We start from the raw sequence: 576,716 nt of genomic DNA on the forward strand, positions 1-576,716 counted from the left end.
GCATTAAAGGATATCTAGAGAACTGTAAAACATTACTCTGAATCTGTCTGTGAGGGTGTTTCCAGAGGAGATTGGCATGTGAGGTCGTGGACTGAGTGGGGAAGATCTGCCCTCAATGTGACAGGCACCATCCAATCAGCTGGGGGACCAGGTAGAACAAAAAAGGCAGGGAAAAGTCTTTCCCCCTCTTTCTCCTGAAGTTAGGACACTCTTCTTCTCTTCCCCTTGGACAGCAGAACTTCAGGCTCTTTGGCCTTTGGACTCCAGGATTTATACCAGCACCCTCGGTTCCTGCTATGGGTTCTCAGGCCTTGGGCCTGAGACGAGTTACACCATCGGCTTCCCTGGTCTGAAGCCTATAGACTTGGGCTGAACTATGCTACCAGCATTCCGGGATCTCCAGCTTGCAGACGGCCTGCTGTGGAACTCTACAGCCTCTATATTCATATGAGCCAATTCCCCTAATAAATACCCTCTCGTATGTCTGTATTTCTATTATATATCCTATTGGTTCTATCTCTCTGGAGAATCCTGACTAATGCGCCCAGTACAAAATAACTATCAGACAAAACCACAACCAAGGAAAAAGAGAATCATGCTTTAAAAAATGCAAATTTTGTCAAATTATTCGCATCCCCTGAGAAACAAGGACAGGGATAGCAAATCTAGAGGAATTCCAAGTTCTAACATAACCTTGCTGTGTGACCTTGAACAAGTCACAGTCCCTCTCTTTGCTTCAATTCCTCCATCTGCAAATTGAGAAAATAGTATGGACTAGAGAATCTCTCAAATAGCTTCTCAGCCTAACACTCTGAGCTCAGTGATTCAATAGCCAGATTGAAAATATGTAAGTAGCATTATCTTCCCAAACAAAGGTTATCACATGAATTTGTTTGTTCATCATAACAAAGACAGGTCAATCATTATAATTATAATTATAATAGGTCAACTGTCCCACATGAACTCTGCTCAATTTCCAGCTACATAATTATATTGAGGAACAGGAACACTTGCTACTTTGAGCTGACAGCAAAATTCCTCTCTGGGAGAGAACTGTTTCTATTTAGGACAAAGACCATGCTTAGTTATGAAGATGAGTCCCCTGGGCAGAACCTGCATGGTCTGGGCTGAGACCAACTTAACAGCTAAACTGCTCTAAACAAGAAATGAAAATAATTTGGGTGGTTGGAAGGAAATGAGCTGGAGAGGGAAAGAGAAGAGGTAGAAGGCAGGAACAAGAGGCCCTGCAGCACAATGGACAGCTAAATCACAAGTTTAAGGGAAATCTGGTACTAGTGTTGCTGGATCAAATTTTACTGGGCATCTTGTATTTTCACTTCAGGTGAACAAAGAATTTTTAGTATAACTTTTCCACATATTGTTTGAGACATACTAAAAAATTCATTTATCAGAAGTTCAGATTTTACTGGGTGTCCTGTACATTTATTTGCTAAATCTGGCAAGTCTACCAGTGGCAGAAATGACAAACATTTTAGGAACTTCAATCTGAGATTGTTTAGCTATACTAGGGTATAACCTCCCTTAGGGCTACCACTAATCCATAAAGCATGATTACATTAATTAGAAAAAGGTGATTCTTCCTCCCAGTACCTACCTAAGGCACAGGCTTAATAAGTGGTTCATGGGTTAGATTTCAGCCTCGATTCTCCTCTAAATCCTGCCTCTCTTCCATGTCTTCAAATCTTTAGCAAAGTCTTCTGTACATGGCCCTAGGTTAAGGGTATGGAAGACAGTGAATGAAGGTCTCCTGGCCCCAGAGTACAAGATTTGCATAGAGAAATGCAGGAAAAGAGAAGCAAGCTTATTTCAGGATATATGCCTCAGAGGAAAGATCAAGGATTCAGTGGCCACAAGGAATAGCATCCAGAGTGACTGAGTAAGAGTCCTCAGACCTTGCCAAAAATCCTGAGATATTAGAGAGGTTGTAGTCTGCCCATTGTATATTGGGTGAGAATTAGAGTCAATAATCAGGGAAAGGGTAAAACCTGAAGATGGAACAATTTGGAACATAAATGTGGTTATATAACTAAAGAGGGAAGTAGGCAGTTCATGAAGATTTAGAGATCATGGAGAAAGAGGAACTCCTACTTATACTCAAGACCCAGGTCAACTGTTACCTGCTCTGTAAAGCTGATGGTTCTAGGCAGAATTTATTCATTTTTCTTTGTGCTTCAGTTCTCCTAGCACCTGTATCTGTTAGAAGCCACGTGGAAAAAAACAATCCGAATATAAGGTACAAGTCTCTCTGTCCCTCTCCTCTCTCTCTCCCTCTCTCCATTCTCCCTTTCTCTAGAAGCAGATTATGAGTTATTTGAAAACAAGGACTGGGCCGGGTGCGGTAGCTCACACCTGTAATCCCAGCACTTTGGGAGGCTGAGGTGGGTGGATCATGAGGTCAGGAGATCGAGACCATCCTAGCTAACATGGTGAAACCCCATCTCTACTAAGAACACAAAAAATTAGCCGGGCGTGGTGGTGGGCCCCTGTAGTCCCAGCTACTTGGGAGGCTGAGGCAGGCAGGAGAATGGCGTGAACCCAGGAGGCGGAGCTTACAGTGAGCCGAGATCATGCCACTGCACTCCAGCCTGGGCAACAGAGCAAGACTCTGTCTCAAAAAAAAAAAATAAAGAAAAGAAAACAAGGACTGATATATCAATTTTATAATTGATATAATTATTATATAAAACTTATTAATTTTATAAATTAATTATATAGAATTTAATTTTATAAACTAATAATTATGTAGAATTATTAATTTTATAAACTAATAATTATGTAGAATTATTAATTTTATAAACTAATAATTATGTAGAATTATTAATTTTGTAAACTAATAATTATGTAGAATTATTAATTTTGTAAACTAATAATTATGTAGAATTATTAATTTTATAAACTAATAATTATGTAGAATTATTTTATAAACTAATAATTATGTAGAATTATTTTATAAACTAATAATTATGTAGAATTATTAATTTTATAAACTAATAATTATGTAGAATTATTAATTTTATAAACTAATAATTATGTAGAATTTATTAATTTTATAAACTAATAATTATGTAGAATTTAATTTTATAAACTAATAATATGTAGAATTTATTAATTTTATAAACTAATAATATGTAGAATTTATTAATTTTATGAACTAATAATTATGTAGAATTTAATTTTATAAACTAATAATTATGTAGAATTTATTAATTTTGTAAACTAATAATTATGTAAAATTTATTTTTATAAACTAATAATTATGTAGAATTTATTAATTTTATAAATTAATAATTATGTAGAATTTATTAATTTTATAAATTAATAATTATGTAGAATTTATTAATTTTATAAATTAATAATTATGTAGAATTTATTAATTTTATAAATTAATAATTATGTAGAATTTATTAATTTTATAAATTAATAATTATGTAGAATTTATTAATTTTATAAATTAATAATTATGTAGAATTTATTAATTTTATAAATTAATAATTAGGTAGAAAATATTAATTTTATAAATTAATAATTAGGTAGAAAATATTAATTTTATAAATTAATAATTAGGTAGAAAATATTAATTTTATAAATTAATAATTAGGTAGAAAATATTAATTTTATAAATTAATAATTAGGTAGAAAATATTAATTTTATAAATTAATAATTAGGTAGAAAATATTAATTTTATAAATTAATAATTAGGTAGAAAATATTAATTTTATAAATAATTAGGTAGAAAATATTAATTTTATAAATAATTAGGTAGAAAATATTTTTATAAATAATTAGGTAGAAAATATTAATTTTATAAATATTAGGTAGAAAATATTAATTTTATAAATAATTAGGTAGAATTTATTAATTTTATAAATAATTAGGTAGAATTTATTAATTTTATAAATAATTAGGTAGAATTTATTAATTTTATAAATAATTAGGTAGAATTTATTAATTTTATAAATTAATAATTATGTAGAATTTATTAATTTTATAAATTAATAATTATATAGAATTTATTTTATAGCCCCAGTGATTGGCATATACTAGTCAACAGATACATTTGTGAAAAAATAAAATATATTTTGAGTTTAAAATTAAGACTGTAGAAAAACATAATAATAGTTTTAAGTATATGGCAGTGTTTATAGTTGTTTTCTATGTTTTTAGAGGGCAACATAAGAGGATAGACATCTCAAATGCAACATGAAGGAAGTAGAACAGGCATAAGAAAGAAAAGAAGAATAATTTCAGCCACTGGGTGATCAGCCTCTAATGTAGGCTTTTTTAAAAATTCATTTTTAATTCACTTTAGTCAGTTCAATATGGTCCTACCTCAGGGACCCTTGCAGATCTAAAATCCTGTTTCTCATGGCTCTAAACTCCAAGTACAGCAAGAACAGTAACTACCATTTCCCTAACCCGGTAAGGTAGTTCACTATTCAAATTGCAATGCTATGCAAATGACCAGGAGAGCTGACACTTTGGGAAGATTTGCCCGAAAAGGAAAACAAACTGCTAGTCCATAGAAAACTCACAGTTACCTACTTTTATTCCACTCTGAACTTTTCCTTTAAGGAGGAAGAGATGCAATTGACTCCTGAAAGCCCTGCTAATTCAGTCCTGTTGACTAATCGGTTTGGGTTAATTTTGGAAATGCTAGAACTGTCTGAACTCTTGTATAAAAGAATTGTAAATAGAAATCTGGAAAGGAGAAAGGAAGGACAGGTCAAGTCTTAGAATAATATTGCTAATAGTGATGAGAATTTTTCTGCCCTACAAAATCTCGTGGCTTCATTCTCCCTCTTTTGTTCACATTTGACTTAAAAGAAAAAAAAAATGCATCCCTCCTTTCCAATGTTAAGTCCACTTGACTTGGTGCTTTTGTGCCCATCCCTCTTACATTAATTCTCATTGTTTCCACCCTCCTCCTTTCTGTTTGTTTTTCCCCAATTCCTCTTACTCTGATACCTTTCTCTTGGCTTACACATATGCTTGGTTCTCGCCAAAGCCTCACTTTTCTTCATCTCTGCTGCCTTCCAAGCAAATATGACTCGTTCTCACCAGTATCCAGTTGTCCTCTCCTCCCGGGCCTAAAAAGTAAGCACTGTCCACTCTCCTGCAGTTACATAGGCTTATGTGACTCGTTCTCACCAATGAACTGAGTGAGGTAACATGTCACTTAGGGCAGAAGCTTGGAAGAGCAGGTGTAAAGTGTCCGTGCACTCTTTTTCATTGAAGCGGCAACTGAGGAGACTTCGTGTTCCAGAAGGCACAGCAACAGATGATTCAAGTCTCTGTTAGCCTGGGTCAAACAGAGACCTCTCCTCTGGATTATGATGATTATACAGTATGAGTGAGAAATCAAGTATTTTTTTGTGTTAAAGCATTGAGATTTGAAGGTTATTTGTTAATGTTATATTGCTTAGACAGTCCTGATTAATACAGTCCTCTTTCTCTTCCACTTTACTAGCAGATTTCTTGAAATAATAGTCTAAACAGTGGTTGTCAAATCTACCTGTGCATAAGTGACACCTGGAGTGCTTTCTTTTACTTTTTCTTTCTTTTGTTTTTATACTTTATGTTCTGGGATACATGTGCAGAATGTGTAGGTTTGCTACATAGGTATACATGTGTCATGGTGGTTTGCTACACCTATCAACACATCATCTGGGTTTTAAGCCCTGCACGCATTAGATATTTGTCCTAATGCTCTCCCTCCCCTTTCCCCCCACCTCGTGACAGGCCCTGGTGTGTGATGTTCCCCTCCCTGTGTCCATGTGTTCTCATTGTTCAACTGCCATTTATGAGTGAGAACATGCGGTGCTTGGTTTTCTGTCTGGAGCGCTTTTTTAAAAGTCAGATTTTTAGGCCCCGCCCCAGACTTGATGAATCTGAATACAGTTCTGGGGCTTGGCAATCTGTATTTTTACGGGCTCCACAAGTGACTCTGAATCAGCCACACTGCACCAATCCTCAGACAAGGACACACAGAGTTTTACTTTCTCACCTCCCATTTACACATAAACATTCTGTAACCTGGCTTCTCCATCCCTTACCCTTGCCACTAACCCTCAGCAGTCATGTAAGACTTCCAGGACCTCCTAATTGCAAAATCATTCAGTCCCTGTTGTATTCAAATTCCCTGTAGCAAGTGGCAAAGTTATCTGCTACTACCTTTCGTGAAATTCTCTTTTCCTTTAGTTTTCATGACATGATGCTACTATTACTGACTTTCAGTTCTGTGACCAATGTGTTTTTCTTTTTCTTCTTTCTTGTTTCATCCTTAGTAAAAGTGACCCTATACTTTTTAACAACATTTTTATTTATTTTGACAAATTTCAGTTCTGATTGTGCTCTTGTGCTTTTTTAATGGTTGATTTTTAAGCCATTTTATTTTTTAATTTTAAATTTTTTAAAAAATGTTGTGGGTACATAGTAACTGTATATATTTATGGGGCACATGAGATGCTTTGATACAGGCATGCAATGTGAAATAAGCATATCATGGAAAATGGGATATCCATCCCCTCAAGCATTTATCCTTTGTGTTACAAACAATCCAATTATACTCTTTAAGTAATTTTAAAATGTACAATTAAGTTATTATTGACTATAGTCACCCTATTGTGCTATCAAATAGTAGGTCTTATTCATTATTTATATTTTTGTGCCCATTAACCATCCTCACCTCCTCCCCAGACCCCCAATACCATTCCCAGCCTCTGGTAACCATCCTTCTACTCTCTTATCTCCATGAGTTCAGTTGTTTTGATTTTTAGATCCCACAAATAAGTGAGAACATGCAATGTTAGTCTTCCTGTACCTGGCTTATTTCCCTTAACATAATGATCACCACTTCCATCCAAGTTGTTGCAAATAACTGGATCTCATTTTTTTAATGGCTGAATAGTATTCCATTGTGTATAGATACCACGTTTTCTTTATCCATTCATCTGTTGATGGACACTTAGGTTGCTTCCAAGTCTTACCAATTGTAAACAGTACTGCAATATACAGAGGAGTGCAGATATCTCTTAGATATACTGATTTCCTTTCTTTTGGGTATACACCCAGCAGTGTGATTGCTGGGACCTATTGTAGCTCAATTTTTAGTTTTTCGAGGAACCTCCAAACTGTTCTCCATAGTGGTTGTACTAATTTACATTTCTACCAACAGTGCACAAGTGTTCCCTTTTCTCCACATTCTTGCCAGCATTTGAGGTAAGGAGAGTGTAGGCATTTGTGGAAACCTATTGCAGTAGGATCTACCCTAGTTTTGTTTTACATTTCCAACTGCCTTTTGGCAGTATCTCCATTCAAATGTTTAACCACCATTGTAAACCCAACATGTTCAAAACCAAGCAAATCTTCTTATCTTTCAAATCAATGACTTAAGCGGATTCTTCTAGTTCTATGAGTGATCCTATTTATCTAGTCACCCAGGCTTACAAATTTGCTGTCACGTTTGTTTCCTCTCTACCTTATTTCCAACATTCGGTGAGTTACCTAGTATGATGGTTAACTTTAGGTGTCATCTGGATTAAGGAATACCCAGCTAACTGGTAAAGTTATGTCTTTACCAGATAACTGGTAATGTGTGTCTGTGAGGGTGTTTCCAAAGGAGACTGACACATGAGTCAGTGGACTGAGTGGGGAAGATCCACCTTCAACGTGGGCAAGCACTATCCAATCAGAGAGGAACCCCAATAGAACAAAAAAAGGTGGAGGAATGGTATTTTCTTCTCTCTGTTTCCAGGAGCTGGGACATTCTTCTCGTGCACTTGGACATTAGAACTCCAGACTCTCTGGCCTTTGGACTGCAGGACCTGAGGCTTTCAGACTTGAACTGAGCCATGCCTGTTAGGGGACTTCTCAGTCTCCATAATCATGTGAGCCAATTCCCTTTAAAAATCCCCTGCTCATCTACATCTACATCTGATCTATATCATCTATATCTACATCCTGTCTGTTCTATCTTCGTGAAAAACCCTGACACCAAGTCAGAACCAATTTAGCTCTTCAGTATGTCAGTCAGTCCTGTCTCCTCTGTTCTCTTTCCACTGCCACCAGAGTAAGTCAGGCTCACATCATCTCTACCTAGACCACTGCAGTGGCCGAACTACCTTTCATACTTTCAAGATATTCTACAGAGTGCTATGCAATTCATGTTCAAAGTAAGAGCTGCTCTAGCTGACATTGGAGTTTACCCCAATATTTCTTTCCAGCCATGTTTCTTACCACTCCACTACTTTACCTGGTACTGTACCTTGACCATGACCCATGTTTTCCAATCCCTCTCCATGCCTTAATTAGCTGAGATAAAACACTCTATATTTACTGAGAGCATAGAATTTAATAATCACCTCTCTACCGTCCTTAATGTAATTAGAGTGCCTTGCACTCAGGAAATACAGCTCAGTACATATTTGTGGAAGTATGTGGTGTTCTATGGTTCACAGAGGATATATTATTCATCTTCAAATTTGCTTGTTAACATAGGTTCTGCATTTGGCAGGACTCTACTAATCCCACTCCCACCCCAAAATATATGATTCTTCGTGGTTGATGTTTGTCAGCTTTGGGCTAACCTAACTGGGCCACAAAATGAGGAAAGACAGCCATCTGGAACTTTAAGAGCATGCCCCTTGCCCAGGGAAACATGCCAGGTCATGCAGAGGAAGGCTGTATTCATGAAATTACTTTTGGCAACAAGTTCAACCCTTTGCATCTTGCTTTCCTCTCTGCTTGCTCCCTTATGCTTATCTGGCTTCCAGCAAACACTGCCCTTCAAGCATGATGACCTGTTTGATCAATCTCCTGGCTCTTGACCTTCCTGCTTTCCTTCCTAGGTATAAATTACATTCTTCCTCCAGACTCAGAATTTTCTCAGACTCAGTTCCAAGACAGCATTTGGCTTGGCCTCAGGACCTCATGACTAGGAAGAGCGTAGTTCTATCCCATTCCAGGAGAAACCATACAACTATGGGGCTGCTTTCAAATTTTGTGCTCAAGTCTGATGGCAGTAACTAAAAACCATCTGTTGTTTTGTTTTAGTATGAGTGGTATAGCTTGCAAATGCCTCGGTGCACTACCTTCCATCAATTATTCTTGAAATTCTAGGTTCTGTTGTGGAGGGATGTCAGAATCAAAGTTGATTGGCCTCTTAGCAAAATCTCTGGTGCCAGAGAGGGACTGCGCTTTGATTTTCCCCATTGTGTGTGGCATCCTTATCACCTCCCAGCATACAGCTCCTTGTTGGTACTTTTTCTAGACTAAAAAGAAAAAGCACTATCTGTTTTCTCCCATTCTTACCTGCTGAAAATCCTGTCACACTTTTATGCTTCTGAGATGGGCGATAGGAAGGTCTTGACTAAAGGGCTTCAGGACACTAATCCACACAAATGGCAGATCTGATATCAGCATGCTTGCTCTGCTTCTCTCTTCACAGTTCTGGAACAAAAAGTATAGGGCTGTAAGGAAAATATTTACTCATTCTGTAAACATCTGGGGAGGACCAACTCTATGCCAAATGGAAGGAATCCAAAATTTTGCTTCTCTCAAGTAGTTCACAATAAAGTAGGAAAGACCCAGACACATCATTTCCTTTTCTTATTATAATCACTTAAAAGAAGCATTTTCTCACATTCAAGAGGCCTCTGTTCAACTTTTGCTTACCCACTTCTGTCTTTTTTCTTCTTGCAAAAGAAAATGAGTTTTGCTTAGGGAATTGAGTATATAGATCCAGTGGACAGAAGATAAAAGATTTCCATGGTAGTGACTTACTTATAGCATTTTCCTTGCAGAGATTATTCCGCCATAGAAAATATTCCATTAGCACAAGAAGTTGCTTCATTTCATCTTCCTTTTGTCTTATGGAACCCCTATTGTAAGAAACACGGAACTTAAAAATGTCCAACCTTAACAAAGAGATCACTTTCCAGTATTGTGAATACATGGAGGGTAGAGGTGAGGCCATGCTACTAGAAAAACACAAAAGGTTGGGCCTAGTGCCTGGCCCAGGCTGGGAAGTAGGAGTCAGCAAATGGTTCTTGAAGGTAATACTTGAGCCAAGACTGAAGGATCAGGGGAGAGGGAGGAGAACAAGTCAGGCTAAGAGGGTCTCATTCCTGGTAGAGCAGAGAGTGGGAGCAATGGCCTCAGGATGAGGAGTGGCAATGACACACAGCACCTAAAGATCACTGGCCTGTCAACAAAAGGAAGGAAATGAGGCTGGCATGGTAGGCAGTGTCAGGTTACCAACAAGCCTCTTCCACTAAGCAAATAGAAACAACAAAATATCTGCAAATTCTCTACCTGTGATGTTTGGGAAATATCTTCAGTGACCTGGGAATGAATTTTCCCCATGTTGCTTTAAAGAAGTTCCCTTTCTCCCTTAACTGGATGATAATATATCCCAGGTATCCTGGGTGCCGATGTCATTTGGGAGCTTCTTTAAGTCACAGCAGCTATTTTAAAGGGTGGTGAAGGTCACTAGGTCTCTTTTGAAAATACAGAGGCCGTAGGCAGCCATTAAGGTCCTTTTGTGAATGTCACAAGTAACAAATGTTCAATGGCCAGAGAAAACTGGAAGACCAAATGATAGGTGCAACCTGTAGTGATCAAAAGGAACATCTCAAAAATGAGAACAAAGAGAAGATGGGCAGGAAGAAGGAAAGAGGAAGCACACAATTTGAAATGGACATTGAACTGGCAACAGAGCTCAGCATGGTACTTTGAAGATGGCAAACATAGTGACTTGGGACTAAGAAGAGGGAGAGGCAAAAGCCCAGTCAGATGCTCACATAGAAAAAATAACCAATTGGCAGCATGGGCCATTGCAGCACATGTTAGTTTTCTGTGACCACTGAAACAAACTGCCACAAATTTTAAACAGCAATTTATTTTCTTGCAGTTCTGGTGGCCAAAAAGCAAGGTATCAACAAAGCTACACTCCTTCTGGAGGCACTAGAAGTGAATCGTTCTTTCTCTCTTCTGGCTTCTGGTGGCTGCCAATACTCCTTAGCCTGTGTCCATATCACTCCAATCTCTGCCTCCATCTTCCCAGGGCTTTCTCATCTGTGTCTGTGCCTTCTCCTCTTCTGTCTCTTATAAAGAAACTTATCATTGGATTTAGGACCACATGGATAATCCAGAATGACTCATGAGATCCTTAACTTAGGTATAGCTGCAAACACTCTTTTTCCAAATAAGGTCACATTCATAGGTTCTGGGGGTTAGGATGTAAACATATATTTTGGGGTTCACCATTCAACCCATTACATAGTGTTTATGTGGGGGAGAGATATCCTCTCTTTTTCTCTTCCTGATTGTAATGTTAATATATGTTCATTATAAAAACATAGTGAATATAGAAAATCATAAAGAAACTTAAAACTCATCTTTAATTTCACAACCCAGAGTCAGCCACTGGTAAAAATTTGAGAAATTATATTCCAGACTTCTATGATTATATGTACTGATTTGTTAGGCTCCTATGGTACTTACTATTGTGAAATCTGATTCTTTCCCAATTATAGACATATTGTGAATATCATCCCATGCCATTAAATCTCTTTCCACAATAAAATTTTTATCAGCTGCCTAATATGCCATCACATGTCTGTATCATAGTTTAATGAATTGGTTTTGAACTGTTTGACATTTAGGCCGTCCCCAATTTTTCAGTGTTATCAGTAACACTGAGATGAGGACATGCATGCCAGGGTATTTAAAAGAAGACTTGGGTTGCATAATACAATGGGACATTGACTGTGGATACCCTAAATTCTCCGAGTTTTATAGTAAAGTGTGCACTGGACTATACTGAATCAGGCCCAAGTTAGGAAAAAGATTTGGCCTGGAACAGAGAATCACTTTATAACTTCTCTTTCTCAGAAAAAAAAATACATTTATTCAGCTTCCTCTCTTGCCACTCTCTGTATTATGCTTTCTATTTTCTTAAAAGGGTGGGAGTGACACACCTATTTCCTCTTTTTAAAATGCTATTAATATTTTCTTAATGCCTACCATCTTGTCTAGCCAAGCAAACCATCTTACTCAGTGAAGTATTAATATAGCTTTTCATTTTAAGTCCCATGATAAAGCCAGAAATGACTAGCACTAGAAAAAAAACTACTTTTATTTTTTATTATTTCTATACCTGCACTGAGAAATATTTGTATCTAGACTAGAATAAATGGACAGGAGGATAAGGGTCATGGGTAAACTGAGTAAATACAGCATTTTAGAAAAAGCTATTTAGACCCCTAAATAACTAGAAAAGATATTCCTCAGATTGGGGTGAAAGGGAAGCTTATGTTTGAATTATAAAAAGTCAGTACAAACCCATCTGGAAGGATCATATAATGAGGAATACAAACAGCCTCCAGACTGTTCATCAAAGAAAATTAATGTTTGCTGAGTGTATAAGGCCAACATTGCATTGCCATAAGGAAATACCCAAGAATGGGTAATTTGTAAAGAAAAGAGGTTTAATCAGTTCACAGTTCTGCAGGCTGTACAGGAAGCATAACACTAGCATATGCCTCTAGGGAGGCCTCTGGAAGTTTACAATCACGGCAGAAGGTGAAGTAGGAACTTGCACCTCACATGGCAAAAGTAGGAAGAAGAGACAGAGCAGGAAGGGCCATACACATTTAAATGACCAGATCTCACAAGAACTCACTGGCTATCACAAGGACAGCACCAAGGGGACAGTGCGAAGCCATTCATGAGAAATTCAAGCCCATGATCCAATCACCTCCCACCAGACCCCATCTTCAACATTGAGATTTACATTTCAATATGAGATTTGGGTGGGGACACACATCCAAACTATATCACTGAAGAAGCCCATTCTTGTCAACATCCAGCTTACGTTTTGAAACTACAAGAGAAGTAGACCGTTCCAATGTACTTATATTTGTGATTTCCAGGTTTACTGTCACATAATTTTGGCCCATAAAGTGAATACTCATTCTGATTTGGGATTGTGCATTCATAAAGTTAGCAACTACTAAAAAAAAAGTCAATATTATAGTTATTTCTGTGCCTGAGTAGCACAAGTGGACAAATCTGATGAAATCACAGAAGTGGTGACAGAAGGACACAACACTAGTATATAGAGTTTCAAGAAACATATTGGAAGTGCATATTCATTGCTCACTCAGCTTGATTGACTCCAGTAAATCCACTCCAGTAGTGATTTACCAAAAAAAAAAAAAAAATTGATCCAATCCTGGCAGAGGAGGATTGTTGAGAACTTTGAAAGAACACATTTTAGTCCAAGCAATAAATTTGTTAATAGCTGCTTCTTCTTCTTTTTTTTTTTTTTTTTTTTTTTTTTGAGATGGAGTCTCACTTTGTCACCCAGGCTGGAGTACAGTGGTGTGATCTTGACTCACTGCAACATCCACCTCCTGGTTTCAAGCAGTTCTCCTGCCTCAGCCTCCTGAGTAGCCTTGATACACAGCATGATCCCTTACCCCTCAGACTGGCCAAGAATGAGCTTCTAGATTTGTCCCATTTACTCATTTCTTCATTCATCAGTTATTCTCTATGTCCACTATCAATGATCTTGAAATCAAATAGGAGAGGAAACACACAAATAAAACTAAGTAAATAAATAACACTGCTAAGTATGCTAAGAAAGGTAAGTGCATGGAGGAGGAGCAAACACTTTCCCTACACCATCATCATATTTTTACTTCCAAGGTACTACTATTTGACTTAGCATCTCAGCTGACCACTCAATGTCTAGGTTCTTCTCAAGCTGACTACAGTGCTTAATATTTTTTTATTTTGTGCTTACTATATGCCATATATTTTACATACATTATCTCATGTAATGCTCACAATCACCATATAAGGTAGATACAAATTCTATTTCATGGGCTTAGAAAAGATGAGTAAAATTACCCAAGAATTTGAACATAGTTTGTCCTAATTCCAAAGCTCTGGTTTATTCTGCCTCACTATGCTGACTCTCAAATTTTCAAAGAGATTTATAGAATTAAAGTGTACAGAGTGATTGACCAGAGTGAGTGTGCTAGTCCATTCTCACCTTGCTATAAAGAAATATTTGACACTGGGTAATTTATAAAGAAAGGAGGTTTATTTCTGAGGGCTCTTTTCTGTTCCATTGGTCTATATCTCTGTTTTGGTACCAGTACCATGCTGTTTTCGTTACTGTAGCCTTGTAGTATAGTTTGAAGTCAGGTAGCGTGATGCCTCCAGCTTTGTTCTTTTGCACATCTACAACTATCTGATCTTTGACAAACCTGACAAAAACAAGAAATGGGGAAAGGATTCCCTATTTAACAAATGATGCTGGGAAAACTGGCTAGCCATATGTAGAAAGCTGAAACTGGATCCCTTCCTTACACCTTACACAAAAATTAATTCGAGATGGATTAAAGACTTAAATGTTAGATCTAAAACCATAAAAACCCTAGAAGAAAACCTAGGCAATACCATTCAGGACATAGGCATGGGCAAGGACTTCATGTCTAAAACACCAAAAGCAATGGCAACAAAAGCCAAAATTGACAAATGGGATCTAATTAAACTAAAGAGCTTCTGCACAGCAAAAGAAACTACCATCAGAGTGAACAGGAAACCTACAGAATGGGAGAAAATTTTCGCAATCTACTCATCTGACAAAGAGCTAATATCCAGAATCTACAAAGAACTCAAACAAATTTATAAGAAAAAAACAAACAACCCCATCAACAAGTGGGCAAAGGATATGAACAGACACTTCTCAAAAGAAGACATTTATGCAGCCAAAAGACACATGAAAAAATGCTCATCATCACTGGCCATCAGAGAAATGCAAATCAAACCCACAATGAGATATCATCTCACACCAGTTAGAATGGCAATCATTAAAAAGTCAGGAAACAACAGGTGCTGGAGAGGATGTGGAGAAATAGGAACACTTTTACACTGTTGGTGGGACTGTAAACTAGTTCAACCATTGTGGAAGACAGTGTGGCGATTCTTCAGGAATCTAGAACTAGAAATACCATTTGACCTAGCCATCCCATTACTGGGTATATACCCAAAGGGATATAAATCATGCTGCTATAAAGACACGTGCATACGTATGTTTATTGCAGCACTACTCACAATAGCAAAGACTTGGAACCAACCCAAATGTCCAACAATGATAGACTGGATTAAGAAAATGTGGCACATATACACCATGGAATACTATGCAGTCATAAAAAAGGATGAGTTCATGTCCTTTGTAGGGACATGGATGAAGCTGGAAACCATCATTCTCAGCAAACTACCACAAAGACAAAAAACCACGTGTTCTCACTCATAGGTGGGAATTGAACAATGAGAACACATGGACACAGGAAGGGGAACATCACACAGCAGGGCCTGTTGTGGGGTGGGGGAAGAGAGGAGGGATAGCATTAAGAGATATACCTAATGTAAATGATGAGTTAATGGTGCAGCACACCAACATGGCACATGTATACATATGTAACAAAACTGCACGTTGTGCACATGTACCCTAGAACTTAAAGTATAATTAATATATATACGAACTTAAAGTATAATTAATATATATATGAATTATATATATATGAATTATATAAATTATATATATATGAATTATATATAAATTATATATATGAATTATATATATAAATTATATATATGAATTATATATATAAATTATATATATATTAATTATATATATATATATAAAGAAAGAAGAAAGAAAAGAGGTTTAATTGGCTTATGGTTCTTCAGGCTGTACAGAAAGTATGGTGCTGACATCTGCTTAGCTTCTGGGGAGTCCTCAGGAAGACTACAATCACGGTGGAAGGTGAAGGAGGAAGAAGAATGTCACATGGCCAGAGCGGAAGCAAGAGGGAGGGAGGGAGGTGCTATACACTTTTAAACAATCAGATCTTGTGAGAACTTACTATCACAAGGACAGCACTAAGGCGATGGTGTTAAACCATTCATAAGACATCCACCCCATGATCCAGTCACCTCCCACCAGGCCCCACCTTCAACATTAGGGATTACATTTCAACATGAGATTTGGGTGGGGACACACATGCAAAGTATATCATTCTGCCGCAGTCCCTCCCAAATCTCATGTCCTTCTCACATTTTAAAATACAATCAGGCCTTCCCGATAATCCCCCAAAGTCTTAACTAATTCCAGCATTAACTCAAATGTCCAAAGTCCAAAGTTCCATCTGAGACAAGGCAAGTCCCATGAGTCAATTAAACCTCTTTTCTTTATAAATTACCCAGTAACAGGTATTTCTTTATGGTAATGGGAAAACGGACTAACACAGTGGGTAAGAAGGAGCCCTTGGATTCAATCATTAGGAAATCATATTTGTGTCCACTGTATTAGTTTGCTAGGCTTGCATAACAAAGTACCAAAAACTGGGTGGCTTAAACAGCAGAAATTTACTGTGTCACGGTTTTGAAGGCTAGTAACGAGTGATCAAAGTGTCAGCAGGGTTGGTTCCTCCTAAGGGCTGTGAGGAAGGCTCTGTTCCAGGCCTTTCTCCTAGCTTCCAATAGCCTCAGGCATTCTTTGGCTTGTAGATCATATTCTCCCTGTGTCTTCATATCATCTATTCTGTACACATCTGTCTCTATGTCCAAATTTCCCCTTTTTATAAAGAAGCCAGTCATATTGTACTAGGGCCTACCTTAATGATATCATTTTAACTTGATCGCCTCTGTAAAGACCCTATTTCTAAATAAGGTCACATTCTGTAGTACCAGAGGCTAGGACTTCAACACATCTATTTTGAGAGGACACAATTCATCTCAAAATACCCACTGAATGAGCACTTTCAGCTCAGTAGTATACACAGAAGGCAGACCAAAAAGGGATAAAGGTTGAGATATGATAAGGTCATGGAAATTGGCTGGGAGTAGGGTGCTAGAAGAGGCTGGAGAATGTTTTACAGGTGAAAGGCACCAGGAAAAAAGGAGAACTTCAAGATCTACAGAGAGAGGATAATTGACAGAGCACAGTCCTGAGGGGAATGAGAGCAGTGAATTATCAGAAAGAAGGTAGGATGCCACTTCTTTGGAAACAAAAGAGAAGGGAAAAGAAGCTTTAACCAACTTCTACTTGTGGGAATTTCTGGAGCTATCTTCATCACCTCAGCCCAAATCTCATTCCAGATTCTCGTGAGGCCTGCCTCACATTTCTTCAGTAACTTGCAGCGTTAGCTTTATAACTTTATAACAGCTTCATTTGCAGCTTTAAAATTCTCAGGTACTGTTTACCACTTGATACAAAGTATTACAGGATCTTTCTCATAGTTATTTCGAGAAAAATGTCAGTGGGCTCAAGAATATAGCACAACACAGAAGACAAGCAATTGAACAAATGAACACACACATATAAAGAAAAGGAGACAATGTCACACAGAACGATCAGGTCTTGTCACTACTTAAACCAGACCATAGCTCATTGCTCTGTGCGGCTGAGGTTGAGCATGCCTGAGGCAAAGGCCTGCAGGCACAGACAGAGAGAAAGCACTGAACAAGGGTGTCAACAAAGCATATGCCTGGGCCAAGACATGTGACAGAGAGGAGCCGTCCATTTGCAGCTGTTCACACTCCAATAATGGGACACTCAGAAAACAACTACAAAATCCCTCATCCTCATTTCCTGCTAGGGTAAGCAACATTTAAGTGTGGACCTAAAAACCTTATCATAGAATGAACAGTTTGAATAAAAAGCTGCCTTATTGCCTAGAGTTTCAATATTTCAACCCAGTTGTCAAAATCTGGAGCTTCTAGGCAAGAGGCAAGTCCTACAGACAGATGTGAAATAGACACTTTTGGAAATGGACATTTTGGATATGATGACCCTATTAGCCACCAGAGCTCCAGTGATTCTGGCAGTGCTTTTTGGAGTTGGCCCTGGTGCTGCTGATCTGGGGAGCTCATATAGCATACCTCCTGCTATCACATCATGTTCATTTTGGCAAATTAAAAGAGCCCATTAGAGAAAGTTGAAATGCTTTCCTCAGGAGCTTTTATCAAATTAGCGCAAGGATACAGAATATGACCCTAAACTCCATTGAGTGCCCAGCTTGACTTCTAACCATGAACAACAGTAGGCTCAAGAATATAGCACAACACAAAATACAAGCATGATAGCATCATCAGTATTTCTCTCTCCCATCACAATTTCTCTTGGACTCATACGCATAGTATACACTTACGGAAATAGCTTATATATAGCTTACCTAAAAGCATGCCTCATTCTATATAAAATGTGATATCTTATAAGTGAGCACTCACTCTACACACTTTATTCTTTCACAAATTTGACAGTTCTCTTTTGAAATGAAAAGCTCTCATAAACCAGCACCCTTTGTGTGTGTATCTTGTGTGTGTGTGTGTGTGTGTGTGAATGTGTATAACATAACCAAGAGAATATTTTAGTATATAAAGCAATAAAGGCCTAGATTTCATAAACCGCATCCCAAAAATAAAATGAAAACTTCAAAAACCCTGACAGGTTCAACCATTAAGCCCTTTCTCTTTAAGGCATTATTCATAGAAAATGGTTTTTGAAATTTTATATCAAATTATAAATGTTATTATGTAGTCCAACTGTTATACTACCTGTTCATAACTCAAATATTTTGTTTTCAAAGCAGAGTTTACATGAAGAAACAAAGTCCAGAAACAATTCCCATGGACTACTAATTCAATCAGACCATTCATGGCTTTGCTTTCTTTCTTTCTTCCCTCCCTTCATCTCCATTTGGGAGCTATGAGGCAATTAATGTTGTCTCTATGTGCTCTGGTTAACCACAGAATAACTCAATTCAGAAAGTCCAACTGTTGCTCACTCATGCCAATTAAAGGATTCTATGCTTAAATCTGCTCCAGGCCATCTTTTAGAAATGAACCTTTGTGGCCAAAATTATCAGATGGGGAAAGGCACTGAAAATTAATTAGTGCTGTTCCTAGGTATCAGCAAGGATGTTGCAGTGCCATTGTGCTTTAGGAAACTCATCTGGGACTTGAAGCTACACTCAGAATTTGCACTATCTCACCTATTTTCTAAATTGATTCTTACAAATGACAGATACTGGCAGGTCACTTCATAGACGGTAAAAGTCAAAGAGCAAAGAACCAAAAATTGGGCTAAATCTTCAATTCACAATACACATGGCCTTAAACTTCTGCTTCAGAAGAGATTTGTACATCAAGGGTGGCTCTTCAAACTAGCAGAGATACGGAATCAGCCTCCAAATTCTCACTGCTGACATGACATTTAATGGTGGGGAAAAACCCAAGTGTCCTCTTTTGTGTGACTTGTTGAATGTCAGAATAAACGATGTTATATGTTCCAATGTTTCTTCTTTCTTGCTTCATGCTAACCTTTCCATCTTTATCCTACCACACCCTGCTCCTCCCCCCTCAAAATCAGCAAAGAACTCAATTGGCGGGTCATGATGATGGAATGTACCAATGTCTTAATTATAACACATTGTCTTGGCTAGAACAAAAAGTGTTTCCATTACAATATTTGCTTTGACATACTGTCACTGCCCAATATCTCTTTTCCATGTTGTAGTCAACAAAATTGTGAGGGGATTATCTCTCACCAAATTTTAAAAATAAGTGAGGAATCTCCTGACATACAGTCTACTCTGAGATCCCGCCAACCCAGGGATGGGGCAAAGCCTCATAGAGTGAATAGACTCTTAAGAAACAAAAGTTGTTCTCATTTACTCTCACCGCCAGGCACACACTTAAGGGTTCTTCAATTACCTCACTGGTCTCTCTTTTAAGTGACCTCTGCTAGCTCTTCCTTATCTCCTTGAACTTTAAGTGTTAGAGGGCACCAGGGCCTTGTTTTTGGACATTTTCTCTTCTCTATGCTCACTCCTTTGGTGATCTCATCTGTGTCATTGCTTTAATTTCCATCTATATAGACACAACTTCTAAATGTTTGTGTGTGTGTGGGAAGGGGGATGTGATCTTTTGAGGCCCAGATATATGCATCAAACTGCCTCCTCAATATCTCCTTTTGGATATCAATAGGTGCCTCAAATTTAACATATCCAAAACCAAAACCCTGACTTTACCCCCAAAACCTGCTCCTCCTCAATCTTCCTCATCTAAGTTAATGATAATCTCATCCTTTCAGTTGTTCAGGTCAAATCCTTAAGATGATCCTAACTCCTCTCTTTCTCTCACACTCCACACCCCATCTGTAAGAAAATTCTCTTGACAATACTTTCAGAATATATCTAGAACCCGGTCATTTTTCACTCCCTCCATTGTTGCCACCCTGGTTTAACCACCATCATCTCTCCCCTAGATTGTTGCAAACAGCCTCCTCACTGATCAGCCTCGGCCCTTGCCTCCTTCAGTCTGTTTTCAAAACAGCAGCCAGAGTGATCCCCTTAACACATCTCAGATCATATGACATCTCTATACAAATCCTTCTACTGGCTCCCCATCTCTCCCAGAATATAAACTCTACTCCTTGTACTGGCCTACAAGGACCCCCATGATCTGGATTTCCATGTGCTCTCTGAGGTTGTCTCCTACCACACTCTGCCTGTCTCACTCAGCTCCAGGTACCTGGCATTTCACCAACCTGGCTACATGTAGGCCCATATCAGGGTCTTTGCAATTGCTATTCTGCCTCTCCCGAATGATCTCCCCCCAGATAGCTGCATGCATCATTCATTCAACTCCTTCAGGTCTTCGCTCAAATGGTACCTTCCCAGTGAGTCCTTCCATTGCCACCCAATTCAAAATGCTACACCACATGCTATACCACATGTGTATTACTTGTCCTACTACCATCCTTTATTTTACTCAATAGCACTTATCACCAACACACTACGTGTTGCATTTATTGTTTAATTCTGTCTCCCCTGATACTTGAATGTACAGTCTACAAGGTCAGGGATTTATGCCTGTATTGTTCTCTGCTCTATCCCTAGCCCCTACAATATACCTAGCACATAGTGAGTGCTCAATAAACATCATTACAATAAATGAATTAAAATCCCAAGGCAGCTAGTCAATTCAGAATAAAACTAAGGAAAATCTATTAAAGTAGTTATGTATTCAATTAAATATTCATTCCAGCCAATTATTCAATTATTTGAGATATATATTCAATTATATACATTATATATATATATATATAAAATATATATATATGACACAGAGTGAGAGAAAGAACTTAAACCAGTTAGCAATTAAGCAATAGAAGCAGAAATGAGGGTGGAGGGGCTGAGCAGAGGTAATCCCAGCCCCTGGGGCACCACCAAGGCAGCCAAGGTCAATTCTGTAGGCCTGAATGCTTTAAACAGTAACTTGCAAAGTTTATGACAAAGTATTATTGACAACTCAATTAGCCATCCAAAAAAGGCAGATTCATCTAGCCTCTAACTAAAAACTTTTTATTTTGTTGCATAAAATGGCTATAATCAATTATAGATATAAACAAAATTACTAAGTATAATTATTTTTTATCTGATACTTCATCATCAATAGAAAAACAGACGAGTTTCTTCAGGAAAAAGATAGGTCCTATAAGAGGGAAATGTGGTTTACTAATGAATTAATGATCATATTTGTCCTTTCTACTATAAAGCCTGGACTTTCTCACCACTCATTTCCTTCACTTGAGTGAGAAAGCTATCTTTGCTATAATCTTTTTTAAGTCGGGAACTTCAACTTAACTTGCATTTTTAATTTTTACCTATTGATATTTTTTTCCAAGACATATTTTACCATGATAGGATTTCTCAGATGAAAGCAGAGTTCAAGGTAGGTTACTACACACAAGTCTAATTAAATATTTGAGAAAATAGGTCTTTTGAACCAGCAAGAGTTGAAAATTTTATTTATTCATTTTCTTTCTAATATACTAAAATTGAAATGTGGGGGTTTGAGATGACTGAATAAATGCTAGCCCAAACATCAACTCAGCTTCTAAGATGGCAAAGCTGGATAATAACAAAAGCACTGGCTAGAATTCAGAGTCTTGGTTTCTATACCTGTAAGACTGATAGTAGCTCTCTTCCCTGCCTCTCTCAATGGATTGCTGTGAAACTCAAATACAAAAACAATGGGAATGGGCTCTGTCAATGATAAAATGCTGTCCATGTATAAGCCAAACTACTGGGGAAGTAGGGGGAACTTGCTTCTACTTATTTCCCAAGCTGGGTGAACAAACAGAATTGTTAAAATGTCAAAACATTTGGCCCCCATAGAAAATAAAATGTTTTAAAAAGCAAAAGAACATTATTGTGTTGAATCAATAAAAAATTCCTTTTATGTTTCATCTGCTATGATGTGTTATCTTTGGAGACAATATATGATGTTTCTCTTTTAAAAATGTCACAGTATTGAGGATAATAATTTCTCTTAGAAGATCTTTTTTGAAAAATGGCCAAACATAAATCTTTTACCCTCAATTTATGTCATAGCAATCGATAACCAGAGTGGCTGGCTGACTTGTAATTGGCTATATTCTACCCAATATGTCTCTTGATTCTAGAATGCAGGGTTACAGCAACTACTTTTACAAGACCCTGAGATACATATTGAAAACCAGCTACCTATATAACACTACTTTCTAATATGTCAAAAACTTTATCATCTAACTTGGGTAGAACAGTGTCCTCTCTCTTCCCTTTTATCCACATAGTCACATTATGCTGTATAATTGTACATCATTTTTTCCTGGTCTCCTTTGCTAATTTGAAGATTCTTGCATGTGGAGGCTACTGAGTGATTATTATCATACTCTCCAGTTTTAATTCATAAATGGATTAAGTACAACTTAACACATTTCTACAGCTGAAATGAGTGTGGTTACTTCACAAGTCATCCACTGATGCCAGCTCAAACCACAAAACCATAAAATGAAGAGCCTAAGCTTTGTGCTGTTAGTTACAAGACAGAGCTTCAGTAAACCTATGTAAATAGTTCAGTCAGTTGTGCCTCAACCTCCCAACTCTGTAGCCTTCCCTGATACTTTCTCTTGATCCCTGTATTCAGAGGCAGGCAAAAATGATTGGTAATACATGCAAATTTTAGTCCCCACCCTAATGTGACATGTAATTAACAGAGATCAAATATTTAAAAGGTTAGGTAATATTTATTTTATTGAGTACCTACCAAATGAAAAGGACTTATAGATACTGTGTCACTTATTCATTCATTCATTTATTCATAAATAACTTATTAAATGTTAGACAACCCAAAATAAGCAAAGCAGAAAATGTTCCCACATTCATGTAGCTTAAAATTGAGTGGGAGAGGCAGCTATTTAAAAATTATCATACTACTTCTGCTTCCAAGTAGAATGTAATAAGTCACAGTAAATAGACACTTCTGCTGTAGTAATTACTTAAATATGAATAAATTATAAAGATGGTATTTAGATGCCTGAGAGAGCTTTGATAACAATTAGGACTAGATGAATTAAATTTCCATAGAGTAGACAACCATTCCAAGCCCTGCACCACAAAAAATATAAAAGGAATCCCTGAGACAGAAAAAAAAGATACCAGACAGGAAAATGGAAAGGCAGGAAGGAATGAAGAATAGAGGAATGAACTAATATGTGGGTTAATATCAATAAATATTAACTTCACAAAGTAATAAAAATACTATCATGTAGAATTCATATTCAATGACAACAATAACAAAAAAGCAAGATGAAGGTAAATGGAGTTTTGAGGTTCTAAGGTTTTATATTAGTTATGGAGATATGGCTAAATAATAATTTTCAGTACAGTGAAATAATTCACAAACGCGTGCTATAATCTCTAGAGTAGCCTCTAAATGTATAGCACAAATATGTATAACGAACAAATTATTAGAAGAAAACACAGAACAGAACAATATATTTTGTAATTTATCCAAAGGACAGTAAGAAAAGATGACAGAAGAAATATAAAACAGATGAGCCAAGAAGGAAATGAAAGACAATGTGGTACATATAAACTCAGCTATATCAGTAATTACAATATATGTAAAAGAACTAATTACTCCAAATAAAAGACCAAGATTACAAAACCAGACAAAAAACAACCAAAACCAAAACACAACTATGTACAATGATACCAAAACAAGACACAGGTATCACAAAAAATAAGATGACAGACCAACATATTTTATGAATATAGATGCCAAAATTCTCAATGAAATATCACTAAAACAAATTCAGCAACACATAAAAAGAACTATGTACCATAGCCATAGGGAATCTATCTTAGGAATTCTAGCTGATTTGGCATATGAAAATCAATCAATGTAATACACCATATAAATATAATAAAGGACAAAAATCACATGATCATCTCAATAGATGCAGAAAAAGCATTTGACACAATCCAACACTCATTCATGATGAAAACACTCAACACAGTAGGAATACAAGGAAATTTTCTCAACCTGAAAAATAGCAATCTATGAAAAACCTACAGCCAACATCTTACTCATTAGTGAAAAAAAAAATAATGTTTTCTCCCTAACATCAGAAGGTAGATAAGGATGTCCACTCTCATCACTTTTACTCAACATTGTCCTGGAGATTCTAGCAGGGCAATTACACAAGAAAATGAAATAAAATTCATCAAGTTGTAGAGGAAGAAATAAAACTGTCTCCCTTCAGAGATGACACAATCTTATACATATAGAGGAAATCACAAGAAATCTCCTCAAAAATCTGTTAGAACTAATAAGAGAGTCCAGCAAAGTTCTAGAGTATAAGATCAATATACAACAATCCCTAGTATTTCTATACATTACTAATGCACATTATAAAAATGAAATTAAGAAAATTCCATTTACAATAGCATGAAAAAGAATAAAGCACTTAGAAATTTTTTAAAGGAATGTAATATTTATATATTGAAAACTACAAAATATTGTTGAAAGAAATTATTAAAGAAGACCTAAATAAATGGAAAGACATCTTATATTTATGGGTTTGAAAAATTACTATTGTTGAGATGGTGATACTCCCCATATTGATCTACAAATTCAATGCAATACCTTTCAAATTCCCACCTGGATTTTGTGCAGAAATTGACAAACTAATCATAAAATTTATACAGAAATGCAAGAGACTCAGAACAACCAAAACAATCTCAAAAAAAGAAGACTCATTCTTTCAAATTTCAAAATTTATTACAAAGCTACAGTAATTAAGACATTGTGAGTGACATAAGGATAGACATACACCTCAATGGAATAGAAATAAGAGCCAAATAGCTTGGCAGTTCCTCAAGGTATTAAATATAAATTTAACATATAACCCCAGCAGTCCTACTCCTAGATATATACTCAAAGACATTGAAAACATATGTTGACATGAAATCTTTACATAAGTGTTCATGATAGTATTATTCATAATGACCAAAAAGTGGAAATAACCCAAATGTCCATCAGTTAATGAATGGATAAGCCACATATGTTACAGCCATACATGGGATGGTTTTCAACATAAAAAAATGAAGGACTGATATATACTACAAGATGGATGAACCTTACAAACATTATGCTAATTAAACAAGCTAAACACAAAAGACCACATTTGTATAATTCTATTTATGTGAAATATCCAGAATAGGCAAATCTCTAGTGACAGAAAGTAAATTAATATTTTCTGGGGTCTTGGGATGAGGGGGAAATTGGATGAGAATAATGGGTATCTTTGGGGGATAATGAAAATCTTCTAAAATTAGATAGTGGTTACAACTTTGAGAATAGGCCAAAAACTATTGAATTGTACACTTAAAAGTATGGAAATTATATCTTGGCTGAGCATGGTGGCTCACACCTCTAATCCTAGCACTTTGGGAGACAGGTGGGCAAATCACCTGAGGTTGGGAGTTCGAGACCACCTGGCCAACATGGTGAAACCTGTCTCTACTAAAAATACAAAAATTAGCCAGATGTGGTGGTGCACGCCTGTAATCCCAGCTACTTGGGAGGCCAACGCATGAGAATCACTTGAACCCAGAAGGCGGAGGTTGCAATTGGCTGAGATCAAGCCACTGAACTCCAGCCTTGGTGACAGTGCAAGACTCTATCTCAAACAACAAAAAATAAAAATAAAATAAAAATATAGTTAACTTTATTATTCTTATAAGAGTTAATTTTTTAAAAAATATATAAGGGCACGGAAAAGTCTAAAGTAAAAGGATAAAAAAATTAAGTAATTCAAACATTAACCAAAAGAAGCCTGTCATAACTATACTGATATCAGGCAAAGTAAATTTTAAGGCAATAAGCATTATTATAGATAATAGAACAACATTTTATAATAAGTGGTAAAAACCTTTCAGTATCCTCAAAATGATAAAGAAGTCATTATCTTCAACAAGAAGATATTATTATCCTAAAACTATATACACAGAATAATATGGCCTCAAAGTATATAAAGCAAAAAACCAACAAAACTAAAAACAGAAATTGACAACTCTCCAATCATAAAGGAATATTAACACACTTATCTTAATAGCTGATAGAACAGGCAGACAAAAAAATCAGTATACATATAAAATTTCTGAAGAGCGCAATTAACAAATTTGATGTAATATCCATTTATGGAGCACTGCATACAAACAAGCCAGAATCCACATTTTTCATGTCACATAGAGTATTTATCAAAATCAATTATATGAAGAAAACCTCAACACATTTTAAAATATTGAAATCATTCAGAATGTTTGTTTAACCAAAATAGAATTAAAATAGGAATTAACAACAGAAAGATAACTAGGAAAAAAAACTCAACTGAATGAAAATTGTACAGTACACACAAAACAACTATCACCAATGGGTCATGTTAGTTTAAGTATAAGTTCAAGTCGTTAAGTCTTTGCTATTCTCCTTTGAGTCTGTTTTGTAACAATGTGGTTCAGGGGTCAGCCTGAGACTTTCACGATGTTTACACACAGGATTAGGAGATCTCCTTCTACAGCTCTCTACCCTCTGGGAATTATCCTTCACTCTCCAGACATGCTTACCTGGGTTTCTTTCCCTAATTCTCCTAGCCAGGAAGGCAGCACCATTTCTACTTGAGTTTTAGCTGCCTTTACTGTCCTGCCTCGCTGAACAACTGATGCCTGCTCTTGGATCAAAGCCACAAAAAACAAAAATAGCACAAAATGCCCATGTCCATTATTTCAAGTTTCAGTTCTCCTTCACAGTTTGCCCATCTGTACTTTCTCCTCAGTATCCTCAAATAGTTATCTTTGTATTTTGCCCAGAGTGAAGAGTTACCAGTGGGAGAGTTGATCTATTGGGGAGTTACACCACTATAACAGGAGCTAGAGGGCCTGCTTTGTGATTTTAATTTACATTTATCTGATGACAATGAAGCAAGATGACTATGGCTTTCTCATTAGAAAATATAAAAATATAAGATAATGGAATCGCATACCTAAAGTGATGAAAGAAAAAAAGTTCATCCAGAATTCTATGTCTAATAAAAATATCCTTCAGGAATGACAGTGAAATGCATTTTCAGAAAAAGAAAAACTAAGAAAACACATTATGGTATTCTTTAGACTAAAGGGAAATAATAACAGAGAGAGGCTTTGAATTTTCAATGAAAATAATTTAAAATGATTTAGTTCTTAAATTCTTTAAAACAAACATTATTGTTTGAAGAAAAAGCATAGCATTTTCTTGTGTGGTTTTCAATGTAGGTAGATGTAATACATATGCTAATTATAACATAAAAGGTGACAGTGGGGGTTAAAGGGACCTATAGGATTTAAAAGTTCTTACATTTTCCATGAAATGATACAATATTCATTCTAAACAAACTGGTAAAGTTTAGGGAGAGATATATATACATATATATCCAACTAGCAACTAGAAAATGCAACTATATATATATATATAAAATTTGCTAGTACAACCACTAAAAATAGTGTGAGGGTAGTGTTAATAGGATAAAACAAAGATTCAAAGAGACTGATCAATTTGCCCGAGGTCACGTCACCGCTAAGTGGCTGAGCTAAGATTTGAACCCAGATTGTCTAATTCTAAAGCCCATGCTCTGTTCATGACTACATGCTGCCTCTTCAAACTTTGAGTGTAATCAAATCCGTAATCTTTGAGTTTCTATGCACTAAGTCGCAGAACCATACCTTAATCCAAAAACTGAAACTCCACTATGTCTCATAAATATCAACCAGCTGCTGGGCAGACTATTGGTCAGCAGATGTCTTCCTGATGCCCTGATGCATGACTTTACATGTGAGAAACAGCTCCTAACATTCTAGTCATAAAATATCATATATATATATGTATATACGTATATACGTGTATATACGTATATATACATATATGTGTATATATGTGTATATACGTATATATACATATATGTGTATATATGTGTATATACGTATATATGTATATATGTGTATATGTGTATATACGTATATATGTGTATATATGTGTATATACGTATATATGTATATATGTGTATATATGTGTATATACGTATATATGTATATATGTGTATATATGTGTATATACGTATATATGTATATATGTGTATATACGTATATATGTATATATGTGTATATATGTGTATATACGTATATATGTATATATGTGTATATATGTATATATGTGTATATATGTATATATACATATATGTATATATGTGTATATATGTATATATACATATATGTATATATGTGTATATATGTATGTGTATATATATGTGTGTATATATATATGCTCTCATTAGCATTTCAGAATTGAAAACTATGAGCAGATGAGATTATGAGAGCTGGCTCCAGGCTTTAAGGAAAGTATGGGTAAAGGAGGCTGTAGACTGGTAGAAGAGGGTTTAGAGGAAAATTGATGGGCAGGTGGAAGAAAATAAGGCAAAATTCTAATCATATGGCCTAATTGGGGCAGTTCACCTCAGCCATAATGAATATAGGCCCTGGGAATAAAAGGAGATCCAAGCCTTCCCTGATGGTAGGAATGAGACGTCGTAATATCCTCTCTGCCTCAGAGCTGGTTGGGGTAAGTACACAGGTTGGATCCTGGAGAAGGCAGAGACTGACAGAGCTTTCCCTGAACAGAGAGAATGTTCAGTAGTTTATTGCACAGAGGAAAATAATATGGTCTCCCTGCAGAGTTTGATGTATGGGAATGGAACAATTCTACGACCTACTGTTTTGCTCCTATAATATAAACTCATCTCTAAAAATCAGGTCAATCATTTCTAAGACACCCCTCCATCACTTCTTGTGCCTGCTTCTCTTGGAGAAATGCAGAATGTTTTAGAGAATATCAACGGAGAGAATGCTGAAGTCTTTCTGTCCCCAAGCTAGCCAAGTCCCAGAGAAAAGTAGAAGGGATGAGATTAAATTCTGCCAGCAAATCCCCTAGACATCATTCTTGGCATGAGCTTCTCTTGCCCAGCCCTGCACAGGCTGGTTCTTTGGGCTTTCATCTTCTGAGTATACTGGCTTGTCTTGCTAACCAGGAGGCCATTTGACAGCCATAATTATTTCCCAGGTATATTGCAGCATGAGGGTTTATTTATTTTGTGGATGGCTGAGCCAAATCTGGGAGGATAAGTCTAACACCATTTCTTCCTAATAGCTCAGTTGTTCCAATACCATTTTCTTCTCAACCTCCAAAATACAAGATACTTTATTTATTTCAGTATTCTTTGTGCATTTAACCACCATTCTCATTCCACAGGCTTTGGTGAATTAAAGTAACTACAGTTACCAACCCTTTTTATTCAAAAACTCTTTATGAGTTGATTGTAACTGCTTCTCCAATTATAACTGCTTCCTCTTCACAGGCCTCGCTATTCAAGACTCTGAATTACCTTGATCATGAAACTTCAATGTGGAAATTTCCAAGACCATATTTTGAAGTAGCCTTTTTAACCCTGAGAGTGCTTTTGAGAGCTGTGTCCACATTAAATTCTGAACCGTCCTTTTATCCCATATTGCAGCCACAGAGATCAGACTGGTAGTTGACAAAGATTTAATCAGAGCATTTAATACTCCCAAATTCCTGCCAGTTGATTGTGTTACTTTATTTAAAAATGAACAAAGCAGTTAGAAAAAAAGTTATTATAATCCTTGGAAATTTTCAGTCACAAATCAAAACTCTCTGTAGCGGGAACTATGGATGGATTCACATAAATGATAGTTTAGTGTATGGGGGATATTATATCTATGGTGCAACATATGGGTGAGGCACAAAAGAACCTCAGTAATCTGGTCATACAATTACAGAAAGGAAGGAGGCTGGAGTTTTAAAAGCATGGGTTTCGGACTCAGACAAACCTGGATCACAGTTCTGCCATTTCCTAGTTGTTACTTTGAGCAAGTTACCTCATGTCTTTGAGGCTTAATCAGTTCATCTACAATGTGGGAAGAGTAAAAATACCAACTTTACAATCTTATAAGGATGAAGACAGTAAGGACGCAAATAACTTGAGAATAGGCTCTGGCAGATGACCAAAGAAGCTCTGCTGACCAGAAATATTTTGATTATTCCCAGACTCTGCTGTCAGTTAATCACACATCCTCTATTCCAGTCAACCTCTGCTACTTGAAAGGCAGGATATTGGTGGTGGTGGTGGTGACAGTGATAGCAGTTAACCTTTATTGATCTCTTTCTATATACTGCTCTGTTAAGTACCTTACATGCACTGTTTTACTTAATTTCGCTTAATCCTGACAACCCCTCTATGTGGTAAGTGCCAACATAGTAGCTAACCACAAGGGTTTTGCAATCAGAAAGATCTGGGTTTGAAGTGTGGCTCCCCTACTTAGTAGCTGGGTGACTTTGGACAAGCCATAGAACCTATTTCAGTAAACAGAGTATCAATTTCCCCATCTGTAGCAAAAATACACTTCTTATTTCATAGACTGTTGTGAGAATTTAAGGGGATAGTATAAAGTTCCTGGCACATAACAAGTGTTCAATGTTAGACTACTTCCTTCTCTCCCTATAATTTAGTACAAAAAGGGCAAATGAATGAGTTTATATGTTACCTTATCATGCTTTAAATCTAAACATTACACCAAAATTCATAGGAAGAAATATAGTAAAGAAATAAACTGAAAAATCAAGCCATCTTGGAAGAAAGCTGAAAGGATATTTTTATCTTAGCTTTTTCCAATATTACTCCTAAAAACAGTGCTATTTTTATTTGAATGTAGTGTTATTTCTCAGTTTTATTTACTTGACAGCTGCTTCGATAGTTCTTCACTGGGGTCATGTTTACTGAAAGAAAGCATATTGTGACATTTGAATAAGCCATTTTAGAGGCTCCATTTTGACCAAATATAAACAATATGGATGTCAGGCAAGCAGAGTCAGAAATCAATCTAGCAGCAAACCCCATCTTAATGGTAACACACATCAATTGTCAATTCCCAGAAACACTCTAACTGCCCTCTTACCAGCAAGAGATAGGGCTCCACTCTGTGCAGAACTTTCACAAGCTGCCCCTACTACAAAATGCCACGTGCTCAGTGCTCACAACTTCCCACCCTCACTCACTCTGTACCTTTTTCCTCACTCTGATTTCTTTCATCCACTGACCCTCAACCATTTCAACTCTAAATCACTCCCTTAGCTGGACAGATATTCTAGTCCATCCAGACATATTACTTTGGCTTCCTCCTGCTCAAATGGTTCTATCATCTCCCCACCTAGCCCATGCTGGTAACACAGAATAAACTCTTCTTAAATTGACCTGGCTCCACAGAAGACTTCGGCCCACACACTGTCACTGCCAGCAGCTTCCTAAACCTGTTCTACCACAGCCTTGTATACAGCCCTGCATTGACAGGTGTGAGTAAGAGGGATCAGCAACCCAACAATCATCCCTGCCAAAAGCCTGAACTTGAAGGCAAATGGGATTTTCATGGAACAAACCTTTCTTCTAGGGTCCCTCTGGTACGGGAAGGTGGCAGGGAAATGCTGGGAAAAGAAAGGTGGGGTCCTTGCTAGGGCTCCACCCCTGGGCCTGTGCCCATGGGCCTAGGTGAGGACAGGCATTTCTGTCTTTGTGCCCAAATGTTGCATTTCCCAAGGCCACCCTGGCCCGCCACGCCCCTATCCTGTGCCTATAAAAATCCTGAGACCCTAGCGGGCAGAGACACAAGCAGATGGACATTGAGAGGAACACACCGGCAGAAGAACACACCAGCAGACAACAGCAGGCCACCAACCGGCTGGGGCGGTAGGAGGAGAGCGTCCACCATTCAATAAAACCTTGCACTCATTCTCCAAGCCCACGTGTGATCCAATTTTTCCAGTACACCAAGGCAAGAACCCGGTATACAGAAAGTCCTCTGTCATTGTGATAAGGCAGAGGGTCCAGTTGAGCTGATAAACACAAGCTACCTACAAACGGCAAAACTGAAAGAGCATACTGTAACACACGCCCACTGGGGCTTCAGGAGCTGTGAACATTCACCCCTAGACATTGCCGTGGGGTCAGAGTCCCACAACCTGCCTGTCTGCATGCTTCCCCTAAAGGCTTGAGTAGCGGAGCACTAAAGAAGCAAGCCACTCCCCCTGTCAACCACCCTGCGAGAGGGTCAAGGGAACTTTTTCCGTTTCACCTCTCTCTTTTTTTCACCCCACTTCTTGCATTATCCCAGTGCTAGTTTCTTTTAAGATCAATCTCCACTATTGCCCTAAATTAATGTTCCCTCCGTAAGTCTTCTTTATCAGTACCTAGCTATTTGGATTGGCATTCCCATTAGCCAAGGCAAGTGACTGCAACAAAGGAAACATCTTTCTGAGTTGCTACCGAGCACACCAGTATTTTCATCAGATTCAGCTGAATGGCACAACACCCACCTTTCCATTTAGGAAACATGTGTTGGAGGCTATGGGCACAATTACAGTGTACACTTTGAGACTTTTGTAGCAATCAAACAAGTTATTTATACTCCTCCTTGTTACCAAAAAAAAATGTAAGGTAGCTTACTGTAAATAATGTGTACACATGAACATACAGTGTGGAATGAGAGACAATGGAGACTCCATCTAATGGGTTCAGAGCAGGAAGGGAAGTGATGATGAGAAATTACCTAATGGGTACAATGTGCATTATTTGGGTGATGGATACGATAAAAGCCCTGACTACACCACTATGCAATGTATCTATGTAACAAAATTACTCTTGTACCCCATAAATTTATACAAATTTTTTAAAATTGTAAAAGAAAAAACAATAAGTCAGGAAATCAGGGGAAGGTGAAAATAATGGTAGAAAGGTTAAAACAGGGACAGGAGAAAGGTTAGTACTCAAAATGTCTACTGGAAGTCCAAAACATTGGCTAATTGGTGAGCTACAAGTTTGGCCAGTGTGAAGAAGGAAAAGCAGTTACATGATTTACAACGCCTATAGGAAATAAGCCAAACAAGAGAAGCGTGGGTATTCATGGGTACCAAGACAAGACATCACATTACATTATCTACAACAACATAGTTCATAGGGCTATTTCCTCTATGATCCCTCCTATAGGCCATTGGCTTCGAGCCAAAGCACAGTCCAGCTTCTACAGCGAGCCAGAGTTACAGGATTTAGGTAAGCAGCTCTCCAAAGGTCTGGCTTAATTTAGAGAGAGGTTTTAGAATTTTTGTAGGAATGGATGGATGACAACATTTGGGTGATCCTCCCTAAATATGGTGCCCACAACTGAGTTTTGGATTTTAGCATCAGGAGGTCCTTGAAAATGTTCCTTGACAACTCACTAAAATGGAGCTCCTTTAGACTACCAGTGAAGAACAGAATCATGTCATTTAGCAGTGAGTCTAGCTGTAGTGAATCAAATACTCATGTCAGTCATTTAAAAAATATAAAATAATCATAAAATGTCTAATATAAAACAACATAATTTCCTGGTACACATTTTAAAATAAATCACAAGTGTAATTTATAAAATAAATCCTAAGATCGCCTCCATGATGCCCTCTTTCTGGTATCCACACTCTTATATAATGCCTTCCCTCTGAATGTGGGTAGGACCTGTGACTTGCTTCTGACTCACACATATGGCAAAAGTGATCTTACTCTGGTGATCAGGTTACATTGTATACCACTTCATTTGGTTAGCAGTCTGTTTTTACAGACTCCTTGCTGGTTCGATAAAGTTAAGTGACCATATTGGGGAAGTCCACATGGTAAGGAACTATAGATGATTTCTAAAAACTGTGGGCAGCCTCTTGGAACTGAAGACAGCCTCCAGCCAACAGTCAACACAAACCTAGGGCCTGCTGTAGTCTTAACCCCAAGAGAATGAATTCTGTCAACCACCTAATTGAGCTTGGAAGGAGATTCTTCTTCATTTGAGTATTCAAATTATTATACACCCTGACTGGTACCATGAGTGTAGCCTTATAAGACCCTAAGCAGAGGACCCAGTTAAGCCATGCCTATATTACTGATCACAAAAACTGTGAAGTAATAAATGTGTGTTGTTTTAAGCCACTATGTTTGTGATAATTTGTTGTACAGAAATAAGTACCCAATATGGCCAGGCACTGTGGCTCATGCCTGTAATCCCAGCATTTTGGGAGGCCAAAGCAGGTGGATCACTTCAGGTCAAGAGTTTGAGACCAGCCTGGCCAACATAGCAAAACCCTGTCTCTACTAAAACTACAAAAATTAGGTGGATGTGGTGGCATGCACCTATAATCCCAGCTACTCAGGAGGCTGAGGTGGGAGAAGCACTTTAACCTGGGAGGCAGATGTTGCAGTGAGCTGAGATCATACCACTGCACTCCAGCCTAGGAGACAGAGTTAAGACTCCATCTCAAAAAAAAAAAAAAAAAAAAAAGAAAGAAAAAGAAAAGAAAGAAGTACCCAATACAAGACAGATTTGTTCTAAAATGTGTGCCAAAACAGAGATATAGACCAATGGAACAGAACAGAGCCCTCAGAAATAATGCCACACATCTACAACTATCTGATCTTTGACAAACCTGACAAAAACAAGCAATGGGGAAAGGATTCCCTATTTAATAAGTGGTGCTGAGAAAACTGGCTAGCCATATGTAGAAAGCTGAAACTGGATCCCTTCCTTACACCTTATACAAAAATTAATTCAAGATGGATTAAAAACTTAAATGTTAGACCTAAAACCATAAAAAGCCTAGAAGAAAACCTAGGCAATACCATTCAGGACATAGGCATGGGCAAGGACTTCATGTCAAAAACACCAAAAGCAATGGCAACAAAAGCCAAAATTGACAAATGGGATCTAATTAAACTAAAGAGCTTCTGCACAGCAAAAGAAACTACCATCAGAGTGAATAGGCAACCTACAGAATGGGAGAAAATTTTTGCAATCTACTCATCTTACAAAGGGCTAATATCTAGAATCTACAAAGAACTCAAACAAATTTACAAGAAAAAAACAAACAATCCCATCAACAAGTGGGCAAAGGATATGAACAGACACTTCTCAAAAGACGACATTTATGCATCCAACAGACACATGAAAAAATGCTCATCATCACTGGCCATCAGAGAAATGCAAATCAAAACCACAATGAGATAGCATCTCACACCAGTTAGAATGGCAATCATTAAAAAGTCAGGAAACAACAGGTGTTGGAGAGGATGTGGAGAAATAGGAACACTTTTACACGGTTGGTGGGACTGTAAACTACTTCAACCATTGTGGAAGACAGTGTGGCAATTCTTGAGGGATCTAGAACTAGAAATACCATTTGACCCAGCCATCCCATTACTGGGTATATACCCAAAGGATTATAAATCATGCTGCTATAAAGACACATGCACACGTATGTTTATTGAGGCACTATTCACAATAGCAAAGACTTGGAACCAAGCCAAATGTCCAACAATGATAGACTGGATTAAGAAAATGTGGCACATATACACCATGGAATACTATGCAGCCATAAAAAAGGATGAGTTCATGTCCTTTGTAGGGACATGGATGAAGCTGGAAACCATCATTCTCAGCAAACTATCGCAAGGACAAAAAACCAAACACCGCATGTTCTCACTCATAAGTGGGAATTGAGCAATGAGAACACATGGACACAGGAAGGGGAATATCACACATCAGGGCCTGTTGTGGGGTGGGGGGAGAGGGGAGGGATAGCATTAGGAGATATACCTAATGTAAATGACGAGTTAATGGGTACAGCACACCAACATGGCACATGTATACATATGTAACAAACCTGCACGTTGTGCACATGTACCCTAAAACTTAAAATATAATAAAAAATAAAATAAAATAAATTTACAACTGTAGACATATTTGTCTACAGTAAATATAACAAAGACTAAACAATCAGATACTAAATCATTAAGTGATTATCAGTTAGTATGTTTAATTTTCTTATACTTCTATATTTTCTATAGATCATCTTTGTAACAAAAAGAAAATAAACCAAATGAAAATGAAATGAATTCTCTCAAAAAGAATTAAGACAGGAAGAAGTCTCACAAAGTAATATAAAATACATCTTATGGTTTATGTAAAATTCTTAATAAAAGTACCTTCTTTTCTCCAAAAAAAAAATAGTCCATTTGTTAACTATAAGCCAATTAAATGGTATGGACCACCTACCAAAAAATAAATCTTTGGTTTGAGAGTAGAATACAGAAAATCTCTCCAGATACAAATAGATAGCAGGACTAGTTGATTATTAAAATCTCTTCTGGTTTCTGCCAATACAACCATTTCATCTACTTTGGCTGTGTCCTTGCTGTGTGCAAAGCATCATTACTGGGCTTCAAGAGAGCAAGAACTGGAATTAAAGCCTAGATCACATGACCTCAAAAAACTTATAAGCTGCTCAGGGACACCAAACATATATAAGTGAAACAACTTACAACAAATACCAAATAACCTATCAATTTTATTCACACAAACTAACAAAGATGCAGGGAATCCAATTAGACGTACGACAGGCATTTTTAAATGCATTTACATTCAGCTTTAGGTGTATAGGTGTTTTGGGTACTTATATTTGATCGTGGATACGCCTACTGTTCTGAGATTTTACCTCAAAATAAACAGAAGCGTTGTGCGCATTATCCCCCATTCTTCCATTGAAAAGGAGCAGGCTGGTTCTTTCATATCAATTGATGCAAGGTTTGTCTTCCCTCTCCCCTGCCCTGAACCAAAGGAGATACGTTGAGGGGGAAACAGAGGTTTAGTGAACTTTTCTACTTCCTCAGTGCCACTACTATATCTGAGTACATTAGCTCTAGCTGTTTTATTCTTAATTTTTAAAAGTTAAATACTCACTACAAAAAAAAATAAATTATAAACAAGAAAAAAAGAAATGCTAAAAACCTGTAACCCAGCCTCAGAGGAAAAAAACACTGAAAATTTTGGGGTAACTTACTATAAGTGTACATGTATGTATTAAAATTAACACATACACACACACACACACACACACGGTGAATATAATTACACTAACATGCTGATTTTTTTCCCTCACTTAGCAATTTTGAGCATCTTTTCATATCAAATATTCTTTCCTATTATTGCAATTTAAATCCAATTTAAATTGCATATTTTAAGCTTCCTTGAAAATAAAGCAGATGTTCCAGTTTAGAATCGTTGTAAACCATATTATTTTTCAGGTCTAGTTCACTTATTTGTATACATTGATTGAAACCACAATTCACATGCCATGCTATTCACCAATTTAAAGTGTACAATTTAATGATTTTTAGCACATTCACAAAACTGTGGAAACATTACTACAATATTTTAAATATTTTGATCACCACCAAAAGAAACTCTATACCCATTAGCAGTAACTCCTCATTTCCCCCAACCTTCCCACAAAGCCCTCAATAACCACTAGTCCACTATTTTGTCTCTATAGATTTGCCTCTTCTGACACTTCACATGAATGGGATCATACAATATGAGCCTCTTGTGACTGGCTTCTGTGAGTTAGCATAATGTTGTCAAGGTTCATTCATGTTGTAGCACGTATAAATCCTTCATTCCTGTTTATGGCTGAATAATATTCCATTGTATGGATATATCAAATTCTGCTTATCTATGCATTTGTTGACAGGCACTCGAATTGTTAACACTTTTTGGCTATTAGCAATAATGCTGTTATGAACATTCATGTACAAGTTTTTGTGTAGACATGTTTTCTTTTTTTTCTTTTTTTTTTTTTTTTTTGCGACGGAGTCTTGCTTTGTCGCCCAGGCTGGAGTGCAGCGGCGCAATCTTGGCTCACTGCAAGCTCTGCCTCCCGGGTTCACGCCATTCTCCTGCCTCAGCCTCCCAAGTAGCTGGGACTACAGGCGTCTGCCACAGCGCCCAGCTAATTTTTTGTATTTTTAGTAGAGACGGGGTTTCACCATGGTCTCAATCTCCTGACCTGATGATCTGCCTGCCTCGGCCTCCCAATGTGCTGGGATTACAGGTGTGAGCCACCACGTCCAGCCCTGTGTAGATATGTTTTCATTTCTTCTGAGTATATACCTAAGAGTGTAATTCCTGGGTCACAAGGTAACTCTGTGTTTAACATTTTAATGAATCATCAAAATGTTTTCCATAGTAACTATACCATTTTACTTTGCCAAGAGCAGTGTAGAAGGGTTCCACTTTCTCCACATCCTTGCCTAATATTTTTCATCTTGTTGATTATAGTCATCCTAGTAAACCATTTTGCATATAGTATGAGTTAGGGATTCAACTTCATTCTTTTGCATGTAGATATCTGATTGTCCCAGTACTGAAGGCTATTATTTTCCCCCTTTGAATTATCTTGATACCATTGTCAAAATCAATGACCATAAATGTGAGTTTATTTATAGACTCCATTTTGTTACATTGATCCATATGATAGGCTGAATATTGGCCCCTCAATTATGTCTACTTCCAAGTTCCCAGAAATTATGAATATGTTACCTTGTATGGCAAAAGAGACTTTGCAAATGTGGGTAAGAATCTTAAGATGGGGAGATATTCCATAATTATCCAATAGGCCCAATGAAATTATAAGAATTCCTATAACAGAGAGGCAATAAGATCATACTCAGTAGGAGATTTAATGATAGAAGTAAGAGTTTGGAGTAATGCAAGGAAGGGGCCATGAGTTGGAAATAGTGGCAGTCTCTAGAAACCAAAAAATGTGAGGAAATGGAATGTCTACTCTGTTCTTTCAGAAGAAACTAGCCCTGGCAACACCTTGACTTTAGTCCACTGAAATTGATTTTGAACTTCTGACCTCCAGAAGAAGAAAATAATAAATTTGTTATTTTAAGCCACCAAATTTGTGGTGCTTTGTTACCACAGCAACAGGAAACTAATATAATCTACATGTCTAGCCTTATGCCAGTACTATACTCTCTTGATTACACTAGCATTGCTATAAGTTTTGATGTCAGAAAACATAAGTCCTCCAACTTCCTTCTTCTTAAGTATTGTTTTGGCTATTCTGGCAAACCATAGTATGTTAATGGATTTATATTCTATTGTTTGTTACCATAATTTATTTGAATGATTCTTATTGTTGGATATTTGGGTTGTTTGGAAATATTTTGCTATTATAATGACTGCAATAAATATCCTCCAAGATATTTTTTGTACTTTTATAATTATTGCCTTGATTTTTATGTCAAAAGGAGTACATTTTTGAAGTTTTTGGTATGGCCTCAATGATCTCCAGAACTTTATACTCCAACCAACAGTATATGAGAGTGCTCATTTTCCTACACTCTCATCAACCCTGTTATCAAATTATAGACAAATTTCACATTAAATTATACATTTAGATGTGAAAGATAAAACTATAAAGTTAGTATAAAAATTTAAGAGAATATCTTTATGACCTAGAAGCAGTGAAGTACTTCTTAAATAAAACTTTAAAGACACAGACTATAAAAGCAAAAACTAATGAATTTAATAAATTCCAATTGAGAGCTTCTATTCAACAAAGTATAAGAAAAACACAGACAAAGTTAATTGACATGTGACAGATTAGGAAACATTATTTGTAATGTCTAAAACTGACAATGAATTAACATCTGGAAAACTCAAGAAAAGCCTTCAAATTAACAGCCCTGGTAGAAAATTAGGCAAAGCCTGTGAGCTGACAATTTACAAAAAGAGAAACCCAAAATTCTGAAAGGCCTATCAAGATGTATTCTAAAATGCAATAAGGGGATATCATTTAAAACAGATTGCATTTTACTTATGTTAAACTAGCAAAACTTATAAAGGAGGATAATGCAAATAATTGACAAGAATTACAGTACAGAAATCTATATGCACTACTGGTGGGAGTGTAGATTTGTGCAGCCAATCTGGAGACAAATTGGCGGTGTCTAGACAAATCAGAGATATGAATACCCCAACATCATGGTATTATGTTCCTGTACATAAATCCCAAGTAAGTTATCACACCACTCCATAAGGGTACTGATAAGAAGGCATTATTTGTGGAAACAAGGTGATTTAGGCAACCTGGATGTCATTTACTAGGAAAGTAGTTAGGAAAAAAATGTGGTAAATGCACACCAGGCAGCAGTTAGGAGCACTAGACTGGATATGTCTAAGGCAATAAAAATGTATCTTAAAATTATGGCACTGATTTTAAAACTTAAGAAAAACAATGAGATATATAATACCATCCCATTCTTATAAATTAAAATATATGCCAGCTAAACAGAGTGGAGAGTTCAGAAAGAAATCCACATGTACAGAGCCAATTGATTTTTGAGAAAAGTGGCAAGGTAATACTAGGATCAAAAGAAAGACTTATCAATTAATAATTCTGGGAAAATTCCAAATCCATATAAAATTAAAAACTTCAACTATTACCTCATTTCATATACAAAAATTATTAAAGATATATGATAGTCTAAAACATAAATGCTAAAACTATAAAGCTTTTATAAACTTGATTAATGTTCTAAAAGTGGTATGTGTTGGCCCTCTCAGAGGCATGGACAATTCAAAAACATTTCAGAGAGAAAGCTAAGCTTAGCACAACTTAAACACTAATGATGGAGTAATAGTTTTCTATTGCTGTGTTCTGTAAGTTAGAAGTATAAGCTGGCTCAAGTGAGAGCTTAGCTTAAGATCTCACAAGGTTGAAGTCAAGATGTAAGCCTACTGGGCTCCTGCCTGGAGGCCCTAGAAAATAATCCACTTTTAGGCTCATTAAGATTGTTGGCAGAATTAAATTTCCGGCTAGCTGTTAGCCAGGGGTAGCTCTGAGCTCCCAAAGACCAATCTTCAGTCCTTTCACATGGCCCCCTCCATCTTCAAAGTCACATATGCTTTACCAAATCCTTCAGGTACTTTGCGTGTCTCCGACTTCTCCTTCTGCTATCAGCTGTAGAGAGCTCTCTGCATCTAAAGAACACACCTGATTGTGTCGGCCCACATAGATATTCTCTATATCATAACATCAACTAACGTGGAATTATGGCCCAGAAAATTAGGCCAGGACCTGTGTGTTAACCCTAAAAAGGGTTACTGCCTGCTAAATAGGATCCAGAGTCTGCTAACATACTTTACAAAATGTCCAGAATACACATAAAAACCGCCTTTCATATCAAGATGCAGGAAAATCACAATTGTAATAAACAGAGATAGTAAAGGAGAGTCAACTTTGAAATATCAGATGTCCAAATGATCTGCAAGGATATTAAAGCAACCATCATAAAAATGTTTCAATAATCAATTACAAATTACCTCAAAAATTAAAAAACTGGAAACCTCAGCAAAATGTAGAAGTTGTTTTTTTAAAAGAAGAAAATGGAAATTATAAAACTGTAAAAACAATAGCCAAATTTGGAAAAATCTCTGCATGGGCTCAATATTATAGTGTAGCTAAGCAAGGATACAATCAATGAACTTAAAGAGAGTTCAGGACAAATCTACTTAAGTGTTGGGGGAAAGGCTTTTGGGGTGCCTGTATAAACTGGCCATAAAAATATGGGACAATAAGTTGTGGAAAGCCACAAGAGGCCTCTGAGGAGGAAAGCCTCCTAATTGCCATCATGTTTCCATGGTCAGAGTGAGACCTGCTCTCTTATCTGTAAACACTGTGTTCAAGGAGAAAGACACTCCTTTAAAGCATTGGAATGTGGACAAATATGCAGGCTCCTAGGCAAGCCCGCTCCCACCAGCTACTCTCTGATAAGTTAAAGATATACTGTTTGAACACAAAGAAGATTCACTTAAACCACCACTGCTATAAATTACGCATATGACACACTGCCTCCCTTTCACTGTCTTGCCCTGAACATCTGCTTCTTAAATCTAAGTAATTGTACTGAATAAATAATGTGGAGACCAGAGCTCTGAGCCTTTTGCAGCCTCCATTTTACAATTGGCCCCCTGGCCCCCACTCTTTATGTACTCTTAACCTGTCTCTTCTCATTCCTTCATCGCCACCGGACTTTGGGTACCCTACGGGTGGTGTTGAGGCTGGTCCCAACACTTAAGAACAGAGAAAAAGATAATAAAGACTAATAAAAATGAAAGAGACTAAAGAACCTGTAAGACAATAAAATAGATGCAACATTTATATCATCAGTGTCCCAGAGGGAGAAGAAAAAGAAACTAGGGGCAAAGAAATTATGCTGAAATTTTTCAGTTTTGGCAAAAGACACAAACTTAAAGACTCAAAAAGTTTAATAAACCCCAAGTAGTATAAACACAAATAAATGCATACCAAAACACATGATAAGTATGCTTCTGAAAAGTCAAAAAAAAATCTTGAAAGCACTCAGTGGAAAATGACACATTACCTATTTGAATTTGAATGAGTATCAATTTCTGATCTGAAATCATGGAGGTCTGAGGGATGTGGCACATTTTTCAAGTGCTGAAGAAGAAAGAAGAAACTATCAACCACAAATTATATGTTCAGTGAAACCAATCTTTAGGAGTGAAAGGGAAATGAAACATTTTCAGACAAAGAATAATGAAAATAATTTGTTGCCAACAGACTTATCTTTAATGAGTGGCTTTAAAAATTCTTCAAAAAGAGGCAAATAATAAAAGAAAAAATCTTGGAGCATTGGATAGGAAGATGGAATGAGCAGAGGTATAAATATAAATTGTCTAAATGCACCAATCAAAAGACAGAAATTGACAGAGACATTAAAAAAATATGACTCAGCCATATGGGTGGCACATGTCTACAGTTCCAGCTACTCAGGAGGCTGAAGCAGAGTGGTCACTTGAGCCCAGGATTTTGAGACCAGCCTGGGCAAAAAAGCAATTCTCTACCTCCAAAATAAATAAATAAATAAATAATTTTAAATGAACATAAGTGGGATGAAAGCAAAAGGATAGAAATAGAAAAATATACATTATGCAATCATTAATAGTAAAACAAGCAAAACACAGAAGTAGCTATATTAATATCAAATAAAGTCAACATAAGAGCAAAGAAAATTACTAAAAGCAAAGAGGGACATAACAAACATAAAAGGATCAATCTACCAGGGAATTATAATGACCCTAAATGGGTACACACTAAATAACAGCATTTCAAAATACATGAAGCTAAATCTGACAGCACTGAAAGAATAAATAGGCAAATCCAAAATTATAGGTGGGAATTTCAACACTGCCCTGTCAGCAACTGATAGAAATACTAGATATAATATTAGCAATACAGAAGATATGAATAACACAATCAACCTACAGGAGAGAATCGGTATATATACAATGCTCCCCCACCCGCCCCCCAACAGCAGAATACACTTTTTTTTCAAGAGCCACATAAGATTCACAAATACAGACCATATCCTAGGCCATAAAAGAAACTTCAACATAATGAAAAGAACTGAAATTATAGTGTGTTCTCTGACAATAATGGAATCAAACTAGAAATCAATATCGGAAAGATGAAATGAAAATATCTAAACACATGAAACTTAAACAACTAACTTTTAAATAAGCCATGGGTTCAAAAGGAAGCCTCAAAGGAAATTAAAGAAAACATTGAACTGAATAAAAATGAGAATAGGACATGTCAATTTTGTGAAATGAAGCTAAAGCAATACTGAGAAAGAAATTTAGAGCAGTTAATGCTCACATTAGAATGACAGAAGGGAGGGAGAAAAGTGTTGAAAAACTATTGAGTACTATGTTCACTAATTGGGTGATGAGCTCAATAGAAGCCCAAACCCCAGCATTACATAATATACCAGTGTAACAAACCTGCACATGTACCCCCGAACCTAAAATTTTTTTTAATGCTCATTGTATTTTTAAATACCTCATTAATTACTTGTGAAGGACATTGGCAAAACATACCATGAAAATGGAGAGTTATAGGACAATCGGTAAATCAGAACCAAATGAACACTGATTGGATATTTGATGGTATTTTGGAATCATTTTCAATTTTTTTACAATTTCAACTTTTATTTCAGATTCAGGGGGTACATATGCAGGTTTGTTACATGGGTATATTATGTGATACTGAGGTTTGGAATGCAAATGATCCCACCACCCAGGTAGTGAGCATAGTACCCAACAGGTGGTTTTTCAACCCTTACCCCCTTACTCACCCTCTAGTAGTTCTCATTACCTATTATTGCCATCTTTGTCCATGAGTACCCAATGTTTAGCTCCCCCTTATAAGTGAGAACATGCGGTATTTGGTTTTCTTTTTCTGCATTAGTTCACTTAGAATAATGGCCTTCAGCTATATCCATGTTGTTGCAAAGAACATGATTTCATTCTTTTTATGGCTGTGTAGTATTCCATGGTGTATATGTACTACATTTTCTTTATTCGATCCATTGTTGATAGACACTTAGGTTGATTTCATATCTTTGCTACTGTAAATAATGCTGCAATGAACATGCAAGTGCATGTGTCTTTTTGGTAGAAAGATTTATTTCTTTTGGATATATATCCAGTATCAGGATTGCTGGGTCAAATGGTAGTTCTGAGTTCCTTGAGAAATCTCCACACTGCTTTCCACAGTGGCTGAACCAACTTACATTCCCACCAACAGTATATAAGTGTCTCCTTTTCTCTGTAGCCTCGCCAGTATGTGTTGGTTTTTGACTTTTTAATAATGGTCACTCTGACTGGTGTGAGATGGTATCTCACTGTGGGTTTGATTTGTATTTCTTTGATGATTAATGATGTTGAGCATTTTTTCATATGTTTGTCAGCTGCTAATATGTCTTCTTTTGAGAAGTGTCTGTCCATGCCTTTTGCCCACTTTTTAATAGGGTTATTTGGTTTTTGCTTGTTGAGTTGTTTAAGTTTCTTATAGATTCTGGATAACCTTACTTGAATGCATAGTCTGTGAATATTTTCTCCCATTCTGTAGATTGTCTGTTTACTCTGTTGATAGTTTCCTTTTGCTGTGAAGAAGTGGATTGCTCCTGCAGGACCTTGGGAGACAGCATTAAACAGCCAAAACTAAGGACCCTCATAGTGACCATTTCACTGTCCTGCCTCCTCCACCAGAGCAGGTGCTGGTATCCACGGCTGAGAGACCTGAAGACAATTCACATCAAAGGACTCTGTGCAGACAATCCCCAGACCCAGCCCAAAGCCTGGTAGCCCTGCTGGGTAGCTAGATCTAAAAGAGAAATAACAATCGCTACAGTTCAGCTATCAGGAAGCCACATCCCAGGCAAAAGGGGGAGTGTACTACATCAAGGGAACACTCCATGGGACAAAAGAATCTGAACAGCAGCCTTGAGCCCCAGATCTTCCCACTGACATAGCCTACCCAAATGAGAAGAAACCAGAAAAACAATTCTGGAAATATGACAAAATGAGGTTCCTTAACAACCCCAAATAATCACACTAGCTCACCAACAATGGATCCAAACCAAGAAGAAATCCCTGATTTACCTGAAAAAGAATTCAGAATGTTGATTATTAAGCTAATGAAGAAGGCATCAGAGAAATGAGAAAAAGGCACAAACAATTTAAGGAAATTAAAAAATGATACAAGGTATGAGGGGAGAAATCTTCAGTGAAATAGATAGCATAAATAAAAAACAATCACAACTTCAGGAAATAAAGAACACACTTAGAAAAATGCAAAATGTACTATAAAATCTCAGCAACAGAATTGAACAAGCAGAAGAAAGAACTTCAGAGTTCAAAGACAAGATTTTCAAATTAACTTAATCCAACAAAGACAAAGAAAAAAGACCAAAAAAAACTGAACAAAGCCTCCAAGAAGTTTGGGATTATGTTAAACAACCAAACCTAAGAATAATTGGTATTCCTAAAGAAAATAAGTCTAAAGTTTAGAAAACATATTTGGGAGAATAATCAAAGAGAAACTTCCCTGGCCTTGCTAGAGACCTAGACATCCAAATACAAGAAGCTCAAAAAACACCTGGGAAATTCATTGCCAAAAGGTCATTGCCTAGGCACATTGTCATCATGTTATCTAACGTCAAGATGAAGGAAAGAATATTAAGACCTGTGAGGCAAAAGAACCAGGTAACCTATAAAGGAAAATCTATCAGGTTAACAGAAGATTTCTCAGCAGAAACCCTACGAGCTAGAAGGGATTATGGCCCTATCTTTAGCCTCCTTAAACAAAACAATTATCAGTGAAGAGTTTTGTATCCAGCAAAACTAAGCTTCATTAATGAAGGAAAGATTTAGTCTATTTCAGACAAACAAATGCTGAGAGAATTTGCCACTACGAAGTCAGCACTACAAGACTGCTAAAAGGAGCTCTCGATCTTGAAACAAATCCTGAAAACACACAAAAAACAGAACCTCTTTAAAGCATAAATCTTACAGGACCTACAAAGCAAAAATACAGAAAAAAAACAAGGTACACAGGCAACAAATAGCACAATGAATAGAATAGTACCTCATATCTCAATACAAGCATTGAATGTAAATGGCCTAAATGCTCCACTTAAAAGATACAGAATTGCAGAATGGATGAGAATTCACCAACCACATATATTCTGCCTTCAAGAGACTCACCTAACACATAAGGACTCACATAAACTTAAGGTAAAGGGGTGACAAAAGACATTCCAGGCAAATGGACACCAGAAACGAGAAGGAGTAGCATTCTTATATTAGACAAAACAAACTTTAAAGGAACAGCAATTAAAAAAGAAAAACAGAGGCATTATATAATGATAAAAGACTTTATCCAACATGAAAATATCGCAATTCTAGGCCAGGCGCAGTGGCTCACGCTTGCAATCCCAACACTTTGGGAGGCTGAGGCAGGCAGATCATGAGGTCAGCAGATGGAGACCAACCTGGCTAACATGGTGAAACCCCATCTCTACTAAAAATACGAAAAATTAGCTGGGCATGGTGGTGGGCACCTGTAGTCCCAGCTACTTGGGAGGCTGAGGCAGAAGAATGGCGTGAACCTGGGAGGCGGAGCTGGCAGTGAGCCAAGATCATGCCACTGCACTCCAGCCTGGGTGACAGTGTGAGACTCCATCTCAAAAAAATAATAATAATAATAATATATATATATATCACAATTCTAAATATATATGCACCTAACACTGGAGCTCTCAAATTTATAAAACAATTACTACTAGACCTAAGAAATGAGATAAATAGCAACACAATAACAGTGAGATACTTCAATACTCCACTGAGAGCACTAGACAGGTCATCAAGACAGAAAGTCAACAAAGAAACAATGGATTTAAAGTACACCCTGGAGGGGGTGGAGCCGAGATGGCTGAATAGGAACAGCTACAGTCTACAGCTCCCAGTGTGAGTGACGCAGAAGATGGGTGATTTCTGCATTTCCAACTGAGGTACTGGGTACATCTCACTGGTGAGTGTCAGATAGTGGGTGCAGGACAGTGGGTGCAGCACACCGAGTGTGAGCCGAAGCAGGGAGAGGCATCACCTCACCCGGGAAGTGCAAGGAGTAAGGGAATTCCCTTTCCTAGTGAAAGAAAGGGGTGACAGACGGCACCTGGAAAATCAGGTCACTCCCACCCTAATACTGCACTTTTCCAATGGTCTTAGCAAATGGCACACCAGGAAATTATATCCTGCGCCTGGCTCAGAGGGTCCTATGCCCATGGAGCCTCGCTCATTGCTAGCACAGCAGTCTGAGATCAAACTGCAAGACAGCAGTGAGGCTGGGGGAGGGGCGCCCACCATTGCTGAGGCTTGAGTAGGTAAACAAAGCAGGCGGGAAGCTCGATCTGGGTGGAACCCAGATCAAGGAGGCCTGCCTGCCTCTGTAGACTCCACCTCTGAGGGCAGGGCATAGCCAAACAAAAGGCAGCAGAAACCTCTGCAGACTTAAATGTCCCTGTCTGACAGCTTTGAAGAGAGTAGTGGTTCTCCCAGCATGCAGCTTGAGATCTGAGAACAGACAGACTGCCTCCTCAAGTGGGTCCCTGACCTCCAAGTAGCCTAACTGGGAGGCACCCCCCAGTAGGAGCAGACTGACACCTCACACGGCTGGTACTCTTCTGAGACAAAACTTCCAGAGGAATGATCAGGCAGCAACATTTGCTGTTCACCAATATCCACTGTTCTGCAGTCTCCACTGCTGATACCCAGGCAAACAGGGTCTGGAGTGGACCTCCAGCAAACTCCAACAGACATGCAGCTGAGGGTCCTGACTGTTAGAAGGAAAACTAACAAACAGAAAGGACATCCACACCAAAACCCCATCTGTACATCACCATCATCAAAGACCAAAGGTACATAAAACCACAAAGATGGGGAAAAAACAGAGCAGAAAAACTGGAAACTCTAAAAAGCAGAGCGCCTCTCCTCCTCCAAAGGAATGCAGCTCCTCACCAGCAATGGAACAAAGCTGGATGGAGAATGACTTTGACGAGTTGAGAGAAGGCTTCAGATGATCAAACTACTCTGAGCTAAAGGAGGAAGTTCGAACCCATGGCAAAGAAGTTAAAAACCTTGAAAAAAAATTAGGCAAATGGCTAACTAGAATAACCAATGCAGAGAAGTCCTTAAAAGACCTAATGGAGCTGAAAACCATGGCATGAGAACTACGTGACGAATGCACAAGCCTCACTAGTCGATTTGATCAACTGGAAGAAAGGGTACCAGTGATGGAAGACCAAGTGAATGAAATGAAGCAAGAAGAGAAGTTTAGAGAAAGAAGAATAAAAAGAAACAAACAAAGCCTCCAAGAAATATGGGACTATGTGAAAAGACCAAATCTACATCTGATTGGTGTACCTGAAAGTGACAGGGAGAATGGAAACAAGATGGAAAACACTCTGCAGGATATTATACAGGAGAACTTCCCCAATCTAGCAAGGCAGGCCAACATTCAAATTTAGGAAATACAGAGAACGCCACAAAGACACTCCTCGAGAAGAGCAACTCCAAGACACATAATTGTCAGATTCACCAAAGTTGAAATGAAAGAAAAAATGTTAAGGGCAGCCAGAGAGAAAGGTCAGGTTACCCACAAAGGGATGCCCATCAGACTAACAGCGGATCTCTCGGCAGAAACTCTACAAGCCAGAAGAGAGTGGGGGCCAATATTCAACATTCTTAAAGAAAAGAATTTTCAACCCAGAATTTCATATCCAGCCAAACTAAGCTTCATAAGTGAAGAAGAAATAAAATACTTTACAGACAAGCAAATGCTGAGAGATTTTGTCACAACCAGGCCTATCCTAAAAGAGCTCCTGAAGGAAGCACTAAACATAGAAAGGAACAACCAGTACCAGCCACTGCAAAAACATGCCAAATTGTAAAGACCATCGAGGCTGGGAAGAAACTGCATCAACTAACGAGCAAAATAACCAGCTAACATTGTAATGACAGGATCAAATTCACACATAACAATATTAACCTTAAATGTAAATGGGCTGAATGTGCCAATTAAAAGACACAGACCAGCAAATTGGATAAAGAGTCAAGACCCATCAGTGTGCTGTATTCAGGAAACTCATCTCATGTGCAGAGACACACATAGGCTCAAAATAAAGGGATGGAGGAAGATCTACCAAGCAAATGGAAAACACAAAAAGGCAGGGGTTGCAATCCTAGTCTCTGATAAAACAGACTTTAAACCAACAAAGATCAAAAGAGACAAAGAAGGTCATTACATAGTGGTAAAGGGATCAATTCAACAAGAAGAACTAACTATCCTAAATATATATGCACCCAATACAGGAGCACCCAGATTCACAAAGCAAGTCCTTAGAGATCTACGAAGAGACTTAGACTCCCACACAATAATGATGGGAGACTTTAACACCATACTGTCAACATTAGACAGATCAACGAGACAGAAAGTTAACAAGGATATCCAGGAATTGAACTCAGCTCTGCACCAAGCAGACCTAATAGACATCTACAGAACTCTCCACCCCAAATCAACAGAATATACATTCTTCTCAGCACCACACCACACCTATTCCAAAACTGACCACATAGTTGGAAGTAAAGCACTCCTCAGCAAATGTAAAAGAACAGAAATTATAATAAACTGTCTCTCAGACCACAGTGCAATCAAACTAGAACTCAGGATTAAGAAACTCACTCAAAACTGCTCAACTACATGGAAACTGAACAACCTGCTCCTGAATGACTACTGGGTACATAACTAAATGAAGGCAGAAATAAAGATGTTCTTTGAAACCAATGAGAACAAAGACACAACATACCAGAATCTCTGGGACACATTCAAAGCAGTGTGTAGAGGAAAATTTATAGCACTAAATGCCCACAAGAGAAAGCAGGAAAGATCTAAAATTGACACCCTAACATCACAATTAAAAGAACTAGAGAAGCAAGGGCAAACATATTCAAAAGCTAGCAGAAGGCAAGAAATAACTAAGATCACAGCAGAACTGAAGGAAATAGAAACACAAAAAACCCTTCAAAAAATCAATGAATCCAGGAGCTGGTTTTTTGAAAAGATCAATAAAATTGATAGACCGCTAGCAAGACTAATAAAGAAGAAAAGAGAGCAGAATCAAATAGATGCAATAAAAAATGACAAAGGGGATATCACCACCGATCCCATGGAAATACAAACTACCATCAGAGAATACTATAAACACCTCTATGCAAATAAACTAGAAAATCTGGAAGAAATGGATAAATTCCTTGATACATACACCCTCCCAAGACTAAACCAGGAAGAAGTTGAATCTCTGAATAGACCAATAACAGGATCTGAAATTGAGGCAATAATTAATAGCTTACCAACCAAAAAAAGTCCAGGACCAGATGGATTCACAGCCGAATTCTACCAGATGTACAAGGAGGAGATGGTATCATTCCTTCTGAAAGTATTCCAATCAATAGAAAAAGAAGGAATCCTCCCTAACTCATTTTATGAGGCCAGCATCATCCTGATACCAAAGCCTGGCAGAGACACAACAAAAAAAGAGAATTTTAGACCAATATCCCTGATGAACATCAATGCAAAAATCTTCAATAAAATACTGGCAAACCAAATCCAGCAGCACATCAAAAAGCTTATCCACCATGATCAAGTGGGCTTGATCCCTGGGATGCAAGGCTGGTTCAACATACCCAAATCAATAAACATAATCCAGCATATAAACAGAACCAAAGACAAAAACCACATGATTATCTCAATAGATGCAGAAAAGGCCTTTGACAAAATTCAACAACCCTTCATGCTAAAAACTCTCAATAAATTAGGTATTGATGGGACATATCTCAAAATCATAAGAGCTATCTATGACAAACCCACAGCCAATATCATACTGAATGGGCAAAAACTGGAAGCATTTCCTTTGAAAACTGGCACAAGACAGGGATGCCCTCTCTCACCACTCCTATTCAACATAGTGTTGGAAGTTCTGGCCAGGGCAATCAGGCAGGAGAAGGAAATAAAGGGTATTCAATTAGGAAAGAGGAAGTCAAATTGTCCCTGTTTGCAGATGACATGACTGTATATTTAGAAAACCCCATCGTCTCAGCCCAAAATCTCCTTAAGCTGATAAGCAACTTCAGCAAAGTCTCAGGATACAAAATCAATGTGCAAAAATCACAAGCAGTCTTATACACCAATAGCAGACAAACAGAGAGCCAAATCATGAGTGAACTCCCATTCACAATTGCTTCAAAGAGAATAAAATACCTAGGAATCCAACTTACAAGGGATGTGAAGGACCTCTTCAAGGAGAACTACAAACCACTGCTCAATGAAATAAAAGATAATACAAACAAATGGAAGAACATTCTATGCTCATGGGTAGGAAGAATCAATATTGTGAAAATGGCCATACTGCCCAAGGTAATTTGTAGATTCAATGCCGTCCCCATCAAGCTACCAATGACTTTCTTCACAAAATTGGAAAAAGCTACTTTAAAGTTCATATGGAACCAAAAAAGAGCCTGAGTTGCCAAGACAATCCTAAGCCAAAAGAACAAAGCTGGAGGCATCATGCTACCTGACTTCAAGCTATACTACAAGGCTACAGTAACCAAAACAGCATGGTACTGGTACAAAAACAGAGATATAGACCAATGGAACAGAACAGAGCCCTCAGAAATAATGCCACATATCTACAAGTATCTGATCTTTGACAAACCTGACAAAAACAAGAAATGGGGAAAGGATTCCCTATTTAATAAACGGTGCTGGGAAAACTGGCTAGCCATGTGTAGAAAGCTGAAACTGGATCCCTTCCTTACACCTTATACACCTTATACAAAAATTAATTCAAGATGGATTAAACACTTAAATGTTAGACCTAAAACCATAAAAAGCCTAGAAGAAAACCTAGGCAATACCATTCAGGACATAGGCATGAGCAAGGACTTCATGTCAAAAACACCAAAAGCAATGGCAACAAAAGCCAAAATTGACAAATGGGATCTAATTAAACTAAAGAGCTTCTGCACAGCAAAAGAAACTACCATCAGAGTGAACAGGCAACCTACAGAATGGGAGAAAATTTTTGCAATCTACTCATCTGACAAAGGGCTAATATCCAGAATCTACAATGAACTCAAACAAATTTACAGAAGAAAACAAACAACCCCATCAAAAAGTGGGCGAAGGACATGAACAGACACTTCTCAAAAGAAGACATTCATGCATCCAACAGACACATGAAAAAATGCTCATCATCACTGGCCATCAGAGAAATGCAAATCAAAACTACAATGAGATACCATCGCACACCAGTTAGAGTGGCGATCATCAAAAAGTCAGGAAACAACAGGTGCTGGAGAGGATGTGGAGAAATAGGAGCACTTTTACACTGTTGGTGGGACTGTAAACTAGTTCAACCATTGTGGAAGTCAGTGTGGCGGTTCCTCAGGGATCTAGAACTAGAAATACCATCTGACCCAGCCATCTCATTATTGGGTATATACCCAAAGGATTATAAATCATGCTGCTATAAAGACACATGCACACTTATGTTTATTGAGGCACTATTCACAATAGCAAAGACTTGGAACCAAGCCAAATGTCCAACAATGATAGACTGGATTAAGAAAATGTGGCACGTATACACCATGGAATACTATGCAGCCATAAAAAAGATGAGTCCATGTCCTTTCTAGGGACATGGATGAAGCTGGAAACCATCATTCTTAGCAAACTATCGCAAGGACAAAAAACCAAACACTGCATGTTCTCACTCTTAGGTGGGAATTGAACAATGAGAACACATGGACACAGGAAGGGGAACATCATACACCGGGGTCTGTTGTGGGGTGGGGGGAGAGGGGAGGGATAGCATTAGGAGATATACCTAATTCTAAATGACGAGTTAATGGGTATAGCACACCAACATGGCACATGTATACATGTGTAACAAACCTGCACGTTGTGCACATGTACCCTAAAACTCAAAGTATAATAATAAAAAAAGATCATTCTAAAATTTATACAAGCCCTTAGAACAGTTAAAAATATCTCACCAAAAGAAGAATGAAGTTGGAGGAATCACTCTACCTAATATAAAGTCTTACTACATAGCTACAGTAATTATGACAATGTTATATTGGCAGACGGATGAATACATCAATGGCGCAAAAAATAGATAGAGAAACCGGAAGTAGACCCAAAACAATATGGTTAACTGACTTACGAAAAAATTTCAGAAGCCATTCAATGGAGGAAGGATAGGGTGGTATTTTTGTTTTTTGTTTTAACAAATTGTGCTGGATAAATTGGACATACCTATGAAAAAAAAAAAAAGAAATGAAGTTTGACCTAAACATCATACTTTACACAAATATTAACTCAAAATGGAGCACGGGCATAAATCTAAAACTTCAAACTGTAAAACATTTAGAAAAAAAATAGGAAAAAAATCATCAGGATCTAGTGTTAGTGGAAGAGTTCTAAATGTGATCCATAAAACAAAAACAAATAAACTGGACTACATCAAAACCAAAAAATTCTACTCTGTGAAGGACCTAATTAAGAGGACAAAAGACAAGCTACAGGCTGGAGATAATATATTTAATCCACGTATCTATGAAAAGACTCATATCTAGAATACATAAACAACCTTAAGAATCTGACAGTAAAAAAAAAAAAAATCAAATCAACTAACTGGACCACTCATACATTGCTGATGGAAATGTAAAGTGGTACAGCCATTTTGGCAAACATCGGTGCTCTCTGACAAAGACACGATGGGTCCCACTGATGAATTGTGCTGCCACAGTAAATGTAGCCACTGTGCCTATCTCCATTCTGAAGATGTGTCACTTCCTGTTTCAGACTCAAATCAGCCACAGTGGCAGAAGCCCGTGAAATCAGAGGTGAAATTTAATAATGACACTGCCCATTCTCTTCACTTGTCCAAAGAGGCCATTGGAAATAGTCCAAAGACCCATTGAGGGAGATGGACATTATTTCCCAGAAGTAAATACAGCTCAGCTTGTACTTTGGTACAACTAATCGACCTTACCACTTTCACAATCTGCTAGCAAAGGTTATGCAGCGCGTGAACATGATCATGGCAGAATCACCAGGCCTCATCACCATCTGCCTTTTAGGATATCTACTCAGTGCTGAATGTACAGGTTTGTTTCCTTTTTTAAAATACATTGAGTATGCTTGCCTTTTAGATATAGAAATATCTGATTCTGTCTTCTTCGCTAAATTTTGATTACATGATTTGACAGCAATATTGAAGAGTCTAACAGCCAGCATGCAGTTGGTAAGTACTGGTTCTTTGTTAGCTAGGTTTTCTTCTTCTTCATTTTTAAAACTAAATAGATCGACAATGCTTATGATGCATTTATGTTTAATAAACACTGTTCAATTTATGATTTGGCCATGTAATTCCTGTTAGAAAACATTCATCTCCTTAGTTTAAAAAAATTAAAAGTGGGAAAACAAAGAAATAGCAGAATATAGTGAAAAAAAATTAACCACATTATTTTTGTTTGGACTTACCACTTTGAAATCAAAATGGGAAACAAAAGCACAAACAATGGTCTTATTTACACAAAAAGTCTGATTTTAAGATATATGACATTTCAAGGTTTTAGAAGTATGTAATGAGGTATGTCTCTAATTTTTTAAATTATAAATCTTCAATTTAAAGTTTTAGTTAAAACATAAAGATTAACTTTTCATTAGCAAGCTGTTAGTTATCACCAAAGCTTTTCATGGATTAGGAAAAAATCACTTTGTCTCTATGCCAGACATCTTGGAGTTAATATTTGGAGAAACACAATACTCAGTTGAGTTCCCTAGGGGACAAAAGCAAGCTTAAGAATTGACATAAAGAGTAGGAAGTTAGCTAATGCAACATATATCACTTTGTTTTTTCACAACTACACTGACTTTATATATTCCCCAGAGGAAGACATACAGGGAAGAAATTATCCCATTTGGACAAACAGCATGTTCTCACAGGAAGCGTTTATCACACTTACTTGTCAACCTTCTAGAATCAAATCTAGTAGCTGACAGTACCAGGATCAGGGGTGCCAACCCTAAGCACCCCCAGAAAGCTGACTGGCCCTGTGGTTCCCACTCCAGACATGATGTCAGCTGTGAAATCAGACTGAAATGCTGAAATAATGATAAAAAAAAATACAGAGGTTAAACTAGCAAAGTGAGTAAAGTCAAGGGATAAAGAAAATTTGTTGGAAAACTCACAAAGCAGGACATAAAGCAAGGCCATTAGACATATCTCATTAGTGTGACATCTGGGAGGACAAAGGATCCAAACCTTTTCTTCTATATAAGTGGTGAGATGATGAAGGTTGTAAGAGGGCTTCTGCCCCCTTGAAGACTTCAGATGCTGGGAAAAGGATAGATAAGAATAAAGATGAACCAGGCTTTTGGAGCCTGGGAAATAATGACTAGCGATAAACCTGAAGGGAAGTTAAATATATGATCCCCAGATAATACTAAGGAGAAAGGCAATGTGATTCTGCAGCCATTGTAGCCAGAGATAATAAGCCCTTGAGGAAGGGGCCAGGGGAATTTTTCTAAGGATGGACAGTATTAATGCGGCACTCTTTTCTGCTATTAAACTCTCATTGGCTTCTAAAAGGAGTTTCTGTGAGTGATTTGCTGAGATGTTGCATTTTCATGGCTGCTGCCTTTAGGTATTATTGCAACAGTTTGGAATTTTGAAATTAAAACAGTTCTGTAAAACCAGTTTAGTTTTGTAAAGTGTATGCATCAAAGATGTCCTTCATTCATTCAAACATTACTGAGTTACAACTACGGTGCCAGGTACTGTGTCAGGGTACTAGGGGTATGGGGATAAACCAGACTCCCTCTTTGATCTAAAGCACCATGAGGCCAGGTGACAGGTTTCAATATAATGTGATAAAATGTGCACCAGGTACTAAGGGATCATAGAGAAAGGAACACATTAAATGGGGAAACAATTGATAGAGAGATAATATTTTCATCTGGGTCTTAAAAGAATGAGTAGGCGTTCTCTCTCTTTAAATGTCTGATATAAGGGCGTTTTATGCAAAGAGGATCACTCATGTGCAAAGACTCAGATTTGCAAGAACGTGAGGTATTTCAGGAGTTTTGTGTGGTTCCATATGGACTATGACAAGTGAGGCAGGTAAACTAGGCAGAGCTGGTCATCAGATAATGAAGTCATTAACCTAAGGAGATTGGACAATAAAATGCAATATGGAGGTATCAAAGTATAAACATAAGGAGTACCACTGATGGCTGATTTAGGATGCCCAGTCTGGCAACACTCTAATGAGATGATAGTGGGGGAGGGGGCCATACCAAGACTAGGAGAGAGCAATCTTGAGACTATTGCAATTATCTACGGGAGACATAAAGGCTAGAACCTGAACAGTAGCAGTACAAAAAAAAGAGAGGAGTTCAAATGATGTTAAGGAAGTAGAAGTGGTATGACTTAACCATCTGGGTATGGAAGGGGAAATGGCTAGAGTCTTGGGGACTTTGTGTTTGATGTCATTATGGGCCACAGCATAAAGTCTAAGAGAACTGGCTCTTTAGTCTGACTGCCAGAGTCTGAATCCTGGGCCTGATGTTTTAGTATGTTACCTTGGGCAAAGCCCTTAGCCTCTATGAATCTGTTTTCCTCATTTACAAAAATAAGATGACAGTGCCTATCTCGTGAGACTTTTGTGAGGATGAAGTGAGACAATGGATGCAAAGTTACTGAGCACAGTGTCCAACGCAGCAGAAGCATTACATATACATCAGCTATTACTGGCTACATTATGATATACAGTTAGGGAGTTGGAAAGATAATCTGAAATTCAGGAGACATATCTGACTATAGATGAGTATTTGGAACTCATTGTTCTGTAAACAGTAGCTACAGCCACGTGTGTGGGCATCTAGAGAGTGAGCATGGATATTGTGATGCCTAGTACAGTGCCTGGCAGTAGTGGTTGTATGCTCAGTAAATTTTGTTGATAGGGTCAGGGCCGGACTAGACTGTGGTAAGCAAGGCCTGTAGGGCATAAATATACTTATACGCCCCGAGAAGTGAGGACCTCTTAAATATTGTGCCCTACATGCCTTGTTTGGTTCACTCTTGTCCCAGCCCTGGTAAGTATATATAAAGTGAAAAAGGAAAAAGCTGAGGCTGGAGCCTGGGAGAACCCTGGACATTTAAGGGCCATGGAGAGGAACAGGAGTTAATCAATTCAAGTGCTGGATGGACAACAGGAGTTAGAGCAAAGAGGGGAATCAGAATAGAGTGATTATTATAAAAAGAGTTTCCTAAAAAAGGAGAGATCAACAATGAGAAATTATTTAGAGCAGCCAGTAAATACATAAACTCAAAATTATTCTTTAGGTCATTCCTGATCATGACAATAGTCATTTCATTATATAAATGTGATTAAGGAAGGAAAAGAGCTACGCAAAAGTTATTAAAGAGCTAAAGAGAATTGAAACATTTAAAACAGAAGAAGGTAGGGCCAACATGAAAGGAGTAGGGAGAAAAAGAGATAACCAGCTTATTGTTTCACTGATCCTGTCAACACCTGTGAGGTAGATATTCTTATTATACTACTGTTAAACCTATTTTACATTTGACAAAGTTAAGGTTCAGAGCTTATGTGACTTGTCCAAGGTCACAGGTCTAGAGGAGGCAGATACTTGATTCAAACCTATTTCTGTCTGATCTGATTCTAAAGTCTGTTTTTTCACTCAACCACACTGTACAGTCAGCTCTCCCTGTGAGTTCCATAGCCACAGATTCAACTAACTGCAGATCAAAAATATTCAAGAAAAAAATGGATGGTTGCATCTCTACTGAACATGTACAGACTTTTTTATCTTTCATTATTCCCTAAACAATACAGCATAACAACTATTTACATAGCATTTACATTGTATTAGCTATTAAGAGAAACCTAGAGATGATTTAAAGTATAAAGGAGGATGTGTTTAGGTTATATGCAAATAGTAAGCCATTTTTGTATCGGAGACTTGAGCATCCACAGATCTTGATATTTGCAGGGGGTCTTGCCACCAATTTTCCATGGATACTGAGGAACGACTGTAAATGCATGCAGGTATGGATGCTATTTAGGAGTGTCCAGGGCCAAGTAAATGAGTTGCTGAGCAGACAGGTGGGTGGAGGCTGTGAGGCATCAATATGTGGTGGCATCCATCTGCATTTTGGTGATTTTTTCCTTCACAGTCCTTGGCTGTCTGGGAAGAGAAGGATGAAGGCAGATGGCTGCTCTGATTTAGGGGCTAGGATTGCAGGGTAGGCACAGCATTGCAAAGGAGTGAAGGAAATTGGGAAATTTGGCAAATGAAGAGTTGAAGAGAGGCCTGGCATGGTGGCTCACACCTATAATCCCAGCACTTTGAGAGGCCCAGGCAGGCAGATCACTTGAGGTCAGGAGTTCGACACCAGCCTGGCCAACAAGGTGAAATGGTGAAACCCCGGCTTTACTAAAAATACAAAAATTAGTTGGGCATGGTGGTGGGCGTCTGTAATCCCAGCTACTTGGGAGGCTGAGGCAGGAGAATAGCTTGAACCTATGAAATGGAGGTTGCAGTGAGCTGAGATCACACCACTGCACTCCAGCCTGGGCGACAGAGCAAGACTCTGTCAAAAAAAAAAAAAAAAAAAAGAGTTGAAGAGAAAAAGTCTAGGCTAAATTCAAAGAAAAAAAGTGAGCCCAAAAAGAACTTGCAGAGCAAGGGAAAAGCAGGGATGTCAAGGGACTAGAACACTCCATAAAGTGAACAGCTGCAATGAAAATAAGGGAAGAAAGTTTAGTTCATCTCCGTTCCTTTCCTTTCCTTTTTACTTTCCTTCCTCTTCCTTTTTGGAGTTAATCAGGAAGTAGTCCCAAATACCCCAGAAAGTTCATCTTATAAGCCCTTGGTCCTCTTGAGATGGTATCAGATATATTGGTAGACCCTTGAAGAAAGGAAGAACTCCAGGCAACTTCTTGAGTCCCTGTTATTAATTTTATACATACATACACATATATGTATATACATGAAAACACACAAACACATGTGTGTGTATACAGCCATGCATTCCTTAACAATGGGGATATATTCTGAGAAATGTGTCATTAAGCAATTTCATCGTTGTGCGAACATAATAGAGTGTACTTACCTAAACCTAAATGGTATAGCTTACTACATACTCAGATTGTATTGATGTGGCTTATTGCTCCTAGGCTCCTGGGCTGCAAACCTGTACAGCACGTGACTGTACTGAACACTGTAGGCAATGGTAACAGTAGTATTTGTGTATCTAAACATATAAAAGGTACAGTGAAAATACAGTATTATAACCTTATGGGACCACTGTCGTATAATGTGGTCCATCATTGACCACAATGTCATTGTGCAACAAATTATTATCTCATATATATACATGATATGATATATATGTGTGTGTATATATATATGTATATACAGATATGTGTATATATATGTGTGTGTGTATATATGTATATACATATATGTGTATATATATGTGTGTGTATATATATATATATATACACACAGAGAGAGAGAGAGAGAGAGAGGAGAGGAGATGAAGGAGGGAAGGAAGGAAAAAGATAATTCAGATAGAGACATCAATCCTCCAGAGTTCAGGAGTGTCTCTACAGACTAGGTAGATGTAGCTTAAAAAAACCATATCCTGAACTCTAGAGAGATGCTTAAATCACTGCAATTCCTATAACACTTGCCAACCAAAGGTGCTGTTGATCTGAAATTGCTTTTTTAAATTAATGCAGTGATTTTTCTTTAACATCTAGTGACAGACACTGGGGTCACATTTGCAGCTGGACCATAAATAGGCTTCTGTTCTTCAGGAGACATTTGTTCAAAGTCATTTGGGCAACCATATTCTGAAAACAGCCCAGCCAGGGTGATGGATCACCTTGCAAGGATCCACAATGAGCTATTTTCAAGTGATGACAAAGTGTGAAGTTAACTGCTCATTTGAGAACTTTCTTTTTCATCCAAAGTAAATTCAAATATGATTAGAAATCTGACCTTTTATTACTAGAACTCTCCTGACTAAAAGTAAAATTGAATTTTAATTCCTAAATCTCCATGTATATACAATACTGTGGGAACATCACAGATTTTGTCTCCATGCCCTAAAGAGAAATTGGCTTTCGGATTATTTGGATTAAAAACAAAGACTTTCTTAAGAGATGTAAAATTTTCATGATGTTTTCTTTTTTGCTAAAACTAAAGAATTATTCTTTTACATTTCAGTGTTTCTTGATCATGAAAATGCCAACAAAATTCTGAATCGGCCAAAGAGGTATAATTCAGGTAAATTGGAAGAGTTTGTTCAAGGGAACCTTGAGAGAGAATGTATGGAAGAAAAGTGTAGTTTTGAAGAAGCACGAGAAGTTTTTGAAAACACTGAAAGAACAGTGAGTATTTCCATATAATACCCTTCAGATGCAGAGCATAGAATAGAAAATCTTTAAAAAGACACTTCTCTTTAAAATTTTAAAGCATCCATATATATTTATGTATTTTAAATGTTATAAAAGATAACATTTAAAATGTTATAAAAAGATAACATTATAAAATCAATACCAAAACACTTTAAATATTACCATTAATTTGTCTTCTTTTATTCTTTATAGACTGAATTTTGGAAGCAGTATGTTGGTAAGCAATTCATTTCATCCTCTAGCTAATATATGAAACATTTGAGAATTATGTGGGTTTTTTCTCTGCATAAATAGATAATATATTAAACTTTGTCAAAAGGACTCAGAAAGATCAGTCCAACCCTCTAACCCATATTGAATGGTGATATACTACAGGGTTATGCCAGTGTGGGAACTATTGCTGGTAAATAAGTTTAATCCTCCCTAGGGCTTCACAAAGAACATTGATCCACCCCAGGAAGGTGGAAGGAAGAAACTGAAATGATTGTGTCTTAGGACCTAATGAAAGTTTGCATTCCTCAGTAAAATCAGAGAATGCTGACTGACTTAAATGTTTATAGCTTCAAAGTCCTCCTCATTATCATGGCCCACAAGCCCTTCCATGATTATTCTTCCCCACCCTCCCCATTACCCTTCTTGCCTCCTCTGCTACTTCTCTCCTCGCACACTGGGCTCCAGCCACCCTGGCCTTCCTGTCACTTCTTGCACACTCTAGGAATGCTCCCACTTTAGAGGATTTATCTGGCTGTTTCTCTTATTTGGCTGTTCCCAACTTCCTGTGGGCTGGCTCCCTCACCTCCTTCAGGTCTTTGCCCAAATGTTACCATCTTAATGAGGCCTACCTTCACCATCTATTAATATTTCAACCTGCCCCAGTAGCCTTACCACTCTAGACACCTGTACAGAACCCCACTCTACTTTTTAACAGAGCTTTTCACCATCTAATGTATCATATAATTTCTTACTCATACTATTTATCATTTATTTTTTCCTACTCCACTAAAATGCAAGTTTCATGTTGGCAGGGATATTCAATTGTTTTGTTTACTGATATATTCCTAGCACCTAGAACAGTATCTGGAAAAGAGGTATTCAGTAAATATTTATCAAATGAATTGACCAAAAGAAGGAAAACTCAAAACTTTAATGACAACTAACTTTAAAGCTACAATAACTTAAAATTCAGCAGTAGGATTTTGAGGGAGGGTAAGTTTCAAAGATTGACTTACCTAAGACTATCTGCATAAATAAAAAGAAATTAATCCAGACAACAAATTCACCAACTTCCATCAGTTGGAAATCCAATTCTATTTTCTACAGTTTATGTTCTGGAGACACTACTGGGCACTCTTTTACTGTCATAACTCATAACTCCTCCACTTTTGTTTTTAAATCATGAGAGAAAAAGAGTTGACTCTGTTATATTGTTTTATCTACCTTTCCTTGATCTTAGAAATGAATACTACCATACCAACTTCTACTGAGGTGCCCCCTAAAGTTAGTCCAAATAGGTCTTTGTAATCTCCATTCCTGCAGAATTGAGAACTTTGAATCACATGATTTATTTCTAAAAGTAAATCCATGCCTATTTTCCCCACCAAAAAATTCCCGATTATTAAACTCCTACAATCCCTTCATTGCTCACTCCCCACCCCCAGGATCATATTTTAAAGTTGGGCCCTTGCCTTTTGGGTCACATAGGTACACTGTTTGCTATACCACAGGTATAGCTATCTGGAAAATATGGAGGGCATTACTCTGTTACTACTGCTTCGTCAACCAAAAAATAAAACAACAAAAACAAGAACAAAAAAGAAACAAACTCCCTGCCTCTTTTCACTTGCAGATGAGATTCCTAACCACTACAAAATTAGCCTATGTTTCTTCTTGCACATAGTAAAAACCCAAGCTTCTCACTGCTGTGCTATTCTGTACCATCAACTCATCACATAAAGAGCCTGGTTGAAGAAGAATGATTGTCCAACCACATTACTAGCATCGGTCAAGACTTTCCAGTTTACAAAAGGCCTATCACATTTAACCCTCACATCATCCTTGTGACCAAAGCAATATTAACTCCATTTTACAGGAGAGTAAACTGAAGCTTAGGGAAGTTAAAAGAACTGCCAAAGGTCTCCCAGTTAGGGAGTCATGAAGCCCAGAAGAGAAGCCAAATTCTCTGCTGCTCAACCCCTTGCTTTCACTATTACACCTCATGGCCTTCAAATCTAAATGCAGTTATTCATTAAACAGGAACCTGGTAGTCTTAAACAGGAATCTCTCACTTGGTAAGGTCTTGTCTCTTGTTGTATTTGACCCCAACTGTCTATGGCTTTGCCTGAACCCAAAGTACACACAGCCAAGAAACCAAAGAAGAACCAAATGTGGGATAAAATGACACTCGTTTTAACGACATGTCTCAGCAAATGAGTTCCTGTGTAGCTGGCTGAAAGCCCAGACCCTTTCAGTAAAACGTCCTGAATAATTCACATTTGTTGGTCTATAATATAAAGGGCAAATGCAGCTCATTTCTAGACCAGTTCTGAACATCAATAATAATAAACCAGAGATAACAGATTTTGTTTTCATAGAATTGGAACAAATTAGAGTATCTGTGCAAAAGCATATCAGATCTAGGAGCAGAGGGGACAAGGTCTAATTTTTAAATAAGCAAATTTTCCAGGGAGGGACTATTTATGATAAAGGGATATTAGTCTCTTAGTCAACGGAACCTGGATACACGCTTCTGACAGAGAAGAGGGAGAACAGGCAGGAATCTACATACCAGATGTCAAGGAGATTTGCTTTAAAATATGACTGATAATTAGAAATTTCTCAGTTTCCCCCTTTTCCCTCATTCTTTGATTCTTATTGTTATCTTTATCTCTTACTCCTTTGTTTCTCATATATTGAGTCTTACAGATCAAGCTCCCATTTTTTTCTTCAGGGGTATTTTTCTAGTTCAAAGTGCCTACCATCTCCCTTCTGGTTCTATTCATCCTTCTCTCCCAAAGCTCCTTTAGAAGTATGGATTAAGGCAGAGCACTAAGAAACCAGACTTAAAGATTCCCTTCTCATTCTGACTTTTCTCCTTTCACCTATTCCTTCCTCCTGTTTTCTTACCATCAGTGTCTTCAAAGGCTTTCAAGTACACGGTAAATGCAGAAACTTCAAGAAAGGCAGAATGGAAACATAACCAATGCATACATAAATAAAGCACACTGTAGAATCTTTTTAAATTCTGTATGATATATCGAATGCTGTCTCTCACATTACCTAGACCATTTGAAACCGAATTTTTAAAACATAGTAACAGATGCTTCTGACATGTTTTCTATTGTCTTGAACCATTACTGCATATGATACATCAAAGTTAAGTGACAATACAAGAAAGCAGATTCATTTGCTCCCTGCCTAGGCCGTCAGTTCCTAAAGTGGAAACGCCATATATTATCTAGCTCAGTTTGCTCTACAAGACCTGCAATAGAGCCTTGTGTGACATAGAGATAATATTTGTTGAAGCAATTAAATTTGACTTGGAATTAACTCTGCCATCATTCTATAAGGAAGGATTGAAAATCCTTCTCACCCTGTGCTGATAGAGTACATTTCTACACAAAAACGTCCTTCTCCCTCTTCCCTTGGATTGCATAAACTATGTACATGCCTTCCTCAGGGCACTTTTCTAGGACGGTGTCAGCCTAAGGATCTTTGTTTGGGTGGCTTTTAGAAACTCAGGAAGACAGGAGCATCATATGCCTATAGGCAGCTGGCTTCCAGGTCAGCAGTTTTGCTCCAACCCTAAAATCAGACTCCCATCCCAATGAGTATCTACAGGGGAGGACTGGGCATTCTAAGCAGTTTATGTGCCAATTCAATTTCTTAACCTATCTCAAAGATGGAGATCAGTGTGAGTCCAACCCATGTTTAAATGGCGGCAGTTGCAAGGATGACATTAATTCCTATGAATGTTGGTGTCCATTTGGATTTGAAGGAAAGAACTGTGAATTAGGTAAGTAACTATTTTTTGAATACTCATGGTTCAAAGTTTCCCTCTGAAACAAGTTGAAACTGGAAAATGCAATATTGGTGTATTGTAATTTTTCTTAAAAACTTACTTTTGACGCTTATAAACATTTCATTTGTAGTTATAGTTTTCAGGATATGAGTTCAAGAAGCTACATTAAAATCAATAACAATATTTGGTAACTAATATTAAGTAATAATGATGTTCCACTCACTTATTAATCTTTAATACAACCATATGTGGTTAGTACTATCATTATGTCCATTCTATGCAGATGAGAAAACTGCAACTCCAACAGCCAAAAATTACAGAGGCATAAATGGTTTAGACAGGACTTAAATTTCAGTGTGACCAAAACCCATGCTTCTAACTACTATATTCAAAACTCGGAGAAAACTGAACCCAGAAAATTGAAATCATGACTAAATTGCTATCAACATAGGTAGTGAAAGTCAATTAAGTACAGAACTGGAGTATGACTGGCCAATTATCCCATATAATGGGAATTCTCCACATGTACAAACCACTTCATATGCTAAATTTGTTGACAAAATTCAAAGCTCATTCCTGAATTTGACTATATTGATTACATCAAAAATGTTACATAGCAAACTTAGGATCCTTGTGTACCTTTTCTTCTCAAAGCCTAGATTATTTCTTTTTCCAAGGTTTCAGTAATTGGAGCAGTAAACCCCAGTGTCCTTTACCTACTTGTTTATTACCTCCAGATGCAATATTACTGGTACTGTGATTGAGAAATGCACACAGTGCTAATGAGGAATTCACTTTCTACTCTGACACTCCAGAAAAATAGAGATGCAATCCTAAGGAAGAATTTAACACCACAGGCTACATGACTAAGGATAAAGAGTAGAAAATTAGCAGGACTCTATTAAGGCATTATAGCAATCCACCTGACAAATGAAAAAGGCATGAAATGAAATGAAATGTAGCAGCTGCACTTGTCCTGTTGAGAAAGGAAAAAAGTCACCTGTAATGTTGTTCAGAAATCCTTTCACTGCTAAAAAGAAATTCATTGACCGTCTTCCTTTAGGCTCGAAAATTTCTTAGAAGGTAAAAAAAGGAAAAGGTGACAGGGCAAAGACATTTGAAAAGAAAGAAAAGAGTGAATGAACTTGCACACCTGACTTGGACGCCCATTCCCTTAGGTTTCCATTGTGGGGACAAACTAATGCCTGGGTTACCTTTCTTGAGAGTGTGTTAATTGATTCAATATCTCTGAAGTGCTACTTTCATCTGAAAGGTTATAATTTGAAATTCAGAATTACCTGGATAAAATTGATCTTGCTATTATGGAAACCTCTAGAAATCCTTGGAGTAGTTACTCATTATCAGCTTAAATAATATAGCCGTTGGAGCTGAGGGAATGAGTAACTCAATTAGTCTCAGTTACAACCGAAGGGCACATTGTTGTAAACTATAATTGAAAACATAAATATCTTTACCTAGTTTAAAAATAAGATGCTTTAAAAGGAGGAAGGGAATAGCCCTGAGGAATGTAAATATAAGCACAAAACTTCTACAACAGAGTTTACTACATGTGTGGCTATGTTCCACACAGCAAAAATGCTAAGTCTACAACTGACACAACTTGGATACTCTCATGTTCCCACATTTTGGTTTGGTCAGGGCTGTGCAGTTGTACTGCAGCCACCACCACTCCTGGCCTCTACGGTATATTGATCTGACCCACCAATCTGATCAAGGTTTAGAAAAATATTTTCAGCCCAGTTAGCTCACAAACAAAATGAGAATTCCCACAAATTGCTCTTTATCTCAGACAATAGAGGAAAGCTACAGCAAAAGCATAAACAAATTACCATTTAAGTTTGTTGCTTCAAATTAAAGACTAATTTCAACAGCCACTAGATAGCACAGTTTATGGGGCATCTCGGCCCCAAGTCTTTTGTCTTATAAGGTCTTGAAAAAAAGAAAGGAGATTTTCATCAATAAGAGTTTTTTGTTATCTTTTTCCCTTGTTCATCAGGCCCTTCACTGTGAGAGAGAGGTGTAAACATTCAGGGCATGCATTCTAGTTAAAGAATATTAATTGGCTATTGGGTCCCTTTGGTTAGAATAAAGACCTCTGTATGATGTCCCTAGCTGTACATCAAATCCAAATATCTCTCAGATAAATGAAGGTCTGTTAGAATTTGGTCATTCCTGTCTCTTCTAAAGAGTAACAGAGGCATTTTCCCACAGTAAAGTAGAATGGAAAGAAATAAAATCACAAGCATATAAACACCTTTTTCAATTTTTCCAGCATGTCACAGACACTACTGTCTTATTTACTACATATTTCTGAGGAGTAAAAAAAGGAAATAAGTTGAGTTTAGCTGAAGCACAGCATATTTTGTGGTAAACTTGTTAAATAAAACATCTTTTGTCCAAGCTTTGGTTGTCACACAAGTGGATATATCAGGAAATATAAAGGCAGAATAAAATAAAGCAGAACATGCTAACATTTGTAGTAGGCATGAAGGGAATTAGAAAGTGTTTGTGTTAACATGGAGGGAGAGAAACAGATGCTTTGAGATGTTCTTCAACAGATATTCTAGGCACTGAGACCCCCTTCAGGACAAGAGAGAGCCGATATCCACCACAGTACCTAACATATAAATGCTCAGTAGTTGATAAATGAGTCCCATTCTAACTGTTCCTTAGCTCTGCTCTATGGAACTCTCCCCTGGAATTCCTTGTGCCATCATTTTATTTCTGGAATCTTCAGCCTTTTAGCTGAGGGCAAAAGATTGCTGATTAGGAAGCAATATTTCCCACCTCCTGCGCACCACAAGCCAAAGATCAACAGCAGCAGCAACAACATACTGGGCCCTAAAGGGCAATGACAAATGTGGAGAATGATACAGAGGTTTGGTTACTTCTTAGCCAATGACACAGAATCACAATTGAGAAAACACAGAGTTTATTCATTCCCATTGTGCATGCCCTGGACAAACCAAGCTGCACCTTTCGTAACTTATCACAATCTCATATTGACGGAACACTTTCTACAGGTAATGTTTGATTTGGCTGAACACTTTAGCATTGCTTCGTAGCAACAAAATGATAGCTAGTAACAAAAAAAGATCCAGGGATATTACCACTGTTAGTGAGGAGAAAGGCCTTTAAATTAATTAATTAATTAATAGGACCAAGTGCCATCTTTTTGGATCATGGCCTTAGTGCATTATTGGTAGCAAAGGTTAAAGCTCAAGCTGGTTCCTTTGTCCGCCTGGCAACAGTTGATTTGCCTCCCTTTATTTCCTGAAGTATCAGTAAGGACTAAGAGCTAATTATTACATTTGGCTATGCTAGCATATGTAAAATAGAGTTTAAAAGTTTAGATTCGTCACTCAAAAATTCATATTCTCCAAAACCATACAGTCACTCTGTTAGCCTGTGTTCCCCCAGAAAAAAGTCACAAGCTTATTTATTAACATGTGTAATCCCAGGGGGCAAGAAAAAGGCACTGAAGAGTGAGGCAGAAAGGAAAAGAAAGCCAATAAGAGGATGAGTTATCAAACTACTCGTTTCTAACAGCAACTGATTGCTTAACTTCTTGGGACTGTCTCCAATAAGTCAAATTGGCCTCAGGTTAGTCCACCTGAGTGGGAAGAAGAGGTGAAAGAATTTGTCAGTATCTGTCTCTCACTGGTTAGAAGTTCGACTTATGGGGAATTAACTCCCTCACATTTCCTAGTTGGATATGCTTGGGTACCCAGAGGGTCATATGGCATCCATGCCTCAGCATTAACAGGGAAGCTTCAAGGCAAAAGACACATAGTGCAGCTATGAGCCAAGGCAATTCAAGGATACACCCATAGGAGGCTGGTTGACATCCGCCCAGAGCTAATCACCACCATGCTGGAAAAAGACACAGGTGAAGCTGAGAAGAATGAAGGTGGTGCATAGGAGGTATCTAATACAGTCACTCATTTTCAAACTTTCCATGTTATGATTGCACTGACCACTGAGGATTTCTATTGAAAGTTTTACTGTTGTCAAACATGTACATAAGGGGAAAGGTGTCTTACATTGTTTATGTTCCTGTGCTGCTCTAGAAACAGAAATAGGCTCAAGAGCAGAGCCTGTTTTTCTTAATTCAGCAGGTCTAAGCTAACAAGTCCTGAAACATGCTACTTCTTGTTATTGGTATTGCATAGGAGAAACAAAGGGAAAGCACAGTAATTAGAAAACACAAAACAAGATGGCAGGAATAAACCAAATATATCAGGAAACACAATTATTGTGAATTGGGGTTAAACTAATCTATTAATAATGACAACTTTCAGCTTGGAGTTAAAAATTTAATTGTATACTGTTAACAAAAGTGATACGTAAAATAAAATTACACTGGGAGGCTAAAATGAAGGGATGTGAAAAGAACTATCAGGTAAAAACTAACAAAAAGAAACTAGCAAAGCAATCTTAATGTCAGACAAAATAGAATCCAAGAGGAAAATCATTTCAAAAGACAAGAGTTTTTTTATTAATAAGGGGAATTGCATAGGAGAGTAAAGAAAATGTGGGCCACTGGAATGCTTAGCACTAATGACATATTGGTCTTTGGTCTTCAGTTACCTTACAGGACCCTATTTCATTCTCTTATGTTTGATATGTAACCACCTCAGCCAGCTTCAAGTTGCTTTTTGGCTCTAATGGACTTCCTAGCACTATGATTTCTTTTTTTTTTAAATGTTTTATTTTAGGTTTAGGGGTACATGTGAAGGTTTGTTACATAGATAAACATGTGTCACAGGGGTTTGTTGTACATATTATTACATGATGCAGACATCAAGCTCAGTACCAAATAGTGATCTTTTCTGCTCCTCTGCCTCATCCCACCCTCCCCCCTCCCCCCTCAAGTAGACCCCAGTATCTGTTGTTTCCGTCTTTGTGTTTATAAGTTCTTATCACTTAGCTCCCACTTACCAGTGAGAACATGCAGTATTTGATTTTTGTTCTTACGCTAGTTTGCTAAGGATGATAGCCTCCAGCTCCATTCATATTCCCACAAAAGACATAATCTCGTTCTTTTCTATGGCTGCATAATATTCCATGGTATATACGAACCACATTTTCTTTATCCAGTCTGTCATTGATGGGCATTTAGATTGATTCCATGTCTGCTATTCTAACACTGTAATTTCTTTTTTTTTTTATTGATAACTTTGATTTTATTTTTGCACTTAACAATCTATATTTGACAATTTACAATATTGGCTTATTTAGGTTGGCCTAATTCTTATTAATGACAGCATAGTATTCCATTAAATGGATATATAGTAATTTACTTAGCCAGATCCCTACTGATAGTTCTTACTTTTTTTCTCTAGATTTTTGTGATTACAAATAAACTGCAATAAACCCTATAAAATACTTTGGTATATTTGTGCACAAAATTTCTAGAGACAGAGTTGCTGGATCAGTGATGGAAGACTGATGTGTCTTTAAAATTTTGACAGATCGATGTTGTTTGGCACTATTCTGTCTCATCAACTTGGTATGAGACTGAGTTTCTCCATGCTTTGACAACACTTTCCTTACCTGTTTGAGGAAAAAATGGCATTTCCCTGTTGTATTAGTTTACTTTTCTTTACTACTTAGTAAATTGAAAACTTTTTTCTATATATTTAATAAGCCATTTGAACTTTCTCTCTTGTAAATTGCCTGTTAATATCCCTCTGCATTTTTTTCTGGGGTTTTTTCACCTTTATTGATTAGCAAATATTCCAATCAATATCTTATGAAATGTAGTCTTTTCTAGGACATATTTTGTACAAACAGCATTTTCCTTTTGTCTCCTAATTTTAATTTTTATAGTGTTTTGTCATATAGAATTAATTTTTTTATATTCTGATTGGCCAATCTTTTATTTTATAGGCTCTGGGTATTAATTATTGTAAGGAGATTATCCAATATGATACTTAAACAAAAGGTCACAAAGTATTTTCAATGAATGTTCTCATTAGGTAGGTGGCATTATGGGTCCTGAAAATGACCAATAAGGCAGATGACTTAGGTAGACTGTATAGTGAAGTCTAGTCTCAAGGAATGGCATAAAATGTTGAATTTTACAATTTTTTTTTCTTTTTATTATTATTATTATTATTATTATTATACTTTAGGCTCTATGGTACATGTGCGCAACGTGTAGGTAAGTTACATATGTATACATGTGCCATGCTGGTGCGCTGCACCCACCAACTCATCATCTAGCATTAGGTACATCTCCCAATGCTATCCCTCCCTGCTCCCCCCACCCCACAACAGTCCCTGAAGTGTGATGTTCCCCTTCCTGTGTCCATGTGTTCTCATTGTTCAATTCCCACCTATGAGTGAGAATATGCGGTGTTTGGTTTTTTGTTCTTGCGATAGTTTACTGAGAATGATGATTTCCAATTTCATCCATGTCCCTACAAAGGACATGAACTCAACATTTTTTATGGCTGCATAGTATTCCATGGTGTATATGTGCCACATTTTCTTAATCCAGTCTATCATTGTTGGACATTTGGCTTGGTTCCAAGTCTTTGCTATTGTGAATAATGCTGCAATAAACATACGTGTGCATGTGTCTTTATAGCAGCATGATTTATAGTCCTTTGGGTATATACCCAGTAATGGGATGGCTGGGTCAAATGGTATTTCTAGTTCTAGATCCCTGAGGAATCGCCACACTGACTTCCACAAGGGTTGAACTAGTTTACAGTCCCACCAACAGTGTAAAAGTGTTCCTATTTCTCCACATCCTCTCTAGCACCTGTTGTTTCCTGACTTTTTAATGATTGCCATTCTAACTGGTGTGAGATGGTATCTCATTGTGGTTTTGATTTGCATTTCTCTGATGGCCAGTGATGGTGAGCATTTTTTCGTGTGTTTTTTGGCTGCATAAATGTCTTCTTTTGAGAAGTGTCTGTTCATGTCCTTCGCCCACTTTTTGATGGGGTTGTTTGTTTTTTTCTTGTAAATTTGTTGGAGTTCATTGTAGATTCTGGATATCAGCCCTTTGTCAGATGAGTAGGTTGTGAAAATTTTCTCCCATTTTGTAGGTTGCCTGTTCACTCTGATGGTAGTTTCCTTTGCTGTGCAGAAGCTCTTTAGTTTAATTAGATCCCATTTGTCAATTTTGGCTTTTGTTGCCATTGCTTTTGGTGTTTTAGACATGAAGTCCTTCCCCATGCCTATGTCCTGAATGGTAATGCCTAGGTTTTCTTCTAGGGTTTTTATGGTTTTAGGTCTAACATTTAAGTCTTTAATCCATCTTGAATTGATTTTTGTATAAGGTGTAAGGAAGGGATCCAGTTTCAGCTTTCTGCATATGGCTAGCCAGTTTTCCCAGCACCATTTATTAAATAGGGAATCCTTTCCCCATTGCTTATTTTTCTCAGGTTTGTCAAAGATCAGATAGTTGTAGATATGTGGCATTATTTCTGAGGGCTCTGTTCTGTTCCATTGATCTATATCTCTGTTTTGGTACCAGTACCATGCTGTTTTGGTTACTGTAGCCTTGTAGTATAGTTTGAAGTCAGGTAGTGTGATGCCTCCAGCTTTGTTCTTTTGGCTTAGGATTGACTTGGCGATGTGGGCTCTTTTTTGGTTCCATATGAACTTTAAAGTAGTTTTTTCCAATTCTCTGAAGAAAGTCATTGGTAACTTGACGGGGATGGCATTGAATCTGTAAATTACCTTGGGAAGGATGGCCATTTTCATGATATTGATTCTTCCTACCCATGAGCATGGAATGTTCTTCCATTTGTTTGTATCCTCTTTTATTTCCTTGAGCAGTGGTTTGTAGTTCTCCTTGAAGAGGTCCTTCACATCCCTTGTAAGTTGGATTCCTAGGTATTTTATTCTCTTTGAAGCAATTGTGAATGGGAGTTCACTCATGATTTGGCTCTCTGTTTGTCTGTTATTGATGTATAAGAATGCTTGTGATTTTTGTACATTGATTTTGTATCCTGAGACTTTGCTGAAGTTGCTTATCAGCTTAAGGAGATTTTGGGCTGAGACAATGGGGTTTTCTAGATATACTATCATGTCATCTGCAAACAGGGACAATTTGACTTCCTCTTTTCCTAATTGAATACCCTTGATTTCCTTCTCTTGCCTAATTGCCCTGGCCAGAACTTCCAACACCATCTTGAATAGAAGTGGTGAGAGAGGGCATCCCTGTCTTGTGCCAGTTTTCAAAGGGAATGCTTCCAGTTTTTGCCCATTCAGTATGATATTGGCTGTGGGTTTGTCATAAATAGCTCTTATTATTTTGAGATACATCCCATCAATACCTAATTTATTGAGAGTTTTTAGCATGAAGGGTTGTTGAATTTTGTCAAAGGCCTTTTCTGCATCTATTGAGATAATCATGTGGTTTTTGTCTTTGGTTCTGTTTATATGCTGGATTACATTTATTGATTTGCGTATATTGAACCAGCCTTGCATCCCAGGAATGAAGCCCACTTGATCATGGTGGATAAGCTTTTTGACGTGCTGCTGGATTCTGTTTGCCAGTATTTTATTGAGGATTTTTGCATCAATGTTCATCAAGGATATTGGTCTAAAATTCTCTTTTTTGGTTGTGTCTCTGCCCGGCTTTGGTATCAGGATGATGCTGGCCTCATAAAATGAGTTAGGGAGGATTCCCTCTTTTTCTATTGATTGGAATAGTTTCAGAAGGAATGGTACCAGCTCCTCCTTGTACCTCTGGTAGAATTCGGCTGTGAACCCATCTGGTCCTGGACTTTTATTGGTTGGTAAGCTATTGATTATTGCCACAATTTCAGCTCCTGTTATTGGTCTATTCAGAGATTCAACTTCTTCCTGGTTTAGTCTTGGGAGGGTGTATGTGTTGAGGAATTTATCCATTTCTTCTAGATTTTCTAGTTTATTTGCATAGAGGTGTTTGTAATATTCTCTGATGGTAGTTTGTATTTCTGTGGGATTGGTGGTGATATCCCCTTTAACATTTTTTATTGCATCTATTTGATTCTTCTCTCTTTTTCTCTTTATTAATCTTGCTAGCGGTCTATCAATTTTGTTGATCCTTTCAAAAAACCAGCTCCTGGATTCATTTATTTTTTGAAGGGTTTTTTGTGTCTCTATTTCCTTCAGTTCTGCTCTGATTTTAGTTATTTCTTGCCTTCTGCTAGCTTTTGAATGTGTTTGCTCTTGCTTTTCTAGTTCTTTTAATTGTGATATTAGGGTGTCAATTTTGGATCTTTCCTGCTTTCTCTTGTGGGCATTTAGTGCTATAAATTTCCCTCTACACACTGCTTTGAATGCATCCCAGAGATTCTGGTATGTTGTGTCTTGGTTCTCGTTGGTTTCAAAGAACATCTTTATTTCTGCCTTCATTTCGTTATGTACCCAGTAGTCATTCAGGAGCAGGTTGTTCAGTTTCCATGTAGTTGAGCGGTTTTGAGTGAGATTCTTAATCCTGAGTTCTAGCTTGATTGCACTGTGATCTGAGAGATAGTTTGTTATAATTTCTGTTCTTTTACATTTATTGAGGAGAGCTTTATTTCCAAGTATATGGTCAATTTTGGAATAGGTGTGGTGTGGTGCTGAAAAAAACGTATATTCTGTTGATTTGGGGTGGAGAGTTCTGTAGATGTCTATTAGGTCTGCTTGGTGCAGAGCTGAGTTCAATTCCTTGGTATCCTTGTTGACTTTCTGTCTCGTTGATCTGTCTAATGTTGACAGTGGGGTGTTAAAGTCTCCCATTATTAATGTGTGGGAGTCTAAGTCTCTTTGTAGGTCACTCAGGACTTGCTTTATGAATCTGGGTGCTCCTGTATTGGGTGCATATATATTTAGGATAGTTAGCTCTTCTTGTTGAATTAATCCCTTTACCATTATGTAATGGCCTTCTTTGTCTCTTTTGATCTTTGTTGGTTTAAAGTCTGTTTTATCAGAGACTGGGATTGCAACCCCTGCCTCTTTTTGTTTTCCATTTGCTTGGTAGATCTTCCTCCATCCTTTTATTTTGAGCCTATGTGTGTCTCTGCACGTGAGATGGGTTTTCTGAATACAGCACACTGATGGGTCTTGAGTCTTTATCCAATTTGCCAGTCTGTGTCTTTTAATTGGAGCATTTAGTCCATTTACATTTAAAGTTAATATTGTTATGTGTGAATCTGATCCTGTCATTATGATGTTAGCTGGTTATTTTGCTCGTTAGTTGATGCAGTCTCTTCCTAGTCTCGATGGTCTTTACATTTCGGTATGATTTTGCAGTGGCTGGTACCGGTTGTGCCTTTCCATGTTTAGCGCTTTCTTCAGGAGCTCTTTTAGGGCAGGCCTGGTGGTGACAAAATCTCTCAGCATTTGCTTGTCTGTAAAGTATTTTATTTCTCCTTCACTTATGAAGCTTAGTTTGGCAGGATATGAAATTCTGGGTTGAAAATTCTTTTCTTTAAGAATGTTGAATATTGGCCCCCACTCTCTTCTGGCTTGTAGGGTTTCTGCCGAGAGATCCGCTGTTAGTCTGATGGGCTTCCCTTTGATGGTAACCCGACCTTTCCCTCTTGCTGCCCTTAACATTTTTTCCTTCATTTCAACTTTGGTGAATCTGACAATTATGTGTCTTGGAGTTGCTCTTCTCGAGGAGTATCTTTGTGGTGTTCTCTGTATTTCCTGAATCTGAATGTTGGCCTGCCTTGCTAGATTGGGGAAGTTCTCCTGGATAATATCCTGCAGAGTGTTTTCCAACTTGGTTCCATTCTACGTACACCAATCAGACGTAAATTTGGTCTTTTCACATAGTCCCACATTTCTTGGAGGCTTTGCTCGTTTCTTTTTATTCTTTTTTCTCTAAACTTCCCTTCTCGCTTCATTTCATTCATTTCATCTTCCAGGGCTGATACCCTTTCTTCCATTTGATCGCATCGGCTCCTGAGGCTTCTGCATTCTTCACGTAGTTCTCGAGCCTTGGTTTTCAGCTCCATCAGCTCCTTTAAGCACTTCTCTGTATTGGTTATTCTAGTTATACATTCTTCTCAATTTTTTTCAAAGTTTTCAACTTCTTTGCCTTTGGTTTGAATATCCTCCTGTAGCTCGGAGTAATTTGATCGTCTGAAGCCTTCTTCTCTCAGCTCGTCAAAGTCATTCTCCGTCCAGCTTTGTTCCGTTGCTGGTGAGGAACTGCGTTCCTTTGGAGGAGGAGAGGTACTCTGCTTTTTAGCGTTTCCAGTTTTTCTGCTCTGTTTTTTCCCCATCTTTGTGGTTTTATCTACTTTTGGTCTTTGATGATGGTGATGTACAGATGGGTTTTTGGTGTGGGTGTCCTTTCTGTTAGTTTTCCTTCTAACAGACAGGACCCTCAGCTGCAGGTCTGTTGGAGTACCTGGCCGGCCGTGTGAGGTGTCAGTCTGCCCCTGCTGGGGGGTGCCTCCCAGTTAGGCTGCTCGGGGGTCAGGGGTCAGGGACCCACTTGAGGAGGCAGTTAGCCCGTTCTCAGATCTCCAGTTGCGTGCTGGGAGAACCACTGCTCTCCTCAAAGCTGTCAGACAGGGACATTTAAGTCTGCAGAGGTTACTGCTGTCTTTTTGTTTGTCTGTGCCCTGCCCCCAGAGGTGGAGCCTACAGAGGCAGGCAGGCCTCCTTGAGCTGTGGTGGGCTCCACCCAGTTCAAGCTTCCAGGCTGCTTTGTTTACCTAAGCTAGCCTGGGCAATGGCGGGCGCCCCTCCCCCAGCCTGGCTGCCGACTTGCTGTTTGATCTCAGACTGCTGTGCTAGCAATCAGCGAGACTCCGTGGGCGTAGGACCCTCTGAGCCAGGTGCGGGCTATACTCTCCTTGGGCACCGTTTCCTAAGCCCGTCGGAAAAGCACAGTATTCGAGTGGGAGTGGCACCCCTGGAAAGGGAACTCCCTGACCCCTTGCGCTTCCCGAGTGAGGCAATGCCTCGCCCCTGCTTCGGCTGGCGCACGGTGCACTCACCCACTGACCTGCGCCCACTGTCTGGCACTCCCTAGTGAGATGAACACGGTACCTCAGATGGAAATGCAGAAATCACCCGTCTTCTGCGTCGCTCGCGCTGGGAGCTGTAGACTGGAGCTGTGGAGCTGTTCCTATTCGGCCATCTTGGCTCCTCCCCCTGAATTTTACCCTAACACTGTAATTTCTAAAGACTTCCAGACTGTACTTTTATAGGTAACCTGTTAAACAGCCTAGCTCTGGAAGCCAAGCAATTTCCAGAATAACTAACCAATAGAAATTACACTTCAATGCAGAAAGGCAGTATCTACATGAGATTATGGAATTGCTGTTGCTTTTTGTGTTCACTAAAAAAAATAAGTAAAACTGTAACTTTCAGAAAAAATGATGGTACATATAGAAAACCCAAAGCATCTAAACAATTAAAATAAATAAATAAGTATAGAAAGATTACTGGATACAGAGTCAACATACAAATATCAATTGCATGTCTATATGCCAGCAATAATTCAAAAATGATTTTTATAACAGCATTAAAAATTAGACGCTTAGTAATAAATGTGAGAAAGATGTGCAAGAACTCTACATAAAAAATTATGAGACGTTATTGAGAAAAATTAAGGAAAACATAAATAAATGAATGAATAGGCAATGTTTATCAATTAAAGGATACAATATAGTAAATATATGAAATATTTACTAATGGATTCAATGCAATACCAAAGTGCCCAGCAGGCTTTTTTTCGTGGGGGGAGGTCGAGCAGGATTCATAAGCTAATTATAAAATGCATATGGAAATGCAAAGAGCCAAGAATAGCCAAGACAGTTTTGAGGAAGAATAAACTTGTACTACTTACACTACCAGATGTCAAGACTTATTATCGAGTTACATTTATTAAGACAGTGTGGTACTGACACAAGGATAGACAAATAGATCAGTGAAACACAATAGAGTGCTCAGAAGCACACCTGTACATATATAGAGGCTTGATTTATGATAGAGGTGTCAGTGCAGTAGAGAAGGAAATTGTTGGTGTTTTCAATAAAAAGTGATAGGTCAATTAGATATTCATATGGCATGAAGTATGAAACAATAACATTTTATATTCATAACTTGCAGAAAGCAAAAATTTCTTAAAATACAAAAAGTGATCACCATAAAGGAAAAGATTGATAAACTGGACTATATTAAAACTAAGAACTCCTGTTCAGCAAAAGACACTACTTCGACTGAAAAGACAAGTCACAGAGTGAGACAAGATATCTGCAATACAGATACCTAATAACTGAACCCCATACAGTGATGGTGGGAATTTAAGTTCGTACAATCATTTTAGAAAATTGCTTGGCAGTATCTACTAGATCTGAACATGTGATCCAGTAATTACACTCATAATTATAAGCCAGTAAAAAGGCATGTTTATGTCACGAAAAGATATATACAAGAATGTTCATTACGCTATTATACATAAGAGCCAAAAACTGGAAACAAACCAAATATCCATTAACAGTAGAATGAATAAATAAAAGCTGTAATAGTAATACAATGGAATACTACACAGCAATGTAAATGAACTACTGCTGTACAAAACAACATGGATTAATCTCACAGGCAAAATGTTAAATGAAAGACACAGATGAGTACATATTGTCAACTTCTGTTTATAATTCAAGAACTGGCAAGAACTATTTACTGTGTTAGAAGTCCAGGTAATGGTAACCTATAAAAAGGAAAAAGGGTGGAATGATTGGGAGGGGGCATCTTCTGGGGTATTGATAATGTGCTATGTATTGGTCAGTTTAGTGTTTAAACAGGCTCATTTACTTTGTGAAAATTTACACTAAAATTTTGTGTATTTTTTGAATATATGTTATACATTAATAAATAGGGTTTTTTAAACCTGTAGTTCATAATTTAGTGAAAGTAGAATATCCAAACATTTAGTTTTAAACCAATCAGTTATAGTGCTACCATCATTTTTATGCCTTATTGAGAAGTTTATTTTACCTTTCTTTCCACTTTTATTTCAAGGCTCCAAAATTTCTCTCCCCAACGTATATTGGGGGCAACATGAATGACCCCAATGTATATCTGACCCATACATAAGTCAGTAGTTCCATGTACTTTTTAGAAATGCATGTTAAATGATGCTGTTACTGTCTATTTTGCTTCTTTTAGATGTAACATGTAACATTAAGAATGGCAGATGCAAGCAGTTTTGTAAAAATAGTGCTGATAACAAGGTGGTTTGCTCCTGTACTGAGGGATATCGACTTGCAGAAAACCAGAAGTCCTGTGAACCAGCAGGTCATAATCCGAATAAGATTTTTTAAAGAAAATCTGTATCTGAAACTTCAGCATTTTAACAAACCTACATAATTTTAATTCCTACTTGAATCTACTTCCTTTCGAAATCATAGAAAATATCAGTAGCTTGAATTAGACCAATTAATTTTCTAGATTGCATCATCTTTTAAATATAAACTATGTAATCATCTACAACCTGAATTCTTTTCTGTGTCCAATTTGTCCAATTTTTTTCTCTAACATTTATATCACAAAGCAATTAATTTGTGTGATTTCTGCATATGTATTTGTAATTCATCAAGTCAAGTCAATGTAGTAATACTATATCATAAAATACACACAAATAATTGAGTGATAGGCTTCTAGTACATGGACGGTAAGTTTGAAGCATGATTCTATCTGGGCTGGCTAGTTTACTCTGAGAAAGTTATTTTTTATTGTTGAGTCTTAAGCTGAGTTTACACACTTGGTGTCAGAATGATTCCGACAATGAACTGTTTTAAGTTCTGCTAGGTTGATCAGCACAATCTATATGGCTGTGAACAAAACAATGGTTCCCAGTCATACCAACCATGCCACCATTTTAACAGCTGATTAATGTATTCAGAACATCTCCACTCCATGTTCGTATGGCTCTTATCTAAAGATGAAAGCAGTAGACACTTTTATTTTTTGAAAAATTTAGGCTCTGCAGGGTCAATTATATTTGATAAATGAAGGGCTTTTTTGAAGTAAACTAGATATAATTTCTTTTGCATTTCTAAAGCCTGATATCTTATTAATTGGTACATTAAATTGTGTACCATTTCTCTGTAACTGGTTTCAGTACCTATCTCAGCACTATACCAGGCAGAAGAAATTAAAGAAAGAACCAGTGCCGAGACCAGCTTGGTCAGGGAGACCCTAATCCTGCGGCACTAGAGGAATTAAAGACACACACACAGAAATATAGAGTATGGAGTGGGATATCAGGGGTCTCACAGCCTTCAGAGCTGAGAGCCCCGAACAGAGATTTACCCACATATTTATTGACAGCAAGCCAGTCATAAGATTTACTAAAAATATTCCTTATGGGAAATAAAGGGATGGGCCTGGCTAGTTATCTGCAGCAGGAACATGTCCTTAAGGCACAAATTGCTTATGCTATTGTTTGTGGTTTAAGAACACCTTTAAGCGGTTTTCCGCCCTGGGTGGGCCAGGTGTTCCTTGCCCTCATTCTGGTAAACCCACAACCTTCCAGTGTGGGTATCAAGGCCATCACGAGCATGTCACAGTGCTGCAGAGATTTATTTATGGCCAGTTTTGGGGCCAGTTTATGGCCAGATTTGGAGGCCTGTTCCCAACAAACCAGAAGCCAGGAATATATATCCTGCAACTAAAATGAAGAATCTCTAAGGCTTCAGGGCCTGCCCACTTGTCCTTCTGCCTGGTTCTTCACATACCCTGTCTCAAAGCTAGTCTACCTTGAGAGGAGCATGAATATGTGTGTGGGTATGTGTCTGTGTATTTTAACCTTAAAAACCTAACTTCCAGTATAGACAGATGGCATAGTAGCTAAACCCTTACAAGTTCTTCTATGCTATAAAAGAGAAACAGAATTGAGAACCACCTCCAACTATTAAGTGTTATATTTGAATATAGCCTTAGCTTTAGCAGAATAAGTAGGCCAAACTTAAAATAAGCTTTTCTGCCTTTTCAATGATAAAGGTCCTTTTCTGTAGCCATTGTTGATTATGTACATTTATACATAAGTATTTTGAACTAATTTCCTGTTTTCTCAACCACTTGCTGTCTTCATGATACTTTGTCACAGCTGGTTGCTATAGAAATATCTGTTACAAGGAATGTGGCTTGAAGGAAAGTGATAAATGAAAATGAAATGTGAAGTGACTTTGTTTGACTACAGATTCCCATTCTGGTAGTCCCCAGTGTATCAATACATTATTTTTCTTCAGAAAATAAACCAATACAAGGAAAAATGGTGGGCAGGTCCTGGTGAATATGGCTGTGATAATTATATTAGCAATCTCTTTGGCTAATATTTGAAACCCAAATAATTGAATCACAATCATCTCTCCCCAGAAAATATGTAAAATGCACCTTGGAATCTAGAAGGCCTTTTAGTCTGCAAAAGAAACCTTCTTAATCATAAGCAGCAGAAGTCCCATTTACCAAATTGGAAAGTTAAAGTTACAAAGCATCAATCATCAGACTTCCACTCAGGGATGGCAAATGGGAATAAGACTTTTTAGTAAAGAAACTAAACACAAAGTCATTAGACTCTATAAAAGTCTTACCAAATTTGATTCTGGAACACCTATTCTATTTCCGTAAAGATGATGAATTCCGGAGCCAAATGTTCTTTTCATGAAGGATTTGAAAACTGTCCATGAAAATAATGCAATCAACATTTTAGCTTGAGACTCTACTCACTGATTAGATTTTTTTAAATACTGATGGGCCTGCTTCTCAGAAGTGACAAGGATGGGCCTCAATCTCAATTTTTGTAATACATGTTCCATTTGCCAATGAGAAATATCAGGTTACTAATTTTTCTTCTATTTTTCTAGTGCCATTTCCATGTGGAAGAGTTTCTGTTTCACAAACTTCTAAGCTCACCCGTGCTGAGACTGTTTTTCCTGATGTGGACTATGTAAATTCTACTGAAGCTGAAACCATTTTGGATAACATCACTCAAAGCACCCAATCATTTAATGACTTCACTCGGGTTGTTGGTGGAGAAGATGCCAAACCAGGTCAATTCCCTTGGCAGGTACTTTATACTGATGGTGTGTCAAAACTGGAGCTCAGCTGGCAAGACACAGGCCAAGTGGGAGACTGAGGCTATTTTACTAGACAGACCTATTGGGATGTGAGAAGTATTTAGGCAAGTTTCAGCACTAACCAATGTGAGAAAGCCTCCAGAGATGAGCAGCTGGTGAAAGAGAGGCCCAAAACCAGCTACTATACAGGTCAAGAATTTGGCATTAAGGAAATAGCATAGCAAGATTCCAGACAGGCAACTGGTCAACAACATGAAGGTCTGGAAGAAAGGTCACAGGTACTCAGGTTCAGGTCACTACTTCAGCTTCAGCCCTTGCAAAAACTGCTGAGAGTTGGAAAGTCTTTAGGCCAAGAAAAATCGGATTATTTAAAAGGGGATAAAGAAAGGGACTCAAAGAGGAAGGATTAAGGCAAGAACTAGGTTCCAAGAAACAGGGCATGAGAGAGAGTTTTGATCTACAGCTATAGTTCTCGTGGTAGCATCAGAATCACCTGGAAACGTAGAAATGCAAATTCTCCTGCTCTACACTAGACCTACCAAATCAGAATATCTAGGGGGTGGGGCCCAGCAATCTGTGTGCAAACAAGCACTGCAGGTGATTTTGATGCACATTGTAGTTTGAAAACTAGGCCAGGTGCAGTGGCTCATGCTAGTAATCCCAGCACTTTGGGAGACTGAGATGGGAGGATCGCTTAAGCCCAGGAGTTTGAGACCAGCCTGGGCAACATGGCGAAACCCCACCTCTATTAAAAAAATACAAAAATTAGCTAGGTGTGATGGCTCCCACCTGTGCTCCCAGCTATTCAGGAGGCTGAGGTGGGAGAATCACCTGAGCCTGGAAAATCAAGGCTGCAGTGAATTGTGATCACACCACTGCACTTCAGCCTGAGTGACAGAATAAGACCCTATCTCAAAAAACAGAAAAAGAAAAACACTGGCCCAAAGGAAATGAACTTGTTACAGAAGCCGGGGTTCAAAACACCAAATAATGGACTTGTTGTACCTAGTCCTTCCCGGGTGCTCTGCAGACATTTCTCCAAGCGTAGTCTGCAAACAACCTACATATGTAGAATTACCTATGCACATTTTTCATTTAACAACCAAGAGCTACATTTGTAGCAAAATCTGGGTTGTAACTTAGCCTACAGCTGAAGCCTAAGAGATTCCATCTGTGAGAAGGAATAACCCACCTCTTTGGCCCCCCTCCCCAGGCAGGAAGCCAGGATGGTCCTTATATAAAGTTGTGCTGTCCAATAGGTAACCACTAGCCACATGTGGCTATTTAAATTTAAATTAACTACAATTAAGTGAAATTAAAAATTCAATTCCTCAATTGCACCTGCCAAATTTTAAGTGCATAACAACCACATGTGGCTACTAACTACTGTATTGGAGAATGCAAGTGGAGATAGAACACTCTACTACTGCAGAAATTTCTATTGGATAGCACTTATAATAGTTTAGTCTAACTTAAAACTCCCTAGTTACCACAGTCGTGATTTGGTAGTAATTTCATGGATTTCTCTACTGAGGTTCGAATCTCTGCCATTAGAGACAGATAACTTTAAAGACTTTGCAATTATCAAACTGGTGACAATTTAAGCCAGAATCAGGTAGATGTCCTCAGTTTTAACAGCACTGGAATTTTCTGGGACTAGCTGTGTATCTATCCAGGATTCTTGAGAATGCCTGCCATTTTTCAACATAATGGATATAAAGTATTACACATATACCTGGGGATGGGGTGGTAGGTATAATTGCACAAGCATTGTGGAGAATGGTATCAAAGAGTGGCAGAATATCACAATCAAGGTTTTCCCTTTCTTTTACCTTTGCTTTTTAAAAAGACAATATTTGCTGGACCTGATCTTATAACCCATAAATGGGACACTGTATGTTCCTTTTTACCTCCTCTGTTTCTACTTAATTGCACCCTATGAGGGCTGCTTCCCTTACCCACCATAACCCCTTCCTTCACTCATCCATATCTTTACTATTCTTCACAACCCTGTAATATTGACCTTCTTTATGAACCTTTCCTGGAACAATCCCTCTTGAGTGCAAGCACTGTTATTATGCCTTCAATGTATTTAATATCCATATATCTATTCTCTCTAATTTTGTCATTTTGTGTTCTCATGTATTTTCATTCATTATGTATTTTCATTCATTATTCACTTTCCATGGATAACATGGTTACAACAAAAGATCCTACTTTATGACAATTATCTTCCTTGGGTTTGTGGGACATAGAACAGTGCTTAGAGTAGGGGATCCAAGAACCCAGGAGAATATATTAGCTAAGAAGATAACTTCTGTTTTTAAAAGTCCAAGATTCAGGAGATCGAAACCATCCTGGCTAACACAGTGAAACCCCGTCTCTTCTAAAAATACAAAAAATTAGCCAGGCATGGTGGCGGGCGCCTGTAGTCCCAGCCACCCGGAAGGCTGAGGCAGGAGAATGGCGTGAACCCAGGAGGTGGAGCTGGCAGTGAGCCGAGACCACGCCACTGCACTCCAGCCTGGGCGACAGAGCGAGACTCCGTCTCAAAAAAAAAAAAAAAAAAAAAAAAACAGAAAGTCCAAGATTTAAAAAAAAAAAAAAAAAGGATGTCTGCTTTGTGAGTTTAGCATTGTCTCCCTGTCATTCCAGAAATGAAATGGCAAATACATTTAAATCAGAACTAAAAAGGGGAACAGGGTATAAAGGCTCAATTTAGTCACATAATTTCTGTTTCTCACCCACCCACTTTAAACCAGATGTTTGCCAATGCGTTAACAATGCAGATGTTTCCTGAAAGAAAGTTTAGTAACTCAAGCAGACACCTTATTTTCTTTTCAAGCAGAAAAGACTATGAGATGGTGGTTGTGGTTGTTCTGGGAGGGAGAAGATATGAATGATACACATCATTTCAAATCACTTCATGACCTTCTCACTGCACACTTACAGTTATTGTACCTGTTGTCTTTTTGCTGTCAAGCCTAGCTAAGATCATTTGGAATGTTCAAGATCACTCATACATGCATGTGCACACATACACGTGCACATATGTTCACTCCCTATTTCATCCACATGAACTAAGATTACTGACGTGTACAGATTCAAAGCACTAACTTTTATTCTTTTCCAAAGGCAAGAAGCTGAGCTACTTTCCAGAATAGTTGTGAAAGACCCTGTCATACTTCTGCATTGTTTCCTCCACACCACCTCCATCCAGTTCCTTATGAATGGTTACTGGTTTTCAAACATATGAGATAAATTGAGTGTATAAAAGTCATTTTTAGACAAAATGAAACAGGAAATGAAAGTAACCAGAATCTCTCCTCATTTGTGGATGGGCCAGCTCCACCATGTCATGGTTAATCTGCAGGGAGGAAATACTAGATTTGATTGCAGATCAGACTGCAGCAAACCTGCTGTGACTAAGGCATCAAGAGAAAGCAAGCAACAGCTGGGGCTTCAGTGGTGAAAACATTATATATCTAGCTTTGAAATATGAAGTACTATTTAGCAATGTCACCTAGAAAAGAGTGTTTCAAAATGCTGATGCTTCATAAGAACCTCTCTCTTCAGAGTTGTTTCTTTTATCTTTCAAATTAGCCAGGGTGGGAAATAAAGTGATCACTTGGTGAAGAAATCTCACAAAGAAGAACATAGAGAGTTCACTTTCATCCGGAGTAATGAACAGATTGAACAAACTAGAAATGTTTAGCCTGTTAAAGAAAAGGTGTAGGTGAGCTGTTTGCAAGAGCCACAAGGGAAAGGGGAAGACAACTTCTTTGTGGACTTAAGGGTGAAAGTTGTAAGCAGGCAAGACGATTCTGACCTCCATTAAGAAAGCCCTTTCCAACCAACAACCACAGGGTTGGTTACGCAGGTTGGGCAGCATTGGGAGCAAATGTTGATTGAACAAATGTTTGTCGGAATTGTTGACTTAAAGAGCTGTTCTGTCACTGGGGACAGCAGCGGCTGGATAGCCCCATTCAGGGAGAGGGCATTTGTTCACCTGGCGAGAGATCAGAGCAGGCTAAGGGACAACTGGGTTCCTGTCCAGCTTTGAGACCCTACAGAGCCATGTTCACCTAGCACGTGTTCCGTCTGCGGTCGCGCTCATTTCTTACCTTATTCCAGGGCTTTCATCTCAGTTTGCCAGGCTGGAGCCAAGGGCCAACGCAGCCGCGCCTTGTTCGCGATGGTAGCTTCCCAGGAGCCCCCTATGGTTCCGGAACGGCGCTGCCGGCCCCATCCTCTTTGCTACCTCCTAAAGCCAAAGGCACTGGCGGGCCAGGCCAGCTTCTAAAGTCGCGCAAGGTTAGAAGGTTCCCGACAGGAACGGCGTGAGGCCAATGGAAGGGGGTACTTCAGTTTCCCTCCAGATGCCCAGCGACGGGCTCAGAGCTCCTTGAGAACTCGGGAAAGGAAGCAGGGTCTCTGAAGAAATACTTCAGGAGTAGAAAGAGGAAGCTAGAGGGTTAAATGCACTACACAGGAACAGAAATGAGTTTTTCTCAGACTAAGTGTATGTCTAGAGGTGTAGTAAACTAAAACAAGTCTTGAATTGCATACCGCTACGTAGGGAAGAAATGAAAACCTTTGAATATTAGTTAAAAAAGGGAAACTGCAACGCCTGTATTACTAGATAGCTTTCATCAACAGCTCAAAAGCGAGAGATTTAAAGAGGCAACACCGTATTTTGGCTTTCTAAAGCTTTAATTTGGTTTGGATCCCATGCCCATGACCCTGCCAGCTGACAATTCTAGGCATGCGCAAACTGGCCCCAAAAATTCCTCCCACATTTCCAAAGAACTATTTGGCCCTTTATGTGAAGCACCTGGTTTTTCCATTTTCTGTTTTACCATAGGCTTCAGTTCGGTGTGGGGCATATTTATTCTACATTTAACAATTTGAAGATCATTCTATTAGATTAAAAAAAAGAATACAATGGAAGCCAAGTGATTAAGCTTTCCTTATGCTTATATTAAGTTGTAGCATATGCATTTACCGATAGTTAACCGTATTAACCTACAGAAAATGTCCAGGGAAACGGTCTATTTCTTATTCTATTTTTGACCTAAAAAAAAATCTTTAAAATGTCTTAGCATTTTCCCCAGTCTCCACTTCCCTCAGCTTTGGCCTGAAGCTATCCTTAAAGGTACCCTGTACAGCTCTTGCCCTGTACAGCTAGCTACAGAGATTCAATCCTTTCTGTTCAATTAGGACACATCTCAGTGGCAGATAACATGCAAAGTTATTATATGTATGAACCAGAACTTGTTTTTCCTTAGGGGCCAGGATGTTACACTAAGGTCTTAAGACTATAGTAATATCTTCACTTGAAAAAGCCCTCTATTATTCCTATCTTAGATGATAAAAATTCAATTAAGAGAAATAAGAACGTGGCATGTGTAATCTCACCTGGCTCAACGAAGCTAGTCTGGACAGACATTTAAACAATTATCCTCTAAGATTATTTGATGAAATGCATTTCAATGACAAGTTAACCATTAAAAACCAAAGTGAGCATCCCGTCTGTTCCCAGCCAAATGACCTAGAGCAAAGGACTAGGCAAACCACATCTGTGGGCATAGCAAGCTGTACATCACAAAAAAATGAATTTGCTTTGTATATGAGTGAGAGCAAACACTCTTTATTGTAAAGCTTGGGTGGGTAAGTAGGGAGAAAAATGGTTTTACTGAAATCACAGGGAACGGTTATGTTGGAGTTAAAGGTCAGGAAGAAAACAAAAGGGTAAGAGCTGTTGTTCTGGGCTGGCATCATCAATGAAGAGCACAAATTCAGATGTGAATGTATATTTTGTAGAAGCATGTGTGTGATTGGTGTGTGTGTACGTGTGAGTCTGAAAGAGGGAAAACAGGCTCCCTTTAGACTATGACTAACAAAAATGTTTGACAGATTATAACTCAGATGCCTTACTCAGAGCATATGCCTTCCCATTTTCCCATGATTCCCCAAAATGATGTCTTTTAAGAACTTGTCCTTGACCGAGCAGACATCTCATACCCCAAATAGCTAATATTTTGATAGCTATGATCCTGAATGGCCAAACATTCCAAAACCAAGTAGTTTGTAATATCTTTAAATGCAAATATATTTTAGGCCTTTTCCTTGGCAAGGTTGTTTGGTCAGGGGTTGGCAAAAATAATGCTCTTCAGGCTTAAAAGAACACAACCATATTTCTTAGCCATCCACCAGAAAGTAGTAGAAGCTCCAGGAAGCAAGTCTTTGTCAGGAGTCAGACTAGCTACATCATAATCTCTCTGCCCAGGGGCTGTGGATGTCATTCACCCTGGCCTAACTAGCCTACTGGGCTGAGAGATGTCCAGTTTCACCCCTAATACACTAACCAGAGGAGAAGCACCGTGCTATCATTGCATGTGAATTCTTAATTCCAATTGCTTAAACAAATATGTTCAGTTGTAACTATCAATACCACTATATAACAGTGTTGGCCAAGTTTTATTGATGCTGAAAATCAATTGGAGTTACAGCCAGACACATGGTCTTATGACCGGCGTACTTACACAGGGCTTTGCACTGAGACAGATCGTGCATCTGGGGTTTACTGCTTTGCATTTTTGTTTTGTAACTGAAGTCTGATGAGACAGCCAGAGCATGTGCTACCTAGGGACTTGAATCCCTGCAGCCCCACTTCACTTCTCACCACCTTCCGGGGTGGTTTCTAGACCTCCCACTCCCCTACCACCTGGTGCCTTAGCCAGCCCTGGCTCTCCCTCCAAACACCTGCCCAATGACCACTGCCACCCCATGGTGCCCGGACATACTCTCCCTCCTCATCCCTACCTAGCTACCATTGCCACTCCCCTCTCCCAGTGGGGACATGGGCATAGGAGCAGGGAGAGTTAAGGTTGGTCAGGTGCACGTGCCCTATGCTGTCTTGGAAGGGGGCTTGGCCATGTGGCATCTCTGGACCAAGAATGTGCCACAGCACATTTGGAGGGTGAATGATGGGGGCACACCCCTTGTCCACCTCCATTTCAGGCATGGAACACATCCTGGCATGAAAGTTGCAGTCCCTTGGGAATCACCTCTCCACCTTGATTGCCACAGTAGGCCAGTGACAAGGGAAGATTGACACATCATCCCCTGCTGGGGCCCAGCGTCTTGTGGCTGGCAGGCAGGGGATCCTAAGGACATGTGGGTGTTAAATTGTAGGGTGCACTTCCTGGGCACCTTTGAGGGCCTGCACTGCCCCAGCAAATATCCCCATGCTAGAGGGAGCAAACTATTAAATGGCAAATTTTAAAAATGTAACATGATGGGTTGCAAAAGAGACTACAGAGGAAAGCAAAAAGTTTTGTATTTTAGTATCTTCCATGGCACTTTTCTTCCTAGCTTTTGAACAAGGGGCCCCACATTTTTATTTCTCACTGAGCCCCACAAAGTATGTAGCCATTCCTGCCCGGAGTGAGGACTTTTAAAACATAAAGATTATCAAGTCTTGGAAATTCTGATTCAGTAGATATATAACAGGTCTCAAACTTAATTATGTAAAGAATATTCTGGAGAGCTTCATTTTACCCAGTCCCACCCACCAAATATTCTGATAAATTAAGCTTGGATTAGCCCCCAGATCTGCATTTTATAAGGATCCCCAGATGATTCTACTGCAATTGGTCCACAGACCATGCCTGGACCAAATTTGGGTGCTTACGAGCACAAATTCTGGAGCCGGGCAGACTTGAGTTTGCTTCCTAGCTTTACCAACTGATCTCAGGGGAGTTAATGTTTACCTCTGAACTTTAGTTCATGCATCTATAAATAAATATATTAATATCATGTCATAAGGATATTATGTTGTATTAAATGTCTATAAAACACCACAATGATTAGCCCAAAGTAAACACTCAATAAATGTTCAAAAATTTGGGAAAATTTTTAAGTCTGGATTGTATGCACACTGGTGTTTATTATATTATGTAGTTTTTTCTATATTTTTACAACATTTCAGAATAAAAAGCAACAGCTAGAAAAAGAGGGAAATGGCCGGGCGCAGTGGCTCATGCCTGTAATCCCAGCACTTTGGGAGGCCAAGGCGGGCAGATCACGAGGTCGAGAGATCGAGACCATCCTGGACAACATGGTGAAACCCCATCTCTACTAAAAATACAAAAATTAACTGGGTGTGGTGGCATGCGCCTGTAGTCCCAGGAGAATTGCTTGAACCTGGGAGGCAGAGGTTGCAGTGAGCCAAGATCTCACCATTGCTCTCCAGCCAGAGCAAGACTCTGTCAAAAAAAAAAAAAAAAAAGATAAGAGAGGGAGAGCCAGAGTATGAAAAAGGAAGTCAGAGCCCTTTAATGAGTCAGCTCTGTAGGTCTCCAGGTAGGAGGCTAGTGCTTCAGTGTCTAGGACATAGTAGGTGTTCAGTAAATTAAATTCAGGACAAAAAGAACATGCCCCAAGGACCATCTGATATCCACTTAAAATGATGGACCACGTCCTTTCCCTTGTTTATGAATGGGTTTATGCCTAAGACTGTGTGCACTTTAATACAAGGGCAGTCGTTCAGAACTAGGCAGCGCCTGAAAAGAATTTACCAAATGTTGAGTGTGCCCTCTAGTGTTCACACTTCCCAGCGTTCTTCCTGTAAAGGTGGATCCAGGCACTTGCTTACAACTGGAACTGAAATCCTCCAAGTCGATCTAGGCATTGAGATGGAGAAAATATTCATTGTCGACTGTAATTATGCAATGAATATCCAGTTGAAATAATGGACTTGCCTCTTATCTAATAATACCCAGGCTCGATGCGTCACTCCTTTGTCCACTTTGCCCAAAATTCAAGCACAGCTAAGTTGATATTTTAGGACAAAGGCAGCTTACTATCCAGCCAGAGGGGAGTAGAATATGGTTAAGAGAGAGTGGAAAGAATGAATGAGCCCTGCTATTCCTCACTGCCTGGATGGCTATAAGCACAGCCCTTATGGAGGCCTTAGGTCTTGTTTCATAATATTCCAGTTTGGAAAGGGTTTGAAAAGACCTCCTAGAAAAATCAGTAGTTTTTCTCTGAGTAACATGTAGCAAAAAAATTTCATCATGGAGGTACAGGGAACACCCTAATAACTATTAATCTCAAGAAGTCAAGTCAGTGTGTTTCCTAATGTATCTGCTGTATCCCCATGAATCAAATTTTGCCATCAGAGAAACTGACTCATGGGGAAAAAATCCAAGGACCTCAAATCACCAAAAGAAGCCATTCCTCAGATTTGCCTTAGCTTAAGCTTCCCTGTCTCTCATTGTGTGTTGCTTTCAATGCAGTTACATAAATGGCTTTTTTGTTTATGCACCAAAAACACTAATTCATCTGCAAAGCTCGCATTTCCAGAAACATTCCATTTCTGCCACCACCTGGAAGCCAATATTTTGCCTATTCCTGTAACCAGCACACATATTTATTTTTTTCTAGATCAAATATATTATGCAGTAAGAGCCTTAATTTTGTTTTCACAGGTCGTTTTGAATGGTAGACGTGATGCATTCTGTGGAGGCTCTATCGTTAATGAAAAATGGATTGTAACTGCTGCCCACTGTATTGAAACTGGTGATAAAATTACAGTTGTCGCAGGTAAATAAACAGAAAGAATAATAATCTGCCGCACCACTAGCTCTTTAATGTGGTCGGTACACCATATTTTACTAAGGTCTAATAAAATTGTTGTTGAATAAACTGGGCTAAAGGTAGAAGGGTCATAATTTCAGAACCCACGTTTCACCATCCTCCAAGCATCCGTAGTTCTTTTGATGTACCCATATTATCACTCATTTCAGTGAGGTACAATTAGTTCTTGATGTAGCCATTTCCATACCAGAAAGCCTTCCCAAAAATCAGTGTCATGTCACCGATCCTTTTATCTCTGGTGCTTGGCACAACCTGTAGCAGGTCTTTAGAAAACAAACATTTGAATTAATGGCCAAATGAATTTGTGCTCAAAAAAGGGGTGAGGATACTTGAAATTTGGAAAATCTAGGATAATTCATGACTAGTGGATTCATTATCACCAATGAAAGGCTTATAATAGCATGAGTGAACAGAACCATCTCTATGATAGTCCTGAATGGCTTTTGGGTCTGAAAAATATGCATTGGCTCTCATTACATTTAACCAAAATTATCACAATATAAGAATGAGATCTTTAACATTGCCAATTAGGTCAGTGATCCCAAGTAGACACTTAGAAAATCTGTGTATGTGAAATACTGTTTGTGACTTAAAATGAAATTTATTTTTAATAGGTGAACATAATATTGAGGAGACAGAACATACAGAGCAAAAGCGAAATGTGATTCGAATTATTCCTCACCACAACTACAATGCAGCTATTAATAAGTACAACCATGACATTGCCCTTCTGGAACTGGACGAACCCTTAGTGCTAAACAGCTACGTTACACCTATTTGCATTGCTGACAAGGAATACACGAACATCTTCCTCAAATTTGGATCTGGCTTTGTGAGTGGCTGGGGAAGAGTCTTCAACAAAGGGAGATCAGCTTCAATTCTTCAGTACCTTAGAGTTCCACTTGTTGACCGAGCCACATGTCTTCGATCTACAAAATTCACCATCTATAACAACATGTTCTGTGCTGGCTTCCATGAAGGAGGTAGAGATTCATGTCAAGGAGATAGTGGGGGACCCCACGTTACTGAAGTGGAAGGGACCAGTTTCTTAACTGGAATTATTAGCTGGGGTGAAGAGTGTGCAATGAAAGGCAAATATGGAATATATACCAAGGTATCCCGGTACGTCAACTGGATTAAGGAAAAAACAAAGCTCACTTAATGAAAGATGGATTTCCAAGGTTAATTCATTGGAATTGAAAATTAACAGAGCCTCTCACTAACTAATCACTTTCCCATCTTTTGCTAGATTTGAATATATACATTCTATGATCATTGCTTTTTCTCTTTACAGGGGAGAATTTCATATTTTACCTAAGAAAATTGATTAGAAAATGGAACCACTAGAGGAATATAATGTGGTAGGAAATCACAGCCATTTCTAAGGGCCCAGCCCTTGACAAAATTGTGAAGTTAAATTCTCCACTCTGTCCATCAGATACTATGGTTCTCCACTATGGCAACTAACTCACCCAATTTTCCCTCCTTAGCAGCATTCCATCTTCCCGATCTTCTTTGCTTCTCCAACCAAAACATCAATGTTTATTAGTTCTGTATACAGTACAGGATCTTTGGTCTACTCTACCACAAGGCCAGTACCACACTCATGAAGAAAGAACACAGGAGTAGCTGAGAGGCTAAAACTCATCAAAAACACTACTCCTTTTCCTCTACCCTATTCTCGAATCTTTTACCTTTTCCAAATCCCAATCCCCAAATCAGTTTTTCTCTTTCTTACTCCCTCTCTCCCTTTTACCCTCCACGGTCATTAAAGGAGAGATGGGGAGCATCATTCTGTTATACTTCTGTACACAGTTATACATGTCTATCAAACCCGGACTTGCTTTCATAGTGGAGACTTGCTTTTCAGAACATAGGGATGAAGTAAGGTGCCTGAAAAGTTTGGGGGAAAAGTTTGTTTCAGAGAGTTAAGTTATTTTATATATATAATAGATATATAAAATATATAATATATAATATAATATATAGTGTGTGTGTATATGTGTGTCTGTGTACACACACACATACACACATATAATGGAAGCAATAAGCCATTCTAAGAGCTTGTATGGTTATGGAGGTCTGACTAGGCATGATTCCACGAAGGCAAGATTGGCATGTCATTGTAACTAAAAAAGCTGACATTGACCCAGACATATTGTACTCTTTCTAAAAATAATAATAATAATGCTAACAGAAAGAAGAGAACAGTTCGTTTGCAATCTACAGCTAGTAGAGACTTTGAGGAAGAATTCAACAGTGTGTCTTCAGCAGTGTTCAGAGCCAAGCAAGAAGTTGAAGTTGCCTAGACCAGAGGACATAAGTATCATGTCTCCTTTAACTAGTATACCCCTGAAGTGGAGAAGGGTGCAGCAGGCTCAAAGACATAAGTCATTCCAATCAGCCAACTAAGTTGTCCTTTTCTGGTTTCGTGTTCACCATGGAACATTTTGATTATAGTTAATCCTTCTATCTTGAATCTTCTAGAGAGTTGCTGACCAACCGACATATGTTTCCTTTTGTGAATTAATAAACTGGTGTTGTGGTTCATACGTTGGCTTTTTGTGGATTCCATTGATGTGAATCAGTCACCCTGTATTTGATGATGCATGGGACTACTCACAAAATCACTCTGACCCCGCCAAGCTGCTGCCTTCCCCTGCCCCCACCTCACCCCCAGCCAGGCCTCACTCTTGCTAATTCCTTTAGTTCTTTTAGTCAATATATTTTTGTCTTCGCATATAAGTATAAATAAACATATTTTTAAATTTCTTGGCTGGGCCCAGTGGCTCACGCCTATAATCCCAGCACTTCGGGAGGCCAAGGTGGGCGGATCACCTGAGGTCAGGAGTTTCAGGCCAACCTGGCCAACATGGTGAAACCCTGTCTCTACTAAAAATAGAACAATTAGCTGGGCGTGGTAACATGCACCTATAATCCCAGCTACTGGGGAGGCTGAGGCAGGAGAATCACTTGAGCCTGGGGAGCAGGGGACGCGGGAGGTTGCAGTGAGCCAAGATCGCACCAGTGCACTCCCCATCCTGGGTGACAGAGTGAGACTCTGTCTCAGAAAGAAAATAAATAAATAAATACATTTCTTGAGGAGTTTCTTGTTAAATCATTCATGGAGAGGTATCCCAAACACTACATTCAACAAAACACTCTGAAAAATGTTTTCAAATGCAATATAACACAGCAGAGATTTGGTGCTCTGTTATCCAGTTTTCATATAAGGCAGTGTGAGCTGTGTCCCAGAGAGGACAGTGGTCTGAATCCACCTGAGGCAGAATTGGGTCTAACTAGCTGTGAGAATGGCCTTCAATAAGTCACTCTCCATTTGGGAATTTGATTTCTCCACTTGTATAATGAGAGTGTTTGACAGGATGCTCTCCAAAATCCCTTGCAATTTTGTTAGTCTGTGATTTCATGTTTTTATTTTTATTCCTTCATTCGACAAATATTCAAGGAGTAATTGCTGTGTGCCAAATACCAACAGTGTTCATTAAATTGTAATTGAGATTTTATATATATATAATGTATAATGTATATAAATTGCTTTGTGAGTGCCTACTACACTGCTAGACAGTAGTTGCTCAATAATTGTTAGCTGAATCAGAATCCATGTTTATCCCAGAGTAGCAATTAGTCTTGCATTGAGTATCATGAAAGAAGGCCATACTTAAATAAGAATAATGCCTGGGGTTTAGGTTTTATGAACAAATGAAAGGAAATTGGTTCTGCTTTTGTTGACTAAAGGAAGGGAAAAGAGAAGAGACACTATAATTGTCTGCCTCAGATTTAAGGAGGATGCTAATTCATGCATTAAACATGTTACTTCAAATTTGAATGACCAAAGGTCTGTAGCCTCAGCACTTCAAAATTGGTAAAAGTAAGACACTCTGGCCTTGTTTCCATAGAGCCCACCCCTTACAAAGGCACCAATGGGAAACTGGCCTCAGGACTCCTGTGATTAGTCTTCTCTGTGGCAGAGAAAGGAGCTCTTGGACCCATAAATCTCTGAGCCACAGTTCTTTTTGCCATGGGCTCAAAAATGATTGAACTCATCATGAGCCACCTGTGGCATGTTGCCACCACTAAACATGTGGGACCTTTAAGCTCACTAAGAGCCAATGTCTTCAGAGCCAGCCCTGGCTGGATTCTACCTAGGGCATTTGCAGTTGCCATATAAGAATCATTAGTGCTTTCAAAATCACTGTAGCTACTTTGCCTAAATAGACTAAAACATGCTGCCATCATATTGGACGTGACAGATTAAAATAGAACTCTTGCCAAGTGAAGGAAAGTGTGCTAATATAATGCAGTCATTTTAACTTGCTGTTTAAGTATGATTGTTTTTAGTTCTTTTGAATATTATTTGTTTTATACTGACAGGAATGAAGTACTGTCCAATTTTCTCTGCCAAGGGAAAAAGAAAAGGTGTTCTTCCTTACTTACCTGAACCAAAACAGACCAGTTTACAAAATTGCCTAATTATAATTGCTAAACAAGTTCTGAATGCTTACAGTCTAATCCAAGAATGTCAGAGCTGCAAGGGCCCTTAAACACCATCCAATCCACTCCACTTATTTAGCAGATGAGGAGATTGAGGGCAACATAAGGCCAGGCCCAAGATAACACAATGACAGCCAGGACTAGAGCTCAAGTCTCCCACCCTGCACTTTGAAAGAATAATGCTTTCAACTGGAGTACATTAACTCTACTGTCTATATTTTTAGGGCAGCTGGGGCATTCTGCATTGGTGGCAATCCTCTCAACAACCCTGGGACTGAAAACTGCCTGGAATTCTTACTAACAATTCTCTAATTGACCAAAAGGTGACAAAATCAAGGAGACCAATAAGGTAGCTTGGAAAGCAGAGTGGCAGTCAGATAACAAACTGGAGATTCAACCCCTGTCTTATAGCAGGTTCTCAGTAAATACACGTAGGATAAACATGTGGTGCTGGTGTCTGGCGTTTAGCCCAGCTGTGGGCACTGGGCCTTCCAGATGTGACATTTGACTACTATAGCACATTCAACAGTGTCATCTGGCACACAGTTATTCCAGCAACAATTCAACTTTATTCACTGCAACTGTGCCAGGGAAGACGTGCGACACACGGAGACAGCAGGTTACTCCAGAAGCTGTTGTTTGAGGGTTGAAGGCAGGCTTCAAAGGCCCACCGAAGCTGAGATTCTAACAATGCATTGCACCTGCGGATGATTGGGAAACAGACTACAGATGCTGAAAGGCCCGTCTGAGTAAAGCAATCAGGAATCAGAGCTCTTTTTGAATCTGAGGCTTACGCCATCTAAAAAATCTCAGGGTTAAAGCCATAAAAACCAACATGTTCTGTAAACTGTGGAAACTACTGAAAGAATCACAGCAGGCAAAGGACTGTGGGACCCCTGCTCTTTTCAATCAATCCAGGCCCACAAATCACTCTACTCATTTTTTCCTATAGTAGTTTCGAGGCAAATCTTTTTCATCCTGTCTTTGGGGCTATGGACTGCCTTGAGATTTCTGAGTTAATCTCAACTTCTAATACAGGTATCAAAAGGGAAGAAGAGCAGGCAGATCTTTTCTTGCATATGTAGACAAAGAGGCAAAGACTTCTGTCTGGAAGAAGGCAGAGACATTTTCTCCATGCCTTCACAGAACTATTTCAAACTCCTGGCCAGGTCATTCCACTCTAATAGGAGAGCTATCCTTCTATTCTCTTGGTTAAGAGAAAGCTGGAAATAGAAACGGATATTCCAGGCCAGGCACGATGGCTCACGCCTGTAATCCCAACACTTTGGGAGGCCGAGGCGGGCAGATCACTTGAGGTCAGGAGTTCAAGATTAGTCTGGCCAACATGGTGAAACCCATCTTTACTAAAAATACAAAAATTAGCCGAGTGTGGTGGCACACGCTTATAATCCCAGCTACTTGGGAGGCTGAGGCACGCGAATCGCTTGAACCCAGGAGGCAGAAGTTGCAGTGAGCCAAGATCGTGCCATTGCACTCACATCTGGGTGACAGAGCAAGAAAGGAAGAAAGAAAGGAAGAGAGAGAGAGAGAAGGAAGGAAGGAAGGAAGGAAGGAAGGACACTAATGATTCCAAAGACTTTCATTCAAACAATTGTTTCATTGTAATGTTAAATATGAGATACTAATTTATAAAAATTTACCACCATAGTAAATCTCCCTGATACCATCACTCTTAAACCTTTAGAAATGCTACAGTATCTAGCTTCTCTAGATCAACAATCACAAAGAGGCTTCAGTGCTGACCTCATAAAGATAAAGAGTTCCCATGATTTACACATTACGTGCTTTCATGAATATCTACATATAAAAGCCTATTTTCCTCGGACTATATTACAAAAATAAATATGCATTTTCATAAGATTCAAACCCAGCTCTAAATGTAAGAAGACAAATTAAGAATGTAGCAATGTATGAATGAAAAGGAACGAAAAAAGCCATTACTAACCACAACTCTGTGCAAAACTCCCTGTCATCTAAGGCAGGAATAAGATATTTATCTTGAACACATAAGGGAATATATCATAGAAAGGGAGACAGGGAGGTTGAGGCAGGTGAATTGCTTGAGCTCAGAAGTTCAAGAGCAGCCTGGGCAACGTGGCAAAACCCTGTCTCTACAAAAAATACAAAAATTAGCCAGGCATGGTGGCTCATGCCTGTAGTCCCAGCTACTCAGGAGGCTGAGGTGGGAGGATCGCTTGAATCTGGGAGGTTGAGGCAGCAGAGAGCCATGGTTGCACCACTGCACTCTAGCCTGGGTGGCAAAGTGAGACCTTGTCTCAGAAAAAGAAAAAGAAAAAGAAAGGAAGGGAGGGAGGGAGGAAGGAAGGGAAGGAGGGAGATAAGGAGGGAGGGAGGAAGGGAGGAAGGGAAAGGAAGGGAGACAGAAAAATACAAAAAAAAAAAAAAGGCCTCCTGCATTCGCTTTCTTCCTAGGCTATAAGGAAGTGTTATCATTAATTTCTAGGAAATGCAGAAAAGATCAGCCTAGGAAACTGTGGTTATAACCCTGGCCTTTTTATCTCCTGTTTTGTGTTTGTCTTCTCCATAAGCTGTATCTACCCCTCTTGTCTGTGCTTTCTGTCCTCATTTAGGTAGCTATTTTGTTTTTGTACCTTATTTTTATAGATTCAGCTCTTAGCTTTCATTTCAATCTCTTTCTCCCTATAGCTATTACCCAATCAAATAACCTTGTGATAAAGTTTAATATCTGAACAAAACTGCTGTTCTTGGCCACAGGGATTTCGTTTCTCTCAATATGCCTCCCATATTTTAGTTGTCCATGTTCTCTTCCATACACTCTGTTTCTAGTTCTAGATGAACATGCTTAAGATTAGAATCTCCACTTCCTTAGTTCAGAAAATCTAGATTTAAGTAACAGATATGCTAAAAGGACAGGTGCACATTACCTAATAGTGGGATTGTTATAATTCAGAAGCCTTAGTACACTCTAATAAAGAATTTTACTGTACACTTTCTATGTACCTAGCGCTGTATCTATTTCCTAAGGTGCAATGAATGGTATGCTGGAACTGGCATATACAAACTAATTCTCAAAAAACAGTGTTAAAAGAAAAACTTTAGACAAAATAAATTCAACTGGAGGTCATTATATTAAGTGAAATAAATGAAGCACAGAAAGATAAACATCACATGTTCTAACTTATGTGTGAGATCTAAAGATCAAAATAACTGAATTCATGGACATAGAGCCTAGAAGGATAGTTACCAGAGGCTGGAAAGCGTAGTGGGGGGTTGGAGGGTAAGTGAGGATGGCTAATGAATACAAAAAAATAGAAAGAAAGAATAAGACCTAGTGTCTGATAGCACAACAGGGTGACTATAGTCAATAATAATTTAATTGTACATTTGTAATAACTAAAAGAGTATCATTGGATTGTTTGTAATGCAAAGCATAAATGCTTAAGGTGATGGAGACCCCATCTTCCATGATGTGATTATTACGCATTGCATGCTTGTACCAAAATATCTCATATATTCCATAAATATATACACCTACTATTTACCCACAAAAATTAAAAATAAAAAAGAAAACAAAGAAAAAGATTCAACAGAGTTTATTTGAGCAAAGAATGATTCATGAATTGTGTAGCAGTCAGAATCGGGAGGTTCAGAGAGCTCTGCTGCAGCAGCCTGAGCAGTGAGTTTTTAATGGACTGACAGAGAAGGAAGACAAAATATATTTGATTGGTTAGAGTGGAAATATCCTAGTTAGAAGTGAGTTGCTGATTTCTGATTGATAAAGTCTCTAGTCTCCTTTTACTGTTTACATTGGGCTTCAGTTTGCTTATGTAGGAACTTAAAGGGCTTGAGCGGTCCAAGTCGGGTGTCCAGTGGCTTCCCCCTCCCCCCCGCTTTTTTTTTTGAAATGGAGTCTCACTCTGTTGCCCGGGCTTGAGTCCAGTGGCCCAATCTTGGCTCACTGCAACCTCCACCACCCAGGTTCAAGCGATTCTCCTGCCTCAGCCTCCTGAGTAGCTGGTATTACAGGCGCCTGCTACCACATCCAGCTAATTTTTGTGTTTTTAGTAGACACAGGGTTTTACCATGTTGGCCAGGCTGGTCTCAAACTCCTGACCTCAGGTGATCTGCCTGCCTCAGCCTTTCAAAGTGCTGAGATTACAGGCATGAGCCACTGCGCCAGCCATTTTTTTAACACCAATTTTGCACACCACTTCCTAACTTCCAGTTCTGTGTTCTCATGTTGGTAGCTTGAAATCTGCCATGGTAGGAATCTTTACACCATAGAAATCAACAAGTGGTACAAATAGGGTTTTGGTGTGTCTTTTAAAGAGACTCAGTTGCTTACCATTTGCCAACATACAACTGGACACAATAAAATTGTTTGACTAACAACTCGTCATTTTTGCAGTACAGCTGCTCAATTATTGCTATGACTGAGCACTAAATTCACATTGTAAATTAAAATATAAAGGTTGTTTAAGGAAGCAAAATGTTCGTGAAGTAGAAATATTGAGAAAACCAGGCCTTTAAAGATGTTCACAGATGGTAACAGATACTTTATGTTGTAAAATAAAATGTAACATTTCTTAAGTGCAAATATTTCTCCTACAACACATTCACACATTGTAATCCACCAAGGTTTATTTTATGGTATTTTTCTGCTGTGCCAGTATGTCAGTTCGTAGTAATTTGTAATATGCTTATAAAAACTGTGGAAAAGAGTTCTTGACTGCTATTTTTGGTAAGCATGTAAGAACACTAAAACTAAAAAAAAAAAAAATTTCCACAGGGATGTATGGAAGGTAAGTGTGATGCAGTTTCACTACATTTCAATCAGGGGGCGCGACATTTTATTCCACTTTTCCAGTACTGAACTAAAGTGAGCAGAATGTTATACAGTGTAAAATGATTTTGACATTTAAAAATGTATTCAGAATAATGTCTTGAACTCCCAAGTACCAACACCCATCCATTTCTCATCTTTTATTTCTCTCTCTCTCTCTCTCTTCAGAGGTAGCTATCTTTCTTAATTTGGTGTTCATCATTATCTAGCATGTTCATATACTTTAACCCTAAACTATCCATTAAAATATATATTTTGTTTTACATATTTTAAAACGTTATACAAATGCTATCATATTGTTTCTATCCTGCTTTTTTTTTTCCTGTGAGATTCATTTATGGTGATATGGGTAGCTCTAGGTCATTTATTTTAGTTTCTATATCAGTTTTATTGTATGATATTCAATAAACTAGTTATATAACCTTCTGTTCATGGTAATTCATGTTGTCTCCAAATGTTTTACTCTTCTAAACATTGCTGCTATAAACATTCTGGCACATGTGTGAGCCTTCATGTGGGGTACATCCTTAGGAGTAAAAATGCTAAGCCATGGAGCATTCACTTCAACTGTACTTGGTATTAGCAGATAGCTCACCAAAGTGTTATCAGTGTATGCTCCCAGTAGTAGCATGTACAAGTTCTTGCTTCATGTCCTTCCCGACACTTGGTATTTTTAGAAATATGGGCAGATTTTTGAGCTAATAATATTCATACATAGAATGCCTACTTTTGCATTGAATCCAGGTAATTTGAAACTATTTGTAAATGTATGACTACAGCCCTATGTGCTTCTTGGAATCAGTAAAGAAATTATTTTAGCCTCTAATATGAGATTACAAAATGTCCATTACGATATTTCTCTTTTAAGTCATTTTTATTATGGTTGTAAAGTTATGGCTCACTTAATTACTCAACATGTTATCATTTGGTTTCTTATAACTTCCCATGTAAAAGAGTGCATTCACTATCAAACTGTGCTATAAACTATCAACTAAGATAACTCAGCCCAAGTCCTTCTCATGCTTTAAATTTTTCTGACTTTCTCTTCTCCACTTCTGCTTCATTATAATTTTTTAAATGTACTTTTTTTTTTTTGAGACAGTGTCTCACTCTGTCACCCAGGCTGGAGTTCAGTGGCATGATCATAGTTCATGGCAGCCTCGATCTCCTGGGTTCAAGCAATCCTCTGCTTCAGCCTCCCAAGTAGCTGAGACTACAGGCATGTGCTACCATGCCTGGTTAATTTTTTTTTTTTTTTTTTTTTTTTTGAAGAGCTGGGGTCTCACTATGTTGCCAGGGCTGGTCTTGAACTCCTTGAACTCTCAAGCTTAAGCAATCCTCCTGCCTTGACCTCTCAAAGTGCTGGGATTACAGGTGTAAGCCATCATACCCGGCCATAATTTTTTCATTTGTTCTCCAGAAAGGTTGTGTTTGTCGCTTATTTTGGAAATAATCCAGTTAGTGAGTCTGACAAATTTTTAGATGAAATTTATCTTTGAAATGGTTTACATTTTGTTTCAGGTGGGTTTAAGGAAAGTTTCATTTCTCTTAAGGAACTTAATCTTCACAAAGTTCAACTTCATTGGCTGTTCTCAGTACACATTATGAGTCCTATTTGATGGACACATGCTTAAAATACCTCCTCAGAATTTAATGTGCTTATTCATCCATGCAAAAAATAAGGTGATCAATGTATAGTGGCAACTAAGCCCTCACCAAATGCAAAGGACAATTTAATACTTAACTATGTCATGAAATTTTTAAAAATGCATTTGGAAGTAAAAAGTAATTTTTTAAAAATCTGGTTGTCACTTTTACTAATGGCCCTTTGAACAGTATAAAGAGTTTAGTTTTTGTCCATAACACTGGTTTCTTCCCATTTTTTCCCATAAAACCCCTTGCAAACTGACCAGTCGAAATCAATGTGAGGAAGTGTACTGAAATGTAATAAAAATGACTTGTTTTGATATTTTATTGCCTGAGACTTGACTCGTTAAACACCATAGAGTCTGCTGCCCTGCAGGAAGAAGGCTCCTGTGTTCTAATACTTACTAAATAATAAGCATTTTCCTCAGTGAAAGTCTGTTGAGTGAAACCAGGTTGATTTCTGACCAAACCCAAAACAAAATCACTGACCTAATTTCTCTTCAAGTTAAGTATTTCTTCTGCTCTCCTACACTTTCCACAATGTATTACGAAATTTTTCTCTTAAGAGAATGTAATCGTTTTGATGTCAGGGTGGCTTTTATAACAACCATGTATTTTTTTAGATTTTTTTTTTTATTATTATACTTTAAGTTCTGGGATACATGGGCAGAACGTGCAGGTTTGTTACATAGGTATACACGTGCCATGGTGGTTTGCTGCACCCATCAACCCGTCATCTACATTAGGTATTTCTCCTGATGCTATCCCTCCCTTAATCCCCCACCCCCCGACAGGCCCTGGTGTGTGATGTTCCCCTCCCTGTGTTCATGTGTTCTCATTGTTCAACTCCCACTTATGAGTGAGAACATGTTGTGTTTGGTTTTCTGTTCCTGTGTTAGTTTCATGAGAATGATGGTTTCCAGCTTCATTCATGTACCTGCAAAGGACATAAACTCATCCTTTTATATGGCTACATAGTATTACATGGTGTATATGTGCCACATTTTCTTTATCCAGTCTATCATTGATGGGCATTTGGGTTGGTTCCAAGTCTTTGCTATTGTGAATAGTGCTGCAATAAACGTACGTGTGCATGTGTCTTTATGGTAGAATGATTAAATTCCTTTAGGTATATACCCAGTAATGCGATTGCTGGGTCAAATGTATTTCTGGTTCTAGATCCTTGAGGAATCACCACAGTGTCTTCCACAATGGAACAACCATGTATTTTATATTGTGAGACTCATGTGTAATTTTGGAAATATCACCAATAGCATTTTACTCCTCAAACAACACAGGAATAAAACTTGAATACACATTTTATTTTTCAGGGAGTTCTTTGGAGATGAATTTAATTTGATTAGCTAATTCACTGATAGTGCTGATATAATTTGGATGTTGTTCCTGCCCAAATCTCATGTTGAAATGTAATTCCCAATGTTGGAGGTGGGGCCTGGTGGGAGGTGATTGGATCATGGGGACGAATTTCTTGTGAATGGTTTAGCACCATCCTTTTGGTAGTGTCCCCACGATAGTGGGTGAGTTCTCACAAGATCTGGCCATTTAAAAGTGTGAGGCCCATCCCCCATCGCTCTCCTGCTCCTGCTTTTGCTGTGTGATGTGCAAGCTCCCGCTTGGCCCTCTGCCATGATTGCAAGCTTCCAGAGACCTCTGCAGAAGCATATGCCACTATGCTTCCTCTACAGCCTGCAGAACCGTGAGCCAACTAAACCTCATTTCTTATAAATTACCCAGTCTCACGTATTTCTCTATAGCAATGCAAGAACGGCCTAATACAAGTGTTTTCTCAAAAGACCTCAAAACAAATTTAAAGGCAAAAGAGGTAGTTATCCTGTGATGGGATGCTTATTAAGACATCTAAAACAATCTCAGTGTTCTTTTCTTTTAATGAAAGATTCAGTCAAACCAAGGTTATAGGCTTCTCTCCCCACTCTATATTAAGGCACATGTACTAGCTCCCAAATGGGCTGTGAAAGAGATCATTAGGTCTGGCAATTCCAACTAAAGAGTCCTTTGCAGAAGCAAGTTATAGATCAGAAAACAACTGCAGGTATCTAGGTGCTTTCCAGGATTCCTTGAGCTTCAGTATATGGAAGCAGACTTTTTCAGGGTATGGAAGCATGCACTCATAAACATGGCTATCTAACCTTTGAAACTGCTTTTATTGCTATCTTATAGATTTGAGTAAAGCAACTTTTTGAGCAAAACATTGTACTCTAGCTCTGGTCAGATCTCCCTCTTTCTCTCCTCTCTCTCTCAAAGAGAGAATCATGAAGCAAGGCTGAAGGTAAACATTAATCTAAAAATATTTATGGTGCCTTTAGGAGAGTATCACTGATAAATGAGAGGAAAGTTATTTTCAATGTATAATTGACGTTATACCAAACTGAAGAAAGTATATGAGTGAATTTAAGGTTGAATATTTTCAATGTGGAATATACACAAATGCATTTACATTGTAAGTACATTTACAATGTAATTAAACTTTTGAAGACCTTAAAGGGAAATTGCTGCTATATTTTAGAGTAATACACATTTATAGTCTAATAAAATTAAGACAGTACAGTTACATTTGTAAACATATACAAATACAGCATTCATGTACAGTTATTAAAATATTAAATGACTATAACAGAACTCAGCATTGTTTTAAATGATTAAAATCTCTAGTTTACTACCATGAAATTAAAACACTTTGTGCAGAGGGACATCATTACTCAAGAATTTCATTTCCCTAATTCTGTCTTCTAATCACAGTATTAGCACACAAAATAAATGTATTTTGATTTCACTCTGTTGTTTTTGCAGAAGAATTAAGTGAAATATCAAGCATATGGACACTTTAATGAGTAACTTATAAATCCACCATTAGGAATTCCAGCAACTGGACATTAGAAGATTTATAATTTGCAAGTACCTTTAGATAAAATACAATTGGTTTGCCATACAGATTGTTCCATCAGATGATACCACTGGCATAATCTATGATCTTGATACAATACATAAAACTATTTGAAAGACAAATTACACGTTATATAGCTATTGTGTTTATTGTTTTTTATTAACCAATCACAGAAAAACATGCACCTAATATGCAACTTGAAAGTCCAACTCACAATTCATGATTCAAAAAGCAGAAGTTTCAAACCATTGTTTTCAGAAGTCCATAATATAAAATACTCCAAACATAAATTCAACATTGCATGCAACAACAGGCCATTTGCTTCAAAAGAAGTGATCACAGTGTTTATATATTTAAAAAAGAGAAATCTATATATGTATTATTTTTAAAAAACTAAGAAGAAATACATCTTCAGAAAATCTTTTCTAGAATAAATTTGTCTAGAAAATTGAAAAGTAATGAAAGACATTGAAAAGCAGAGCTTTATTAAGAAACATCTGTGGTGCAGATATGAATATTTAACTTAAAGCTGTGATGTGTACCTAAACTTCAATGCATAAAATTTAAAGTTTAACATATCAAAACAACAGGATTTTTAGCTTTGGATCATCTTAAAACTATAAGATAGCTCTGACAACCCTAAAGGTCAGTCAGCATGCAAAAGAGATCCTTCAGAACATATCTCTTTGGGGTATTATAATCACATAGATAGCACATAATTAAATAATAGACTATCAATTAACACAGGAGTTTAAAATCTCTGATTCTCTCTCTTCTCTCTTTGAAGTTTTGTTACCGAAAAGTTACCCAAAAAATACAAGTAAAACTTTTTATCTGTAAAAGTTCAAAAGAATTGATTTCAGATTTTCAGGTGAAATCTAAACAGATGTTGTAAAAAACTTTAATTGGCAACAAAATAGCACCGCACTTGTGTGTGGGGGTAATGGAAGATGCAAAGATGCTTCTTGCAAGACTGAGAAGCTGCGAATGACGAAGTTCAACTCCATACTGAGGAAATTTCTGTAGATGTCATGGGCAGTGTAGGATAACCTGACTATGGTACTGTTTACCTGTAACACTTTTAGGAAATATAATATAGTTCGCACTCTCAAAGAAAATATTATTTTTAGAAAGTCTGTTCAATCTCCTTGAATTCAAGGGGAACTTGGTTTCCTTGTGTTACTCAGAACTGCATCTCCAAAATAATTAAGAATGATGTTAACACTCAAATGACTTTTAAAGCCAAAATATTATCTGTGCTGTAACTTCTAAGGCTAAGTGTGAGGATTCACAAGGTCCATCACAAACTCAAGGTGATGTCTTCTGGTTATTAATTTTAATATGAAAGTTCTTCAGTTTCATAATTATTAAAGGAATCTATTTTATAAAAGAGATAGCTTCACTGAAAGCAAAACAAAATATATAAGATTCTCTTCTTCTACAATCAATTTTTATAAATATTGTACTAATTATGCCATATGCATGAAGATAATAGGAAACATGTTAAATGCATAATATCAGAGAGCTCTTTACATTCTATTTGCCAGATTGTATATGAAACTCTCTAACATATTTTTTAAACCTAATGCTGTTGATAGTTGCATAGTCAGTTATAATTTCCTAATCCACTGATGGACACACATCACAATGTATTTTTATAAGCCACAATATACTATTTCACTCTGTGCAATGTAATGAGAGGATAGATCTCAATCAAGACTCACTTGATATTGTAGCATTCAACCAAAATCTACCGTGAAGTATTAATTTGTCATTTCAACCTAAGTCATAAATGCATGTCATTTGAAAGTAATATATTTTAATAATAATCTTAAGTCAGGGGCTTCTAGAGAACACAGGTCAATGGGACCTTGTCCTCTTATCTAGTATCATGCCACACAATAATAAATGCTTAAAATGCTGATGATATAGCAATACATTACATTTCAACCTCCCAATAGCACTGCAAAAAAAGAATATTGAAAAAGTGCACCCACAGTAGAAATAAAGTGGCTAGAAAGGAATAATGTGAGTTTCCCCCCAAATAAAATGTGTTACATTGATAAAGGTATAGGTAAGCCCTTCACTGCCTGAAAAATAAGCACAGACCCAAAGTAGACTGAAATTGTTGTTTTTCCATATACTTTTCAAAGGGTGCTAATAAGCCGTAAATTTACTGGGATTAGTTAACAGTAATAGAATAATTTCAAATTAAAACTAATCAAATATATAATTTTATGTGTCCTGCATTACAATTAGCTAAAAATTAATGTAATTAACTTTGTCCTGAATTAAATGTGAGGAGATCTGGCTCTACTTAAAATGATGATGATAAGTGATGGACAATATACTCTGGGTCTTCTTAATGTTGAGTACAAATGTTTATGTGGAAGTTAGATGAGTACACTTTGTGTTTTCACTTTTGAATCTTGGAGATCTGAGCACAAGAAGGAACTTTTTTCTAGTATATACATTACAGTATTATTTTATGGCTTTATTGGGTTTTTTAAATTGCTTCATAAAAAACAATGTATTTAAAACACTGATTTATATGTCTTGATTCAAACAGTTCTTTGAGCACATATTTTAAGTGACCCATGTTTCTTATTTCTGTTCTCTCTTTCTGTGTCTCTGCCTCTCTCTCTCTCTTCATTGACCATTTAAATAAGCATGAAATAGTTGGCAGAAAGCTGGCTGTATTTATTTTCAAACTTAACAACTCTTCAATGCAATCAGTTAATTTTGATTAATTACAACTATTTGGCTTTTGAAAGTGTTCAAAATGTTACTGTCTTAGATTTTATCCTTTTCTAACATGTATATTTTTTTTTAAGTTGTAAACTGCTCAATTCAGCATGTGTAATGTTTCTTTGTATTTATCTGATACTCTTCTTTTATGGCTACCGCTTTTTGTCTTTTTTTCATAGGTTATTGGGGTAAAGGTGGTATTTGGTTACATGAGTAAATCCTTTAGTGGTGATTTGTGAGATTTTGGTGCATCTATCACCCGAGCAGTATACACTGCACCTTATTTGTAGTATTTTATCCCTTGCCCCCCTCCCACACTTCCCCCGAAGTCCCTAAAGTCCATTGTATCATTCTTATGCCTTTGCGTCCTCATAGATTTTGTCTTGTATAAGAAATTGTTAACTATTCAAAGTCATGACAACATCGTCCTGTTTGTTTTTAGGAGATTTATTATTTTAGCTTTTAGGTTTAGATCTGTGATCCAACTCAAAATAATTTTTGTGTATGAAGTAAGATATAGAGATGGAGGTTCACTTCTTTTTCTATATGGATACCCAGTTGCCAAGCATCATTTGTTAAAACAACCTTCCTTTCCCAGATCAACAAAATTGATAGACCGCTAGCAAGACTAATAAAGAAAAAAAGAGAGAAGAATCAAATAGATGCAATAAAAAATGATAAAGGGGATATCACCACCGATCCCACAGAAATACAAACTACCATCAGAGAATACTACAAACACCTCTACGCAAATAAACTAGAAAATCTAGAAGAAATGGATAAATTCCTCGACACATACATTCTCCCAAGACTAAACCAGGAAGAAGTTGAATCTCTGAATAGACCAACAACAGGAGCTGAAATTGTGGCAATAATCAATAGCTTACCAACCAAGAAGAGTCCAGGACCAGATGGATTCACAGCCGAATTCTACCAGAGGTACAAGGAGGAACTGGTACCATTCCTTCTGAAACTATTCCAATCAATAGAAAAAGAGGGAATCCTCCCTAACTCTTTTTATGAGGCCAGCATCATCCTGATACGAAAGTTGGGCAGAGACACAACCAAAAAAGAGAATTTTAGACCAATATCTTTAATGAACATTGATGCAAAAATCCTCAATAAAATCCTGGCAAACTGAATCCAGCAGCACATCAAAAAACTTATCCACCATGATCAAGTGGGCTTCATCCCTGGGATGCAAGGCTGGTTCAATATGCGCAAATCAATAAATGTAATCCAGCATATAAACAGAACCAAAGACAAAAACCACATGATTATCTCAATAGATGCAGAAAAGGCCTTTGACAAAATTCAACAACGCTTCATGCTAAAAACTCTCAATAAATTAGGTATTGATGGGACGTATCTCAAAATAATAAGAGCTATCTATGACAAACCCACAGCCAATATCATACTAAATGGGCAAAACTGGAAGCATTCCCTTTGAAAACTGGCACAAGACAGGGATGCCCTCTCTCACCACTCCTATTCAACATAGTGTTGGAAGTTCTGGCCACGGCAATTAGGCAGGAGAAGGAAATAATGGGTATTCAATTAGGAAAAGAGGAAGTCAAATTGTTCCTGTTTGCAGATGACATGATTGTATATCTAGAAAACCCCATTGTCTCAGCCCAAAATCTCCTTAAGCTGATAAGCAACTTCAGCAAAGTCTCAGGATACAAAATCAATGTACAAAAATCACAAGCATTCTTATACACCAATAACAGAGAGCCAAATCATGAGTGAACTCCCATTCACAATTGCTTCAAAGAGAATAAAATACCTAGGAATCCAACTTACAAGGGATGTGAAGGACCTCTTCAAGGAGAACTACAAACCACTGCTCAAGGAAATAAAAGAGGATACAAACAAATGGAAGAACATTCCATGCTCATGGGTAGGAAGAATCAGTATTGTGAAAATGGCCATACTGCCCAAGGTAATTTACAGATTCAATGCCATCCCCATGAAGCTACCAATGACTTTCTTCACAGAATTGGAAAAAACTACTTTAAAGTTCATATGGAACCAAAAAAGAGCCTGCATCGCCAAGTCAATCCTAAGCCAAAAGAACAAAGCTGGAGGCATCACACTACCTGACTTCAAACTATACTACAAGGCTACAGTAACCAAAACAGCATGGCACTGGTACCAAAACAGAGATACAGATCAATGGAACAGAACAGAGCCCTCAGAAATAACGCCGCATATCTACAACTATCTGATCTTTGACAAACCTAAGAAAAACAAGCAATGGGGAAAAGATTCCCTATTTAATAAATGGTGCTGAGAAAACTGGCTAGCCATATGTAGAAAGCTGAAACTGGATCCCTTCCTTACACCTTATACAAAAATTAATTCAAGATGGATTAAAGACTTAAACGTTAGACCTAAAACCATAAAAAGCCTAGAAGAAAACCTAGGCATTACCATTCAGGACATAGGCATGGGCAAGGACTTCATGTCGAAAACACCAAAAGCAATGGCAACAAAAGCCAAAATTGACAAATGGGATCTAATTAAACTCAAGAGCTTCTGCACAGCAAAAGAAACTACCATCAGAGTGAACAGGCAACCTATAAAATGGGAGAAAATTTTCGCAACCTACTCATCTGACAAAGGGCTAATATCCAGAATCTACAATGAACTCCAACAAATTTACAAGAAAAAAACAAACAACCCCATCAAAAAGTGGGCGAAGGACATGAACAGACACTTCTCAAAAGAAGACATTTATGCAGCCAAAAAACACATGAAAAAATGCTCACCATCACTGGCCATTAGAGAAATGCAAATCAAAACCACAATGAGATACCATCTCACACCAGTTAGAATGGCAATCATTAAAAAGTCAGGAAACAACAGGTGCTGGAGAGGATGTGGAGAAATAGGAACACTTTTACACTGTTGGTGGGACTGTAAACTAGTTCAACCATTGTGGAAGTCAGTGTGGCGATTCCTCAGGGATCTAGAACTAGAAATACCATTTGACCCAGCCATCCCATTACTGGGTATATACCCAAAGGACTATAAATCATGCTGCTATAAGGACACATGCACACGTATGTTTATTGTGGCATTATTCACAATAGCAAAGACTTGGAACCAACCCAAATGTTCCACAATGATAGACTGGATTAAGAAAATGCGGCACATATACACCATGGAGTACTACGCAGCCATAAAAAATGATGAGTTCATGTCCTTTGTAGGGACATGGATGAAATTGGAAATCATCATTCTCAGTAAACTAATGCAAGAACAAAAAACCAAACACTGCATGTTCTCACTCATAGGTGGGAATTGAACAATGAGAACACATGGACACAGGAAGGGGAACATCACACTCTGGGGACTGTTGTGGGGTGGGGGGAGTGGAGAGGGATAGCATTGGGAGATATACCTAATGCTAGATGACGAGTTAGTGGGTGCAGTGCACCAGCATGGCACATGTATACATATGTAACTAACCTGCACATTGCGCACATGTACCCTGAAACCTAAAGTATAATAATAATAATAATAATAATAATAAAAACAAACAAAACAACCTTCCTTTCCCCATTCAAATGACTTGACCCCTTGATTAAAAATGATTATTTATATGTGGGACTATTTATGAAATCATTATTTTTCTATACTTACACTAACGCCATATTGTATTGATTACTGTAGTTTATAAGGGGTATTGAAATCAGGTGCTTAAGTCCTCCCAATTTTTACGATTCTTCTGTACTAGATCCTTTGCCTTTTTACATATTTTTCAGAATAAACTTGTCTTATAAATTTTCAAAAGGAGTTGCTGAGATTTTGATTTTGATTTCATTGAATCTATAGGACAATTTGGGGATAATGGGTTTCTTAACAAAATTGAGATTCCCAAATCATGCACATGGTATAGCTCTCCGTTTATTAGGTCATCTTAAATATATCTCAGCAATGATCTGTAGTTTTCAGTATACAAGCCTTGTGATCTGTTATTAGATTTATTTCTATTTATTCTATGTCTTATGTTGCTTATATAAATGTTCTTTTGAAATTTTATTTTTAAATTCTTTGTTGCTAGGATATAGAATTATAATTTATTTTTGTAAAGACTGCACATTGTGGCCTTGTAAAATTCACTTATTAGTTCTAGTAGGGACTTGTATGTAAATTCCTTATGGTTTTGTACATATACACGATCTGCTAATCATGACGGTGCGTCTTCTTTTTTAATCTTTTAGTTCTTTAATGTTTTCCTTGTGTTACGGAGCTGACTAGGACTTCCAGTATAATGTTAAATAAAAATGGTCAGTGAATATCCTTGGCTTGTTTCCAATCTTAGGGAGAAAGCTTCCAATATTTCACCATTAAGTATGATGCTAACTGTGGGTTTTCATAATGTGCTTTATTATATTGAAGAAACTCCCTTTATTCCTTGTTTGCTGATAGTTTTTGTCAGAAATGAGTATGAAGTTCTATCGATGGCTTTCTTGTATCTATTGAAATGATTATATAATTTTCTTCCTCATTATGTTAATATGATGAATTACATTGATTTTCAAGTATCTAATACAGGTATTTAAAGCCATACATTTGCCTCCCTCTTTAGCTGCATCCACAAATTTTTTGAAATTTTGAGTTTTCATTTTCATCCAATTTGAAATAGTTCTAATTTCCCTTGTACTTTCTTTGTCTCATGTACTGTATAGATGTGTATTCTTTAATATCAAAATACTTTGGATTTACTGATTTCTAAGATTACATCCTGAGACTATATGATTCCAATCTTTTGAAATTTATGAAGACTTGTTTTATGACACAGAAGGTAGCCTATCTTGGTGAATGTTCCATGTATACTTGAAAATAATGATGCATTCTGCAGTTGCTGGGTGTAGATTTTTAATAACTGTCAAATAGTTCAGGTTGTCTGTATACTAGATTTCAGATTACTAATTAAGTAATTCAATAATTATCTAAATAATTTAACAATTAGTGCAAAAAGCCTTTGAAAGATGACCCATATTAGAGTTCTCAAACAAACAAATGAGAAGTGACTCCATTTGAGCAGTTCCCATGTGACCCAGCATTTCTATTAAGCCTCATTATCCCTAGATTTCATTTTATGTTATAAATAAAATTTGGAACCAAATAAGTTACACCTAGTGTGTTTAAACAGTGTACCATTACCTGGAATTCAAACAAACAAAAGAACAAAACTAGGATTTCAGAGGAAGTGTGTGCATGCAAGAATCATCTTATTTAACAATTAATTGATTTTCCTTTTCTATGCTACCTTTTAACAGACAGCTAAGTGTCACTTAGAGGAAAAAACTACAAGAAAACGGGTTTATATACAGAAATGTTACATACTATGGGTTAAGTTAATAGAAATGAACATCAGATTAGCTCCCAATGCTTCATACTACCTTCACACATAAGTCTTGGGTATAGACACAAGTGTGTTTGTGGATGTGTGTCTGTGTGTGTGTAGCAGAGACCTACCATAAAGAAATAACATGCTCCTAGGACAGTATAGAACTACACACTAGTAAAGTATTCTTGGACAGTAAGGCAGGTAACTTAAAAGCATATCCTCAGTATTTAATTCTGAAGGGTATCTTACAAAACACCATAGTATCTTAAATCTCTTTCAAGACTATCAACTTTATAGGGAAAAGTCTAATGTGCCTTTAAAATTTTCATTCATAAATTTAAAACTATTAAAGAAAAAAAATAAATCCTAGCTAACATAATGTGTTTGCTGCTTTATTTCTAACTGCAGAGAGGTCATTACTCTATGCCAATGTCCTCTTTGGTGAAGCTTTAACATTTTTAGTCTTCAAATTGTGTGCAGTTTATTCATATTATTCCTGTAACTTTGGCATTCCGAAACCTACGGTCACCAATTAAAATATGTAAACTGTTTCCTAGAATCAGGCCTTCTTTTCTCCTGTTTAGGTTTTTCACCAACCTAAATAATAAATGAATGAGTAGCCAACAATGGTAATACTAAGTGAATTAAAACAAATACATTATGTTGCAGCTCAAACTTTCACAAAGCTATTGCATGTGTTGAAAAACCTTCATGACACTGTGCTTGAGTCCTTTGAGTAATCTACAAAGGACTTTGGTTATTAGAAAAAATTATTACTTTAATGATCCATCATTAACTTTTAACTCTCTGTGTACACTCTTCCACCTAAAGGGTTAGAGTACACAGCCAATGTAGCATTTCAGTTCAAGTTAATGACCCAATGAAGACAGAACTCTTACATTTAAAATTTCCAAAAGAATTATGGAAGTTTCATTCAATCCAAACAATATTTTCTTCATGCTTTGGGTTCTCTCCTACCTAAACAGTATATTTGGCAGAGCCATCTTCACAATCAGTACTATATAAAGTTAAAGGCATAAGGGTAGAATGAGAAAGTCAATATTTGAACTGATAAACAGAAGTGTAGCTATGTTGTAAAGCAGTAAAGTGTGGTCTCGGGCACACAGTAGGCATTCATTAAATATGTGACTAATGAATGACTTAAATGACCAGATGGAATGTGACCTGTAGCCATTACAAAGCCAGACGTATCAGCTAAAACATCTGAGCCAAAGGTAAACTACAAAAGAACATGCAGACTCATAGCATGTCATTCTTTCAAAGCATTTTTCACTCACCAAAGGTTAATGTTCCTTTCAGTGAGCTTTATAGGCAGTGCTGAAGCAATGAAAATGAAAGCCATTGCTGTGATATTTCTGCTTTTGGAGACTGTATAACAAAGATACAGATAATGCAGAACATTTGATTAGCTATCTATGTGCCCCAGCTGGAGATCATCACAGGCTTTGCAAACACACCTACCATTGACCCTCAGCCTTCCCATGGAGAAGCTGAATGACATCTCCATTTCTAATCAGGAGGTCTTCTGAGCCTCTCTTCCTGCAGTCTGCTAAGGCTCTATATTTGCCTGGAGACTGTAAAGTTGTTTTAAAAAATTATATTACAAACTTGATTGCAAAACCACTTGCATAACTGCCTGCTCTGCAACATGAAGAATTAACTCTTTTCTTCACCGGTAAATGTGGTAGCTGCAGCAGCTTTGCAGGAACAGACAGACATGAAGCAGTATGTGATGGGGAATAAAATAAGGCAAAACAAGTTTATTTAACCTGAAGAATTAATTTTTATTTGAAAAAAAGAATTACAACATGAAATATACAGAAAATAGCAGAGCACAACTAATTTAAGTTACATTAATTATAAGCAGAAATCCAGAAAAAAAGTGTGAAAATATTAATTTTTAAATACGGCTTTTGTAAACTACTCTCCTGAAAATTTTATCTGGGCACACACAGACAGTAGCCCTGAACAAAATTTACTCATGCCCCAAAAAGAATTTCTGGGCTTTGTATTGTTTCACACAGGTTAAAATAATGGGCACAAAAGCTGTGGTTTCAACAAAAGCATATTAAATCATAATGTTGTGCTTTACTTGACCTTAGCCATTTTGCAGCCGTAATTTTAACTTAATTCATTAATAAACTAAATAATCCAAGGCACACCGATTGCATTTGGTTACAAAGTAGAGAAGAAATAATTTTCAAGTCCAAAAGTATTCTGAGATGAGAATCTTTCAAGCACAATATCTGACACATTAAATACATGATTTTAAAAAGACAGCGTACCATAATTAAAAGCTTTATTAAATGAAAGAAAAGAAGTATGTGCTGTGGTTTATTTGCGTGTCCATTAACCTGAAAACAACATCTGCATCATTTGAGCTGAATGTCTTTTGCGCAGTATTTTTCCAAATGGGCTGAGAAGCAGGCGGGAAAGAGCTACTTGCCATTTGACATAGTAGCTTCATCAATATAGGAGAGCCATCTCCGACACGGGTCTCTACAAGGGAAGCAGCACCCATTATTGCTCAGTTTACAACTTGACCAAGTGAAGCCAAAAGAGCAGGTCATTCCAGCTCCTTTTTTCGGCAGGGAAGAAGGGTGTATGGAATACATTGTTGCTCTTTTATATGTTTTCCTTAGTAGCACATCTCAGAGAATTATTGGACAAAGAGAGAGAAACTAACAGGTTTTTCTATATTCCCATCCTCTGTGATTAAAGCATTCTTCAATTTTGCATATTTACTTTATCTTCTGATACCATAGCTAGAAAAAAGAATGCCTACTTAAAACTGAGTTCTTTACAATGCCTTCATAGATCATCTACAGCAAACGGTTAAACACAAACTGGCTTCCTCTGACTTTTTGCTCACATTTAACAACTACTCCTATCCATTCCATCCCCAGCTAACATTAATTAAAGAAATTAAACTTCTTTTTATTATTAGTCTAAGCCTGAGATTCCCAAAGTGTGGGAGACAGACTGTTGTGAGTTCCTGAGACCCTTTCAAGGGGTCTGCAAGGTCAACCTACATTAAGACACTATTTGACTTTTTCACTCTCATCCTCTCACAAGTACACAGTGGAGTTATCTAGAGGATACTTGGTGTATGGTAGCACAACAAATTGAATGCAAAAGCGGATATGAGAATTCACCTTTTACTGAGCCAGAAGTTAAAGTGATTTACAAAAGTGTTTCTTTTGTAAGTATTTAAGTATTTATTTAAATCAGTCTTCTCACTGATTTTTATTTTGAAAAATGTAACTTTTTAATAAAAATCTTATTTATATAAACTTACAATGGGTTTATTAATATTTTTAAACAATTATTACATTCAAAATTTTGTATTTCTTTGTTTTATCACATGGTAAATATCAATAGATGTAACCTATATACCATGGAATACTCTGCAGCCATAAAAACAAATACAATCATGTCCTTTGCAGCAAGGTGGATGCAGCTGGAAACCATTATCCTAAGCAAATTAACACAGGAACAGAAAACCAAATACCACATGTTCTTACTTATAAGTGGGAGCTAAGCATTGGGTACATGTGGACACAAAGATGGGCACAATGAACACGGGGGACTACTAGAGGGAGGAAAGAGGGTTGGCAGAAGGGCTGAAAAACTACATGTTGGGTACTATGCTCACTACCTGGGTGACAGGACCATTCATACTCCAAATCTCAGCGTCATGCGGTATTCCCATGTAACAAAACCTTACACATGTACCTCCTGAATCTAAAATAAAAGTTGAAAGTTTTTTTTTAAAGATATAACCTACATAAACAAGAGTTCTTTGGGGTTTTCAATTTTTAAGGATGTAAAAGCTTCTTTCATTAAAAAGTTTGGGAACTGCAGCTATAGACAATTAACTCTGGACAAATATCTTACCAGATCTAAGTCTCAGTTTCCTCCTCTGTAAATTGAAGGTAATAAAGCCCGCTCTTTTTCATACTAATACTGTGAATATTAATTGAGAAATCATTTGGGAAATGGTAAACTATCACACAAATATGTATTATGGTCATCATAGTATTAGGAGAAACAATATCTACTTTTTTAAAGACTGCATTTCAGAGTCAATGCTGTACAGCTTTGTGATTATCCATGCCATTATCCTCCTTTTTTTTTTTTTTTTTTTTTTTTTTGAGACAGAGTTTCACTCTTGTTGCCCAGGCTGGAGTGCAATGGCACGATCTCAGCTCATTGCAACCTGCACCTCCTGGGTTCAAGTGATTCTCCTGCCTCAGCCTCCTGAATAGCTGGGATTATAGGCATGCGCCACCACAACCGCCTAATTTTGTATTTTTAGTAGAGACGAGGTTTACCCTCTTATACTAACAGTAGAACTGCCAAATGTAATTGATTCCTCTGAAGGGCACCAAGGAGCACTCTACCTCCAAGCATCACTCCTACCCTCCAAGCTGGTGACTTTAGAAAAGTAGGGATTTACTCCCAAACAGTCCTACCTCCTCTTTAATAGCCCACTAGTATCCTACCAACTTGCAAACTATTCCTTCTACAAACACTTTGACCTTAAAGCAACCTCCTTTAATTTTACAGGGTGCTCCCCTGCTCTAATATGCTGAGATTTTATGTCATTAGTGCATTTTTGAGAACACACTAAAATATATCCCCCAGATGTTATTAAATAGTTTTTAATGTATAATGCTTATTTCCTTTATTTTCTAATCTGGAATCCAAACTGGTTTTTAAAGTATATTTGAAGCCCCTTTGTTTTCTGATTTTATTTCACATGCCTGGATGGAAAACACAGTGGTGAAGCTCTACTAAAGATAAAACTGGGATTTTAGAGATTTGGAAAGATTGACTATTTATTTCATTAACATCAGTAGAAGCTCTATGTATAGGTCAAACAGGTTCTACTTAAAGATGGAAGTGCTTCCTGATGTTCATAATAAGATTTATTTCAACTATTTTGGCAATGGCATACTCCTAATGGCCTCAAGGATGCTGACAAAAGATTGCCCCTATGTGTTCCATCTGTATTTCGTCAGTAAAACTGCCTCAATAATTTTAATTTAATATATTATTACTAACCATGAGGGGCCTATTTTCTTCTTCATTTTCATCATAAGTAGGGTAGAAATAGTTGCTTGACCATTCCTCAGGTTCTTCAGAGATTTCTGCAGATTGTGATGCCTCAGTCCAAACTATAAGAAAAGTGTGGAATGTGGCAGTTACTTGATGGTGCTAATTTACCACAAGGTGAGAAGTAAAACTAGCTGTAATGCTTTAAAAAGTTCAATTTTAAAAAATGGATTAACCAACCTAATGTAAGCAGCAAATTAACAGATCTCATCCTGGCCACACTAAACTATTCATGCAACCTTGGAAAAGTCATTGTCACCTTTTTCTAACTTGGTTTCCTCACCTGTCAAATGAAGGCATTAGTACTATGTTCTCTCCTTACTTCTTTGGGGGCCACAGCATAGATGACCTGAGGGAAGTGACCTTTAATCGGATAACTGTAAACTCAACAAGGCTATCATTACCTTTTTCTCCTCAACCAGTAGAGAACTCTTCCATATTAAGGATCATCATATTAAAGTGTTGAGTATCAGGCACTCTGTTAGGCATTTCTCCAAAGAAGTCTATGCTGTTGATCCTAGAGTTGTTTAGGTGATCCTCATGTATGCTTCTACAGCACTTTGTACTTGCCTGCTGTAACACTCACCAAATTTACTTTTAATTGCTTGTTTAACTATCTTTCTAGTCTCCTAGGTTCATGAGGATGGCAGCTGAGTGTATCCTAATTATACTATATGCCTAGCACTTTGCATAACTCCTGGAATGCAGATCATGCTATGTCAATATTTGTTGAATTAAATAAAGTATTTAAAATCACTTCAAGTAAAACCATTCACAGAGGAAGAATAAATATTCCAGCTGTTAATGACTCTTCTCTATTCATTAAACCAAGGGTAAGTGAAATGCACATTCCTTGAAGCCAGTATATATGTTTTATTCATCACTATATCCTTTATAGCAGGGGTTCCCAAACTTGACCATGCATCAGAATCACAGAGAGAGCCTGTTAAAACTCAAGTGGCTAGGCCTTGTTCCCAGAGTTTCTGATCCAGAAGGTCTGAATAGAGCAAGAGAATTTGTCTTCTGTAAAAGTTCCCAGGTGATGTTGATGCTACTGGTCCAGGGACCACACTTTGACAACCAATACTGTCTAGTGCCCATCAGAGTGTCCTGCATATGCAAGACATGAGAGCCTTATAAAAATGGGTTAACTGTATTTTGTTTATACAAAAATACCAAGTGGGTAGATTTCCAAATTAATAATACAAGGTAAAAATTTGCACACCCATGAATCTCGTCTTAAGATGACCATGACACATACCTGTATTTGCTTCTGCCTGAACTGATGCAATTGCCTCACAGACCTCCACCATAGTGCTGGTGTGTTCCAATTCAGTTTCCTCAGTACTTATAAAAGCTCCCTGTTGCTTTCTGAAATAGTGATGTATAAAACTAAGTGAGCTTTTGTACAGTCTAAAAGTAAAAAGAAATTTAAAGTGGTATTTCTTCCATTGATACCAAGTGTTCAGAACATGCTGAGAATCCATCCAAACAGCCAATACTCCCTATTTAAATCTGTGTGGCAATAGGTTATAATATACAAAAGCTTAAATCTCAGATCCAAGCCAGCAGGTTCTCTATTATGTAAGGAGAAAAACTACTCCCTTCTAGACCCAAAGTAGGTGTATTGTATACAATCCCCGTTGCTCTGTGGACTTATAACATAAATGAATTAGGTAAGTTGTTGTATATGAATGAAGATGAAACCTTCAACTGATTCATATTGTTGAGTATGTACCAGCTACTATTAAGTCAATTACTGCATAAAACCTAAAGATGTTACTCCTATAATGTACGATAAAAGATTGAGTTTTTTGAACTCTGAAAGATAAAGACTTTCTCTGTAACTTTTAAATGGTTCTCCTAAATCTCCACGTGAACCACCATATGTTTCATCTGATTTTAGCTACCTCAGAAAGATGACATGCAGCGAAGGAAAAAACAGTATTTCTGATAAGTCATTCAATGATCACCACAGCATGCAGATGCTGCGTGGTGAATCTCTGTGCCAGGCCTTCAGAATCAATGAGAGAATTCTTTCTGCATATATGCAAATGTTCAGCGAGAACTCCACCTTTTGGAATTTCTAGAGGCAGAATACAATGACTACATGTCTAAACCCATACCAGTGTGCTGTCACATAGGACTGCCAGCTTCCTTAATGACTCCTGGTTGTGTCCAGCCTCAGTTCCCTCCCAGGATCCATAGCTTCTCTCTATGTAGAGAGAGGCCAAATCACCAGCAAGAGGTCCCCATCAAGGGACTGTAAAACTGTGAGCCAGTTCTTCATTTGCTCTATTCCCATATTCTTACAACCCTATTTTTCCAATCAGATCAAAGGTGACCAAAAATACTTTGAAAAAAAAAAAAGCTTATGAGCACAGCCTCCTTTCCTGTCAGCCTACATGTAATTCTTCCAATGATATATTAAAAATAAAGCATTTTCAATCATGTTTAGAAATCAACCCAAGGGATAACTATTAAGAACTATCAGCCTCCAGTATAAGGCTGGACCTGAGAAAATGATATGTTTATGGAATTTGATGAGTTATTGCTAAATTGGTGGATGGTTCTTGTCTGAGATACTTTAATTACATTGTTTCATGTTACATACAGAAAACAAAAGATTGCAGGAGTGATATTTCTTAAAGAATGATCACTTACTCATCATTCTGCTGAAAAGAAATCTGAATCTTATCCCGTTCTGTTAATTGATCCTGTTGCTTTCTTTTTTTAACTGAGAAATAAAACAAAGCATATTATCATTCAGAAGTCACACTTCTTCCTTGAAGGCCAATGACTTTCACACACACACACACACACACACACACACACGCATCCCTGCCATTAGACTTAACCTTCACAGACTTGAAATAATCAGAGGGAAGGCCAGTCTCAAGTTTGAATTTGGAAAGGTCTGAACCATATAATATTTTATTCAAGAAGTTCAAGTTTAGAAGTAGAACTGGCTCCCATTCCATCATTATAGAGCAATGATTACTCGAGATATTAAGCAGAGTCACCTCATGGAAAGGACTGGGAATTACCACAATCAGTTCACTGTGTTGCTTCTCAACTGCTTCTTAAGCAGAAGGGTTCATTTTCTAGTGTAAAGTTCATTCTTCAAAATAGTTTAAACAACCCTCTGAATCTCAATCTTCTACTAATTAAATTAACAAATCTTCTCATTGTAATAGCATAAAGTAAATACCAGCCCCATTCTCTGGAAAAATAATTTAAAAATCTGAGTCAATAAGCTGTTACTATACTTCTGGTTCTGAAGAATGCATGCTTGAATTTACCTGTCAAAAGTTCCTGCTGCTTCAACAAAATATTTCTTATTTCTTTTAGCCACGTCATCTTCACATCTACATTAGAAGCCTAAAGATTAAAAAACAAGCGGGAGGGAGGTGGTACACATTTCCTTTTAAAAAGGATGTACTATAATAAAACAAATGTAATTGTATACATAAAATATGATCTACTCCCTATAACACCATACTCAAATCTTAACTGTTTGATTGTTAAAATTTTTATGAAGCAAATAATTCGCTATCAGATTAGATGAAATAATACAGTCAGAACCATTTTTGCTGTAATCCCAGGACTTTGAGAGGCCAAGGTGGGCAGATCTCTTGAGCCCAGAAGTTTGAGACCAGCCTGGGGAACGTAGGGAAACCCCATCTCTACAAATAATGATAATAATAATAATAATAATAATAATAATTAGCCAGGTGTGGTGGCATGTGCCTGTAGTCCCAGCTACTTGAGAGGGTGAGGTGGGAGAATCGCTTGAGCCTGGGAGGCAGAGGTTGAAGTGAGCTGAGATCACACCACTGCACACCAGCCCGAGCAACAGGGTGAGACACTGTCTCAAAAAAAAAAAAATCCATTTTGAAATTGCCCTTAAATAATGGTATAATAATGCTTGGATGAAACTGTGAAATATAATTTCACTTATTTTGTCTTTACAGGAGGATTCTTTTTAAAATATAATATTTTGATGTTTAATTTTAGTAAAATAAAACAAACTCTACTATTTCTGAAAAGGCCATCTATTGCAGAATAACCCTGGTGACTGATGGTAACATGAAAGCCTCCTTAAATATCCTCCCATCACTTACAAGATGTTTGTTAAATGATACCAAATATTATATCTTAAGCAAGCCAAGAAAACATATTTTTATAGATTGTAGTCACCTAGTAAAGAATTACAACAAACAAAAAACACTGAGCATTTTTAACAGATAACAGCACATTGACAAGTCCAGATACAAATATTTATTGCAATGACAACATCCTCTTGAAATGTTCTGATTCCTCTTCCCTTCCCTGAAACATGTTGGACCCTATACAACTGGCCAGGGCTTTAACCATGTTCTTTAGAAGCAGAAAGCAAGTCTGAACTGTCACATCCCCATGTCTCATAATCAGGTACCCCTAGAATGCTTAGCATAAGAGGAACTCAGAACTATTATAATTCCATAACTTGGAAATTTGATGGGGACAGAGAAGTACCTGCCAAGCTGTCAGCTCTAGTTGATAAGTCTCCTATGTAGTTGTGAAAACTTGAAGCCCTAGAGAACACCACAGGCATATCTCAATGTAACTACTAGAAAACATTTAAATACATCACAAAGAATATTCAAATAATATTTAACTGACCTACATGAAAGGAGTGGAAATTTTCAAATGCGACCAAAATTACTTTTGTTTATAAATTTGGGCTTTTGTATTTCAGTGCAGGTTTGGGTTTCTAGAAGAATTTTTAAATGACCAACCTGGACAATATAAACTTCTTCCTTTTCACCATACCAGATTTCAAACTTGCGGTTATCACCTTTTACATATTCAGTGATTCCAACTTCATCCATCTACAATAAATAAGTCAAAATTTTCATGAGCATTTTATTTTGAATATGAAATTACATTAAATCTACCCTATCATATTCTAAATGAAGCAGAATTTCTCTTGGGCAGAAAAATACATGTTATGTTAAATGAATATGAAATGATAATTACAATCATAGACGAGAGTATTTAAATGTTTTCATTGAACTATGCACTTTACAGTTCAGATTGCATGCTTCATTTCAGTGGTTGACACAAATGTTATAAATCTGAACATCCAAGTAGCCCATCTAAGATCTAATTATGTTATAAATTAATAGTACACTATTAAAACAAAATATTAGGTCAAACACAGAAGTAATTAAACATCAATACAGAAATGCCACTGAAAATTAATTTAAATGGTTATTTAGAATAATCATTTGACAGATCATTTAATCTTATAAATTATAATTTATTTTGATAGAAGCCCTACAAGTTATAAACATCTAATTTATGGGACAGGAGAGAACCAGCCAGGTACACAACGATCTCTCTATTTTCCACCAATCCCTTGGCCTTTCTTAAAAAAAAACAAATAATATGTAATGGGACATTGTTGTCTTTTTGTACCCAGTGAAACTTCTGTACACAATATCTCTTCCTTACCACAGTTTTTTCTTTTCCTCAACGTGATTGTGCAAGTCATAAACTCTTCCATTTTCTTTCATCGTTTTCTGCTAATAGCTTGGCTAATTGCATTTTGGGCAATCTCACTCCTTTGCACAAACATTCTTTTAGTTCCTTTCTGCCTTCCTCTTTTCTTTCAATTCTTAACCTAATTATCTAAAGGAGTATCTCACTCTCTGTTCTAGTTATGAGCCCCCCAAATGGCCCTTATTAGAGCTGATAAGCATTAAAGATAGTGCTAGGGAGATCGCCATACCAAGGAGAAGAAAAGCACTTATGCTTAGAAATGTAATTTAACATAACATATTAATGAAAGAACCTGTAACATCCACCCTGAACGTAGTAAGAAGTTATTTTCACAATGTCCCAAACTATCTTTATATTCTCACTCCATCATTCCAACTAACCTACTTCTGCTCGAATATCACAATTTAAGATGAATAGTAGTGTCATATTCAATATTTTTAAAAATTAATTTTGTTTCATTACATGGTTTTGTCTTAATAACATGATAAGCTGGAAGGCCCACAGGCTTTGAAGTTAGAGAGGTCTGGATTGGAATACATCTCTACCATTCACTAGCTATGTGTCTTGGTGCAAGTTGCTTAACTTTTCTAAACTTCGGTTTCCTCAACTATAAAATGGAAAGAACATCTATTTCATAGGGTTGATATAAGGACTACATAGCGTGGAGTAAATGCTTAGATCCTATAATGAGCTTTTTAAAATATGAGTTTGCTTTCTACTCTTTCCCCTATTTAAATTGCAATTGTTTTGTTTTGTTTTATTGCAAACATATAGTATATCATTATCGATTAAGTGAACTTTTCTGAGTTGCCCTGGAAATCTAACCATTATGTGTTGCACATAGTAAGGACTATGTGCAGTTTGTTAAATTTTTAAAAATCAATGATAATAAACACATGAACTAAGGAATCTGAAGGACTCAAATCTCCCCATCTGGTCAACTTTGACTTTAGATAGGGCCTTTCCTTGCATATAAGCGGCCAACTTAAAACATAACATATAAATAATTAGAAAGTACATGGTCAGGCCATGGGATTCCAGCTTTGTATGGTGCAGTCAAAACAAGAGTTCATTTAAAGTAAGAGACATAGACAAAGGCAACAACAGACACTGGGGACTACCAGAGGAGGGATGGAGGGATGGAGGGAGAGGGACAAGGGTTGGAAAACTAACTCTTGGGGACAATGCTCAGTACCTGGGTGATGGGATATTTGTACCCCAAACCTCAACATCATGCAATACAGCCAGGTAACAAACCTGCAGATGTATCCCCTGAATCTAAAATAAAAGTTAAAAAAAAAAGTGAGAGAGAAGGTTCAGCAGTAGAATATCTGCAATGATCCTCTCTGCCAAGAGTAAGACTTTGAAACTAATAACCCAAATTGTTAAATAACACACTGACTAGCAATGCAAGCAATTGCTCAATGCTAGAATCTCATGATAAGCAGGCAAGCAGAAGTGAGCATAGTGAACCCTAAGAAATATCCTAATTTTTAGTGGTATCACCATTTTCCAAGGGATCCTGGTCTAAAGCCTTGTAGGCATCACTGGCTAATATATTTTATTAAGGATACTCGGCATTACTGGGGAACCAAAGAAGAATCAGAAAGATTTTCTCCCTTCAATGTCAGGTATTATTTAATTTTTGTAGCTAGTAAGTCATCAAGCCCATCTGTCTACCTTCTATTGAAATGTTTCTTGAATCTATCCCACCTTCTCTGTTTCCATGGTACCTACTGCAGTTTCAGTTTTCATGACTTAATCACCTAATATCCCCCTTACTTTAATGTACTCAAGAAACATTTTGTTGGCATTTCCATCATTGTAACAAATTACAGGTAAAATAGAAAATTAATATGAAATAGAAATACTATATTAGGTAGAAATTAGGTCACCTCACGATAAAATGTACATCAAATGGATTTGGGTCAAATATGCCTATGAAGGTAAAGTACCTTTCCAAGGAATAGGTATACAGACAGCAAGAGATTTGAACCCTCTCTGACATAGATTACAAATTCATGGTTCTCAATCAATGTTTATTAATTACTTAGAAGGCCCTTTGAGATTTGGGGGCTTAGAGGTGGACTGCTAAAATCAAAGGAGCAACTGGCCCTTTGTGATGAAAACAAGAGTTTTAAAGAAGCTGCTGTGGGTTCAGAGTGAAGCAGGGAAAATACACGATAGGAAGAACTACTTCTTTTTGACCCGACCCTGGGCAGGAACCTTGTTGGGAACAACTAGGGGCTGCTGATCCTATGGGAAGAATCAAAAGCAAGGCCTGCTTATAGGTAGTCTCCTAATACAAATACCTCATGCCTATCTCAAAACATATTGCCTGTCCTCTTTATAACTGCTACTGAAAATTTCATCAATTGTCAAATATACTGGTGATGAGAACTATGAAAGAACATGCTCATGAAAAGTAACTAATGTGATAGTGGTTGGGGAATTAAGGACAATCGTTTTCTCTGTTTTTGAAATTTTCTGTGACAAATGTTATATTGGTTTTAGAATTTAAAATTCAAAAGATGAAATGCATTAGATGTAAAAAAATTCAAATTTGTCAATTACGGGTCTCATGTGAATTGGAAGTTCTTCTTCTCTATTGGAGAAACCAGCTGTAAGTATCATTGGGTTGTCAATAACTTCCCCAAACAATACTGTTCTCATTTTAATAACAAACTAATATTAGGACAAAATGCGGATTTTGTTTATAGGAGAGAATAAAGTAATTCTGAAAGATGGAACAGGACAGATATGGAAAGGATTCAGCTATAGGTAGCTTTGAACACCCAGGAAGGGTGGAGCTAGGGAATGGAGGAGTAACACAGAAAGGAAGGTGGGGACATGCTAAACACAAAAGTTATCCATTTTTAAATTGCATTGAGGAAAAGGAGGAAACTCTTTCCTCCCTGTCTCTCCTGTAGCATAAGGCTCCTTTCTAACAAGACCAAGAACTCCACCCAGTGTCACTCGAAAGAGAGTGCTTATGAGGAGGCTGGGACACTCCTTATAATTTCAAACTGTGCTCTTCAGGATGCTAGGGAGCCCCCTTGGGGAATACCTAGAATTGTAGTGAGAAGAAAGGGAAGAATCAAAGCTCTGAATTCCCTCACCTTCACTTCAAGCAGAGAAGTTATGATTCATCTGACTTCTACATAAGACTTAAGATTTTTTTAAAAAAATACAAAGATGTGTAGCGAAAGTATAAAACCTACTCATTTGAAACAAAAAAAAATGTACAAACTGGGAGACACACACACAAAAAAAACAATACTACATTACCCGATACAAATTGTCTTACTTTCCAACAGTGTTTAAAACTGTATGATGGGTATCTATCAGAGCCTTCTCCACTTTCAACACGCCTTTTGCAAAAAACAATGGCTTTTTCATACAAGAAAAGGTGTCGCTGCATTGGTTTGAATCTAGCCAAATCCTTCATTTTTGTAGCACCTTTCTTGTGTCCTATCCAAACACTGAATCCACCTTGCACTATCATCTTGCCCAGTTCATTTAAGTTTCCCTAGAATGGAAAATCAAAACCCATTAGTAGAAAGCAAAGCTACATTCAGCTCTCTGACATCAACATGTTAGGGTTTAGCTTGAGCTACTAAAACCCTGAAGAATAATTTATGTTTTTTAAAAACTTAACTTTGTATGTTAAAACATGGCATGCAGCACATAAGTACAAAATTACTGTGGGGGTGGGGGACAAGAGAAACTTCCTTTTCTCTGGCTTCATATCATCTGGAGGTATTTCAGCTAGGGTAAGTCTCCCCATCTCTTCTTCAATCCTGATTGGTGCATGATATATACCAGTTCAAGTTTTCCCACTGGGTGGAGCTAACCTGTTAAAAGGCTACACAAGTGCTAAAGATTTGATTCTTTTCTTTCCTATCTATTCCTATCTATAGGGGCAAGCAGCAATTATGGAACAATACGTCTTCTTAGCTGACTCAAACATTCCTTAAGCAGGATCTCCCAGGTCTGGGATTGGGGGAAGACTGTTGGGGACAAGGGGGATCCCATAAATCCATTTGGCTGCTGATCTGAAGCCAATTCTCCACTTAGCATTATCAGTAGTAACATCAACATTTTGATCTCCATGTATCTGATTCTTATATGTTATTTCTCAATTGGTTCCCGGAAGGGAAAAGGGATGTTGAGATGCTGACCCTCTAAAATTCCAACAATTATTAAAATGTGCTTACAATATAGCCATTTATTGCAATCTGATGCATAGAATCATTAACTGACTTCAGTAAATCCAGCATTGCATCGAGTGCCTTCTTTAACAGAGCAGATCCTTCACAGTCTTTGCTATATTTTAATAGCTCCTGTAATTAGAAATCAGGAATTAATATTAGGCAGATATTAATATCTGGTTGAAATGAATAAGTTTTTGGCTAACATGCTTTCAAGCTGGAATCCAAATATAATGTCACATTTTGGAGTAATTCCTTTTACATGCTCTTTGCTGCAGTAATATTTTTAATGGCTGTCAAAATAGAGGAAGTAGAATAGTGACTGAATAGTATAAAACAAAGGACATTTAATGCTTCTGGAGTTGAAGTATAATAGCTATTAAGACACATCAGAGATCAATTTTTAAAGCCATTACACGTAGGGTTCTTTTGTCCTCTACATACAGTAATTTGTTTTAGCCATGATGCACTCATAATGCATATAGCACAGAATATTATGAAAATTCACTTTAAAACAAGCCGTATTGTATTTATACTTAACACAAGATTCTTTTTTTTTTTTTAGGGTACAACATTTTAATATATTAACCATTTGAAAAAATTCCGGTTCCTTTTAATCTCTGGTATACTCTCACCATTCAAACTGGACTAGAGGTATCAATTTCCTCTGGAAGGAATATTACAGCAGAGAAAACAAATAAGAAACCAGTTCTCAAGTTTGAGGTTCAAAATGGGCTCTTGAGCCTCTTTACTATTTGACAGAAGAAGATTTGACTGCAAAAGCGTGAATTTTGAATATGAAAATCTAAGATTCTAGAGGACTCGCGGCATAAGTTTTTCCATTAATGTACTAGATTATGTGTAATGCAGGTGGATATCAATGCATGATTTTCCTGTTGGAGACGAGCTATGGATCCTATAGGTTAAGAGCTGGAAGGGGCTATGGTTTAAATGTGTTCCCTACCCTATGTTCATTGCAGCATCATTCACAATAGCCGAAATATGGAAACAACCCAAATACCCATCGACAGATGAATGGATACAGAAAGTGCAATATAAACAAACAATGGAATATTATTCAGCCCCCAAAAATACAAGGAAATCCTGCCTTTTTTTTTCTTCTTCTTCTTCTTCTTCTTCTTCTTCTTATTATTATTATTATACTTTAGGCTCTACGGTACATGTGCGCAACGTGCAGGTAAGTTATGTATGTATACATGTGCCATGCTGGTGCGCTGCACCCACCAACTCGTCATCTAGCATTAGGTATATCTCCCAATGCTATCCCTCCCCCCTCTTCCCACCCCACAACAGTCCCCAAAGTGTGATGTTCCCCTTCCTGTGTCCATGTGATCTCATTGTTCAATTCCCACCTATGAGTGAGAATATGCGGTGTTTGGTTTTTTGTTCTTGCGATAGTTTACTGAGAATGATGATTTCCAATTTCATCCATGTCCCTACAAAGGACATGAACTCATCATTTTTTATGGTTGCATAGTATTCCATGGACTTAACACAAGATTCTAGCAATCCTTTCGCATTATACTAGGGGAGTGCCATTTGCATTTTTCACTAGGAAGGCCCCTATGAAATGCAGCCTCAAAACTATAAGAAATATTTGCTTTGTTTAGTTCTTCTTACAAATATTTAAAGTTCTTCAGTAAAACATTGTGCGGAAATCAACACAACTGTATGAAAAATTAAATAGCTAAGACCCCAGATATTCTGAGCCTGATATCTATGCCTATGGCATTTGTAGCCACAGTGAATTGATGGAGCACACTGCAAAATCTGCCAAATCCAGCCTTCCCAGTCATTGAGCCTACCTATTTCTAGTGCTTCCTAGTAAACTATATCCTTTTTAATGGCTCTGCCATATCTGACTCAAAAAGTAAAGAAACAAACAAATGCTTCATATAATTACCTTCAACAGTAACTGATATTTAGTGATTCGTTGCACTGGTTTGAGTAAATAGGAATCCAGTCTAAGTCTGTGTTTTAACTTCCTTTGACATTCCTGTCATTAAAAGATAAATATCAATAAAATTAAATTAAGACATGTACCTGTGAAAATGCCAAGTGTTCATTGATTAAACCTAATGCCCCAATGTTTCTTACATCTCAAAGAATATTTATTGGAAAAATCACTGTTATAGTACAGAAATTATAAGACACAATATATCTGAAAAACTACCATAAACACTATTTCAGGATTGGAGAGGTAAACAATTTCAACATTTCAAAGATTTAAAAGTTTTGAAATATAAATTCATATTGATGTGGAATGCTTAAAAGGTGTGAAAGCAGGGAATGACTATAGATTAACATGATTAAAACATTCTTTAATATATTCAAGAAAATTCACAAAAGACCAAGCTCTACAAGCCAAGGCTCAGAAAAGAAATTGGTTGTGCTGAATACAAATCAGACTGGATATGAGAACAAAATTTTTAATATAACAAGAAAAAGCCCTCATCAACTGGTGCTATACTTCAGTAATTGGCCCATTGCCACTATAAATATAAGGGTCATGACGTTGGGTTCTGGGAACACTGTAGGGTCCCATAGTTAGGGCAAGATGCAGATATTTAGGATGAAATGTGCACAGAGAAAGTACAGGACACAAAGGGATTGGGGAAAAATACGCCTGAATAAGAACCATGGCTCTCCTCTGAATATGGGTAAAATCCAACATACAATCTAATTCAAATGAGAGTTAAAGATGGAGGACTGCTATTAGGTTGGTGCAAAAGTGATTGCGGTTTTTGCCATTACTTTCAGTGGCAAAAACCGCAGTAACTTTTGCACCAACTTGATACATGCATTTAGATCTCCTCACTCATGACAATCAACTAAAATGATGGAAAAGTTATCTTACTAGGCAAAAATCACAAAGTTATGAAGAAGGTGAGCAAGGGGAAAACTTCCGCAAAATTTGGAAACTGGAAACCAAACTTAGAAGTGGTCAACAACTGAGCACACTGGACAAAAGTAGATTTCAAGTTGGTGGAGGAAAAAGCCAAGGAACAACTCAATTTATGTTATAAACATCTCCTCCCTGCCCTCCACAAAGTCTCAGGGATTATAGACACCAAGTACCTCTGAAAGTGGGAGGTAAAGGTGAGGTTCAAGAAAGGATGCCTGTTGAAAGTCTTTTCAAGAAGTAATTAGATAATAACAAGTGTTGGTGAGGATATGGAGCAATTAATACCCTCATACACTGCTGTTAGAAATGTAAAATGGTGCAGTAACTTTGGAAAAGAGTCCAGCAGTTTCTCAAAAAGTTAAATGTAGAGTTACCACATGATCCAGCACTTTCACTCCCAGGTATATAGCCAAGAGGAATGAAAACACATGTCTACAGAAAAACTTATACAAAAGCATTCTCAGCAGCATTGTTCATAATAATCAAAAGGTAGAAACAAGCCAAATGTGTATCAATTAATGAATGGATAAATAAAATGCTATACATCCATATAATGGAATATTATTCAACCATAAATAGGAATAAAAAACTAATACATGCTACAACATGGACGAACCACTGAAATATTATGCTAAATGAAAGAAACAAGTCAAACACAAAAGACCACATATTGTATGATTCCATTTATATGAAATGTCCAGAATAGGCAAATCTATTGAAGACAGCAAGTAGATTAGTGATTGCCTAGGGCTGCTTAGATTGGGGAAAAAAGGGAGGGTAACTGCTAAAAGGTACTGGTTTCTTTTTAGTGATAAAAACATGGTTGTACAACCTTGTGAATATAGTAAAACCACTGAATTGTATACTTTAAAAGGGTGAACTGATGGCATTTAAGTTATATCTCAATAAAGCTGTTACAAAAAGAAAATAAATGGCATGAAAATCTAAACAAAAGCAATAAGGCTCTCAGATAACCATACCACTTTGCACAGCTGGGTGCCTTCTCTTCCCTTCCTTTGGCAGAAAAATGGATGTTTATCTAGAAAGAGTAAAACACAGGGTCTATGGACTAAAGGATACAAGGTTCAACTTAGGGCAGAGTACCATATTGAAAAATATTCAAGTACTCTCCATGTTATATCTCAAACAAGTGACCCTCAGCCTTTTCTCCCAACTTGGCTACCACAACACTAGCATCCAGATCATTATACACAAGGTAGCAGTTCAAGGAATCTGACCAGCCTAATATAAATGCTCTAAAGATACAGGTATTTGGGAATCCCTTCAAGCAAATAGCTTGAGACAAATAACTCAACAATGAGGATCATGGTCAATAAACCCACATATGCCCTGGAAACTTCCAATGAGCTTTTTAGTGTTTACTCCTAATGTAAGTGGACAGACAAGTATCACCAGACATTTGAGGAGAGCATCAAAGATGGGTAATAGGAACCAAACAAAGAGAAATAGAAGAAAAAAAGCAACACGAAGACAACAGAAGCTGTGCAGGGAGAAGAAAGCCATTTTTAAAAGAAAAATCTATTATCATCTTTGTATAGATGAATGAAGATACTGAATTCATAAAATGAAAATAGAATTCTATTAAAAGAAACATTGAAAAAGCAGAAAAAGGATGAGGGCTCTTCAAAATTAAAAACACAATGGCAGAAGTGGAAACCTCAATAGAAGGACTAGAAAGTAGAGTAATAAGACAAAGAATGGAAAATAGAAAAGATAAGATAATTAGAGGACCAGTCCAGGATATTCAATATCTGTACAACAGAAATTCCAAAAAGAGAAAATCGAGACAACTGGGTGGAGGAAATCAAAGAAAAACTCCAAGTAAATTTGGACAGGAGGTTCCAAATTCAAAGTTATCACCCTAATACTAGCATAATGGATAAAAATAGTACCAACACTTGAACACTGAAAATAAAATAAGTTTCCATAAGCTTTCAGAGGACAGAAACTAAGTCACCTAAAAAGGAACAAAAATTAAAATGGCATCAGATTTCTGAATAGTAACACTGGAAGCTAGAAGACAATCAAGCAATACCTTCAAAATTCTGAGTATAATTATTTCTTACCTAGAATTCTATACACAGCCAAACTAGCAATGAAGTCTTAGGGTAGAATAAAGATACTTGCAGACACATACACTCTCAAAAACTTTTATGTACTGTGTACACTTTCTCAGGAAAACTACTGGAGGATGTGTTCCACCAAACAAGGGAGGTAAACAAGAAAAATAAAGACATGGCACCTAGGAAGGAGGAGAGCCTATGCAATAGACAGCTGAGGAGAATTCCAAAAATTATGTTCACCAAGACCCCCAAATGACAGCTGTGCAACAGGCCTAGTGAGTCTAGACAAGCAAGACAGAAAACCCCAGGAGATATTTCTTTAATAATATGAAATTCAGAGAAAATAGAAGGTGTTTAAATGTAATAAGAAGAGATTTTTGTAACTCCCACATCTGGGAGAGGTTGGGGTAGAATAACAATAAGTATCTAGAAAACTGAGTAAAAAGACCATTGCAAGACAAACACAAGGGAAGGAAAAGCAACCCTATTATACCACATGATTCATCTGAGCAAAGAAATTACGTAGTCTTAATTTAACACTGTATATCAATCTAACCAAAATTACGATATGACTATAGTGGAGATTTTGAACGAAAAGAAGTATATTTGTATATGTGGTAGTTGGGTGGGTGGGGGTGTGTGAAAGAGAGCTAAATCTTCATCTTCCATAGTATAAAGGATAAAGATAAGCATGTCATTTGGAGCTATGGAGGTAAATACCAAAGGACGTAGCTAAAAGTGTTGAAAGTGTTTGCCTCTGGGAAGTTATAAATGTGTTTGTGTGTGTTGGGGGGGAGGGTGGATTTGCTCTTTAACCCATATACGTATATGCACATGTAACGTACTTAAAGTAGAAAATAAATTTATAATTAAGAAATACCCCAATATCTTCCAGAAAGAGTATATCCAATACTTGAATAATTACCGTACCTGGAAAAATGCGCATTCTGAATACTTCCTCCAAATTGTTTCTGATCTGGGCTTATTCTGACAATATTTTGCATACATCTGAAAATCATCCTTCTGTGATAAAAAACAAATTCAAATGTATTACTAATTTGTGAATATGACTTTTGCCATCAAGAAAGGCTAAACAAGAGTGTAACCAAGCATCCTAGGAAATGTGGCCTAAAGGGCCTACTGTACTAGCAGCTGGTCAAAAGCCTTTTTTATATTCCAAGAACAGCATGCCCATTGCATCTGGTGGGAGGACACATAATTATCTAAGTAATATCAGAACTTCCACTTGCCAAGCTTGAGGCTTAGATGGAGCCTTCTCTGTCTGAACTATAAAAACCTACTTTTTGCATAACGATGAACTAATAGGGTGCCAAGAAATATATTCTGTTATTAGTCTCTTGATTCCCTAGTGAATGAACTTGTAGCTGACTTCCAAGTTAGAGCTTACAGTCCTAGGTTCATCACTGGGACTTTATCATTGTAGCATAATCCATTTAGGCACTTACGTAATTCTCTTTCCCTGGTATCCTCTTTCTCTGACCCTCATGATTGGGCTACCTCCTACTCATTATTTAACATTTATCTCATGAGTTATCTCTTCTATACAACCATTGTTTATACCCCCATTCTATGTAAGACGCCCCTCTTCTGGATTTTCCCAGGACCATTTGCATATTTCAAATCTAATGCAACTCATCTTCTACACAATTAATAATTTCCCTGTTTTTATACCTAAATAGATTTGGGCTTGGTATCCACATTATCTGGCACAATGCTTGGTGCATAGTAGGTGACCAGTAAATGGTTGTTGAATAAATAAACAATTCATCAATAAACATTTATTAAACCACAACTGGTTGCTAAGAATGCCGCTAACCTAATGAGAGATACAACAATATATAGGATATGGACTCTCGATTTAAGGGCTTTCCATTAAGTTTGGGAGAAAATTCACGTATACATGTAAAGGTGCACAAGCACAGTAAACATAAAATCTCCAATGAGTAGGATAGACATTATATACTATGGAGTCTAAAGGAAGGATAAACTGCTATTGCTTGAGGAGGTTGGGAAAGAATTTGGTCATAATTTAAATATGTTTAAAGTTAGAACATCTTAGCCGGGCACGGTGGCTCATGCCTGTAATCCCAGCACTTTGGGAGGCTGAGGCGGGCAGATCACGAGGTCAGGAGATCGAGACCATCCTCGCTAACACGGTGAAATCCCATCTCTACTAAAAATACAAAAAATTAGCCAGGCATGGTGGTGGGCGCCTGTAGTCCCAGCTACTCGGGAGGCTGAGGCAGGAGAATGGTGTGAACCCAGGACGTGGAGGTTGCAGTGAGCCGAGATCGCACCACTGAACTCCAGCCTGGGTGACAGAGTGAGACTGTCTCAAAAAAAAAATTAAAAAATAAAAAAATAAAGTTAGAACACGTTGAGCAAGGTTGACACACAGTTCTTTCTTATCCTTATTCTCTTCTCATTTCGTAAACACTTTCTGGGATAAGACATCTATTTTGAAGCTTTCAACAATCACCTCTATTGAATTAACTCTTAAATCAAGACAAAACTGATCTTTCAGGAAGAAGAGAAACTACATAAGCAGAGAAGCATACACAAAAAATATTCTAAAAGAAAACTAATAGAGGAGAGTATGATCACTAACCTGGGAAGTCAATTGTATTAACCATACTCGGGACACAGAGGAATGGGCCTCCCTAAATGCCTTTGTTGAATGAAAAGAACTGACAGCTCTCTGTTTCTGTGAAGTTCCTGTGATAGATGCCTTGATGGCTGAAAGTCAGACTAGATCCAATTCTAAAACTTTACATGTATTTTAATAAGACAAATAATAAGGTGTTTTTAAGGCAAAAAAAAAAAATTAACCAAGCCCCAGATGGTTTTGTTATGATGATCCCAACTCTTACATCTTCATAGCCAGGATGGTCCCTGGATTACTAGGATTACCCAGGAGTCAGTGTTCAAGAGCTGAGCCACTGAAGCATTTGATACCACAGAACGGAATGGGTATTTTTATGCTCTGGATATCCCAGTGCATCCATTTCTGCAGCAAAACTTGGTTTGGTATTAAATACTTGCTGGAGTAATGTATCTTCTCCAAAAACATAAAGACATAAAGTACCTATCTTGTCTCCAAATCTGTTCTTATAAGTGAGTTGCTATTTTGGTGGTGCATATTTATATATTTTAAAAAATAATTTAACTAACCCTTTCCAGGAAACAAGGTCCCACTCTTTCTGGAGCATGAGCACAATTTTCCAGGCTGCTCAAGAAAATGCTGTGAAAATTTCAGAGAAAAAAAATTACATGATTTTATGTGAAATATAATAAATTCGTAAAGAGAGCACTTTAAATAGTTTTATAAAAAATAAATATTCAATTCAGCAATTACATACTTGTTATGGAATTCATATATTTCTGCCATGTTTCCAAAGAGAATGTCCTTTTTATTTCTCAGGAGAGGTGGCATAAGATCAAACATCTCTGGATTATCCATCTCCGCTCTATAACCCTACCCAAAATAAATACATTCATGCATTTTAAAATAATTACATGCACATTTGGTTGGGCTACTAATGGTGTAGGTACAGCAGAATATTAAGGGATTTGATGGTGAAGTTTTTTGAATTTTATTTCAATTTTAATTCAATTCAAATCTCCTACTTCCCAAAGTTATCCATGACCTTTTTTTTTTTTTTTTTAGAAGGCAGGACAAGGAAAGGAAGTCAAGTTTTCCAGTCAAATAGGCAGAATAAAGTAATAGCTCTTTGGCCTTCAGAGTAGCTTGTAGTGTAGGAAACAAGATAGAAACCAAGATAAAAACATAGATTACAGGTCATCAGCTTCTCCTTAAATTGGCAATACGTGTTTAGGTTTTTTCAGACCAAATTAATATCATGACATTTTTGTCAAAAGAATATTTTATCCCATTCTCAGTTTTTTACATCACAATCTCTAAATAGCACCCTGGGAATAATTGCAACAATTGGCTGTATCCCTAAGAGTACATTTTCTCTTCTGTAATAAATTCTGAATCAATCATTCCCATTACTGAGGGAGAGCCTGAATGTGCACGTTTAACCAACATGCTGCATCAAACAATAAAAGAAATGCCCACTGCTGCCATATGACAACCAAGGAAGAAGACGGAAGTAGAAGATTGCCCCTAAACACTTTCTAATGAATGTAGCAAGGGATCATTTGGGAAAAGATAGGGCAAATACAATTTGAGTCGCTTACCAACAAAACAGTATACAGTTCTCGAACATAAACTCTCTCGGTCTGTATCAGTTCATTTAGTACGTGGCTAAAATGAAAAGACCATATTTATCAGTTATTTTATTACTGAGATCTATATTGCAATGTTTCAAGTATTATCATCATGAGAAGGTAAAAATAGCTAATGCATAGGAATTATCAATGGTTTTTGTTTTAGCATCAAAATATGAAACTACTTTTATGGTTCCTAGAATAAAAACTATATATATAGTCTTATGGGTGGTTTTTTATTCATTATATTTATATTCATTTTATATATAACATATATATATATACTGCTTTCTTTCATATATACATATACATACATATATATATATGCTCAAGGGTTACTATTAGCTTTAAAGAACTTTATTTCTAACTCACTGAGATTAGGAATAAATTTACTAAAGACTCACAATAACTATTCCTAAATGTCTGAGGTTTTTATTGTTTTGGGGTAGCACAGTTTATGAACTTTAATACGCTTTTTTTCCCTAAAAAATAAGTATTAGCATTTTAGGCACTATTTTTCCCTTTTCCCAGTAATGTTCTGAAATTTTCTAAAGAAGGCAGTAGATTTTTTTACCCTGGTCTCCCCAAGTGTAGGTCATATTTATATTTCCGTAATGTATATATATATATTTTTTGAGACGGAATCTCACTCTGTCACCCAGGCTTGAGTGCAGTGGGGTAATCTTGGCTCACTGCAACCTCCACCTCCCGGGTTCAAGAGATTCTCCTTCCTTAGCCTCCCTAGTAGCTGGGATTATAGGCGCTCACCACTACACCTGGCTAATTTTTGTATTTTTTGGTAGAGACGGGTTTCACCATGTTTGTCAGGCTGGTCTCGAACTCCTGACCTCAAGTGATCCGCCCACTTGGGCCTCCCAACATGCTGGGATTGCAAGCATGAATAACCACACCCCACCTGTTTCTGTAATAATTTTGTTTACTGTCTCTGGAAAATAAAGTATATTTTCCTTTCAATGTGATTTCCAATTGACATCATATTTAAAACTCATTTCCCTAGTCCCCAGTATAAGTAACCCATTTGATTTAACTTATACATTTGGCCTTTTTTTCCTTTTCTTTTTGCATATTAAAGCATTTAACATTTGAGAGTCTTACAGTATATATATGTGTGTGTATATATATATGTATCTCATACATGCATATGTATACATACAACTTGCTGCAAAATGCTTGCTAATTACAACTGTAATATAAAATTAAAAAGATGAATATTCTTATGTCTAGAATATTAATATACCATTATAACAGTGAACAAAACAATTAACATCTATAAAATAACATCGTATCAATCTGTATAATCCTTTGTAATTTTTGATGTACCACTCTATTCATTTTGTATACCGAAATTTGCTGAGAATAGATCTTAACTGTTCTCACCACAAAAAAAATGGTAACTATGTGAGGTGATAGATGTGTTAACTAACTTGATATGGTAATCATTTCACAATATATACACATATCAAAGCATCACATTGTACACTTTAAATATACATAATTTTGTCAATTATATGTCAACAAAGCTGAATAATTAATAGATAAGCTAATTACCATGATTTGATCATTATACATTGTACACATGTATCAAAATCTCACACTGTATTCCATAAATATGTACAATGACTATGTGTCAATGAAAAATAATAATAAAGCTTTTTTTAAGAATGATAAAAACCTCCATTTTATTTCAGTCTGGGGGAAAAAAAAGAAGATACCAACATTCTGAAAAAGTTTAGTTAATTTTCTTCGAATCACATAAACAGGCCATAGGTTGGCCAGGCCTAAATCCTGGACTTCTGACACCTAAACTAGTGCTCTTTTAATCACACCCAGTAAAACCCCATTCTGTGAATTCAAATTTCTAATCACATTGGCCTTGAACACTGAACCAGACTCCCACAGTTAGATGTGTATGTGAGTTTATATTAATAAATAAAGGATACTTCTTTAAAACATCCAAGCTATTGCCATTGTCCAAACTGGAGGATTGACCAGAACTTCTCTTCTCCTGACAATCATGCACCACTTCAATCTGAAATACAGAAAATAAAAGTTAAATTAGCACCTCTGTAGGTATAATTCTTCTTCAGGGCGATCCAGCTCAAATTAAGTTTATTCTAGGTCCTAACTCTGAAGATAAATTGAAAAATAAAACTATGATTTTTTTCAAAATAACTTTGATACGTACTAGTAAAAAGTGATTTAAGTTGCCTAAGAAAACAGATTTAAGATACTAATTAGAACTTATTTTATGTATTAACTCTTTATTTATTTGGCATTCTTGGAAAATAAGGTTGATTCATAAAAAGTTAATTTTCTAGATAACTAAAGGGTATTCATTGAAGAACCAAACATCTTTTTAACCATAGTGATTTTTGATGGAAACCTTTCTAGAAAATATTACATGCATCCTTGAATTATTTAATCAAAGACACACGACATAACTGATCCTTTTCCTTTTTTTTTCTAAGATCTGGGGCAAGCTAGAAGATCCTTTTCTTAATGATTCGATGGCATCATCATAAGCTTGAATATGATAAAATCTAATGATGTGCTGCAGGGATACCTGCAGAACTCTATTCTTTCTTGAAATAACTGTAACCTGTACATCTCTGTCTCTACTCCCTGCCACATGTTAGTCGCTATAAGTTGCCTCCCTAATTCTAATAAAATTGCCTTATTTTACAGACTCTAAAGGACTTGGACTGGCCTACCGAGTCAACTGCAAAAGATTTGTGATGATTATTTCTTTTAAGAAGCATTTGAAGTGTATTCCTGGTATCCAATCTCAGCTGTATTGGACAGCTGAGCTTGCCAAAAGCCTGACCTCCAAGTACATGTAACATTTCTTTGTGACAACTAGAACCCAAAATGAAGTACAGTATCTATCAGCTAAATATTTCCCCAAAATGTGACCTACTTATTACAAATGAAAGAAACAAACATGTATTACAACTTTCTATATATTAGGCATCCACAGTCCTAGGTGCTTAACACATATTATATTTAATCCAAACAGCATTTAGCAAGCAATGGCATTCTTTTCCTCATTTTAAATATGGGAAAACTGAGGCTCAGAGAGATTTTACAACATGTAATACTACAGAATTTGGCATTCACCCTGTTTCTTTCTTGAAACCAGAGGTTGTGGCTGTACAAAATAATAACCAGGCCTCGTATATCAGTATAGACCATTCACTAGGCGCTATTAATTATATTAAAACTTAGAGCATTATCATATGCCACACATGTTCAAAGTGCTTCACAAATATTAGATTATTTTATCTTTAACTCCATGATGACAGTATTCTATTTTTATGCTCATTTTATATATGGAAACTGAGTTCCAGAGAACTTACCCAAGTTTATATGGCCAGTAAGTGATGGAACTGGGATTATAAGCCAGGAAGTCTAGTTTCACAATTTGTACCACTATGCTATATTGCCCCTTAAAAATATGTTCTCATCTTTATTTACCACAAAAAACACACGAAGAAAATGTGGGGTCTTGGGGACTGGGAGCAGTGGCTCATGCCTGTAATCCCAACACTTTGGGAGACCAAGGCAGGAGGATCACCTGAGGCCAGGAGTTTAAGATCAGCCTTGGCAACATAGCAAGACCCTGTCTATCAAAAAAAGTGTTAAAAATATTAGCCTGGCATAATGGCCCATGCCTGTAGTCTAAGATACTCAGGAGCCTGGGGTGGTAGGATTTCTTGAGCCCAGGAGTTTGAGGCTGCAGTGAGCTATGATCGCACCACTGTAGTCCAGCCTAGGCAACAGAGCGAGACCCTGTCTCAAAAAAAAAAAAAAAAAAGAGAGGAAAGAAAATGTGGGATGTTGTAGCTATGATGAGTCTACTTCTTTACAGATATCAGATTATCATGGAAAACTGAGAAGAACAGAATCTTGTATCTAACAATAAGTAAGTAGATTGGGCACAGTGATGCACACCTGCAGTCCCAGCTACTCAGGAGGCTGAAGTGGAAGGGTGGCATGAGCCCAGGAATTAGAGGAAGCAGTGAGCTATGGTCACCCCTGTGAATGGCCACTGCACTCCAGCCTTGGCAACATAGTGAGACCCTGTCTCTAAAAAAATTTAAAAACAACAACAAAAAAGAATGGATATCTTTTTAGAGCTAAGAGTTAGCCTCTGCATGGTCCATTAGAACCTGTCCTGTGTGCTTCATACTTGTAGAACTGGAATGCTCATGAAAGAAAGTTTATTCTGCACAAAGGTGCAACGCTTATTCACGATTATTGAAGTGATGGTGGGTGGTGATAAAAAGAAGCTGGAACATATACAAGATGTTCTACAGAAATGATTCTAACCTTGAGCCAGGACTTGAGAAACAGCTCATACTGAGAAACCGGCATATCTGGGGATATGCCAGTAATGCAGTGAAACACAATGCAGCAGCAGCTTTTTTTCTTTTAAATAGTCTTTCAAAGACACAATATTTGTCCAGTGAATGAAAAATATGGTTTAAGGCTCATACCAACTCTGCAACTAAAGCAATAAAGTCAATTTTGAATTAATTAATGATATTTACTTTTAAGTTGCTCTGATTTTGTCTCCAAGTCTTCTTCCCTGGTAGAGAAATGTGAAAGAAGAATTTCAAACCAGAATTAAAGTCAGCACTTTTAATAGAAATACATATATATTTATTAAATAACTTGAGTTAATATTCCAATATGTTTATATTAGTATTTTAAAATCACACTACAGAAGATAATGTTTGGTTGGACTTACTCACATGATTTCAGCTTCTTATTGAGCATGATTTTGCTATGTATTCACCCATTCTCTCATTCATCAAACATTCACTTACTTGCCAAGCATTGAGGTAGGTGTTAGTGCTCATAATTATTTGCAGATTTAGTATTCATTCTGACACAAAAACATTTAATCAAATTGTAGCTCATTGATTAACTCAATCAAAAAGAATTTTGAAAAAAATCTAAGTTTAATCTACTAATTAGAGTGTCTACACTTATTTGGCACTTTCTACATATTGAGCACTGTTCTAAGAGCTATGCATATATCTCTTTTTTAATACTCAAAATCATCCTAAGAGGTAGGTAACAACTTCTATCCCTATCTTCTAGATAAGGAACTAAGGTTAATATCTTGTCCAAGAAGGAGAGGTGGTATTCAAATTCATATAATCTACTCTCAGAATGTTTCTAACCACCATATAAACATTTCCAAAGCATCATAAAATGTTAAACGTGTCATCAAAATTCAAAGCTTTCATCTTTATTTTTTAAATGTTTAGTTTAAAAAGGGTGAGCCACTGTATTACTAAGCAAAGAATCCAGATGTTCCTACAAAGCCAAAGGCATGGTCCAACCAAAGACTAGATTGTTTAGATCCTAATTCTCAGGGCTGCTGAAAAGGCCATTACTCACACAGGCTGCATAAGACTCCTCTCTCCACGAAAGGAACAAACCTTTTGTCCTTCCCTTCTCAGCAGGAGCCAGTGACAGGCACACTCAGGAAAATGAAGGGCTGCTATGTTCTCTAGACTCCATACTTCACTTTCACTTATTAAAATATATCTTCTATCTAAACTTCAAGTTTATATCATCATATATGTAAATATATATTAAACTTAGTGGGAATTATACAAAATTAATTTCTCAATGAATACTAATATGCTCCACTTCAAAGAAACCTGTTCTACAGAGATCCAAACTCATTTCTAAAGGTAACTTAAGAGGCAATTATTAGTTTTGCCAATTAATTATTTGCAAATACATTAAGAGATACAAAATAAATATATGCACAACTTATGAGAAACACATCTTATTCTTCAAAGCAAGGTAGATGTATTCATTTTTAACAATATAAATACATGCAAAATGATTGAGCACCTACACCATATGCTAAGCTCTGTGTTTGGGGATACAAAGATGAACTGCACACAGTTTCTGCCCTTACAGAGCTTAGTTTAGCAAGAGAGACAGAAAACAGGCAATTCCACTAAAGCCAAGAAGAAATTTGGGGGTACTTGTTATCACACAGCATGAACACCTAAGTAAATAGGGGTGCAGGGAAGGAGGAGATCTGGGGAGGAAAAGCTTACCTGAAGGAAGTGGCCTAGAAATAGGAAATCTGATGGAGGAGTAGAAGCTAACATGTGGGAAAGGGAGAGGAAAGGAAATAGTGTTCTAGAGAGAGAACAGCGTGTGTAATGTCCACAAAGTAAGACACCTAAGAAAGGGAAGAAAAAGTGGGCAGGGTAAGTGGAAGAGACAGAAAGACTGTCACAGTTGCCAAGGCCAGGATGGTGTTAGCTCGGATTAGGAAAGTGGCAGTAAGGATAGCAGTGGGGATGAAAAAAAAAAGTGAATGGATTCGAGAGAGATACTTAGTAGGCACAAATCCACAGGATATAGAATTTTTGACCAATTAGAGGTAGGGCATAAGTGAGGGGGAATCAAGGTCCCAGGCTTGGTCAACTGGGGAAATCATAGTGCCATTCACCAAGATGAAGAGTAGAAAGATTGCAGGAGAGATGAGTTAATCTGAGGTATGTTGAGTCTGAGTTGCCTATGGGAAATTCAAAAAGGCAAATTATAAACAGAGGTCCAAAGCTTAGAAGAAAGGTCTAGGCTAAAGATCCAGATTTAGGAGCTCAAGTCACATTTTACATTTTATTCCTTGCTGTCAATATCTCCCATTCTCAATAACTACACTCTATATTCAATGTTAATTCTACAAATATTTATTACATCTTGCTAAGTGCCAGGCCCTGTGCTAGGTGCAGAATTATATTTGATGCAAAAAGAAAAAAAAAACTAAAATAAAAGCAAAGAACAAAAAAACAGTTTGACTCATTTTTATGAGAAATTAATACTTACGTTTTGAGTTGACCAAATTTTATATATTGGGCTTAGCAATTAAAAGTCTTAAGAAATTGTTTGGAATGGATTGTTATAATCCCTATTACTCACAGAGCAATTAGGTAAAATGAACAAGGTTTGTAGCATAAATAATGTTTTGATTTAATTTACAAAGCATGATGTATAATAGATAAAAACATTTATCCATCCATGTCACTTATTTATTAAGCTGCCTTCAGCCTCATAAATACATTAGGCAGTCTCGAACTGAAGCAAATCCAAGCTACGCCTAACAAAAAGTTGGATCATGAAGTATCTTAAACAAAAGAAAGCCTGATTCATTTTAGCATCGCCAATTGTTTTTCTTTATTCTTTTTGGGGAGTCACTTTATGAAAGACATTGAGTTTAGAAGCATAATCTACATTTTATATAGTCATTTTCCAACGTAAGCATAATACAAAGAGAATAATGGATGGTTATTATGAAAAACAGGAAAAAGTTGCTTGCAGGTAGAATGCAAGAATGAACTGCTCCTGTTTTTAGATGCCAAACTGGTTTTTCACATGTACACAAACTCAGAAAAATGTATTGGCAAAAGTAATATAATAAAGATGGGTACCTTGTGAAAAAAGTTTACATGCTTGAAAGAAAGAGTATCCAACTCCCACTGCAGAAGGAAATTGTAACGCCATTAAATAAGAATATCAGAAATGAAACAATACAAAATAAAATATGCTAATGAGTGACTAATGACTTGCATGGATCTGTAACAGTCTCCTCAAAACTCCGTTCCTCAACCCAAGGTGTACCACTTTAAGAACCTCTAGGAGGAGTTGAGATTTTAGAGGACAATTAAGCAAGCAGCTTTAACCAGAGGAAAGGACTAGTCCAGTTTATCAAGTATTTTTTTATAGTCTTCAATTTTTTTCATCCTATCTTTACAATAACCTGTTGGAGTCAGTAGGTATTATCGTCCTTATTGTCCAGGTAAGGAAATTGAGGCTAAAGAGGCTAAGTGAACCATTCAAGGACACACAGCCAGCACATGGAGCCAGAAATCTAACTGAGATCTGTCTTCTGCTCAAGAATATCAACCTATTTCAGTTTTATTCTCATAGCTATCGGGTTTTATCCCCTTATTGTTTTTTATTTTGTTATCTTTACTCTTTTTCCAGTAGTTTTAATATTCCTTGTATCTTTGCTATATCTTTGATATTGTATTTAAGACATTGCTTATAGTTTTATTTGTAAATATATTTATATATTTCATAAGTATTAAACATGTAACTTTCATAATCTTAGCCTAGTTACCTGCTTTCATCACCTTTTGAAATTCTGATCCATGCTAGATATAAGCTATTATTTTTATGCTCATTTTCCTTGGCTCAAGCCTTCTCTGAATTCCAAAGCAGTTCTCCTACACTAATGAAGCTTCTGATTCTATTTAGATCAGACAGACCAAATTTACTCCCATCTTCACCCATTCTACTTACTTAGGGCCCTAAAGACCAAATTACTCTCCTCTAAGATGCCCCAAAGGCAGCTCAAGGGAACCCCTGAGCCACCCATATCCAGAGTAGTTCAACACATTATAAGGATAATTATTATTTCCATAGAACTTAGAAAGGAAATAGATCTTACATGGATAAAACTAGGAGATTAAAACTAGAAAATGAACCCTGTAATAGTAAATTACCAACAGAATTATTCTATTTAACAGCATTTATTTAGAAAAGGCAATCCATTTTATTATCTAAGCCATTCACTTACTAGAAGCTTATAAGAACCAAGTCATATTTCACCACTATGCAATATATTCATGTAACAAAACTGTATGTACTTGTACTCCCAAATTTATACAAATAAAAAGGAACCAAATCATTGCTTATCTAGAGTAGCAGTAAATATGTGTGTGTGTGTGTGTGTGTGTGTGCATGCACACGTGTATACTAGCTTCATATACTTTCCTTCACCTGCTGAAAAAAAATGCAAGTTTGATGCTGGTAAAATTTTCATACTCATTTTCAAGGCTGGAGTACTCAGTACTGAGATGTTCACAATTCCTTGTACTGTACTATATTACTACTATGTTTTAGTACTGTACAATAACCTCAATCTGACTCTTGCCTTGCACAATATAAATATGACCAAAGATGCTAAAGTGAAATTTTCATCTATCAGCATTGAAGAATAAACTCAGTATTTACATCAAGAGTAACAATATAAACAATAACAAGAAAAAAAGAGACAGAGAAAGTAAGACATTTTACCTTGTTTAGATGAAAAAAATGGTGCTCCAGATGTGACCAAATTTTCAGGTGTGGGTACCACAAATTGGATTGGCCTCACATGCTTATCTGCCAGGTTCCTGAAACCAGCCTGCTGGTTCTCAAATATACTTCGAATGTTTTCAAGCTTGAGTTGTATAGTCTTCATTTGAACCTGCAAGTTGTATAAGAATTATAGGAAATATTTTCTGAAATGAGGTCATTACAAACCCCATTACATTTCTCAGACTCAGATGGTCAAAAAAATAATTTAGAGTTTAAAATATAACTACAAGACATTTAGAAAAATAACAAGACAGATTAATGTATTATGTTCACATGGATATAAAACCAAAATCTCAACCAAAACAACCTGAGGGAAAAAATTACCAAGAAGCAGTCATGAAATTGGTCACTGCATAGAGTGATTTGCCCTTCATTTGTTCATTGGCTGAATCGGATAATGTCTGGGAAAGAAGGCATATTGCTCTTTCCTGTTTAGCATAAGAAAGCCACCAAGTTATAAAAACAATCAAATGAATAACATCGGTATAATATTTTGTTACATTTTACCCTGTAGGACACTCTTGTTATAGTCTTCTATGTTGCAGCAGGCTCCTCAGAGCCACCAATAGATAATGCACCTTTGTACCTCTCCTAGATGCTTTGAGGCAGCTAGAGCTAAGCTTGGTTGTTTCCAGAGAATCACTTGGCTATTGCCATGACTACATTTCCGACTTCCTGGGGCATCCCCTAGGATATTCCGCTAAGCATGGATCTAGATACTGCTCCAATCTTAGAGTCAACTACACATTTTAGCAGCAAATAGCATCACAAATGCTCTTATCTACAATGTGGAAAATCCTTCATGTCATTTCCAAGGGGGCAGTACTGAACTAACCTATAGCTCTCCACCCTGTTAACACCAACTTCTGCCTGCTCCTCCTTCTCCAAGAAGACCCAAATCCTATCTTTATGCTTTCATTCTCAAACTGAGTAGGAAAGCAACATCATCCACAGAGCATCTGCTGATGGTCACTGCAGCACAAAGGAAAGATGTTTGGGGTAAAGTGCTCTTGACATGGACCCAACATTCTATTACAGAAGAGCTTTGGGCGTTTCTCCAGTGATACACAACAAAATATGTGTGAGAACACCTAGCACATAAAAGAGTTTTAAAATAATGGATTTGGAGCTCAAAAAGGAAATTATTCTTCATTATATAGCAAACATATGCCTTTGAATTATTTGATGCTTGACAGTGGCACTACTATCACCTCTAAGAGGACAATGTAAGTGCAATTTGACCTAACGTCAGCTGTGAGGTAGTAAAACTCCTCCTATCCACAGTACTGCAATTATAATTTTCTTTAAATATTTATTCGAAAATAAAAAAGTCTCTACCTTAAGCTCAGGAGATAATATTACATCAAATTCATACTGCAGTGTTTCAGGTTCATAATTTATAAAGGGTAGAGCCATTTCAAGAAAATTTTCAATGTCTTGGAGGGCTTTCTGAGCATCTTCTTTAGACTGAAACTTATCTATTTCCTGATTAGCTAGAAGACATTCCCCTTCATCACAGCATTGACGAGCCTGGTAAGAAAATCAAGAAGAAAAAAAAACATGAATTAATAAAGAGAAAACATATTTCTCCAATAAGTGAGTGGTTCTCAGCCTCTGGCTTCTGTGAGTCAGAAATGATTTCAGAGCTGTTAAAAGAAAATAAAGATATCTGGGTTCTGCCCCCAGAAATTCTGATTCAGTAGCTCTGGGCCATAAGTTGGGCATTTATACTTTTACAGAGCTCCACAGATATTGCTGACACACAGCCAAGGTTGGGAAACACTGCATTTATTTCACAACAACTAATTTATTCTGCAGCAGGAGTCCGACCATTTTCTCAACACTAACACTTTAGTTGCATGTTACTTTTCCAAAATCAGTAACTGAAATATGAAATTCTTAGAAAAATATAAAGTGTAATACAAATGCTTAATGATGGCTAAGGAGAAGAATAAAGTTTCCTTCCCAAAGAATGAGATGTAAAGATTAAAATGTTTATGTTCAGATATAATGTCTGTAAGTGATACCCCTATTTTATATTCCACTGCCAACACCAGGTCCATATGGCGACCTGTCAATTCATTGCCTAATCGTGAAAAGGGTCAAACCCACAAGCCATGGAGGAATATTTTCCAGTCACTGTTTAATATTTTATTTCTGTGCTATGAAATGTGAAGGGAGTTTCAGGCTTTAGCAAAATGCCCCCCAGGCTTTTAAAAATGTTCCAAGTACAAACCATCAACAGTGGAGGCTTCAGAGATGTACCCAAAATACAAAGGAAGCCATTACTCCACAATCTCAATATTTAGAACAAAGGGCAAAATTTGAACTGTATTGGATCTTTCATGAATAGTTCATTGGTAGATGGATGAAAAAATCATAATCAAACTCAGTCCTTCAGACTTCTTACAAATTTAATTCCAAAGCTATACCAGTCCCTGACCATATAACCTCTGAGAAGATAAAAAGTATTCCATGCAGCAGAAGGGCAAGGTGCTTCAGGCTAGCAGGACCTGGAAAAAAATGTGTGTTCCTTTGCAGAAATGGATCATTTCCCATTACACTACCTGCTGTAGGAGTTTATGCATTTTGAAGGTCCTGCTGAGTTGTATCCGTTTTGCTTTTATCTCATTAACCAAAATATCAGAAAGGTAACGTAGCTCATTGCACCTCTGGCAGATTAAATCAAGTGCATAATGGTGATTTGCTGCAAGCTTGTGTCCATGTAATATCACAAACTGGGCCTTTGATAATAGCTCCTGATCGTAACAAAGAAAAAAAAATAATGAATACATGACCTCTGTTCCTATAGAGTAAAAAAGAAGAAAATAATTAAGAAGCAAAATGTTTGAGCAAGAAGGATACATTGCCAAAAATACAATTTGATGTCTACTTAAGGCTGCAAAAAAAAAAAAAAAAAAAAAAAAAAAAAAAAAAACTCACAGTTATAATACTTAGCTGCAGCAGTGATGTCATTAGAAGCTCATGCGTTTCTGGTTATAGAAACTGAAAATTTCACATCACACCCAGAATGTAGATGAGATTTTTTCTCCTAATATGTATGGATTTAGAATAGAACCACCTATATTAAATGAGGTATACACACCAGCCAAATGTATTTCATATCATCTCAGCCTTAGAAATCTCATCAGAGTTGTCATGTACCTGGACTACTTCACATACCTGAAGTCACAGGGTTTCTATGTCAAAAAATGACCTTTAGTGGCCTTGCCTCCACTCTGTCAACTACTCACTCCCCCCAGTGTAGAGACTCGAACATAGTAGGGGTTCAAGAAATGTTTGTCAAAATAAAATAAATAAAACTGAAACCCAGAATGAGGAAATGACTGGCCTCTCTATCTAGTGGGAAAACCAGGTTTAAAATGGAGAGCTGTTGTCTAATGGGTATACAGTTTCAATTTTATAAGATGAAAAAGTTCTGGAGCTGTTGCACAACAATGCAAATTTACTTATCACTACTGAACTGAACACTTAAAAATGATTAAGATGGCAAATTTCATGTTATGTGTTTTTACCACAATTAGAAACGAAAAATTATTAAATGGAAAAAAATTAAGTCTCCCTTAGTTTCCAAACCAGTTTGCCTCCTCTTTCTACTATACCATAGGGATATGTAAATTGTCCCATGATCACACAGATCTACAAGCATAATTCCAGAACTAGCTATCATAACTGTTGCTTCTTCAATATTTGTTTTCACATACTCATGGTTCACCCATAAATCTGTTTGTATGCTGAGAATTCATCTTAAAAAGTGTGGCCTTGCTCTCACATAAAAAGCATGGCCTTGCTCTCACATAAAAGCTAAGAGTTTTTTAAGTATTAAAGCCATTAGTCCAAACTTTAAGACTAGCAGGGATAATGAAAACTGCCCCTTTTGAGTGGTTACTATATAGCCCAGTGTTGTGCCAGGTGCTTTATATACATCTAAATGAATATTCACAATTGCTCTGCAAAGTAGGTCATTTTATCCCCAGTTTACAGATGAAGACACTGAGGATTAGAAATCAATTTACTCAAGGTCACAGATAGTAAGAATAAGTAGAAACGTCTATGTGAGTCTCCATTTGGTTAAACTGCATATATCCTAAAGTGGGCATTTAAGGAATTATGGTCTTGTATGTTCCCGTCATTTCCAAGCACCATATATCATTCTTGATACACATTTTTCTAGCTTCTCCAAAATAATTTATGCCCTTGTTCTTATTGGTGGGCTTGAAACAGTTCACGCCATTGTCTCAGTGACCTCCTTTTACAGCTAACTACATGATATATCTGTAGTGTCACCTCTGGCCTGCATTGAACAAAACAGAATATAGACCAATATAATTGTGCCTAATATACAGAATGTTGTTGGGAGGAAGGCAAGGGATAAAAGACTACAAATAGGGTACAGTGTATACTGCTCGGGTGATGGGTGCACCAAAATCTCACAAATCACCACTAAAGAACTTACTCATGTAACCAAATACCACCTATACCCTAGTAACTTATGGAAAAATAAAAATAAAGAGATTAATAATAAGGGTTTATACTACCCACTCCCGCCAAAACATGACTATTATACTGTACAATATAGCAAACATCTAAAACACAATCTTACCTGAGAATTTTCATCTAAGTTTTCCAATTTTTTTATTTTTTGTTTTACTTGAGCTATAGTCCCTGTTACATCAGCCAGTTCTGCTTGTTGGTTTAATAGAAATTCAACTTCAGTCACAAGCTAAAAATAGGAAACAAAGAGGTTTTAAAAACATAAAAATTATCCCCTTACGATCAAGTTTTATACAAAATGCTTTTAAACAAAAATATCGACATGGAGAAATTACACATATAAAGAATATTTGGTTATTTTATTCACAGAAATAGCTATAATCTGTTAAAATTTAACCTCATAGATATCAATGTGTACTCATGATGTATAAAAGATCACCATGTACATGTGTAGGTTTGTATATGAGGACATGTATTTGCATAAATGTATACGTGTGAGGTATGTATAGGTATATATACATTTGTGTGTGTGTGTGCGTGTATATATATATATATATTATATATATATATATATATAGCAAATATCTAAAACAAAATCTTACCTGAGAATTTTCATTTAAGTGTTTTTTTCATCATTCCCCAGCTCTCTGGTGAATTATTCTAAAAGCAAAAGCCCTCCGGAAGCAATAAGCATATCTCCCACCCAGACCTTCGTCTTTAATACCATTTCCCAGAAAAAGAAACCAGGGCTCCTCAAGGAAATAACTGATTCCAGGGTTGAGGCAGAATAGGTACAAGATGAACTTGGAATATATTTTTATGCCAGAAAGTAAGAAAGTGATTTATTTAAATGTTGGAGCATGTCACAAGGACACAGCAGCAATTTGAAACACCAAAATAGTCAAGAACACTAATAAATTATAAACCATCAAAAAACTAGGAATCAGAAAAGAAGTCAAATCATCTTTCTTTGCTGACAACATGATTCTATACCTAGAAAACACTAAAGACTACCAAAAGGCTCCTAGAATTGATAAACAACTTCAGGAAAGTTTTATGATACAAAATCAATGCACAAAAATCAGTAGCATTTCTATACACCAATAATGTTCATGCTGAAAGCCAAATCAAGAATGCAATTTCATTTACAATGACCACAAAAAGAATAAAATACCTAGTAATACATGTAGCCCAAGGAGGAGAAAAATCTCTATAAGGAGACCTACAAACACTGCTGAAATAAATCATACATGACACAAACAAATGGAAAAAACATTCCATGCTCATAGATTTGAAGAATCACTATCATTCAAATGGCCATACTGTCCAAAACAATCTGCCGATTAAATGCTATTCCTATCAAACTACCAACAGCCTTTTTCACAGAAGTAGAAAAACTATTCTAAAATTCATGTGGAACCACAAAAGAGCTCAAATAGCCAAAGCAATCATAAGCAAAAAGAACAAAGCCAGAAATAACATATTACCCAACATCAAACTATACCAAAGCAACATAGTCCTGGTACAAAAACAGACACTTAGACAAATGGAACAGAATAGAGAACCCAGAGATAAAGCCACGCACCTACAACCATCAGATCTTTTACGAAATCAACGAAAATAATCAAGAGGAAAGGACTCCCTATTCAACAAATGGTGCTGAGATAGCTGGCTAATCATATAAAGAAGAGTGAAACTGGACCCCTACCTTTCACCATATATAACAATTAACTAAGGATGGATTAAAGATCTAAATGCAAGACCTCAATATACAAGAATCTTGGGAGAAAAGCTAGGAAACACCAATCTGGACATTGGTCTTGGGAAAGAATTTATGACTAAAATTTCAAAAGCAATTTCAACAAATACAAAAATTGATACATGGGACCTAATTAAACTAAAGAGCTTCTGCATAACCAAAGAAGCTATCAACAGAGTAAACAGAGAACCTACAGAATGGGAGAAAATATTCACAAACTATGCATCTGACAAAAATCTAATATCCAGAATCTGTAAGGAACTTAAACAATTCAACAAGCAAAAAACTAATAACTCCATTAAAAAGTGAGCAGAGACATGAACAGATACTTCTCAAAAGGAGTCACACAAATTGCCAACAAACATGAGAAAATGCTCAATATCACTAATCATCAGAGAAATTCAAATCAAATGAGATACCATCTCACATCAGTCAGAATGGCTATTATTACAGAGACAAAAAGGAACAGATGCTAGTGAGGCTATGGAGAGAAGGGAACGCTGATATACTGTTGGTGAGAAAGTAAATTAGTTCAGCCACTGTGGAAGGCATCCTGAATATTTAAGAACTTAAGACAGAACTACCATTTGACCCAGCAATCCCATTACTGAGTATATACCCAATGGAAAATAAATCATTCTATCAAAAAGACAATGCAATTGTATGTTCACTGCAGCACTATTCACAATAGCAAAGACTTGGAATCAACCCAGGTGCCCATCAGTGATGGACCAGATAAAGAAAATGTGGTACAAATACATCATGGAATACTATGCAGCCATAAAAAAAACAAAATCATGTCTTTTGCAGCAACACGATGCAGCTGGAGGCCATTATCCTAAGCAAACTAACACGGAAACTGAAAACCAAACACAGTATGTTGTCACTTATAAGTGGAAGTTAAGCATTGGTTACACGTAGACATAAAGATAGAACAATAAATGCTGGAGACTACTAAAAGGGGGAAAAGGAGGAATGCAAGGGCTTAAAAACTAACTATTGGATATTATGCTCACTACCTGAGTAACGGCATCATTCACACCTCAAATCTCAGCATCACACAGTATACCCATGTAACAAACGTACATGTGTATGCCCTGAATCTAAAATAAAAGTTGAAAGTTTTAAAAACCAATGAGTAAAAAATCTTTGAATCAAATAAAGAAATAAATGGAGAGAAGGGAAGGCTCTTGCTTCAGTAGAATGCCTAGTGTGGACTGATAAATGTGGACTGGACATGGGGGTTGAAAATAATCATTATTTTGCAACCATCACAGCAAAGATTTGTCCAGGCAAACATTATCAGTTGATGCTAAATTTACGGGGAAATTTTGATGAGAAGCAGGATATTTGCATAACCTTAAATTTTCTCCCCACACATTTCCTACTAGTTAGAAGGGGAGTAAAATAGCTTTACAGTGGAGAAATTCAACAACACCCTGAATAGGTAATCAGAATCCACATCAACAATAAGAGGGAGGTAGGCATCATTCACCCGCAGATATGATTCCTTAAGAAGGACACTTCACTAATGTGGTATTCTAGCTGGTCATATACACTAAATAGAATCATGAGAAGATGTCCAACAAACTCCAAATGAAGAAAAATGTATTTAAAAAGGGACTATGGCTGGGCATGAGTCCTTATAGCTCATGCCTGGAATCCCAGCACTTTGGGAGGCTGAGGCAGGAGGATTGTTTGAGCCTAGGAGTTGCAGACCAGCCTGGGCAACACAGTGAGACCCCATCCCTACAAAAATTAAAAAGTTAGCCAGGCATGGTGGTGCATACCTGTAGTCCCAGCTACTTGGGAGGCTGAGGGGGGAGGATGGCTTAAGCCCAGGAGTTTAAGGCTACAGTAGCTATGATTGTGTCACTGTACTCCGGCCTGGGAGACAGAACTGTCTCAAAAAAAAAAAAAAGGACTATATTCTTCAAAATGTCAGAGTCATAAAAGACAAAGAAAGGCTGTGGAAATGTTCTACATTCAAGGGCACTTAAGACACAAGACAACTTAATGCAAGACTGGACCCTATATAGGATCCAATTCTGAAGGAAAAATAAATGCTATAAAAGACTTGACTGAGTCAACTGACAAAATTGAAATACCAATGGTAGATAATATAAAAGTATTGCATTGTTAAATGTACTGAATCTGATAACTGTACTATGGTTATATAACAGAATATCCCTATTACTAGAAAAAATGGAAGTATTTGGGGGAAAGGGCCATCATGTGTGCAACTTACACTCAAATGGGTCAGAAAATATATTATTTGTCAGATCAGAAAAAAATATTATCTGTATATATATGAGGGAGGGAATAAAAATAATAAAGCAAATGGAGTAAAATCTTATCATTAAGTTAATCTGGGAAGAAGGTATATGGGTATTTTTATTTTTCTTATATTTGCAATTTTTCTGTAACTTTATGTTTCTACCTGTTTTTTTAAAAAGTCATGTTTCTAGACATACAGAACTTGTCGACATGTCTCTATGAGATACACCATGTCAGTGAGATTATAATCTAAGACAAACAACAATATTGATTAAAGACAGGAATTAATGACTTGGGGAAACAGAACATAACTACAGGACAAGAATTTGGTATGGATGCAAATTAATATGTAAGTATAAGCATAATGGGTATGTTCAGGAAAAGTGCTATTTTCTATGTATTCAGTTGGAGAGGAGGGAGAAACACAAATACCTAGAAGGACCAAGAGCAACTTGACCTATTCTTTCTTTAGGGAAGGTTTCATGCAGAACATTTCAAAAGATGTTTGAATCAAAGGAGAGAAAACGCTAGTGGTAAATGAGCCCTGTGTCCAGAGTACAGTGCTCCTCCCAAACTTAACTCTGATGAGCAAGTGAAATACAAAGCAAGTAAGCCATTCATGGGCAGAAAACAAGCTGGGCACATGCAAGAGGAACAAGTGAGTTTTCCTTGGATCCTCTGGTGAAGTATATACTGTGAGAGAGACTGTGAGAAGGTTGAACAAGACCGCAAAAGGAAAAGAAACTAAATCTATGCATCTTGACCATATATGATGGATTTTCCGGGAAGGTCCAACTGGAATGTGTTTTTAATTATTTATTAAACTTATTTAATTTCATCTCTCAGGCTTTTCACAGGAATAAACTCCTGGATCAGAAATAAAAGCTTGTTAGGTCATATTAAATATGGTCAGCATAGGTACATGGGATTTAAAAACCAAGAAGGAAGTTGGTATTATTCCCTTGGAAAGCTACCTCATAACCTTGAATACCTTTAGATCTAAGATAAATTTGAATAACAAACCTCAAAGTAAAGAGTAACTTTGTCCCTGTCATACATATTGGCAGTTTGATACTTTTTCAAAGGAAATGAGTAAGCTGAAAAAGTAGAAGTCTCAGAATTTTAGTAGAGGTTTTCTTCAGTCTAAGCCAAGGTTCATTTACATTTGCGTCCTGTTTTTTTCTTTGTAGGTATAAATGGGCATCTTGCAAGACAGGATTTCTCATGATTAAGGAGTAAAAACCTCTGGTGTAATGAAAAAAGGTGTACAAAGAAATGTTTTAACTGACCTGTTGAAAATCCTGCTCAAACTTCCATAGTTGCAGATACTGCTCCATTTTTAATTGATGTTTTTCCCAAAATCCATCAAAAGCTGTTTCCATATCACGTACTTGAGTCAGCAACCTTAAGAAAGAAAACTCCAATAAATTCCTAAAAGCAACTATCTGTTTTGTAAGTATGTAAATAAGCATGGTCTGGACATTAAGAATTATAGGCAAAGTCATAGCCCATGACACTTGGTTCTACCTATAGAGAAAACCAATGTCCACAGAATCTCTTCTACAAGCAAAATCATCTCTGTAGGACAACCTAGAAATAAGTTCTCAGATTTCCAGAGGTCCAGGAATACTTTAACACTTAACATATTGCAGCAAAAATGTATAATTGCCTTTCAAAAATATAAAATAAGTAACTCTAAACCAAAAAGAGAGTACTCACTTATTAATAGTTTGCCAGTCACCACTTATTTGCTGATGACATTCCAGTCTTGAACTGACAGCTCCTTCAGTGTCAGGCACTTCCAGATTTGTTAGCAGAATTTTTCCTTCTTTGGTTACAGCTGTAATATCATTCTGTCCAAAGACACAAAAGGAGTATCAGCTAATTAGTAATCTAACCTGAATGATGTGATGGGAAGGGAGCATACAACTATGGCATGAAGAATAGAAACAGTTAATTCTAGAATGGCCTTTGCTTTCATAGCTCTCTGAAAATTCACAAAATTTCAAAATCTCAATGCCACAAAATCTAAAAGCTGTGAAGATCCAAGAAGCCCTTGCCTTAGAGATGAATGTTGCAATTAATGTTTTTATAAGATCATCATGGGCAGAAGTACCATGTGCTCTATTTGTAGCCTCCTTCTCTAACTGGTAGAAAGTTCCAATCCAGTCCATCCTATTCTGCTAATATTTTATTTACTTTTATTTACTTTTTTAGAGATGGGATCTTGCTGTGTTGCCCAGGCCGGACACAAACTCCTGGGCTCAAGCAATTCTCCTGCCTCAGGCTCCCGCGTAGCAGGGACAACAAATATGTACCACTGCACCTGGCACTGTTCTGCTAACACTTTTAATGAGCTCAAATAAAGCAGTAGTAGCACAATAAAAACCATCACAGTAGAAAGCATACAATTGCAAATAATACTTAATGCATATTCAGATACAGTTAAATGCCTTTGCTACTAATCCTTAATTGTTACCAATCACTCCCTGCCTTAAGTCTTATTTTACTTCACATTTAGGTTTAATTAACTCATCAAGAAGTATATGCCTCTATTCAGAAGGGCTTATCCTCAGTGGGTGGTGTAACAATATAGACCTTTCTCAGACATCTAAGAGTGATTTAAGATTTCTTTCAGGTGGTCCAAGAGTCCCTTGAAATTGTAAGCAAAAGTTTTGGTGTACATTTATTCTGAGGACAGATTCCATGACACCATCACCAATATGGGTAATAATATCAACATTAAAAGCCAATATTTATGAAGTACCAACTATGTACCGAACATTGTTATACATAGATCACTTTCTTTGCCTCATTTCATCTTCACAACAATCCTACCAGGTATGATGCATCATCATCATCATCAACCTCACTGTAAAGATAGAGAAACTGCAACTCAGAAAAGGTAAGCAAATTGCCTGACAACATGCAGTTTGTGAAAAACAGAGCTTTCTGTCCTTGGACAGAGCTTTGTTTTTAGATTGTGATTCAAAAAGTCAGTTTCTTGCAAATCAAACCACAATGAGATACCATCTCACACCAGTCAAAATGGCTATTATTAAAAAGACAAAAAATAACAGACGCTGGCGAGGCTACAGAGAAAAGGGAACACTGACACATACTTGTTGGGGACGTAAATTAGTTCAGTCACTATGGAAAGCAGTCTGGAGATTTCTCAAAGAGCTTAAAACAGAATACCATTCAACCCAGCATTCCCATTACTGGGTTTATACCCAAAGGAAAATAAATTGTTCTACCAAAAGACACATGCACTCATATGTCATTGCAGCACTATTCACAATAGTAGAAACATGGAATCAACCTAGGTGCCCAACAATGGTGGACTGTGTAAAGAAAATGTGGTACATATACACCATGGAATACTATACAGTCATAAAAAAGAACGAGATCATGTCCTCTGCAGCAACATGGATCCAGCTGTAGGCCATTATCCTAAGCAAATTAATGCAAGAACAGGAAAGCAAATACTGCATGTTCTCACAAGTGGGAGCTAAACATTAGGTACACATGGACATAAAGATGGGAACAATAGACAGTGGGGACTACTAGAGGAAGGAGGGTGGGAGGAGGGAGAGTGTTGAAAAACTACCTATCTGGTACTGTGCTCACTACCTGGGTGACAAGATCATTCATACACCAAACCTCAGCATCCCACAATTTATCCACGTAACAAACCTGCACATGTACCCTCTGGACCTAAAATAAAAGTTGGAAAAAAATTCAGTTTATCTTTTTAATTTAAACACATATCTCTATATACAGCTTTAATCTTCTAATGCACACAGTATGTCTATTATCAGGTGAAAGAGACGAGTTATATGAATGCCCAGTGCTTGTTCAGATTATTCTTAAACTTTCTGAAGAAAGTGGATCCAAAAAATACTTGCTGATTATCTGAATTGCACTTCAGAATCCTTCACAAAACAACACTCCACAAAGACCTGGGTAGGAGAGCACAAACAATTTGCAACCCCTGGTCTCCTGTAGGAAACATCAAGACCTAGTATTCTGCAGAGAAGAGAACTTACAATCAATTGAGCAATGTTAGCTTTGGTCACAAGGCTAGCTCACAGCAGAGATGGGACTAGAAACTCGGCCTCCTGACTCCTCATCAAAAATAAAAAATACAGCCATGCATCACTTAATGCTGGGGATATGTTCTAAGAAATGCATTGTTAGGTGATTTCATCATTTTGTGAACATCACAGAGTGCATTTACACAAACCTAGATGGATAGCCTACTGGACACCTAGGCTACAGGGTATAGCCTATTGCTCCTAAGCTACAAACCTGTACAGCATGTTACTGTACTGTATACTGTACACACAGTATACAGTTGTACACAACGGTATACATTTGTGTATCTAAACATATCTAAACATATCTAAACATAGAAAAGGTACAGTAAAAATATGGTATAATCTTATGGGACTACTGTCATATATGTGGTTCATCATTGATCAAAACAACCTTATGCAGTACATGACTGCACATAGTAAAACAAAAGACTATATTTCTTTTTCTGAAGCATTTATAAGATGTTTTTAAATAACTTCTCAAATTAATGCACCATTTACGGAGGGGACTCTTAGGTCTAACACATCCAGGACAGTCTTCTCTTATAAAGTATAATTTTTTTAGTTTTTAAATATATTACATAAATGTCTTTTACCTCCCCTTATGCAAAGTCAGTGTAAAATGGAGATAATAAACACCTCTCTAGATAAAGACCATGGAAATCTTTTGTTTGTCAACTCTATCAGACATACCTTCAACAGATGATACCTTTCAGCACGAACTGCCAGAATTTCTTCTATTGAGGGAATATCATCTGGTAGTTCTGCCTCAGCCAGTTCAGTTCCAAAGGACTGTAACATCTGAGCCATTTCTTTCACTGTGAGGGCAAAATTTTCTATCGCCTGCAAAGAGCCGGTGATTAATTATATGGTAACTCTGTGAGCATATCAAAAACTGGATCAGTAAGTGTATTTGTTTTTATTGGGGGTATAACAGCAAACACATATACTATGAACTCTCCTCTGCTAGAGAAATAAGGCATTGCTCTTGGCAATCAACTGCAACTCTTCATCTAAAGCTCTAAGAAACTGAAGGAAGATTAACAGTCTTCCTGAATATCTTTTATCCAAATTTCTTGACTTATTTCTTGGACACTAATGAAAACTATTTCTTAAAGATGCCATGTATTGAGTAGTTTGTTTTATTTTCTTGAAAATTACAATGTTTTCCTTATTCTATAAACTCTTCAACTGGCAAAATTGCCTTATAATAACTTTACTTCTGAAGAGAGATGAGAACAGTAAAGTCACTTTATATTTGTTTATTATCATTTGTGAATAAGCATTAGCATTACAAACAAGGTGATAATTGAAGGAAATGGGGGAAAAACTAGTCACAACAACTCATTTCAGGTACTATAGAATATTTGGAATGGTGGCCCCAAAGCCTTTGTTGCCATAAAATGGCAAGTAAGGTTTTGTTGTTTATTTTGTTTCTAAAATCAATTACTCTGAGAAAGAAGGGCAAAATGTAGAGACCATATGACCATCTGTTAACCATGCATATCAAAATATTTGCTTGTTTATTTATAGCATTACAGGTTATTAAAGGCTAGGCATTGCTAATTTTGGCAATACATCTTCATGTGAATGAATGAATTGTTGAATGAATGCATTGTTAAATGAATTAATGAATGAAATGTTGAGTGAAGAACAAGTATGAGGAAAATGGAATCCTAATTTAATGGGACATCATTAATTTCTTCAGAAGGTTTCCCCTATCTCTGGGATTAGAAGTCAAGATACTTATATACCACAGACATACTTGGGAGGTGCAGGGCCCTTGCCTATTTGTAAATTTCTAAAACAGAAGTACACTCTTTGCTACAAATCTAAATGCCTCAGAAACATCACTAGAATAATGAGATTAATAATACTACTTGCACTTATTGACGGTTTGCCATATGCTAGGCACTGTGTAAAACATTTTACTTTTGCTATATCATTTAGTCTTTTTAAGATCCCTATGAGGTAGGTATTATTAGTCCCATTTTACAGTTAGGAAAACTAAGACTCAGAGAGGTTATGTATATTATCCAAGGTCATACAACTGAAAATCAGCAGGACCAGGATTTGAATCCAAACCCTTCGTTTCTTCAAGTTACTACATAGCCACAGGAGGGGATGGGCAGAGTACGACCTCCTTATTCCCTAGGATTCTCCTTCAATTGCCATCCTCAGTGACTGCTCATCATTTCTAGATATTGCCTATGGAAGAAAACCAAGATGTTGAATTTATATGTATGTGAAAAGTGAGGGCCCAGAAAGCTGGGGTTTTTTGTTTTGTTTTGTTTTGTTTTGTTTTTTCAAATAGGAAAGAATTCTAGAACTAGATTTAAAGGCTAACATGAAGAACTATAGGCTCTACAGTAAGGGCAAAGACAACATACATTTCTGAAGATGATCCATTCACTGTGGCAGTACTGCAAGGTGCCGCCTAACTCAGGGGTTAATTGCTTGTCATCAATGTATGTCAGCAAATCACTAACTGAGCTCAGCATAACAACCTATATAAATAAGCAAAAAAGATACTGTTAACTGCCCTTCATGCCATCCCTCCATTAAACTGTAAAATGAACTTTGGCATACATTTAGCAGAAAGTTACCTCTGATAAATGGTTTTAACAGTTCTCTCCTGTACATGCCCCCATACATGTATGCACTACCTTCTTCAGATAATAACAGTTTTTATTTACAAAACATTTTCTGTAAAGCTAAATCAATCTCCACAGAAACCAAAACGCCTAATTTTCCTCCATCTAAAAGTTTGCATTGTTAATGGTCCAGCTTCTAAAAGAATGCTATGCTCACAACAAAGAAAAGGACTTTATGTAGTAAGTTATAATTTATCAGGAGGGGCTGACCTTTTCAAAAGTTTCAAAATTTATGAGCACCCTATTCCTAACCTTAAAAACATACAAAAATATTTTTAAAAAGTCATGGTACTCTGGACTAGCTCAGGATGTAAGTTCATGGGAGTTCAAATACATAAAACATACACTCAATTTTACTAAAAATAAAATTTCCTGCTTATATACACATACACACACATACATATACACACATGCACAAATACATATATACACATATATAACATATATGACATATATTTTTTGCAAAAGTAATTGCTTTGTTATAAATTGATGAATCGATTTCTTTTTTAAATGGTAGAAGTGAAAGACTTTTGGGCATTTCAAATGTATACTTTTAAAAGACAAATTTTAATTTTTTTCTTTTAAATGATACATGGGCACATGTAAAATATAAGCAGCATGGTACAAGTCTTCATGAGAATTAGAGGAACAAAACATTTAAATAATATACTCTTACTGGTAATTTAAGCATAAAATCCTCCTGACTAAATCGAAATCCAATGTCTGTGAACGTTCGTTGAAGAAAGCTGGTAGGACGTAAAACCAAAACCAAGTGCAAGTTCCCAGGGAAGGAAGCCTGTAGAAAGAAACAACAAAAGGTTGTTGTATTTTTGGTGGAGACGGGGTTTCGCCGTGTTGACCGGGCTGGTCTCCAGCTCCTGGCCTCGAGTGATCTGCCTGCCTCGGCCTCCCGAGATGCTGGGATTGCAGACGGAGTCTCGCTAACTCAGTGCTCAATGGTGCTCAGGCTGGAGTGCAGTGGTGTGATCTCGGCTCGCTGCAACCTCCACCTACCAGCCTCCTGCCTTGGCCTCTTAAAGTGCTAAGATTACAGCCTCTGCCCCGCCGCCACCCCGTCTAGGAAGTGAGGAGCATCTCTGCCTGGCTGCCCGTCGTCTGGGATGTGAGGAGCCCCTCTGCCCGGCCGCCCTATCTGGGAAGTGAGGAGCGCCTCTGCCCGGCCGCACATCGTCTGGGATGTGAGGAGCGCCTCTGCCCGGCTGCCCCGTCTGGGAGATGAGGAGCACCTCTGCCCGGCCGCCCCGTCTGGGAGGTGAGGAGCGCCTCTGCCTGGCCGCCACCCCGTCTGGGAGGAAGTGAGGAGCGCCTCTGCCCGGTTGCCCCATCTGGGAAGTGAGGAGCGCCTCTGCCTGGCCGCCACCCCATCTGGGAAGTGAGGAGCGCCTCTGCCCGGCTGCCACCCCATATGGGAAGTGAGGAGCGCCTCTGCCCAGCCGCCCCTTCTGGGAGGTGAGGAGCGCCTCTGCCCAGCCGCCCCGTCTGGGAGGTGAGGAGTGCCTCTGCCCGGCCGCCCCGTCTGGGAGGTGAGGAGTGCCTCTGCCTGGCCGCCACCCCGTCTGGGAGGAAGTGAGGAGCACCTCTGCCCAGCTGCCCCATCTGGGAAGTGAGGAGCGCCTCTGCCCGGCTGCCACCCCCTATGGGAAGTGAGGAGCGCCTCTGCCCAGCCGCCCACTCTGGGAAGTGAGGAGCGCCTCTGCCCGGCCGCCCACTCTGGGAAGTGAGGAGCGCCTCTGCCCGGCCGCCCACTCTGGGAGGTGAGGAGTGCCTCTGCCCGGCCGCCCCGTCTGGGAGGTGAGGAGCGCCTCTGCCTGGCCGCCACCCCGTCTGGGAGGAAGTGAGGAGGACCTCTGTCCAGCTGCCCCATCTGGGAAGTGAGGAGCGCCTCTGCCCGGCTGCCACCCCCTATGGGAAGTGAGGAGCGCCTCTGCCCGGCTGCCCACTCTGGGAAGTGAGGAGCGCCTCTGCCCGGCCGCCCACTCTGGGAGGTGGGGAGCGCCTCTGCCTGGCCACTCCGTCTGGGAAGGGAGGAGCGCCTCTGCCCGGCCGCCCTGTCTGGGAGGTGAGGAGCGCCTCTGCCCGGCCGCCACCCCGTCTGGGAGGAAGTGAGGAGCACCTCTGCCCGGCCGCCCGTCTGGGAAGTGAGGAGCGCCTCTGCCTGGCCGCCACCCCGTCTGGGAGGAAGTGAGGAGCGCCTCTGCCCGGCTGCCCCATCTGGGAAGTGAGGAGCGCCTCTGCCCGGCCGCCACCCCATATGGGAAGTGAGGAGCGCCTCAGCCTGACCACTCCGTCTGGGAGGTGAGGAGCGCCTCTGCCCGGCCGCCCCGTCTGGGAGGTGAGGAGTGCCTCTGCCCGGCCATCACCCCGTCTGGGAGGAAGTGAGGAGCACCTCTGCCCGGCTGCCCCGTCTGGGAGATGAGGAGCACCTCTGCCCGGCCGCCCCGTCTGGGAGATGAGGAGCACCTCTGCCCGGCCGCCCCGTCTGGGAGATGAGGAGCACCTCTGCCCGGCCGCCCCGTCTGGGAGATGAGGAGCACCTCTGCCCGGCCGCCCCGTCTGGGAGGTGAGGAGTGCCTCTGCCTGGCCGCCACCCCCTCTGGGAGGAAGTGAGGAGTGCCTCTGCCTGGCTGCCCCATCTGGGAAGTGAGGAGCGCCTCTGCCCGGCCGCCACCCCATATGGGAAGTGAGGAGCGCCTCTGCCTGGCCACTCCGTCTGGGAGGTGAGGAGCACCTCTGCCCGGCCGCCCCGTCTGGGAGGTGAGGAGTGCCTCTGCCCGGCTGCCATCCCGTCTGGGAGGAAGTGAGGAGCACCTCTGCCCGGCCGCCCCCTCTGGGAAGTGAGGAGCGCCTCTGCCCGGTCGCCCCGTCTGGGAAGTGAGGAGCGCCTCTGCCCGGCCGCCCTGTCTGGGAGGTGAGGAGCGCCTCTGCCTGGCCGCCATCCCGTCTGGGAGGAAGTGAGGAGCGTCTCTGCCCAGCCGCCCCGTCTGGGAAGTGAGGAGCGCCTCTGCCCGGCCGCCCGGTCTGGGAAGTGAGGAGCGCCTCTGCTGGGCCGCCCCGTCTGGGAAGTGAGGAGCGCCTCTGCCCGGCCGCCCCGTCTGGGAGGTGAGGAGCGCCTCTGCCCGGCTGCCACCCGGTCTGGGAGGAAGTGAGGAGCGCCTCTGCCCGGGCGGCCCCGTCTGGGAAGCGAGGAGCGCCTCTGCCCGGGCGGCCCCGTCTGGGAAGCGAGGAGCGCCTCTGCCCGGCCGCCCCCTCTGGGAAGTGAGGAGCGCCTCTGCCCGGTCGCCCCGTCTGGGAAGTGAGGAGCGCCTCTGCCCGGCCGCCCTGTCTGGGAGGTGAGGAGCGCCTCTGCCTGGCCGCCATCCCGTCTGGGAGGAAGTGAGGAGCGTCTCTGCCCAGCCGCCCCGTCTGGGAAGTGAGGAGCGCCTCTGCCCGGCCGCCCGGTCTGGGAAGTGAGGAGCGCCTCTGCTGGGCCGCCCCGTCTGGGAAGTGAGGAGCGCCTCTGCCCGGCCGCCCCGTCTGGGAGGTGAGGAGCGCCTCTGCCCGGCTGCCACCCGGTCTGGGAGGAAGTGAGGAGCGCCTCTGCCCGGGCGGCCCCGTCTGGGAAGCGAGGAGCGCCTCTGCCCGGGCGGCCCCGTCTGGGAAGCGAGGAGCGCCTCTGCCCGGGCGGCCCCGTCTGGGAAGCGAGGAGCGCCTCTGCCCGGGCGGCCCCGTTGGGGAAGTGAGGAGCGCCTCTGCCCGGGCGGCCCCGTCGGGGAAGTGAGGAGCGCCTCTGCCCGGCCGCCCCGTCTGGGAGGTGAGGAGCGCCTCTGCCCGGCTGCCACCCGGTCTGGGAGGAAGTGAGGAGCACCTCTGCCCGGGCGGCCCCGTCTGGGAAGCGAGGAGCGCCTCTGCCCGGGCGGCCCCGTCTGGGAAGCGAGGAGCGCCTCTGCCCGGGCGGCCCCGTTGGGGAAGTGAGGAGCGCCTCTGCCCGGCCGCCCCGTCTGGGAGGAGAGGAGCGCCTCTGCCCGGGCGGCCCCGTCTGGGAAGCGAGGAGCGCCTCTGCCCGGCTGCCCTGTCTGGGAGGTGTACCCAACAGCTCCGAAGAGACAGCGACCATCGGGAGCGGGCCATGAGGACGATGGCGATTTTGTTGAAAAGAAGGGGGGGAAGTGTGGGGAAAGGAAGGAGAGATCAGATTGTTGCTGTGTCTGTGTAGAAAGGGGTGGGCATAGGAGACTCCATTTTGTTCTGACTAGGAGAAATTCTTCTGCCTTGGGATGCTGTTGATCTATGGCCTTGCCCCCAGCCCCGTGCTCTCTGAAACATATGCTGTGTCAACTCAGGGTTAAATGGATTAAGGGCGGTGCAAGATGTGCTTTGTTAAACAGATGCTTGAAGGCAGCATGCTCTTTAAGAGTCATCACCACTCCCTAATCTCAAGTACCCAGGGGCACAAACACTGCAGAAGGCCGCAGGGACCTCTGCCTAGGAAAACCAGAGACCTTTGTTCATGTGTTTATCTCCTGACCTTCTCTCCACTATTATCCTATGACCCTGCCACACCCCCCTCTCCGAGAAACACCCAAGAATGATCAATAAATACTTCATAAATTTAAAAAAAAAAAAAAAAAAGGTAAAAGTAAAAATAAATAAATAAATAAATAAATAAATAAAAAGAAACAACAAAAGAAATTGAAAAAAAAATTGTCAACACACACTCAACTGAGCACATATCAGAAAATATGTAACTGAAAGAAACAAACTTTAAATTCATAAAAGCCAGTAAAAGGCCAACACTTTACAAATGGATATTGATAAAATCTAAAAACATGCAAATAGAAAGAAAAATAATGTAAGGCTTCAGGTCAGATCCTTGCAACACTTCTGGTATGGAATTTTCTCACACTAAAGAAGTAGATCCCACGTTACGAAGAAATAGACTCTAAATCTTTATTTTAGAGTTATTTGAACTCAAATTGCACTTATTTCCTATAAAAACAAATAGAATTAGGTGGCAGTTTCCTAGGATAATCCTAAAAGTCAAAGGGTTTTTGTCTGTGTATTTACACTAAACAATGAAAGAAAACTTTATTATGGGATTATATTTTTATTTTAATCCAATCAATATTTACTGAACATCTTCTATGTGTCTACTTCATGTATTTAAATGAATGATTATCAAGCTCTGTTAGGCATTGAATGTTCACAAATTAAGAAAATACAATCTCTACCCAACAGTTCAACTGCAGAGTCCATTACTAATCAGCAATTCTTTAACTAAGTTGATAAGTAATCAAAGGAATTAGAATAATATACAAGGGGAAATGACAGCACAAACTCTCTGAGACATAGGAAGGTCAAAAAGATCTTGAAGCATAACGAGGAGTTAACTGGATCAGAATGTTGTTCTAGTTCACCAAAGTTTCCCCAGCTTCTAGAACTTGCTGGCACATAGTATACAGTCAAAAATAATTGCTACACTAAAGAATTCAAAAGACAAAGAAGGAGGACACATTGCAAAATCAGTGGAGAATGGAGTAACATAGCCCAATTTTAATAACAAATCACCACGTACTAAATGCTTACTCTGTGCAAAGCATTTTGCCAATATTATCATAAATTCTTTTCATAATAATTCTATGAAGGAGTTAGGTTACTCACTTTTACAAATAAAGAAAGTGAGACTCAGAGAGTTTAAGTATACCTTCCCCCAGCTGGCAAAGCCTTGATTTGCCCCTAAGTCTGTGCTCTTAATCACTAAACTACTCCACCTCCTGAAAAGGCCCTAGTCAAGAGAGCTAGATGAAATGACGCTGGGGGACAATGGGAGATGGTGTTGGGAAAATTGGCCAGAACCACATCAGAAAGGATCATGGGTTTTTTTTCCTGGAGGTAAGGGGAGTCTCTAAAAGGTTTTGAGCATCAGAACAACATGGTCAAATTTGCATTTTAGAAAGATCACTTTGGCTTTGGGAAGAACTGGATTTGAACACGAGTAGAAGCAGACAGATGAGCTAGGAGGCTGGTACAGTAATCCAAGCCAGGAATGATGAGTTTCTGAACTAAAGTAATGATACTAGGAATAAGAGTAGAATTTAGGAGGCACAGTCAGCAAGACATAACTACTTGATGTACTTGCTGAGAAAGGAGGTACTAGGAGGATCAAACTCCAGATTTGGGGCTCGAGTAACTGGTTGAATAGTACAACCTTCACTGAGATGGGAAACACAAGAGAAACAGGTTTTAAGAAGGGGAACAAGATTCTGATCTCCATTCATATACATGTTAGGTTGGAAAGGTCAGCAGGACATCCAGATGATGTCCTTCGGACAGCTGTTTGTACAATTAAGAAGGGAAAGAAGTCTAGGCTAAAAGTGCAGAATCAGGAGCCATCAGCCTCAAGATGGCAGATTAGAGCATAATAGAGCAAAATATATGAAAAATGTTCCAACTGCAATTATATTTCAGGCATATTACAATACTAGTAATTAAAACTATAAACTAAGAATAAGATACTGCGGGGCAAGGAGTTTATGGGAACTCTCTGTACTTCCTGTTAAATTTTGTTGTGAACTTAAAACTGCTCTAAAAAATAAAGTCTATTTTAAAATCAAAGAAAAAAGTAACTTCCACCAGGGTATAAAACATAGACTCTTTGGGAAATGATGCTCAAAACTGGGGATTTTCCTAATTCAATTTGAGATGGTGATAAAACATAAAATGTTAAGTGGCAATGAGAACTAGAGTAAATGAAAGAGAAATGAGCGTGATATGCACAAATAAGTAAATTAAAAGAGCATAAAATTAAATCAATAAATTAAACAATGATTATCAATGTACATAAATTGGGATGGCTGTCCAACTCATAATTCCCCCAGGAGGCCATGACTGTTACTCTCTCCCTTCATCTGAGAAACTACTTCCCCTTCTATTATTCTACACATTGGTTCCAAATGAGAACTCTTATTTTCCTACCTGGCCCTGCCCTTCCAACACCCAATGATTAATAGTGATTAGAAGTATGATTAGGGCCAGACATGGTGATTCATGCCTGTAATCCCAACAGTTTAGGAGACCGAGGATGGAGGATCACTTGAGGCCAGGAGTTCCAGAACAGCCTGGACAACATAGTGAGACCCCATCTCTACAAAAAATTTAAAAATTATCCAGTCATAGTGGCATGCGCCTATGGTTCCAGTTTACTTAGGAGGCTGAGGGGGGAGGATCACTTGAGCCCAGGAAGTTGAGCCTGCAGTGAGCCATGATGGTGCTACTGCACTCCAGTCTGGGCGACAGAGTGAGACCTCATCTTTTTAAAAAAGAAAAAGAAAAAAGATAAGCATGAACATTTGATGTAAGCGGGGCCAAAGAAGTCCTGCCCTAGAATTTTCAAATGAATACTGAATGAAGGAAACTTTGAGGATGCCATTTAAAAGCAGCAAATTGCCAAGAGCCCTGCTGCTGGAGAAACATTGAAAAGAATAAAGTTAACATGTATACAGAAACAGAGAGAGACAGAGAAACAGAGAGTTCCAATGGTAATATATATCCTACCTTCTATTATGTACATAATGTATATTTTATTTTATGTTAAGTATAATGTGTATTTTCCAACTGGGCACGGTGGCTCACACCTGTAATCCCAGCACTTTGGGAAGCTGAGGTGGGAGGATTATTTGAGGCCAGGAGTTCAAGACCAGCCTGGCCAACATGGTGAAAACCTGTTTCTACTAAAAATACAAAAAATTAGCCAGGTGTGTTGGCACACGCCTGTGGTCCCCGCTACTGGGGAGGCTGAAGCATGAGAATCACTTGAACCCAGGAGGTGGAGGCTGCAGTGATCTGAGATTGTGCCACTGCACTCCAGCCTGGGCAACAGGGTGAGACTCTGCCAAAAAAAAAAAAAAAAAACATGTTTTCCAGTTATTACAGGAATTAAAAGAAATAACGAATATAAAGGCACTTTTAAATTTTTTATTTTAGGTTTGGGGGTACATGCAAAGGTTACATAGATAAACACGTGTCACGGTGGGGGTTGTTGTACATATTATTACTTCACCTAGGTATTAAGCTCAGTACCCAATAGTGATCTTTTCTGCTCCTCTCCCTCCTCCCACCCTCCACTCTCAAGTAGACCCCAGTGTCTGTTGTTTCCTTCTTTGTGTTCATAACTTCTTATTTAGCTCCCACTTATAAGTGAGAACATGCAGTATTTAAGGAACTTAAACAAATTTACAAGAGAAAAACAAACAACCCCATTAAAAAGTGGGCAAAGGACATGAAAAGGCACTTTTTAAACTCTAAAATATTAATAAGATAGTTTTAAAATTTTGCCTTGGATTCTTGGACGTCAGGACAAGCAGGTTTGGGTAGAAAACTTTAGGGATATGGATAAAGGCTTGCTTAAGGGAAGAATCTGACAGGGACTTGTGGGAACTTTTGGCCTATTTTTAAGTGGAAAGCACAGATTCTATTTTTACTCCCTTAATTTTAGGAGTTAAGCCTTTCCTTTTTCTTCACCTGGGTAAATTCCCATTATATTATTATACTCACCTGCCTTGAACCTGTTTATTTTTTCACTTTTAAATGAAATTGAAAGCACCCTACTTTTGCCAACATTTAAAGCAAAATTACTTTTATTCTTTCATGGATTCTAAGTTGATCTGGTTTCATCTTTCTCTCTCTGACTTCCCTTAATCTCATATTCTCTTGTATCTAGAATTATCTGGATACAAGAACCTGGGGCTGACTTCAAGCCAGGGATACTCACCCATTTCCAAAATTACGTGTGAGGGAGGAGGGGATGGGAGGATACCATGGGAATAGAGAGAGCTATGTAGCAACTCTCTGCCTGAGGTAAGGCCCTGCTCTCTACTCTGCCATTCCTAGGAGAGCAAGGCCGTACCAGCAGCCAGGTCCAGAGACAGCTGATCACATAGCAGGGAACAAAGTAGAAAGAAAGGAGAGAGAAGGAAAATCACTGTCTGCAAGATGAGTGGGGAAGTGATTTTAAGCAGGGGTAGGGGTATTCAGCTGCTCATAAGCTAGGGATTTTATGTTGGATGTTTATTAAACCTGTTATTGCTCTATTTAATAAAGTGGATTATCCCAAACATTGACAGCTATATAAATTGCTTCTAAGGATAATTCTATATGCTAATCAGTTCATTCTTAAGTAAAACCTTCTGATTATCTTAGCATACATTCTCATTCCTTAATTCCTTCAAAATATTTAGTAATTCACTTGTCACAAAAAGCCCAGGAAAACTTGGGCTTTTAAAGAAAATGTACTATCAAAGGATGAAAACTTCATTTATTGACTACATAATTACATTTACAATATTTTTTGTTATAGTTCATAGTACAATTTTATAATCTTTTTTGCATATCTTCCTAGAGCACATGGATTCTGTTAACCCAATAGTTACTCCCAATTTTAGTTAGCCATTTGGGAGACTAAATAACTTGTAGGCAATAGCTACACAACTGCTAAGCAATCAGAGCAATCAGGTGGCACTCAAACAATTCATTTGATTTGTCAGTTATTTTTCTAGAAAACTAAATCATATAGTTCAGACCAGGTGTATTGTTTTTATCCCTCATGCCCACATGTGAATAAGACATACCTGAATTTTTAAACCCACTCCCATTTACTTAACCCAGACCATAATAGGTGCCTACCAAACTGTCATACTTTAAAAGTATGACATTTATGACTACTTTTTATAGCTTCTCTTTAGCAAAAAAAAATACATATATTTATGTATATTTATATATTCAGGACCTCTCAAAGCTTTAAGGTAGGGAAAGGAGATTGGATAGTTGGACAGGGGTGGAAATGTCATTTATTGAATGCGTATTACTAGAATTATGCCCATAAAGAGCACTGTTATGACATTGTGCTAAGTATCTACATGCAGTAGGTTCTATTTTTGTCCTCATTTCACAACTGGAGAAACTGAGTGCCATTATCCTCAAAGATGTCTACATCCTAATCCCTGAAACCTAGTAATATGTTATCTTATATGGTAAGAGACTTTATAAGTGTGATTAAGGATCTTGATATGGGGAGATTATCTGGGATTATCATGGTGGAACTGATGTAATCATTAGGAAAAGAGGGAGGCAGGAGAGTCAGAGAAGAAGATGTGATGGCAGAGGTCAAAGTGATGCAGGGGTATAAAACCAAGGAATGTGGACAATCTCTGCAAGCTAGAAAAGTCAAAGAAACAGATTCTTCTCTAGAGACTCCAGAAGGAACACAGCTCTGCTGACCTTTGATTTTTAGCCCAATTGGGTAATCTTGGACTTCTGACCTCCAGAACCGTAATGATACATTTTCACTGTTTTAAGCCACTAAGTTTGTAGTAATCTGTTACAGCAGCAATAGGGAACTAATACATTGAGGTTTTGTGAGGTCAGGCAATTTTTCAAGACCTTCTAGCACGTAAGTAGCAGAATTAAAACCCCGGTTCACCTGCCTGTATAACTAGACTCAGTCAACAAGAGGAATTTGGAGAAGTTATAGCAGGGATGACACAAGAATCAGGTTGGTTGAGAATCTAAACCTGAGACCTAAAGCAAAGGTGACAAAGTTGAATGCCTACCATGTGTTAGGCAGATAATGTAAATGTGAAGTAGGCTTAATTAATGAACAGTCTAAATTAGGTGGAAAATAGCAATTCATACTCCTCCTATATGATGAGGAGCAACAGGAAGTGGTGGGGACCATGGTGAACTGGAGAACATTCAAAGCAGAGGGCACTCATAAGTCAGTTCACTCATAAATCAGTTCCAGCTACATGTTGTCATGTGGCAAGGTGGGCCCAGCATTGCCAACTCTTTGGTTTCTCAAGAGAAGACAGAAATCCAGATTGTCATGCAAAGCCCAGATGTTTAAAGATGGAAAACAAATTGAAAGTTTGTTAAAATGCTGCATACTCTAAACAAAACGCATCTGTGCACTGACAATTTGCAACCTGTGAACCAAAAACCTTCATAGATCTGAACATCGATCAATATCAATAATATGGACACGTCCTTATCTGTGATTGCCGGCTATGAGAATCTAGAGAGGACAGAAAACTCTTGAGCAATTTTAACCTGACAAGCCATATACATTTAAGATTAGTTTGTATGTATCTATGTGGATATACATATAGGTATATATAGAGAGTACTTTTTCTCTATATACCAATATTTGTAACAACTGAAAGTCTCAAGATAATCCATTTTAAAGCTAGTATTTAAATGAACAATCAAACAGCATAGGGTATCAGATGCACATATCAAAGCAAATATAGTTCAAGACCAGTGAACTTTCCCATTTTGGTTTGGGAATATTATATTTCTAAATTCTTGGGTATGCTGCTTTAAGAACCTCTAATCTGTATGGTTATATAAACATGAAAAAGCACAATTTCTTTTTCCCCAAAATAAAAACTGAGATTTTGAAAGTATAGTTCATTTTTGAGAACTTGTCAAAAAAGCAAAGGGATTTGGGCAAAGGTTAGTCTTATTTCAATGTGTTTTTGCTTTTTTAAAAAAATAGTTTGCACGAGAGAGGAAACAGCATTGGTTTTAGCTTCTCGGAGACATCTTTCTGGAGTTCCAGCATGTGACTGCTTAAAGACATCTCAGTAAGAGTGAACCAGCTGCCTATCACAGAGGACTCGGAGTCATGTGTCCAATCACTGTACGTGGTCCCACCCTAGCCCTCAGCAGCAGCTCTTACAGGCTCTTCAAGGTAACGAGCACAAAATAAGCTCCCTCTCATCCTTGCCTCCCAGATTTACTCCCTTTTACTCACACGTACTTCCAGATTGCCTAGTTCTATGATCTTACAGCAGTAACAACAACAATAACAACAAGAGCAGGCGTAAACCAAATACATCATTTCACTACCGAAGTCTAGAAATTAACCTTGTTTAATACTCTTGTGTGTGCTCTCTAAGGGAGGCAATTCATCACCCCATGCACACTTTTCAGTTATTCTAGTTATTATTTCTAGAATGTTTAAAGTAACTTATAAAACATAAAAGTTTGGTTACTTACTATAAAAATAATTTATTTTCCTATAGCTTTTCTTTTTTAATCTTTAGGGTAAAGAAAGGCAATAACAATAAGAGAGACCCTTGACTAAAAGCCATTATGTATGTGTCAGACTTCTTATATATATATTATCTTATTTAGCCTTCAAAACATTGCAGTAAACTGGATATTATTCCCTTTTTACAGAGGAGCAAACTGAAGCACAGTTGGTAAGCAGAGGTAGTACGGCCTATCTGGATCCTAAGGGCAAACTCTTTCTAGACACTTAACACCTCATAGACTGAATGCACACTCAGATTTACTGTTTGCCATTCAGGGATGATTTGACCTTGATGTTTCCAAAATGGGACAAATAACATTTGAAACAAGTTGCTGGAAACAATTTAGCATATACAGTCCACAGAAAGGAAAGTATTATAATTTACTATCAGACAAATGTTGAGATGCTGACAGGCACTTGACTTTCATAAGGTCTGAACCATTTCTGCAGAATATGTTGGGAAAAAAATCTCATTACCTCAAGCTATAGAGAATAGTTTGCAACAGTATGAGCCACTTCCACACTCTTCCCCCATATCCCCACCTTAAAAAGTACAGACAGTATGAGTTGCCAAGCAACTTGTCAAGTGACCTCAGGAGGATAGCCCAAAGCAATACTCCTCCCTTGTGGTTTGCCCTTTTCGTCAAATATATATCTATTCTCCTCCCCTCTCTCTCACTCAGCTACAGTCATTGAAATTTCTACCAAGTAACTAGTTCAAACACTTTTTGGACTTCAAGTGGCATTGGACCATCCTTTTAGATGTTACCTATCCACAGCCTCCAGAATCAGCCCAATTCGAGACCCTTCAAGGTGAAACCATTTTTTTACTAGCTAAGGTTCAAATTCTTTACTCTGGCCAAGTCCTATCCATATAAGCAAAACATATGTGTCTTCTACTATAGTTCTAGGCTTCAGAATTAATCCAATTAATCCCACTCATATCTGTTCCTACGTATCACTTAATTCATTTATGAGAAAAAAAAACATAGGGAAGAATCAAGGAAAGGTAACAGCAACATATGCTCTTACTTAACACCCAAACATATGCCATCTCCTGTATAAGGCCTTCTCCACCAGCCAGAATTTCTTTTCAAAATAGTCATTTACGAACATGTCTTACCCTTTCTACTAGATTGAGAGTTCCTTCAGCCCAGTAGCCATTCCATATTTACCTTTGTAACTTACATTGTATATATCACAGTGCTAGATATGTCTATTCAGTGAGTACCCCTGTGCTGTATTTATTGTGTGTATATTAATGCATGTGTATAGACATAAAACTAAGTTCAGCACTGAGAATATATATATATATATAATTAGGAACTTTCTGAAAGCTTAGGTTACCTTTGATAACAAAAGTGCTAATATCAGTTGCTTACAATACTGCAAAGTACATACACAAACATTTCTTGTGCACCATAAATCGTCTGTTAAAAGTCTGAATCTATATTCTCATAATATAAAAACATGTATAGAACCAAAGATATAATCTTGTCAAAATAAAACCAACTATAGTTTTTAAAATAGCAGTCTATGCTAAGAGCTTTATTAGAAAACAAATCATTTACACACCTACTGATGTTCACTGTCATTCAACAATAATAAAAGTCTTACTTTCCTTATCATAATTTTAATTCAAACTGTCATTTTTTTCCTATGGTCAATTTTTACCTTACCTTCTTATTTGTGTGTGTGTGTGTGTTATCTCAATATTTTTAGTGAGCAAGTTTATATTTTAAACCATAACATCAATAACACTATATTAATCTTTGAAAGAAAAAGAGTGGCATTTAAAGCCTTTTTGATGATTGGTTTTTTATTAAATTAGCTAGTGTTATTTCAACATTTCTCCAAAATACATCTAAAGATCCCATTAGAAATTTGCTGGGAATTTACTATATGAATAAAAGAATGAAGGGAAAATTTAGGCAAAAGACTGCATGAAATGTACTTGAGAGGAGAGACTTCCAAATTCTAGTCTATATTGAAAAGTGAGTTACTGTCTTTTTCCCTAAAAGAAAAAGGTTGTCAGCAGGTGACAATTTTGTACCTATGAAGTTTCAGTTCGGAAAAGAATTGAAACCATAAGGATTTCAAATCATTACAGATTTTAAATTTTTTCACTTATACGGTAACACCCAGGAAAGGCTGCATTTTTAAGTGATGATGGAATCACCTCCAGACCTATCCATGGCAATATACTCTACTTGATCATGTTGAAAGAAAGGATGAATCCTTTTGTTAGATATTGTTGTAAGTCATGATTTAAAGCTATGCTGTCCAATGATTCAAAATTGTTCATACAGTCTTAAACGAATAACATGACTCAGGTGCTCATTCATAAACTTGATGACATTTAGATTTTGAAATTATATTCTACCCCTCAATTGCCTGAAAATTACCCTATGTCAATATCACAGTAATCGCATCAATGCAATCCATGCAAATATAAGTCTCCATTCTCTCCATCTGTCCTTAAAAACCCTACTCGGCAGTTTGTGCTATAGCACCATGCTGCAGCATCCCAGCACTTGAACTTGGGAATAGGCTTTCCAGGAGTGCAGACAGAGCCCTTACCGCATTCCTTCTGAACCTCATCTTGCCTCTCGGGGGATTTGCTTCTGCCATTTCGCCTAGACACAATTACACTCTTCTTTTCCAATTGTCAATGCAACATTGATGAAATACGAGCTGCTTCTTGGGTAGTATTTAAAAACGGCAGCCAAAAATCTCTATCAAACAAAGCTGCCGTAGCTGCTTCCATTAGCACAGTGGCAGCAATGCTGGGGAGAAAAAAAAAAACCACTATCCCTGATTAGTCAGCTGACAGATCCTTCCCTTCTGCTCCTTGCAATTCAGAGTTAACACATTCCTCCAATTACTTAGCCTGATTGAACCTTGTGGATTAGCTTGTGCTGGACTGCTCAAGAAGGTCAGGCATGTCCTAAGAGTAGAAGGAGGAGGGAAAAAAAACCAGCTCTCTTCCTAGGAGCAGGCTTGATGGGACTGGCTTTCTCCTCTGCGCAGTTTGATTTTTAAGGTGGAATGCTAAGAATCTTTGTGAAGGTAGTATTAACTCATGCTTTTTACTCTCGTCCTAACCTGGTATGTGACTTAAATTTCAATTCTGTTTTGTTTTCTCTGTTATTATATTCTGGGTTTAAGCCTTGTGAAAGGCTATAGTTTGCAAAATTTTGTCCTGGTAATAATCTAGAGAGAATAGAACATGCAAACTTTCTAAGACGGATACAATTCTCTCCCAAATTAACCTTTCCCCAAAATGTATAACTAAAATCAAGTCTCCTCTCATTAATTATGAAATACAACCTAAATGCTTTTATTTGTTTTGAAATCTACAAATAAAGGTATTCAAATTGAATTGTATGATTATTTCGCAGACACTTGTTTGAAATAATACACCACAGGCAACTATACCTAGCTACACAATGGTAGATTTCACTAGAAATCCTTCCTGAATGCCAACTTTTGCACTTGAAATTAGCTTGCATTCAATATTTACCTTTATTTCAAACAGTAACCAACAGTTGTTAATGGTTGAGATGTAATTAATGTGCTCTTGAGTATGAGTATAGAAACTATACCACAAGCAAAAACATTTAACATGTTAAAAAAGAAACACCTAAAACAACCTATAGCCAGTTACATGTGGTCAGAATCTGTACCCCTCCCTTGCCCAGCACGATCAATTTGGCAGTTATGAAAATACAGGGACCCTGGGATCCAAGTTCTTTACTGAGCATAGGTCATAATTCTCCACTGAGAAAGCAGCCCTGGGAATACAGAAAGAGGAGTATCACTCCCCAGTAAACAAGTAATTACCCTCTGTTGACTTCAAAATGACAGGATCATGACCTAATCTTATATTTCTCTTTTATGAAAAATAGAACCTCTGTTACAAGCCACCTATTTTGAATAATAAAAATAAAACTCTACCAAAAAAACTAACATCAGGTGCCAAACCAGTCACAAAATGAAAATTAATTTAATCAGGCGGGTGCAGGGCTGGCCGAAAGAAAAAAACCTGGGTGATAAAAAATGTTCTAATGCAACAAGTGCTCTATTTAGTATAAGAGAAGCAATTATTAGCATAAACCAAGGTCTACTCAGCAAGCCCAAGGACCAATCCTAAAAGACCAGAGCAAGGGAAATAGCTTTTACTTTATTTAGCCCCACTGATAAGGCTCAATTTTATATGGAGGACAGATCTAATCTCTCAAAAGAAATTTTACCTTATTCTAAATAACATTGAATTTATTTGTCTATTTGTAAGCCAGTTGGAAAATGATAGAAACCATCACCAACTGGAATTCTTGACATTTCAATTCTTGCTCTGGCTTTTTTGGTTACTTGGCTATTTGAGCTTGGATTCACCACATAACCATTCCAAAGTACACATATCAATGTGATTTCATCATCTATAAGGCAATTATAGTGATACCTACCTGCAGTACTTAATTAGGAAATGAAGAGAATCAACAATACTTAATAAATGTGAATGCTTTTGAGAAAGCACTAATATGCTATAGAAAGTCAAGTTTTTTTCTATTTTATTTTAGTAATTTGAGTATATCTAAGGTTAACTCTTCTCTCCACTGCTAATGATTAAACACCTCTGTTAAATAAACAGGAAAACACTTTTTGCTTGTTTGTCCAAAATGAGGAATAATTCATACTGAGTATTAAAAGAATAATGATCTTACTCATTTTACCTTGCGGGTGCTAGAACATTGGCTTGGAAGTCCAACAACCTAGATTTTTGTTTTGCCTTTGTAACTAAATCAAGTTCTTGTGGTGGGCGTGACCTCCTCAGTCAGTCAGGAGACAAAGTAAGAATTTCAGATGGCTGGCAATGTTGGAATCTCAAAGAAAAAACAATATTGATTCCCAGCTATTCTAGTCTGACAGAGGAAGTTGGCCACATGGCACTTCCACAGAGAGCCCCAATCTTGCCAGCTCAGAAGGAGTCTGGGGGTCCCTCATCTCCCTCCTCGTCTATGAAAGTGAAGTGTCAAACAATTTTGTGATATCCTTGTGAGTCTAAAAGTGTAAAAGATTATCTTAGTCATGGGCAGAATTGTACCTCTCGTTGTTTTAATTAAAGAAAATGTTTCTCTCTCTGGGTCTTGGGAAGCTGGGGACTAGATACCAGTAGGGAAGTTATATATCATTTTATATGTGACTCATCTCCCTACCCTATCCTAGGGTAAAACAAGTCTAGAAAGTTGTACACTGAAATGTTAAAACTGCTTATTTTAAATTGACAAATGGGATCTCATTAAACTCAAGAGCTTCTGCACAGCAAAAGAAACTACCATCAGAGTGAACAGGCAACCTACAAAATGGGAGAAAATTTTCGCAACCTACTCATCTGACAAAGGGCTAATATCCAGAATCTACAATGAACTCAAACAAATTTACAAGAAAAAAACAAACAACCCCATCAAAAAGTGGGTGAAGGACATGAACAGACACTTCTCAAAAGAAGACATTTATGCAGCCAAAAAGCACATGAAAAAATGCTCACTATCACTGGCCATCAGAGAAATGCAAATCAAAACCACAGTGAGATACCATCTCACACCCGTTAGAATGGTGATCATTAAAAAATCAGGAAACAACAGGTGCTGGAGAGGATGTGGAGAAATAGGAATGCTTTTACACTGTTGGTGGGACTGTAAACTAGTTCAACCATTGTGGAAATCAGTGTGGCGATTCCTCAGGGATCTAGAACTAGAAATACCATTTGACCCAGCCATCCCATTACTGGGTATATACCCAAAGGATTATAAATCATGCTGCTATAAAGACACATGCACACGTATGTTTGTTGCGGCATTATTCACAATAGCAAAGACTTGGAACCAAGCCAAATGTCCAACAATGATAGACTGGATTAAGAAAATGTGGCACATATACACCATGGAATACTATGCAGCCATAAAAAATGATGAGTTCATGTCCTTTGTAGGGACATGGATGAAACTGGAAATCATCATTCTCAGTAAACTAATGCAAGAACAAAAAACCAAACACCGCATATTCTCACTCATAGGTGGGAAGTGAACAATGAGAACACATGGACACAGGAAGGGGAACATCACACTCTGGGGACTGTTGTGGAGTGGGGGGAGTGGGGAGGGATAGCATTGGGAGATATACCTAAAGTACAATAATAATAAAAATAAATAAAAATGAAATTCAGTAAAAAAAAAAACTGCTTATTTTGGGGTGGTTGGATTACTATTGTTTTAAACTTTCTTCTTTATACTTTTTCACATACAATGAGTATGCAACACCGCTATTTCCACTAAAATAAATAAATAAGTAATTTAAAAAGTTTCCATAAAAACTTGGCTTGTTCTGAAAGGCACATAGAACCATGAATCTCTTCTCACTCATAACTGGAGCCACAAACTACTCACTCATTCTTACTAGGTTTTATTTTGGGTAGAGTTATTTATCTCAGTCTCTGCTACAACCTCTCCTTCTACTTTCCCTCCTCACATTCCATCAACTTTTACTGTCTCCATCAATACCAAAGTAATCTATACCTCCCAAAACAGAAAGTATAATATAAAACAAAAATAAAAAGTTACTGTATAATGAATAGATACTTAACCGAGATTTTTTGGAGAGAGATTTTGAGAGAAGACCATGTATCCAATCTTCGATCCAGAATAATGGTAAACCGGGAGTCCGATCCATTTTGCCTGAACGATAAGAAGAAATAAGAACTTTTTCTTAATAATAATGCAAATTTGTTATATATGTCTTCGTTCTATTTCTGATTATTTCCTCTACATTTGATGTCTTGACTGAAGACAGATTTGGAATTGGAAAGCTATCACAAAGTCCTATCTTAGAAAACTAATCTGAATACATATTCCCTTACTCACTATTTAAAATTTATTTTGCAGCATTAATGTCAATCTTTTAAATAGGAAAGTGATAGTATAATGAAGATAGGTCACTAAAATTGATTTGGAATACTGTAATCTTGGGTGTGGGAAAACTCAAAAGATAACTGTCCTTCATGATATCAGATTTAACTTTCCATGCAATCCATCATGAGTCAATGATCCATTCACTCATTCAAAATCACACTGCTAAATCTATTTTTCTAACTCTAGTCTGCTCCTGAGGAAATGCAGTTTAATGGAAAATATAACTTCTATTTGCCCTAAAAAGATCACTTTCAAGCTTCAATAGGTACATTGTAAGTTTCATTTTCTGAGATTTGATTTTTGTTCATGAGACTTTGAATTTTATCATCCTAGATTTGTGTCCTCTTGTTCTTCAGGGTTAGTAACTAGAAAATTCTTCCTTTGAAAATTTTGTCTTTAACACACATAAAATCTCTAAGAAACCTTTTTAAACTTTCCATTTTAAAGCATTCTAGTTCCAAATAATTTTTAATATCAAGACATTCCTCCTAGTATCTCCCAGTACCACTATTGAATCTACTTAAGATTCAGTCTTCTTGTGTTATATTCAGAAGAAATGAAAAATGTCTGTACTCACTCTTGGCTGGTAATATTTCCTTTTAAGCAAATTAAAGCATATATGTATGACCATCATTCTCAAGCTATGTTCTTTTTCATGGGAACAAATACTCCTAGATCCCCAATTTTATTTTCATAGATTCTCAGTATAATTTTTGTAACAATTTAGGTAGCTGCCAGCTTCTCCTTCTAAGTTGTACTTCTTATCTACTCTGAAGTTAAGTCAGTTGGTTATTCACCATGATAATAATAGCTATATTAAGCCATTTTCATGTTATGACATTCAGATGGATATCTGATATAAAGCGAATTGAAAAAACGTAATACTATACCTTGCAATAGATGTCAGGTAAGTAAGTACTTTTGCTATTACTTCCTCTGGTATACATCTAAAATTACAGTTTTCTGGAAAGGTAATGATCCAAGCATTGTCCTTTCCCCGGCCACCTACAATAATAGAAAAATAATCAACTGAATTAAAAATGTATATAACAACGCAGCAAGGAAGAGGATTTTAGATTTGAATACTGTTTTGTGGCAACACAACTTTTTTACAAAGATGATGATCTCCACATAAAACCAAAATGGCCCCAAGTTTCTGACACTTTAAGTTTAAAAGGTGGCAGAGTAATTTCTCAATAAAAAAAAGAAAACGAAAGAGAGTAAAATGAATGAATATAGTCAGAAGAAAATATCATGAAATGCATATAATAAATACAGTGGAAAACAGCTGATTCCCCCATCTGGACAACCAAGGGGTTGGGAAATAACTGTTTCTATACCAACGAGCCTAAATTCAAAATGAGTGAATGATGGCTTGACAGCAAGTGGAAAATTTGATATAATCGATCTCTTAGTGTCATGGTGAGCAGGAAAAGATACAGAGCACCCTATAGGAAATAGATGATGGTCTAATGTGTTTATGGAAGAAACAACAAAAGTAATGATGGCAGGAATGACATAGGAATTTTATTAATGCAAAGAAAGATCACAAATTATCTGTGGGTCAAAATTCAATGTTCAGCCTGGGTAGGGGTCCAGGCAGAGGTGTAGGGTTGTGGAAGCTCCCCGCAGACCCATGCAGCCATTAACCTGGAGCAGTTGCATCCAGCAGTATCTTGACCAAGTGGGTGACCTTGACCCCTGGAAAGCATGGATCCCAGTGCTCATAGGTGAGGCTGCCCTAAGCCCATTTCCATAGGAACCAGGAATAGTGGTAACTGTCATAGGGGTTCTTGGTGAGGGAATGATTGCACCGGCTCTGGGCTTTCGTTTTGGTTTCTCCCCCTGTTTCTCCACCCAGCCCAATAGCCCTCTATGCAGCCTGAAGGATGAGAAATATTGAAAACGAAAGCCACCTAAGTGCAGAGATGAGCCTTACATGTGTTTAAGGTTCACATCTGCAGCCAGGCTAGCACCTACACAGAGAGGGAATGCTCAATAAATATTAAGGGCCAAATAGAATTTGAAGAATTATTTTAGGAGGAAAGTTGCAAGGTGGCCTTTTAATTTAGCTCACTAATAGAAATTTTTTTAGTTCAGTTGTAATTTTTATTTGGCTGAATTTAAGTGAATAAAGATGTAAAAATATTTTTAATTCAATCTGCAATAAAAATATGACAATAGAAAAGGATATAGGCCAGGCACAGTGGCTCATGCCTGTAACCCCAGCGCTTTGGGAGGCCGAGGCCAGAGGATCACTTGAGGTCAGGAGTACAAGACCAGCCTGGCCAACATGTTGAAACCCTGTCTCTACCAAAAATACAAAAATTAGCTGGGTGTGGTGGCGCATGCCTGTAATCCCAGCTACTCCAGAGGCTGAGGCAGGAGAATCGCTTGAACCTCGGAGGCAGAGGTTGTGGTGAGGCAAGATCACGCCACTGCACTCCAGTCTGGGCAACAGAGCAAGACCCCGTCTCCCCACCCCCCCAAAAAAAGAAAAAGAAAAGGAAATAAAATGGAATCATAACAATACTCAACACAAAAGAAGACAGAAATGGAGGAAGACAAAGAACACATGGGACAAATGGAAAAATCTACCATCTCACTATTTGTATTTTGCTTATTATATGATAGTAAGATGGTAGATTTAAATCCATCCATATGAATAATCACATAAAATGTCAATGATCTAGGCACTGCAATTGAAAGTCAAAGATCATCAAACTGGATAAAAAGAAAGACCGAATTATATGCTGCCCACAAGAAACACACGTTTTAAATATAAAAGTACAAATTATTAAAAGCAAAGGATAGAAAAAGATACACCATGACAGTGCTAATCAAAACAAAGCTGTCTAATATTTGACAAAGTAGATTTCAGAGTCAAAAATATTACCAGATATTAAAATGATCATTTGATCATGATAAAGTGGTCAATTCATCAATGGGACATAATCTTAAATGCTTAAGCACCTAATAACAGAGCTTCAAAATACACAAAGCAAAAATTGATAGAGCAGGAAGAAGAAATAGACAAATTCACAATTTTAGTCAGAAATTTCACCACCCATCTCTCAATAATCGATAGAACAAGTAGACAAAGAATTTGCAAGGATATTGTATACCTGAACAACAGTCTCAACCAACATGTCCTAATTGACATTTCTAGAACACTCCATCCAACAAAAGCAGAATACACTTTCTTCTCTAGTGCACATGGAAAAAGATCAAATTAATTATTTGCCTCAGTATTTACCAAGGGAAACTTGAGAGACAGTATTCATTCCCAAATTATTTTTTAATCAAACTAGTCCAAAGTATTAAATCAAAGGGTTATTAATCTTCATTGTATGATATTCTAGAATTAGAGTAGAGTGAAAATAATCATTGAGAATAATGGCATCCACTGAAGAGTTTTTAAGAAACTCAAAGGAGAAACTGTACAATTCTGAACCAAGAGATTTAGTGAAACTTTAAACAAAGGCCCTCTATAGATAGAGTATGGTATAGAACTAGTAATATAAATGATATGCAATATATAATGTAATAACTATCTTAAATATAACTACATACTTGCCAAGCAAGCTGGTGAGCACTGTAGTTAAGGACAGAACCATCTAGCACTTAGGCAAACTATACTTATCAAAGGAAAAGTGGCAAGGCTCCTATAAGAGTAAATTATCATTGACTAATCTATAAATGATTATTACCACTGAACACCTACAAGTACTGTCCTAGGAGTAAACTTGTGAGAAGAGATCAAAAGAGATATTTATATTCCAAATCAGGAAGTTTTAATTATTTTTTTTTACCATTGGGAACCCTTTCTTCAAAGGAAGCTATAGGTAGAAGCATTTTTGAAAGAGCGAGACTCTGTCTCAAAATATAAAAAATACAAAAATTTTTAAAAATAAAATAAAATAAAAAAATTAAAATTAAAATTAAAAAAATAAAAATAAAACAAATACAAAATGCAGTTAAGGAAGGAAAGGTGTAGAGAGGGGTCTGGATGGGTGCAGCAAGCCCTGAGGATGGTTCTATTTAGAACACGGTTTGGAAAACACAGATAATCTTAAGTAAAACCTCCAAAACTTAAAAGTGAACGTAACATACTGCTAAATTTACTGACACTCACACATTTATGCCACTTATAAAATAAAACATAAAGCCATATTAATTAAGTCATCATTAATTCACAGTTACCACTAATTAGAATCATTTTTAATTAAGCTTTATCTAGGTGTAATTATAATCATTTAAAAGCAGAGGCCAGGCTGGGTGCGATGGCTCATGCCTGTAATCACAGCACTTTGAGAAGCCAGGATGGGAGGATCGCTTGAGGCCAGGAGTTCAAGATCAGCCTAGGCAACATAGCAAAACCCTTTTGCTACAAAAATATAAAAATTAGCTAGGCGTGGTGGCACATTCCTATAGTTCCAGTGACTCAGGAGGCTGAGGTGGAAGGATCACTTGAACCAAGGAGCTTAAGGTTACATTGAGCTATGATCATACCACTGCACTGGAGCCTGGGCAAAAGAGCAAGAAGTTGTCTTTAAAAATAATAATAATGATAATAAAAGCAGAGGCCAGATTGAAGTGTCTAATTAGGATCACTTATAAAGTAAAAGCTTGTTTAGTAAACTGAGCATGTAGGTGTCATTTTTCAGAGAATTAATTAAACTATTTAGAAGGAATAAGATAGTTTCTTGTACTCTCAATACCTAAGAAGCACTCATCTTTATAAAAACAATGTATTAATACATACCAGTAAGTTTTCTTTATCTGTTTAATATGATAAATATAATATTTAATGATATAATTCGAATTACTCTAATACCTGAAAGTAATTTGCTTGTTTTTAAGCAAAAGTTTCCCCAAAGTCTGACCAGAAGCTAAAGGGGCAGGATGGTTTACCATAGTTATGTCTCTAAAAATGTGTAATGCTATTTAGTGGCATTATTCACAATAGCCAAACGGTAGAAGCAACCAAAGTATCTATCAATGGATGAACAGATAAACAAAGTGTGGAATATACACAAAATGGAATATTATTCAGCCTTAAAAAGGAAGTTCTGACACATGCTACAACATCGATGAAACTTGAAGACCTTATGCTAAGTGAAATAAGCCAGTCACAAAAAGACATATACAATATGATTCATTTACATCAGGTACCTAGGATAGTCAAATTCATAGAGAAAGAAAGTAAAATTCTGGTTGACAGGGGCTAGAGAGAGGAAGGAATGAAACGGGGAGTAATTGTTTAATGGATATAGAGTTTCAATTTTGCAAGACCTGAAACTCTGGAGATGGTGGTGGCAATGGTGGCACAAAAATGTAAACATACTTAATGCCGCTGAACTGTACTCTTAAAAATGGTTAAAATGATAAGTTGTATGTTAAATTTATTTTACCATAATTGCTAAAAATTATATACAAGTGTATATACATATTTGAGAAAAATCAACTTTCTTTATAATGTGTAAATGAAATCCTAAAAAAAAATACTTAGTGCATGCTGATTATTTAGTGCAACTTGCAAGCATTTGTAATACACATTTGAGTAATCAAAGAAGCTACCTCAGCTGCTCCCCTCCCACCCAGCCTGCAACCACCTAGGAGACATATTCGACTTTCAACTATCATAGATTTCTGAAGACTCATCTGAAAGTCAAATGTATAAGAGTGGTAAGGTCGGTTTTACTCATATATCTAAAATGCTTAAAACCTCCAATTATTCTCTAAATGTCCATTTGTTTAGCAACTAGGTGCACAATGTATAAATGTTTATTGAAATAGTGCTTCTCAAATGAATATATATAATAGCTCTATATATATAGAGAGAGCTATTTATATAATAGGTACCAAACTAACTGCTAATCAAGTCATATATCTATCTGGACTATATATAAGAAAGTTTGCTTACCAGACAAGAAGGCGATGTCTTGCATTAAGAAATGACTGATGTCCTTTATACGGAGGAGCAGATCGTTTTCTATGACAAACAAGAAAATAGAAGAAATGACATACATGTTAAGGTACAGCCTTACATGACTTTAGACACATGATTTCTCACTGTGTCTAAAATTATTCTGGGAGCCCCACAGGTCTGTGTCCACAGACACTGACGATCCCTTTCCTCCTCTCAACTACATGGCAAAGAAATCACACTCGAAAATATCACTGAATAAGTAGAACCAGTGACCTACTTCTCAGAATCTATGCCCAAAACATAAACTACTCTCACTCACCAGAAAGCCAAGGACAAAGGCACAAACTCCAGGACATTCGGATTTATTTGAAGGGTAGATGGTCATGGGGAGACACTGTAGCAGATTGTCTTCTACTTCTGATAATGCCTTTCATTCTACAAAGCTTTATTAGCAATTACAAAGTGCTTTCTGGATTTTTTAATCTTATTGAATCCTTAAAAAATCTCTAAGGTAGGTACTGTTATCCCATTTTACAAGTGGTTAACCATATAGGCTTCTTAGTCTAGATAGACGTGGATTCAAATCCAGCTTGTTGCATTTACTGGCCATGCAAACATGGGCAAGTTAGTCAGCGTCTCTAAACCTTAGTTTCCTCAGCTATAAACTGGGCATAATGATATCTACCTCACAAGGTACCATGCAAACTAAATGAGAAATACCTGGCATAATGGTAAGTGTTCAATAAAAAGTAGCATATTAACTCATTTTTTATCATTACAGATGGAACAATGTCCATGCATTGTTCAATGTGCTTTGATTGTCCCAGATCTTAAGTGTTAACTTACAATGTTCAACTCTAGTGAACTCTATAGGGGTCAAAAATCAAAGTACACTACCTGCCTCTGGTCCATGAACAAGGAAAACTTTTTAAAAGGAAACGGGTCATCAAACTAGGCCATTTTGGCTTGTCGGCTTTAATGCCTGTGGTTTCACATCTCTTACTGAAGCCATATTTTTCACCTGCTCTCTGATACAAAGTGCCTTCAAAGTCCTGGTCTCTGGTGGTGTCAGGCTGATGATGCATTACCCTTCTCAGTGCTCCTCAAATCACACTACATGGATGTGGTTTATAAAGGACAATCCTCAAGGGAATTAAAAAAAAGACAAGTTCTCAATGGCTCCACAATAGACAGTGGAATAGGTTATCTGTTATAGACACCCCCCGACACATAAATTGAAACATAAAGCAATTTTAATTGACGTTTATTTTCATCAGACACATGCCATTACAAATATCTAATTTGTCAAGACATAAAGTCATTTCTTAAAAATGTCTTGTATTTCTCTGATGGCCAGTATTGATGCATAGTATTCCATGGTGTATATGTGCCACATTTTAGGGACATGGATGAAATTGGAAATCATCACTCTCAGTAAACTATCGCAAGGACAAAAAACCAAACACCGCATATTCTCACTCATAGGTGGGAATTGAACAATGAGAACACATGGACACAGGGTGGGGAACATCACACTTCGGGGACTGTTGTGGGTGGGGGGAAGGGGGGAGGGATAGCATTGGGAGATATACCTAATGCTAGATGACGAGTTGGTGGGTGCAGCACACCAGCATGGCACATGTATACATACGTAACTTACCTGCACATTGTGCACATGTACCATAAAACCTAAAGTATAATAATAATAATAATAATAATAATAATAAAAGAAAAAAAAAAGTCTTGTAATTTTATATATTTAGACTCGATATATTTCAGACCAAGGCATGCACATTTACACTCGCAGTTATTGTTTCCGTGCTAGATGTTTAATGAGATAGAAGAATGTCTTTATAACAGCTACAAACATGTATCACATATTGACATTTTCAGGCATGGAGCCGTGGAAGAAGGGTGAGAATGAGGGTAATGCAAAAAATACAAGAACACTCTCTCCCCTCAGGAGCCTGCAAAAGTGGCGATAGTTAAAACATGTTCTATTTTTTAAATGAGAAAGCATCAGACATAAAAATATTCCTACATAATAGGAGACCCAAATTTCTCCCTTGCTTTGATCAGTAGGAACAAGTACAAAGACAAATGGATGCATTTTATGTCAGGTGGCAGATCTGGAAGTATTAATACGAACAACTTGATTCCTCTGATACCACTCAGATTCTTGCATAGCTATGGAAACTATGTCCACTTACTCTACAATTTAAGCACTCGTGTAATGAGAGAGGCCTCAGGACACAAAATAAAAGTCTGTGGGCTGGGAGTGGGAGCACCAGGGCCTAGTGTGGGCTTGACCACTTAGCTGCTCTGTAATTTTCAACAAGTCACTCCCCACCCCTCACCTCATTACCTCCATTTTATTTTATATTTCTTATTGAGGTAAAATATGCATATAAAACTTACCATTTTAAGTGTACAGTTCAGTGATAATAAATATATTTACATTCTTTTTTCCCCTTCATCCCCTCCCCTCTACCCTTCCCAGCCTCTGGTAACCACCAATCTACTCTCTATCTTCATGAGATCCATTTTTTTAGCTCTCACATATTAGTGAGAACATGCAGTATTTGTGTTTCTGTGTTTGGCTTACTTCACTTAACATAATTGCCACCAGTTCCATTCATTTGGCTGCAAATAAGAGGATTTCATTCTGTTTTATGTATGAATAACATTCCATGGTGTACATATACCATATTTTCTTTATCCATTCATCTGTTGAATGGCACTTAGGTTGAGTCCATATTTTGGCTATTGTAAATAGTGCTGCAATAAACATGGGAGTGTAAATATCTCTTCAATATATTGACTTTCTTTCTTTTGAATATATACCCAGAGTGGAATTGTTGGATTCTATGGTAGTTCTATTTTTCGTTTTTTGCAAAACCTCCATACTGTTCTTCATAGTGGCTGTACTAGTTTACTTTCCCACCAACAGTGTGCAAGAATTCCCCTTTCTCCACACCCTCACCAGCACTCTTATTGCCTGTCTTTTTGATACAAGCCATTTTAACTGGGGTGAGATATGTCATTGTAGTTTTGATTTCCATTTTTCTGATGATTAGTGATGTTGAACATTTTTTCATATACCTGTTGGTCATTTTTATGTCTTCTTTTGAGAAATGTCTATTCAGATCTTTTGCCCATTTTATAAATTGAATTATTTGGGTCCTTTGCTATTGAGTTGTTTGAGCTCCTTATATTTTCTGGCTATTAATCCCTTGTCAAATGGATAGTTTGCAAATATTTTCTTCCATTCTGTGAATTGTCTCCTCACTTTGTTGATTGTTTCCTTTGCTATGCAGAAGCTTTTTAGCTTGATGTGATCCCATTTGTCTATTTTTGCTGTGGTTGCCTATGCTTTTGAGGTTTTGCACAAAAAACTCTGCCCAGACCAATGTTCTGGAAAGTTTCCCCAACATTTTCATCTAGTAGTTTCATAGTTTCAGGTCTTCAATTTAAGTCTTTAATCCATTTTGATTTGATTTTTGTGTATGGTGAGAGATAGGGATCTAGTTTCATTCTTCCACATACAGTTATCCAGTTTTTCCAGCATCATTTATTGAAAATATTTCCTTTCCCCATTGTAGATTCTTATCACTTTTGTCGAATATGACTTGGCTGTAAATGTATGGATTTACATCTGGGTTCTCTGTTCTGTTCCATTGGTCTATGTGTCCGTTTTATGCCAGTATCATGCTGTTATGGTTAATACAGCTTTGTAGCAAGTTTTGAAGTTACATAGTATAATGCCTGCAGCTTTGTTCTTTTTGGTCAGGACTGCTTTGGCCATTTCAGGTCTTTTGTGGTTCTATATACGTTATTAGAATTTTTTACTATTTATCTGAAGCATGCCCTGGAATTTGATAGAGATTGCATCAAATCTGTAAATTTCTGTGGGTAGTATTGTCATTTTAACAATATTAATTCTTCCAATCCATGAGCATGAAATATCTTTCCAATTTTTTGTGTCCTCTTCTATTTCTTTCATCAAATTTCATAGTTTTCCTTATATAGATCTTTCACTTTTTGGTTAGATTGATTCCTAGGTATTTTATATTTTTGTAGCTATTGTAAATATGATCAGATTGCTTTCTTGATTTCTTTTACAGATTGTTTGCTGTTGGTGTATATAAATGCTACTGACTTTGGACGTTGATTTTGTATTCTGCACCTTTACTGAATTTGTTTATCAGTTCTAACAGTTTTTTATTATTATTATTATACTTTAAGTTCTAGGGTACATGTGCACAACGTGCAGGTTTGTTACATATGTATACATGTGCCACGTTGGTGTGCTGCACCTATTAACTCGTCATTTACATTAAGTATATCTCTTAATGCTATCCCTCCCCCCTCCCCCTTTCCCCCACCCCACAACAGACCCCCGTGTGTGATGTTCCCCTTACTGTATCCAAGTGTTCTCATAGAGTTCTAACAGTTTTTTGATGGAGTCTTTAGGTTTTTCTGGGTACAAGATCATGTCATCTACAAACAAAACTAATAAGGCTTCTTTCTTTCCAGTATGGATGGCTTTATTTCTTTCTCTTGTCTAGTTGCTCTGGCCAGGACTTCCAGTGTTGTGCTGAATAAAAGTGGCAAAAGTGGGCATCCTTGTCTTGCTCCAGTTCTTGGATGAAAGGCCTTCAATTTTTCCATATTCAGTACAATATTAGCTGTGGTCATTACTCCCACTTTAGAAATGAGGGCAATACAGTAAATGCTGGTTTTTTTGTTTGTTTGTTTGTTTTGTTTTTGTTTTTGTTTTGAGACGGAGTCTCGCTCTGTCACCCAGGCTGAAGTGCAGTGGCGCGATCTCGGCTCACTGCAAGCTCTGCCTCCTGGGTGGACGCCATTCTCCTGCCTCAGCCTCCCGAGTAGCTGGGACTACAGGTGCCCGCCACCACGCCCGGCTAATTTTTTGTGTTTTTAGTAGAGACGAAGTTTCACCATGTTAGCCAGGATGATCTCGATCTCCTGACCTCGTGATCTGCCCGCCTCGGCCTCCCAAAGTGCTGGGATTACAGGCATGAGCCACCACACCCGGTCAGTAAATGCTTTTTAAGGTACCTTACATTCTATGAGATCCAACAACATGTAAAATCCATAGATGTAAAAACAGACTGATGTTTTCTATCATAAAATGTAGCCCACAACTGTGCCAATAAAATAACATTTCCACACTAATGAAAAAGGATGAAATCACGGTTACAAGAGAAAATATTACCACTTTAATAAATGATCAAGTTCTGGGTTGGAAACAGACTGAAGGGGAAGGAGATAACACAGGAAAGACAACAGAAGACACACAGTTATCAATTGAGCAGCTGCAAGGGACGAGGTAAGATTGTTGCTGAGAACAAAGAGAAACAGAAAATACTGACTTTAGATAAAGTTGTGACACTGAGTTACACCCAGCTTTGTAGCTGGCTCTCTTGAATTTCCACACAGACTTTTTCCTGAAATATAAAAGTGAGAACAAATAATTTATACTGTTCCTATTGCTGACCTTTTAAATGCATTCACTTAGAGCATGAGAAATAAAAAGCCTAGATCACCAAACCTGGATCAAGTCCACATTACAGCATGTTCCTTGTTGACTAGGATTTACGTTTGATAGGAAGGTTGTCAAGCTGTCCTATGTAGAAAACTCAACTACTCACAAATAAAAAGGATTCATTCTCCTTACATTGGACTCGTTGCTAAGCCCAAAAAAGAGCTGACTTAGAAGCCAAATAAAGGGCTGTAACTCAACAGGTAATCTGACAAACACCCTTACAAACACCCTAATGGAGCAAATCTTCATTTTAAGACTTCTGCTGAAAATCCATGTGCTTGTACAATCAAACACAATCACATACAAATTGAAATCAAGTCAAAAAAAGCATTTCCAATTAATTCATTCCTACATATGATCAAAAAGCAAAAGAGTCAAGCAAACACATCACTAATATTTATTTTATTATTTAAAAGGTAGTTGTGCCAATGAGGATACAAACTTAGAAATCCAAATATGAATTTTTAAAGTTCTAAAATGTGTGGAAATAAATAATTGATTTAGAAAGGCTCACATAGAGAAGGAAGGTATACCCATCCAATCAGTAGCTCTAGTCTGGCTGTGTCACTTGTAAAAATGCAGAACATGGATCACCTCAATACAGCATGTGCTTTAAAGCTTTTAAAGATTTATTTTGCATTCATTCACTTTTTAAACAAGTATTTATTGAGTGTCTACTATATGCCAGATTCTGTTCTAAGCTGTGTTTGGACAGATATTCTGAAAAAAAGTAAAAGTTCACAATCAAGTAAGTTTGTGAAATATTAGGGGTTAAACACACTGCAATATTTCCTAGTAAATACACATGTACACGTTGTGACTCCTTGGGTATGGGCTATGTATGCAGTATTTCTCAAACCTATTGATCAGGTTTGGTCAGTCAGTTTATTGGTCGGTTGGTTGTTGGTTGGTTGGTTTTTCCCCTCAGAGAGAGACAGAAGACAAACAGAAATCAAGAGAGAGAGCTATAAAGACTCCATATGAAGAAGCACTTTGTTCTAAAGTCAGAACTATCGGTAAATGAAATGACTTTCATGGAAGATAGACAATCCCTTTCCTATCATTAATAGCATTCAAACAAAGGCCAAGCTGCTCTGTGGTAAAGATAAGAAAGGAAAATCAAGCATACAGTTGATTGGAATAGATTATCTTTTAGAATAAGATTTAATGGTATATTCTCAGCAACAGTAAGTGATTCTAGGAAAATAAAGCAAAAAAAATCTATATACTCATGAGTTTGGGAGGGGTCAGTAAGGGAGGCAGGAGGAACTTAGTTTTTATGTTCCAAATTTCAAATTAATAGAATTCTGAGTCATATTCATTTGTTTTGGGATTTGTTTATATTTTTTACCTTAAGAATATGTAAAAGTTCATCTTCAATGTCCAAGAGTCCTCTATAAGAAGGAAGAGATTGGGGACTTAAGTGAATATTGTTCCTTCAGTAAATTAAATTGGATTAAGCAATGTGGTTTTTTTTCCCCGTAATGAAATATTTCCTTGTGAAATTATTTTCAGCATGGAAATCAGTGTGTGGAGATATGTTGTTAAATTCTCCAGAAAGATTATAGAAAATCTATGTAACATCCTATTGTCTCATTATGCGACAACACAGAAATTAAGTTCACAAATATAAAATAAAAATTTCCTGACAAGCAATTATTAACAAGGAAACTTTCTTTGCTAACAGTTCAAGAAACTTGAAATTTAAGATACATTACCAGTAGTTACAAATAGAGGGTCAAAATTCTTTAAGCCTACCCTGTCAGAGTGAAGCCTCTGCTAAAAAAAGATGTGCTTTTTTTTGTTTTTGTTTTTTGTTTTTGCTTTTTTTTTGAGACAAGGTCTCACTCTGTTGCCCAGGCTGGAGTGCAGTGGTGGGATCTTGGCTCATTGCAACCTCCCATCTCCTGGGCTTAAGCCATGCTCCAACCTCAGCCTCCCAAGTAACTGGGACTACAGGCGCACACCACTATGCCCAGCTAATTTTTCTATTTTTTGTAGAGACGGAGGGGGGGTCTCCCTATGTTGTCCAGGCTGGTCTCGAACTCTGGGCTCAAGTGATCCTCCCACCTTGACCTCCCAAAGTGTTGGGATTACAGGCGTGAACCACCAGGCCCGGTCAAATGATCTTTTAAGAACTACTTCGGGCCGGATGCGGTGGCTCACGCCTGTAATCCCAGCACTTTGGGAGGCCGAGGCAGGCGGATCACAAGGTCAAGAGATGGAGACCATCCTGGCCAACATGGTGAAACCCTGTCTCTCCTAAAAATACAAAAATTAGCTGGGCATGTGGCATGTGCCTGTAGTCCCAGCTACTCAGGAGGCTGGGGCAGGAGAATTGCTTAAACCTGGGAGGCGGAGGTTGCAGTGAGCTGAGATCGTGCCACTGCACTCCAGCCTGGTGACAGAGCAAGACTCCGTCTAAAAAAAATAATAAAAAATTTAAAAATTTAAAAAAAAAACTATTTCTCTGAGAGTCTTTGCCTTCATGACTTGAGTACATATCACCATTCCAGGAATTTAAACTATACTAAGTTTATTAGTTATTCTTATGGGGCTAATGATAGTTTAAAAATTAAGTAAATTGGTATCTATAAGCTTTCCCATTTTATAGAAAACATTTTTTACTTCAGATCCCAGAGTGTAACAGCAATAATTCCAACACTTGAGCTTTATTTCACAGCGACACTCTCTCATGTCCATTTATCCAACCTCTCTGGGGTTTCTATTCATATACAATAGAAGAATATGAGTTCTGAACCAGGCTGCACACATGTGCCATGTCATCCAAGCACTACAGAGCCGTAGCAAATAAACTACTTAAAAGAGGAACTGCCTCTATTCTCACACGGTTTCCTAAAAATAAGTAAGAGGTAAAAACAGAGCACAAACAAATAAAAATAGAAAGGGAAATGTCAGCCAGAAAGATAGTCTCTTCCATGGCAATAAACTCATTGCCACCACCAATATGAAAACAGACTGAGAAAGTGTAGTAAATGAACAATAGCTACCATTTGCTGAGCAACTAGTATTAACCAGGCACTACACAAGGCACTTTATATGCAGTTTCTCTGGTCCTAACAACAATCCTCCAATGTTGATATTAAAACACTTATCTTGCAGATGAGTTAACAGGCTCAGGAAGGCTACCTTTCATACTTCATTCATTCATGCCATTCATACATACCATTCATTTAAACTTCTCTTATTCATTTGAAAGACTCATACTGAACAAATGCCAGGTGCCAGGCACTGTTCAGACGCAAAGTAGAATCTAGTAGGAGATTCAGCAAAGCTTTTACCATGTCATCTATCTAGTTCCCTAACCTTCAGATAGGTCATCTAAAATCTGTACTCAGAAGGTTATACCCAAATAGCTCTAATGCAAATTACTAACTAGATATGACTCCATAACCTCCCATTTTCTTCCAGGATGGGTTTCATCCCAAACCATGTCAAGAATGTTTATAAACAATCTTTTGAAAGAAACTCCATTATTTTTACAGCCTGAAATTCTCAACAATGATGCTTACTTTTAGCAATGATTTCTTTGAAAGTTCCCTATTTCTGATGTGCAGGACAGATAAAATTAGGTTTTGTTTGAGTCCTAAATCCTGTGCAAGGCAGATGGGATTCTATGTGTGTATTTTTTTCCTTTCAATCTGAACATCGATACTCTATACCATCTGTAAATAGTAATGACTTAGCACATGCAATAAACTGAAGTGTTGTCTTGACAAATGTTATGCTTTAATAAAAGAGTAATTCTGAAACCATCACAAAATGAATTCCCATTGGACTACAGTAAAACAATCTATGCAGTGCTTTGTTCTGCAACAAAGGTACAATATAAAAGACATGCATAATTCTGTGCTAACAAAATAAAACCAAGATTCATATTAAATCCTTTTCCTGCTAACACCTACTGGAGCCTCCTTCCAATCCATTGTGTAATTCAATTCAACAAATATCCACTGGATTCTCATTTGCTCCTCTCTGCTAGGTGCTGTGGCCCACGGGAATATAAACAGAGTTCCTCACCTCACAAAGCATAAAAGTTAAGAGAAGATAGAAATATATACAAACTACTGGCCATAATATAAGGCAGGGTATAGTACATGCTAGAATAGAAATATGCAATATAAAGTATGGAGAGAGGAGAAATGATTACATCTAAATTGAGGATGAGAGAAAAGGGAAGGTTTAATAGATAATGAGACATGTAAGCTGAGCCTTCAAAATTGATTAGGATTCAAATACATGGACAGGGGAGTAGAGAATGTCATCCCAAGTGAAAGAAACAAGGCATCAATATAGGAGTAGGTGAAAGAATCAGGGACTTTATAGGGACTGATATGGTTTGAGTATAGAGATAGGATGATCTAGTTAAAGCTAGAAAGCAAGACCAGAAGCAGAGAGTGTAGGATCTTGCATGCTGACAGAGGAGGAAAACAGGCTTCCTGAAAGCCTCTGATTCAGCATCACTGACTTAACACAAAGATGTTGTCCAGGCAGTCAACGCCTACAACAGAATGGCAGGGATATAAGAACTGGTGGCTTCTACAGTGAATTAGCTACCAACTTTTGATATAACCTCAGGCAATTCACTGAAGATTCCCTATGACTCAGGTTTTGTACAAGCACGTATATAACAAAATGTGTGGGAAGGAGAAGGAGAAAGGAAAAGTAGGAGGAAGGCTCTCTCTTATCAGTTATAAAACTCCAAACAAAACTTGTCCTGAATACTATTCTAAGATGCTAAGTACTATTCTATTCAAATGTTAACATTTCTGAAATCTGGAGGTATCTTAGATCTGAATGCCATCATCACATTTGATTCTGTTTTTCATTTTTCTGTCCAAAACCCTATATTAAGTACCTTAGAGCCAAGCAAATACAACTATAAAAAAAGAAAAAGAAAATTCAAAAATTAAATTCCAGTCTTTTTATAATCAACATATGTATGACACATATGTATATAAATGTATTTGTTGTAATAATATTAGCCATGAGTTCAACTATGTTTGAGTCATGTGAGTCCACCTCATAAACCATCTTACCTGGGATAGTCTTGGGGAACCCACTGCTCATAGTCACTTCCCCAAAGGAAAAAGTAAAACTATCTCTATTTATAAATGATGTGATCTTGTACATAAAAAACACTAAGGAATTTACACACAGACAGACAGACAGACACACAAAAGCTGTTACAACTAACATTCAGCAAGGGTGCAGGATACAAGGTCAAGATAGAAGAATCAATTTTATTTCTATTGCACAAAGCATAAATGTAAAACATACTCTTAAAACTATAAAATATTATTGAAAGAAATTAAATATCTAAGAAATTGAAAGCCAATCCATGTTCATATCTTGGAATATAATACTATTAAAGTAGCAATACTCCCTAAATTGATATACAGATTGAAAAGAACCCCTATAAAAATTTTAGCTTGCTTTTTTCTTACAGAAATTAACAGGTGGAACCTAAAACTCATATGGAAATACAAGGCAGTCAAATTAACCAAAACAGTCTTGAAACAAAAGGATAAAGTTAGAGAACTCACAGTTCCCGATTTCAAAGCTTAGTACAAAGCTATAATAAAAAAGACAGTGTGGTACTGACATAAGGATAGACATAAAGATCAATGGAATGGAATGGAGAGTCCAAAAAAATAGCCCATATATTGAGGGTCAGTTGATTTTTTTGTACAAATTAGTGGGGTACATGTAAAATTTTGTTACATGTATATAATGTATAGGGATCAAAATGGTATTTAAGGTGTCCCAAGTACCCAAGTGCTTGGGTACCCAGGTACAATACATTTCTGTTAACTATAGTCACCTTACTCTACTACGAAATATTGAGTTTATTCCTTCTAATTGTATGTACCCTTTAACCCACTTCTCTTCACCCTCCCCCTTCTCCAAATTCACCCTTTCGGTCTCTGTTATCTGTCTTTTCATGGTCTACTTCCATGTGATGAATTTTTTAGCTCTCACATTTAAGTAACAATATGCAATATTTACCTTTAAACCTCGTTTATTTCACTTAAAATAATGACCTACAGTTTCATCCATGTTGCTGCAAATGACATGATTTCATTTTTTATGACCAAATATTATTCCATTGTGTATATATGCCACATTTTCTTTATCCATTCATCTGTTGAAGGACACTTAGGTTGATTCCATATTTTTCTATTGTGAATAATGCTGCAATAAACAGGTGAGTGCAAGTATCCCTTTCATATACTGATTTCTTTTCCTTTGGGTAGATACCCAGTAGCAGGATTGCTGGATGAAATGGTAATTGTATTTTTAGTTTTTTGAGAAATCTCCATGGTATTTTCCATAGTGACTGTACTAGTTTACATTTCTACCCGCAGTATATAAGAATTCCCTTTAAATACTTGTTAAATACTTGTTTTGTGGCATAAAATGTGGTCTATTCTGAAGAATGTTCCATGTGTAGATGAAAAGAATATATATCCTGCAGTTAAGGAATAGAATCTTCTGTAAGTGTCTGTTAGGTCCATTCAGTCTAATGTACACACTTTTTCATTATTTTTTAACTTTTATTCTAGGTTTGGAGGTACATGTGAAGGTTTGTTACATAGATAAACATGTGTCACAGGGGTTTGTTGTACATATTATTTAATCACCCAGGTTTTAAGCCCAATAGCCAATAGTTTGTTTGTTTGTTTTTTTTTTTTTTGGCTCCTCTTCCTCTTCCCATCCTCCCACACAAGTTGACCCCAATGTCTGTTGTTTCCTTCTTTGTGTTCATAAGTTCTTATCATTTAGCTCCCACTAATTTACAGTTTAAATCGAATGTTTCTTTGTTGATTTTCTGGCTAGGTGATCTGTCTAATGCTGAGAGTGGGGTGTTGAATGCCCCACTATTATCGTATTGCAGTCTATATCTCTCTTTAGATCTAGTAATATTGGCTTTATGGTTCTGGGTGCTTTAGTGTTGGGTAAATATATATTTAGAATTGTTATATCCACTTGCTGGATTGACCCATTAATTATATATATAATGATCTCCTTTCTCTTTCTCCAGTTTTTGTTTTGTTTTGTTTTGTTTTTTTTACTGTTTGTTTTTTGGGGTGTTTTTTTGTTTGTTTGTTTTTTGTTTTTTGGTTTTTTTTTTTTGAGACAGAGTCTCTGTCACCCAGGCTGGAGTGCAGTGGCGCGATTTTGGCTCACTGCAACCTCCGCCTCCCAGGTTCAAGCAATTCTCCGGCCTTAGCCTCCCAAGTAGCTGGGACTACAGGCACAAGCCCCCATGCCCGGCTAATTTTTGCATTTTTAGTAGAGACAGGGTTTTGCCATATTGGCCAGGGTGGTCTCGAACTCCTGACCTCAAGTAATCTGCCTGCCTCGGCCTCCCAAAGTGCTAGGATTACAGGCGTTGAGCCACCGTACCCAGCCTTTTTTAAAACAAAACAAAACAAAACAAAAAAAAAAACGTTTTGATGTAAAATCTGCTTTATCTGATATATGTACAGCTATTCCTGGTCACCTTTGGTTTCCATTTGCATGGAATATATTTTGTCCATTCCTTTACATTCAGTCTATGTGTTTCTTTACTGGTAAGGTGAAGCCATACAGGCTTCTGTCCTTCCATTCACTTAAGGCCCAAGGGATCTTTAATCAGCTTGTGGTGAATGTTGCCATGCCTGGGAATCACCCTCCAGGGCAGCAGGTTTCCCTCTGGCCCAGGGCATGTCCAGAAATGCCCTCCCAGAGGCAAGGCCTGGAATCAGGGACCGCATGAGCCCTCTTGGTGCTCTGTCCCACTGTGGCTGAGCTAGTACCTAAAGTGGAAGACAGTAAAGTCCCCTTTACTTTTCCCTCTGCTTTTCTCAAGCAGTAGTCTCTCCCCATAGCCATCACAGCTGAAAAATGTGTTGGGTCTCACTTGAAGCCATCACATCTCAGAGTTTCACCCAAGGCCCATGGCATACTACCTGGGTATCACAGCTGGTTATTCAGGGCCCAAGGTCTCTTTAGTCAGAAAGTGATGGATCCTACCTGGATAGGCTTTTCCCCTTCAAGGCAGTGGGTTCCCTTATGGTCCAAGGTGTGTCTAGAAATGCCATATGGGAGCTAGGGCCTGGAATGGGGGCCTCATGACTCTGATTGGTGGCTTATCCTTCTGTGGCTGAGCTGTTACCCAAGATACAAGACAAAAGTCATCTTTACTCTTCCCTCTCCTTTCCTCAAGTGGAAGGAAGAGGTCTCTTTTGGAGCTGCAAGCTGTGTTGCCTGGGGTTGTGAGAGAGGTGGCACAAGCACTCCCTTAGCTTCCCTGGCTGGTGTCTCAGTAAAGTCACATGTTCCCCAAGTCCACTGGCTCTGAACCCACCTCCACACTAGGACTTGCAGTCCTTGTGGCCTAGACTGCTTTTCAAGATTATTGAGGGTCCCAGAGCACTTCACCCCATGGCAGCGAGCTTGCTGGAACTCAAGTTCCTACTGCAGATATGGGTTATTCCCCTCTGGCTGAAGCTGGTCTGAATGCTCCCTTTGTGGGTGGGCATCAGCTGAGTTCAGCCCAGTTTTGCTTTCCACTGTGACTAGGGCAGCACTGAGTTCAATGCAAAGTCCCACAATTTCTGTGCTCTCCCTCTCCCAAGTGTACAGATTTCTCCATGCTGCAGAGATGTGGCTACGGCAGGACAGTGGGGGAGGGATGGCATTGGCAATTCAAACTGTCTTTCCTACCCTCTTCAGCGCCTCTTTCAGTGATATGAAGTTTAAACCTGGTATTATGAATGCTCACCTGATTTTTGGTTCTTATGAGGTGCTTTTATTATGTAGATAGTTGTTGAATTTGGTGTTCCTGCAGGGGGTATGATTGGTGGGGCCTTCTATTCTGCCATCCTGCTCTGCTCCTCAGATTCGTATCTGTTTCTCTTTCTCCTTTGTGTGTTTGCTTTATCAGTGAGTTACATGTTTTCATGTGTTTTTATAAGGGTATTATAATCCTTTCCTTTTGATTTTTATGAGTACATGGTAAGTGTGTGTGTTTATATATATATATACACAAACCATATATATACGTATATTTATATATATACATATATATACACGCTCACATACACACACACAAAAGGCACATGAGATATTTTGATACAGGCATACAATGTGAAATAAGCACATTATGGAGAAAGGAGTGTGTATCCCCTCAAGCATTTATCCTTATTATTACAAATAATCCAATTACATTCTTCAAGTTATTTAAAAATATACAATTAAGTTATTATTGACTATAGTCACTCTATTGTGCTATCAAATAGTAGGTCTTATTCATTCTTTCTTTTTTTTTTTTTGTACACATTAACCATCCCCACCTCTCCCCCAACACCCCATGTTTTTCCCAGCCTCTGGTAACCATCCTTCTACTCTCTATGCTTATGAGTTCAATTATGGTAGTAAATGTATGTCCAGTAAATGTGTGTCCAGGTTTAGGACTCCCTTGAGCATTTCTTTTAGGGCCAGTCTGGTGGTAGTGAATTTCCTCAGCATTTGCTTGTTTAAAAAATACTTTATTTCTCCTTCATTTATGAAGGATAGTTTTCTGGATATAGTATTCTTGGCTAGTATTTTTTTTCTTTCAGCATTTACATGTATCATCCCATTCTCTATTGGCCTCTAAAGTTTCTGCTGAGAAATCTGCTGTTAGTCTGATGGAGTTTCTTTTACAGGTGACTAGACACTTTTCTTTTGCTGTGGTTAGAATTCACTCCTTATCTTTGACTTAAGAAAGTCAGAATATAATGTGCCCTGAAGAAGACCTTTTGCATTATATCCTCCTGGGGATCATTGAGACTCCTGCATCTGAATACCTAAAATCTCTTGCTAGGGTTGGAAAATTTTCATCTATTATTTCTTTAAATAGATTTTCTAATCTCTTCATTTTCTCTTTGCCCTCAGGGATACTGATTCAGTAGCTTTATTTTGTCCCAAATGTCACAAAAAATTGTTTGTTCTTTTTTTATCCTAATCTCTTTATTTTCTCTATCTGGGTTATTTCAAAAGACCTGTCTTCATGTTCTATGATTCTTTCTTCTGCCTGATCTAGTGTATTATTGATGCTTTCAAACGTATTTTGTATTTCTTTCAAGTAATTCTTGAGTTCTAGAATTTCTATTTGGTTCTCTTTTAAAATATCCATTTCTTTGGTAAATTTCTCATTCATACCCTGATTGTTTTTCTGACTTCTTTGTATTATTTTTCAGAATTCTCCTGTATCTCACTGAGCTTCTTTAAAATCAATATTTTGAATTCTTTTTTTTTTTTTTTTTTTGACAGGTTCTTGCTCTGTTGCCCAGACAGAACTACAGGCATGTGCCACCATGCTTGGCTTATTTTAATTTTTTTTAAGAGATAGGGTCTCACTATGTTGCTCAGTTTAGTCCCAGTCATCAGGGTTCAAGTGATCCTCCTGCCTTGGCCTCCCAAAGCACTAGCATTACAGGCATGAGCCAGCATGCCCAAGCGGTATGCATTGATGTAGGTGGTGGCTGCAATGTGCTGGCCAAGCCAGTCTTCAGGCCTTCAGGTAGCATTTGCAGGTAGGTGTCAGCTGAGGTGGTAGTAGCCAGGAGTTTAGGTCTTACCTCCAGCCCCCAGGAGGGCTGAACATTCGTTCAGGTGCCCAAAGTGGTGAATTGGGTTCAATCCTCTTTATTTCAGGCTATGTGCTCTGTCTCAGGGGGTGTGGGCAGGCTTATGCTCAGATCTCCAATGGTGAGAGCAGGCACTGCTTGTGGTGGGTAGGATCTGGGTGATCTTCAGGTTTTGGACAGTGTTTGGGGAAAGGGTGGTAGCAGCCATGCTAAGGCCCTGTCACTGGAGAGGGTGGGGCTGTTGGTCGCCACAGTCTGAGCTGGTGGGTGGTGAGCACATGTAACTCTCACACTCTGATCCCAGTGGGGCACACTCCCCAGCTCTAGCAGTGGTAGCATACTGCTTGGGCATGCTGGCTCATGCCTGTAATGCTAGTGCTTTGGGAGGCCAAGGCAGGAGGATCACTTGAACCCTGATGACTGGGACTAACCTGAGCAACATAGTGGTAGCCCATTTTTAGCTTGTGCCTCAGCCCCAGCTGTAGGAGCCCCATGACTCAGTTGCAGCCACAACTCATGCTTCACTCACGTCCCAGCTCAGTCCCAGTGGTCCTCACTTTCTAGCACCGGCAGCTGCAACCCATGCACTTGCTTCTCAGCTCCAGCTGCATAAGTTAATTCCCAGCTTACTCCCAGTCTCTGAGCATGCCTATCTTTGTGCCCCAGGGTAGTGTACACTGACAGCAGTGTTGGCAGTTACTAGCAGGCTGATTCCCCAGTTTCCAGCAGCAATAACACCTCAGTCCCAACACCGCTGGGTCCCAGGATAGTGTGCAGTCTGTTAAAGGCTAAGACTGCAAATAGTGTCTTGATGTAGCCACTCAAGACTCAGAACAGGTGTGGGTCCTAGTGCTAGTTCCTTCCCTGTAGCAGTTCCATCTCACGGTCTCCTGGTAACTCCTTATGTTTGTTTCAGGCTTTGAGAAGATAGAGGGCCTCTTCCATGGCCAGGATTGCATGATTCCAGTGTGGGGATGTGAGTCACTGAAAGTCTCTCACTTAACCTTTCCCTGTGTTGGGAAGTCACTCCCAGCTCCCTGCCAATCCCGGCCAAGCAGGCTGCCTCTCTTCCTTCTCTTTCCTTGATTTTGGTGTTTCTTGTCACTCTTCTGTTGAAGTTCAGTGTTCTTTCTTGGATAATTATCCAAAATGTGTGATTGTCTATACACTATTCTGGTTTTTCTAAGTGGAGGGGGCAAGTATGAGACGTTTCTATTCAGCCATCATGATGCCTCTCTCAAATGACTTTTGACAAGAACAAATAAATTCACTGGGGAAAAGAACAGTATTTTCAAGAAACAGTGATGAAATAATAGGATATCTACATATGTCATATATATATATGTATGTATATATAAATTAACGAAAAGTAGATCAAACACCAAAATGTAACAGCTAAAACAGTCAAAATATTAAATTATAGAAGTAAATCTTTATGACCTTGCATTTGGCAAAACCTTCCTATTTATACATTACATCAAAAGTACAAATGTTTAAAATTATATAAATTGGGCTTCATCAAAATTAAAACTTTGTGCTTCAAAAGATACTAAGAAAGTGAAAAGATGATGTACAGAATAAGAGGATATATTTGCAAATCGTATATCTGATAAGAGACATGTATCTAGAATATAAAGAACACTTATAAATCAATAACGAAAAGACACAGAATTGAGTTAAAATGGGCAAAATATTTGAATAGACATATCTCCAAAGAAGATATACAAGTGGTCCATGAGCGCATGCAAGGATGCTCAACATCATTTAGTCATTATGAAAATGTATATGGAAACCACAATGATACCACATCACTCCCAAGAGGAGGTCTATAACAAAAAGATGGACAAGAACAAGTGTTGATTAGTACGTGGACAAATTGGAACCCTCATACATGTAAATGTAAAATGTTATTATAAAATGTAAAATGGTTCATCCCCTACAAGATAGAGTTTTGCAATTCCTCAAAAGGTTACACATAGATTTACCATATGTCCCAGCAATTCTACTTCTAGATATACAGCAAAGAAAAATGAAAACATATTTCTACGCAAAAACTTATACACAAATGTTAATAGCCACATTATTCATAAAACCCCAAAGGTGGAAATAACTCAAATATCCATTAACTGTAGAATGGATAAACAAAAGCAGCATATTCATACAGTGGAAAATTATTTGGCAATAAAAAGAAATGAAGGACTAATACATCCTACAACATGGATGAATCTTGAAAAAAATACGCTAAGTGAAAGAAGCCAGACACAAAAGACCAAATATTGTGTTATTTCATTTCTATGAAATGTTTAGAATAAGCATAGAGAGAAAGATAGAAAGTAGATTAGGGATTGCCTAGGGCTAGGGGAATCAGGGAGCTTTGGAAATGATAACTAAAAGGTACAGGGTTTGTTTGGGGAGTAACAAAATGTTCTAAAATTGATTGCAGTGATGGTTATATACACCTCTGTGGATATGCTAAAAACGTTTAATTTAAATGGGTAAATTGTATTGTACGTGTATTATATCCCCACTAAGCCATTACCAAAAAACTCAAGGAAAAATTTAGTATTTATAAGAAAAAATTCATTTGAACGATGAATGTACTTTTTTCCACTTATCTTTTCAAAAGGATTTAATTATTTAAAAAAGAGGTATGAAAGAGAAAAATACCAAAAACATAAGAAGTCGGCTACACTTTTGGAAATGTATGCTAGGGAAAAAAGACTGCAATGACATCATAGCACCAATATGTTATATTTAGGGATTATTATCTTATACACATTTAATTCTTTTTTTTATTATACTTCAAGATCTAGGGCACATGTGCACAATGTGCAGGTTTGTTACATAGGTATACATGTGCCATGTTGGTTTGCTGCACTCATTAACTCGTCATTTACATTAGGTATTTCTCCTAATGCTATCCCTCCCTCCTCCACCCACCCCACCACAGGCCCCGGGGTGTGATGTTCCCCGCCCTGTGTCCAAGTGTTGTCATTGTTCAATTCCCACCTATGAGTCAGAACAGGCGGTGTTTGGTTTTCTGTCCTTGTGATAGTTTGCTCAGAATGATGATTTCCAGCTGCATCCATGTCCCTGCACAAGACATGAACTCATCCTTTTTTGTGGCTGCATAGTATTCCATGGTGTATATGTGCCACATTTTCTTAATCCAGTCTATCATTGTTGGACATTTGGCTTGGTTCCAAGTTATTGCTATTGTGAATAGTGCCGCAATAAACATACGTATGCATGTGTCTTTATAGTAGCATGATTTATAATCCTTTGGGTATATACCCAATAATGGGATTGCTGGGTCAAATGGTATTTCTAGTTCTAGATCCTTGAGGAATTGCGACACTGTCTTCCACAATGGTTGAACTAGTTTACACTCCCACCAACAGTGTAAAAGCATTCCTATTTCTCCACATACTCTCCAGCATCTGTTGTTTCCTGACTTTTTAATGATCACCATTCTAATGGGTGTGAGATGGTATCTCACTGTGGTTTTGATTTGCATTTCTCTGATGGCCAGTGATGATGAGCATTTTTTTCATGTGTCTGTTGGATGCATAAATGTCCTCTTTTGAGAAGTGTCTGTTCATATCCTTTGCCCACTTTTTGATGGGGTTCTTTGGTTTTTCCTTGTAAATTTAAGTTGTTTGTAGATTCTGGATATTAGCCCTTTGCCAGATGGGTAGATTGCAAAACTTTTCTCCCATTCTGTAGGTTGCCTGTTCACTCTGATGGTAGTTTATTTTGCTGTGCAGAAGCTCTTTAGTTTAATTAGATCCCATTTGTCTATTTTGGCTTTTGTTGCCGTTGCTTTTGGTGTTTTAGTCATGAAGTCCTTGCCCATGCCTATGTCCTCAATGGTATTGCCTAGGTTTTCTTCTAGGGTTTTTATGGTTTTAGGTCTAATATTTAAGTCTTTAATCCATCTTGAGTTAATTTTTGTATAAGGTGTAAGGAAGAGATCCAGTTTCAGTTTTCTACATATGGCTAGCTAGTTTTCCCAGCACCATTTATTAAATAGGGAATCCTTTCCCCATTTCTTGTTTTTCTCAGGTTTGTCAAAGATCAGATGGTTGTAGATGTCTGGTGTTATTTCTGAGGCCTCTGTTCTGTTCCATTGGTCTATATATCTGTTTTGGTACCAGTACTATGCTGTTTTGGTTACTTTAGCCTTGTAGTATAGTTTGAAGACAGGTAGCATGATGCCTCCAGCTTTGTTCTTTTGGCTTAGGATTGACTTGGCAATGTGGGCTCTTTTTTGGTTCCATATGAACTTTAAAGTAGTTTTTTCCAATTCTGTGAAGAAAGTCATTGGTAGCTTGATGGGGATGGCACTGAATCTATAAATTACCTTGGGCAGTATGGCCATTTTCACAATATTGATTCTTCCTATCCATGAGCTTGGAATGTTCTTCCATTTGTTTGTGTCCTCTTTTATTTCGTTGAGCAGTGGTTTGTAGTTCTCCTTGAAGAGGTCCTTAACATCCCTTGTAAGTTGGATTCCTAGGTATTTTATTCTCTTTGTAGCAATTGTGAATGGGAGTTCACTCATCATTTGGCTCTGTTTGTCTGTTATTAGTGTATAGGAATCCTTGTGATTTTTGCACATTGATTTTGTATCCTAAGACTTTGCTGAAGTTGCTTCTCAGCTTAAGGAGATTTTGTGCTGAGACGATGGGGTTTTCTAAATATACAATCATGTCATCTGCAAACAGGAACAATTTGACTTCCTCTTTTCCTAACTGAATACCCTTTATTTCTTTCTCTTGCCTGATTGCCCTGGCCAGAACTTCCAACACTATCTTGAATAGGAGTGGTGAGAGAGGGCATCCCTGTCTTGTGCCAGTTTTCAAAGGAAATGCTTCCAGTCTTTGCCCATTCAGTATGATATTGGCTGTGGGTTTATCAAAAATAGCTCTTATTATTTTGAGATACGTTCCATCAATACCTAGTTTACTGAGAGTTTTTAGCATGAAGCACTGTTGAATTTTGTCGAAGGCCTTTTCTGCATCTACTGAGATAATCATGTGGTTTTTGTCGTTGGTCCTGTTTATGTGATGGATTATGTTTATTGATTTGCATATGTTGAACCAGTCTTGCATCCCAGGGATGAAGCCGACTTGATCATGGTGGACAAGCTTTTTGATGTGCCGCTGGATTCGGTTTGCCAGTATTTTATTGAGGATATTCACATTGATATTCATCAGGGATATTAGCCTAAAATTCTCTTTTTTTGTTGTGTCTCTGCCAGGCTTTGGTATCAGGATGATGCTGGCCTCATAAAATGAGTTAGGGAGGATTCCCTCTTTTTCTATTGATTGGAATAGTTTCTGAAGAAATAGTACCAGCTCCTCCTTGGGACTCTGGTAGAATTCGGCTGTGAATCCGTCTGGTCCTGGACTCTTTTTTGTTGGTAGGCTACTAATTATTGCCTCAATTTCAGAGCCTGTTATTGGTCTATTCGGAGATTCAAATTCTTCCTGGTTTAGTCTGGGGAGGGTGTATGTGTGCAGGAATTTATCCATTTCTTCTAGATTTTCTAGTTTATTTGCATAGAGGTGTTTACAGTATTTTCTGATGGTAGTTTGTATTTCTGTAGGATCGGTGATGATATCCCCTTTATCGTTTTTTATTGTGTCTATTTGATTCTTCTCTCTTTTCTTCTTTATTAGTCTTGCTAGCGGTCTATCAATTTTGTTGACCTTTCAAAAAACCAGCTCCTGGATTCATTGATTTTTTGAAGGATTTTTTGTGTCTCTATCTCCTTCAGTTCTGCTCTGATCTTACTTATTGTCTTCTGCTAGCTTTTGAATTTGTTTGCTTTTGCTTCTCTAGTTCTTTTAATTGTGATGTTAGGCTGTCGATTTTAGATCTTTCCTGCTTTCTCTTGTTGGCATTTAGTGCTATAAATTTCCCTCTACACACTGCTTTAAATGTGTCCCAGAGATTCTGGTACATTGTGTCTTGGTTCTCGTTGGTTTCAAAGAACATCTTTATTTCTGCCTTCATTTCATCATTTACTCAGTGGTCATCCAGGAGCAAGTTGTTCAGTTTCCATGTAGTTGTGCGGTTTTGAGTGAGTTTCTTAATCCTGAGTTCTAATTTGATTGCACTGTGGTCTGAGAGACAGTTTGTTGTGGTTTCTGTTCTTTTACATTTGCTGAGGAGAGCTTTACTTCCAACTATGTGGTCAATTTTGAAATAAGTGTGATGTGGTGCTGCGAAGAATGTACATTCTGTTGATTTGGGGTGGAGAGTTCTGTAGATGTCTATTAGGTCTGCTTGCTGTAGAGCTAAGTTCAAGTCCTGGATATCATTGTTAACCTTCTGTCATGTTGATCTGTCTAATATTGACAGTGGGGTGTTAAAGTCTCCCATTATTATTGTGTGGGAATCTAAGTGTCTTTGTAGGTCACTCAGGACTTGCTTTATGAATCTGGGTGCTCCTGTATTGGGTGCATATATTTTTAGGATAGTTAGCTCTTCTTGTTGAATTGATCCCTTTACCATTATGTAATGGCCTTCTTTGTCTCTTTTGATCTTTGCTGGTTTAAAGTCTCTTTTATCAGAGACTAGGATTGCAACCCCTGCTTTTTTTTTTTTTCCTTTCCATTTTCTTGGTAGATCTTCCTCCATCCCTTTATTTTGAGCCTATGTGTGTCTCTGCACGTGAGATGGGTCTCCTGAATACAGCACACTGATGGGTCTTGAATCTTTGTCCAATTTGCCTGTCTGTGTCTTTTAATTGGAGCATTTAGCCCATTTACATTTAAGATTAATATTGTTATGTGTGAATTTGATCCTGTCATTATGATGTTAGCTGGTTATTTTGTCCATTAATTGATGCAGTTTCTTCCTAGCATCGATGGTCTTTACAATTTGGCATGTTTTTTGCAGTGGTTGATACTGGTTGTTCCTTTCCATGTTTAGTGCTTCCTTTAAGAGCTCTTGTAAGGCAGGCCTGGTGGTGACAAAATCTCTCAGCATTTGCTTATCTGTAAAGGATTTTATTTATTTTTTTTTTTTAAAGTATCAGTTTTTGTCTATTGGGTTTTCCTTTTTTTTATTATTATTATTATTATTATTATTATACTTTAGGTTTTATGGTACATGTGCGCAATGTGCAGGTAAGTTACATATGTATACATGTGCCATGCTGGTGCGCTCCACCCACCAACTCGTCATCTCGCATTAGGTATATCTCCCAATGCTATCCCTCCCCCCTCCCCCCACCCCACAACAGTCCCCAGAGTGTGATGTTCCCCTTCCTGTGTCCATGTGTTCTCATTGTTCAATTCCCACCTATGAGTGAGAATATGCGGTGTTTGGTTTTTTGTTCTTGCGATAGTTTACTGAGAATGATGATTTCCAGTTTCATCCATGTCCCTACAAAGGACGTGAACTCATCATTTTTTATGGCTGCATAGTATTCCATGGTGTATATGTGCCACATTTTCTTAATCCAGTCTATCATTGTTGGACATTTGGGTTGGTTCCAAGTCTTTGCTATTGTGAATAATGCGGCAATAAACATACGTGTGCATGTGTCTTTATAGCAGCATGATTTATAGTCCTTTGGGTATATACCCAGTAATGGGATGGCTGGGTCGAATGGAATTTGTAGTTCTAGATCCCTGAGGAATCGCCACACTGACTTCCACAAGGGTTGAACTAGTTGTAAAGGATTTTATTTCTCCTTCACTTATGAAGCTTAGTTTGGCTGGATATGAAATTCTGGGTTGAAAATTATTTTCTTTAAGAGTGTTGAATATTGGCCCCAAGTCTCCTCTGGCTTGTAGAGTTTCTGCCGAGAGATCCGCTATTAGTCTGATGAGCTTCCCTTTGTGGGTAACCCAACCTTTCTCTCTGGCTGCTCTTAATATTTTTTCCTTCATGTCAACCTTGGTGAATCTGACAATTATGTGTCTTGGGATGGCTCTTCTTGAGGATTATCTTTGTGGTGTTCTCTGTATTTCCTGAATTTGAATGTTGGCCTGCCTTGCTAGGTTGTGGAAGTCCTCCTGGATAACATCGTGAAGAGTGTTTTCCAACTTGGTTCTTTCTCCCTGTCACTTTCAGGTACAACAATCAAACGTAGATTTGGTCTTTTCACATAGTCCCATATTTCTTGGAGGCTTTGTTTGTTTGTTTTTACTCTTTTTTTCTCTAAACTTCTCTTCTCGCTTGGTTTCATTAATTTCATCTTCAATCACCGATACCCTTTCTTCCACATGATCGAATCAGCTATTGAAGCTTCTGCATGTGTCATGTAGTTCTTGTGCCATGGTTTTCAGCTCATCAGGTCACTTTTTATTCTAGTTAGCCATTCCTCTAATCTTTTTTCAAGGTTTTTAGCTTCCTTGCTATGGGTTCAAACATCCTCCTTTAGCTCGGAGAAGTTTGTTATTACCGACCTTCTGAAGCCTACTTCTGTCAGCTCATCAAAGTCATTCTCTGTCCAGCTTTGTTCCATTGCTGGTGAGGAGATGCAATCCTTTGGAGGAGAAAAGGCTCTGTGGTTTTTAGAATTTTCAGCATTTCTGCTCTGGTTTCTCCCCATCTTTGTGGTTTTATCTACCTTCAGTCTTTAATGTTGGTGACCTACATATGGCGTTTTGCTGTGGATGTCCTTTTCATTGATGTTGACGCTATTCCTTTCTGTTTGTTAGTTTTCCTTCTAAGAGTCAGGTCCCTCAGCTGCAGGTCTGTTGGAGTCTGCTGGAGGTCCACTCCAGACTGTTTGCCTGGGTATCACCAGCGGAGGCTGCAGAACAGCATATATTGCAGAACAGCAAATATCGATGCCTGATCCTTCCTCTGGAAGCTTCGTCCCAGAGGGGCACCTGCCTGTATGAGGTGTCAGTCGGCCCTTACTGGGAGGTGTCTCCCAGTTAGGCTACATGGAGGTCAGGGACCCACTTGAGGAGGCAGTCTGTCTGTTCTCTGAGCTCAAACACCATGCTGGGAGAACCACTGCTCTCTTCAGAGCTGTCAGACAGGGACGTTTAAGTCTGCAGAAGTTTCTGCTGCCTTTTGTTCAGCTATGCCCTGCCCCCAGAGGTGGAGACTACAGAGGCAGCAGGCCTTGCTGAGTGCAGTGAGCTCCGCCCAGTTTGAGCTTTCCCAGCTGCTTTGTTTACCTATACAAGCCTCAGCAATGGCGGACCCCCCTCCCCCTGCTAGGCTGCTGCCTGACAGGTCGATCTCAAACTGCTGTGTTAGCAGTAAGCAAGGCTCTGTGGGCTTGGGATCTGCCGAGCCAGGTGCGAGATATAATCTCCTGGTGTGCCGTTTGCTAAGACCATTGGAAAAGCACAGTATTTGGGCGGGAGTGTCCTATTTTTCCAGGTGCCATCTGTCACGGCTTCCCTTGGCTAGGAAAGGGAAATCCCCTGACCCCTTGTGCTTCCTGGGTGAGGCAACGCCCTGCCCTGCTTTGGCTCGCCCTCCATGGGCTGCACCCACTGTCCAACCAGTCCCAGTGAGATGAACCAGGTACCTCAGTTGGAAATGCAGAAATCACCCATATTCTGTGTCGATCACGCTGAGAGCTGCAGACTGGAGCTGTTCCTATTTGGCCATCTTGGAAAAGAAAAAAATTCTTATTTTTCTGAACAAATAAGCATTTCCTATAGAGGTCATATAGCATACTCCTTATGAGTTCTCACTCCAGAAACAGATTGACTGGGTTCAAATTCCAGCTGTACCACTTGGTAGTTATGTGACCTTGGGCAAGCTACTTAAGATCTGTGTCTGTTTCTTTTATTGGTAAAGTGGAAAAAATGGCAGCACCTATTTCACAGGGTTATTGTAATAAATAAGTTTTTCATATATGCAAAGCACTTACCTTAGTGTATGGTAAGTGCTCAATAAATGTTGGCCATTGTTATAAAGAAAAAATGACATTACAATTTCAAAGGTTTCATGTAAAAGTTAGCATTCTTGCAGTCACAGACAATGCTTGCTACAGAGGGTAGCTAGTCAGACATGAGCAGGGCAGGAGAGGGACACCTTCCCCACCAGGAATGTCAGGCAACCAACAGGTGATGATCAGGCAGTTATGAAACTGTCTCTCTAAAATAATAATTGGTCACAGCCAGTGCCAAGGAAAGGCCACCTCCCAATAAACAGAAACATCTGAAACTGGTGATCAGCAGCTCCTGATAAGATCTCAGGAGTTGGGTAAGTGGGCTCATGCATGCACATTAAGAGGAAAAGTGGTGGAGTTTAACTGGTATTATGACCTTCTAGGACATTTGACTGGTAAGGGAAGAATGCCTCAAGTAAGGATGCATACAATTTCAGTAAACACACTGTGCATGCTCCCCTCCCAAGTGCTAGCAAGCCACTGCATGTGTGAACAGCCCACCTCAAGGGAAGAATCAGGGGAGAAGAAACATAAGATCCCAGCAGCATCCCAACATATAAAACCCCAAGACCAAAGGTCAAACCATACACTTGATCTCTCAAGTCGCCCACCTGACCCTCTTCCAAGTGTACTTTACTTCCTTTCATTCTTGCTCTAAAGCTTTCTAATAAACTTTCACTCCTGCTCTAAAACTTGCCTCGGTCTCTTCTTCTGCCTTATGCCCCTCAGTTGAATTCTTTTAATGAGGAGGCAAGAATTGAGGTTGCTGCAGACCATACGAATACGCCACAGGTAACACGCTGAGTTTATTAGCACTACAGTTCTGCAAAGATTTTAATTCTGCATCACCTTCCCCAAACAATCACAAAGGACCCCAGAGCCAGAACACCACTCCCATCTTTTCCCCCTTTAAGCCATCTGTGGATAGGGTAATGGGTTATGTTTCCTGATCCATATCTCACGTCTTGTGTACAAGAAAAACTCTTACATTAGATATCATATTTGAATCTAAACATTGAACTTCTAAGTTTGAAAAACATAGAGGAGCTCTCCTTATTGGTCATATGGGTAACTAAAAATCCTGAAAACCCTTCTAGTACAAAATACAAAAACATGGTGGGAAAAATAAAATTAAATCCTTTTCAGCCAGGCACGATGGCTCACACCTGTAATCCCAGCACTTTGGGAGGCCAAGGCATGCAGATTCACTTGAGGTCAGGAGTTCGAGGGCAGCTGGGCCAACACAGTGAAACTCCGTCTCTACGAAAAATACAAAAATTAGCCAAGTGTGGTGGCAGGTGCCTGTAGTCCCAGCTACTGGGTAGGCTGAGGTGGAAGGATCTCTTGAGCCCAGGAGGTCGAGGCTGCAGTGAGCTGTGATTGCACCACTGCACTACAGCCTGGGTGACAGAGCAAGACCCTGTCTCAAAAAACAATCTTTTTTAATGCATCACTGAGCTGGCTGGAAAGACAAGCAAATCCTCAGAGGCCAAAATCATTACTTAGGTGAATATCTTGTGGGAGAAGCCAACAAATAATAGCAGTTACCCCTGGTATATCTAACAATTTCCACCTTCACGCTAACGGTCATGCATTGGTGAGGATTCAAATCTTACACTGTTGGGAATCAGATCAGAGAAAATATAGTATGATATCTGTGTAACCTATGGGTAGGATAGAATTTTTAAAGCAAGATGGAAGTAGCAGAAAGCATAAAATAAAAAAATTGATTAATTATGCTACATTAAAATTTTTCTTTTCTTTCCTCAAAATACATGATAAAGAAAGTGATGAGACAGTCCAAAACCTGACTGAAGATAATTTTAACACATGTAATGACAAAGAATTAGTAATTAATATCAAGGATATATAAAAGATTATAAGTCAATAATAAGAAAAAGACAACCCCATAAATACATGAAAAATAAAACACAAGCAGGCATTTTACAGAAGAGGAAATAAGAATGGCCAATGAACACTTGAACAGATGCTCCACTGCATTTTTAGTGTGTGAAATGTAAATTTCAAGGAGAGTAGGATAACCTTTTATACTCACCACTTAAGCAACTTTTTAAAAAAAATCTAACAATAGCAAGCACTTATATGTGCAACAACATTATTACAGATGTGTTTTGGTTTTGGATTTTGCTCTTATCACAGGTTTACTTTTCATTTTTCACAAAACATCCATTTTGAAGGACCACCTTAAAATTATTTTAGTCATAACTGAAAGAAAACATCCCAAACAGAATTTTACCCCTCTAGAGCTGAAGGGTAAATATGAATGACTTGACACAAACAATCTAAAATGGAGAAACAAAATCAGTTAGATGTGGCAACAAAGATCAAAGGAACTCTGAGATCACATTAAAGACATGTACAATGTCAAGCCAAACTTCCAGTGTTTGCCTGAGCGCCTACTATGCATTCAATGTCATTTTACCACGTGCTTACACAGCACATAATAATGAATAGTGTCCACATCTGAAAAAAACATGCACAGATCTGGCTGTTCTCAGATGCTCAGACTCTTAAGTGTGTTTTAAAGGAAGGAACCACAGGATTATCTTACCCTCAGTAGCACAAAGTGGAATTCTAAGGAAGATGTGAAATGTAAGAAAGGAATGAGAGGATGGAAGGAAAGAATAGGAATACAAAACAGGAATCCACAATTCCACACAACTTTAACTTTTTTTTCCATGTGTTTTTCAGCCACTCTAATCATTCATGAATTTGTTCTTTCAACAAACCTTTGTTAGGCTCCTATCTTATATCAGGCCCTGTGCAGCACTGGGGATAGATACAGAAACCAGTTAGACACTGGTCTGGATCTCCTGGGACTCTGCATCTAGAAGCAGGAAGCAGTGAAAGCCCAGAGTGATAAGTGTTACAATAGTATTGAGCCCAGGATGCCAAGAGCACACAGTGAAAGGACATCTAGCACTAAACTGATAAAATAGATCATATATTAAAAAAATGAAAAAAAAAAGGTTTTATACTTAACCTACGCCAAGTACCTCCTGGGACGCTTTCAGCACATAATATTGAGTCAGGACCTGAAAGTCCTTCCACCTCAGGACTTTCAGGTCCTGACTCAATATTATATTAAGGTTACAATATAACCTTAAGTATATTAATAATTAAGACCTGTTTCCAAGGACGAGAGCAGTATGATAGTGAGCTCCCTCATCTTTTCAAACATGCCTTTTCATAGACCAGACATGTTTGTATGTGCTGCAAATAAAGGGAAGCCATTCATTTCTGTAATTTTTGTAAACATCAATATTTACACATATATGTGTATTCATATAGTGTGCAGACATGAAAATATTAAGTGTTTAAAATGGAGGGTTTTAAAACTTTAATCTCCATCTTTATTTATTTATTTTTTATTATTTTATTTATTTATTTTTAGAGACAGGGTCTCACTCTGTCACCCAAGCTGGAGTGCAGTGGTGCAATCATAGCTTCATGCAGCCTCAAACTCCTGGGCTCAAGCGATCTTCCTGCCTAAGCCTCCTGAGTAGCTAGGACTACAGGCAAGTGCCACCACATCCGGCTAATTGTGTGGGTTTTTAAAAATTTTTTGTAGTCATGAAAATAACTGCCTTTGAGAATTAGATTCCTTGGATAATTTGCAAAGCACAGTTAAAAAGAAATCTCTTCATCCCACATTTTGAATATGCCAGAGTATTCCTTAACAACAGAAATGTGGGGAAAAGGCATCTGAAAGGGCATTACTTTATTCACCCAAATAATCACCATTCAGTTCCTGCAGTGTAAATGAGTAGGGGCATGTTTGAACATGAGCTTAAAGAAACACTAGTCCCTGACCACTATAGCCACAGCCACTACTAAATATTTCCAAACACACTATCTTAGCAATAGGTAAATATTTACATTAACCCCTATTTAATTTTTTATTATGGCATCAGACCTTTTGAGAGCAGCTATTTAAAGCACAGGCTATAAAAAGAGACAAGATGACCCACTAATATCAGAACTCACAATATCCATGTAGACATGACTAAATGCCAGATCTCCTACTCTGTAGCTATTCACCTCTTCTTGGGTTCATAAAATCTAATTTTGAAATGTACAGCATCTGTAATGGTAAATCCAATTAAAATGACTTATTTTAGTTTGTAATGCATGCAGAAGAACACACAATATCTGTTCATGGTCCTTTGAATATGTTAATGAAGAAAGTAAACCTGACCCTCTTTTGTAAACTGACAAGTGCAAAATTACAAATAAAAACAGGGCCACTGCTTTTTGCTCTATGGCTAATCCCGTGATCTAGCCTGCAATTGCAAACTCAAAGATGTCCCCAAATATGCATATTCCTTCTAATTGCCACCAAAGAGTCTCAGAATACATATACGTAATCACACAATTTCGGTTAAAATAGAGAAAATGTTATTTAAAATAACTCTCAAAGGTTATTCTTCTCATCACAGTGTATATGCAACAGCTAATGCTTCCACTTAACAATGGTACAAGAGTACAAATGAAGACTTGATGACCAGAGAACTCTCAGCATCCTTGAATGTAAAGAATACTCCTGGCTGATAGCAGCGGCTGATGCTGACCTAGCCAAGGTATTTATGAAAGGGCAGCTCAACCTTTACCACACCCTCCAGCCACAAAGTTATGCAAAATTCATATTCCAGTAGCATCTACAGGGTCTACTATAAGCCCATTAAGACAAAACTGGGCAAATGCTTTATGCTGAAAAGATACAGTAGCCTCTTTGTGCTCTATGAAAGGGAAATTTTAAAATATCTTAGCATCATGATTTTATATTATATACTTTACTTTTCCTCTTGCATTATTTTATGTGTATCAAAATTTTCATAATGAAGTAATTTTTAAATACACACATTCCAATACAAGTCTTAGATCAACATATGGTGTATGATCCCAGTTTGGTAAAATATCTAGATATATGTGGATTTTTTATTGTTGCTCTCATCATTAGAAATAAGTTCCCTGAAGGCAGTGATTTATTTACTTGTTCACCATAATATCTCAATAGTGTTGAGCACACTGGAGGTGATCAATAAATGTTTGAATTGAATTGATATATCTATATTCATAGAAAACCTCCTATGTCCTCACACACAAACTATTAGCAGTGTTTACCACCAAGGAGCAGGACTGCGCTAGGCACATGGATGACTTTCATTTATTAGTTTATGGGCATTTGTTTTGTTTAGATATTTTACAAAGATCACATATACATAATTTAATTATAAGAATAGAAGATGAGGAAATAAAAGATACTTCCCTACCAAAAACAGAAAACAAAAACAGGAAAAAGAAGACTCAAAGGCACTAGGAAATGACAGGAGTAAGAAGGGAGAAATAAGGGGAAGAATCGAGAAAAGAGAGGGATGAAAGAGAGAGGGCATGAAAAATGCATGAGAAAAAATGAGAAACAGCTGGTGGGAAGTGACAGTGAGAAGACCTCCACCCACGGGCTTAGTGTCCCAGGTTGCTGCCCCTTGACTGTATCTCTTGCAGGTGTTTAATTAAGAGCATGTCTGTGGAAACCTTTTCCTTCAGCCTTCCTTCAGATTAAAAACCGCTCAGTAGAGATGGCAGGTTTTCCCTGTACAGCAGCAGGAGCTGACATTGTCTTGGGAACCTCCCTAATAATCACAGCTGAATGAATTTATTATTCAGAAATCCAAAACATGTAGGTAAATTTTGAGAGGAACTGAATCAGTCTGTAAAGAAGAACTACATACGTGGTGATTTACAATATGTAAAAATAGAAATAAGTAAATATTTTTCCTGCTTAAAGCATCAGCAAATGCACTGTAGATCTGGTCCAAGTCCATTTATCGAGCCACTGCAATCTATTTTCCTAAAAAATATCTCCTGCCACAGGGAGGATAACTACACACTTGATTGACAAATCGTCTTGTCCAGCATGAAAAAGCCTTTGCCGATTCCTGGCAGTGTGGTATCCAAACACATGCCTCTCATTTCTTCTGTTATCCCACCCCAGTCCTACACAGACGTGCCTGCCAAATGCTGAATCACAAACACAAAGGCGATTGAGTTAGTGATGATGTTGTTGTTTTCATTTGTATTATTGTTTTCCCTTGGGAGAGATCAGGTTGATACCTTCTTGCCTTTTAAGACTTCAGCACAGTGTCTAGAATAATTCTCATACTAGGAATGAATACGTTGCAAACTTTCTCCTTTTTTTTTGAGGTAGGGTCTCACTCTGTCACCCACGCTGGAGTGCAGTGGCGAGATTACAGCTCACTGCAGTCTTGACATCCTGGGCTTAAGTGATCCTCCCACCTCAGCTTCCTGAGTAGCTGGGACTACAGGAGTGTGCCACCATGCTCAGCTAATTTTTAAAAATGTATTTTGTAGATATGAGGTCTCACTATGTTGCCCAGGCTGGTCTTAAAATCTTGGGCTCAAGCAATCCTCCCACCTAGGCCTCCAAAAGTGCTGGGATTACAGGCGAGAGCCACTGTGCCCAGCCACAAACTTTGTAAATTCATGACAAACTAAAGATGAATAACTATCCAACGTGAGCACTGAAGGGCAGAATGCCAATATCCATTATAGTAAATAATTCCAAATATGTTAAATGTGAATGGTCCATAGTTTGGGAAACCTCAACTTGTGCCACTATAAAAATGAGGTTAAGGTACTTCCTAAATTCATCTACAGATTCAATGCCATCCCTAGCAACATCCCAGATGGCTTTCTGCACAGAAATTTTCAAGCTAGTCTTAAAATTCATATGGATATGCAAGGGACCTGGAATAGCCAAAGCAATCTTGAAAAAGAAAAACAAATTTGGAAAGTTTATATTTTCTAATTTCAAAATTAGTACAAAGCTACAGTAATAAAGATAGGTATTATGATAGACTTGTAGATACATCAGTGGGAAATAACTGAAAGTCCAGAAATAGATCTTTGTACCAAAGGTTAATTTATTTTCAGCCAGGGCACCAAGACATTTCGATGGGGAAAGGATATTCTTTTTAATAAATGATGCTGGGAAACCTGGATGCGCACACAGAAAAGAATGAAGCTGAATCTTTGCCGCACACTATACACAAAAATCAACTCAAAATGGATCAAAGATCTAAGTATAAGAAGTAAAACTATAAAACTCTTAAACAAACACATAGTTGTAGTTTATTATGACCTTGGATTAGGCAATGTTTTCTTATATTTGACATCCAAAGTACAAGCAATAGAAGAAAAAAATAGATACATTCGACCTTCTCAAAGTTAAAAATATTTGCGCTTCAAGGAAACCATGAAGTACGTAAAAAGACAACCCACAGAGTGGGAGAAAATATTTGCAAATTGAATGTCTGATAAAGATCTCCAATCCAGAGTATATAGAGAACTCTTAAAACTCAACAGTAAAAGAGGAAATGCCCAATCTTAAATCAGGCAAAGAAGCCGTGTAGACATTTATCCAAAGAAGATATATAAATGGCCAATAAGCACATGAAAAGGTGCTCAACATCACTAGTCATTCAGGAAATGTAAATCAAAACTACAATAAAAAACTATTTCACACCCACTAGGATGGCTGGGAAATAAAGAGAGATTAACAAGTACTAGGAAGAATGTAGAGAAATTATAACCCTCATATGTTGATGGTGGGAATGTAAAAGGGTGCAGCTGCTTTGAAAAACAGTCTGGGATTTCCTCAACGATGAAACATACAGTTACTCTAGGACCTAGCAATTTCCACACCTAGATATATACCACAGGGAAATGAAAACATATGTCCACATGAAAACTTGTATAAGAATGTTCATAACAACATTATTCATAATAACCAAAAGGTGGAAACCACACAAATGCCTATCATTTTTATTGGATAATTAAAATGTGGCATATCTATGCACTGCAATAAGATGCAGCCACTTTAAGAAGGATACAACGACAACATGAATGGACACTGAAAACATTATGCTCAGTGAAAGAAGCCAGTCACAAGAGATAACATATTGTATGATTCTATGTATATGAAATGTCCAGAATAGGCACATCTATAGAAATAGAAAGTAGACTAGTGACTGCCAGGGGCTGAGGAGAAAGGTGGTTGGGAGAAAACGGAGAGTGACTGCTAATGAGTATGGGGTTTCTTTTTGGGGTGATGGGAATATTTTAAACCTAGATTGTGGTAAAGGTTGTACAACTCTGTGATTATACTAAAAACCATTGAATTGCATACTTTAAGTAGGTTGATTGTATGTGAATTATAGCTCTATGAAAGCTATTTTTAAAAATAGGCTCTCATATATGACAAACACATAGCCAAGATCACACTGAATGAGGAAAAGTTGACAACATTACCCTTAAGAACTAGAATAAGACAAGGATGTCCACTCTTACCACTCCTATTCAACATAGTACTAGAAACCCTAGCCAAAACAATAAAACAAGACAAAGAAATAGAAGATATCTAAATTGGAAAAGAGGAAGTCAAATTATCTCTGTTTGCCGATGACATGATCATAAGGGAGGAGACCACCCCTCATATTGTCTTATGCCCAATTTCTGCCTCCAAAGAAAGAATAAGTAAAAACTAAAAGGCAGAAAAGAAATCCACAAGCTGACAGCCCAGCACCACACCCTGGGCCTGGTGGTTAAAGATCGACCCCTGACCTAACCAGTTATGTTATCTATAGATTACAGACATTGTATAGAAAAGCACTGTGAAAATCCCTGTCCTATTCTGTTCCGTTCTAATTACCAGTGCATGCAGCCCCCAGTCACGTGCCCTCTGCTTGCTCAATCGATCATGACCCTCTCAAGCGGACCCCCTTAGAGTTGTCAGCCCTTAAAAGGGACAGGAATTGCTCACTCAGGGAGCTCAGCTCTTGAGATAGGAGTCTTGCCCATGCTCCCAGTCGAATAAACTGCTTCCTTCTTTAACTCGGTGTCTGAGGGGTTTTGTCTGTGGCTTGTCCTGCTACAATTATACACCTAGAAAACCCTAAAGACTCCTCCAAAATGGACTCCTCCCTAATTCATTTTATGAGGCTAGCATCATCCTTACACCAAAACCTGACAGAGACACAATTTTAAAACTTCAGGGCAATATTACTGATAAACATAGATGCAAAAATACTCAACAAAATGCTAGCAAACAGAATCCAGCAGTATATGGATCCACCATGATGAAGTAGGCTTTATCCCTGGGATGCAATTTTGGTTCAAGACATGCAAATCAATAAATGCGATTCATCACATAAATGGAACTAAAAACAAAAACCACATGATTATCTCAATAGATGCAGAAAAGGCTTTTGACAAAATTCAACACCACTTCATGTTAAAAGAAAAAAAAACTCTCGATAAGCTAGGTATTGATGGAACGTACCTCAAAATAATAACAGCCATCTATGACAAACCCACAGCCGACATCACACTGAATGGACAAAAGCTGGAAGTACTCCCCTTGAAAACTGGCACAAGACAAAGATGTTCTTTCACCACTCTTATTCAAGATAGTATTGGAAGTCCTGGCCAGAGCAATCAGGCAAGAGAAAAAAAATAAAGGACATCCCAATAGGAAGAGAGGAAGTCAAATTATCCCTGTTTGCAGATGACATGATTCTATATTAAAAATACAAAAATTAGCTGGGTGTGGTGGTGCACACCTGTAATCCCAGCTACTTGGGAGGCTGAGGTGAGAGAATCATTTGAGCCTGGGAGGCGGAGGTTGCAGTGAGCTGAGATTGTACCACTGCATGCCAGCTTGGGTGATAGAGTGAGACTCTATCTTGGAAAAAAAAAAGTTAACAGGTCTCAAAGAGCCAAACTTCTGATACTCATAATTTTTCCCCATAAACCTACACCTCCTGCAGGCATCTCCATCTCCACTGATGAAAATTTCTGCCATCCACTTGCTAAGGCCAAATATGTTAGCATTATCCTTAACTCCTCTTTCTCTCATACTCCATATCCAAACCATTAGCAAATCCTTCCGACTCTATCTTCAAAATATATCCAGAATCTATCTGATCACTCTTACCACCTCCACAAATTACCTCTCTGGTTCAAGTTGCCATCATTAATGCTAATAGCCTCTTAATTGGTTTCACTGCTTCCATCTTTGTCCGACCTTCATCCTATTCTCTACACAGCATCCAGAGGGATTCTGTTAACACAGAAGTGACTCCTTTGCTCAAAACCTTCCAATGGCTCATCATCTGACTCAGGGTAAAAGCCTAAATTCTTACCAAGCCCTATGTGATCCAGACTTTATTACATCTATGGCTTCATCTCATGCAGGCTTGCATGCACACACACAACACACACACACATATGCAAACACTCACTCTGCTTCAGCCATACCGGTCTCTTTCTTGTTCCTTGAACTTGTCAGCACACTCTTGTCTCAAGGCCTTTCCACTGACTGCCCCCTCTTCCTGAAACACTCTCCTCCAGTTACCTCTGCTAGTTCACTTCCTACCTCCTTCAGGATTTGCTCAATGGCATCTTCCCAGTGCTGAAAGTAACAAGAAGTCACTCAGATTCTTACATCTGCCATAAACATACAATGAGGGGAAGTCTGGGTGAAAAAATAAATGTAACTGCTGTGACACTGGCCTCTGGCCAGGAGCTAACTGTCTCTGGAACAAGACCTCGAAGCAACAGAAAGAGGCACTGGCCTTGTCAGCCATCAGATAGAAGGCATCTCTCCTCACGGGATTGGCCTCTGCTTCTGTCCTAGAGTAGGTAAGGTGCAGGTTGTTTATTGAGCCTTCAGAGGATGCTTGCTTAAGAAGATGCTGAGCAGAGACAGAGACATTTGCTTTCAAACCTGGGGGCAAATTTTAAGAATGAAGTGCCTTCTGGTGCCAAGCACAGGCATGTCTGAGAAATGCAGTGGATAAAACGCATGTGGAATTGCTGATAGATTCTGAACACACTTGTTTGTTTTACAAGGAAGTAAAATATTACAATTTCACATGTTATTATACTTATTTTACTGATAACTTATTTAACTGCATCAACCCTCCAAAACACACAAAGGAACTAGAAAGAAAGAAAAGAAAAAGATGTTTTGCAATTGGAATAGATATCACAGAGTCCACATACTAAAGCTCATATACATTAGTTGAGGTAGACTCTCCACAGGCCTACTCATGGTCTATTATAATTTTCACACAATTTGAACAAGCTTGATTATCTTGTTCCCTAGTTCGTAACACTCAGAGAAGGCAAAGGAGGAGGGGGCATGGAGAATTAGGCAATAACAACTGGCCAGTAGAAACAGTTAAATTAACAGCTGCAAAAAATATCAGCTAACAGAGAGGAAATCTATGGGAAAGTTAGAGGGTAAAAGTCAGGCATTGAAAATTAAAAAGCAGAACAATCTGTGCCCATTTAGTATAGGGACAAACAGCCCTCCACGGTTTAGGAGCCCCAAGGCAGCACTGAATACAGCACATTGAAAGAACTAATGCTATTATAAGGACAATCTTAACCCATCAAAAAAGGATGCAATTATTTCCAGGTTCAGGGGTCAGGAAGGTAAATAGTATTTTTGAAAAGCTTCTCATCCAAAATGGATACATATTTTAAGGGGAAAAAGTCAGGCACTAAAAGTGTTGAACCTCAGTTACCCAGAAAAATCAGTTACGTGGAACACTCACAGTATCGTGTGGCCTAATAGATGACCCATCATCATTGAAATAAATCTTCATGCCATACTGGAATGCACACTGAATAAATTTTGTTGTGATTTACATATCTCCCTGAGCTATACTCTGATGAGTAAAATTTGCAGTGAACAGGTTTTCACAACTAGTTATGTAAGTTATCTGAGGTTACATTAGATCAGAATAGCTTACATTCTTTCCTCCTGTGATGAATACAAGACGTTTCTTTTTTTCATTTTTTTTCATCATCAGGTAAAGAAATGTGTGAGGGAAAATATAAAGAACAGGTTTGAAAGGTAATTTTATAATGTGTGCCTACTTCTGTACTAGACTTGCTGAGTTATCAATATAGCCCATGGAGAAGTAGATTTAAGGAAAGAACTTCAGTGCCAGGAGATGTCTAATGAACCCTATAGATGATGAGAAAAAGAAATAACATTTACTTCTTCCCAGCTGCAGACCCATTGGTCAGCTCTACCTGAATGTTCCACAGACACCACATACCCAAAATTGAAAATCAAGCTACCTCTTCCTCTTCCATTCCCTGTGTTAATGGTATCTCTTTCCATTCAGTCACCCTAACCAGAAACCTGAAATTAACCTAGTCTCCTCCCTGTCCCTCGAACACCAGGACTAGTCACCAAGTCAAATCAATTTACCCTCTTAATTCCTCTCAGACCTCTCCCCTCCTCCCCATCCCCAGAAGTGACAGTCCATGCCTCTATAAACTCAGAGCCAGCTTACTTTAACTGTGTTCTAACTAGTCATTTTATCTCCAGTCTTCTTCCTCTCCACTGCATAAGCCACACACTGAATCCTCCATACAACTTGAATGATCTTTGTGAAAGCAAAAAGTTCCACCATTCATAGCTGCTGTTGACCACTGTGCATACTGTGCACTGTACAGCCATAGTAAGGGCATCATTCCTGATGTGGTCTGTGTCAGTGGAGGCCCTAGGGGTTTTGCAGTGCACAACCTGTTCAATCATATGCAGCAGCTTTCTCTATTGCCCTGCTTACAACACTCCAATGGCTTCCGATTGCTCTGGAAATAAAGTAAAACCACTCAACATGCCTTACGAGGCCCCTCCTACCTCTCCAAATCTCTCTCTCTCTTTTACACTATATTTTACACCCCCATATTTTACACTCCAGTCACTTAAAAGGAATTTACAATTCCCCAAACCTACTCTGCTCTCCTCTCTCTGCTTGTCTTTGCATATCTTATTTCCTTGCCTGGAATACCATTCACCCACCTACCCCTACCACGTTCAATCCCCACCCGCTGTCCAGCTGGACATTTGTGTGCATCTCTCAAGATTCAACTCATGCATCACTCTCTCCATCAAGTCTTCCCCTAACTCCCTAAGTGAAGTCAATCGTTTTCTCTTCCGGTTGCCCCAGGGAAGATTCTGCACACACATATGTCATTAGCTTATTACACTGTAGCATAATTTCTGGGCCTGAGCAATCCATAAATGGTCATTTTTGACGTGATTGTTCAGAAAGTTATTTACCACAATGAAAAACTTTGTAAACATATTTTAATATATAAATAGCTTCGAAGTATATGAAATCCATTTTACATTTAAAATTGTTGTACTATAGTGTGTACTCTAATCACATGGCTACAAATCCTTTCCAGGGCAAATGCTGAAAATGTACAAAAGTATTGCAAGCCCAGGTAAAAACACAGCACAGCAACTGGTGTCATTTAGGTGTTATGACACATTGTAATGCCACAGGAATGGGGACCTGTCAACATGTAGCAGCCTTCAAAAGTGTGAACAGATGAAACATCACACAACTCTAGAAATAAGAGAAATCACTAGCAGCAAAAATGTCAACTTACATTTCATAGCATAACTAATTTAACCTTTGTGATTAAGCATGCATTCCTCCAAAGGAGTTTTTTTTTTTTTTTTTTTTTTTTTTAGCTCCCAGGATGATGCAGAAGTAAATGAGAACAAAACGCGAAGTACTTTCCACTGTACTGCATGGAATGTTTCAGCAAGATTTTTTTTGTAGTCTCCAAAAACTATTTAAATTGCTCTTAAGACCTGAATTAGTTTGTGCCCCATCACCACATTGCCCTTAATGATTTATTACATCTAGAAAATAATACTGACCAGCTCAAAACAAAACAAGCAAGACCAAAGGGTTCTGTGTGATGAAGATGCACAGACTACAGCCTTGAATTAATTCCTCTGGTCTGACTGAAGATGTTTGCATGGCCTCCTTTAGATTTGTGGATAGCACTGAATAGGGAGGTATATTTGGAACATGTGTTGTGGCTATTTGATTTGTGGGAAATTGCCACCAAGTCTATTTTTTGAATACCAAAACTTCCACTGCAAGGCTTAGAACCTAGTAAGTCAAAACTACCTTGGGTGCACAGGAAAGTGCGCACATCAATTGCAGCACCTTGCAGACTTCTCTGAAAAGCTCTGGCTGAACTTCAGGTCTCAGAGCTGCACTCTGTTCTGAGGCAGCCCCAGTGCCCCAGTCAGAATGGCCCCATAGGAACGCAGCCCCACAGCCTGCAGCATCCTCCCTGCTGCATCAACCCCAAAGCTGCGCAACTTCAGCTTGCTAAATGTGAGTGTATCACGACTGGCAAGTGACGAAGTCCATGTTACCCCACTTACTCCCCTTAATCAAACCATGGCAGCGGCCGTAAAGACTTTGTGAGCTACTTGTCTTTGCTTTTGTTTGTCCTTCCAGACAAACAAGAGCTTTTGCCTTTGTAGGGAAGCAAGCAGCTCATGGACCAAGATGAAAAGATGCGCTTTCCTGGGTGCAAAGCCCAAGTCAGTGGCAGCAGCTGTTTCCCTACAACTCATCCCCCACCTGCCCTGCCACGGCCCTGCTGCTGGTTTCCGAACGAACCCGAGTGCCTTTTTGACTTGGTTTCCTCCACATGCGTTATGGGAAAAACAAAAACAAAAAAAAAATGCTTTTTCAACTTCAGGGAATATTACAAGGGAAGTGCACTTCTCAAACAGGCTGGGTTCTGGTGTGTGAGATGCAGTGTGGGAAGATACGCTCTATTCCCACTTCTCCGGGGACGCACCGAAGTGGGTGAGAAGGGGATAGGAGACCTGAACCAGCAATGGCAGAGACAGTTTCATACTGCTTCCTGCACTTTCCCACGGTCCTTCTGCGGGACCAGAGCTCCTGATCTCACCTCCTGCGAGCTGAGACCAGAGCTGCACACCTGCAGCGCGGCAGCTGGCCGGAGGTACAGAGAACGGATGACCCAGCGAGTTCGTGGCTGAGAGCGCCACTGCAGCAGGAAAGTGTGTGTGTGCGCGGCGGGCGGGCGGGGTGGGGGAGTTGTATAGACTGGAAAATAAAGTGCGCGCGGGGAGGGGTGTGGACTGGAAAATAAAGAAAAGCCGGGCGGGCTGGGGAGGCAGCGGGTGAGAAGAAGGGCAAGCCAGCCGGAGGCCGCCGGGGAGGAGATGAGAAGAGGGGACTTACCTGCCACGAAGACTGCTTGCAGGAGGCAGAGGTAGTTCTTCCCGTACTTCTCGGCAATCCTCACGCGCTGCAGGGCCATGGCCATGTCCACCTGCAGAGGGATTGCCTGGGCTATCGGCATGAAAGTGCAGCCATCTGGGTTCTGGGGCAGGCCTGGGATCCTGCCGCAGGACACTGAGGTCCACGGCGCCGAAGCGGCAGCTTGGGGCATGTGCCTGGCCGCCCGCCTTGGTGAATCCAGGTGGGGCCGGGCCCCTGCCGCTGCCATCCTCACGCTGGAGTCCCGGGCAGGGCCGCTACTCCAGCCAGCAGCTGCCCAGCTCTGACCCGCGCGCCGCCGCTGGGCATTCAGGCACTGCCGGAGGGGTACAGCCCCGGCCCCGCTCAGCCCAGCTGCGCCGCGGCCGCCAGTCCTCCGGAGCCTCCCTAGTAGGGACAGAGGCGCAGAGGCCCGAGAGCTCCGCGCGCGCGGAGTCCGGGAACTTGTTAGGAGTTTGGGGCTCTGGCGGAGCGCTCTGGCCCCCGCCGCTGCGAGGGCAACTCTCCCTGGGTGCGCACACCCACGCCCCCGCTTAGCCACCGGTGGATGAAAGGAGGCGGGGGCTCTGGAGGAGGGACGCAAGGAGCCAAAAGAGAGAATTTCTGCAGAGATTCCCATTTTCGAGGGACGAAAGGCCAGCCTAGGCTAGCACCTGTGGTGGGAGGAGACAGCCCAGCCTCGCAGTCTCATGGCAACTCATGCAAGTCTTGGCGGTTCCTTAGCATCCTGGCCAGTATCCACCTGGGCAAAGACTCCGCGCAAGGGAGTTACACTGTGTGAGCACATGCAGGTGGCCCTATCAGGGCTGCTGTCTTTGCCCGAAGAGGATACTAGCCCTGAATAGTCTGAAAGGCCCTGTGCTGAAGCCGAAATATGTCCTCCGGGGATGCAAACAAACACACAGACATACTCTGATCTCAGTCTTTGGATATGCCAAGTCCCACGCCCTTCAGGTCCCAAACGCCAAGCCTCCTGTATAGACACTTGAGCTGCCATCTGCCCTGGGCATGGGAGACTTGACACGCTTTAGAGAGGACACGAGAAAACGGAAAGGCAAGAGGAGGCAACCCGTTTAAGAAGCCAAATGGAAAATGAAAGGAGCTAGAGCTCCTTCCTTGCCCTGAACCCAGAGCCCTCAGGGACTGGGCCGAGGGAAGATGGAGCTCCGCAGTGCCTGGAAGGAAAGGGGTATGCAGGACCTAAGGGAGCCCTGCTTGTGAAGCAGTAGCCGGCTGAGGAGAGGCCAGGGGTGTTAGCATTTAAAAAAAAATGTGTGTCTGAAGCTGAGCTAATGCCATAGGGATTCGCCCCAATTTTGCTCTAATGCTTAGAAGTCCTGATGTGAATTGCAAATGCCACATGCCACTTTTTTCTTTAATACTTATCCTTTTCAAAATTTTCTGGCAGGAGAGTGGATTAATATTATACAGGCCAATCATTCCAAGTAGATCTCTTATGAGGAATCACCAATGTATACCCAAAGAAAGTGGGGGTAGGCAAGTGTAAAAGGCAGAGTGAGTAGGGGAGGAACACACACACACACACACACAACTTCCCCCCTACAAGCACACACCTCTTCCCCTAGCCTTGCTTTTTCAACTTCTTGGAGTTGATTTATATATTTTTATCTGAATGTGTAAGCTATTTGAATGTGTTAACTCAACCAGGCAGAATGTTTGCCAGCCTCTCTCTTGAATATGTGCACAGGGTAGAGGAGCAAATAGTTAAAATTTCCACACTACTGTGGGTAGGATGACATTAAGAATTCTACTACTGTGGCAGTTGTTGTAAAATAAGTTAAAAATAAATAAGACACAAATGAGGGGTAGTCTACAAAAGTACTGAATAACAACCTAGGAAGACAGTTTTAAAATCTAGCAATGGGAAAGAGTTTCCACAGCATAATTTAAAAATATGAGATTGATCTGCATATGGACAGATGCCCTGCTATGTTGTCAAGTGTAAAAAAGTAAGGTGCAAAACAATATTTATGGTTTGATCCCTTATTTTAAACACTATACATGTGTATGGGGATAGAAAATGGTTGTGAAGGATACAAACTGCTAACAGTGTTGATCTCTGTAAAGTGAAATTGGAAAGCACTCGGTTATAGGAGAAATCTCATGTTTTTTGCTTAATAAGTAATTATGTTAAACTTTTTACAGTGAGCAACTGTTAGTTTTGTAACTCCATTTTTTAAAAAAGAAGGAAATAAATGGAAAAATAACTTTAGGTTTAGAAAGCTATTAGAAACTTAACAATATGAAAGAATGTTTTCTACGTATGTGAAAAATATAAAAATCGAAAAGGAAAAAATTTAAACTTCTGTATAATTAAAAACATAAACAAAAGTCATATCACAAATGGGAGGTTATTTACAAAGAAATAAGGTAACCAAAAAAATAATATCCTTCAAGGGATCGAGAATAGCCAAAACAATCTTGAAAAAAAAAACAAAGAGGACTCATACTTCCTGATTTCAAACCTTACTACAAAGCTGCAATAATCAAATCAGTGTGATACTAATATAAGGATAGCCTTATAGATCAATAGAATAGAACTGCGAATCCAGAGAAAACCCTTGCATCTAAGGTAAATTATTTTTGACCATGGTGCCAAGACAATTCAATGGAGAAAGAATAGTCTTTTCAACAAATTGTGAACCTTAAAATGTACATACCCTTTAACTTGAGGATCTCTCCTACAGAAATAATCAGAGATTTTTGACAAAAGTTTGTATGCAAAGCATTATTAATTATAGCCCCAAATTGGAAGCAACCCACATGTCAAACAATAGCAGATAATAAATTATGATACATCCATAAATGGATATCCATAAATCCATTATCCATAACGGATTTTATGGATTTTTTATCCATAAATGCATAAAATGGATTGTTAAGCATATCAGTTATCAAAAATGGCATTCCTTGTAGTGATGGAACTGTTCTGTATTTGATTCTATCAGTGCCAATATTCTGCTTGTGATATTGTACTATAGTTTTGCAAGATGTTACCATTGGGGGAAACTTGGTAAAGCGTATACAGGATCTCTCTGTATTATTTCTTTTTTTTTTTTTTTTATTGAGTTGGAGTCTGCTCTTCACCCAGGCTGGAGTGCAGTGGCACGATCTCAGCTCACTGCAACCTCTGCCTCCTGGGTTCAAGCAATTCTGCTGCCTCAGCCTCCTGAGTAGCTGGAATTACAGGCACGTGCCACCACACCAGCTAATTTTTGTATTTTTAGTAGAGATGGGGTTTTGCCATGTTGGCCAAGCTGGTCTCGAACTCCTGACCTAAGGTGATCCGCCCGCCTTGGCCTCCCAAAGTGCTGGGATTACAGGCGTGAGCCATCGCGCCCAGCCTCTGTGTATTATTTCTTACAGCTGCTTATGAATCTAGAATTATCTTTAAAAGTCTAATTTTTAAAATGAAATTATTGAAGGATTTTTAAGAACATGAGAAAATGATCATGACCTTATGTTGATTGATTTATCTGCATGTAAGATGAATATGCAGTACAATTTCAACTACATGCCATCTATAAGCATTGAAAGAGTGCTGGAAAAAACATTGAGTGGATGGATAGATGATAGCCAAATATGAGAGAGGGAGAGAAAGCCTAAGCTCACATGGGCGCCTTCTGTGTCATCCATAAAATCATTAATTATGCAGTCATTGAAAATAATTACCTCAAAAAAAAAAAAAGAAAATAATTACCTCTTCTCTGAAGTTTTGCTAGACTCCCTGAACAAAACACCTTCTTTCATGCCCGTTCATCCTACCTTTCTCAAGCTGATTCTTATCATGTGTTGCAATTGTTTGCAGGTCTATCATTCAGAAATATTCTGAGGCCCTTGATGCCAGGAGAAATGTCTTATTAAGCACTGTCTTCCAGGGCTTGGCATATAGTGGGCCCTCAAAATGTGGGTTACCTGAATGGGTGAATAAAGTAACAATGAGTGAACATCAGTCTTAATTTTACTGCCGACGCTTATTGGAAAGAACACTAAACTCAGGGTTTTTCGGGTCTGAAGAAAAATATGCATAGCTGTAACTCAGTCTTTAATTTGCATAGCACATTCAGATTCATCTACACTACTCTATAATGCAGTCTTTGGGGCCTTACAATGTAACTAACTCTTTTGGAAATAAGGCCCTTTGGTATTATTTCATTAATGCCCTTGGATGGAGTCTAAGGATAAACCAGCCTTATACCAAATTCCTCTCTCTAATGTGATGTGGTAAGGTGTTACACCATTTGCCTAAATCTTACCACTCCTGAGTAGGACACAGGGAATTTGAGTAACAGGGAATGCCCTCCCTCCCTTCCTTCCCTCCCTCCCTCCCTTCCTTCCTTTTTCTTTCTTTTCTTTCTTTCCTTCCTTCCTTTCTTTGTTTTTCTTTCTTTTCTTTCTTTCCTTCCTTCCTTCTTTCTTTCTCTTCTCTCCTCTCTTCTCCTCTCCTCTCCTCTCCTCTCATCTCCTCTTATTTTCTTTTTGTTTGAGACAGAGTCTTTTGTTTTTGTTTGAGACAGAGTCTTGCTCTGTCACACAGGCTGGAGTGCAGTGGCACAATCTCAGCTCACTGCAACCTCCACCACCCGGGCTCAAGCGATTCTCATGCCTCAGCCTCCCAAGTAGGTGAGATTACAGTTGCATGCCACCACGCCTGGTGAATTTTTCTTTTTTTTTTTTTTTAGTAGAGATGGGGTTTCGCCATGTTGGCCAGGCTAGTCTCCAACTCCTGTCCTCAAGTGATCTACCCACCTTGGCCTGGAATATTATTTCATTATAGTAAATTAGGCATAGGTTTTGAGAAACCAGAACCTCTGAAATGCTGAAAATGGAGGTAGGCAATAAAAGTAAAAATATCCTTACTACCTTTGATTTTGAGAGGTTCTACAGAATTCAGGAAGTCTATTGACATGTGAGGGGGTTACCAAATGAAAACTCCTCATTTATAGAATAAGGATAATAGCAACCTCACAATTTATATAAATTACTTATGATTATATAAAGGACTATATCAAGTTTCAAACATTAGGTTCTTTGCCATGTATGCAGGGGACATTGGTAGTTTTTGCCTGCCTAGTTGGCATCTATGTACTTCAACATTCCTATGGAGAGTCTCCCTATTCCATTCTAAATCCATGTGACACAGATGAGACTTCCAGCAAACCCCTGCTTCAGGGCAGGAGGGTAGTCCAGGCCAAATAAATGAGTGTATTCTGTCCCCATGGCCACTGTGATAAGTTTGAAGCAATGATACACAATCCCAGTAATTTCTGGAACCAATGAAAGGTAGAGATTATCTTCACTGAATTGTTAGTTACAAAGATGAGGTAAACCTAAGGCTGCAAAGACAGGCTGCCTGAAAATGAAACCAATATCATGAAAACAGGGCTGATACATATAAAGAGACAGATTCCTAATCATATTATTTGAACGTCTGGATCCAGCCATGACTGAAGAAATATCCACCCACTAGATTTTTCAGTTACATGGATCAATAAATTTTCTTTTGTGCTTAAACTAGCTTACAGTTGGGGTTCTATCATTTGCAACCAAAAAAATCGAAACTAATACGTTATGACTAATACATTATAATCTAACTCCAGATTGGCATCATGGAGTCTTCTTAGATATACGTAAAAATCCTGAAAAGTATGTTAAATGCAAGGGAGTCACTTTGACACCCTCAGCTAAGTAAGCCCAAAGAGATTGGTCAATGAATTGACCTGAATCCAGGCCCTGACATTGACTTAATGTTTACCCCTTCTCAGGAAATTCCTCAGAAATTTTATTCTTATATGTTTTCATTTATAGATCTCCAATTTGTTGCCACTTTAAAGGCCAAAACTTTCCTTTCTGAAGAAAATATTGTTTCAGAGGTAAATATGATTTCTGTTGTGCTTTAAAAGAAGTAGCCCCTTTAAAACTTGCTCCGGGTCAGACGTGGTGGCTCACGCCTGTAATCCCAGTACTTTGGAAGGTCAAGGTAGGAGGATCACTTGAGCCCAGAAGTTCAACACCAGCCTGAGCAACAAAGGGAGACCCTGTCTCTATAAAAAAATACAAAAATTAGCCGGGTGTAGTGGTGCATCCCTGTAGTCCCAGCTACTCTGGGGTCTGAAGTGGGAGGCTCACCTGAGCCTGGTTGGAGGTCAGGGATTGAGGCTGCAGTGAGCCACGATTGTGCCACTGCACTCTAGCCTTGGTGACAAAGCGAGACCCTGTCTCAAAATAAAAATAAAAATAAAAATCCTTGCTCTGTTCTGATGGCCAAAGGCTGTGTAAAAAGTTTAAGAATATTTCCAATGCAATTATATTTGTAGTAGAGCAAACAACTACTTCTGTAAATGAAATGCTTTGAGTACTTGCTCAAACGATGATGATATATTGGAAATGTAAATGTTAACTGCTTGGCGCAAAATTAGAGTCAGGAGTAGGAGTTTGGAATCATAACTTCCCAACTCTTTCTTTAATTTTTAGCTAGAACTGCCTCTTTCCACATTAGGCATGATGAGTTTAGGCTCAATGAAATGGAAATAGCTTGTTTCTTTCTGAATTTCTGTGCCACCCAATCAAATATTTACTGACATGAATTGGGACTCAAGACTGCCCTCTGAAAAGATGACCAAGTTAAACAGCTAGATGACCAAGTTAAACAGCTTGTCCTAACAAAACTAGTTTTACCAGACTGATTATATAGGTCACATGAAGATAAAAGTATAGGTAATAGACTCATGCTAAGGTCCATAATTGTACATATGACCTGGTTATTTCTCAAAAATATATATTCTTAGGCAATGATGACCAATAAGAAATGTACAAAGAGGACTTAGTATGTAAGACATGTTGTTTAGTTCAAATAAGGACAAATTTAAAGAATCAAGTCTTTACATGATGAGCAGTTTACCATCTTAATTTGATATACAGTTGCTGTTACTACTACTAATTACAAAATTAATAAGTATACCATCTTCATTTGCATAATGTTTGTAATCACTTTTTCATCTGTCATCTCATTTGATCCTCCCAACACATGTACAAGGAAGGCCCAGTTTATTTATTGCCACCTTCCAGGTGAGGACACTGAGGTTTTGAAGAGCTGAGTTGCCCAAGTTTGTGCTGTTTGTCCAAAGCATAACTAGATCTAGACTGTAAGTTGGCTGACTCTAATCCTAGCATTTCTGAAATGAAAACAACCATACCAATGAATTATAATTTTGCAGATCTGTAGCTTGATAACATTACGCCAGAACAAAATTCTGTAATTCTCAGTCTTCCTCTGTCTTGAAGGAATCTTAGTGCTTATAAAGCTTATAAAGTCTAGTCTCCCAATCCATGAAGAGATTCACCTCTTAGCAATTACTGTATCAATTTTAAGGATTCCAGTATTCCAGAATATCATATTTTTTATTTTAACAGCATTATTGAGATAGAATGCACATGCCATACAATTCTCCCATTTAAAGTGCACAATTCAATGGTTTTAATATATTCACAGAGATGTACAACCATCACAATCTAATTTTAGAACATCTCATCATCCCCAAAAGAAACCTGTACCCTTTAGCTGTCAGCTGTCACTTCCTAAGGCCCCACATCACCACCAGCCCTAGGAAGCCACTAATCTATTTTCTGTCTCAATGGATCTACCTGTTCTGGACACTTCATGTAAATGGAATCCTGCAATATGTAGCTTTTACATTTGGATTCTTTCACTTAGCATGTTCTCCAGGTTTAACCATGCTGTAGCATGTATCAGTATTTCATTCCTTTTTAAGGCTGAATAATACTTCATTGTATGGCTAGACCACATTTTGTTTATTCATTCATCAGTTGATAGATACCATGTTTTTTAAATATAGAAATATTGAAACCCTGATATTTTAAAACTAACAAAATATTTTTTCTCCTAAGAACATTGTCATTTTTATCTGAAATCTAATCTTTGGATGTGCACAGAGAATATCCTGTTTTAAAATTTCAAGCTAGAGATACACTCATTTTGAAAGTATTCTCAGGACAAACTTTCCAAGACCTCTTATTGTTGTTGAACTAGCTAGTTCTGGGTTACTTGTGTGGTCGAGCATCTTTTTCTGTTTCCTAGTCATTTATCTGTTCTTTCAGAGTCTGTTTGTGTCCTTGGTCTTCTTTCAGAGGACCCTGATGGAATAAACTTAGAATAGGGTGTGGGCATTAAAATGGGGGCATGAGAACAAAGTTGTGATGGAGGATGATGACAGGAGAGAAATAGGTGCTGGGAGATTCTTAGGCCCAATTTCCAATTTTCCCTTTAACCTGACCACTTCCTTTTCTCTGGTTTAGGTTCCTTCTGCTTCCTTCCTCCTCTTCTATCCAAGCCAGATTTCTTTTCTTAGGAGCCTACTCCTCCTGTGATAATTTGTTCGACCCAGAATCTTCATTCTCAATCATCCTGTCTGGAGGCACTCAACCCAGAAGGACAGAACAGCCTCATCTGAGCCTCCCCCAGGAGGAACAGCACGTTATAATATTGGGAAGAAGATGATAACCGTACCTCCATTTTAATAGAATATTGATATTTTGGCATGACTTGAAATACTCTTGTAGTTGGAGGAGAGTTTCACCACCACTACCCATATTCAGACCAAGCCATGGATCCAGGGACCTTGGGGGTCCACTGAAACCCAGAGGTCTATAGCATTTGGGCTACATCTCAGTCACTGGCTCTGTGGCTGTTGCTATTGCAGACCCCTCCCAGGCCACTGTGGTTCTTCGGGATGCAAAGAAAGACACTTCCTTCCTTACCTTCCCCTCAATGTTTAAAGGCTGTTTCATGCAATAATTAGTCTGTGTAGTTTGAAATGGCAGATTAAACACACTATTTCCACTATTTTTGGAAGGCCAAAAGTAGATAAAGTCATGAGTAAATGTTCAGGGAACCCCAGCTTAGGATGAGGTGGGAGATAGGCTCACAGAAAGGAATATGGACCAAAGGGAAGCCTTGCGATTTGGAGACACCAGGTGCTGTGAAGGGTAGGAGTGAGGCTCATGCCTAAAAACAGTGACATTCATTAAAAGACTCTAATATGGGAAAAGTCCCTCCTGCCTCCCCAGATCCACCCATTATCGAAGGACAGCACCCACACATAGCACAACCCCTCCTCCCAAGGGAATAGAGACTTTTCTGGGGAAATTGAAGGCCCTCTGGAGGGAAAAACTTCCCAATCTGGTATTTAGGGGTTTCCCATTATAAGATTCTATACCTCCTCTTGGTCACCCTAAAGCAATGATTTCCAGTTGGCAATCTTCTCCTATAAATTCCCTCATTAGTTTTTCTGGATCTCACCTTTAAATATGAACAGGCAGGCTAAGATAACCAAATGTTTGAGGTAAGTCACTGTGATGGTTACTTTTACGTGTCAACTTGGCTAGGCTATAATTAATCAATCAAACACTAATCTGGGTGTGGCTGTAAGGTTTCTGTAGATATGATTAACTCCTACAATCAGTTGACTTTAAACAAAGGAGATTATCCGTGAAAACCGTAGCTCATTCAGTCAGTTGGAAGGTCTTAACAGCAAAACTAAAATTTCCCTGAAGGAGAAGAAATTCTGCCTCAAGTCTGAAGTGTCAACTCTGCCTGAGAATTTCCAGCCTGCTGGCCTGCTTTATATATTTCAAACTTGCCTAGCCAGCACCCCATGATCCTGAAAATCAATTCCTTGAAATAACCACCTACCTACTACAAAAACACCCTTTCTCTGTCTCTATCTTTCTCTGCCTCTGTGTGTCTCACTCTGTCAATAGATTATACATGCATGTATATAATGTATATAAGACACAATTTAAAAATACACATATAATACACAAATGTAAAGCACACACATAAGATTCTGCATATACATGTACAAATTTTACTAGTTCTTGTTTCTCGGGTAGAACCCCAACAGACAGAAGTCACCAAATGCAAAAGAAGACCAAGACAAACAGTGAAAATGATCTGGGCCCTGCCTGCTTTGTCAAACTTAACCTTGTACACTTTGCTCCAACCGCTCTGGCCTTCTTGGTGTTCCTGGAACACAGAGTGCTTGTTCTTTTCTCAGAGTCTATCACCCCTGGGGCTGCCTCCCACTGCAATGGTTTACCTGGCCTGCTATCCAGATTGTATTCAGGTCTCTGTTCAAGTACTATCACAGCAGAGACATCGTCCCAGCCTACTCTTCAAAACAGACATCCCCCTACTTCCATATGCTCCATCCACTGAATTTTGTTCGTTCATAGCAATGACAACTTCCTTAAATAATATATTTATTTGTATATTTACTAGTTTTTTCTCTGACAAGAAAAAAATGTCTACAACAGGAACCCTTTACGTCTTTTTTTCCCTACATGTCAGACGGGTAATGTGCCAATGTTGTAACAAGTTTTGAGGGAGGCACATCTCACACATGTACATGAAAACCCAATCATCATGCTTATGAACTAAAGAAGGATCTATTCGTGTCTTATTCACTATTGTGTCCCCATCACCTAACACTGTGCCTGGTCCTTTAAGAGTTGAAGAGATGATGTATGGAAGGAATGATAAATGGAAAAAAATATCTGAAAGAAACAGACGTAGTTCAGGGAACAGTGAACTTTAAAAACAATGCTAATTGATTACAAACTGAAAGATTCAAATCATTATTATAATCCATAAACAATAATGGAATACTGTGAACAAAGAACAATTGGAGAAAAAGAAAGAGAGCTTTCAGACCTAAAAAAGATTGGTGAAACTTTAAAATTTCCACAGAAGAGTCCTAAGCTACCAACACAATGTCACTGAATGCAAAATTGGGAAGGGAAGTGCAGAGTTGGCCCTCACTAGCTGGTTCGAGCCAATATCAGCACAACACTGATAGATAGGTGCAGGTAGCTGATGTGGTAGACACTGTAATGTGCCCTTCAGATCTTCCCTCAGGAATGAAGGACTTATTACCCCATCTGTTGAGAAGGCTGCCAGATAAGTCTTTGGCTCTCAGCCTTATTCTGGGATTGCCTCAGCTGAAAAGAGCTACCTAGCCAAGGTCATAGCCCCTTCCAAAGGCATCCCACATTAAATGACTGAACAACTTGGGGTATCAGGGGCCAGTTCCCTGGTCCCAAATGGGGACCACTCCGGCAAATTATCCAATCTTCAGAACTTCTTGTAAGGTTGCATGAGGCTTCTGTCACGAAGCCTTCTTCCTTCTCTTCCCTACTCTTCTGCATGTGTTAATCCCAGTAATGTGCCCTAATACACCTTCTGTATCTATTTTCTTTTCTAAGTCATGAATTGAAGTCATTAGATGATAGTGATCAGGAGAAGAGAGAGGAGTTGAGTGTAGGAAATTTGAGGATACAAGGGAAGGGTGAAATTGTTATTTTAGAGTGAGAAATTGAGTTTCTAGCAAAGTATAGTGAAATTGTCTCAGTGTTGAGTGAGAAAAAAAATAAGAGACATGAAGAATAAATTCAGGAGGTCCAATATCCCACAGGAATCCAAGAGAGAAAAAGAACAGAGAAAATAGGAAAGGATAGGCTGGGCACGGTGGCTCATGCCCGTAATCCCAGCAATTTGGCAGGCTGAGGAGGGGTGTCACCTGAGGTCAGGAGTTCAAGACCAGCCTAGCCAATGTGGTGAAACCCCATCTCTACAAAAATACAAAAATTAGCTGGGCATGATGGTGGGTGCCTGTAATACCAGCTACCTGGGAGGCTGAGGCAGGAGAATTGCTTAAACCCAGGAGGTGGAGGTTGCAGTGAGCCAAGATTGTGCCGTTGCACTCCAGCCTGGGTGACAGAGCGAGACTCTGTCAAAACAAACAAACAAAACAACAAACAAACAAACAACAAAAAACACACACAAGGGAAAATGGGGAAGGATATTTCAAAGAAATAATAGAAGAAATAGAAAAAAAATTTCCAGAACTGAAGAACAAGAATATTTGTATTAAAAGGGCCTATCAAATGCAAAATGAGATTATTTGAAAATAACCACACTGTTATACATCCTTATGAATTTTAAAGTACACCACAGACATGAAAGAGAACTTAAATATTTATAGCTGGAAAGAAGAAAATCTCTTACAGAGGATCAATAGGCACAGAGAAAGCTTTCAGTAACTTCCAACATCCCTTCATGATAAAACCCCTCAACAGACTAGGCATCAAAAAAACATACATCAAAATAACAACAGCCATTTATGACAAACCCACAGTAAACATCATATCGAATGGGCAAAATTTGGAACCATTCACCTTGAGAGCCAGAACAAGATAAGGATGCCCTCTCTCCACTCCTATTCAACATAGTACTGGAAGTCCTAGCCAGAGCAATCAGGCAAGAGAAAGAAATAAAAAGCATCCACGTATGAAAAGAAGTCACACAATCTCTTTTCCTTGATGATATGAATCTATACTTAGAAAATTTTAAAGATGCTGCCAAAAGGCTCCTAGAAATTGCCTTGTGAACTTGCATATGATTGGCTTATAAATTTGGACAGCTTAAGTAAAGTTGCAGGATACAAAATTAATGTACAAAAATCAGTACCATTTCTATGCATCAACAACATCCAGGCTGAGAGTGAAATCAAGAACACAGTCCCCAAAATCTCACAAATCACCACTAAAGAACTCACTCTTGTAACCAAACACCACCCGTTCCCCAATAAGCTGTGGAAATGAAAAATTAAACAAAAATAAAGAACACAATCCCACTTACAACAGCCACAAAGAAAATGAAATACCTAGAAATACACCTAACCAAGGAGGTGAAAAGTCTCTACAAGGAGAACTACAAAACACTGCTGAAAGAAATCAGGAATGACACAAATAAATGGAAAAACATTCCATGTTCGTGGATTGGAAGAATCAATATCATAAAAATGGCGATACTGCCCAAAGCAATTTACAGATTCAGTGCTATTCCTATCAAACTGCTAATGGCATTCTTCACAGAATTAGAAAAAAGAAACTATTATAAAATTCACATGAAACCAAAAAATAGCCCAAATAACCAAAGCAATCCGAAGCAAAAAGAACAAAGATGGAGGCATCACACTACCCAACTTCAAACTATACTATAAAGCCACAGTAAACAAAACAACTTGGGTGGCCGGGCACAGTGGTTCACATCTGTAATCCCAGCACTTTGGGAGGCTGAGGTGGGCAGATCACTTGAGGTCAGGAGTTTGAGACCAGCCTGGCCAACATGGTGAAACCCCATCTCTACTAAAGCATACACAAATCAGCCAGGCGTGGTGGCGGGCACCTGTAATTCCAGCTACTGGGAAGGCTGAGGCAGGATAATTGCTTGAAGCCAGGGGCATAGGTTGCAGTGAGCTGAGATCATGCCATTGCACTCCAGCCTGGGCGACAGAGTGAGACTCAGTCTCAAAAACAAACAAACAAATAAAGATAGCTTGGTAGTGGTACAAAAACAGATACATAGACCAATGGAACAGAATAGAGAACTCAGAAATAAAGCTGCACAGCTACAACCATCTGATCTTTGACAAGGCCAACCAAAACAAGCAATGGGAAAACAATTCCATATTCAGTAAATGGTGCTGAGATAACTGGCTAGCCATATGTAGAAGATTGAAGCTGGACCCCTACCTTTCTCCATATGCAAAAATTAACTAAAAGTGGATTAAAGATTTTAATGTAAGATCTCAAACTATAGAAATCCTGGAAGAAAACCTAGGAAATACTCTTTTCGACATTGGCCTTGGTAAAGAATTTTTGGCTAAGTCCCTAAAAGCAATTGCAATAAAACCAGAAATAGACAAGTGGGACCTCACTAAACTAAAGAGCTTCTGTACAGCAAAAGAAACTATCAGCAGAGCAAACAGACAACCTACAGAATGGGAGAAGATATTTGCAAACTATGTATCTGACAAAGGTCTAATACTCAGAATCTATAGGGAACTTAAATAAATTAACAATTAAAAACCAAATAACACCATTAAAAAGTGAGCAAATGACATGAACAGACACTTTTCGAAAGAAGACATACAAATGGCCGACAAATATATGAAACAATACTCAGCATCACTAATCATCAGAGAAATGCAAATCAAAACCACAATGAGATACCATCTCACACCAGTCAGAATGGCTATTACTAAAAAGTCAAAAAACAACAGATGCTGGCTGGCAAGGCAGCAGAGAAAAGCAAACACTTATACACTGTTGGTGGAAATGTAAATTAGTCCAGCTGCTGTGGAAAGCAGTCTGGAGACTTCTGAAAGAACTTAAAACAATTCTACCACTGGACACAGCAATCCCATTACCGGGTTATGTACCCAAAAGAAATTATTCTACCAAAAAGACACATGCACTTGTATGTTCATCACTGCACTGTTCACAATAGCAAAGACATGGAATCAACCCAGGTTCCCATCAGTGGTAAATGGGATAAAGAAAATGTGCTACATATACACTATGGAATACTAGGCAGCCATAAAAAAGAATGAAATCATTCTTTGCAGCAACATGCACAGAGCTGGAGGCCATAATTCTAAGCCAGTTAGTGCAGGAACAGAAAACCAAATACCACGTGTTCTCATTTATGAAGGGAGCTAAGCATTGAGCACACATGGACATTAATATGGGAACAATAGATATTGTGGACTACTAGAGGGTGCAGGGAGGTGGGGAGGATTAAAAAAAAACGACTATTGGGTACTATGCTCACTACCAGGATGACAGGATCTGTACCTTAAACCTCAGCATCATGTAATATTCCCATATAACAAATCTGCACATGGACCCCCTTATCTAAAATTAAAGTTGAAAAAAAATGAAACAAAATGACATTGAACTTCTCAATAGCAACACTGGATTCTACAAACTAATGGAAAAATAAATACAAAATCGGGGGGAAAAGGTTTTTCAGCTTGGAATTTTATACTGCGTCAGGCTCTCAAACAAAAATAAAGGTTGTCTAAGACATTATCAGACATAATAATAATTATTATTATTAATAAAAGTTTATAACCCATATAAAGAAGTTAGTAGAGAATGTATTCCCCCCAAATATGATGAAGTAAATCAATGAAGAGCAAGACAATGAATCTAGGAAATAATGATCCGATATAGGAGCACAGACAAAGGGAATTTCAGAAAGAGATGTGCAGCTAGCCTGCAGAGTAACCAGCTCAGATGAAAAAAGGAGGATGGAGGGCTCTGGGAGAGAGCTGCCCCCATCCCTTTCTACCTCTTTCTCACCAAGTTTGGTGAGTTTTCATTAGGATCTTTTCGGGCCCCTCAAGCAACTTTCAAGAACCTTGCATAGCAGAGAAAAAAAGGGTTGGAGTTTCCAATCCTTTCATTCTGAGAAGACCTCTAGGTTCTTCATATAAACAGTCCCACTCCTTCCCCAGAAACTTTCTACCTCCACAAATAAATACTGTAGAGCAAGAATAAAATGTGGTTTTGCCTCACTAGAGACCCTGCTTTAAAAAATGTGAGAAACATCACCATATTCTTTTGGAAGATTGCCCTCAAGACCTCCCATTTTTCTTTGCTCTCCAAGTCTACATCCCCCCGGCTACCTTCTGGGGACCAAGGTAGTTCTTCTTGGTCTGGAAAATTTGCGTGCTTAAAAAGAACTGGACACAAATAATGGGACGGTCTTTCACCCACTGAAAATATATAATCTGCTGTCCAAATTTATAAGCCAATCATATGGAAGTTCACAAGGCAATTTCTCAAGTCCTAATCACTAGAGGGCTCAGAGACTGAGGCCCATACATTGCATAGGAACCACACCAAGGTACAGCCAACCCGTGAAGCCCAGGTGCACACCAGATTTGTTATACTAATAGTTCCAGGTTTACAGTGGTGAAGTTCTAATCCAGAGTTGAGAAATTCCCACCTGCCTTTACTTGGGAATCCTAATTATTTTAGAAGAAACTGAACAGTAGACAAAGAACTGTCAGAGAAACCCAAAGCAGGTTATTGCAGTCTGTATGGACGGATACACCTTTACAAGAACTGCACTGTGTCCTGCAAATCATTGGTCCTAGAAATGGGGGATTCTGGGGAAAAGGGGAAACTACTACAAGAATGAAAATGACTGGCTATGGGGGATGCTATCTATAAAAATATTCCAAGACTGACCCACTCATTGCCCCAATCCATTTCTTATATTACTCTAAGGTAAAGAAATCCTTACCACAAATGTTTGTCCTTAAGACTGTCGCAGCTCATTCTGTTTCCTCGGCCAAAAGAAAGTACAATACTCTCTGCCTGCTCCAAGAACAAAAGCCTTCTTGCTCTTAACATGAAAAAAAGTTTCAAAGCCAATCTGATGTCAGCAACTGAAAGTGTAGAGAAGCCTTGACTTGAAGTAGAACCCAGAAACAAAATTATAAATCATACACTGTATCACAGTAGAGGAAGGAGACCTAATTTTTTTTTTATTTACAAGGACAAATCTGGAGAAACAGAACGCCCACTCAAGAGTTAGCCCGACAGTTGAAAACAAAATACTTTTGCACAAAATGCAGAAGAAGCTGGGCATATCTTTTTTTGTACATGACAAATAAAAATTGTATGGTGTACAATATGATTTCTGATGTATGTATACATCCTGGAATGGCTAGATCAAGCTAATTAATACTTTCTTTACCTCACATATGTATCCTTTTTGTGGTGGGAACATGTAAAATCTACTCTCTTAGCAGTTTTCAAGTACACAATATATTGTTATTAACTATAGTTATGATATACAATAGGTCTCTTGGCAGAGCGCAGCAGCTCACACCTGTAATCCCAGCACTTTGGGGGGCCGAGGTGGGTGGATCACTTGAGGTCAGGAGTTCAAGACAAGCCTGGCCAACATGGTGAAACCTCATCTCTACTAAAAATACAAAAATTAGCTGGGTGTGATGGCGGACACCTGTAATCCCACCTACTCAGGAGGCTGAGGCAGGAGAATCGCTTCAACCCAAGAGGCAGAGGTTGCAGTGAGCTGAGATCACACCACTGCACTCCAGCCTGGGCAATAAAGTAAGACTCCATCGCAAAAAATATATACAAATAAAAAGATGAAAAAAATTTTAAAAATTAAAAAATAGATCTCTTGAACTTTGTCCTCCTGTCTACATGTAATGATATATCCTTTGACCAACGTCTCCCAAAACCCTGCCCCATCCTCTGGAAATCACCATTCTACTTTCTGCTTCTATGAGTTTGACTTTTTTAGATTCCCCATAGGAGTGAGATCATGCAGTATTTTACTTTCTGTGTCTGGATTATTTCACTTAGCATAATGTCCTCTAGGTTCATCCGTACTGTCACAAATGACAGAATTTCATTCTTTTTTAAAGGCTGAATAGCATTCGTGTATATATATATATAAAAAATATTTTCTTGAGGTTGCTTCCATATCTTGGATATTGTGAATAGTGGTGCAATGAACATGGGAGTGTAGATATCTCTTTGACAGACTGATTTCATTTTCTTTGGATATATACCCAGTAGTGGCATTGCTGGATCATATGGTAATTGATCATATGACCATAAATGCCTGGATTTTTTCTGGGCCAGAACATTCATACTGTTTTCCATAGTGGCTGTGCTAATTTACATTCCCACCAACTAGGGCTTCCTTTTCTCCACATCCTCACAAGCACTTGTTATCTTATGTTTTTGATCATTGCTACCCTAACAGGTGCAAAATGTTATCTAAATGTGGTTTTAATTTGCATTTTTGTGATGATAAGTGATGTTGAACATTTTGTCATATACTGGTTGGCCATTTGTATGTCTTCTTTTTAAGAAATGTCTACTCAGGTTCTTTGACCATTTTTAATTGGGTTATTTACAACTTCTTTTTGCTATTGAGTTGAGTTCTTTATATATCTTGGGTATTAACCACTTATCAGATGTATGGTCTGTAAGTATTTTTCCCATTCCATAGGTGGTCTTTTGACTCAGTTGTTTCCTTTGATGTACAGAAAACTTTTTAGTTTAATGCTATCCCATTTGTCTATATTTCCTTTTGTTGTCTGTGCTTTTGGGGTCATATCCAAAAAATCTCTGCCTAGACTAATGTCAAGAAACTTTTCTTCTATGTTACTTATTTATTTTGAATTGACACATAGCAAATATATATATATATATATGTATATAAAATTTATGGAGTGCAGTGTGATGTTTTAATACATGTATACATTGTGTAATGATGAAATCAGGGTAATTAGCATATCCATGACCTCATATATTTGTCATATCTTTGTGGTAAGAACATTCAGTTTGAGGTCTTACCTTTAAGTCTTTAATCCATTTTGAGTTGATTTTTGCACATGGTGTGAGATGTGTCTAATTTCATTCTTTTGCATGTGTATATCCAGTTTTCCCAACACCATCTATTGATGAGGCTGTCTTTTCTCCATTGTGTGTTTTTGGCAACTTTTTTGAAGATCAGTTGACCATAAATGCCTGGATTTATTTCTGGGCCAGAAGATCTTTAAGGTATGTCCCAACCTTAATATATGTAGATAAAGGTAAATATATATATATATATGTATATATATATATATATAATCTCCAGAAAAGCTTATTAAAATACTATCATCCTTACTTGGTTCTTTTTTGTATGTTATCTATATAATTGAAAATGGACATGCATTTACTTTATAACAAGAAAATATAACACATATTTTTAAAAGATACCAAAAATAGAAGTGATCCTTTTAAAACTTAAGTGAGATTATGTCACTCCTCTGTTCATAATATTCCAGACTTCTACTGGAATTCAGAATCAAATCTAATGTCCTTATCATAGTCTACACAGCTCTACATGCTCTCATCCTTCCATACCTAATTTCAACTCCTACCAATCTCCCTCCATTTTGGTCACAGTGACCTCCTGGCAGTACCTCCAATATGCCATGAAAGCTCCTATCTTGGGGTCTGGGCATTTGCTGTTCACATGGCCTGGATTCCCCTTCATCCATATATATGAATGGCTCCCTCTCTCACTTAATTCAGTTCTCTGCCCAAATGTCACCTTGTCAGAGAGAACTTCTTTTACTACCATATCTAAAGTAGCACCTGCTATCATTCTCGGAATATTTGCTTTGACTGCATAAACACTAAAACTTTCTGTGCAATATAAAAGATACACTCTTAATGATTAATTGACACAGAGAAAAATATTTGTGAAATACATGACAAAATGCACATATTCTAATATACAGAATTATAATGAGTAAAAAAGGAAAAAAGATGAGCAACTTAATAGGACAATGGGTGAAGGAAGTGTAATTGACAAAAGAAGAAATATAAACACCCACATGTACATGGAAAATCTATTTGAACTCACAAATAAGCAAAGAAAAGCTAATATTACCAAGAGTAAACACTATTTTTCCTTTAATCCAGGAGTTGGCAAATTTTTTTTTTCTGTAAACAGCTAAGATAATAGAAATGTCCCCCTTTGTGGGCCACATATAGTCTTGGTCAGATATTCTTCATTACCTTTTTTTCCCTACAGCCCCAAAGATGCTGACTGGGTTGCTGACCCCAGATCTACGAGGAGTGATTAAAGATGGAGAGCACTTAATGCTGGGAATGGGAAGGGTAAACTGGCTCACTGTTGTTGGGGGCACAGATTCATATAGCTTTTCTAAAAGACAGTTTGTCATGTACACATCTTTTGCCCCAGGAATTCCACATTTTTTATTTTACACCAAGAAGCTAATCTGGCAGGAATGGAAATATTTTTGTACAGAATACATTGCCATGTTATTCATAATAGCAGGCAAGAGGAGGAGAAGAAATTTATATAATAAACTAGGAAATAGTTAAACCATGTGCATGAAATAAATGAAATGCCACACAGCTATTTAAAACAGTCATATATATATGAATTAATTTATATAGAAAAATCATACGACTTTATATGGTTTAAAATTATAGTGTGTATAACATAGTTCAATATACACAAAATTATATATGTATGTATGTTGTGTATGTGTATATATACATATACATATTCAAAAAAATATGGTTACCTCAGGGGGGTTGCAATACTAAGTGACTTTTATGTTTATATTATTGGGTATTGCTTGATTTTGAGCAAGTATCATCAGTATAATCAGAAAAAAATAAAATTCTTATTGAATTTAGCAAAACCTCAGGTCAATTAAAATGGACTTTTGCCTGAAGTGCAACAGTTTTCTAAACTTATTCTTACAATATAATAATGCAAGATAGTTTCCACAATTTGAACAAATAGTTTTTATGGGTTTTGTTTGCTTTCTGGTTTGTTTCTTGTACCAAAAGGACAGAGTTACTCATTAACTTGTCTTAAAAATATTCTTTTGGGAATTCCATGATTTATGCATTTTAATCTCTGCCACCTCTTTTCTCCAACTTTCTGTGAACACTCATTGGCATCATACTGGTGTTATATTCCCAACCCAGGGCACAGAGAGTGGAGGTACAAGAAAATCACCCCACTGACCACTGTACAAGAGAAGCTAGGGAGTGGAAGAGTTGAGAGGAGAGGGATAATGAAAGGCATCCGAGAAAGTGCTCACTCAGAAAACGCACAGGGAACCTGTGTTCCCACATCGCTGTCTTTAATTTGCAGCCAAGCAACACTCAGTTACTCTATCATGGAAGCTTCCCATGTTTGAAAATGAAGTTGTAAGTGAACAGAGGCATCAGAGCCCTGATGTTAGGCATAGCACTTCCTTCGCTTGTACCATGTTTCACACAAAAGAACAGCTGTTATGGATCCACAGTGCAGATTTCAGTATCAACCAAAAAGGGTTCGCTAACAAAGTTACAACAGGACTTCAGATTAAAGCTGGTACATAGGAAATGGGAGTACAGTATTAAACTGTTCAAACTTGCTACACTTTTATTCATAAAGGTTTTATTTTTTATTTTGTCACTTTTTGTAAAACATGCTCATTGTGGAAGACTTGCAAACTATGAAAAAGCATAAAGAAACAGAAAAGCAAACCCTAGCCTTAATTGCATCACTCAGTGGCAACCACAGTTAACATTATGGCATTTTTTTCAGTCATTTTGAGATCATACTGTTTATGATTTTGAACACGTATTTTTTACAAAGCATGAAAGTATACTCATTTCCCACTGACAATAGCTTTTTAATAAGTGTGAAGAAAAACATGTCTAGGCTTTCAATATCAAACTAGTGTTGAAATAAGGTTAACAGATTACAACTGCAGAATTTGTTCTTTCATACCTCTGTTGTTAAAAAGTCCAAATATGAGAGGACTTCAAAAAGTTTGTGGAAAATAAAATTTAAAAATTAAAATTAAAATATAAACTTTATTTCTAACATAAGCTCCATAAAGACGAAGATACTTTGGTAAATGATGATACCAGCCATTTAGGAAAGAGATGTCAATTTAGTCTTTTTGACATTATTAACAGAAAAAAAACAGGTGCCCTTTATAGATTTTTAAGATTAGGAAACAAACAAAAAAAGAGTCAGAAGGAGCCAAATCAGGACTGTGAGGTGGATACCTAATGATTTCCCATTAAAACTCTCACAAAATTGCCCTTATTTGATAAGAGGAATGAGCAAGAGCATTGTCATGGTGGAGAAGGACTCTCTGGTGAAGTTTTCCTGGGCATTTTTTCTGCTAAAGCTGTGCCTAAAGGTGTGCTAAAGATGTTGTCGTTCTTTGGCCCTCCAGAAAGTCAGCAAACAAAATGCCTTGAGTATCTCCAAAAAACTGTTGCCATGACTTTTGCTCTTGACTGGTCCAGTTTTGCTTTGACTGGACCACTTCCACCACTTGGTAGCCATTGCTTTGATTGTGCCTTGTCTTCAAGATTGTACTGGTAAAGCCATGTTCATCTCCTGTTACAGCTGTCAGGATCTTGATCCCATTTGTTTAAATTGCCATTGAACACTCTGCTGCAGCTGATCTGCGTGCAATGGTTTTGGCGCCCGAGTGGAAAGTTTGCCCAACTTTAATTTTTCAGTCAGAATTTTGTAAGCTGAATCAATTGGGATATCTATGGTGTTGGCTATTGTTTCTTCTGGGAATTGTTGGTCCTCTTCAATTACAGTGCAAATACATTTATTTTCCTTGCAAATTGATGTAGATGGCCTGCCACTGTGGGCTTCATCTTCAACATGCCTTGTCCCTTCTTAAAACTAGTTACTCATTTATAAACTGCTGATTTTTTTTTTTTTTTTTTTTTTTGAGATGGAGTCTCACGCTGTCACCCAGGCTGGAGTGCAGTGGCGCAATCTTGGCTCCCTGCAACCTCCGCCTCCCAGGTTCAAGCGATTCTCCTGCTTCAGTCTCCCGAGTAGCTGGGATTACAGGCATGCACCACCATGCCCGGCTAAGTTTTGTATTTTTAGTAGAGATGAAGTTTCACCACATTGGCCAGGCTGGTCTCAAATTCCTGACCTCTGGTGATCCACCCACCTTGGCCTCCCAATGTGCTGGGATTACAGGCATGAACCACTGCACCTGGCCCAAAACACCGACATCTAAACACTGGACTAGACAGTGATTTCAATCAAATGGTCAGAAGATTTTTCATCGTCAAAAGTAGAATCTTTGGGGGAAAATATTCAATGTGCCATCAGCGAACACTATGTTACACACACCTTTTGATGACACATCAGTGATTGACATGAAAGTTAAAACTGCTATCCAAATTTTACACACATGTCAACTTTAAGGCATGGGAAAAAAACAAGATAAAAATTTGTCATCCCTTTTAAGTTCCAAAATTATCCAATAGAACAGATAATTTAAACGTCAGGAAAAGGCTTTTTTCAAGCTTCCAGAAATATTGGCAAATTGCATAAATAAGCTTTGCCTAATATTTTTGTCATTTATGATGTATTCTTACTTTATGTTAAAAAAACACTCTGAAGTCTTCATATCAGCTTCACCTATTAAATAATAGTACCATTCAATTAAAATGCAAAGCAAATTTATACTTAGATTTCAGTAGTACATGTTCATCTTTAAAGGTTATAATTTGTTTTAAATAGCAGAGCCATCTGTCCTATGATAGCTCACATGAGCCTAATTATTGGAGAAGTCTAAGAATTTCTCCTGCAAATATGCATCGTGCTGAACTGTACTGAAAACATATTTGACTCTGATACTTCTATCTTACGAGGAAATTACACTCTCAAGTTGATTCTTTATATGAATTTAGTATTGAACTCAATATTACATTCACTATTTTTCAGTAGTATAAATCACTAATGTCTGCCACCTTCTACATTAGCTGTCATCTATTATGTATTCAAAAAGCAATTATTACTTCTAGAATTTCCTCATTCATGATTGCTGGCTTGTTATTGTAATGATTATATTTTTAGTTCTTTCCCATAGACAATTTTCAATATAGAGTTGTGTAATTTATTGCAGTCAAACAAAGTTATTTATTTGGAATTGATGACTTGAATCAAATCTTAAAAGGCATGTATATAAAATTAGCAGATGCTACAGACTTTGGAGGTAGCATTATTACCAGAGATTATAGAACCAAGATTTTAAATATCTCAGCACACTGGGATATTTAGGTTAAAGTCCAGCGTAGCAAGGTCTCCACTTGGACCTAAAATTGTTCTTTCTCCAGAATTCATCCATAAGGGAGTATGTCTAGAAGATCTGAAAGATGACTTGGCAGCAGGTCTAGATCCCGAGAAAGGGACTGAGTTGCCTCATAGGAAGGAAGTCACTTACGGAATATGTCAAGGCCCACAGACAGTAATTAGGCTAATTATTAGAAGGAGAAATATTCTTAGTATAGTAGGTTCATTTGTTCATTCATTCAACAAATATTGAGGTCATACTATTTTCAAGACACTATACTAGCCACTGAGGGATATATGGGGAGCAAAAGCAGACAAGGCCCCTGTCCTTAAGGAGCTCACAAGTATAATTGGAAGAAATATGTAAGATAATAAAGTATGATGTTATTATTTACTCAAATTCATATAGGGCCTATGTTGTGCCACGTACTGCTCTAAGCATTTTACGTGTAGTTGACCCACACAACAACCATATGATGTAGGTACTGACAATATCTCCAATCTACAGATGATGAGCCTGACACACAGATATGTTAAGTGACTTGCTCAAGGTCACCCTACTTGTAAGTGGCAGAGTCCACATGCTTACCTCCCATGCCATACTGCTTTGGGATGATAATGGTACAGGTACAGAGTGACAGATTGTGACTCTCACAACTTTTTCTCAGGTGATTTAGTGCCACTAGTTGTTCAGCACTTATTAACTCAATAAACATTTCCTTAGGGTCCCACTGTGTGGCTGGCACTGCACTAGGCAATAAGGATCTACTGATGAACAAGACTGATTTATTCACTGCCCTCAATGGAGCCTGCAGGCCAGCAGAGAAGGAAGATATTGAACAAGTGACATGAAAAGGGAAGCCCAGAGAGTAATGGAAGCAGATAACCTGGGACTCTGGCCCAATTTCAGGAGGCATATGTCTCCATCACTCAGGTTGTCCTTTGCCTCAGGGCCACGGGGGAGCAGACCCCATGGGACCTCCTCCTGTTAGACAAACATGGCACACTATAGGTTATCTGTGTGAGATGGAGGGAACGCAAGGGAAATTGTCTAGGGATCACAAAAGAGATGGAGACAGGGATTCCCCCCATGACACCTACATCTGGAAAGATAGCATCAATTGCATGGTGGTATCCATGGTGAAAGGTGGTATTAGTGTAATCAGGCAGCCATGGAACACCTTCGCAGCAGCTTTGTGGCCACAGATACCTCACTGTGGGAGGCAGAGAAGAAACAGAAGAGACCTTCAGATGCCATATGGAGAGAGCTGTGTCCATGAGCTCTTACGAGAACCTGCAAAAGAGATGACTTTGGTGGGGGACTAAGGGTCCCACAGTAGCAGGTAAGCACAAAATCAGCAAAACATCATACTCCTATTATTGCGATGCAATTTTTAAACCAGCTAGTGTGATCTGGGAAATGGAAATTAGAACAACAAGGGTAAGTAAAAAGTTCTGCCTTCATGCTCCAAAAACCAATTATACAATTAGAGGATGGGAAGCTGTAGTGGGTTGGTGGTCCTCAAAAATATATGTCCATGCCCTGATCCCTGGGGACTGTGAATGTGATCTTATTTGGCAAAAGGCTCTTTACAGATGTAATTAAATTTAGGATCTCAAGATGAGGTTATCCTGGAGGGTCCTAAATTAAATGGCAAGAATCCTTGTAAGATACACACAAAAGAGAGACAAAGGGAGGAGAGGAGAAGGCCATGTGAAGATGGACAGAGATAGGAATTATACAGCCATAAGCCAAGGACTTAGAACCACCAGAAACTGGCAGAAGCAAAGAAGGACTCTTATGGAACCTTCAGTGAGTGTGTGGCCCTGCTGACACCTTCATTTTAGAGTTCTTGGTTCCAGAACTGTGAAAGAGAATAAATTTCTGTTATTTTAAACCACAGGGTCTGTAGTAATTTGTTACATCCGCCCAGGGACAGTAATATAGGGACCCATGGCTTGGCAACAATTTATGTAAAAAATATCTGGGCAAACAGCATGAAGTGACTGATAAAGAAAGCAAATACAGGGCCAGGCCTAGTGGCTCACACCTGTAATCCCAACACTTTGGGAGACCGAGGCAGGAGGATCACTTGAGGCCAGGAGTTCCAGACCAGCCTGGCAAACATGGCAAAACCCAGTCTCTACTAAAAATATAAAAATTAGCTGGGAGTGGTGGTGCCACACCTGTAATCCCAGCTACTTGGGAGGCTGAGGCAGGAGAACTGCTTGGGCCCCAGAGGTGGAGGTTGCAGTGAGCCAAGATTGCACCACTGTACCACTCTAGCCTGGGTGACAGAGCGAGACCCTGTCTCAAAACAACAACAAAAAGAAAGCAAATGCAGTTTTTGGCTGCCACAAGAGAAACAGAGTTAACAGACTGAGGAAGCTAATCATTCTGCCACGTAGCTGCAATATTGCACTCGGCTCTAAGTGCCACCTTTTAAGAGAGACATTGATGAATAAGAGCCTAGCCAGAGATAGGTGACTGGAACCGTGTTGGTTCTGGAGAGCTTGCCATACAAAGGATGAGTTGGTAGCATTGGAGATGGGGATCTTGGAATAGAAATCAATGAACATGAGGGTAACCTTGGAATATGTGAAAAGCTATCTTGTCAAAGAGGAAGTAATCTTGTTTTGTGTTGCTCCAGGAGGCAAAATTGGGTTTAGCAAGTGGAAAGTAAAACAGAAGAAAAAACTAATGACTGTTGATTACAGAAATTCAAAACATTGGAAGTATTTAAAACGGGGAAAAGTGCTGTTTCCTAATTCCAGAGACAGGACATCTGGTCCTGCCTCTGTAGTTAATTGGTTATTTGACTCTGGACATATCATCTCCCCTTCTCTGGACCTCAGTTTTCTTCTATGTAAAATTATGGGGTTAGGTTGGATGCTTTGGGAAAGCATTGTTTTTTTCCTTTTGGTTGTTTCCTATTTTATGGTTTAATAAAACTGTTAAGATGTTTTACAATTTCTGAGTGCCTAGTATATGCTAAAGCTAAAATCTGGGCTAGGTGTTTTGTTTTGGTTTTTGAGACAGAATTTCGCTCTTGTCACCCAGGCTGGAGTGCAGTGGTGCAATCTCAGCTCACTGCAACCTCTGCCTCCCGGGTTCAAGCGATTCTCCTGCCTCAGCCTCCCGAGTAGCTGGGATTACAGGCGCCCGCCACCACGTCTGGCTAATTTTTGTATTTAGTAGAGACAGCATTTTGCCATGTTGGCCAGGCTGGTTTCAAACTCCTGACCTCAGGTGATCTGCCTGCCTCGGCCTCCCAAAGTGCTGGGATTACAGGTGTGAGCTGCCACACCCGGCCTGTGCTAGGTGTGTTAACATGCATGATCTCATATAACTCTCTCCACACTACAGGGTAGGTATGTTCCCCCATGATGAATTGTACTTGGTGTCAACTTGACTGGATTAAGGGATACTCAGGTAACTAGCAAAGCACTATTTCTGGGTATACCTGTGAGGGTGCTTACAGGAGAGATTGGCATTAGAACCAGTGTACCTAAGTAAGGAAGATCTACCCTTACCCATTGTGCGTGGGCATAAGCCAATCTGCTCAGGGTGCAGAACAAAAAGGCAGAGGAAAGGAGAATTCACTCTCTTTCTTCTGGAGCTGGAACACCCTTCACCTGCTGCCCTTGGACATCAGAACTCCAGGTTTTCTGGTCTTTGGACTCTTAAGACTAGCACCAATGGCTCACTAGGTTTTTAGGCCTATGGCTTCAGACTGAGAGTTATACCATTGGCTTCCCTGGTTCTGAGGCCTTTGGATTTGGACTGCACCATTCTACTTGGTTTTCCTCATTCTCCAGCTTGAAGATGGCCTGTCATGGGACTTCTCAGCCTCCATAATCACCTGAGCCAATTTCCCTGTGAATCTCCTCTCCACACCTCTCTCTCTCTCTGTCTCTGTCAGTTCTGTCTCTCTGGTGAAACCTAATACACACCCATTTTACAGATTAGAGCACTGAGATTGAGAGAGATTGTGACTTGCCCAAAGTCATATAACTTGTTCATGGGTGAGCTAAAAATTGAACTCAGATCCCCCTGCTTCTAGTATTCTTTCCACCATATCATACTGTCTCCCCTACACAATAGTGACCCTTTGCCACACCTGAATTTAGCAAATTATACAATTCATTGTCAAAGTACTCCTCAGAAATCATTTACCAGGCAATATTAACTATCTCAAACACCCCAAAGAATCAGAACATTTCTGAGCAGACAAAATGGTTGGTGCCAAAGCCTATGCGTTAAAGCCCATAAACTTCATTCAGAAAAATTCTTAGGGCTGCCTCACCCAGAGCCTATCCCTCATCATTTCATATACAGTGTCTGTTCTTCCTTCTCGAAGAGAAAAGCAAGCTGGAGGGCTGGTCTGCAGCATCCTGGGAGCCTGAGACAGCCCGGGTTGTTAGGCTGTGGAGCATGGAGGCAAAGGCAAAAAGATTAGCAGTGTCCCGTGGAGTCTCCACAAAAGGGGAATATAAACGGCAAGGTCAATGAGTCTAGCTCTTTGGAATTCCATGCATGAGAGGCACAACACAGGAAGCAGGTCAGAGAGGTCTAGAGGAATATCTTGAACCAGTGACTACCCAGCCAGCTGCAGAGGTTTTTACATAGTTCTGGGGACTCTGGGGTGGGAAGAAGAGGGCACTACCCTGAGAGTGAAGTACAGTCCAAAAGTATACACTAGGTTCTGATATACTACTCTGGATTTTTAGTCAGTTACATGCTATAATTTAAAAAAATCTGTGGGCCGGGTGCAGTGGCTCATGCCTGTAATCCCAGCACTTTGGAAGGCCGAGGTGGGCCAATCACAAGGTCAGGAGATCGAGACCATCCTGACTAACACGGTGAAACCCCGTCTCTACTAAAAAATACAAAAAAATTAGCTGGGCGTGGTGACAGGCGCCTGTAGTCCCAGCTACTCGGGAGGCTGAGGCAGGAGAATGGTGTGAACCCGGGAGGTGGAGCTTGCAGTGAGCTGAGATGGCACCACGGCACTCCAGCCTGGGCTAGAGTGAGACTCTAGCTCAAAAAAAAAAAAAAAAAAAAAAATCTGTGGGGAAAGTCAAGAGGAAGAAGGTAGACATGGACCAATAGGCGTAACAAAAATTAAATATTGACAATGAGAGCAAGGGAGCTGACAGGAAGACTATAGAAAGAAATACAATATCCTCCTAAAGCTAAGCAGTGTGAAGACCCAGAAAGGCTGGCACTACTGTACTTATTGCCAGGTCCTTTAGTGGATATCCGTAATGATGACTCAGCGTTATTGAGAAGGTGAGGTGGTATTCTGTGCCTTCTGCATATGAAGGCAGAGATGAGTGCAACATATTATAAAAAGACTTCCACCCACAATGACCTGAAGAAAAAAATTTAATGCCCCAAAGAATAATTGCAGTTGTCTAGCAAATGCAACGATGTAGAAATTGACAGAGCAGAATGAAAGAGATAATGCTTTAAAAATAATATTAAAGGCAGCTGTTAAGGAATGTAGTAAATGTGGGAGAAGGCACTCAATAAATACATTTAAAAAATTAAACTCAGTTTGGACCCTGCCTAGTTCCCATTCTGGAGAGGTATCTAAATAAATGAATGGGTGAGTGAATGTATGAATGAAAATTATCTGGCCTGAGGTCCCCCTTTCACTAGGGTTGTTCTATGGTTCTTGGAGCTAACGCAGTGTCAAGGTGTTGGAGATGGAGAACACCTGTCTTATCTTCAATCATCATCCACACACACTACCACTCAGGAGGTCCATTATCCCTATCTGCATCATGTGTTCCAGGGCCAGAAGCTGTGCTGTGTTCTTGCCATGTTGAGGCATGGTTTCTGCCAATGCTGGCTAGGATGCCATTTGCCTTGAAGCACCCCTCTATTGTCCTCTCTGTTCTTGTTTCCCTGAAGGTGCTGCTCAGCAGAACATTGGTCTGACCTGATCTTTGCACTAAAAGATCCTTTCTCATTTCTCCTCCCTGCAGCCTGGGGCATCCTGTTCTTCTAATTTGAGGAAAGGCTTCTGTAATCACATAGTTCCAAGACACTCTATGCCCATGACACCCATTTTTCCCTCTCCTCTGAAAACCTACATTCTTAATGATCTGCCTATGGAACAGAAAAGCCAAGAAGCTCTGCAGGCAATCTTATGCCTTCCTGGTGTCATATATTAATACTTCTCCTAAAGTAATGAGCATGAGGCTGGCCATCTGTTTGAATATGGAGAACATAAGGGGGAAAATGCCCCATATATTAATTGTCATATCCCTCTCCCCTCTCAGTTCAAAGCCAGTCAAGAAATAAGCCAGACATCAGAGATATAATTCGTTCGTGTATTCGACAAATATTTTTAAACATTATGCTCCCCCAGCATTGCTCTAGGCACTAAGAATACAGCAGCGACTGAAGCAGACAAAATAGCAATCTATTATTTGCAAAGATGCATTTTAAAACTTGGCCTAGTCTGAGGCCAAAATGACTTCCCATTCCTTCCCCTCTGAATTGAATTTATCCACTTAATCACAGACTGAGTGGCTAAAAAACTAGAGCCACCTCCTCCACTCTGCCTATCGGATTCCTTGCCCACACTGAGCATACTGCATGAAGGATTTGGGAATGGAGAAAGGAAGGCGATCAGCCTGCAAGCTGGCAGTTCTGAAGGAGGAAGGGCCCAAGTGGGGCTAAACCACACATGCGGAGTAACCCCCTTCTCCAGTCTCACCAGTCAGCTAATTGAGGAGTGGAGGGCAGAAACCTTCTTCCACATGCTTCCTGCAGGAAGACAGTTTCTATTTCATGAGTGGAAGCAGAAGGATGAAAAGAAGGAAAGTCATTTCCTTTGCAATTAATATTGCAGCTTTTTATCCAGAGCCTGGTGAATTATTCTTGAATTTTGAATATGATGTAGGTGAATTTATCTATGAAATGATATGCTAACTCCTTTATTTAGGTCTTTTTTAATGCTAAGTGTCTTTATTACTAATTAAGAAGGCTGAATTATACAAAGACCCTCTATTTCCATTAATTCAAGCATCCATTAAAAATTATCAGTATTGCACTAAATACATTACAGGAGTGACTTGTTTTTCCGCATTTTCTTCATATGGGATATATAAATGACATTTATAAAGGGGCTGAAATCTAGCCCCTTGAAGTTTCACCTTTACATTTACACACACTCTTAAGAGTATAAATCCGAACCTGACTCCCTAAATCCTTGATGTGCTAGTCCCCGGCCTCTTTACCCTCAGATACATTCCTTGTACTTCTTTGCTCTGTTTTGTATTGTTTCTCAGGTCCTCAAGTTAGCTGGGTCTAGCTAACGGAAGGCAGACTGGAGGCTTGGGGACAGAAGCCAGGGTATTTCTGCCTCAGGCTGCATCTCCAATAGTGGCTATGGCTCTGCTGTGGCCCCAGCCGCTCCTGATAGGCCCACAGCGATTCCGACTTCTGCCAAATGACCAGGCCATTGGCTCCGGAAGTCGACTTCCTCCTATTGCCCCCACAACCTAAGGATGGTTCTGGCCTCTGCCTCTTTCTAATCTCTGGGCCGTTTCACAGAATCCCCAATGGGCTGTTCAGCTATACTATCTGTGTAATCAATTCCTTGTATTAATTTCGTTATTAAAATTAAAGAAGTGTTCTTGTATTCTCACTCCAAGGGTGGAAAGCAGGGGTAGTAAGCTAAAACTTGCCTTGGAAAATAACTGAATAAGAACTGGTGCTGAGGCCCAGTTCAGCAGCTTCCGATTAGATGAAAGGGGGAAAAGGAAAACTTAGGCCTGGGCCATTCTCAGGCCACTCACCTTAACCCTAAGAGCAATGACATGACTCTATCAATGGTTTTATCTATGGTTGTATCTGACTGCATCTGATGGACCCACACAAAAATGACTGCAGTAACACTTGCCTTTTGATCATTCTAGAATCCAACAGGGAATGCTTTAAGAGTCCTAGACAAACTGCAAAGTGTAGTATAGCAAGAAACACATGGGTCATACCTGAGTTCAGTCCTGGGAGACTAGGGAGACTAGCAAGATAATTAACTTATCTGAGCCTCAGTTAATATGTTAGGTATCTGGAGTTTAATGATCTCTACATAGGACTATTGTGAAAATTAAATAAGGTACATACAAAAGCAGTCCATAAAGTGCTATGCAGATGTTAGATAATTAGTCTGCTGTATCAGCTTAATGTTTCCCCATATTTTTATGCTTCATTGTTTTAGCTTTCTTAAAATTGTGAAATCATTTCAAAGTTGTAAAAATAGTGCAAAGAATTTTCATATACCCCCCACCTGGATTCCCCAAAATATATCATAATCACAGCATAATTTCAAATAATCAGAAAACATTGATATATTGCCTATATAATGTTATATAGCCTAGATACTGTAGTCAAACTTCACTAATTATCCCACTAATGTTCAATTTCTGGTCCAAGATCACATGCCACAGTTAGTTTTCACAATGAAGTTTTAGTTGTTTTCTTTATCTGGGAGAGTTACTCAGTCTTGCTCTTTCATGATCTTTGTAATTTTGAAGCCAGTTATTGTTCAGAATATCCTTCAGGGGTGATATAAAAATGGAAACACAGTGTCCTAGTTAAGTTCACAGACTCTAATCGGAATACCTGGATTCAAACTCTGGCTCCACCAGACAGTGTAACCTTGAGTATTTTTGGGACTCAGTATCCTCATCTGTCAGATGAAGAAACATCAGTACCTATCTCCTAGGGTTACTGGAATTACTAAAGGAATGAATACGTGTAAAGTGGTTAGAACACTTCCTGGCACATATTAAGTGCTGTGTAAGTGTTAGCTAATGTGAGGAACTGGGTTTTGGCAACTGCTGAAGAGACCAAAGAAGCAGCAGGTATTTTAGTTATGTACATCCTTTGTTCAATCCTGCCCAAAGAGCCAAGGCCAAAGACTCCTGCCAGCAGGAATTCTGGCCCACCATGAGTGCACTGTTTCTCTCAGCCACAGGCCTGAGCACTTACTCCCAAAGCCCATGAGATGAGGACTTGCTTGATCCATGCTGCAACATTTCTTTAGCACAATAGGTCTACGCACTAGGAACTGAGCCCACGTTTCCTCGCCCATCAGTTGTTGGTAAAATTGTGTCAAATTAATTTTTTAAAAGTTGCAAAATAATTAAGCCCACTTTTTTTCCCTGACAACTATTCTCAGAACGCAGGCCTTCAGGCTTCATTAGTATGCATCCAGCACTTTGCCCATGGACACATTCACTGAATAACCATAGTGATAACCTCAGCTCTTAACCTCTGCCTGTGCTTCTTGTTGAAGGGGCCAAATCACTCGGACCCTCACAATACTCACTGTATTGGCCAACTGTGGGCAGACTAAGAGAGGGAGCTCCCCATAAGGCTGGATGGGGGAAGGGAAGGAAGCTTGAACTGACTGATTCCAATAAGCTAAAAATAACGTAAGACATCTGTGAAAATGTGGTAAATGACAACTGTTCATTAAAAAATTAAGCAATAAAAAACCCTTAACATAAAGTAACAATGCCTACATATGAATAGCAAATGACATTTTACAAAGCAATTTTCATTCTTTACCTTATTTGCCCTGACACACCATCTTACAGGTGAGAAAGAAAAAGGATTCAGAGAGAAATGTGGCAAAGCTGATACTTTAATTCAGGTTTTCGCATATTCTCCACTTAATGAAAAAGAAGAAAATACATACTAAATATAGATCAAAGACCAACAGGATTAAAAGACTACCGAAACATAGAGACTGAAACGTAGAACTGCAATGAAACCAGTTTCCGTAGAGCAACTCTGGTTTCTTGGCAGTCAAGGACAGTGAGGTTTTTCAAGAAAAGGGACTTTCACAAGGTCTTGGGTGCAGGCTGAGCAATGTAAGAAGAGGTGGGGAAGTGGTGTGCGCACACACACACACCTTTGGACCAAGTTTCAAGCTACTGTAAAATCCCTTCATGTTTGACTGCTTAAGAATCAAATGAGTTCAATGGGTTGAAGACACAGACCACAAAGACCAAACATATGCTACCTTCAATGCATGGCTGGCATCAAGCACACTGCCAAGCACAAAGTAGACTTTCAATATGTATTTGCTGATTTGGCTGGACTTTTATCTATGCAGTAACAAGGTACAGTGTTATTAAAAACTCCTACAAATATCTTACCCTCCCCAAATTAGGTATTGCCATAAAATACCAGTTGAACTCATGTAGAAATGGTCAAACTTCTGTCAATTGTGCAGGTCAAGAAGAAATTAGAAACTTAGTTCCCATCAACAAATTGCTTCCGTATTATTTTAATGTCAAACTGAGACCTTTCCAAAAAAAAAAGAGGCTGATATATCAATCATATCATACCAAAGTTTATTGATTACATCAAACAAAAATTTCTGTAATGGAAAAGGCAAGTTGCAGTCATAAAAGATGGCATTCACATTCATTTTAGAAAGCAACAACGTAGATGTAAAAAACTGCTTAAGTGAAAAATGTAATATTGCAGTGCCATTTTGCAAGCTGAAAAATGATTTTGTCAACACGCATAAAATCTGCACATTTATATACTGCATGTTATTAAAAAATTCCATCACTAAATTATTATGAATTTTGCAAAGTTAGGCTTACATTTATACTGTTGCTGGTGTATATGTAAGTAGATATGGAATGAATGTTTTCAGTTTAGTAGGTAACATCCTCAAACAATGGACAACGGTTGTGAAAATTACAAAGACATTTTGATAGCTCAAAATTATTCAAATTATAGGTAGATGATCTTATTATTAAATTTTTTTCCCTTTCTCTGTCACAAATAGGGTGATTACATTGAGTGCTAGGAGTACTGCATGGTCTATTTCAAGTTATTCAATCTGCTAACCCCACACTAGCCATTTTTTAGCTCTTCAGTAAAATATCTTTTAAAAAGGAAAGCCAGGTCCCTCTCAAGGATCTAGGCCATGATATCATGTATCATTGCCATTCTGAATTTGAGCTGCAGTGTCACAATGTAATGTGTACCTGAGACATAACTCTAAATCCCCCTTACTCCTTGTCTTTCTTTCTTTCTGGCTGGAAGGAATTTTACATGCAACCAGTTATTTTTCTACTAGATTATTCTGTTAACTCTCCAATGGTACTGCATTAAACAAGCCTCTCTACTGTGGCTCTCTTGTCTGTATTCACAGTTCCCATAGATTTTATGTAAAACAGCAATAATAATACAGCAACAACAACCATAAGAACAAGAAAACAAACACAAAATATCAAAAGCTTTCCTGGGTTAGACTTTTTTAGCTCTTTGGAATAGGCAAAGAATATAGAGACTTTTGTTTTTAGCAGCTTACCTCAAATACGGGCTACCAGAACACAGCACACTTAGGTAAGTTGTGAATGACATGTAACAAAATGCTCAAAAATAATACTGATATATGAGAGCAAATGAAATAATGAAAAAGGGTCTATAATGATGGAATGGCTTCTGATAACTGAAATTATGTTCTTTTCTAGAATTTAGAAAAAAATCATACCTAAACATTAACACAAAATATATGTGGAAGAATCAAATGTGCCATATGGACTATATAAATATAATACAGATTAACTCCAATACTTTTCCAAATCAAGGTACAATATAAACATTAATAATAATACAGGCATGCCAGAAAGACAAAAAAAAAAAAAAAACTAGCAGTCAAATAAATATGGTCATTTATATCCAAAAAATTATGTGTTTAACATTGAATGAAGACATTTCACATTTATGTTTCAAGTGAACCTAATTAGAAGGCTAAACCTTCCTTCTAGTTCAGTTAGTCAAGGACTTTACTAAGGTCAGTCTCATGGTTTAGAGTTAGACCATTTCCCTGTCCAACTTAAGAGACAACATTCATCTTCACAGAGTCATGGCTCTACAAGCTGAACCACCGTTTTGGGGTGGATCCTTCCCCCTTTCCAAATTGGCCAAGTTTAAGAAAAAGCACTGCATATATGCATAAATGCAATCTCTTTCAAATAAAAACCGTCAAAAGTTTAAAATAAGCTATTTTTCTTCCTCTTCACATAAAATTATAAAAGGCTGATATTCAGAATGACCTTTATTTTTATATAACTATGGTTTAAACCACCTTACTGCAGATCCCCGTAAAATCAACACTGGAAAAATCTGTTTATTTTCTAACTACTTTGAGGGGCTACTAAGTGACTGGAAATGTTTTATACTTTATTTTCAAGTCTAGTAGGCTTACACTCATAAGTGGGGTTTAATTCAGAAGAATAAAAAATAAACAATTTTTTTCTATTCCCACAAAAATACCCGTAAGTTAACACTTTCCACATAAGCGTTCAAGGTATTTTTTTGGCAAGAATATTCTACCAAGACGTAAGTAGCACGTGGGTAAACAGAAGGGATTAACTATTCTGTCTGATGCATTGATACTATTTAGTTATTCTGTATTTTCAAGTATTCCTTATGTACTTTGGAAAAAAAATTAAGATGATCATTTAGGAGGAATGAGAAATGTGATCCAAATAGTCTATTTCTTCTGCCAGGCAAAAAAAGTAGTATTAGCAAAATCTATTCATTCTCATTGCATAACTTCTACTTCATACTACTGTATTTAAATCCATTCACAAAGTTCATGGGTTAAAAGAGCACCCCCATTTGAGTTATATTATTCTATCTAAAGCCAGAATTCTAAGTATTCTTGCTTTCAACTTTCATATAATTCTTAACTTACAGCTTTGGCCATAAAGGCTACTTACAATAATTGTAAATGCTTAAGAGAATCATTTGGTATTTTCATGAACATTTATTGTGAACTCTAGACATGAGAGTGGTTTAGTGTGTTGCATATCAAGTATCCTGAGATGATAACTTTTTGTAGTTGTTTCTTCATGCTTTCTTTTTTAGCTGTAACCACTGTCAGTATGCTTGTAGGACAATAACATAGGCAGTTCAAGATTCGGATTCTGAAAAATGTAAAATATACAGATTTAAAAGGCTTATTTTAATAATGTGAAAACATCTGTTAAGCATTTTCAGAAATAAGTAGTAAATTTTGTTATGAGAGTAAAGCAACTGTCTTAACAAAGTGCCAAGTTTTATTCACATGCAGGGGAAAAAAAGAGTGACACTATAACGAGATTTTAATCCTTTCTTCATTTGTCAGCTGAATAGATTCAGGCTTGCTTTTTGCTTTTGGATTGTTCCAGGGTTCTCCTAATACTTTCTACCTCTGGGATTATTTACCATAGCAGAGGTTTAGCTTGCTATGATCCCTTCTCCTCTAGGCTGGGAGGTCCTTGAAAACAGGAACATTTTATTTACCTTCTATCTCCAGCAGCTAGTATAGTGTCTGGCACACAGCAGATACTCAGGAAATGTTTGATGAATGATTAGATTGCTGTTTTTCTTGATGTGTTAATTTTGACAGAGGAAGTCTGAAGATATATTCAGCTTTGGAAGATTATTGTGAAAATATTCTTCCTTTTCACTGAAAGAAGCATGTTTCCCCCCTACAATAAGGAAGTTAATTTTCCTTTTGGTAGATCACGTATCTATGAGTCGATTGATTCTTCTGTTTTTTCTTATGCTTCATCTTTTTGGAAGAGAAACCATGGATATTTCCCTATCAAATCTGTAGATTCTTCTCTGTCCTCTAAACATCATCAAATGCTATGATCAGCATGGTGCATGACAGACAAACTGATCATTAAGTGTAAGTCAAGTATGTTAAGAAATGGAAGTCATATGTCAAAACAGGGAGCCTGATTCTCCACTCTAAAACTCAATCTTTTTGAACCTGAGTAGTGGAAGGTTTTAAGTAGTATGCTATTTTCTTCCCATTCTGGGACACCTCCTTTGCCATGGTTGGACTAGAAGTTCATTACAATACCTTCCATTTCTATTTATGTTCCACATTCTCCAGAACCACTAGTAGGTTTTCAGGTAGCTCTGCAGGGTCATGGTGACTCTAACCAAAATAAGGTTGCCATTCATATTGAGAATGTAACTCACATTGAGGAGTTAGGTAGTTTCCTTACCAACCAAGGAACAAACTAGATGCCTAAACTAGCTGCTAATTATTGTCTTTGGAGGAGAAATAATGCCACATGAAAATCTATTCCTGGAAGAAATAACTACATTAAAAATAAGACAATTGTTTTTAAAAAATACTTCCTCAGCTCTATGTTAGACATTGTAGGAGATAAGGCCCTGGAGAGGCCAAAAGCAACAGCAGTGTCTTCTATCCAGCCCAGTCCCCCAAACCACAGACCAAGCTAAAGAGAGCAATCCAGGGGGATACAAAATTAGCCAGAAACAATATAGCTAAAATGCATCACACAGCTTAGAGCAAGGCAATCTGGGACAAAGGGGTCAAAGACCTTGAAGGTTACTTGTGAAGCAGATTCATTACTAAGGGAAAACATAGGCAGGTAAGTTGTTCAAAAATGGGTAAAAAGATGCTAACTGTGGCAAAATGAGTCTGCTTCTAAAATAACAGTGCAGATGCAGACTGTGATGAACTCCAGGAAGACAGAAGAACCAATGGATTCAATCCATTAATTTAACTTGTATTCTTTGCTAGAGGGTGGCAGAGTTGACAGCTGTTGAAAAAAATGGGCCTATGAGGTGGACTCGCAATTATTAGCTTCAAAGTGAACTAACCCACAATTTTATTCATGATGATCATTAATTTTTATGTGTGCATGAAAGATGGCCCTGCTTTAAGCTGTGTAGAGTTGTTTCCAAGCTGACAAGCTTGGAAGCCTTGTTCATTAATTACTCTAAATTCCTATGGATGGATAAAAGACCTCCAGAGGTCTGAGTTGTTAAAGGCCCCCACTGAAGGAAATACAGACTATACATAAAGGAGTCATTCTGAGTTTAAGGGGCCCTCCCACAGCATATCAATTCCTCCCAAATATTTTTGGGGGTAAATGAAACATTATAAAGTGAATTTAATCATTTTTGGAAACATTAATTATAAAGCATTTTATATCATTAGGCAAGCATCCCCCTGAACGGCTATGAAATATTTTACCTCTGAAAGTTGAAACATTTAGCTTGAATAAAACTTGACATTAAAAAAGTTATGATTAGACTGGTTCATTGATATATATTTGGAGATCAGACATTTACAAGGACATAAGTGTATACAGTACCTGCAAACACACAGACACAGCACATGAAGGTACAAACTCATTTAGTTATTTTCACATAATTCCCAAGAGAACATGCAATGCTAAATTGGCCTGATATTATACAGATGCAATTTTGGAATATTTATTTTTAGTTTTCCAAATGATCTTTATAAATCAAAGTTATATTTCCTGATCAATATTAACAAACATTTTCACATGGTGGCCTTGCCATGACAACTTGCCCCTTACAAATTAAATATGCTGTATCAACATTTGGCTCTGAAAAATGTTTTAACATTTTATTTGGGGGGCTTAGCATATTTTAATGTTTAATATTTTAAATGCATATTTCCCCATATTCCAAGTAATGCATCTTTATATTTTTGCAAAGAATATTGTAAAGTTCACCACACCAACAGCAGAGAAAATTTAGAGAGTGATATTTTCATTTTTTCTTTATAATGCTGTTAATCCGATTTTTTAAAGCCAGCCCATTTGTTTAACACTAGGTACCTGTTACAATACATTAGATTCGTCTGAGAATGTTCGTAAAAGAAGAGGTCTGACTGAAGGTCTGGCGGATAATGAGTCAGATGCCCTTCTACAGCTCAGATTTCTCTGTAATAGTGAGGCAAAGATACTTAAAGCATTTGAAAATTGGTTAACCTACCTGGTGATTATATATTTAAAAAAAGGTAAAAGAAAAAAATCATTTCCTATAGACTACTCCTCTGGCCAAAAGTACAAATGATTACACTATATAGTAAATGTATAACATTCAAATGAATACATCCAAAGGCCTAAGAAAGTCTCCAACTCAAATTGTTTTTGTGGTAGAAATAAACAGACAACAGTAGTATGTAGTAAACTTGGGTTTTTGGAATGGCACTGGTAAGTAATATGGTAAGATGAGTCAATATGGTTTGATTAGTAAACCTTACCATCCTTTTGGTGAACACCTCTGAGAGTTGTGCCGGTGCCGTATTATCAAACAAAGAGAAATTTGTGCAAAACATTCCTGTCCTGGTGAACAGACTAGCTCTAACACGCCATGGCTACTGCATACCGTGGATCAATGAAGACTACAGACCCGTAGTCAAAGCTTTCAAAAATTACTTCCTCTCCAGTGTGACAATTTGGAAGGTGAACACATGATTAAAAGAAAATGACAAAATACTCTAAGCATCAATAGAAGATATAAAATGAGTCATGAGAAGTAATTTTTCATAAAGAATCAGAAAATGGTATCAGGCAAATGAGAATGCAAGCAAGTTGGTACATTAAGAAAGGAAATCACCTTATTCACTCCAAGAGAAACTGTGATTGCTGGAAGTTTGAGAAAGCATGAAGATAGTAGATGTTCCTGAGGAAGGGAGGCGTTTCGTTACCTTGTTCACAATTGCACAAAAGGTGGAAAATTGCAGTAGAAAAAAGAGAAATGCAGAAACCAAAAAAAAAAAAAAGTAAATAATCTCTCAAATGTAAGACATTTAAAAAGAAACCCTGAGAATTCGAAGCCGAAATGATATGTTAGTTTTGAAGACATTTTTTTCTGAAGTAAAAGCGGAGTCAGAGATAGGAATAGTCTATTATTACGTGCCAACTACTATTTCTCTACATATCAATTTGAAATTATTTTGTTAATGGGAAAATTGACTATTTTAAATAAAATAGCTTTAAAATATGCTTCTTGTTAAAATAAGACTTATCTCTAATCATTAATTCACTATCCTACATTTGTTCAAAATCCATTGGTCAAAGAGTTATGTCCAGGGTCCATTGCCAATCACCAATCTATCTTGAAGTAATTATCTCCCCTATGCAGCTGTACAGATACACTATGAAGGGACTGACTGCTCTTAAGCAGTTGCAGGATAAAAACTTAATCAAAAATAACAATGGGAAAACATTTGGTGATACCACATTTCAGTCCCATTTGCCTCTGACCAAGGCTTAACTTCCTTTCTTACAACCTAATTTGATTGGTTTCCCTGTTTTTCCTACAGAGTCCTCTTTAGAAAGATAGGCTAAATTTTACCTGGGTAAGGTATTATTTTTTTTCCCCTTAAAACACCCAGAAAAGTAAAAATGGATAAAGTTTAACTAGCAAACCTAAGGTTATTTTTTCCCTTCTGATTCTGTGCCTGAAATTATAAGATAATTTACACTCAGTTTTAGCATTGCCCAAGCAAAACAGAAGATGAGTGGTCAACAATGTGGATGACTTGAACAACTCTGCTAATAAAGATTATTCATATTGTCTACCTAGTGACTTAAAATGGACTTAGAAAAAGAAACCAGCTAAAGTAACATATGTATCCAGAAGATTCTAATAAACAATTAAACATTCAAAGGTAAATAATTTATTCATGTTTTGACAACTACATTTTTTCTTGTTTTTACCTTAAATGAAGAAAGTTGGTGGAATGAAGAAAGTTGATAGACATATTGGTAGAATGCAAATTACCAATTGATAAAGCTTGAGAATATTTAGATTCTGAGAAAAAGATTTTAATTTTTTCTTGTTTTTACCTTAAATGAAGAAAGTTGGTGGAATGAAGAAAGTTGATAGACATATTGGTAGAATGCAAATTACCAATTGATAAAGCTAGAGAATATTTAGATTCTGAGAAAAAGATTTTAATTGTTTCTATCTTCTATTTTATGGGCAAAAACCCTGCGACAAGATCAGCATGATACCAAGTTCCCCACCCCCGTGTTTAATGCACAAACCTATCTATTCAAGACTGCAACTGTAAGCACGTTTTGGTGTGCTCAAACACTTGTATCCAACCATCGGAGATAAAAGTATTTCTATGAAGCAGAAATATTAGGAGTTAATAGATTAGGTGTTAAAACTACTTTATAAAGGAAATGAAAGTACGAAAGCAGGAGAAAGCATGGAAAGAGTAACTAAAGAAATAAAAAAATTGATATAGCTAGCAACCGGCAGTGGGGTGGGGTAAACAGGAGATAATGAGCTAAAACAGAATGAAATTTCCACATTCCTTTGCAGTCATCTAGAGAGCTTTGACACCAGCTCAATTAGCAGTATGTCAAAGAGGCCAATGGATAAAGGCCCATCTCAACAGCCACGACATTAGGATTAAACTTTATTTTTGTCTAATCCAGCTAACAGGGCTATTGCCCTCTGAACCCATGGTTGTATATGACACTGTAAAAATCATAATAGTAATCATCATTATTATAATGATTAACTATATTCTCCAAAATTTCCAAAGTGCTTTCTCTGGGACTTTGGCTCAGACAGTTGACATTCTTCCCTTCCCTGTCTACCACTCTGAAAGAGCTCTCTACATAATGGAATATTTCTTCCTGTTTGTGCTGACATCCCATGCTAAGCATGGCCATGTTGCTTGGGTGCATTCCCATTAAATTATAGTCTTCCTTTGTCAAGCTTCAGCGAAGTTAAGCCTCCTTTTTGATTGTGGTGACTTACATGAGAAAACTTCACACAGGATATGTGGAAATTTCTCCACTGGAAATGTGAAATGGTATTTGCTACTTGGCCAGAAAGTCCAGATATATTTCACTGATTTACAGACAGCCAATGACTGTGCTTAGGGGGAACATAACTTTTTGAAATACAAAAATCCTACACTTGAACTTTCCTTGAGGTGTTATCCTGCTGTTTCACTGTTCAGTGCTCAATGGTAGTTTCATCATATACCATCAACAGCATTGCTATGCAGCTTTGTCACTTCATAAAGCTAAAGAAAAGCTCTAGCATCCTTAATAACAGAACTTTGGGGAAAAAAATTAACCTCATTGCTAAAAATACAGCTGATGGATACATGGCTTAACTACAAACCTTGAGTTAAACAACTGAGAGAACCTATATTTGAAGATACTGGAATTCTTTCTAATACTAGCATTATGACAGAACTCAGTTGCAGTGGAGGCTGCCATACTAGCGATTTTACTGGAGATTTCAGGAAGTAGTGACTTGAAATAGCTCAATTGTGTTAAAACAAGAAATATCACCGATTCTGCTATTCTGTTTAATACCTGCTTACAGAAGTATTCCATATGAATGCTCCTTATAACCAGAGTGAGAGATCCTTGTGAGCTAGGGCCACATCTGATTCATCCCTGAATTACCAACACCTAGTACAGTAGCTAACTCATAGTGGGCCCTCAGGCAAGGTATGCTGAATTGAACAGAATTCAGCATAAGGTTGCTCTTTTAATTGTTAAATATAAATAGCTTAGCCTCTTTCTCAAATGCCATAGAGACATTTTCACTACACACTGCTAAGTCTCCTTCTCAAAGCAGCTGCCAAGACCCACATAACAGCACTGGCAGCTGACCTGCCACATTTCTGGCTGTGTATATAAAGTGTCCACGATACTTATTGGTTGAAGTCAGGGATTCTTCTACTCTAGGTAGAGACACACATTTGACCACATCGGGGGATCTATCAGGATATGGGGCAGACCCAGTATCTTTTGCCTCTCTTTAAAATGAGGCCAATGTCTCAGCAAGGAATATAGAACAAAGTAGGAAATCACACAGAGTGTCAGACTGTTGGTCACTGAGCATAAAGACTAAAATATTTGGGGGAAAATAACATACTCTTTCTCCCTTATCTTAGAAGTTGGTCTCCACCTCTTTGATATAGCCAAATAGGGCCTTATATAAACAGATGTGATTTATTAGAATAGCCGTGGCTGCCATGTTGCAGTAGACCTTTATGCATTCATATTGCACTACTTTGCTCTTGCATTTTCTCATAAGAAAAAAAAAAAAGAGGCAGCACTGCTGAGTGCCCACAACATTTTGCCTCATTTGCAACTCTTGAAATCCCGCAGAGTCTGAAAAACCATTTAGCCTTTCAGACATTGGATGTAAAGAGAGATGTTCATCAGTAGGTGGTTCAACAAATGTTTATTGGTTCAATAAGGGTAGGAATAAATGAATGAATGATTGCATGAATGAAAATGATTATGGAAATTTTCCTGGTTGTTCTAGCATATCAGCATGCCAAGCTATAGCACAGACACTAGAATTCTTCCTACGCTGGACATAACCCATAACAAATTTCATGCTAAACCCCTGGCAACAGTCTATGCTGCTAAGTAAAAAAAGACGCAGTCCCAGAACTCCATACTTTCAACAGAAGTTCAGAATCTGTTCGTGAGAAAAAAAAAACGTTCTAAGTCTTTATCTGTGACTGCTTAGTAGCATCCCATAATTTAATGGTCTATGTAACAGTCACCTCCAGCCAATGTCTAACTTTTTAAAGAGGGGGCTAATAAGGAAGAAGATAAGATGATATGTTTGAAAGTTTTGTTTTCTGAGATTTTTCTATCATCTTTAGACCATGTAGCTGGATGTGAACCATTATTTAAAATGAGCTCCATTACCTCAAATAAGAGACACATTTAGCATCATTCCAAAGTATACTCCCAAATAAGGAGGATGGAAGAGCAACTTGGAAATTCTTCCCTGGAAAATTCTCTATTATAAAAAGCCCCAAATCATTTCTTATTGCAACATTATTTTATTTGGTTTCATGCAAATTGCCACTTGAGACATTCTGGGTGGAGTCTGTTGTATCAACCTGTTTTATCCCTGTTCAACCGATATTAAGACATAATCAGGTATCTGAATGTAACTTTTCCATCCTAAAACACCAGACTAGAGTAAAGCAGTCATAACTAAGCTAACATTACTGTGTTCAGTTTCAGCCCATAAGACATGTAGAAGCAGGGAGTTAAGGGCAATTCTGGCCACCTAATTACACACTGACTGGCCTTGTATATGAAGAATCAATGTACCCTTATGACAGTTCTCTTGTTTTTGATTGGGGCTGATACTGACTTGCAACATGAATCTCCTCTTTTACAATTCTAATCACTGAAGGTTTTCCTACTCTAATCATTTCCGATCCCCATGTCTATGTAATATCAACTACTGGATTCTATCAATTCAACAGGCAAAAACAAGATCATGATGTAACAGTTTTGTGGCTAAACTGGTTGACAAATTTATCAAATAAGTCAGGTAGTCATAGCTTAGAATATTACCTGAAAATACTGCCTTGGAGGTGCTACAAGATCTAGTTGGTGTCAATATGACAGAAACAGTTTTGTTTAATAAAATCAGCTACTGTTGGCAGGAATATGACATATTTAATTAGCCTGTTGGTCAAAATCTGCCAAAAGTTTTATTTTCCATGCTCATCTCCCTATTTCGCTTTGAAGGCTTTTTAAAAAAATGTTTAAAAGATATCATAATGAGGCAGCAGAAAAAATAACTTCTCATTCCCACAGGAAATTTACAATTTAATAGGAAAAATAAAAACACACTCATAAAACTATCTTGAATTTTTACGAGTGTATTCCAGAGGCTAAGGATGTCGAAACCACATCCAGGGAATTCTCTTTGGTTCAAATATACTGCTGGACAGACAGGGCTAGAAGCAACACAGAGATTAAGCAGCACTATAATTAAAGGAAGGGGAAAGGTTTGAAAGAGGCAAATTGGTATTATCAACTGAAAAAAATCTGCAAACAGCCCACAGGGAAATTTCTAAGTTTAAAGCGAAAATGTTGGTGTGGAAATTCCTGGTGTGAAAATTCTAGGCTAAATACAAAATAAAATAATTTTTTCCTTTTAAAATTCCATATGGAGCATATGAGATACTCCATATGGATTGCTGAAGGTCACATAGAACACTATTAAGGAATCTACTTACCACCTGCATTGGATAACGAAGTTTTTACTATACTTTTTATGCAGAAGAGGAAATTAAGTGATGAACCTGTAAGGAGGGGTTTAACATGCTGTAACTAATGTAATTTTCTAAATCAGGTTTTTAGCTCATGGCAGATATTGCGGCCCCTTCCAAAAATCAGGTTGTAAGATAAACTTAGTTCTTACCCTGGCACTTCTTCTTTTTACATTCTTTAATACTATCAGAAGAATCTCAGGGAAAAGGCTGATAAATATTAGAAGAATTATAGCCAACCATGTGGATACAGAAGACAGCATTTGGGCAAATACAAAATACATTCTCTGTTGCTTGAGAAAAGGCCTGCAGTGGAAAGAAAATACATGACGGAAAAACAAATCAATGCCTGTCATATGAAATGGACATTTAATTAAAATGTCTTTTGTATTTAAAAAGAATCTTCCTTACATACATTAATAAAAATAATTTTATCTAGAATATCCCAAAGTAATAAACAAATTTCATTTACCAAATGTTTGGAAAAAAAGGAATGATAATCAAAGGAGAAAAAAGATAAAATGCATTTGACTTGAAGACAATCAGGCAATCAATTCTAAAGCTGCCAACTGGCGACTATTTATGTGCATTAGAAAATGCTGGTGCTTAAAAGATATTCAAGAGAAATGGTTCATTTTTATCCTAACAAGCATTTTATTTCTTCAGCTGTTTTATTAAGATGGGGATGGATTTGTGTTCTGTATTCAGAAATTCAAAAGACATTTTTATAACTCTCCCCCAATAAAAACACTATGTAAATATAAAAAGGACAGTAGAAGCTTATCGTCTCTCTCAAATGGAAGGAATCTACCACTGTCATCCACAAATATATATTAACAGTATGTGCCAAATAGGTTGACACAGAGTAGAATATTGCTAATTGGACATTAAGCCTTAGAATCCAGAAATCCAGCAGGAACCCCCATTCTGGAGTTAGATTTCATTCTGAGTCATCCACTTCATTGTAAAGTGGCCATTGAGAAGCACAGCCTGTTTCCCTTCCCTTCTGTCTGAGCTGAACCACAGAGAGCCTCAGTAGGTGAAGCTATTGTTGTTTGAAGGTGAGGGGGAAGAAGTGGTTGCTTAAAGACAGGATGCACATCAGACTGCCCTAGGATTAAAGAGCTCCAGGTAGATAACCATGGCTCCTGTTTATTAGATGACACATCATGCTTCCTGAAGATAATTTGGTTTCTCATTTAAAAATTAATGTCTATGCGCCCTTATGTAACATGATAAAACTGTTTGTGGCTCTACTTTTATGAAAATTAGACTGTGGAATAAAAGTGAGAACAGGAAGGTGGAAAAATTTATGAGGCCTAGGCTACACAGGCTTTCTGGGAAAAGTCTGCCACATGGAAAAGACTTCTGCAGAACTCTACCTCACTCAAATTCTGAAGAACACCTTGAATAATGTTCTAGGCAGTTAACTGAGCCATAACAGGGGCCCAGACGACAAATGGCAGCTAGTCACAGAGTGTTCCTTTGCATCATACCTTCTGACTAATGTCTCCAGTTTTTTTTTTGTTTTTTTTTTTAACCTCCATGTAATCTATGGAGTTTTGTAGTAGGGCAGTAAAAAATAAACACTATTATTTCTGGATGTGGTTTGGGGCTTGGAAGTCATCATTCTCACTACCCAACCCCAAAGACGGGTGTGACTCAATGCCTCAGGGTAGAACATGTCCAGAGACATTAGTTGTGACCACATTCAGCTGAAGCTTCACATTGTTTCTAGTCACATTTTACTGGTTGCTTTATAAGTTTATATTCATGTAGTGGCTCAACTTTACTTAATGATAATACTTCAGGCAATAAAATAAAAAATAGATTAACATTTCATTTTTAGTATCACTAATGAATAAACAGGTATGACAATATCGTAATCATTTACTGGATTTATTTTCATCAATAAGGAATTGTCTGTAGAAAGGGTTGGAAATGAGTTTGCTAGAAACATTTTATTTTTGTAGAAATTTTGCATAATTAGTTCAGATGCTGATTACATAGATTCATAGAATTACGGTACTCTGGGCAGACATACAATTGTATATGGTATGTTCTTAATCAACTTTGATTTATTTGTTATATTATTAAAGAAAATAGAGACTTCTTCCAGCTTCATTGCTCTCAATTACCTATAGAGGTAACAAATATATGCTGTAATTATACTTTTTAAAGCTGGTACTTCCTTAAATGATTAGGTTTCTCATATTTTTATTTCTTAAGGTTTTTATTTTTAAAAAACTTTTCAAAATAGAGTTTCTTCTAATTAAGACTCAAGGGACATAAACATAAGCCTCACATCTCTGTGATAAAATAGAATCATTTTGTATGTAAGATTTTGCTCAAAGCAATGAAAATATGTACTCCTGAAATTTTACACTATGGCTTGCTGTAGCCATGCTCTCTGCTGCTGGCATCCTTGTCAGGGGAAGCCATTCACTAAAAAAATACAACTCTGACATTTAAAAATAAAATATATGTTTTTGGGAGTAAAGAAAGGAGATGCAAATATGTAACTCTCCCAATCACAGCTTATGTGTCCCTCACTGGACTCTATTCTCCTTGAGTACAGTCTAGTCATCTCTCTATCCCATAGAGTCCCAAGCACAAAACTGATTCTGAACAAACATCTATCTATTGAACCAAGATGAACTAAATGAACTTTAAAGACAAGCTGCAGAGTCTGCCTTTCTACATCTTCCCTCCCCCACCAAAACAGTGAGATGGCAATTTCAAAATACAACTGTCTGAGTTATTAAGTTGTATATATCCTATACCTTGAGCACACCTGTAGTAACATGAATCACGGTTATATACTATCAAGAGAAAATAAGGGTCCAAATGGACAATAATGTATCTGTTGGCCAATATATCAGGTAGAAACTTCACAGGATGATTATTTCCTCTGAAAATCACATGAGAGGTTGTGCTGAAAACTATAGTTTCACTAGAGAGATGTTTACACCACCTTCAAATAGAAAGAGCTGGACAGAGGCTACCAAAGGGAGGTCTTCTGAGTGATTTGTGCAGTCTATATACTTGTATTTAAAATCTTACCTGAAATTAGTAGCACTACCAGCTAACAAGTAACCTTCAGGCCATTAATATTAAAGACGTGCCATCTTATATAATTAAAATTTTTAAAGTATAATGAATGCTTACATATATAGTGTACATACACATGTATCTACTTTGCTATTTACATATTGCTCACACATGTACAATTGCTTACCAAATAATTCCTCCCCAGAAGAATGAGAAAAATACATAGAAGGCTAAAGAACCCCAAATCACAAAGTGATTTATCCACGTCCAGAATCGGGTATCCAAGGCAAGCTGAAAAGATACAACACAAAAGATTTCATGACAGTTACAAATTGCACTAGGCAATACGCTGTAGTATCTGATAACTAGTACACAATGATACCTATGAAAGGATCTAGCTTGGGCCAGGGATCCAGAGAAGAGGGGAACTAAACAGAATCCAGGTTTTTCAAAGAACAAGAGTAAGAAAGCTGAGCTCTGCCCTAAGGCCTCTAAACTCTGGAGTACAGGCTGGAGGTGTGATCAGGCTAAGTAGCTAGTAGGTGTAGGGCTGCAGATATCTCAGTACTGGGGAATGGGCAAGGAATGAAGTAATGGTAATATCTAGGAGGCCCAAGCCCCAAGTCCTCAGGCAATGGCAGCCAGGAAGATGATGGCAAAAGGAGACCTAGCTGGTGGGGGCAGATAAGCTGAAAAGAAGTAGGAGAGGGAAGGGGTAGCTAGAAAGGGCAGACAAACTACAAAACTTTCAAAGGTGTCGTGAAAGCTCAAACACAACAGACGGGAATCACTAAATGCAAAGGCTCTATACATCTAACATCATGTAGCAATGAATCATGGGTTTGACTATGTAGTGTATCTTTCCAATTGCAAAACCTGTATCTAGTCCATTAAATTAATAAAATATTCAGTTAGATTTTAATCTCTTCATGTTTCTGCCAGGACCAATCATGTTTTCAGATTGTGGCATCTGGGGTTTTCAAATGTGATCTAAAAACAAAAGTATGGATTATTTCACTTGCTTAAAACTTCTGGGTCACATGAGCTAATATCCAAAGCAGTTTATTTTTATAGAGGAGATGGTGTCTCAGTTTTGTTATTTGCTGTGACACCATGGTCATCAGCTCTCTGTTATAGTTTCTCATTTATAAACAGGATGTTGATAACATTATTAACGTAGCTCAGTCTTGAATTGCTGTTCTTCTGGTTGCTAGGGAAAATACTAATATGAATCCAAAGATAATACTAATATTAATCCAAAGAGGAGGGAGTGGAAGTCTTCGAGATACACTTGAAAAACACTGTGAAGGCATTTGGAAGCCCTGTGGCTATATGCAAGGGCAGGAAAAAAAAGGAGGGGGGAGGCATCCATTTCAAATTGTGATACTGTGAGACATAATAAAAACCGAAAACTGGCGTGTATTGAAATGAGCACCATCCTAAGTGCTTTATTCACTAATTGAGTCCTCAAAAAGGGTAGGTGCTACTTCTATCTCGATTTTATAGAAGAGGAAAGTGAGGCACAGAGGTAAAGTCACTTGCCCAAGGACACACAGCTAGTAAGTGGCTATACTGAGATGAATTGTAATGTCCTTTTAAGGTCCTAAAATGTTACTGAAATAGATGAATAAAGCAAACATATGTTAGCTGTATCTGGTATACGAAATAAACCAGGAACAAAAATTTAGAGGGAAAGTTAAGAGAGATCCTTTGACAATTATACTTCTGAATTCTGCTTCTAACCCCTGGGCATGCCAGAATTCATTTAAAGGTATTTACTCATGGAACCCATGTGAGGTGTTTATTATTGGAATGACAAAAATAATTTGATTATGCTTTCAACTATAAGAGATTCCCAAATCATAGGCCTCAAGGGTAGCATTCAGTGAGGCTTCACAGCATTAGCACATGGCTGCATGTCAATGCCAATGATTTTGCCAAAATTACCTCCCTTTTGTTTACCTGCATTATATTCTTAGGCACTTTATCACTAACATGGGTAAATTTTAATGATGAATACATTTTATATATTTTTTATTTTTTTATATTTATTTTTAAATTAAAAAATATATATATATAAAAATAGAGACAGGGTCTCGCTATGTTGCCCAGGCTGGTCTTGAACTCCTGGGCTCAAGTGATCTGCCCACCTTGGTCTCCCAAAGTGCTGTTATTATAGGCATGAGCCACCAACCTGGCCATCAGTGATGAAAACATTTTATAAGATTTCACTACTACCAAGCTCTTTTTCACATATTATCTTGCTCATATATACCTATTTTAGGCCTGGTGTTCTTAAACAGATGTATAATTTTTAGAAGATTCAAGTACTTAACATAATCACACACACACACACACGCTCTTTCTCTCTCTCGCTCTCTCTCTCACTCTCACCCACAGCCTGTTTATATGCCACTTATCATAACGCCTTAAAAATAGCAATAAAGAAGAAACAGATTTTCAACATAAGTATGCTGTTTGAATTTTTTTAAGTAAAACAAAATAAAGAGGATTACGATATACTGGGAAAAAAATTGATCAAAAATAGTATACAAATACCCAAATCCCTAGTATCATACACATTTTATTAAGTATTAAGGCAAATACTTGAATAACAACCCATAACAAAAAATAAGAGACAAAAAATGGTATATTAGGATAAGACAAGAAAGTATTACAAAAACAGTATTAAAAAATACATGAATAAGTAAAAATCTAACCTTCAGGGTTACAGTGAATACTAAGACTGTAAAAACAATGGTTCCAAAAGTCCAGTTTCCGTATACCTGAAAAACATTTAATAATTACATGTACCATGTATATACACAAGTATTATCTTAGTATTTTTTCATTTTAAAAAAAAGCCAAGTTGAATCCTGTGTGTAAGTGCCAAATATTTTTGTATGAATTGTTTAGGGAAACAGCTAGTCAGTAAGATCAGGTCACAATGCCAGATCTTCCTGTGATCCAATTTTCACAAACAGGTACACCACACCTGTGGTTGGTAGGGTTGATTTCTATTACTCCATGCAGCACTGAATAGGGAACTCACTGGTGTGATAAAGGCCAAAGGAAGCAACTACTCTACTAACAGCAATGTTCATCAAAACAAGTCATTTGGATGATTCATGTCTCTAAAGAATTTGATATGGGATTTTCCTATAATATAGAACTAAACCTCTCAAATGAGCAATAATTTATAGACAAATGGATTCACATTTTTTAAATGAGTCTAATGTTTTTGGTTGTAAATACAAGAGCTATCAGCATGTGCATATCAAAATAAAAAAGCAGATACCATGTATAAATCCAAATGATGGCAATGAATGGCACACATGCTTACCAAATCCTGTTAAGATCTGAATGCGTAACATTAAAACAGAAAATGAGATGTAAAAGGTTTTTTCAAAAAAATAAAAACAAAAATTAAGGTTAATAGAAGCAAAAAAAGGATTCACTCAAATTATACATGAGTGTTATGTTTTGTTGCTAAAAGTAATTCATACACTTACTGTAATTTCAGCAAACATTTAGAGGGATGGTGACATACACAGTAAAACCTTATTAATTTGGACTTTATGAACTCAAAATGGGTAATGAATTAAACAGACGCTGAATTGATGCTCTCATGCACCACCTGGAAAGTTTGCTGAGCAAATGAATCACATCGACTATAGGAGAGTTTCTGCCTACTTTGGAGCAAACTCCTTTTAAGCAGTAGCCAGCTATATAAAATCTGTCTGCCAAATAAAACTAAAATAAAAAGTGAAAGTCGCACAATCAGTTATAAATCTGAAGAGGCCAGGAAATCATAAAATCAAATCCATTCTTCTTACTGATGGGCAAAGCTGACCTGGGAAACTGATGTGATTTTCCCAAGTACTCACAGGATTTAGCAGGACATTCTCTTTGGCAAGTTCTACATGTGACTACTTTAAAGTAGATCTGTGTTTCCCCAACAAGTACTTTATGATTAATAATTTTCATGGATTCATACTAAACTGATTTTTGTTAGTCCAAATTAGAGAGGTTTTGACTGTAGTGCCTAATTTTAAAGTACCACTCAAATTCACTGAACCTATTACTTCTGTAACAGGTGTTACCAGGTTCCAGACATAGTATCCTCAGTAAATTCTTTTTGAACCTTAGCTTTCCTTCACATTATGATTATAAAGAATGAATGACCATAAAAGAAGAATCTCAGAAAGAGCAAAGGAGAACTTAGTGAAAGCAGTATGCAAGGTAGTGTTTTTGTTTTCCTATTGTGTGGCTGCAGAAAAAGGCCTCACCTGTCCCCGCCATCAGTAATTTTCTCCTAGAGTACAGCCAGGGCAAAATTACCCCAGTGCAACTGCTGAATGAGATAGTCATGTTCTGGGAAGACACTGGCAGGACCAGAGTAGCCTTTCTGCAGAATACTGTGCTTCCATTGGGAAGAGGAGGGAGAGAAGAGAATTCCTCTCTTCACATATTGGGCAAACACTCCAAAGATATGGCAGTTACCCGCTTCAGCTCCAAGCATGGAAGGCCACTATGAGTAAAAACTGAAGGCAGCCAGGCTTTACTTTAAAATGGGAAAAACCTTTCTCACATCAAAGAGCAGGAGTCTGAAGTCCCAAGAACTCTGTTCATCTAGTAAAAATTACAGCCAAGTTAAGGTTCCAGAAAGTTTGCACATAAGCTCTCTAGTTAGCCATGCACACAGAAAGTGATTTTTTATTTCACTTCTATTTTTCTAAAGAAGCTGTGAGAACTAACTACTGTATCTTCAGAAAAAGTTTGTAAAATGATTACAGCTAGAGTATGTATATGACAAATCCAGTGCCTATGGGAAAAAGACAAGCCATGCTTATAATACCAAAAGATGTAATGACAGGTTCTTTTTACCTTTCCATTTTCTTCTAGTGATGCAGTCTGAAAAAGAAAGTAAGTCCCAAAGAAGAACACTGTCCCTTCAAAGGCAGCCAGAAATGTCCAATATAAGAAGGGGCCCAACTGTAGCATGGCATTGCCAGAAATTTTCCTATTGAGAAATGGGGGGAAAAACCATTAGTGAAACTTTTCATTTAAACGTACAGTGAAATGTCAAAGGTGGGCATGGAGTTTGACCCTGTTATAATGAAGGGGGCTACCCTTAATGGCCTGACAGATTTTTGGTAAAGGGTCAGACTGAGCCAAAGGCTGACCTTCATGCAATCATCTCCTGACTCAGCCACTGGAGTAAACTCTCTAAACTCTTCTAAATTTTTGGTCACTGACAACAATAACATCAATAATAATTCGCTTCCATTTAATGGTACTTATATACCAGGAACTGGGTTCAGAGTTTTATAGACATTATTTTTATCCACATAAAAACATGAGATAGGTATTACTACCACTCACATTTGCTAATAATAAGGAGCCTCAGAAAGGTGTAACACAATGGTGCCCAAACTTTGATGCACTTTGGAATCCCCTGAGGATCGTTAAAAACTACTAACGCCTGGCTGCCATCTTCATTCTGATTTAATTGGCATAAGATATAACCTGGAGGTCAGGATATTTTTAAAGCCCACCAGTTGATTTCAATGTGCAGTATAGTCTGGGAACCACTAGTGTAGCAGCCGTGCCAAAGTTCACTTGGTAACAGACTGAGCTAATATACAATCCTGGATTGACTTGACTTCAGAGCACATGCTCTCAACCAAGCTACCAAGCTTTCCAAGAACAATTACAATATTTATTTTAATCAAGATTTATTCCTGGAAATTTAACCTTTTTTTAGGTCTTACGGTGCCCTTTATATTTTTCCATCAAGTCAAATACCATGTTTGGAGTTGTATAATGATACTTTGATAAATGGGAGGTGGATAGATTAAGTTTAAATCTGTCAAAAATAGCACAACCTTCTCAGCATAAGTCAGAATGCTAAATAAGGCTACCAATTCTAATGGAGCAGAGCTGCAGAAAAAGATGGGTTGGTGCATGTGTTTCTTTTGGATTCTATTTCAAATTGCTCTTAACATTTAATAAATGATATCTAATTACTCAAATAACATACTTGTCACTAATACTACCAAGAATGTCACTGGGCTGTATCAAGTAAGAAACACCTTTGTAATATAAATGCAACTGATCCTTGTTCAGTTGGTATTGAGTACTGTGGGGCTTCGTGCACATGGCAATTATGCAACTTCTACCTACCAGGGTTTCCAGGTACATGCAGCGATCTGAAACTCAGGGTATGCTCTCTGTCCTAGAAAAATGGCAGAATGAGGTAGCTGCTTCCCAGAAACAAGCTCTCCCTATAGCCAGTAAGTCATGTTTCCAAGGCAACTAGGAACCACAGGTAAGGCACCTCTGTAAAGATCCTTGCAGGCAGTGCCCAACAACTGCCAGCCAATGTGGCTTTTGACAGTCACTGACTTGGGCTGGGGAAGAAAGGGCAAAAGCAGGAAGTAGTTCCTGTCTTTACAGACCATCGATGGGAATTATATCACATTCAGTGGGGGAAAAGAGCAGGAGCAGCATGATATGTTGAATTATAGGTCAGGCTTTCTAGCTGCATTCGAATAAAGAAGCTGTCAAAAACTCAGAATGGGGCAATCAACATGAAGGACAGCATGAGAGAGAATCAAGATCTGGGGAGAGGTTGATGAGCAGCAAAGGCCTGAGCATCTCCATATTATGGTAGGCAGCACGTATACCAGAACCCTTTCTTTTGCCTTTTAAAGCTGTAGAAGAAACAAATTACACCTGTGCCCTCTATAGAAAAACTAGTTTATTTTTTAAATTTCTCTTAAAAATATAAAAACATCCAATTATGTCATTTCACATCCAAGTGTTTGGTAATACCCAAGTCACTAAATCACCAAAGGTAAAATCTGTAATACACTACACAATGCCACTGCTAATATTAATTGGCATACTGTACAGAGAGCCATATAGGAAGACCAGGGCTTCATGTTCACAAAAGAACAGTCAGAGTAATGAAACTATCTACAGTCTGGCGACAGGCCACGAGCAGTGTCTTGTCAGAGCAGGCATTCATGACTTGCAAGTATGAGGTCAAAAAGGAAAGCTGGACTTTGGGCTCGGCAATAGGTATGCCACGGCCTTTATTTTTGCATCAGATGTGGCAAGTCTATGCAAAATTCAATAAATCATGACCTACACCTAGCACAGTCACTAAAACCTTATGGAAACCCTTATGATATTTTGTACTCAACAGCTTTTTGCAGATTTTTGACATTCTTAATTTATACAAGTGTTCAGCACAGCCCTGAAGGCTGGAGGAGGGTGTTAGAATAATAAGATTAATAGCTATCGTTGCTTGAAAACTTGTCAGGCACTATTTTTTTTTAAGTTCTTTAATACATAGTGGCTCATTTATTCCTCACAAAACCATTGTGATTAGGTGCTACTGTTGCCCATCTATTACTGAAGATGAAACTGAGGCACACTGCAGTAACCTGCGTAAGGTCACCTGGTAAGTGGCAGAGGCTTTCAGCCCAGGTGTTAGTCTGAGCTCTTGGTGGGACTGAACGGGAGGAATTCTGCCTACTACTCCTCAAACCCCATTTCAACCAGACCAACTGCACTACCGGGCTTCACTTTAGAAGTTGTCTGGAAACAACTATAGTTAAAACAATGTTTTAAAACCACTGGCTTGCTGGAAAAAGCACTGGCAAGAGGGTTGAATTCTGCTCTTCATTTTGCATCTGGTTGTACCCTGTGTCCTTAGGTAAGTCATTTCTGGGCCCTGGTTCCTTATTTTCAAAAAGAGTGTAGTAGGAGCTGATGCTTGTAAGATTTCTACCAAAGTTCTAATGATTCTCCTCTAGATCTAATTATGCACTTACAACAAATATAGGATCAGCAGAACATGTAAACACCATGAAGATGCAATCAGCAAACTCTAGACTGGGAGAAATTTTACAACATAAATAATCTGGTTTTGTCCACAAATAAATTGCAAGGTTAACCTACACATTAAAAGAGACTCAGAAAGTATATAAACCAATTGCAATGTGTGGACCTTCTTTAGATCCTGATTCAAATAAGCATGCTATGAAAAAAAATGAGTCAACTGGAGAAATGTGAACATTGACTATTTGATAGTAAGGACTTAAGTGACAGGGTATTATTATTTTTAAAAATCCTTGTCTTTAAGAGTTGCATACTGAAATGACTGTTTTTGAGATTTGTTTCAAAATTAGCCTGTGATAGAGCAGACGGGGTTATCAGTGGAATAGGAATATCAAGGAGTTGAGAGTTGTTGAAGCTGAGTGGTTAGGACAAGCTGAGTGGTTCAACAACTATTTACATTCATTCATTATATAAATAGCATTCTCTCTACTTTTATGTATGTCTGAAGTTTTCCTTAATAAAGACCTTTAAAATGATAAATTTTACAACTGTATAATTCTAACAATTGCTAAATGTAAATTTTATGAGTCATGCTGGTTAAAAAAAAATCCCTTAAATTTGTGTATTTTCATTTCTTACAAATAAACCATCCAAACCTCTCTATTGCACTTGCTACCTACTATTTAGCAATGCTTACAATCTGCTGTAAATTAATATATTTATCCTTAGCTGTAGGCTACAATTCTAAAAATCCAATTAAATCATAAGTTAAACAACTGGGGCTAGTGCCAAGTCCCCCATCCACAGAGAAAAGCATCCATTTTCAACTGACACAAAATGAATACAATGGCTTATGAGTCCATTATTTTCTTCAACAGTTTTAGAATGGGGCTAACAAAGGTGGGGTGTGGGGTGGCTAATGCTATGGGTGGAGTTTACATGAGAAAGGGTAATATAACTTCATCAGTTCAATCTACAACAAGTAGGAATCAATATTCTAAACTACGGAAGATCTTTGTGTATGCTTTTTTTTTTTCTTTGCAGTTAAAATATCATGTCTTCCCATGAGACACTAGAACACTATGACAATATAGGTTTAAGTTTTAGGAATTAGTGACTCTGAACTAAATGTTTCACATATATTCAAGTACAGAACCCACACCTAGGAAATATGTCATTTTCCTGTTGAGCAGTCTGCTTTCAACAGCTAAAAATTCCAAACAGAACCACATAATCATACCACAAACCAAGTGCACAGCTCTGCGTTCTTCCCATCTGCAGATAAAATGAAAACCACAACATTGAAAGTCTTAGGGGTTTTAACTATATATTTAACTTACATATACAATCGGGGATCTGAGCTCAGAGTGTCAATGTTGATGTGCTGTTCCAGTAGACTATAGGCCAGGATGGGCAAGGATGTGAAGCAGATATTGTACATTGTAAGGTAAGCAGCATCATACAGTGGCTAAAATGAAAAACAACAGAGGAAAGAAAGAAATTTCATGTTAACAATCATCTACAAGATGATATTTATGTATGTGAAAAATTTACTAGCTAAAATAAGAAATTTTTTTACATGCTTTTGGTAGTGGCAAAGGAAACTGTAAATAAGGTCACTGCCTAGTAACTATAAAAAAGAAACTAACATATTGTGATGTGTCACATTAATATACCTCCCCTTTAAAAGAATCTTATTCAGAATGTTTACATGCTATAAGCTGCATTTCTAATAGACATTAACAACTTTTCAACATTGCTTAGTAGCTAAAACTAGCTATTCAGGAGTTACTTCAGCAAAGACCATTAAGTATAAGTGAGGAATCCTTAGAGAAACTAAATATAGGCAGCAGCCAGCCTGTGTCACAAATGTTTTGGTTAATATTTTACATATTTTTGGTTAGTATTTTCAAGTCCAAATTGTGTAAGTCTTTTCTAACATCCTCTTCCTGAGAAGTCCCACAGTTCCTCATGGCGTGTGTTCTTCCTTCCTGAACTGAGTAATAAACCTAATTTGATCAACTACAAGTGTGTTCATGGTGGTCTTTGACTGGAGAACTTGGACAATCTTGAGCTCCTATAACAGAACTTGGCATACAAAAAACAATCAATAAACACTAGATGAATAAATGAATGAGGACAGATTGGAAGCTATAACATTTGTAAAGGCCTGTTCTGATATTATAAATCTTCCTTTATTGAAAAAATTTACAGTATTCTATGAACCTCATTCTGATGAAAGCATTTACATCAGTATTTATCTACACAGTGCTAAAGATTGTCATACAAACATTTTCTGTGGCCTGAATAAATAATTCCCCATACTCATATGTATTTTTCACATGTATAAATGTCCCTTAATAAAATGCATTAAACTATGACACAAATTAACAAAATAATGTATTTTCAATCAATGACTACTAAAGATAATTACAAAAGGCTGGGAATTACTTGAATGGTGCATTAGTTAGTTCACTAGTTGACTTCAGAACATTTACTGAGTGCCTACTAAATGACAAGTACTAGGGACAGAGAGGATTCATCCCCTATCCACCAGGGAGTTCAAATTCTAGATGGAGAGGCAGAATAAGAGGTACACAGGGAGCTGGGGAAACCCAGAGGAGGGGACTACAACTCTGGCTGGCAGGAGAGACAAAGCAAATGATAATGGATGCAACATTCTCCATGAAGTTAAAAGACACTTCCAACATACTTTCTATAACCAAAGATTTAAGCTCAGCAAAGATATTCCACTGAATTAAAAAGTACAAAAAAAAGTGTTGCATTCCTTTTTATTTTCAAAGGAGAGGACCAGTCCGTGGCACATAACACCACATTTTCTTTGGAAACTACTCATTTTCACTAATGAGTAAATTAAAAAAAATACAACTCAGATTGACTGGTGTGTAATTTAGTCTTGAATTTCATTCAAACAAAAGAAGCATCAATCTACTTTTGTTTCACTATGGTACTTTAAAATCACATGACAGATAATTGTAATTCTTAGGTACATAATTAGAAGAGACAGAATATCCCCAAAACAAACAGATATAGTTGATAATACTGTTTTTTTATGAAGCCTGTTACAAAGTTTTCTTTTCATTAAAAAAAAAAAGACATTTAGTATCCTAGTTTTGCTAAAGAAAGGGAAGCTTTTTGTGTAAAGAATCTGAATCCTGGTCCATTTCTACATTCTTCATAGTCCTCCTTGCAAGTTCCAGAGAATGCCTAATGTGCTTCTGGACTGAAAAAGGCTGACTACTCAAAGGTACTCCAAAGATATTTGCAATAAAAGTTGCTACATTCAGCACTAACACAAAACCAAAATCAAAAATGAAGATTTTGCACATCACATTACCTCCTGAGCTCTCCTGGTACACTTTTACCTTCCTTTTACCTGGTACACTTTTCCTTTAAGATGTCTACGTTATTCCTTCCCTTACCTCCAGGTCTCTACCCAAATGTCACCTCATCAGAGAGACCTTTTCAGATGTCTAAAACGGCAGCTCTCTCTCTCCCAGTCACACTCTATCCCTTCATTATGCTTTCTTTTTTCCATCATAGCATGTATCAGTACCCAACATAATATATTTGATTGTTGTCTTTCACCCTATCACTACACACTGCAAGTTTCGTGGGGGCAAGGAAGTTTGTTTTGATCACTGCAATATTCTCAGCACTTAGCCTGGCACAAAGTAGGCAATCAAGAAATAGTTGCCAAATGAATGAACCTACCAGTTGAGCAACGGAAGGAGCCAAACATCAACTCCTATGGAACCATAAGCAGTTAAGGTAATCTAAGAAGGCTGAAGACAATCCACGGTTGAACTCTCAGCTGGCTTTATAAGGAATGAGTCCTTTTTCCCCTAAAACTTGTGCTTGGTAAACATGTTTTAAAAGGATAATAAAGCAACAGACTCCTTTCAAAATGAAAACAATATTTCCACCAGAACAAGCCAACTTACCTTTAGCATACTGCTACACATTAGTTAAGAGAATTTCAAATATACTTTTAATACTTGCATCCATCCAAGAAAGTAAGGAATTAGCAACATTTTGCTCAATAGCAATTTGAATGTTCAAGAAAAACAGATTGATCAGAACTTACGAAACTCTCTAATACTATTAATTTTGAATACAAGAAGGTTGATGGCACTTCCAAAAACTGCAAGATGCTTAATTTATAATAAAAGATTATCCGTTTAACTGGCACTACTGGGCTAATGACATGGCACTGATGTAAGAGACAGCATACCAAATAGTAAAGAGGCAAATTCAAGAGAAAGAGAACAGTCATTCCCATTGAGAAGAATACATTCTCTTAAAAATACTGCCAAAGAGACTTCAACACCCTACTAGCAGTATGAGACAGATCACTGAGGCCAAAAATTAACAAAGATATTCAGGCCCTGAATTCAACATGTGACCAAATGGACCTAACAGACATCTATAGAACTCTCTACCCCCAAAACAACAGAATATACATTCCTCTTATCGCCACATGGCACATACTCTAAAATCGACCACACAATTGGACATAACAATCCACAGCAAATTCAAAAAAACAAAAATCATACCAAGCATACTCTCAAACCACAGTGTGATAAAAATAGAAATGAATACTAAGCAAATCACTCAAAACCATACAACAACATGGAAATTAAACAACCTGCTCCTGAATGATTTTTGGATAAATAATGAAATTAAGGCAAAAATCAAGAATTTCTTTAAAACTAATGAAGAACAAAGATACAACATACCAGAATCTCTGGGACACAGCTAAGGAAGTGTTAAGAGGGAAATTTATAGCACTAAACAACCACATCAAAAAGTTTAAAAGAGGGCCAGGCACAGTGGCTCAAGCCTGTAATCTCAGCAATTTGGGAGGCCGACACAGGCAGATCATTTGAGGTCAGGAGTTCAAGACCAGCCTGATCAACATGGTGAAACCCTGTCTCTAATAAAATACAAAAATTAGCCAGGTGTGGTGACAGGCACCTGTAATCTCAGCTACTTGGGAGGCTGAGGCAGGAGACATCACTTGAACCCAGGAGGTGGAGGTGGCAGTGAGCTGAGATCATGCCACTGCATTCCAGCCTGGGCGACAGAGCAAGAGAAAAAGAAAGAAAAGAAAGGGAAAGGGAAAAGGAAGAAAAGAAAAAGAAAAGGAAACCAAAGAAAGAAGTTAGAAAGAGGTCAAATTAACAACCCAACATCACAACTAGAGGAACTACAGAAACAAGAGCAAACCAACCCCAAAGCTAGAAGAAAACAAGAAATACCCAAATCAGAGCTGAACTGAGGGAAACTGAGATGCAAAAAAAACCATACAAAAGACCAAGAAATCCAGGAGATGGTTATTTGAAAAAATTTAATAATATAGATAGACCATTAGCTGGACTAATAAAGAAAAAAAAAGAAAATTCAAATAAACACAATCAGAAATGACAAAGCAGATGATACTACAGATACAACAGAAATACAAAAACCCTGAGAGACTACTATGAACATTTCTATGCATACAAACTAGAAAACCTACAAGAAATGGTTAAATTTCTGGACATATACAACCTCCCAAGACTGAACCAGTCAGAAAACCAGGGATTTCCTGAATCCCTGAAAAGACTAATAATGACTTCCAAAACTGAAAGGTAATAAAAAGTATACCAACCAAAAAAAAGCTCAGGACCAGATGGAGTCACAGCCAAATTCTACCAGATGTATAAAGAAGATCTGTAGCATTCCTACTGAAACTATTCCAAAAAATTGAGGAGGAGGGACTCCTCCCTAAATCATTCTATGAGGCCAGCATCATTCTGATACGAAAACCTTGGCACAGACACTACAACACCAACAAAAAGAAAACTTCAGGCCAATATCCTTGATGAAGATAGATGCAAAAATGCTCAACAAAATACTAGCAAACTGAATCCAGCAGCACATCACAAAGCTAATCCACCATGATCAAGCAGGCTTTATCACTAGAATGCAAGGTTGGTTCAATATCTGCAAATCAATAAATGTGATTTATCACATAAACAAAACTAAAACAAAAACCACATGATCATCTCAATAGATGCAAAAAAGGTTTTCAATAAAATCCATCACATTAAAAACTCTCAACAAACTAGGCATTGAAAGAACATTCTTCAAAATAACAAGAGCCATCTAAGAAAACCCATAGCCAACATCACACTTAACAATCAAAAGCTGGAAGCATTCCCTCAAAAACCAGAAGACAAGGATGCCCTCTCTCACCACTCCTATTTAACATAGTAATGGAAGTCCTAGCCAAAGCAATCAGGCAAGAGAAAGAAATAAAAGGCATCCAAATAGGAAGACAGGAAGTCAAACTATCCATGTTTGCAGACAATATGATTCCATATCTAGAAAACCTCATAGTCTTGGCCCAAAAGCTCCTTGACCTGATAAATTCAGCAAAGTTTCAGGATACGAAATCAATGTACAAAAATCAGTAGCAATCCTATACACCAAGAACATGCAAGCTGAAAGCCAAATCAGTAACATAATCCCATTCACAATAGCCACAAAAATAATGAAATGCCTAGAAATACAGCTAACCAGTGAGGTGAAAGATCTTTACAATGAAAATTGCAAAACATTGCTCAAAGAAATCAGAGACAACACAAACAAATGGAAAAACATTCCATGCTCTTGGATAGGAAGAATCAATATTGTTAAAATGGTCATACTGCCCAAAGCAATTTACAGGTTCAATGCTATTCCTATCAAACTACTAATTACATTCTTCACAGAATTAGAAATAAATATTTTAATATTCACATGGCACCAAAAAAGAGCCCAAATAGCCAAGGAATCCTAAGCAAAAGGAACAAAGCTGGAGGCATTACAATACCTGACTTCAAACTATACTACAGGCTACAGTAACCAAAATAGCATGGTACTGGTACAAAAACAGACCAATGGAACAGAATAGAGAGCCCGGAAAAAAGGCCACACATCTATGACCATGTGATCTTCAACATAGCTGACAGAAACAAGCAATGGGGAAAAGAATCCCTATTCAATAAATGGCACTAGGATAACTTGCTAGCCACATGCAGAAGATTGAAACTGGACCCGTTTCTTATGCCATATACAAAAATCAACTCAAGATAGATTAAAGACTTAAATGTAAAACCTAAAAGTATAACCACACTGAAAGATAACCTAGGATATACCAGTCTGGACATAGGAGCTGGCAAAGATTTCATCGCAAAGATGCTGAAAGCAATAGCAACAAAAACAAAAACTGACAAATGTTACCTAATTAAATAAAGAATTTCTGCATACAAGAAGATGACTATCAACAGAGTAAATTGACAACCTACAAAATGGGAGAAAATATTTGCAAATGATGAATGTGACAAATATCTAATATCCAGCATCTACAAGGAACTTACATAAATTTATAAGCAAAAATCAAACCACCCCATTAAAAAGTGGGCAAAGGACACGAACAGATACTTTTCAAAAGACATACACGCAGCCAACAAGCATATGAAAAAATGCTCAACATCACTAAATCATTAGAGAAATGCAAATCAGAACAAAAACGAGATACCATCTCACACCAGTCAGAATGGCTATTATTAAAAAGTCAAAAAAGTAACAGATGCTGACAAGGTTGCAGAGAAAAGGGAACACTTGCAGAATGCTGGTGAGAAGGTAAATTAGTTTAGCCATTGTAGAGAGCAGTGTGATGATTCCTCAAAGACTTTAAAACAGAATTACCATTCAACCCAGCAATCCCATTACTGGGTATATACCCAAAGAAATATAAATTATTCTACCATAAAGACACATATACACGTTTACTGCAGCATTCTTCATAATATTAAAGACATGTAATCAACCTAAATTCCCATCAATGGTAGACTGGATAAAGAAAATGTGGTACATATATACCATGAAATACTATGCAACCATAAAAAAGAATAAGATCATGTCGTTTGCAGCAACATGGATGGAGCTGGAAGCCATCATCCTAAGCAAACTAACACAGAAACAGAAAACCAAATACAGCATATTGTAACTTATAAGTGGGAGCTAAACAATGAGAACATATGGACACAAAGAAGGGAACAACAGACACTGGAGTCTACTTCAGGGTGGAGAGTGAGAGGAGGGAGAGGATCAAAAAGCTACCTATCAGGTACTATACTTTTTACCTGGGTGACAAAATAAACTGAACACCAAACTCCTGTGGCATGAGTTTACCTATATAAACCTGCACATGCACTCCTGAACCTAAAAGTAAAAAAAAAAAAAAAAAAAGTACCAAAGAATTAGGAAAAAATCACTTCCTACCAGGAGGACCCAAGAAGAATACATAAGTGTATTCATAAGTGTACTTTGTATTCACAGAAGCATATATAAAGCTTGCCTTTGAAATTTAGAAACTTAACACCTATGGCAATGTGGTAGCTCAGTTTGGCAAAATCACTGAACTTCTCATAGATTAATTATAAAATTTCTGAGTCACTGAGTATTATAGCTCCTGTATTTCTCTATACCTCCCACTAGAAGCAATGCCAAATCCATTTCAGTTTTTCAAACAAAGATGCCTCGCCATCCTACCACTTACGTATCAAGTTAATATATAGCATATTCCTTATGTAATACATGTTCAGAAAACAATAGAAGGCAAAACATCTATAGCTGCTTTACGCAATCCAAAGCTTTCTCTAGGAATCACAGGTTCTTGGCTAGCTTAAAGATTAATGCTTTTCTATAAAACTAACCTGAGAGCCTGCAAAGTTGGGAGATTTCATTTGATGAAATATTAAACAACATTTTAGAATTATGAAACACTTTTTATACGTTGATAAAAAGAAAAAATTCAAAATACTCTTTTTAATGTTATCACAACTCCAACAGGATGTACCAAAAGCATTTCAAAATGAAGGTAACAATAAGAAAACTAGTAAAGCAAAGATATAAACATTTGCTGTTGTCAAAACCAAGAGATCATTTTACTTTGTACATACATCTCTAATCTCTAGAAATCTAATATATAAGGGTAATTTATTAACAGCAAATGTAAACTACATTATAACGAATAACTTGAGAAACAAACCTGTTGTGAGAATCCACAGAAGAACTGGTACAAAAACTGTGGCAAAATGAAACAAAGGTTCTGAAAAAAAAAAAATTAAGACAAGGATTAACATTTTCACTTAATCAACTTGCTAAACTAAAATGGGAAACTATATTCCAAATAGTTTATAATTATTCCTAAATCCTTCTAATGTCAGAATGCAATAAACCTCTATTCCACAGACATAAGGAAACAACTAAAACAATGATTAATTCATATTAAGGCCAACTTTTGCCCTATCAAGGCAGAAGAGGATCTTATTTACTTGATGAGAATCTGTTACTGTCCTTCTTCCAGGAAATAAATGAGCTCCTCCAATATGAACACCTAATGATACTGTATCTTTAACACCAATTAGATTTGCAAATCGTATAGTAGCAGACTGACAATGCTGTAAGTGTACATTTAAAGTCAATTAATGCCAATAAATAGTTGGGAAATTATTATAGATTATGTTGACACTAACAATATCAACTAACGCTTTAATGCCTTTATTATTACCTCATCAAACAATCAACATATCATTACTGAGCATCTACTACACACAAAGGTGGCACACAGATGATAACAAAAAAAGAGTCAACTTCTTTTTCCTAAGTCAGGGCTCCCCCACCCCTCCCCCGAGGCTGCACAGCAGGAGGTGAGCGGCAGGCAAGTGAGCATTAGGGCCTGAGGTCCCTGGTGCCAAAAAGGTTGGGGACCACTGTGCTAAAGGACTTATTATTTAATTTGAGAAATACTAAAAAGACAAGCAGAAAAGAAACACAAGCTGGGAATTCATAAGGTAGTAAAAGCTACTAAGTGTGATTATAAAATACTGAAAGTAATGTCTTTAAGCAAAACTACCAGCACTAGAATTTTCAAATTAAGTGCTATCCTTCAAAGCAGGCTGTGAGCTTTTTTACTGTTACTTGGTCATGATGTCTCTGAATTTCTCTTCAAGAAGCCCCTTCAAGAGCCCACTTTCCAGTCATGCCAGAAAACCAGTCTCCTCCCTTCTGTCAGCTAATTCTCCAAAATTAGCTCTAGGAGACTTGAGACTGTCTTTAAAAATCAAATGCAACCTCAAAAGATGAACATCTACCACAGCTGAGGATATTTCAATCAATGTACTACTGGCTCTGGAGGATGTTTCTAAAGAAATGAGCTCAACATGTTTTGAATCGCCCCTGCAGCATGAGTCAGAGCTCCCAAGGTCATCACCTGGAAAAGCAACACTCATTTATACATGATCAGTTCTGGTACAATGCAAAATATAGTCCATAGTATTTCTAGAGTCACAGTTTATGAAAAAAATAAGTGTTCTGAGGTTGAAGCAGGTAGAGCTCAGTGGGGATCATGGGGATGCTTCATGAGAAGGTTGAGCAGGGATCTACCTCACCCACCAGAATGTAAGTCTCATGAGAACAGGGACACTGCCTGTCTTATTCCATGGTGTATCCTCGAGCACCTAAAACAGGCCTTGGCACATGGTAACACATTTAAAATATATTTGTTCACTAATTGAATAAAGAACTTAGAACTCGAACTATGAATAAAGATGAATAGGACATGTTGATGGCAGGAACCAAGGCAAGAATGTATATATTTTAAACTTATATGGTAAGACAGGGTCACACTGTGGGGTGCATTAAAAGCCAGACTAAAGCTGAAATGGTGGAGAGTAAAAGTTCTAAGGGACAAGTTGAAAAGTGGCATTCTTTAAACACTAATCTAGTTGAATTATGTAAGGAGGATTAAATGGAGAAACAGAAGGCAGGAAGACCTGTCACTGAAGTACTCCGGAGTGGGCAATAACAATTTGAAGACGCAATGGCGAGGGGATGGAAAGACTTCTTAGCTCAGCCAAATAGAGTTGAAAATTTTAGAAATCCTCTTGGCACAAAAGATAGTAATAAAAAAGAAATACTGCTGAGTCAGTAACCAAGATGATAATGGGCCTAGAGATACTAACGAAGACAGAAGATATCATCTACATAAATAACCACTGGTCAACATTTGCCATTTTAACGCTTGTTTTGTTCTCCTTAACAGAGCATTCCTTCCATCTGGTGGCAGTTGCTTAAATTGCAGGCCAAAACTCAAAAGAGGCAAAATAAGCCTCTGAAATAGGTTCAGATTACCAGGCAGATCTGTATGACAAATCTTCAAGGGATCTCCTACTAGGTGAAGGTCAAGAGAGAATAACCCTTTATTTCCATGAGCTGCTGTTACTGGGTGCAAGGCCCAAAAGACCCTAACTGTGACACATAAAAAGTCCTGGATTTGGAGTAAATGAATCTATGGTGGAACATCTAGCTCTGTCATCTCCCGGATGGAAAGCCAAAGACAAGTTATACCATCTCTCTGAGCTCTACTTTCCATGTATCTTAAATGGTGATAATACTACTTGACTCATAGGATGTTTGTGAGGATTACATTTTTTAAAAAGTGATTTTGTGAACTCGCAAAATACCTTACACATATTGGGTTACCATCATCATTATCATCATTTTCCTCCTCCACAGTGTTTGGCCTGGCTACCAGCAGATACTGGCTACCAGGGTCTTAGAAAATTTGTGAAACTGGGTTCATAGTTTTATAAATACATATTTTCTTTAAATATAAAGTTAGTAAGAAAGACCTAGGGTTGACTATAGACAAATGACACACAAAATCAGGTGCTGAGCTTTAACTCTTAGAAAATATAGGGTATGAAATTCAAATATCACAACTACTTGAATTATATACTAAATACTATATGATTCGAGTAGTTGGAAGATGCACTAAATACCTACAAACTAGAATCTAATTAAGAAATTTGATAAATTCTATTCCCTGGTAGACAATAACAAGTATGTAGACTCAGTCTAATGTATACACTAATGCTTGGTGATAAAAAGGAAACCAAGGTATTGTTGAGGAAACTACTTCAGTGTCCAATATTGGGGATTTGCAATGTTGCACAATTATCATGTTTTGGAAGAATATTAAATTGGGTGAGAAAAATGTTCACAATATAAATTAAATGAAAAAGGCAAAGTACAAAGCAATATGTATTATACCAATAGGTACAAGGTTTCTTTTGGAAATGATAGAAAAGTTTTAGAATTAGACAATGATGATGGTTGCACATCATAGTGAACACACTATAAGTCATTGAATTATACACTTTAAAATGGTGAATTTTAGGCCAAGCATGGTGGCTCAAGCTTGTAATCCCAGCACTTTGAGAGGCTGAGGGGGGCAGATCACTTGAGGTCAGGAGTTTGAGGCCGGCCTGGCCAACATAGTGAAACCCTGTCTCTATTAAAAACACAAAAATCAGCCAGGTGTGGTGGCATGTGCTACTCGGGAAGCTGAGGCATGAGCATCATTTGAACCCAGGAGGCAGAGGCTACAGTGAGCCAAGATTGCGCCACTGCACTCCAGCCTGGGCAACAGAGTGAGACTCTGTCTTCAAGAAAATTTTTCTTTAAAAAAAGGTAAATTTTGTTAAATTATATCTCAAAAAAAATTTTAAAAACCTCTATGTAGTGTATAGTGTATAAAAGTATAAAAAAAGTACATATGTTAATTTGTACAGACAAAAGACCAGCAAGGTCACATATCAAAATGTTACCACTGGTTCTCTTGGTTGACGTGCTTATAGACAATTAGAAATGACTGCAAAAATTTCATTTTAGAAAATTTTTATTTTTGTAAAGACAAGGTCTCATATTATTGCCCAGGCTGGTCTCGAAATCCTGACCTCAAGTGATCCTCCCACCTTGGCCTCCCAAAGCACTAGGATTACAGGAATGAGCCACTACCAAGCCAAAATGTTCTATTTTTTTTATTGGTGTGATGGTTACATGGATGTATACATTTGGCAAAACTCATGGAACTGTACACTTTTGATGAATACACTTTATTGTATTTAATTTATATTTCAATAAAGAGGGCTTAAAAATTCCTATCAAATATTTTGCATCAAAAGGCATTTCTGGTTTCTGATTCATCCAATAGACCACCTCTGCTTTGTTGACTGCAAATTTCAGTATGAGATATCAAAAGCAGCATTAAAAAAAGAAAAAAAAAAGGAAGAACAAAACCATGACCAAGCTGAGCCAATGCTGGATTAAAAAGAAATTAAATTACATATATTTTATCACATACCTTATAGAAGAAGTACTGTACAAGGTGTGCTATTCTCACATAATATAGATGTCCATGAGCCAATAGCAGTTTCTTTAAGTGTTTAAACTTTGGAACAGAATAATCGCTATTCCTAGCTGCTTGGCGACCTTCTTTGCCTTTAATACCTAAAAGAGAGTATCTCTATACGGTGAGCATTTTCTAGAATAAATGACTCCCTGATTTATCTTCACAGTTTCAACTTGGTTAAATGTTATAGTTCAATTCTATCATTTAGTTTTCCTTTTTTAAAAACCAAAAGAGCTTTCTTTAACAGTGACACTGAGACTTACCAAATAATTTAACTAAGTTTAACTGGTAACCCCCTATCTGTAATACAGTATACAACAATTAAATAGAATCATTATTTCAATCATTACAAGGCAAAAATTATCTGAAGGAAAAAAACTCAACTTAAAAATAATTAAGTCACTCAGTAAGAGCTTAATTGTGTATGACGCTAGCCTAGGTGCTATATTAAGCGAACTCAGAAACCTGGGGTTTGTGGTCTAGGAGCTCAATGAGAAGACGGTGAAATTCTTTCATGAATGAAACCCTGACTAGCAGCGCAAGGGTTCTATGAGCTCAAGCAGCTTTAGGCCATTTGACACTTGGATAACCAATGAGTAGTACTTAAAGTTGCACAAGAAATAGGAATACTTCCAAATGAAAAGAACAATTTGGGAACCTAAACTACAGTACAATAATTCCCAAGATATGAATTTCATATCTGGCCCCACCACCCTGCCAAAACAAACAAACTAGCTAACTAACTTGCTAGGGAGTTAGTTGTGTTGCCTAATAGCAACCAGAGAAGGGAAAAAAAAATGGTACAGGTGGTGGAAAAGCTGTTGTTGCATGTCAATATATAAATTCAACACTACAGCCCAAACCACTCATTAATACTGCTATGTTGAAAAACAGCCAACCAATTATCATTTCTTAGCCCCAAACAGTTGAGATCTCAAAAGATATAGTACAGCAACATAAGCAGGCAGTCTGGCCAGGGGCAGAAAATCAATAAAAATTTCATGCATGCTATCAAAGTAAGAGCTAAACAATCAATTGTGCTGCCAGTAGCTTTGGGAAATTCACTCTACTTGGCTAACTGAAAAATATCCTTTAACTTTGTTACATTGCTACATTTCTACCACGGGGTAGGACCTTGGGATGGACATGTTGCATGATCAGATGAGGCCTTCATTTAACTAACAATTATCATTCCAAAATTCAAATTCAAGATGAGTAACCAAAACAGTCACTCTAGAATATAAGACCACACTACCTAAAAGCAATACTGATACTTTTCACAGCTGCCATCTCATTAGATGTATCTTACCTATTCCCACATGGGATTCCAAGATCATACTAACATCATTGGCACCATCACCTATCGACAGAGTTATTGGGCTGCCTTTTAAATTCTTCACCATTCTGACAATCTAAATATTAAATACAAAAGAGGTGTAAAAAAGGTCAAAGAAGAATGTAAGATTGGGCTACTTTAGGGGTTTATGCCTCATTCACACTTGTAAATAGCAGCCTTGCAAACAGAAAGGTAGTTTGTGCATATACAGTCATCCCTCAGTATCCTTGGAGGACTGGCTCCAGGACCCTCGTAGATACCAAAATCCTCCTGCATACTTTAAATCATCTCTAGGTTACTTTTAATACCTAACTACAATGTAAACGCTATGTAAATAGCTGTCATACTGTATTGTTTTAAAATCTGTATTATTTTTATTGTTATACTGTTCTTTGTTTTAGTTTTATTCTAATATTTTCAATCCACAGTTGTTTGGATCTGTGGATGCAGGACCCATGGATACGGAAGGCCAACTGTAATATGTACAATAGTGTCAAATTCACAGATGCAGAAGAACACAGCCATTCAAAATGTAACACCAGCACCCACTTGTCCTAGTTCTGTGCATATATGAACTATCAAAAACTTTGCCTCTCATGCATATTAGAGGTCAATACATTTCCTTCTTTTTTCATTGCATCACGTGTTCTTTCAGATCAGATGTTGAATGTGTGACAGTAGAAGCCAGAAAGCTGATTTGGGGTAACATACATAGGGCCACCAGAACCAAGTAGGAAGTCAGAGAACAATGTTTTTGGTTACTTTCTACTCTTTCCTCCCTGCTGACACTCTCACCTTCCCTAGGAGCACATCAATCCTTATTCCAACTTACCTAATGTTAAATTCTTGCACCTATCTGGCTGCCAACTAAACTTTAATAAATTTCTCACTGCTCAATATGGTCTGACCTCTCCTATGAGTAGCTGTATTTTAAAAGAGGTACACTAAAGGGGTTGACATTTGCAGAAATATGTCCAAGATATGTGTACAAAGCCTGTCACTATTCCCTGAGTGTTTCTTCAAGATGTATAAATGTACTGAATAAAATGTTCATCCCTGGTATTAAAATACTTCTGCCTTGGGATTCTCCAAAAACCTCCTGGCAGAGTTACTTGTGGGAAGTGCATTGGGTGATCAGCTGCCCTCCTACCCTATGTTTTAGATAATCACTGTTTGATGTGGCAAGCCACAAAACCCCTTGGAATCTAGCGGCTTAAAAAAACTTAAATAATTTAGTAGCTAAATAATGCTTTGCAAAAATACTGTCCTCACAATTGTTCTGACCAGTTAACATAAATAAAATCCATTTTCAACATAACTGAAGTGATGAAAAATAATTCATGAGGCTAAGGCACTCTGCAGTTATTTCTTTAAATAGAATTCAATCAGGCTTTAGTTGTATTAAATAGTACAAAAAACCCCACATCCAATTCCACTTAACACAAAAATGATGTGACTATGAAATGCCAGCTTCCCCCAATCCCTCCCCTCAACTTGGTTCTTCTTAAAAACTTTACAGAAGACTGTCAGAAATAACCTGTAAGTGAAAGAATAAAAGACAAAATTAAAGAACCCAAACTAAATGTGTTTTTAATAGGCTACAATAATGGTTAACTAAGTGCACCTGTTATACTGTGTGTAGTAACGATTTGCACCTCAAGGAAAAAATATGCACCCAAGGTTTAGGGAAGGCAATAAAATTATCCAGGGTGACAGCTTCTGCATGAAAACATAGACTAAAAAGAGTAAAACTCTCCACTGTAGAAAGATAAAAGGATATACAATCATGGACCATAAAATCATGAAGGGATTTAGATTCGTAAACATGGACTTTTTCACTCAGCCCTAGATCAACTGGATTAAGACCTCTTCAATCTCTAGGAGAGCTTCATGGAAAAAAAATAATAATTTTGCCAAAATACTATCTATTCATTAACTATAATAGCTTGCTTTATATTGTATACAGGAATGTGCTAAGAGCCAAAACAGATATAAGGTTTCATCACACACCTTAAAAAGCATATAAATGAAGTAGTAGAGTTAGGTCATGAGTACAAGAATATTAGATAAGCAGATTAACAATACAAGGTAACAAAATGTAGCATCTGTGCAGGAATGCATGATATTGTCATCCACATAAGAAGGCCTAGGATGTCAGAGAAGGGAGAAGATACCATACATGCCAGAGTGATCAGGAATTTTACAGAAGGAAGAGTGATTTGATCTAGATCATGAAATATTAGTAAGACTCGCATAGATGAGAAAGAAAGAAAGGAGTAGCCCAGAGAAAGGAACTAGCATATCCAAGAGCACATAGCCAGATAAATACAGTAAATGCTGAGAGAATAGATCTGGCTTGCCCAGATCAATTGGAATTTTCATATAGGGGACATGGACAGAAATATCTGGAGCTAGTTCAACAGCAGGGTGTAGGAAGAACCGGAGGAAAGCAAGACTGTGGGCAAAGAGAGAAGTTAAGTGGCTAGTTCCAGGAGTTCAATGAGCTATTGAAAGGCCTAGCCCTGAAAGGTAATGAAAAGAAAGGAATATATGGAAAAGACAATGTAATAAGAAACAGACAAAATTTAGTGACTAAGACTACAATGAAAGAGTAATGTATGTGGTATGTGGGAAGGCAACACAGGTTTCAAGGTTTTGAATCTAGAAATCTGGAAGTACACGAGGTCAGTCATAGAAAAAGAAGATGCCAAGGAAAATGATGGTTGGACTCTAGAGAAGTCAGATTTGGGGTGATAATGCCACACCCAAGAATATGTGTTTGGGAAACAGCTGAAAAAGTAAAGTAGATCACCAAATATTTGGATTGGAGATAGTGACTTGAATATCACATACACGAACATGACAGCTAAGTATGTAATATCCTGCAAAAAATAACTATAGTGACAGAAATAAAACAGAATGAGGACTAAACCACAAGTGGTGGCATAATTAAGGTGAAGAAGCAGCATGGGGTCAGGAATTCATAAACCTGCCTGGCAGTGAAGCAGTCAGAACCCAGGTGAGCAATTTGAGCAGCATACACTGAATGTAAGGGGAAAAAAAAGAGACAGCTTTTGCAGGAAATTCTCTGACTAAGGGGACAGATACTTTTGAATAGTGTATTCTGGTTGGATCTGATTCCCAACCTGGCGCCAAGAAAGGTTTTCAAGATTGAAGAAAAGAAAGAAGAGCCTCTGATTGCAGTGGGGACTGACAGCTAGAAGGCAGACAGAAGAAATGCCTCAAATATGATGGGCGCTGTGTGTGTGTGTGTGTGTGTGTGTGTGTGTGTGTGTGTGTGTGTGTGTGTGTGTGTGTGTGTGTGTGTGTGTGTGTGTGTGTGTGTGTGTGTGTGTGTGTGTGTGTGTGATATGATGGGCGGTGTGTGTGTGTGTGTGTACACATGCAGTATGTAAAAGACAAGCCACAGACACAGCCATCCCCTTGTTTAGAGCAAGTGGTTAAAGAATCTGATGAAGCAAGACTAACACATATGAAAGAATATCCTATAGCATATATGGAAATGAAAAAGTAGGTAATGGAGACTCTAAGTTTCCTTGTACCTAGTGAATACAAAGAAGCAAGGTGAGGCAATTTGGACTGGAGGAGCTGGAAAAGAAAGCATGTAGGAGGTGGCCTTTCATCTAGGTTTCATTATGAGTAAAATTTTTGTTAGGCCAGGGGAATTCAGAGAGAATGCCAGATGAGGAAACGATGTGACAAAAGTTTTGAAAGTTGCCCTGAGCATGACATATGGAAGACCACGGAAGAACAACCAACAGGAGTGCAGAATGTACACCAGAGAAACGAGTGATAGTGGACACAAAGTACAAAATATGTAGAGACATGTTAAGGGACAACAGTGGGGAGCCGCAGGAGCCACATTCAGTCAACTGCCCTTCATCCTAAGGGACTAAGAAACTATCGAAAGTGTCCAAAAAAGAATGTATGATAGGAAGAGTTGTGTTTTAACAAGATTAATTTGGGAGTGTGGAGAGATTAAAAATGGATGGGTGAAAGCAAGGAGACCAGGGAGGAGACTAAATCAAATAGTCTGTGTGTAAAGTCATAAAGGCTTAGACTAGTTGGGCAGTAAAAGGTTTTGAAAGATGGCATCAAAATGAGAGCTATGACAAAAGGTAGGACCAACAGGACATGGTGACTATATATAGAGGGAGAGGAGAAGGATCAAAGGTAGTTTTGAGACATAGGGAGCAAGAGAAAAGTGGCACCGGTAACAAGAACAATATAAAAGAAAAACCAAACTGGTCTGAGGAAGAAAATTTTAAGATCTGTGTTGGACACTAGAATTTTTGTGACAGTAGGGAATCCATATATAGCTGTCTAGCAGACAGGTAGAAATAGAAGACTTAATGTCAAGAAAAAGTCAGGGGCACACATTTATCAATGGGAGTCAGAGAAATAGACTTGCTTATTCAGAGAGAGACCATAAAGCTAAAAGTGGAGAGAAAACTTTGCCCTAGAAAAAACAGATAATTAGGGAGAAAATAGAGGATGGCACAAAATAAAAAGTCACTACATTGACAAATAAAATGTCAGGACCATGGACCATCACAGAGACCATGAAAGCATAATTTTAAGGAGGATATAATTGATGGTGTCAAGAGCAAAGGAGAAATGAGAAAGAGAATGGAAGACTACACAAGGGATGGGCCAGGTCTACCTGCAGGCAAGCCAAGGGAGTAAGAAGAGCAGAAAGAACACACAGAGTTAATGTCATAAGGGATGTAGGAGCACTGGCCGCAGGCACAAAGCACTCATCAGAGAAAAAAGTCTGGAAGGTGAGGAACTGGGACAGCCAGGTTGAGGGGACAACAAGGTGCAGCATAAGTTTAATTCAAAATGGGGAAAGACTTCTGAGTCTCATTACAAAAAGAAAGAAGCCTTGGAGGAAGAAATTAGATAGTAATAATGGCCCTTTGAAGAAGAAATAATTTTTTTTAAAAATAAACATTTGCACATATATGTATAGAAGTATCCAGAATGGAACGTTAACTAATATTCACAGTTACCTGGGCTTTCTGTAACGGTGCCATCCGACAGCAGAGCACTGCAGTACACTTCATACATATTTGTAGGAAAATGCTTTTGTAATTGTTTGAACTAGAGTCTTGACTAGAATTTAGTATGAGTGACAATGTGGAGCCATCTATGATTAATCCATATTCCTGATGTTCTGTCCATGCTCTGAAAAAGAAAAACAATGCTATGTTTGGATTTATTACAGGTTTCTGTTTAGGATCCAGGTTTTTGTTTTTAACAACAAAGGGGGTGGTCTCAGATCAGGGGAGTCATCAATCTGGTTCCTCAACCTGTTCACTCTAAAGAAGCAACTGCCTCTAATAATGGCACAACAGTGATTTGCAATCGTATCTTTGAGACCCAAGTTGCACATATAGATGACTACAAGTTCTAAAAGGTCAACTTGGTGAGGTCACATTTCCCAGTTATTTAATCAAACAATTGTCTAAGTGTTGCTGTAAAGGTACTTTGTGGATGTGATGAAAGTCCACAAGCAGTTGATTTCAAGTAAGAGAGATCATCCTAGATAACTAGAGTGGGCCTGATTCAGTCACTTGAAAGGTTTTAAGAGAGCTGAGACTTCCTGATGCGGTAGCCTTAGCTACTTTCTGAGACTTCCTAAGGCAGTAGCCTTAGCTCATGCCTGAGAGTCCCAGCCCTTCCTAAGAGCCTATCCCACAAATCTAGACCTGCCCAGCTACATAATACAGTTGCCCAAGCCAAGTCCTAACAATAAATCTCTCAATATATTCTTTTACTGGTTCTATTTTTCTGGTTGAACTTTGACTAATACAAACTTTTTTTTTTGATGTTTAGAAAATAAAATAAGAGGTTAAGCAGCCTGCCTCTGTATAAGAAACGTATGGTGAGTATTTGGAATTCAAATCAATTAGTCAAACTCTGCTATGAAGACAAATCATCAATTAGTCTGAAACTCCCTAGCAATACAGGGAAAAGACAAATGGCTTTGAGGCAAACATATATATATATATATATATATATATATATATATATATATATATATATATATTCTTTAAATGTATCACTTTACATACTAGCTTAGTGGTTCTCTAGCCATCCCATTCGAATCATCTGGGTGGCTTTAAAAATTGCCCATGCCTGGGGCCTATCCCCAGACCAATTAAATCAGAGTACCTTGGCCAGGGCTTGGTTATATATAGGTGTATTTTAAAAGCTTCCTAGGTGGTTCTCATGTGTAGCCAGGACTAAGAGGTGTTAGGTGTCAGGAAAGACAAATGTGTAACACGTGCCAAGTATTTAAGAAAAATATAGTGTAAAACTTCCAACTGAGAAAATTCTGCCAATTAACTTTTATTTTTCAATTAGGAAACAAACAAGTGGTTATTCAAGTTTTGCTCCGGGGAATCTTGGGTGCCATTTGACAACCACTGCAGTGGAAGCATTAGACAAAGCAGGATCTCAGAGATTCAGTTATCTAATTTAATGCTACTCAAAGTTTAATGTGCAAAGGAATCACCTGGGAATCTTGTTAAACTGCAAATTCGGATTCGTTAGGTCTGGGGTGTGATGTGAGATTTTGCATTTCTAACAAGCTGCCCAGTGACAATGGAGCTGCTATTCTATAGACGAAGCTTTGAGTAGTGAGGGCCTAATATACTTCATCATTCCTTTATTCCATATTTCTTCAGTGTATACTGCTAATACCATAACATTTTATACTTACAAATATTTTGCTGTATAATCTTATTCACTAAATAGACATGAATGATGTGTTCTCTTTCTTTGCTCCCCTACTCATATATTAATAGCTTACTTATGGGGCTGAAAACAGCAACTCAATAACCAATGAAGAAATAACTTGTAAATACCAACTATAAGCACACTATATAGAGAAATACAAAGAATTATGGACTAATCATTTTATGGAGAATAGAAAATCTCCTTAGATTGATAGAAGCATACGTGAGAGAACTACCTAACCAAACAAGATAATCAATGGTTAATGCCCAGTTATTGAGACATATCCACACAGGAAAGAATAGTGGATTCTTTGTGAGGTGCAATATCTAAAGTAGGACTTGAAAAACAGGGAGTAAAGAGGTGATGTAATAGAACGTATGTTGCGGTGCACTGGAAAAGCATGTTGAAAAGGTCACTTAAGGCCTTTGGTGTGGCCTGAATCTGTGAGTAATGGAGAACCAACAAAGTTTTCAGAGTGGAACTATGATATGGACAGTGCTTCACTTAAAGATCATTCATCTGGCAGAGGGGCTTAAGGGATTTCATGCATGATGTCCTAGACCTCTGATGTGGGTGGGGCACTAGAGGTGAGAATGGGAGTATGAATATGGCTTGGGGGCTGATTTGAAAGGGAAAGGGCAAAGGAGCAGAAGCTGGCAAAGGTGACTGAGTCTGAACCTTGTGTAAGTAAGTAAAGACTGTGCCCGACTCCAAACAAATAACCAGGAAGATGGGCTAATCTGAGACAGTGACAGTACATTAAGTTTTCCACAAGCCCTGGCTTTTACAAAAGTGTCCTCAGGGCTGTTGAATGGTGCTATAGACTGAATTGTGTTCCCCTGCAAATTCATGTTGAAGCCCTACCCCCAGTGTGATTGTATTTGAAGATAGCACCTTTAGAGGGTGAGGCCCTCATGATGGGATTTGCATCTGTTATAAACCGAATTGTGTTCTCCCAAGATTCATGTTGAAGCTCTTAACTCCCAGTGTTGTGGTATTAGGAGGTGGGGCCCTTGAGAGTAACTGACTGATATGGTTTGGCTGTGTCCCCACCCAAATCTCAACTTGAATTCTATCTCCCAGAACTGCCATGTGTTGTGGGAGGGACCCAAGGGGAGGTAACTGAATCATAGGGGCCGGTCTTTCCTGTGCTATTCTCTGAGAGTGAGTAAGTCTCATGAGATCTGATGGGTTTATCGGGTTTCCGCTTTTGCTTCTTCCTCATTTTTCTCTTACCATAGCCATGTAAGAAGTGCCTTTTGCCTCTCACCTTGATTCTGAGGCCTCCCCAGCCATGTGGAACTGTAAGTCCAATTAAATCTCTTTTTTTCCCAGTCTTGGGTAAGTTTTTATCAGCAGCATGAAGACGGACTAATACAGTAAACTGGTACCAGTAGAGTGGGGTGTTGCTGAAAAGATACCCAAAACTGTGGAAGCGACTTCGGAACTGGGTAACAGGCAGAGGCTGGAACAGTTTGGAGGGCTCACAGGAAGACAGGAAAATGTGGGAAAGTTTGGAACCTCCTAGACACTTGTTGAATGGCTTTGACAAAAATGCTGATAGTGATATGAAAAGTAAGGTTCAGGCTGAGGCGGTCTCAGACAGAGATGAGGAACTTGTTGGGAACTGGAGCAAAGGTGACTCTTGCTATGTTTTAGCAAAGAGACTGGTGGCATTTTATCCCTGCCCTAGAGATTTGTGGAACTTTGAACTTGAGAGAGATGATTTAGGGTATCTGGCAGAAGAAATTTCTAAGGAGCAAAGCATTCAAAAGGTAACCTAGGTGCTGTTAAAAGCATTCCATTTTAAAAGGGAAACAGCATAAAGTTCAGAAAATTTGCAGCCTGATGATGCGATAGAAAAGAAAACCCCATTTTCTGAGAAGAAATTCATGCCGGCTGCAGAAATTTGCATAAGAAGCAAGGAGCCTAATGTTAATCCCCAAGACCATGGGGAAAATGTCTCCAGGCCATGTCAGAGACCTTCACAGCAGCCCCTCCCATCACAGGCCCAGAGGCCCAGGAGGAAAAGTGGTTTCATGGGCCAGGCCCAGTGTCCCCGTGCTGTGTGTAGCCTAGGGATTTGGTGCCGTGTCCAGCTGCTCTAGCCATGGCTGAAAGGGGCCAACGTAGAGCTTAGGCCGTGGCTTCAGAGGGTGGAAGCCCCAAGCCTTGGCAGCTTCCACATGGCATTGAGCCTGAGGGTACACAAAGTCAAGAACTGAGATTTGGGAACCTCCACCTAGATTTCAGAATATGTATGGAAACGTCTGGATGTCCAGGCAAAAGTTTGCTGCAGGGATGGGGCCCTCATGGAGAACCTCTGCTTGGGCAGTGCAGAAGGGAAATGTGGTGTTGGAGTCCCCATACAGAGTCCCTACTGGGGCACTGACTAGTGGGCCACCATCCTCCAGACCCCAGAATGGTAGATCCACTGATAGCTTGCACTGTGCACCTGGAAAAGCTGCAGACACTCAATGCCAGCCTGTGAAAGCAGCCAGGAGGGAGGCTATACCCTGCAAGGCCACAGAGGCGGAGCTGCCCAAGACCATGGGAACCCACCTCTTGCATCAGCATGACCTTGATGTGAGACATGGAGTCAAAGTAGATCATTTTGGAGCTTTAATAATTGACTGCCCTGCTGGATTTCAGACTTGCATGGGCCCTCTAACCCCTTTGTTTTGGCCAATTTCTCCCATTTGGAACAGCTATATTTACCCAATACCTGTACCTCCATTGTATCTAGGAAGTAACTAGCTTACTTTTGATTTTATACAGACTCATAGGCAGAAGAGACTTGCCTTGTCTCAGATGAGACTTTGGACTGTAGACTTTTGGGTTAATGCTGAAAGACTTTGGGGGGCTGTTGGGAAGGCATAATTGGTTTTGAAATGTGAGGACATGAGATTTAGAGGGGCCAGGGGCAGAATGATATGATTTGGTTGTGACCCCACCCAAATCTCAACTTGAATTGTATCTCCCAGAATTCCCATGTGTTGTGGGAGGGACCCAGGGGGAGGTAACTGAATCATGGGGGCTGGTCTTTCCTATGCTGTTCTCATTATAGTGAATTAACTCTCATGAGATCTGATGGGTTTATCAGGGGTTTCTGTTTTCTCTTCTTCCTCATTTTATTCTTGTCGCTGTCATGTAAGAAGTGCTTTTTGCCTGCCACCATGATTCTGAGTCCTCCCCAACCATGCAGAACTCTAAGTCCAATTAAACCTCTTTTTGTTCCCAGTTTCGGGTATGTCTTTATCAGCAGTGTGAAAATAGACTAATACACTGACTTTAGATGAGTTAATGAAGGTGGGGCCTCCATGATGGGATTACTGCCCTTATAAGAGGAAGAGACAGCAGAGGGCGGCCATTTGCAAGCCAGAAAAAAGCCCTCACAAGAACCCAACCATGCTGGCACTCCAATCACAGAACTTTAGCCTCCAAAACTGTGAAAAATAAATTTCTACTGTTTAATCCACGCAATCTATGGTAGTTTATTATGGCAGCCCAAGCAGACTAAGACAAAAGGAGAAGTAAAATGCACATACTTTGGACTGTCTTTATAAGTACCATTTGGCTAAAGGAAAAAGTTTCTCATAGGCAATTAATAAAAACCTATTTATTCTCACTGATGCCCCAGTACTAGAAGAACAACAGCTGTTTTAGAATTGGCCATAGCCTCATGAATGTGGGCTAATCATTTTTAAAGCTTGCTTAAACATTAGCGATGAGGATACAGATATAGCATAGTTGTTATAAGCATGGGATCTGGAATTGGAGAAACTTTCTGAACTTCTTCTTAGCTGTGTGATCTCTATCTGTAAAATGAAGAAAATACGGTTGCCTAACTGGGTTGTTAATGATGATTAAATAATAATTATCATACAAAGCCCTTAACACTGTTCCTGGAACATAAAGTGTGCTTAAGAAATTGAAAATAATATTGCTTAGGGATATTTCACGTTAGTACAGACACGTCCAGTGGCATTTCAAAAAAGGAAATCAATTTGCTTATGGCCAAGGTAAATTCAAGTAATTGGTTTAGACAAAGCTGACCCTTGGTCAATGGGAAGTATAGAAAATATATCTCTGGGCACTGAATTATTGTTTATCAGTGGCTTTCCCTGACACCTTTATGTTCCACAAGTTCTTCCTAGTTGAAAGCAGAGTCAAAGCAGCCATGTCCTCTAAATAAAGTGGCCACGTTAACAAGTATTTGATTCCATTTGGAGCTCTGGGATATAAAAATGCACAGAAAATGGCTCCAGAACCTCAAAATGCATGAAAATTGTCATAAAGATTGATTTTATTACATTCAATTTAAAAGTCTGTGAAAGGAATATTTTTTTCTTAACATGGACCAGGCCAGAATATCAACATTGAATACCTAGACTCTAAACATTTAAAAATTGAGCCATTTTTCTAAACCTTCCAAAATGTGCAGTTTTCTTTTAAGTTAAAAGAAAAGGTGGAAAGTGCCAAATAATCTCAGATGGGCCATTAGTCAAGTCCTCAGGGACGATTTTAACTTATAAGGATAAAACACCTGCAAACAGAAAATCATGCATTACAGAAAATGAAGCCTTTTGTATATGCAGCTGTGATTTACATCTGCACCAATGTCTAAATATAAGAAACTGATGTACTTTCTTACTTTTTAAAGCTTCTAGTACTTTTAGGAAACTCATGCAGCAATTTCTTACGATATTCTATCAATAATTCATGTAATCGATCTTCTTTCCTTTCACTTTCTTCAATGGTTTTTGTGGTTAGTTCTAAGAGCTCGGTGTTGGTCTGGAAAAGGCGGCAGGCATAGCATGTGGATTTAGCTGTCTCCATCTTGTCCCCAGTGAGCACCCAGACTTTCAGGCCTGCTGCATGCAGAGCTTCAATGGTCTCTGCAGCTTGATCTTGTAGCCTGGGAACACAAAAGAAACCTTGTGATCTTCTAAAATTCCTGACAAAGATTCTACAGGAAGGCTTATTAAAGATAATATTTTTATAATTCACAGCAATTCTAGAGTCCTGACACCTTATCACGGTTGACTTTCATATACATCCCCTACTCATTCTGAGTGTTGTCTCCGGCATAATTTTACTTACTAAAGCAAATTTCAAACAATGAGGTTCTGAAAAGTTTGTGACACCTTGGGTAACCGGTATCCAATGGCAGAATTGAGTGTCATCATTCTAAGCTAAAATGTTCAGAAACATTTGTACTCAATGTCACTTTAGCATGTTTCATTTTATGTTATATCTAACCATACCAATTAACATCACTTAACATCATTCAAAGTATAAAGGTCCAAACACTCTAATCAGTTGATGAGAGAAATTAGTGAATCCCTATCCTTGAGGAGCTTCAAGAACAGGAACATGGGTTTTCAAGATGGCTGACTAGGGAAATCAAATGCCAGTTGTCCTCATAAAAAAGATCAAAGTTATTGGTGAATGGACATCTTCTGAACTGAAAACTGCGAGAAGAGAGCCAGGACCTGTTGGAGAGCCCACAAGAGAAAGCTGGGATGCAGAAAAGGAAAGAAGCGAGAGTCTGGCAGACTGTCCCTTGAGGAACTCAAAGCCCCATGTAAAGGGTAGGTGGAAATGCTTCTCTGCTTCCCTCACCTTGTGACAATCTCCTGACCATCAAACTGCTGGGGAACCCCTCTGCTCTCCTTACCTAGGGCAATGCCATCAGTGGCAATATAGGAGCTTCGCAGGGACAGAGATCCGGGCGGCCAACTCATGCAGGCATGTCAGTACTCCCCTCAGACCCAAACTTAGAGGGCAGGAACCATTGTGTTTGTGCTGCTGTAGTGGGCCAATGCCCTACCTAGGGGAATCTCTGCCCTTGAGTTATCACACCATCAGATTCCCTGCAAATATACTCCAACCCGCTCTGACTTTGGCAAGCTCATGGGGATCAGTGAGTCCCCAGGGAGCTATGGGATCCCTGGAGATCTATCCCTCAGCATGGAGTGCCCCTAAGGGGGAGGTAAGCACAGCCTGCTAAGGGCCCTCCTGGGACAAAGGAAATGTGGGCACAGTGACAATCACTGAAGGGGGTAGCACTGAGGGCCAGGAACAGTCATGGAGAGGGGTCATTTCCCACTGTGCCCACCCCCTGTACACTGTTGTTGATGCAGCCAGCAGCAGTTCTTCCCGGTGGATGGTAGCACATATGTACCTGGAGAAACTTTTCACCTTTTTCGCACTGGCTCTACCCCTGCTGAAAATGAGCTCATGCCAATTGGGTTTTCACAAAGGGTGGGGCCCAACTCCAACTCCCTACCCAGAGCAGCAGCATCCCAGCAACAGACAGGTAAGCTGCAGAGTTGTCTGCTCTCAACTTGGGGGAAAGGCTTGGCCAAAGCTCATTTTGGTGGCAACCATCAGAGAGATGTATCCATGGTCTGCAGCTACACTGTGACTAGGAACCAAAGGATAAAGTCTACACGAACTGAAGATTGTGAGCTCTACGACAGGGGCATAATGGAGAAGCGGATCATGTTCCTACCTGCACAGGATGAGGAGCTGGTGCACCCCTCCTTGTTCCTTTCCCCAAGACCGAGCATACCCCAACCTGATCTCCAACCCCTGCCACCATCCTTCCCTCAGGGTAGGTGCTTCCACTCATCATCTCCCAGAGAAGAACTGACTCTTACTCTTAAACTCCACCTACCAGACTGAAGCCTGAACTGCACCACCAAATAAATAACTTGCTGCCAGAAGGGCTTAGTGCTAGTACACATGCTAAGCTTTCTGACACCTCCACACCCTTAGCCCTGCGGGAGGCAGTGTGTCGGCCCTTGCATCCAATACATCACTACAGCAAATAGCATCTGAGAAAGCCACTGCACTGAAGCTATCCACAACCAAGGAAACCATACAGAGCCTTGGCCCGTCGAAAGCACCCAGAAACAAAGCCAAACAATCATACACAACATATACCACAGTCATATCCTCAAGGGAAAAAAGAATTAAAAAATAAGAAATGTCTCATCCAAACTACAGCAAATTCAAAAATAAGAAGCAACAGATCCCTCAGATGAGAAGGAATCAGTGTAAGAACTCTGGCAGTACAAAAAGCTGGGGTGTCTTGACACACACAAAGGATTGTACTACCTCTGTAATAATACAGGCTAACCAGAATGAAAAGTCTGAAATGACAGATAAGGAATTCAAAATATGGATTGCAAGGCAACTCAACGAGATCCAAGAGAAAGTTGAAACTCAACACAAAGAAACCAGAAAAATGATTCAGGATATGAAAGATAAGGATAGCTATAATAAAACAAACCAATTAGAACACCTGGAATTGAAAAATTCACTAAAGCAATTTCAAAATACAGCTGGAAGCTGTAACAATAGACTAGACCAAGCAGAAGAAAGAATTGCAGAGCTTGAAGAGCAGTCTTTCAAATTAACCCAGTCAGATAAAAAAAAAAAAATTTCAACATGAGCAAAGTCTTTGAGAAATATGGGATTATGTAAAGCAACAAAATCTGTAACTTCTTGGCATTTCTGAGAGAAAAGAAGAAAAAAAGGCAACATGGAAAATATATTTGGGGAACAATTCAGGAAAATTTCTTGAACCTTGCTAGAGGTCAACATCCAGATACAAGAAATTCAGAGAACAACCGTGATATGCTACACAAGATGACCATCGCCTAGGCATATAGTCATCAGACTACCCAAGGTTAACAAGAAAAAAAAAACCTTAAAAGCAGCTAGATAAAAAGGACAAATTACCTATAAATGAAATCCCATCAGACTAATAGTGAATTTCTCAGCAGAAATCTTAGAAGCCAGAAGATTGGGGATGTAGTTTTGGCCTTTTTTTTTTTTTAAGAGACAAAAATCTCAATCTGTCACCTAAAGTGTAGCAGTGGTGCAGTCATGGCTCACTGTAACTTCTGGGCTCAAGCAATCCTCCCACCTCAGCCTCCCAAGCAGCTGGGACTACAAGCACATGTCACCATGCCTACTTATCTAAAAAAAAAAATTTTTGTAGAGATGGGGTCTCACTATGCTGCCCAGGCTGGCTGTGAGCTCCCAGGTTCAAGTGTTCCTCCCACCTCAACCTCTCAAAGCACTGGATTACAGGTATAAGCCACCATACCTGGCCTTTAGCCTTCTTAAAGAAAAACAACTGCAGCCAATAATTCTATATCCTGCTAAACTAAGCTTCTTAAATTAAGGAAAAATAAAGTTTTCCCCAGACAAGCAAATGCTATGCGGATCTGTCACCACCAAACCTATCCTATAAGAAATGCTTAAAGGAGCTCTAAACACGGAAACAAACGGATGATATTTGCTACTATAAAAGCATATGTTAGTAGAAAGTTAACAGATCCTATAAAGCAATTAAATACTTGAGACTACCAAAACAACTAGCTAACAACACTAAGACAGGAACAAAACCTCACATATCAATATTAACCTTGAATGTAAATGGCCTAAATGCTCCACTTAAAAGACATAGATTGGCACAATGAATACAAAAATACCATCTGTTAGGCAGGGCGTGGTGGCTCACACCTGTAATCCTAGCACTTAAGGAAGCTGAGGCAGGAGGATCACCTGACGTCATGAGTTTGAGACCAGCCTGGCCAACATGGTGAAACTCCGTCTCTACTAAAACTACAAAAATTAGCTGAGTGTGGTGGCAGGCACCTGTAGTCCCAGCTACTCAGGAGGCTGAGGCAGAAGAATGATTTGAACCCAGGAGGCGAAGTTGCAGTGAGCCAGGATCGCGCCGCTGCACTCTAGCCTGGGCAACAGAGTGAGACTCTACCTCAAAAACTTCAACAGACCCATCTCAGGCGTAATGATGACCACAAGCTAAATCTAAAGGGATGGAGAAAGCTCTATCATGCAAATAGAAAACAAAAAGGAGCAGGGTTTGATCTTCCTGTATCAGATAAAACAGGCTTTAAACCAACAACAGTAAATAAAAAGACAAAGCGGGAATTACATAATGAAAAGGGATTCAATTCAACAAGATTTAACTAGCCTAAATATACACAGACCCAACATCAGAGTGCCTAGATTGATAAAACAATCATCCCTAGACCTAAGGAAAGAGATAGAGAGCCATATAATAATATTGGGGGATTTTAAGACCCCAATGATAGCACAAGACAGATTATCGAGGCAGAAAACTAACAAAGAAACTCTGGACTTACATTGGACTCTTGACCAAATGGACCTAATAGACATTTACAAAACACTCTACTCAACAACTGCAGAACATACATTTTTCTCATCTGTGCATGAACATTCTCTAAAATTGATCACATGCTTGGTCATAAAGCAAGTCTCCTGAAATTCAAAACTCAAAATCGTATCAAGCATCTTCTCAGAACAGAGTGAAATAAAATTAGAAATCAATACCAAGGGGAACTCTCAAGACCACATCAGTACATATAAACTGAACAACTTGCTCCTGAATAACTTTTGAGTAAACAATGAAATTAAGGCAGAAACCAAAAAACAATTTTGAAACAAAAGAAAATAGAGACACAATATACCAAAAATTATGGGATATGTCAAAAGCAGTGTTAAGAGGAAAGTTTATAGCACTAATTGCCTACATCAAAAAGGCAGAAAAATCTCAAATGAACAACCTAATGTCACACCTAAAGGAACTAGAAAAACCAGAACAAACCAGACCCAAAGCTAACAGAGGAGTAACAAAGATTGTAGCAGAACTAAAGTAAATTGAGACCAAAAAAATCATACAAAGGATCAATGTAACAAAAATGAAAAACAAACAGATCAGTAGCTAAATTAACCAAGAAAAAGAGAGGATTAAAATAAGCACAATCAGAAATGACAAAGGTGACATCACAACTGATACCACAGAAATACAAAAGATCCTCAGAGACTATTATGAACATATCTACGAGCACAAACTGGAAAACACAAACGAAATGGATAAATTCCTGGAAACATACAACCTCCCAACATTGAACCAGAAGGAAAAAGAAACCCTAAACAAGCTATGAAACTGAATCAGTAATAACAAATCTACTAATCAAAAAAACCCAGGACCAGAGAGATTAACAGCAGAATTCTATGAGATGTATATAAAGAAGAGTTGGTACCAATCTTACTAAAACTACTCCAAGAAAAAACAATGAAGTGGGATTCCTCCATAACTCATTCTACGAAACTAGTATCATCCTAAAATAAAAATTTGGCAAGGACACAATAAAAAAAGAAAACTATAGGCCATTATTCATGATGAACATAGATGTAAAAATCCTCAACAAAATACTAGCAAACTGAAACCAGCAGCACATCAGAAAGATAACTCATCATGATCAAATGGGTTTTATTCCTGGGATGCAAGGACGGCTTAACATATGCAAATCAATAAATATAATTCACCACATACATAAAATTAAAACAAAAATTATATGATCATCCCAATAGATGCAGAAAAAATATTCAATAAAATTTGACATACCTTGATGATAAAAAAAAAAGCCCTGAGAACAAACTAGGCATCAAAGAAACATACCTCAAAATAATAAGAACCCTACATGCAAACCCACAGCCAACACCATACTCAATGTGCAAAAGTTGAATGCATTTCCCCTAAAAACTGGAACAAGACAGGGATATCCACTCTTACCACTCCTATTTAACAGAGTACTGGAAGTCCTAGCCAGAGCCATCAGGCAAGATTGCTGGAATACTACGCAGCCATAAGAAAAGTGAAATCATGTCCTTTGCAGCAACATGGATGCAGCTGGAGGCCACTATCCTAAGTGAAATAACTCAGAGGCAGAAAATCAAATACCACATGTTCTTACTTATAAGTGGGAGCTAATCAATAAGTACACATGGACATAAAAATGGAAATAACAGACAATGGGGACTCCAAAAGGGGGAAGACAGGAGGGAAGCAAGGGTTGAAAAACCACTCATTGAGTATTATGTTAATATCTTAGGTGATGGGATCAATGGAAGCCCAAACCCCAGCATTACACAATATAACCACATAACGAACCTGCACGTGTACTACCTGAATGTATAACTCCGACCCACCCTCCAAAAAAACAGGAATGCCGATCATCCTGAATGAGAATTTAATTATAATTCTTAAAGGCGAGGAGAGAAAAACGATACTTTCCTCTGGGTTTCTTTTGGCCACAGAATAACAATGAAATTAGACTAAATGAATTTCATTAGAGTTTCAATACCTTTTAATGTGACTAAATATATGTTTGTAACTTTTTAAGTCTCATAATTTTCATATATAATATTTAGAAAATTCCAAAAATATTAAGAATTTAAAACTTATTATTTCAAGCAGATCAATGGCAGTGTCCTGCAATCAAGTCTGAAAAAGGTCAGCCTGTAAGTGAAAAGCATATTATTTTAAAGTATGCAGGCCAGGCACGGCAGCTCATGCCTATAATCCCAATACTTTCGGAGGTCAAGGCAGATTATTTGAGGCCAGGAGTTCAAGACCAGCCTGGCCAACATGGTGAAACCCCGCCTCTACTAAAAATACGCAAATTAGCTGGGTGTGGTGGCATATGCCTGTAATTCCAGCTAGCTACTCCAGTGGCTGAGGCGTGAGAATCACTTGAACCCAGAAGGCAGAGGTTGCAGTGAGCCGAGATTGTGCCACTGCACTCCAGCCTGGGTGGCAGAGCAAGACTCTGTCTCAAAAAAAAATAAATAAATAAAAATAAAAATAAAATAAAATAAATAAAGTATGCAAAAACATACTCTGGTCTGTTGAACCAGGTTAGATTAAGCTCTCATGTTGTTCACTCTACCTTAAATTTCCTTTCAGCTCACCTATCTCTCAAAATCTTACCCCTTTGTCTAGGCACCAGCTCAAACAATGGCTATAGTACCCTTCCCTACATATGTCAAGACTATTTGATAATATGTGCATAAATATATGGATAGCTTAGTAAATATTCAAAAGACCTGAGTGAAAACTGATTCATTCTTCTAGGTTACGTGAATTTACCTTAAAAATCATTCCTACTGGCTGGGCGTGGTGGCTCACGCCTGTAATCCTAGCACTTTGGGAGGCTGAGGCGGACGGATCACGAGGTCAGGAGATCGAAACCATCCTGGCTAACACGGTGAAACCCCGTCTCTACTAAAAATACAAAAAATTAGCTGGGCGTGGTGGTGGGCGCCTGTAGTCCCAGCTACCCTGGAGGCTGAGGCAGGAGAATGGCGTAAACCTGGGAGGTGGAGCTGGCAGTGAGCCGAGACCGCGCCACTGCACTCCAGCCTGGGCAACAGAGCGACACTCCGTCTCAAAAAAAAAAAAAATTAATTAAAAAAAAAAAATCATTCCTACTAACAGCTCAAAATCTGGTGTAATTTTTCATACTTGCTATAATAAATAAATCTTTAAGCCCACTTAAACAATAAAACTAAAGATTTCAAACTTTGAGATTAAATTACTAATCTGGGGCAGATCACACCCAAAACACTGGTCATTAAAATAATAAGAGTATCATTTTCCAGTTACTTGTCTTCAACTGCAGTGGCTCCAATTAAATTCATGTTTGTCTCAATATCATCGAAAACTTTTTCCATTTTTTCTTCTCTGTCTTGTAAGGCCATTTTTGCCTCTATGAGCTGTCTGTTAATTCTTTCATAATCATCCGGAGCAATTTCTTTGAAGGCTACACAGAGTGTCCGATACCCATCCTAGGAGTAAAGTAGGAGACCTGTAGTTATTCTAATAATAATTGGAAAAAAACACACACACACACACACACACACACACTCTGTAAATACTCTTGCTTTAGCAATATGTACAAGAGAAATTTTGACACATATTTAGTTTGAAAAAATGAAGAAATTACAACTGAAAAGTAACATTCAATTAGGTTCAGAAAAAGGAAGTAACAGTTCTTTTAACAAAGGTTGTTGAAAAGTCTTTAAGCCTACAAATTCTGACCTGAAACTTGCTCCAGGAAAATGTTTTATATTAAGATAAAGTAATATTATCAAAACCCCAAATACAAAACATAGACCACAAAAATAAGCTAAAATGTATTTAAACTGTCATTTAAACAGAAATCCAATAAACATAGTCATCTTCAGCATTTCTCTGCTTACTTATTGGTGGGGAAAGGAGTATAGGCTCACCATTGCATTACGTTCCACATGGACTTTAGTTAACTCAATTTCATGATTTTGCACTCTGGGAAAAACTGCCGAGTCTGCTCCTTTACAAAAGAGAAGTATGTCTCCTAAAATAAAGAACCATAGTACTTGACTTAGAATTTTAAGGCTGGTATTGTGGTTTTAGTAAGAGTACCTTTTAAAGCGGTCTCTCTCACCCAAGTGTTGTATATTCTGAGCACGCCTTGCAATACTCACCTAAATGGAATGAGAAATCTTGGCCTTTAGTCTGTCAGAAAGGCATGTACCACCTCTTCAAGGTCATTATGAACACAATTAATAAGCCAGAGTTTACAACAGGCACCTCTGTTAAAATATACTTCCTCCCACCAATTCATGGAGGGCTGGGCTTGTGTCAAGGAGCTGCATCTGAATTTCTTCTGAAAATGTATGCCAGGTGCAGTGGCTCACGCCTGTAATCCCAGCATTGTGGGAGGCTGAAGTGGGAGGGTCACTTAAGCTCAGGAGTTCAAGACCAGCCTGGGCAACATAGGGAGACCCTGACTCTACTAAAAATTAAAAAATTAGCTGGGCATGGTGGTACACACCTATAGATCCAACTACGCTGGATGCTGAGGTGGAAGGATTGCTTGAGCCCAGGATGTCAAGGCTGCAGTGAGCTATAATCTTGCCACTCCAGCCTAGATGACAGAGTAATACCGTGTCTTAAAAAAAATAAATAAATGCAGTGAAGCCATGGCCTAGAGCACACATATGGCATCTACAGATGTCAAGAAGAAAGCTCAAGCTCAAACAAGCTGAAATAATTTTGAATAAACTATATTAACTAGCTTCTAAAACAATGGCTTGATAGTTTTTACTGATGAGAATAGCTTTGTAGAATGCTGGTATAATTGCAGCTTTAGATCACTTCACACACCCAGGAAATATTCACAGTTGTGCACTGAGACAGACACTTTATCCTTATAAGGGAAACAACTGAGGTCAACAAATTAAAAAGTGTAGCTCTGAGGTCAATGACCTTTGTAGACCAGTTCCACAGACATTTCACCATTTGCTGTAGAACATGTGGACGTGCACACATAAGAATAGCAAGTATTTGAAATGTTGTGGTTTTTTTTTTCATTTATTCTTACACATCCAAAGTGTATTTTAAAATTCACAAAACAAACTCCATGGTCACTTATTAAAATCAATTTCATGACTTTGCAATCACACCACAAAGTATGATATGTTCCCCCAAGGATCTGTCTGTATCCTCCCATTCTCACATTAAGGAATTTAGAAAATTTAATAGTAAAAAGTAAATTACTGGGAAATAAATCAAAAATTTTTAGAAAACAAACCACCTCGGCACACCACACACACACGGATCTGAGAGCCTTCGAATAAAGCAGGAGTGCTCACCCATGGGTCTTGCAGAATCTGAGCAGAAGGCAAACCACCATGGTGCCTCCAAAGACATGAGGGAGCCCAGGATTACGGTACCAGTTCCCCTGCAAAGGGCAAGCTTTACTCTGCTCAACAAAGAACCTGAGCTCTGGAGTGAAACTGCAATGCCATTTCCCAGAAACCAGGCCCTTAGTCCTCTCTACCTCACCTGTTTCCAGGGAGTGTCAAGCAGTAGGGGAACCAGGAAGGTCAGTGAGGGATACAAGCAACTCCCTATACTCAAGGATTCTGCTGCTAGTAATCCCAAACCATCCAACTATGCTGGGTGGCTGCATGTAAACATTACTGGTAGACTGGTCAGTACCCTGAACCATATAAAAGTCATCCTTTCAGTTCCTGTTCAAACACCCAGGGCAGAGGGATATGGTTCTGCTACCAAGAAGAGGCACACCCTGTCATAACAAGGGTTCTATCAACTAACAATTTGGTAAATAGAACATCTGTGCTTAAAAAAATACATGAAGGCATATGCAAAAGCTACTGCTTTGCATGACTTTCACTAATCCTACACTACTACATGAAATGATTCTCTTTCCCAAAAGAGTGAATCAACCAATAAGCCTACAAATGAACAAAGTGAAAAATTCAAGCTTTTCAGACATGTACCTTCTTGAGTCTTCACAATTACACTCATACGTCGCCGGACGGCATCAAAGTTTAAGGTGTGAAGAAGTTCATATCTTTAAGAGAAATGAGCAAAGTAAAAAACCTAGAATATACTGAGAAAAATAAAGCACAACAGAAATATGTTAAGATATTTAAACATCTTAAATCAACAGACAGTTATCCTCTTTCCATGAGGGTCACTAGTTGTGTGCACAACTGGTACTTTCCTTTGTCTCAGAATTTCTCTGAACATAGAACATGCTGTCAGAGGACACCAGTGTTAGTTAAGGGGTATTTATAGCCCCTCACTATATTACTTAAAATGGTAAGGAGAATGACCACATAAAAATGGAGGATAAAGAGCTGTCACACCAAGCCATATTTGGAGGGGTCTAGAAACAGTCCCACTCTGCCAATTATTTTAGCAGCATTTATGTATGGAGTGCCAGGCACAGTGCTAGGTGCTGGGGAATAGAGGTGAATCTGCCTGAGTCCCTTCCCTTATGCGGGTCACCATATGATAAGGGAGACAGAGCATAATGAGATAACTACCCTTCTAGTTTCTCAAATACTGTAATAAAGGCACTTACAGGAAAGATATAAGAACACAGAAGGAAGTCATCTGAAAGGAGGTTTCCTGGAAGAGGACATGCCTGAGCTGGGTTCTGCAAGGGTAATATGATGAAGAAAGGGGGCCATGGCATTCTGAGTAGAGGGAATGGGCACGGCAGCATGAGAGCACACGGCCCATGGAAGACTTTAAGTAGTTCACCAACGCCCAAAAAACTCATTGATAGGGGAATAGTAAGAGATAAAGCAAGAAAGGTAAGCAGGGGCTGGAAACACATCTTTGTGAGCCATTTCTGGAATTTGGGATTGTAATGTAAGAGCAAAAGAAAGCCAATAAAAGGGTTTAAACAGTGGAATGACATGATGAGATTGATCAAATGTGTGTGTGGGTGGCTAAACTAATCAATGGAGAGATACAGAAGAGTTAAAATAAGAGTTGGTTATTAGAAAAAGTGAGAGGAAATATTTCCTTGAAAATAAACAACTAGTATTTTTTAAAAAAGTATTTACTATATAGCTTGTTTTGGTGGGAGTGAGGGGGTCATTAGTCTTGCGGGAGTATATGTATAAGACATCTAACACGGCATCTGGTTTGCTGTTGGCCAGATGGGTGCACTGTTGCAGATGGGCTATAATCTAAACTCTGACAATGACCCTGGGTCCCTGTCAGTCAGACCAAGAACCTTCCTCTGGGCTTCTATGAATCTCTCTCCAAAGGGGTGCATTACCCAAGTACCTGTAAACGTATTACAGGTTTCTGAGATGGGTCTCAGGAGATTCTAGGGGCCAGAATGAAAATCAGATAACATAATTATATTTCGAGTTCAGATAAAGAAATTCAAATTAATCACAGAGCCTAATTAAAATCCACCATTAAGATAAGGTGGCTTTGTTCATTAGGGTCTTTGTGGCAAAAGAGGAAATGTGAAGACACTGGAGCAACAGAGTGCTTGCCCTGAGGCTCACACCTGAACATTCCGAACAAAACAAGGCTTCTGGTTTACAGCAAAGCTGCCTTTATCGGCTGGGCTTGCAATCCCAGAGTGATTGCTTGGACACTAGATAGAAGGTTTCACATATATTCACTGATTTTTCCTGTAGCATGTGTTAGAGACCTGAAATGGCATCTAAATTTGAGAAACATTCCAGGCAAACTCTCATTCTGGCTACTGGGCCCAGACGTGAACCAGATTGGAATTTCCACCTCAAACTCCAGTTTCTGCCATTCTATGTAACATGGCTTCTACCCCAACTATATTTACATAAAACTCTGAACTGGGAGAGCAGAGTCCTGTATTTTTAGTGGCATCATTTCCTTTGCTGCCCTGCCTGAATCCACTTAAATTTGACTATAGGGTTAAGAAATGACAAACATCAAACACAGAGCTACTTACTCTTCTATTTCTTTTCTTTGGTTCTCTACTCTCATATATCCATTTCGATTTCCTAAAAATGTGAACCCGTACCTATCAAAAACAATAAAGAAGACCTTGTGTATCTCTAAAGAATGATTAATTCTTTTATTATTTTTTTTTTTGAGATAGAGTCTCGCTCTGTTGCCCAGGCTGGAGTGCAGTGGCGCGATCTCAGCTCACTGCAACCTTCACCTCCCAGTTTCAAGCGATTCTCCTGCCTCAACCTCCTGAGTAGCTGAGATTACAGGCGTGTGTCACCACACCCGGCTGATTTTTGTATTTTTAGTAGAGACAGAGTTTCACCATGTTGGCCAGGCTGGTCTTGAACTCCTGACCTCAAGTGATCTACCCACCTTGGCCTCCCAAAGTGCTGGGATTACAGGCGTGAGCCACCGCACCTGGTCTAAAATGATTACTTTCAATGGGGTAACTCATGCTTGTTTATGCTTTTCTTCTCTTTCATCTGATCTCAACATATAACTGTACTTTCTTTTCCTGGATAAGTTGATAACAGAGAAAGTCAATGCCCAGCCACAATTATTGTAACCAAGGGAGAGACAATTTGGGTTTCTGATTCTACGGCTAACACACTGGGTGACCTTTTAGCCACTTAATTATCTTGAACCTCATGGGTAAAACTGGACTTTCGGTTCTCAAATGATGTCAAAATTGCTGGGAGCACCTCAGAAATAATATGTGTTGTACAAAAAGTGGCCACTGTTATGTTATTTGCAAAACATAGTATGAACATTCAGACTTCTGGCTGGCATGCATAAATAGTAAGGCAAGTAATACCTACATGTAACTATTTTCTTTTTAGTCTTAACTGGTTAGGTGTGGGAATTTTCCACAAATTTTTGGCTAAAGCAGTCATGTTTTTTATTAAATAATAGGAGATGTATGTGCTAAGGTCACTGAAGCAAACGGAAAAAAACAAATCACTTCTGTCCTCCTGTGATTTCACTTTCTTAGGAGATAAGAAAGTATACTTTACTTTTTAGCTCCTTTCACCAAAGCTATTTCATCTGGTGAAGAGGAGATATAGGTTAATTCAGCTGATTCTGTAGCTCCATCAACAGCATCGTTTGTTTTGATTTCTACAGTATGACATAAACACAAGGCACGTAGAAACAGCTCTTCTCGATTCTGTGGAACAGCAACAAAATAACGATTATTATTTTTAATTTGATCACCCGGTAACTAGGCAGTGAATGGAGAAAATATATTAATGTGAGAGAATGTTATAGCTTCTAACAAACTTAGTAGCAGATACGTATAAATTCTTAACACTCAAATCAGCTATATATTCTCCTAGTACTTAATAAGAGTTCCTGGTTCTCAGCTAGCATACCCTATAGGCTGTGTTAACTCATTAAGGTTATTGTGGCACCACCTAAGCCAAAGCAGTGACTTCTTCATGGCCTAAAAAACTTCATTCAGTATCTAATTCACAATCTAGCAATAGCTCAAGTGTAGGGAGACTCTGGTTAATTTAATGCCTAGACACTCCTGAAACTTTAATCATTTGAACAGACATCATTCTTGGAGGAGCTTACATTTTAAAAGACAAAGCACAAAAAATTATGATCATACAGACAAGCAAGCTTTTACCCAAATGTCATCTCCCACAATTCTCTTTACTTGTAAATTCTACTCATTTACAAATTTCAGAAGTGTCAGTAAAACAAGAAAGGTGAAGCCAACAATAGTTATTCTAAAGTCACTGGGCACAGTGGCTCATGCCTGTAATCCCAGCACTTTGGGGGACTGAGGGTGGTGGATTACCTGAGGTCAGGAGTTTGAGACCAGCCTGACCAACATGGTGAAACTCCATCTCTACTAAAAATACAAAAAAATTAGCCAGGCATGGTGGCGGGCGCCTGTAATCCCAGCTACTCGGGAGGCTGAGGCAAGAGAATCGCTTGAACCTGGGAAGCGGAGGTTGCAGTGAGCTGACATCACGCCACGGCACTCCAGCCTAGGCAACAGAGTGAGACTCCATCTCAAAAAAAAAAAAAAAAAAAACACACACACACACAAAAGTCTATGTCATGTGTCCACCTAAAAATTATTTTCTACTATGGAATGTTAACATGTATACACAGATTGGTTTCTTATATAAAACAATAATGCAAATGCACCTTATCTGCTTTGTCAAAATATGTTAAAGGTCCATCAGTTTGAGATAATCCATCAACCTCTTGAGTTACACCTTTATATTTGTGGCCATCTATGCAGCATTCAATGAATTCCATGCTGTTTTCAGTGAGTGTTCCAGTCTTATCTGTAAATACATAATCCACCTAAAACAAGGACACAAACATACATTGTTAGTTTCTTCAGTGTGACTAATTTTTGGTTTGCTGTAACGCAAAGCTATTTTCATATCCATAGGAAATTGCCCCTTCTAAGACTTCTTGTCAAATGTCAGGGAATTATAGAGACAATATTACCAAAGAAATGAGGAATAAATGAGTATTTTTAAAGACACTAAAATGGTATCACATGTCTAAGGTAGATCTACTCAAATGTAAAAGATGAATAGAAAAAAATGTGACTATTGGCCAGGCACGGTGGCTTATGCCTGTAGTCCCAGCACTTTGGGAGGCTGAGGCAGGAGGACTGCTTGAGCTCAGGAGTTCAAGACCAGCCTGGCCAACATGGTGAAACCCCGTCTCTACTAAAAATACAAAAATTAGCTGGGTGTGGTGGCACACACCTGTAATCCCAGCTACTTGGGAGACTGAGGCACAAGAATTGCTTGAATCCAGGAGACAAAGGTTGCAGTGAGCTGAGATCACATCACTACACTCCAACCTGGGTGACAGAGTGAGACTCTGTCTCAGGAAAAAAAAGTGACTATTTTATCAAACTAAGAACGCTTCTCATGTAAGTTAACCTTTAAAGACAGGGTCTCACTCTGTCACTCAGGCTGGAATGCAGTAGCCATTATAGCTCACTGTAACCTCAAACTTCTCGGCTCAAGCAATCCTCCCACCTCAGCCTCCCAAGTAGCTGGGACCACAGGCACGCACCACCACACCAGGCTAATTATTCTGTAATTTTTGTAGAGACAGCATCTCACTATGTTGCCCAGGCTGGTCCCATACTCTTGTGCTCAAGCCTTGGCCTCCCAAAGTGTTGGGATTATAGGCATGAGCCACCATGCCCAGCCAGTTAACCTGTTTGATGTAAAGAAGTTACATAAGTCAATTTTTCAAGTGGGAAGTAAGACTATACTGACCACTTATTTCTCTCTCTCTCTCTCTCACTCACACACACACACAAACACACTCTTACACTTTGTGGGCTAGTACGTACATTACCCATTAAAAATTTTTTCCCAATAAATTAAATGGGATGTTAACAAAATAAAACAGAAACTGATGAAGGTTTTTTCCCCCTTTTAAAAGTAAAATTTTCTATAAAAATACTGAATTAAAATAAAATGCACCACATCATATAATATACATAAGAATTAATAACAACATTAACAGTTACCTAATTGGAAGATACAGTATAGGTCAGTAGTGATCAAAACCATAACTGAAATTTCTTTCTTTTTACTATACATATTTTGAAAATACTCAAGTTTCCAAATTTAGAAAAAAAGCAGATAAAGTATAACACAAGTATATTTTCATAAATAATGGAAAATATAAGCCAAGAAATAAATTTGCCACTAAGATAAATCATTTTGAGCATTTCTATTTTATCTCAGTTTTTATCTCTTCTATTTTTAACATCTGGCTTTTGGAAACCCACAATTTTATCCTCGTTTTGGCAATTTATGCTTAAATAGTTAAAATTATGGGCTGATAGGAACAAGCATAAGCACAAGATTAAGGTTTTTATTATGTAAGGGAGAAAGAGATGAACTACAGCAGTAGTTGCTTTCTAATTATTTTTCAAAGCTTTTCACGGTAGCAGCACTGGCACAAATATAGCATTCCAATCTTTCTTTTTTCTGTTAAGCCAGCCAAGTTTGAACTCTCTCTTTAAATTAATCCAAGTGGTATTACTTGTGTATCATTTAGATTCTTCCAGTTTAAATGAAATTCTTTGGGGCTTTTTTCTGATCAAAATTATTAACCTTTATTTTTCCCTGAAGGGTGTCCTGGGTTATTTCATCTCCTGCACTTGGATGAGCATTAGAATCTCTTTTGTTAGTGTTGAAGATTGTGGCTTTTTAAGTACAATTTATTCACCTATATCAAACAGTTTGGGCAGTATGAATCTGGATACATTGAATCTCACAGGTATATGCCTATAAATTATACCCAAATGCAGTAATTATCAAACTGTAGAATGCATCACATGTACTTGGAGGTCTTGTTAAAACTCAGATCACTGCTCTATCACCAGAGTTTCTCAATCAGTCGGTCAGAGGTAGGACCAGATAATTTACACTTCTAAGTTCTCAGGTAGTATTGATGCTGCTGGTCCCAGGATCATATTTACAGAACCACCGCCCTAATATATGATCTATACTCAGAAAAAGAAGAGGAGTAGATCGACTGTAATTAATTTAACTATTCTCATATTTAACGGAGACAAAGGAATGAAGGGGGAGGCTGCTGCTTTACTCTGACTCTCAAGCATCCTCTCTTCTTCTTCAAGCTTGCCAAAAACACTCCTCTGTATCAGTAAGCTCAAAGCCATCATTTGCGTGATATTGTAAAATATATTTGATAAATATATATTTGATCTTCCTTCCTGTTTCCTGACATAAAGCTCCTAAAGGCTTAGTATCTCCAGAGTGATAACAGTGTTTTTGTATGCTAATGAGATGACAAGTGGTTTGGGGCCCCTAGATAGCTTCAGGATGAGTGCAGGTCACTGGAAAGACCAAGGCATGATTACAGGGGTGGGATTTTCAGCCCCAAACCTGACCTGGGGAAGGAGGAAAGAGGGGCTGAAGGTTAAGCTTAACACCAATGGCCAATGATTTAATCAATCATCCCCACATAATGAAGCTTCCATAAACTCCCCAAAAAACTGGGTTCAAAGAGCTTCTGGATAGCTGAACACATGAAATTTCTTGAACGATGCCTAGAAAGGTCATGGAAGCTCCACGTCCCTTCCCCCATACTTCACCCATCTCTTCATCTGTATCCTTTGTCATATCCTTTTATAATGAACCAGTAAACATGACTGTTTCCCTGAGTTTTATGACCTGCTCTAGTAAACTAATCAAATCCAAGGAGGGGGTCTAGTAAACTACTGGACCCCATTTTATAGCTGGTCAATCAGAAGCATAAGTTACAACCCGAACTAGCAACTGGCATCTGAAGTGGGGGGCAGTCTTATGGGACTGAGCTCTCAACTTGTGAGATCTGACACGATACACTATCTCCAGGTAGGCAGTATCAAAAGTGAACTGGATGATACCCAGCTGGTGTTTGCTGGAGAACTGCTTGCTTGGTGTGTCAGGAAAAAACTTCACATACCTTGTGTCAAAAGTGTTGAGTGGCTATGTGAGAATAATGAAAGAAAAACAGGGTCTTATGGATAACTAACATGTAGGGGTTCCTGGAGGGTGGTGCGCCCAAGGAAGGTATGGAAGCTAAACACCCTTTCCCCTATATATCGTCCCACATGTGTCTTCATCTGTGTCCTTTGCAATATCCTTTATATGAAACTGGTGAACATAAGTAAGTGTTTTCCTGACTTCTGTCTGCTGCTCTAGCAAGTTAATCAAACCCAAAGAGGGGACTGTGGGTAGCCCAACTTAAAGCTGGTCGATCAGAAGTTCCGGAGGCCCAGACTTGTGACTGGTGTCTAGGAGTCATGGGGCAGTCTTGGGGACTGGGCCCTCACCCTGTGGGATCTGATGTTATCTCCAGGTAGACAGAATTGAACTAGAGGACACCCAGTTGGTGTTCACTGTTTGTTGGTGACAGAAACTGCTCCCTCCCACATTTGGACACAGAAGTCTCTGTGTTGTCTGCTGTGAGAGCACAGTAAAAACACATTTTGGGAGTTTTCCCTGAAACACATATTAATCCCATCATTCTGAAACAATCATGTTAATATTTTGAGTTGTAAAATGTGTATTTACCACTTGAACAAAAATGTAATCTCATTATGTTTGCTACGTAATCTATTTTTCTCACACACATATACATATATATGTATTTCCATGTCAAGAATATAGATTTAAATAATAACCTTTATGGATTAATTAGTATTTCATTGAATAAACTATAATTTCTAAAAAAAGAAAAAAGATTTTCTTTTCCTGTCTCTTAGTGAGACAACTGCTATAGGGTAGAAAAGGCTCTGAAGTATATGTTGAACATGTGAAATCATCTATTTTGTAGATCAAAAATTACCATATGGTTCAACTTAGTGGAACACTTGGACTCCATCTTGGCTCCACCACCTACTAACTTTGTGACTTTAGGAAAATCTCTTTATCTCTATGAACTTCAAATATTAACCTTAACGATACCTGCTGCACAAGAATGTAAAGATTAAAAAATAAAGCTCGATAATAACGATCTATAACCTAAAAGGTGCTATATACATGGTGACTGTCACTGATGTTGACTTCACCAAAATCAAAGCACCAGACTTTGCACTGCCCCACATTTTTTCTGATTGATTATGATCACATTGCTATAGTTAGGTCTGATGTGTGTGTCTCCCCAGTGATATTTTTAAAAATTTGAGGGTTTCTTGTTTACTTCATAATAATACCTAGCACACACACAAATCCCAGACAGTAAAAGGTGAATAACAGCTACCGGCTTGAATTATTGGAATCAGAATATATACTCACACTATAAAGTTCCACCATTAGGCAGAGCCGCAAGATGGGAAGGCGACACAAAGAAGAGTAGCCCCACAGGTTTTTCAATATGGATTACAATCATTTGGTTGTCTAAAAGATTGATGTCTAATCATAAAAGACTGCATTATTTTCCAACTGAGCTGAGCAGTCTACTTCCTTTTGTTTGTCATGTCAAGCACTGTTCTAAACATATCTTTCTATTTTTAATCCCAGTGTGGGTCACATTAAAAGAGGTTAAGCAAATGCTTGCAATGGTATGAACAGGAATTAAATGACATTGCCTTTAGTAACATAAAAAGTTACATAGATGTTAAATTTGACTCAACAAAGAGAAAACAGGTTACACTTAATTTTGTGTGTACTAGTTTACTGAATACTAAATGGCCTAAGCAACTATTTCAAGACTTCTTTGCACTTTCATTTAGGTCGTTTCTATACATGCAAACTGATAACAATGGCAAGTTGCTTATACACTGTATTAATTGAAGTGATGGTCTGGCTATCAATTTAGTGATTTGACTAAATGACCACCACAGCTAGAAATGCAAGGTTTGGTGGGAGAAAGGAGCGGTGACTAAAAGGAAGACTGTAGCATCTTTTCACTCATCAAATTTACTAGATCATTACCCAAAGCTCTACTTTACTTTCTGCAGTATTAACATAGTCTAGATGATAAGAAGACTGCATTCCCATAGGTAATATGGAATCTGCTGAAATGAAGATCTGAAAGAGGTAAGAGTCTCATCAAATGGAACCTGACCCGGGCATCTTATCTGTTTTTAGTGAACATTAAGTGTCATATTCGGAATGATGGCTATTCTATTTGTAATAGTAGTTGAGGCTAGCCCCAAGCCAGTCATGCTCAACCTTGGGTAGGTTAACACATACAGCCAGGCACTAAATCCAGAACAGGCAGATTTGCTCAGCACCTAGAATGAACCACTAAATTAACTGTCAGGGAAAGGTTCACTAAAGGTGGCTTTATACTCAAAATTTTTTCTCATGCACTCTGCAAATTGATGCCTTTTATTGAGATTAGAGCAGTTCTACTCAGATAGCTCTAACCCTGGATGAAAACTTCTGACCTAAAAGACAATGGTCAGGTATGGCAGCCCACATTGCCAACAAAATAACCTTGTGGGAAAAATATCCAAAGGAAAAGCCATTTGTCCATTCAATTTTTGTCCTATTCTTAGTGCCTTGGTATCTACACGGGATGTAGACTCCATGGTTTCAGATACTGGTGTCCTGAAGTCAAGTCTAAACAAAATGGTATCTGGAGTCCTTTCTACCTTTCAACTGCAGTTGTCATGTGGGTACTTTGATTTAGGCAAAGACTATATCAAGAGTAGAAACAGAAAGCAGGGACTGCGGAGAGGCCTAAAGCCAGGAAGTAAGAGTTTTGAGGTGAGAATGCAAATCAGCCCCATTTAAACAAGTGTGAGGCTCTGCTCCAGCCACACAGTTTCATTAACTGAATTTGGAACTCCCAATCACAAAAATGACATTTCCACAGTCTTGACATTCTAAATGTCATGAGAATAAAATGCAAGCCAAAAAATTCCTTCAGCTCACAAAGATCATTACATGACACAGAGTAAAATCAAAAAAAGGGGAAAATTTTCTCGATACTAATAAGAAAAGCACCTAAGAAATCATCACTTGAAGAATTACAGCCAGACAGTGTTGCATTGGAAAATAAATGCACCTGGGTTAGAATGGGGTCACAGTCTGGGTTACATTGGTATATAAAGAAGAATGCATTTTGAGGAGTGCATGCCCTCACGTTTTCCCTTCATTGAAATTCTTGTACTGGAATAAATAACTCTGCTTGTTAGGTCTATATTCTACCTGATCAGAAATGTACCAAGAAAATGTCAATAGGACAACTCTGGTCAATTTTGCTTACGGAACAAAATACACTTATAAAAGAGCCATATTTGCTACCCCATATTCTATCCACAAACGGTTATAGATGGTGATGAAGACTGTCTGTTTCCTGTTCCAAAGCAATAGCTAATAATGTAACATCACCCAGTTCCAAGGAGAATTTCAGTAACGTTCAAATTTAATACACAAATTGTATCCTTCTCAAAAATGCCAGCAAAAGAACTGATGCTATAACTATGAAAACACTGCTTACCTTCATTACATGCCTGCATTAAAAAATTTTCTCTGAATCACTTTTCCAAATGTGACATGGTCACATAACACTGGTAATCCAGACTACACAAAAAGATATTTTCACTACGTTGACAAATTATTTTAAGTAAAACAATGCTCTGACCTGACCAAGTTCTTCATTAAGGTCTGATGTGTTAACCAGGGCTCCTTCATTAATTTCTTCATCATAAAAGTCCTTATCCCATGAGATGAAGAAGGAGCCCAAGAATTTCTGCATTTCTACTGTGACGTACATGGAGACAGGAATGATAAAGTTGAATAGAACCATAAATGATAGGAAGTCGGTGAACATTTTTAAAACCTAAAATAAAAGAGATAGTTCATGCTAATTAGACATACAATTCCATCAGACCAATATAATATCAAGGAAGAATTAATTTCATCTTTATTTCAATGCTGAAAACACTGCTCTTGCTATCAAGATGGAACTTCCTAATAACACTACATCACTGTAGTCAAAATTATCACAGTATGTGAGAACAACATTTAAGAACACCCTCAATTTTATCATTATTCTTCAGTATATACTACTTCTGTCAGTACTTTTTCACTTCTTTAAGTTCTCTTTGCTCACTCCACCCTAAGATATGAATGTGAGATCAAAGTTCATATGTAAGCATTCATTATGCTTTTATCGTGACATCTCACATACTCCTATTACATTAAAATGCCATAGCATCTTGCCAAATTGTTTCATCTTAAATTCTTATATAAAGAGCTAAAAACAAGCATAGATGCCTAAAGTAAAAGAAAAAAAACTCTAAATCTTCTTAAATATTTATTGGCTTAGAGCCACCATGTAATCGAGAGAAAATTCAGAAGCTAACAAAAGGTGCCGTTTCCCTGAGCAGCATTTCAGTGAAGGTTGGCTCAGTCACAAAAAATAGAGTTTCAATTTTCAGCAGAAAACAAATTACCTTCAAGGTCTCTCGCTCTTTCTGAGTCTTTTGGTTATACCAAGGTTCATCATTGTATGGGGTACTTTGCCAAACATACTTTAGAGTAGTGCATACTGCAGCTTTGGTCAGTAAGATAAATAAATATACAATCAGGAAAGCATTAATAGATCTGAAAAATAAGACAGCATGGATTTTAAAACCAAAGACATCAGCTAGATATGAATTAAACTACTGAGTCATCTAAAGCTTTTTCTGTGTACGACGCATAACTACAGCACAAGTCTTTGTGTATTAACCTCAGTTATCATAGCTGCAGCATTACTTTCAAGTGGCAAAATGGAAAAGCTGGCCATGAACTGTTTATTGACCACCAATGCTCCCCCAAGTGCAATGGCTGACTAGCTGAACACACCTTATTAAGGTTACTGTAAAGTGACAGGAGACGTACACACATGCACACATACACACACCATTACTTACTCAACCCTTATAGAAGGAGTATCTTGTCTCCATTTCCCTGAATCCTAAATGTTTAGGGTAGAGGGCACGGTAGCAATGTGAAATCCTCAAGCTCGGTGTAGGTTCTTTCAGTTTAAAAGTGGAGCTATGGAAAGGGTGCCAGTGATATACTGGTTATCCATGCCAAATATAGGGTGAGGTCTATGGCAGTGGCAACTGGCTTGAGGATCTACGAGGCACTGCTTCAATAGGTGCCAGGAGACTACTATCTATATTATAGAACCAACTTGCATATAGCAACTAAAGGTCTCCAAACCATTAACTCCACTAGCAAAAAGGAATGAATTTACAGTTCAAGTAAACTGTGCCCTTTAATAGCTATGTGAGCTTTGGTAAGTCACATACCATCTCCAAGACCATTTCCTCATCTGTAAAGTGGAGAGGTTAACATGAATTACTTCACAGTGTTCTTCAGAGGACTAAACCAAATCAGACATACAAATCATTGAGCACAGTTTCTGGTACATAAACAAGTGCTTAAAATTGTAGTTGCTATTATAATTGATGCTGTTTTTTGTTATGCTTCTTACTTGGAATTACCGAGAAAGTAACTATTTTAATCAATAATGACTAAATAAATTGTGGCGCATACTAACTTTTCAACAGCAGAACGTTTCTGAGATTTCCCTTGGTAGTTCAAAGCCATTTTGGTTTCCATTCCAGTGTAAACAGCAACTCCTAAGAAATTACAGAATATAATAAAAACTAAGAACTTGTCAACCAACTCCTCACCCAGCTGGCTCTATGAATTTTTAAGTCTATAAAAGTGGGAAATCTAGGCCCTCTTCCACTCACCAGTTGTATATCATTTATAGGATAATTTTAATTATATATAGTATTTGTCATATTTTGTCTTAGTTTGCCACGTTATAAATTCCCAACACCTAAATATAGGTTTAGATTAAATGGCAAACCTGCCATGTTTACTTTTTAATATGCACTATTTATTCACAGCCTTTACAAAGCATATTTTTTGATAGGTATATCTTAAAAATTGTTCACCATATATCTTCTCGGTATTTTTTAGCGTAGCTCCTTTCAGCAAGAGATTTTCAGGTCCCAAAGACCTAAATAAAAAATGAACACAGCTTATCCAAACAAGCCAGTAGCATCAACAACTCTGGGGACAGCTTTTGCCCTGACACACACCTATCTCCAAGGGGTTCAGAATGTTATCTGTCTACTTATACCATATGCTTACTCCCCAGGACAAGCTGAAAGGTCCTTCACTCTGAAGTTACTTGAGGGTACAGCACAGATGGAAGCACAGTACGGGAGTAGCCAGCAACACACATAGGCAAAAAAAAATACATGGGGGGGATAAAAGGATTATGAATCATGGATACCACGACAAGAACAGGACAGAGCAGCAGATCGCAAGACACAAAAGCAGAGAGCCACCGAAAGACAGGGAATGCAAACGTCAAGGTGGGAAAAATACACTGACATATTTGGAGAGAATAAACCCTCCTTTTGGGGGATCACTGGGGACCCTGTATTTCTTTAACTTTTTGAGTGTGGCTGTAAAGGCCAAGTGGAAAAGTTGCAGTAATTAATATGATGATAGAAGAGGAAAGAAAGCATCCCTTTTTGTATGAACTGCTTGATATATTGTATGAAGGCTGATACAATTTATCATTTTACTGAAGTTTTAATTATCGTTTTAATGAAGCCTTTCACTTTACGTAAGTCCAGGTAGTTCTTCCAGCATTTTACCCACTGCTTACTTTCTCAATTACTCTCCCACTGTTCTCCAGTTATAATTCCAATGTTGTCAGCCACTTCACAACCGAGGATAATAAATACCATGGCTAGAACAGGTTTGGGAATATCATCCAAAATGTCTGGAGCTCTGCTATTTTGGAAACCATAAGCATTACTTCTAACAGCCCCCTCCCCACAACACAGAGACCCTATCACCACAACTCTACCAATCACAAGGTTAGTTGCTTATTCACCTTTATATTCCTTTTTTTTTTTTTTTTTTCAGATGGAGTCTTGCTCTTGTTGCCTAGGGTAGAGTGCAATGGCTCAATCTTGGCTCACTGCAACCTCTGCCTCCCGGGTTCAAGAGAGTCTCCTGCCTCAGCCTCCTGAGTAGCTGGGATTACAGGTGTGTGCCACCACACCCAGCTAAATTTTGTATTTTTAATAGAGATTGGGTTTCACCCCGTTGGCCAGGCTGGCCTCAAACTCCTGACCTCAGGTGATCCACCCACCTCAGCCTCCCAAAGTGCTGGGATTACAGGCGTGAGCTACCGCACCCGGCCTATATTCCTCTCTATAATAGAAAGGTATTTGGCTATTTTAGTTGATTTAACAGAAAAATAGACCCCCCCCCCGCCCCCCACCAAAGGACAAATTAAAGAAACAGCAAACTTACCTGGCAACAGCCTCAAGACTATTACTGTAGATATTGATTCGCCCAACAAATCTGTAAAAAGAACAAAACTGCAAAGGTGTTTTCTACATCCAGGTGAAATCCATGTACCAGAAATATGAGAATGAATGAAAATACAAACAATAAAACAGAGATAGACAAAACTGTGAATGAACTACAAAAGCCTATTATATTTCTGGGGAAAAAAAGTTATGTTGAATTGATAAGGTATATAACATTTTCATATACTTTTTAAATAACATGATGGGATTATAGGAGCAGAAACAAAGGTTCTCAATTGATTTTCAAGTTCTGTTTAACATCATGCATGCACACAACACCTCTCTCTTTTATAAGGTTATATAAATAATGTAACTTCTATCTTGGATCGTGTGAAGAAAGGTTTCTGGTGCTAAAATACAATTTTCAAAACCACTAGTTCAGTAGCTCTTACACTTGAGTGTGCATCAGAATCACTGGAGCGCTTATTAAACCACAGATTTCTAGGTCCAATCCCTGAGCTTCTGATTCAGGTTCCCCAGTAATGCTGCTGCTGCTGGTCCTGAAACCACTCTTTAAACCATAGTACTAGTCTTAGACAGTGAACACTTGAATGCCATCTTGGAAATGTCCAGCCTGTGACTTGTAGTTGATCTCAATACTGAGCTTGACCCAATCACTTAATATAATAGGTGTATGGTAACCTGTATTTCTGCAAAATAAGGTAAAAATACCTAATCCCTCGTTAACATGAGTGTTTTATAATCTGCATTGTAAACAGCATTTTCCCCAGAAAATAGAAATATATTACTCATATACACAAAATATGAAGGTTTGCTCATTCATTCATCATATATTAATTGTGCCAGTGCTATACTAAGTGCTGAAGATGTACTAATAAGCAAAAAAGAAATGCTCCTTGCCCTCTAAAAGTAAATAGGCAATTACGATGCTAGTGCTTACCACTAGAGTGATAGAAGTACAAGGTATTCCAAAGTCACAGAGCAAGGAATTCAATCGTCTAAGGAAATAAGGAATAACCTTCCCTGTCCTATCATTCTCCTTCATACTTAAAGCAACTGAAAAATGTGGGGATTTCCCTGTAAATATGCAAGGGTATAGATATTGTTCTCTAGCTCAGGCAGAATAAGTTACTCTCTTTTCTGTGATTCCATAGACCTTACACTCACCTCTATTATCACCTTGTATAAGCTTAGCTTTATTACTTCATCTCTTTTGCTCACAGTGAGTCCCTTGAAGGTAGAGAAAAACTGTTACACTTTTTGGCCCTAGTTCCTATCATCAAGGTGGATACGAAGAGGAGAGGAAAGAGGAAAGAAAAAACGATGAGAAGGAGGGAGGTCATTGTTCTTGAAGTAGAATGAATACTTTGTTTTTCCACTACTAGGTGTTAGTGTAAACCACATCCAACCACTTGGTCACTCATTATGACTAACAGCGTGCATTAACAAGATGGGTAATGGATGCCATCTGCAACGGTAGAATAGGATAAAATTAATTAGGCCACATGGGGATAAAACCTGTTACGCTACCCTCATTAGTACTATGCTCTAATCAACCAAACTAACCAGTCTTGAAATCAAACGCCAAATTTTTGACAACCCACAATGACTAATAATCAGCAAACCTACTCCAGAGAGCCTAAGTATAGTAAAATAGAGGAAATTACACCATTGTACTCATCCCTCAACTGTTTACTGTGGACAAGAAATAGCCTATTTGCAATCCTTAGTGCATCATGATCATTCTAAGAAAGGACAGAACCTACTAATTGCATGAAGAGGATATCCCCCTTCTCTCTTTAATGTTAGATGGCATGTAAAAGGATTTGTTTTTTACTTAATTAACTGGTTACTGCATCAGTCTGATAGATCAGCCTTATAGGGTAACATTATCTAAAATTTTGATATATGGCCACGTTTACAAGTAATAAAAATAAAAGAAAAATCATAAGATACCTGGGCCCACAATGATTTATTCTGGGCTGATAGTGAACAAGGCTGATTTGATTCATTTTTCTGCCAGAAGGAAGGAATCGCCCATAAAAACACAAATGAGAGTAGGCTGGTAAGTGGTGGGTGTTTCTTTTGCAATACTATTAGCAAAGAGAAGCAGAGCCAACAAACAGAAATAAAATGAAAGCAGGTGATTCTTACTTGTAGAGGTCAGGTTGAGGCTGTTCACATTCAATTGCTGCTCGGAGGGTATCGATGGATTCTGCTGTACACAGTGCAATGGTATCACGTACTGCATAATGTGTCTAGTCGAAAGCAGAAGAAAAAGTGAAAACCAAAAAAACTGTTTCTTTTCATAATCATACACCCAACTGATTTCAGGAACAAATTTAGTATGTTTTAGTAAGAGGCTTTGGCAGAATAAACAAATATTAACATTTCCCACTAATAAGTTTTATGGTATTATTATGAAAATATATTACAAATAATTAGAAAGATAACCTGCTGCAAGGAGGGTTTCAAAGACAATTAAAAACCTAAAAGCTCTTCTTGACATGGACAGCTGAGAGAATTCATTCACAACATGCATATAATTAACTAAAACCACGTGAAAAAGTTAATACATTTATTTTTTTTCCTATTTACAGAACTGAGACTTATTATTTTGCTCACTATAGTGTATGGCAATGGAGATATACACATATGAATTGAACATAACCTTTTTGGTCATAAAAATGCTAAAATTTTGCCAACAGCAAGAAAAAAATCATTAATAGTTCCATTACACAAATAGCTTAATTAATGATCTTGAAAATGTTCAATATGGATACATTTTGTACAAGGGGCAGGGAGATGACGTGTCTTGCATTAGTCAGATAATTAGAATATTCTACTAGTGTATATTATGCACTTGATTCATCCAGAACTCAAGGCAGGCGCCAATGAACCCATTTATAAATCATCAAACAAGGGCTAAAGCAGACTCAAAGAGCGCACCACTTAGGCAGAAGGGAAAGCTGTTGTCGTCATCTTGGGGGAAATATTACGGCAATGTCTGAACTATATTTAAAACAACTTAACTGAAAAAAGAACTATCTGAAAGTTTTCTTACTCCAAACAACTTTTTCACTATCAGGAAATCTTTATGTAGATTTCTTGATTTATATCTTGACATTCCCTAAATTATAACTTTGTTTTTGAACAGGTTAAAAGCAGGTCATTACCATGCTTTTTAAATACAGAATTAGTCATCCAACAGGTAAAGGTTCTTTTTTACAGACTGAGTCCTAGTCCTCAACTCCAGATGGAATAAACAAACAGAGGAGCCCTCCAAGGACATACCCAGAGGTGAGCCACATGAGTACCCCTCCTTAAAGGCAGCATAGAGAGGATACATCTTCATGCCCTGTGGAGCTCTGGACCATGGCCAAGAAAACCGACTGTGCCAGAAAGTGTATGAGGGAAATAAGTTACCCCTATTTGACCAAATTTACTTTAAGTCACTTGTAATTATAAATGAGTTATAATTTGTTATATGTATATAAAATGTTGCTTTATAACTTACTTATAAAGCAAACATTTTCCAAACTACACCCTATCTTTTTTTTTTTTTTTTTTTGAGATGGAGTCTCACCCTGTCACCTAGGCTGGAGTGCAGTGGCGTGATCTTGGCTCACTGCAACCTCCACCTCCCGGGCTCAAGCAATTCTATTGCCTCAGCCTCCCGAGTAGCTGGAATTACAGGCGCCCACCACCACGCCCGGCTAATTTTTTTGTATTTTTAGTAGAGACAGGGTTTCACCATGTTGGCCAGGCTGGTTCCGAACTGCTGAACTCAAAATGATCCGTCTGCCTCAGCCTCCCAAAGTGCTAGGATTACAGGCGTAAGCCACTGCACCCAGCCCTAAGTATTATTTTTAAATAGCAATCAAATTACTCCAGGTTGGGTTTCTTACATCCCAAGAATATACATTTTTAATGAAAATATACATTTTAGAAAAAAATAGATCAAATTGTAAGGTTAGCATACATGAAGTTATTTGTATAGTTACACAGTTTAAGCCTATGATTACTCCCATTTTAAAGAGTCTAAATATTAAATCGGCTGTGTCAATATTAAATTCAAGCAGTGCTATAAAAATTGTGGTAGCTTTTACTTGGGGCTCAGTTTTTCCACATGGAATTACCACCCTTTTACCCAAAGATGAGTGTTTGCTTAGAAGTTAAAAAACAATTACATAACAGCTGTTTTCAAATATAAAACCTAAGAAAAAATAAAAATAAGAAAAAATAAAAGATTAGAGGGTGGTGGGAGGCAGTATTGTATGATTAACTATCCTGAGATCAAAATGTTTAGGCAAGGTTTAGTCTGTTACCTTGCAATTGGATTCCCCATCAAGACTGGCTGTAGTGACATAACAGGTTCCATCAGTGGTGCAAGATGATAGAAGAATAAGATCACAGGGAAAGGTTTCATCTGCCTGTACTTCTACTACATCACCAACCTAGAATTGGGAAAAAAATATAAATATTTTAAATTCCAAACAAAGCATTCATTACACTCATACAAAAGTCAAAACATTAGCAAGAGATTAGCTCTGGGGCTTTGAGAGTATCTCAGCATCCTACATCATGTGAAAGGTGATGAAAGAATATTACTCAATATTCAGAATCCTCTTTAAGGTCAGAAGGACTTAGGATGCTTTCAGATTACCTTAGCACTGACCTTTACCTTTAATAAATGATTCTGATACCCATTTGCTCTCTTGATATTTCTTGCACAAATGTTTGATATGACAATGACATTATCACTTCATGAACGAATCAAGAAAATCTACATGTCACAAATTGGGCACTTCATGAACACTGAACAGCCACACTCCCACTCTGTACCACGCATACTTCAACCTACTTTGCCTGCCATGTGATAACAACTGTGTTCTTGGGTGCCAGGTCCTTCTTCAGTGCTCAGAAAATCCCAGTTAATTAGAGAGGCATTGATTTTTCCCAAAATATTTGAATTTTTTTTTCTATAGGTCACTTTCTATGAATTCATCTGCTGTCAGGAGAATCACTTAATATAGAAATGAGAAACAATTTCTTATCAGCAAGTACCCAAAGCTCAAGGAGAGGAAAAACCTGAGAGAAGAAATCATGAATAATTTAATAATGTAGGGTTAAGTAAATCATAACCATTAAAAGTTTGGACTCTTTAACCTGACTTCTTGTCCCAGCTCTGCCACTTAACTATATGACCTTAAATAAGTGTCTTAGACGATTGCAACTACCTCAGAGAATTAATGTGAGCATGAAATGATGATACAAGAAAAGTACTGAGCAAAGTGCCTGGCACATATTAACCACTTCAAAGGTGTTAATTATAATTATTACTAACATCCTGCAACTACTTTACTCCCAACTTATGAAGAGTCATAACATTTTTTTGGAAAGATATAAGAAATCCTCCAGTCTGGTGCTTCCCAAGATTTTCACACCATGGTACATATTGAAAATTATAAATAATACTTTTGTACAGCACCTTCAGGTAAAGGGAAGAGGCTGCTGGATGCAGAAGATAACCCACTTTAGAAGGGAGTCAATATTTGGCACACTGACCTAGACACACTGACTGTGAAATGCTAGGTAATACATGCAACACCTGACTTCTATTTGCAATATGATTCGGCAGATAAAGATGAGGATTTCAAGACCTATTCAGGAACAATTTTATTTTCTTTGCCAATCTTAATCACTAGGCAAGATCAACAGCATCAATAATTGACTAACTTGTAAATAATATTTTATTTTGTTGGACTGTTCCTTCCTCACTTACATAAACACTTATGTTGCTTACATAAAACCACAATTTATGCTTAAATATGCAGAAGAGAGATAACAAACAGAATCCTAACACATCTTACAAGAAGGAGATACCCATTAGAGGTTGGAAGATGACTCTCAGGCATTGATAAATAAAACACACAAAGAGAGCATTTTTTTCAACAGTTAGGATGTAGTCAGATATGAAATATAAAGGCCCCTACATCTGCAGTGCAAGCTCAGACTGACAAGATGGGTATGAGTCAGATCACAAAGGGCTTGGCAGGCCAGCCTAAGGGATTTAGGCCTCACTCTAAAGGTAAAAGGATAGGTACAGGACTTTTAAAGACAGGGAATAACATGATCTAGTTAGACAATGAACTCTAGAGGTCTATTTACCATTTTAAAAGCCACAAGAGAACATCACCACCTCCCATTACAAACATTAGGAAAAAAATGGATAATCTAAAAACAAATACGTATTTTTTAGTCCATCAGAGAGCTGAGGTTGCAAAGCAACCAAGTGAACTGAATTTCAAAGGGTAACAAGTGTTTCTGAGGAGAGACAGGACAGATGAACTGTTTCATAACTGACCAAGCATAGAAGGAACAGATGGCTACCATGAAAGTGGGTAAGAAGAAAACAACTAGATTTTTAAGCAATTCTTAAAGACTGGGTGTGAGCTAGCATGACAGTTCAGAATGTCTACAAGCCTGAGAGACAAGAAGAGACCACAACCATTCACCAGCTCTTCTCTAGAGGCTTCTGAGTGTTCATGAGAAAGCATACAGGCAGGAGACCTAAAAGAACCTTTCTCACTGGCATGGGCACACATGTGGTGACTGCTGTGAAGAGACAGGCACAAAAAAACATGCCAGAATCATGGACCCCTTTCTCATATTAAGCAAACGTCATCTGCATCTAGGAGAAAGGCAGGAAACCTTCCCTGGCATAGTCTCAGGGAAACATCACTACTGTTAGAGGAGAGGTAGAAACAAAAGTGACCTGCTACAGGGGATGGGACCTGCTACAGGGAATGGGACAGGAAACCTATTCATACCAATAACCTGGTGCTGATACAAGGTAGAAGTTCAGTTACTATGGGGGGGGTGGGGAGCGGGAATATTGAGAAAGTCTTACCCTGAGGCTTTGGTGCACATGGCCTGCTTAATATTGTGATTGGAACGAGAAAACCAAGAAATCATTCTGTTCCCGCCAAGAGCCTTACACTGAGTAACAAACAAGAAATAGTAGTCTACCAGTGGAGAAAAGGCAAGGGAACGCGGGGCGGGGAGGGGCAACCTCTGGGACTCAGGAGTACAGGATGTGCTGAAAGCAGATAGTAGAACAGGAACACCATAAAAAACTCTCCGGCACACCAGGCCCCACACAAAGCTCAAGGTAATGGCATTCTACCACTTAAGGAATTTGAAGTTAAGTGACACATTAAAAACATCAAAAACCAAAGCCAGCCCAACTGTTGACTAGATTGACTCAACCCCCAACACTAGTGGCCTGACAGAAGAAGCCAGGCCCATTTCAGAACACATATACCACTGCCCTCAGTTAATACCATTCTTTTACATACAATGCCCAAAATTCAATTAAAAAATGAGATGCACAAAAACACAAGCCAAAAATGAGCCATCATTGAAAGATAAAGCAGTCCATGAAACCAGACCCAAAATGTCCAGATTTTGTAATTATGAAACAGGGACTTAAAAATAGCTATGATTAAGATGTTACATGGGTGGGGTGTGGTGGCTCACATCTATATTACCAGCACTCTGGGAGGCCAAGGTGGGAGGATCACATAAGGCCAGGAGTTTGAGACCAGCCTCGGCAACTTAACAGAACCCCATCTCTACAAAAAATGATAGTAACAGTTAGCCAAGTGTAGTTGCACACCTATAGACCCAGCTACTCTGGAGATGGAGGTGGGAGGACTGCCTGAGCCCAGGAGTTCAAGGCTGCAGTAAGCTATGGCTGCGCCACTGTACTCCAGCCTGGGCAACAGAGTAAGACCCTGTCTCTTAAAAAAAAAAAAAAAAAAAAAAAGATATTAAATGGCACGGTATTTAGTGGAAAAGGTAGACAACATGTAACAGTGGATGAAGAATGCTGGCAGAGGGATACTATAAAAAAAATGAAAACGTAAAGTTAGAAATGAAAAACATGTTATCAGAGATGAAGATTTCCTTCAACTAGTGGACTGGGTACAACAAAGGAAATAATCACTAATTCTGAAGACAGAGCAACTAAAATTATCCAAAGTGATATATAAACAGGAGAAAAAGGAGTGTATTTAAAAAACAACAAATTACTCAAGGGAGAAAATATCAAACAGTATAATAGTCATGTAATTGGAGTACCAGAAGAATAGAGAGAATGAGGCTGAAAAAACATTTCAAAAAGATAATGACCAAGAATTATCCAAAGTTAATCAAAGCCAACAAACAATAGATCCAAGAGAACTTCGAGAAGGATAACTACGACGAAAAAAATGTAGGTATATCATAGTCAAACTGCTGAAAACTGAAAATAGAAAGAAAAATGTGAAGGCATCAAAGAAATATTATATACACAAGAACGAGAATAGAAATGAAACAGACTCATTAGAAACTATGCATATCAGAAGACAATGGAGTAATATCTTTAAAGTACTGAAAGAAAAAAAACCCTCCAACCCATAATTCTATATAGCCAGAAAAATAATTTTGGTAATTGAAGGTGAGATAAAAACTTTTCCATAGGAACATTCACTTCCAGCAGATTTACACTATAAAATACTACAGAAAGTCCTTCATGGATAAAAAATAAGATACTATATGAAAATTTAAATCTACATAGGGAAATGATAAAAACGTGGGTAAATATAAAATATAGTTCTTATTGTTAATCTTTTAAAAACAGTTTCAGGCTGGGCACGATGGCTCCCACCCGTACTCCTAGCACTTTGGGAGGCTGAGGCAGGCAGATCACCTGAGGTCAGGGGTTCGAGACCAGCCTGGCCAACATGGCAAAACCTCGTCTCTACTAAAACTACAAAAATGAGCCAGGTGCAGTGCCGCATGCCTGTAATCCCAGCTACACAGGAGGCTGAGGCAGAAGAATCACTTGAACTCAGGAGGCAGAAGCTGCAGTGAGCCGAGATCGTGCCACTGTACTCCAGCCTGGGTGACAGAGTGAGACTCTGTCTTAAAAAAAAAAAAAAAAAAAAGTGTTAAAAAGATAATTACAACCTAGTAATTCTGCTCTAAGTTATATACTCAATCAAAGGCAAAAACTCAAACAGATACTTATATACCAATGTTCACAGGAGCATTAATCAAAATAGTCAAAAGTTAGAAATAAATGTCCATCAACATACAAATGGATCAACAAACTGTTATATACATAAAATGGAATATTATCCACCTTTAAAAAGGAAGGAATTTCTGATACATGCTATAACATGGATCAACCTTGAAAACATTATGCTAAGTGAAAGAAGCCAGACATAAATGGACAAGTATTGTATAACTCCACTTACATAAAGTATTGAGGATAGGGAAATTCATAGAGACAAAAAGTATTAATAGAATAGAGGCCACAAGGGGCTGAGGAAGGGGGAAATGGGAAGTTACCGTTTAATGAATAGAGCTTTGGGATAATGGAAAAGTTCTGGAAATGGATAGTGGTGATGGTTGTACAACACTGTGAATGTACTTACTATAAATAAATTGTACACTTAAAAATGGTTACTTAAAAATGGTTAAATGGGGCCTGGCATGGTAGCTCACGCCTGTAATCCCAGCACTTTAGGAGGCTGAGGCGAACAGATCACCTGAAGTCAGGTGTTCGAGACCAGCCTGACCAACATGGAGAAACCCCGTCTCTACTAAAAATACAAAAAAATTAGCCGGGCATGGTGGCGCATGCCTGTAATCCCAGCTACTTGGGAGGCTGAGGCAGGAGAATCGCTTGAACCCAGTAGACAGACGTTGCGGTGAGCCAAGATCGCGCCATTGTACTCCAGCCCGGGCAACAAGAGCGAACTCCGTCTCAAAAAAAAAAAAGTTAAATGGTAAAGTTTATTTTATATATTTTATTACCAAAAAAGACAACTCACAGGCAAAAATAGTAACATATTGTGGGCTTTATAAAATGTAAAAGTAAAATGTATGACAACAATAACACAAAGGGTGTGAATGAGAAAATGAAAATATGCTCTCTGAACACAATGGAATTAAATTAGAAACCAATAACAAAAAGGTATCTAGGCTGGGCACGGTGGCTCACACCTGTAATCCCAGCACTTTGGGAGGCCAGGGTGGATGGATCACCTGCGGAGTTCGACACCAGCCTGACCAACATGGTAAAACCTCATCTCTACTAAAAATACAAAATTAGTCAGGCATGGTGGCGCATGCCTGTAATCCCAGCTACTTGGGAGGCTGAGGCAGAAGAATTGCTTGAACCCGGGAGGTGGACGTTGCAGTGAGCCAAGATTGCGGCACTGCACTCCAGCCTGGGTGACAAGAGCGAAACTCCATCTCAAAAAAAATAATAATAACCAGAAAATTCCCAAATATTTAGAAATTACATAACAAACTTCTAAATAACCCATGAATTGAGGAAGAATTAAAGAGAAATCAGAAAATATTAAACTAAATGAAAATGTAAACATAATATATCCAAATTTGTAGGCTGTTGCTAAAGCAACACTTGGAGGAAAATTTATAGCATTAAACATTTATATTAGAAAAGATGTTCAAATCAACTCCTTTTACTAAATCTAACCTAAGACCTCATTTTTACCCAAGGAGCTTCTTCTTTACCTCTTAGCATTGTTCCTCATTCTCTGCCCCAATCCATATGTTTTCACACTCTGCCTCTCTGAATTTTACAATCTATTTCATGCCCATCTCATGTGAGAAAACTGTTTTCATTCCCGTTCTCTAAATTCAGAGTATTTTTTTTTTCCAGAAGCACTCACTGGGTTCTGACCAGTTATGGTCTTGTATTTTTATTCTTTTAGCATTATGTGGCATGACTACTAAGCTAAACTATAAAACTTCTTGAGAGCATAAACCATCTCTTTCATTCTTTGTAACCCTTCTGTAACTCAGCACAATATTTCAATACATTTTGGTTGATTCATTGGTTGAAGTACTAGAGTATAACTTTTATTTCTATTTGGCACTAAAGCATGACATATGATTGAGAGGTGTCTTACTATATCTAGTTTCTGATATTTCTGACACCAAAAAATACTCCTTCCATTAAAAATAATAGTGTCTTCACATTGGAATTCCTCAAGTCCTGTTATAAGTCTCATTCTCTATGCTGTATGAAATTCCATCCAGTCTCATGGCATCATACGGTATGTACAGACTGATGACAACCAAATTTCAACTTCTATTTAAAACACCTCCTCTGAGCTCCAGGATTGACAACTCCAACTGTATGTCTAATAGGTTTCTCAAACTTAACATAGCCAAAAGTGAATTCCTGATTTCTCTTCACTCCCACCTCTGTCCCTAAATCTGTTTTTCTCCTAGGCTTCCCCATCTTATTTAAAAGCACTAGCATTTTCTTTAATAGCACTATGTAATTCCCTCAGTTGCTCAGGCCAAAACCAGGAAGGCTATCTTAATTATTCTTTTTTTTTTTTTTTCTGTTTCTCTCACCCACTATATCCAACAAATCACTAAATTCTGATTATTCTACCTCCAAAAAATATCCTGAATATATCCATTTCCCTTAAAATCTAAACAGGTAGTAGAGAGTTGTGGTTAAGAGCATGGACTCTACACCTAGGCTTGCTTTAATTCAAATCCCAGCTTTCCAACTTACTAGTAGTGGGCAAGTTCCTTAACCTCCTTATGCCTCGGTTTCATCATTTGTAAAGAGAGGATAATAAAAATACCTACTTCATATGGCTGTTGTTGAGGGTTAAATGAGTTAATAGAATGTAAAAAAAGACTGCCTGGCATATATTACATACTATATAAATGGTGACTACTATTTTTATTATTGTTATCAATACTACTATCATCCTAATATAAGCCCTTACCATTTTTTGCCTAAGCTATATCTCTCTGATTGCACATTCATGCTTTCATTTTGCCTCACTCCAGTTTTATTTTTAAAAATCATCAAGTCACTCTCCGGCTTTAACACTTCAAAGACTCCCCACCACACTAAGGATGCAGACCAAGTCTCTCTCTTGCTCAAAAGGAGTCTCAACAAACTCTTTCCCCCTACTCCCCAGCCAAGCAATCTGCTATTTAGAGACTGCTGGCTAATAAGCATCTCTTCCCACACACTTACACTCCAGAAACAGCTACATCAAATAGCATCTCACACAATAATTTAATCACAATAGCTTCACATTTATTTAATCAAGATTATACCTGGTTGAGTTCAGCCTCAAGGAAAAGAAGCTTGGTGGAGGGAAAGTGGAAAATGGGGGCCTTTGTAAAGGGGGGTGGGGTGGAGTGTCAACAAAATCAGAAAGAGGAAATGAAAGAAAGGGAGAGATGTAGGAGGCCTTTGCCTGCTTTGCAATTTTACGTAGTGTACTGGGAACAACAGATTGGATGCTATGAATCATTCAGGCAGCCTTTGTTTGTTGTTGTTGCTGTCGGGTTTTTTTTTTTTTTTTTTTTTTTTTGAGACAGGGTCTCACTCTGTCACCCAGGCTGGAGTGCAGTGGCTCGATCTCAGATCACCGCAGCCTCAACTTTTTGGGCTTAGGTGATCCTCCCACCTCCGCCTCCCAAGTAGCTGGGACTGCTTGGCTAATTTTTTTGGAGATACAGGGTTTTGCCATGTTGCCCAGGATGGATTCCAACTCCTGGACTCAAGCAATCCACCCAACTTGGCCTCCCAGAGTGCTGGGATTACAGGCGTAAGCCACTGTACTCAGTCTGCCTTTGGTTCTTACGCTGATCAACAATGCTGAGTTTCTACAACTGTTTCGAAAACTTCAGATCTTAACCTAACCTAGTTCGGCACAAGTTCCCCCTTGACCAGAATGTAGAGAATAGAGAAAAGAAAAAGTAGAAAAAGGAAGACATTCTATGTCAAACACTGGTGACCCTCCCACTCTGTAGTCTTCCTCCCATCATTACTATAAGAAGATGCAAGGAAATTTAACTATTGTTGGGCATATGGAGAATTCTTAAAATTCAATAAGAAAACAACCTGCTTTAAAAATGGGCAAAAACTAAGCAGCATCTCACCAATGAAGATATACAGATGACAAAGAACCATATGAAAAGAAAGTCCATATCATATGTTATCAGTGAAATGCTAATTAAGACAAAAGTGAGATAGTACTACACACCTGTTAAAATGGCCAACATACAACATCAAAACCCAGTGAGAACATCAAAACCCAGTGAGGATGTGGAACAACAAGAACTCCCATTCATTGTTGGTGAGAATGCAAAATGATACAGCTACTTTGGAAGATAGTTTGGCAGTTTCTTACAAAACGAAACATACTCTTACCATACAATTCAGCACTTCTTTGTATTTATTCAAATGAATTGAAAATGTATGTCCATATAAAAACCTGCACACAAATGTTTATAGCAGTTTTACTCATAATTGCCAAAACTCAGAGGCAACTAAAATGCCCTTCAGTAGGTGAATGGATAAACTATGGTATATCCAGAAAACGAAATATTATTCATCACTAGAAACAAATGAGCTATCAAGCCATGGAAAGACATGGAAGAAACTTGAAAGCATATTACTAAGTGAAAGAAGCCAATCTGAAAAGGCTGTATGATTCTAAATATGTAACATCCTAGGAAAGGCAAAACTATAGAGACAGCAAAAAGATCGCTGGTTACCATGGGTTGGGGGGAATAAGGAATGAACAGGAAGAGAACAGAAGATTTTTAGGGCAGTGAAACTATCCTGGTATGATACTACTATGGATACATATGTACACATATACAAATGTAGGCTATGTGGATATGTATCCTATATTTAACAAAACCCACAGAATGTACAACACCAAGAGTGATCCCTAGTATAATCTATGGACTTTGGGTGATAGTGTGCCAAAATAGGTTCACTGATTGTAACAAATGTACCATTCTGGTGTGGGATGTTGACAGCCAGAGAAAATGTGTTTGGGGACAGTGGGTTTATGGGTACTCTCTATATTTTCTACTCAATTTTCCTGTGAACCTAAAACTGCTCTAAAAACATAATTTTTTAATTTAAAAAATCTAACGAGAACCAAAAAATTAGTGTTTGATATGGACAAGTCAAAAATGTTATTTGACAGGGTCTTACTGGGTAAATAATAAACAATGATTAACTGGAATAAACAATCGCCTGAGATTGTCAAAAAAAATACTACTACCTTGGAAGTCTCTTATGTTGCTGATGGGAATGTAAAATGGTACAGGCACTATGGAAAATAGTTTAGTGGTTCATTAAAAAGTTAAACATGTAATTACAGTATGACCCAGCAATTTTCCTCCTAGGTATATACCTCAAAGAATTAAAAACACATGTTCAAACAAAAACTGTAATTCAATGTTCATAGCACTTCATAATACCCAAAAGGTAGAAACAACCCAAATGTCCATCAGCTGATGAATAAATAAAATGAAATGTTATTCAGCCATCAAAAGGAATGAAATGCTGCTATATACTATAATGCAGATGAACCTCAAAAACATTCTGAGTGAAAGAAGCTAGACAAAAAGGACACATAAGAAATATGAAACATTCAGAATACATACATCCATAGGGACAGAAAGAAGGTTAGTATTGCCAGGGCCTGGGAGGAGGGAGAAATGTGGAGTGACTGCTTATAGGTATAGGGTTTCCTTTTTGGGTGATGAAAATGTTCTGGAACTAGATAGAGTTAACGGTTGCACAACATTATGAAGTACTCAATGACACTAAATTATACACTTTAAAATGGTGTATTTTTGCCATTAAAAAAGGAGTGGACTAAGAAAAAATACCTTGATTTTTTCACTTTCTTTTCTCACTCGCTTTGCATTTTCAATAATGTAAACAGTGCTTTTGTTGACTTCATTGTCAGCTCTGTGTCTCAGCCAATCCTCATATCCCTGAAAGATAAAAATAACTATATAATTGAGTTCAGATAATGAAATAAAGCTGTTAATAAATTTCTATATCCTCCCATGAGTCAACACCAAATATTTATAATTCCAGCATTAATTTAAACTCAGAATGCTAAAGAGACAATGCTACACATTTTAATAGCAAATCTGAGACACACTTTCAAAATACTCCTTAGATAAATAGCTTTATTGTGTTAAAAGTTTTCTCCACTCTTTAAACATTAATGAAAACACAAGCACTGGAGACTTAATATTTTCATGTGTGAAAGGCTATGATTAACTGTACTCTTATTTGAGTTAGTTAATTCTCTCTACTTTTTACTTTGAAAAAAGATTGTCCTGGGTTTGTATTTTCTTATAGCCATAATCACTTACATATAATCTTTTGTATATGCTGTAGTAGACTGTTCGAGTAATCATCTCCAAGGGAGTATTTTAATTATTTCTCACCCACAGAGAATAGAAAAGGCAAGCTAGGATTGTTTTGGCAGAGAAGTTATGATAAGTTGTAGAGATCAACAGCTAAACTTTTCAACTGACTTGGTGACAAAAGAAAATATAAATTGATATTCATCGTTTCCAGTTAAAAGTAGTCAGAGAAAGATCTAATGGCTCATTTTACTTTGGACTTTTCATCTAAAGTAGATTTAAGCCAAAAGATCTAAAGGATGTTCATGAATGTTTGAGCATGACCTCCTCTCCTTTTTTATATACCTTTGTCTTTTTTTCGTTGTAATAATGTCTGTACCTTTTCAAATACAACTGCTTGAAAAGTCTCTTCATCGCCTCCCCCGACTTTTTCCCCTCAGGTACTATATCCATTCTTCTTCTGTCCTCTTTATGATAATGCTAAGCTATCACTTTATAGAGTACATTTTGTGATGCTGGTGAAAAAATAAAGGTCCTAACATGAACCAGTATTGGGAGTAGAATGAATCAGTAAAAAAGCCTTTGAAAACCACACATGCTATTCTTGGAACCAGCAATTTTATGATGTTAAAGAAAATAATCCTATCAGTCTAAGGAAAAGAACATTCCAAAAGTCTTTATTTTGCAACTGAACACTTGATAAAATATGCTTATAGTTCCTGGTAAGCAAGATATAAGACCAGATAACCCCAAGAGGAAAGGTAATCTTGTTCCCAATAATGCTTAGAAGGCCTTTGTTTTGCAAGCTTCTTTGGTATCCTTTTTAAAAGCGCTTTGTTAAGTATCATCTAAAAATATGTTTGTAAATAGTCAGATGCTGTGGACTGACACAAAACATGATTAACACTGTTAACCTACCCTTTCACCTCCAATTTCCTGTTTCCATTTTCATCTGGAATTTTTCAAACATACTAGCATACAAAATGTTCAAAATACTTCAAAGACATCCATATCACAATCTGTGGCAGTCTATCAGCTCTGACAAAAAACAGGAAATGTCCCCTCTACCTACTACCCCCTGAAGCAGTAGAAGGAAAAAACAAGAAAATTAAAGTATTCTTCCCTTGAGTTCTCGCTACAGGCATAAACAATTTTTAAAAATCCACAAAAATGGGAGTTTTTCACACAGACATACCACACTGAAACAATTAATATGCATTAAAAAATCTACCTCCTATTTCCTGACTGGGCTGTACCTTTTACCTGCTCTTTCTTTTACATTTACACCCACATACACAGATAATGAAGAGGAAACAAGGAAATACATTAAGGATGTGTGCCTATCATTTTAATAGGTTTTCAAGAGGAACCAAATATAAAATAAATCCATAAAGGATACTACCCACTGTATATAAATATGAAAAAGAGCCTTTGACAATGAAATTCCAACAAGCCTGGACTGAAATGCAGGTGCAAGTGTAAATAAGAAATTTACCTGCTTGATGGCTGTAACAGTTATAACAAAGAAAAGTGGAAGTCCACTGGTAACTGGGCTAGTTGGTGTGTCTACTGTGACCTAGGTAAATACAATTAAATTGAAAATAAAATGAAAATTTGTCATTAACTCATATGCAGCACTTACATGCTGCAAACATTTCAAACAGAAACACAGACAAAACACATTCCAGTAGTAGGGTAAATATTAATTTTCATTAAAACAAAACCAAACTACATGGCAGTTAGTTTAAGAAATAGTCCTAAATTCAGGCATAGTTTTTATCCCAGCTTGGATTAACCCCTTTATTGAAATATACCCATTCACTTACCACCTATTTGCTGAGCACCATTCTGTCAGCGCTTGTGCTATTATCAGCCAAGCTCTAGAGATACTACTTTAAACAAGATGGAGACAAGTCCCTGCCTTCATGTAGCTGGCAGCTTACAGGAAAAATCAGACAGTAAAACAAGTGTGTAGATGCTGAGGTCTGAAGGGTAAATAGGAGTTAACTAGACGAAAGGTAGTTTTCTAGGCACAGTGAACAGTATATGCAGGTCTCTAGGAAATAAAGGAAGCCAGTGGCAAGAGGGAGTGTGGTGTGAGATGGGGCTGGAGACGGAGGCAGGAGCCAGACTGTGCAGAGCCCTCTAGGCCAAAGTAAGCTGTTCATTCTTTATCCCACAAATAGCAGGAAATCCTTGAAAGTTTTAAGCAAGGAAAGGTCACATGAACAGAACTGCATTTTGAAAAGATCATTCTCACTGCTCTGTGGAAGATGAATTAGAAGGGAACAAGAGTGAAGGCAGGGAGTCTATTTAGGAGGCTATTGCTGTAATCTAGATGAAAGATGATGGCGTGGACTAGATTGTCAGCAGCAGGCATGGAAAGAAGTTCTATAAATATTTAGGAGGCAAAAATGCCAAGAGTTAGATGTAAGTGCTTATTAAAGATGTCTTCCAAGTATTGGGTTAGCATGTCTAGGTGAATGTTGTCATCATTCACTGAGACAGGAAATACTGAAAAAGAACTACATTTAAGGGAGGATGATTTTGAGTTCAATCTGCCCTCCTAACTCATTGACTCTCATCTCCAACCCTCAACAAGGCCTGCCTCTGCCATACACCCTGTGTTGTAGATACAATATATACTTCCATGTACACAAGGCTTCTGCATGGCTCTGTGACTTTAGGCAATCTCTTCCCTATCCCTGAAATACCAGTTCAGCATTCTCCACCAAGTAAATCCTTCTAATCCTTAAAGGCTCTGTTCAGATAGCATCTATTCTCTGAAGCCTTCTCAAATTCCTCTTGGGTAGAAAAAAATGATAACTTACACTGTATACCCAAAGCATTCTGTTAATGCTTCTTGAATGGCTTTACTACATTAAGTGAATACATGACTGTTATGTGACTGGTCTTCTCAGCTATAGCATAAATTCCTTAAGAGTAGAAAAGCCATATCTTGATCTTCATTGTACCTGCTACCATTTTTGTTGTCTGTCCTACTGCACAGCACATAGTAGGTGGATGAGTGGTATACATTTGCTGAACTGAAATGAAATGTGCTGCCCACCAACTAGAATGATTCTTTCAAGCAGAATCCTCTAGGTAGTTTATTCTATATCTGTAAGACATCTGACCATGGATCCAGAGGAGCTCCTTTTCAAATCTTCCATCATTCAGGATTAAAATAGGCTCTTGCCCATATTATATCCCAGATTGATTTTAAGTAGCAAGGCTAAATTCAATTACAGTACCATTTACTCAAAGCCTCAAAGTGAGTAAACAGAAGCACTTAACATCAACAGGGCATTTGAGCAATTTCAATGGGATTTTTCTGCTTCATTTAAAAAATGAAATGAGAAAAAAAGTACCTTTAATGTAGTAAAATTTTCAGGGGTAATTATGGCGATGAAAATATTTTAATAGCTTACAGATTTAAAGATGGAAGATACAATTTAAACTGTCTAAAATTTAAAACACAAAACAGTAGAAAGAATACAGAGAAGCAGATTGATCTAACTAGGTTCTCACCCTTAAAGTGAGTAAATGAATGAGAGAGAGCAAAAATGGTAATCAGGAAGATGAGTGAGAAGTTTCCAATCAGGCTGAAACTGGTATGTAACAAAATAAAACTATTAGTTTGAACTATTTTCAGTTTTGATATATTCCATTTCATTTAATGGTACACAACACACGTCATCCTAGGATAAGCAAAGATATGATATCCATAAAAATTTCAAATAAAGTAACAATGAAACAAAATCTCAACAGGTTTTCTAGTAAAAACACAACTTTAGAAATTTATAAAATGATAATCTTTAAATGTTATGTTTCTACTTTAAGAAGTCATTATAATAAGCTCTGGAATGTCTTTTTTTAATTACATGGCATTTTAAGGTTAGAAATAGATTGAAAATTCGTTTAAAGCAATCAAGTTTCTAAAAGTTAAGTGGCTGTTTAAGGAGCTCTTACCTGTACAAGGAAAATTATGAGAAAATAAAAATTTGCAATTCTTCTAAACTGTTCAAACAGATTCTTTGGGAGAAAATTCCAAAGCGTATACTATAAGGGAGGAAGAAAAAAGAACACTGTTATGAAGAAAACTTGAAAAATCTTAATAGTAATGACTGATTATGGGTCCACATTATCATATAAAGTGATATTTAGTATGTCCAACACTTTGAAACCGAAATCTCACACATATACATAAGCATATATTTAGAGGCACAGTATATGAAACCCTTTTTCAGAAATGAAGCTTTCATTCTACGCATTACAATAACCATCTAGTCTCATACCTTTGCTTTCTCTGACCCAATCTAAATTAGGTTCCTTGTTATGTGTTCTCATGTCATCCTATATATACTTACTTGATAACACTCATTATAGTGAGTTATATATGTGTACATTTTAAATTAAAGTTCCTCCCTCGATAAGCAAAGAGTTCTATAGGAGCAGGTTGTTCACCTGTATTGTTTACAATTTTCCCAACATTCAACACAGTGCCTGGTACAAGGCAGACAATAAATTATTTGGATAGCCAGGCACAATGGTTCACACCTGTAATCCCAGCACTTTGGGAGGCCAAGGCAGGCAGATCACCTAAAGTCATGAGTTCGAGACCAGCCTGGCCATCATGGCGAAACCCTGTCTCTACTAAAAATACAAAAATTAGCCGGGTGTGGTGGCGCACGCTGTAATCCCAGCTACTCGGGCGGCTGAGACAGGAGAATCGCTTAAACCTGGGAGGCAGTGGTTGCAGTCAGCCAAGATCTCACTACTGCACTCCAGCCTAGGCAACAGAGTGAGAATGAGACTCCGTCGCCAAAAAAAAAAAAAAAGCCTGGGCAACATGGTGAAACCCCATCTCTACTAAAAATACAAAACTTAGCTGGACATGGTGGTGCACGCCTGTAGTCTCAGCTACTTGAGAGGCTGAGACACGAGAATCGCTTGAACCCAGGAGGCGGAGGCTGCAGTGAGCTGATATGGTGCCACTGCACTCCAGCCTGGGCGAAAAAGTGAGACCCTGCCTCAAAAATAAATAAATAATAAAATAAATAAATAAATAATTTGGAGGAATGAATGAACACATTAATTTCTGGCTCAGCTAACCTCTGGAGTCTTGATGATCATAACAGATACCCCTATGAGTCACTCTGTCCCTATGAGTACCTCCAATTTCCATGACAGCTGGGAAGGTGTATACACAACCGTGGGCCATGGAGGGCTTTCATTTTAATCAATAACATACCACTCTGGGCTGCGCTTTGATAATTGGTAATAGGTAAAAGTTTCATGCTAAATTGCACATGGTCAGAAGACCAGAACTCTTAGGCCAACTGTCAATCGTACTTTGTCCCTGATACCTTAAGCTCAAGGACTGAATCATTTAAAAGTGACCAAAAAACGTTGAATTTTTCAGATAACCTAGTAAGACCAGAAACTAGAAAGAAGGAAGTGTTTCTTAACCTAAAAAGCTAAATTTACATTTTAGAGTTCTGCAGCTGACAGTTGGCCTAAGAGTTCTCGTCTTCTGACCATGTGCGATTTAGCATGAAACTTTTACCAATTACCAATTACCAAAGCCCATCCCAATTATCTGTATAATATGTGAGAACATATCCTTTAATAAGAGGTGACTGAAAAGCCAAGTTGTAGACCATGACATAATATATGGGAATTTACTAACCTTTCAGTTTAAAAAGGCTTATGGGCTCAAAATTTAGGGAATCCTCAGGGAAAAAACACAACAGGAGGCAAGTACATTCAGTAAAACAGCTGCATTACAACCAATAACCAACTTAGAAAAGGTTCTACCCTGGAATCCAAGAAGTGCCTTAGGGAAGATAATTTTAAAATAAATGCAGAATTGTGCATGGATGTGCATCACTTGGGAGAAGAAGGTCCACACTTTTTGTGAGATTCCCAAGGTAGCTTGTGACCAAAAATAGAAGCCACTCAAAACCACTGATTCAGTCACTTTGAAGCTGACATAGGACAGACTAGCATTTTTAACTGTCCCAATTATTTAAAATCAACTTTCTAAAACAATAAGCTAAACTCCAACAACAGGCTAATGGCTGAGCTTCTGGTACGTTACCCTTCTGTTCCCAAATTAAAGAGTTTTTAATTAATCAAATAAGCATTACAGAGTCATCTGTGAAAGGTGATATAAACACATCAAAAGGGAATAATACTTTTGTTGTTGTTGTTTTTAAGTCCCAACTGTTAGTTGACCACTGTTTTATTAAATGAACTGCTTCCTTGAGGAATTCTGATTATTCCCTTCATAGGAAATGACTGCCCTTTTCTCTCCTTCATCAAGTCATGAGCTATTAAGAGATCAGGGAGCATGTCCTAAGTCCCCTTATCACAGGTGCCTAGAACAATAGTTTAGCACACAGAAGGTATACAAGAAATCTTTATTAAAACTTGTGTCCTAGCCATTTACTCTACTGGTTTAACTAAAAGGTAAACTTAGTTTCTAGCACATCTTTTTTAGTATAATACAAATGTAAGATTTTAATGCAGACCAAGAAAAGTCTACTTTTTAGAGTTTTTTAACTACAAGTGAAATTGAGTTATAGCCATATACATCAAGTTATTCAAATTAACTTGTTTATCTAAAAAGTAGACTCTCCAGCTTGGTCAGTTGCTACAAACCAAAAACAATGTTATCTCAAGCATGACCTCCATGGCAAAAAAAAAAAAAGTTAATCACAAGAAGAAAATGTGTATAGCAGTTTTTTAGACACAATGATGAGAATTCAGTTTTTGTTACAAGTTAGTTCTTGCTTGGAGAGGTCAGTAAATACTATTTATTTATTTACTGAAACAGAGTCTCACACTGTCACCCAGGCTGGAGTGCAGTAGCACGTTCCCAGCTCACTGCACCCTCTGCCTCCCAGGCTCAAGCAATCCTCCCGCCTCAGCCTCCTGAGTAGCTGGGACTACAGGCACACACCACCATGCCTGGCTAATTTTTGTTGTGTGTGTGTGTGTTTTTTTTTTTTTTTTGGAGAGAGAGTCTCACTCTGTCACCCCAGCTAGAGTGCAGTGGTGTGATCTCAGCTCACTGCAACCCCCGCCTCCCAGGTTCAAGCGATTCTCCTGCCTCAGCCTCCTGAGTAGCTGGAATTACAGGCACTCGCCAACACACCTGGCTAATTTTTATATTTTTAGTAGAGACGGGGTTTCACCATGTTGGTCAGGCTGGTCTTAAACTCCTAAGCTAAGGCAATCTGCCCGCCTCGGCCTCCCAAAGTGCTGGGACTACAGGCGTGAGCCACCACACCCGGCCAATTTTTGTATTTTTTGTAGATACGGGGTCTCCCTTTGAACCATCTCCAAGGCTGGTCTCGAACTTCACCCACCTCAGCCTCCCGAAGTGCTGGCATTACAGGTGTGAGCCACTGCACCGGGCCTATTTTATACTATCTTTAAGTGCAACCATAAACTTAAAAAGCAGCCCAGACATTTAGAACATGTTTAAAACTATTTATACAGAAAACGTCAGCTTTGGGCTGGGCATGACGGCTCACAACTGTAATCCCAGCACTTTGGGAGGCTGAGGTGGGTGGATCACCTGCGGTCAGGAGTTCGAGACCAGCCTGGCCAACATGGCGAAACCCTGTCTCTATTAAAAACACAAAAAATTAGCCAGGCGGGTGCCTGTAATCCCAGCTACTTGGGAGGCTGAGGCAGGAGAATCGCTTGAACCCATGAGGCAGAGGTTGCATTGAGCTGAAATCGCGCGCCACTGCATTCCAGCCTGGTCGACAGAGACTCTTGTCTCAAAAACAAACAAACAAAAAACGTCAGCCTTCCCGGTACATACAACGCATTTTATATATGCTTTGTAGTGGATTAAATAATCTGTACACAAGTGTGGCCACTAAAGGTGAAATTATGTGAAAAAGTTATGGGTCACTGCCTCAAATATGTATCACCTAATTTAATTTGAAACCAAAACTTTATAAACTTACTAAGCAAATTTCCCAAAGGAGGAAAGTTGAAGAGAATCTCAGCTTTGAGAGTCAATTATTTCATTTAAGCAAAAGGAGGCTTTAGAACTTTACTTGTTTTTACCAGTTGTTTTACCCAAGATTTCCAATTTATCATTAAAAATGCTGATGGTTTAGCATTAAAAATGCAGATGAGGAACTTAAGACTCCAAATAACTTTTAATGTGTCTGAATAACTTTTAATGTGTCTGAATAGCAGCAAAAAAGAAAGAGAAAAAGGTAAAAATAAAGTAGTAGATATTTAAAGTAATAATAAAGTTAGCAGTCAACTGCTCAAAGAAAACTTAGGAAAAACTCTTCTGGACATTAGCCTAGGCAAATAACTGATGACGAAGACAAAAAAGCAAATGCCCAAAAACCAAAAATAAACAAATGGGACTTAAAAAGCTGCACAGTGAAAGAAATAATCAACAGAGTAAACAGACAATCTATAGAATGGGAGAAAATATTTGCAAATTATGATTCTGGCAAAGGACTAATACCCAGAATCTGTAAGGAACTCAAACAGTAAGAAAAAAAAAATCAACTCCATTAAAAGCTGGGCAAAGGGCCGGCTGCAGTGACTCACTTCTGTAATCCCAGCACTTTCGGAGGCTGAGGCAGGGGGACTACTTGAGGCCAGGAGTTTATGACCAGCCTGGCCAATATGGTGAAACCCCGTCTCTACTAAAAATAAAATTTAAAAACAATTAATTAATTTTTTAAAAATATCTTTAAAATTTTTAAAGGAAAAAAACACACACAACAGATAAACATGATGGAAACTAAAGATCCTAAAATTCATAGCAGAGTACAATCAATGCTCCTTTTGCTAAAGAAGGGAATTTCCAAGTTTTGCACCAGCTACAAAATTCTGGTGATTTCCAAAATCCCTGCAGAGTACATTAAAGTTTGTGAGGCTGTAGAGGCCAAATTTTTCTAAGGAAAGTATTTGTGTTCCCAGGAGATTAAAAAAACAAAAAGCATTAGGCCAGGCGCAGTGGCTCACGCCTGTAATCCCAGCACTTTGGGAGGCCAAGGCAGGCGGATCACGAGACCATCCTGGCTAACCCGGTGAAACCCCATCTCTACTGAAAATACAAAAAGCTAGCCGGGCGTGGTGGTGGGCGCCTGTAGTCCCAGCTACTTGGGAGGCTGAGGCAGGAGAATGGTGTGAACCCAGGAGGCGGGGCTTGCAGTGAGCCAAGATTGCGCCACTGAACTCCAGCCTGGGCGACAGAGGGAGACTCTGTCTCCCAAAAAAAAAAAAGCATTACTTTTATAAGCAAATAAAATTTAAAGTAGGTCAAAATGTTTGTCTTCAGTGTTCCCTGCCTTAACATTTATAATGTCACATTACTGGTTGTATTTGTAAACAAAAGCAGCATCCAATTAAGATAGTTATTTTTATGACTGAAGGGTGGAGAAAGAAAATCAACACTTGCTACAAAGTTGGAAGGCAGCTAACATATTCTATAAATAGTATACTTTGAAAAAATAATCTTTTAAAAAATTCTGGTATAAATACAAACAGTCAAGACAATGTGAGGAAGAAAAAGTCAAATTATGAAATTGTTGGTCTTTTCGGAGTAGACCTGAAGGCCTCCATTTAGGAGACAGTATCCCACACATTCAAAATACATGAACCTGAGGAAATCAATAGTACTACTCAGTATTGTAATAATAATCACAGAAACACAAATAACAATAGCAGCTACCGTTTGAGTTGTCGCCCCATGCCAAGCACAATGCAAGAGGAGAGAAAAAAAATGAGGAAGGAACCCAAACAGCACAATGATGTAAAAAGACCTCTTTATTCAGAGCAACTAGACCTTATAAAGTAGTTCCACTCCTGGTTTTATTACTAACTCTGCTTGGTGACCATGTGCCTAAATTTCTCTGGCCTTGGTTTCTCCATCTGTAAAGTCAGTGAGCTGAACAAGATAACCTCTTAAGACCATTTAACTCTACAAGTCCACAATTCTGAATCAAAGGACTACTATAGACCATTTAATTGGATACCACAAGGTGAGTCAAAATTTCCAGTAAAAGAACTATTCACTATTTTAGGCACAAGTATGTCAACCTCTGGCTGAGAATAAAATTTCTGCCACTAGTGTGTAAGATTAAGAGGAAATAGATATTTTTATCCAAAATAAAATGTTCTATAGGCCTACATATCTGCTCATTAGGCAACAAAATTTTCACCTGTCCTGACCATATTTTACATGTTAATCTCCCAGCAAAACATGATCACTACTTTATCACCGCCCAAACGAGAAATTAAATGCATATTTGAAAACCAAAATGTCATATATTTTTAAGGAAGGGCATAATTTTGTGTTTCAGCTTTTAAGTGATTACAAGTGTACAGTGAACCAAATGTCACCAACTTTTATCTCTGCCTTGCCAGGGCACATGAGGAAGTGAGGAAAATCTTCAAGATCTATTCCATTCTACAAGAGATGGCAGTAGGCCAACCTAGCACCTAACCCGGTCAGCCAGAGGTAAAGACTAGCTAAATAACATTTGCAGAATGATGACTACTGGGTACTAGGAGCTATAAGAAGTGGTTTCACAGAGTATTAGCCCCATTTCACCAACGAGGACATTTAGAATCAGGGCGATTAATTTGGCCAAGGTGACACAACTAGTAAGTGGTTGGGCCAGGATTTAAATACAGGTGTTCAATGAGAACACATGGACACAGGAAGGGGAACATCACACTTCGGGGACTGTTGTGGGGTGGGGGGAGGGGGGAGGGATAGCACTGGGAGATACACCTAATGCTAGATGACGAGTTAGTGGGTGCAGCGCACCAGCATGGCACATGTATACATATGTAACTTACCTGCACATTGCGTACATGTACCATAAAACCTAAAGTATAATAATAATAATTTTAAAAAAAAAGATATTTTCATTTTGACTAAAACATTATTAAAGCATTATTATTTAAAATATTGCACAGCTAAAAAAAAATACAGGTGTTCAAACTTCCAGGCCAATGCTCTTAGTCCTACACTATGCTGAAGAAAGAGGCATTCAAACGGTGACACAGCTGCAGTGACTTAACTCTTAACAGATCACAGCTGAAGCAGTGTACTGAGCAGCATGCACCCTTTGGGACGTAGGAGTGTATTAATACTTGAGAAGTGGGATGGGAGGTGGAGGGGTTGGCAGGGGAACTAGAAAGAAATGCAAATAAAGTCATTCCAGGACAGCTCTCTCCAAAAGAATGCAAATCTTTTGTAAAAGAATTTGCATTCTTTTATATCCTAGTTCATCCATTCAAGGGTAATTCAGGAAGCTTTGCACAAGTAAGTAATTCGTATTTTTAGCAAACTTTACGGTTTAAAGTAATATGCATAATCATCAAGCACTGTGAATCATAATGGAAGGCAAGTGAATGATCTTTCACCTATAACAAGACAAAGTGATTTTTTAAATAAACTGTCTTTCAGAGGAATACTTACTATAGCTGGTATATGATCCGTATACATGCAAATACATGTACACATACATAAATGCATCAGTTTCCTCAGAAGCACAAATTAGAATAAATGCATTATCTGATTCACTATATGAACATCTATTGAGTTAAAACAAAAACTTACCTTAGATGAGACTATTCTATTATCACAAAATCTTTGTGCAATGTAAGCTTCTGTTTCCGAAACTGGATGGCTGCCAACAAACACTGTGCGTGTGCCAACTCGTTTCTCTTCTCCAGCACACTGACCAAGAGAAAAGGGAAAAAATTCAGTGGATCACATTTGTCCACACTTCTACCAAGCCCATAATTCTTGTCTAAGCATGCTGGGCTATAATCTGGGGAGAAAGTAGTAGGGAGAGGAGAAAACCTTGTTAGGGAATTCAAAATCCATTAAGCTCTTACTTGCTGACATAGTAAAGATAGTAAAAGTGCTTTTTGAACCAACTGTTCTGAGGTCAACAGTGCAATTCTAAAATGATTAAAGAAAGTACCCTAGAGAAACAATATTTTTACTGCCAATCATTTTTCTTTCATCCACAGCCCAAATGAATCTTAACCATAACCTTCACTAGCAACACACTAACTCACGAAAGAATGGACTGGGAATATTTCATTTATTATGCAACTACTGAGGACAACCTTTCAACTACCTTACTAGAGAACAGAAAGCATAATGCAGATTACTTCTAAACACAAAATAATTGTGTATAAGTGTAAAGGTCAGAAATAGAATGGCTGCCTCTATTGAAGAAATGATCGACTTTTTCTAAAAAGAAACTATAATTATTTGGCTTTACAGGATAGTTTATTTTGCAATCTCTCAGAGCCTTATTGTTGTAAAGTTCCATTTCACACAATATATTTCTCATGCCCCTTTTACGTTTTTAATAAGTAGACTCACCGAATCTAAAAGTTTCAAGATTGGGCTCTATTTTATCCCACCCTTTAATTTTGCTAAGGCCTCACTCTCTTCACTTAAATCAGGATAATACCCTTTTCTTAAATAAATTTGGGAGAGTCTCCTTGTATGGTACTATATTACCATATCTGAGACTACCACATATTTAAGTCAAAGGATGTATGATAGAAACAAATACCCATTTATATATTCCCATTATTTTTTAGAAATATAATTCCCCAACCTAAAATGTTTTAATATATGTAGTCACAAAGATTTTCCTTCCTTTCAATGATTTATTTAAAGGTCAAAGGTATAAATCCCACCCTCAAAGTAATCATTTTAAGCAAGACTACTTAGAACTTGCAGTCTTCCAATTATCTACAATGTCTGAAAGTACTCCAGTCTGAATTTGTGCATCTTATGTAGATGGTATGTGGAAAATTATTTCTTCGTTTAAAAACTAAAAATCACCCCCAAAGTATAGATAAAACCTCTTTGCCTTGCGTTTTCATTTAAGCTTATGATATTGCCTTCAAAATTTGTAGGGAATCATGCAAAAAGTAAGTGGGACAAACTGAAGTAGAAGAGATTCAGGCTGTATATAACTCTGGAAAGCTACTCTGGCATGTGCTAAGGGAATTTGTGGGATCCCTGAAGACCTGGAAAAAGTCAGTTAAGTATCTATGATGGATAGCTTAGTTATTTATCTGCCTGCCCAAAGACAAGGCATTAGAACAACTGATTGTCCAAGGTCCTTCACATGCTAAGAGTAAATGATTCATAGGTAAATTTTCACACAGTTCCTGGAAACCAGTAAACAGTATCTTTACCAAGTGGTAGCTTTGATTTAGGGGCTTACTTCTCTGTTTGCAACTGTAATACACAGGTTCTGACACAGCTTACTGATAAGAGCACCAAATTTTCCATAATATCCATTTTGTAAAACTTAAAAGTGAAAGTGTGTGCACCTGCCAGATGTATAGTTTATCTGGCTTCACCCCAGCTCCCACCTTCTGTTGCAGGTTAAGGCCTCTCTGTGGTCTCCACAACAGACCTGACTCTTATAATGTACCAATTTGAATTATAGAAAATGCCAAGTCCACGTATACATTGCAATTTGCAACCTTTAATTTAATATTCATATGGCTGTTTAGTTTTTCACACAAGGAAGAAGTGGCTGCAGAGTAAATGAGGCAGGGTTACCTTTTATACAAGTTCTTAGTTAATTCTACAAGTGGAAAGGGGGAAGACGCAAAGGAGGTAGAGAATCAGTGAAGTAGGATATGTCGTGTGCTGTCAATATAGATTTTTCCCCTCAATTACAGCAACCACTGATTAACTTAAAACAAAAATGGACTAGTGCTTTCCCAATTCTGAATTGTCTTCTACATTCCATGCCAAAGAACAAAAGGAAAAAGCACAATACAATTTTTTTAGGCACACTGATATTTTTATTAATTCCCTACATTTGAATGACATTTCCAGTTTTACTAAGAGCTTTCCTCATATGTTCTCTCTCTGATCTTTTTTGAATAAGGCCTAAGTGGCCTCTATCTCCATTAAATTGGAGAAAATGGATTGAAATTACTATGCAGGTTTGGGGTTTTGTGTGTGCAGATCCCGGCAGTGATTGCTGTTAGATGATGAAACAGAAGCCTGAAAGCAGCAGCAGAATGTCCACTTTTGAGCATTTTCCAAAATAGCATTTTACAGTCTCTTTACCCTCAACAGGTTTGGGTTGAGAAGTGCCTAAGACTGGGGGGTGGGGTAGTATGAAGTGGGTGACTTTTCCGTGCCTGTCTCACCCTAAAAGCTGATGAAACTGCAATGTCTGGTGGAATTTCCTGCAACTGTATAATATTTGGTTCACATAAAAAATAACAATGCTGAACTCAAGTAAATTCGACGTAATTGCCCACCTGCTGCCAATATAGAGTGTTAAAACAGTGGTGTTAGTTCCTGTGATTTTGAATAATGTAGGTGTCTTTGCCAAAGCAGAGAAACGCTAAGTAGAAATCATTTTTAAAATTCCCATTTGGATGGCACACAGTGTAGTCTGGAGTGGGAGTGTGTGATTCCTGGCACCTCGTAATGAATTGTAATTCATTAGGAGCCCATCCTGTGCTGAACTGCTTCCCATTCAATTGTCCTTAAGAACAGCATTTCTTAAAACTTGAAATATGCTGGTACTGACTCTATTTTAATGACACATCACACTATATAATAAAGTATGGCAAATATTAAAAAATATGTTTACAATATATGAATTAACAGAGAAAGCAATGTAAATTTCTTTCTCAAGATAAAAATCAACCTTTTGTACTCCTAATTTGTACCTCCATAGTATAAACTGAATACTGTAAAAAAATAATAAAGCAAGTAATTTATACCCCAAAATGGCCTCTCTATAAAAGACCTAACACAGTAATTATTTAACTGGCACCATCTTAAAATCCTATGTCTTTGCTAGTCATAAAAAAATGAAAAGCCATTGGAAACAAAATTTATTCCTTGGTTACCTCCAGACCTGACTAGATAAGAACTGAAGAAAAACAGAGACCTCAATACAAGACTGTTACTATAAAAGCTGGCACAGGATCTGAAAATAAACCCTACCTCTATATCCTTTCCAGGTGCTGGCAAACTTATATTTATGAGTTAGCCATAGATCTTTGACTCTTAATCCTGGTCACACAGTGGATTTAAACACAATACTGATGCCTGGTTCTTTCATTTAATATTTAATTTTTCTGGACGCTCCCCAGGTGACAATTCTAATTTGCAGGCACAGCTAAGAATTACTGCCACAGACTCTCAAACAGTGATCGTCCTTAAATAACATTCTGCAAGTTTTTAGTATGCCAGCCATAATCTTGCACTATTTCTTTAAATAATTTAAACAATTTGCTTTCCAAAGGTTAAAAATACAAATAACCCTCAAACAGTGTTCCGTCCAACCATTTTAAGCTGCTCGCAAAGTAAGATTCCCCTTCGACAATTTATTTTGCATGTGGTTATCTCCCATCAATTATTCAGATCACTGATAATGAGAATTACAGGCCCTGATATAATGCAAAGCTACTGGGATTATCAGCAAATAATCTTAAAACCGATGTAATCCCTGGCAGTTACAGCATTACTTTTATTGGTCATCGAACTGCTTTCTGTAAGCTACCACAGCAAATAAAAGTATTTGCTCAAAAATGAACAAAAAATTTTCTTATTAAAATCTGAAGACTTGGCAATGATTTAAAATGGTTCTCCACACTCCAGCCCAAAGCTATTTTCTTCTCTGAAGCAGGAATATTTTTGAACAGCATAGTGTCTTAAAAAGGCCAAATTCAAAATTGAAAGACAGAGCATTTCATCAAAATTTCAGATGTCTACTAAAATGCTCCCAGAAGTCAGCATTTCCATACTAGGGCTGAAGGGGTGGGGGTATGGGGAGGAGATCACTACAGTGCCAGGAAACATTTCCAGTGTATTAAGCTTCTTGGTTAAAATAACTACAATGTATTCGGTGGTCAAATTGCTGAGGTTGCCAAGCCCACTCCATTATAACAAGCAAAGATGAATAAACTTAATGTGTAATTTACAATCACAACTCTAAAGTGATCCTTAAAATTGCACTTTTCAGATTTTGCTTTTACTGCAACTTCTTAAGTGATTAAGCTGTCTCTCCTTTTGCCAAAGGAAGTGAAGCAAGACTGATGGGGCATTTTGTGTTGTTCTGCCTTTAAAGCTTAATTACAGTCATATTAACTGAAATTCTCAAACATCTGACCAAAGGACAAATGAATACACAAAGTTTATCCCTAAACTCAAAGATTTCTCTAATTAGGCATTACCCAATGGCTTCACATTTTAATTGAAAAAAACTACTACAGGAAATGAATATTAAGCCTCACACAAACACCTAAATCAGCAAGCACAACACTTAAGAAAAAGACTGACCATGAGGATTTGGATAAGAACAATGCTTTGTTTGGAAGCTCAGAGTGGACCTTTCATTATTTCAAAGTGATCCACTGAGCAGTTTAATTTCACCAGGGACAATCAATTCTAAGTATTCCCAATCTGATCCCCCTTCCCCCACCATGCCCTTACTCCAAGAACTCCAGGGCTACAGAAATTGTGGCTCTAAAGACTGAAATGCAGCTTCATTAAAGGATTGCTAATAGAAAGTTGATGGATCAAAAATACTGTAAACATTCTGTGATTCAAGATTCTAACAGGAATTTTATCTTTTAATGATTCAGGTTCTTCCATTTATAGGAAGTAACCTGCGACTCTCAGTGTTCCTCTGGGGTCTCAGCAACTCAACTTTCCTTATTAACAGAATCTTTCCTAACCCAAAGCCTGACAATATGCACAAAAACTTAACCAGCAAGTATACAAAGCCTCAGAAGTTCCCTTTCACTTTCACCCTACCCATCTCTACACACAGCCTTTCATTCCAAACACTTAACAAAATTTAAAACTCTAACTAAGGAGATTCTTAACTCTTAAAGATAGGAGCAGTGAGGCTGACAATCCAGCTAACCATTTACGATTACCCTCAGGAAATGGATAAAAATATACATGCAAATAAAAAGCAGGAATAAAGCAGGCCCCAAGACCTCAAAACCCAACCTGGCTGAAAAGAGGAGAAATAAATACAGATTACAAACCTCAGAGGCTGGAGGGAGAGATGGGACCATCTGCATACTGACATGCAGAAATTTGGCAACACAATGGCAGCTAAATCTCAGAGAGAATGCTGCAGATTATCAAGCAACTTGTACCAACCCCTGTGATCCTTGTAAAGTTTCCCAGAACTTGGGAAGTGAGCCAATTATGGCTTGCCTAGTTCCTGTACTTCCATGGGAGGCAGCAAAGGAAGCATCAGACGACAGTCTATTCCTTAAGAGCTCAAAGCAGTACTCTGGCGGCCTTAGCCCCATTATTGCACCATTTCATATCTTTTTGTTATTCTTCTCCAAAGACCTGATTTGCCTTTGTAACTTCTGTATTTTAAGGTGTTATTATTTTAAATATCAGTATCTTACACCACACAGTAATTTTTCCTCATCTTGGGAAGTTCTTTTCTAATCCCTGCCTACAATAAATGGACCACAATAAAAAGTGGGGCTAAACAATAAGCTTCTGAGGAAAGTTGAATTGAACTTTTAGTTGTAGTTTAAGAGGAAGAGACATAATCTAAGTATTCACTATGATACAGAGTTTCCCCACCCTAAGAGTCACTGTAATACTGTAAATTCAAGCTTCAAAAATATATGCAACAAAGGCCTAAGTAGATGGTTTATGTGGAAAGGTCCCTTAGGGATGGAAGATTTTTCTCACTATTTAGATATCTCAGAGGTAAGAAAGTTATATCTCAGCAGCCAACAGTAATATCTAGCAAACGCAAGGAAAAAAGCCACTGGATATTAGGGAGAAAAATGCCTTGACCAGTATCATTACCTAGAAGAGATAAATTCTCATCCAAAAATTACTTTCTAGATCACCAGAGAAGAATTTTTATTACAGTGTAAGAAGAGATAAGAAACTCTAGCTGGAGCAAAAGAAAAAATATTGTAAAACTGGTGTCTGACGACCTGAACAGGATTTTATTTCTTTTTTCAGTGATAGTGTTATTACTACAAAAGTGATGTTTCCTGGAAAGGTCTGCCAGTTCAAATACAAGTTGGAGTGTGTCCAGCAAAACCAATGAATGCATTTTTCCAAGTAAACTGTTAAATACCACACAAAAAAGCAAACTGGCTTAAAAACTGCCCGAGCTGTAAATGTAATTAATTTAAAGAGCACGTCCAGGCTATAACTTTTCTTAACATCCCCAACAAAGGAGGTAGATAAAAAGCAAGTTTCCATTGTGGAGCATGGCTTAGTTGAATAAATGAAGAAAGTAAGGGGTTTCGGGGCGGGGGGTGCATTCTTCCTGGACCTGGCACAGTAGCTTGGACCTGTAATCCCAATGCTTTGCTTGAGGCCCAGAGTTCCAGACCAGCCTGGTCAAACACAGTGAGACCCCTGTCTCTACAAAAAAAAAAAAAAAAAAAAAAATTTAATTAGCAGGGCATGCTGGCACACACCTGTAGTCCTACCTACTAGGGAACCTGAGGCAGGAGGACCACTTAAGCCCAGAAGTTTAAGGTTACAGTGAACTATGATCACCACTGCACTCCAGCCTGGGCAACAGAGTAAAGACCCCATCTCTTTAAAAAAAACAAACATTCTTCCTATAGGGAAGGCCTTCAGGGCAAAATCTGGAGGGGACAGGGGAAGCAAGACAGTTATGACTCTGAGAAATATTATTTACACCTTTTTTTTTTTCTTCAAAATGAGACCTGGAGAAAATGGCTTAGTTGAGCCTCATTTCCTTATCTATAAAATAAGGTCACATAACGTAACAGACTGCTTACAGCAGATTAACAGAAACACCCAGAAATCACTTTAAATGACTGTAAACTATTCGCAGAAACAAAGGATGAGGTTTGCAGATGTTAACTACAGGAATATTAAAATTCTAGCAACTGGGCCAGCATGGAACTAGGCAATGTCCTCAACATAACCCACATGTAAATGTTTTATTTAAAGCAAGAAAGTTTCTGGCTCTACAGAAGAGGCAAGGGAAATTTTGGTGCTACCCCTGCCTAAAGGGGCAGGATGAATTATGGTCCACTAGCAGAGAGTGCTTGGTTTTGAAAACACTGTTCTTCAGTGTTCATGAAGAGGACTAGAGTTAGCCAGGGAGGCTGACAAGTGCCATGTTTGATGACAACTGAGGGCCACTCGAGCAGCTTATGGAGGCTGCTGTCCAGAACATATACCGTTAGTATTTTGGAACTGTTGATCTGACACCCTGACAGTAAAAATAGGAATTCATTTCTCCCTTTGTGGCAGAGCACACAGGCACTTGGGAACTGCACTGGAATTATTGACACTGTCTCTCCATCATCTCTTCCCTCTCCCCAAAGCTCTGAATTTGAAGCTTCTGTGCACTATAAAGACTGGATGCTGCTATAAATATAACAGATGATCTGATTGTAATTATTCCTAAAACATGCTTAAAAGAGACTATATAAATTAGCAAGACGTTTGAAATGTAATGTATAACTTGGATATTGAAACATAAAAAGAAGAGCACGACAAATATTCAGTAATGCCTTACATATAAATAAAAATTGTTTAGATTGTTAAATTTTAATGTGCCTTTGAGTACTGCCAACTAGGAATGCCACAGTAAGAAAAATGGCAAGAATATCAGGATACCACACTCAATGTTCCCCAGACTGAATTACATGGAACAAGTTAATAATGAGGTTCCTTAGAGAAAGGGGAAGCCCACCCCTCCTCCTGGTTATTCACAATGCATACCCATGTAGTAAAAGCTCCATAAAGTCTTGAAGAAACCTCTTTTAACTTTGTGTAAGTCAGCATTTCCCAAAATTTTTTGACCACAGAACTCTTTTCTTCCTACAAGGAAAATCCAGTGACATCACATTCTGTACAACATGTTTTAGGCAGTGCTACTGTAATATACCTCTTATCTCAGCAAACATGTCTACATATCTGGACTACATCTATGCTAGAGTCTACTGGTAGAAAAAACACATGGTATTCACAATCAGCTATACTGGCAAAGCACTCAAGGTTATGAGGTGAGATCACTGTTGTATTTGTGACAATTTCTATCCATGTATGCCAAAAACGGATAAAATTAAGTATTTGGCTATGATCCCAGGTGGGTGTTTTTGCTTCTAAAGCTTAATAAAGAGAGGCAAGAAACCAGGAGATCAAGGTCCTAATAGCCTTCTATCATCAATCGGTCTGTACGTGTCTTGGGGAAGTCCTGGCATTGGTTTCTTCATATGTAACTTGGAGAGGACTTGACTAAATAATCTGATCTAAAACGAAGCAGGGGAAAGTGGGGCCAGATTTTCTTTGAGACGGAGTTTCGCTCTTGTCACCCAGGCTGGAGTGCAATGGTGCGATCTCGGCTCACTGCAACCTCTGCCTCCCGGGTTCAAGCAATTCTCCTGCCTCAGCCTCCTGAATAGCTAGGATTACAGGCGCCCGCCACCACACCCAGCTAATTTTTGTATTTTTAGTAGAGACGGGTTTTTGCCATGTTGGCCAGGCTGGTCTCGAACTCCTGACCTCAGGTGATCCACCCACCTCGGCCTCTCAAAGTGCTGGAATTACAGCCGTGAGCCAACACACCCAGTTACTGCGGATGGATTTTCTAGCAATAAAACTTGAAATGTGGCGGGCCGAGTGTGGTGGCTCACGCCTATAATCCTAGCACGTTGGGAAGCCGAGGTGGGTGGATCACTTGGTCAGGAGTTTGAGACTAGCCTGGCCAACATGGCAAAACTCCATCTCTACTAAAAAGACAAAAATTAGCCAGACGTGGTGGTACACACCTGTAATTCCAACTACTCAGGAGGCTGAGGCAGGAGAATCACTTGAACCTGGGAGGCGGAGGTTGCAGTGAGCTGAGATCGCACCACTGCATTCCAGCCTGGTGACAGAGTGAGACTCCATCTCAAAAAAAAAAAGCTTGAAATGTGGCTTTGGATGTTGCATCATTTGCCACCTGTTTCAGCCTAGTCCCCTAAAACAAAAAAAAAGCATTCAAGGGTGAGGAAGAAATTACTCCCTGTTTCAGGATAAAGAGTAACTTACAAACTAATACACACGAGAAGACAATATATGTGGAATAAAAAATTGCAGGTTTGGGCCGGGCACGGTGGCTCATGCCTGTAATCTCAGCACTTTGGGAGGCCGAGGTGGGCAGATCACCTGAGGTCAGGAGTTCGAGACCAGATTGGCCAACATGGCAAAACCCGCCTCTACTAAAAATACAAAAATTAGCCGGGAGTGGTCACAGGTGCCTGTAATCCCAGCTACTCAGGAGGATGAGGCAGGAGAATCGCTTGAACCTGGGGGCCGGAGGTTGCAGTGAGCCGAGATCGCACCATTGCACTCCAGCCTGGGTGACAGAACGAGACTCTCTCCAAAACAAAAACAATTTCAGGCTTCAAAGCAGAAAAGGAGGGAAAAATAAATAAAACATCATGAAAAGTCACAAAGACCAGGGAAAGGTTCATGTGCTAATGCCTTTAAAAAAATGTTTAAGTACAAACTGACTAGATAAAACTCCTTCAAGGTGCTAATTTTGGTACACTAGAGGGTACGCTGGTTCTTTCAGGCTTTTAAGATGCCCACTTAAAGCACCACAGTAGCAATTTACTTAATGGTAATCTTTAAATGTGAAAAAATGAATGACTTCTCAAATGTGCCTATTACCCTAGGGAAACTGTTTACTCCTCTGATAAAACAGAGTGAAATCCATTTCCCAGCAACCAAGGTACAAACAACTGCAAGTAAATCAGGTTAGAATTAACTACCATGAGGGCAATTTTTAAAATTAATAAACCTCTTAGAATACAAATCTTACCCGTACACAGGATTTCTGCTGTAAAATGAAAACACACACACACACACACACACACACACACACACACACACACACACACACACGGGGACAGGGGGGAGAGATAAAGCCATTTGAAATAATTTTTATTAGAGTGGATACATTCAAAATGCATGACTTCACAAAAACAAACACCACTCACACTAAAGGCCAAACCACCCTCAAACCAAACAATTTTCCACAAAACAAATGTTTTTTACCAAATAAGACAAACAGTAGTTAGAAGTTCTATTCAAGTGTATGATTGAAAATAGCAATGGGGTATTTCTAAAGCACACATAGGGGGTATCTAGAACCATTATAAGAATTTACAGCCAACATTAAAAAATGCCTAGGAAGCTTTAAACAGAAAATAATGCTTTCAGCTAAATCATGAAACAACACAGTAGTTGTAGGTTTCTTCATTAGGAAACCTTTGCTCAGTGGAATGCAAGCAGCTTAGTTATGACTAGTACTCAAAAATTAAAAGTTCATAAAGACTCAATTCTCCTGACTGCAATGCATTTCACTCCACTTTGCATTATTATAAAAAGCACATGTGTATGCAACGTGTTAATACAATTCTAAGTCTATTCTTACTCTACTTTGTAAACTCGGATATGATGTAAAATGTTCTACATGCTGTCAAATAGAAAATAGTTATGGCATTACTTAAGGGAAGAAAAATGGCAGAACCCAATGAAATATAGGCAGTCCTCAAAGAATGGAATTAAAGTGCATTTGCATTGGTAGCATTATTAATGAGGACTGATAGACCTCAAATTAATGGTGGACTGATAGTCTGATTACTTCAGATGGACAGGAATCTGAATGATCTTTATATAGTCAGTGTACTTGAGTATTCTACGATGTTCTGCTGACATCTCAGCTTGGTTCCCAGTCATTTACTATATGCAAATACAACTATTCCCTGCATGCTGAGCACAGCTAAACTAAAACGAAACAAAAACAAAAAGGAGAAGGGTAGAAATACAAATGTGTCAAACCAATAGAAAATTGCCTATGATAAGAACGTTCAGCTATAAGACTACATGGGGCTTCCTCATAATTCTCAATGCAACTCTCAAAAGACACCTCCAATAGAAGAGTTGTTAAATGCTTTAACCAATACATATGTTCAGAAGGAAGAAACTTCTTTGGATGTGAAATTAGTCCTTTAGACTGCTTCTTCAATCCTAAAAATAGTATATAAGAGAAAAACTGGGGTTCTCCTAATAGTTGCAGGTCTATCTCAGAAAGCAATGTACCAGAATGGTGTTGGACTCAAATTTTATGAATTTAGAATCCAATTCCGTCCAATATACCTTTGAGTTTCACTTCTATTTTCATACTGTGAAATAACCACGTAATAAAGTACCAAGGAATGAAATATTCACTGCAAATAAGGGGAAGTTCATTCATGCATTCCAGATGGCGTGAATGAACAGCCTGTAAGAAAAAAAAAAAAGAAAATAACAAGTGTTGGCAAGGATGTGGAGAAACTGGAACCCTCATACACAGCTGGTGGGACTGTAAAATGATTCAGCTCCTATGAGAAACAGTTTGGCAGTTCATTAAAAAGTTAAACATAGAATTACCATATGACCCCACAATTCCACTCCTAAGCATAGGCCCAAAAGAATTGAAAACAGGTATCAGAACAAAAACTTGTGCGTGCATGTTCATAGCAGAACTATTCAAAAGGTGAAAACAGTCAGGCACAGTGGCTCATGCCTGTAATCACAGTACTTTGGGAGGCCAAGGTGGGCGGATCACCTGAGGTGAGGAGTTCGAGCCAGCGTGGCCAACATGGTGAAACCCTGTCTCTATTAAAAATACAAAAATTATCCAGGCGTGGTGGCAGATGCCTGTAATCCCAGCTACTTGGGAGGCTGAGGCAGGAAAATCACTTGAACCCAGGAGGCACAGATTACATTGAGCTGAGATCACACCACTGCACTCCAGCCAGGGCAACAGAGCAAGATTCTGTCTCAAAAAAAAAAAAAAGGTGGAAACAACCCAAATGTCCATAACTGATGAATGGATAAACAAAATGTGGTATATCCATACAATGAAATATTATTCAGCCATAAAAATGAATGAAGCATTGATATGTTCCACAATGTGAATGAATCTCAAAAACATTACGCCAAGTGAAAGAAGCCAGACACAAAAGGTCACATAATGCATAATTCCATCATATGAAATATGCAGAATAGGTTAATCCATAAAAACAGAAAGCAGATTGGTAGTTACCAGGTGCTAGGGGGAGGGGAGAATGCAGAGTAACTGTTTAATAAGTATGGAGTTTCCTTTTAAGGAGATAAAAATGTTCTGGAACTAGGTACGAGTTTGTGGTTATAAAAAATATAAATGTACTAAATTCCAATAAATTGTTCACTTTACAATGGTTAGTTTTATGTTATGTGAATTTCACCTCAATAAAAAAGTAACTCCCTTGCCTAATAGCGGGTCACAAGGTAAATCTGTTAACACAGTTGATGCATCCATTCAACCAATATTTATTGAGCTCCTACTATGGGTACAGCACTAGAGACAGGGTGATGAGTAAAAAAGACACAGTCCCTGCCTTCAAGGAGCTTAGAGTATAGGGAGAGAGGAGACCAGGCATTCATCAAATGCTCATACAATTCAGCTAAGTGCCAAGAATGATGGCTGCAGAGTACCCTGAGGGCTAACCTAGCTAGGACCACACAACAACCACGTGCAACACAAACCTAATCATATTGCTCCTCCAGGCCCCACTTGAATGGTTTCTCATTGATCTTAGAACTGAAAATTAAAATCCTTATTCTGACCTGCAAAGTTTTATACACAGTCTGGTCTCTTCCTCCTATTTCCCCAACTTCATTTGCCCTCCTCTTCTCTTTCTCTATTATAACCCATTGGCCTTTTTTCCATTCCACGTAAGCCGGAGGACCCTTCTTGTCCCTGATTATTCCACTGTTTCCCTCGGCATAGAATACTCTTCCCTCTTTACCTACTGATAATAATCCTTCAGATCTCAACAACCATTAATTTTATCATTAACCCTTCTCTGGTGACAATCAAAATGAAGACAGACCAACAATTTGTTCTCCAAAATCTATGTCTCCTACAGGGAATTTACAATGAGCAAAGCAAAGCATGAAGAAAATCTCAATTCAGTTTCTCAAAAAGCCGAAACACCAAGTCTCTTCAAAGTCTCCCCCAAAAGTCTCCTCAAGCATACCTATCAAAATTTACTAAAAGAAATCCTGTGAGAAGTCCTTGACTTTGCAGAAACTGCTTTAAGAAAAACCACCTTCTAATTAGTTTCAGTAAAAACAAGGCAGTGATTATGACAAAAACTTTGTATAGTCTACTACGACACTTTAGTTCATTAAACATAATTTAATGTGACTGGTTGTTGTGATGCCTTGTTAACTGATTTTAAACATACTTCAGACAATTTTCTCCTGAACAGTATTCAGATTCATCATTTCCAGCTGATTAAACAGTTGATTAAAATGATGGTTACAGCTATTTCTATTTTTATAAAAAGTCAGGCTTTAGGCCAGAGATATAATCCCCAATGTAATATTGTTTCTGTGAAGAAAATCAGATTCAATTTACATTATTTTGACTTACAGAAAATTTTCTGTGAACATAACCTGCCACAAAATACAAGGACAATTGTAAAAGGTTTTCAGAAGGGTCTATTACCCGGCACTAGTGTGTACCATGGAACAGAGGCTGGGCACAAGGCAAACATTCAAATCAGCCAGTCATTAGCTGTTCTCTTTTTAAGTTTATCTCACTTAATAATCATAAACTGGGGCAGGGTGTGTTTCACAGCATTGATTTCTCTGCAAGCAGAGCAGGGAGAAATATCACTAACCTATATAAAGTCTCATACGAAAAAAAAAAGACTGAAGGGTGGGAGGGGGGTGAGGGATAAAAGACTACAAATTGGATTCAGTGTATACTGCTCGGGTGATGGGTGCACCAAAATCTCACAAATCACCACTAAAGAACTTACTCATGTAACCAAATGCCACTTGTTCCCCAAAAATCTATGGAAATAAAAAAAATTTTTTTAAAGACTCTGCCAAAGCCATCAAAGGACACTGATGCGATATAACATTATCTTTGCACTTTTTAGAACCTGAAAATTACATTTTAAAGAATAACATCTCAATGATTAACAGATATTATTTATTTATACAGATATTTGACATAACAATTAGTAATGAAGCCCACACAAAGTGTTTACTAATAAATGGGTAAACAACAGCATGTAATCAACGGCACTATTTGTTGGGTCATAGTCTCTACAACACTACTGGGCAATCAACTCTAAACCTAGATACTCTACTACAATTAGACAACAAGACTTGTTTCAGTAGTTTTCATCCACACACTTGAATTTTTATAAATACAAAATATTAGTTAATGAACTGTGTCTAAACCTTACTAAGACCAAAGAATTGTTTCTACAAAGGGTGAGGTGGAGTAGAGAAGGAGAACTGCAGGTTGAAATGATTGGTGGTACAATGGGTTGGAGAAGAAAGCTATTTGTTCAAATGAAACTCCAAATGAGAATATTAAAATTCAACATTCAAGAGCTGCAGAGAGGTAAGGAAAACTCTCCTTTCATTGATGTTCAAAAGACAAGAGAAAGAATTTTCTCCTATCAGCTTTTGCCATCCCCATGCTGAGACTACAGTGAATCTTGTGTAGAAAAACAACTGGAACACCTAAGTGGTATATTTCAATCACAAAAATTGCCACTTACGAAATTTTCTGGTACCTTGTGACGGAAAAGGCAATAAAGTTTTTAAAACATTATACATACATACACATATATACACACTCCATCTTGCTCTGGAGCTCAGAAACAATGGAACCTAGTAAGGTGATTTTTTTAAGTGATTTCCCTAAGGAAAGTTATTTCTTCCTCATTCCCCTAGCTATGTTCCTGGGACTAGGACCTTATCAGGTTATTAACTCAAAGACAGGCCCATTGCTATCTAAGGCTCCACTTATCTTGCCTTGCCTTGCCCTGCCCAGAATGCATGAGCAGGTTTTTTTGTTTTGTTTTGTTTTGCTTTTTTGAGACAGTCTCATTCTGCCACGCAGGCTGGAGTGCAGTGGTGCAATCTCGGCTCACTGCAAGCTCCGCCTTCCAGGCTCATGCCATTCTCCTGCCTCAGCCTCCCAAGTAGCTGGGACTACAGGCACCCGCCACCACACCCACCTAATTTGTTTGTATTTTTAGTAGAGGCAGGGTTTCACCGTGTTAGCCAGGATGGTCTCGACCTCCTGACCTCATGATCCGCCCACCTCGGCCTCCCAAAGTGAGCAGGTTTTAAATTCCATACATGCCCTCCAAGGGTACCAATCTTCCTCCTGCCATGTGCCATAGAGTAACTCTCCCCCTTTTCTTCCACTCTTTCACCTTTTGCCGTTGTGAAAAGTATCAGCTGGGTAGTAGGTGCAGGCTGAGGCGAAGCCCAATCACTTCTCTCCTTTTGCTTGCATTCTACCTCTCACTGACCTATGAGCTAGGGCTGTATCAGTTCCTGCAACAGGCAAGTTTACAATCTCATAGAGTTGACAGGAAACACAAGTAGGACATAAGTGAAGGAAGTATACAAGTATATTTGCAGCGCACTGCTAAGTAAATAAGAAGAAAGGAATAAGAGTTGCTGAAATGTAGAGGCTGACTGGGGCTGCGTAGAGTTTGTCTTAAATTTCTAAGAGATTAATGTGTCTGAGCGTTGGGTAATTTTGGCCTCCTGTGATCTAGAATGCGATCAAATTAGTTTGAAAATCTTTGTATAATTCATACGTGCCAGGCTCCAAAGCTAGAGTCTGCATACAATGACAAGAGAATTTTATTTTCAGTTGTATACTGTGCTTGGTTTCAGAGCTACTCTAACAAACCTTACTTTCCCTTGCCATTCTAACTTCATTTTCCACTAGTAGTCTCCAGCAAGAATGCTCTGCTGTCACCAAATTCATCTACCACCTCATTTTCTCACCAAGTATCTCAGTTTATTCCCAACTGCTGTTCTCTTGGACTGGAATTGTCTGCATGACTCTCCTTGAAAGTAAACTGAAAGTTCAACTAATGCCAAATTCAGCAGCTTAATTAAGAGTCCCTGTAACATATGGAAGGCTGCAGATACATAAAATTGGCAAACCCTTACAAACTGGCTTCCCCTCAAGGTGATCAGCCAGTGATTCTTGAAGCTGTGTCTTATTCTCTTAGGATACAACAGGGCTTCTTCTGCAGTAAGGATAAGTAACACCTAAGTGTCTGTTACGTGCAGATGAAAAATTCTATAGATGGACAGATGGAAAGATGGATGGATGGAAGAATTACAAACAGATATGGCTCACTCATTTGATTAAACAGGCCTAGCCCCAAAATCAGAGTATCATTTAGAGTCATTTGAGATCACCAAGGGTCATCAAGCTATGTATGACCAGAGATGAAAATATAGTATAAACAAGGCTGGAGCCTCAATGTTTAACTGTCTCATGAATATCTTCTAATGGGTATATTTTTGATGCTCAAAAATCAGAGGTACTCCAATATTTGCAATTTTAATTGCCTTTTTTCACAGAGCATGGCAATTACCAGGTTGTTTCAAAGAGGCTGTACAAGGGATGATGAAGAACAGAAGCATACTGGCTATGTGTATCAGTTCTAGAGCCAGATATCTGGGTTCAAATATTGGTTCTGCCACTTATTAGTTACGTAACCTGGAGCAAGCTCCTTAAGCATGTGATGTCTCAGTTTTCCCACCAGTCTCAAAGGGGGTGATTATGTTGATGACAACTTATAAAGCAATTATGAAACAGTGCCTTCATATTGTAAACACTGAAAAAAAAAGTTAGTTGTGTTATATAGCACAATGGAATAATAAATTTCTTTGCTGCCAATAACTAGTTGCTTCTGACACAGAAAAAAAAAAAAAACTGATGTCCACGGAAAAAAATATAATTCTAATACAAATAGGTGAAATATATCTGCAGGGTTATTACACTTGAAACTCAGGGAGCACAAATGAAAGAAATTAACATTAACTTTTTTTAACTAAAAAACATATATACAGTCTTTGCGAAACAGAAACAGAGAGAAACCTTATAAAATCAAAATGACCATGAATAGTTTTGTAAATGAACTATGCCACGCTAACCAGATAACACTTCCAACCAGATAACAAAAGACAGAATAGTACATTGTGACTTCATTCAAGACTTCAATAAAACAAAATGCTTGCAAAAAGGAAAGAAAAATCATCTTCAAAAGGTTCAGCAAAGGTTATGATAAATGACTCAGTTTAGGGTTGAATGCAAGGAGTAGCAGAGAGTGGAGGGCTCTGGGTAAGCACTAAACTGGAAGCAAAAATAAACAGCATGTGTAATCAAATTCACCCAACTGTGTCACACCACGTGGCCCTGCAATACCTGCAATGCAGGAAAGGCCTGGTGCCGAGTAAGAAGAAAGCACGTATGCAGGGCAAGTAGTGGGAAGAAACCTTCCATACTGCCCTGGTAGCACCCTAACTAAAGAGAAGAAGATGGTCAGAGCACCTAACAGCTCTGAACAAGAAGGGGGCCACAGATTTAGAATTGCAAATGGTTGGCCTCAGACATTCACCTTCTCCTATCATTCTTTCCAAATCAAATCAATAATCTGTGTGTGTGTGTAGGGGCCTGTGTATTTGTGAGATCCCCTAATCCAAAGGCCTATCCCATTTTATTGAAACAAATATTTAAAGAACATGGAATGAGCTAGACACAGTGATAAGCATAATTCCCATGCTAAATTAGGAAGCTTATCTTACCAGAAAGCCAACTCTGTATCTCAGTTCCCCCTCTGTTTTCCCATTCATAAAATGTAGGAGTTGAATAAAAAGGTTCCTTTGGTTGTCTAATATTGTACAGATTTACCAAAAATTTGTCAAATTAGCACCCTGAAGGAATGTTCAAAACGATAAAATGAGCATAAGCAGGTATTCACTTAAAAGAATGACAGATGATTAAGTGGTTAAGGGGTTGTGAGCAACATTAGGTCCTGGTGGACACACTTGTTTGCCTCTCAGTTTCTCTAGTGCACCTCACCTCCCCAGGGGCTGGACCCAACATTTCCTCCCATCACTGATAAGCCTCAGGCCCAAGGGACCCTGTCTCTTTCTTTAGGGGGTTCATAGCCTCCAGTCAGCTCAAAACAGGCTTCCAGCTAGTGCCCTAGCACTAGCTTGCCTGGCTAGAACGCCAGCTCCCTAAGCAGCAGTGGCTCTGTGTTTGATTTAGTGACCAGAGGGCAACGTGGAACAGAACTGAATTAGGAACCCCTACAGAGATTTGCTTTAAAAAACTAGAGAAACCACCACAAATGTTTCTGCTTTTTCATTGATGCATTTATTAACAATAAATGTTTAAAGCAATTTATTTTTATCAGGAGAAGTCAGGGATTTTTGAGAGAAAAGTAAAGGGGAATATATGTAGGTAGTGAAGCAGTGAGAGAAGTCTGAATATATAGTTCAATTATTCCAGTGAGTAGAGAAAATGGAGACCTTGATGTGCTTCATACTAAGAATAAACTACATTAATTAGAGCTTTTAAACATTGAACAATTAAGTTTACATCAATCAAGTTTATACATAAAATACTCTTAAAGGCAACAACACTTTAATTTTTACTGTATTCATCTTTATCAACTACTGTCTTTATTCATAATTCCCTCTATTTAAAGCCCAAAGCTTTCCCAAACAACTGTTCTTGGCAAAAGAACTCTCGCTAATTTTCTGCAATTCTCATTATCCATCATTCTTACAACTAAAACCTTTAAAAGAAATCTTTGGAATCACTTTTAAAACATGCTTATGCTTACCAAATACTGTCCCATTCTTTTTAAATATGCTTGAATAGATTTGCTTTGGGAATAATTACATTTAAGAAACTGCCAAAGCAAGAGGGAAGTTGTACACCACTATAGAGATCGCTCAGATTGTTGTGTGGGGATCTCTGTCACATAAACTTCATTATGGATCTTCAGGTTTCACTATGATCATCCAAAAATAAGTCTGACTTATACATTCATATTTAAAAGAAAAGTTTGCAATAAAGGGCCATGCAATGCTTGACCTTGAGAAATAGTGCCTCTTGTATGAATCCAGGTAACCTCTGGCTATTAACCAGTATGTTATATAACAAACCGGAATAAGCTTTGCTAAGGAGCTTCAATTTTACTAATGTCCAGTTGTTTCCAACCTGGTGAACACTAGATTTCCTTCCTAAATAATTTTCACCCAAAATAATTCTTAAACAGCTAAATTATAAGACTTTGTGGTATCAGTGGCTATAAATCTCAGTAAGGACCACCTCTGGACTTAGTTTAGAGAACTGGTGTATATCTGATAACTAGGAATAAAGAGCTAATCAAAACTGGCTTTGTAAATGTTAAAGTAAGGTTGGGTTAGCAATTGTCCATAGCATAAGTATGCAATCCGCTGTGTAACTCCTAAGGTTTACTTTACTTTTGCTGCTGTTCTTTTTTCTTTTTTAAAATAAATTAATAGATTAATAAAAACACAACCACCCAGTTGCTATAGGGAAAGCAGGATTTGGGCTCTAATGGTGACCATAAAACACTATGAAGAAACGCTTTCGTTCACTCCTAGGAATACATTTAAAATTTAAAAGAAACATAAACATAGATCATAAGTAAGGATTTTGGCTACATTTCTAAAATAGCGTGTTCATTGTTATAGTTTGTATTTTGACTGAAACAGATTAATATTAGTTAGAATAAACATTAGGATTTGGAGTAGGAAGCCTATAATGTAGAACTCTAATCAGGTTCAGACCCAGGCAGTATCTGCAAAAGGAAACGGTTGGTGGAAGCGACTGACCGGTGACTCCTGTGGCACTCTGCACTGCTTACATGGCATTTACTGAAAATGCCTGTACAAAAAAAAAAATGTGGGACTCAAAGGCCAATTACATCTACCCATGACTCTCATCCAATTGCCCATCCTCATCTACTTACTGCTCTGGGCTTCCTTCTTCCACCCCACATACATGACCTAATTGTTCCCCTTCCCTCTCTCTCTCCCATTCATTAAACTAAGTCCTGAGCCAGGCGCAGTGGCTCACACCTGTAATCCCAACACTTTGGGAGGCCCAGACAAGCAGATTGCTTGAGCTCAGGAGTTCGAGACAAGCCTGGGCAACATAGTAAAACTTCTTCTCTACAAATACAAAACAATTACCCGGGCATGGTGGCGTGCACGCCTGTAGTCCAAGCTACTCGGGATATTGAGGCAGGAGGATAAGTTGACCCTGGGAGGCAGAGATTGCAGTGAGTCAAGACTGCGCCACTGCACTCCAGCTTGGGCAACAGAGTGAGACCCTGTCTCATCAATAAACAAACTAGCTATGTCCTATATGGCTGGGTGCAGTGGCTTACACCTGTAATCCCAGCACTTTGGGAGGCTGAGGTGGGAGGACTCTGCTTGAGCCCAGGAGTTCGAGACCAGCCTGGGCAACATAGTGAGACCTCATCTCTACAAAAAAAATCAAAAAATTAGCTGGATGTGGTGGCTCATGTCTGTAATCCCAGTTATTCCAGAGGCTAAGGCAGGATGATCATCTGATCCTAGGAGGTTGAGGTTGCAGTGAGCTATGATTGTGCCACTGCACTCTAGATTGGAAATCAGAGCAAGAACCTGTCTCAAAAAAAAAAAAAAAACAAAACAAACAAAAAAAAACTTCGTCCTATAGAACCTGCCATCCTTGTTAATCAAACTCTCTATATATCAACATCAGAAACCCTACCTTACAACCACCCACATTCCTTGAAACTTGGCTGTCTTCTTAAAATTCTTCCCCCTGTGAACCTCTTAACTATGTATAACTCAGAGGGCAATAAGCAAGCTTCCTCTTGCCTCCCCCTTGCTTATAGAGTCTATTACTCCATACTCATGGCATCATTCCTTTAGTTTGATATCATCTGGAGATACCAGCTTTTACCCATCTTCATCATGGTCATCTATCCATCTCCTTGGACATTTGCCTTCATTTATTTGGGTCACTGGTGGCCTCTCCATTTCATCTCCTGCCATCATCTGATGAAATCTGAACACACCATCTTATAGTTCTCAGACTTCTTATCTGTAGTGACCTTTACCATCTGTTGTCATCACTCTCAAACACCAGTCTCTGGTCACTTATTGACCACTGGCTGCAGAGTTTGAAATTTGGCTTTCAAACTTGTTCTCTATGCCAACACTTGCCATGGTACTTGAAAATTCTATCATCCACATGCAACACCCACCCCAATCCAGAAACCTAGATTGCTGAGTCCCAAAACTCCTTTGCTTTAAGGATCTTCACCTCCACTCTTTTTTACCTACTTCTTCTATAGTGAGAGAGTAGGATCTGTTATCACATACTGCTTCATCCCTGACACATAATAGCCCTCTCTCATTTTTCAGCTCCATAACTTCTACTACATTGCTCTTTAAGACCTCTACTCTCTTTTTTGTTTTTTTTTTTTTTTTAAGAGACGGGGGTCTCACTGTGTTGCCCAGGTTGGAGTGCAGTGGCTATTCACAGGCATAATCATGTGCACTGCAGCCTTGAACACCTGGGCTCAAGTGATCTTCCCATTTCAGCCTCCTGAGTAGCTGGGCCTACAGGCATGCAGCACTGTACTCAGCTAAAGACCACTACTCTTTTGACCCTACCCTCAGTTTCTCAAAGCCCTTACCAGTCCTTACCTGCACTTTCCCTCTGATCTCTGAACACCATATTGACTCATGGAACCTATTCTCTCACCAGCCCTCTCAATTCCTTCCCAACCTGGCTTTTTGCCATAAATGACTTACCTACAAAGCTCTAAATCCAGGACCAATCTCGCAAACTGCTTTCTTCATTCCTGCATGTAGGAGGCTGAGAACAGTTTTGGTAAAACCACACTGATAAAAAATTAATGTCATTACAAATTCTTCAGTGCTACTCCATAAACCTCCACTTGTCTTCCTTCATCTGACTCTCCACTTACCCTAAATGCTCATTTCAAAGCTTCATGACTCTCAAGTCCCCTATCACAATCCTCTCTATATGGGTGACCTTGCTCCTACATCCCTTAGAAAATCAGGGTCATCTAGGAAGCATTCCCTCACACTGTGTGCACAACAGCTCTTTCCTTTCAGTTTGAGAAAGAATAAAGTATCTCTTCTCCCATTCAAGACTCACAAAGAGCCTCTACCTATGTTTTGATTTCTATCTCCCCATATTTTTCGACCAATAATTATCCTGTCTTTCCTATACTGTCAACCACTTCATCTCTACTTTCTATCTACCCATGTTTCCTTAACTTAAATATATTTAAATACTTATTTTCCTTTAAAAAAACTCCATGATTTCCTTGACTATGTACCCTATTTCTAGCCTCTTCTCCCCTTCCCTCTATAGGCCCAATGTAAAGTGGTATTCTTCAGGGCAGAAATGTGTTTGTTTTGTTCACTGACATGCCATTAACATCTAGAACAAGGCCTGACACGTGGTAGGAGCTCAATAAATAACCATTGAATAAATGACCATTCTCCTCAAAAGAATATACCATCTCTACTTCCTCACCTCCTCTTCACTCTTTCAGCCCTCTGTCTGTAGGCTGGTCCATAGACCCACACTCCATAACTCTAACTTGCCAAATCCAATTAATAGTTCTCAGTCTTTATCTTACTTAAACCTCTGCTATGGTTTGAATGTCCCCTCCAAAACTCATGTTAAAATTTAAATGCCACTGTGATGGTATTAAGAGATAGGACCGGAACCCTTAAGAGATAATTAGGCCATGAGGGCTCTGCCCCCATTAATGGATTAATGTCATAATTGCAGAAGTGGGTTGGTTATCATGAGAGTGGACTGTTATGAAAGCAAGTTCGGCCCTCTCTTGCTCACTTGCTCTTGCCCTCTCTTGCCCTCTCTTGCCCTTCTGCCTTCCACCATGGGATGATGCAGCAAGAAGGTTCTCAACAGAAGCCGAGCCCTCAACCTTTGACTTCCTACCCTTCAGAATTGTTAGAAATGAATTTCTTTTATTTATAAATTACTCCGTGTGTGGTATTCTATTATAGCAACACAAAATGAAGAAAGACAGAAAAGTGGTACGCAGAGTAGGATTGTTACTATAAAAAATAACTGAAAATGTGGAACTGGGTAATGGGTAGGGGCTGGAAGAACCTGGAAGAGCAGATTAGAAAAAGCCCAGATTGCCATAAATGGAGTATTAAGGATGATTCTGATGAGGGCTCGGAAGAAGAGACGTGCTATGGGGAAAGTCTGAGGCCTCTTAGGGATTACTTAAGGGGTCATGATCAGAATGTTGGTATAAACATGGAAATAAAAGCCATTCTGATGAGGTCTCAGACAAAAAAGATAAATATCTTATTGTAAACTGGAGTAAACGCCATCCTTGTTACGAAGTGGCAAATAATGTGGCTGAATTGTGTGCACGACCTAGGGCAGGATTTAAGAGCAATGAACTAATGAACTAGGATATTTGGTAGAAGAAATTTCTAAGCAAAATATCAAGGGAGTTGTGTGGCTATTTTTAACTATATACAGTAGGATTTGAGAAGAAAGAAATGAGTTAAAGACGAAATTCACAATTTAAAAAGAGGTACAACAGGGGCTGGGGGCAGTGGCTCACACCTGTAATCCCAGCACTTTGGGAGGCCGAGGCGGGTGGATCACAAGGTCAGGAGTTCAAGACTAGCCTGGCCAAGATGGTGAAACCCCCTCTCTACTAAAAATACAAAAAATTAGCCAGGCGTAGTGGCGGGCACCTGTAATCCCAGCTACTCGGGAGGCTGAGGCAGAGAATTGCTTGAATCCGGGAGGCGGAGGTTGCCGTGAGCCAAGATTGCACCACTGCACTCCAGACTGGGTGACAGAGCGAGACTCTGTCTCAAAAAAATAGATAAAGAAATAAAATAAAAAGAAGCACAACAGAAAGATTTTTTAATTTTTCAGCTTGGCCACGTACAGAATGAAAAAGCATTCCTGGGGAGCAAACCAACGGTGTGGCCAAGCAACACTTTGCTACAGAGATTCATACTAACAAAAGGAATCACCAAGACAATGAAGGAAGACCCCAAAGGCATTTCAGAGATCTTTGAGGCTGCCCTCCCATTACAGGCCCAGAGCTACAGGAGGGAAGAATGGTTCTGGAGGACAGACCTGGGGCATACACCACAGGCTATCTGCCCAGAGTCTCTTCTCCCTGCATTCCAGCCCAGCGCTCCATGGCCACCCCAGCCATGGCTCAAGGGAGCCCAGGTGAGGATCGAGCTGCTGCTCCACAAAGTCCATGCCGTAAACCTTGGTCCCAGGTGTCTACATGGTGCCAATTCTGCAGGTGTGGAGAATATGAGAGTTGTGGGGCCATAGCTAACTCTATCTAGATTTCAAAGGATGTCACAGACAGCCTGGGTGCCCAGGCAGAGACTTGTCAGAGGGGTGGAGCCACCACAGAAAGCTCCTACCAGGGAAATGCCAAGTAGAAATGTGAGGTTGAAACCAGCACAGAGAGTCCTCAATAGGGAAATGCACAGTGGAAATATGGGACTGGGACCATTACCACGACTCCAGAACTGTAGAGCTCCCAGCTAACAGCATCAGCCTGGGAGAGCTGCAAGTAGGAGACTCCAACCTGTGAGTTATTGAGTGCACTGAACCCAACAAAGCCATAGGAGCAAGGCTGTCTGAGGCCTTGGGGGCCAAATCTCCATCCCAGTGTACCCAGGATGCAGGATATGTAGTCAGAGGAGATTATTATTTAACTTTAAAACTTAATGTTGTTTTCCCTGAAGGGTTTTGGACTTACTGGGGATGAGTTATCCCTTCCTTCTTGGTTATTCTTCCCTTTTGGAATGGGAATGTCTAACCTATGCTATTTTGATAGCACATAACTTGTTAATTTCACAGGCTCACAGCTGGAGAGAAATTCACATTAGGATGAATCGTGCCTTGAGTCTCTCATCTATATCTGATTTAGATGAGACTCTGGGATTTGGAGTTGATTCTGGAATGAGTTAAGACTCCTGCGGTGTCATGTGCCTATAGTCCCAGCTATGTGGGAGACTGAGGTGGGAGAATCGCTTGCGCCCAGGACGTTGACACTGCAGTGAGATGTGATCATGCAAAAAAAAGAAAAGAAAAGAAAAAAAAAAAACCCAACAACTTTTGGGTACACTCACCATTGTTCCATCTGTAAGGGTACACCCTTCTATATAGAAGTACCTTGCCCCGCTGAGAATTAAAAAGAAAATTTTATATTCGAATGCTATTCCTTTAGCGGCACTGAAACTTTATATGTGACAATTTGGGGGCTCGTCCAGGATTACATTCCCCTCCTGGGGCGGTCTCTGGTTCTCCAGTGCACCCTGCCCTATTGTGGTGGCCTCAGGGGTGAGAAATCAAGACCCACCCAGTGCGAGGAATAACCCAAGCTCTCAGCAATGCGGGGGCGGGGGGGGGGACTGGCCAGCAACCTAGCTTAAAGGATCCTCACATACTGTGGCAATGACTGTGCACAGACCAAGGAAGGAGAAGCCACAGGAGCCGTAAAGTACTTCCTTGGTGGTCAAATTCTGGAAGGCTAAATATGTGTATGTGTGAATGATCACCAACAACCCTGCTTGTGGTGTTGTGTGGATGGTGACAAGTCCTACTGCAGGATGGAGTGAGTGGGTCCTCTCCGTGGTTCCATAGCTACCTCATATGGCTTAGGGCAGATCCTGCCATGGGATTTATACCAGCACACCAACACTAACAGGGGCCTAATTCTCCCTTAGGGGAGCAGCCAGAGAGGACAGCACGAGTGAGAAGTGTGCAAAGGACCTTCAGAGGGGGAAAGGGGGGAAACAGGTCAACCTCCCAGGACAAGCAAGGCAAGATACTCCCTGGTTTGAGGGGCTGAGCCTTCTAGGACAGACAAGACACCCCCTGGTTTGAGGGGTTGAGCCTTGTGGAACAGGCAAGGCAAGACATCCCTGGTGTGAGGGGTTGAGCCTTCTGAGACAGGCAAAGCGAGACTTCCCTGGTGTTGAGGGGTTGAGCCTCCTGGGACAGGCAAGGCGAGACATCCCTGGTTTCAGGGGTTGGGCCTTCTTCTAATTTCAAGGCTTGAACCTCACACAAACCCCCCCTTTCTTCTTAGGGGAAGAAAGAGTAGCTCCACTCCCGCCAGTCCCTCCCCTAGGGGAAGAGGAAGGAGAGGGGAGAACAGCAGCATAAGCGGCTGGCAGAGGCAAGGAAAGACCAGCAGAGAGAGACAGAGACAGACAGAGACAGAGAGAGAGAGACAGAGAGGAGAGGAGAGAAAAAGAGGGAGGGGAAAGAGAGAGGGGAAACAGAGAGGGGGGAAGAGAGAGAGGGGAGAAAGAGAGAGAAGAGGCAAAGAGAGAGAGGAAGAGACAGAGAGGAAGAGACAGAGAGACAAAGAGGGAGTCAAAGATTGAGAGAGACAAAGTCAAAGAGAAAGAAAGAGAGAGAGATATACAAGTAGTTAAGAAAAAAACAGGGTACCGTATTCCTTTAAAAGCCAAGGTAAATTTGGAACCTATACTTGATAATTAAAGGTCTTCTCCGTGACCCTATAACACTCGAATACCACTTTGTTGTCAGTGTAAACAAGGGCATAGCCCGAAAGCACTGAGGCCACTGACAACCCCGTAGCCTTCCTATCAAAAATCCTTAACCCAGTAACCCGCAGATGGCCTAAATACATTCTATCTGTAGCAGCAACGGCTTTGCCAACAGAAGAAAGTAAAAAAATAACTTTTAGAGGAAACCTCATTGTGAGCACACCTCACCAGTTCAGAACTATCCTAAGTCAAAAAAAAAAAAAAAAGTAGCTTACTAACTCAAAAATCTTAAAGTATGGGGCTATTCTGTTAGAAAAAGATGATTTAACATTAACGACTGATAATTCCCTTAACCCAGCAGGTTTCCTAACAGGGTATCTAAATCTTAATTAATTACCATACAAAGGTATGACCAGACCTAGGAGGAACTCCCTTCAGGACAGGACAATAGATGGTTCCTCCCAGGTGATTGAGCGAAAAAGACACAATAGGTATTAAGTAATTGATAGGGAAACTCTTGTAAAAGCTGAGTTAGGAAAATGGCCTAATAATTGGTCTGCTCAAACGTGGACAAGCTGTTTCCACTCAGCTAAGCCTTAAAGTACTTACAGAACCAGGAAGGAACCATCTATATCAATTCTAAGTTAATTTGGACTAAACAAGGTCTTATTAACAGCAAAGGATAATTGAAATCCCAAACTTACAAAGTTTTCAACAAAAGTAAAGTTTGCTAAAAGTTAACAGTGTAACATGTATTATCTTAACTTCTAATCTTATGGCCTTAGGCAGTCTAGTCCACAGATACGAAGGAAGTTCGTTTTGGAAAGAATGGTTATCATCTTTAGGAAAAAAGAGCGGGGAGGAGAATTTATGTAAAGAGAATGTTATATGGTAAATTCTTGTCCTGAAATAACTGGTTGCTTAAAGAAAGGGATGTTTGCAATAAGTCAGAAAGTTGAGGCATGTCGAAGAATTGTCTGTGAAAGCTGTGAAAGAAAAAAAAAAAGTGTCTTATAAAGAGGAATTTATGCAAGAAATGTTGTATAATTTAAAAGTAATTAGACCTCCTGAATGTAAAACTATTGCAGAAACAGTTTATTTGCAAGGTATATAAGCAAAGTAAAATATACTTTCAGTAAAGGATTATAAGGAGGCATAAGAATGTGGATTTTTACCTATATTAAAAGGTTAAAAAAAATTTGTTTTGAAGGTTTAAGCAAGTTTTAAAACGTTAATTGTAAAGGAAACTGTATGTAAACATATCGGCTAAGGTTGAAAGGGTATTATCCAATTTTTCTGTGAACTGGACATTAAAATAAAAACACAAAGGGTTTTTCTTAAAGCACTACTAACCTGCTCTTTAACAAAAATTATAAAAGGTTAAAAAGAGTCTATAAAAATCTTACCTTATGGTCGGATATTAAAAATTGAATAAATATGTCTAAAAGTTTTATTAAAACTAAGTTTAAAATTAATAACACACTAATATAAAGGTGAAATTTAGCTTATCTAGTATAAAAGTAACACAGGAAGCATTGTCAAATATAAAATGGTGTTTGGCTTTCTTTGGTCTAAAAACTAATAAAAATAGGTGCTAAAGGAAATTTCTCAGTAAGAAGGCACCAAGGACTATAAAGTCCACTGCTGATGTCCCCACATTTAAAACAAAAGGTCAATTTCTTAGAAATTATATACTTGGTTTATCTTCCACTTTCCTTTCCCTCAAAACTAAAAGCTTTTAGCACATGTACCACACCTAGAATTTCCGGTAAACCAGCACCAGCCTGAGGATCACGTTCTCATCAAAGGGTGAAAAGAAGGAAAACTCGAGCCAACCTGGGAAGGACCCTACCTTGTGCTGCTAACCACCGCTGTTCATACAGCGAAAAAGGGATGGACTCATCACACCCGAGTCAAGAAAGCGCCACCCCCTCCAGAGTTGTAGGCCCTAGTCCCAGGGGAAAACCCTACCAAACTAAAGCTAAGAAAAATTTAACTCTTTCATCTATCTATTACTCTTTCTTCTTTCCTCGCTCTATTGCTGACCATTTAGTTATTAACATAACCAAGTCAATTTTGCCTCAAACTATTGCATTTAATGCTTGCCTTGTTAAACCCTGTGGGGACTTGCCTAGTCACAGCTCTCTACTTCAGAAAAGTACCTCTGTCCCTCCTGACTCTCCTCAGACTGGACATTAGTAAACTGGGACCATTTAATCTGGGGAGATTTCGATAAAGACCCCAGTGTCAACCAGGAGGCTTGCCCCCCGATGTAGACCTTTATATCGTAGTTGGTCCAGTGTTCTGTGGACCACTAAAGAGCAAGGGTGGACTGCCCCAATTGGTTTTTGTAATTTCCTAAAACCATACATTCATTTTACTAGAGGATCATAGAAGTTAAAGACTTAAAATAAACTTTGGCAATTAAGACAGGATACCAAGATGCAAATGCCTGGTTGGAATGCATCAAATATTTCGTCCGCACGTTTAACAAAGCAATTGTTATGCTTGTGCGCATGGCTGGCCAGAGGCCCAGATTGTCCCCTTTCCACTAGGGTGGTCCTCCAGTCGACCAGGCGTGGACTGCATGGTAGCTCTTTTCCAGGATTCTACAGCCTAGAGTAATAAGTCGTGCCTAGCTCTCTCTGCTATATCCTGAAGTTCGGCACCCTGCGGGTCAGCCCCCGAGGGCCATCTCCCAACACTAGGTTCACTTCATGTCTCCCTTGACAGGGAGGAAACTTAACATTCCTTGGAGACCTGAAGGGATGTAGATGAGCTTAAGAATTCTCAAAAGCTTACCATCAGTGAGCCCTTATTCATCCCTGAGCAGATGTGTAGTGGTATTATGGTGGACCTTTACTGGACAATCTGCCAAGTAACTGAAGTGGCACTTATGCTTTAGTCCAATTGGCTATCCCTTTCACCCTGGCATTTCATCAACCAGAAGGAGGAAAAATAAGACATTGTAAAGCGAGAGAAGCACCTTATGGGTCTTTTGACTCTCACATCTATTTAGATGCAATTGGAGTCCCACGGGGAATACCATATCAATTTAAAGCCCGAAATCAAATAGCTGCAGGATTTGTCAATATTTTGGTGGGTGACAGTTAATAAAAATGTAGATTGGATAAACTACATCTATTACAACCAACAGTGATTTATTAACTACACTAGAGATGCTGTTAAAGGAATAGCTGAACAATTAGGGGCTACTAGCCAGATGGCTTGGGAAAATAGGATAGCCTTAGACATGATATTACCAGAAAGAGGAGGAGTTTGCATCATGATTAAAACTCAATGTTGCGCTTCATCCCAAACACCACCACCCCTAATGGAAGTATAACAAAGGCATTGCAAGGTCTGACTGCTCTATCCAATGAGTCAGCCAGCAACTCAGGGGTAAATGACCCCTTTACAGGATGGCAAGAAAAGTAGTTCGGTAAACGGAAAGAAATAATAGCCTCAACTCTTATTTCTCTCACAGCCATAATGAGTGTACTTACTCTTGTCGGGTGCTGTGTCATACCATGCATCCATAAGTTGATGCAGAGGCTCATAAAAACGGCACTTACTAAAACCTCCTGTAACTATCCTCCACCTTATCCAGAGAAGCTGCTTCTTTTAGAAAATCAAGCAAAACAACTAAGCTAAGACATGTTAAAGTTTGAAAAGAAAGCTGTAAGGAAATACAAGGGAAGAGGCTGTTAGATATGAGTTCTAAATTCTTTTCAAAGAATTAATGTCAGTGTGTTCAATTCTTTTCCTTCTAACTTTTAAACTTAACTTCCTCGTAAAGAATCTTTTTCGATTACCTGCTCCATCCTGACTCATTCCGATCACCTGCTCCACCCTAACTCATTCTGATCACCTGCTCCACTCTAACTCATTCCGATTACCTGCTACCTGCTCTGCCCTGATTCCTGCCAAAGCACTCATCCTGTCATTCTCTTTAAATTAGCCAATCGGAATTAGTTTAGCCTGTGTGGTCTAACCCTACCCAATAGGGGAACAACGCAGCAGCAGGGGCCACGTGCGTCAGGGATAAGAACCCCTTCCCCTCCCTTGTCCAAGTGTGCGCTCACCATCGTTCCATCTGTAAGGGCGCACCCTTCTATATAGAAGTACCTTGCCTTGCTGAGAATTAAAAAGAAAATTTTTAAATTAAAAAAAAAACTTTTGGAGCCATTAAGGTAGAATTAATATACTTCATATGTGAGAAGGACATGGGTTTCAGGGCGTCAGGAACAGAAAGTTATGGTTTGGATGTCCCCTCCAAAACTCATGCTGAAATGTGATTGCCACTATGATGGTATTAAGAGGTGGGACCAGGATGGTAAGAGGTGATTAGGCCATAAGGGCTCCGCCCTCATGAATAGATTACTGTTAGAGTGGGTTGTTATAAAAATGAATTTGGCTCCCTCCTGCTCTTGCCCTCTTGCTCTCTCAAACTTTCTTGCCCTTCCACCTTCTGCCATGGGGCAACTCAGCAAGAAGGACCTCGGCAGATGCAGGCCCTTCAACCTTGGGCTTCCCAGCCTTTGAGAACGGTAAGAAATAAATTTGTTTTCATTATGAACTACCCAGTCTGTTACAGCAACACAGACTAAGGTAAACTCTCTTTAGCAAGACACTATTAGCCATATTCTCCTTCTTGGAAGACAATTTTTTCCTTTCCTTCCCTAACACTATACCTCTCTCACCTCTATGGACATGACTTCTCAGTTTCCTTTGCCAGATATGCTTGTCCTGCTCCCATACTAAATGATGCTATTTCTCTAGATTTGGCTCTCAGCTCTCTGTCCTTCATCATTCTACGTGTTCTCCCTGGGTTTCCTAATCCACATGTGTGGCTTTAATTACCATCTTTATGTTGATCACACCAAAAAGGGGTATCTACAGCCCCAGACTTCTCTTCTGAACTATACATGCAATATAAGAATAATAACAACCACTGACGTTTGAGGGTTTATGTTTCAAAAAACAATTCTAAACTCTTTGCATGTATTTATTCATTTAGTCCTCACAACCAACCCACAAAAAAGATATTATTATCCCCATTGTACAGATGAGGAAGCCAAGGCACAAAAAAAGAAAGCAACTTAATCCAAGGTTATTACACAGCAAGCTACTAAGTGGTAGAGCTGATTCATAGTGATATGAGTACCCTTTTCATAAAACAGCTTTATTAATAAATCACATACTAAATGAAAATTCACCCATTTAATAATACCATGGTTTTTAACATATTCACAGCATTGTGCAACCATCACCACAATCTAACTCTAAAACACTTTCATCACCCCCAAAAGAAACTCAACCGAGTATACATGAGGAAGCACTGGTATTAGTACTTTACTTTGATTTTAGAAATTAAAACTTTAAGATAATTACATTTTTTTAAATTCAAACATATGTTAAGCTGATTAAGACAAACTTTTTTTACAGTGTACATATATTGGTTTTACACTACAAAAATATTTTCATGTGTTTAAAAAGGGAGCTTTCTAAATAAGCTGATCTCATAGAAGTAGAGAGCAGAATAGCGGCAACTACAGGCTGGGAAGGATAGGCAGGAGGGATGGCTCTTGGATTCAAAATTACTGCTAGACAGGAGGAATAAGTTACAGTGTTCTATAGCACTGTAGGGTGACTACAATTAATAATTTATTCCTTATTTTCAAATAGCCAAGAGAAAATGTTGAATATTCTCAACACAAAGAAATGATAAATGTTTAAGGTGATGTATATGCTAATCACCCTGATTTGATCATTACACATTGTATACATGTATTGAAATATCACTCTATACCCCATAAATACATTATGTGTCAATTAAAAGTTGTTATAAAAAAATTAAATGGAACTTTCCATCAGGATTAGATTTACCCATATGTTATGTCAAACTCAAACAAAAAAGAGTTAAGTATTCCTACAACTAGACAAATATTGCAGCCTTAATGTGTTACCAGAAGGCAGACATATTCAACCCTCACGTAAACAGTAAAAAAGAGAAAACCTCTATGAAACGGAATGAAGGACGATCTCTCCTTACAAACACAATTTTGCATAATGCATTTGTGTCTAGTTACATGGAAAATGGAACCAATTGTTTAAAGCCAGAAGGGTATATAAATGGCAATTTTCAACAATATATATGGCACAAATGAAAAAAAGTGCTTAACAAAAGAGAATGGAAAAGGCTTTTTTAAAACAGAGTTCATTAGACTTTTCATGACTATAATTAGAAAAGATATTTCTATGTTGCTATAGGTAGAGAGATGCAGCAAGAGTAAAACTGCACCATTTATGCCAACTCTCCTTGCATAGTGACTGCAACTTACCAATGAATTATTTCCAATCTAATTTACCATTTGAGGACTTGGAATAGAAAATTAAAAAAAACAGATATACAGGTTTTAAGAGATAGGAGAAAAGAATACCCTTGAAGAAAAGCACGGATAGCTAATTTTACAAAGCAGAATATTTTCAAATGCCTGCTTCTGGGTCTCATATATCCTGTACCTCATTTGAGGTTCGAAATGTGTTACTTCAAAATAATCCAGATTCAGGCTGGGTGCAGTGGCTCACACCTGTAATCCCAGCACTTTGGGAGGCTGAGGGAGGTGGATCACCTGAAGTCTGAAGTTCGAGACCAGCCTGGCCAACATGGTGAAACCCCATCTCTACTAAAACTACAAAAATTAGCCGGGCATAGTGATGCACATCTGTAATCCCAGCTATTCAGGAGGCTGAGGCAGAAGAATCGCTTGAACCCAGGAGGCAGAGGTTGCAGTGAGCCGAGATCACACCACTGCACTCCAGCCTGGGCAACAGAGTGAGACTCCATCTCGGAAAAAAGAAAAAAAAAAAAAAAAGCCAGATTCAGATACCGCAGCTCCTAATAACCTTGAAACCATCACTGGTGTGAATGAGCAGCTCTATTTCCATCTGAGATCAAAGCATGAGGAAGGTTAATTCATGCCCTGAATCACCCCTGTAGACTCTTTGCTCAAGTCAATAATCATTTATCAAGCATTTCTATGCCCCAATGCCCCAAACTCTATATTGTGTGTTGGGGACCAGAGAGGAAGAAGTAGGAGAGGAGAAATACATCTAATGAGACACAGAATATGGGACTGTGATAAGTAGTACAGCAGCCTTAACAAGACTAATCTGTTTTTAGACCAAGTATCCCAAATTTTTGTTCTAGAAAACATAGACAGTCCAGCTTCAAATATGATATGAGTCACATGAGAAAGAGATTAGTTTCAAAGGAAATAGAAGAAAAAGAGTAGATCTGAGAAGCATGAAGGTATTCCCTCACTATTTCATTCATTTCATAAACATTTTAAATTAAGTACAAATATGTCAGGTTCAGGAGACGATTTTGGCCAAGTTCTCAAGGAAGTCTCAGTTTAGTGAACATAGTGAATGAATGTTGACATAGCATGCTGACAAGTGGAGATAACAATATTAAAGAAATTAATAATATTTAACATTTATTGAAGACTTACCAGGTGGAGTTCAAAGCATTTCATATGTATTGACTCATTTAATCCTTGTAACAACTCTGTGATGTAGGTAGTTATTAATTTCCCCATTTTACAGATGAGGACACTGAAGCACAAAGAGGTTATGTGGGTGATCCTAGCTCAGGTGACTAAAAAGGAGCGAGGCCAAAATTTGTATCTCAATGGACTGACTCTCAAGCCTGCATACCTAACACAGTATTACACTGTCTTAAGCAAATGCACAAATCAAATTCATGTAGTCCTAGATAATAATCCTGTTATACACACGCACACACACACACACACACCCTTTTCATCCACAGTTCCTGGCTCATAACTTCCATAACCCTTGTCATAATCTGTTGTTATAATGTTGGGGCACTTTAGGCCTCAGGAAACAGACCTCTCTGACCCTCTCCTGTCTTCCTTTCACCTGCCCAAGGGAAGACTCTTATCAACAGACCCTCATTCCAAAGAGGACCCTGTCCCATACCCTAAGGGAAGGAATGCTACAGAGTAGCCAAGAAAAGTCTGAACAGACAAGCCTTGCTGGGTTTACATCATGAGCTTTTTGTCCAATCACATTTCTACATGGTTGTATTTACATAAAATACATAAAAACTCAAACGGAAAGGGTTCAGAGGGCTTCTGGATAGCTGAACACATGTAGGTTCCTAGAGGGTGGTACACCCAGGGAGGTCATGGAGACTCCACTCTCCTTCCCCCATACCTCGCCCTACACATTTCTTCATCAGTATCCTTTGTAATAAACCAGTAAATGTGTTTCCCTGAGTTCTGTGAGCTTCTCCGGCAAAGTAATCAAACCCAAGGAGAGGTTCATGGGAACCTCAACTTGAAGCTCCTCGGTCAGAAGTTGCAGAGGCCCAGACTTGGAACTGGTGTCTGGGAGAGGGGGCAATTTTGGGGACTGAGCCCTCTACCTGTGGGATCTGATGCTATCTCCAGAAAGATGGTGTCAAAATTGAATTAGAGGACACAGCTGGTGTTCACTGCTTAGTGTATTGAAAAAAATCCCCACATTTTGTCATAGAAGCTTTCTGTGTTGATCGTTGCTGTGTTGTTGGTGTGAGAGCAGGGCTGATTTGAGAGTTTTTCCGAAACAAATCCTCACAGCAAAGTTATAAAGTAGGTTTCATCATCCTCACTTTGAAGAGGAGAAAATAGAGGCAGAGGCAGAGAGGATAACTAAATCACTCAAAGTCTTCCACCTAAGCAGGAAGCAGAGCCAGAGTACAAATCCAAATTGGCCTTAAATTTCTTTATATCTTAGAAATGTCAGTTCTAACCACACTGGAAAAGCGAAACACTATGTATACAGTTCTTCCAGAGTAGCAGTATCACACTGAAAACATACTAGTGCTTTAAAAATGCCTTAGGCACATGGTGCCTTGGGGAATAACTGCTCTAAAACATTAAACAGTTTCTGCATTAAACAGTTACAAAAAAAACTAATAATTCTTGAAGACCAGCAACATACACTGTACTTTGATTTGTTCTAGTAAGAACAGAAACCCCCTAGAAGAAAAGACAAACAGGACATAGGACTCGCTTTACAGTTTTGTTGGTAATAAAGTTGGGTCTGCCAAAATTATACCATGTGCTACATAATGACTTGTTCAGGGAAAAGAATTCTATGTTACCTGAGGACTTTAATTTCAAAGTGATTTTATCTATTAATTCTACCACTTTGAAAAACACATTTGTTTTTAATCATTCCTGAGAACTATATTAAAATAGCATTCACAGGCCAGGTGTGGTGGCTCACACCTGTAATCCCAGAACTTTGGGAAGCCCAGGTGGGCAGATCACTTGAGGTCAGAAGTTCGAGACCAGCCTGGCCAACATGGCGAAACCCCATCTCTACTAAAAATACAAAAATCAGCTGGGTGTGGTGGCACGCACCTGTAGTCCCAGCTACTTGGGAGGCTAAGGAAGGAGAATCACTTGAACCCAGGGGGAGGAGGTTGCAGTGAGCCGAGATTGGGCCACTGCACTCCAGCCTGGGTGACAGAGAGAGACTGTGCCTCAAAATTAAAATAAAATAAAAAATAAATAAAATAAAATAGCATTCATCAGGGCCACAAAGCAGCCCAAATGGTACGCCATTACTAAGATGCTTGATTCAAATTTAAACAATTGACACATACAAATACTGCTCCAGAGTTAGAGTAGAAACTAGGAACATTTTACTGATGGAAAGTACAACATTTCCAAAGAATGTTGAAGCCATAAGAAAAAACATTCTTAAAATGTTTTTTAAGAATTAAGTATTAGTGGGCTGGGTGTGGTGGCTCACACCTATAATCCCAGCACTGTAGGAGGCTGAGGTGGGTGGATTGCTTGAGCCTGGGAGCTTGAGACCAGCGTGGGCAACATATCAAAACCTCGTCACTACAAAAAATACAAAAATTAGCTGGACGTGGTGGTGCGTGCCTGTAGTTCCAGCTACTTGGAAGGCTGAGAGGTAGGAGGATCGCTTACACCCTGGAGGTTGAGGCTGCAGTGAGCCGAGATCAAGCCACTGCACTCCATCCAGTCTGGGTGATAGAGCAAGACCCTGCCTCAAAAAATAAAAAAGGAAGAAAAACGAAAAGAGTATTAGCAAAAAAAGTATTTTAGGATAACTGAAACATGTGACCATATTAAGGATCCTTCACACCTCTAATTTTTAGTTTATATATTACATAAATCAGTACGTATATTATAAATGTACAGTTTTACAGCTATTAATATGTTTAATTTGCTCATTTAGTATACTTTACAGTATATTTTTAGGATTTAACTTCTTACAAATGGAACCACAAACCTCTCAACTTCAAGAAATCCAAGGTTCTTTTACCTTTGTGCCAATTTTTGAAAGTAGCAAAAACCTGACAATAAGACAAATTATCAACATTCAAGATGAATGACAACTGTACATTTTCTTGTTCAAGTGTGTGGCAGATGTGGAAAGTGAGAGTAAAAAAGATTTTAGATCAAAACACTGGCTCTGCTACTTACTAGCAAGGTATGTCATCTTTGCCAGGTTACTTAGCCATTCTGTGCCTCAGTGTCCTTATATGTACATTGGGACATACTATATTTCTATAAGGTTTAAACAAAATAACATACATATAGTGTCTGGCCCATAGTTGGCACTCCATAAATGTTAATTTCCATCACCATCACCCACGCTCCCATTTTCTGAAAAGATGCTAAGGAAAAAGTATTAAATACTACTTTTGACAGATGGAGCTTAGTACACATACAGTTTCACTTTCCAAGAAACCAAGATGAGTAGTTTTCTGCCTTTTTTGCAACATATTACTGAAAACTGAAGACTTGTCTATCCTAACTAGATGTGAGTCTTTACAGGCCTAGACTAATTTCTTTCTTGGCTACAAAGATATAGGGCTCTAAAGCTGGTAAAAATGAAGCAAGGAGTTAAAAAGTGGAACAGATCCACTAGCTTAAGCACAGCCTGGAATTCTACAACAGTATCCACATTCCACAGAAAATTAAAGGAGCTTCTAGCCTTAGAACATGAGTGCGCTTACTGTGTCTAATCAAAGTCAAAGCTCAAAAGTTCCCATTTTTGTCTAAAATGTTTAAGGCCAGGCACTGTGGCTCATGTTTATAATCCCAGCACTCTGGAAGGCTGAGGCAGGATTGCTTGAGCCCAGGAGTCCAAGACTAACATGGCGAGACCTCATCTCTAAAAAAATTAAAATTAAAAAAAATTAAACTGGCGTGGTGGCACATGCCTGTGGTCCCAGCTACTTGGGAGGCTCAGGCAGGAGGATCACTTAAGCTCAGAAGGTCGAGGCCATGATCACATTACTGCACTCTAGCCTGGGCAATGGAGTGAGATTCTCAAAAAAAGAAAAACAGGATGTTTTAAGATTTTGTCCTTTAGGTATTCACATATCTAATTTAAATACAAACTGCTATGATTAATTATCAAAAATCCAAAACACTAACTTAAAGAAGACAAAACAGGCCAGGCGTGGTGGCTCATGCCTGTAATTCCAGCACTTTGGGAGGCCGAGGCGGGCGGATCACGAGGTCAAGAGATAGAGATCATCCTGGCCAACATGGTGAAACCCCATCTCTACTAAAAATACAAAAAAATTAGCCGGGCGTGGTGGCGCGCACCTGTAATCCCAGCTACTCGGAGACTAAGGCAGTAGAATCGCTTGAACCCGGGAGGCAGAGGTTGCAGTGAGCAAAGATCGTGCCACTGCACTCCAGCCTGGGTGACAGAGCGAGACTCTGTCCCAAAAAATAAATAAATAAATAAATAAATAAGACAAAACAATAGTTTTGAAAAATCTGCTTAAATTCCATTCAAACATTTATCTTACAAAGAATTATTTGATACTTGCAGGTGTGCACTACCAGGCCAGGCTCTGGAAATGCCAAGATAAACACATCTCTAAGGCCAACTTTCCAAGTCAGAAATAAAAACAAGTAATACTTTTTGAATGTTTACTACATACCAGGTAATCTTGTAATATGTTATACAGACCTATATTCACTCTGTGCAGTAAAGATGACTATGAGTCCCATTTTAAAACAGAAAAGGGCCAAGCGCGGTGGCACATGCCTGTAATAGCAGCACTTTGGCAGGCAAAGGCGGGCGGATCACGAGGTCAGGAGTTCGAGACCAGCCTGACCAACATAGTGAAACCCTGCCTCTACTAAAAATACAAAAATTAGCTGGGCGTGGTGATGCACGCCTGTAATCCCAGCTACTCAGGAGGCTGAGGAAGGAGAATCGCTTGAATCTGGGAAGCAGAGTTTACAGTGAGCCAAGATTGCACCACTACACTCCAGCCTGGGTGACAGAGCAAGACTCCGTCTCAAAACAAACAAACAAACAAACAAAAAAAAACAGAAAAGACTGAGACACAGAGAAATTATGTGACCTGCCCATGATCACACAGATAAAAAGCTGCAGGAAGCCAGGCATCGTGGCTCACCCCTATAATCCCAGCACATTGGGAAGCCAAGGTGGGCCGATCACTTGAGTTCAGGAGTCTGAGACCAGCCTAGACAACATGGAGAAACTCCGTCTCTACAAAAAATAAAAAAAGTAGCCGGACATGGTGGCACACACCTGTAGTCCCAGGTACTCGGGAGGCTGAGGTGGGAGGATCACATTAAGTCTGTGAGGTCGAGGCTGCAGTGAGCAATGACTGTGCCACCACACTCCAGCATGGGTGACAGAAGAAGACCCTGTTTCAAAAACAAAAAAAAAAAGATGCCGGAAGAATCTGAAGTCTAACAGTCTGGCTCCAAACACTAAACTCTTAACAATACACTGGTGAGGCATGGTGGCTCACACCTATAAATCCAACACTTTGGGAGGCCGAGACAAGCAGATTGCTTGAGCTCAGAAATTCGAGACCAGCCTGGGCAACATGGCAAAGCCCTGTCTCTACAAAAAATACAAAAAACATTAGCCAGGTGTGGCAGTGCATGCCTGTAATCTCAGCTACTTGGGAGGCTGAGGTGGGAGGATCACTCGAGCCTGGGAGTTTGAAGCTGCAGAGAGCTGTGTTTGCACTACGGCACTCCAGACTAAGCGACAGAGCAAGACCCTGTCTTCAAAAACAAAACAAAACAAAACTTACTATCAGAGGCAGCTGAATTTGTTGAATCGTTCAACAAATATTCACTAAGTACCTACTACATACCTGGTATGATTTAGGCAGTGAGAACACAACAGTTTAAAAAAGACAAAAAGCCCTTCCCTCATAGCGCTTACATTCTAGTGAGAGGAGACAGACAATAAACAAGATAAGTAAAATCTATAGTATGGTAGACAGCAATAAGTGCCAAGGAGAACAATAAATCAAGGAAGGGGGATAGGAAGTGTTGGGGGAGGCTGCAATTTTAGATAGGGTTACAAAGGAAGGCCTCCCTGAGAAGGACACATTATGACTAAAGGAGAGACCCCACTCCCATTCACACACAGAAAAATGCAATAGATTTCCCCATGGCTGCAGTCTCCAAGAATTCACAATCCAGAAGAGAAGACAGGCACCCAAATAGATCATTATAACCCAGTGTGGTGAATATAACATCAGAGGAGCTACAGGCAAGTGTGAGGAAAAAGAGTGCCTAAGCCCAAACTCAGGGGTCAGCAGAGACTTCCTAGATGTGATGCCTGAAGCAAGCCTTTCAAAGATGAGTAGGGGTTAAACAGGCTAAGAAGTAAGAGGAAGGATCTAGCAGAGAAGCTAGCATACGCAAAGGCCCAAGGGCAGGAGATGGCATGGGGTGACTGAGTGACCCACAAGGAGTTCACCTGTTGCTTAAGAAAAACATATCAGGAAAAAGATAGCAAGAGGCAAGGCTGGACAAGCTACACTGGGGCACATATGACTGTATTTACCTAGGTGATAACTGTTGAGGGCCTGGACCAAAGCTGCAGCCATGAGAATGGAAGAGGAGAAGGAGTTAAGAGAGATAAAAAAGAACTGAAAAGACTTAGAGGTGTATTGCTTAAATGACAGAGTAAATGGGGACATTATCGCCTAGACAGGGAATACAGAAGAACCAGATTCATGAGCGGAAATGATAATGAGCTGTTTTGGACACACTGCATATCTACATCCAAAGGAGTGAAACTGGACCTTTATCTTACACCATACATGAAAATCAACACAAAATGGATTAAAGACTTAAATGTAACACCTGAAACTGAAACTCCTATAAGAAAACATAAAAATAAATCACTGGTTTTGGCAATGATTTTTTTGCATATGACCCCAAAAGTACAGGCAACAAAAGCAAAAATACACAAGTAGGACTACATGAAACTAAAAAGCTTCTGCACAGCAAAGAAAACAATCAACAGAACAAACAGGCAACCTATGGAATGGGAGAAAATATTTGGAAACCATATATCTGACAAGGGGCTAATATCTAAAATATATAAGAAATTCCTGGCCAGGCGCAGTGGCTTAAGCCTGTAATCCCAACACTTTGGGAGGCTGAGGCAGGTGGATCACCTGAGGTCTGGAGTTTAAGACCAGTCTGATCAATATGGTGAAACCCCATCTCTACTAAAAATTAAAAAAAAAAAAAAAAAAAATTTGCCAGGCGTGGTGGCGGTGCACCTGTAGTCCCAGCTACTCAGGAGGCTGAGACAGGAAAATTGTTTGAACCCAGGAGGTGGAAGTTGCAGTGAGCCAAGATTATGCCACTGCACTCCAGCCTGGGTGACAGAGCCAGACTCTGTCTCAAAAAAAAAAAAAAAGAACAAAACAGAAATTCTTACAACTTAATAGCAAAAAACCAAATAGCCCAGTTAAAAAATAGACAAAGGAACTGAATAGACACTTCTCCAAAAAAGACATACAATGGCCAACAGGTAAATGAAAAGGAACTCAACATCACTAATCATCAAGGAAATGCAAATCAAAACCATAATGAGGTATCACGTCAGACCTGATAGAATGGATATTATCAAAAAAATCAAAAGATAAAATGTGTCAGTGAGGATGTGGAAAAACTGCAACCCTTGTAACACTGTTGGTGGGAATGGAAAATGGTGCGGCTGCTATGAAAACCAGTATGGTGGTTCCCCAAAAAATTAAACACAGAATTACCATACAATCCAGCAATCCCACTTCTGGGTATATCACCACAAAATTAAAATCAGAATCTTGAAGACATATCTGTACTTCCATATTCATTGAAGCAGTATTCACAACAGCCAAGATAAGGAAGCAACCCAAATGTCCATTGACAGATGAATGGATAAAGAAAATGTGGTATATTCATATCTGATTGAATTGGAACCTGTCTGGTTAATTTATTACCTGATTTGATGAACCAAGGAAAGCCAGGAATTTAAACAAATATTTACATTTAATATCATAACATAAAGGTGCTTTAAATATTATAGCATTTGTACCCATAATATATGTTAATATTTCCTATGTTAAATAATAATGATAGCTGAAGTGTTTATGAATAGAATCATATGATGTTTAGAAATTGTTTAAAATTAGTTATGGGGGCAGGCGCGGTGGCTCACGCCTGTAATCCCAAGCACTTTGGTAGGCCAAGGTGGGTGGATCGGTTGAGGCCAGTTCAAAACTAGCCTGGCCAATGTGGCGAAACCCCCTCTCTACTAAAAAAAAAAAAAAAATTAGCTGGGCATGGTGGCATGTGCCTGTAATCCCAGCTACTGGGGAGGCTGAGGCACAAGAATCGCTTGAACCTGGGAGGTGGAGGTTTCAGTGAGCTGAGATCATGCTACTGCACTTTAGCCTGGGCGACAGAGAAACACTCTGTCTCAAAATAATAATAATAATAATAATAATAATAATAATAATAATAAATAAAATAAGTTCTGGGAAGGTGAACGTGGGAAATGAAGAGATAATAAGTAAAACTAGACTGGCAAAAAAAAAAGGAAATGTGATATATTCATACAATGGAATACTATTTGGTCTTAAAAAAGGAAATCCTCCCATTGTGACATGAATGAACCTGGAGGACATTTTGCTAAATGAAATAAGCCAGTCACAGAAAAACAAATAACTGTATGATCCCACTTCATGTCATATGTTCTTACAACAACAAACCAGAGAGCATAAGGAAACTTTTGGAGGCAATAGATATGTTTATTACTTTAGTTGTAGTGGTTTCATGGGTGTATGCATATGTACAAACTCATCAAATTGTATGCATTAAATATGTGCAGTTTTATCAATTATAATTCAATAAAGCTGCTTTAAAAATTTTTTTAAACAGTAGCTACCCCATAGTGTTGTGAGAAGTAAATACAGTACATTGGTGATCATTAAATGATAGCTGTAATTATTCAAAATAATATTTACACATATGTTTAGATATCTATGTTCAAGTATATGATACTGGTTTTCATTTTTATTGTTCCAAATGTTATTTTTACACTGGCTTTTTTAAAATTAGGAACTATCAAACAGCAAAATGTATAAACTTTCAATATCATTACTCCAATTTTTCTTTAAAAAAGTTTTTATGTGATTCCTCAAACATGAGTAAACAAAAATGTAGAAGGATGTTTGTTGACAGCACTGTTTATAATAGTAAAACAAACAAATTAAATAATCCAAATGTCCCTCAGGAGAAGACTGTTTAAATGAGCTACGGAATATCCAAACATTGGAATACTGTGGGACATATATTTATGAGTAGCTACGTAAATACCCATATGAAATAATTTGTAATATATAGTAAGTTAAAAATTAAATTGAATATTAAGAATTGTATGATTCTTCTGTGTATAAAAAGATACACGCACTGTGTATATGTGTGTGTGTACTTAGACTGACATAAAAACCATCTGAAAGTCTAGAGAAGAAACTGAACAGGGCTTTGAATGAAGTGTGGATATAAACTTTTTTACACTTTCTGTAATTTTTTTTTTTTTTTGAGATGGAGTCTTGCTCTGTCTGCCCAGGCTGGAGTGCAGTGGCGTGATCTCAGCTCACTGCTACCTCCACCTCCCAGGTTCAAGCGACTCTCATGCCTCAGCTCCCGAGTAGCTGGGATTACAGGTGTGTGCCACCACGCCTGGCTAATTTTTGTATTTTCTGGTAGAGATGGGGTTTCACTATGTTGGCCAGGCTGGTCTCGAACTCCTCACCTCAAGTGATCAGCCTACCTTGACCTCTGAAAGTCCTGGGATTACAGGCATGAGCCACTGTGCCTAGCCCCCCTGCCTTTTTTTTTTTTTTTTTTTTAAACAGGGTCTCACTCTGGTTGTCCAGGCTGGAGTGCAATGGTGCGATCTTGGCTCACTGCAACCTCAACCTCCATGGACTCAGGTGATTCTCCCACCTCAGCCTCCTGAGTAGCTGGAACTACATGTGTGTGCCACGACACCTGGCTAATTTTTTTGTATTTTTTGTAGAGACAGGGTTTCACCATGTTTCCCATTTCCCAGGCTGGTCTCGAACTACAGGACTCAAGCAATCTGCCCACCTCAGCCTCCCAAAGTGCTGAGATTTACAGGCGTGAGCAACCTCACCCTACCTGTTTAAAAAATTTTAACCACATATAATACTTTTTAATTTTAAAACAAATCCTCATGACTAATTGTTAATCAAATTTTTAAAATCATATATATCCTGATTACATACAATGTAAATGAAAGAGAATCAAAGAGAGAGATGACCCTGAATGAAAAAATACACTCCTACTGATTTTATCACTAGGTAAAAAAGGATCTAAGTTTTAAGTTATTATAAAGCACCCTTCAGTCCCTATTTGGCTGACACAATTCAGGTATTTTAAGATAGCCTAAAAAATTAAAACATAATGCTTTGTGTAAACAGCTAAAAATTGATAACAACCATAGTACATTTCAGAATAATAACAGCATCTGAAATTGTCTACATCAAGCTTACAAATTAATTATCTGACACAGAACAAAGTTTGTAAAAGAAGTTTCTAGGTTCAGGATTTTCCCAGAAAGATAAAATAAAAATGTGTGTGTGTGGGAGGGGTGGAACTGTATCTTCAAAAGCTTGAAATAAAACTACTATACCTGTGTAACCACACAAATCAGCTTTCTTTTTATTATGATACTTTTAAGTTCTAGGGTACATGTGCACAATGTGCAGGTTTGTTACGTATGTATATATGTGCCATGTTGGTGTGCTGCACCCCTTAACTCGTCATTTACATTAGGTATATCTCCTAATGCTATCCCTCCTCCCTCCCTCCACCCCACGACAGGCCCCGGTGTGTGATGTTCCCCACCCTGTGTCCAAGTGTTCTCATTGTTCAATTCCCACCTACGAGTGAGAACATGCGGTGTTTGGTTTTTTGTCCTTGCGATAGTTTGCTCAGAATGATGGTTTCCAGCTTCACTAATCAGCTTTCTAAATATTAGTAACCTGTAGGCAATTCAACTTAAAAAAAACTGACAGGAGGAAAAGTGGGGCTTCAGCTTTCATAATCAGCACTTTTAATATGTATTGCTTTGCTCTGTCCAAAGCATCCCAAAATGTACAATCTCATTAAAGTTACTGAGCATAATGGATTTTTAGCCTGATGCAGCAATTTGCATTAATTCATGTGATCACAAATGTATTTATTTTCCAAAGAAACTGCTTTCTCAAGCATAAAGGAACCACCTAGCAATAGGGCTTGTTTTTCCTTTCAGTGCAGCTTTCTTATGTGTAAGTTATCAAATATTAATCTAGTTGTTTTACACAGTGGAGCAGACTTCAAGTCCTTTAAAAGATACAATTACACATTTTTAAAGACATGCTAAATTCTATTTAAAATGTCTATGGCTTCTTGTTTCAATACTGAGTATATGTTTATAAATCCTGGTTTGACTTGTAAATTTTTTTATCTAAAAAATTCAATAGAAAGCTACTGCCTGTAGAGATTAATGGTATACACTTAACACAAAAATTGATTGGCTTTGTCATAGAGACAGAAAGTAGAACAGTGGTTGCCAGGGGCTGGGGAGAAAAGAAAACGGGAAGTTTATTGTTTAATGAATACAGAATTTGTTTTGCAAGATGACAAGAGTTCTAGAGATGGAGAGTTGTGATGGTTGCACAATAGTGTGAATGCAGTTAATGCTACAGAACCGTACACTTAAACATGGTTAAGATGGGCCAGGCATGGGGGTTCATGCCTGTAATCCCAGCACTTTGGGAGGCTGAGGCAGGCGGATCATTTGAGGCCAGGAGTTGGAGACCAGCCTGGCCAACATGGCAAAAACCGGTCTCTACTAAAAATACAAAAATTAGCCAGGAGTGGTGGTGGGTGCCTGTAATAGCAGCTACTTAAGAGGCTGAGGCAGAGAATTGCTTGAACCTGGGAGGCAGAGGCTGCAGCGAGCCAAGATCTCACCACTGCACTCCAGGCTGGGCAACAGAGCGAGACTCCAACTCAAAAAAAAAAAAAAAGGTTAAGATGGTAAATTTCGTTACGTGTATGTTACTACAATTTTTAAAAAAAAAATTAAGTAAATTGGCTTGTTTCTGAAACATTAAAAAAAAAAAAGGTGATTGGCTCCAAAGACAGTGCAGTGTAGCAGTTAAAGTGCAGCCAACGACTCCATGCACCCGAGACCAATTAAGAACAAAAACCGAGTACAGATTCAAGTAGATTGTTTGGATAAACTTCCGGCTCTACTCCTAAGCAGCTATGTAATTTGGGCAACTCATTTAATCTCCCTGCACCTCAGTTTCCTTATTTACAGAATATAGAAAACAACCAAGTTGTTTTTTTTTTTTTTTTAAACAGAGTCTCGCTCTGTCACCCAGGCTGGAGTGCAATGGCACGATCTCGGCTCACTGCAACCTCCGTCTCCCGGGCTCAAGCAATTCTCCTGCCTCAGCCTCCCGAGTACCTGGGATTACAGACATGTGCCACCATGCCTGGCTAATTTTTTTTTTGTATTTTTAGTAGAGACAGGGTTTCACCATGTTGGCCAGACTGGTCTCGAACTCCTGACCTCAGGTAATCCACCCACCTCGGACTCCCAAAGTGCTGGGATTACAGGCGTGAGCCACCGCGCCTGGCACAACCAGGTTTTTCTAACGGTTCTATGAGATAATACCTGTACAGTGCACATCATAGGGACTGGAATATAAAAAGCACTCAATAAACCTTAGCTATTATTAGCAACCACATTAATATAAAAAGTTGATTTTCCCAAACTAAAGAGAAATGCATTTGTTCCCATTTTGGCAAAAGTGCAAGAGGACAAGTGAATGTGTGTGGCTAGATGCCAAAACTCAATGCTGATTCCAGGCTGACCAATTATGGCGATATGTGAGCCTTAATTTGAATCCAGGTTTTCTCAAAAGGTGCTTCTGAGAAGGTCTGCAGGAGAATCCCCAGGGAACTTGTTCAAAATGGAGAGCTCTTCGTGTCAGGCCAAACTTAGTGAATACCAATCTCCGGAGGTGAGGTTTAGAACGCCCAGCCATATCTGGCTATAATCAGACACAATGTGGGGAATTTGAGGAGAGGAAGGGCGAGGTAAAATGAATGAAATCTGCTCTACAGTGAGGCTTCCTGATTTCTTTGGTTTTGATTAACTTTACTAGCAGGTGGGGCAAGAAACTTGACATCAATTTCCAAGACCAGCCAAACGTCTCGTCTTATTTAAATATTCTTCCCTCTCCTACTACCTCCTCCTCCCCCAATCTCAATCCTTGATGGAAGAGCATACTACACAAATTTAGGACTCAATCCTCTCCATCACACCACTTTTAGTTACCCATTCATTTGCTTCCATTGTAGGAAGATGAAACCAAATGTCATATTCTCAGAATAAAATTGCACAAATTTAGATATCATAATATCTATTTCCAGTAACTACCTGGTTTCTCATCTGGCCACTAAAGTTCTTTTAATTACTGCCCTTCTTATGCTCTTTAGCCAAGAACAGTAAAACACCTCTGAAGAACCTTCCTCAGGGTAAGCAGGATATCAACCTAGGTTTCCTTTTGAGAATAATAACACCAATTTGGCCAGGCGTAGTGCCTCACACCTGTAATCCCAGCAGTTTGGGAGGCCAAGGTGGGCGGATCACTTGAAGTCAGGAGTTCAAGACCAGCCTGGGCCCCATCTCCACAAAAAAAAAAAAAAAAAATTAGCTGGGCGAGGTAGCGCACACCTGTAGTCTTAGCTACTCGGAGGCTGAGGTGGGAAGATCCCTTGAGCCCAGAAGGTTGAGGCTTTAGTGAGTTGTGTTCTGCCACTGCACTCCAGCCTGGGCAGCAAAGTAAGACCCTGTCTCATAAAAAAACAAAACAAAAAACAATACTCTTGGAGCATGAACCTGGAGAGCATTCAGGCCCCTGAGGAAGTGTACATTTTTATATTCATGTGGTTGCTAATAATAGCTAAGGTTTATTGAGTGCTTTTTATATTCCAGTCCCTGTGATGTGTACTATACAGATATTATCTCAGAATTGTTAGAGTAACCTGCTTGTTTTCAGTGTTTTGTAAATAAGGGAACTGAGGTACAGGGAGATTAAATGAATTGCCCAAATCACATACCTGCTTAGGAGTAGAGCAGGATACAGGAGAACAACGTCAGGAAGTGAAAAAGGAAAAGTCAGAAGTTATCTCTGAGACGTTTTTCTTTGAGAAGTACTTCTAGCTCATTCTTCCTGTCAAGCTGAGTAGCAGCCTTATACATTTTATCTGACAAGAAAACACATTACTTCATCTGCAGCATCAGGAATTAACAAAAGAGCCAAACTGCTGACCTTCAGTTACTAAATCCTTCTACAGTACTTACACTACAATAGGAAGTAGGGTAGTCTGGGAAATAACGGCAAATATAGTCTTGAAGCTCACCCCCACAAAAACAATAAAATAAAACTTCCTAGAAAAGCTGTTGATAAAGTGTCCATTGAAAGAAAATGCTACAGCCACTTCTCTAACAGGAACAAAACAAAAATGGTGTGTTTTTTTCCCAAAATGATTATATAACTGATCCTAGAGAAAAATCACTATCTCTAGAGGCACCTTCCCAGCCACACAGATGTTTGTCAAGTACCCTTTCCAAACAAGGCAGTACCTTAGGCAGAAAGTGCGGCTGAAATCCCAATACAACAATTTTTTTTGAGATGCGGTCTCAACTATGTTGCCCAGGCACAAGTGCAGTGCCTATTCACAGGCAAGATCATCACATACTGTAGCTTTGAACGCCTGAGCCTAAGGCTTTCTCCTGCCTCAGCCTCCCAAATAGCTAGGACCACAGGTGGGCATCACCACATCTCCCTAACAAATTTCTTTATTTATAACAAGAAATTTTCTAAGCTGCAAGTGATGCCAATTTTCATCCTGAGCTAGAAAGCAGGGAGAATAACAGTACCTACCTCAAAGGATTTGAGAGGACTCCAGGAGGTAACTAAGTAGAAAGTGTTTTAAACAGCACCTGGCATTTGCTAGAGGAACAGAAAATGTTAGCTGCTGTGGCTAAGTTTTACACAACCAAAAATTCTAGATAACTCTTGGCAATTTGCTTAAATGGAAAACTGACTTAAAAAACCAAAATGCAGTAAGAGGATTATTTAAAATAGACAAGAAGTGCCTGCAGGTGAACAATGCCATATCTATGCCATATGCAGGACTGAGCAGTATTAAGGGGCACAGGGCTCAACCAAAGAAAGACTACAATTTCTGACCTGGAAAAGTGACATGTTAATGAGGGAAACAGGACAAACACTCATGTCAGACTAGACTTCATTCGTCTGTGCCATCTACCAATGACCATCAATGATTCCCCAAATGGCTGAGCCTCCACTGCTGCTATTTCAAAGGCAATTCCTCTGGGGCCCCTGGTCTGAGTTTCTGTAAGCCCAGGGGCCTATGTGCAGTACCAACTATTGGATTTTCCTGTGCTGCTGTTCTTCTGCTTAATTGCTTCCTCAGTTGTTCATACATAGATTTCCTCGTAACACCTCAAAGGGAAGTTAAGAAGTAGCAATTAACATTTATGACCAATATCATTTTAGAAGACACAACTTATGACCTTGTCAGGCACAAAACACATCATTTATAGTGATGATAACCCTTAAGACAGTAGCCGTAAGCTAAATAATATACGTGGCTAAGAAGAGACATGTCAATATAAGAGCAACCTTGTTATTTCTGGCTCACCAAGAGTCATTAACCAAGCTGCCACCCATTCACCACAAGATATACACACCTAGTATCAGTAGAGCTGGACAGGCCCTTGCACAGAAGCAATTTAGGGAAGGCGGAATGAAGATGTTAAAGAATTGACTTGCGTCCCAGTGCGGCAGTGGGTAGCAAACTTCCACAAATGAGCTGTGCTCCACAGATGCTTTGCAGAAGTCCACTGTTGGCTACTGAGAACTATTATCTTTCTTAATAAGAAATAACACAGACTGGTAAAAAACGGCCAAGCCCAGTGACTCATGCCTGTAAACACAACACTTTGGGAGGCCAAGAAGGGTGGATCGCTTGGGGCCAGGAGTTCGAGACCAGCCAGGCAAACGTGGTGAAACCCCATCTCTACCAAAAACTACAAAAATTAGGTGGGCGTGGTGGCACGTGCCTGTAATCCCAGCTACTTGGAAGGCTGAGGCAGGAGAATCGCTTGAAACCGGAAGAGGGAGGTTGCAGTGAGCCGAGATCATGCCACTGCACTCTAGCCTGGGCAAAGAGCAAGTGAGACTCTGTCTCAAAGAGGAAAAAACAAACAAAAAAATAATGGTTAAAAAAAAAATGGGTTTTACATTTATAGTCAGACTGCCTAGATTTGCACCCTGAATCTGTCCTTTCTTAGCGTTATAACTTTAACTCATTTAACTTCTCTAAGTTTTACTTTCTGACATGTAAAATGAAAATAATAAAGGATTAGGGTGATGAGTCAGCAAATAATGCACAGACAAAGCTTAGCACAATGTCTGGCACATTGTTGTACTCAATAATTATTGTTATCCTTGAAATAATAAAAATGGTGTGCAGGTAGCCAGAAAAGCCCACAAAGGTCTATTTTACCAATAATGTGGCCAAAATAGCAAATATTTATCATACAAAGATAGTAAAGCCAAATATTGGCAATAATAGTTATAGACAGAAAATAAAATTAATATGTTTTTAACTTTGTGTGAAAATCAAAACAAGATATTTTTGTCGATTCTGAAGAAAATCTGACACCCTGAAAGACCTTTAACTATGGATCACATAGATTCATTCATTCAAAGAACATTTATTGAGCACCTACAAAAAATCTGTTAGGTACCAAAGACTGAAAAATGCTAACAATAGAAGCAAGTGTAAAATGCTATAATGGACACAGAACACAGGGACGGGAAGAATTTGTTTCACCCCAGGTACGTCAGAGAAGGAAGATCCAGGGCAGCATACCACAGAAGAAATGGCATTTGAGTTGGGTCTAGGATTTCACCAGTGAATGGAAGAGCAGCAGCTTCAGAAAGAGGGAACAACAGGAGCCAATACCTAGAGGCATCTGGCAAACACCAAGAGGTACCTGAGGTATCTAGCAGCCTATAAATAGCATGGTACAGACAGAGACTAGGGGGAGGGGAGGGGGAATCATAAAAAGGAGACTAAGCCTGGGCAACATATCAAGACCCTATCCCACAAAAAAATACAAAAAGTAACCAGGCATGGTAGCGTGCACTTGTAGTCCCAGCTACTCGGTAGGCTGAGCTGGGAGTAGGCTCAGCCTGGGGAGGTTGAGGCTACAGTGAGCCACGATAGTACCACTGTACCTCAGCCTGGTAACAGAGCAAGACCTCATGTCAAATACAAAACAAAACAAAACAGGAGACTATAAATGTAGGCCTGAGAAAACCTGTGAGGGCCAGAGAGAAAGGAAATAAAATCAGTATCTTGAAGGGATATCTGTACCCCCATGTTCATTGTAGGATTATTCACAATAGCCAAGATATGGTCACAACCTAAGTATCCATCAACAGATAAATGGATAAAGAAAATGTGGTATATATACACAATGGAATATCATTCACCATTAAAAAAGCAAAAAAAAATCATGCCATTTGTAACAAAATGAATGAACCTAGAGGACAGTTATGCTAAGTGAAATAAACCAGACACAGAAAGGCAAATACTATATGGTCTCACTTATATGTGGAATCTTAGAAAAGCTGAATCCCAGAAACAGAGAGAAGAGTGGTTTCCAGAGATAAGGGAGTGAGATAGGAAAATAATCAAATGGCACAAATTTTCAGATAGAAGATGAACAAGTTCTGGGGCTCTAATGTACACCATGGGTGGTATTAGATGAGTTAATTAATTTGATTGTGATAATCGTTACACAATATATGTATATCAAATCATCGCACTGCACACTTTGAATTTATACAATCTTTGTCAATTAAATATTTTAAAATAATTTTTCAAAAAAGAAAACCCATTAGGGAATTTGCGCACCCCTAGACTTTGGCATAAAGGCAACTGGACGTGGCAAGACTGGTGTTTTCAAATAGCACTGTCTAGATAAAGAAATGCAAGGAAATAATTACTTTAAAAGTCAGGATAATGGTTATTTCAGAAGGAGAGAAGGTTTTTGACTGGGAGAGGGCACCTGGAAGGACTTCTGGGGTGGCTGACAAAGCTCTATTGCTTGATCTGGATGGTGATTTCAAGTATGTTTGCCTTGTAATATTGTATTAAGCTACACATTTGTTTGATTTTTTTTAATTCTTGTCTCATTTTATAATAAAAAACCTAAAAAGGAAAGAAAAAAAAAAAACACCTTCTTTTGCCACTATATAGGCCATCCAGGGCAGAGAGGGTACAAAAAGATGAGGAAAGAAGTCATTACCTCAAGATGAAAGATGATGAGGGCCAGGCCCAGAGCAAGAATAGTAGGAGTAAGAAGAATGAAATAAACCCACTGGTGAAACATCTTGATAGTAGGCTGCCACAAACTTCCAGAGGACTTTAGCAGGAGAAGGCTTAAAGAAGAAGATGGAGAGTGATTTCAGATTTGGACATATTGAATATGAGATGTCTTTGGGAATTCAAATACTACTTTCCCCTTGCTCATTTTAATGTATGGCTTTCCTTTGCCTTGGTACACATCTCTCAATAGTAATACTCTATTTCCTACCATTTATGATTCAATTCATGTGTTTGGCTTTCAAATGGGATAGAATGAGGAGGAGGAGGAGGAGGAGGAGGAGGAGGAGGTAGTTCTTGATGTAATCAGGCAAAACTTGGAAAACAAAGGAGGAAGATGGTTAAAAGAAATGTGTTAGTAGTAAAAGACAGAAGTAAAGGAGATAATACCCCATGTGAACTACTCCACTGAAAGGGAAGAAAGGATACAGAAGAAGAGCTATTGGGTCATATTCCCCACAGTCCCCAGTAAACATCAAGGGAAGGGGGATACATCATGCACTCGCCTTATTTTCACATCTGGGACTTTCTTAAGTTAGCTATATGTAATCTAAAGGAGAATTATAATAGAAACTTGAAAGTAAGAGAGATGGTAAATAAGACAGACAAGAAAAGGTATTCCACACCAGGTTAGCACACAATGGAGAAGCAAGTAATTTTGCTTATCTACAAGTCATAACAAACTGTCCTCACTTGGAAGAAAAGACAGATATAAGCAACTGTGTGTCAGATTAATTACAGTCTGGGACACAGCAGCCCAGGTCCGTGGAGTTGGGTTGCTATGGCCCATAATTTAACAAATGCATGAACAACTGACTTTGATAACATTCAACTGGAAATATTAAGATGTTACCCTCAGAGTCCTGCTTCTATTGCATAATAAATCTAGCTACCATTTATTGAGCACTTACTCTATGACAGGCACAGTCTAAGCCTTCAGCATCCATTATCTGATTGAAACCTCACAGCAAGCCCATGAGGTAGGTGCCATTAATCATCACATTACAAATAAGGAATGCCTTCAAGTGGTAACTCTAGGGAAACAAGATATGAGCAAGACTGCATAGAGCAGACTTGGGCCTGGGCTAAAAGGAGTGCCTGCCTCATACATGGTTCAACCCAGGCCACCAGAGTAGAATATTTCATAAGGAGTATCGGCTGTATCTCCAGTTGCTGATATAGAGTGATTTTTTTTCAGGTCTTATCCTCAGCATGTTTATCTCCTACCACTGCAACATGTGGCAGTGGTAGGCGGCCGGTAGCAATTCTAAGATTTGGGATCCCGGCCAGCTCTCTGTTTCTTTCCATCAGAAATATAACCAACATCTGGCAGAGTCAGCAAACGTCAAGATGTATGGGTCTCCACTAATTCATACATTACAAACTGGTTTCTCAAAATTGGTCAAATTCCATTACAGAATTACAGTTCAGCTGCACTGAATACTAAATACATAGGAGCCATTAGCTGAGACTTTGAAATCTCTTTGCTCTATGGAAATTTCTATTCTGGTAGTAGTTGTTGCATGAGATTTTATCTTTATCGCACTTTTCCTGGCAGCAGTAAAATTCCATTTCCATCAACTGTTTCCTCTCAAGAAAGAAGTCTCTCAGGAAATACTCAAAACATTGTTCAACAAAGTTCTCAAATATGAATCATTTTCAACTGCCAGGAAGACACTCCTTTCCCCCACTGTTTTGCATCATAATAGGCTTTCTCTAAAATGACAGCTTTGGGGGAAGATATACTTATTTGGGGAAAAAAGACATTTATTAACTACAGTGTAAATCCTTTATTCTTCTCCCTCTATGGCTTTGCTTAAGCAGTTCCCTCTGCCTCAACTACCTTCTCCCCAGATCTGCCTATCCAAGCCCTACCAATGCATTCATTCAAACAAACACTTCCTGAGTGCCTAACAGATTTTTGATCCTGTAATAGGTGGTAGGGGTACAAATCAAATAAATGTATTAAAAATTTACCAAGCAAAGATTATGGTATGATCATGGCAGGACGTGGGATCATGATGGACATTTGAGATTTTCCTTCAATGAAAAGTTTTTTGGAAGAAAAAACATTTACAGCTGGCCCTTTAAGGACAAGCAGGAGGAATTCAACGAAAGAGAAAAGGAATTTATGGCAGCCAAGAAGAGGCCAAGAGGCAACTCAAGGGTCTCCAACTACAAGGAGCACAACTGATTAAGGACCCCATCTGCCTCAGAAATTCATCCTAGTGTCTGTACTAAGTCACACCTCCAAAGCGGTGCTCCCAACCAATCACTGAGTACAGCAAGGATACCAAAGCAGACTGTTGCTGGAAGTTGCAGGACTCCATTAACAGCTGACTTTGGACTCCCCAATAGCTTTTCTGAATCTTCTTTAGACTGCACAGCCGTCTGGAAACCTTCTGCCTAACCAGCTCTCCCTATCCCCTTCACTAGGGCTCAGACTTGCATGAAGAACTAATGGCACTTCCAGCCTTCTCAGCCCCCTCACCATTGTCTGTTCCACATGCATTTTCCCCTAATAAACCCTTGCCAATTTAATCCTGTGTGTCTGTTTTTCAGAGGACCCAGATTAATACAGCATTCTATACAGAGAGCTCAGCATAAATAAATACCCAGAGGTATGAAAAATCATGATGGGTTCTAAGCACCCCAAGGAGTGGTATGTGCCTGGAGCAAGCTGTGGAAGTGTAGAAGAACCTGGGCCAAATCAGTGGAGGCCTTGTATGTCCTGATAAGAAACTTCAACTTGGTCCTATGAGAAACAGGGAGCCACCAGAAAGTTTTAAGCAAGGAAAGGGCATGTTTTCAAAAAACTGTTCTGCTAGCAGAACGAAGGGTGGACAGGGCAAAGCAGAAATTGGAAGCACCTCTATGTATGCTTCCATCTTGTCTGCTAGCTTGTGAGGTCCTGAAGGATGAAATCATATTTTTTGCTTGTTTTGCTTTAATCTTAGAATTGTGTTTAACACAAAGTAGCTCCTCAAGAGGCCCCACTAAATCTACAAGGTTGGGCCTCACCTCAGGGCCCAACATTTTAGTTAAAGCCACTCAAAAGTTTCATGAAGCCTGGTCATTCCTGCTTGGACACTGGAACCCTCTCCATCAATCTAGAAAGAGATGGTTATGTGTATGAAGGGTAGAAGAAACTACTACCAAACTTTGCCTCTTGCTGACTGGTTATTTCATGAACTCCTTTGAAGACAGGCATCTAATCACATTTGTTGATCCTAACTGTGGGACAAAGGCAGTCATTAGACATTTAGTTTTTGAATGTTAACCAAATCAATGAAATTTAGAGAGCCAGATCAAGCTCAAGGCCCAGAGGTCTAATCCAAAGAACATAAACAAAAATCAGAATTGGCTTCTGAATATGGACTCACTGTCCAATGATGATCTTTGGGAAAATGTAGCCTTATTTTTTTCATCATAAGGTGGCAATAAGACCTACCCTAAAATGATATACAAAGTAAGGTGAAAATTAAATAAGAAGATGTGGCCACTGTAATTTGAAAAGAGTAAAATAAATTTTACGAACTGAATATACAATTGGGGAAAATAGACAAACCGAAGATATCAAAACCTAAATATCACCCTAACACAAAGACATCCTGGACTTCTGAATAAATATGAGAAACATAACTTACTTATTACATTGTGACATCAGCTTGCTAAGAAAGGTCATAATTAACCACAAAGTCTACAATAAAACTCTTAAGTTTAACATATTTACTGAAAGACTTCATGGCTAGAAGGAAAGCATACTGATTACCAATTCTGATTTTCAACAATATCAAGGGATGGTGTGGTATTATCCAAAAATTGTCAAGATACAATTTTCATGTGTCAAGCAGCACTTTTGGCTGGAAGAGTACTTTTATGAAATCAAATAATCATATGAACCAATTCCCAGAAGGCTATTGATTGGTAGAGTTGGAGCTAACAGCCCTCCCAAGGTCCAAGGCACTGATAGTCTGATGCCCTTTCTCAGACTCATTCTCATCTCCCTGACTTGACTAATGAAACACACAGAAGCTCTTGGGCCCTGCTTGTAAGACCCAAAATAACCTTACTGAAACAACCTGAAATAGTTTGTGTCACTTAGAGAAGACAGTCTCACGTCATAAACTGTCAGATCTACATGGGCTAAGGGACTAAAGTTAGCTAGCAATGGTTTGTTGTCCATGTAAAATAAAAATGGCATCTCCAATCCTCCACACTGAGATAACCACTTCCAAACCAGTAGGCAAGTCCAGAGCATTCAGGAATACTTTATTTTTTATTTTGATGAGGTCTTGCTATGTTGCCCAGGCTGGTCTTGAACTCCTGGCCTCAGGCAATCCTCCCTCCTGGGCCTCTCAAAGTGCTGGGATTACAGGCGTGAGTCACTGCACCCAGCTCAGCAGTACTTTTTAAGATTTTCCAAATTTGCAAACTGATTTAGTAAATACCTTGTGTTATTTTGACTTGAGAAGGAGTGAAAAGTAGAGAAAACGAATTCCATTTTTATAAAAGAACTTCAGGCAATTTTGTCAAAAGATCTAAACAAACAACTATAGAAATCATTCTAAGTCTCCTTTGCCATCTTCCAAAACCAGATTATTTTCATTTACAAAATACATTTAATGGTAGGAAATCAATAATGATGATAGTAATGGACACCACTAAATTGAGCACATTCTATGTGAGGCATTTTACATATATTATCTGTATTCCTCGTAACTCAATTGTAAATGTTCTAACATTTCAAATTTTTAAAACATGAGGCTCAGAGAGACAAATGTGCCACAAATCAAGTAAATGGCAAAGCTGAGATACAAATCACGATATCTAAAAGCCCAGATTTTAGATGACAATGAAAGGTGGGAGGGCTTTTCTCTCCTTCCAAATCTCAATTTCTACCTCACTCTCCCAATTCCTGTCCTTCCCTCCCTTCCTCCGTCTCTCTCACACAAACACAAACACATGCACGCACATACCCACTCACTTCCAAAGACAGGCGATACCATACAGTGAGCTAATAACAGTTTTATCCAAAACACCTGCATTTAAATTCTGACCCTGCCATTTACTAGCTCCAAGACTTGGTGGTACAAATTGTTTGATGGACCTCACTTTCCATCAAGTGAGATTAAATAAGATAAACATACACACTGCCTAGTACATACTATTTTTGTTACGTTTCCCCTCACTCACTTTTGATAGCCTAAAAGACCAAACGAAGACCAAAAACATGCTACCTGTATTGTATGCTAAGCAAGAGAGTTAGCACTTCCCTTAGGATGGAAAAATTTCTATGACTTATAAAACACACATATGGTTAAGGAATTGCTACCTACTTCATGTCATTTATCCATGATTTTTATCCATAAAATACAAGAGAATAATCTATTATTGCCATGTGGAATTTAGACTAGTAATGCAAGAATAGTTCAGCATTCATACATCAAACACAATGCCATTCACAGTATCAGCAGTCTAACTAACAAGGAAAAATCTGTATGACTAGTTCTATAGGTACAGAAAAAGTGCAACATTCATTCAGCAGCCCTTCATTATTTAAAAAACAACAACAACAACTCAGCTAACTAGAAATCAAAAGAAACTTCCTCAACCTGGTAAAGAGCATCTATGAAGAAAAAAAAAAAGATAAAGAACATCTATGAAAAACTTACAGCTAACTCATACTTAATAATAAAACACAAAATGATTTCCCCCAAAGATCAGGAAGACGGCAAGGAATCCACTCTTAACACTCCTACTCAACATCATATTAGATAGAACTCCTAGCTAATGCAATAAGGTACAGAAAAAAAATACAGATACTTATAGATGGGAGAGGAAAAATAATACTGCCTGTATTCACAGAAAATGTAATTATCCAGAAAATATAAAAGAATCTATAAGAAACTACTAGATATAATTAGTGACTGGCAAAGTTTAAGAATATAAGATCAATATATAAAAATTGTTTTTTTTCCTTGCCTTGCTATAAAAAAAAATCAACTGTATTTTTATACACAACAGTGAAGAACAGGAAAATGAAATTTTTAAAAGCACCAGTTGTGGCCAGGCACGGTGGCTTATGCCTGTAATCCTAGCACTTTGGGAGGCCAAGGTGGGCGGATCACGAGGTCAAGAGATTGAGGCCATCCTTGCCAACATGGTGAAACCCCGTCTGTACTAAAAATACAAAAATTCGCCGGGAGTGGTGGAGCACGCCTGTAGTCCCAGTTACTCGGGAGGCTGAGGCAGGAGAATTGCTTGATTGCTTGAACCCGGGAGGTGGAGGTTGCAGTGAGCTGAGATTTTCCAGCCTGGCAACAGAGCGAGACTCCATCTCAAAAAAAAAAAGCACCAGTTACAACAGCACCAAGAAACATGTGATACTGAGGGATCAATCTAACAAAGTATTATAAGATTTGTATGTTGAAAAGTATCAAAAACACTGATGAGAGAAATCAAAGACTTCCTTGCAGAGATACACTGTGTTCATGATCAAAAGACTCAATATCATCAGTATTGCAATTCTCCTCCAAATTATCTATAGATTTTAATTCACAGCAAATAAATTCCCAAGTTTCTTTTTCAAAAATTTATAAGGTAACTCTAAAATTATATGGAAAAAATAATTTAGGATAACCTAAACAATTTTGTAAAAAAAAAAACTTGGAGTACTCATACCAATTGATTTCAAGACTTACAATAAAGCTATAATATTCTAGACAGCATAGGCAAAAGGGTAACACAGATCAATGAAACAAAATAAAAATTCCAGAAACTGATCCACACATATATGGTCAATTAATTTTTGACAAGGATGCCAAGCTAATTCAATAGACAAAGTATAGTTTTTTTCATCTTATCAACAAATGATGCTGGAACAATTAGATATATCTATATTCAAAAAATGAATCTCAACCTGTATCTTGCACTATACATAAAAGTCAACTGGAAATGCATCATAGACTGAAATGTAAACCCTAAAGCTATAAAACTTCTAGAAAAAATAGAAGCAAATCTTCATGATCCTGAGTTGGGCAACTGTTTCTTAGATAGGACAGAAAAACCATTAACCATAAAAGAAAATATTGAGGCCAGGCACAGTGGCTCACGCTTGTAATCTCAGCCCTCTGGGAGGCCAAGGTGAGAGGATCTCTTCAGGAGTTTGAGACCAGCCAGGGCAACATAGTAAAACCCTGTTTCTACAAAAAAAAAACACAAAAATTAGCTGGGCATGGTGGTGCACACCTATAGTACCAGCTACTCGGGAGACTGAGGTAGGAGGATTGCTTGAGTTCAGGAGGCCAGCAGTGCGCCATGATTGAACCAGTGCTCTCCAGCCTGGGTGACAGAGCAAGACCCTGTCTGAAAAAAAAAGAAGAAAAGACAAGACTGAAAAATGGAACTTCAATCAAAACTTAAAACTACTGCCCTTGGGCTGGGGGTGGTGGCTCACGCCTGTAATCCCAGCACTTTGGGAGGCCAAGGTGGGCGGATTTGCCTGAGCTCAGGAGGTCGCGACCAGCCTGGGCAACAAGGTAAAACCCCATCTCTACTAAAATACAAAAAATTAGCCAGGCGTGGTAGCGTGCACCTGTAGTCCCAGCTACTCGGAAGGCTGAGGTAGGAGAATTGCTTGAACCCAGGAGGCGGAGGTTGCAGTGAGCCGAGATCGCACCACTGCACTCCAGCCTGGGCGATAGAGCAAGACTCCGTCTCAAAAAAAAAAAAACACAAAACTACTGCTCTTTGAAACACACTATTTAAAAAGTAAAAACACAAGCCATAGACTGGGAAAAACATTTGCAAAACACATATCTGATAACGGACCAGTAGCCAGAATATATAAAGAACACTCAAAGCTGTATAAATTTTTTTTTTTTTTTTTTTTTTTGGATACAGTCTCACTCTGTCGCCCAGGCTGGAGTGCAACAGTGCGATCTCAGCTCATTGCAACCTCTGCCTCCCGGGTTCAGGTGATTCTCCTGCCTCAGCCTCCCGAGTAGCTGGGATTACAGGCGCCCGCCACAACGCCCAGCTAATTTTTGTATTTTTGTAGAGACGGGGTTTCACCATGTTGGCCAGGCTGCTCTCGAACTCCTGACCTCAAGTAATCTGCACACCTTGGCCTCCCAAAGTGCTGAGATTACAGGCGTCAGCCACTGCGCCCAGCCCAAAACTGTATAATTTTTCAAAACCCTGCCAAATCAAAAAAATGTTAAGACACCTGTTCAAAATCATTAGTCATTAGGAAAAATGCAGAATAAAATTACAATGAGATATCACTATTCACCTACCAGAATGGCTAAAGTTTTAAATGACAGACAATAACAATATTGGTGAGGATATGGAGCAAATGCAACCTTATATGTTGCTGTTAGGAAACAAAAATGGTATAGTCACTTTGAAAAATAGTTGGGCAGCTTAAGATATAAAGTTAAATACATAGTTTTCATACTACCCAGCCACCTCACTTCTATATATTTACTGAAAACAGGATATACGTCTACACAGAAACCTGAACACAATTTTTTTTTGGAGACAGGGTCTTACTCTGTTGCCCAGGCTGGAGTGCAGTGGCACAATCTCAGCACACTGCAACCTCTGCCTCTCGGGTTCAAGCGATTCTCATGCCTCCGCCTCCAAGTAGCTGGGACTACAGGCACGCACCGCCACACACAGCTAATTTTTATATTTTTAGTAGAGACGAGGTTTCACCATTTTGGCCAGGCTGGTCTCGAATTCCTGACCTCAAGTAACTCGCTCACCTTGGCCTCCCAAAGTGCTAGGATTACAGGTGTGAGCCACCATGCCCGGCCTGAACACAAGTATTTACAGCACCTTTATTCATAACCACCAAAAAGTGAAAACAGTCCAAATGTCCATCAGCTACTGGTGAATGGATACACAAATTATAGTGTTATCTCTTTAGTGGAATTCTACTCAGCAATGAAAGGCAGCAAACCGGATAAATGCAAGGACATAGATGACTCTCAAAAGCATTGTGCCAAGTAAAACAAGCCAGACTCAAAGGTTATACATTTTGATCCCATTTATATGGAATTCTAGAAATGACAAAACTGTAAGGGACAGAAATCAGATTAGCGGTTGCCAGGGGTTGGCAGTTTAGGGAGGGGACTGACTACAAAGGAGCATGAGGGAACTTTTTAGGTGACAGAAAATTCGATTATTTTGATTTCAGTGGTGATTACAATTTATATAATTTTGTCAAAATTCATCGATTTTTACATACCTAAAAAGGGCAAATTTTACTGTATGTAAATTATACCTCAATAATTCTCAAGAAAAAAGTTGTGTTAAAAAAGTAACAACCTCGAAAGAGCCAACTATTTTAGGCAGAGATCTACAACTAATTTGAACTGAAAAGGCTGATTTCTGATTATAAATTTAAGATCATGATTAAAGCACAGGAAGATATGCAGGGCAGATAAAGTTCATGAAAGTTGTGTATGTGTCTTTCACTGTTAATTGATATAATTGTGTAAAAAGGGGCTCTGGTAAGAAGGTGAGAAAGGCATAATTAAGAACCAAAATACTCCATTTGGTATTTATTCAAAACAGGCTGACAACAGAATAAATGGCCATAATTGTCCTTACAAATTGCTTGAGTTTGTAGATGACTCATTCAAAGAACTGCCTAAGGAGACAGGAACTTTATTCAAGTACTAATTCTCCTCACTTCACAACCACTCTGATTTAGAAGAGAAAGGGTGAAATATTTTTATTCTATGCAATTTCTACCTCTTGATCAGAGTTCTGAAAAGACATAGTAGAAGCTTATCTTGGCAGCAGAGACAACAGGGTGGGAGAAGATCAAGAGTTTTCTAAAACGCCTAAAGGGCTTTTCTCTCTGTTTTGGCAGGCAGGTAGCTTATCCAGTAGTGGATAAGCCAGTGTGCATGGTTCTGGCTTTGCAAGGAGTTATGGTCAAAACAGTGTGGTTTTGTGTGGTGGCTCACACCTGTAATCCCAACACTTTGGGAGGCCGAGGCAGGAGGATTCCTTGAAGCCAGGAGTTTGAGACCAGCCTAGGTAACAAAACAAGACCTCATCTCTACAAAAAATTTTTTTAAAAAGCCAGGCATGGTGGAACATGCCTGTGGTTCCAGCTACTTGGGAGGCTGAGGTGGAAGGAGGCTGAGGCCTGAGCCTAAAAGTTCAAAGCTTCAGTGAGCTATGAAAATGCCACTGTACTTCAGCCTGGGTGACAGTGTCAGACCCCGTCTCTAAATGAAACAAAACAGTGATAGGATCCATTTAAGTACCATCATCAGAGCCCCAAGGAAGAACTAAACTGAAAAACAGACTACAGAAACTTGTATTTACTCACTCATTCCTTCATCTATTCTTCTAACAATTATTTATGGACTGCCCACTCTGGGCCAGGCTCTGTGTTAAACTGAAGACATAAAGATAACCTGGACTGAAGTAGTTTACAATCTTCTGGTGGGCAGGAGTGGGGGGTGTATAAAGTGCAATAGCATCCAACAGGCTGGAGTACACCTTAACAGAAGAGGAAAATCAGACTTGTGATTTTTCCCCATATACCATTTTCTGTCAAGTTCTCAGTGCCCCAGAGTTCACCAGGAAATCAAAAATGGCAACCACTCCAGGCAGTGGGAACAGCACATGCAACAGAAGTACAAGTAAGCACAGTGTAGCCAGGAAACTTCATGAAGTTCTAGGGTACTAAGAACCTGATGGAAAATAGCATGTAATAAAACTGGAGAGGTAGGCATGAATCAGAAAGGTCGAAGGCTTCGTGAGTTATGCCAAGGAGTTAGATATCCTTGTGGGGTGTGGGATAAACAATGGGCAGCCTATGAACAGGGGAGGAACAAATCAAGATTTGCATAAAGAAAGATGATTCCAAAAGCAAGTCAGAGATCGGCCAAAAAAAAAAAAGAAAAAAAAAAAGAAGGAAGATGAGGAGTTTCCTGTATTTTAGCTGAAAAGCTGGTGGTGGACTAGAAAGTTGGTGTTAACTAATGGGTACTAGTTTAATACCTGAGTGACAAAATAATCTGTACAGCAAGCCCCCGTAAGTTTAACTATATAACAAACCTACACATGTACCCCGAACTTAAAATAAAAGTTAAATTAAAAAGAGAAAGTTGGTGTTAACTGGAATGGCAGAAAGCCCTCCATGAACCACCCTTCAGTCATGCAGAGAAAATGACCCATTCTCCTGCCCAATGTATATCTCTAGCTAGCCATCATGATTGTTTATTCTCTACCCCAACTGGACTAGCAGCTTCCTAGAAACTGGAATGCTCTCTCTCTCACACACACATGCCCGCACACATCCCCATTGCCTAGCTAAAGATAGATGTTTAGTAACTGTGCAGACATTAAGGAATGAGTGAATAAATAAATGAATGCATTGATGGTTTGGGCACAAGAAACCAATAGAGAGGTACTGCAAAATGCGATTGATGGGTTATCTTGGGAGTTACCAGGTTATCCGTCTGATGGAAAGTTGAAGTATAAGCTTCTGAGAGTCTTTTTCAATGCGAAGATTTCATGATTCTAGTTCTCCCTCGCCCCTAATTAATTTTTTTTTAAGACAGGGTCTCACTCTGTTGCCCAGGCTGGAGTGCAGTGGTGTAGTCTCAGCACACTGCAACCTCCACCTCCCAGGTTCAAGCAGTTCTCATGCCTCAGCCTCTCAAGTCTCTGAGATTACAGGCGCACACCACCACGCTTGGCTAATTTTCCTATTTTTAGTAGAGATGGGATTTCACCTTGTTGGACAGGCTGGTCTCCAATTCCTGACCTCATGTGATCTGCCTGTGTCGGCCTCCCAAAGTGCTGGGATTACAGGCGCGAGCTACTACACCCGGCCTAGTAATAGATTTTTAAAATAAAGGTTCCAGAGAAAGAAAACTACTGATTTTCATAATTAAGCTACTGAAGGCAGACAGCATGGCAGATCAAAAAGTACAGAATGTCAGGTGCTTGGAGGTGGACCCAGAAGGCCTAGGAGGAAATCCAAGTGACAAGAGCACATTACTAGAAAAGACAGTGCAGCAACAACCAAAGGTCCAGGCAGGTGAGCAGTGAGCATCAGGATACTCAGCAAGGTAAAAGCAGACAGAATACAACATCAGGGAAATCTCGTAAAAAGGCAATTAGTGGGTGAGCATCAATAACATCAGGATTGGGCAGCAAAGACCCAACCGCAGATATGGGTCTAGGCAGAGCTTAAGTTTCCCAGAAGCTTAGCTAAAAGAAAACATGTTCCTACCTTTGGAGGAATTGGGGTGCCAACCATTGTACCCATAAAAGGACTTCACAGGGGATAAAGAGAGTAAGGACCAGTTTCTGGCCCAGAAATACAAGGGCTAGTCTTAATCACAACGAGCCAGACAACAGTAGTCTTGCAAAAACATGACCACACAAAGTCAGAATGATACTAGCAAACATGCTGAACTGCTGAGCTAGCAGTCTGAGGTTCCCAAAATTCTCTCTAACTCAAGACAGGCTGAGACTCAAAGCCTCATTCAGGGCTGACCTGCCCCAGCTCTGTCCATTGGAAAGCCATGTAGACATAGAAGCCAACAGGCCCACACAGTCTCCCCAGCATCACAGAGTATGAGGCACGCCTCTAAGTTCAAAAGAGGTACTCAAAAATACCAGTGAAAGAGAATGAGAGCCTGTCACACAGAAAGAAAGGAGAAGAGAAATATGGAATCCAGTATACAGAGATCTTGTGTCTGTACATTTACTCCACTCACAACTACTTTTAGGAATGTTTGTTGCCCAGGCTGGAGTGCAAGTGGGGCAATCTTGGCTCACTGCAACCTCTGCCTCCCAGGCTCAAGCGATTCTCATGCCTCAGCCTCTCGAGTAGCTGGGACTACAGAAGCGTGCCACCAAGCCTGGCTAATTTTTGGGTTTTTTTGTTTCGTTGTTTGTTTTTTACTAGAGACGGGGTTTCACCATGTTGGCCAGGCTGGTCTCGAACTCCTGACCTCAAGTGATCCACCTGCCTCAGCCTCCCAAAGTGCTGGGATTACAGACATAAGCCACCAGGCCTGGCCAAAAATGCATATCTTAAAAAGCTCTATGGCCCATAGGTATTACCTAGAAATCTATTCATGTTCACATTTCATATAATTTATTCATTCTCATATTTGTAGTCATATCTAGAAAAAAGAATTTGACACCAGGTTAAGATCATGTCCCCAACTATATATGAAACGTTTTGTGGGAAAATCAGATTCCTCTTACATTTTTATCTAATGCACCTTATCATGAGCATAACAGGTAACTGGGAAGACAGTCAATATTGCTACTCTTATTTCCCACTCTGAACCACAGATTTAGACGGTCTTAAGGGGTTTAAGCAATGCTCTGGCCTTTTTACTCTCACTGTACAGACGAAAATCTGAGGACCATTGAGAAAGTTACATAACAAACTACCAAAAAAAAAAATTGCACAACAAACTAGTGGCAGAGCCAGCAAAGAAACCCAGATGCCTGTGTTCCTTCCATGTTTGCAGTATCATCAAATCTGGTAGAGATGCCTATCATTAGGAAGTTAAATCCAGTAAAATATATTTACTCATAATTCTTAACTCTTTCCAGTGAGCTCATATATATAGCCCAACAAAAAATGTGCTCTTTCCATTCACACAAACCATCGATCCTTGATACGACAGAATGGAAATCCACTAGAGCTTACACAATTTAGATACTCTAACTCCAAAGCAAAAGAAGGCCTCAAGCAACATTATTTGATTATGAGATTTTGCTGCTGGGAAGAATTAATCAAATTCATCCTAGAGGCTCATCTGCTACATGACATACTCATTCCTTGATACTGAAACTCCCTAACAAATTTCAACACAAGATGTGATGGTGACTTCTTTTCCTAGTACTTTCTGATCTTCATCGGTTACCTTGACTAGCATTTGAAGGAATGAAAATAAGGAGGTTGCTTTATCCCTAGTATCACACAATCTTTTGTATTTATATTAAAGCTGGGAAGATAGAAAAGGTCTCATTTAAGGACATACTTTTCACTACTTATGAATACGAAATAAGCGAAGAAGACAAATACCGCAATTCATATGTGAGAGCTACAAAAATGGATCTCATGAGGATAGAGAGTAGACTGGTAGTTATCAGAGGAAGAGTTTGGGGGAAGGGAGGATGAAGAGAGGTTGATTAATGGGTACAAATATACACTTAGAAGAATAAGACCTAGTGTTTGATACATCAGTAGAGTGACTATAGTTAACAATAATCTACTGTATATTTCAAAATACCTAGAAAAGAAGATTCCAAATGTTTCCAGCAAAAAAAAGAGAGACAAATGTTTAAGGTGATGGACATCCCAATTACTGATTTGATCATTACACATTTTATGAAAGTATCAAAATATTACAGGTATCCCAAAATATGTACATCTATTATGTATCAATAAAAATAATAAAAAACTAAAATTACTGAAGAGGTGAGAAAGTCTAATAACTGGTAAATTATAAATAATTGAGTTGGTATGACATCGAAGAATGTGATTTTAATTATTTAATGTTATTCATGTGTAATCAAACAAAAAATTTTGTTGAAAATCCCAGTATATTTAAAAGAGCTAAACAAATAAACATTGCACAGCAGAAACTAGAACTAGACCAACTTTTTGTTACCTATAAAGTATAAGCTGTTGCTTAAATATGTTTTATTTCTCTAATTAGTAAAAGTGGGACTTTAAGGAAAAAAACTTTAAAATTTACCTAAAACTGGCCGGGCATGGTAGCTCACACCTGTGATCCCAGCACTTTGGGAGGTCGAGGTGGGTGGATCACCTGAGGTCAGGAGTTCGAGACCAGCCTGGCCAACAGAGCAAAACCCCGTCTCTACTAAAAATACAAAATTAGCCAGGTGTGGTGGCACACATCTGTAATCCCAGCTACTCAGGAGGCTGAGGCAGGATAATCACTTGAACCCAGGAGGCAGAGGTTGCAGTGAGCCGAGATCATGCCATTGTACTCCAGCCTGGACAAAAAGGGCAAAACTCCATCTCAAAAAATTTTAAAAGTGAGTACTAGATTCTTCCACATGGTAAACGGATATAAGAGATACTGGAAAGTGACAGTGAGGAAAATAATGTAAACCTAAATATCCTTTAGCTTACTTTTTTGGCATTTCGCTCAAATTCAGGGAGTTCCCCTAGACCTCATTAGGCAGAACTTAGATTAATAAATTTGTCTAGCAAAAAATCCCTACTTTTAGAATAGGTTTTTTTTATTTTTTTGAGACAGAGTCTTGCTCTGTCACTCAGGCTGGAGTGCAGTGGCATGATCTCAGTCACTGCAGCCTCCACCTTTTGGGTTCAAGCGATTCTCCTGTCTTAGCCTCCTGAGTAGCTGGGATTACAGGTGCACACCACCACACCCGGCTAATTTTGTATTTTTTGTAGAGACGGGGTTTTGCCATGTTGGCCAGGCTGGTCTTGAACTCCTGACCTCAAGTGATCCACCTGCCTCAGCCTCCCAAAGTGCTGGGATTACAGGTGTGAGCCATTGCGCCTGGCCTAGAATAGCTTATTTTTGTCTATTTGCCTTTTATAGTAGATGCATCTAAACACAGTGAGATATTTTCACACATTCATGTGTAATGATCAAATCAGAGTAATTGGGATATCCATCACCTTATTATAGGCATGCACCACCATACCCAGCTAATTTTTGTCTATTTGGCTTTTAAAGTAGATGCATCTAAACACAGTGAGATGTATTTTTTCTAGTGATAAGTCAAACTAGAATCCAAAACTACTAATAATATACTAAAGGTCACCTTAAACATTTATCTCTTTTTTTTGCTGGAAATATTTAGTAGAGACAAGGTTTTGCCATGTTTGAACTCCTGGCCTCAAGCTGTCCGCCCGCCTCGGCTTCCCAAAGTGCTGGGATTACAGGTTGATTAATGGGTACAAACATACACTTAGAAGAAATAAGACCTAGTGTTGGATAGATCAGTAGAGTGACTATAGTTAACAATAATCTACTGTATATTTCATTCTGCTGAATCAATAAATAAAATGAACCATCCTCCTCTCCAGAATCAGAGACAGAAAAATCAATACAAATCATTTTTAAAAAGATAACTGTACAGTGTATAAACCTAAGAAACACTACTTCAGACAGGTGACCAAGTTAACATCATCAGTGATAAGCCCGTTGATACTATGTACCGTGGATATATGATGAGAATGGCCCTTCACCTCCCTGGTCTTCCTCCCCAAAATCCACAACTCACATCTAGTCATGAGAAAAACATCAGACAAATCCCAATTGAAGGACATTCTACAAAACACCTGACCAGTATTCCTCGAAACTGTCAGTCACCAAAAACAAAGTCTGAGAAACTGTCACAGCCAAGAAGAGTCCAAATAAATATGATGACTAAATATGATGTGGTGTCCTAGATGGGATCCTGAAAAAGCAAAAAGACATTTGAGAAATACTAAGGAAATCTGAATAAAGTATGAACTTCAGTTAATTATACACACACACACACACACACACACTTTTTTTTTTTCCTTTCTTGAGACAGAGTCTCTCTCTCTCTCTCTCTCTCTGCCCAGGCTGGAATGCAGTGGCGCAATCTCAGCTCACTGCAACCCCAGGCCTCTTGGGTTCAGCGATTTTCAAGTCTCAGCCTCCTGGGTAGTCCCAGCTAGAACTACAAGCGTGCCACCACACCCGGCTAATTTTTTTGTAATTTTAGTAGAGACGGGTTTCACCATGTTAGCCAGGCTGTTCTGGAACTCCTGACCTCAAGGCCCAGTCAGCCTCCCAATAATAATAATATATTAATATTGGCTTATTAATTATGGCAAATGTACCATTCTAATGTAAGATGTTAATAATAAGGGAAATGGAACTGGGTGTGGTGGCTCACGCCTGAAATCCCAGCACTTTGGGAGGCTGAGGTGGGCAGATGGCTTGAGCTCAGGAGTTCGAGACCAGCCTGGGCAAAATGGTGACATCACGTCTCTCCTAAAGTACAAAAATTAGCTGGGCATGGTGGTGCATGCCTGTGGTCCCAGCTACTCGGGAGGCTGAGGTGGGAGAACTACTTGAAACGGGAGGCCGAGGTAGCAGTAAGCGAGATTGGGCCACTGCACTCCAGCCTGAGAGAGAGTGAGACCCTGTCTCAAAATAATAAGGGAAACTGGGTATGGGGCATATACAGGTATCCCAAAATATGTACATCTATTATGTATCAATAAAAAATAAAATATTATTCACTATTTTTTCTAGTGATAACTCAAACTAGAATCCAAAACTACTAACAATATACTAAAGGTCAACCTCAGTGAAAAATGAATTGGGCCGAGCGCAGAGGCTCACACCTGTAATCCCAACACTTTGGGAAGCCGAGGCGGGCAGAGAGCTTGAGGCCAGGAGTTCAAACATGGCAAAACCCTGTCTCTACTCAAAATACAAAAATTAGCTGGGTATGGTGGCACACGCCTATAATCCCAGCTACTCAGGAAGCTGAGGCATGAGAATTACTTGAACCTGGGAGGAGGAGGTTGCAGTGAGCCGAGATGGCGCCACTGCATTCCAGCCTGGGCAACAGAGTAAGACTCTGTCCCAGAAAAAAAAAAAAAAAAAGAAAAAGAAATGAATTGTTTACTTTCTGTGCACCTTTTCTACTGGGACAGTCTTTCTGAGAAGTGCTTTAAGTGCATGTTAGAAGCCAGGGACATGTAGCCAGGCGTGGTGGCACGTGACTGTAGTCCCAGCTACTCAGGAGGCTGAGGTGGGAGGAGCTCTTGAATGGGGAAGTCGAGGCTGCAGTGAGCTATGATCATGCCACTGCACTCCAGCCTGGGCAACAGAGCAAAACCCTGTGTCAAAAAAAAAAAAAAAAAAAAAAAAAAAAAAGCAGCAGCAGCCAGGAATATGAATTAGGACTGGGGTGGGTAGAGAATGAACGGGGCTGCTGGAGACAATGTTCCCATGGCACTGACCCTGGTTAACAGTCTTTGAGCAAGTACTATCACTTGCTGTGATTCCTTCTTCCTCATCCTTTGCTCCTTTTGAATCTGATGATTTCTAGGAATGAACCTTCTTTATGACACATGCTGTATATTATTTGTTTTGAAGCGGGCTTGAATTTATGTCAGTAAGGCAATGTTCTTTTTCAAAGCTCTCGGTTAGTTCTTAAGATATCAGAACCTGCAAAAAGCACGTTGTAGGGCTGTTATTATCCCTTCACATCAATAGCTCAGTCACTACTATGAGGTATTAAGAAAGGAATTAGGAAGACAAGCAAATCTTTAGGGCTGCATCTATTCTGGCAAAAGAAGCACAGTAGTGAAGCACAAACATATTTTAATAAAAACCATTTTAGCAAGTGAGTTCTTACCAAGCAAAGAAATCCTGGGCTACTCTACCCAAATGTTTTCATAAAGGTTTTAGCTGAGGCAATCAGATTCCAGGAGCTACAGGCAAACAGAGAAGGCTTGGAGGCTGGGGGATGAGTAGACGTGGGAATGCGTAGATGTGGGCAACAGGTAGACACAGGAGCATTTACACAAATACGTTAGGTTCCAACTAAGTGCTCCAGAATATTCACTAAAATATTCATTTTAATGTCAAATCCCTTCACAATTTAAATCAATATTTGAAACATGTCAACTGCATACACCTGTCTCCTAATAAAGTAAAACTTAAAAGGAAATACTGAAAAACAATGGAGATGGTCTCACTCAGCAAGAAATGATATTCTTTAGAATCTCCTACTTAAATAACAATCTCTTCTGCTACTCTTAGTGACTTGTTTCCATAGAGTACAGTATGGAAAGAGGAAAAATAGTAACCTAACAGTGGAGGAACCTGGCAATCACTACTTTAGATAGCTGAGTTATGGCAACACCAACAGTGGTAAGTCATGCTGATAACATTTACCTTTGATATATGAAATGGCACTTCATCTCTCATCTTCCAAAACTCAGTAACACCAGTCTGATCATGAGGAAAACATCAGACAAATCTCAATTGAGGGACATTCTACAAAATACCTGACCAGTATCCCTCAAAATTGTCAACATCACCAAAATGAAGGGAAGTCTGAGAAACTGTCACAGCCAAGAAGAGCCTGAGGAGACATGATGACTAAATGTAATGTGGGGCCGGATGCAGTGGCTCAAGCTTATAATCCCAGCACTTTGGGAGGCCAAGGCAGGGGGATCACTTGAGATCAGGAGTTCAAAACCAGCCTAGCCAACATGGTGAAACCCCGTCTCTACTAAAAATACAAAAAAATTAGCCAGGCGTGGTGGCGGGAACCCCCAGCTACTCGGGAGGCTGAGGCAGGAGAATTGCTTGAACATGAGAGGCAGAGGTTGCAGTGAGCTGAGATCGCATCACTGCACTCCACCCTGGGTGACATAGCAAGACTGCATCTCAAAAAAAAAAAAAAAAAGTAATGTGGCATTTTGGAACGGACCCCGGAACAGGAAAATGACATTAGAGAAAAACCGAGAAAATCTAAATAAAGTATAAACTTTAGTTTAAAATAATGTATCAATGTTGATTCATTAATCGTGACAAATTACACATTACTAATGCAAGATGTTAATAGGGAAAATGGGTGCAGGATATATGGAAACTACACAATCTTTATAACTTTTCTGTAAATTTAAAATGATTCTAAAATAAAAATTTTTTTTAAACATTTAAAAAGATTTCTTGGTTATCTCAAGAAAGAATCCCCAAACTCTGCTTCTAACCACATATCAGAAAGAGAATCAATGAGCCCTGGACACCTGTTGTACAAGAAAGAAACCTGCAATTAATTTCCTATGGATCATCTAATAGTCATCAGATGGAAGTGGTTTTGTCAAAATAGTGTCTTTGAGTCAAACATGAAGCAAATTAAGAGCCAGTGGCAAAATCGGGGATGAGCAACCTATTTTAACAATGTGGTCAATCCATCAGCAATAACAACTTGATTGTGTAGCACAACCCTGGAGCCTGAACAGCCAAGAATATGCACATTCAAAAATTGCTAATGCTGGCCGGGCGCGGTGGCTCATGCCTGTAATCCCAGCACTTTGGGAGGCCAAGGCGGGTGGATCACGAAGTCAAGAGATCAAGACCATCCTGGCCAACACGATGAAATCCCATCTCTACCAAAAATACAAAAATTAGCTGGGTGTGGTGGCATGCGCCTGTGGTCCCAGCTACTTGGGAGGCTGAGGCAGGAGAATCACTTGAACCCGGGAGGTGGAGGTTACAGTGAGCCATGATCTTGCCACTGCACTCCAGCCTGGCAACAGAGCGAGACTCTGTCTCACAAAAAAAAAAAAGAAAAAAAATTGCTAATGCTTCACAAAGCTTTCGATACAAAATCAGAAACTACCATCTAAGCTTTAGGGGGAAAAAAAAGTTTTGTCCTTTTACAATAAACATTTTTGAAAAAAATTAAAACCCTCCAACAGTTACTATAGAATCCTGGACTTATATGGCAGTATATAAAAGTCAGAATTCAGGAGGTAGAAGTTGGAGAACCCTTATTTTTTAAAGTTCAGGTTTGAGTAGACTTGTTTACAGTTCAGTTGGTCAAGCAGAGCTTGTTTACATTCCGGTTGACATCTGAAGACATCAACTGATAAAATGGGGAGGGGGTAAAAAGCAGTTCATTACCCAGTGTTGGTAAGAAACAATGCACTTAATTTTGTAAATAGGTAAGGAGGTGTAAACTGGACTTTATATTTTACTTACCAAGTGTTATGAATGTTTGGGTTCCCCCTCCAACCCCAAGTTCTTAATATTGAAATCCTAACCTTCAATATGGTATTAGAAGGTAGGGCCTTTGAGAGGTGATTAGATCATGGCAGTGAAGCCTGGAGAAGTTAGTGCCCTTAAAAGAAGCCAGACAGTTCCAAAGTGAATGGACACCATCCTGTTTGGAAGGCTGCTACTTAGATCAAAGAAGGTAAAAACAGATCCACTCAGTGGGATGAATTACATGCAGTTTTTCTAACAGTGATGAAAGAATTGAACAATGGTGCAAACCCCTGTGTTTGGGTTTTTACTGACTCATGGGCAGTGACCAATGGCCTAGCCATACACTCAGACAAGAGGGCCATGGACACCTGGACTATTAAAAGAATGCCCAAATGAAGCATGGCCCTGTGGAGACGTGAGGGGGCATTAAAGGAGAGTAAGTCAGTGCCCATCAGAACTCCCTTCCAGGTTCAGAAGTTGACTGGAATCGACAAGTAGATATCCCTGTGTGCTCCCTTGAGGTGGCCACCTGGGCCCATGAAATGAGTGGATATGGGGCTATTGTAGCACTACAGAGATGGGCTGAATCTAGACATGTTCCTTTTGCACCCTCTCAGGCACAAAATGCCAGAAAGAACTGTTCTGTTTCTCAGCAAAAGAGACAGAGATTGCTGATGGCTGCGGGGCAGATTCTCCGGTGGGAAGGCCCTGAACATAGCTGGCAACCGAGACTAATGCCGGTGGCCCTGTGAGGAGGCTAAAAATGGGACCTGACAGGAATAAACACTGACTCTGGAGTGGGCTTTGCTTATCTAATGGAAGATGAAAATGCTCAGAGTACCATAAAAAAATATAGAAGATATTGTATGGATTTGGATGGCTGGCCATCATTTTTTCAGACCAAGGAACACACTGTACAGCCCACAAAGTCCAACAATGGGTAGGGAGATATTCTCCTTAGCCTAACAGTTTGACAGAGAAGCAGAATGGGCAACTGAAACCTTGGTTGTCTAAAACGGGGAGATAAAAGCATGAAGGGCTGGCTTACACACCTTCATGAGTGTGTGCTCACACCTCAACACGAGTGGGACTAGTGTCCCTGATAGATTTTTTTTTTCCTGTTTTTCTGGTTCATCTGGGGAAGAGGGGGTAGGGAAGATGCTGGTATGAAAGAAAATTAAATCTTGGAACCCCAAAATCACTAAGCTAAAGGGAAAAGTCAAACTGGGGACTGCTCAGGGCAAACCTGCCTCCCATTCTATTCAAAGTCATCCCTCTGCTCACTGAGATAAATGTGTATCTGATTACTTCCTTTGGAAAGGATAATCAGAAACTCAAAAGAATGCAATCTTTTGTCTCTTATTTACCTATGACCTGAAAGGCCCCTCCCAGCTTCAAGTTGTCCCGCCTTTCCCAACTAAACCGAGGTATATTGATTGATGTCTCAGGTCTCCCTAAAATGTGTAAAACCAAGCTGTACCCGGACCACCTTGCACACATATCATCAGGACCTCCTGAGGCTGTCACAGACGATCCTTAACTTTGGCAAAATAAACCTCCTAAATTAACTGGACCTATCTCAGATATCTGGGGTTCACACTGATATGACTATGTAGTTCCTGCCAAGGGAGGACTCCACTAACATAACGACTATAGTTTGTTCTTTCTTCCTCAAATCACCTCAGGAAAAAAATATTAATTTTTTCTCCCCTACCTGATCCAGTGGACCTAGGACCAGGGCTGCAAGTACAAGTGTTAGAACAGCAGGGATGATTTCTAAGCAAAAAACAAACTATGTTTTTAAACCTTACGTCAAAATTCCTAAGGTCATGATGGATTGTGCCTTCAATCCATCCAGCAAAACTGGGGCTAACGGTGATTGCAGCTATATTGCCTGGTGGTAAAAATAGCTCACTAGTTCTGCACCTTTGTAACCTTACCCTGTCTGAGTAGACTGAGGAGGAGGTACTTGCCAGACTTGTACTGCTGCCTGCTATCTAGACCAGCACAGTGGCAATTCTAATGTCTCTTCCAATGTTGAAAAAGTTAGGGTACTAATGGAGAGGAGAAATACTAGCTGAAATTAAACAAATGAATAAACGGGATATTGAGGAAAATTAAATATTATGTTACCAACTCAAGAGTCTCAGAGCAAGAGATAACATTGTCTATAAGCTCAATAATCCCAGATGCCTGAAAGGGTAAAGCTATATATATTTACCAAGGCCACTCCTGCTTTTGGAAGCTGACAAGACTGAGAGGAAACCCACAAACAGGAGTGGCCTCATCCTGGAAGACATTCATATACTATGATGGGCTGAACTAATTATTAATGATTGTGCATAGTATATACTTTTACATGAAAAATCCATAGTCAAAAACCAGGGGGTGGCCTGTGGTATTATGGTATATATTGGTTTTCATCCACGGTTCCTGGCTCATAACTTCCATAGCCCTTGTTACAGCATTTTGTTATAATGTTGGGTGTGTTAGGACTCAGGGGGCAGGCCTCTGACCTTTTCCTGCCCTCCTTTCTTATTGTAGGTCTTAAGAGCCTTCCATGCAAGGGTCCCACCCTATACCCTGGGGGAAGGAATGCTGATGTCTTGAAGCTTCCATAAAAACCCAAGGGGTCAGGGTTCAGGGTTCAGTGAGCTTCCGGATAGCTGACACGTGGAGGTTCCTGGAGAGTGGCACCCCCAGGACGGGCCTGGAAGCTCTGAGCTTCTTCCCCCATACCTCACCCTATGCGTCCCTTCATCTGTATCCTCTGTAGTACCCTTTATAATAAACTGGTAAGCATTAAAAAAAAAAAAAAATTTTTAACTATAAAAAAATTTTTTTTAAGGCCAAAGAGTTTGCTATCCCTCTCTCTGATTTCAACCAGAAGACAGCGTCTGCAAACCGGGAAGAGTGCCCTCACCAGACATCCTATCTGCCAGAGCCTTCATCTTGGACTTACCAGGCTCTAGAACTTTGAAAAGTAAATTTCTGGGTTGTTTAAGCTACCCAGTCTGTGGTATTCTGTTATAGCAGCCTGAACTAGGGCAAAGTCAACTTTCACTCAACATTTTTATAGAACACCGGTTTTGAAAATTTTATTATGCCTCACCATCACCTGGAGGGTTTGTTACAATACAGATTGCCAGGCCCTACCCACAGAGTTTCTGGGGTAGTAGGTCTGAATCAGGGGCCTGAGAACTGCATTTCTAACAGCTCCCAGGTGATGTGATACACTGTCTTGTCTTTTGTAAACACTCTAACAAAATTAGAAAACCTATGATCAAATGTAAGGACCTAAACAAAATTCAAAACTAAATTTACATAATTTGTGAATTTTCTGCTTTTTCTTTTGCAACAAATATTTTTTGAGCATTTATTCCAGTGCCCAGAACTAGACTGGACACTGGCACTGGGTGGAGTACTGAGTAAACTAAAACACACATGCTTTTGGCCGGGCACGGTGGCTCATGCCTGTAATCCCAGCACTTTGGGAGGCCGAGGCGGGTGGATCACCTGAGGTCAGGAGTTTGAGATCAGCCTGGCCAACATGGTGAAACCCCGTCTCTACCAAAAATACAAAAAATTAGCTTGGCGTGGTGGTGGGCGCCTGTAATCCCAGCTACTCGGGAGGTTGAGGCAGGAGAATAGCTTGAACCCAGCAAGCAGAGGCTGCAGTGAGCCGAGATCACACCACTGCACTCCAGACTGGGCGACAAGAGCGAAACTCCATCTCGAAAAAATAATATGCTTTTTTATTTTTTAGATGTTGTTCTACAGGTAGAGAGGGGCTAATAACTAGTCTCGTAATTCATTAATTACAATTGCAGGAAGAGGTACATAAGAGAAGTACAAGGTGCTATGAGGCCCTGTAAGAATGGGTGGTCTGACATTAGCCTGGGTCAGGGAAGGCTTCTTTAAGGAAAAGACACTTGAACTTAGTTCTGAAGGAGGAGCATAAATGGGGTCCTCGGGGAGAGAGCATTCCATATAGTGGGAAAACCGCACACAGGAGGAACAGAATACAGTAGGAGGGCAGATCCCTCAGAGAAGGCCAGAGATACTGTTGCAGGCAGGCATGCAGAGCCTAGCAGGTAGAGTAAGGAGTTTGAATCGTGCTCTAAGTATGAACGGAGCTACTAGGGATTCTTAGCTAGAAACTAACTTAATGTATGTTTCAAAAAGAGTCAGCCTAGCTGCTTTGCAGAGATGGAATAAGAGTAGCAAGAGTGGATCCAAAAAAACAATTCAGGGGACCACAATCTGTGGAATTGGGTGATGGACTGGGTAAGATGGAGCGAGGGAAAGGAAGAAAGATTCAAGGCTAACTCTACAAAATGCTGTGAAGTGATTAGCAGTGCTTTTTCCAATCTGAATTGATTTTTTCCCTATGGCACAGTGTGAGAGGAAAACAATGGATTTTATCTGTGCCTGGGAAAAGACGGGGCTTACAAAAATACTTAAACAGTAGGATGACAGATCAAATGTTTCCCTTTTCCAAGAATGGAAAATTCCTTTTGAGAGCATTATATATTAAGCTCGTAGTTAGCTTTAATGTCTCCTTTCACATTTGTGGAAGCAGACGGACAGGATTATTCATCTCATGCCATAGTCTCTGAACTATAGGAGCATCTTACTTTTACCTTCTCATAGCATTTGTCACTTTCTGTCTTGTATTTTCAATATATAACAATGTTTCTTATCTCCCTTCTAAAACTGTAAGTTCCCTAGTGAAACATAATTTACCACAAAAATAAGAAATCCCAAAGACAATCTAGGTACTCCAACCTAGGGATGTTGTAAGTAGGAAGGGGATTAGAGAAAAAATAGGCAGAAAATTATTTTCTTTTGGCTCATTAAACAAATGAGTTATCCTTAAAAAAGTGACACAGGAAAAGTTTTTTTTTTAAGTACTTATGTATTTTATGTAAAAATGTTTAAAGCAGCAATCAAATATAATTAAAGAAAATAGTAAAAGGTTGGAAAATATTGCCTGCTGTAATTGGAAAGGCTACTAAGCAAGATTTGGAAGATCAAGGGCAAAAATGAAAATACTTCCACTCTTTCATGTCACCACATCCTTAAACTGCACTGACAATGGCTAATTGAAGTTAACTAGAGCTCTACAGCAAACTCAGACCATAAATAATTTCTACCCTTAGCAAAAATCTATCTCCCCTCCCACCGCCCCCACAACAAATACTTCTACAGTCCAAGTATGTGCAACACTCTTAACTGTGTGTGGCAGAAGAATCTTAGTCCCTCCCTTCTTTGGGAGCTAAGCTTTCCATCTAAGAAAAAGCCAAGGCTGGGCATAGTGGCTCACGCCTATAATCTCAGCACTTTGGGAGGCTGAGGCAGATGGACATAAGTTACTTAAAGCATATGTAGCTTGAGCCCAGGAGTTCAAGACCAACCTGTAGAGTGAGACCCCATCTCTACAAAAAAAAAAAAATTAGCTGGGGTCATGGCATATACCTGTAGTCCTAGCTACTTGGGAGGCTGAGGTGGGAGAATCGCTTGAGCCCGGGAGGTTGAGGTTGCAATGGGCTGTGGTTGCACCATTGTACTCCAGCCTTGGTGACAGGGCAAGACACTGTCTCCAAAACAAGGAAAAAAAAAAAAAAAAAGTCAAGAGAAAATCAGATACCTCAGTCCAGGTCCTAGCATAACTCATTAATTTAACATTCATTGGCCGGGCATGGTGGCTCACAGCTGTAATCCCAGCACTTTGGGAAGCCAAGGCGGGTGGATCACAAGGTCAGGAGTTCGAGACCAGCCTGGCCAAGATGCCAAAACCCCATCTCTACTAAAAATACAAAAATTAGCCCGGTGCGGTGGCAGGCACCTGTAATCCCAGCTACTCAGGAGGCTGAGGCAGGAGAATCACTTGAACCCGGGGAGCAGAGGTTGCAGTGAGCTGAGATCGTACCACTGCACTCCAGCCTGGGCAACAGAGTGAGACTCTGTCTCAAAAACAAAAAACCAAAACAAACAACAACAACAACAAAAATTCATTAAGGCCTTGTATCGCTTGCAGTAGGTGAATATGTGGCACAATGGTGTCTTTCCACGCTAACTACTTTCTGATGGGGTCTGATAAGGTCCTAGACTCAAGCATGTTAAAACCAACCACGCATTCTTATAGGCTTCATAACAACCCAAAATGGTATTTCTTGCTCACAAAACTTCATTTGGGGATTTATTCAAATAACACCTTCTCAATGAGGCCTTCGTCACCCTTTGAAAAACTGCAACCCTCATCCCTGACACTTTCTATCATCATTCTCTGCTTTATCTTTCCTTTATCACTCATCACAGGAGATATTACAATTATGTTGTTTACTGCCTGTCTCCCTGTCCACTGGATTGTCCTCCCAAATCTGTTCTTCCTTTCTTCCTGAACACCTGGCTTTCCAACCAGAAACTACATTTCCCTGTCTCCCTTGTGGCTAGGAAGGGCCACATGACTAAGATTTCTCCAATGGCATGTGCGCAAAAGTAATATGTGAAAGTTCCTGTCACCTTCCTAAAGAAGCTTCTCCTGGACTCCCTTTCCTTCATGATGGCTGGAACTTTAAAAATCAAATGCTGTGAAAGACAGAATTGACCTACACAGCCTGGAATGCTGGATGGCCTCATAGAAAAGAGGCTGCTGGCCGGGCACGGTGGCTCACATCTGTAATCCCAGCACTTTGGGAAGCTGAGGGGGGCAGACCACGAGGTCAGGAGATAGAGACCATCCTGGCTAACACGGTGAAACCCCGTTTCTACTAAAAATACAAAAAATTAGCCGGGCGTGGTGGTGGGTGCCTGTAGTCCCAGCTACTCGAGAGGCTAAGGCAGGAGAATCGCTTGAACCCAGGAGGCGGAGGTTACAGTCAGCCGAGATTGCGCCACTGCATTCCGGCCTGGGAGACAGAGCGACACTCTGTCTCAAAAAAAAAAAAGAAAAGAAAAAGAAAAGAGACTGCTTACCTTCTCTGGGTTGTTACATGCCAGAGAACCAAACGTCTATAATTTTTTGGCCACTGTATTTTGGAGCTCTTTGTTACATTATTTTACCCTGTACCCTAACAACAGCTTCCTACATTAGAATGTAGGGACCAAAAGGTCAGAGATTCCTGTCTCTTTTGCTCATCAGTCCATCCCTACCAAGTAGAACAGTGTCTGGCATGTGATAGGATACTCAATAAATATGTGTGAATGGATTAAATAGACAACTTCATTATCATCGCCCTCCACATCTCCAAATCACCTTCATGGCTACCAGAAATTAGATTACAAAATCCAAATGCTCCCCAGAAGTTCCTATATCCCATTCACTGCCATCTTCCCCCGGTTCCAATGAGTGTGCCCTTCAGCCCCAATAGCCTCCTTTAAGCTTCTCCAATGTGCCTGACTCTTGCCCAACTCAGGGTCTTTGAGCAAGCTGGTTCCAGTAACTACTCCCAAACCCCTTTGCAGAAGTAGTCCTCATTCCTTCAGTTATCTGCTTAAATGTCATCTCCTCAGACAGAACTTCCTGTTACCCTATCAAAACATATCCTATTTCTGGTATCTCTGTATCCTATTCATTTTACTCATAACACTTATGAAAATGAGTAAATAAAAAATGTGTTGGGTTTCCATTCTAAACTGGATTATAAGGTCCATAAGGACATGAACCACTTTTGTTTTTATTTACCACTTGGTCCCCATTGCCTAGCATATAGTGCCTAGCTGGTTATAAATAGGCAATAAAGGAGTAAATGAATGAACTTCACTAAGATGTTGCGTGTTTAAGTATGTTGGGGTGGATATGAGTTACTTAAAGCATATGTAGCTCTCCATAAATAACAGTATTCAAATGTCCTTGACTACCTTCCTGACAATAACATAAGTTTCTATTTATGGGGCTATAAACCAATGCACAACCTGGCAGATTTTTTATTGCTTTCTTAGAAGGATTATCACTCCCTCTTTCCACTACTAGCTTTTAGTTGCTAATAAGCAGGTAGAATTTTAATGACTCCTATTGGTATGATGGACTAAGTAGCTTTTACTAGGATGTTTCCAATGCAGGCTCACACGGGGATATAATTTAAAATAAATGATTATTATACTTTAGGACCATGCCAACTGGCCTCCCAGGACCCAGGACTAAAGCTCCTCTGCTTTCTCAGGTCAAAGTTTCAGTTAATCAATTTGCTTCTAAATTATGTAACCTGAGATTGCTCTCTAAAACTGTATGGGCACCAGCCAAACTGGGCACATGGAACAATCTGGGGGTACTCAGTGACAGAGACTTTAAACCACACTGCTGTTGGGGTTTTTTTATTTTGTTTTGTTTTGAGACAGAGTTTCGCTCTTGTTGCCCAGGCTGGAGTGCAGTGGCACGATCTTGGCTCACTGCAACCTCCACCTCCTAGGTTCAAGCAATTCTCCTACCTCAGCCTCCCGAGTGGCTGGGATTACAGGCACCTGCCACCATGCCTGGCTAATTTTTTTGTATTTTTAGTAGAAACGGGTTTCATCATGTTGGCCAGCCTAGTCTCAAACTCCTGACTCCAGGTGATCCACCCGCCTCGGCTTCCCAAATTGCTGGGATTACATGAGTGAGTTATCGCGCCCAGCCCACACTGTTTTTAAATAACATTTCTTTCCTTCTGTATCTGGTCTGTGATGTGATGGTGGATACACAAACTTACCCATGGGATAAAACTGCATAGAACTAAACACACACACACACACACACACACACACACACAAATGAATACAAAATACGGAAAATCTGAAAAACATTAGTGGACGGCATCAACATCAGTATCTTGGTTGTCGCATTATAGTGCAATTTTACAAGATGTTACCACTGGGGAGAAATTGGGTAGAGTACATGGGATCTCTCTGCATTTTTTCTTACAATTCCATGTGTATCCATAAATATCTCAATAAAATTTTACATCAAAAATGCTGTTTCAACACAGAAACTCTAGGATACTACAGAATTCAGCTGGTTACTTTTCTGAAGAAAACAGGAAGGAAGATGCTGGGGAAACGAGAGAAAGAGAAGTAGGAGTAAATATGAAACTTCATAGCGGGAAAGGTTACTAAAAGAACACTGCATTCCTGTAGCCTGCACGTCCTTAGAAACACCTCATAAAGTAACTTTGGTTTTACTTTACTCACAGGACTATTGCTAGATCTGTGGGAAAGAACTATAAGACAGTTGCTAAAAGTTTGAAAAAGACAGCTACTAAACATATGAAAGACCTGATAATCTACTTTTTTACCTTAGGTATTGGCATATTCCACACATCTGTACTATTCTTGAGTGTGATCACTTAGGAATGAATATGATTTGAACTCATGTTAAGAGAGGGTGTCAAATTGAGAACCAGGCAGATCCACCACCTACAGTAAAAATGACCCTAAATTGAAGAAATTAGATCCCAAAGATTCTTGGTGAATTTTGACGTCTTCATCAGTATATCCATATTAAAAGGAGATGACAGAAGCCAAAATAAAAGAATTATGGGCTGCCTGTAATCCCAGCACTTTGGGAGGCCGAGGCAGGCAGATCACGAGGTCAGGAGATCAAGACCATCCTGGCTATCATGGTGAAACCCCATCCCTACTAAAAATACAAAAAATTAGCTGGGCATGGTGGCAGGTGCCTGCAATCCCAGCTACTCAAGAGGCTGAGGCCGGAGAATCGCTTGAACCCAGGAGGCAGAGGTTGCAGTGAGCCGAGATTCTGCCATTGCACTCCAGCCTGGGTGACAGAGTAAGACTCTGTCTCAAAAAAAAAAAAAAAAAAAAAAAAAGAATTATGGGCTGACAGGACAACTGGATTAAAATAAGCATCAGTTTCACTAAAAACAGCTAACTTGAAGATAAATCTTTTGACTCCAGCTCTTTAGAAGATCTAAAGTGACCTTGATGGACAGTGGAAGAAATCACAACATGGAATTCCTTGAATAAAAATTTATTGACTTTAAATAATTTTGCCTAACGTTACATATACATGATAAAAAAAAAAAACCTCTTTAAAAAATAAAAAAGAACACTGCATATTCTGAAAACACAGTCACATATCTGAAATCTACTTCAGGTCACAGTGTCAAAGAGTAAGAGACCAGAACGTTTGTTAAGGAACATCTAGTTCCATACCTGCATTCTAAAGACCTGAAAAGTGAGGCTCAAAAAATAATTTGCAAAATGTTAAAAGTTTTAGAAAAAAGAAACAGGAGACTAGCTTCCCAACATTGGCATAGGGAAGGATTGCTTAAACAAGATACATAAAGCACCAACCATAAAGAAAAAGACAGAAAAATTTAACTACATTAAAATTAAGAACTTGTTTATCAAAAGGTACCAAAAAAAAAATAGTAAAAGGAGAAGGCAAAGTATCTTAGAGAAGATATCTGCAACATAGATAACCACAAAGCTTTAGTGTTTTGAATATGAAAAGGACTCTTAAAGTTAGTATGAGAAAGATAAACAACCCAATAGAAAATAGTAAAAGGAAATAAACAAATATATAAGGAGAGAAACATAAATTGCCCATAAACGTATGCAAAAATGTTTAACTTCATTAGTAATCAGAGAAATGCAAATTAATATCATCGTGAAATAAAATTTCACACACAATAGATTGGCAAAAAGAAAGAACTCAAACAATAGCAAGTGTTGAGAAAATATGAATCAATGGAAACTCATATATTGCTAGTGAGAATGCCCATTGGTACAACTACTCTGGGTAACAATTTTACCTCCTTTTGTAAAGATGCACATTCCAAGACCTATGATTACGTATGTGAGACTTCCTATATATATAGTTTTGTGTTTCTATGTATATGCAAATCCTACACACACACACACACCCCACAAAAGAAATACCCTTTAATAAATACACACACACCAAAAGATACATATTGTTCTTAGCAGCACTGATCATACCAGGAAAATAAAAAATCCTGTGAACAACCCAAAGGCCCATCAACAGGAGAATGGATAAATTCTAGTAAATTCCCAAGGTGAAATATTATTCAGCAGTGACAATGAATGAATTATGCCTACATAAAACCTTAAAAAGAATCTTAGCAGGCCAGGCACGGTGGATCACGCCTGTAATAATCTCAGCACTCTGGGAGGCCAAGGGAGGGCGGATCCCTTGAGGCGAGGAGTTCAGGACCAGCCTGGCCATGGCAAGACCCCATCTCCACTAAAATACAAAAATCAGCCAAGCATGGTGGCACATGCCTGTAGTCTCAGCTAGTTGGGAGGCTGAGGCAGGCGAATCGCTTGAACCCAGGAGGCAGAGGTTGCAGTAAGCCAAGATCGCACCACTGCACTCCAGCGTGAGAGACAGAGTAAGACTCTGTCTCAAAAGAAAACAAACAAAAAAAAAAACTTAGCAATATAATATTGAGTAAAAAACGATACACAAACCATTTTTACAAAGCTCAAAATGAGAAAGCTAAATATCTAAGTTTGTATACATACATGTTAAAACTATAAAATAGAATGATTATTACAAAAATAAGGCTAATGGTGGGAAGGCAAGGAGAGGAGATAGGGAAGTAGTACATAGGTAGAACTGTATTGCTAATATTATAATTCTCAACTTGGGTAGTGGGTATGCAGGGGTTTATTTTATATCTATTCTATTTGCACAGAATATTACATTTTTAAATGACAGTTTCTTTTAAAAGGAAGTGATTTTTCCAAGGCTACGCTGCTCATTAGCAGAGGCACCATAACAAAGAAGTTCCCACCCCCATACCTCAAAAAACTTCCACAACGTGAGGTACATGTTAGGAAATAAACAGATACTTGTTAATGCACATTGAGTTTCATGACTACTTAAAATCATCAATTTCAAACATGGATTCTATAAATCCATTAATAAGTCTTCTGATTTGATTACATACGATTTTTATTTTGATTGCACTGCCTTCATTAGTATCTTTAATAAGTAATATGTCTGAATTTTTACAGGAATATTTTAATTGCACTGCCTGAAATTTCAAAACAGGGATATATGTTCTCCTGATACTTTTCATCGAGGTCTGGGGTCTAACCTAACAAATGATTATGACTTTTAAAATAGACTTTATTTACAGATTGAATTTTCTGAAACTGCTCCCTTGCTAGGGCTCTCAGCCTTAGGTTGAATCACTGGCTGTAATAAACATGGCACCCAATTCAGCTCGACCAAATTACTACTTGTTCTCAAGTATATACACATGAATTGCCTACTTATTGCCTCCTACTGTCTTCTAGCAGCTGCCACTCAGCCTGTCCAAGGACTGCCACTCTATCCAACATTCTGCAACTAATTAATTCTATTCATAAGTAGAGATGAGTAAGAGTGCTTTTGAAAAATAACGGCAGGTGACCACTGACAAAGGCAGTGTTGATTCCCAGGAAGCTTGCCCATAATATTCCAGCATCAACAAAAATCCTCTCCTCTATTAGTGCTGTTAGCTAAAAGATTAATTTAATTAGATTTGGGTTTAATTAATTCTAGAGCATAGTTACTAACCAAGGCATGGGTCTACATTCGATCCTCAATCATTCAGATCAGTGTAAAACGAAACAGTATACCCACTATTAAAAACCCATAAACAGTGTCAGGCCCCTGAGCCCAAGCTAAGCCATCATATCCCCCTGTGACCTGTAGGTATACATCCAGATGGCCTGAAGTAACTGAAGAATCACACAAGAAGTGAAATTTAAACGGCCTGTTCCTGCCTTAACTGATGACATTACCTTGTGAAATTCCTTCTCCTGGCTCATCCTGGCTCAAAAGCTCCCCCACTGAGCACCTTGTGTCCCCCACCCCTACCGGCCAGAGAACAACACCCTTTGACTGTAATTTTCCTTTACCTACCCAAATCCTATAAAACAGTCCCACCCCTATCTCCCTTCGCTGACTCTCTTTTCGGACTCAGCCCGCCTGCACCCAGGTGAAATGAACAGCCTTGTTGCTCACACGAAGTCTGTCTGGGGGTCTCTTCACACGGATGCGAGTGAAACAGTACTTCCTAAAATTTGTCATTGTTCCCATCCAAAGTATATAAAATTCAGTTCAAACTCATTACTATTAAAGGGGAAACTGAAATTTGGGGTAGAATACCGTCAAATGTGCAATCAAGAGATGGAGACTCAAAGAGTAAAACAGATAAAAACCCAACAGAAAATAGTCAAAAGATTCGCTCACTCCTAGACTCTAAGCCTAAACACATAGTACAGAATTATAAAGCTGGGAAAGAACTTAGATATAAATCATCCCAGGAGCCCATGCAGTTCACAGATGAGGAAACTGAAGACAAGGGCAATAGAACTGAGCCTGGAATTCCATATTTCTGAATTCTCAATTCACTGAATAATCTTGGAAAAGCCACTTACCCTCTCTCAGTCCATTTTCCCAGCTATAATGAAGATGTCGGACTACTAAATGGCCTCTAAGGTTCTTTAATAGTTCTAGGATTCACTGAGCCTTACAGACCATCTAGCAGCCCAAGCCCTTTATTTTACAGATGGGGAGTCTAGCAAACTACAATTATTTATAGTAGAGTCTGCCATTCCTGGCCTATAGACACTTTAGATTTGTTCATTCATCTTCACATGATCCTAGGACATAAATGTGACAGTTAATTTTATGTGTCAACTTGACTAGGCCACAGCATGCTCAGGTATTTGGCCAAGCATTATTCTAGATGTGTCTGCCAAGGTGTTTCTGGATGAGATTAACATTTGAATCAGAAGACTGAGTAAAGCAGATTGCCCTCCATAATGTGGGTGGGCCTCATCAAATCAGTGTTAAGGCCTGAGTAGAACAAAAAGGCTGCCCTTCCCCTTCCCTCGACTAAGGAATAACTCCTCCTGCATTTTCCTGCCTTCAGAATTGAATAGTGGCTCTTCCTGAGTCTTGAACCTACCAGTCTTCAGACTGGAACTTACGCCATCAGTTCTTCTGGGTCTCCAACTTGCGGACTGCAGATCTTGGGTCTTGTCAAGCTACATAAACCCATGAGCCAATTCCTTATGATAAATCACTTCTTGTATATATCCTATTGGTTCTGTTTCTCTGGAGAATCCTAATAACCAAATGTGTATAATAAACTACTGCTTATACAGCACTTAAAACAGTTCCTGGAACTTACCACTCTAGGTTTTGCTGTTATTATGATTAAAAGGCAAAGAAAAACAACTTACAACTATAGCAATTCCATAAACCTGCAACATATCAATGAAATCATGGATCAGCAATTCAAGGCTCTGACTTAATTATTTCTGCACACAGATATCCTAAGAAAACACAAATGCCTACACCTAAAGTAAAATTTTAAAAAAGATTTTTAAAAATTTCAAATCTTGACCCACATAAAATAATGAGATTAGCTCCATCTTTGTGCAATAAGGACTTAAATGAGACACTACTATCATTGCTGAATATCTGGTACCCCTTAAAGTTGCAATAAACTCACAAAAATAGTAACATTAAAAGTACTTGCACCTCGATAAAGCTGTTTAAAAACAAATTTTGAAACAAGAATTTGAAAAACACATAGACAAAAAGTTATCAAAAGGACTTAAAAATTACACCAGGCATAGTGGCTCACATCTATAATCTCAGCACTTTGGGAGGCCGAGGCAGGAGGATCAAATGATGCCAGGAGTTTCAGACTAGCCTGGTCAACACAGTGAAACCCTGACTCTACTAAAAATGCAAAATTTAGCCAGGCATGGTGGTGCACGTTTGTAATCCTAGCTACTCGGGAGGCTGAGGCACGAGAATAATTTGAACCCGGGAGGCAGAGGTTACAGTGAGCCACTCCACTCCAGCCTGGGTGACAGAGCAAGACTCTATCTCAAAAAAAAAAAGAAAAGAAAATATTTGATTAATAAACACTTCATTTGGTATTTATACTGGAGTATTTTTTAATTGATATATAACAATTGTACATATTTTAGGAGTACATTAAGTACTTTGAAAATATAATAGCAAATTGCTGAAGAAAATCAACGTTGTAAATGTGTATGAAACCATAGTGAAGCTTATAGAGTTAATTCATTAACTACATCACAGAATATTAAATAACTAAAATCATAATTTAAAAGGGCATGATGTATGTATTATAAAACACAACATGTGGCCAGCACGGTGGCTCACGCCTGTGATCTCAGCATTTTGGGAGGCTGAGGCAGACAGATTACCTGAGGTCAGGAGTTCGAGACCAGCCTGGCCAACATGGTGAAACCCTGTCTCTACTAAAAATACAAAAATTAGCTGTGCGTGGTGGCACACATCTGTAATCCCAGCTACTCGGGAGGCTGAGGCAAGAGCATCGCTTGAACCCAGGAAGCAGAGGTTGCAGTGAGCCAAGATCACACCACTGCATTCCAGCCTGGGTGACAAGAGCAAGACTCTGTCTTAAAAAAAAAAAAAAAAGACTGGACATCACTTGTCTTTGATCTCTCAGTCAAGCACTACAAGTCTATAATTATAAATGGGAAGTAAGATTAGAAATGCAAATAGAAATCGTATTTCATTTATTCAGCAAACATTTAATGAGTACATATCATGTCAGGCAGTGAGGCATTAGGGATATAGCAATGAGCAAAAATAGTCACAGGTCTTACCTTCATGGAGCATACTATATAGAGGAAATCTAGACACTAAGTAAGTTACCAAATACAGTATGCAAATGTAAAGTCAACTACAAAAAGAATATGAAGGACGGGTTCATAGTAACATGAGAACCTGGCATTGTCTGAGGGAAGGATCAGGAACAGCTTCCTTAGGGAAATGATGATTAAGCTGAGCTCTGAGAAATGAGTAAGAGTTGAGACAACTGACTACAGGAGAGAAGTGTACCAGGAATATACGGTATATACAACGGTCCTGTGGCAGATGGAACACAAAAAATGAGGAAGGTTTTTTGCAGAAATTAAAAAATATATATATCCACCATAAAATCCATATGGAATCTTAAGGCACCCCAAATAGCCAAAACAATCTTGAAAAGTTGTGGGTCTCGCAACTCCTGATTTCAAAACATATTACAAAACAATATGTAATCAAAGTAATCAAAACCACGTGGCACTGGCGTAAAGACAGACACACAGGCAAACAGAATAAAAATAAATATCCCAGAAGTAAACTCTCATGTACATGGTCAAATGATCTTTAACAAGGGTGCCAAAACCACTCAGTGGGGGAAAAGAGTCTTTTCTTTTTTTCTCACCCTGTCCTACGATGCTGGGAGAGTCTTCAAATAAATGGTGCCAGGAAAACTGGACATCAACATGCAAAAGAATGAAGTTGGACCCTTATCTTATACTACATACAAAAATTAACTCTAAGTCGATTGAAGATCTACATGTAAGACTTATAAACTATCAACTAAACTGAAAAATATGCAACTCCTAGAAGAAAACAGAGGGGAAAAGACTCATGACATTTGGATTTGACAATGATTTCATGGACATGACATTAAAAGCACAGGCAACGAAAGCATAAACAGACAAATGAGACTACATCAAACTTTAATACTTCTGTTCATCAAAGTAAGTAATCATCACAATGAAAAGGCAACCTATGGAATGTGGGAAAATATTTGCAAATCATATATTTCATAAGGAAATATTATCCAGAATATGTAAATAACTCCTACAACTGAGCAACAACAAAAAAGGAAATAACCCCCCTGCAACCAAAATGGGTAAAGGACTTAAGTAGACATTTCTCAAAAGATGACATACAAATGGCCAAAAAACATAGGAAATGATGCTCACATCACTAATCATCCAAGAAATGCAAATCAAAATCACAATAAGATGTAACCTCACACCCATTAAGACAGCTACTATAGGTCAGGCGTGGTGGCTCCCACTTGTAATCCCAGCACGTGCGAGGCCAAGGCAGGAGGATCACATAAGGTCAGGAGTTCGAGACCAGCCTGGCCAACATGGTGAAACCCAGTCTCTACGAAAAAGACAAAAATTAGCTGGGCATGGTGGTACACGCCTGTAATTCCAGCTACTCGGGAGGCTGAGGCAGGAGAATCACCTGAACCTGGGAAACAGAGATTGCAGTGAGCAGAGATCGCACCACTGCACTTCAGCCTGCGCAGCAGAGCAAGGCTCTGTCTCAAAAAAAAAAAAAAAAAAAAGACAGTTACTATAAAAAATATAGCAATTGTTGGTGAGTATATGCAGAAACTAGAACCCTTAATGGGAATGTAAAATGATGTAGCCACTGTTGAAAACAGTACAGAAGTTCCTCAAAAAATTAAACACAGAATTACCACATGCACAGCAGTCTCATTTCTGGGTATATATCCAAAGAATTGAAAGCACAATCTCGAAGAGAGATATTTGCACACTGATGTTCACAGCATCATTATTCACAATAGCCAAGAGGTGGAAGCAATCTAAATGACTATCTACAGATGAATGGATAAACAAAATATATATATATACACAATGAAATATAATCCAGTCTTTAAAAGGAAGAAAATCAGGCCTGGCATGTGGCTCACGCCTGTAATCCCAGCACTTTGGGAGGCCGAGGCGGGTGGATCACCTGAAGTCAGAAGTTCCAGACCAGCCTGGCCAACATGGCGAAACCCCGTCTCTACTAAAAATACAAAAATTAGCTGGGCATGGTGGTGGGTAACTATAATCCCAGCTACTCGGAAGGCTGAGGCAGGAGAACTGCTTGAACCCGGGGCAGGGGCAGGGGCGGGGACAGAGGTTGCAGTGAGCCAAGACCACTCCACTTCACTCCAGCCTGGGTGACAGACCGAAACCCCATTTCAAAAAAAAAAAAAGGGAAGAAAATCCTCTCACATGCTACAACATGGAGAATCCTGGAAGACATTATGCTAAGTGAAATAAGCCAGTCACAAAAAGACAAATACTGCCTGAAGTGCGGGAGCTGTTGTTTAATGGGTATGGAGTTTCAGTTTTGCAAGATGAAAAAGTTCTAGAGATATATTGCATACAATGTGAATACAATTTGCACTACTCTATGCTTTAAAAAAAGATGGTAAGTTTTATGTGTTTTCTTTACAATTAAAAATACTAGTCATTGGCCGGGTGCTGTGGCTCACACCTGTAATTCCAGCACTTTGAGAGGCTGAGGAGGGTGCATCACCTGAGGTTGGGAGTTCAAGACCAGCCTGGCCAACATGGCGAAACCTTGTCTCTACTAAAAATATTTTTAAAATTAGCCGGGCATGGTGGCGTGTGCCTGTAATTCCAGCTGCTCAGGAGGCTGAGGCACAAGAATAGCTTGAACCCGGGAGGCAGACATGGCAGTGAGCCGAGATCGCACCACTGCACTCCAGCCGGGGCGACAGAGCAAGACTCTGTCTCAAAAAAAACACACACACGGCTGGGCGTAGTGGCTCTCGCCTATAATCCCAGGAAAACCCCATCTCTACTAAAAATACAAAAATTAGCTGCATGGTGGTGGGCACCTGTAATCCCAGCTACTCGGGAGGCTGAGAGAGGAGAATGGCTTGAACCCGGGAGGCGGAGGTTGCAGTGAGCAGAGATCGCAGCACTGCACTCAAACTCAAACACACACACACACACACACACACAAAGTACTTATTTAAGTGAGGAAGAACTGAAGAAAGCAGTTTGGTAGTTCCTGAAAAGTTTAAACATACAATTACCATATGACCCAGCAATTCCACTAATATATACTCAAGTAAAAACATATTCATTTTAAAAAGCAAAAAAATGTGCCAGGCACACTGGCTCACACCTGTAATTCCAGCACTTTGGGAGGCCAAGGTGGGCAGATCACCTAAGGCCAAGAGTTCGAGACAAGCCTGGCCAATATGGTGAAACGCCATATCTACTAAAAATACAAAACTAGCCGGGTGTGGTGGTGCACGCCTGTTGTCCCAGCTACTCAGGAGGCTGAGGCAGGAGAATTGCTTGAACCTGGGAGGCGGAGGCTGCAATGTGCCATGATGGCGCCACTGCACTCCAGCCTGGGCGACAGAGTGAGACTCTGTCTCAATAAAAAAATTAAAAATAAAGGACAAAAATGTTCAAAGAAACATTTTTTACAAGAGTCAAAAAGTGCAAACAACCCAAATGTCCATCAGCTGATGAACAGATAAATAAAATGTGCTCTCTCCATAAAACGGAGTATTCTCTGCCTTCAGAAGGAATGAGTCCGGGTGTGGTGGCTCACGCCTATAATCCCAGCACTTTGGGAGGCCGAGCTGGGCGGATGACCTGAGGTCAGTTCAAGACCAGCCTAGCCAACATAGCAAAACCCTGTCTCTACTAAAAATACAAAAATTAGTCGAGTGTGGTGGTGCGTGCCTGTAGTCCAAGCTACCTTGGAGGCTGAGGCATGAGAATCGCTTGAATCCAGGAGGCATAGGTTGCAGTGAGCTGAGATCATACCACTGCGCTCCAGCCTGGGTGACAGACTCCACCTCAAAAAAAAAAAAAAAAAAAAAGAATGAAGTACTGATACTGATACATGCTACAACATGAACAAATCTTGAAAATATTACTATGCTAAACCAAAGAATTCAGTCACAAAGGAACATATTGTATGATTCCACTGGCAATCCAGAGGTAAGAAAGTAGATGGGTGGTTGCCAAGGGCTGAAGGGTAGAGGACTGGGACTAAGAGCTAATGGATGGGGTTTCTTTTTGAGGTAGTGGAAATGTGCTGGAATTAGATAGCTGTGATAGTTACACAGCATAGGAAATTTAAATCCACTTAAGTGTATACTTTAAAGTGGTGAATTTTATGTTATGTGAATTATCTCAGTTTTTTAAAGTGAATGAAAAAAAGTGAAAGAGAGAGAGCAATACCAGCAAAGTATTTAACCAGAAATCAGTGGAAAGTCAACGAAGTGCTCCTGGCGTGCATCTGTAAAAGATCCCCCTGGAGCTGTGTGGAAGACAGATAGGAGAGGGCAAAAGTGGATAATAAAATAATCAATTGCAAAGGTCCAGGTAAATGACAGCAGTAGCTTGAACTTGAATGGTGGTAGGTGTGGGCATGAAGAAAGGTGGATGGATGTGACAGCATTTTCAGAAATAGAACCTACTGGATTCTCTGACAAATGTGATGAAGGGAAAGGTTAGTATTAAGTATGACTGCTAGGTTTTTAGCTTGAGCTACTAGGTGGGGGATGGTGCCATTTACTGAACAGGAGAAAACTGGAGGAGGAACAAATATGAAAGTGGAGAGATGCTAATGACTTAGACGAGGGTGGCAGTCATGATGATAAAGAAAAGTGGCACTGACTGAGCACGGTGTCGTGATGAACTGGTTATGAGGGTGATATGTGTCCCCACCCAAATCTCATCTTGAATTATAATCCCCATAATACCCACCTGTCAAGGGAGAGACCAGGTGGAGGCAACTGAATCATGTGGGTGGTTTTCCCCATGTTCTCGTGATAGTGAGTGAGTCTCACGAGATCTGACGGTTTCATAAGGGGCTCTTCCCCCTTCACTCGGCACTTCTCCTTCCTGCCACCTTGTGAAGAAGGTGTCTTGCTTCCTAATTGCCTTCTGCCATGATTGGAAGTTTCCTGAGGCCTCCCCAGCCATGTGGAACTGTGAGTCCATTAAACCTTTTTCCTTTATAAATTACTCAATCTCAGGCAGTTCTTTAAAGCAGTATGAAAATAGACTAATACAGAGGGAATGAGATGCAATTCATGTTCTGGTAAGTCCGAATGATGTAGTCAGATCTGAAAGTCTATCAAAAGCTTTCTTATCTAATAGCAGTGAACTATAAATGTGTTGGTAAGGAATGTGCTCCTGAAAAAAGGCCTGATCTCCAGCTTTTTAAATAAATGACCACTAGTACTCAAGAAAATGAACTGCCATCCTGTCTCCCATGTGTAGTAAAAGTTACCAGAAATGTGTACCCATAATTTAAGCAGGGTAACTAAGTAAGCAGTCCTATAATAATATATGAAGTAGTGTCATGATATATTACCCCAAATATATATTTCATCCTGGTCTCTGCCTTACTGTCCCTGCACCAAATCAGGCCGGGCATGGCAGCTCACGCCAGTAATCCCAGCACTTTGGGAGGCTGAGTCAGGTGGATCATTTGAGGTCAGGAGTTCAAGACCAGCCTGGCCAACATGGTGAAACCCTGTTTCTCCTAAAAATACAAAAATTAGCCAGGTGTGGTGGCACACGCCTGTAGTCTCAGCTACTCAGGAGGCTGAGGCAGGAGAATCACTTGAACCTGGGAGGCAGAGGTTGCAGTGAGCCGAGATTGTGCCACTGCCCTCCAGCCTGGGCAACAGAGCAAGACTGTCTCTCTCTCTCTCTATATATATATATATGTATTTTTTTTTAAATGACATAAATTTACTGGAGTCATAGGTTTCAGAAAAGAGAATCTATGTATGGGAAGATTCCTATAGCTATTGTTGTGGAGACCTAAAGACACCTGTTTTTAGCATCTCCTTTTTTAAAATCAAAATTACTACAGCAAACGTAAGGCATTGAAGATCAAGGTTTTGGTCTTTCTGCTGTGTCATGGAGAGGATGTTTGTGTTCCCCTAAAGTTCTTATGTGGAAATCCTAACTTCCAAGGTGACAGTACTAGGAGGTGAGGCATCTGACAGGTGATCAGGCCATGAAGGTGGAGCCCTCATAAATGGGATTAGTGCCCTAGAGAGCTCATTTCACTCTTTTTCTGCCATGTGAAGATACAATAAGTCATCAGTCTGCAACGTGAAGCCCCCTCACCAGTACCCAACCATGCTGGCATCCTGATCTTGGACTTCCAAGTTCCAGGATTGTGAGAAATAAATTTCTGTTGTGTTTTGTTTTGTTTTTTTGAGGCAGAGTCTCGCTCTGTTACCCAGGCTGGAGTGCAGTGGTGCCATCTCTGCTCACTGCAACCTCCACCTCCCTGGCTCAAGCAGTTCTCCGGCCTCAGCCTCCCGAGTAGCTGGGATTACAGGCGCTCTCCATCACACCTGGCTAATTTTTGTTTTTAGTAGAGACGGGGTTTCACCACGTTGGCCAGCCTGGTTTTGAACTCCTGACCTCAAATGATCCACCTGCCTCAGCCTCCCAAAGTGCTGGGATTACAGGCGTGAGCCACTGAGCCCCACCTGTTATACTTTTTTTATAACAGCTCAAACTCATTTGGGGTTGGCATGTATGTTCTCTAAATTGACTGGTTTCCATGCTTTAAGTGCAAACAATGACCCTGCACCATTGCTCGGGTAATTGCCTCCTCCTGTAATGAGACTGCCCAACCCTAAAATCTCAGAACCTTCAGCCCTTTGGGTCCCCAAAGGCCCAGTTGACAGGCTACTTCCTCCATAAAGCTCTCCCCAAGAAATGAAGCCAGAGAGCCAGTGCCTCCTTCTGAATGCCTACTGCACTTACTGTGTATGTCCTTCAAAAGGATGGCTCTGGTGACCTACTGGCCTTGTGTGGAGGATGGTCCTGTGTGCTGGTCTTCTCTCTCTTCTACCAAACTGCAGGCTACTGGTGAGCAGGGCTGTACCTTACACACCTCTACAGCACCAAATAGGGGATGAGTGTTCCAAGAAAGCTGTGATTCACATGAATGTTTTCAGAAAAGAAGCCAGAGTAAATTGTGCACTATACTATAGATCCCTTAACCCATATTACTGCAAAATACATTAATTGTGAAGCTTAAAGAACGTCCCCACTGCTTACAAAACAGGTGTAGCTTACATAATCTGCTCTACCCAGCTGTTACTTACTTGTGGCAATTCCCTCCTGGCTTCTACTCCCTGTCAATATGTGGGATTACTGCACCATCCAGTATGATTTCCTTATTCCTTGCTCCAATCATAAAAAATTTGTTTTCCTTTATAACAGTAAAAATGGTTGAAACTCCAAATAACCAGAGATATCCCTAGGGTTTTCCATGACTATAAAACTCAAAAGACAATCCAGGATATAAACCAATATTTGTAAATACTGCCATAAAATTCATTGCTCAGAATTTTTTTTTCGTGTTTTTTTGTTTTTTTTTTTTTCCTATATAGTCTTCTTTGACAAAATACTGCAGTATTCCCACTGTTTGGAAATTGTGTTATCCAAAAGGTATAGAATGGGATGAAGTGATGATGCAAATGAGTGTTAGGACTATGAGCAAATGAACAGGAGTAGTAACAAAAGTCCAAAAGTCAGGAAAAATGAAAATCCACGAACTTGGCAATGCTCCAGAGAGGAAACCAGCAAGTGTTGACGCTAAACTGGCAGAAACATCAATACTTCCTGGCTCCCCCACTGGGTGCATCAATTTACCACCGGCAGGCTGCTCTTCTGCTTCAAGTGACAAATAGTAAGTGCTTTCAATGACAGTATGAAAAGGAATGACCCATAATCTAGAAGCATGGCTATGGGCAGCAATGAAAAGATGTGATTGCTGGGAGTCTGTCTCGCTGTACTGCTGATTAGCTTAATGATCTTGGACAAGTCATTTCCTTTCACTGAAAAAATACCAGTGTTTCACAATATTTGCGTGATGGAAAGAGTTAACATAGCAGACCTGACACTGCTATTCTTAGTAAGGCCTGTTTGCAAGGTTGGTCCTTGGCTGGTGTCTGGGGACTCGGATTTTGGGAGGGTTTCCATCACCCTGGTAAGAGTGGCTCACTCTGCTTAAGCTGTATAAACAATAGGGTTTACACTGAATACCTGCTTTCCTCCTTGGGGTCTGGAATTTTGCTGTGTACCAGGTGGAGGGTGCCTGTGTGACCAGCTCCCAATAAAAACCCTGGGTACTGAATCTCTAATAAGCTTCCCTAGTAGACATTTCACACAAGTTGTCAAAACTCGTTTGCTAGAGGAATTAAGCATGACCTGTGTGATTTCAGTGAAAGAGGACTGGAAGCTTGCACATGGTTTCCTCCAGACTTGGCCCCAATGAGCCTTTTCCCGTTACTGACTTTGCTCTGTATCCTTTTGCTATAATAAATCACATCCCCAAGCGTGTCTATGTACTGAGTTCTGCCAGTGAATCAACAAACCTAGGCCGGTTTTGAGGACCTCTGTCACAATTGGTATAGTGTTGAATAGTCTACCAAACGTTTTTTTCAACAGTCTTGTGAAATAGGTATTATTATTCCCATTCTATCGATGAAGAAACTGAAGTTCAAAAAGGTGAACAGAGTGTGCCCAGAAAATAAATATTTCCGTGTTTACTATATTATATATGGCTGTTCTCAAATTTCAGTGAACCTAAGAACCACCTGGAATGCTTGTTAAAAACACAGTTTCTTGGGGTCTATCACCCAAGACTTGGATTCAGTAAGTTCAAGGCCCAGGAATCTGTATTTATAGTAAGCATACAGGATTATTATTATTATTTGAGATGGAGTTTTGCTCTTGTTACCCAGGCTGGAGTGCAATGGCACAATCTCGGCTCAGTGCAACCTCTGCCTCCCAGGTTCAAGTGATTCTCCCGCCTCAGCCTCTCAAGTAGCTGGGATTACAGGCCTGTGCTACCACTCCTGGCTAATTTTGTAGCCCAGTCTGAAATGCATAAGCTTCTTGGTGGCTGCTTCCTAAACTGATCATTTTTCATCTGTTATTACTGACTCAGACTGTGTTACCAATTCAGCTCAAAACAATTAAACAAGTATTAATTGAACATCTACTGTTTACCTGATGCTGTGCTAACTGCAAGATCATTTTCAAGAACACTTCTGATTTTTCCAAGAATACCTTGGTAAAGAGAAAGGGACTAGGAAAACATTGCCACATTAATACTTTATGACAACATATAATAGAGACGCCTAAAAAAACAAATGATGATATCTGCTTGAACAGCAATATCATCAATATCACCAATCTTCCCATATTCCATTAAATACATATGGCACAAGAAATCAATGATTTCTACTTCACAAATACAGGTTAACCTTCTAAATCTGGAAATCCACGGTCCATTATCATTTATAAATCACATCTTCTATTATCAAGAAGTCAGCCGAACCAGTAATCCATCCATACACTGCAATAATTGAGGGGCTGTCTGCCAATGTGCGGGCATAGGGCATCCTGTGCCCATATCTGCAGTGCTGAGCACTCATTCATCATTAAGCTGCAGCAGTGTTAACATATGCTGCAGTTGTGCCAATATGTTTTGTTTTACGATCACCGCTAATCTACCCTTAATACCAGGCCAAGAAGGTAAATGTTAAGTGAAAGGAAATAAACTCGAGAGCCAGCACCTAATTCACTTGTGGAAGCCCAGAACCTCCCTCCACCTAACCAGAAAAACTCCCCCAGTCTCGAGGGTTCCAGATGTAAAAGGTTCATCTGTATAAAGCACTACAGATGTACAGGAACTTCCACCACCTTGAAGAAAAAAATAGTATTTTTTTTGTATCCCATGCACTCACTCTCTTTGAGAGAACTGAACAACCATGTTACACAAGCAGTGAGCCTTGATGATTTTTTCCATCACTCAACAAACCAGTATTTGGTTTCACTCAGTGGGCTAGTTCTTTGCACATCATGCAGACACAGCGAGGTTAGTTATGGTTCTTTCAGGGGCCACTGGCCATCCTTTACCTCCTAGAACCCACTGCTCAGCAGGTGGTAAACTGGCAGCTTTTTTGAGAAAACAAGCTCTTTTGGAAAGTTGCATCAATATAAAAATGGCCAGCTTCACCTGCCCAAATCTCAATTCAGCTAAAAGTTAATTAGGAACACTGGAAACTACCTGGTATATAGGCACTCAATATTACTCACTAAATGGCTGAATTATTAGCAATAAGCATAAACAAAAGGAACAAACAGTAAACACTTATAGAAAGTATTCAGGACACATTCAGAGTTTTATGTTGCTTAGTCACTAAAAGGTAGATCAGGAAAAAAGAAGACAAAACCTGCTTTCACTTGTGTAAAGATTTATTTCAAGTTACAGTGGTTCATTTCTAAATAAGTTTCCCACCTTGCACAGGGTCAGCCTAGCATCTATTTGCAAAAGAGCAGTTTGCCATACATAGGTCAGATGAAAGGAGACAAATGCAAGAAACTCCTTTTTAACTGACATCCAAACAACCAGAAAATAACTGATATTGTACAATCTATTTTTGGTAGAAAGAAAAATGACAAGTATGTAATAGTAACTTATTCATAAAGATCAAATTTCATGGTATGTCACAAATGTATTCGATGCAATGCAGTTACCATGCCCTCTATATCTACAGTTGTGTATGTAATGATAATTACAGCTCAGGAAGACAGGAACCTTGTCTGTCTTGCTCATCTACGCCCCCAGGACTGACTACAGTGCCCAGCACATAGTAGGTGCTCAGTGAATGTTTGCTGAATGAAATAATTGCTCTGCAAAACCATACAATGCCTTAATCATCTAAGAAAGAGGCCGGGCATGCTGGCTCTTGCCTGTAATTCCGGCACTTTGGGAGGCCGAGGTGGGGAAATCGCCTGAGGTCAAGAGCTCGAGACTAGCCTGGCCAACATGGTGACACCCCGTTTCTACTAAAAAATACAAAAAAATTAGCCAGGCATGGTGGCAGGCACCTGTAATCCCAGCTACTAGGGGGGCTGAGGCAGGAGAATCGCTTGAACCCGTGAGGCGGAGGTTGCAGTGAGCCGAGATCGTGCCATTGCACTCCAGCCTGGATGACAAGAGTAAGACTCTGTCTCAAAAAAAATAAATAAATAAACAAAAATAAAAATAAATAAAAGAGGGGGATATTTTGTGGCTGGGCTCATGCAGATGGCAGATCCTGGGACTTCTCAGCCTCTATAATTGCATGATCCAATTCCCATAATAAATCTCAAAAAAAAGGAAAAAAAAAAAGATTATACTATGGTCAGTATAGCTTTCGGCATTAGATGCATTTATTCTAATTCTGAGAATACTAGTAATGTATACGGCATACCCCAATTAACAAAAACTCATTCTTCGCTCATTCTGCATAAGAGCGGGTTTACAATAATCACTATCTGTAAGTAAAGGTTATTATTTATGGGATACATACAAAAGTTGTTCTTTCAAAAAATATTTTACTGAACACCTACTAGGGACCAGGCACTGTGCTAGGAGCTAAGAACACACTGTGAACTATCCCTGTGTAGGACAGCCTTTCTCAATTAGGGTTCCTTAACTCCAGCTGCGCAGGAAAATGTTAATTTATTACTAACAATGCATGGCCTAGGGCATCAGTGCCAATTCTCTCCATGTTGAGAAAGACTAGGGAGCCATACAAGTTAAAAGGCAATTATAACACAATATGATTTTAAAAAAAAAAAAGTTGCTTTTAAGTATGGTCAAGTTCAACTGCTAAACTTAGACCTCTATGAACAGCCATGTGGGAGCCAAGATACACAGACCATTTGCAATAGTTGTGCAAATGTAAAAATACTGCAATACATACATACAGATATATTTCTAAACACAGTAAAATAAAATCAATATTTTCCCGCTCGTCAATGTCAGGCCAGGGTTATTAGTAAAGTGAAACAGAAAAAAAAAAAAATGTTTAATTACTCTGATAATTTAAAGGGGAAACTAAAAACCTTCTCGCTTCTGGGGGAAAAAAAAAAGCAATTACCTGAACTATTTTCTTAATTGCCTCCATATATTGCTTCATTAGACTAGCCTTCCCTTGGACTCAAAGTAATAAATTAGCTACCTATTTCATTAATTCTTATTTTGTATTTTTTAGTCTTATTTTAAATTGCCATTCTTCCTTATGCAGTCTAATTTCTTCCTAGTCCTGGGCATTTTCTCTGTGATATTATGATTATATGCTACATGCTTTATGAAACCAAAGCAGTTTAAGGGCTTCTAGAATCAGAGATTTAAATGTACTCCAGTATTTCACACTCACAATTAAGCTTTCATGTATCAAAGGCCTAGAAATGCATACCAGTTAACTATCACTCTCTGACAAGCTAAACTGACAGCATCCTCTTGACCAAGCCCCCAACCTACTTTATCAAGAAATCTCTTATTTTGAATCTTTAGTATAAAAGAATTTAATAAGCCAAAAAGAGGGGGGAATTGTTTTTAGACTTTCAATAAATCTTTAAACCCAAGAGAACATGTTACTATAGTCACTAGGAATTGAATTAAGAATAAAACAAGACAGGATAACATAAAAGTCCATGACCCTTAAATCTCAACTAGTTCAGACTTCTGATTAAATATGCCTTTGAAGAAAATAAATTGTACAGACAGAGCTATTATTACTTATTTACTGTATTTATGGAGATGTTGACTTGAGAACAGGTGGTGCTTTTATTGTACTCAGAGACATCCAACTCTTAAATCCTTTAGGACACCGTCTACATGCCTCAACCCTAAAATGCTACACACCAAATCCACCAATTTCTTTCCACCTCAAAACTGTCATAAGGAAAGTCATAATTCATCAGAAAGAAAGGAACACAGTTATTAATGGCAAAGAAGTCAAGACCATGTATTTAAAAAATACAATGAATCACTATTTTCTTTTAGCTTGAAATTGGAGAACTCGAAAAATAAATGGCATTTCAAAAATGATTCAGCAAACACAACTGAGCTATAGAAGATGACGCTTGTAAGACTCCTAAAGGATTCTTCCACTTCAGGTTTAAAATATAAAGGAAGCACTTCTCTAATATGTAGTCTAGTTTTCAATAACCAACAACTACAATCAACACCACTGTAATTTATTTCACAATCAAAACCAATTTCAGACACGTACGGCACACTAAAAAAACACAACTCACTTTGAAAAGAATTCATAGCTCTATTTCTAAAATATTAAAACAATCATAAGACAACTCACAACCTTGACTACATCTATACTGCTGTGAAAGTCTCAAAGTTCCACCCAAATCTTTAATTCTAGTCTTCTAGTAATTCAAATGGAAGTACCCCTCAAAGAATTTGTCAGGCAAAAGATGAGAACAGCGCATGGTTTACTGATCTAAGAGATGGAAAAATTGCCCCCCTCCCCCAACTTTTGAAGCCGTTTTTTAGCAATGATTATTTGATAGTAATTTTCACATTCAGTCCAACGGTATGCAGATTAATTCCTTGCCCTGGGCCTAGGGCTCAGACACAACTCCTAAGAACCTTCCAGCTTACTGCACTGGTACAAATTCCCGATACTTACCACAGTCACGGCTGCGCAGGAAAATGTGAACAGCTGAACATTCCAGCTGCAACAATAAGGTCAAAGCTCATTTCAGTATAGCAAAAGTGATTCTCTGCTGAGATCTTGGTCGGGGATGCAAAGTACTAGCCTCAAACCTGCAGGCTGGCACCTCAACAACTGCTGCAAATTCTACTGCATGCCCTGGCTTCCTGGGCCACCACTGCTTAATTACTAGACTCTGATACGATGCAGATCACTTTTCGCAAAAGGGAAGCAAATGGGCTTTTAGACCAATACTTGAGTTGTTCGGTTTCAAATGTTCAAATCCTTGAAAAAAAAAAAAAGGATTTAAACAACTTAAGTTTAATGATTTTATTATGATTCAGAGCCCAGTTGTTTTCCACCATGAGTGCCATGTGAAAAGATTATCCTTTTCCTAAATACAATTAGCTTTCATTGCCACCTTTTCCTTTTTGTCACCCCCACACAACACTCCAAGATCACAAGAATCTATGTGAAACAGCTATTAAGAACAATACCCGTTTGCATTCTCAGGCTAAATGTGAGAAACCAATTTTAGTCACTTGCTTCAGCAATCAGTACAAGCCATCACCTACGGATTTCAAGATGATTGATATGTACAACCTCTACTGCTCTATGCCACAGGTAATAATCTGTTCTAATTTCATACTGCATGTTTCTAGGTGGGGTCAACATTTAGAAAACCATTAACATAGCACTATTCTAAAAAGGGATGTACAAGTATTACTTTCAGCCAGTGTACATTTGTGAAAGTTTCAAATGAAGGAAAAATGAGAGCAAATATATCCGATGTATGAAAAATGTTAGCAACGCTTTGATTAGGAATAATTGCATGAATAAAACCAAATCGATATGTTCTCAAAAGATGTATTTTAAGGCAGGTAGAGGAAAGCACTCAGCTTTCAACCCTTTTTCCTAACTACAGAAAAATCAAAATTTGCAGATGAACCCTTTCTTTCACATCATTGGCAGAAATAAAACCCTATTCCCGCCACCTCCTCTTGCAATTAAGGAAGTTGCTACAAATAGCAGCACAGAACGTAAATGGTCCTGTTTTGCTCCATTCTTAATGTACCCTCTAGGAGTAAACAGGTTACTCAAAAAAGTCAGTGGCCAGAAAGCGATTTTCCCTATGGCTAACTCCCATGAAAATGAAATTCCCTTTTCTGGGGATTTTGAAGGGGGTAAACGTGGACGGAGGAGTCCAGTCACAGCCCGCCTTCTCCCATGGGTTCAAGGTCTGGAGTGCTCAGTCCTCCGCGAGGCTTCAGACCAGCGATCGGCAGCACGGGCAGTGGCGGCGCAGCCTCCTCGCGGCTGCACATCCACCCGGCCCACCCTGACAATCACGCTCGCCTTTCAAACACCCTAAAGGTGAGCTTTGTAGGCTGGGTCTCCAAAGTTTGCCCGCCCTCCGGTCAGCAGCCGCCCGCTGGCTGAGCCCTAGGCAAGGCTGAGTCTTGCCCTAGCCTCCGGCTCCCTCAGCCCCCAGCTCTTCTTTTGGGCCACGGTGACAGGTCTAGGTTTACCTCCATGTGCTCGTGGCAGAGGAAACAAAAGAAAGCAACCTCCCTGAGAATAAAACGCCATCTTCGACTAATTGGCAAACTGAGGGGTCCCCGGGTCGGTCCCCCCACGAGTCCCCCCCACCACCCAGCCCGAAGGCGGCCCCCAGTTTCAGGCAGAGTTTGTAACAGCTCCAGGAAGCCCTGGTCGAATTGTCCTGGGGGCGAGGGTGGGATACCCCGAGAGCCCTACCTGCCTCCCCTCCCCGGCCGCCTGGGCACCGTGTCTCGGTGAAAAGGAAGAAGAGGGGTGGTGGTGTCTCCCAGAGATGTAACTGCCCCCTCAGAAAATTGTTGTGAGGGACCCGGCGAAGGGGCTGGCGAGCAAGCAAACCGGCACGCGCGGAGCCGCAGCGAGTGTACTTACAAAACGATTCAAGCTCCGGCGGAACATCGCGTCGAAGGCTGCCGGGCGCTGAGCTGGGCTCTACCGGGCTGTCTGGGAAGGCGCCGTCCACAAAACACACTGCGGCGTGGGCCGGCGGCGCCAAGCGGAGCAGCGAGGCGGGCGGCCGGGCCACCCGCTCGCCGCCTGCCCCCCTCGGCTCTCCACGCTCCCCCGCCCCCCAGCCGCCGCCCCGCCTCACTCCCGGCCCGCCCCCGGCCTGCCCGACCCGGGGGCGGCGGCCCCGCGGATCGCCCTTATCTGGCCCCGGCACCGCGGGCCGGCAGCTCCCGCAGCACCCACTGAGAAGGCGAGCCCGCCGCGCGGGGAAAGGATGGCGGAGGAGCGCGAGGCTCCTCCTGTGGGGAGGGGGCGCCCCCGTCTCTCCGCCAGCGCCGGGCTCGGCACCCCGCGGGATGCACTCTTCCCCGACGCGGCACCACCGCCCGCTCCCCGCTGGACTCCGCGGCCGCCCCCCTCGGGGCACGGGGAACCTTCCCGAGGCACCCCGCGCCTCACCTCGCCTCAGCCCGACACTACTCCCCTGTCTCTGTCGGGAACCACAGCCTCCCTCGCCCCGGCCCTAACTCGTCCGCCGTGCCGCGCGCGCCGCGCCGCGCCGTTTCGCTCGCAGCCCCTCCTCGGTCCGCGGCTGCCGCGCCGCCCCGCGCTCTCGTCCCGCACTCGGGCTAGGGAGCCTGGGTACAGCCAACCGGCCCGCCCTGAGCCAGCCGACGGCCAGGCTCCCCCTTCCGGGCGTGGTGGAGCCGGGCTCTGAGGCTGGGCACCGTGGGGACCCCAGCGCGGGAGGGGCGGGGCGGGGTGCGAGGGGGGACTAGTTCTGAAAGCCCACCCGCCTCATCTGCACGGACGAGGGTTCCCCCTCGACCCTCGCTCCGCTGTACTCCCACCTACGCGGCTTTCCCTTCTCTCGGTCTTTCTCTCGTCCTGCCTGCCCACCTAAGCCTTCTTACTTCCACTTTCTCTGAGGTTGTAAAGTCAGGCTTTGTGTCGTTGCTGCTGCGCAGCGGGGCGGGATTTCCCTGACCCCCACCCCGCCCCACCCCAGGCCCCTCCCGCTCGCCCCCTCCCCCGCCTTGCTCCCGGGGCAGCCTGGGAGTTGTAGTCCAACCGTCCCCCTACTCCGCCTGGTACCGCGGGCTGGGAGCTCCCCCACACGCTAGTCCCGGGTTTGCCCAGAGGGTTGAAGAAGGAAGCCCGGGCTGAACAGCGGGTTCTCCACGCTGGCCGGCTGGGTGTGGAGGCCGGGCGCACTCGGTAGCTTCCTAGCGGTGGGACATGTGAGAAGAATAAATTCGGCAAAGCTCCGAATCCTGGGAGCTTTCCTTGGAACGCAAAATGTGCGCATCAGGAAACCCTCTACACCCTTGGCCCCCAGCTTAGAGCTGGAATTTGCGAAACTTTAAAAATTACAAAAGAAAAGCGAGTCCAGAATTGCCACGAGGCTGGGCATCCCTCCCAACTACCACAACCCCACCCCTTTTCACCGCCCCTTAAGGCGGGGCCCAAGGCTGTTGGAGAAGAACTTGCAGATTGTTCTATAAAAGTCAAAAAGAAGTAAAGGGAGTTCACTAGTCTTCCGCCTCGCCACATTCTGCCAGTCTAGAGCTGGGGACAGGGCCCAGCCACACCACAGGCCTTCCCAAAGGTCGCGAGAGGCCTTTACTACTAGTCATAGGCGCTTCTCCTTTACCCTCCGGAGTTTGGATTCATTTCAACAAACCTTTGCTGGGAATTTTCTTTGTACCAGGCACTGTGCCAGGGCTGGACACAGCGATTTCTTAAAAGAACTCCCCAACAGTGTGGTCGCAATCTGGTTGGGGGATACAAACAAGCGAAAATGCCACGTTAGAATTTAATAATAGCTAGAGTTCAAAGTGCTAGAGAAATAGGGGAGAGCGACATTGCATCTGAAAAGGGGGTTTGGGAAGTTTTCCTAAAAGCTCTGGAGATTAAACTAGCCCTTGAAACGTGGGAAGGCTTTAGAGGGACCTGACTGAGCCCAAGGGGACAAAGTCCAGGGTAGAGGGAGAGGTCAGTGAACAAGTGCAGGACAAACTAAGAAAGAGATCACGCCGTAGTGGCAGACGCCCAGGACGTGTAGGTAAGGGCGGCTCGAACGAAAGCTAAAATCTAAAATTCTTCAAAAACATGTTACGAAGTTTGAACTTCATTCTGTGATCAACGAGAAGCCCATCTCCCAATAAAATGCAAATGCAGGAGACCTAAGGTTTGTTCCCAAACTGTCCTAACTGCCAAGAAATAAAACCAACCGTTTTCTCTTATGATTCCTTCTCTGCTCACAGTTGAGGCTGTATCCAATGATTTTTAAGATTTATGTTAAATTTATATTTATATTAATCAGATATTATGATATTTTATTGATAAAAGGGATCTAAAGTTTTGCTCTCTAGTGCTTTAAAGATTTATTTTCAAATAGAGTTATTTTCTAGCTTTCTAGTTTTATTTATTTATTTTTTTTTTTGAGACAGTCTCACTCTGTCACCCAGGCTGGAGTGCAGTGGCGTGATCTTGGCTCACTGCGGCCTCTGCCTCCTGGATTCAGGTGATTCCCGTGCCTCAGCCTCCCAAGTAGCTGGGATTACAGATGCCTGCCACCACACCCGGCTAATTTTTGTATTTTTAGTAGAGACGGGGTTTCACCATCTTACCCAGGCTGGTCTCGATCTCCTGCCCTCAGGTGATCCACCCGCCTCGGCCTCCCAAAGTGCTGGGATTACAGGCGTGAGCCACCATGCCCGGCCTCTAGCTTTACTTTTATTGAACACAGCAAATACTGTAATTTCTTCACTAGTTTATTTGTTGAACGACTGCTATGTGGCAGACATTATTCTAGATACTGGAATTGGGAGGTGGAGGAGGTTATTGTCTTTAGTTCTAGGTATAAGTCTAGAATTCTTACCAAAATGCATCCTTATCAATAAAATAATAAACTAATTTAGACATTTGGGGGTACAAGTGCTTGCTAGTGAATAGTAAGTAATATCGTTCCAAATTCAATTCTGTTAAACAAATGGAAAAAATGTACTTTGCTTATAGATTCAAACAGATCAACTTTAAAAAATATTAGAGACCTGAAATTTTTTTTTGTTTGCATTATGCTCTCATACTTACCCATTGTCATGTTACTGCAGCCTAATCACAGGAATTTTAAGATTCCTCAAGATATAGCAGTATTGGGCCAGGCGCGGTGGCTCACACCTGTAATCCCAGCACTTTGGGAGGCCGAGGTGAGTGGATCACCTGAGGTCAGGAGTTCGAGACCAGCCTGGCCAACATGGTGAAACCCTGTATCTACTGAAAATACAAAAATTAGCCAGGCGTGGTGGTGGGCGCCTGTAGTCCCAGCTACTCAGGAGGCTTAGACAGGAGAATTGAATCGCTTGAACCTGGGAGGTGGAGGTTGCAGTGAGCTGAGATCGCACAACTGCACTCCAGCCTGGGTGACAAGAGCAAAACTCCATCCCCACCCCCCAAAAAGGATATAGCAGTATTGTTGATTTTTATTTGTTATAATTCTGCTATTTATTCTCTCAATTTATTTCAATACACCACCTATACTCATGGGTCCGGTCTAATTTGCTCAACTATAAAAATGCAATTCCAGGCATTTTTATGGGATTTTTATTCCAAGTATTTTTATGGGAGGCCGAGGCAGGCAGATCACCTGAGGTCAGGAGTTTGAAACCAGCCTGAACAACATAGCGAAACCCTGTCTCTATTAAAAATACAAAAATTAGCTGGGCGTGGTGGCACGCACGTGTAATCCCATCTACTCGGGAGGCTGAGGCAGGAGAATCACTTGAACCCGTGAGGCGGAGGTTGCAGTGAGCCAAGATCGCGCCAGTACACTCAAGCCTGGGCAACAGCGAGACTCCATCTCAAAAAAAAAAAAAAAAAAAAAAAAAAAAATGCAATTCTGGGGGCAGGATGGCTCACACCTGTTATCCCAGCACTTTGGAAGGCCAAGGTAGGAGAATCACTTGAGTCCAGGAGTTTGAGTCCAGCCTGGGCAGCATAGCAAGGCCTCATCTTTATTTTTTTTTAATGCAATTCCATACAAATCAAAATATACTCAGCAAAACATGAAATTATGCAAGGTGACTTTTTCTGTATCCAAACTCAACCTGAAATTAGAGCTACTCTCACACACATCCTTCAGAGTCACTCCTTTGTGAGTTTTTTTAAGACAAGAAAAAAGATTTTGGTTCTTTTTAGTGCCTCCTCACAGTTTCCAAAGAAAACCCAGGTGTTGTAGAAAGCTGTTGTCTGTGACTATGTAAAGTAGGCCCTCAGCCAGCATTTTCACTGGGACAACTCCATTGAACAGAACTGCAAAAATGAACTTCCTTCTGCCTAAACTGTCAGAACCCCTGAAACATAACACCAACTCTTCTGGTGGATCAGCTAACTGCAACAGAAAGAAGCCCCACAGGTAGGAATTCAGAGGAAGCAGTCTTGTTTCTGTCCTTATTACCAACTTGACTAGATAATGCTTGCTACCTGAGGGAGGGAAGGGAAAGTGCTTTCTCAATCCTTTCAATTCTGTTGCACCATTTCTGTACAAATTACCCAGGAGCTCTTCTTCCCTATTGTCCCCACCCCCAATCTTCCGTACCTTCTACCTCAACCCCTCAGAAATCTCACTATGGCAAGTGAGCAAAACAACCACTAGAGCATAGGATGTAGGCCACACCTGTGACAGAGGAGCGCAAACTGCTTCTGGGATCTGTGGGTGGGTCAGCAATTCAAGTAATCTGGCAGGAGGGGAGCGGTGCAAAGGAGTCACTTCCATCTAATACCAAAAAAAGAAAAAAGAAGAAAGAAAAAATTGAGGCTGTTGTATTAGCATCTAAATCACCCCATCATTAGCAAATTGAAGGAATTCAACTGTCTGAGCTTCCAAACATATCTGGTAAGACTATCTTTTGCCCATTTGAAATTTATTTCCCCCTTTCAAGGCTAGCCTTGATGTTTATTTATGATCAATTTTACCTGTATCTTCCTTTTGGGCCCCTCCAATTCATTCTGTACACTGCAACCACAGAAATCTATGGCAAGCAAGTCAGATCAAATCACTCCCCTGCTTATGACTTTTCAGTAGCTTCCCACCCTCTTAGCATAAGTTCAAAATCCTGCCTTAATGTCACCAACAAGAACCCTGAATTCTCTGACCTCTGCCTTTCCTCTCTAACCTCAGGTGGACAACTTTTCCTCTCACCAGGCTCTACCCCACGCGTCTGCTTACGTTCCTTGAGTTCCCAAAGCTCCTTCTTTCTTGACAGCTTTTGCACAGGCAACAGTCTCTGCTGGAACGCTTTCACCCACCGTTGCTATTCATCCTTCAGCTCTCAGCTTAAATGTCACTTCCTCAGATGACATCAGGGCTCCCTGTTATTGCCCTCCAAATAGCCCATATTAATTACATCCTAGGGTACTGACAGATGAGGTTAGTAATCATGGAGAATGGCAGAAGTCCAAAGGGACTGAGTGATGATCTAATATTGTCTTGTTTTTCAAAAAGAGGAAGAAGGTATATTCTAGTAATCATAATATTGAAGGCAGGTAAGGTTCTATAACTGACCATTAAAAGGATAGTTTTGTTTTTTTAAAAATCACCATGGAAGGGAAGAGGCAATCGCCAGGAGCCACAATAAGTTCACTGAGGTGAAGTTTGGCCTTCAAGATTCTGTAGAAATCACTTCTTTTTTTTTTTTCGAGGCCAGGTCTCACTCTCTCGCCCAGGCTGGAATGCAGTTGCGCGATCGTGGCTCACTGCAACCTCTGCCTCCCGGGTTCAAGCGATTCTCCTGCTTCAGTCTCCTGAGTAGCTGGGATTATAGGCACCCACCACCACGCCCTGCTAATTTTTGTATTTTTAGTAGAGACGGGCTTTCGCCATGTTGGCCAGGCTGGTCTCGAACTCCTGACCTCAAGTGATCCACCTGCCTCAGCCTCCCAAAGTGCTGGGATTACAGGCATGAGCCACCACACCTGGCCAAGAAATTTCTAATTCAGAATTCAACATCCTACAAAACTATATTGAGAGGATAGAGAAGAGGTTAGAAAGATATGGCATAAAAAGACTAAATCTTCACAGTTGTAATCCCAGCACTTTGGGAGGCCAAGGCAGGTGAATCACGAGGCCAGGAGTTCAAGACCAGCCTGGCCAAGAGGGTGAAACCCCATCTCTACTAAAAATACAAAAATTAGCAGGGCGTGGTGGCGGGTGCCTGTAATCCCAGCTACTTGGGAGGCTGAGGCAGAGAATTGCTTGAACCTGGGAGGCGGAGGTTGCAGTGGGCCAAGATCTCACCACTGCACTCCAGCCTGGTTGAGAGAGCAAGACTCCTTCTGAAAAAAAAAAAAAAAAAAAGACTAAATCTTTATCCCCAATAATAAGAAGTTATTGGTTATTGTCCAGATATATTAATATAATATAATTATTTTATTTAGAAATGAGGAGGTAAATAGCAGAAGAAACAACTGAAATAACAAAAACGACTTGCCTTTGGGAACACAAATCTAGAGTAGGGAAGAAAGGGATAAGGGACTTTTTTTCTTTATAAGCCTTGTAACTGTTCTGCTTTTTAAACTGTGTACACACGTTATTTTCATAAAAATTAGTTTAAAATACAAATAGCATTTGGACACAAAAACAGGGAGTAGGAGAGCATTATAGCCAAGGAAATGGCAAAGATGTGGAAGTGAAAAAATACTTCAGTAAATAGTAAGTAGACCTGTCTAGAGAAGCAATGGTCCATACTGAGGAGTGTGTGAAAGGAAAATAAGTCTTGGGGCCCCAAAATTGCTCAAGCTGGGAACTGCTTAGGGCAAACCTGCCTCCCATTCTATTCAAAGTCACCCCTCTGCTCCCTGAGATAAATGCATATCTGATCGCCTCATTTGGAGAGGCTAGTCAGAAGCTCAAAAGAATGCAGCCATTTGTCTAGTATCTACCTATGACCTGGAAGCCCCCTCGCCACTTCAAGTTGTCCCACCTTTCCGGACTGAACCATTGTACATATTACACATATTGACTGATGTCTCATGTCACCCTAAAGTGTATAAAAGCTGTGCCCCTACCACCTTGGGCACATGTCATCAGGACCTCCTGAGGCTGTGTCACGGGCACATGTCCTCCACCTTGGCAAAATAAACTTTCTAAATTAACTGAGACCTGTCTTAGATTATTGGGGGTCACAAGCAGTAGATGGTATAAAATTTTAACTTTGATTCTCAGTAAGCCACTGGAATATGCATTCTACCAAATGAGAGAATAAACTAAGAGGAAGGAAGACATGGAATCCAGAAAATGAGATGAATATGAAAGAGAGGAGTAGGGAATTCCCCAGATGATAATGAATTCAAGGTAGACAGCTGTGTAGCACATCTAGAGAGGTCAGAGGGGGGAGTAGGAAGATAGAGGAATCAAGGAGGGATGTCTTTAGAGAAAATAGAAAAACAACTGATACATTACTCAATGTGTTTGACCATGTGGAGAATAGTATTCAGAAAGGTTTTACAGTATTGTGGGAAAATTAGTGAAACCTTAGTGATAAACACATAGAAAGTAAAGCAAACTAAGTAACGAAAACCAAGGCAGCTGTTAATGCCAAGAAAAACAGTTGCTCGAGAAAGTAAATGAGTTATGATAAAATACTCCCTGACTCCACTGTGACAGACATTCACATAGTCATAGCAATCAAAATACTGTACTCTTGGTTTACAAAATTAAAACTCTTTTGTAGGATAAAGGGAGAACAGGTTGGAGGGAGCTTTGTTGTAAGAGAACTAAGTCTGTTTTCCATAATAAAAAGAAAATAAGTAGTATCTACAAATTGAAAGATTAAGAAATATCCATATAAGTACATTATATAGAAATATGGTGCCGGGTGCAGTGGCTCGCCTGTAATCCCAGCACGTTGGGACACCAAAGTGGGCAGATTGCCTGAGCTCAGGAGTTTGAGACCAGTCTGGGCAACATGATGAGACCCTATTTCTACTAAAAATACAAAAAAAGTCAGGCGTGGTTGTTCACGCCTGTAATCCCAGCACTTTGGGGGTCCGAGATGGGTGGATCACTTGAGGTCAGGAGTTTGAAACCAGCCTGACCAACATGGTGAAAACCTGTCTCTACTAAAAAAAAAAAAAAAACAAAAAAAACCTACAAAAATTAGCCGGGCATGTTAGTGCGTGCCTCTGAAGTCCCAGATACTTGGGAGGCTGAGGCAGGAGAATCCCTTGAACCCAGGAAGCGGAATATGCAATGAGGCAAGATCACACCACTGCACTCCAGCCTGGGCGACAGAGCGAGACTCTGTCAAAAAAAAAAAAAAAGAAAAAAAAATTAGCCTGGCCGGGTGCACGGTGGCTCACGCCTGTAATCCTAGCACTTAGGAGGCTGGGGCATGTGGATAGCATGAGGTCAGGAATCCGAGACCAGCCTGACCAACATGGCGAAACCCTGTATCTACTAAAAATACAAAAATTAGCTAGGTGTGGTGGCGGGCACCTGTAATCCCAGCTACTTGGGAGGCCGAGGCAGGAGGATCTCTTGAGCCCAGGAGGCGTTATGTTGCAGTGAGCCGAGATCGTGCCACTGCACTCCAGCCTGGGTGACAGAACAAGACTCTGCCTCCAAAAAAAAAAAGAAAAAGAAAAACCAAGAAAAGAAATATGGAAGTTAATACTAGAAGAAACAGTTAAAACTATTAAAAGTGGTTTCTCTAGTACTGCAGATCGGAAGTTGGGAGAGATAGAGTAGGCATTTGCTCTTTTTTGTTTCTCTTTTCTTCGCTTTGCTTTTTTTTTTTTTTTTTTTTTTGAGATGGAGTCTCACTCTGTCGCCCAGGCTGGAGTGCAATGCCAGGATCTCGGCTCACTGCAACCTCCACCTCCTGGGTTCAAGCGATTCTCCTGCCTCAGCCTCCAGAGTAGCTGGGATTACAGGCGTGCACCACCATACGGAGCTAAATTTTTTTTTGTATTTTTAGTAGAGACAGGGTCTCTCCATGTTGGACAGGCTGGTCTCGAACTCCTGGCCTCAAGTGATCTGCCCACCTGGGCCTCCCAAAATCCTGGGATTACAGGCGTGAGCCACCTCTCCTGGCCACATGCTATTTTTCTTTATAAGCCATTTAAATATATTTAACTTTTTACTATGAATATGCATTACTTTCAATAAATAAAAAGTAATAAATGAGAATAAATGACATTTTGAATGGGCAGAAGGGAAGGAGAATATTTCAGCCAAGAGAAACAGCAAAGACATGAAACAGAAAATACTAAGTAGACCTCCCTAGGGAAGCAAGAGTCCACATTGGGAAGTAGTCAAAGGTGATTTTAATAGCTATCATTTATTTAGTACTTGCTATGTGCAGACACTGTGTTAGTCACTTCGTACACACTGTATCACTCATTTACTCACTAACCCAATAAGGCAAGTACTACTATTATCTTCCATCTTATAGGTAAAGAAACTGAGAGGTTATGGAACCAAACTCAAAGTTGTGCTCAAAGTCACAGCTAGAAAGTAGCAGAGCAAAGTGCTGAGTGTGGTTGCTCACTCCTGTAATCCCAGCACTTTGGGAGGCCCAGATAGGCGGATCAGCTGAGGTCAGGAGTTCAAGACCAGCCTTCTCTACTAAAAATACAAAAATTAGCTGGGCATAGTGGCATGCCCCTGTAATCACAGCTTCTTGGGAAGCTGAGGCAGGAGAATTCCTTGAACCCACGAGGTAGAGGTTGCAGTGAGCCGAGATCACACCACTGCACTCCAGCCAGGGTGACAGAGAGAGACTCCGTCTCAAAAAAAAAAAAAAAAAAAAGACAACAAATCCATACTCTTAGCCACTATGTTTTGAGGCATAATTGACAAGATTTAATCACTGAAATAATTTAAAGAACAGAGAGGGATGAATCCAAAATAACTCTTAAGAAATTAAAGCTTACTTACTAGGAAAATGATGTTTATTCGTTTATTCATTTTAACAAATATTTACTGAATATCGACTACATCCAAGTAATTTGGTGGAAATATAGCAATGAATGTGAGAAATATGATACGATCCCTGCTCTCATAGAGCTTATTGTGTGTCATCCATATGAAAATCACTCAGGGGAACCTCAGTGGAGAAAATTATGAGTTCATTTTTAACTATGTTGAAGTAATAATAGGGTGTTCAAATAAAAAATGCCCAGTATGCATGGAAAATGTGGTGTTACAGCTTAGTATAAGATGCTCTAAACCTCAAAAATCTATTCCTGGTCAAGGGCAATCGGAATTGAGAAAAGCTATTTCATTTAATGCTTCAGAAATTCTGCATGAGCTTTAAAAGTACAGTTTCAGTGTTAGCTGGGCTGGAAGCCAGATTGCAGGAGTTTATAGGTATAAACCGTTAATTTGCAAAGCTTGATGGTGGAAGAAAGAAAAAAAGGTCGTACAATAGCTTAGGAGGGCTGTCAGCAGGGTTAAACAACTTTTCTTTTCCGAACTAGAGGAGACCTACACATGTTTAAAAGTAGAAAAGGAAAAATTCTGTAGAAAGGAGAAGCTAAAGAAGATAATTGAGGAAGCTAGGTGTGAAATGAGGTAGAAAGGGATGAACTAGAGAACACACGGCTCAGATTTGAGAGAGGAGGAGGGAGTGCTCTTCCTTAAGACTATAAAGAAGGCTGAGAGAAGAAAAAGCAAATCAAGTGGTCTTAGGTGAGGAAAATGCATGTGAGTATGTGGTCTCTATCTTTTGAGCAAAGCTTAGCTTTTATGAGAATGGGCAATTGGGAAAGGGGATGGGGTTTCAGAAGGAATCAAAGAATACAGTTTGAGGTTCGGAGCTGAAAATTAACAAACCTTTTGGTACTCCACAGCCCTATTTCAACCACTTTCTACTGTTTTAAAATAATAGCAGATTGCACCATCCATCAGTCTTCCTGATCAATTAATTCAAATTTTATCTCACCCAGGCCAACATTTAGGTACTAAGATTCAGGCAGGATGCCATCAAAATCCATTAAAAATGGCTCTCTTCCCAGCAGTGATAGAGATGCAAACTCCCCTTAACAATCAAATCCAACCTTGAATTAATTAATATCTCTGTTGGTGTCTGTTTTATTTTTAAGCCATATAGTTCTTACTGGCTCAATTTCTAGCATTTGTAACTCCATTTGGCACTCTTCAGCAAGTATTTAGTCTGCCTTACTTGAAAAAGTGTTTGCCATTTTGGTTCCAGTTATTTGTTGTCACACGATATAACTGTGCACAAGTACACCAACATGCACCAAAAATACACCAACATGCACAAAACAGAACAAGCGCAAGAGCTTCTTCAGGGCAGGGACTATACCTTATTTATCTTTGTCCCATTTCTCAGGGAAGAACATGGCACAATGTTGAAGCTCAGGGAATGCTGACAATAAATGAATGATTATCTATGTGCTGTTAAGGAGACAGCCCTGAACTGAGATCCAGGAGATGTCAGTTCTACCTGTTAACTAGAGTTTTTCCCAGACAAATCACTTATACTCACTGGACCCTATTTTCCCATGTGAAAATGAGGGGATTGGATGACATTAAATTGCTTCTGATTGAAATTGTATGGATTTTACATGCCACTTTAAAGTGGATATAATTTTAGTTTTCCAAATAGCAATATCTAGATTGCTGTTAGAAACATTTTCTAAATTCCTGCCCAACTCCTTGGCTACTGCCTGTGAGTCAGAGTAGATCTGTACCTCAGGTCATCTCTCATAGACATAATAAGCAACTAAATATGCTACTCGAAAGTTCTGTCCACATGGGAAAATTTGTCTCTTCCATTGTCTTTTATAGGCATCCCATGGTGGGCTTCCAGTGGTGCAGTCTGCCTCTTTCAGATGGTGCCTGCCACCTTAACTGTGCAAAGTTGTGTGTAAACCAGACTCATGTATTTCTTTTTTTTTTCTTCAGTCATTTGGTCATAGGTAACTCGCCATAAGGCCACTGGTATGAATTTAGGGAGGGGCAGCAATATGGCAGGAGGAAGTGCCGTGGGAGCCTGGACCACTTGCTTATGAAACTAACTTATTTTGGCCAGGCGCGGTGGCTCACGCCTGTAATCCCAGCACTTTGGAAGGCCAAGGCAGGCAGATCACTTGAGGTCAGGAGTTCGAGACCAGCCTGGCCAACATGGTGAAACCCTGTCTCTACTAAAAATACAAAAATTAGTCGGGTATGGTGGTGAGTGCCTGAGGCTGAGGTGAAGAATCTCTTGAACCTGGGAGGCGGAGGTTGCAGTGAGCCAAGATCATGCCACTGCACTCCAGCCTAGACAACAGAGCAAAACTCCATCTCAAAAAAAAAAAAAAAAAAAAAGGCCCTATCCCACATATACACCTTCCATAAGATGATGAAATACCGCTGAGCATACCAGACTGTGTGGCCAGCCAGATCAGATAACACTCAGTTTGTGACTGGCAGCTGTGTCATCCTACCTGGGTAGACATTTCATCTCCACTAGAATTCATCAGCAAACCAGGAGATTCTTCTTAAAAAGAGAGCTCCCATCAAAACAGGAAATAGAAGTGAGCAAGCCGTCCATCACAACAGGTATCTACTAGAGCTTCTCAAACTCCTGCCTCCCTCCTTTTATCACTGCCTTTTTCTAGCCACTGCCTCAAGTGTACAGGGCTCTTCTGCAATCCCCTCTGCCCTTACGAGTTGAGGAATGAGATCTGATAAACCTCTTCAATTTAAGAATTTGAGGACTTCTAAAAGTGCGTGAATGTTTATAAGAACCACAGGGAATGAGCAATGCTGGGTCTATGATGATGAGACCTCAAGTATCAATAAGTAAGCTTTTTGAGTGTGTTCACTGACCTACTGCCTCTTGAATGACACCTTGTAAGTGACTGCCAAGTATTCTGTGCAATACCTTCTGTTTTACATTTGTGGGAAGGTCTCTGCCCCAGTGGGCTCACCTTTCAATTTTCAACACCTCCTTCTTAATCCACCCACCCCCCAACTCTGGACTACTGCACCAGTGGCTTATGAGAATCTTCCTAATCAATCCTGAGGGGAACAGAGAACACTCAACAACAAAAGAAACCCATCAAATAAGTACTTACATTGTATGTTTCATTAAAATTCAGAGTAAAGCTACTTCCTTGACTGTGTATGTACATAAATACATATAGATTGCCCACAATCGCCCAGGCAACCAGATAGAATATTGGACTTTAAAGGCACAATGGTCATGTCATTCTTCACAAGAAGTTAATTAGCTTCTCTCTTACAGAACACTACTAAGGCTATGATTGGTAGTGTCTGAACTCCTGCTCAGCTATAAGTCATAATAAATAATTAGGCTATTTCTCTGGTAACTGTCATTCCTTGACTGCTGAACAATCTTCTATCATTAATGACTGTTGTATTTTACCATAGGGCAGGCATGTTTCCAATGGCACCCAGGTATCCACAGGAAGTTTTAGCTAGGTCTAATTACTGTAAATCTCTTGCAGACCCACTCAACTCCCCATCCCAATATTGCTATCCAAATGAAATTAAGCTTAAAGGAATAGACAGGTCACAAAAGGGTGGAATAGTTTATGGACCAAGTGCATGTGTGTTCATCAGGCAATAGTTTTCTATTTCTCTTTAAGCACTGGATCATTAGATTTCTTATCTCTTTGGGGCTGCCTTGAGTTATTTCTCAGTCCACCAGCAATCTGGTGTTCAGGACTCTTTTTTTTTTGAGACGGAGTCTCACTCTGTAGCCCAGGCTGGAGTGCAGTGGCACGATCTCGGGTCACTACAACCTCCACCTCCTGGGTTCAAGCGATTCTTCTGCCTCAGCTTCCCAAGTATCTGGGACTATAAGAGCGTGCCACCATGCCCATCTACTTTTTTTGTATTTTTAGTAGAGATGCGGTTTTGCCATGTTGGCCAGGCCGGTCTTGAACTCCTGACCTCAAGTGATCTGCCCACCTCAGAGTCCCAAAGTGCTGGGATTACAGACATGAGCCACCACACCCAGCCTGTACTGTGAAGTACAGCCAGGCCACAAAGTAATTAAAACTGGAATAGCCAAGCAAGAACTGAGATTGTTTGTTCTTTTTCTCAAAGTCCACTGTATTAGTTGGGGTTCTCCAGAGAAACAACCAATAGGATATATGAGGAGATTTATCATGGGAATTGGCTCATGCCATTATAGAGGCTGAGAAGTCCCAGCATCTGCCATCTGCATGAGCCTGGCCACAAAATATCCCCTTCTTTAGTACACGACTAAAGTACAGGACTCTTTAAAAAAAAAAAAAAAAAAGACTTGAGTCTCACTCTGTCCCCTGGGCTGGAAAAAGTGCAGTGGTGTGATCTCAGCTCACTGCAACCTCCACCTCCCGGATTCAAGCAATTCTTCTGCCTCAGCCTCCTGAGTAGCTGGGACTACAGGTGTGCACCATCATGCCCGACTAATTTTTGTATTTTCAGTAGAGATGGGTTTTTGCCATGTTGGCCAGGCTGGTGTCGAACTCCTGACCTCAAGAGATCCTCCCACCTCGACTTCCCAAAGTGCTGGGATTACAGGTGTGAGCCGCTGCACCTGACCCTAAAGTACAGGACTCTTGATCACTGCCCTGATTCATCCTCTTTAGGGATATGCTTCCCAGATAGTGTGCATATCTGTAATACCTGTAGAATCCCTGCCCTAGCTCAAAAAAAAAAAAAAAAAAAAGTCCAAATAAAACCTTCCAGAGAAATGGATTCATAGTCATTTCTATTGGTGATCTAAGGATTGCATAAGTATAAGAATGTTTAGAAACAAGCACATTTGGCCGGGCGCGGTGGCTCACGTCTGTAATCCCAGCACTTTGGGAGGCCGAGGCAGGTGGATCATTTGAGATCAAGAGTTGGAGACCAGCCTGGCCAACATGGTGAAACCCCGTCTCTACTAAAAATACCAAAATTAGCTGGGTGGTAGTGGCCTGCACCTGTAATCCCAGCTATTCGGGAGGCTGAGGCAGGAGAATTACTTGAACCCAGGAGATGGAGGTTGCTGTGAGCCGAGATCACGCCACTGCACTCCAGTCTGGATGACAGAGTGAGACCCTGTCTCAAAAAAAAAAAAAAAAAGAAAGAAAGAAACAGGCAAAAGGCAAAAGTTAAGCAAACTTCTGTGATTATGGAGTTATGAGATTGTGTATATTTGGGGTCTTTATGTGTACCTCATATTTCCATAATGTAGTCACACAGGGACCTTTGGCATTTTTTACAGGAAGACATATACTTACCTGAATTTCATCCTCAATGGTAGTGATGGCAGATTTGTGGCACATATGTCACTGGTTGCCACTGCTTACTCTCTGCTCCCACCTTCATAACAAATAGTGTTAGTCAATCACAGCACTCTTCGTCATTGAATTTGGAAGTAATACCATAATGTTTTTCAATCTGGCCCCCTACACAGTCATGTCAATAGATCAGAGTAGTCATTTGAGTTGAAATCCATTTGTCATTTCTGTTCTAATTTTTAGAGGTCTTATGGTATATTGTCTTAATTAAAGAGCAGGGGTAGCAAGGAGTAAAATCTGATTCAAACTAGCTCAGAAAAGGGAGATTTATTAAGAATACAACAGACAATATTACAAATGTCTGGACTGTGAAGTACAGCCAGGACACAAAGTAATTAAAGCTGGAATAGCCAAGCAGGAACTGAGATTGTTTGGTCTTTTTCTCAAAAGTCCACTGTATTAGTTGGGGTTCTCCAGAGAAACAACCAATAGGATATATGAGGAGATTTATTATGGGAATTGGCTCATGCAATTATAGAGGCTGAGAAGTCCCAGCATCTGCCATCTGCATGAGCCCGGCCACAAAATATCCCCTTCTTTATAATGATTCCAGTAACATTGGATTAGGGGCCCACTCTACTCCAGTATGACCTCATTTTAACTACATCTGCAATGATGCTATTTCCAAACAATGTCACATTATGGGTCACAGGGGGTTAGGAGTTCAACACATGAATTTTGGGGCACACAATTCAACCCATAACACCAACACCATCACTCTTTTTTTTTTTTTTCTTTTTTTTTGTGACAGAGTTTCATGCTTGTTGCCCAGGCTGGAGTGCAATGGCATGATCTTGGCTCACTGCAACCTCTGCCTCCTGGGTTTAAGTGATTCTCCTGCCTCAGCCTCCTGAGTAGCTGGGATTACAGGCATGCACCACCATACCCAGCTAAGCTTTGTATTTTTAGTAGAGATGGGGTTTCACCATGTTGCTCAGGCTGGTCTCGAACTCCTGACATCAGGTGATCCACCAGCCTCGGCCTCCCAAAGTGTTGGGATTACAGGTGTGAGCCACCGTGCCCAGCCCAACACCATCACTCTTAAACCACATACCCCTTGCAGCATCTCCTGGATTTGTTTCTCCTCTTATTTGAGTACTTTTTACAAAACTATTACCAATGTGGATGTTTCTGTGGCAGATCTTTTGAGGCCTTGTATGACTGGATAAAACTTACTCCCTACTACCTGTGATGCAACAGAGTAGTTTGGATGTTGGTTGTTCCCTCCATATCTCATGTTGAAATGTGATCCTCAAGGTTGGAGATGGGACCTTGTGAGAGGTGTTTGGAAGTGTTTGGGTCATGGGTGTGGATCCCTCATGAATGCCTTGATGCCATCCTCAGTAGAGTGAGTTCTTGCTCTATTAGTTTCCAAGATATCTGATTGTTAAAAAGAGCCTGGCACCTTCTCCGCATTCTGTTGCTTCCCTCTCACCATGTGATCTGCGTACTCTGGCTCCCCTTGCCTTCCACCTGAATGGAAGCTTCATGAAGCTCTCACCAGAAGCAGATTCAGACAGAAATGTACAACAAAATGTGAGCTTTAGGGTAAGAAACTAAGCAGGGCATGGTGGTGCGTATCTGTAGTACCAGCTACTGGGGAGGCTGAGGTGGAAGGATTGCTTGAGCCCAGAGAGGTCAGCACAGAAAATGTTATTTTTGACAATTCTACTCTTTGCCATCTCTATTCCTTCAGAAAAACTAAATTTATAAAAGAAACTTGGTTTTACAACAGTAATATATTCCTTTTTTGAACAAGTACAACTTTTAGAAGTTGACTGCTTTTATTTTAATAATCTATATCTGCCTGTCCTGTAGTGCTTTAGAAGTTTAGTTTTGCTGTGAGCAGCTTCATATTTATTTAGATGAACATGTGGAAATTAAAAGCAAGAAGCTCAATAACATTGTTTTCTCCCAATTTGTAGCCAAGCAATTTGACATTGATTTTTTTTTTTTTTTGGAAAAATGGTAGAGAGGGTCTATTTATGACAGATACAGTCAACTCTCAATATTTTCAGGGCTAAATCTTCCAGCCATGCATTACCATATGTCCTTATTTCTTATTTTCAGTAACCGCTTTTTGGTCATTTCAAGGCAATATTCAAAAATGGCCCATTTTTCTGGGAAAAGATGTGAAGGGAAGAGATCAATTATAGAGGCTATAGTTGATTTTTTATTATCAGCAAATTTCTACTGTTCAGCGAAAAATGGCTATATTATACCTAGATTATTCCTATGTTTTATTTTTTACCTATATATATTGATTGATGGCAATTTATTTCATCTCTTTCAGTAATCTTTTCGATGTGTTATTTTGATTCAGATATATACCAGAATAATTCTTTTTTTGAGACAGAGTCTCGCTCTGTCACCAGGCTGGCGTGCAGTGGCACGATCTCTGCTTACTACAACATCCGACTCCCTGGTTCAAGCGATTCTCTTGCCTCAGCCTCCCGAGTAGCTGGGATTAGAGGCACGTGCCACCATGCCCAGCTAATTTTTATATTTTTAGTAGAGACTGAGTTTCACTATTTTGGCCAGGATGGTCTTGATCTCCTGACCTCTGGTGATCCTCCCACCTCGGCCTCCCAAAGTATTGGGATTACAGGCGTGAGCCACCACATCCGGCCATATAATAGAATAATTCTAAACAAGTAAAACTCTCTGAAAGTTCATAGATGTAAGTTATAGTAAGTCCTTGTTTATGACCTTTCTATGCATTATATAAATAACTGCAAAACTCATTAATCATGCTTAACCCTTCTTTTCTTTTCTTTTCCCCTTCCTTCCTTCCTTACTTCTTTCCTTCCTTCCTTCCTTCCTTCCTTTCTTTTCTTTCTTTCTTTTTTTTCTTTTTTTGAGACAGAGTCTCGCTTTGTCACCCAGGCTGGAGTGCAGTGGCGTGATCTCAACTCACTGCAACCTCTGCCTCCTGGGTTCAAGAGATTCTCCTGATTTAGCCTCCCAAGTAGCTGAGACTACAGGCACGCACCACCACTCCCAGCTAGTAGAGGCGGGGTTTTGCCATGTTGGCTAGGCTGGTCTCGAACTCCTGACCTCAAGTGATCCGCCCGCCTCGGCCTCCCAAAGTGCTGGGATTACAGGTGTGAACCAGCACACCCAGCCTTAACCCTTGTTTTCTAAGGTCCCAGTAGCACAGGAATAATTGTAAGTAGTACATGGGTTACAATGGAGATACTTGGCTGAAGCTCCTGCAGACCTTTTTTTTTTTTTTTTTTTGAAGTGGAGTCTCGCTCTTGTAGCCCAGGCTGGAGTGCAATGGCGCAATCTCAGCTCACTGCAACCTCTGCCTCCCGGGTTCAAGAGATTCTCTTGCCTCAGCCTCCCGAGTAGCTGGGACTACAGGTGCCCACCACCACGCCCAGCTAATTTTTGTATTTTTACTAGAGACGGGGTTTCACCATGTTGGCCAGGCTGGTCTCGAACTCCTGACCTCTGGTGATCCACCTGCCTAGGTCTCCCAAAGTGCTGTGATTACAGGTATGAGCCACTGCACCCGGCCCTTTTTTCCTACTTCTATTTCCCTTCCTTTGTTGCTTCTAATTCTTAGAGATTGCACACAGTATGGCAGGGACTGTAGAATTGTGGGAACTGACAAAGCTGAAGACTTTTAGTAAGTCCCTGCTTGACACCACTATAACCATCTCACAAGTAGCATACTACTTCATTGTGACTGCCCAAAGATCTGTGATTCCCAGCACCATCCCACAGCCAGCTCACCCCTAGCCCCGGTAGAAAGTAGTCTTCTTGCTGAATGAACATTCTTTCGGCTCTTCAGAACAACCCCTCTCCCCACAGGAGGGTGGAATTGAGGATCTCTAAGAATCCTTTTAACTCTATGCTTATATAATTTCATGTAGATAATATACAAGAGAAATGTTTAAAATTTGACCTTTTAATGCTTTTTTAAAAAGTAATGGATTTTTAGAAAGGATTGTACTGAACAAAAGGAGCAAAATATAATATAATCCGTTTCAGGCCCATAGCCAGGATCAGGTTGTAAGCTTAGTAGATGAGTGTAAGAAAGGTGATTCAACAGAAAAGGAGCAGGACTGGTCTAAGAGGGAAGAGCCACACTTGAAATTGGCTTCACAGTGCCCTCTGGAGAAGGGAAAAGTAAGGTAGCAATGGATGGATTGAGCGTGTGACCCTGAATAGGTCTTACTGAATAGGGGAGACAAAATAGAGAGTGGGAGAGAACAGATTAAGGTACCATAAGAGATAAGACAATGTTGCAGAAAGGCCAAGAAGGAGAAATTTGTGACTACCTTACTTAAATCAGGACATTTCCAAGAAGTGTTAAAGACTATGTATTGGAGTGATAGGGCTTAATTATTTTAAGTATTAGCTTGGCCAAATTTTCACTGGTAAACCAGTCAATCCTCCTTCCCTCCCTCCCTCCCTCCTTCCCTTTTTCCCTCCCTCCCTCCCTTCCTTCCTTCCTTCCCTCCCTCCCTCCTTCCTTCCGTCCTTCCTTTTGTGCTAAAATTCTTCTCTGACTTATGGTACATATATTTCTGTTACATATCCTATACTGGTCTTATGTGTGAAGCCTGCATTAATGCACTTAGAATTTTTCATATTGAGGCTGGGCACGGTGGCTCACGCCTGTAATCCTAGCACTTTGGAATGCTGAGGAGGGTGGATCACTTGAGGTCAGGAGTTGAAAACCAGCCTGGCCAACATGGTGAAACCCTGTCTCTACTAAAAATAAAAAAAAATTAGTCGGGCATGGTGGCGCATGCCTGTAATCCCAGCTACTTGGGAGGTTGAGGCAGGAGAATTTCTTGAACCCAGGAGGTGGAGGTTGCAGTGAGCCAAGATTGCACCACTGCACCCCAGCCTGGGCAACAGAGTGAGATTCCATCTCAAAAAAAAAAAAAATTTTTGCGTATTTAACGAGCTCCAAATATTCTGTAAACTCCTACTCTGTAATTAAGTGTGGTTTAAAAAAGAACATATGTAGCTGGGCTCGGTGGCTCATGCCTGTAATCCCAGTACTTTCGGAGGCTGAGGCAGGCGGATTACCTGAGGTCAGGAGTTTGAGACCAGCCTGACCAACATGGTGAAACCTCGTCTCTACTAAAAAGACAAAAATTAGCGCATGCCTGTAATCTCAGCTACTCGGGAGGCTGAGGCAGGAGAATCTCTTGAACCTGGGACGTGGAGGTTGCAGTGAGCCAAGATCCTGCCACTGCACTCCAGCCTGGGTAACAGAGCAACAGTCTGTCTCAAAAAAAAAAAAAAAAAAAAAAAAAAAAAAGTCATGCAGATGACTTTTCTTAAGATGTCATTATATTGGCCATCCCTAGCAGTTAGTCACTTTTATTAGATATTAATATTCACAGCTTTTAAGGCATTACATGTCTCCAGGTTCAAAATAGGAAAGAGAAAAGAGCTTAGATTATTTGGCTTTGTCTATCAAGACATTAGAAGAATGTAAACTGAAAACCACACAATTTCTACTTTTCCTATTTTCTAGGCTAGCTCACATTAGCTCCAAAATCATCCTAAAATATGAAGCCAGATTGGGCAATGAAATTGCAATTTTTGATTGCTGCGGGAGATTCCCACAAAAAAAAAAGAAATTGCAATTCTAATTTTTAGAAAGTTAGTCTTTTTTTGTGGGGGTGTGGGTGGATGGAGTCTCCCTCTGTCACCTAGGCTGGAGTGCAGTGGTGCGATTTCAGCTCACTGCAATCTCTGCCTCCTGAGTTGAAGATATAGATTCTCCTGCCTCAGCCTCCAGAGCAGCTGGGACTACAGGTGTGCACCACCATGCCTGGCTAATTTTTGTATTTTTAGTAGAGACAGGGTTTTTCCATGTTGGCCAGGCTGGTCTTGAACTCCTGACCTCAAGTGATCCACATGCATTGGCCTCCCAAAGTGCTGAGATTACAGGGGTGAGCCACCGCGACTGGCCAAATTAATCTTAAATGTTTTCAAACACTGATCAACATCATTTGAACAAAGCAACGATAATACATTAGGAGATGGATGGGAAAATTTGAACACAGACTGGATAATCAGTATTAAAAGATTATCATTAATTTTTTTTACCTTCGCCTCTCCCACTTATCATTAATTTTAGGTGAGATAGTGGTATTGTTTGTATGTATTTTTAAGTCTTTATCTTTTACAGATACAAATGGGAGGGGGAATGGATAGGAGTCCAATGAAATAAGATTGGCCATTTGGTGATAATTGTTGAATCTGAGTAATGGTTATATGGGAGTCCATTATACTACTTGCTCTACTTTTGTACATGCTTAAACTTTTTTTCATAATAAGCAGTTTAAAAATTTGATGAAAACTTTTTCTATTTGTGAATTTAAAAAAGACTGGGCTTTAAAACAGGTAGTACCAATAGGAAATCAAGTCTGCAGCTCCCACAATCCTTTTTTGTTGTTGCTGAGGTGGGGTCTGGCTATGTTGCTTAGGCTGGTCTTGAACTCCTGAGATCAAATGATCCTCCCACCTCGGCCTCCCAGAGTGTTGGGCCACAATCCTTTTTTTTTTTTTTGAGACTGAGTCTTGCTCTGTTGCCCAGGCTGGAGTGCAGTGGTGTGATCTCGGCTCACTGCAACCTCCATCTCCCAGGTTTAAGCAATTCTCCTGCCTCAGCCTCCTGAGTAGCTGGGATTACAGGTGTGCACCACCAAACCTGGCTAATTTTTGTATTTTTAGTAGAGACGGGGTTTTGCCATGTTGGCCAGGCTGGTCTCAAACTCCTGGCCTCAAGTGATCTGCCTGCCTTGGCCTCCCAAAGTGCTGGGATTACAGGCGTGAGCCATTGTGCCCGGCCCCTACAATCCTTTTTTAATACATATACTGTTTCTTAAACCTTTTATACATAAGCAGCTACTTTGTGCCATCTGATAATTTTGTGATGGCTTTATGGGTAAAGACTTGGGGGACCAACTGTGTAGAAGCAAAGATGATGGGGAAGTCAGATCTGAATGAATAAAACATATTTATATGCCCCTTGCAGGCTGAAAGAATAGCTTAGACTGATTAAAAGTGAAGTAGGGGCTGAGCGCTGTGGCCCACGCCTGTAATCCCAGCATTTTGGGAAGCCGAGGCAGGCGGATCACTTGCGGTCAGGAGTTCGAGACCAGCCTGGCCAACACAGTGAAACCCCGTCTCTACTAAAGGAACAAAAATTAGCTGGGCATGGTGGTGGGCACCTGTAATCTGAACTACTTGGGAGGCTAAGGCAGGAGAACCTTTTGAACCCAGGAGGCAGAGGTTGCAGTGAGCCAAGATCACACCACTGCACTTCAGCCTGGGCAACAGAGCGAAACTCTGTCTCAAAAAAAATAAAAAGAATAAAGTGAAGTAGAGATTTTGCTCACATAGATGGATTGGGTGATCTGTGAGTAATCAGCATCCTGGTAGCTGGTAGTGAGAAGGCAGTACACGATAATGAATGACTGAGCATAAGCCAGTCATAGATCCAAATCTCAGTTCAGTCAATTACTAGATGTAATCTTACTGTATGTTCCAGAGCCTCAGTCTACTCATCTAATCCCCCATATACTGGGGGACTGTTGAAGTTTAAATAAAAGATATGTAGTGTTAGTACAGCAGGTCTGGCTGTTCAGTCCTTGCATGTCTTCAAGGGAACCTGGAACCATTACTGACCTTTGGCCAACCCCTGGAAATGTGGCCTTCAGAATGTTCTTATGTGAATGGTTGATGATTATGATTTATACACCTGGAGCAATGGACCAGGCCTCATCAGCTTGTCAGGATTGCTTTGCATAAACATCAACCTATATGAAGGTGCATTTGGTCTCATTTGTGAACCTGTGCTTCAGTTGCTTTGGCTGGTAATGTAGCATGATGTCGCTATGAGCCTGAATCTCGAGAAAAGTCTCAGACCAAGAGACTTAAACAGTTTTCCCCGGGCAGAGACATTCTGCACATGTCAATGCAGTTTGCTGCTAGAGACAAAGCATATCCTATGTGGCCCCAGATGGGAAAGTACTCAAAAGCCTGTCCCTGACCTCTCTGGATTTCTCCTGATATATTTTTCCTGTTGCTCTTTTTGTAATCTTGCTCTAACAAAACCTTAGCCATGAGTATTGAGTTTTATGAGTCCTTGTGGTGAATCAGCAAACTTGAGGGTGAATTTAGGACCTGTGAAATATAAAGGGACTAGTACAGTATCTGAAGAATAATACACAACCAATATATGCTTGCTAGTGGCATTTAAATTCTGCCTGCTGGATGTTGTAGGGGACAATGGTACTATACTAGAATATAGGCTGGGAATACAGGACTTTGCCTGATTTTCTCAATGATGCCCTTGGAAGAAGGGAAGGATAACATTTCATCAATGGGAAACCTAGAGGATAAAACTCCAAGATTCTCCTCTAGCATCCCATCCTTTCTGACTCAGAGTGGAGAGGTGCCATGTAGAACAAATATGTGGATGAGTAGACCACCAACTGAGACCTTTGGAGAATGTGTGCAGGGCAAACTCTTTTACCATTTTAAAGAGTAACAAAAACAATGAAAAGCCTTGTTGAGAGTTACGAAATTTAGAACACTTAGACTAACGTTATGGTGCTCCAAGTGTGGGTGCCACAGTCTGGATCTTCATTTTAGGTAACAGCCACCAGAGACAATGATGTTAAAAGTGGTTATCAGGAAGGCCAGGCACAGTGGCTCATGCCTGTAATCCCAGCAGTTTGGGAGGCCGATGCAGGCGGATCACTTGAGGTCAGGAGTTCGAGGCCAGCCTGGGCAACATGGTGAAACCCCGTCTCTACTAAAAATATAAAAATTAGCCGGGCGTGGTGGTGCATGCCCCTGTAGTCCCAGCTACTTGGGAGGCTGAGGAAGGAGAATCACTTGAACCCAGGAGGCAGAGGTTGCAGTGAGCCAAGGTCACGCCACTGCACTCCAGCCTGGGCGACAGAGTGAGACTTTGTCTCAAAAACAACAACAACAACAACAACAACAACAAGTGGTTATCAGGAATTTCCCCAACTCAGCCAGAAACAAGCGAACAGAATGTTTTAGTCTATCCAGGCTGCTATAGTAAAATACCATCAACTGGGTGGCTTATAAACGACCAAAATTTATTGCTCACAATTCTGGAGGCTAGGAAGTTCAGATCAAGGCACGAGAATATTCAGTGAGGGCCGGCTCTATGCTGTGTAAGTGGGGTCTTTTCACTGTGTCCTCACATTGCGGAAGGGGTGAACTCTAGTCTCTTCAGTCCCTTATAAAGGATTAGTACCCTTATATAGGGCTGAAAGGTACTCACATGACCTAATTACCTCCCAAAGCCTGATACCTCCTGGTACCATCACATAGGGGATTAGGTGTCAACACATCAATTTGGGGGGAACACAAACATTTAGTCCATAGCACAGAGCTATTTCCAACAAGCACTGGGCATGACACAAAAAGAGTCTTCAACTGTGAGGACTGCATATAAACATTAAAAAATAATTGGATTGGGACTTCAGTTGAGAGCTAATCCTAGGGAAGGAAGAGTCTAGGATACCCATCTTGCAATTTCTTTTTTTTTCTTTTGAGATGGAGTTTTGCTCTGTTACCCAGGCTGGAGGGCAGCTGTTCGATCTCGGCTCACTGCAACCTCCGCCTCCTGGATTCAAGCGATTCTCCTGCCTCAACCTCCCGAGTAGCTGGGATTACAGACACCCACTACCACGCCTGGCTAATTTTTGTAATTTTAGTAGAGACGAGATTTTACCATGTTGGCCAGGCTGGTCTCGAACTTCTGACCTCAGGTGATCTGCCCGCCTCAGCTTCCCAAAGTGCTAGGATTACAGGTGTGAGCCACCATACCCGGCCCCATCTTGCAGTTTCTTTCTAGGTTTGTATGAGTGTATGTTTATGGTTCTTATCCAAGTGACCAGGTCTAAGTAAGAGACATCAAAAGATGCTTGTGCCCTCTAAAATGAAATAATAATTACGATAGTAATTTATGTCATGCATTTTATTGATATTTTTAAAATAAATCGCCTCCAAGACAGATATGGCTGATCTTGATAGTGATTTTTCCCTCTACTAGTTTCTTAAGGGATGATGAGCATAAAATAGTTGGTATAAGTTTGCTCTTTCACACTTGGATTTTATTTTTGTTGAGCTCCTAATCATTTAGGATTACTTCAGAGGTGACTTGATTGTACTCTCTGTCGCACGTAATGATTATATCTTTATCACTGTCATCCTCACTGTAATAGTTCATCATATCACTGTCATTCACATGATCACCATATGCATCGTTCCTGGAATCTAACTTACGAAAGGACCTGCGAGAGGACTTGAGTTTGCTTGAAACATGTAGGTTTTGAGTGTTTTTCTCCTTTGCCTCAGAAATATCATTGACCAAAGGCTTATAAGTTTTGGCAACAAGATGTTTTTTCTTGTAGGATTGACAAGCTTCAGCTAATTTAGAGTTGGATAATAAGGCTGCCCTGCCTAGACTCACTGACCTTTTTGGATTAAAATGTTTGGGAGGCTTAGCCAATTCCTGTAGACCGAATGGCTTGGATGGTGAGATTTCATTTTGTGGATGAGATGAACAAAGTGGCTTGGATAGCTGAGGTGGCCTGACTGGCTTATCTGAACTGGCTAGCTTACACGCGTAGTCTAGCTTACATAATTTTTCTAGGCTGCCTGTCCTATGTGCCTTTTCCAGGTGAGATGACTTGCTTAATTTATTTGAGCGTGATGACTTGGATGACCTTTTTGGATATGATGGCCTAGTTAACTTTCCTGTACTGTTTGGTATGGATGGCTTTTGTAGACTTGAGGGCCTGATTAATTTTTCTGTGCTGGATTGTACGGATGCCCTTTCTGGACTCGAGGAATCAGATGACTTGTCTGCAGTAGATAGCATGGGTTGTGTTTCGGGACTGCATTGAGAGGCTGTCTTGGCTTCACTGAATGATGTTTTGGATGACTTGGCTGCTATATCTTTTTTCTTGACCCTGAAAGTATAGAAAATTTGGAGTATAATGATTTAAAACAAAAGAGACCTATTACTATTATCGGAGAACGTATGGTACTGCTGAGACCTGTGGTCTTTTGGGGCTTTAATATGAAAACTGAACACAGTAAGAATCGGAGTGTGATGGCTGGGTGTGGTGGTTCACACCTGTAATCCCACACTTTGGGGGGACGAGGTGGGCAGATCACTTGAGGCCAGGAGTTCGAGACCAGGCTGGCCAACATGGTGAAACTCCGTCTCTACTAAAAATACAAAAATTAGCCTGGTGTGGTGGCGCACACCTGTAGTCCCCAGCTACTTGGGAGGCTGAGGCAGGAGAATCGTTTGAACCTGGGAGGCAGAGGTTGCAGTGAGCCGAGATCATGCCATTGCACTCCAGCCTGGGTGACAAAGTGAGACTCTGTCTCAAAAACAAACAAACAAACAGAAACACAAAAACAGAATTGGAGAGTGGTGAAAGCCACAACGAAGGTTATAAATATGAACTCTTGTTTAATGCTTTTTCTTAAGAGCATTTTACTATTTAACCACATTAGATAACCATATAATCCACATATAGAATTACACAAAGTTGTTTCAAATCTGCTGTGAAAAGAGAGAAACACACACACACACACACATACACACAGAGAGAGAGAATGAACCTCACTTATTTCAGAATTAAACTTTTTATAAAAAAAGTCCAAATTGATAATGTATCACAAGAAAAAAACTGTAGAAAAAGTCATTGTTTTTGTATCATATTTACAACATCAAGTTATCTGTGCATATTTAAATTCATAACATTCCTCTGAAACTAACGGAATACAGTACTGGTACCACATTTTAGTCACCAGTCTTTGGAATGGGATATTTTTAGGGAACTAGTATATAAAAGACAGGCACTGAGATCATGAGAGCAACAACAGTGAATAATTTTTCATGCGATTAAGTCTTAAAATGGTAGATTATCCAAAATGTTTTATTGTCTTTGAAAAACAGAGACCCAATTCCCTCTCTCTTTCTCTTCATTCTCTCACTTTTATTTGGATATTCATGCCCTCTTTTCCTGCACTGAATTTATAATGCAATTAATGTCCTGGAGTTCAGCTGAACCTTGAACAAGAGACACTTTGACTGAAGTTAATAATGTACTAGAGAATATTTAAGAGCTGATATAATTTAAGGGAAAATATTCACCTACAAAAGGTTGGTAGCTCTTCAGAAGTCTAAAGTTAATATTAAGTAACCTGAACAACAATGAAACCTCCACTATATGTGCACACACACACACACACCTCGCACTCTTAATTTAAAGGAGTAAAACTTACATTCCTGCTTTGGACGCATTATCGCTCAGACAGTTATAATGGAGATAACAAAAACAGGTAAAGACAAAAACCATGATGATAATACCAACTAAAACGAGTAGATTTCTTCTAAGGTAGTTCAATTTTGTCTGCATTGATTCAACAGGTTTATCTGCTGCAAAGAGATTGTATAATCAGAGAAGGTGTTAGGTAACCAAGTTTTTTTCCACACTGATAGTGGTTTGATAGTGTAGATCAAAATAACATTGCTTCATCAATTATTGTTTAAACCTGATTAATTGTACCACTGTTATGTTTTTACCTCATGGATCCAGCCAGTCCAGAAGCTAAATATGGGAGGCATCGCTGACTAATCCATACCATTACCTGGGTTATCCCTGAATCTTGGCTTGCTTATCACATTACCCAGGTTTTTGAATCTGTGTGTGTATGTCTTGCATGTATAAGTGTACTTGAGTGTTAATGTGTGTGTGAATGTGTGTGTGTAATTGAAAAGGGATGTGACAAAAACAAACCTCTGTTAAAAACCTACTATATGCTGGAGATCTGGCAAGATGGCCAAATAGGAACAGCTCTGGTCTGCAGCTTCCAGCAAGACCAACGCAGAAGGTGGATGATGTCTGCATTTCCAACTGAGGTACCCAGTTCATCTCACTGGAACTGCTTAGGGGTACCCAGTTCATCTCATTGGGACTGCAATGGGTGCAGCCCAGGGAGGGCGAGCAGAAGCAGAGTGGGGCATTGCCTCACCTGGGAAGTGCGAGGAGCCAGGGGCCTCTCTCTCCCAGCCAAGGGAAGCAGTGAGGGACTGTACTATCCAGCCCAGATACTACGCTTTTCCCATGGTTTTGGCAATCCACAGACCAGGAAATTCTCTCGTGTGCCTACAACACCAGGGCCCTGGGTTTCAAGCACAAAACTGGGTGGCTATTTGGGCAGACACAGAGCTAGCTGTAGCAGTTTTTTTTCCCCCCCAGTGGCACCTGGAAGCCCAGTGAGACAGAACCGTTCACTCTTCTGGAAAGGGGCTGAACCCAGGGAGCCACGTGGTCTCGCTCAGCGGATCCGACTCCCAAGGAGCCCAGCAAGCTAAGATCTACTGGCTTGAAATTCTCGATGCCAGCACAGCATTCTGAAGTAGACCCGGGATGATGGAGCTTGGTGGGGGGAGGGGCGTCCACCATTACTGAGGCTTCAGTAGGCACTTTTCCCCCTGACAGTGCTAAGGAGGCCAGGAAGTTCGGACTGGGTGGAACTCACCACAGCGCTGCAAAGCAACTGTGGCCAGACTGCCTCTCTAGATTCCTCCTCACTGGGTAGGGCATCTCTGAAAGAAAGGCAACAGCCTCAGTCAGGGGCTTACAGATAAAACTCCCACCTCCCTGGGACAGAGCACCTGGGGGAACAGGTGGCTGTAGGCAGTTTCTGCGGATTTAAACGTTCCTGCCTGCCAGCTCTGAAGAGAGCAGTGGATTCTGACAAGGAGGATTCTTCCAGCACAGAGCTGCTAAGAGACTGACTGCCTCCTCAAGTGGGTCCCTGACTCCTGTGCCTCCCGGATGGAGAGACCTCCCAGCAGGGGTCGACAGACACCTCATACAGGAGAGCTCTGGCTGGCATCAGGCTAGTGCCCCTCTGGGACAAAGCTTCCAGAGGAAGGAGCAGGCAGCAATCTCTGTTGTTCTGCAGCCTCCGCTGGTGATACCCAGGCAAATAGGGTCTGGAGTGGACCTCCAGCAAACTGCAGCAGACCTGCAGAAGAGGGGCCTGACTGTTAGAAGAAAAACTAACAAACAGAAAACAATAGCATCAACATCAACAAAAAGGACCCCCACACAAAAATCCCATCCAAAGGTCATTAGCCTCAAAGATCAAAGATAGATAAATCCACAAAGATGAGGAAAACCCAGCACAAAAATGCTGAAAATTCCAAAAACCAAAATGTCTTTTCTCCTCCAAATGATCACAACTCCTCTCCAGCAAGGGTACAAAACTGGACAGAGAATGAGTTTGATGAACTGATGGAAGTAGACTTCAGAAGGTGGGTAATAACGAACTCCTCTGAGCTAAAGGAGCATGTTCTAACCAAATGCAAGGAAGCTAAGAACCTTGATAAAATGTTACAGAAATGGCTAACTAGAATAACCAATTTAGAGAAGAACATAAATGACCTCATGGAGGTGAAAAACACAGCATGAGAACTTCGTGATGCATATACAAGTATCAATAGCCAAATCAATCAAGCAGAAGAAAGGATATCAGAGATTGAAGATCAACTTGCTGAAATAAGGTGTGAAAACAGGATTAGAGAAAAAAGAATGAAAAACAAAATGAACAAAGCCTCCAAGAAATATGGGACCATGTGAAAAGACCAAACCTACGATTGATTGGTGCACCTGAAAGTGACCGAGAGAACGGAACCAGGTTGGAAAACACACTTCAGGATATTATCCAGGAGAACTTCCCCAACCTAGCAAGAAAGGCCAACTTTCAAATTCAGAAAATACAATGAACACCACTAAGATACTTCTGGAGAAGAGCAACCCCAAGACACATAATCATCAGATTCTCCAAGGTTGAAATGAAGGAAAAAATGTTAAGCACAGCCAGAGAGAAAGGTCAGATTACCTACAAAGGGAAGCTGATCAAACTAACAGAGAATCTCTCTGCAGAAACTCTACAAGCCAGGAGAGAGTGGGGGCCAATATTCAACATTCTTAAAGAAAAGAATTTTCAACTGAGAATTTTATATCCAGCCGAACTAAGTTTCATAAATGAAGGAGAAATAAAATCCTTTCCAGACAAGCAAATACTGAGGGATTTTTGTCACCACCAGGCCTGCCTTACAAGAGCTCCTGAAGGAAGCACTAAATATGGAAAGCAAAAACCAGTACCAGCCACTGCAGAAACACACCAAAATATAAAGATCAATGACACTATGAAGAAACTGCATCAACTAATGTGCAAAATAACCAGCTAGCATCATGATGACAGGATCAACTTCACACATAATAATATTAACCTTCAATGTAAATGGTCTAAATGCTCCAATTAAAAGACATAGACTGGCAAATTGGGTAAAGAGTCAAGACTCATCAGTATGCTGTATTCAGGAGACCCATCACACCTGAAAAGACACACATAGGCTCAAAATAAAGGAATGGAGGAATATTTACCAAGTGAATGGAAAGCCAAAAAAAGCAGGGGTTGCAATCGTAGCCTCTGAAAAAATGGACTTTAAACCAACAAAGATCAAAAAAGACAAACAAGGGCATTACATAATGGTAAAGGTATCAATGTAACAAGAAGAGCTAACTATCCTAAATAGATATGCACCCAATACAGGAGCACCCAGATTCATACAACAAACTCTTAGACACCTACAAAGAGATTTAGACTCCCACACAATAATAGTGGGAAACTTTAACATCCCACTGTCAATATTAGACAGATCAATGAGACAGAAAATTAACAAGGATATTCACAACTTGAACTCAGCTCTGGACCAAGTCGACCTAATAGAACTCTCCAACCCAAATCAACAGAATATATACATTCTTCTCAGTACCACATAGCACTTATTCTAAAACCAACCACGTGATTGGAAGTAAAACACTCCTCAGCAAATGCAAAAGAATGGAAATCATAACAAACAGTCTTTCAGATCACAGTGCAATCAAATTAGAACTCAGGTTTAAGAAACTCACTCAAAACCACACAACTACATGGAAACTGAACAACCTGCTCCTGAATGACCGCTGGGTACACAACAAAATTAAGTCAGAAATAAAGAAGTTCTTTGAAGCTAATGAGATCAAAGAATCAACGTACCAGAATCTCTGGGACACAGCTAATACAGTGTTAAGTGGGAAATTTATAGCACTAAATGCCCACATCAGAAAGCAGGAAAGATCTGAAATTGACACCCTAATATCACAATTAAAAGAACTAGAGAAGCAAGAGCAAACTCATTCAAAAGCTAGCAGAAGACAGGAAGTAACTAAGATCAGAGCAGAACTGAAGGAGATAGACACATGAAAAACCCTTCAGAAAAAATCAATGAATCCAGGAGCTGGTTTATTGAAAGCATTAATAAAATAGATAGACCACTAGCCAGACCAATAAAGAAGAAAAGAGAGAAGAATCAAATAGACACAATAAAAAATAATAAAGGGGATATCACCACTGATCCCACAGAAATACAAACTACCATCAGAGAATAGTATAAACACCTCTATGCAAATAAACTAGAAAATCTAGAAGAAATGGATAAATTCCTGGACACACACATTCTCCCAAGACTAAACTAGGAAGAAGTCAAGTCTGTGAATAGACCAATAACAAGTTCTGAAATTGAGGCAGTAATTAATAGCCTACCAACCAAAAAAAGCCCAGGACCAGACAATTCACAGTCGAATTCTACCAGAGGTACAAGGAGGAGGTGGTACCATTCCTTCTGAAACTATTTTAAATAATAGAAAAAGAGGGACTCCTCCCTAACTCGTTTTATGAGGCCAGCATCATCCTGATACGAAAACCTGGTAGAGACACAACAAAAAAAGAAAATTTCAGGTCAATATCCCTGATGAACATCGATGCGAAAATCCTCAATAAAATACTGGCAAACCGAATCCAGCAGCACATCAAACAGCTTATCCACCATGATCAAGTCGGCTTCATCCCTGGGATGCAAGGCTGGTTCAACAAACGCAAATCAATAAATGTAATCCATCATGTAAACAGAACCAATTACAAAAGCCACATGATTATCTCAATAGATGCAGAAAAGGCCTTTGATAAAATTCAACACCCCTTCATGCTAAAAACTCTCAATAAACTAGGTATTGATGGAATCAATCCTATCAATCAACATATCTCAAAATAATAAGAGCTATTTATGACAAACCCATAGCCAATATCATACTGAATGGGCAAAAGCTGGAAGCGTCCCCTTTGAAAACCTGCACAAGACAAGGATGCCCTCTCACCACTCCTATTCAACATAGTATTGGAACTTCTGGCCAGGGCAATTGGGCAAGAGAAAGAAATAAAGGGCATTCAAATAGAAAGAGAGAAAGTCAAATTGTCTGTTTGCAGATGACATGATTGTATATTTAGAAAATCCCATCATCTTAGCCCAAAATCTCCTTAAGCTGATAAGCAAATTCAGCAAAGTCTCAGGATACAAAATCAATGTGCAAAAATCACAAGGATTCCTATACACCAATAATAGATAAGCAGAGAGCCAAATCATGAGTGAACTCCCATTCACAATTGCTACAAAGAGAATAAAATACCTAGGAATACAACTTACAAGAGATGCGAAGGAACTCTTCAAGGAGAACTACAAACCACTGCTCAAGGAAATAAGAGAGGTCACAAACAAATGGAAAAACATTCCATGCTCATGGTTAGGAAGAATCAATATTGTGAAAATGGCCATACTGCCTGAAGTAATTTATAGATTCAATGCTATTCCCATCAAGCTACCACTGACTTTCTTCACAGAGTTAGAAAAAACTACTTTAAATCTCATATGGAACCAAAAAAGAGTCTGTATAGCAAAGACAATCCTAAGCCAAAAGAACAAAGCTGGAGGCATCACTCTACCTTACTTCAAACTATACTACAAGGCTACAGTAACCAAAACAGTATGGTGCTGGTACCAAAACAGATATATAGACCAAAGGAACAAAACAGAGGCCTCAGAAATGACACCACACATTTAAAGCCATCTGATCTCTGACAAACCTGACAAAAACAAGTAATGGGGAAAGGATTCCCTATTTAATAAATGGTGCTGGCAAAACTGGCTAGCCATGTGCAGAAAACAGAAACTGGATCCCTTTTTACACCTTATTCAAAAATTAACTCAAGATGGATTAAAGACTTAAATGTAAAACCTAAAACCATAAAAACCCTAGAAGAAAACTGAGGCAATACCATTCAGGACATAGGCATGGGCAAAGACTTCATGACTGAAACACCAAAAGCAATGGCAACGAAAGCTGAAATTGACAAATGGAATCTAATTAAACTAAAGAGCTTCTGCACAGCAAAATAAACTATCATCAGAATAAACACGCAACCTACAGAATGGAAGAAAATTTTTGCAATCTATCCATCTGACAAAGGGCTAATATCCAGAATCTACAAGGAACTTAAACAAATTTACAAGAAAAAACAAACACCCCCATCAAAAAGTTGGCGAAGGATATGAACAGACACTTCTCAAAAGAAGACATTTATGTGGTCAACAAACATATGAAAAAAAGCTCATCATCACTGGTCATTAGAGAAACGCAAATCAAAATCACAATGAGATACCATCTCATGCCAGTTAAAATGGTGATCATTAAAAAGTCTGGAAACAACAGATGCTGATGAGGGGAGGAGAAATAGGAACGCTTTTACACTGTTGGTGGGAGTGTAAATTAGTTCAACTACTGTGGAAGACAGTGTGGCAATTCCTCAAGGATCTAGAACCAGAAATACCATTTGCCCCAGCAATCCCATTACTAGGTATATACCCAAAGGATTATAAATCATTCTACTGTAAAGACGCATACACACGTATGTTTATTGCAGCACTATTTACAATAGCAAAGACCTGGAACCAACCCAAATGCCCATCAATGATAGACTGGTTTAAGAAAATGTGGCACATATACACCATGGAATACTATGCAGCCATAAAAAAGAATGAGTTCATGTCCTGTGCAGGGACATGGGTGAAGCTGGAAACCATCATTCTCAGCAAACTAACAGAGGAACAGAAAACCAAACACTTCATTTTCTCACTTATAAGTGGGAGTTGAACAATGAGAACACATGGACACAGGGAGAGGAACATCACACACTGGGGCCTGTTGTGGGGGTGGGGGGGCAAGGGGAGGGAGAGGATTAGGACAAATACCTAGTGCATGTGGGGCTTAAAACCTAGATAATGGGTTGACAGGTGCAGCAAACCACCATGGCACATGTATACCTATGTAACAAAACTGCACGTTCTGCACATGTATCCCAGAACTTAAAGTAAAAAAACAAAAAACAAAAAAAAACCTACTATATGTTAAGTCCCTTGCCAGATTCATTTACGTAGTATTAGATAGTTTGGTGGGGAGAGGTTGGTATATTGAGTGGGGAAGGGTGGTAAAGGAGGACCATAAGTCTGTCATCTTGATGCTTATATTTTGCTTAAGTTTTTTAATATCAGCTGTTGTATTAGAAATTCTTGAAGACCTAGTAATGGTAACACTGCTAAAAGTAACAGCAGATTTCTTAAATACAGCTGGCTTTTCTAATTAAATACTTTAATGTATACTATAACAGATCATAATTTACAAGTTTTAAGGTTAGGCACCTACCTGTAGTAGAAGATCCATTCGTTTGGTTTGTAGTCATACAATTATTTGTCCAAATGGACAAAAGTAGGACACAAATAACAAGATTCATGTCTGCAACTTGGTTCAAATGATTTGTCTACTAAGGTAACTACTGAATTTATACGGTTCAGAGTGTTCTAGGCATTTATGACATCATTACCATTGTGTGTCATACTCTGACAACATAATCTCACCATGGGGAAGCATAAGCTTCTGTATACAAATTTTACCAAATGACTGCTTTTTTTTTGAGACGGAGTTTGGCTCAGGCTGGAGTGCAATGGCATCATCTTGGCTCTCTGCAACCTCCACTTCCCGGGTTCAAGGCATGGTGGCTCACAGCTGTAATCCCAGCACTTTCCGAGGCAGAGGTGGGCGGATCACTTGAGGTCAGGAGTTCAAGACCAGCCTGGCCAACATGGTAAAACCCCGTCTCTATTAAAATGCAAAAATTAGCTGGGCGTGGTGGTGTGCACCTGCAATCCCAGCTACTTGGGAGGCTGAGGCAGGAGAATCACTTAAACCCAGGAGGTGGAGGTTGCAGTGAGCCGAGATTGCGCCACTGCACTCCAGCCTGGGTGACAGAGCAAGACCCTGTCTCAAAAAAAATAAAATAAAATAAAGAGTAAAAAAAAAATGAAAGAACATGTCCTATAAAAGTGACAGTCTTTGAAATTATGCATTTGGGGCCATTGGAATATAATAAAATTAAATATTAATTGGAAAACCCCCAGCCTGGCCAATATTGTGAAACCCCCTCTCTACCATAAAAAAAAATACAAAAATTAGCCGGGCGTAGTGGCAGGTGCCTGTAATCCCAGCTACTCAGGAGGCTAACCCAAGACAATCACTTGAACCCGGGAGGCAGAGGTTGCAGTGAGCCTAGATGGCGCCACTGTACTGCAGCCTGGGCGACAGAGCAAGACTCCATCTTAAAAAAAAATAAAAAACCAAAAAAAAAAAAAAAAATACAACTCAGTTTTACCCTGAAGGTCTAAATAATCCTGCTCATACTTTTTAACTGTATAAAAATCAGAAAATGTTATTCTATTGCTTTTGAATAAGCTGCTTTTGAAAATTTGAATAGGGCTTATAAAGTGAAAGAATGCATCCGTCACCTTTTTTAAAAAAGGAAATCAGGTTTTGTTTTTTTTTTTCCCTAGTGATGGATACATGGTAGACAAATATCTTAAAGCCAGTATTTCAGAAACAGCTTCCAAATTAATTTGAACATTAACTTCATATTCACAATGGTTACAAAAACACTTTACTTTCTTTGGCTTTAACATAGATTTATATGATTTTATTTCATTTGCAAGTTTACATGACTAGCATGTTAGTAATAATAGATTTCACTCAGAAATTCTAGGTATTATTTTGATAAAAATTGTGTATAATAAGTACACTATAAAACCCCATTTCTTGCTTCATATTTGTTGTTGTTATTGTTTTGATTGTTGCCAGGACTAGAGTAAAACCCAGTGAGATATTTGCCTGTAGCACAAAATTTAAGGGGTGTTGCAAAATTCAGTAATCAAATAAGATTTTAATGCGATATTTAAAAATCAAAATTAATGCCAAAACTCTATGACCAACAAAATATTGAACATTTAAATAAAGATAGGATCTGATTCTGCACTTGCATGAGCCTGTCCCACTTCCCTCACCCTAATCCCAGCTCTGTATCTTGAGCCTGCAGGGCCATATTTATTCTTTTCCACTTTAAAAAGCAGAGGGGAAGGGTCCAAGGACTCAGCCAGGTGCTTAACAGGGCTGTGTCCCCAAGACCCCTAGAAATCTCACTAGGTCATTTTCCCCAGAGAGTTGCTCCTGGGCCCTTGTGTAATGATTCTTGGTGAAGAATGGCTGCTCCTGGTTTCTCTCTCCTTGGTTCTCCAGAGGTTAACCTCTACCACTTTTCTGATTTCCGCCATTATATTTGATTGTCTTCCTCCCAATGTCTGGCTGGCATCATATCTGTAGGAACCAGTAGAAGGAAAAGCTCCTAAGCTCTTCCCAGTACCCACATGGCAAGTTTGAACCTTTGCCATCATCCAGGTGAGAGACAGGAACATTTCTAGGGTTGCCACCTTGGGGATTTCTACTGCCCTCCTCTGGACCTCAATTGACAATGCAGTTCCGCCTTGGGCCTTCAACTTTTTCCCCCCATTTGATTTTTTTTAATTAAAAAAAATGCACCTTATAAAAATTTTAAATCACACAGAGGTATTTCAGACTTCCTTTATCCCTTGAGATCTTCTGACCCCTTTAAAATTGCTTTAACTATTCCTTACTCACAGCTTGCGAAGATGCCTGAAATCTTCATCTCTATTTTTAATTGCACTTTAAAATTGCATTAGGAATATATTAATATTAACCCATTCTCATTATGAAAAATACACAAGACAGACATATACGGAATAAAACGTTATAGACTCTTTCCCTTCCCCACTCCACTCTATCCCCATTCTGGAGACAATAACACAAAAATTTGATGTGCATCTCTCAGATCTCTTTCTACATATTTACATACATATCTATGTACATGATGCACACCCATACTATGTATAAATGGGAACATTCTGTAAATATTCCTTTTCAGGATTTATAAAAATCACACAACTATTCATATGCTGATATTCATAGCAGTATTATTCGCAATAGCCAAAAGGTGGAAACAACCTAAATGTCCATCAACAGATAAATGGATAAATGAAATGTGGTAATATGCATACAACGGAACAATATTTAGCCTTAAAGAGAAAGGGAATTCCAATACATAGTACAACCTGAATGAACCCTGAAAACATTATGCTAAGAAATAAGCCACATATTGTATGATTCCACTTATATGAGGTACTTAGAGTGGTCAAATTCATAGAGACAGAAAGTAGAATGGTGGTTACCAGAGGCTGGGTAGAGTGGGGAATGGGGAATTATTGTTTAATGGGGACAGAGGTACAGTTTGGGATGGTGGAAAACTTCTGGATATGGATGTGATGATGGCTGTACAGCAATGTGAGTCTGCTTGATGTCACTGAAGTGTACACTCAAAAAGGGTTAAAATAGTAAATTTTATGTTGTATTAATTTTCTACAATAAAAATATAAAAAAAATACACAACTAATGCTTAAACCATTTCCTTGTAAAAAAAAAAAGTCAGATGTGGCTGGGCACGGTGGCTCACGCCTGTAATCCCAGCACTTTGGGAGGCCAAGGAGAGTGGATCACCCGAGGTCAGGAGTTTGAGACCAGCCTGACCAACATGGTGAAACCTCCTCTCTACTAAAAAGACACATATTAGCCAGGCGTGGTGGCAGGTGCCTGTAATCCCAGCTACTTGGGAGTCTGAGGCAGGAGAATCGCTTGAACCTGGGAGGCGGAGGTTGCAGTGAGCCGAGATCGTGCCACTTCACTCCAGCCTGGGCAACAGAGTGAGACTCTGTTTCAAAAAAAAAAAAAAAGTCAGATGTAAACATTTATAAGGCAAAACATGACTGACACCCTTGACCACCCTCCATCCCATTCTTCTTTCCCAAGGTAATGGCTGATATGTGTCCCTTGAGTTCTTTTTCTTTGCATTTACATATATTACAGAGCATAGATCTGAAGCCAAAATGGGTTGAAATCCTGGCTCCACCATTTACTAACTGGCTGACCCTTGGACAAGTTCATGTCCAAGTTCTGTACTTTAAGATCCACATCTTGGCTGGGCACAGTGGCTCACGCCTGTAATCCCAGCAGTTTGGGAGGCCAAGGGAGGGGGGTAGATCATTTGGGGTCAGGAGTTCAAGACCAGCCTGGCCAACATGGTGAAACACTGCCTCTACTAAAAATACAAAAATTAGCCAGCGTGGTGGCGGGCGCCTGCAGTCCCAGCTACTCGGGAGGCTGAGGCAGGAGAATCCCTTGAACCTCGGAGGCAGAGGTTGTAGTGAGCTGAGATCATGCCACTGCACTCCAGCCTGGGTGACAGAGTGAGACTCCATCTCAAAAAAAAAAAAAAAAAATCTACATCTGTAAGAATAATAGAATCTTCTGCATGGATGGAACTGGAGATCACTATGTTAGGTGAAATAAGCTAGGCACAGAAAGACAAATGTCTCGTGTTCTCACTCATATGTGGGAGCTAAAAAGTTGATCTCATGGAGGTAGAGAGTAGAATGATAGTTTCCAGAGGCTCAGAAGGATGTGTGTGTGTGGTGGCAAGGGTAGGAGGGTGATAAAGAGAGGTTGGTTAATGGGTACAAATATATAGTTAGGAAGAAGGAATAAGTTCTAGCATACAATAGCATACAAAGTGACTATGGTTAACAACAACATATTGTATATTTCAAAACAGCTAGAAGAGAAGATTTGAAATGTTCCCAATACAAACAAATCATAAATGAGAAGATTCGAAATGTAGAAATGTTCCCAATACAAAGAAATCATAAATGTTTGAGGTGATGGATATCCTAAATACCCTGAATTGGTCATTACACATTGTATGCATGTGTCAAAATTGATCACATGTACCCTTATAAATATGTACAATTATGATGTATCCAAAAAGTTTAAGAAAAAAATAATAGAAGCTTCTGAATGGGGATACAATGAGGATTAAATTAAACAATGCATGTATGACACTTAGCACAGTACCTAGCATATAATAAGTGGTCAAGAGGGGCCGGGCGCAGTGGCTCACGCCTGTAATCTCAGCACTTTGGGTGGCCGAGTGGGGTGGATCACCTGAGGTCAGGAGTTCAAGACTAGCCTGGCCAACATGGTGAAATCCTGTCTCTACTAAAAATACAAAGATTAGCCAGGTGTGGTGGCAGGCACCTGCCTCGGGAGGCTGAGGCAGGAGAATCACTTGAATCCAGGAGGCGGAGGTTGCAGTGAGCCGAGATCGTGCTATTGCACTCCAGCCTGTGCAACAAAAGCAAAACTCTGTCTCAAAAAAATAAAATAGAATAAAATAAAATAAAATAAGTGGTCAAGAAATGTTATTATTATTGGATATAGTACCCACTCTTAGAGAGTCAATAAAGTAGGCCGGCAGATAATACCTATGTTGTTAATATCAGGAGTCAGAGACTGAAGGGAATTTGACAATGGGGGCCAGAAAGAGAAGCAGAAGAGTCCCCAAATGGAAAGTGAGTGGTTGCCAATCAACTCTAGTGTTTAACTTTATGAAACAAAAAGTAGAAGAGATATAAGAACAAACAGATAGAAGCACAGTTATACTACACAACTTTCAGCACAAGATAAATCAAGTGGACACAAAATTATTAAGGAGGTAGAATATGTAAATAACATAAAATATAATCAATAGGGTTGATCATATATACATATATATGGAACTTTACAGTCCTTCCTTCTCTTTTTCACAGACATAATGAATTGTTTTATCTTCTTGGGGGCAGGAAATATATTATTTTGGAAAACCACTTCTTTACACCTCAACCAAATGGTCTTGATAAGAACTAACAATTATAGTATCCCTCTCTCCTGGCCACAAAGGTGGGCATGTGGCTCAGGCTAGACCAGTAATCGGTTCCCATCTCTGACCATAGTGATTGGTTTATAGTTGGGCATGTGACTCAGGACAGGCTAATCAGAAGTTTTCCCCAAAGATTTTTCAAACAATCTGGGCTGAGAAATTCCTTTACCACCAGCGCAAGTAAACTTGGAAAAGATGTCCAGAGGTACCTGTGACACAGCCCCTGATGGCAGGAGTAAGCTAATTAGAAAGGATAAAAGTGGCTGGATGTGGTGGCTCGTGCCTGTAATCCCAGCACTTTGGGAGGCTGTGGCGGGCATATCTCTTAAGTACAGGAGTCCAAGACTAGCCTGGCCAAAATGGTGAAACCACGTCTCTACTAAAAATATGAAAATTAGCTAGGCATGGTAGCACATGCCTATAATCCCAGCTACTTGGGAGGCTGAGGCTGGAGAATTGTTTGAACCCAGGAGGCAGAGGTTGCAGTGAGCCGAGATCATGCCACTGCACTCCAGCCTAGGCCACAAAGCGAGACTCTGTCTCAAAATAAACAAACAAAGAATAAAAGTGACATAAAGAGAAACATAAAGATGAAAGACGGAGAGTCTTCCAAGGAGAGTTACAATTCCTGTTTTCCTACAGCCATCTGCATTGCTGCCCTTCTAGTGGTTTGATTATATGTATTAATATAGTCCTTTTTTTGATTCACTGGTTGGAACTGGCTTTGTGTCATTTTCAACCACAAGAGCCCTAACGAATACAAATTGATGTGATGTGTGTATATAAACAACAGGATAATAGCACAGAGGCCCCTGAGCCATTAATTCAGATTGATGGGTCAAAGCCAGGCCCTGCATACTTGTTCTCGGGACAGCAGCCCCCAGCCACACCTCTGTAGCACAGAGGATGCTACTGAGGTAGAATGAGTCTGACACCCACGTTCACTGGAATTTTAAATGTTCCCCTGCCAGCAGTTACCAACACATCTCCTCTTTGCAGGCATGGACATTTCTGGTGAGAAGGCTGTTAACAGCTTCCCCTCTTATATCTCTGTGCATAGCCAGTGAGACTTCCCTGCCAGTGCAAAGGCATGTGTATTCTTACCTGCGTATGTTCACAACATGTGTACACATGCGTGCCCTCCAGGGTCTTCACACATGCACATATATGCATGTGCTCTCAGGTAGAACATGTAGGAAGCATCTGTAGTACTAGAAATTATTTTGTTTATTTTGAAATCTCATATGCCATATGTCTGTTAATGTGCTCTAGTTATTACCACATAAAGAATGAATAGCTGGTTTGATCTGAACTGTCATCCAGCCTCAATTTATTCAGTGACTGACATTAATGAAATCATAATAGCTTGCTTTCTAGAAGGTTTTAACCATCCTCTAAAGGAGATCTTGACATGCTAGTATCCATTTCACACTTCTTTGCCTATTCTGCCATCGTGTGGGCAAGGAACACAAACATCAGGGTGTTAATGACCCAAGGTTGCATTTGAAAAGGGCTCTAATAATTAGAGATTTTCATTTTTTTCTCCAGGGGTAGAAGAAAAGTGGGAAGGACATGGGGAGGAAACACAAGTCCCCTCGCACCACCCCGTAAAAAGGCTGACTCTCTTTCTTTCCTTCCTTCCTTCCTTCCTTCCTTCCTTCCTTCCTCCCTCCCTCCCTCCCTCCCTCCCTCCCTCTCTCTCTTTCTTTCTTTCGACAGAGTCTGGCTTTGTTGCCCAAGTGGGAGTTCAGTGGCGCGATCTCGGCTCACTGCGACCTTCGCCTCCCTGGTTCAAGCGATTCTCTTGCTTCAGCCTCCCGAGTAGCTGGGATTACAGGCGCCGGCCACCAAGCCCGGCTAATTTTTGTATTTTTAGTAGAGACGGGGTTTCACCATGTTGGCCAGGCTCGAACTCCTGACCTCAGGTGATCCACCCACCTCGGCCTCCCAAAGTGCTGGGATCGATTACAGGCGTGAGCCACTGCACCCGGCCAAAAGCTGACTACTTTTACTAAATCTTTACAAGGAGTTCAGGTTGGAGGGTTTGCTCATCGGAATGCAGTGTCCCTCAGAGGAACTAGCGCATATTAGCACCACCATATGCCAGGCATGGAATTCTCGCAGCAATCCCTTGGGTGGAGGCCAGCTGGGTAGGCATTATCATTGCATTATCATCTTCCTTTTACAGATGAGCCTACTGAGATCCAGAACGGCTAAGTATCATGCCTAAATTCCCACAGGTAGTAAGTGGCAGAGCCAGGAGGTTTTGAAAATAAGCTGGGAATATAAACGGAAACTATTAAAAAAAGTTTCATTAGAAAACGATGTACAAAGAAATACAAATTACAGGAATACGATTGCACACAAGGCAATGTATATCTATGTCTTATGAAGCTAAATAATAAAACCAATACTTACGAATGCACCAACTAACTTAAGGAAACAGCACCACCAATGCCACTGAATCTCCTTGGGTGCTCCTCTCTGACCCTATCCTCGTCTCCTTGCCCTGAGATAGCCACTATTCTTTTTTTTCATTCCCTTGATTTTCATTAATGTTTTATTCCAAAAGTATGTGTGTTTAGTTTCGCTTTGTTCTGAAATGTATAAAAATGGAAAGATATTTTACGTTTCTCCTGTGACTTGCTTTATTCACTCAAAGTTGCTCGTGAGATTCATCCATGTTGCTTGGTGTACTTGCGGTTCTTTTTTCACCAATGTATAGAATTCTATACATTCAATTCTATTCTATTCCAATTTCACCGATGTATAGATTTCTGTATAGAATTCTGGCACATGATCGTGCCAGAATGTACTCATTCATTTTCCTGCTGATAGACACTTGGCTTGTTTCCAGTTTTTCACTATTACATGCAATGCCACTATAAATGCTCACGTACATGACTTGTGGGACATGGTGTAAAAGTTTCTCTAGGGAATATACATGGAAACAAATGGCTGCATTATAGTGAATACAAATGTTCAACTTTTACAAAACAACCTAATATCCTTTTCCAAAGTGGTTGTATTATATCTGTTTATGTTCCTACTGGAATGTATGAGAGTTTCCATTGGTTTACATCCTTTGCTACCATTTGAAGTTGCCAGAACTTTAAATTTTGGCCAAACTAATGAGGTTAAAATGGCATGTCATTGTAGGTTTCTAGGAGTTTGTCAAATTTGTAAAAGTTTTCAAATTTAGTGGCATTAAGTTGCATCAGCTGATGGGGCAGAGAGAGAGCATTCCAGGTTGGGGGAGCCACTTGGGAAAGGGTTCTAAGTCAGGTCAGAGGTTGGTGCATGTAAGGAACAGAAAAAAAGCCTGCATAGATGTTGCATAATGCATTCACCTCTGCCTTAGGCAGCTAACCTCTCGGTACCTCACATTTTGCCTGACTTTACCTACGGCATCTGCCAGACCTTACCTGCTAGACCTGACTACTTCTGAACAGCTCTCAAGTATTACACCATATTATATGGTGAAATTGTGTTTTAATTTTAACCAGATGGATTCAAACTGGTTCTTATGTTTTTTTTTTTTTTTTTTTTTGTCAGATAGCTCTCACATTTGGATGAACTTCCAGAAGCTTATTTCAAAATATCTTTCTGACCATTGCACCACGGGTCCACTGTCAAATCCTCTTTGATCATCAAACAACTTTAAATTTGCTTTTTGAAATGTATTTAGGCTCTCATATAGAGTTCTGAAAGACATGTGAGAATAAATTTTCAGGAATTTATTTTAGCGCAAAAAATCAGCTCCCATTGGCCTAGAACAAGGAGAGAACCTGTTAACGAGGCAACTGTGGATTATGATTATCTTTGTTCTTTGGGAGATTTTACTGCTGGTTGAGTGAGTCTGAAAGTCTAACTCAGGTTTTGCCCATTGGATTGCAACATACAGACAATAAAAACAAAACCCAAGATAAGAATTAATAATGATGAAGTAAGTAAAGTTTGCCTTTGGCCCTCTGTGGTAGCTAGATTCTGATGATGGCCCCCAGCGAACCTCACGACCTGGCATTTGCACCCTTGTGTAATCTCTGCCCACATTAAATATGGGCTGGCCTGTGACTGGTGTTAACTAATAGAATGCTGTAGAAGAGACACTGTGTCAGTTCTAGATCTAGACTTTAAGAGGACTGGCAGTTTCTGCTTCCTATCTCTTGGAATACTCACTTTTGGGAACCCTGAGCCACTGTGTAAAATGTCTAGCCACTCTTCTGCAGAGACCACAGGGAGAGGTCGTGTGGAGGATAGAAGCCCTGAGACCATATGGAGAGACATAGCAGTCCAGCTGTACCAGTGTCCCAGTCAAGCCTCCAGATGACTCCAGCCTCAGCTATCATGTGACTGCAACTGTAGGAGGGCTCCCAAGATAGACCAGCAGAGCTTCACAGCTGAGCTCAATAAACCCACAGCACCATGATAGATAATACAATGGTTTTAAGCCACTAAGTTTTAGCGTGGCTTGTTATGTAATAATAGGTAACCAAGGCCGGGCGTGGTGGCTCACGCCTGTAATCCCAGCCCTTGGAGGCTGAGGCAGGTGGATCACCTGAGGTTGGGAGTTTGAGACCAGCCTGACCCACATGGAGAAACCCTGTCTCTACTAAAAATACAAAAATTAGCTGGGTGTGGTGGTGCACGCTTGTAATTCCAGCTGCTCGGGAGGCTGAGGCAGGGGAATCGCTTGAACCTGGGAGGCAGAGGTTGCAGTGAGCTGAGATAGCGCCATTGCACTCCAGCCTGGGCAACAAGGGTGAAACTCTGTCTCAAAAAAAAAAAAAAAAAAAAGTGACCAAAATAGAAATTAATATGTGAAAGTGGAGTGCTGATGTAACAAGAATCTAAAACGTGGCAGTGGGCAAAAGCTGAAATGGCCGTGTAGAAACTGTTAGTGAAGGCTTGAAGGAAATATGCAATTTTTGGAGCTCTCAGTCACCATGTAAAAAGCCTAAGTACCAGCAACAGAGCGAGACTCCGTCTCAAAAAAAAAAAAAAAAAAAAGCCTAAATACCTTGCTGGAAAGGCCACCTGGAGTGGCGAGGTCTTGATATACAAGGAAAAAGAGAAAGGCTCAACCTTCCGAGCATTCCAGATGACTCTAGCCTGGTTGCCATCTTACTATCTAATTGCAACCACATGAGATAATCCAAGTGAAACCAGCTAAGGAACTGCCCAGCTGAGACAAGTTCACTAATAGAACAATGTGAGATAATGGTTGCTGTTTTAAGCCATTAAGTTTTGGCAATGGTTGTTATGCACGATAGATAACTGAAACACCTCCTATTGGCCTCAGGTTTTCATTGTTCATTGACTCCTGCGCGCATACATATTCCGGACTCACAGTTATAAAGTTCCACCTCAATCTCCCTTCCTTTTGGCAGTGCTACAGATGGTCATTAAGGTCTTGGCTTTGCAGTCATGTGACCCTCAGGTCAAATCCCTGCTCATGTGCTTATTTATTAACTGATTAAATTTTGGTAGATCATTTAAACATTTTGATACTTTAATTTTTTTAATCTGTCAAATGGGGGAAATCTCATCCAAGGCTTGTTATGAGGATAAAATAATCATAAGCATCTCGATTACTTCAAAGCTATGGAAATAAGTTTGCATTTTTTTTTCTTTTCTTTTTTCTTTTTTTTTTTTGAGACGGACTTTCGCCCTATTGTCCAGGCTGGAGTGCAACGGCGTGATCTCGGCTCACTGTAACCTCTGCCTTCCAGGTTCAAGAGATTCTCCTGCCTCAGCCTCCCGAGTAGCTGGGATTACAAGCACCCGCCACCACACCCGGCTAATTTTTTGTAATTTTAGTAGAGACAGGGTTTCACCATGTTGGCCAGGCTGGTCTCAAACTCCTGACCTCAGGTGATCTGCCCACCTCGGCCTCCCAAAGTCCTGAGATTACAGGTGTGAGCCACCGTGCCCGGCCCTCTATTTTTATTAGATAATAAGAAATTAGCCACACTAGCCCCACAAAGACTGCAAGTTAGTCAAACTATGCTCTTTCTGAATCCCAGTTTATATCTGCAAAAATACTAGCTAACACCGTCTACTCACAATAAGCAGGTTATAGTCTGAGAAGTCACCATTAACTTGGGTTACTGATTTCAATCTGTCCTTCCACAATCCTTGGCCTGTTTCTTTGCCAGTGTCCCTTAGACACTGCCTCTCATTTGGGGACTTGCTTCATTCTCAGCTCCAAGTAATTCCCCTGAAACGCTTTCATAGAACCCAGGCTCACTCATCCATTACTAGCTGAGGCATTTTTTTTTCAGATATTTGTCAATCCTAAAGTACCTGCCTAATTGCAACCTTGTTCTGAGACAAAGTAGGCTCCCTAACTGGTCTCAAAAAGCTTCTTCTGGAGTTCAGCTTTCCTTTTCTTTTTCTTTCTTTCTTTGTTTTTTTTTTTTGAGACACAGTCTCATGCTGTCACCCAGGCTGGAGTGCAATGGCACGTTCTTAGTTCACGGCAACCTCCGCCTCCTGGGTTCAAGCGATTTTCCTGCCTCAGCCTCCCAAGTAGCTAGGATTACAGGCACCTACCACCATGCCTGGATATATATATAGATATATAGATATATAGATATATATTTTTTTTTAGTAGAGACAGGGTTTTACCATGTTGGCCAGGCTGGTCTCGAACTCCCAACCTCAGGTGATCCACCTGCCTCGGCCTCCCAAAGTGCTGGGATTACAGATGTGAGCCACCACCCCTAGCCTGGAGTTCAGCGTTCAAGCAAGATGGGGCAATATGGGCTGCATTTATTCTGCCACATGAAGCAACAACAACAACAACAAACAGACAAAATATATATGAAACAGCAGTCTTAAGATGCAAAACATCAGGCAATAGAGGATAGTGATCCTGGGAGATGGGAGATGGAACATAAGATGAATGCTACAGTGTCCCAGGTTATTACACTAAGAGAGTTTCCAGGCCACACTGCATGAAGGAGGAATCCAGGTGGAGACAGGCAGACTTTCTGAGGGTTTACAATAAAGTAGAGGTATGATATATGGCAGTAATAGCACAAAGGCCAGGAGGTAAGAAATGAAGGTATATGATTGTGTAGTTCTTATACTGTATGTGAAATGGGATAACAATTGGAGGTAGGCTCTGAGAAGATGAAGATGTATCCAATAAACCCTAAAGCAATCACTAAAACAATAAAACAAAGAGATATAGCTAATGAGTTAACGGAGGAAATAAAATGAAATCATAAATAAATAATCCCAAATAAGGCAGAAAGAGATGAGAAACTACTAATGAGATGATACAATTAAATGTAACTATATCAGTAATTACATTAAATGTATATGGTCTAAACACTTCAGTTAAAGGCAGAGATTGTCATATTGGATAAAAAAGCAACACTCAGCAACCTTCTGCCTATAAGAAACCAACTTTGGATATAAAGACAAATAGGTTAAAAATAAAAGGATGGCCAGATTGGTCAAAGGGTACAAACTTGCAGTTGTAACATGAATAAGTTCTGGAGACATAATGTACAGTATGGTGACTGTGAGAGTTTTCAGAATCAAAATGAAGTCACTTATGCCAAACCCTAACAAAATGGAGTCAGGAGGCCATAATGGAGGGGCTCTAACACACACATGCCTGTGATAAAAAGTATTCCAAGTACTCTCCGAAAACCATAACTTTGCACAAGGACCACCGCAATCTTGCACAAAAAATACTTATGCAGACTGGGTGCAGTGGCTCACATCTGTAATACCAGCACTTTGGGAGGCCAAGACAGTCGGATTGCTTGAGCTCAGGAGTTCAAGACCAGCCTGGGCAACATGGAGAAATCCCATCTCTACAAAAAATACAAAAATTAGCCAGGTGTAGTGGTGCACAACTATAGTCCCAGATACTCGGGAGGCTAAGGTGGGAGGATCAATTGAGCCAGGGAAGTGGAGGCTGCACTGAGCCACCATTGCACCACTGCACTCCAGCTGGGGTGACAGAGTGAGACCCTGTCTCAAAAAAAAAAAAAAAAAACACTTAGGCGAGGATGTCTGCTCAGCAACTGCCTATTCAGCCTTTGACTGACGCCACCCTTGTTATTAATTCTTGTAGCCAAGAATAATCGTTTCAAAATAATTTCTGTAACAGTCTTCATTTTGCCTTTATAAGTTTCCCCTTGCCTCAGCCTCCCTGGATATGCCTATGATCCATCATAGCACATGTCTTGGATTATAATCCTGCTAATTCCTGAATAAACCCATTATCTTTGCAGAATCTCTCTCCATTGTTATTTTAGGTTGGCATGATAATAGTTCATAATAAGGTATTCTATACTTGAGATTTACCAATAGAATAGATCTTAGGTATTTTCACCATACACAAGAAGAAGTAGCTATGTGAGATGATGGATATGTTAATTAGCTTGATTGTGGTAATTATTTCACAATGTATATCAAAACATCACATTGTACACTTTAAATATATATAATTTTTATTTGCCAATTGTACCTCAGTAGAGCTGGGGCAAAGTGAAAGGATGGAAAAGTATATACTGTGATAACACTAGTTAGATGAAAGCTGGAGTGGTTACATAAATATCAAAGTAAATTCAAAAGCAAAGATTATTGTCACAGATAAAGGAAGTTGTTTCATAATGACAAAAGGGTCAATTCATTGAGTGGAAATAATAATTCTAAGTGTTTATGCACCCAAGAACAGAACTCCAAAATGTATGAGGCAAAATTGAAGAAGCAGCAAGGATAAATAACAATTATAGTCAGAAATCTCAATACTTCTTCCTCAATTATTGCTACAAGTAGGTAGAAAATTGCGAAGGATATAGACAAGTTGAACATGCAGCCATAAAAAGGATGAGTTCAGGCTGGGTGCGGTGGCTCACGCCTGTAATTCCAGCACTTTGGGAGGCTGAGGTGGGTGGATCACAAGGTCAGGAGTTTGAGACCAGCCTGGCCAACATAGTGAAACCCCGTCTCTGCTAAAAATACAAAAAATTAGCTGGGTGTGGTGGCGGGTGCCTGTAGTCCTAGCTACTCGGGAGGCTGAGGCGGGAGAATTGCTGGAACCTGGGAGGTGGAGGTTGCAGTGAGCTGAGATTGCACCACTGCACTCCAGCCTAGGCAATAGAGCAAGACTCTGTTTCAAAAAAAAAAAAAAAAAGGATGAGTTCATGTCTTTTGCAGGGACATGGATGAAGTTGGAAGCCATCATCCTCAGCAAACTAACACAGGAACAGAAAACCAAACACTGCATGTTCTCACTCATAAGTGGGAGTTAAACAATGAGAACACATGGACACAGGGAGGGGAACATCACATACCAGAGCCTGTTGGAAGGTTGGGGGATGAGGGGAGGGAACATAGAGGACAGGTCAATAGGTGAAGCAAACCACCATGGCACATGTATACCTATGTAACCTGCCTGCACATTCTGCACATGTATCCTGCAACTTAAAATTAGAAAAAAAAAGCCCAGCCAGTGGGGGAAAAGAAAAAAGTTGAACAGTACTATCAACCAACTTGACATAATTGGCATTTACAGAAGACTCAACCCAACAAAAGTAGAATAACAGGTTTTTTTCCAAGTGTCTGTGGAACATTTACCATAGTGCATACACTGTGTCAGAAAATAAGGATCGAATAATTTAAAAGGATTCAAACCATACAGAGCAGGCTGTTTGACAACTAGGGAATTAAATTAGACATCAATAACAAAAAGTTCTCTTGAAAATCCCCCACATATTGGAAACTAAACAACACATTTCTTAATAACATATGGGCCCAAAAAGATATCAGAAGGGAAATTAGCAAGTATTTTGAAATGAATAAAAATGAAAATACAGTATAACAGAATTTGTAGAGTGCTACTAAAGCAGTGCTTGGGGAGAATTTATAGCACTAAATGCTTATGTTAGAAAAGGAGAGGCCAGGTGTGGTGACTCATGCCTGTAATCCCATCACTTTGGGAGGCTGGGGCTGGGGGGGCATGGATCACCTGAGGTCAGGAGTTCGAGACCAGCCTGGCCAACATGGTGAAACCCCATCTCTACTAAAAATACAAAAAAATTAGCCAGGCTGGTGGTGGGCGCCTGTAATCCCAGCTACTTGGGAGGCTGAGGCAGGAGAATCACCTGAACCTGGGAGGCGGAGGTTGCAGTGAGCCGAGATTGTGCCATTGCAATCCAGCCTGGACAACAAGAGCGAAACTCTGTCTCAAAAAAAAAAAAAAAAAAAGGAGAAAGAAGAAAGAAAAAAGAAAAGGAGAAAGGTCTTAAGTCAGCGACCTCAGTTTTCACTTTAAGAAACTAGAAAAAGGAGAGTAAATTAAACTCAACATAAGCAGAGGAAAGGAAATAATTAAGATTAATTGAGATCAGAGCAGACGTAAATGAAATGTGAGACAACAATAAAAACCAAAACAATAGAGAAAAATCCAATGAAATCAAATGCTGCTTCTTTGAGAAGATCAATGAAATCAATAAATCTCCAGCCATACTTACCAGGAAAAAAAAAAAAGAGAAGAGAGACAAATGACTAATAACATGAATGAGAATGGTTATATCACTATAAATTCTAAAGATATTAAAAGGATAACAAGAAAATATTATAAATAAATGTATGCCCATAAACATGACAACTTAGAAAGACACAAATTTCCAGAGTTCCACCAGTTATTAAATGTGAATCCTTCAACAAGTTATTTTAAGTGTCTAGACCTCAGTTTCTTTGTATTAAAATGGTAGAGTTTGTGAAGAGCAAATGTACCTGAAGTTATTAGCCATTATTATTATTACTATTCTTATCTTGGATTCAGACTTACAGAGCAAATGAGGATTTGGATGGGACTGAGGAAAAAAACATGTGATTCACAAATAGTTACTGCAGGAGCTAATTGATTTGGTAAAATGCTCTTGATTGGACCTCTGATTTTGTTCAATCTCATTGTTTTTGTTTTAAAAGTTTTCCTGCTCACTAAAGAGTACTTATTGGTGCCTTGTGTATTAAAAACCTGATTGATCACTATCATTAAATTGTGCAGATAAAAGGATTTCTTTTTTTTAATTTTATAAATTTTCTCTCTCTCTCTCTCTGTTTTTTAAACTTCTCCTTCTGGAACAGAGCTACCCTATAGACAGTGTGCCCAGAGTATCCTTTTTTTTTGAAACAGGGTCTTGCTCTGTCACCCAGGCTGGAATTCAGTGACACAATCACAGTTCACTGCAGCCTCAATCTCCTGAGCTCAACCAACCCTCCCACATCAGCCTCCTGAGTAGCTGGGACTATGGGTATGCACCACCACACCTGGCTAATTTTTTTGATTTTTTAGTAGAGACGAGGTTTTGCTGTATTCCCCAGACTGGTCTTGGACTCCTGACCTCAAGCAAACTTCCCACCTCAGCCTCCCAAAGTGCTAGGATTACAGGTGTGAGTCACTGCACCTGGCTAGATTTCTTAATTCAATAACTGGAAATTTTAATAATCTTTACTACCTAGGGAAAAAAATAATCTTTAAAACATTTAGTTTTCATTCCTGGAGCCTACAGCAATAAATAAACTTAATTCAAACAATTTTACTAACCTATGACTCAAAGTGAAATTTAAGGAACTACTCATCAAGTGATCAAGTAGGTGAATGTTTTTTTGCCTGGTGTGTAGTCTTTTTCAACTAAATTCCTCATATGAACTGCTGAAAAGAGAAAATTATTTGAGTGACTATTTCCTCAATTTCCTTCATTTCTTTAAGGAAAAATGACTGGTACCACTCTACATGCATAGGAAAGAAGTTAATTCATTACACAGGGTGGACGCCTTAGGGCATCAGGGCTTAATCGCTTTACAGAACCTCAGTTGAAAACGCTGATCTACAGAAACAAGACACCATCCACCCATCTCTCAGGGTTGCTCCAGGGATGATCAAAATCAAATCCTTTAAAATCTCATGCGCAACAAACTTAATGCTGCACTCTAAGATAATGCAGAGTTACTCATTCATTATAATCAGGATGAAACTTTTAAAAATGTTTATTTTTTTAAATGAAGAACTTATGCCACTGTCTTAAAAACAGGAAATACAAACAAAAAATATCTTTCATAAACACCACCTAGAGAAAGTCAAATTAATATTTAAAGTGCATATCCATCCTGGTTAAAAAAAATGTATTTTTATATATATATGTGTATATACATATATTTTTTTTTAGTTGGAGTCTCACTCTGTCACCAGGCTGGAATGCAGTGGCACGATCTCAGCTCACTGCAACCTCTGCCTCCCAGGTTCAAGCGATTCTCCTGCCTCAGCCTCCTGAGTAGCTGGGACTACAGGCACCCGCCACCAGGCCCAACTAATTTTTGTATTTTTAGTAGAGACAGGGTTTCACCCTGTTGGCCAGGATGGTCTCGATCTCTTGACCTCGTGATCTGCCGGCCTCGGCCTCCCAAAATGCTGGGATTACAGGCATGAGCCACTGTGCCCGGCCTATTTATGTATAATTTTTAATACAAGTGACGTGGAAGTTTGAAACCTAAAGAATAGCTTTTCCTTCAACACCAGTCGGTACATAGACTTAAAAATTGATACATAATGATTGTACATATTCTGAAGTACATGTGGTATTTTGATACAGGCATACAATGTATAATGAAATCAGGACAACTGGGGTATCCATCATTTCAAACATTTATTTTTTTGTGTGTGCTGGGAATATTCCAAATCTAAGACTTTTGAAGTTGAGAAGGATTTGGAAGAGAAAACTGAGGCCCAGAGACTGGAAATGATTTGACCAACACAGGGAAGAACTTGGGCTGGGGCTGCAGACTTCTGCTGCATAGCCAGAGATCTTTACTCTCTCTTCACTGTGTGCCTGTCATGCAGATCAGTGATATTCTGGCTTTTTTCAAGTATCTTTTCCCTAAAATATCTTTTCCTTTTCCTGGTAAGTATGCTTAAGAGGAATCTGCTAGAGAATGGAGGAAGAAGGAACTTGGTTAACATTTTTTTTTTTTGAGACAGAGCCTTGCTCTGTCACCCAGGCTGGCGTACAGTGGTGAGATCTTGGCTCACTGTGACCTCCTCCCGGGCTCAAGTGATTCTCATGCCTCAGCCTCCCAAGCAGCTGGGACTACAGGCGTGCGCCACCATGCCCGGCTAATTTTTGTATATATGTATATATTTTTTTAGTAGAGAGAGGGTTTCACCATGTTGGCCAGGCTGGTCTTGAACTCCTGGCCTCAAGTGATCCACCCGCCTTGGTCTTCCAAAATGGTGAGATCACAGGCATGAGCCACTGCGCTCGGCAATAAACAGCTTTTGATAACTTGGTTAGTTAGATTTTTGTCTGGCTCAACTTTTTCTTGTTGTTGTTGTTAGAAAATTGGATTGGCAGGTCAGACATAGTGCTAGTGAGTGAAATAGACCTAATTACTTTATAATGCATTTTAAATTTAATGTTCAACAAAGGCCAGTTACTCTACACACAAATCAATAAACAAACAACCAAAGCTGATTGTTGGGCCACAAAAAAACATTGCAAGCTGATTGCTGGCTGCCTGGTTTCCTAAGCACAGCCTAATGCAATTTGAGATAACCTTGAAGCTTTACACAAGCCTTACTGAAAGAGCTATTTTGAAATAGTTGAGTGGCCTGTAAACAATTTCAGGTAGCCTGTAAATTGTGTAAAACATCTCAAAGCACCTTTCCAAATTCTGACCATGTTGAGCAGGAGTTGAAAATGAAGCTCAGAGATGGATGTATGACAGCAAAGAAAGTGGGAAGGACTAGAATGGTGTGATTTAAGGGGCACCTGGAAGGTTTTTTGTCCAAAAAGCTCTTTCCCATTACACGTCAAATGCCTGAAATTCTTTCATTATAGACTGGAACCAAATGACTAAACAACTGCCTTAGTGGGGATTAGTTTTGGGAGCCGAGGTGAGAGGACCACAAGGAGAGCAATTGCTGTGAAGGGCAGGTGGCTTCACCAGGTGGTCTCTCCAGGTCCTTTCCAACTCTGTGGAAATGAAAGTGTGGAGGCTTTTGTCGAAAGTTTCTTCCCTCCCTCCCTTCCTTCCTTCCTCCCTCTCTCCCTTTCTTTGTTTCGAGTCTCGCTCTGTCACCCAGCCTGGAGTGCAGTGGAGTGATCTCAGCTCACTGCAACCTTCACCTCCCGGGTTCAAGCGATTCTCCTGCCTCAGCCTCCCGAGTAGCTGAGATTACAGGCGTGCACCACCATGCCTGGCTAATTTTTGCATTTTTAGTAGAAACAGGGTTTCACCATGTTGGACAGGCTGGTCTCGAATTCCTGACCTCAGATGATTCGCCTGCCTCAGCCTCCCAAAGTGCTGGGATTACAGGCATGAGCCACCGCGCCCAGCTGAAGGTTTATTTCTTTCTAAATGCGATTTACTTCTAAAACAAGTCACTTTATTTATTTTTTTGGCCAATAGAGCATCACGTGGTTTAACATGCAGTTCTCATGAACTATGTAAAACTGTTCTGCTTTGCAACTCAAATTGTTCAAATGTACTGTTCTGCACATTCAATTTTTGATTTGTTTTCTTAAAGTGAAAACTATCTTAATATTTCAAAACAAATGCATTTAAGTAAAATAAGAATATTTCATTCCTATATAACATGTATCTCAAAAGTCTTAAATTACTCTCCTGAATCATTAAAATATCAGAACAAAATTTATCCTTATAGCAATGATAAGAGCTGTGTCCCAAGCCTCACCTAGGATAGGGAGAAGGGAGATCAACATCACTGTCTAAAGGGTTAGAATTTGACCAGTGTCCTTTATAATAGTGTTTTAAAAATGTATGTCCTATGTTTTCACCCAGCTTTAATGTTTTCTTAAAATGTGAAGGCATGGATTTTAAATGACTCATTAAAAATATAAATTATAGGCCAGGCATGGTGGCTCACACCTGTAATCTCAGTACTTTGGGAGGCTGAGGCTGGCAGATCACTTGCAGTCAGGAGTTCGAGACCAGCCTGGCCAACATGGTGAAACCCCGTCTCTACTAAAAATACAAAAATTAGCTGGGTGTGATGGCATGCGCCTGTAGTCCCAGTTACTCGGGAGGCTGAGGCAGGAGAATCATTTGAACCCGGAAGGCGGAGGTTGCAGTGAGCCGAGATCGTGCCACTGAACTCCAGCCTAGGAGACAGAGCAAGACTCCATCTCAAAAAAAAAAAAAAAAAAAAAAAAAAAAATTAGAGATGTTAAAAATGTGTGACAGTATGGATTTAATCAGGAAATGAAGACAGGCAGAATGAACCATTTTAAGAAAAGGAGAGAGTATAAAAATAGTGAATGTGTCCATGAGGTGCTGGCAGTAGCTAATATTATGCCACTGGTAAATCACTACCGAGACTCTGCATTAGGATGGTGGCATTATGGTTGGTGTTTCCCTTCTGCTTTCCAGACTTTCTGGAATGCTGTTATAACGTTTTTATCAGTAGCTATGTTTGTCTGTATATACTTACATTCTACTGTGATTCACAAGAATACAACAATAATGTTTTTTGCAAATTACAATTTTAAAAGTTGTCAGCAGTGAAGCATTAGGATGCAGTTGAATGAGCACTCGTTTGAGAAATCAGGAAACCCGGATTTTAACCCCAGCTCCACCACCATGGTCAAGTGATGTTTCCACTCTGTGCCTTGGTTTTTCCATAGGTAAAATGAAGAGGGTGGACAAGATGGTCTCCAAGTACTCTTTGCAGTCCTTAGTCCTCTGGCTCCTTTCTGTCAACATGTGTTTAATGATTACTCCATTCAAACTTAAAGTACTTAATATTTCACAAGGTGCACTTAAGTTTAAAGATAATATGTAATGTCCAGGTGCGGTGGCTCATGCCTGTAATCCCAGCACTTTGGGAGGCTGAGGCGGGCGGATCACCTGAGGTCAGGAGTTCGAGACCAGCCTGGCCAACAAGACAAAACCCATCTCTACTAAAAATACAAAAATTAGCTGGGCATGGTAGTGCACACCTGTAGTCCCAGTTACTCGGGAGCCTGAGGCAGGAGAATCGCTTGAGCCTGGGAGGTGGAGGTTGCAGTGAGCTGAGATCCCACCACTGCACTCTAGCCTGGGTGACAAAGCGAGACTACGTTTCAAAAATAAATAAATAAGTAGAATAAAATAAAAAAATAATATCTACCAAATTTCGTTTGTTTGTTTCGTTTGGAAATGGAAAAGAAACCCTATCTGCCTTATGGTCAAAGCAGCCATCCTAGAGCGGGTCTGACAACAGACAGAAGCCAAGAATTGACAGGGCCTTCTGTTTATTCCAAATATCTATTGAAAATAGAGCCATAAAGAACAAAAAGGGCTGGGCATGGTGGCTCGTGCCTATAATCCCAGCACTTTGGGAGGCTGAGGCAGGCAGATCACCTGAGGTCAAGAGTTCGAGACCAGTCTGGCCAACGTGGTGAAACCCCTTCTCTAGTAAAAATACAAAAATTAGCTGGGCATGGTGGCACACGGCTGTAATCCCAGCTACTCGGGAGGCTGAGGCAGGAGAATTGCTTGAACTCAGGAGGCAGAGGTTGCAGTGAGCCAAGATCGCGCCACTGCACTCCAACCTGGGGGACAGAGAAAGACTCCTTCTCAAAAAAACAAAAAACCCCAAAAGAGCAAAAAGGAAACCAGTGTGTAAACATCAGCAGGACATTTGCCCAGAGAAGTAAGGAGAGAAACATGGGCCTGGGAATTTTGACTGGATGAATTCCATGTAAAAGCTGCCCTCTTTGACAGTGGTATGAAAGCAGGTGTGAGCTTTCAGCCTCAGTGCTGACATTAAGAAACTATGTTATCTGGGTTTAACTGTCCGGAGACAGTAGATAGAAACCTTTTCATCTGAGAGGAGTAACATTAAAGTTGGTACTCTAAAATCAAACTCTAACATTTAGGTGAAGAAAATGACAAAATTTGCTTCAGTGCTCTAAGTACTATAGTCCTGTTTAAACTCTTCCCATCCATTTCAGCATCATATCAGCAACAGAGACCAAGACTGCGCCCCCAGTATGGCACTATTCTTTGAAGAGACATACTGGCCACTTGGTGGCAAGTTGACTGTATTGGGCCCTTCCATCCTGGAAATTGATCCTCACAGGGAGAGATACTTATCCAGGCATGAGTTTGCCTTTCCTGCTTGTACAGCCAGCACCACTCTATGCAGCCTTATGGAACTCCTGATCCATAAGTATCCTACACGGCATAGCATCTGACGAAACTACCTCTGCACAGCAAAGGAGGTGCAGGAGTAGTTCAAATGCCATGAGCTCCACTGATCATCTCATTTACCACACTATCCAGAGGCAGCTGGTCTCATAGAACACTGGAGCAGCCTTCTTCTTTTTTTTGAAACAGAGTTCTTGCTCTGTTGCCCAGGATGGAGGCTGGAGTGCAGTGGCACCATCTCGGCTCACTGCAGCCTCCACCTCTCAGGTTCAAGCGATTCTCCTGTCTCGGCCTCCCTAGTAGCTGGGATTACAGGAATGAACCACCATGCCCAGCTAATTTTTTTTCTATTTTTAGTAGAGATGGGGTTTCACCATGTTGGCCAGGCTGGTCTCGAACTCCTGACCTCAGGTGATCCACCTGTCTCAGCCTCCCAAAGTGCTGGGATTATAGGCATGAGCCACCATGCCCAGCCTGGAGCAGCCTTCTAAAGGTACAACTGAAGTGTCAGCTCGGAAGAAACACTCTGAAAATGGGGAGCCAACCTTCAAAGTATAGTGTATTTGTTAAATCACAGACTGCTATATGGTGCTGTGCTCCAGTGTTAAGGATACATGAGTTCAGAATCCAGGCGGTGGAAAGATGAGTGGCCCTGATTGCTTTCACTCTTAATGACCCACTGGGAGCTTATACTTTCTGTCATTTTAACTCTGGGCTCTGCTAAGCTGCAAGTCTTGTTTCTCAAAGGGTATGCACTCTTTCCAGGAAACACAGCAAGGGTCCTATTTAACTACAAGTCAGAGGTGATTCCAGGGCACTTTGGATTCCTTGCACCCCAGGATCAAGCAGGTAAGAAGAGCCACTATACTGGCAAGGGTAGTTGATCCTGGCGTTCAGGAGAAGGTATGGCGGGTTTTGTTTTGTTTTGTTTCGTTTTTTGGTGTTTTTTTAGACAGAGTCTCACTCTGTTGCCCAGGCTGGAGTGCAGTGGTGCAATCTCGGCTCACTGTAAGCTCTGCCTCCCGGGTTCATGCCATTCTCCTGCTTCTGCCTCCCGAGTAGCTGGGACTACAGGCGCCCGCCACCACACCCTGCTAATTTTTTGTATTTTTAGTAGAGACGGGGTTTCACCGCATTAGCCAGGATGGTCTCGATCTCCTGACCTCGTGATCCGACTGCCTCGGCCTCCCAAAGCACTGGGATTACAGGCGTGAGCCACAGCGCCCGGCTGGTATGGTGGTTTTTACACAATGGTGGCAGGGAGGAATTGTGTGGCGATCCTAGGTGATCCTCTTGGGTACCTCCTGGTATTCTCTTGCCCCATTCTAACTGAATAGGGAAGTACAGTAATTCCAGACTAAGTAGGTCTCAGACCACTCAAGAATAAAGATTTGGACCACATCACCAGGAAGTCAACAAGACCTGCGGAGGAGATAGCTGAGGGAGAGGTGGATTTAGAATGGATAGTAGAGGAGGGAGAGGGTGACTCTCTCAGACCAACTACAACGAGTGGGGTTGTAGTTCATCCCACTAACTACCTTCTTACCTTTCTCTCAGAAAGAAATGTTCATGGGACAATGCAGGAGCTTCTCCACGAAACTGTGTAGAGTAAATCTGTGTGGCCAAAGATGTGGATGGACAGTGGCAGCAATGAGAATGCACCTCACAGACCTCTTACTACAGGGACCATAATTGGCTAAGGGCCTCAGCTATTGCATTCTGAAATCTATGCGAGACTGTTGTGCCACACCACCCACTGGCGACTCCCAGCAAGGGCTGGGAACTCCCTTAGACTAGATGGCAATCCAGGACACTTCCACCCAAACTTTTCTCCTTGCTTCCTTCATCCAGAGTCAGAATTGTATTGCAGTCTGAGGGTGCTTTCAGACTCTCCAAGCTTCCTCCTTATTTCCTTTCACACAGGTATTTCTTTTAATAACATTCTTGTACATTTAATCCTTTATTGACGTTTGCTTTTCAGAGGATCTGGACCAACACAGGGGCAAAAGTGGAGACAATTGGCAAATCTTAGAGAATGGTCTGTGGGGGTACTTTTACGATGATTGCAACTCTTAAGTTTGAAATTACATCAAAAATAAAAGTTGAAAACAACTGACTTCATGTGTTTGAAAGCACTATTACAAAAAATGTCAATCAAATATAAACTCTTAGAAAGTGGAAGTGTCCTGGATTGTCATCCGGTCTAAGGAGTTCCTTGCCTTCAGGAAGTCTGTGAGTCCGTCTCTCTCCTGCAACTGCTTTACTATGAGGGGGTAGTCTGGTCAGATGCTATATTGTATGGGCTACTAGGCCTATGGACAGGAATTCCATAAGCTCACAGATAATGGTGCTGGCTGAGGCTCTATAAGCAGAAAAGGCAAACTTATGCCTGGATAAATATCTATCCCTGAGCCGGCTGGGCATGGTGGCTCAAGCCTGGAATCCTAGCACTTTGGGGGGCCGAGGCAGGTGGGTCACAAGGTCAGGAGTTCAAGACCAGCCAGGCCAACATGGTGAAACCCCATCTCTACTTAAAAAAAAAAAAAAAAAAAGCCAGGTGTGGTGACTTGAGCCTGTAGTCACAGCTACTCGGGAGGCTGAGGCAGGAGAATTGCTTGAACCTGAGTCAGAGGTTGCAGTGAGCCAAGATCATGCCACTGCACTCCACCTGGGCAACAAAGCAAGACTCTGTCTTGAGGGGAAAAAAAAAAAAAAAAAGGCCGGGCATGGTGGCTCACACTGGTAATCCCAGCACTTTGGGAGGCCGAGGTGGGAGGGTCACCTGAGGTCTGGAGTTTGAGACCAGCCTGACCAACATGATGAAACCCCATCTCTACTAAAAATACAAAAAATCTGCTGGACATGGTGGCAGACACCTGTATTCCCAGCTACTCGAGAGACTGAGGCAGGAGAATTGCTTGAACCTGGGAGGCGGAGGTTGCAGTGAGCCGAGATTGCACCACTGCACTCCAGCTTGGGCGACAGAGCAAGACTCCATCTCTAAAATATATATATCCCTGTAAAGATGAACTGCAGGTCTTTCCAGAATGGGAGGGCCCAATCTAGTCAATTGGCCACCAAGTGGCCAGAAAGTTTCTTTAAAGAATACTGCTGTACTGGAGGCTTAGTCTTTTTTTTTTTTTAGACGGAGTTTCGCTCTTGTTGCCTAGGCTGAAGTGTAATGGCGTGATCTCAGCTCACTGCAACCACCGCCTCCCGGGTTCAAGCAATTCCTCTGCCTCAGCCTCCCAAGTAGCTGAGATTACAAGTGCGCACCACCACACCTGGCTAATTTTGTATTTTTAGTAGACACAGGGTTTCACCGTGTTGGCCAGGCTGGTCTCTAACTCCAGACCTCAGGTGATCCTCCCACCTCGGCCTCCCAAAGTGCTGGGATTACAAGTGTGAGCCACTATGCCCGGCCTCTTCTAGATTTATTAGTTTGTATTTTACTCTAAGGAAGAACTGTTCCTTCTACTCCAATAATTAACTCAATAACTAATTAATTAATATCAGTATGGATTCATGTATTCTTACTATATTTAATGCATTATTATGCATTGCTATCATTATTTATTTCAATGCACATATTATTATTTATTTATTTACCTATTTTTATTTTACTTTAAGTTCTGGGATACATATGTTGAATGTGCAGGTTTGTTACGTAGGTATACATGTGCCATGGTGGTTTGCCGCACCTATCAACCTGTCATCTAGGTTTTAAGCTCCACATGCATTAGATATTTGTGCTAATGCTCTCCCTCCCCTTTCCCCCAGCCCCCCAACAGGCCCCAGTGTGTAATGTTCCCCTTCCTGTGTCCATGTGTTCTCATTGTTCAGATCTCACTTATGAGTGAGAACATGCAGTATTTGGTTTTCTGTTCCTGTGTTAGTTTGCTGAGGGTGATGGTTTCCAGCTTCATCCATGTCCTCTGCAAAGGACATGAACTCATTCCCTTTCATAGCTGCATAGTATTCCATGGTGTATATGTGCCACATTTTCTTTACTAGTCTATCATTGATGGGCATTTGGATTGATTCCAAGTCTTTGCTATTGTAAATTGTGCTGCAATTAACATCCATGTGCATGTGCTTTTATAGTAGAATGATTTATACTCCTTTGGGTATATACCCAGTAATGGGATTGCTGGGTTAAATGGTATTTCTGGTTCTAGGTCCTTGAGGAATCTCCACACTGTCTTCCACAATGGTTGAACTAATTTACACTCCTACCAACAGCATAATAGTGTTCCTATTTCTCCTCCCCTTGCTAGCATCTGTTGTTTCCAGACTTTTTAATGATTGCCATTCTAACTGGTGTGAGATGTATCTCATTGTGATTTTGATTTGCATTTCTCTAATGACCAGTGATGATGAGTTTTTTTTCATATGTTTATTGGGCACATAAATCTCTTTTTGAGAAGTATCTGTTCATATCCTTCACCCACTTTTTGATTTTTTTTCTTGTAAATTTGTTTAAGTTCCTTGTAGATTCTGGATATTAGACCTTTGTCAATGAATAGATTGCAAAAATTTTCTCCCATTTTGTAGGTTGCCTGTTCACCCTGATGACATTTTTTTTTTTTTCCTGAGCAGAGGCTCTTCAGTTTAACTAGATCCCATTTGTCAATTTTGGCTTTTGTTGCAATTGCTTTTGCTGTTTTAGTCATGAGGTCTTTGTCCATGCCTATATCCTGAATGGTATTGCCTAGGTTTTCTTCTGGGGTTTTTATAGTTTTAGGTTTTACGTTTAAGTCTTTAATCCATCTTGAGTTAATTTTTGTATAAGGTGTAAGGAAGGGATCCAGTTTCTGTTTTCTGCATATGGCTAGCCAGTTTTCCCAGCACCATTTATTAAATAGAGAGTCCTTTCCCCATTGCTTGTTTTTGTCAGGTTTGTTAAAGATCAGATGGTTGTAGATGTGTGGTGTTATTTCTGAGGCCTCTGTTCTGTGCCATTGGTTTATATATGTGTTTTGGTACCAGTATGGTGCTATTACTATGCGGATTACTGTAGCCTTGTAGTATAGTTTGAAGTCAGGTAGCATGATACCTCCAGCTTTGTTCTTTTTGCTTAGGATTGTCTTGGCTATATGGGCTCTATTTTGGTTGCATATGAAATTTAAAGTAGTTTTCTTCTAGTTCTGTGAAGAAAGTCAGTGGCAGCTTGATGAGAATAGCATCGAATCTATAAATTACTTTGGGCAGTATGACCATTTTCACGATATTGATTTTTTTACCCATGAGCATGGAATGTTTTTCCATTTGTTTGTGTCCTCTCTTATTTCCTCAAGCAGTGGTTTGTAGTTCTCCTTGAAGAGATCCTTCACATCCCTTGTAAGTTGTATTCCTAGGTATTTTATTTTCTTTGTAGCAATTGTGAATCAGAGTTAACTCATGATTTGGCTCTCTGTCTATTATTGGTGTATAGGAATTCTTGTGATTTTTGCACAAGAATTTTGTATCTTGAGACTTTGCTGAAGTTGTTTACCAGCTTAAGGAATTTTTGGGCTGAGACGATTGGGTTTTCTAAATATACAATCATTTCATCTGCAAATAGAGACAATTTGACTTTCTCTCTTACTATTTGAATGCCCTTTATTTCTTTCTCTTGCCTAAGTGCCCTGGCCAGAACTTCCAATACTATGTTGAATAGGAGTAGTGAGAGAGGGCATCCTTGTCTTGTGTCGGTTTTCAAAGGGAATGCTTCCAGCTTTTGCCCATTCAGTATGATATTGGCTGTGGGTTTGTCATAAATAGCTCTTATTATTTTGAGATACGTTCCATCAGTACCTAGTTTTTTGAGAGTTTTTAGCATGAAGGTGTGTTGGATTTTATCAAAGGCCTTTTTCTGCATCTATTGAGATAATCATGTGGTTTCTGCCATTGGTTCTGTTTATGTCATGGATTCCGTTTATGTGATGGATTACGTTTATTGATTTGCATATGTTGAACCAGCCTCACATCCCAGGTATGAAGCTGACTTGATCATGGTGGATAAGCTTTTTGATGTGCTGCTGGATTTGGTTTGCCAGTATTTTATCGAGGATTTTTGCATCGATGTTGAGAATCTGACTGAGGGGCATAAGGCAGAAAAAGAGACTGAGGCAAGTTTTAGGGCAGGAGTGGAAGGCAAGAATTGATGTTGCTGCAGACCCATATGGATTCACTGCTGAAATAAACAAGCAGAAGATGGCCGACTAGGAACAGCTCTGGTCTGCAACTTCCAACGAGACCAATGCAAAAGGCAGGTGATTCCTTCATTTCCAACTGAGGTACGCTGTTCATCTCATTGGGACTGGTTAGGCAGTGGGTGCAACCCAGGGAGGGCAAGCAGAAGCAGGGTGGGGCATTGCCTGACCTGGGAAGTGCAAGGGGCAGGGGAGCCTCCCTTTCCTAGCCAAGGAAAGCTGTGAGGGATTTTGCTATCTCACCCACATACTACGCTTTTCTCATGGTTTTTGCAATCTGCAGACCAGGAGATTCCCTTGTGTGCCTACACCAACAGGGCTCTGGGTTTCAAGAACAAAACTGGGCAGCTGTTTGGGCAGACACCGAACTAGCTGCGAGAGTTTTTCTTTTTCGTACCCCAGTGGCGCCTGGAACCCCAGTGAGATAGAACCGTCTACTCCCTTGGAAAGGGGGCTGAAGCCAGGGAGTGAAGTGCTCTTGCTCAGTGGGTCCCACTCCCACAGAGCCCAGCAAGCTAAGAACCACTGGCTTGAAATTCTCACTGCGAGCACAGCAGTCTGAAGTAGACCTGGGATGATTGAGCTTGGTCGGGGGAGGGGTGTCCGCCATTACTGAGGCTTGAGTAGGTGGTTTTCCCCTCACAGTGCTAAGGACTGGGCAGAACTCAACACAGCACTGCAAAGTGGCTGTGGCCAGACTGCCTCTCTAGATTCCTCTTCACTGGGCAGGGCATCTCTGAAAGAAAGGCAGCAGCCCCAGTCAGGGGCTTATAGATAAAACTCCCATTTCCCTGGGACAGAGCACCTGAGGGAAGGGGCAACTGTGGATGCAGCTTCAGCAGACTTAAATGTTCCTGCCTGCCAGCTCTGAAGAGAGCAGCTGATCCTGACAAAGAGGGTTTTACCAGGACAGCGCTCGAGCTCTGCTAAGGGACAGACGGCCTCCTCAAGTGGATCTGTGACCACTGTGCCTCCTGACTGGGAGAGACCTCCCAGGAGGGGTTGACAAACACTTAATACAGGAGAACTCCAGCTGGCATCAAGCCGGTGCCCCTCTGGGACAAAGCTTCCAGAGGAAGGAGCAGGCAGCAATCTTTGCTGTTCTGCAGCCTCCACTGGTGATACCCAGGAAAACAGGGTCTGGAGTGGACCTCCAGCAAACTGCAGCAGACCTGCAGAAGAGGGGCCTGACTGTTAGAAGAAAAACGAACAAACAGAAAGCAATAACATCAACATCAACAAAAAGAATCCCCACACAGAAACCCCATCCAAAGGTCATCAACCTCAAAGATGAAAGGTAGATAAATCCATGAAGATGAGGAAAACCCAGCGCAAAAAGGGTGAAAATTTCAAAAACCAGAATTACTCTTCTCCTCCAAATGATCACAACTCCTCCCCAGCAAGGCCACAAAACTCGACAGAGAATGAGTTTGACGAATTGACAGAAGTGGGCTTCAGAAGGTGGGTAATAACAAATTCTTCTGAGCTAAAGGAGCATGTTCTAACCAAATGCAAGGAAGCTCAGAACCTTGACAAAAGGTTACAGGAACTGCTAACTAGAATAACCAGTTTAGAGAAGAACATAAATGACCTGGAGGAGCTGAAAAACACAGCACGAGAACTTCGTGATGCATATACAAGTATCAACAGCTGAATCAATCAAGCGGAAGAAAGCGTATCAGAGATTGAAGTTCAGCTTTCTGAAATGAGGCGTGAAGACAAGATTAGAGAAAAAAATTGAAAAGGAACAAACAAAGCCTCCAAGAAATATGGGACTGTGTGAAAAGACCAACCTATAATTGATTAGTATACATGAAAGTGACAAGGAGAATGGAACCAAGTTGGAAAATACACTTCAGGATATTATCCAGGAGAACTTCACAAACCTAGCAAGACAGGCCAACTTTCAAATTCAGGAAATACAGAGAACACCACAAAGATACTCCTTGAGAAGAGCAACCCCAAGACACATAATCGTCAGATTCACCAAGGTTGAAATGAAGGAAAAAATGTTAAAGGCAGCCAGAGAGAAAGGTCGGGTTACCCACAAAGGGAAACCCATCAGACTAACAGCGGATCTCTCTGCAGAAACCCTACAAGCCAGAAGAGAGTGGGAGCCAATATTCAATATCCTTAAAGAAAAGAATTTTCAACCCAGAATTTCATATCCAGCCAAACTAAGTTTCATAAATGAAGGAGAAATAAAATCCTTTCCAGACAAGCAAATGCTGAGGGATTTTTTTTTTGTCACCAATCAATTCAACAAGAAGAGCTAACTATCCTAAATATATATGCACCCAATACAGGACCAGCCGGATTCATACAACACATTCTTGGAGACCTACAAAGAGACTTAGACTCCCACACAATAATAGTGGGAGACTTTAACACCCCACTGTCAATACTAGACAGATCAATGAGACAGAAAATTAACAAGGATATTCATGAGTTGAACTCAGCTCTGGACCAAGCAGACCTAATAGACATCTACAGAACTCTCCACCCCAAATCAATATTATATACATTCTTCTCAGCACCACATAGCACTTATTCTAAAATCGACCACATAATTTGAAGTAAAACACTCCTCAGCAAATGCAAAAGAATGGAAATCATAACAAACAGCCTCTCAGACCACACTGCAATCAAATTAGAACTCAGGATTAAGAAACTCACTCAAAACTGCACAACTACATGGAAACTGAACAACCTGCTCCTGAATGAGTACTGGGTAAATAATGAAATTAAGGCAGAAATAATGAAGTTCTTTGAAACCAATGAGACTAAAGAGACAATGTACCAGACTTTCTGGAACACAGCTGAAGCAGTGTTTAGAGGGAAATTTATAGCACTAAATGCCCACATTGAGAAAGCGGGAAAGATCCAAAATCGACACGCTAACATCACAATTAAAAGAACCAGAGAAGCAAGAGCAAACAAATTCAAAAGCTAGCAGAAGACAAGAAATAACTATGATCAGAAAGGAACTGAAAGAGATAGAGGCACAAAAAACCCTTCAAAAAATCAATGAATTCAGGAGCTGGTTTTTTGAAAAGATTAAAAAAACAGATAGAATGCTAGCCAGACTAATAAAGAAGAAAAGAGAGAAGAATCAAATAGACACCATAAAAAATGATAAAAGGGATATCGCCACTGATCCCACAGAAATACAAACTACCATCAGAGACTATAAACACCTTTATGCAAATAAACTAGAAAGTCTAGAAGAAATGGCTACATTCCTGGACACATACACCCTCCCAAGACTAAACCAGGAAGAAGTCAAATCCCTGAATAGACCAGTAACAAGTTCTGAAATTGAGACAGTAATTAATAGCCTACCAACCAAAAAAAGCCCAGGACCAGACGGATTCACAGCCAAATTCTACCAGAGGTACAAAGAGGAGCTGGTACCATTCCTTCTGAAACTATTCCAAACAATAGAAAAAGAGGGAGTCCTTCCTAACTCATTTTATGAGGCCAGCATCATCCTGATTCCAAAACCTGGCAGAGACACAAGAAAAAAAGAAAATTTCAGGCCAATATCACTGATGAACATTGATGCAAAAATCCTCAATAAAATACTGGAAACTTCTTTAAAAGACCTACTTATTCAGACTGTCAGGGATGGGGCTAAGAAATATATATTTTCATAGCCTCATTAGGTGAGTCTTATGCACATTCAGGTTTGAACTGGAGTTATAACGACTCTAGCTCTGGTAACTGACAGGTTTGAAATCTGGCCCTGAAAATTTCTAGCTAACTATGGGCCAGTCATTTAACCCCTCTGAGCTTTAGTTCCCTGATCTGTAAAATGTGAATATAATAATAATGCCTATGTCGTAGAGTGGTTTTGATGATTAAATGAGCTATTATATGCAAAGCCCTTATCACCATGCCTAGCTCAATGAATGGTAACTATTTACAAAGCACAAGCCCAGATTTTCAATTGTTTTGCTCTTATAGTTCCCAATAAACATTGGCTATTATTATCACAGGTTAATAGGAGACCACGGAGAGGCAGTGTGGTATAGCAAAGTGAGCACATGACATGGAGTCAGATCTGGATTCAAATCTAAGCTCTGCCCTTATAGGCTATGATCATAAACAAATCACGATCTGTGTGAGCCTCAGTTTCCTCTTCCATAAGATGGTGATAATAACAGTATCTTCATCCTGAGTTGTAATAATTAAATGAGATAATCCACTTAAAGAACTTGGCATTCAGTAAGCACTTATTACATAATGCCAAAATTTGACTCTCCACCCACCCCTCCTGAAGCCTCACTGTAGTGATCAAAATGATTGATTGGCTAAGGATAATACAGATACAGCCTATGGAAAAATTCTCTTAGAAGTCTAGTCTAGTGATTTTTACCTAGTTTAGATTTTGCCATTGGTAGTTTTCTGAACTTGGATCTTTCACTATATGATCTCTTCTAACTGTGACTTCTGCATTTGCAAACCTCACCATAACCCTGCTTATTAAAATAGATGCATTTGTGGTTGACGATTATCATTGCATCTCTTTTTCTGGTTAAAAGCTAAACGTGTTCCTATTCCAGAACTTCAGAATGATCCAAGGGTTCCACGAAGCCACATGGCAGACATGTATAAATCATTAGTAAATCTTAAGATCTAAGTAAATCACATCAATATTTAAATAGTCACCCTTCTATCTCCTGATTTGCATATTTAGTCAGCAGTAAAATACATTTTGTAAATCTCTGATGTTTCAGAAGTTGCCAGTTGCTAAAGAAAACGGTCTCACCTGATTAGACAGACTGAGGCATAGTTACCAGTTGGCCAATTCCTGCCAGTATGGGCAAGAGGACACTAATATGATGGAAACCAGGAGTCTGCAAGGCTTAGACATCTACTTTGGTCTAGATTGTCAAGGTCTTGACCATGTCAGCAGAAGGGCAATTAACTCTAGTCATTTACCTTGTCAAGACTAGGGTCCAAATACAAAATTTCAGTTAGGAAGAATAAGTTCAATAGATCTATTGTACAACATGGTGACTATAGTTAATAACAATGTATTGTATTCTTAAAAATTGCTAAGAGAGTAGATTTTAAGTGTTCTCACCACAAAATAATAAGTATGTGAGGTAATGCATATGTTAATTAGCTCAATTTAGCCACATTCCCAAATCCATACATATTTCAAAACATGTTATGTATGACAAATACATATAATTATGATATTTCAACTTAAAATCAATCAATCAATATTAAACAAAACTCCATTAATGAATACTTCAGAGAATGACACCGGTCAGTGAGCATCTATCCTCCTACAGCAATAGAGATGTGTATGCAAGTGTGTGGTAGATGCACCTGGCAATGAAATTAAACTTAAGCATAACCTGAGAATTACCCTATATGGCAGATGCACCTGAGTGTGAGTTCTGAGCTAAGGAATCCAGAAATGGCCAACTGGGAGATACGTTCCTTGCCTGTATGTCCAGCAGGAACATCTGAACCCCTGGCCATCCAGTGGAATGTAGAAGGGAGTAAGGCCCTTTGTTTTGGGTTAAATGAAATTTGCTTGGTGGAGGTTGTTAGGGGGAGGGTGCTAAGTGAATATGTTATATAAACTGATTGCTTTTTGTAAGCCGTTGTGGTTGTCCTGCCCAGCCTGCCACCACTGGACTTTCCCTGTATGTAAGGTGGTTCTTCTGTCCAGCCCAGCACTACCGGACCATCCCTGCATATAAGTTTCCGGCTAATGAAACCCTATGTCTCATTTGCTGGTTCTGGGTCTCTTCTTTGGCCTTGAACCTGGCGCCATCCCTGTTGAAGTTAATAGGAGTCTGGTATGACAGCAAGTACCTACAATGCAAAGCAATCTCTTATTAAGCACCATGTGGGTGGTACAGACCCTACATCTTACGGGGGCTCTGAGGAAGGAGAAGCATATCAGACTCTCCAACAGCAGGTGCACTTTGGAAAAACATTGAAGATACCTACAGATTTTGTAATACAAATGTAAAACAAATAAAGATCTATAACATTAATATATTATTGGCTGGGGCCAATTTGCAAATGACAGACTAATAAAGCATGGTTAGGGTCGTGAGTTGAAACAGGTCAAGAATTTGACAGCCATTCTACCCAGTCAACAGATTTTTGTTAAGACGCTGTTCTTGGCACTAGGGAGACAGCAGTGAACAAGGTAGATGACACCTATCTTGGGCAAGATAGTTAACCTCTCTACATCTCAGTGTCATCCTTCAAATGGGAAGAACATTCATTATTCCTACCTCATGGGGTTGGTGTGAGGATTAAAGGAGGGCAAAGAGTATTAGGTGTTTTGCATTATGTTCTTCAGAGTAGACACATCATAAATGAAATAATTAGCCTGCTGGGGAGAATAAGTGGTTCATCAGCTTGGCTGTGAAGATGTATATAGTTTTGATAGTCAGAGACAAAAGGAAGATATTTAAGTAGAGAGAACAGTGTTAATTAATTAAGTCACTCACGCAAAGAAACTTTTTGAGTGGCTATGACATTGGCATTCATAGGCATATTTCATTTACATGAATTCAGCTATACACACTAGGAGATAATTGTTTAAATAGTACAGGCAAATTATCCCACCATTATATTCAGTTAATATATACCCTGGGTTGAGTGTGAGATGAAAGGCACAAATTTGTTCTTTCATCTCATAGTGTGAACACCTCACTTTGCTGAACGTCATTCTTTTGTTTAGATACATATTTTGCATGTAGTGTGGTCAGCCACGAGTGCAAGCCAGTTACTTAATCTGAGGGTCAAACAAGAGGAACAACCCAGTCATCTGCTCCTACACTGGAGGAGAAGCTGGCAGTGCTGAACGTTCTGAGAAAAGAATGTCACTCTTCAATGTCACACCTTCCTAAGGCATTACGTAAAGCCATTTGACCAGATGATTTTCATTTTACATGTTGATTTTAGGATGTATCTTGTGTTTAAGGAATGACTTCACTACGTGTGTCAGGAATTGTGCTGGATGCTGGTGATACAGTGATTTCAAAAAAACCTGTCAATGTACAAATCTATGTCCAGTAAAAAATCTTGTAAACATAAAGGCAAATTGTGTTGCCAGCATATCTAATCTATGAAAATTCTAAGGAAAATCTATGAAAATGATAAAACAAGATGGAAATTCAGACATAAGGTAATAAATGAAGAGCACTGGAAATTCTAAATAGGTAGTAAAATATAACACATTTTTTTCCTTTAAATTTTTAAAGGGCAATTGAATGTTGAAATCATGTAATAACAGCAACATATTTGAGGTGTTATATCATAAGTAAAAGTAAAACATAAAACATAAAACAATGATAGCACTAAAAGCAGGAAGGGTGTAAATATCATGACATAATTTTAATATTATTATACATAAATGGTATATTACTTGTTTGTTATAACTTCGACTTTTATTTTACATTCAGGGGGAACATGTGCAGGTTTATTACATGGCTATATCACATGAGGCTCAGGTTTAGGGTATGATTGATCCCATCATCCAGGTAGAGGGCATACTACTCAGTAGTTAGTTTTTCAACAATTGCCCTTCTCCCTTCCCCTCTGGTAGTCCTCAGTATCTACTGTTGCCATTTTTAAGTTCATGAGTACCCAATGTTTAGCTCCCACTTGTGAGAACACGTGGCATTTGGTTTTCTGTTCCTGCATTAATTCACTTAGGATAATGGCCTCCAGCTGCCTCCATGTTGCTGCAAAGGACATGATTTTACTCTTTTTTATGGTTGTATAGTATTCCATGGCATATGTGTACCACATTTTCTTGATCCAATCCACCATTGATGAGCACCTAAATTGATTCCTCTTTGCTGTTGTGAATGGTGCTGTGATAAACATTTGAGTGCATATGCTTTTTGGTAGTATAATTGCTGGGTTGAATGGTAGTTCTGTTTTAAGTTCTCTGAGAAATCTCCAAACTTAATTCCACAGTAGCTAAACTAATTTACACTCCCACCAACAATGTATACGCATTCTCTTTTCTCCACAGCCTACCAGCAACACAATAATAATGGGGGAACTCAATACTCTACTGACAGTACTAGACATGCCATCAAAGCAGAAAATCAGCAAAGAAACAATGGACTTAAACAATACACTAGAAAAAGTGTACTTAACAGATATTTAGAAAACATTCTACCTAAGAACTACAGAAAGCATATTATTTTCATCAGCATATAAAACATTCTCCAAGATAGACCACACAGTAGGTCACAAAACAAGGCTCAATAAATTTAAGAAAATCGAAATTATATCAAGTATCCTCTTAGACCACAATGGAATAAAATTGGAAATTAACTCCAAAAGGAATCCTCAAAACTATAAAAATGCAAGAAAATTAAATAATCTACTCCTGAATGATATTTGGGTCAATAATGAAATCAAGATGGAAATTTAAAATTTCATTAAACTGAATGATAATCGTGACACAACTTATCAAAGCATCTGAGATACAGCAAAAGCAGTGCTAAGAGGAAAGTTCATAGCATTAAATGTCTACATCAAAAAATCTGAAAGAGCACAAATAGACAATTTAAGGTCACACCTCAAGGAACTAGAGAAAAAAGAACAAGCCAAACCCAAACCCAGCAGAAGAAAAGAAATAACAAAGATCAGAGCATAACGACATGAAATTTAAACAAAAAGAAAGTACAAAAGATAAATGAAACAAAAAGTTGATTTGAAGAGATAAACAAAATTAATAGATCATTAGTGAGATTAACCAAGAAGAGAGAAAATCCCAATAAGCTCAATTAGAAATGAAACAAGAGGTATTACAACTGGTACCACAGAAATACAAAAGATCATTCAAGGCTACTATGAAAACTTTTATGTGCACAAACTAGAAAATCTAGAGGAGATGGACAAATTCCTGGAAATTTACAACCCTCCTAGATTAAATCAGGAAGAAATAGAAACTCTCACATGCAATGACACCCACAGGCTCAAAATAAAGGGATGGAGGAAATCTACCAAGCAAATGGAAACCAGAAAAAAGCAGGGCTCACAATCTCAGACAAAACAGACTTTAAACTAGCATATGAGATGGGTCTCTTGAAGACAGCATACCTACCATCAGGTCTTGCTTCTTTATCCAGCTTGCGACTCTGTGACTTTTAACTGGAGAATTTAGCCTCTTTACATTCAAGGTTAGTATTGATATGTGTGGATTTGATCCTGTCATCGTGTTTTTAGCTGGTTATAATGCCAACTTGTTCGTGTGGTTGCTTTACAGTGTCAGTAGCCTGTGTACTTAAGTGTTTTTGTAGTGGCTGGTAATGGTCTTTCCTTTCCATATTTATTGCTTCTTTCAGGAGCTCTAAAAAGGCAGGTCTGGTGGTAACAAATTCCCTCAGCATTTGCTTGTCCAAAAAGGATCTTATTTCTCATTTGCTTATGAAGTTTAGTTTGGCTGTATATGAAATTCTCTGTTGGAATTTCTTTTCCATAAGAATGTTAAATATAGGCCCCCAATCTCTTTTGGCTTGAAAAGTTTCTGCTGAGAGGTCTGCTGTTAGTCTGATGGGCTTCCCTCTGTAGCTGACCTGGTGTTTCTCTCTAGCTGCCTTTCACATTTTTTTTCTTTCATCTGATCTTGGAGAATCTGATAATTATGTCTTGGAGATGATCTTTTTGTGAAGTATCTTGCTAAAGTTCTCTGTATTAGCTTAATTTTAATATTGGCCTCTCTAACTAGGTTGCAGAATTTCTCATGGATGATAACCTGAAATAAGTTTTCCAAATTGCTTCCATTCTCCCTATCTCTTTCAGGGATGCCAATGAGTTGTAGATTTGGTCTGTTTACATAATCTCATATTTCTCAGAGGTTTTTTTTCCATTCCTTTCCATTCTTGTTTTTTTTATTTTTCTCTGACTGTCACTTCAGAAAGGCAGTCTTCAAGCTCTAAGATTCTTTCCTCAGCTTGGTCTATTCTGCTGTTAATACTTACAATTGCATAATGAAATTCTTGTAGTGTGTTTTTCAGCTGAATCAGTCGGTTATGTTCTTTTCAATACTGGCTATTTTGTCTGTCAGCTCCTGTATCATTTTATTGTGATTCTTAGCTTTCTTGAATTGGGTTTCAATGTTCTCCTGAATCTTGATGATCTTTGTTCCTATCAATATTCTTAATGCTATTTCTGTGATTTCAGTCATTTCCATCTCTTTAAGAAACATTGCTGGGGAACTAGTGTGGTCGTTTGGAGGAAACAAGACACTCTGGCTTTTTGAAATGTCACTCTTCTGGCAATTGCTCTTTCTCATCTTTGTGGGCTGATTTTCCTTCAATCTTTGAAGTTGCTATTTTTGGATTTTTTCCCCCTTTTATGCTATTTCATGATCTTAGGGGTTTGATTGTGGCATAAGTTTTTTTCAGTCAACTGGATTCATTTCTGGAAGATTTTAGGGGGCTAAGGCTTAGCTCAGGACTCCTAGACTGTGTGTCCTAACTCTGGAGGACTAGTATCAGGCCCTGGCTTTGTTCTCTGGCCAGTTAAGTTTAGGAACCTGCTGCACTGGAGGGGCCGAGGTGCTCCCAGAGCACTAGTCACAACAGTCCAATGGGCGATGCCAACCAAAGTACTTCCTAGGGCAGTGGCAGCATCATTTATCTTTGTTCGCCCATGGCAGGAGTGGCATCAGTGGCAGCATGATAAGGTGTCCACTTTTCAGCTGCAGTGGGGTGCTGGCAGGTGCCAGGATGCTGGTTGTCATGTGGGCATTTGCAGCAGCAGCATTGGCAGCATGTCGTGGGGAAGCAGGGGACCCCACTGGCATCTTTGTGTATGTTTGTGCTGGTGACAGTTTTAGCATAGTGGTGGGGCCCTGGTGGCCACAGGACAGTGTGAGCTCTTTGTGTGTGTTTATGGGTGGTGGTGGCTACTCAGGGCCAGGGCAGGTCTCTGTTCTCTTTGCCTAGTTTCTGGCAGCAGCAGCGTCAACACAGGAGCAGGGTGCTGGTGGCAGGTAAGGCTAAGGGGCTCCATGCCCTCCAAAACTTCGATGGGAATGGCAGGGTGCATTCATGCTGGCAGAAGTGCCATGGCAGGGCACACATCTGCCTGTGCACACACAAGCCAGCAAAGTGATTTGGGAGGTGGCCATGGGCTAGTATCTGCAGGCAAGGTACCACTGGGGAGGCTGCAGTGGAAGGAGAGAATGTACAGGCTGATATGTGTCTGTGGAGGCTGCTCTGCTGGAGCTCCCTGCTTGTCAGGTGTAGTCTGCCAGCACAGGAGCTATGATGCAGGCCACCAAGAGGAACACCCCTTTTGGGCACCTGAGGCTGCACTGCAAGCACCCAGGGAGAGTCCAGCAGGCTGAGGGGTGTTCAGGTTGGACCAGCCCCATCTCATGGCCAAGGCCACCCTGCAGAGTTCATGTATGACAATTCCTCTAGGGCTAAGTCTCCTATAGGAGTAAGTTGAGCCTAAGGGAATGGGTGTCCCTGACTGTGCTCCACTACAGATGCTCCTGCATGAAACCCTCTGGGCTCCACACTGGCTGGAACTCTGCCCCGACCACTTCTGTAAGCAGCTGTCTTTGCCAACTCAAGTGTCCACAGTGGTCATGGGGACTCCTCTGGCCAGGATTCCAAAGGCCCATGGTTAGATCAGGTTGCTCTTTGCTTCTTCAACTCACCCCTTCCCCAGGAGTTGTTGGGGGCTAGGAATGAGTCCTGGTGCATGGTAGCCCCGTGCAGGGTTCCCAGCTTCCTCCCTCTTCGGCCCAACATCTGCGTCTTCCCTACAACCGCTCTCAATGCCTTCCCTTTGAAGATCTGCTAAGAGTGCACCGGTCTTCCCAATGTCCCAATCCCTCAGTGGCAGATGTTCCTCCTGGCTGTGTCTAGTTGACCATCTTGATCACAGGTCTACTTTGCTCTCATAAACCCTGATAAAGCTTTGTTCCCAGTAGCCTCACAATGAGATGGAGAAGCCTCAGAGAAGGTACCAATGTGGTTACTCCAGGGTGACAGAGGCGTGACTCACTTCAATTTTTGTTGTCACAATTGCTTTTGAGGATCTAGCTATAAATTCTTTCCCAAGGCTGATGTCCAGAGTTGTGTTTCCTAGGTTTTCTTCTAGGATTCTTAAAGTTTGAAGTCTTACATTTAAATCTTTAATCCACCTTGAGTTACTTTTTTATACGGTGAAAGGTAGGGGTCCAGTTTTATTCTTCTGCATATGTCTAGCCAGCTATCCCAGCACCATTTATTGAAGACTGCCGTTTCCTCACTGCTTACTTTTATTGACTTTGTCAAAGATCAGATGGCTGATGGTGTGTGGGTTAATTTCTCAGCTCTCTATTCTGTTCCATTGGTTTATGTGTATTTTTGTACCACTATCATGCTGTTTTGGTCACTGTAGCTTTGGAGGATAGTTTGAAGTCAGGTAGTGTGATGCCTCCAGCTTTGTTCTTTTTGCCTAGAAGTCCTTTGACTATTCTGGATCTTTTTGGTTCCATATGAGTTTTAGAATAGTTTCTTTCCAATTCTGTGAAAAGTGATATTGGTCATTTCACAGGAATAATGCTGAATCTGTAGGTTGCTTTGGGCATTATGTCCATTTGAATTATATTGATTCTTCCAGTTCGTGAACAAGGAATGTTTTTCCATTTGTTTGTGTCATCTATAACTTCTTTCAGTAGTGTTTGTAGTTCTCCTTGTAGAGCTCTTTCATCTTCTTGGTTAGATGTATTCCTAAGTAATTTTTTTGTGGCTATTGTAAACGGGATTACTTCTTGATTTGGCTGTCAGCTTGACCATTATTTGTGTATAGGAATGGTACTGACTTTTTACAATGATTTTTGTATCCTGGAACCTTACTGAAGTCATTCATCAGTTCCAGGAGCCTTTTGGTGTACTCTTTAGGGTTTTCTAGGTATAGAATCATATTGTCTGTGAAGAGAGATAGCTTGACTTCTCTTCCTATTTGGATGCCTTTTCTTTCTTTCTCTTGCCTGATTGATCTGGCTAGAGCTTCCATTAATTCTGTGTTGAATGTAACAAGATAAGGATGCATATTGTAATCCACACAACAAATAAAAAAATATAAAAAGCTATTATTAAAAAACCAATGGAGAAAACAGACTAAAATACAAAAAAACCCCTCAACCCCAAAGAAGACATGAAAGAAGGATATATATAACAAATAACAGAGAGACCAAATAGAAAACAAAAAGAAAGTGGATACACTTAAACACAGCCATGTCAATAATCCCACTAAATATAAATGTATTAAACACTCCAACAAAAGACAGAGGTTGATGAACTTGATTTAAAAATCAATATCCAATTATATGCTCTTAACAAATAATGCACTTAAAATACAAAACACAGCTAGGTTGAAAGTACTAGGATGGAGGAAATATGCAATGCAAACAACAGGTGAGTATGGAAGAAATAACGGAGCTTCAAAATACATGAAGCAAAATTTTACAAAGTTAAAAAGAGAAGTAGATAAATCCATAATCACAGCTGTAAATTTAAGCTCTCCTCTATTAATTATTGGCAAATGAAGCAGACAGATAAATTAGTAAGGATATATATAGTATTTGAAAACTCCTATCAACCAAATTTGACCTACACCAAGATAAACCAAATTCTGGGTCATAAAATGAGTTTCTATATATTTTAAAATATTTAAATAATGAAATATGTTCTCTGACCACAAAGAAATTAAATTAGAAACCAATAGCAAAAGCATATCTAGAAGATCCCCAATACTTGGAAATTAGGGACATTTTTCTAAATAACTCATGGTTTAAAAAGAAATTAGAAGTGAAATTAAAGATATATCAAACTGCATAAGAAAACACAATATATCAAATTTTGTGAGATGCAGCTTAAGCAGTCCTAAGTGGAAAATGTATAGCTTTATTTTTATATTAGAAAAGAAGAATGGTTTGAAGTGAATAATATAAGATTTCACCTTAAGGGGCTATAAATTACATTCAAATTGAATAGAAAAAATAAAATAGTAAAGATAAGGAACAGAAATAATTGAAATAGAAAAAGCCAAAGTGATAGACAGTAATCAAGAAAGCTGAAGACAGTTTTTAAAGGAATAAAATTCATAAAAGCCCAGCTAAAAGTAATCAAGAAAAAAAACACAAAACATAAGTTACCAATTTCAGAAATTATAGAGGTTGCATCGCCACACATGCTACACGCATTTCAAAAATATGAAGGGAATATTATGCACAACTTTGGTCAACAAATTTGACTATTTAGATGAAGTGGAAAAAGCCTTTGAAAAACAATTTTCCAAACTAACATTAGACTGGACCTTTTGAATAGTGTAAATACCAAAGTTAATTCAAAACATAATAGATTCTCAAAAGGAAAGTTTCAGGAATGGATGTCTTCACGGATGACTACTACTAAATACTTAAGGAGGAAACAATACCAATTTTAAACAAATTGAACATTACAAAACATTGCAGACATAAATTAAACACCTAAATAAATGAAGAGATATACATTCAGAAATTGAAGGTCACAAAGTTGTTAAGATTTCAATTCTCCCTATATTGATTTATAAATTCAACACCGTCACAATGAAATCATAACAGGCTTTGACATTAATAGAAAAGCTGATTCTAAAATTTTTAAGAATGTAGGGAGTGTAAATTAGTTCAACCATTGTGGAAGACAGTGTGGTGATTCCTCAAGGATATAGAACTAGAAATACCATTTGACCCAGCCATCCCATTACTGGGTATATAACCAAAGGATTATAAATCATGCTACTATAAAGACACATGCACATGTATGCTTATTGTGGCACCATTCACAATAGCAAAGACTTGGAACCAACCCAGATGTCCATCAAAGATAGACTGGATTAAGAAAATGTGGCACATGTACACCATGGAATACTATGCAGCCATAAAAAAGGATGAGTTCATGTCCTTTGCAGGGACATAGATGAAGCTGGAAACCATCATTCTGAGCAAACTATCACAAGGACAGAAAACCAAACACTGCATGTTCTCACTCATAGGCGGGAATTGAACAATGAGAACACTTGGACACAGGGTGGGGAGCATCACACACTGGGGCCTGTTGGGGGGTCGGGGGCTAGGGGAGGGATAGCATTAGGAGAAATACCTAATGTAAATGATGAGTTAATGGGTGCAGCAAACCAACTTGGCACACGTATACCTATGTATCAAACCTGCACGTTGTGCACTTGTACCCTAGAACTTAAAAGCATAATAATAATAATAAAGAATGTATGAGGGACCTAGAATAGCTGAAATGATCTTGTAAAAAGGAGAGCACAGTTGGATGAGCTGTGTTACCTAATTTTATGTCTTAGCATAAAATTGTGACATGACGTGAAATTAATCATGACAATGTGGTTTTGGCATAAGGATAGGCAAATAGATCAATGGAACAGAATAGATGAGGAGTTGGCAATCTCTTTTTCTAAAAGGACAGATAGCAAATACTTTATGTGATGCAGGCTATACAATCTCTGTCACAACTACTCTGTTGTAGTGTGAAAGCAGCCATAGCTGATAGTTAAATTAGTGTATCTGTGTTCTAACAAAGTTTTATGAACACTGAAATTTCAATTTCACATAAATTTTACATCATAAAATATTCTTTTGCTTTTTTTCTCAACCATTTAGAAATGTAAACCAAAAAAAAAAACAAAAAAACAAAAAAAAGACCCAAAAACACCTGTCTTAGTTTACAAACCATACCAAAACAGATACAAATGGAAATTTGTTTGAGGGAAGTGGAATGATTCATATTTTGACTGAGAATTAAACAAGGCCACTGCACCTTGGAAGGATTTTAGATAAGACATCCAAGATAGTAGGTCGTGGTAAAGGGTGGGAGAGAACAGAATGAACCACTGAATGGGGGTGGCTGTAGGGAATGCCTTTAAGGAAACACCTTCTCCCTGCTTTGTGACCCACCAGAATTGAACATGGGGAAATGATGAGGGTAGCAGGTCATTTTGAAATGGACCCAAACAGAGATATAGATCAATGGAACACAACAGAGCCGTCAGAAATAATGCCACATATCTACAACTATCTGATCTTTGACAAACCTGACAAAAACAAGAAATGGGGAAAGGATTCCCTATTTAATAAATGGTGCTGGGAAAACTGGCTAGCCATATGTAGAAAGCTGAAACTGGATCCCTTCCTTACACCTTATACAAAAATCAATTCAAGATGGATTAAAGACTTAAATGTTAGACCTAAAACCATAAAAGCCCTAGAAGAAAACCTAGGCAATACCATTCAGGACATAGGCATGGGCAAGGACTTCATGTCTAAAACACCAAAAGCAATGGCAACAAAAGCCAAAATTGACAAATGGGATCTCATTAAACTAAAGAGCTTCTGCACAGCAAAGGAAACTACCATCAGAGTGAACAGGCAACCTACAAAATGGGAGAAAATTTTTGCAACCTACTCATCTGACAAAGGGCTAATATCCAGAATCTACAATGAACTCCAACAAATTTACAAGAAAAAAACAAACAACCCCATCAAAAAGTGGGCGAAGGACATGAACAGACACTTCTCAAAAGAAGACATTTATGCAGCCAAAAAACACATGAAAAAATGCTCACCATCACTGGCCATCAGAGAAATGCAAATCAAAACCACAATGAGATACCATCTCACACCAGTTAGAATGGCAATCATTAAAAAGTCAGGAAACAACAGGTGCTGGAGAGGATGTGGAGAAATAGGAACACTTTTACACTGTTGGTGGGACTGTAAACTAGTTCAACCCTTGTGGAAGTCAGTGTGGCGATTCCTCAGGGATCTAGAACTAGAAATACCATTTGACCCAGCCATCCCATTACTGGGTATATACCCAAAGGACTATAAATCATGCTGCTATAAAGACACATGCACACGTATGTTTATTGCGGCACTATTCACAATAGCAAAGACTTGGAACCAACCCAAATGTCCAACAATGATAGACTGGATTCAGAAAATGTGGCACATATACACCATGGCATACTATGCAGCCATAAAAAATGATGAGTTCACGTCCTTTGTAGGGACATGGATGAAATTGGAAATCATCATTCTCAGTAAACTATCGCAAGAACAAAAAACCAAACACCGCATATTCTCACTCATAGGTGGGAATTGAACAATGAGAACACATGGACACAGGAAGGGGAACATCACACTTCGGGGACTGTTGTGGCGTGGGGGGAGGGGGGAGGGATAGCATTGGGAGATATACCTAATGCTAGATGACGAGTTGGTGGGTGCAGCGCACCAGCATGGCACATGTATACATATGTAACTTACCTGCACGTTGCGCACATGTACCATAGAGCCTAAAGTATAATAATAATAATAATAATAATAATAATAATAAAAAGAAAAAAAATTAGCAAAAAAAAAAAAGAAATGGACCTTCGGGTAGTATTTGGGGTGGAAAAATCCCCTTTCTCCAACCACATTTTGGCCACCCCAGCAACACCACCCCCACAGAGGTATCAGTGCTTTGTGATGTCCAAGCCACCCCAGGACTACCATTGGATAGGGGTGCCCCATTCTGACCAAACAAAGCTGAAGGGTGGGGCTCCTCATTACCCAGGGGTGGGTATACATAAGGAGGTCAGGAGCATGGGGTAGACCACTGGGAGGCTTAAATATGGCTAAGGAGACCCACACACCAGTGAAGCCTAAAGAAAATATGAAACAACCAATTATAAGCACGAAAAAGCCAACCCCAAGAACCAAAGAGAAGAAGGAAAAGAAGAACTCTTCTCAACAAAAGACCAACAAAAATGGCAAGGTCAGGTGATCCTATTCTTGTTCCTTCTTTTCTTCCCCCTCTATTCTCTCAAGACCCCTATCCTGTCCTTGCCTAGCACAACCCCCTTCCTCAGTGTGCACTCCTATTCATAAAGCTCCCCTTCCTATACAACCTCTTTCTCTTCCCCTAAACCAATGTCCTTCTGGCTCACTGTGTTGTCCTTCTAGGTGGAGAAGAAAATCATAAAGGTAAAAAAACCCCTTCAAAGGAATTCAAGAAAAAAAACTCAGTCACCTCCTTCCTGCTCCAAAAAGCCTAGGATAACAATGAGACCAACAATATTTGTGTGTCACCACAAGCAGAATAAGACACAACAAAAAAATCAGAAGAGCAAGCACAAAAGACAACAGAAAATAAAAATCAGAAGAGCAAGCCCAGAAGCCGCTGGCAAAAGCAAACCATCCCAAGTAACCATCTCTGCTGCCAGTAAATGCAGAGCGTGGATCAGAAACGTACAACTAGCAACAGCAACTCTGGGGAATCACCAATCACATAAAGGCCAAATCTGAGACCAACAGTGTTCCACCCATGCTGATGAACGCAATAAAATCAGCACAATGTAAAAGGATGATGTGGATGTTTGTCTGTAGTGGGGAGGGGGTTAAGAAAGAAAAACTGCTAAGAGGGAGAGAGGCAGGGTCCCCTATGGTTGGGGGCCAGACCAACAGGTATACAGTTAGCCATCCGGGATAAGGAGTGGGTGAGGACTAAGAAACGAAGACAAATCAACACTTTGCCCCACAGACAAGACGAAAAAGGGCTTTGGTGTTTCTATATGTATTTAGGGTAAGTGTGGGTAGCAACATCAAGGTCTAAATTCCCAGAACCCAGTTAGGAGGAGGGTTTTATGTGTGATGTGTGTGGCAATAACACACCCCACAAAAAGACAATAAAACCACCTCCAGGTCACCCGTGTCATAGTGGTGTATGTTGTACCCCACACTATGCTATAAGCAAGTAAAGGCCCTCAGGAGGACCCAAAACTCATCCTATCAAGAGTCACCCTCAGCACCCTGAAAGACAAATAGTGAAGTTTGGAGGCCACAAACCCAGCACTAATTAGGTCACTTTCTTGTTAAGTAGCTTAGGATGGAGCAGTGGCCTACCAAGCGTGGGGGCAGTGGCAGAAGTCTGCCCACTTGCTGGCCATAAAGAAAAACATTGTCTGCAGAGAATTTTAATATAAGAATAATAAAACCCAGTAAAAGTCAGTCTTTTACTTATTAGCACCAGATACAAGTTTTCAATTTTTCCCTACCCAAATCCTCTTTTGGTCTGAGTTGTGAAAGATTGCTGTGGTTAAATTTAAGCTTGAATAAAATCAATGTAAGGTGCAAATTAGCTGATTTTTAATATTTATGTGTTAATAATCATTTTATTCTACAGGGAAGTTAATTTGGATAAATCCTTATTAAATAGTTGATGCAAGACATAGGCTGTTCCTTTCTAAAGTAAGCTCTTAACAATTTGGAATTGTTTTGATGCAGCACAGGCAAGCCCCACACTTGGGGCTTAGGTGGGAGGGTTCTTGGCTTCACTCAGGAAAGAATTCAAAGGCAAGCCAGTGGTGTTAAACAGCAACTTTAATTGAAGCAGAAGTGTAGAGAGCAGCAGAGGTACTGTTCCTGCTCCTTGCAGAGCAGGGCTGCCCCATACGCAGTGTCCCCAGAATAGCAGCTCAGAGGCAGTTCTACACTCATGTTGATTCCCACTTTTAATTATATTCAAATTAAGGAGCAATTTATGCAGAAATTTCTAGGATGAGGGTGGTAACTTCCAGGTTGTCAGGTCATTGCCATGGAAAGGGGCAGTAACTCCTGGGTGTTGCCATGGCAATGGTAAATTGACATGACACATTGCTAGACAAGGCTTAAGAAAAGCTAGCTGCTTCTGCCCTAGACCTGGTTTAGCTAGTCCTCAATCCGGTCTGCTGTCCAAGCCCCGCCTCTGGAGTCAAGTCCTGCCTCCTACCTCAGTTTGAGCTTGCTTTGAGCATACTTCCAGACTGCAGTCCCTGTGGTAATATATGATACATATGTCTACACTTTAAAAGTACACGAAATTAAAAATTATAACATGATTATAAAGACAAAGAACAACCAGAGTTACCTCAGCTCTGTGATTCTGTGTAATCACTTGCTTTTATTGGTGTCTAAATCAGTGAAACGAAGTGTTAAATTTAAGGAGTAAAATTTGGGGGGATAAAGACATTTTTATTACATTTGAAAATAAAATATTTTACTGAATTTGAACAATATACTCAAGCATGAAATGTATTCTTTAATTGCTCATTAATACTACATAAAAATCAAAATGCTAAAATTTTATATCAGTTGCATAATTTAGTAGTTGCCTACATTTTACTTTTACATGTTTTAATTTTCTTAAAATTGTCTTATGATTTTTACTATGACAACTATATGCAAAATATTTTATAGAGAAAATTTACACTTTATTTTCTTTCTTGTTATAATTATTTGTGTTAATTCATGTGTATTACTAAAAATATTCTGTTGAGGTAGCAGCGTTAAAAATATATCTCACAACTTAGTGTATATACGAAAAATCATTCAATTATGCACATTTATTAAATGGTTAATTGTACATTAAATGAATGAATTGTATGGCATGTAATTATAGCTCGATTAAATTGGCTGTGTGTGTGTGTGTGTGTGTATCCAGGTGAGAAGTATATTAATTGTGTCATGGAGGGAAATATTTTTTATATAAAATCTCTCATAATTTGGCCCCAGTCTCTGGTATTTTTGTTTTTCTTTTTTCTTTTTGTTTTAAACAGCTCTATTGAGGAATAATTAACCTACAATAAACTGTATGTTTAAAGTATGCAATTTGATCAGTTTCCACATATATGTACATCTGGTAAATCAACACCTCAATTAAAATACTGAACATATTCATTCATAATCTCCAAATGCTCAAAACTGGAGACAATCCGAGTGGCCATTAATAGATTAAATAATAAACAAATTGTTGTATATTCATACAATGGAATACTACTCAGCAGTAAAAAGAGGATGAACTAAGAATACACATAATGACATGAACGAATCTCAAAATAATTACACTGAGAGAAAGAAACCAAACAAAGTATTTATGATTCCATTTATATAAAATTTTAGAAATTACAAACTAATCCATAGTGATAAAGAAAATCATTAGTTGCCTGGAGACAAAGTTGAGTCGGGGTGAAAGGAGCAGAAAGGAGGGATTACAAAGGAGCACACAGAAACTTTTGGGAATAATGGATATATTCATTACCTTAAGTGTGGAGATGGTTTCATCAATGATTATGTACGTCAAACCTTTTCAGTTTGTACACTTTATTTATTTATTTTTTGAGACGGGGTCTCACTGTGTTGCCCAGGCTGGAATGCAGTGGTGTGATCTGGGCTCACTGCAGACTTGACCTCCTGGGCTCAAGCAATCCTCCCACCTCAGCCTCCCTAGTAGCTGGGGCTGTAGGCACACATCACCATACCTGACTAATTTTTTTTTTCATTTTTTGTAGAGAGGAGGTCTCACTATGTTGCCCAGGCTGGTCTTGAACTCCTGGGCTCAAGGGATCCTCCCACCTTGGCCTCCCAAAGTGCTGGGATTATAGGCATGAGCCACTGTGCCCGGCTGTACACCTTAAATATATGCATTTTATTTCATGTCAACTATACCTAAATAAAGGGTTCTTAAGCTATTGTTATTCTAGAGAGATAAGGGCAGATAATTACATTTACAGAACAAAAACAGAATGGACAACTATTATATACCCATCATAACTAAAAATAATAAATAAATAAGCAATAAGATCCCCAAACCAGCATGGTTTCCAAATGTAATAATAGAACAAAAACTAGTTCTTGAAAATTAAAAAATATAACAACTAAATTTAAATATTAATTAAAAACTCATGCAACCACATGATTAAATTCCAAAAACATTATTTTAAATAAAAGAAATGTACTCTATAATTTTTCTGAAGTTTGAGAAGAGTCAAAACAATATGTGGCAATAAATATCAGAATACTGTTTACCTTTGGGTTTGATATTGACTGAAAAATGGGCATGAGGAAATATTCTGAAGTGATGAAAATGTTCTATATCTTGATATGTGTGGGGGTTACATGACTGGGTATATACATGTGTAAAAGTTCATCTAGCTATACATTGAAATTTGTGCATACCTCAATTTCAGAAATTGAATACTAATGCTGAAATACAAAGTGAAGAAATTCCCTATGAAGTAGAATAAAAGAAAAATAAGAGCAAAAATAATAACTTCAGAAGGTCAACCCAAAAGATCTAACATCTGAATAATAGGGATTCCAGAAAGAGAAAACAAAGAAAATAAAGAACGTGCAATTATCTTTAGTAATATATATAATTTCCGTAGAACTGAGGTACTGGAGTCACCATTTAGACTAAAAGAACCCAATGAGTGTCCACCAAAAGGAATGAATATATACATATTATCATCTGAAATTTCAGAATTTTGTGATAAATAAATTATCCTGAATGCTGTCTCAGATAAAAAAAGTCAAATATCACATATGAAGGAATGAGAATGAAAATTGCATTTCACTTCTTTATACCAATACTGGATGCTAGAAGATACTGGAAGAATGTCTTAATATATTATTTATGGAAAATAAATTTTATCTTAGGATTTTATACTGAGCCAAACTATGTTTCCAATGTTATGACAGAATAAATACATTTTTAGATATGCAGGCTTTCAAAATATTTACCTCCAATTCATCCTGTTCTGGTTACATAAAAACGACCCTAAGTCATAGTTGCTTAAAAAAACAACAATAATTTTGTTGTTGTTGTTAATGACTCAAATTCGAGTAGGTCTAAATGGGGAAGGCTGGGCTCGTGTTTCAAGTGGTATCAGTTAGGGCGTCTCAATTGAGACCTGAAAGGCCCACTTCAAGATTGCTCAGTCATGTGTCTGGCAGTTGATATTGGCTGCTGGCTGAGAGTTTAGACAGAATTGAGAGCTGGAGTCCTTGATTCTCTCCATGTAGTCCTCTACCTGTGACCTGTGATTCTTCATAGCATGGTGGCTGGGTTCAAAGGATGAGGATTCTGAGAGAAAGCCAGGTAGAAACTACTGATTTTTATGGCCTAGACTTGGAAACCACAAGGCATCATTTCTATCATGCTCTGTTAGTCAAGGTATGCTCAATGGTCTGCCCAGGTTGAAGAGGAGGGAACACAGAGTCCATCTCTGCACAGAGGAGTGGCAAGATTCTGGAGAAATATGTTGGACAGAACATATCTCTGTGGCCATTCTTGGGAAATAAAATATAGAATTTACTGCACACTCTTTCTAAGGCAACTATTGGAGAGTGGGCTACACTCAAATGGGAGTGTAGGCCCAAAAAGTAGAAGATGTGGATCTAAGCAATCAAGAATTCAACACAAGAGAGATGCAAAGAAAATCTCTAGGATGAGCTGGGCGCCATGGCTCATGCCGCAATCCCAGCACTTTGGGAGGCCAAGGCAGGTGGATTACTTGCAGTCAGGAGTTTGAGACCAGCCTGGCCGACAGGGTGAAACCATGTCTACTAAAAATACAAAAATGAGCCAGGCATGGTGGCAGGGGCTTATAATCCCAGCTAATCACGAGGCTGAGGCAGAAGAATCGCTTGAGTCCAGGAGATGGAGGTTGCAGTAAGCCGAGATCTTACCACTGCACTCCAGCCTGGGTGACAGAGCGAGACTCTGTCTCAAAAAAAAAAAAAAAAAAAAAAAAAAATCTCCAGGATGATGGTAAAAAGAGATCTCTAGATCACAGCTGTTCAGCAGGCCTAGAGCAATGAGTTCAGATTCCAGCAGTCCTGAAAGTTCTGGGAGAGATTTCTTCAAGAAGATGAAATTGCCAGGAGGAGAGTTTGGGGTTGATTTGGTGGTAAGTACATAGAAAATCAAGTAAGTTTTAAAAATGCTAGGGAAAAATGTGAAGGAGATGGAAAATAATCATAATGTGCTTCATGACTAAGTTGACTATTGTATCTATATAATCATAATAATGTTAACATTGAATATTGATCTAAAAGTATAACTATATTGAGAGCATATGGATGGGTCATGGGATGTGTGTGTAAGAGAGAAGCAGAGAGAGAGAGAGACAGGTACAGAGGCTAACTCCTATCTTCTGTAGCATAAAGTCAATCTAAAAAATGCTTCAAGCTGTAAACCCAAGCCCTATTCATGCAAGCATGGAATTTGGAGAAGTAGCTGTAAATAGAAATATAATCAGCTCAAAGAACTAACTGAAAGTGGTTGCATCTGGGGAGCAGAATACAAGAAAGGACTGTTGCTTTTTTCTTTTTTTTTTTTTTTTTTGCCATCACGGGGCCAGAATTTCTCTTAAAAAAAATTATTTAACTTTAAGTTCTGGGATACATGTGGAGAATGGACTGTTGCTTTTCTTAACAGGTCTTATAGATCCAGTTGTCTCTTTAAACTACATGTGTATATTTATTTAATAAAAAATAAAACTAATTTTATTTATTTATTTTTTAAATTTATTTATTTATTATATTATATTATACTTTAAGTTCTAGGGTACATGTGCACAATGTGCAGGTTTGTTACATATGTATACATGTGCCATGTTGGTGTGCTGCACCCATTAACCCGTCATTTACATTAGTTTATCTCCTAATGCTATCCCTCCCCCATCAACAACCCCATGACAGGCCACAGTGTATGATGTTCCCGCCGCTGTGTCCAAGTGTTCTCATTGTTCAATTCCCACCTAAGAGTGAGAACATGCAGTGTTTGGTTTTCTGTCCTTGTGATAGGTTGCTCAGAATGATGGTTTCCAGCTTCATCCATGTCCTTACAAAGGACATGAACTCATCATTTTTTATGGCTGCATAGTATTCCGTGGTGTATATGTGCCACATTTTCTTAATCCAGCCTATCATTGATGGACATTTGGGTTGGTTCCAAGTCTTTGCTATTGTGAATAGTGCCGCAATAAACATACGTGTGCATGTGTCTTTATAGTAGCATGATTTATAATCCTTTGGGTATATGCTCAGTAACGCGATGGCTGGGTCAAATGGTATTTCTAGTTCTATATCCTTGAGGAATCACCACACTGTCTTCCACAATGGTTGAAGTAGTTTACAGTCCCACCAACAGTGTAAAAGTATTCCTATTTCTCCACATCCTCTCCAGCACCTGTTGTTTCCTGACTTTTTAATGATTGCCATTCTAACAGGTGTGAGATGGTATCTCATTGTGGTTTTGATTTGCATTTCTCTGATGGCCAGTGATGATGAGCATTTTTTCATATGTCTGTTGGCTGCATAAATGTCTTCTTTTGAGAAGTGTCTGCTCATATCCTTCACCCACTTTTTGATGGGGTTGTTTGATTTTTTCTTGTAAATTTGTTTAATTTCCTGTAGATTCTGGATATTAGCCCTTTGTCAGATGGAGAGATTGCAAAAATTTTCTCCCATTCTGTAGGTTTCCTGTTCACTCTGATGGTAGTTTCTTTTGCTGTGCAGAAGCTCTTTAGTTTAATTAGATCCCATTTGTCAATTTTGGCTTTTGTTGCCATTGCTTTTAGTATTTTAGTCATGAAGTCCTTGCCCATGCCTATGTCCTGAATGGTATTGCCTAGGTTTTCTTCTAGGGTTTTTATGGTTTTAGGTCTAACATTTAAGTCTTTAATCCATCTTGAATTAATTTTTGTATAAGGTGTAAGGAAGGGATCCAGTTTCAGCTTTCTACATATGGCTAGCCAGTTTTCCCAGCACCATTTATTAAATAGGGAATCCTTTCCCCATTTCTTGTTTTTGTCATGTTTGTCAAAGATTAGATGGTTGTAGATGTGTGGTATTACTTCTGAGGGCTCTGTTGTGTTCCATTGATCTATATCTCTGTTTTGGTACCAGTACCATGCTGTTTTGGTTACTGTAGCCTTGTACTATAGTTTGAAGTCAGGTAGCGTGATGCCTCCAGCTTTGTTCTTTTGGCTTAGGATTGTCTTGGCATTGTGGGCTCTTTTTTCATTCCATATAAAACTAATTTTAAAAAGATATTCCTCCTCCAAATCAGTCCATTAATTGCAGTAGTCTTCCTTTCTTTTCTTTTCTTTCTTTTTTTTTTTTTTTTTTGAGACAGGATCTCACTCCCATTGCCCAGGCTGAAGTGCAGTGGTGCAATCATGGCTCACTGCAGCCTCAAATTCCCAGGCTTAGGGGACTCTCCCACCTCAGCCTCCTGACTAGCTGGAACTACAGGCATGCACCACCATGCCTGGCTACTTTTTTTTTTGTATATTTTTAGTAGAGACAGGGTTTTGCCGTGTTGCCCAGGCTGATCTCGAACGCCTGGGTTCAAGTGATCCGACTGCCTTGGCTTCCCAAAGTGCTGGGATTAGAGGCGTGAGCCACCACGCCCAGCCTAATTGCAGTAGTCTTCTAAACTTCCTGCTGAGGCCATGGGCAAAGCCCGGCTTTTGTAAAAAATCATTTCCCTTGACGATAAGGCTGTGGCATTTTTTTTTTTTTTTCAGTACTTACTGCTTCCACGGTACTTAGCGTTCCTGCCAATAAAAGAAGGTGGGGGGTAATAAGAGTTGTTCAACTTCATTAGTAATGGGAAAAATAAATGCAAATTAAAACAATAATAGGTTGGATTAGGAGATATAACACTGCAGTGGTTAAAATCATGGGCATTGGAACCAGGCTGCCTGTATTCAAATACAAGCTCTATTGCTTGTAGCTGTGTGACCTTGGACATGTTGCTTTAGTTCTCTTAGCTTCAGTTTTCACATTTGTAAAAAGGAGTTTATACAGTATTTTCTTCCTATGGTTGTTGTGAGGATACAACGAATTAATACGTACAAAGTGCTCAGAACAGAGAAAATACTTTGCAAAGTAATTTGGCAAATCTAGTAAATTTGAAAATGCTTATACTTTGTGGCCCAGCAATTCAATTCCTAAGTGTCTCCCTGAGCAAAACTCTCAGAAGTGGGCACAAAGGGACATGCCACGAGAGCATTTTCTCCAGTACTCTTTGTCATAGCAAAATATAAAATTAAAATTAAAAAGTGGAAACAACCTAATTATCTCTCAGTTGATGAATGGGTAATTAAGCTGTGATTTACTTATACAGTAGAATGCTACATAACTATTAAAATGAATGAACTAGAGTGAATACTACAGCAACATTAATCAGCATGAATAAGTTTTTAAAAACAATATTGCATAGAAAAAATGAAGAAAAAGAGCAAACATACACTATTCAATTTTTAAAATTGTAAGAATATTTGAAATACTCTTTTTTTTTTGAGATGGAGTGTCACTCTGTCACCCAGGCTGGAGTGCAGTGGTGCAGTCTTGGCTCACTGCAAACTCCGCCTCCAGGGTTCAAGTGATTCTCCTGCCTCAGTCTCCTGAGTAGCTGTGATTATAGATGCCCACCACCATGCCCGGCTAATTTTTTGTATTTTTAATAGATACAGGTTTCACCATGTTGGCCAGGCTGGTCTTGAACTTCTGACCTCTAGTGATCTGCCCACCTCGGCCTCCGAAAGAGCTGGGATTACAGGCGTGAGCCTCCGTGCCCGGCTGAAATAATTGCTTATATTCATACATAAGTACAAATATATGCACAAAAGTGATGCATGACAACTGCAGGACAGTGTTTACCCAAGGAGAGATATGGATGAAGAAGTCATGGGTTGTAGAGTTTTGCTGTATTTGTAATACATTATTTCTTAGAGAGAGCTGAAGCAAATGAAGCAAAACGGTAGCGTCCAGTTAATTGCATGGTGATTGTAGGTGGCTGTTTTATCATTTTATCAAGTGCAACTTACAATTAATCTGTAGATTTAACTTCTATAAAATATGATTAATAAACTGAAAAACATTATACAAATGTTAGACCACTATCATTATTCATATGTCATTATTCAGGCAATATATGAACATGCAGGGCAAAGATAATGCTTAAGTTGAGAAACAGCCAAGGTGTAATGCTGGTAGACTGTCCTAGCGTTCTAAATTCCAATGAGTTTATTTTTATTTACTTATTTTTTTTGAGATGGAGTCTCGCTCTGTCACCCAGGCTGGAGTTCAGTGGCGTGATCTCAGCTCACTACAACCTCCGCCTCCTAGGTTCAAGCGATTCTCCTGCCTCAGCCTCCCCAGTAGCTGGGATTACAGGCACCCTCCACCACGCCCAGCTAACTTTTGTATTTTTAGTAGAGATGGGGTTTCACCATGTTGGCCAAGCTGGTCTCAAACTCCTGACCTCAGGTGATCTGCCTGCCTTGGCCTCCCAAAGTGCTAGAATTACAGGCGTGAGCCACCACGCCCGGCCTGACTTTATTCTTTGGGTCACTCATGAATAATGAAGACTGATTAACAAAAAATAAAATGATTCCCACCTACTGCTGGAAGTAGCAATGGAGAAAATTTGAAGAAGACCAAACACTGATAAAATTTCCCATCCTTAAAGTCTGGCTAGCTCTCTCCTCCACTGTGAACCCTTCACTGATCACCCTCCTCCCCAGTCAGAATCCACCTTCTTAGGCTCCTGCAGCATTTCATCACAAGCAATGTTCTCATTAGCTTTCCATGAATTTATCTTCCCCAATAAACTGTGAGACTGAGAACAGAGGATATCTCTATTTCACTTCCTATATTCCCTGCTGGGAATATCCTTTCTTACCCACCCGTCAAGCCTCAGGTCCAGAAAACCCTTTCCTGATTCCCCCAATTTGGGTTAATGCTCTTCCTCTGTGCCTCCATAGTACCTTAAGCCAATTTCTGCTGCAGTGTGTGTCACACCATATTACTGTCATTCCCTGTTTACCTGACACTCCATAGAGACTGTGAGCTCCTTGACGTCAGGGACTGTGTCTCCGCAGTGTTCAACAAAGGACTGGCCTATAGAGGTATTTCAATGTTGCATTGAAAACGTACCAATTCTGCAATTAAGTCTTATATACGCATAGCAGATGCTCTGGCTTGATTGTAGTCGAAGTATAGCTGGTGTGGAGGGTTGAGTTCTAATTGTCATTATTGATCTCGTTGTGAGCATGGAAGAACCGTAAAAACACCAAAACCTAGCTGGGAGTATATACAGGAGTGACACTTTTCAAATGGGCATAATTAACAAGGGAGTGTAACAATTTTGTGATGGCCTTTCACGTTCATTTTTCCCAAGCCCCATCTGATCACCTTTTTAGTAGTAATATATGGAATATAGTAGCTTGGTTTTTTTGTTTTTGTTTTTGTTTTTTGTGTGTTTTTTTTTTTTTTTTTTTTTGACACGGAGTCTCACTCTATCGCCCAGGCTGGAGTGCAGTGGCATGATCTCAGCTCACTGCAACCTCCGCCTCCCGGGTTCAAGTGATTCTTGTGCCTCAGCCTCCCGAGTAGATGGGATTACAGGTGCATGCCACCATGCCTGGCTAATTACTGTGTTTTTAGTAGAGGTGAGGTTTCACCATGTTGGCCAGGCTGGTCTTGAACTCCTGACCTCAAGTGATCTGCCCACCTCAACCTCCCAAAATGCTGGGATTACAAGCGTGAGCCACCGCACCCTGGCTATAGTAGTTTGTTAAACTAAATACCATTCTGTTAGCTTTTTATTTATTTGTTTTTTGAGACAGGTTCTCACTCTGTCATATAGGCTGGAGTGCAGTGGCACAGTGACAACTCACTGTAGCCTTGACCTCCCACACTCAGGTGATCCTCCCACCTCAGCCTCCCGAATATCTGTGAATACTGGCACATGCCGCCACACTCAGCTAATTTTTGTATTTTTTGTGGAGATGAGGTTTTGCCGTTTTGCCCAGGATGGTCTCAAAGTCCTAAGCTCAAGTGATTTGCCTGCCTGAACCTCACAAAGTACCAGGATTACAGGCGTGAGCCACCATGCCCGGCCCCCATTCTGTTAGCTTTATAATAACATTAACTAACATTTATTAAGCACTCACTAAGTTTAAACCGAGATCGATAAACAGTTATTCACGTGTAATACTTCCCGAAGTATCTTCGCAGTACTATTACTACTCTATGTTATAGGTGAAGAAACTGAGGCTCAGAAAGATCAAGTAACCTGCCCAAAATCACTCAGCACTTAAACCTGGGTAAGTTGACTACAAAATCAATCTTCTTAAACATCTCGACAATATTTCATTTCCTTTTTAAGACATCGTGGTGGCCATTTAGGATGGCCTCCTGTGATTCCTGCACCCAGGTAGTCATTTCCCTTGAATGTGGGCTGGTTTGTGACTTATTTCTAACTAACAGTATCTGGTGCTGGCCGGGTGTGGTGGCTCACGCCTGTAATCCCAGCACTTTGGGAGGCCGAGTTGGATGGATCACTTGAGGTAAGGAGTTCGAAAGCAGCCTGGCCAACATGGTGAAACCCTGTCTCTACTAAAAATACAAAAATAAGCCAGGCATGGTGGCATGCACCTGTAATCCCAGCTACTTGTGAAGCTGAGGCAGGAGAATCGCTTGAACCCAGGAAGCCAAGGTTGGAGTGAGTCAAGGTTGTGCCACTGCACTCTAGTCTGGGTGACAGAGCAAGACCCTGTATCAAAAAAAAAAAAAAAAAAAAAAAAAAAAAAAAGAGTATATGGTGCAGGTGATGGGTTATCACTTCTGTGATTAAGTTATAAGAGATGGTAATCTCCGTTTTTCCAGCAGATCTGCTACCTTATTGGCTTTGAAAAAGCAAGTTGTCTTGAGGAGGACACTGTGGCAAGGATCTTGGGGCAGCCTCTGGCCCATAGCCAGATAGAAACCGAGGCCTTTGGTTTTACAAACCACAAGGAACTGAATTTTCCCAACAACTACATGAGACTGGAAGCAAATCCTTCCCCAGCCAACCTTCAGAAGAGAATCAAGCTCTGGTTAACACATTGATTGTAGCGTCATTAGAGACCCTGAAGCAGAAGATCCTGTTAAGCAGTGGCCAGTTTCCTGACCTACAAAAACAGTCAGATAATAAATGGGTATTGTTTTAGGCCGTGAAATTGTGGCGATTTATTGTGCATCAATAGATTACTGATACAACCATTAAAGATACTGCTACAACTAAGTTATATAAATTATGTATATTAATATATAAATATTGCAAACACATGAGTTTACTATATGTCATGCACTATTCTAAGTACATTACATGTATTTACTCACAACTATCATATGAGGTAGGTACCACTATTGCCTCCATTTTCTAGATGAGAAAATAGAGGTATAGATGTTGTCAGTAACTTGGTCACACATCTAGACAATGGTGGAACTTAGATTTTTATCCAGGTATTCTGGCATTGAGAGTCTCACTCCTTAACCACTCTTATATTGAATCCAATATAATAATTTCTGAAAAAGATTCACGAGAGAATGTGGCCATTAAAACTTAATTTATTAACATTTATTTATTTATTTTAATTTGTGCAAACATATAGGGTACATAAATTTTGTTACATGTATATAATACATAGCGACCAAGTCATGGTATTCGGAGTATCCATCACCCAACTACAATACATTTTTGTTAAGTAGTCATCCTATTCTATTAGTAAACACTGAATTTATCCCTTCTATCTTACCGTATGTTTGTATCCTTTAACCCACTTCTCTGTACCCTTCCCCTCCCCCAACACATCCTTCCCAGTCTCTGTTATCTAATTTTTCACTCTCTACCTCCATGTGTTACAATTTTATAGCTCTCACATATGAGTGAGAACATTAGCATTTATTTTGAAAGCATACTATCTTTTTTTTAAAAAAATTATACTTTAAGTTCTGGGATACATGTGCAGAATGTGCAGGTTTGTTACATAGGTATACACGTGCCACGGTGGCTTGGGGCACCCATCAAGCCGTCATCTACATTAGGCATTTCTCCTAATGCTATCCCTCCCCTGGCCCCCCAACCCCCAACAGGCCCCGGTGTGTGATGTTCCCCTCCCTGTGTCCATGTGTTCTCATTGCTCAACTTCCGCTTATAAGTGAGAACATGCGGTGTTTGGTTTTCTGTTCCTGTGTTAGTTTGCTGAGGATGATGGTTTCCAGCTTCATCCATGTCCCTGCAAAGGACATGAACTCATCCTTTTTTATGGCTGCATAGTATTCCATGGTGTATATGTGCCACATTTTCTTTATCCAGTCTATCATTGATGGGCATTTGGGTTGGTTCCAAGTCTTTGCTATTGTGAATAATGCCGCAATAAACATACGTGTGCGTGTGTCTTTATAGCAGCATGATTTATAGTCCTTTGGGTATATACCCAGTAATGGGATGGCTGGGTCAAATGGAATTTCTAGTTCTAGATCCCTGAGGAATCGCCACACTGACTTCCACAAGGGTTGAACTAGTTTACACTCCCACCAACAGTGTAAAAGCATTCCTATTTCTCCACATCCTCTCCAGCACCTGTTGTTTCCTGACTTTTTAATGATTGCCATTCTAACTGGTGTGAGATGGTATCTCATTGTGGTTTTGATTTGCATTTCTCTACTGACCAGTGATGATGAGCTTTTTTTCACATGTTTGTTGGCCACATAAATGTCTTCTTTTGAGAAGTGTCTGTTAATATCTTTTGCCCACTTTTTGATGGGGTTGTTTTTTTTCTTGTAAATTTGTTTAATTTCCTGTAGATTCTGGATATTAGCCCTTTGTCAGATGAAGAGATTGCAAAAATTTTCTCCCATTCTATAGGTTGCCTGTTCACTCTGATGATAGTTTCTTTTGCTGTGCAGAAACTCTTTAGTTTAATTAGATCCCATTTGTCAATTATGGCTTTTGTTGCCATTGAAAAGCGTACTATCGATATTGAACTTGAGTTGGAAGAGGCGAGTCCGGTCTCAAAATGGAGGTAAAACCGCCGCCCGGTTGTCCCCCAGCCCGACTCCGGCCGTCGCCGTCGCCGCCGAGGGGAGGAGGGCCATGATCCAAAGGAACCAGAGCAGTTGAGAAAACTGTTTATTGGTGGTCTGAGCTTTGAAACTACGGATGACAGTTTAAGAGAACATTTTGAGAAATGGGGCACACTCACGGATTGTGTGGTAATGACAGACCCCCAAACAAAACGTTCTAGGGGCTTTGGTTTTGTGACTTATTCTTGTGTTGAAGAGGTGGATGCAGCAATGTTTGCTCGACCACACAAGGTTGATGGGCGTGTAGTGGAACCAAAGAGAGCTGTTTCTAGAGAGGATCCTGTAAAGCCTGGTGCCCATCTAACAGTGAAGAAAATTTTTGTTGGTGGTATTAAAGAAGATACAGAAGAATATAATTTGAGAGACTACTTTGAAAAGTATGGCAAGATTGAAACCATAGAAGTTATGGAAGACAGGCAGAGTGGAAAAAAGAGGATTTGCTTTTGTAACTTTTGATGATCATGATACAGTTGATAAAATTGTTGTTCAGAAATACCACACTATTAATGAGCATAATTGTGAAGTGAAAAAGGCCCGTTCTAAACAAGAGATGCAGTCTGCTGGATCACAGAGAGGTCGTGGAGGTGGGTCTGGCAATTTTGTGGGTAGCGGAGGAAACTTTGGAGGTAGTGGAGGTAATTTTGGCCGTGGTGGAAACTTTGGGGGAACAGGAGGCTACGATGTGGAGGTGGTGGCAGCAGAGGTAGTTATGGAGGAGGTGATGGTGGATATAATGGATTTGGAGGTGATGGTGGCAACTATGGCGGTGGTCCTGGTTATAGTAGCAGAGGGGGCTATGGTGGTGGTGGACCAGGATATGGAAACCAAGGTGGTGGATATGGTGGAGGTGATGGAGGATATGATGGTTACAATGAAGGAGGAAATTTTGGCGGTGGTAACTATGGTGGTGGTGGGAACTATAATGATTTTGGAAATTATAGTGGACAACAGCAATCAAATTATGGACCCATGAAAGGGGGCAGTTTTGGTGGAAGAAGCTCGGGCAGTCCCTATGGTGGTGGTTATGGATCTGGTGGTAGAAGTGGTGGATATGGTAGCAGAAGGTTCTAAAAACAGCAGAAAAGGGCTACAGTTCTTAGCAGGAAAGAGAGCGAGGAGTTGTCAGGAAAGCTGCAGGTTACTTTGAGACAGTCGTCCCAAATGCATTAGAGGAACTGTAAAAATCTGCCACAGAAGGAACGATGATCCATAGCCAGAAAAGTTACTGCAGCTTAAACAGGAAACCCTTCTTGTTCAGGACTGTCATAGCCACAGTTTGCAAAAAGTGCAGCTGTTGATTAATGCAATGTAGTGTCAATTAGATGTACATTCCTGAGGTCTTTTATTTGTTGTAGCTTTGTCTTTTTCTTTTTCTTTTCATTACATCAGGTATATCGCCCTGTAAATTGTGGTAGTGGTACCAGGAATAAAAAATTAAGGAATTTTTAACTTTTCAAAAAAAAAAAAAAGAAAAGCATACTATCTTAAAACAGCCACACCTAAAAACAGATGTCATAAGGAAAATCTATTTTCCTGTATCATGACTCTATTAAGTAAGGTCTTTCCAAAGGTAACCATGGAGGATGAGAGGTTGGAATCTAAATAGGTGAAAATTGGAACGAACTCTTGAATAGTTTGTCTTTTCTCATCTGGCTAAATGCTCTCAATTAGAATAAGATACACTGCAATTTATTCTCAAAATGTTTTAATTAAGTCAGAACACAGAGACCTTGATATTTCCGTGATTTCATTTTATTCTGGAGATAACGACTAAAATAATTTACATATTAGATTCTTGGCATTTCATATTTAGTAGTAGTGGTTAACGAAAGAGGAGGGATTTGTCTTCCAAACAAAACACTGAGGTTGAAAATAGGATAAAGAGCAGCAACATTAATTTAGAACTAGGACAATTATTTTCAACATTGTTTTTAGCGTGCTATCAATTTTTACCAGAAGTTAATATATATTTATGCCAATAAACACTTAGTCACCAGAAATAGCATATGTCTGTTTTTAGAATAGGGGAACTTCTGGGTAGCTAACAACAATGGCAGCCACCTAGGTCCCAATCTCCTAATATCCCTCCAAAATCAATACAGAACAACAAGAGAAAAACAAAACTATGCAAAACCATGCTCTCACAATAATTTGAAGAGAAAGAATACTCCAAATTCAAAAGAACTGTAACTAAAAGGAGAAATAACACCAAATCATAATGCATTGCTGTTCATGCTTCTCTTTCCTCCTACTCGCCCTGCCATGAGACATGAGACTGAATAAATCTGAGGGAAAAGCAGAAGAGGGAAGATAGCTAAAGGGCCAAAAGATAAGTAAAACCACCACTGGAAAGAGTGAATTTACTCTAAATTTTTTAAAAAAGTGTCTAAGTAGATCAGAGTATATGGACTACAGGGGAAAAAATTTAAAAGTATGTGTGATTTGAAGGGGCAGTCTTTGAAACAGCCTCTGGGAAATAAAAAAAGGTAAAAAAGTAATGAAGAATGATTTGGCAATTGAGTGGTGAAGGGGAAAAAGGCAAAAGGTCAAAATTTATGTTCAGCAAGAGAAGAAAGAACCACAAAATCAGAGAACAGAAAAACCCCCTTCTCTATTACCAAAACAAAAGCACAAATTTACTAAATAGCTGAACTTTGTTATGCTGACAGAAGAGGGCGCCATTAAAGTAGGAATCTCATAAAATACCACAGTATCACAAAATGAAAACCAAAAAGAGCCATACACAGTTGTTGAGAGAGAAATTTACGGCACTAAATACCTACAGTAGAAAGGAGGAAGGACTTCGAATCAATAATCTAAGTGACTACCTCAAAAAACTAAAGAAAGAAGAGCAAAATAAACCCCAGGCAAGCAGAAGAAAGGAAATAAAAAGAGCAGAAATAAATGCAGTTGAAAATAGAAAAACAGGCCAGGCGCGGCGGCTCATTCCTGCAATCTCAGCACTTCGGGAGGGTGAGGCAGGTGGATCACCTGAGGTCAGGAGTTTGAGACCAGCCTGTCCAACATGGGGAATCCTCGTCTTTACTAAAAATACAAAAATTAGCCAGGCGTAGTGGTGTACACCTATAGTCCCAGCTACTTGGGAGCCTGAGGCAGAAGAATCACTTGATCCTGGGAGGCAGAGGTTGCAGTGAGCTGAGATCGCGCCACTGAACTCCAGCCTGGGTGACAGAGTGAGGCCCTGTGAGAATCGGTTTCAAAAAAAAAAAAAAAAAAAATAGAGAAAATGAAGGGCTAAAAAAATCCCATAGTATTCCATGTTGTTTATCCATTCATCATTTGATGAACATTTGCATTGTTTTCACTTTTGGCTATTATGGATTATGCTCTTATGAGTATTTGTGTACAAGTTTTTGTGTTGACATAGGTTTTTATTTATCTTGGGTGTATATCTAATAGCAGAATTGCTGGGTCATATAATACCTCTATATTTAACTTTTGCAGAACTGCCAAACTGTTTTACAAAGTAGTTGCATCTTTTTACATTCTCACCAGCAGTGCATGAGTGTTTGAATTTCTCTACATCCTTACCAACACTTGTCATCGTTTATCTTTTTGATTCTAGGAATACTAGTGGGTATAAAATGTTATCTCATTGGGATTTTGATTTCCATTTCCCTAGCAACAAATAACAATGAGCATCTTTTGATGTGCCTATTGGTCATTTGTATGTCTTTTTTTTTCTTTTGGAGAAATGTGCTGAAATTCTTTGCTTGTTTTTCAATTGGGTTATTTGTCTTTTTATTATTTAATTGTAAGTACTCTTTATATATACAGGATACAAATCCCTTGCCAGATAAATGATTTTCAAATTTTTTCTTCCAGTCTGTGAACTATCTTTTCACTTTTTCGATGGTGCATTGGTTACAGGAAAGGGGCCCCAATCCAGACCCCAAGAGAGGGTTCTTGGATCTCATGCAAGAAAGAATTTAGGGCGAGTCCATAGGGTAACGTGAAAGCCAGTTTATTAGGAAAGTAAAGGAATAAAGATAGCTACTCCGTAGACAGAGCAGCCCTGAGAGATGCTGGTTGCTCATTTTTATGGTTATTTCTTGATTATATGCTAAATAAGGAGTGGATTATTCATGCATCCCCTTTTTAGACCATATAGGGTAACTTCCTGGCATTGCCATGGCATTTATAAACTGTTATGGCGCTGATGGGAGTGTAGCAGTGAGGATGACCAGAGGTCACTCTCGTTGCCATCTTGGTTTTGTTGGATTTTAGCCAGCTTATTTACTGCAACCTGTTTTATCAGCAAGGTCTTTATGACCCGTATTTTGTGCCGACCTACTATCTCATCCTGTGACTTAGAATGCCTTAACCATCTGGGAATGCAGCCCAGTAGGTCTCAGCCTCATTTTACCCAGCTCCTATTCAAAATGGAGTTGCTCTAGCTCACACACCTCTGACACTTTGAAGCACAAAAGTTTTAAATTTTGATCAAGTATAATTAATCTATTAATATTGTTTTTGCTTTCTTTTTTGTGCCATATCTAAGAAATAATTGCCCAGTTCAATTGATTTTTGACAAAGAATGAAAAGCAATTCAATGAAGGAAAGATAATTTTTGCAACCAATGATGCTGGCACAATTGGACAACCATAGGGGCAAAAAAACAAACCTCCCCTAAACCTCACATCATATACAAGAATTAAGACAAAATAGATCATGGATGTAAATATAAACATAAAACTCTAAAACTTTACAGTAAACATATGAGAATATATTTGGGAAATAGGGCTAGGTGAAGACTCTTAGACATAATACCAAAAGAACAATCTATATAAGGAAACATTGACAAGTTGGACTTCATCAAAATTAAAAATTTTGCACCACAGAAGATGGTTAATTTTATGTGTCAACTTAACTAGGCCATGGGCTGCCCAGATCTTCGGTTAAATATTATTTCTTTGTGTGTCTGTGAGGGTGTTTCTGGATGAGAGCAACATTTGAATCATAGAGTGAATAAAGCAGATCGGCTTCCCCAGTGTGGATGGACCTTATCCAATCTGTGGAAAGACTGAATCGAATAAAAAGCTAAGTAAGAAAAAATTCATTCTCCCTGTCTGACTTTTCAGCTAGACCATTGGTCTCCCTCTTTCAGACTTGGTCTCAGACTGGAGGATATCACTGGCTCTTGTGGGTCTCCAGCTTGCCACCTGCAGATCTTGAACTTTTCACTGTCCCTAATCAAATGACCCAATTTTTAATTGTCTATCTATCTCTATCTGATCTGTATCTATCTATATTTCTCTCTCTCTCTATCTCTCTATCTATCTATGTATCTATCTATCTATCTATCGCTCTCTGAATATTGAAAGAAAGATACTGGCTTTGTTTTTCTGGAAAATACAGAATAATAAAGATTTTGGTACAGAGTGGTTTCAGAGAAACAGAATTTTAAGGATGAGTTTTGTGAATGGTTCTAAGGTTTCTGGAATTGGCTGTCTAATCTCATTAGATTTAAAGATGCTAATAACCATTTCCAGTAGTGAAAAAAAAGCACTGATAATCCATGGCACGATCTGGCAACTGAAGTATGCAAAATGTTTCAATTGGATATTCCTAATCAACCACTTATAAGAAGCAAGAAGGAGGAGGTGGAGCAAGATAGCCAAATAGAATCCTCCAGTGATCATCCCTACATAGGAACACTAAATTTAACAATTATCCCTGGAAGAAAGCACTTTCATAAGAACCAAAAAACAAGTTGAGCAATCACAGTACCTGGTTTTAATACTTAATATTAAGGAAAGAGGCACTGAAGAGAGTAGGAAAGACAGTCTTACATTGCCTATACCGCCCCTCCCCCATTCCCCAGTAGCACACAGAAAGAGAATCTGTGTCCTTTGGGGAGGGAGAGGAAAGTGACTGTGGGACTTTGCATTGGAACTCAGTGCCACCCTGTCACAGCAGAACACAAGACAGGGAAGAAGGATTTGGTCAATGCCCATGGAGTGAGCGTTTAGATCAGCCCCAGTCAGAGGGGAATCCTACACTCCAGTGGGAACTGAGTTCTGACCAGCCCCACCAGTGGTGAACTGAAGTGCCCTGGGGTCCTGAAAAAATTTGAAAGGCAGTCTAGGCCACAAGGACCACAGTCCTCGGGCAAGTCCTGCTGCTGTGCTGGGCTCAGAGCCAGTGGACTTGGGCACAAGTGACCCATGGAGACACCAGCTGGGGCAGCCAAGGAAGAGCTTGCAGATCCAACTCCAAGCAATGCAGCTGGGGAGAGACTGCTTTTGCTTGCGGAAAGGAGAGGGAAGAGTAAAGAGGACTTTGTTTAGCAATTTGGATACCAGCTCAGCCACAGTAAAATAAAGCACCAAGCAGAGTCCTGAAGCCCCCCAGTTCCAGGCCCTAGCTCCTGGGTGACAGTGCTAGACCTACCCTGGGCTAGAAAGAAACCTGCTACCCTGAAGGAAAGGACCCAGCTCTGGTAGGATTCAAGACCTTCTGACTAAAGAGCACTTGGGCCTTGAATAAACGTCAGCAGTAGCCAGGCAGTAGTTGCCATTGGCCTTAGATGAGACCCAGTACAATGCTGGCTTCAGGTGTAACCCAGCACAGTCCCAGCTATGGTAGCAGTGGGAGTGCTTGCATCACTCCTCCCTCAACTCCAGGCAGCCAACATGGAGAGAGAGACTGTTTCTTTGGGAGAAAGTGAGGGAAGAATACAAGAAACTCTGCCTGGTGATCCAGGAATTTTCACAGATCTTAGCCAAGCCCACTAAGACAATACACCTACGAGGAGTATACAAGAGTTGCAGTGCTACTGGGCTTTGGGGCTTCCACTAGTGCAGATATGGCTGCAGTGACCAAAGACTTAGATCATAACACTCCATTCGCTTTGAATACCTGGAAAGCCTTCTCAAAAGGACAAGACAAGAAAGGCCAAACTGTGAAGATTAGAAAAAATACCTAAGTCTTCAATGCTCAGACATTGATGAACATTCACAAGTATCAAGAACATTCAGAAAACCATGGCCTCACCAAATGAACTAAACAAGGCACCAGTGACCAATCCTGGGGTGGCAGAGATATGTTACCTTTCAGACAGAATTCAAAACAGCTGCTTTGAGGAAGCTTAATGAACTTCAAGACAACACAGAAAAAGAATTCGGAGTCCCAGAATAGAAATTTAACAAAGAGATTGGAATTATTTAAAAAATCGAGCAGAAATTCTGGAGCTAAAAAATTCAGTTGACAAACTAAAAAATGCATCAGATGGCTGGGTGCAGCTCGCACCTCTAATCACAGCACTTTGAGAGGCTGAGGCATGCAGATCACTTGAGGTCACGAATTTAAGACCAGCCTGGGCAACATGGTGAAACTCTGTCTCTACTAAAAATACAAAAAAAATTAGCCAGTTGTGGTGGCATGCACCTGTAGTCCCAGCTACTCAGGAGGCTGAGGCAGGAGAATCACTTGAACCTGGGAGGCGGAGGTTGCAGTGAGCCGAGATTGTGCCACTGCACTCTAGCCTGGGTGACAGAGCAAGACCCTGTCTTAAATACATACATACATACATACATACATAATGCATCAGAGTCTCTCAACAGCAGAATTAATCAAGCAGAAGAAAGATTTTGTGTCCAAGAGGCTATGCCTGGAATTGGGGACCCCAAAAGCCTGCTTGTTGCTCTACCCTATTGTGGCTGAGCTGGTATCTAAGGTGCAAGACAAAGTCCCTTTTACTTTTCCTTCTTTTCTCAAACAGAAGGAGTCTTTCACTTATAGGTGGGAATGTGCTTGGTCACACCTGAAGTCAGCACATTTCAGAGCCCAAGGCCCATGGCATACTTCTTAGTTATTACTGCTGGCTATTCGGGACCAACGGCTCTTTAGTCTGGAAGTGATGAATCCTGCCTTCCTTTCAAGGCAGCAGTTTCCATTTTGGCCCAGGGAGTATCTAGAAATGCCCATAAGCCATGAACTAGAATGTGGGCCTCATGACTCTGCTTGGTGCCCTATCCTGCGGCTGAGCTGATATCCTACGTGCAAGATAAAGTCCTCCTTACTCTTTGCTTTCCTCTCTTTAAGCAGAAAGAATGAGTCACTTTTATTGCTTCAAGCTGCACTGCCTGGGGTTGGGGAGGTTTGGCACAATCACTCCCTTAGTCACTTCGACTGGTGTCTCCTTAGGTCGCATGCCACCCTAGTCTTCTGGCTCTGAGCCCAGCTCAGCACTAGGAATTGCCTAGTAATCACAGTGCTTGTGTCCTAGACAGTCTTTCAAGTTTACCAAGGACCCCAGGGCACTTTGGCCCACAGTACGAGGCTTGCCAAGAAACTCAAGTTCCAACTGCTGGGATGGGTGATTCCTCTCTGGCTGGGTCTTGTCCAAATGCTCCCTCCATGCCTGGGTACTGGCTGAGCCCAGCATGGCTTTGTTCTCCATTATGACAGGCAACACTGAGTTCAATGTAATGTCCCCTAGTCACTGAGCTCTCCTTTTCCAATGTGCACATACTCTCTGCACCACAGGGATGCTGCCAGGCGCTGGTAATATAAAACTGTCTCTCTGACCCTCTTCAATACCTCTTTAGCAATATGGAGTTAAAAATAGGTATTGTGATTGCTTACCTGATTTTTGGTTATTGTGATGGTACTTTTCTGTTGCAGACAGTTGTTAAAATTTGGTGTTTCTGTTGAGGGGACAAATGGTGTAGGCTTCTATTTGGCCATCTTGTTCCACCCTCTTTAATTTTTTAAGAGATAGTTCTTGTCCTAAAATTTTTCTTTTCTATAACATTCTGTACTTCTGGTATGAGTAGAATATTTTCTCTTATCTCTAAGGATGACAATGATAATGTTTGAAAGTTTTCTTCTGCCACCTGCATAGCCTGTTTCCTCAGAATCCCTTCAGTTCTGTTATGTTATTCTTTCTCTTTAGCACTGAAAATTTTTCTGAAAATTCTGATGATTGTAGGCTATTTGTTTATATATAAGAATGAGATTGGAAGTTCTTTGTGCATAGGTGGGATTGTCTACCAGCAGCCATCTGAAGTTGGAGGAAGATACCTGAAGGGTCCATTATTTGACTGTTAACCATCCTTTTCTATTTTGAACTCTGTGCCTTACTCCTGTTTTCAACTGTATTCCATGCCTTCAAATTCTGAGTCACTCTGTGTTCTACAGGGTGACTAATTTACCTACTGCTCTTTGTCCCCCTCTGCAGACGCTTGGGCTATAGTGCCCTCTGAGCCTTCCATTCCCTCTCCTCCAGCCATAAACTGTCTTCACAATTTCTGTTAAACCTTTTATTTGGCTGGTATTATCTCTCCTGTTTTATTTATTTATGTGAGTATGTTTATGTATTTGTAATTACAAAAGCAACATTATTTTTGTCTCCCACTATTTTAAATTTGTTCAGGTTTGGTAGTCTATCCTTTGCCTTTTGGTGAAAACTCAGGCTGTCTCAGTGATTTCCTGATCACTCTTTGACAGTCTCGCAGGGTCTTGCTCTGCCACCCAGGCTGGAGGGCAGTGGTGCGATCATGGCTCACTGAAGCCTCGACCTCCCAGGCTCGGGTGCTCCTTCCACTTCAGCCTCTCAGTACCTACATTACTTTTTAAAATTAAAAAAAAAAATTTCATTTATTTATTTTCTTTGAGACAGAGTCTTGTTCTGTTGCCCAGGCTAGAATTCAGTGACTTGATCTCAGCTCACTGCAGCCCCTGCCTCTCAGGTTCCAGTGAGTCTCGTGCCTCAGCCTCACAAGTAGCTGGGATTACATGCATATGCCACCATGCCCGGCTACTTTTTTGTATTTTTAGTAGAGATGTAGTTTCACTATGTTGGCCAGACTGGTCTCGAACTCTTGGCCTCAAGTGATCCACCCGTCTCAGCCTCGCAAAGTGCTGGGATTACAGGTGTGAGCCACCATACCTGGTTCCTACATTACTTTTTAAAATACATTATACTAAATGAAAGAAGCCAGACATACATCATAAATTTCACCCATTTAAAGTGTACAATCTGGCTGGGCGTGGTAGCTCACGTCTGTAATCCCAGCATTTTGGGAGGCCTGAAGTGGGTGGATTGCTTGAGCTCAGGAGTTCCAGACCAGCCTGGGCAACATGGTGAAACCCCAGCAAAGAAAGAAAGAAAAAGAAAGAAAGAAGGAAGGAAGGAAGGAAAGAAAGAAAGAAAAAGAAAGAAAGAAGGAAGGAAGGAAGGAAAGAAAAGAAAGAAAGAAAGAAAGAAAGAAAGAAAGAAAGACCAACCTAGGCATAGTGGCATACGCCTGTAGTCCCAGCTACTCTGGAGGCTGAGGCAGGAGAATCCCTTGAGCCCAGGAGGTCAAGGCTGCAGTGAACTGTGATTGGGCCACTGCACTCCAGTCTGGGCAACAGAGCAAGACTCTGTCTCTAAATAACTAACTAACTAACTAACTAAATAAATAAGTAAAGTGTATAGTTTAATGGTTTTAGTATATTTACAGTTGTGTTATCATCACCACTATCTAATTACAGAGCATTTTTATCACCCTAAAAGAAATCTCATAATTACTAGCAGTCGCTGCCAACTCCCACTTGCCTCCATTCCCTTGCAACCACTAATCTACTTTCTAAGTCCAGAAAATGCCTATTCTGGACATTTTATATAAATGGCATTATACAACATGTGACCTTTCACGTTTGGCTTCCTTCACTCAGTATAATTTTTTAAAAATTTTACTTTAAGTTCTGGGATACATGTGCAGAATGTGCAGGTTTGTTACATAGGTATACATGTGCCATGGTGGTTTGCTGCACCTACCAACCCGTCATCTAGGTTTTAAGCCCAGCGTGCATTAGATATTTGTCTTAATGCTCTCCAACCCCTTGCCTCCCACCCCCTGACAGGCCCCAGTGCGTGATGTTCCCCTCCCTGTGTCCATGTGTTCCCATTGTTCAACTTCCAATTATGAGTGAGAACATGCAGTATTTGGTTTTCTGTTCCCGTGTTAGTTTGCTGAGAATGATGGCTTCCAGCTTCATCCATGTCCCTGCAAAGGACATGATCTCATTCTTTTTTATGGTTGCATAGTATTCCATGGTGTATATGTGCCAGATTTTCTTTATCCAGTCTATCACTGATGGACATTTGTGTTGGTTCCAAGTCTTTGCTATTGTAAATAGTCACTCAGCATAATGTTTTTAAGGTTCATCCATGTCGTAGCATGTATTAGTACTTCATTCCTTTTTATGGCTGAGCAATATCTTATTGGGTAGTTATGCCTTACTTCATTTTTCCATTTTATCAGTTGGTGGACATTTGGGTTGCTTGTACTTTTTGGCTATTGTGAATAATGCTGCTGTGAACATTTGTGTACACATTTTTCTGTACACATATGTTTTCAATTCTCTTGGGGATATACCTATAAATGGAAATACTACATCATATGGTAACTTCATCTTAAAATTATTGAGGAAATGACAAAATGTTTTCCACATCAGCTGCACCATTTTTTCTTTCTACCAGCAATATTCAATGATTCTAATA

General features: G+C 39.1%; 5 protein-coding genes, 2 non-coding genes and 1 pseudogene across 22 annotated transcripts; 4 read left to right on the forward strand and 4 right to left on the reverse strand.

Moving 5' to 3' along the window:
- Positions 1 to 54,927: 54,927 nt before the first annotated feature.
- Positions 54,928 to 94,676, forward strand: F9 (coagulation factor IX). 2 transcript variants are annotated; one of them, XM_002832184.3, is made up of 8 exons: positions 54,928 to 55,041; positions 61,196 to 61,359; positions 61,579 to 61,603; positions 65,285 to 65,398; positions 79,550 to 79,678; positions 82,249 to 82,451; positions 91,956 to 92,070; positions 92,739 to 94,676. In XM_002832184.3, exons 1-8 carry the CDS (start codon positions 54,954 to 54,956, stop codon positions 93,284 to 93,286), a joined length of 1,386 nt encoding a protein of 461 aa, XP_002832230.2. In that variant the 5' UTR covers positions 54,928 to 54,953; the 3' UTR covers positions 93,287 to 94,676. The 2 variants fall into 2 exon arrangements, with proteins under 2 accessions (XP_002832230.2, XP_009233598.2); XM_009235323.3 differs by lacking the exon at positions 65,285 to 65,398.
- A 21,272-nt stretch (positions 94,677 to 115,948) lies between these two features.
- On the reverse strand, positions 115,949 to 245,963 carry MCF2 (MCF.2 cell line derived transforming sequence). 7 transcript variants are annotated; one of them, XM_002832189.4, is made up of 29 exons: positions 245,293 to 245,963; positions 187,809 to 187,877; positions 182,773 to 182,887; positions 181,558 to 181,648; positions 163,503 to 163,622; positions 162,563 to 162,679; positions 160,866 to 161,015; positions 157,795 to 157,928; positions 157,365 to 157,479; positions 152,149 to 152,268; positions 150,092 to 150,283; positions 148,863 to 149,054; positions 147,462 to 147,633; positions 145,811 to 145,858; positions 142,895 to 142,932; positions 140,285 to 140,373; positions 138,294 to 138,360; positions 137,450 to 137,565; positions 137,262 to 137,331; positions 135,000 to 135,092; positions 130,984 to 131,076; positions 129,066 to 129,191; positions 128,156 to 128,377; positions 124,083 to 124,175; positions 122,604 to 122,682; positions 121,966 to 122,038; positions 120,563 to 120,672; positions 119,251 to 119,363; positions 115,949 to 116,682 (listed from the first exon to the last, which is right to left on the reverse strand). In XM_002832189.4, the coding sequence occupies exons 2-29, from the start codon at positions 187,831 to 187,833 to the stop codon at positions 116,650 to 116,652; spliced, it is 3,006 nt and encodes a 1,001-aa protein (XP_002832235.3). In that variant the 5' UTR covers positions 187,834 to 187,877; positions 245,293 to 245,963; the 3' UTR covers positions 115,949 to 116,649. The 7 variants fall into 7 exon arrangements, with proteins under 7 accessions (XP_002832235.3, XP_002832233.3, XP_002832236.3 ...); XM_002832187.4 differs by lacking the exon at positions 145,811 to 145,858; XM_054545144.2 differs by lacking the exon at positions 245,293 to 245,963 and having other exon boundaries at positions 115,950 to 116,682; positions 187,809 to 187,972.
- On the reverse strand, positions 239,479 to 239,582 carry LOC112131185 (small nucleolar RNA U13). Its single transcript, XR_002913320.2, has one exon. It is a non-coding gene; the product is annotated as a small nucleolar RNA U13 (small nucleolar RNA).
- A 17,075-nt stretch (positions 245,964 to 263,038) lies between the features above and the next one.
- Positions 263,039 to 469,514, reverse strand: ATP11C (ATPase phospholipid transporting 11C). 9 transcript variants are annotated; one of them, XM_063721041.1, is made up of 31 exons: positions 469,444 to 469,501; positions 468,452 to 468,523; positions 363,749 to 363,868; positions 356,098 to 356,187; positions 353,621 to 353,701; positions 351,634 to 351,741; positions 341,208 to 341,336; positions 339,034 to 339,137; positions 336,860 to 336,910; positions 335,479 to 335,543; positions 335,073 to 335,154; positions 333,976 to 334,126; positions 333,162 to 333,359; positions 326,220 to 326,381; positions 325,073 to 325,224; positions 324,058 to 324,129; positions 322,094 to 322,167; positions 320,039 to 320,142; positions 319,413 to 319,594; positions 311,553 to 311,816; positions 305,167 to 305,341; positions 300,107 to 300,209; positions 298,750 to 298,895; positions 294,592 to 294,651; positions 286,832 to 286,959; positions 282,528 to 282,663; positions 280,361 to 280,426; positions 277,828 to 277,931; positions 274,742 to 274,895; positions 268,348 to 268,452; positions 265,480 to 265,659 (listed from the first exon to the last, which is right to left on the reverse strand). In XM_063721041.1, exons 2-30 carry the CDS (start codon positions 468,476 to 468,478, stop codon positions 268,351 to 268,353), a joined length of 3,390 nt encoding a protein of 1,129 aa, XP_063577111.1. In that variant the 5' UTR covers positions 468,479 to 468,523; positions 469,444 to 469,501; the 3' UTR covers positions 265,480 to 265,659; positions 268,348 to 268,350. The 9 variants fall into 9 exon arrangements, with proteins under 9 accessions (XP_063577113.1, XP_024096660.1, XP_063577112.1 ...); XM_009235325.4 differs by lacking the exon at positions 469,444 to 469,501 and adding an exon at positions 468,989 to 469,077; XM_063721043.1 differs by lacking the exon at positions 268,348 to 268,452 and having other exon boundaries at positions 263,039 to 265,659; positions 469,444 to 469,514.
- Positions 421,826 to 421,948, forward strand: LOC112131182 (U6atac minor spliceosomal RNA). Its single transcript, XR_002913317.1, has one exon. It is a non-coding gene; the product is annotated as a U6atac minor spliceosomal RNA (small nuclear RNA).
- A 24,306-nt stretch (positions 469,515 to 493,820) lies between the features above and the next one.
- CXHXorf66 (chromosome X CXorf66 homolog) lies at positions 493,821 to 503,670 on the reverse strand. Its single transcript, XM_024241033.2, has 3 exons — positions 503,530 to 503,670; positions 496,163 to 496,316; positions 493,821 to 494,832 (listed from the first exon to the last, which is right to left on the reverse strand). The coding sequence occupies exons 1-3, from the start codon at positions 503,615 to 503,617 to the stop codon at positions 493,989 to 493,991; spliced, it is 1,086 nt and encodes a 361-aa protein (XP_024096801.2). The 5' UTR covers positions 503,618 to 503,670; the 3' UTR covers positions 493,821 to 493,988.
- Positions 503,671 to 550,007: 46,337 nt separating this feature from the next.
- Positions 550,008 to 550,821, forward strand: LOC103889114 (uncharacterized protein AH6.3-like). Its single transcript, XM_009235330.3, has 2 exons — positions 550,008 to 550,235; positions 550,424 to 550,821. Exons 1-2 carry the CDS (start codon positions 550,092 to 550,094, stop codon positions 550,763 to 550,765), a joined length of 486 nt encoding a protein of 161 aa, XP_009233605.1. The 5' UTR covers positions 550,008 to 550,091; the 3' UTR covers positions 550,766 to 550,821.
- Positions 550,822 to 565,134: 14,313 nt separating this feature from the next.
- On the forward strand, positions 565,135 to 566,546 carry LOC112131059 (heterogeneous nuclear ribonucleoprotein A3-like; annotated as a pseudogene).
- Positions 566,547 to 576,716: the final 10,170 nt, after the last annotated feature.

The sequence above is a fragment of the Pongo abelii genome, chromosome X (assembly GCF_028885655.2).
Source record: "Pongo abelii isolate AG06213 chromosome X, NHGRI_mPonAbe1-v2.0_pri, whole genome shotgun sequence".
Lineage (NCBI taxonomy): Eukaryota > Metazoa > Chordata > Mammalia > Primates > Hominidae > Pongo > Pongo abelii.

Bases quoted from the DNA above. Each gene is read 5' to 3' on its own strand.
- F9 (XM_002832184.3), top strand. From the start codon at position 54,954: ATGCAGCGCGTGAACATGATCATGGCAGAATCACCAGGCCTCATCACC. The intron at 65,399-79,549 runs GTAAGTAACTAT...TGCTTCTTTTAG, and splicing joins AGGAAAGAACTGTGAATTAG to ATGTAACATGTAACATTAAG. The intron at 92,071-92,738 runs GTAAATAAACAG...TATTTTTAATAG, and splicing joins TAAAATTACAGTTGTCGCAG to GTGAACATAATATTGAGGAG.
- MCF2 (XM_054545144.2), bottom strand. From the start codon at position 187,914: ATGTATGTCATTTCTTCTATTTTCTTGTTTGTCATAGAAAACGATCTG. The intron at 163,623-181,557 runs GTTAAGTATCTA...TTCTTTCTACAG, and splicing joins TCTCTCTCCAAAAAATCTCG to GCTTCCTTCCCTGGGAACTT. The intron at 129,192-130,983 runs GTAATTATATGA...TTCTAATTACAG, and splicing joins AATATCAGTTACTGTTGAAG to GAGCTATTAAAATATAGCAA.
- ATP11C (XM_063721041.1), bottom strand. From the start codon at position 468,478: ATGTTCCGCCGGAGCTTGAATCGTTTT. The intron at 356,188-363,748 runs GTAAGTTTTTGT...CCTCCCTTATAG, and splicing joins ATAGAATAGTCTCATCTAAG to TATACGCTTTGGAATTTTCT. The intron at 320,143-322,093 runs GTACATGTCTGA...TCTTTATTTTAG, and splicing joins AATTGTGAAGACTCAAGAAG to GAGACATACTTCTCTTTTGT.
- CXHXorf66 (XM_024241033.2), bottom strand. From the start codon at position 503,617: ATGAATCTTGTTATTTGTGTCCTACTTTTGTCCATTTGGACAAATAAT. The intron at 496,317-503,529 runs GTAGGTGCCTAA...ATCTCTTTGCAG, and splicing joins GAATGGATCTTCTACTACAG to CAGATAAACCTGTTGAATCA. The intron at 494,833-496,162 runs GTAAGTTTTACT...CTATACTTTCAG, and splicing joins AATGCGTCCAAAGCAGGAAT to GGTCAAGAAAAAAGATATAG.
- LOC103889114 (XM_009235330.3), top strand. From the start codon at position 550,092: ATGGCTAAGGAGACCCACACACCAGTGAAGCCTAAAGAAAATATGAAA. The intron at 550,236-550,423 runs GTCAGGTGATCC...TTGTCCTTCTAG, and splicing joins AGACCAACAAAAATGGCAAG to GTGGAGAAGAAAATCATAAA.